The sequence below is a fragment of the Lepeophtheirus salmonis genome, chromosome 5 (genome assembly GCF_016086655.4).
Source record: "Lepeophtheirus salmonis chromosome 5, UVic_Lsal_1.4, whole genome shotgun sequence".
NCBI classification, from domain to species: Eukaryota; Metazoa; Arthropoda; class Copepoda; order Siphonostomatoida; family Caligidae; genus Lepeophtheirus; species Lepeophtheirus salmonis.
Genome location: NC_052135.2, coordinates 2,931,309 through 3,490,585, shown reverse-complemented (window position 1 = coordinate 3,490,585; position 559,277 = coordinate 2,931,309). Strand labels below are relative to the sequence as shown.

Here is a 559,277-nt window from a genome sequence, read left to right as displayed (position 1 = left end):
GAATTATGAGTTATTTTGCGTAAAGTAGTTTTAGCAAATATTTTTATAAAAATTTTTATGTGAGCAAAAAAATGAGGAAAAAGTTAGAAAAATCGGATGATTCGCCTATAGTGCGCATCATTTTTTTACATTTTCAGAAAGAAAAGATCAAAATTTTCTTATTTTATTCCCTCTTTTTTTATCTGTAGGGGGGTACCTTTAGAAAAAAAACTTTATTAACATTTTTATAGGTTAGTATAACATCATTACTTAATGCAAAATAATGATTCATGCTCCATTTCAATCTTTATTTATGTAATAAGTATCCTTTCAAACTTTGATCGAGATGTGCAACCTCAATATGACATCGTAGGCAATGAAATTTTCTCTAGGTTATATTCTTAATACAGCACAACTTTTCCAAACTAGCCGTAATCGAAATTCGAAAAAAGTTGGAAAATAAACCACCCTAATGAGTAAGTCAAGGATTCTGAATATATAATATATTATTTAATAAGAACTTTCATATCAAACAGCAGCGTTATGAAACAAGACTTTTAATTTTAGGCATTTAATCCCATGCAGTATAAATATGAGAAAAAACGGAGTTTAGGGATACTACCCGCCTCTCTTTCTCTTACACATTTGATATGAGGAGGCTCTTTTTTTACTACCAAATGTGATTCTTACTATATATAGGATAAATATAATGTATGCTATCTTGTTTGATGGTTATTAGGGCAGCTTATGCGCAGTAAATATGAATACTCGACAAATTTGTAAAGCACTTAGTATAACTCGTATGTATTTTAAATATTTCCTAATTCGAAATTCCCCTCCTCAATTTCCGAAAGTAGTCGATAAATACTAGTTTCATCGAACAGGAACCTTTATTTTCATATTTCGAACTCAATTCTGAAATGTATTTATTTATTATGTTCCTACACACGTCCATAATCTATGTTGGCAATATGTTTACAGACTCAAGTCTGAAATATATTTTTCCTACAATGTTCGTACACACGTCCATAATGTATGTGGACAATATGAGGCATTTTGCATTGTTAGTTGTTTTCTAAGAAATAAAAAGATTAGGCGTCTTTTGATGTGCTGCGAGATTTTCTAATATTGAAAAAAAAAATGGAAAGAACAATTAATTTAGAGGGAACTTTTTTGGAAAACTTTTGACAGATTATTTATTTTTTGCAAAATGTAAAAACTTTTTTAAATAAATTATTTCTTTCCATTTTGGGGGGGAGAAAAATCAATAGTAAAAAATTGTGGAGCACATCAAAAGACTTGTAATCTAACAATGCAAACATTGTGGACATGTTTATCGACTTAATTAATAAATAAATTTGGGAATTGAATTGGGATTAAGAAAAAAGGTCTCATATACGAGAGTGGTATGAAAAGTTTCCCAACAAACAAAAATGCTAGGCATTTTTCTTGATTTTATATTTTTCTAGATAGCCTCCTTCTAACTCTACACACTTCCCCCAGTGATGAAGCCATATCTGACGCCTGTCCAAATAATAATACTGTGTTTTTTTCTGAAAAATAATTCTTCACGAGACACGTTTTGTTTTTGACTCAGTTACTCCGAGTAAATAGACTAACGTAAACGTGTCAAATTTTAACACAATAAGCTTTTTTATGTTTCTATTGTTTGAATCTATTTAAAGGTTACACTTTCAAAAACAAATATTTAATGACACCTGGATACTCTCACAAAAATAATGGCATCAACTCACTTGAACGACTGTTACATAACTGCGCGTCCAAAATTGCTAAAACTTTGGTGAGTAACTGTCAACTGATGCTAGCTTTTATTTACGAGTGTTGTCATCTTTGTGTTGAGGTTGAAAACGTTAAGACCACCCTCAGATGTATTAACACAATTGTATTTTTTCAAAACATCCACAACTCTCATGTATTTTTGGTTTAAAACTGTTGATTTTTATCCACATCTATTGGTAGTGTTATAAATATTCATTTGTTAAAATGGAATTAAATCTTGATAAGCTTTATTAGTTTAAAGTGAAGAGTTAGTCCAACCATTGGAAGGGAGTGATGTACATAATTGGTTGACTACCATATAATTTGTGCGTCCTTTCTTCTTTCTTTTCATGGAAGAAAAGTTAATAGATATAAAAGTATAGAGTGTTAACTTTTTGATTTCAAATTAAAACTTGTTAAATGAAGAATGGGCGAACAATTATTCCCTACTCATTTTGGGCCTTTTTTCTTCTTTTCTTGAAGTGAAGATTTGGAGATGCAATAAGGATATAACACAAAATATCACCCTTTTATTTGGTTTTCAAGTGTCGATATTTCTGTTTTTTTCACTAATGAATGTTCTGAATGTTAATTGGTTGATTTTTTTTATCCATAAATAATTATTTATAAGCACACTCAACTGTTTGTCAACAAAATCATCGAGTCCTGAGGTTTTTATGGCTGCTTTTATGTGAAGCCGAGTCGTTGGTGGTATAGACACTGACCAATCTTCTTTTTTTACCTCTATTCCATTCTATTGGTGTAGCGAGACGATATCTTTAACTCTTGTTAAGCTGTGAAGGACTTACAATAATTATTGAATAATAATTATCTAGTTGGAAGAACTGTCTAACTACTCACGGGATCACCTCACTAACATAAAAATATACAGTGTATTTCGTTGACTGTTGTCGATTTGCCTCCTTCTTTACCCCTAATAATTGTTCTGAGCGTGGATTGATTGAAATATTTTTAACTTGTGAATAATTTCCTACAATAATTATTGATTAATATCTTCAAAGTCGGGAAGAATAGGGAAAAACTACTCAATGATTTTGGGTATTTTTTCTGTTTCTTCTCTCAGAAAATATTATGTTATACAATAAAGATAATGACGTGTACATATGTAGTGTTGTATTAGAAATTATTTATTCGGTTCCAGTCCAGTCTTACGACTGTTCCTATCATTCCTTGAGCCCCTCTGTCTTTAGAACTATCAGAACAAGAACTGAATAAAAATTGAAGACATACAGTTGATTAACGTCATCAAGGACTTAAATTTATAATTAGGTACATAATGTATAATAACTCCAAAGTTGGGATGAATTACCGAACTACACATTTTTTCTATTTCTTTTTAGATGAAAGTTTGCGTGATAAAATAAAGGGAATGACCTGAAAACAAGATTTTATATACATATAAGATAGCTACTGGTTGGCTTTCAGAATTATGACGTCACATAAAAACACTCTATATACGGATATAAATACATAGTTAATAAAATAATCATTCTAGAAACTACATGATTAAGTTCTTGAACAAGCTGCAAGCTAGGTTTGCGTCATTTTTTTCTTGATGTGGAGTTAACGATAACTATCAAGGCCTGGGATCATCATTCGGTATCAGAGACGTGCTATTAAGGATGTTATTATGCTCCACCGAATTTTAAAGAAAAAGACAAACTTATATCCCCAACAATGGATATTAAACAAAGTCCATGAAACGAGACCCTATGTTCGCAACACCATTTACCTCCCAAAACCAAATATATATATTTCTAAGCATATTTTTTATTATTGATCGGCTAGTCTGTTTGCCTTTGGGATGTGAACTAAACTGAATGTCCTTGTGTTGTAATCGCGTGTTAATATCAATATTTTCTAATTAACCAAACAAACATTTTTTTTTGTAAAATTTCAGATTACTCATTATGAATGGAGAGTCAATTATTAAGAAAAGAAAATATAGTGAGGAATTTTTAAAGTCAGTATTTACTTTCATAGTTGAAGCAGGAAATGAAGAGTCTCCATGTTTCATTTGCAAATAAATTATGTTAGCCGAATCGATGACCCCCAACGAAATGAAAAACACTTTGACACTAAGCATTCTATTCAAAACTGTTTGGGGTAAAATTATCATGAACAATTTTGGAAATCTTTTTTTCTTGTTCTGGAGGAAAGTTTGAGAGATACAATACAATTCGGTATACTTGTTTATTTTGTACATAACATATAAGGCATCTATTCATAAACACTCTAATGCGGATTGTACCATCAATTTAATCTACATACATATGTATTGTTGTAATAAAAACCTGGGAGGGACTGTACATATAATAAACAGTTTTATTGTATTGCTGTCAAAAGAGTTTTCTTGTTATATTCTTACTTTCTGGAAAGATTACTCTTTCGAAGAAGAGATTATGTTTTCAATAAATTTGAATATATATTAATAAAGGAAAGTTTAACTCTATGAGTCTATCAATGTATGCTTGAATGGGAAGCATTACTTTTTGATGAAAGAAATGTGATTGTAGTTCTATTAATCACATTACGCAGGAGTTTTGCATGTAATATTGAGTGTTAACCATGAGTCACTGTCAATAGTGTTCCTTGATATGTAAAGGTGTATAAGAAATATCCTAGAAAGCTGGAAAACTGGGAAGAAACCAATTGAACATAAACTAAACGTGTTGTAAGCACAAGCGGTGGGTGCAAATATTATTATTTTAGGGGAACAAGTTTTGTAAAGGGATCTAGAAAAGCTTGCGTTAGCAAAATTTGCCGCGGGATTACTTGCCTTGGAAAAAGCTCGCCACGAAGAGGAATCACCTTCCTTTGTTTAATTGAAGTATTATTTAGATTAAATAAAGGAAGACGATTTATTTTATCAATTGTATTTTCAGAAATTTATTGTTAAATGGTATTTTTTAACTATTATTTAAAATATTAATGAATCGGCATCGGTAATTTTTACTAGAATCGAATCAAACTGAAGGGCAGGTGCATTTTTGGATATGAAAAGGAGTCCTTAATGCTCTGGGAAGTGGCTGCGGTACATTTTTATTATAATTTTTTTTTTTTTTTTCGTCAAATGTAATAAAGTTGCACACCAGGATATTGTATTTCAATGCAATTACTTACAATAATAATGTTCACCACAGTTTTACCACGCAATTATTATCCCAACGATTTTGTCTCCAACCTTTTTACCTCAATCATTTTAGAGTGCACTATATCATTTTTTATTTATTTAAATAATAACAATCAAGTCATGTTAATGGAATCTCGCAGATATTTTGCATGTAGCTATGGCTCAGTCGGGTAGCTCTCTAGAGACTCCAAAGCTTATCATTCATAACGTCAATTGGTTATTTTTTTCTCAAGCTGTTTTTATTATTAGTTCATTCTTGAGGAGGGAACATCTAAGTATTGAGTAACTACGTGTGAGTGTGCTCATGAAAAACGATGAGTAACACTAAGGAGTTCGTGCAAGTTACCTTCTATATTTTGTAGTGAAAATTTGTATGTCCGTAGAGGGGGGAGATGGAACGAAATAAGGGCACAGGTAAAAATTACTCCGATATATATCATCAATTCTACCCTGAGTCAATAAATCACAGAGTTACTCTTCGTCTTATATGAGCTCACGCAAATGTTCAATCCGGTGTTGTAAACATGCATAGAGTTGTATAAACATGTCCTAAAAAGTGGGATCGACTTTTTTAGCAAGTAATCTGAACAAGATTTTATATTTATCAAAAGCCGTTGTCATTATCATTTAATTCTTGAAGACAAAACATCTATGTATAAAGTAATACCTAGTGTGTATGCTCATGAATTTTGGAAACAACACCCTTTTTAGAGGAAAGGCCATTGAAAATGGGTTTATTCAGCATCAAAATGGCTCAAAACATGGAAAATATTTAGACATACATATAAAATCGAAAAGGGATCAAATACTTATTTCTTCTACTGTACCCATATCTATTTAGATTCAACTATGCCGTTAGAGTAATGATAATTATATATGTAGATATGTAATCTAATTAGAAGTGTATCATATGAAAATTACTACATATGTATATAACTCCCCTTATTCGATACATAACATACATAATTGATGGTTAAGACATATTTCTACTTATCAAACAAGCCATGAACGTAGTTAGTGAACAGGAGATAAAAAGTATATCTGACTTGCTTGACACACATATAGCCCAAAAAGACATCGCTGACATTTGTGTGATCAATGTGGGGACCTCACACATTATACAGCATGCCATGAATTTAGTTCAGGGTTGTCTTGCAGATTTGTGGCCAAAGGACATATGGCCTCTGTCTTCCCAGAAAAATTGAGCCCTCACGATCATTTTTGGTCGGGCACAAATGCAATCCTACACCGAAATGTTGATGACCTTAAATCCACCTTCACCATTGTCTGGGCCAAATACAATGAAAAAAAACTATCAAAGTATGTTCCAGCTTCAGGCACCATGTTGGGGCTGTAATTGCTTCTAACTGAGGCTATATCGAAAAAGATACAGGGTCTGTGATTTGCCAAGAATTTGTTAAAATATATAAAAAAAATTAAATGGGTTAATAAAATTTTGAAAAAGTTTTTTTTCTTTTGCTCTCTGGAAAAATTGTCTTCCACACTACAATGTAGACAAAAAAATTAAATAATATAATATGTAATATTTTCATAGCTATTTCTCCCATTTTTCATTTGTAAATATCAATCAAAGTACGAAAAATTCAATAGGATTTTTTTACAAGGAACCAGTTTCACTAAGATTTGAATTATTGTATAATTGACTGTAGACCTGCTTAGAAACGAAATATTGGATTTGTAACCAATCCAACCATCAGTTCTAAGACCTTTAAGATTAATAAATTGGTATTTTGATGAATATTTAATTAGCGTCATGTTATCGTAAACCAAAGCAGTTATACTAGACAAGTATAATAACTCATGGGTAGAAAAGTCCCGGGCTTAACAAAGAAAGCAAGTTTTTTTCTTTCGTTCAAAATGTATTTTTTTGAATTATTATTATTATTTTTTTTATTTATTTGCTTTACAAAGCGGAGTGTTCATAAGACTTTTCAAGCGATTGCTTATTTCAGACGGTATTTTTTCTCATCAAGAAGCTATGTATAATTTAAAAACGAAATTAGTTTTAATCAACTGTTTTGAAAATAACAAGATTAAGTACATCACACTTACTAACAAAAATTCAAAAAACTGAAGAGCTGTCTTTTGAAGCTTTCCTAAGAAAATGAGGTAATAGGAAAAAATTGTACTGTTTATGTACATATTTATTACCAATCGTTTAAAAAAAAAAATACAGTATTGAATGTTACAGCAAAGTCGTGGTTCTATCGATCTGTTTATGTACCCAATAAGTATTAATGTTCATATAATATGGACGTCAAAAATGTCGTTAAATAATAGAAATCGGCAAGTTGAATCGGCATGTGAACACTTATTCTATTACCCAGGAACTAAAAATTAGCCAAAGAACCTTTTGGAACCATCTAAATCTAATAATTCTAACTATGCTAATATTATTACCAAAATAAAGCAAAAATAATGCTTAGAACTTTTTGCTTCACCTATTATTATAAACTTAGAGATAAAAAATCATGGAATTAGAAATAATGGTGTGATTTATAAAAATTATAACTTATTTTTTGTATTCAGTATTTTGGATTAAAAAAATTTTTAAACTATATAAAAGAAGTTATCTTCAAGGATGTTGGATAACCTTTAAATTTTTTTGACAATTTCTTAGTAATCATTATTTTAGGTTTATTAATACTCAACATTTCTAAACAATAGTTGGAAATTGATTAGTTTAATACACATGAATATTACTTTCATGTAAAATCGATTATTCTTTAGAAATTTGAAATGATTTCATTTGGGTTTTGCTTTATGTTTTTATGGGAAAAAATATAAACATATAAGTGAGTTTTTATTATGAAGTAACAAACATAAAAAATCTTTGGAAATGAATTAATCCTTTGTTTCGTGAAGTTTGTAAATCAAACGTTTGGGTGGTTTGTCTTTCAAATTTTTACGAATCTCGACTACGGCAGGTTCGGAAAAGTAAGGAAATAACCTATGCAAAATTCAATTTTCCTAAGACGTCATCTTTAGGTAACACATAAAGTTTAAAATTCTTTATTTTGTAAATAAATATTAAAATACAGCATGAATCATTATTTAGTTGACTTCTTGGTCTCTTATAATAACCCATTCTTTCTCTTTTCCTATGCCCACAACGCCACTCCTGGGCATAGCAACTTTTGGCAATGATATCAAGATTCGAACATAAAAACTGTAAATGTCTTTATACAGTTTAGATTACTTCAATAGAGAAAATTATTATAGATCTATGGGCGTCTTCAAACATAATTTTCTCTACTGCAGTAATCTAAACTATATAAAGACATTTACAGTTTTTATGTTCGAATCTGATACTCAATGTAATAGAGATAAGTAATAGGAAATTGAAGGATTCTTATCAATGGAATAGTTTTCTTAGTGTAGAAGACAAAACAAAGTGTACTTAAGGAGGAATTGACTCAAGAATTTCAATAAAAGACCTGTAGATGGAATATGGGAACACATTTTGAAATTTGACAAACAATAATTTGTAAAGGAGGGGAGGGTGATTTTATCAAATAAATAAAATAATATTGGGTCCTCTTTTTTGGAAAGAATCCTACAACTTCAAAACTAGGATTTTTTTATGATAATATGCAAATAATATAACTACTATTTTTAGATATTTTTAATTGTTTGACCCCCATTTTTTGCTGTATTATGGTGAAAACATGAGATTCCCTATATTGTTTAGCAGTAATTGATGCATTTTAGAGAGATTTTGCATATTTAAGCTCCCCAAAAAATCAATTTTCTGGTCAAAATAATAGCATTTCAGCGCTGCTAACCCATCTTTTATAAGTTTTTTTATAAAAAAATTATTTCATATGATGGGATGTCTGTCCAAGTTGTAACTTGTATAAGGGTATTGTACAAGTTACAATTTATTCGTCTTAAAATGTCTTATTTAATTACAACATGAGTCATTCTAATTATCATCTATTAATTGATGTAATCATTTCATTTGGATCCATTAAAAGAACATGGTTATCTGCAAGATTATATTGGGAGGGGGGGGGGGGGGGAAAAATAAATTTTTTTTTTTTTTTTTAATTGGAAAAATAAATTTTTCCGAAAAAATTTCAAAAATCCACAGCTATTCACAAAAAATTAAAAATATTAAATTTTGTTGAAAAAAACATCAAAAATCTATAGCCATTCTAAAAAATTACATTTTTCCGAAAAAAATTACAACTAATTAAATTTTTTGTAGAAAAATTTCAAAAATCCACAGCTATTGACAAAAATCCTTGGGAAAAAAATTAGAAAATGTAAATTAAATCTCAAATGTTAAATTTTCAAGTAAAAAGCAAAAATTCCTGAATTGGGGGTGGGCTACACCCCACCCTTTGTGGACAACCCTGTTATTATGTAATTATGAGTAACATAACTGCGAGCATATGAACTTAATAAAGTGCAATAGAATGCTTATATTCTATTATTTTTTATGAAAATAGTCAAAAATTAAACCATTAATGTATATCGATCATCCTTGGAATATTCAATTATTGCATTATCCTCATCTCCATTACAGCAAATCCTTCATTGATAATTATTCATCTCACTTTTTGATTGCCACTTTTACAATTGGCTTACGCAACCTAGAACTTGTAAACAATGTAAAAGTTGAAACTTGTATAAGCCGGGTACTAATCACCGGGCAATTTTTCCAATAGTAGTATTTATCAGCCTTTCAATAGGTACTTAGTCGAAATGAATATGTAATGCACTTCAGTCAGCCCACGGCATTACATATACAAGTTGTGAACAAAAAATGACATTTATTCTTGAAATAAAAAATTTAGAGAACTTGTCATGAGAATAATACAATAAAATTATCAATATATTACACTATCCAACAAAATGCCACCTTTTTTTTTAGAAACAAAGAGAGAGAGAAGAAGAAAATAGATAGAAATAAAGAGAGACAAAGAAAAAGGAGAAAAAGAAAAGATATATTATACACAATTTGTTATAACATTAAGCCTCTTGTCTCAAACTGTATAAATAAATTATTTCAAGCTCCATGAACACAAGATGACCCGTTGCATACCCGTAGTGAGTGAGGGATTTCAAAAAACGGACATTCAAATCTTTTTCTTTTTCTCTTTCGTTGTTTCTCTAACTTTTCTCTTTGTTTATATCTCTTCTAGATGGCGCATAAGAATATATATGGACTTTTATTATGAGATCAATTTAAAAATGAGTTTTATCCTTGAAATATTGTCGTTGTCTTATCTCAAATTGACGATAAACATCGAGCGTTTTGGGGAGCCTCTTTTTTTAATATTAAAGTTCATACTTTCAGCAATCAGATGGGATACTTTTAAACTTTTTGAATCTATTTCTCATGAAGCTATGAGTCTCTGAATAAAAAGGACATATTTTCCACTTTAAACAAAGATAACTTGAGTTATAAGTATGAAGCAGACATTCTAAACAATGGTTTTATAATTTTTTAACATTCGGCTTTAAAATATATTAACATAATTTATCACAAAAAACAGCTTTGAATTTAAAAAATAGCCAAAAATAATAAAAATATATGGCATTTTTCTGAATACCACGAGGCTCTGGGAGAAAAAATAAGGACATATTTGTAGTCAAGGGATTAAATTCTATAAAATTGAGTGCATACTATTTTTGTTCCATTTTTGCTGTTGGACAGTGTTATTAGAGTAATATTTGATTATTTTGATGAAAATAACAAATTGATAAGTACATTTTACGTGGTACATTATGAAGTTCAAAATGCCCCTAGTTATTTTACTCGTAAAATAAAATAAATAAATAATTTTAATAGATCAAAATATAATGATAACATCAATCAATGATAAATCATCTATGCATCAATGAACGCTTGGGATTTAAAATGACTGATGATGTTATTAAATAAAACATAGTAAGAGCTAAAAATTGTAACTTGTAAAAAAATTGCTACTTGTGCACGATATATATACAGAAAAAAGCTACGAAATAACTAAAGTATTTTTGATGTTTATAAACACCTGTATATTCGAAAAATAAATACAAAATAAAATTTCAGAATTGAATCTCCCAACCATATGAACAATAATAACATTAAAAATATAGCCACGAAAACGGTTAAATCATATTACAACAACAACGTGGTCTCCTATTTTAATAATAAAAACAAGACTTTATTAAGATAACATTATCAATTGTAAATCGAGTAAGCATTGTAAGAAACTCTTAGAGGTCTTGATTCAAAAATACTTACTATAATTGTATAATTAATAACATAAGTATTATAATATTATTTTTAAGTTCCATTGTTATCAAAACAAATATACGGAATGATCAGTAGATGGCAGTATAGTCAACAACTAGAGGGTACCAAGTACTTCTGCTATGTTTATAAATTTACCATTTGTTTATATCCATATAGATTAATTTTCTTGCTATAAAGATGTATTTCTTGACAACTCGATCCTATTATTGTAGTTCTTTTATAGCACAAAATATAGAAAAATCCCTATTCATTTATAAATTGTAGCCATTTTCCATTTATGTAGCGGGGTAGTCGGTAGGTGAGACGGAAAGGAAGAGCAAACATGTACAGGAAATGACGTCAACGAAGAGAAGAATGAGAGACTTCCTTTTTCTTCTAAAATCCTGAAAAGGTATGTTGTGTTCATTCACTCGTCTAGATCCAACCAGGTCATTCGTCCTCTCTCTGCTCAGGTAGTAGTAGTACTTTCACGTCAATGGCGAAGAACAAGAACATCAGTAAGCCGAGGAACTACAAGTTAGTCTCCGGAGTCGTCCAGTTCGGCAAACCCAAATGTACCACAAGAAGGCTACCTATAAATTCTTGAAGAAGATAATTCCCAAAAAGGGAATAACTCATCCTTGGTTACAAACACCATCACGTGGTAGGGATCATTGATGATAATTGGGAGATCCGTAACTGGCACTTGGTGTCTGATTGAGCAGTCTCCCCTTGTGATTTGACTACTCCTGCCTCACTTTGTAATATTGTTCTGTGGCATATATTACTACCAATGCTTAAATATTATCTTCTTTTGTGTCACTACATTGAGGCCAGTAAGCCCACCTTCGTAAAGAAGAAGGTCGAGCGTACCAAGAATGGAAGTATTCGTATGGTTTGTGTCAAGAAGTTGAGGAACGACTTCCCCACCGTGGACAGGTACGAATCATTGACTCACTTATTACTCTTTGCTTTCCGTAATCCCTTCCTTGGCGACATGATGAACCAATAATCATATTTTAGGAAAAGCCGTCTGACACACAAATGAAGCTTTTTAAAGTTCTGATCCCATTTTTTATTCCTGTCATTGCATTTTCCTTCATTAATCATCCTTCAATCAATTGTTTAACTTATCCCTTTTTTACAGACGTGTGCATAGAATTGCTAAGAAGCCCACAAAACTCTCTTGCAGGGTCCGTTCTACCCTCACACCTGAAAATACCACAGTTATTCATGCCGGTATCCACAAAGGAAAGAGAATCGTCATTCTCAAGGAGTTCAGAAGTGGAATCCTTCTTATTTCCGGTAAGTTTTTTTCTATTATATGGAACTTAACGCGATCTATATAGTGAGACAACTTTGTAATTTCCTTGCATTTGTGCTCAAAGACTTTTTCGCAAAAGCAAAGTAGTGGCTTTCTAATCGTTCTCGTAACAAATCATTGTTCAGAATCTTTCGCCGCCGACTTACAAAGCTTATTTCGTTTACTTTATAACATCCATCAAATAATTCTTGATTTGTTGTACTCTTTCAGGAGCCTTCAAGCTTAATAACTGCCCAATTAGAAGGATTAACCAACGCTACTTCTAGGCTACATCAACCAAGCTTGATATTTCATCCATTAAAAGGGGCCAGAATATTAATACTGACTAGAAGCCAGAAGAAACCAGCTGGATATTTAGTGGGCTGGAGTTATCATTAGGTAACGCGTTTATTCACAGCTGAGCTTTGAATTTCACAACTGTAACACCAAGAACCAGGTAGAATCTTCCCTCTTACAGACACCTCAGATGGGCGTTGCCCAATGTCTTGTAGTGGTACACCGGTTCGAAAGCACACGTTGTTCCTCGTAACGTTAAAAAAAGAGGTAATCTGAGTTTTTTTATGGGCTCGTCGTGGCCATCATTATAGTATCATTTTCAACTATAATAACTTATAAGGAGCATATTGTGCATTAGAGGACTTTTTTGAAATAAAAGACGGTTTTCAGTATCATTTTTTGTAGAATGGAGGGGTTGGGTTCTAGTTCATTAATTTAGGGGTTACGCCATCACTATCCAATACTTTTATGATGTATTGACGCTGGAAGTACTGGTTTCAATGCCATTTTATTAGTGTACCCTTTTAGATGAATCAGTACTCTGGCACCGGCTCTATTTTACCGATATACCGATCAATACTATAATAAACATATGAATTCACATCTTAAAAGAAAATTAAAGTATAAAAATTATTTGATTAATTTAATTTAGTCAGGTTTTAAAAAAACCAGAGGCTCGCTATTTCATTAATCATAGAAACATTTGAGATAAAGGGACTGCAATTGAACTAAATTTGTATCAAAATAAGATTCAGCAGATTTAATCTAATATAAGCATTTTAATTTTTTTTACAAATTAGTTTTTTTCGTAAATGATAAGTACAATTATCTCCTCCGAGCCTCCTTGTCTTAACATCCTTAAAATAAGTTTAAGCTTAATAAGGGGGGTTTGCAGGAGTATATATATATAATCTTTTTTTTTACTTTTGGGAGGGTGGAGGTCTTTGTTTTTTAATGCCCTTTTTCAATTAAAATTTTTCCACTACAGAATTTGTTAAAATTACCCTTTTTTTAGAAAAGAAATCCTTCTTATTATCGATTCAAGAATTATAACTTTATAATTTTCTTTACTCATTATAATTTTTGCTTCGTCCAAGGATTTGATTATATGAAAATCCTCCTTTTTTTTAACTTCAAAAATTTCAAATTTTTGTTTTGTCCATTTTTTTTAAAAAAGACATCCTCCCTGGTTTCAATTTCAAAAAATTTTAATTTTGGGTTGTTCATTAAAGTTTTTTCTTCTAAATCAATATTTTTTTCTTTATCAAGACCGAAAAATTTATTCATGCATTTGAGGAGGCTACAGTAAATCTCGAAATTTTTATCCGTTATCTATACTATCAACTCCACAATGGGAAGCAATAAATTGCAGCCGGTGGCATGATAGTATACCTATTCCTAGACTTATTTCAATATATAATTCAAGGTTTATTCATCTCTCCGGACTTTATATTCAGCCAAAGTTCGTATAGAGTCTCCTTGAGCTCGAAAAACAATTTTTGTGTTTCGGGTACAGAATAAGCCCCCTTATATGATCCACCCACCCTGAAAATCGGCACCCATGTCTTAGCATGACTAGGCTCATAAGAGGCACTCATGCAAAGTTTCAGGCTCCTAGAGCCTACGGTGTGAGCTTCCATAAAGGACACCTCACATAAACTCTATTATATATATATATATATAAAAGAACTTTGAGCGCATGAGCAGGTCGGATGGTATTTGTTGTTTTGGCTACTATCCAGAAGTGTTTGACGTCAGTTTAAAAAAAATAGCATAGATCATACAAGTATTTATTCTACAATCAGGAAAAAAGCAGTGTTCTTGTTGCGATTCGTGCCTTACTAAACAATGTTGAGAATGCAAACTTCTTCAACATGGACAAGTCCTATATTTGGAGTCAGGAAAGAACCGGAAGAATCTGGAGGTAATTGAATCAACAAGAAAGCGTGCTGATCACAAGATGAGGTCAGAATTTTTTTTTTTTTTTGAGGACCCAGTGTTTGGACCTCAATCCCATGGACTCCCAGGATGTCCAGGAGCCGGGAGGAATTCCGGAATCTTTCAAAAAAGCCTGTCATCTATACCTGCTCCCGTTTCTGAGGTCGAGTCAAGGCTATTATTGAGTACAAAAACGATTATATTGAGTAATAATATTTTTTTATTATGCTTTCATTTGGCATTGCTGTTTATTAAAATCGGATGATTAGTTCAGGAGAAAATCACATTTTTTTAAATCATGTTGGCTATTAAATAGAAGTCGCACCCTACATATATCTGATAAAAATTTAGCCCGAAAAGGAGCCAGCGACGTATCTGTCATGGTCAAAGACATAAAGGACTTTATTTTGAATTATAGAATTCAAACCAAATACGCCATCTCAAGACATGTATAAAGGTTTCTTAATCCCATTGCATTTCATCAGAGCCCCTTTAAATTGTATAGATTATAGCAAAATGGGATATTTTGCATTGGATATTTATATTACAACATAATGTTCAGTATAAACTTTGGAAGTAAACATATCTATAGCTTTGATGGAATTTGTTTGAATGAGTCTCATTGATTTAAATGGGTTTCAATTACATTGACACATTCGATATAGAAGTGATTAATAGGGGGAAACAAATGTTTATTCTAGGCTTAGGTACCCTCAAGTGGCGGCCCGCTTGCCAAGTCCGATCTGCAAACACTATTGAACAAAAATAATAAAACCAAAATAAAAATGCGCCGAGAATTGAAAAAAATATGCATTATTTGTTTGAATTTACGCAGTCGATGTTGATATAATTTGCCTAAATTATGTTTTAATGGCAAAACGAAGATGTACTAACGGTAATTGGGGAATCAATTGCTCCTAATTGTCTATGATGTTAATAGTTAATAAACTCCTTCACTCATCATATGCTTTTACCTGCATCAAAAACCATTACCTCCACACTAAATAATTCACTTTTAAAATTGATTCAACGACCAATTTTAGTGTTCCTTGGTTCGATCCTATATTCATATTCAATGATAAAAATCCAGTGTGAAATAGGTATATTAAAAAAAAACGAAAATCAACATAGTAACCTTACAATTTGAAGAATGTTTAGGAGGAGAGAAAGAATAATATTTATGACGTTTCATTAGCTCAGCTACAATCAGCTGTAACAAAAGATGAAGGAGAAAATGATATAAAGAAGGACATTACCCAGAATTAACCCTATTTCGATCCACAATTCACTCTGACTCCAACAATGACTTACAATCATAACGCCGCTACAAATCCTCAGAGTTATGAGCACACACAAATGTTCAATGGGGCTTTGAATATAATTGAATGTTGTAGAAAAGGAAGTTCACTCTTCAGGAATTAAATAATAATGACAATTGCTAAGGAAAAGAAAATTCCTTCTTTATATTCCAGGAACAAATTAACGGACCATCTAAAAAACACACTGGGAACACATCATTGTTCTTATTTATTGAGAATGCGGGAGCGCTAGGGTTCAATCCATTATCATTACTATGGACATAGTTGAAAATAATATGATCTGCCGGTATGCTAAATAAGAAACTGGAAATTAACATGGTCACCTCGACAATTTGAAGAATGTTTGGAAGAAGGGAAGCATAGATGTCATGACGTTTCATTAAATTAGCTACAAGCATCATTGAGCTGAAAGAAATAAACACCACCCACTATCTAGCAATGATATAGACAGGAATTATCCCAATGTATTCCTCAATTCTAATCACAGTTTTACAAGGACATTAACTTATAACTCTGCAACACACCCTCAGCGTTACTTTTCCTCTTTCACGCACTACTGATTACTTTATACTTATTGTCCTCTCTTTAAAAAATAAAAGAATAATTATAACACTTTTGTAAAATAAAAAGGATCGATTCAATTAGCAGATACAAAAATCATATTATTTTCATTGATGAGGTTGTAATTATATAAAACTCAATAAATGGGAGCCCAATGGCTACTTCTGGGCAGAGTTCTTCTTTCTTTGCCAAGCTTGTTTCTTTGAATGTCTCATACAGGCGCTCTTCTGTCCAAAATACGGATATTTTCAACGCTTTCATTTTTAATTTTGTTTTGTTATGGCGTATATCGAGATATTCAAAAATGGGTGGAAATTTTAATAATAATAATAAAGACAGTGTTTCAAAAGTGTGGCCCACGAAATGATATTTTCATCTCATTTTAGTCAATACCTAAAATCTCTTAAGAACCCTTATTCTAGGTGTTCAAGTACTTGTAAAATCAAAGTGAATTATTGAATATTTTTTATAGCATAAAGAAGAATGGATGTACTTTGAAATAACTTACTAAAAATAAAAAAAATTGAGGATGTCCATAAGTACAGAAACTATGCCTGAAAAAAGATGTTACAAGATAAAAAATAAAATATGCTGCCTTGAGAGAAAGATAATAATTGGATATTATTAATTATTAGAGATACTCGAATAATTATAAAAGTATTTATGAAAATCTGCTGTTTTTTTAGCTCATCCATTTTTTGGAGTTGACAAACTGAAGTGTGAATTTTCTTTTTCTAACCTGTTGTCAATTATTTAGCAAAATCAAATATGCATGCATTGTTTTAACATAAAAGAAGGATAAAGAACAGTAAATATACATATAAATAATCGATATTTTGAAATGAGTGCATGTTTTTTATACATGTAATGGATGTTATTGAACCTGACTATAAATCTTCTAAATATATTCATTGTCATCATTATCCTGTGAAACTTTTTTTAATATTTTGCTATACCTACATAAATATATAGGCCAACTTTTATTTTTATTGATACATAAAATACATAAACAATAAATGTAATAAGTTATCTAATTTTTCGCGTCGAAATTTAGACAAGGTGCTTTAAAATTACTTTTTCTAAAAGACAATAAAACAAGTTTTATTTATGTTTCATAGAAATAATACACAAATAAAACTTTTTCTGAAACCGTTTGAGAATCATGTCAGATAGGTGGGAATCCATTGTCTTTTAATGCACGGTCATTTTTTTATTTCTCTGTAAATAAATTTTATCACGTGGCTTTAGAGGTATAATCATTTAATATAAAAAGATGCAAAATTCATCTTTCCGAAAAATGGGATTTCAATTACTTGATATGGACAAATTGTATCAACTTGAAATTTTGCATAACACTGGATCTAATAACACCAATTTTAGCTCTTTGGCATCAATGCCAGTGTTGTTATTTGCGTTCAAATAATTTTGCAACTTTTAAATAGTGAAAATAAATAGTTAAATAGTTATTTTTTTTTTGTATATTAGAAATTGAAGGAATTAACCGATTTTTAATAATCGCACCAATAAAAATAATAGAAAATAAATTGCATTTAGTATCTTTACTTTTACTTTTTTGGCAATATTTATTTTCGAAAGTGAACGTACGTTCCTCAGTACTCCAAGGCATGATAGGGACTGACTGTATTTCAATAAAACTTTTGAATATCGCCTTTAGAATAAAAATACACCCACCCTTCTACTACTTCTAAAGGGTGATTGTAATTCATTAAAAAAAGGAAGTTACATTGCCACACCCTGTATAATGGAATACATTTTGGAACATGAGTTATCGGCGATACCTAAGTATATGTTAAATCTAACCTCACTTACTGAAAGGGGCAGCATTAAATACATCTCTAATACCCTTTTTTACAAAAAGATCCAAAATCCTATGTTAGATCTCTGGTAGTCAAATATTTTTTTGTTCAAACTTATCGTATTTTTTTATAGCATTCAACATATCCAATGTATCAATGACGTACTATTGCGAATAATCTGACTTTACTTCCAAGAAACCTTTAAGAGCTCATCCTTAGAAGAACCCCCGCCCACCCTGCGACTATTTCTATAGCCTGATTGACATGCATTAAAATAATGAAGTTATGTTGCATTATTTATATATTGTTAAGTAAAAATTTCTGAGAGTTTCTCCCTAGATGTATTTAGTGAGGTATATCTCATGATTAATACGTTGCATCAGAGAACCGTTTGGAACCATCTAAATCAAATAATCCTAACTATGTTAATTTTATTGTCATAATAAAGCAAAAATACGCTCGGAACTATTTACTTCACCTATAATTATTTTAATTTATTCATAATTTTCAAAGATAATTACTCATCATATTGGAAAGAATCTTCTTGATTTCATTGATCATTTATTACCATTACCATGTAATAATTCAGGATCGTATCTCTTGGCTCAAGGATGAGACTTCATTGAAACTAAGGGATTCATTGATGAGGATGAAAATCCATTGTACTTTTTAGCTCGCCCGTTTTTTTGGAATTGGTAACCTGAAGAAGGAATTTTCTTTTCCTCAGCTATTGTCAATATTATTTAACTACTGAAGCGTGAAGTTCTTTTTCTACTACATTGAAGTATATATTTAAAACTTGATTGAACATTAGTGTGTACTCAAAAAAGACGGAGAGAAGGATTTCTTGTGTAATTGTAAGTTCTCGTTGGAGTCTGAGTAGAATTAACGTTCGATATCGGAGTAATTCTTGCCAACGTACTTGTTTATTTCCTTCTTTCCCTCACCCTTAGCTGATCTAATGGAACGTTATGACAGCTAAGCATTTTCCCCCCAAAATATTCTTCAAATTGTCAAATTACCATGATTCTTTTCAGTTACTTTTTTTTAACATGCCCAAAATACACACTATTTTCATCAATATTCCTTAATACTAATTTATGGGATTTAATTATATTAAATAAATATATACAGGTTGGATTGTCTTAATATAATATGCAGGTGGCAGACAACATAAATAACAACCATTGCATTATTTATGGGATCATTTACAAAAAAAAAATTGTCAAGGTCTAAATAACAAACCATTTCCGATGATACTGTGTTATAGTGTGAATAAAATTAAATGCACAATAATTTTTAAAAAATTGTACGTCAAACTTGTTATGATTTTTCTCAAAATTGAATTGGGATTCCACTTGCATTCTTTGGTTACCAGAACTTTTGCTACAGGAATTTTCACACTAATATATATATTTTAGAATAAATGTATCTTCTACCTACCTTGTTTTTTCAAGGTTTTTTGGGTCTTCCTTCACTTGAAGTTCTTTGTAATTCAATTTGGATTTATTTATTTGAAATGTTTTTTAGCGGTTTAAATATTTAGCTGAGAGAAAAGAGGAAGAAAGAACAAAAAAAAAAAAAAATTTAATAAATACAGTCAGTACTGCTTCTACTTCAACTTTTTTCAATTTGTGACTCCGACTCCGAGTAAAAACTCTATTAGCCTGTCAAGGAGACAAAGGCTTGAATGAGTTGAAACAAGGGTCGGTTCACTTTTTTCTTCTTCTTTTTTCGATGAGATCTGCATGGTTGTGCCCGTTGTGCAACACAAGCTCTCCTCTTCTACCATCTCTGCTATAGGTATTCTTTAAACTATTACATTTTATAAATTATATGTGAGTGAGGAGATAAAATTCAAAAATTCGTGTACAAAAAGTAAGGGGACCCCTCAGATACCAACACTTTTTCCAATCCTCGAATCACTTCTACTAAGCATTTTTTGGTATAGCCTTGTGCTCTTCCAACGATGCAGTCTTTATATCCTCAACTGTTGCAAATATCCGTTCTTTCATGGTTATCTTCAGTTTTGGAAACAAGAAAAAGTCACAAGGGGCACAATCCGGTGAATATGGTGGCTGAGGCATAATTGTGATTTTGTTTTTGGTCAAAAAATGCTACGATTTTTAAGGTCAAAATTAAGTTGTTTTTGAACAAACTTCGCAGAAACTTGTCTCATAGCCAAAACGTTATGTCAATATTCTCTGCAACTTCTCTGATAGTAACCGTTTTCAAAAAGCAATTTTCTTCAGTGATTCAACGTTTTCATTTGTTGTTGACAAGATTAGGCGTTAGAGTGAGGCTCGTCATTAGCACATTTCCGGGCATCTTGGAAGAGTTTGTACCACTTGTAAACATTTATTTACTCAAACCAGTTAAACTGTATGCCACTGTCAACATTTCAAGTATTTCGATAGATTTAGTTTGAATGGTCATATGGGGTACAAATTAGTTCCTCATAGTCCCCTCTCTATTAAACTGTCAATATCTTTTTGCAAACGGACATTCAACCTTTTCTAACCCAATGACTCCTTGAAAGAAAAAGAAACAAAATAGAAAAAACAATATCCTATGATACACATCGGCCAATAGATTGTGGAGGTGGGCAGCTGGTCCCCGAAGGGAATCAAAGCCTATCGCCGCCGCTATACTAATTATCAAAGTATATCTACAGGGAGCGGGGATCAAAGTGTCGCCTACTTTAAACCTTGATAACTTGAAGACAACATTATCAAATAAAAAACCGGTTACCAAATAGGAAAGCTATTCTCGTCAGCTGACGATACGTAGTTCAGTTAACATCATGCCGTCATCATATGAGGAGATAAAGAGCTATAAGTGGAACGAGGAGCTTTCAAGGTACGCCGTAGTCATGGCATTGGTTAATAATGGAGTTGAAATCCCCAATTCAACGATTGCTTCAACCTTAGGAGTGAATTTACGGACTGTTCAGCGTATCCGAAAGAAGCTAGAGGACATCTAAGATGTTGATCCCACCATAAAGAGGGCACTCAACGAGGAGGGTGCCGACAGGAAGGTCAGGGACACCGACTTTGTCCACAAGGTGAAGAAGATGGTTGAGGATGCCCCTACCAGGTCCATGAAGGCCATGGCGAGGGATCTGGGCTGCCATGAGAAAACAATAAGGGACTGTGTATCTGAGGATTTAAGGTGCAGGATCTACAAGATGCAGGTGGGCCAGATCTTGACCCAGAAGGCAAAGGACAACAGGCTGATGAAGTCAACAAAATTGTTCAACATGTTGAAGCACCCAAAGCAGCCCGGGATGCTGTGGTTTTTCTCTGATGAAAATTTTCCATTATCCCACTACAGCAGTTGCACGTCTCAAGGACTACAATCTACGCCTTCAGCAAGTCTGAAACGCTGGAGAGAAAGAAAGCATCTTTCAAAAAAGTCCTATCGGATCCGGAGGAGTTAAAGAAAACAGCTCAGGCCAATCTCCTCAAGTCCATAAAGACCCATGCATGATGACTAGGGATTTTACAAGAGACTAAAACACTGAGTGAAAAGAGCCTTGTGACGATGGAGAGGCCACTTTTGACACCAGCTATGAAAGAAAACCCTCTCCTCTAATGCAATCCTCATTTGAATTGTCTTTTGAACTATTTTTTGACATTTTTGGCCCCCTTACGGCCCTGATGCCAACTCCCTCGACTACACCTTTTGGTTGCAGCTTGAGGAAAAGCCCTGCAGTGTCCGTCATCCAAACACCAAGGCCCTCAAAACAACGGTCAGCCAACACTAGGATGCCATGACAGAGTATAACATTCGCAGAATGTGCCAAGCCTTCTGCCACCTCCTGAAAGCCATCATTGCCGCTATGGGATGCTACATTAATGAGTAAGAGAGCTCAGACACACACCTATTTATAGTATTAATTTTGTTTAAATTCTATTGTTAATTAATAAATTATAATTTTTTTAAGTTTAAAATTTAAAATGTTCAGATTTCAATGAACCACTCGGTAAATTATACTATTATCATTATATTATTACTAACTTTTTCAAATTACCGAAAACTTTTCCTCCACATCGAATGTCTATGTTAATAAAATCAAATAAATAACTTTGATCGTTCTGTTAGCAGTCTATATTTTTCTACATCCTTTACCCCATTAGCAACATTCTGCAATGAATATTAGTAAATATTTAAACAGATTAAAACTAATAATTAATATAATTTCTCAAATAAGACCCCCCCCTCCACCTAAAAAACTTAATCAATTAAAACTTACATATCATATATTTCAATGCAGGGGTATTTAAACTGGAGGTTCATATATATCCCCCATGTAGAAAGAATTTTACTTCATAATAGCATTATTTAGGAAAAAATAGCATTCATAAAATCCATTCTAGGTGGTATAAAATCATCTTATTGTTGAGTTAAAATATATTAATTTACTTTCACTCAAAAAAAGTTGTAATATGTTTATATTTATCTATCATAAAACGGATGATCCAAAAAAAAAACATATATATAAGGATGTACTACAGAAAAGCGCACCTAAATAGCGAATATACAAACTCAGGCCTATATTTTATAAAAGGGAACGGGATAGTAAATAAAGAAGCCTAGTAATTTGCTAAATATACTCGTAAACCATATAAATATTTTATAACCTACTCCAAACAGTTAATGAACTAAAATTGGCTGGCTGGCCTGCTGGTCCACGTAATTTCATATGAAGAGATTTTCAATTGAATAAATATTTGCCAACAAAAAATTCAGACCCTGTTCGTACTTAATTTATATAGCCACATATTAATATTAAATTACGTGTCTCCCAGAAAAGTGAACTCATTTCAATTGGATTTCATTTCACTAACAGATATATTATTATTGGGAGTATTATGCCATTCCCCTACACGAAGAAATGTCTAACGACAGATTAAGCAAAGGGCAAGAAAGTAATCTTATTATGTTCTAAATTTTCTTTCAAAGGACGACTCGGAAAATTTCCAAAATTAAAACTTTTGCTCTCCTGCATAATTTGCCAAAATGACCATTTTTTAGAAAAGAAAAATGGGATAAAAACATATTTTTTTACCCTATTTTCGAGTAATTTTTTTCATCCAGACGAACAATTTCTTTCAGTGAAACAAAAATTCCTTGATTGGGAGGGGGACTACATCTTCCTCCTGCGGACGCCCCTGCATGAAAAAATACTTTCTGGTCTTTTTACGTATCATCTTGATATTGGTGTTTAGAATTCAGCAGAGACGGGCAGCGTACCATTTTTTTATCAAGCTTGGAATTTGTAAACCCAGTCTTGCCTACATCACTACTACTGATACTCATACTTCTGGCAAATTTTCTTTATATTTATTTCCTTAAGCTCCACTTTTTATGGATAAAAGTTGCAACCACACTGCGTATTTCAACAAAATAAAAATCTAATCTTATTTATTATTAAACGTGTTTGACAAATTCGTTTTTGCCACTTATAAGTTTTTTTAATGTTGATTTACTTAACTCAAATAAAAAGTTTTAAATCTGTAGAATATCTATACTATTAACATAGAATAGTACAACGGTTCTAAATAATTACGTGATGGGCTAAAAACCATATTATTCCGAGTCTTTTTTCTATCCTCCCTTTAAATGAAAGTTTGAGATATGTACAGGAAAAAGGATTGTTAGTTATGCGTAGAGTTACATAAAATATGACATTCCACTATGCTCAAGTAATAGACAAAAACCATTGATTGCAAGAGGAAGAGATGGTGCTTTGAGGAGAAATGGAAAAAGAAAGAGAATATTCAGTAGCGTAGGGTAAGCTACAGACGAAAATCTGAGCAATTAGAGACAGGAAGATGTTTCGGGGAAAGAACAAGAAAAAATACTCAACCAAGGAGGAGAGACCGCCAGAACTATCTGGAAACATAATTATATCCGCTAAAGTAAGAACAGGATCTGTATTAGCATTGAGCAAATATTTTAAATATAAAGGGAGCGGGGATCAAATTGTCGCCAAAATATTTTTCTACAAAAAACAACACAAAATATACATTTTTTAACTTTTTTATTGAAAATCAAAACTATGACGAGCCTATAGGTATAGAGTAGCCATTCATTCGATATAATCACCATTGGCATCAATAATGGCCTCAATACGGCCTCTGAACCGGCTGCAGGCTCTTCTGACCATCTCATTGTCCATGTTGCCAAATACCTCCTCGATGGAGTCCATCAGGCTGGCCTTGGTGCTATGGGGATGTCTGTTGGTATGTCTCTCGACATAGCCCCAGACAAAATAGTCCAAAGGATTAAGGTCAGGAGAGTTAGGAGGCCACAAATCCTTGGTTACGACGTCATAACAGTTCTCGGTTAACCACTGCATGGAAATTTTGGACACATGGCAGGGTGCTGAGTCCTGTTGTCACACCCAGGGCCTGTCTCCGGCCTTCATGGACCTGGTAGGGTCATCATCAACCATCTTCTTCACCTTGTCGACAAAGTCGGTGTCCCTGACCTTCCTGTCGGCGCCCTCCTCCTTAGGTGCCCTCTTTATGGTGGCATCAACATCCCAGGTGTCCTCTAGCTTCTTACGGATACGCTAAACAGTCCGTAAATTCACTCTTAAGGTTGAAGCAATCGTTGAATTGGAGATTTCACCTCCATTATTAACCAATGCCATGACTACGGCGGACCTCAAAAGCTCCTCGTTCCACTTATAGCTCTTTATCTCCTCATATGATGATGGCATGATGCTAACTGAACTACGTATTGTCAGCTGATAAGAATAGCTTTCCTATTTGGTAACTGGTTTTTTATTTGATAATGTCGTCTTAAAGATATCAAGGTTTAAAGTAGGCGACAATTTGATCCCCGCTCCCTGTACATAGATTCAATTAATAATTCCTACCGTTCAGTTTTACCAGATGTGTTGAGGCTAAATGGAATTTATGTATTTCTAAAACAAGCAGCTATGTAAATATATTTAATGGTTGAAAGCTGGAGGGGTTTTCATTTATTAGGGGTTCCTTAGTCCTTAAATGCTTTTTGCAACATACCAAAAAAATACCTTATACATATAATGTTTAACTAAAATGTGTCAAATTGTAATTCTGTTTACATCTGAAACAACCCTCTTGTTAAGTGTCAGTAGATTTATGTATAATTTTGTATAGTATAATTTTATATGAAAGTGATAAGAATTTGTCAATTAGGGTGGAAGGTGTACTACAACACACCCTTCCCTCCCACTTTCTCTGCAGCGCCCCTGATAAAACCTATAAAAACGTTCCAACACCCCTGCTGTTCCCTAACTATGTATGTCCAGAAATCAACGATACTTTAGTAATCAATAAATGTTTATTAACTGAAACTACTTCAACATCCTCATACCTACTAATAAAAATATCTAGAACCTATCCTGTCCTATACATTTTAATATAAGCATTTCTTACAAGCACAATAATCATTGATGATATTATTATTTACTAAAAAGATAAACAATTTATATATATTTTGTCATTATAGCAAACACATTTTTTATTGTCTAGAATAATAAATGAATGTTTGGTAAAATTCTCTAAAAACAATTTTTAAACTCTGAACAAAAGATATTGAACACAAACAAAATAATAAATAATTTTTTCATAAAATCTTCAAAATAAATATCTAAATGTATCCTCATTTTCTTCGAAAGGTCTATTTTCTTTCGATTGTCAAACCGACCAAAATAAATAAAATGTCACCCAATCCCTCTCAGATTTTGATGATTTTTTGCACACGAGCTCAAATTCATGAGTAGATTGAGTGTGAGAAATTTCAGCACTATAATTACCTAAAAAGCTACCCAGCTTGAGTTAAGACTTCTATCTTTTACACACAGGCCTTTCTAAAATAGACAAGCACTTCTGTGTAGTTCTACTGACATGTGTGGACAACAAACAATAACTATGTTTAAAAGATGGTATCATATCATGTCTTGTGATGTGGAGAAAATTTCATCTGCAACATTAGCTTAATGATATCTTAGATAACTTAGAATATGAGATAGATTTTTGTGATTTGTCATGTGTAAAAAAGAAATGAATTCTACACTTAAAAAATACATGTGACTGCAATTCAAAAATAACGTTTATTTTTTACAAATTGGGCAGGATATTTTCCATATCAAACAATTGTACATTGCCACTTAAAAGTAAAACAGATATTAGCTGAACAAGGAAAGAAAACTTTCAGACTTTGTCCAAAAAGTAATCAGTATAGTTCTTAAAGTTTACATAACAGTAAATAAAAACAATAAAAAGAAATATGGGTTCTTATGAACAAAATACATTTAATACATTAATAAAATAAGCTGTTGCTCAGATATATGAACAAATAAATTTACAATCTCCTTTAAATTGTAACAACTACCAGTATGTAGACATCAGACTGTCAGTAGACATTTTCTCAAACTGTCCTTGATTCCAAGACAGGAGCATATTTGATCCACTAGGGGTACAGGATCCTTGTTGGAGAGTCAAAGCTTAAACTATGTACATAACAAATTGTACATAAATATTTCAAATACAAACGAGGTATTCCCTCCTTAGTAGAATAAAATGACTAACATTACCCAACAACAACTACATATAGTAGTGCAGGATTCATAATACCTGATACAATAACATCTGAAATGTGATTACAAAAAATATTTCTTACCCTCAGAAGAGCTGCAGCCCCCTTGAAGATGTGCTGAATCTTCTTATCAACGTCTCTTTCCACTCTCCAGTTAACTTCTTGGTGAGGTCCTTCTCTACAGCAATCTGGATGAGACAGGATATTATTCTTTTGTGGAGCATGCTCCTTCGGTGTGTTCACTGAACACATTTTTGAGAGTTGAAAATAAATTTTCACATGGTGGAGTTGATTCTTACTGAACTAGGCATCGAGATTACAATATCGTATCAAAATGTGCTGTGTAGTCCAGTTTTCATTTTATTTGGCCAATTAGTCCTGCAGAAACTCTCTGCTACAGCAAACTCAGCTTCCTTCATCTCTGTGCCTGTTACGTCAAGGAGTGGTCTCACTTTTATGTGTTCAGGAAATCTTCCATCACTAGGTGTACGGTGCACAGTGCCTGCACCAGTAAGCTGTTTCTTACGCTGAATCTTGCTTTAATCTCTCCCAATACAGCATCCAGAGTACTGAAATACAGTCTTTTACTTCCAGTCCTCTCTTCCACTTCCTTTTGACTGTGAAATGCAACTGATAATTAAAGGAATGTACGTATAGTACCTTTCTCTCCCATTCTTCCTGTACGATTTTCTACATTTCTCCGTGTACTCCAGACATGCCACTTGCTCCGTCGTAACACTGACTGAGCACTTTCACTGTATTTAGCCCAATGTCTCTCAACTGTGCCAAAAACCAGTTGAGTCGGAGATATCATCACATTGTTTGGTAGGGGTCATTGAGGCAAGTCCCTCAGTTACAGTGTTACTCGTTTCCACATAGTGAAGCACTATGGTGGGATCAGTGGGATCTTTGGTGCCATCAACCTTTAATGTGTGCCAAGCCTCTCCTATATCTTTCACTATTTCGTCTGTGATGATTGTACTCATGATTCCAATGATTTCATTTTGTATGTACCATTCGCAGGGATGGTGCTAAAAATCCTAGCAAAGTCCTTCTCCTTTTTAAGGTTGTAGTCTATCAATGCAACAAAAATGCCGCTGCCCATATCACCTCTTGCATCCAAAAGATCATCTCAGCCACAAAAAGGTAGCTGGTTTAAAGGTATAAATTGAATGATGTCAACAATAGCTGCTACCTAGGTGTAGTTCCTCTCCAGTAGTGCCGTATTTACAAATATTGAGATCTCAGTACCAGTCACACTCCTTGTACACCTCTCCTTCCTCAATGACTTCATGTGCTCTTTGCTGGGCTCGTGCCTTAACAGCCCCTTTCCACGTACAAGAACATGGCGCCAGTTATTGTACCCAGTCATGGTAAAAGTATCGGTGCTGTTTTTATTCAACCCAAAGTTTCTTCATGAATAGCAGAAAATTGAATCTTTCTCAAACAAATAATCTATCAATTCTCTAGCAGCAAACCACGACCTGCAAAAAGACCGCTTTGTCCCACTATACAAGCGAGTAGGATGTGTTTTAATAAATACCTGGGTAGGCTGTGTTGCTCCAAGATCCCTTGGCACTTACAAGCCGTCAACAGGTGGCAGTGACGAAGTCGAAGGCTGCTTATATGGTGTTGAGGGTTACAATAGTATAAAACAAAATATACACTAGTAAAATGTACTGTTAATAATAATAATTAATTGACAAAAGATTGTGATTTGTTTGTTTATTTGGTCATATAAACGAATAAAATTGCTTACAGCAACAAAAATAAATCCCCAATGAGGGGACTGTTGCCAAGTAACATATAATCAAAAACACTATACAGAAATGTGAAGTGATTTTGTCAGTTTGGTGAATAGTCAGAGTGAAATTGTCACAAGTTTAATTACAATTTGTTTTGTGAGTAAGTATTTCATCAATTGTATGATATTTATTTTAAAAAAAATCTTTTTTATTCAATTTTTTTCAATCGAAGGTGTAAACAATTTTTGTTTTGGGGTGCAATGCATTCTTATGTGTCCCCGTAGAACATGGCCTGTCTCATACCCAAATTTTCAACGTTGCTTTAATATTTTATTACCGGACGCTACTTTTTCTTGTATAATTTTTTATCCAACAAGGGTTACCTATTGAAATTTGATATTTAACAATTTTGAAGTGTTAGGATTCCAATAATGACGTCAAAAGTAGAATAGTTAAATTTCTTATGACCTCAATTTTTTTTTTTTTTTTTTTTTAATCTGAAATAAAGTAGCAAGTACTTGATCAACAATAAAAAAATCTCAAAGTTAGGTTACTTTTCTTGAGAAAATTGGTACATTTTACGTATGTACGTGTTTATAAGTTATATATATTGACAAAAAAAAGGGTAGATTTGCCCGCCGTTGTTTGGGATATTTAGAAATTAAAATCAATTAAAAACTCTATTGCTAAATATAAAGCAAAAAATAAAGAACGTAAAATTTTAATAATTAATCAGATTTAGGTAGTTTGAGTATGAGTAGACAAATATATAGGCGCTCTTATTTCAGACGATGAGGAAGTAGTTTCTATTTCTGGGTCACACTCCGAACTTGCAGTCTCGGAGCCGCTTCCATGAGAATCAAGGAAACCTCATAATATCCCGTAATACACTCCAGCTCTCAGATTAAACAAGTGAAGTGCTGGGCCAAAATAGAGTTTAAACTCTTCCACTGCCGCGTATATAGGCACCAAGGAACCCTTCTAATATTCTATAATACATCCCAGCACATGAGTTGTGCTGGTGAACTGCTGTGTCCGAGTCAAATTAAATTTTCCCGCCGCCGCTTCCCTAACCATCTAGAAACCCTCCTAATATCCCAAAATACCACCAGCCATTAGGTTTTAAAGGTGAAGTACCGGGCCTTAGTAGTTTAAATTGCAACGCCACCCCTATTTCTAAGCGCCAAGAATACACCCCCCCCCCACACACACACGGGTTGTGCAGGCGAACTGCTGGGACCGAGTCAAGTTAAATTCTTCCACCACCGCTTCCCTAGGCATCAAGAAACGCTCCTAATATCCAAAATACACCCCGGCCCTCAGGTTTTACAGATGAAGTACTGGACCAAAACACAGTATAAACTCTAACCCCTCCGTGTTTTTGGAACCACAGAACCCTTTTAATATTATATAGTACACCCCATCCCACGGGTTGTACAGTGAACTGCTGGACCCCAGGTAAATTAAATTTATCCCCCCTCCCCCTTCCCTGAGTACCAAGTTACCTTCGTAATATACCAACATACACCACAACCTTCAGCTTGTACAGGCTTTAAATCAGTTTAAACTACAACGCCACCCCATTTCTAAGCACCAAAGACCACTTCCAATATGCTAGAATACACACCCACCCACGGGTTGAGCAGGTGATCTGCTGGGCCCGAGTGAAGTTAAATTTATCCACCGCCGTTTCCCTGAGTATCAACAAACCCTCCTAATATCCTAAATACACCCCGGTCCTCAGGTTGTACAGATAAAGTGCTGGACCAAAATACAGTTTAAATACTCCCATTGCCGTGTTTCTAAGCACGAAGAACCCCTTCAAATATGTTAGAATAAACCTTCGCCCCCGGGTTGTGGGCTGCTTGTCCCTGAGGGAGGTTAAATTCTTCCATAGCCGCTTCCCTAAGCATCAAAGAACATTTATATGCAATATCCGAAATACACCTGCTGTACAAGCAAAATACTATTTAAAGGCCGTCATGGCCCCGTGGACCCAAAAGAAATGTTACCAGAACCGTTAATGGAACCATAAAAACCTACTTGAAAAAATTCAGCAAAATCCATTGATTGGTTTAGCCGTGATTGAAGTACATACACACACATATAGACATTCACATTTAATATACAGAGTAGAAGCTGACAATATTTTTTTTTTTTTTTTTTTTTAAATATGAGTAGTTTAAAGTGTATCACTTGTTTATAAAGTTGGACATAACTTATGTACATATCTACATTTTTTAAGCAAAGTTCGTCGATACTTACAAACTACAAATAAAGCTTTAAACCAAGTGGGTAAACGAGGACAAAAATGACCAACAGTTGAAAAATTTCTTGTTCAAAATTTACTTTTTAGGTCACCTAGAGGCAGTATTTTGATATTATTATTTCTTCCTTCAAGAGAATAAACAATAAGTGTAGCCAGTACTATATATTTGTATATTAATAAATGTATAGCTAGAGTTTTAAGGGATAAATTATTTCCAGTGATAAGATTAATGTATTGGAGTCTGACGAGAATGGTCTAATTTGACAACTCTGGAATATATCCTTCAGGGGAGGAGATGTTTCCATGATTTAGATGAGTCTCATTTGAAAATTAATCAGGAGTTCCTTGAGGAGGATGAATGGAGTTTATACAATCAAGTTGAGGAAGGAGGATTATCCCCTTTCCTTCAGGAATCGTCCTTTGTAAGGCCAAAAAGAAGTATTGGGCGCTCTCCTCCTAAGAAACAAAGGCCTTCACTAGATTATTTCCATTTTACTTGGGCCAAAAACAGGTGGTTTCTTTCTCGGAAGAAACACATCCTTCTAGATCTAATTCCATAACTCCAAGATTGAAATTAAAGATTTAAATATATCTACATGACCTTTTGATAAAAAAATACTACATATTAATGCCAATGATTCTTGGCACCTACCGTAATTCTGAATTTCCTTCCGAATACTTTGAACCCTACCTATTAATATTTAAACAATTGTGTTAGACTAGCTTTCTAATTTTTCATAGCTCAAATACAACGGTGGAAATGTCACTAACAATCCAACATAAGAAGAAGTTACATTATTGCATTAGCCAAGGCGAAACAGTCTCAAGGTGAAAACGACAGGAGGAAATGCCACAATGAATACGTGCAAGGTGTACACGTTGAAGACGAATCCTCCTTGAACCAAAAAGCACACCAAAAAGAATCATCGCTATTTAATGCAGACCGAAACAAATTTTGATAAAAAAAGGTCATCGTAATGTATCAAAGCATCTTAAGCCTTTTTTAGGGCGTAAGTTGTTTTTGTTATTTTTGTAAATCGAATATTTAATTCTGAATTAGCTATCCATCATTGCACAATTAATAGACCCATCTTCTTATTGACGTACTCATACATCATCTCCAACATGGAAATAAATTGACAACCTTATTATAGATAAATCAGTTAGATACATTACCAAAATTGGAACTGCTCTTTGGAGTATCTATCATTATTTATCAATATCTATGGATCTAAAATTCAAACTAGTCCCATATGATGATTATTCCAAAGGTGAGAATAATCATATGAGCATTGGTGAAAATAAGGCTATCGAAACGGTCATAATTACGATCTTTTCTTGTACCCACACCCCAAAAGATCTACAAGAAATGACAAAATGCCTTCAGTAATTGCTGTCTACATGTTGGATCAAATAACTTGATGTCTAATTGATTTTATATAATCCACTATTCCTGGAGGTGGTGTCAAAAACCAGGGAAGTAATCATATCAATGAATATTTATGGCCCTAATAAATCTATTAGGTGCATTGGCATTGCCCTGTTGAGCTGCAAATCACTAGCTCTCCCAACAAGTTTCTTTGTAGGATATCTGGGTCGGATCCATGAAAATCTCTCAACATTTTGATATCCCTGATAGTACAACATATGAAAGAATCTTCAATGACATATTTGTTTAATTAATTTTATTTCTTGGGATCATCCTGTTTCCACGAGTAGTTGATCTAGATACAATGGAAATATATACGTCAGCCATGCCGGATCTTGCACGTGGCAAAATCAACGTCATAAATGATAAGCAGTATTGTAAATTATTTCATATTTATTCGGGGGTAAGTCATTTGCAGTGTAAATCGCTTTTGCCATGTCATTTCAATAATCTTAATTCATTAATAAAAGCAATCAAGTTGCGAAACTAGTTTATTAATAACTTAATTCAATAATTTCTTGTCATAATTTTACGTTTTATTTATAAATGTCTAAGAAAATATGTAAAATAATAAAAATGGTATATAATTATGATTTTCAAATTGGCGTTAGAAAAATCATTTTTAAATAAGGAATTGAGTAAGTGTAAAATCTTTCGAAAATAATTATATGTTTTCACCCAAAAATTACTAAATATAAGAGAAAATAACATTGACAGATGGGAGTTTGCAATTTTAGTACTCCGGTCCGCGTACCTAAATGTTTCTCTTTATCTTCATTGTAATGGGTAATCTTGTTCTTTATGTCGATAATAAAATAAATAAAGAGTATTGTTCAAAAATGGTTACATTTTTGTTAAATATCTTTTTTGGTATTCAATTGCTTGTTTTATCAATACTTTTTGTCCAAAAACTACACAAAATCATCAAAAAGGACTTTTGGAAAAAGTTTATGGCCGATGAGGCAGGGTATAGGACATACTTGATCCCTAAAAAAATGATTTTCGAGCTTCTCACATGTTAAAGCATGGGGAAAAAAAGCAAAAAAACATATTTTTGAATAGGTTTAATGCAAGGTTAATAGAAATACAAGGTTATACCATAACGTGTTTACGACGTATGTTTGACTTCTAGCACACTTTTAATAGTGACGTCATAGTGTATAAGTAATTGCGTGTTTTGTTTACATTTTCCATCGTATAAAAAAAGAAACAATCTACATTCTTGATTCTACAATTTGACAAGGTCTTAATTTTATTAAAATACATTCAAACCCATTGAGGATCTTCCACGTCGTAGTGAAGCATATTAAGCTAAGTCTCCGTTTCTACAGAGGATCACTTTGCCATAACGAACTACAGCGAGGAACGAAGAAGATTGTCGGATTTCACTCAAATACATTAGGAAAATTTAATTGAAGGCTTATTAGTCATTACTTATTAGTTATTCTGTGTTAACTCTTCACCCTTGTCATAATCAATCCTATCATTTAATCCAAGAACTATATATTCAATACATATATATTGTAATTACTTATAAGTTATTTGTATTTGTTAGGATGGTTATTATCATAAGCATTCTTCATGAAATAGAAGATACTAGATGAAGACTCCTTGGAGAATGTATGGAGTTCAATCTTACAAAAAATCGTGTTACTTTGTCACTCCCGGCATTAAAGAATAGGTCATTGTGATAAATTACAATATAATTACATGTACTAGTGGTCATTTTTAAAAATCATAATTTGCATTGTTATGTAATGATTTAATTGAACTTAAAACGAATACTTTATTGAAATAGAACTGATTAATCCACAGTCAAACAGTTCCCATATTGACTCTTTGTGGATTTGACACAAGAAGAACACTTCGCTCCCAATGGCATTACAGTTGTGTTCCAAAATAATGTTGGTCATCCAAATTTTCGAGGAATTGCTCGACAAGGTTTTTAGACTTAGCAAGAACACAGTCACTAACATTTCGAAAGTTTATTCTTTAAAATTAACTAATGAGCCTCAAAAATTATAAATATAATTTATGTCTCTATTTTTTAACTAATGAAATGAGCAGTTTTTTTGCACGTTACTTACTATTTTTCGTTTTATGCTACTTTTGTTTACAAGACATTAAATGTACGAGTGCAAATACATTTTTTTATAACTTCATATTCTTCCTTAGGATACTTTTCCACAATTATGCTGATGAGTCGATCCATCCCATATGTTTCGGTATCAAAAAAAATCCCATGAAACTTAATAAAATGCTTCTTTATTTTTTTGCAAAATTCCTAAAATATTCCAATGGTTGAAGCAGTCACTTGACACTTTTTTAAGCCATGGACTTGGAGGAACTTGGATGCTGGAAGTATTACACCCCAGAGTGCGAAATTTTTGATGTAACGATTTCCCCACATATCCAGCAACATAAACAATTCCTTCATCTTCACAGATTTTAGGAAGATGTAAATCATTAGATGGTTGTTCTATTGTATTTTCATCATTATTTATATCTTCCTCAATCTCATTTTTAATGATTTGAGGATAAATTATATCCTCAAAGTCTTGATAAAATTCTATGTTATCTTCTTAATCTACTTTGCTCAAAATAGGACTTAAAAGGAGATTGGATAATTTTTAGTTCATGGGCAATGGAATAAGTAATCATATGGCGGTCCAACTCGACGATTTCCATTATTTTATCGATATTTTAGATGATTGAGCGTGCCTCATGTTCGTTGTCTATTTTACTAGAACGTAATCGTTAGAACCGCTGCTTTGCAGTTGCATTCAATACTATATTAGGTCCATTAACAAAACATTTTTTTTTTTTTTTGGTGCCTTTTCACATCGTTCGTATTGATACAGAAGAATGTGTTGAATTTTCTCATTTTTACTTCCATTTTAGAATGCTGTAAAACACAAATGGCTTCACTAAACCCATAACTGTAAATTAACTTTTAAGCATTCTTTAAACTCCTTTTTATTATGCAATATATTAATGTATATAGCTTAACTACTAAAGACATCTAGCAACAAACGCTCAGAACTTTTACTTAAACAAATATATAAAAAGTTGTTCATAAGTTATACAAAATAGATTTTAATCAATACTCGTGAGCTAATTCAATTTGATGGTGAGGAGATCGACAAGAATGACAACAGGCATAATTATTCTAATTCTATACAAAAATAGTTTGTAGTCAGCCAATGATTTGTCTATTACGTTAATTTGATTAATTAATCCTAAGGCCTGATGAAAGAGGGGTGTGACTATTGTTGTGTCGGTTCTTATTTTTTGGTTCGGTCCAGTGATAGAAACGGTCCTTGGAATCTTTCCTTTCAAATGTCGATGGTTTATTAAGATAAATATGATTTTTATGAGATATGCATTAAGATTCATTTTCGCATTATAATTATAATAAAAATGGACATATATTATTTTTGCCTAGTTTTATAATGTATTCTATTAAAACCCTCAATGACGTCAAAAGGGATTCGTTTTACCTTATTTAAGGACCTGCAAGTAGATTGGACTGGACTGCGGTCCTAAATAAGGACAAATACAACATAAGGTGTCTCCCAGACAACTATTTTTTTTTATTCATTTTTGGATTGTACCTTGTACACTACATGTATTAAATAAATATACATTAGGTCCTCGCATAACGCGGTTTCAAACAACATGGAAGCAGCTCACGAATTTTGAAATATTTTTCCAAAAAATTTTTTGTCATTTTTTGTAAACAGCTCAAGATTTTTGAAAAAAAAATTCGAAAAATTGTATTTTTTCAATTTTTTTCTAAATAATTGTAATCGTTCAAAAATTATGTGGACCGACATGTATATATATTGACCATCTTATTATTTTATTGGGTATCGTATATGTAGAATACAAATGGTATCCCTCTAATGGATACCTTTCTGATCCCAACAACAAAGCTAATCTGAGAATTCCCTGAATTGGAAGGGAAGGATGAGACGAAATTAAAAGGGATCATGTCACAAAATATCCTAGATGATGGCCTTGATGATGCATTTAGGTAAAATGGTTCCTTTAGAGCTTGAATCCAATTAAACCAGCAGTTTCTTCAAGGTTTCGTTTATCTATTGCAAGAAACTTAGTACGAACATTATTTCATTCTCTTAAACTGAGGAGATAAAAAAAGTAAAATGTAAAATTATTAACAAAGTGATTTATTTCCTCGACACTTTTAATAAAATTAACTATAGAATGAAATACAATGTAGAATTTTATATTGAGAAATTTATATAGACAGGGTGGACAAGGTAACTTCGGAATAAATTTAAGCCTTCAACTGAGGCATAATTATTCTTTCAGGTGATCCTCTCTACCCTTCCCCACAAGTAAAAACCACAGGGATTTAGGTTTGAGTTTTTGGCTGCCAATAAAATGGAGGTCCAAGATCTGGCACGTTTTGTACTAAGAGCTCTTGGACAATCTTGGCCTTATGAGCAGGTGATGAGTCTTTCTAGAATATGTATGGCTTCCCATCCATGCCTTCATTCATCCATGGGATGACCATGTCCTTTAGAGCGTCCTTGAAGACTTCCTTGGTCCCCTTCTGGTCCTTTTGTAAGAAGTGGGGGCATAACTTATCCGTCAGTGCTGATGACCCCCAGGACCATAACCGAAGCCAGATTCTTTGTCTTTATGACTGGTTGGACCTCATCAGGGTCCAGGCAGATCCATCTATCGTTTTTACGATTCTGCTTGGCGTCAATGGTGAAGATTTTGTCGTCCCAAAAAAACCCGCACGTAACCACCTGTGCTCTTCATTTGCTCATTCTGTCTTCCTTATTTTGCTCTGTTAGCAGATGCTTTGAGGCTTTGACCCTAGACAAGAAATGCATATCAATCCTGAGCAGTACTGTATGTCAGGAAGATTTTTCGGTCCGCTTTACAAGGGTGAACGATTGATTTTCAGTGGTGAACGTGGGAAATTTAAACAGGGCAAATGCTACAGCATAGATTAAATCCTGCAAGAATATCGTCCAATGGACTGTCTGACCATTATTTTCTTCAGGCAAACATTGGGAAAAATAAAATGAAAAGGAAAAACTCTAGACGGAAAGTCAATGCCGACCTATTCATAAAGGAAGGAGTATAATGGAGTATAAAATGCACAGTGCAAGAATGAGAGAAAATTTTTGAACTATACAATTAAGTCAAACAAATAAAACCTCCTTAAATATTTTTAAAATAATAACGGATGAAGATAATGAACGAGATTATAATATACCATGAAACGGTTACATCGACAGAAAATAAATTATGTTCACAAGTCTTGATGTTCTTAACTCGCATGTATACGTGGTGATGTGTTTGAAAAAAATGAAGAAAAAATGCATATATTCTTTATCATGATTAGAAGAAGAAGTTTTTCCTCTCTTTCCTTGACGCAAAGGTGTCAATCAAACTGTTCATGTCTTCATGGAGCACCTTGTCCACCATCACCCTGTCCATGTTCAAGAGGGTGAGGGAGGAGAGCCTCTCCTGGTCCATGGTGGTCCTCATGTGGTTCTTGAGCCTTCTGAGACAGGAGAATGACCGCTCTGCCTCATACCTGCTGATGGGCATTGAGGCCAGGATAACGATCACCTTGTATAGCTCCGGCATCAGGCGGAACACTCCCGAGCTTATTAACTCCGCAGCAATTTGTGACGAAACCATGTCTTCTGTGTCAATGTCTGCCTAGAGAAACATAAATTTTAAACATATAATGCAAAATGAAACATTATAATATTAACCTTGAATTGCTGGAAGATTGCATGGTCTGACTGGAGCTGCTCGAGTTCAAGTCTGTAGTGCTTGGCGACACGCTCAATGACACAGGTATCCACTTCACTGTCATTGACGATTGCAATGAGATCCATTGTGATGTTTGTATCGTCGGTGGCAAATCTGCTCTCAAGCTCTAATATAATCTTATTGATTGCAACATCGAAATATGTTTCACGGAAGTAGGTTTCAGTTGTTCCTTCCACTTTATTCTCCTTGGAATCTTCGCCTCCTTGAATTCCAAATCAATTGAGTCCTCCTGGTCAAATACTGATTTCATCTCAGACGACTTCAACTCAGCAAGTTTCCAGATTGATTCAAAGATTTTCTCATTCTTAAGATCTTCAAGAGTCCTAATCACTAGGTTGACGTGTTTCCGGGCCTTTGTTAGGTCAACCTTTCTGCCTTGAAGTTCATCTGACAAGCTAGATGTGTGTCTGAGGAGTGTCTTCAACAGTTCAATGCCGAAAACAAATTCGTGACTAAAGATGCTGTTGAGCAGAGAAGTTGCTGTTGAACTCGACAATGTATCTTTATCTTTTCTCATTATTATGAGGGTCTTCATGATTCTGACCATCCCTAGAGATACAGCGTGTACAGCATCGTAGCGGAGACTCCAGCGGGTAGCAGGCTGGTTCTTCAGGGTCATCACCTTGGCATGCTCCTCCTCTTTACTTGTTATCTTCACCGACTTGTAGATTGCTGACCTCTTTGGTGACCCTGCAATGAAGTTGTATAAAATTTGTACTGTCCCCATTGTATTTCTCAACAGGGTTATATCTGAGAGAAAATCCTTGACTACAAGATTGAGGACATGGGCGTAGCAGTGGATGTAGACACACAGTGGGGTTGCTTCCTTCCACCTGGCGGCAAGACCCTTCTTGATGCCGAATATGTTGGAGGCACCGTCCGCGGCCAGGAAGACAGTGCGGGCGGGGTTCAAGCCGAGATCCTTGACAGCCTCGTGAAGCTTCTCAAACAAATATTTGCCGTCAGTCTGGGTAACTTTTACAAACTTGAAAAAGCTCTCTTTCTTGGTGCCTTCACTCGTCAGATATCCCAGTGACAGACTGAACTGCTCCGTGTTTGACATATCTGATGTCTCATCAACAATCACAGAGAACCAGTAGTCATCATCGCCGGCACAAGTCTTGACATCTTCAATTATATTTTCCGTCACTTTGGATGCTATAATCTCTATCAGCTCATTTTGGATGTCAGGTGAAGTCCATTTGGCAAAACCTGCCCCAGCTGAACCAAATTTTTTGACTTCGGTCTCCAGTTTATCTTTGAGAATATGATTGTCGTGTGAACGCAGGGACAAAAGCTCCAAGAAGTTTCCTCGATTGTTTTCATTAGATTCCGTCAACTTTTCTCTTGTTTCGGAATCGCCCCTAAAAGCCAATCCTTGCTTTGCGAGGAACCCAACAGTTTGGAAAAGATACCTCAAATAAGCTCGCCACTTCACGACTTTCTCAGCATGTTGAGACTGAACATGGCCGAGAACCGAGGTATTCTTTCTCTTTGATGTGAGGAAATTGATCCACTTTTCCATCGACAGTTTGTGTTTTTGGTTGTTAGAATGAACTTTCAACGAGGAACTGTTTTTCCATGTTTTGAACTCAAATTTCCCAAGGTTGGAAATGGAAAATTTGGAACAGGCGAAACACTTGGCTGACTTTTCAACCTCGTCATATTCTAGCCACGGGAACTTACGGAACCAATCATATTGAAAGTCTCTGGAGTATTTGTCATCTATCTGAGGACTGTTTGTTTCTAACTTGGGCTGTAGAGGATGATCTCTCTCGACTTTAGGCACAGTTTCCCGCTCAGTCTCCACTCTGGTTCTGGTCTGGATGTCCTTCCGCTTTGGCTCCCGCCCGGTAAGTATCGGGTCACCCAGCTGACTCGTTAAGACGACAGGGTACTCTGGGCCTCCGTCCACAAACTCCATCTCCTCAGTCTTGCTCTTCTCACCTCCCTGGACATTGTTGCTAGTCTCAGAGTCCTCTGCAGATGGAATATTGTTGTTGTTGACTACAGAGAGCTGCTCGGGAGAGAAGATTGGTCCGATATCGAGATTACGAAGTCTTATTCCATGAGAAATCCGTCCGCTGGGGTAATTTGATGAGTCGCCATTATTTTCTGTGTCTGCAGTAACTTTCTCTTCAGCAGAAACGGACTTTTCAGATCTTGGTTCAGGCAGTAAGGTCTCAACTGGAGCAGGGTCATCGGGACAGGAGGAGGCAGTGACTGAGGATAAGGATGTAGCAGAGGAAGTTTTCTTAACAGCAAAGTTCAATGTTTTCTGCTTCTTATGATCAATTTTCACTTGATACTTGCAGCTGGGGTCATTCTTATGGAGTTTAACTTTGTGATCATTAAAGTTGTCCTTCTGTATTTCCTTCTGACAGATAGAACAAATCACCAACTTCTCTGTTAAAATGCGTTTTCTGCTTCCCGTGATACATTTCTGATAATTAATAAATTACTGCAACAATCCACTCTATAAAGTACATAACTATTATTTATGTCCCTTTTAAGCAGTAATAATTTAATTTATCTTGTATTCAATGAAACAAATTCTCACGCTCTTAAATATTTCAAGAGTACTCCATACGAAAAATGTTGTGTGCGTCTTTTTTTTTTTTTTTTTTTTTTTTTTTGGCGGTAAAGTACTTCACATTTGCAACCAGTAACGTTAAACGTAATATCTAACTCAAATATCCAATCAATGTGAAGTACTTTAAATCCATACGAAAAATGTTGTGTGCGTCTTTGTTTTTTATTTTTGGCTGTAAAGTACTCTTGAAATAATTGCAGTAATTTATTAATTATCAGAAATGTATCACGGGAAGCGGAAAACGCATTTTATATTCAAAGGTTCAATCATTTATATTTATAAAATGACAGGCAATATTTGAAAAGATATTACGGTAAATTACAGGATTTGAATTCAAATTTTGCGATGAATTGAGATACCCGAGAGTGTTAACTGTAGTTTAAAACCTCCGTTTTATCTATCTGACTTAATTTGGCCCCAATATTGTCTTAGAGATATAATTTAATAAATTTACTAATTCTATAAATGTACCGGTGAATTTTGGCTACTTTAAGTACAATTTGTGGTGCCTCCAAAGGATTAATCAGAATCATTTTTTCATTTAAATGAACTATAATTTGTTGGAAAAGGTATTCCATGTTCAATTTTGAGAAAAATTATCTAGCTTCCTTTTGGGTGGACGTGCTACAAATATGTAATTTTATTATAATGACTCAGTACTATTATGAGTTGGGCATAAGTTACATATATATAATAGATTTTAATAATTAATTATGACTTAATTCATCTATATTTACATACCTATATGATTGGTGGACGGTTGAGTAAGGTTTTGTTTTTTTTGGTCCGCTGAAGCGGACAAAGCGCAAAACTGACGTACGGCCCTGATCCTGAGTGCATTTTTGATTATGCGATTGCTCACGTTGGCCAGCCTAGCAGTTTGTCTGTCTGTATGAGTATCAATTGATCGTTTCAAGCCAGTTATGAACCTTTTAGTTTAGATTTTATAAGATCTTGTTGAATGAACTGCTCTCTCCGTCTTTCCCTCCTCATCAAAGGCATTAATCACGTCATAAACTGTGATTTTGGATATTTGAAGAGGAAAATTATCTCCGGACTATTTCCATGCTTGAATGCCAAGATACTCAAAAATTATATTTTTTTGAATTCGACAGCTAACACATTTAGCTTGTAAAAAGTATTAAATAAAATATTTTATCACAAAACGTCTCCAATCCTCATAATTACCCGTTAAAGTTATTCCGAATTTACCTTGTCCACCCTGTATATATGGAATTCCTTTTACAAGTAGTGAACAAATAATATGATAATGGTAGTCTGGGATTTGTTAAGAGATAAATAGCAGTTGTATGATTGACTTATTTGGCTACTAGATGATTTGGGGCCTTTTTCTATTTCTTTTTGCGTGTTACAATAAAGATAACGAGATGAGAAAGGATAGAGATGGAGAAGAGAAAAGGGAGATACAGCACGGTGTTACCCCTCGTTAACACAAAAATATTGTAAGCATTTTTTTTTGTCAGCGGTCGATTCTCTCGTTTAGCTTGATACGTCATGGCTATTTCATAATTTATACTTTTGGATAAATAATCAAAGTTATAAGTTATTTTATGCTAATGATCTGACAAGAATTCATTTTCTTGTTGATACCTAGTTGTTTATATAATAAACTAGCAAAGGATTACCAAGCGTTGCTCATGCAAAGGAAGGAGAGGGAAATCACATTGAAAATGGTCAAATTAATTGAGAAAAATAAATAAAAATAATGAAATACTTTTATATGCTATATACTAATAATTATAAGATGAATGTTTCGTTGTTGTGGAGAAAGATCTGATAATTCTAATTCGCTTACTATGATAATAACGATGAAGTGGAAAATTGACTATACTTCGTACTTCATATACTTATCAGTAATCACACTATATCCATCAACACTCTATCTAATCTCTTTGAGCCCCAAAAGACAGTTTTAGTGTTTCGTGTACAGAATAAGCCCCCCCCCCTTAAATGACCCCACCAAAAATTGACACCTCCGCTTTATTCTAACCATATAATAAAATAACCTAAACAAGTGATTTTTTTTTTTTGGCGAAAAACTTTATTTACTTCCCAATATGAAGTTGTTGGCACATTTTCATTGAGTTCACTCTGCACCAAGGCTCGTAAATTTTCAATGGGAGACAAATCAAGACCGTTGGCAGGAATCCAAGTTGGTTGAACACCACTTTTGTGCCTTTTTGGAGTGGTGAGGAGGGGCACCATCCTGCTGGAAAATGGCTCTGGATGTGTCAGACAACATTTTCCTCTTCAAAGAAGGTCAAGTTTCTTCAGTACGAGACAAAGCTGACATCAGAGACTTGCTGAGGATCTCCGTTACGTAGTACTCGGCCGTCACAGTTTGGTTTCGTGGAATCAGGTGAAGATATGACACTGCCTGGCGGCTGATAACGGCCATAACCTGAATTTTCAGAGGAAATTTCACAGTTGGAGTGGGTTCCACATATCTCTTATCTCTTACTCAAACCCAATCTGTTTGGGGATTTTGAGCATGAAATAACTGAAATGGACTTTCATCACTGAAGAGGATACATTTCCAGTTATCAGCAGTCCAGTGTTTCCGCTCACGACAGAATTGAAGCAGGGCCTTCCCTTGGTTTTCTGAAAGCTTGGGGTGCAGAAGAGGTTTGTATGGCAAAGCATTCAAAGCGTGCCTCAGGTAGTTGTGGATAGATTACTTGGATATTGGATAGTCCCTTGAAGTCAATCTTGCTGCAAGTTTCCTAGTGGATTACATCTTTTTGGTAATCGATTTTGAAATCACCAGTTTGGGAACATTGCTAATTTTTTTTCTTCCTTCCTCGATCCTTCGGATTTGCAAGGGTTCGTATATACTTCCTTTTCTTACACCAATTCTCAATGGTCCTGAGAGGAATCTGTAACCTTTGAGCAAAGTTTCTCTGGCTTGATCCACCCTCTATCATGTCAACAGCCTTGGCCCTGGTCTCCATAGAGTGCTCTCTCACCATTTCAGATATTGAATTTCAACTAACATCCTGTGGTGCTTTCTGAGTCCTTCTATACTGATGTATGATGCAATCATCGAAAATTATTGCATCAGAAAAATTCAATATTGCCTAATGATTGTATCAGCCAAATTTCATTTTATTCCGACCAAAAATATTTTTGTTTTTTTCCCCATAAAACGGACATTTTTAATACCATCAATTTTTGGACATACTGTATTGTACCGAGCGCCTTGCATTCAAAGAGAAAATGATGGCTTCGCTTGACAAAAGCCACATATTCGCTTAGCTCTGTAAAAAAAACCTTTGCACTTACTTCTACAGTACCAGAAAGTATTCCATAGTTGAACCATTTTTCTGGAAAAAAAATATGTCAGTGATAGTACATAATAAATTTTTGACTTATTTGGCTACCTTTCAGATTATTTCTGGCCTTTTTTCTGTTTCTTTTTGGAAGAAAGATTGTGTGATACAATGAAAATAACGACGTGACAGAGAAAAGGAAAAAGAGATTTTATTTTGATCAAAAATAGGCTTTTAATTACCTTGGAGTCCCAAAAAAATATCCACAGAACATGAATTGTTATTTTGTACGTCTACTTGTTAAATTTCAGACTGATTTGTTCGACCATTTAGGATTCCATGTGTGATAATACCAAAAACAGACTTATGGATATATATAAGATCTGATAAATCAAATAATAAAATTAATGGAGGCTTACGACGCCACTGACTCTAAGTACACTGAAGGATCATTCATATTGCTTATACCAGAAAGCTGGTTATGGCCTTCAAAGACAATTCCTTGATTGGATGGAGTAATTATAATACTGTAATGTTTGATTATACTTACTCAATGCAATTGTATACGACTACCTAAAGGATCAATAATATATAAAGATATATTTATCTCACACGATCATGTTTCTTACAACTCAAATTATACATGTAATAACAAAAAGACACATATTCCTCACAATAATATAGAAAAATTCCTTTGTATTCATGTATATAACTAAGAGAGTTAAAAATTTAATAGCTTTTAAAAATATGTTGAAATACATTTAACTTATCCCATTGCATATTTTATAGATATTGCAAGGTTAAATAAATGAAAAATATTACATGGATTGGTTTGTTTATCTTATGTATATTTATTTATAAGTCTGTAATTTTTGTTTCCTTCATGGAATCCGAAATAGCCGTACTGATCGGTCAGAAATTATGCAAGTAGACATATAAAATAACCAAGCACATTGATATAATTTTTCCTTTTCCTTCTTTATTTCTATATATATATATATATCTCCCCCCCCTCTTATCGTTTTATATCATTACCTTTATTGTATTACACAACCTTTCATCAAAAAAGAAGCAAAAAAATGCCAAAATCATTTGGTAGCTAGCCAAATAAGTAAATCTTAGCAACTACTTCTTATATGATAAATAATCCCAGACTATCATTCTCATATTATTGCTCCACAATTTTTAAAATAAATTACATATATGTATGTATGTCATAGTATTAAAAACTTACCTAGTATTTGAATACTAGGCTGTTTAATAATATTGTCTAGTATTATTTTATTAAAAACGTAAAAATGTAGCTCTACATTTTCTTCATAAAATAATAAGATGGCTAATTCCAAGGGCATGTACACACTTTCACCAATTTTAAGAATTTTTGGTGAGTTTGTATATCGCAACAAAAGAACACTATATCTGAAATTTTAGACTTATGCAAGCGTAAGGCCCGTTTCGGAGTCTCTTAAAGTTTGGCCCTTTTCGAAAGATACTCGAACTTTAGTGGAATACAACTCCACTATGACTCACCGATTTCAAAAACTTTTGCTTTAAAATACTCATAAGAGCAAGTACGTTAATTTAATTTTTATTGAAAAATAATATTTATGCAAAAAAGATCATTTAAAATGGCACCCCAACCTTGCTGCTTCAAGTTTGATTTTGCCAATTTTTTATTACAAGTTTAACCTACTCATACACTATGAATTTGATGAACAATAGCGTGGGACGAGTATACCAAAAGTGATTCTTTTGTACATTTAAATTTTCTAAAAAATTATAGCCTTGCTATACAAGATTTTCTTAGTGATATCATCAGTATTTTTAACAAGTGACAATTCACTCCCGAGTGATCTAATACAAAAAAAAAAGAGATATTTTATTTTTAATTACTCATTTCCTATTATCTACAACTACAGCTGCCATGATGTCATCACAGTGCATTTATTCCATCCCCAACTAATCAACTATAGTTGAAGGCCACATTAGGAAAAAAATGCTCTCTAACTTTTTGGACGCTTATGCTCTTCAATACTAAAACTATCAAGTCTTATTAAATCTGGCAGGCCACAAAAGTAACTGTCATATCGCTGAAGTTAAACATTTTCCCCGTCACTAGTAATGTAAAGGACCAGCAAACGCAGTCTAGCGGAAAATGAAATATTATTTTTGTACAAGGGAAAACAATGAAACTGAACAGAAAATTTTAAAGAGGAGGTTGAGTACCAGGTAATTTCATGTTCGTATGCCAAAAACTGATGCATTACTCAGACTTCTTAAATAGAAAGATGCAGCCGAGTGGAGAATTGAACTGATGGTTCATAAAAACTCTGAATTAGTCACAAGTTACGTAACAATGAGAAATAAGGACTAATGGAGACTTTCTTGAATAACAAATTTGGACAAATGAAACAATGAGGTCAGTTTAAATTTTCTCCACCCTCCTGTTCCGGCATTATATTTTTCCTAAAAAACTGAAAATAGGTCGTATTTTGGATATTTATGAAAATTGACTATCTGTTAATCGTGTGACGAGTTTCGCAAGACGTTACAATGTCAGTAGTAGGAACTCAAATGAATATTCAAAGTGATGTTATTCCACAAATAATATATACAAAAGTTTAGATTATAAAATATTTATTTTGATATTAAATTAAAATTTATCTGTTACTAATAAAAAAATTGAAAATATAACAAATATCTATGAAAAAACTAGTAATGCAAATACAAGTGTATCAAGTGTAACATGATTGATTTAAATTAAAGTTAATGAAATACTTCATTTTAAGAGAAGGTCGTACGATAAATGATAAAAATACACATGTAAATTGATTATGTATATTTTTAAGTTGGAAGGATTATGAAGGAAGGATAGAACATTAGAACATGGAATTAAATATTTTTTCAAGAAAAAATAAGAATTGACTAGTATTTCAAATATGAACTTTTTCAATCATAGGCCTAAATAAAGATTATTCCATTGAGATCCCCCTTTAATTTTTGCATAGTTATAGTGTATGCGTAGGTCAAACTTCTAACTAAAAAATCGCAAAATCTATTTTGTATAGATATATTTCTTTTTCATATGATGAAATTACTAGAAATATTTTCCTGAGGCTTAAGTCGGATGATATATGTGTTTTTTCCCTCCTCACAAAAGCTCAAAGAGATTTGAAGAGCACCATCAAAGAAGACTTCCTTTTAATAACGGAGAATCTCTGGGCCTTCTTCAACTTTGGGAAGGTAAGGAATTTTCCATTGTCCAAAGAAAAAATTAAGCAGATTTTTATTTACATAAGAAGTATTTTCAATAAATTAAAATGTATTATTGACGACTTCAATCCAACAATTGTTTGTATAACAGAAACAAGGCTTGATGATCATGGCAATGGTGAAACTGTCTTGACTAATTACTACCTTATCTCACGCGAGGATTGCTTAATAGGGTCCAAAAAAAGAGGAAGTGGTGTGGCGATCTTTTACTCTGAAGATCTCACTTGTTTTCTGAAGTTGTTCATAGAGATCTCTGAAGTTAACTTCCAAATATGCGAAATCCAATTTGATAACATATGATAATTTATGAATATCGCTCTCTTAGTAACAAACATAATGAAGACAAATTAATTTAAGATCAACTCGTTCTGACATAACCAATTGTGGGGACTTCAATCTTTCTAATATTGATTGGGCATTTTGGATCCCCTCTTCGTCTACTAGTAGGCTATATAATGAATCTAGAAGTATTTCAAGATTTTTTCCTGGACGAAAAGTCAGTGAAGCTACTCACTCTTGGGGCAATATTCTTAATCTGGTGCTCTCCTCTCCCAATTCTATTGTTAACACTCGAGTGTTTAATGATATTAATATATCCGATCATTATCCAATCTTAATTTCCACCAATAAAACTATTGTTTATAAGAAAAATAACATCTTCAGAGCATACTTTGATTTGCCAAGTTCCTTTTTGTAAATAAAGTACTGTCTAGAATAAAATACTTTGCACAATTGACTGGGTTGGACATTTTACCTCTTCCCAGCACCCAAACAATGTTGAGACTGCCTAGACATTGATAAGAAATACGTGCACTGAGTTTGTTATTAGCTATATCCCATGACTGGTGTATAAGTTTAATCACGATGAAAATGATTAGGAAATTAAACGACTTGTCTCTTTAAAATGACGTTCCTGCAATCCATTTCCGACGCTTTCCATGTTGATATAATCTATTTTGCTATAAAAATATATTTAAAAATGTTGTCCAACTTATTCGACAAAATAGGATTAAAAATGAGATGGAGCTACTATCAAAACGTTCTCACTATAATATGACCTCTTTACTCATATACTAGACAGAAGAGAGTAAGTTGTAGTAACAGTAACGTTTACTTGAGCCAATAATATGTGCTCTTCCCCTTGAAGCTGTTTATCAATGTCAATATCTAGGAATGACCAAGCAAAAGTTACCCCTGTGTAAGCCCAGGCCTTACAAAAATAGCAACTTTAGGTTAAGTGTACCTGTTCATCTGGCCTTGTAGTAGTATGTAAAACTTTTACTTGAGCCAATAATATGTGCTCTTCCTCCTGAAGCTGTTTATCAATGTCAATATCTAGAAATGACCCATGTTGTGGTCACCCTCATTAACCTCAGGGTACCAGGTACAGCTACTGGACAGTTTAATTGTTTTTCTTGTAATAGTCCTCCTGGATTAAGTTTTGTATTGGCTGGAAGAAGAAGGTAGATATGAAGTCACCCTCACACGAGATGAAACCGAGAACTATAATGGAGGTGAGGTGCTTACTCTTCTACCTTGGGACGACCTCTGCCTTCCTCGGTGCGATCTACCTGTTGTTGTTCCTGTTACTGTGGGCGTTGACGGTGAAAAAAATTTCACCTTAGAAAAATCTCAGAAAAAGAATTAAGCCAGTCTTCAACTGCCTCAAGATCTTGGTGCAACGCTCAAGACATTTGCCTGGAAAAGTTGACGAGAGGAGGTGAGTCTGGCTGTTAACATAGAGGGTGATGCTTAAGTTATTTACTGCCTTAAACACCGTCATTGTGCTCATAGAGTGCTCCTTGGCCAGCTCCGAGATGGGCTTCTCTGCATTTGCCTTAATTGACCTATTTAGGTCGGCTAGCAATGTCAGGAATCTCTTCTTGCCACTTGTAATGTATTAGTGTTTTTTTCCCCTTCTTCTCTTCTCTTATTTCTTGTATATATATTTATATGTAAAGTACATTCTTTTACCTGATTTTAAGTATAAATAGTTGTGTATTTAAAGTATGTATTAGAGTAGGTTTTTGTATTATACAGAATACGGATGTTCTTATAAATAACCGTTGTATTATTCCTCCGCGCCTTTCCTCCTCCTCACTTCTCCCAGTCGTTCTGGCTCTCTCCACCTTTAAATAGTTTGTGTCTCCTCACGCTCGTCAAGACACAACACCACTCAAGTACTTTGGGGGACTCACGTAATGACGTCGTCAGACGCATTCAGACGCTTTAGAACATCGTAGACTGTCGTCTTGGGGTACCTGGTGGAATACATTATAGCCTTGTGCCTTTTCCTGCTCGAGCTAATTCAACAGCAGTCGCTCACATGCCAATGTTTTTCTACATTTATATGCTAGACCCTGTATAGTAAGATTCTCATTAGATACATCCATATTTTTGACAAGCCAAGATTATGCAGATTTCTTCCTCGCGGTGGGAAGAAAACTTTTAGAATCCGATTAAAAGAAATACAGCATCATTCCCTATTTGTCCAAACTCATACAGTAAATTCAAATTTATATTTTTTCAATACTCCTAATACAGGGTGTCCACGATAAATTGGAACTACTTTAAACTTCATCCAGATCCATAATGTGTATATTCGGGGTTAAATCATACTAATATAAAAGGTTGCGAGAACAATACATTATAACTTCCACCAAGAACCGTGGAGTGAGCAAGCAGCTGGTCTCCAAGGCTGTGAATGAGGACCTCAGGTACAGGTCATACGGAATGGCCAAACAACACATCCTCACGGCATCCATGTAGGCCACCAGGCTCACCAACAGTAAGTGTCTAATCAATGACCTGAAGAGCCATGGAGGAAGAATCCTCTTCTTCTCCGACGTGAAGAACTGGACTGTCGACAGAAGCTACAACGTCCAGAATGACAGGTGGCTTGCCAAGGAGAGAGAAGAGGTCCCTGCGGTCTTCACCACAAAGTTCCCGGCCTCTGCGATGACCTTGGGTGTCATCTGCAGCACCGGTGAGGTGATACCTCCTTTCTTCTTCAATCCCAAGGAAAGGGTTAACGCGATAAGGTACTGCGAAGTCATGGAGGAGTTGTCATCCCTGGATGAAGGATACGGCTGCTGGGAGGGAGTTCATATTCCAACAAGACTCAGTGTCCGCACACATCGCCATGAGGACCACTAACCTCTTCAACTCCCACGACATCCCTTTCTGGGATCGCAACACCTGGCCCTCCAACTCACCCGACCTCAATCCGTGTGATTACTACTGGTAGGGGAAGTTGGAGAGGGGGGTGCAAGGTCAGCCACAAGAGCATCGTGGCCCTGAAGGCTCCATTATGAGGGAGTGGAATGCTGTCGATTCCGCGGAAGTCATCAGGGCATGCAAATCCTTTCGGGGCAGGATGGAGAAGATGGTAGCTACTGAGGGAGCACATGTTGAATAAATTTATTGTTTAATATCAAGCCTAACCTTTTCATATTAAAAAATACACTCCAAATTCCATTTTTATCAAGCAAGTTGAATTTTAAGATAGTTCCAATTTATCGTGGACACCCTGTAGAATGATAATATCTGCTTAAGAGCATTAAGAACACTGTCCAACAGCAAAAATGGTACAAAAACAGTATATGCTTTACTTAATAGAGTTTGATCCCCTGATTCCAAATATGGCCTTATTTTTTCTCTCATAGCCTCATGGCCTTCAGAAAAAGGCCAGACATTTTTGGTTATTTTTGACTATTTTTAAGGTTCAAGCAGTTATAAGTCCTCGGTGTTTTGATTTGCTTCCCTTATTGATCAGGATGCAGTTAAAGGTAGTCCTAATTTACTTGAACAACCCTGTAAATACCGGATATCTGCCCCATGAACACTATTAACGAGTCATGAAGAGCGTATACTATAATATATGCTTATACTACAAGACGCCCATCTGTCTGCTTATTGAAACGCATAACCAGGGTAGTTATTTCACAAACGGAGACAAATACAGCCCTTAGACAAATAAAAGTTGTTCAGAATTCTGAGTTAGGTACCTAAGGCTATGTTTTATTCTGGTCAGACCAGATTCCTGGGCCCTGGAGGGCAAGTTTGTTTTTAGGCAATAAGTTGATTTGTTTCATAAACAAGATCGATTTCCAGTGTCTTTAAGTTTTGTTTTAAGATGTGGGTTGTTCATTCAAAAATATACCAAAAAAATAGAATAAAAAAACGAATTACTCTACTAACGGTAAAAAGGAAAAACGTATACACTTGATACGAATTAAAAAACGGAATGAGGAAGAGGATTAGCGAGTTTGTCTTGGTATGTATTAATAAAATAATTCGAAATAAAATCTATAAATACGTGCACATCCTAGTTACTTATAAAAATATCTAATAAACATACATAAGCCTTAGATTTCACAGATGGACGCGTCTAGTAGGTGTAGCAGCCGGGCATTCACTTATGATGCTATCCAAAAGTATGTACATCAATACATATAAGACTGGAGTTGACCATTGAAGTGATTCCGGTTTTAAAAAATTATACCCTCGTCAAGCCCGAACCTAAATCTTTTGGACTACTACATCTGGACACGTCTAGATGAGAATGCCAATAGTATCTACCAGTATTGATAAGCTACAGACATCGTTAACTGGCAGTGGAACTCAATGTTTTTGTCCTCCGCAAAAGGACGCCTGGAAGATGCCAAGAATCGAGGCTTACAGCAAAGGGTGGAGTTTTGAAAAGAATTAAGTATAAATATTTAAAACATATTTATCAAAAAAATCAACTTGCTCTACAAATCTGTTGAAATTCAGTTTTGTACGAAATGTTCCGTACACCAAGTATGGTGTGTTCCTTCGACACATAGTCGTTTCAAGATACATTTTGATACACAATTACTAGTTCATTATATCAACAATAAAATTATACTTCAAGCTTCTCATTTAGCTTAAAACTCAAAAGAAGAAGATCATTCTGTAAATACAAATGAACAAAGAAATAGTTCAGAAGTGTTAAAATGGAGTTCTTGTGAATGAATGGATTGGTGATTCTATGGACGAAGATCATCGAAGCAAAAAAAGAGCAACAACCCCTCCGAACATTTCAAATGTAATATCTAAATTTAAAAAACTGATGTTTATGAAGAAATTATAGTTCTGATCTAATCCATAGATAAACAGTAAACAAACTAAAAAAGGATTAAGTATTCACATTCTGCATCACTGTTAGAGTAGTACGACTATCACAGGGGATGCCATGAGTAAATTTTAGCACCCCTGCAATACAGGCTTACAAAAAGTCTCTTTTTTAATCACTTAATTATAGGAATTTTGGAGTTAAACAATAAATTTATTCAACATGTGCTCCCATCTTCTCCATCCTGCCCCTAAAGGATTTGCATGCCCTGATGACTTCTGCAGAATCGACTGTATTCCACTCCCTCGTAATGGAGCCCTTCAGGGCCGCGATGCTCTTGTGGCTGACCTTGCACACCTCCCTCTCCAACTTCCCCTACCAGTAGTAATCACACGGATTGAGGTCGGGTGAGTATGAAGGCTAGGTGTTGCGATCCCAGAAAGGGATGTCGTGGGAGTTGAAGAGGTTAGTGGTCCTCATGGCGATGTGTGCGGACGCTGAGTCTTGTTGGAATATGAACTCCCTCCCAGCGGTCGTATCCTTCATCCAGGGGATGACGAACTCCTCCATGACTTCGCAGTACCTTATCGCGTTAACCCTTTCCTTGGGATTGAAGAAGAAAGGAGGCATCACCTCACCGGTGCTGCAGATGACGCCCAGGGTCATCACGGAGGCCGGGAACTTTGTGGTGAAGACCGCAGGGACCTCTTCTCTCTCCTTGGCAAGCCACCTGTCATTCTGGACGTTGTAGCTTCTGTCGACAGTCCAGTTCTTCACGTCGGAGAAGAAGATGATTCTTCCTCCATGGCTCTTCAGGTCATTGAGGAGACACTTGCAGTTGGTGAGCCTGGTGGCCTACATGGATGCCGTGAGGATGTGTTGTTTGGCCATTCGGTATGACCTGTACCCGAGGTCCTCATCCACAGCCTTGGAGACCAGCTGCTTGCTCAATCCACGGTTCTTGGCCAACCTGGACAAGGAAGTCCCCGGCGAAGCCTTGATGGACTTCTTGAGGCCTTCAAGGAAGTGGGGAGTGCGGATTCGGTCACTTCTCATGTTGTGGGCCTTGCGGCAGACCTTCCTCTCAACCTCCCAGGCATTTGAAGCCCCGTTACAAGGTGGTCTTGAGGTAGTTAAGAAGCTTGTAGATAGCAGAGGGCTTGTGTCCCGCGCGAGCCAATTCGAGGATGGCGTCTCTCCTTGCTTGTTCCATGATGACTATTGTTTGTTGTCAAAACAATTGTGGTGGAGGTTATAGTGTATTGTTCTCGCAACCATTTATATTAGTAACCCCGAATATCCACATTATGGATCTGGATGAAGTTTAAAGTAGTTCCAATTTATCGTAGACACCCTGTAGACAAGTGCATCTAAAAAAAGAAACCGAAAACAATATGGTAATCCTGGCCATTTGATTAATGTTTTGGAGGAGATCAGCTACTATCAACTGTGACAAGGTTGGAAGGGGAGAAGGAAAAACAGGACATTGGTATTACTTTGATGTAAATTCCAATTCTACTCTGAGTCCAATAAAGACTTACAATTATAACTCTGCAACAAATCCTGAAGTTTACTCTCCATCTTTTATGAGCACACAGGAATGTTAAATCAGGTTTTGAATATAATTAAATCTATTTAGGAAAGGAAGTTCACTAATCAGGAATTAAATAATAATGACAACTGCTATGCAAATTAGTAATTTATTCGATACTGTATTATAATATTGATTTGTAATATTTTATTAAAAGTGAAGATATAGATTAGTAATTGCGTATTTCTTCATAGAAATACTAAAATGGGCAATATATATATTATAGAATCGACGATGGATCAACAGGAAATTGTATTCCTGTTCTTTTGGAAACGGAGCATAAATATAGAATAACTTATTACATTGTTTACTTATCAAAAAGAATACATTATGAAATAGCCATGACGTAACAAGGGATAAGAGGGAATCGACAGCTGACAACAAAATACATAAGAGCATTTTTTGTTAGTGAGGTAACGCCGAGACAATGAACATAGTACTTAAAACACACGTATTGTAGGATAATATCTATTTAAAAAGAAGAAGAAAGAAGGAAGGAGATCTGTCCCATCAAGGATCGTAAATACATAACATTGTTGGACTCAGAGTAGAATTGAGGATCCCCATATTCTGTAGTAATTCTTACCATGTTTGTAATGTATTTCATATTTCCATTCCCCTTCTTCTTATCTTCTTGTATTTTCTTTTATGTATTAAAGTACTGTATTTTACGTAGGATAAATAGTTGCGTATTTTGTAAATAAATTAAAGTATGGTTAGAATACACATGATCTTATAAATAAGTGTTATATTATTCCTCCACGTGATTTCTTCTCCTCATGTCTCTCGGTCATCCTGGATCTTTCCAACTATAAATAAGTTTGTGTCTCTCCCTCGTCAAGACACAACATTGGCGACGAGGATGGGATCAGGATCACGTGACCTCCCTGCTGTGGGATCATCGGTGAAGCTAGCCCTGTTGGAGTTGGGTAGCCCTTTTTCGTCGATAGGGAGAACGCTCGTTCGTCTGCGGAAGGCGGAGCAATATGGACTGTGCCTCAGTTTGGGCCTCGTGGAGGAAGGAAGAGAACCTTGATCACTTACAAGAAGTGAAGTGTGTGTCCGGGTCAGGGACCACATAATTAAAAGTGGATTTAGCCCTACGCAGTTTTGGTTCTCTGCTGTTCCTACTCTCCCGTTCACATCATTGGTTAATGGATGTGCAACGGTCTCTCCTCTGGATCATCCCGAGTTGGATGAGGGTACATTGAGCAAGATCGATATGTCTCCCAGGGACGAGCAGGGTGCTCGTGTCCCTAAAACCTCTATAAGAGTGAAGGCTATGTCTCCCAGGGACGAGCAGTGTGCTCGTGTCTCTAAAACCTCGTTAAGGGTGAAGGTTATTTCTCCCAGGGACGAGCAGGGTGCTCAGGTCCTTAAAACCTCCATGAGGAGTATTATTTTCCTTTCTCCGGTGCGCGTGCTGAGAACACGGCACTACTATGGAGATAAAAAGTTGATTTACAAGAACGAATGTTTTGTCCGCGCCTGGACATGGATGGAGTGGATCTATAAGCTGCTATTCATGGAGCGGAACCTGTGTAAGCACCGTCATGGATTTGGTGCTTGGAAGGGGTGATGTAATGTATTTCATATTTCCTATCCCCTTGTTCTTATCTTCTTGTATTTTCTTTTATGTATTAAAGTACTGTATTTTACGTAGGATAAGTAGTCGCGTATTTTGTAAATAAATTAGAGTATGGTTAGAATACACATGATCTCATAAATAAGTGTTATATTATTCCTCCAAGTGATTTCTTCTCCTCATGTATCTCGGTCATCCTGGATCTTTCCAACTATAAATAAGTTTGTGCCTCTCCCTCGTCAAGACGCAACAATGTTTATTTCCTTCTCCCCTTCGTCAAAACTGTTTGTTGCTCTCCTCCAAAATATTCTTAAAACTGTCATGAGGATTTTCGATGTTCGGAGAGAAAATGATAAAATAACCTCACCTATGATATCGTAAAAAGCGACATCTTGCGTGGGAAAAAGAATTCTAATATGACAAGGAATATACTCAAACTAAGAGACGCGATTTACCACTTTATTTAAGGAGCTGTAAACATAAAAATAACATAACTAGTAGCATAGCGCCCTGCAAAAAAAAAAAAGAGAAAAAAAAAGAATTACACGTATTGCCATCTGGACTTGATTTTTGCACGTTATTTCGTAGACGCCATTGACTATCTGATCAATTCAAACTATATATAGTTCATGTAGCTATAATTGGTTAAAACAAATAGCATAACCGATTCTCTTGCCAAAGTATCTTCTTCAAAATTAAATAAATAATTAAGAAATTTCAAAAAAATAAACCTAACGTTTTGGCTTCTTGGGTATATGTACAATAATCAACAGGTCGGCTTAAGTGGCCATCTTACAAGTACAATTTATAAAAATAACAACCTCCTCCGTAGAGATGTAAAAATTGTCAAAATTCTCGCGATCTTAAATAATAATAAAATAAAGTTTATGTTAGTAACTTTGAGAGACGACATATCTGCTAGATATCTATATAGCACTCCTTGCTCGTTTGAAAATTTGAATTTTCAAAATAAGAAGGAATTATAAATTATAATTAAATATACATACATATAAATCCGGTGTTTTTTTTAGCTGGCCCGCTAATTTGTAATTGGTAGTATAAAGAACGTATTTTATTTTCCTTAACAGTTTTTATTATGATTTAATTCCTGAGTAGTGAACATCCTTTTCTAAATATATTCAAAACCTGATGGAACGTTAGTGTGTGCTCTTAAAAGATTAATCCTGAGAATTTGTTGCGGATTTATAATTGTAAGTCCTTGTTGGACTTAGATTAGAATTGGGATTAAAATCGGAGTAATTCTGGCAAATGTCCTATTTATTTTCTTTTTTCCTTCCTCTCTTGTCACAGCTGATCTAATGAAACGTCATGTGCATTATTCTTTCTCTGCTCCACAACAATTTTCAAATTTTTAGGGTTACCATTTTGATTTTCGGTTTTTTTTTAAATCCCCATTCCGCACTGGGTTAACACCTTTGTTCATATAACTTGCCAGCTACCGACATATAATGTACGCTTACGAGAGTTTGGAAAATGTTCATATCGTTCTCTACTCATCAAAAAACGTAGAGAAAGATAACAGTTTATATATTAAAAAGTAAAAAACGGTTTGTTTCTTTCTTTAATAGATTGTTAACATCTCTTTCTCTCTCTCTGAAGGATGAAATCCTACCCAATTCTGGTCTATTTTCGTAAAATAAAATAATAATAGGATTTTTAAATAAAATGTTATAATATTTTCCCTGAAAAATTGTTATTCTAGATGTTGAGAGTTTTCCTCTCAATAGCAGTAATACATCTTATAAGTTAGAACCCTTCCCAAAATCATATAACAGGCAGCTGATATTAATATGGGTATTAATTCAGTAGTATTATATGGTTTACTCCCGCTTTCTCCTCGTACAGTCATAAGTGATTGGAAAACTGATATAAAATGTGAAGACTGAAATTCACAGAAAAGTATAAGCTATACAATATATGAAGTAGAGCCATCTGTCGACCAAACATGTTGTGAAAAGTAAACACACAAATATATTGATAAAATGAAATCATGCTGGAAAGAGGTTCATAATTATTGGGGTATCTTATCAATGATTCTTCTCAACAAATGTCAATGAAACAACACCCCCTTTGACCTCATATAGATATATACATTCCCTAGTCCTTCATCTACTCTCATCCATGTAAAAGAGCTGAAGAGAGATACAAGTTTAACTTGAGAAATAACTAACTTAGGGTGTTATCGGGTCACACAAGAAGGGAAAAGAAGAAACGAATACATTCATAAAAACACAATATATAAGCTAGAAAGTATTCTTCCTTTTTTATTTCTTCAACGGCTGTCAGTAATTCTTAAGCGCGCTCCTTGCGCCTAAATAAAATTAGGGCGCTATGTACTCTTCTAGTCTCTCTTTTCTTCATACTAGTAAATACAATTCGAAAACGTTAACGTTAGGTTACATTCAAGATTAAATAACTAAGTTCACCTAATCCATGAGTCTAAATTGCTTAGTACCACACATGTAATAAAATAAGGATTTCTACCACATAAGAAATCCATTAAGTTGAATATTGACATCAATGTATGCTTGCCTCCAAATTAATCATTTATATTTTCAAAATCAAAGGCTCTAGGATTCAAAACACATTCCCTGTACAACTGTTTTACAAACCTCCTATCTTTAAGAGGAAGAATGTTGTTGCATGGATATAGAAACACATCCCCAAACTTACATAATATAAGAACATCGGCAATAAAAACGCACCTCTAAAATTGATTCAAGGGATTTGTGACCCGGGAAGATACGACGCATTCCTTTTGATATTTTATATAAGGTCAAACAAGTCTAGATTTATATAGTTTCGTCAATCAACATTTCTTGGATGTTATTCATAAATTAATAGGATACAAAACTATCTGCCTTTTTGCTTTCATTCATGAACTATTGAAGCGTGAATTATGATATTTTTTTTAATAAATATTCAAGACCACATTATGATAGATAACTTTTAACCCGTCAAAATCAATTTGTAATATGAACGAAAAACGATGAAAGACAAATTTATGATCGTACTAGAAAAAGAAAACATGTTTTCTTTTATCTTTTTTCAACTCTATATAATATGAATTTAAATTCATATGGTGTCCACATGGTCATTTCGTGAGAAATGAGTATCCCCACCACAGTCGTCCCATCTATGAAATACATATTTAATTCTAAACGGTGTCCATGAACAAATAATCATGATGGTGATATCTTCTTAAGATCACAAATATAGGCAAGTGCTACGTTTAGTTATTCTACTTATAGCCTAATTAATAGTAATAATAGATTGATGGCTGTCTGAGTTTAAATTGTTTTAGAGAGTGGCCCGAGAAGCCCGCGATGAAAACGGCGCCATGTTTAAAATTATATGTACGAAAGATGTAGATAAATTGTCAATATGTTAATAATGTAAAATAGTTGGAGAAAAAGCCAGACTGTTAAACCCACTTAAAGAGAGAGAGTTTGACGAGTGTGCTCGAAATAGAAGAAGAGACTACCTGCTTGTTACTAGTGGTGGTGGTGCTGCTGTTTTTGTACGTACGTAGAGGCAGCTAGTTTGGGCAAGGAAGGGAGAGTAAAAATCAAAAAAAAGAAGGGGAAAAGAAAAGAAGCCTAGTGCTCTGAACAAGATTGAGCCGTGAGTGTGATCGAAAAAGGAAAGAATCTCCGGGCAAGTTATTAAGGCGCCAAATTAGATGTCTACATTTAGGACTATCCAGGGAAATGACAGGAACTAACGGAAATAAACGGAACGGGAATGGTTCCTCACGGCTTCGATCGCGCCCTCCTCCAGATCCTACTGTTCTTCGACCTTCCATCAGCGTCTCCGTGAGTGGGCTGAGACAAGTGGTCTCCTGTCTCGAAAATGGAACGCAAGAGGTCGTAACTCTGGAGATCCTCTTCTCTTTCTTTGCTTATGAAGAACTTGTCTCCTTTTTCAGGTCCGGGAGTTTCTCTTGGATGAGTGCAACGTGATCTACGAATGTAAAACCTGTTTGAATATGTTTCGGAGCGTGGCGAACTTCGTTGCCCACAAACGATCCTATTGTGAGTCTCGTGCCCAAAATGTGAAGCACGTTTATCGCTCGGAAGATGACGACAACGAAGATATCTCTTGCAGTACCATGGCTTACATTGAGCCCGAATCAGTGGATACATTAGTACCTGAGCCCCATTGGGACATCAAAGACTACTCTCCCTCCCTTTCTCTCCTTAAAGAAGCTGGATTCATCAATGAAATCCAGAATCGCCCCCTCATAGCAAAGCTCAAACCAGATCTAAATACCATTATTAATAAACTCAAACGAAAAGCTTCCAATCCTCCTGTACGCAAGATCATTAATGCAAACTCTGATATTATGCTCAAAGAGCCAGTACTTCGTTTAGAGAGAATTAGTCAGACCACCTGTGCTATGTTTCAAGTAAGTCCTTGAATATGAGTGGCAATTGGAAGAACAATTTTCTAAAATAGTCACGCATAATGTATTTTCAGACCATATCTACAAAAGAGGAGGCCCAGAATCAAACAATGGGTGAAAAATATGTTGAAGTTCAAAAACTCTCCAAGCGTCCAATTGTAATAGTTGGCCCTGATAGTAAAATTATTTATCCAGATAAATCATTAAAATCTAGTATAAGAAAGGAATCTGTCAAAGAAAATTATAATGTTAAGAGGATCTACTCTTGTGTATTTTGTGATACAACCAGATCTAAAGTAAACTCCATCATTGCACACATTCATAGAGGTGAACATTTATTATTTGTTTTTTATGTTTTGTAGCTAGTGTTGAGTCAGTCCTTATTTGTTCCATCCAGTCTTCGGACCCGTCCTATCGGTCCTTCAGACTGTCAGTACTAGAACTGATTTAAAAAAAGAAATACAGTTACGTGACGTCTTAATATGTTTTAGAACTCAACTGGACGGGACTGCAGTCTTCAGTTCTAAACAAGGACTGATATAACACTACTTGTAGCTGCCCCGATATCTTTAAGATGCTCATTAAGAATTATAATTATATTAATAACATTTTATTTACTGTTTCAGAGCATGGAAAATCGTTGAAACAAGCTGAAGAGTATCGGGACAAAATCAAGAATACCCTACATATTCGCACTCAGAGTGAGGTATGTTACTTGTTATTTGATGATTACTTATTTCAAAATTGAGGGTCGAACATCTTTTTTATGTAAAAATCACCGATAGGCTGTTGAATTGCCATTGAGGAAAAACCAACTCACTCAAAAATTGAAGAATAATCATTCGACTGTTGGTAAAAAGCCCGCTCTTGTCAAAACTCCATTATCATACACAAAGCGAATTAACTCTATTCATGATAAACGTGGTGGTAGTAAACTCAAGCATAAAGATGCATTAAAGGCCAAATCTTCTATTAAACAAACGCTTGTACATGACATAGACTCATCTGATGAAGATATAACTTTTCGTTACCGTGGTGATCAATCCAAGAATGGTCAAGAGGCACTACGCTTGAAGAGTGAATCCTTGTTTGTACAACCCAATATTGTTGATAAACGGCCATCCTCCAGTGATAATAAATTTAATCCTATTGATCTGTCCAAGAGTTATAATGTTGATTCTTCCAACGAACATAAAACGAAAATTATAGGGTTGTCATCATTAAGTGCTTCGACCGAGTTAGTTAATGGACAAAAGAATGTGACAAGCCCTGCATATCTACCTAATAGTAATAATGTTGAATTCCAATCAAAGTCCAATTGTTCTGATGGACTGGAATTAAAAGTAGATTACCTTCAAACCAAAAATGATTCTATTTTTCCTATCCAATGTCTAGTAGATGCTCAAACAATGCAAATTAATGACTGCAGCTCCAATATCCTCACTAAAAAGAAATATAAAAAATCCTTTTTAAAATTTAAGAAAACATCGCTCCGAAGTTTTGATTCATTAGTAGGAAAGAGGAAATGCTCACGAATATTGAAAAGGCAGATTGTGTCAACTAAAGTTCCTGTTAGATTTATATCGAAAAGAACCTATAAGAAGAAGAAAAAGATTTAATTTTTATGTAATAGAAATATAGTACATAATATAATAAGAAGCGGGAAAGTTTTTCTTTTACTTCGGATATACAAATATTAAAATGCAGATGGATTTATTGACGGATGTACTGAAAAAAAATAACTCATTTATTTCATTCTTATGACCCAATTAAAAAAGGATTATATTTTTGAAGTTGTTACTTGAGATGTTCAATATATATACTGTTACCAAATTGATTTTGTTGTGTCTTTTTTTACTCTTAATCTTGAATTGCGCCTCATAGTCCTCATTGAATTTTTTTAGGATATGGATTGTAAATACTGTACGAGGAAATTCTATTCTTATTTCTATTGGCGAAAACATCAGAAGTGTTGTGGAAGTAGGCTTAATGGTAAACACCAAAGCGTGGTTGATATCCTCAAAAACCAACCCGTTATTCTCTTGGACAAATTGGATTCCTCGAACTTGTCGTCGGCTCAGGCTCCTGGTAGACCTTCCCAAGAGAATATGCAATCATTCAGCATAACCAATATATCTTCTGTTATCAATCCTATTGACAAAATTGAATCAACTGAAGTGAATCACAACAGGTTTTCCATACCCGTTTGACATTCTATTGATGTTAATTTATATTGATGACAATATTTTGCCGCTCTGTTTAGGTATTTCATTCTGTTTTTGACTGTAACTATTTAATCGAAGGAATCCTCTATTGAATAGTTTTTAAAATTTATGTATGTACTATGGTTGATAATATTTTTATATATTTTAGCTAGACTTGTTTATAGATCGAATATTCCGTTTAATAATCATTTTGTATTGCCTAGTTCATTTAAAATTTCATTTTTTGTATAAATGGTTACTTATAATTATATGTATGAGGAATAAAGTGAACCGTTAATGGTTAAATCTCAGCCAATGCGAGGGAAGTAGGTGTATGACACTCCAAATTGTACTAAAATATTTCCAACTTCCATTATGACATATACGAGTGTTAGTGAGAACTTATTTTCAGTAAGTAAGTCCCGACATATTGATACAATAGTTGATTATAATATACAAATTCAATGCATCCTTAGGGATTAGGATGATAGGTTTTTAAATTTATGGCTAGTCTCTAGTTTAATAGGGAAATTGATACGACCAATCATAGTACCCTTAAATACTAATTAAACTAAGGTATATATATCTTATATATTGGGATTTTCACGGGAGCATGCGTGCGTTTCTGAGCATTTTTAGCTTCAAGAACATGAAGCTTAAGACTGATAAAATTTATGATATGAGATATGTTTTTTTGGGAAGCTGACTCAGAAAATTGAATAAAAATTTCAAATTCTTGACATGTTTTAGGAGATGCTATAGGAGGTATTTGAGCATGAGCCCCATGTCTCTTCAAAAATTTTTTTTCTCATATGAAAATTTGAACTCTTAACTTTCTCTGTGCAAAAATTTGAAAGTCTAGACGTGTCTAAAAGTATTATTTCGCCGAATAACAGAGGCAAGGTTTTTGGGGCGCGCATATTTAAACTATACAAACTTTGTAAAAATAAAAAATGGGCTATTGTTTTTTCCTAGAATTCAAATTCGAAATCTGAATGGAAAGTTCCCCACAGAAAACTTTTGTCATGTAAAGATACTTTTTTTTTTTAATCCGGGTTAAACACCATGCTCAGCGCAAAGTACGATAACTAATCTGATCGCGGGCCCTATTTACTAGGATGAGCGCCTTGAGACAATTTGCTGTGGTCTGAACATTACTAACCTTTTTATCAAAATCAAAAAAACTTTCCCATGTTTACTTAAGCTCAAAAGTTGAGCTTTCCTAGAAAGTGAATGGCGCAAAATGGCACCACCGAATTTCAATTTTTAAATACAGATTCTAAATCAGCACCAAATTTTAAAAAAAAACATAAAATCACAAGTTTTCATAAAAATGTACCATATTTGAAATTCCACTGATAATCCCTAATTATATATTATATAGACCTTGGATGATACTATCTTAAACCTTTCTCTTCGAAAAAAAATTAGATGTAGTTTTTCGTACTTTTAATGTAGAAATGATATTTTTAAGATTTTAAATAATTAAATTTATATAGTTTAGCTGATTCCGTATATGGGACCACTAAGAGAATATGATTAAAGAATAAAAAATTGTTTATCTATAATAGAGCATCTTCACGTGATGTCAGTATTGTTAATGTCAGGCATTCGGGGATCTAAACAACCAGTTTTTCTATGAATGAAAACTCTTTTTTTAATAGATATTAGTAAAAATAGTAAACTATTGAATGTAAAAATGGAACGAACAAATCAAAAGCCTCAAATCATAGTGATACCAAATATGTATTCCTAGTTTTAGTATATTTCAGTCACCAAAATGTGTTAAAAATATATGAATAGATCTTTATACAATATTATTTCCAGATTGTAGATAAAAAATAAATATACAATGGAAATAAATAATAAGATATTTTTCTCTAATTATCCTACTTTTCACGTCCCTAACCTTCGTCCTTTGATTTAATTCAAATATCTGTTTTTATCATTAACATCAAGTACTATTCAGATACAGATGCTAAGTAGTATTTCTCTTCTCCTTCCATTTCGCACAGATTCTATCTGTTGACAAATCTTCCACTTCTTGCTGTAGGCTTGTCTGGCTAACTGCTCCTGACGCATTGCTGGAAAATTCGTAAAAAATTAACTAAAAATAATAATTTAGCTTATAAATATACAATTTTAGAAAAAATTATTTTTTTGAATAACAGTGACACAAACCAATCAACAAAGTTGATAATCCTGAAGAGAAAAACGCGTGCAAGGAGAAGGGGTAGAACAGAAAGACTTATGGTATCATTGTTTAAAATACTGATGTGATTATCAGCTGCCTGTTTTATTATGATTTTTGAGGGTATAAAGAAAGTATTCATTAGCAAAATGTTTAATGAAGATATACTACGTATAATTGACTTAGACGTTTTTTATCCGTTACAGTAGATTTGAAAACATCACACTCCATGAAATTGTAATTCATTATGAACCATATTCTCAGAATAATAATTAATGAAACGATAAAGTAGAGTATTTCAAATTATATTTGAAGTTCCAAGTATAAAAAAAAGGCTTAAATTAAATATATTCTGCATACTAAAAAATAAACCATCATACATTTATGTTAAATATACAAAATTAAACAATTGTAATCATATAACTAATAATAACAATAAATTATAAATACAGAATATTGAAATAATATTTTCTTGTTCTGACATGAATTCAGTTAAGTATGTCATAATTTTAAGTTGTTAAACACAAGCCAGACGTGCAGTTTAATTAAAAAGATCATCACCCTTTCCCCAAAGTGGAAATTGCTATATACAATTGTGCACATGATAGATGACGGATGAGATTCAAATAATTATTAATAATAAAGTAAATGTCAAAATCATAAAATTAGACAATAAATATACTAATAAAAAAAAATGTTACAATTAAATCCATCGTAAAGATTTAGTGCAAAAGCTAATTATGTAGTAATGTCCGGCGATATTACTCCTTATTAAAGGAATTAAAAAAGATTTCCCTCGTTATTTATGCTTGTTTAACAACATACTATTATCATGAATGATACGCACAATTGTTAATTATAATGCTACAACCAATGTAACTACCCCCGTTGTTGTGACCATTTAAGCAGTTCTTTTTGCATTTTATGAGTTTTCTGAACACCATTTTTTGGGGTTTATCAACCATAGCTAATCCTTAAGTGATAAAAAAGTAATATTTATTAACTATGTAATATTGGAAAACCTAATGATCATACCCAAGTATTAAAGTGAAGAAACTAATGTCAGACAAACTAGTTGCAAACCACCCAAAGCTACTACTCCCGTTGTTGTGACCATTTAAGCACTTGTTTTTGCCATTTAATGAGTTGTGTATCATAATTCTTGATAGTTTTAGCTAAAAATAGAATTATATTTTACGATAAGAATTTAAAAAAAAATGAATACTTACTGATAGATGGTACAAAATTCAGAGTTCTATTTCGTAATTTGGTATGGATGCCTCTAAATATGCGGAAAATTATCTTAACTTCACAATTTACAATGGTGGTATTTCTATTAATGACATCATTACCAACATCCTCCATTAATTAATTATGGTTCTTTGGGAAGGGAAGAATTTATCCCTATATTTCTCCATAAATTTTTTGAACGTAGGATGATTAGCAATGGATAAGGTTATATTACATGCATTAATCATCTTTGTGAGATCAAAGTTAAAGTCTGACTTGATGTATTCATCGTTAACTTGATTTTATAGATGAATATATATACTTTTGTACTGAGATGAGGATAATGAGTCGTGTGTAATTCTAGACAGGGGACTAAAGGCACATTTATATCGATAAATCGAATAATAAAGGCGGGAATGATAACGTTCTTTATAGAAGAAGATGTATATTATTTAATCAATGATGCCATAAGTATTTCTTCTCTTCTCCTCGCACGCTTTTGTATTCTTACCAAAATTATCAACCTTACGGCAATCAAACGATAACGAGCCAAATACTGAAGGAAATAAAGGGTTTATAAAGAAATAGCTAGCCCAACAACCCTAGTTAATATCTTGCTGAAAAAAAAGCGTGCTCCATTTTACTTTCATTTCCCGATATCTCTAGTCTTTTATGAATTTTGAATTATGTAGGCAGAATGATGCAGCTACTGAATAGCTTCAAAGCGAAAAATAAATACTAAGGCCGTTAGGTGGTACGAGCACACGTAGAGTTTTTGTGTACCAAATACATTTGTTCGTCTATTTGTCTGTCTGTTTTAATGAAAGAAAATAATACATTTAGGCAATAACATGTTTGCCTGGAAAGAGGTTTAACCCATTTAAGCTATCCTGCACACAGACATACATATATATATTTATAAACTTGCAACCCGGGGTGGGGGTATGTACAGAAGTTTATTAAACCGATTACGATGACTGAAGTTTATTTTCATAATTATTAGAATGAAATATTATTAAAATCTGCTAAAGAATTAACTTTGATAACTATCAAAGACTAATGAATCCTACATCATAGCGTTTAATAAACATTTTCCTTTTCGACATTTTTCGTCCTCTTCTTGGATTATTCTTTATTTCAATCAACGGAATGATTAAAAACTGATATTTTTTCTCTCCTGAATTAGTGTAGAAAAAAGTTATTTTAATCATTTTTCCACTATCTTTCATCCAAGCAGATAATCATGTAATAATAAACAAATTTGTACAGTTACGATTTTCTCCAAATTGGCTGTTTAATGGATGCTAGATTTTGATTCAGCACAAAAAAATGAGTAAATTACAATTTTTACCAAATGCGTAATGGAGCAGTATATACTTGTACAATCGTTCGTTGTATCATATCATCGATTTTGGGTTTGATACTTTAATAATCATGATACAAAGTTATAATAACTTTGCTTTTTTGTTATTTTCATAACCGTGAAACAACCTTATAATAATTTAAGTATGATTGGGCAATGTTATTATTAAGTGGTCCCATGGTTATCAAAATAACGAATCTATTACTTATATTAATAACTATGAGTCAACGTAAATATAACGTTAATTTCTGGTAAAGTTCTAACTAACCTTTATTTAACTATATTATTTCGTTAATATTACGTTATGTGTTGGCTGGAATGAGCAGTACGCATTGGACGATGAGTCAAATAGATGTTTGGTTATTAACACTCCTTTAGGGCTCTTCAGATACAATGTCCTACCATATGGATTTGCGTCGGCTCCTACTATTGTGCAGGCCGCACAAGAGAAGCTTTTTGAGGGAATTTTAGGAGTGAAGATCTACATTGATGACGACCTCATCTTTTCAATAGATGAACACCTAAAGATGTTGGAGATTAGATTAGAGATAAAGATCATTAGACATTCACTTTGCGGGTTTAAGGGACTTTTAAAAAATAATCCACATCCACTTTAATTCCACATCATATTATATCATTTCATTTTACCATATTATTTCATTATAATTTGTCATATTGTTTTATTATACTTTATAATAATGTTTTATTATATTTTATCATGAGTCGACAATATTGTTGTTGTTTTTTTAGCCACTAGTCGAAACCAACCAAATTAATAAATAATGTCCGGCATGACTTGTCAGCGGATCCACGTTTCTAGTAACTCAATAGGATTTTAAACGATAACCATGAATAAAATAATTATGAAATGTGAAAAATCCAAGCTCAAACCAAAGATTATATCACAAGAAAATGATGTGATGTGGGTATTTAAATTTTTTGACGGCTAATTTTACTTCTTCTCAGTGTTTAAAATTCGAGATCTTCTGAATTTTTGATTGGATATCCAATCAATTTACAATTAGGATCTCAAACTATAAATACAACGAGGAACTCGGAATTTCGGTCCAAAAATTCAAATCACTCCGTCAATGTCTAATAAATATGGGAAATATTTGTATTACTGAATTCAAAGGAAAAAGTTACATTAATTAAACTGAATTATTGACCTCAGATCTATATATATATTTTTTTTCATTTGTTAACATATCTAGTAGTAAACAGTGGTTAATATATATGAATAATAATCCAATGCTTTTCAGTCGATTATATGCCATAACTTGGCCAGGATATGATATATTCGCTATAGGGACTTTTCAACTTTCGATACATCTTGTCTGTATATGCTAGTGTCGCAGTAAAACTCAATAGGATTTTAAACGATAATTATGAATGAATACATTATGATATATGAAAAATCCAACCTCAATGAAATGGTTTTATCCCAAGAAAATGATGCTTGCTTCATGTGGAAAGAGCTATTCAAAGAAAGATTTTTTTTTTTTTGAAATATTGAATTAATTAAAAAGCTACATTATAAGTTAGTTTGATATAATTTTTTGTAATTACTAATTGTTAGAATTGTTTTCATAATTAATTTAATATTTCTTAAGTCTGTATTGAAATATTGGCATTATTTTGTGAGCTTATATGAGGGATTATTTAATGTTATACGATGGAAAGTTTATATGACAAGAAAATGAAACCATGGAGTAATTTGAATTTTTCGATAGAAATTCAAATTCTTCCTTGTATTTAAAATTTAACATCTTGTCAGTTTTTGGCTCGATAGAGGGCGCTCTAGTGGCTATTTTTGTAAATCAGACATTTCTCTATGAATTATGTTACATACATGGTATGTCTCTAAATCAATTTCAAATGGCGCTTAATCTATGTTTTGTATTTATTTGATCCATTGCAAGTGGAGATGCTCCAAATGTTTCTTTGAACTCCTTCAAAAATACAGACAATATCCATAATGTTGTAGATGTTATCAACTGAGAGAGAAAATCAATTAGTAATTACAAATTGCCCATGAGCTATGTGTCTAATCCATTCATAATATGTAAGGCCATTATATTTGGGTTAGGTACAAAGTATGTGTACAAGTTTTTGCCATTTTTTGCTCCCAGCCCATGTTCACATTTGGTAAACATTTCTTTAAATCCCTCTTCTAATGAAGTAAGGAATTTTATAAACCCTCTCCCTCCCATCTGCATATGTACTTTGATTTCCCAAAAGAAGGCAATCAGTTTTAGGGAGGGAGTTTTAGTTTTAGGTGTTAATAATTCTAAAATTTAAAATTGAATATATATTAATAAATTTTGATTCTTTAAAAAAAAAAATGTTTTGAATTTTTTTATCCTTTTTCTATTTTTTTTTTTTTTTTTTTGTGTGGATTTTGATCTTTCTTTTTTATTATTTTTAAAAAGAGATTATTAAAATTTTTGTGACATAAAAATTGATAAAAAGGTCCTTGGCAAGATGTAAATTTATGATAAAAGACGGTTAAAGACCCTAATTAATGTAACTATGGAATTGTCATTAACATAATTTATATTCTAGTTGGGAATGAGGATATATAGAGTCGTCAGAATATAAAAATGTGAGGTATTTTGCCCCTACCATCTAGCTAATTTTGAATCTTTTTTAAGGTAAAAAATTAAACAATATCAGTTGAGCAACTTGCTCCTTCAAAGATGTAGAGCTTTCGACCCTATACATCTCAATGTATATTAATATTAGGGGTATATAGCTGGTATAGGTAAAATGATTCTGATCTGGATGATAAGAACTTGGTATGAGGATTGTTTGATGGTTATTATTTTGATAAAAAAATATACACTTTTGTTTAATTGTATTCGAGTTTTTGAAGAAATATTCTCTCATTGGGCATCTTAGACTATTATTTGAAGACCCAAGATATGTAAATTATGTCCAGCCAATAAATACTTAAACAACAAGATAAGACCGTTAAGATATTATTGGTCCAGCACAAACTTATATTTCGAATCTGTCTCTTTATATGTTGTAATGATATCCTTAGAGAAAAAGGCCTGAAATACTAAATATGTATGAATGTTCTTTGGTACAAATAATGGATTTAGTTCACCTGAGAGGTTTTGGTCTAGAGATTAACAGTTGACCAGAAACGTAACAAGGATTATATCTTTTGGATGTGCGTTTGTCATCGCCAATAAATATTGCACAAAATGATTTGACAGAATATTTTATTAAATTAAACTAATTGGTGCAATTTATGAAAATCAGTTAATTGCTTCAATTTCAAATATACAAAAACGATTTTTTCAATTCATTTTCATAATTTGAAAAATGTAAAATTCTTTGTACACTAATAACTCCACAAATAGTTATGCTAATGATCTAAGCTCTCCCATCTTTTGACACACTTCCTCCTCCCTTTCATTTCCCAACACGGCAAATGTACTGGGCCCACAATCTACTATAGTAAGTATTTTTTCGTTCATACGTGGGTAACGTCCACTGCAAGTCTTCTCCAATTCTTATCCACTGAAAGCTATCCCCTTCTCACTTCTTAGGTGCCGGGCCAATTGAATTATATTCATTAAATCTTTTCAACACTTCTTTGACTGTTTCCAACGGTACATTCCTACAGGTTTCCTTAGCAAAGTGTAATATTCACTCAGAACCTCGCTTAACAGTCCAAGTTTCTTCTTTTTACTAGCATCTCTGAAATTCCCGATACTACTAATTACTTATGACCTTTCTTTATGGTTGAGAGCCGAGAAGACAGTTGCTGAGTCCGTTTTGATCAAGACTTCCTTGGCTTTCCATTTAATAGCTATGTTCACACTCTTAACAACTGAGTTTAGTTCAGCTAAATTTATATGGGTCTTGTCGACCATTTCCATATCCATGCGCCATCTTCGACTATCTCTCCTTCCTTAAACAGCACTGTGACGTGGTTTATTGAGCTGGCATCACACCATACTTCAAGTATCCCGCCACTATTCACATTCCATTTCCCACCGACAGGGTCTACAATTCCTATTCTCTCAATTAAATCTCGTTATATCCCATCGGCGATCTCACCAACTTCTTCGTTCCATGGACCATTACCACACCCTCTCTTAACTACATTTACTGTTATCCTCATTAAGCCGGCAACAGGAAAAGGACATGCCAGTTTGCAACAGAAAAAGAGAATACTTGTCATCGGGTCACATTCTTCCCCTCACATTCACGTCCATTCCTACGGGTCTTATACGATTCAATTTACCATCCTTGCTTCTATAGCTCAAGCCCCAATACTTTCGCTTCGGATACATTCTCGCAGGGCTTGGCCTCCAGTCTTCTCCAATAACTCTATTGACGTCCATTGTGTCTAAATTAATGATGATGTCATCGAAGTAACGATCTGTAGAGTCTGACACAACCTTATCTGTTGAAAGGTAACACCGATTTTATTATCTGGAGGCACAATTGAGACCGAATCCTAAATTGGGTCCGTTCATATTGATTCGATTTATATCTTATTTGCATTTCTTTGCAGCAAATTTAATTACCCACAATTGACATATATGGGTCTCTTAAATCCAAAAAAGCATTATTAGGGGTAAATTGCCTTCATAAACGATTTTTTTCGCTGCAGACGTCTACATTTGCCTTACTGCATGGTACAAAGTCGTTTAATTATCTGAAGTCCAGTACGGGTCTCATTTTTCCTTTTATTACTTACTCTACGGGCATAATTGGTATGACTACACCACACGTACCTTGCTTGGTTCCAACCATCCATTTTCAATCTTTCAAATTCAAATCTTTTTATCTTTTTCTCGAACTTCTCGTTTGATTCTGGCTTAATTGATTACTGCCCCACCGTATTATATAACCTTGGCTTCTACTTCCAAATCAATTCTGCATTCCATTGCTTACCATTAAAAGCTACAGTATAATTGCTTCTGCACACTTCCTCCGACAATTGATTTATTTCTTGATTAGGACACGCCACTAGAGACACAACTCCTTTGTCCATGATCATAATATAGTTTGTTTAGAACACCGTTACCTAATACAACATTGACAACATCTACAAGTTTTCTGTACACTAAACACTTCCCAACTAAGTCTTTCCATCAACTTCCATCTTCACAGTCGACTCTCCCATATTATCTATGATGACACAATTAACTGCCAGTATCCTTTCTTCGTAGGACAAGGTTTATCTTTTAAAATATTTGTCTTGATAATTGTTGAATAGCACCTGCTATCTACTAGTCCCCAAAACCTCCTCACCTCTATTTTGTCTATTATCTTTAGGATTATAGCTCTGTTCGGTCGTTCTCGGACGTTGCTGGGGCTGCTTTGTTTCCCTCACTTGAAGAAAACCAGCAATTTATTCCACGTGCCCGATTCTTCCACAAATATATCCTCTCCGTATAATCCCTCCTCATTTGAGATCCTCCACAGTCAAAACACGATTCTTTTTTCGCTCTAGCCACAAATACCACCTCGGTCACTTCTTCCCGCTGCACATCCTACTTTGCTTAGCTCATAAGGGCTCTAGCCAGGTTGGCAAGCTTATTCTCTCCCATTTGTAAGGCCCCTGGTGTCGATCGTTAACTGGAAATGAATGTCTACTATACGAGGCTAGACGACTCCGACAGTCCTGCCAGTTTGATGAGATTTTTTATATCAGCTAGATATACTTCTATTTACTCTCCAGGACTCCAACGTTTGTTCATCAAAAGCTACGAATGGGCTGAGTGATGTAGCGGTCCTTAAGACTTTGTAAATACAATCTTTTTCTTATCCAGTTCGTCCAGTTGGTCATATACATTTAAGTTAGGATGTTCTTTCCTCTGAAGGATAGATAATCTAGATGAATGTGCCCCCATTCAGAGGCAGGGGAGGAAGGTGTGTATTCTGTTTTTGGCTTTGATCTATTCTCCTTGCATGTAGAGCAAGAATTTACGAAATTTTAAATGTCTACGTCAATTCTGGGCACCCAAGTAAAGCCCGAGCTACTGGATTCATCTTAAGTATGACTCAGTGGTTCAGGTAAAGCTCGTTCAAGAAGGTCTTTTGATGCAGGAGTGGAAGCACGAGCCTGACTCCACATAATAAAAGGGAATTTCTCAACGAAAAATCATTCCTCTTATGGGTAAACGCCTTTTCAGTAGAATTTTTCCAATATCCTTTGAGTAGTTCCCAGCCTGAGGGAAATTACCGAAAGTAGACGACTTGGCTGTTTCTGACTGAGAAAGGAATTGGACTATCAACGTGTCTGTAGAATCTTCTTCTAGCATTATGTCGTCAACGGGAAGTCTTAAAAGAGTATTGGCGTTAAGATTGTGCATTCCTTTGATGTGTTCTATTGCAAAGTCAATCGTGGAGAGCAGCATAGAGTATTGAGGCAACCTCGCCGGCACAACTCCTGGTAACTCTATTCCGGGGCTGAAAATGTGTACCACGGTCTTATGATCCATCTATATCTTAAAATGATGACCCATCAGATCCGCTTGAACTTTTTCAGGCCGGGCACAATCGAAAGTTTGAGTAGACATGAAGGATCATAATGTGTGAGAAGGGGAGTCTTAACTAAAGCTTTTTTAATTTTGCTAACACTTACCTCCCGCTTCTCTGACCAAGAGAAGTTACAATCCTTCCTTGTAAGTTCGTGTAGAGGGGCTGCCTTCATGGAGAGATTAGGGATGAAAGTTCCATAATATTGCACCATTCCTAGAAAGGACTTGCACGAGGTAGTAGATGGAAAATTGAAAATGGGGTGGATCAGTTCCGGATCCACGGAGAGACCTTCTTTGGAAATCCTGAATACAACGAAATACTTCCTCCAAAGTTCGAATGTGGCCCAAATTTTTGGATAATGTAGATACCCAAAAATTTATAACTATAGTTTATAACCTTTATTTGATTTCAGAAACTAATATTGGTGCCGATATCGGCCCTTTCATATTAAGTATATCAAATGTTTAACTCCAAAGAGTTAATAAGAATAATTTGATTATGAAAATTCACTATAATTCGTCAAAGAATACAAATGTAATCCACACTCAATTTTGAGAAAAATCATTCTAGATTGATTTTATGTGGACAACCACAAATGCTAAAATGTATGCTTATTTAATATAAAATATGAGGTTATAAATTCAAATTGCACTAAAAAGTCAAAAGTACCTTATTTATTTTAAGTATGTATCTAACAAAGAAACAATACATTTATAATCTATTTTTGCGTTTTCAAATTCATCTGGGAAGCAAATTTATTCTTGAAACTTTTTGAAACTATAATTAATCGATGTTTATAATGAATATATTTAATTATTATATCGAACCTATAACTTTTATCAAATTCTGGGCAATTTTATGAGAAGCATTATCTTCATGGTTCATTTTTATTTTCTTCTTGCCATGATAAGAGCGTAAAGTTGTCTTTTCTCCCTTATTTTATTTTTATGATATACAGACATAGTACTATACACTGATGCAAGTTTTGTCCATGTATCTTATGGAGTGGAAAAATTTAAATATTAAGGTTTGCAGGGGGTTTGACCTTAAGTTTCCGACGGATTTTTTTGATGTCCTGACAAAGTACTGACATAGCATTGGTGGAACTTTTTTCCATGTACCTTATAGTTCTTATAAACCGAATGGAGGCTATTTTCAGGATGGTCCAGAAGGCAGACCCTCAAAAGGGGGGCAGGCTGACTAAGTCATTTCAGGGGGGTCAAACCTTCTGTACCATATGCGGTAAAATCTTCCGTGGCAGGCTCTTAAACAATGATGATTTGCTGCGGAGATAAATGGATACGTATTTGCTAGACTCGAAGTGGAATTGAAGGTCCACATCGGAGTCATTCCTACTAATATCATTTGGTAGAGACAAAGTGTTTGTTTATTTCCTTAACCTCATAGCTGCATGCAGCAGCTAATCTAAAGACGGCTAAGCTATTTTTCTCTCAAACATTCTTCAAATTGTTAGGGAGACTACGTTAATTTTCGGGTTTGTTTTGTCATATTATTTGAATATATACTTATGAGTAGAATGCATATGCTACAAAACTTGTTTATGAGAGAATGCGAGAGAACCTATTCATGGATAGGATGTGCAGACGCAAAAAACTTGTTTGGGATTCCTAATAAAAAAGTAAATCATCAATTAATTAACCAAGATTGCCCAATATACATTTATTAGAGGGAATCCGCTAATCATTATCATACTATCATTTTTTCAATTAGTAACGTTCGAAATTTTGTCTGTTATTAGGTTTACCTACGGCCTTTATACATTTTCCCCCTCCATTCTTAACCCTGGACCATGAGCGACGACACAGCCTCCTAGGTTCACACAAACTCTGATATAATACAGCAACCCGTGCGTATAGGATATATCCCAGAAGTTGGGGTATATTTCATATCAAAATATAATCATCAAATTGCTACAAATAAAATAAAATCCTAAAGGTAACGCTTCTATAAAAACTTAAAACAAACATCACTTCTAAATCAAAATATTTTAACTTATTTGTTAACTTATTGAATACAATATTCTTCAATATGACAGTAAAATCCTAAGGCAATGGTGTTCTTGTGCCTCTAAATTTGTATAACAGAACTTCTATTTTTACAGCTATGTAATTAATTTCCGCTTGATATGGGCCGGTATAAAAATAAGAAAAATCTTTATGACATGGCTCGCAATACGTTCCAAATATATTATTTTTCTCTTCAACTATTTTTCATTGTAATTCAAATTAAAAATATTTTTACCAATATAAAGAAAAAATATATCTTATAGTAAATTTAGTCATCTTTAAAAAATTATAGCCTAAAAAGCTGTATCATAAACCGTTTTCATGATAATTGAAGAAAAAGTCACTTTTTTTGAAAAAATTTGTCATTTTCAAAGTTTTGAAGCAGTTGAGATATCTGTAAATATTTTTCAATTACGATGAAACTTTGCCAAATTGTATTTCTTTTCAATAGAAACAGTATTTGATCAGGTCCCGGACATTTCAACAAAATGAAAAATAGAGTGCAGTTCTTGTGGCTCCGTAAATCTTTCATTTTTATTGCATGGATATGATATACGTGGATAGGAGATATATGAGGGTATGGAGTTTATATATGTATACTTTATTCTACACGCAGGGAATACAGAATGAATCTCATATTAATTCTCATTATTATACAAAAAAATACACGGAACATTTATACAAAGGTCACCAAACCTATAGCTATGAAGGTTTATAACATCTCCTCTTTCCCCCAGGACAATGATTACAAAATATAAATCTAAGTTATATGAAATGAAATTCGCTTGTTCCCTTCTGTGGAATCCAAACGGATGAATCTCCTATTACGATGCCAAAGACGACCATTTTTCATACGTATGAGATATCGCCTTTTAGATTCCTGTGTTTCAATTGTGCCTAGATGGGTCCATCTTTTGCTTATATGATCTTGTATCCGAACCGATTCACCGATCTTCAATACGGATAACTTCTTCCCATCTCCTTTTTTTTTAAATTGGGTTTGGAACCTTACAAAGTTCTTGGCTTCTCTTTTGATGGAATTCAGGTAGCATAGGTATAATAGATCTAGTACTACGACCAAAGACGATTCTAGTTGAACTCAATCCATCTTTATTCTCGGAGTATTTCTCATTTCTAAAATTCCAAGATTGATTTTTGACTGATCTATCTTATTTCCATTCATAGTTTTCTTTACTAAATATTTTAACTTCTTCACACAAGCTTCAGGCAATCCATTGGATGGTGGGTTATGTGGAGAAGAACATCGCCATTCAACTCCCCAAAAGGATAAAAATTCTTGAAATTCCCTGGATGAGAAGTTTGTTCCAACATCTGATTCTAAAACTTCAGGTATACCATAATCAATGAAGAATCTCTCAATTACCTTCTTAATCACTCTTGATGTGCATCCACTATGCTCAAAATAATATAAAGCAGGATATCCAGAAAGTGTATCTACATAAACCAAGAAATTCTTTCCACTTACAGAAAATATATCCAAGCTACTACTTGAAATGGTTTCGTCATTTTCGGGTCTTTAATTTGAGTCTCCATTAATAAACTAGGTAATAACTTCTGGCATTCCTCACACTTTCTCACCATATCTTCGATATTTCATTTCCTTGATTCCACGAGCACTAGGTTCTCTGGCTCTTTTCCATCTACCTCGCTCAATTTGACTTGGATAATCTTCTGGTAAAATTCTTAATTTTTTACACAATACCCACGACATTAGAAATTTAACATTTTCCTTTACTATTATAATCTCTTCTTTAATTTCCTCATTTCCAAAACCTACATTTAAAATTATGGATCCTAGTTGATTAAAAGTAGCTCCAGTAGCTCCATTGAAACGAGAATCTGAAGGTCTATTTAAATGTCTAAGAGGTATTCCAATTTCTTGTAAAAAAAATCATCCGCAATAGATACCTCACTACCAGAATCCGGAATTGCATAACTATAATTGCATAATAGAGATTTTAATCGAACTTGTATTGCTGGTGAGGGACTAAATGGTGTCACGTTTCTTACCGTGACTCTTCTGTTTCTTGCAATTACATTTTTACAGGCCTTTGAATCTTTAAAATGACCAATTCTTTTACAATTTCTACATTCCTGTTTCCAAGCAGGACATTCATTTATAATATGGTCTCTTGAGCAGAATATAAAATCCATTATTTTTCTTTCAGGAGGATTTTTCCTAAACTATTTTTGTTTCGACTAAGGCTTTGATCCCTGAACTTTCCTCTTGTTATCTTGTTGACTTTTACAGAATTCAACTTTTCGTCATCCCTCTTCGACATTTCCATCAGCGTTTCTTTACATCTATCATTAACTTTTACCACATGAAGTGTACATTCTTTTTCTTCTATGGCCATAAGTTTTTTCCTCGTTTCTCCATTTTTTTCGTGAGTTCCTTTATAATTTCTTCATCCATGCGATTTACTCTTCCATAAACATCAAGATATCTTCTTGTTGCTCCTTTGTTTCAGACTTGAACTAAATTAATTCTAAAATATCCTCTAAGACGTTTAATCTTCCACGGGCCCATTCATGAGAAATTTCTACTAATTCCATTCTGTTTGAACGCTTCAGTTCATTAATGCTCCTTGTGACATGACCTTTGTATGACTTAACTTTTGATTTTATAAAGTCAAACTTCTTACTTTTAAGTTCTTCGATTAAGTTTTTTAAGATTCGTTCTAGTTTATCGACTGCGCCATATGATATACGTGGATATGAGGTATATGAGGATATGGAGTTTATATATATATACTTTATTCTACACGAGGAGAATACAGAATGAATCTCATATTAATATATTACTATACAAAAAAACACGGAACATTTACACATAGGTCACCAAACCTATAGCTATGAAGATATATATATATATATAACAATAGATAAGATCTAACCACATTCAGGGGTATCCACAATGGGTGGCCGGAGTGACTGTAGCCCCCTCCCCCTCCCAAATTAAGAAATGTTTGTTTCTTACTAAAGAAGTGAAAATTTGAGTTTTTAGAATTTTTTCCAAAAAAAATAATTTTCTGTGAATAGCTATGGATTTTCGAAATATTTACTCCAAAAATTTGAATTTTTTTCAAAAAATTTAATATTGGAAATTTAATTTACTTTTTCAAATTGTTTCACAAAAACAAATAATTTTCTGTGAATACTACGTGTTTTTGAAATGTTTCTCCAAAAAAAAGTAATAATATTTTTTTTTTTCAAAAAGGGTAATATTTTAAATTAAATTATTTTCAAAACCTTTAAATTAAATTCTTTCCAAAAAGTTTAATATTTTAAATTAAATTTTAAAATTTTTCCCCAAAAATTTAACTTTTTATAAACAGCAATGGAATTTAGAAATTTTTTCCAAAAATTTAATATCTGAATTTTTTTCCACAAAATTTGATATTATAATTTAAGATTTTTTTTTACAAAGAAAATTAACTTTACAGTCAACAGCTTTGGATTTGGATTTTTTTTTTCAAAAAATGTAATATTTGAAATTTAATGTTGGAATTTTTTTTCCAAAAAATCAAAAAAGATATATATATATATAATCCTGTGGAAGCACCTGAATTGTAAGTAGTCGCCTAGTCGTGACATTGAAAATACTTTGTTATAAATAAATTAGGCCTAGTAACAAAACTTAAGATCAAAAAATGCAAGATTTGTATTTTATCCTTTCGTCTTTACACCTAAGAATTGCAAAAGTATTTAGCATTATACTTCCTTGTTGACAAACTTTCTCTAACAGGAACGTTATTATTATATAATATAAGAGGAGCAACGGAACTTCAATGAATTCAAAATGTAAATTAGTCAGTTTTATAAAAATAACGTCACAGTCATAAGGATGACACTAGAGACCAATCAATATAAGAAGACGAGACTAAGTCATTAAGTAAGTGAAAGACGACAGTTGTACTGTTATCCGTAACTAAGTTAACATATATTAAAGCTTTAAAACAAAGTAGCGAAACGCGCCTTTTAGCATGAGGTGAGTGATGAAGATTCGGTGTATATTTTAGCTTGCCCGCTTTTTTGGAATTGGTAGTATAAAGAAGGATTTTTTTCCCCTTAGCAGTTGTCATTGTTATTTAATTCCTGAGTAGTGAACATCCTTTCCTAAATAGATTTTATTATATTCAAAATCTGATTGAACAATCGTGTGTGTTCATAAAAGACGGAGCGTAACCCTAAAGATTTGTTGTGGGGTTATAATATTAAGTCCTTGTTGGAAATAGAGTAGAATTGGGGATCGACATTGGAGTAATAATAACAAATGTCATTGTTTATATCCTTTTTCCCTTCCTCCTTCTCACAGCTGATTGTAGCTGATCTAATGAAACGTCATGAGCATTATTCTTTCTCTCCTCCTCAACATTCTTCAAATTGTCAGGGTTACCATGTTAATTTTCGGTTTCTTTTTTTTAACATGCCCATTCCACACTGGATTTTCACCTTTGCTCCATAGTCTATAGCTAGTATTGCTTCACTATATGAAAATATCGCTGAAATGAACAACGCTGAAAAGAAGCATCAAACGTTGTATATAAATGTCTCCTAATAAAAAGGTATAGGGCATTTATTTCAAAAACATATACAAAAACAGACCTAAGACATAAAATAAAAGTTAGTCAGAATTCTGATTTACGTACCTAGGGTTATGGTTCATTCTGATCAGACCAGATTCCTGGGCTCTGGAGGGCAAGTTTGTTTTTTTGCTAATAAGTTTAATCTTTTTTTCATAAAACGAGATCTATTCCCCGTGTCTCAAAGATTTTTTTAAGGTTGTCGATTCGTAAATGCACCAAAAATAATGAAAATTAAAAAACAAAAAACAAATTATTGTACCTACGGAAAAAGGAAGAACGTATATTGCATTCGAATGAAAAAAAGGAATTAAGTAAAGCAGTTGTGATTATTATTTAATTCCTGAATTGTGAACATCCTTTCGTAAATAAATTAAATTAACTTCAAAATCAGCAAAATCACATTCTTCAAATTGTCAAAAATGTTACTGTTACTTGAATGACACGAATAAAGAAATAATAATGTCTACAAAGAATGGTCCCTATCCCCTCCTCTATTTAGGTACCTATGTAATATGTACAATCAGGGTCATTTAAGCCTAATGTTAGGTCCTAAAGATTTTCTTTCTTCAGATTTGAAGTCTCCACTTTTGACAATTTTAGCTCTTCATACAGTTTCTTTAAGAACTAGTGTGTTTCTTCTTCCTCGGAGAAGATGTCACATTCAAGACCAACAATAACATTAGAAGCTTTAACTTGTGTAATTTCTACAACTTGAGGGATCATTTCACTTGAATCTAGATGCTCCACTACCAATAAAGGTTTGGTGGATCTCCCTTTTCCAAGACTTTTATGTTCGCTCAGAAAGTATTGTTAAGCTTGAAATTCTGGGGGTGTATAAATTTGCAGATGGAACAGATCCTTTCTTGAGCAACTTTCGTAACTCATTACGAAGATCTCTTTCATGATAGTCTTGGTTGAAATGGTTGCTGCAGATGCGAGATGTCTTTGGATTGAATTTGTCTTTAATTTTGCAGGCCTTCACACAATTTCAGAATAATGGAGAACCCTTTGAAAAATTGTGATAGGATGTATCATTTGGCGATGGACAATAGGCCACGGCACACGTATAACTACTATCACTATGTCGTTTCTTTGACTGTAGTGATTCTGGTGGCTGTTGAAATTCGATTTCCTGGAACAAATTAAGGAAATAATGTTTGTAAAAAGTAATATATAATTAGTCTTATGAATTAATCTAAACCCGAATCTTCCCATTTGTCCAATCAATAATATTTGAAAGACGATTTTTTTTTGGTATTAATTAACCTACGGAATTAGCCCATTGTTTGACCGCCTAAAATGGATTTTCATACGAGAAAGAAGTTGTCGGAGCAGATGGCTGCACGGATGAGAACCTCGATGCAGACAAGACTGTAGAAGGAGCAGAGAGTAAAGGAGGTAGCAAAAATGGATAGAAAAGACACTGAAGATTTGGGTACTGATGAATACTCTGACGACTCCTTCATGTTGGAGGAAAAATTTGGGTTTTGATTTCGCTGAATGAATGGAGTCAATAAATTCTCCACTCAATTTGTTATATTATTGTTTTCATTTCTGAATGACTAGTATATTTGTGACGTCACTCAGTTCACCAAATCAGAATGTAGAATCTAAGCAACGCACCTTGCCCTTCCACACCCTTGATTTGAAGTCAATCATTTCTCCTCTTCAGAACAGCGTCCACTGTGAAGTTCTTCTTGTCGGAGATCGATTTGTGCGGCGAGGAAATTTATCTTCCTCAGCCATTTTGCTTGTTGCTCAGTCATTTCTGATCGTACAAAAACAAAACAAACGTCAAATTGCAGCTTTTTGTCAGTTCTTTTGAATGTCAGGAAGTACAAAATTGTCAGACTTTTAGAACAGAGCCAAGATGGCCTCAAAAAAGATTCTAATTTTTGAGTCCTAGCCCTGTATAGATAGTAGAAATTCAATAGGCAGAATAATTGTAGTGTTGGCAATGTATTTAAGTACTTCGTATTCGCATATAAAAAACGAATTAGCTCGTCGTGAATTTATATAACTCTCACATTAAAATCTAATTTGTCGAATCCTTATATTTATAATGATTACATAGCATGACTAAATAGTAGAAGTGTTTAAAGATCACTAATAGGTCTTCACCTCGTCCACAATTGCGCAGGATTTACTGTGTGATTATATTAATTTTTTTTTAGCTTTTGAAATTCTTTTGAAAAAAATTCAAAAATGAAATTTTGTATACAAAATTTCACAAATTCATGACTATTCTCAAAAAAATTACATGTTTTGAAAAAATTTCAAAAATCCAGAGTTCTTTAAAAAAAATTTCAAATATTTGATATTTGGAAAAAAAATTCGAAAATCCATAGTTATTCTCAAAAAAATTTCCAAAATCCCTATTGTTCACTATTTTTTTTAAATTTAAAGTTGTTAGCGAAAAATTAATTTTTGGGAAAATAAAAAAATTATGAAATTTTTTGGAAAAAAAATTTAAAAATTACATTTCATATATGAAATTTTTTGAAAAAAATTTGAAAAATAAATATGAAATACAAAATTAAAAAAAAAAAAACATACATTAAGTTTTTTTGGAAAAAAATTTTAAAAATTACATTCCAAATATAAAATTTATAGATATGAAATTTTTTGAGAAAAATTTCAAAAATCTGTAGCTATTCATAAAAAATGAATTTAAAAAAAATTGAAAACCTAAATTAAATTTCAAATGTAAAATTTTTTTGGGAAAAATTTCAACAATCTTTAGCTGTTTAAAGAAATTAATTGAAAAATTTAATTAAATTTCAAATATTAAATTTTTTATAAACTTCTTTCTTCTTATTTTTTTTTTTTTTTTATTATTTTTTTTTTTGGAGGCTCCTGTAAAAATTTAATCCATGATAAAAATGACATGAATTAATTACTTATCATGGACCTATAAACATTATGTCAATCTTTTGAAATCAATTATATGAGTCAACAACATCCCACATAAGGAATTCATTCACATGAATTTATGTAAATACATGATAGGTCAAAATAGGATCTACATCCAGTAACATGTTTAAATCTAAAGGAATAATAGAGCCACCATAAGAAGGGAAAAAAGTTGGAAATAACATTACTATGTGATGGGCCAAATTACATCATTTGCTCTTCCTATTAAAACATGAAAAAATGTTTTAATAGTTCCATTAAGTGTTACAAGATATATGATATATAGTGAGTCAATATAAGAACAATATTGAAGAAAAATTAAGCAAAAAAGGGGCAATTTTGTACAAATGAATTGAAGACAGTAATCGAATTTACCTATGAGCGCAGAATCCAAAACTAATTTCAGTTTTTCTCCAAGTCATCTGAATTCTGAAATATCTGGAATTGTAGTAAAAATGACTGAACGATAATAGTCCCTATTATCAAATAGTCAACATTATGATCATATTATTCCCAATTTAAATGCCCATTTCATTACTTCATGCCCCGTAAAAGGAAGATCAAGGCATTCGAAGGAAGATACTTCTAACTTGATTATCCATCTCAAAAGATGTTGGAATTCAGATTCAGAATTCCACTAAGGACGACGAGAGTAGAATTCATACGTGGAAAACTACCAGACCTCATAATGAGATACCAGGATCGAAACAATCCAGTCACGATGAGTAGATAGTTTTAATATTTCAAAATGGGATCAATTAAAAAATACAAAATGGAATAAAATTCCTGGAAGATGCATATTTTTTAAATAGGTTTTTTATTAAATTATACATTGAGTATTTTTCTATAATATAAGCTATGATATTCCTCATCACTATGCATTATGAGTAAGATATACGGCTCTAAAGAAGAGTGTCGTTCCTCATCCTTTTTCTCCTAAAAGTGGAAATATATCGAGTTCAGAACAAGATACAGAATCAATAAAAACCCTATACAGGTGTGCCCACCTAAACCGGAGTACTCTTTTAAATTTTACGCCATGCACATATTCGTAATTTTATTGAGTTCAAACCGGTTTGTACTTCGAGGCAAGGGTCTTGACTAGTTATAAACAAAACTCCAGTAAAATCTAAATAGCAACAGTGAAACAACAGCCGATAATATGGTCAGACGTCGAGTCGCCATTTTGGAACTTTCCGCGCGGGGAAAAACTCCCACTGAAATTGCCAAGGTTCTGAACTGAAGCCGCACCACTGTTTACAGCGTGGTAGCCAAAGGGACTCCTGAGGCGACCACAAGATCTAAGTCAAGGCCTCGAAGGTCAGACGAAATGGTTGCTGCCGTAAAAAAGTCTGTCGAGGCAAGGTGACCGTCAGCGATCTCTCCAGGGAGTTCAACGTCAGCAGAAGGACCATGGACCGGCTAGTTAAAAAAGATCTTGGTCTTAAGGTCTACAAGAAAACCCCTCGTCAAATCCTCAAGCCTGTAGACAAGGAAAAACGCTTCGCAAGGTCGAAGATTCTTCTCAACATGCTTAAGAAAAAGCCAGTCGATGTCCTCGTTTTGTTCAGTGATGAGACGCCTTTCAGCCTAGGCTAGATGGTGGCCGACGACACCGGATTTTATCTGGCATGGTTTCTCGGTGGCAGGGATGATGATGTTGTGCATGTGGGTAAGGATCGGCACTTCGCCAACCTCCTAGTCCTGGCTATTATTGCGCCCGACGCCCAGAAATGTGATCTCATCTTCTTGGAGGACCACACTATATTTTAAAACCTTTATTTTAATTAAAATATTTCTATTGGTTCTGACATGGAACCACACATATAGGTGTAATTTTACCTACTACGCTTAAAAAAACGAGCAATTCTCAGCTAATTTATTTTAAGATTTTTACGAAATTTGGAAATATATTATGTAGGATTAATATCTAGTTGAGTCTAGGGAAAAAAAATTATTGGTATAGAAAGAGAGAGAGAAAGAAAAAAAAGGAAGAATAATTTGAAAGAGAAAATGGTGACGGTAGATTTTTGTAAACGAACCCGAACTCAATATCTCAGGTTTATACCTAACTGAACTGTTGTGAATTGTTACGGAAATGAGTGACAATAATATCCAATATTTTTTTACTGATAAAAATATTGTCATGAATTGTCTCTAGGTTACATCACTGCAGGGAACAAATGATTTGTTATTTCCCACTTGTTAGTTGTTTTTCTATTAAAAATGTATTTATCTACTTCATTTAACCTCATTAGTGTTCTCAACGTTAATTGGTTGAACACGGATTAACTTTTGTTCAGCTTTGAACAATTCAATTCTCATATTATGAATAGTCACACATTTGAGAAGAATTGGGCAACTAACCAAAATAATACTTTTTTATTTGTCTTCTTGGTGGAAAATTTGCAAGATACAATTCAAAAACTTAGATCAGGGGTCGGCAACCTATGGCGCACGTGCTACTGCTGGCACGCGGAGGCATATTCACTGACCCTTATTGATTAGAAATGTTGAAGTTGGCACTCCATGTCTCAAAGGTTGCCTTCCCCTGAATTAGAAAATAAATAAATACCTTAGTCGTCATAAGGTAGCTAATATAAATTTGTTTAAAGTTGTGATATTTTGAACACTTTTCAAGAAATAAAATCAATAATAAGTTGAATAAGGATCTGCATCAGACAAACCAATATAACTGACTGTACAAAAACGTGGAAAATAACATTAATAAAAGATATATTATCAATAATACTAGCACGAATACGCTATCTAAAAGATAGCCAATGAAAAATTAAAAAGATTTTATTTATATTTAGTTTGCTTATGTTCAAATTCTAAACTAAAACGATTTACTATAAACTATAATTATATAATACGTAAATTTCTAATGTAAAACCTCATTGTATACACAATTTTTAGTTGTTTCTGTCGATTTGATGTAAATATAATCAAATCTGCATCCCCTTTTGACAGTCTTGAAAATGCAACACATAATAGACATTGTGAAATTACTGATTTTGGTAAATATAAAGCAATTTATTCACATGTTTGACTTTATGATTTATTTATTGTCATTGCCATTCCTAACTTGCTATGTTCCTTTTTCCACCATAATGAAGATGCATACTAAAACTAACTCCCTAATTCTCTTTTTCCTTCATTTATCTAATTCCCTTTATTAATTCGTATTTAATATACGTTCTCCCTTTTACCATTAGTAAAATAATTAGTAAAAATCAACTTATTAGCAAAAATCAAACTTTCAATACATCATTCAATTGTGATATTTTTCTTTAATCAAAGTATTTATAGATTTTTTAAGTGATCCCATTTTGACATATTAAAACTCTCAATGGGTCACTTTATTGTTTCGATCCTGGTATCTCATTCCCAAGGAATTAGTCCACACTACTTACTCCCTTATGAGATCTGATAGTTTTCCTCGAATGAATTCTCCTTCCCTGGCCCATCGTGGAATTTGGAATCCAAATTCGAACATCTCTTGAGATGGATCATCGAGTTAGAAGAAGAATCTTCCTTCGATTGTGCAATATTCCTTTTACGAGCAATAATGTCATAAAATTGGCGTTAAAATTAGAAAAAATATGATGATAATGTTGACTATTTGCAGATACATCCCATTAAAAATGGGATCACTACAAAATGGAACAAGCATCCTTGGAAATACATATTTTTAAACAGATTTTTTGTAAAAATTATACATGGAATATTTTTCTATCATATCAACTATAATATTCCTCGTCACTATATATCGTGAATAAGTTATTAGGGTCTAAAGAAGAGTATCGCTTTTCATCATTTTTCAGCCTAAAAATGGACATATATCTAGTTCAGAACAAGATACAGAATCAATAAAAACACTTTTAAATGCATTTTTAATTATTATTCTTCTAATTTGGGATTATTTTAAGGGTAAAAAATGACTCTGAACGATAATAGTCCCAAATTACTATAATCCCGGATATTTCAGAATTCAGATGACTGAGAGAAAAAATGAGATCAGTTTTGGATTCTGCGCTCATAAATAAATTTGATTACTGTCTTCAATTCATTTGTACAACCCCCCCCCCCCATTGTAATCCATATCTTGGATCAAAAGAAAAATAAGACTCAGTTCCAAGCAATACAATTAGGGCTGAAGAAGGCCTAATTACTTTAGATGTCTTCAAATCAGTCACTCACATTATGTATTTTTTTAGAGACATTCAATTACATTTATTTATGCATCCTAGTATAATTTAAGTTCTATTGTACATGCTGAGTAATGAATCAATAACTTATAAGATTAAAAAATAATTATAATTAATTCTTAAATGTATAATTAGTGAAATAAAAACTGGTTTGTGTTACACTCTGTCATGACATCATATAACCAAGGGATACACTATTATGTTGGTGAAAGAGTTGAATCCAAAATTGAATTTTTATAATTAGAATGAAATAATCAACCTCTCTAAATCAGTGATAGCTCTTAATTGTAATTTTTTGTTTGTAGAGCAACAAATTTTAACTGAATATGTGGTTTATAGGATATTTTTTATATTATTTTTTTTTTTTACAATTTTGATCACGTTTTTTTTTAAATAATAAGAAATCTATTTTTGAGACCTTCGTGGAGTCACTGTTGGGAATAGCACCCCTAGATCCTCACTCTTTGCACTACATATGAGGGGCAAGGAAAATAATTTTAGATTAGGAGGAGGCCACATCCCTGCTAAGGACTTTATTTACGTTCAAATTTCCTACAATGGCAACAAAAATATTTTCAGGTGTTACTATTATAGAGAAGGCTGTCCGCCTGGTAATCCCTAATCCACTTTTCTTGTATATGTGCCCACCAGCATGAAAATCCGGTGTATTTTTTTAGCTGGCCCGTTTTTTCGGAATTGGTATCTGAACAATGAATTTTCCTTTCCTTAGCAATTGTCATGGTTATTTAATGCCTGAGTAGTGAACATCCTTTCATAAATAGATTCAATTATATTCAAAATTGATTAGTGTGCAAATGTCCTTGTTTATATAATTTTTTCCTTCCTCCTTATCACAGCTGATTGTAGCTGACCTAATGAAACGTCATGAGTATTATTCTTTCTCTCCTCAAAACAAAAACTCTTTAAATAGTCAGGGTTACCATCTTGATTTTCTGTTTCTTTTCTTTTAACATGCCCATTCTACACTGGATTTTCATAATTGGTTATTATTCAGTATACATTTGTGAGATGTATTAAGATAGCCAAAAAGTTAAACTATAGTATCGAACCTATACTTGATTTATGAAACTTATCCTCAATATGGCTTTCAAATATACATCAGTCTCTTCCTCTTTGATCAATGATGATCCATTTCAGCTACACTAAGTCCAATTTGTAGCTCCTCCAAAGGGTTAATAAGAATTATTTCCTGATAGAAGTTGAGGATAATTCATCGTCGAAGAATACAAATGTAATTTACGTTCAATTTTGAGAAAAAATATTCTAGCTTGCTTTTGTATTAAATGGGCACATATATGTACAATGGTGATACTTTTGGGGGATTAAATAATCATAATGTGTCACATAATATATGATATTTACGTGTAAATATATATAAAATAGATACACATATTTTCAATGACAGAAAAATATAATAGGAAATATTTGATTATTATCAAATAATCTGATCAAATATATAATTATGCCTTGATAAAGGGTCCACATGGAAGTGCAATTAAGTGCAAAACTTAGACATACCCGTATTGTATATTTTATTTCTAATTAGTTTACTATTGCTTTAAATAACTCCAGAATTTAGTAAAACTTGTCAATAGACAACATTTGAAGTTCTTCCATCTATTTGGCCATTATAATTGTATTAATTAGAAATATGTTCCCCCTTCAAACATAATGAAGATACATACTAAGACCAAGGTTACTAGAAGTACAAGGTTATACCATAACGCATGTACAATTGATCTTTGACTTCCACCAGGCTTTTAATATTGACGTCATAGTAAATGAATGGTTGCGTGTTGTTTTTTTCAAACCCTGCATTTCTTGCCCAGCATTCGGTGCAATACATAGGATTAAAAATTCTAGCAAGCCTGATTACATAATGGTCTAACCTTGTATCTCTATTACCCTTGGGTTATACAATAACGCTTTTCCGACTGATATTTGACTTCCACCACGCTTTTTAATAGTAACATCAAAGAGTACATAATGTTACTATTAATCATGTAAATTCTAGTATTATACTCTATGACATCAAAATATGTCTGTCTTGTCCAGATTTTGGTACTGTACATCAAATTGAAAATTCTTGCAAGTCCGATTACATGATTGTCTAACCCAAGATTAATAGAAATACAATGATATATCATAATACTTTTCCGACTGATGTTTGACTTCCAACAAGCTTTTTAATAATGAATTCATATAGTACAACTGGTACCAAGAGTGAGATGTATCGCCTTCCCTGACTCTTAAATTACCACTGTCATACTCTATGACGTCGAAATCTGTCTGTCTAATTAAGCAGTCGGTAAGGTAAAACAAATTGACAATTTTGGAAACCCGATTACATGATAGTCTAACCTTGTACTTATATTAAATTTGACTAAGACTAATTTACTAATCCTCTTCCTCTTTCGTTTACCTAATTCCTTTTTTTTAATTCGTATTCAATATACGTTCTCCCTTTTTCCACTAGTACAATAATTCGTTTTTTTTTGGATTTTTTATTTTTTTTGGGGCTTTTTTGAATCGACAACCCATATCTTAAACAAAACTTTACGACACGGGAAATTCAAAAAAATCATCTACTTATTAGCGAAAAACCAAACTTGCCCTCCAGAGCCCAGGAATCCGGTGTGATCAGAATGATCTTAGGTACTTAACTCAGAATTCTAAAAAAAAGTATTTTATGTTTAAAGTCAGTACCTGTCTCTGTCTTTGAAATAAATACCCTATCAGGGGTGTCCACAGGGGTTGGCCATCAAATTAAGGAATTTTTACTTTATTCTAGAAAATTTAATATTTGATTTTTTTTCCAAAAAATTTAATACTTAATTTTTTTTGTAAACAACTATGGATTTTTCAAATTTTTTCCAAATAATTTCAATAACCAACCCCCGCACCCCCCAAAAAAGTATATATATATATATCTATCGATATATGATCCTTCTGACACCCCTGCCTATGTGTTTTTATCAGGGTACATACAACTATAATTTTATATTATAGTAGATTTAAAATTAAAGCATGTACGTAGAATGTATCCATTATATTTAGGAACTCAGAAAGTATGTTAACAAATAACATATTGTGAAGCAGTAGTAGAGAGATATAGGGGCTGTGAGTATAAAAACCCTTCTTCAATCAGAGTCATAATGTCAGTAGAGAAAAAAGTCTTAAGATATGAAGGATCTAATCATTGTTCAAATAGTACTCTTCATTTCCAGCTCTAAAGCTTCCTCTCCATCAGCAACCAATGGGAAATTTTCTATTAGTGACCTCATTGGAGACTCAAAAGCTAATTTACCACCTCCTTCATTTTCATCCAACAATGATTTAGCCCAAGAGGATATTCCTGGCGAACCTTTGAATCCAGACGATTTCAGAAGTGCTCTTTTGGTCTCAGATGAACCCATAGAAATGGGCACAATGGATCCCCTTACTTCGGCTGGTAAGGATATCAGATATCATTCATTTTGTGCATTTTGCAATAATACACTTATTTATTCAGAGGCGTCCGCAGGAAGCTGACCAAAGGGGCTTTGCATTTTACTAGAAAATATAATATTGGAATTTTTTCCAAAAAAAAAGCCCTCCCCCAAAAAAAAAAAAAATACATCATCCAACAGATACCCCTGTTATTAGTGTTGGGTTTTTATCTGAAAATCCTAGATCAGTCTCAGACCGTTATGATATAAAGCGCCCCAAACTAATTCGGTCATCTAGAGAAGTTTGGTCTAGGCCGGTCTTACAAAAAATAGGTCTGGATTGCTCTCATAAAAGATTCCTTGTAGACCGATACCATAGATGAATTGTTGATGACGTCACTTGTGCTTCAAAATTGTGAAGACCGCTCTTTATATTGAAACTAATTTAAATTAAGACCAGATATGTACCAATAACAAAATTTCAGGTGATTCAAATTATGATGCCATCTCTATGGTCGATTCTGATACCGACTCCTTGTTATGTAGAATGTTATGTTGGGTGAGATTTGTCCCTCTAAAAGATTTTCAATTATATTTTAATAATATAAGTATCTCTGAAATGCTGTAATGTAGATCCATTGAATCGTAAAAATATCCTAAAAACGTAATTTTTTAAATGGCTCAACAGACCAAACTTGGGCCTGTTGAAGGTTTTAAAGGTCATGTTCGTGTTTTACGACTTACAATAAAAATAATAAACGTCTCATGACTTGAATTTCTTATTCAGGTCTATTATTACAGGCCCCTTCTTATACGCTAAAATTTAAATTGAAGAAAAAATCATTTTGAACGGGGTCCCAACAGGTTAAAGGCCCTAGGTTTAAACATAGTTTATTCTATGCATTGGTACATTAGATTGAACCGGGGGGGAATCGATCATGTACCTAGTCTCAACTCTAGTATATATATATGTACAGTTTATGAACATATTTTAATGTGTGTATTTAGAGTTAAAATAATGATCACATTACTTTCTAAAGGTTTATTCGAAGGAGACATTGATAATGTGTCCCATGATGACTATGTGCGCATATTGGACTCTGCTGTAGGAGAAGAAGGTGCTTTGGAGAGAAATGCTATTCGAGATACTCACAAAAAATGGCCTGGTGGCAAAGTTCCCTATGTCATATCAAGCGCATACGACTCTCGAGAAAGAGCCATAATTGCAAGCGCATTTGAAGATTACGCAGAAAAGACTTGCGTACGGTAAAGTCTTCGGGTTTTTTTTTTGTAAAACAAGACTGAATTTAAAATGTGCCTCTATTTAGATTCCTGCCTCGTACTAATCAACACGCTTATGTTCACATTATGAAAGGTGATGGATGTTCAAGCTCTGTTGGGCGCACTGGAGGAATACAAACAATATCCCTCGGCAATGGCTGTATTTATAAAGGAATAGTTATTCACGAACTTATGCATGCCATTGGTATTTATTGATTTTATTGACAAGTTTGTTTTTGTATTTTTCCATTCATTTATTAGGATTTTGGCATGAACAGTCTCGACATGATAGGGATAGTCATGTGAGAATACTGTGGAACAATATCATTGACAGCATGAAATTCAATTTTTTGAAATATGATTTGAATAAGATTGATCATTTGGGAGCACCTTATGATACTTGCTCTGTTATGCATTATAGCTCAACTGCCTTTTCCAAGGTAAATCCCGGGGTGACTGCAGGTTTAAATAAAGAAATACATATATATTATTTTTTTTTTTTGGGGGGGGGGAGTTTTTGGTATTTGAATTCTAATTTTTTCATAATAACTATGGATATTAAAATTTTTTTGCAAAATTTTCAAAAATCTACAACAGCTATTCACAAAAAAATTAAAATAGTAAATTTTTTGGATATTTTATTGTATATACCTGTGGATTTTTGAAAATTTTGCAAAAAAAATTCAATAATCCATAGTTATTCTGAAAAAATAAACTTTTTTGGAAAGCAATTTCAAAACCCATTCCTATTTTGGAAAATTAAATTTTCTTGAAAAAAATTAAATTTTCAATATAATTTTTTTTCAAAAATCCACAGCTATTAACAGAAAATTAATTTTTTTTCAAAAATCCAGAGATATTAACAGAAAATTAATTTTTTTGGTAAAAAATTAAATTAATTAACAAATATTATTTTTTTGAAAAAAAAAATTAAATATTAAATTCCTTTTTTTTTGGGGGCTACAGCTTACCTCCTGTGGACGCCCCAAAATCACGAGTGAATATGTTATGTTTTCAAATTATTCTTAATATTTCTACAGAATCATCGATCCCCAACAATTTCTCAAAAATATAATTCCGGATGTCAACTTGGTCAAAGAAAAGGGTTCAGTCAAGTAGATGTTCAAAAAATCAACAAATTATATCAATGTGATACTTCAACCATTGGAATTACAGCACTAAAACCTATCAAACCCACGTCTAAACCAGCAAAAACAAAGGCAGATTGTGTTGACAGTAACAAGTTTGTAAACTATAATATCAAATTAATTAATTTATCTAAATCAATTATTTTCTTCATGTGCATAGATACTGCCCAACATGGGCTAAACAAGGAGAATGTGAGAAGAACCCTGCATGGATGTTGAAAAATTGTCAAATTTCATGTCAAGAATGCAAAAATTCATGTGCTGATCACAATCCAAGTTGTCAAAAGTGGGCTAATAGTGGTATGTTAGAGATTAAGGAAATCTATACATAAATATTAATTTTAAATGATCCAGGGGAATGTACTAAGAACTCAGATTATATGAAGCTATATTGTTTAAAGTCATGTGGAATATGTCAGGGTAAGTGTAAAGATGAAAACCAACATTGCAACAAATGGATGGTCAAAGGATATTGCAAGACTGGATCTTTCGTAAATTACATGAAACTTCGTTGTAAAAGCTCTTGTGGATTTTGCTAATCATGTACCAAATTCTAGGCATACTTCGTAGTCACTTTTTTGACTACAAATGAAATGACTTGGGATTTTTTTTGCTTGAAATAATAACATTGAAATTGTGAAACGTAAAATAAACAAAATAAATCACTTATGTATAGCTTAGGTTTCATTGTCAAGTTTGTAAATTGATAAGGATTTTCGGTATATAAAAAAAAATCGAAAATTAATATGTTAGAACTGACAATTTTAAGAATGTTTGAGAGGAGATAATCTTAGCTGTCATAAAGTTTTATTATATTAGCTACGCTCATGAGAGACCGGAAATAAAGACAGGGTCCCCTACCTATCAAGAAAAGACATAAATTAATCTGTTTTTGACCATCAATTCTACTCTTAGTCCAATAGGGACTTACATTTATAACCAGAGATGCTAATTGGTTGTACTTTGGGTGTGTTAAAAAAACCCAAAAATCAACGGGGTAACTCTGTCAATTTGAAGAATGTTTTGAAGGAGAGCTCCTTAGCTGTCATAACGTTTGATTAGATCAGGTGTGCCAAGGTGGGAGAGGGATATACACAAGGACAAAGACAATAAGGTCGATCCTCAATTCTATTCTGAGTCCAACAAGGACTCGCCATTATAACTCTTCAACTAATCTTCTGGTTACTTTTCCTCTTTTATGAGCAGAAGTAAATATTCAATCCAGTTTCATATACATCAATGATAGCTTGTATGTAAGTAATAGAAAAGGCAGTTGACTCCCCAGGAATTAAATAATGATGATAACAGCTTAGGAAAATAAAATTCTAAGTCCCCAACTCTACAAACTTCCAATGATATTTCGACTTTGAGTCTGCACTCTATTCTTCATACTTAATTGACGTTTTTGATGAATATCGATTGCTTACATAGCATGCATGGAAATTGAAATAAAATGACACCTAAATATTGACGTCAATGATTTTAACAAGTGGCATTACTTTAATATGAATATCATATTCCAAGATTTACAAAATTGAGCCAATATGGATGTTGAATTTAAGATATTAAAGGGTCTTTTATATTAGAATTGGCTCAATTTTCTAAATCTTGGAATATGATATTTATATGGCACATATGACTATGAATCTAGCTTTTGCTGCAAGATCATATACTTAATTACAAAGTTGATGAATTAGAGATCCTCGGACTCGGAGCCACTCCATGGGATCCTCTGTTGGTGCTATAATATAGGGAAGAGAGAATAATCGTTAATCAGACATTGGAAGAGTCTATGGAATTAACAACATCTCACTACGCCGGTTAGATACTGTTCCTATCGTCCATTTGTACGAATACATGATTGATAATTTGGAATTTATAGAACATATAGGTAGGAGTTTAGTTCTGCCTTATTCATACTATGAATTCATCTTGACTCGAGTACCAAACTTTGAGCTGAACAGGCATTCATTCCGGGCGATAACCTGGAAGAAAACCCTCTCAAACATAATGCCCATCCAATTTTCCAAGGGAAAACTCAATTGCCAAATCAATTCTACTCCTGGGATATGAGAATGAGATGACAATCAATATTCAATTGAGTCATTAATTAAAGTATATTCACCAATGCAGGTAACATATGAAGAAATAGGCCAAGGAGGAACTCCTCCATAATTCTTGGGTTTCCAATGCCGTAGTAAAACCCTATCACCTATCATCACAGATCACAGGCTGCAACCCTCCCGATGCGGACGCCCCTGCAGTATTAGGGAAGTAGCAAGACCACTTTTGAGTGGGTCTCGCGATGAATGGACTGTTTTAAAATGTAAAAATAAATGATATACACTATACGAGGTCAGTTAAAAAAGAACCCATTATTTTCTAATTCAATTTTCAAATTAATTTTGATATTATGTTGGTAAACATGTCCAAAATTTTGCATTATTTGATTATTTTTGAGTGATAAAAAGGCTAGACGTATTTTGGTGAAAAATCAATTTTTTGATATCTTTTTTAAAAGATTGTAAATTCTTCATTTTTTTAAAAGTTTTTGCAGAATTTTCCAATAAATTAATTTTTTCCTTCCATTTTTTTTTCAACAGTAGACAATCGCAGAGCACACCAAAATATGTCAAACCCAAGGTTAATAGAACTGCAAGGTTAGACTATAATGTAATCGGGCTTGCTAGAATTTTCAATTTGATGAACCGTATCAACTGCTTGGCATGACAAACAATTTTTTTTTTTTTGCTTTAATTGGTTGAGTTGCACAGATTAAGTATAAGTAAACATTATAGAATTACAATTACTCCAACTATCCTAGGAATCTTGTGTGAAGTCCATATACATAATGTATATTTATTTCTCAAGGAATCACCTGGGTGCAAAACTAAGCATATTGAGTTCAAGAGAATAATTTCTCCCGAGCGCCTTGTCCATAATCTACGGCGATTCCATAAAACTGACAGATTTCACGTCATAGAGTATTACAGCTGTATTCCAACAGTAACAGTTAAGGAAAGCGATAAATAGCTACTCTTGGTCAAGATACTTATATACGTATACAAATTATCTTGCTCTTGGTTATAGTTATACTCTATGATGTCACTATTAAAAAGCGTGGTGGAAGTCAAACATCAATCGGAAAAATGTTATGGTATAACCTTGTATTAAAGGAATTTGGCATTAGAAAATAATGCCATATTTCTTATTACATTATATTCTAAGAATCTATAGAAAAATAGAAAAGTAATTGACCTTTTTCCAAAAAATACCATTCAAAAATTAGAAAAAATATCATATTTAATTAAATAAAGAAACAATGAATTACAAAAATTCCCATAAAATATATTCTATAAATAAAATAAAATATTCTTTTCTGAAAAACCTTCATTCCATAATTATTACTACAAATTTTATTAATAAAACGTCAATTTGTGACAAATATTCCGGTAAAAATTTGTATTCCCCTCCCACACACACAAATTGAAGCTATATTCTCCATGCCTATGACTACAGGGTTGTTTGTTACTAGACTCGAGGTGTTTGCGCCATTTGCAGCTATGAATGTTTTGTTTAACAAAAAATCAAAAAATTATTTTTTTTTACAAATAAATTTCAAATATTAATTTTTTGGGGAAAAAATTTCAAAAATTCCATACCTATTCTCCAATACTTAATTTTTTTCAAAAAACCAAGGCTCTACACAAAAAAGTATTTCAAAAAAGAAATTGAAAAAATCTACAAAAATTGACAAGAATGAAAATAATAAGCTTTTCGAAAATAATTTCAAAATCCACAACTGTCAACAATAAATTAAAATTTTCGGAAAATATTTCAAAAATCAACTGCTGTTACAAAAAAAAAAATACAATTATTAATTTTTTTGAAAATAAATTTTAAATATTAAATTTTTTTGAGAAAACTTCAAAACTTCATAGATATTCACCAAAAAAATTTAAAAATCAACACCTGTTCTAAAAAAATTAAAAGTTTAGGAAAATTTTTCCATTATAAAAGTTGTAAAAAAAAATTAAAAATATAAAAATGTTTGAAAAAATTTAAACATAAAATTTTTTGAAAAATTTCTAATATAAAATTTCAAATATTACCTTTTTTATGAGACAAATTTATAATATTCTTAATAAAAGTAATTCTTTTCGAAAAAAAATTCCCAGCTTTTCACAGAAAAATAATTTTTCTTTAAAAAAAAAAAAAAATTCGAATACAGCTCCTCCAGCCCACCCCCTGCGGGCACCCCTGTTATTTACTTAGTTATTTTCATCATTAGTTATCTTATAATAGTAATACGTAGATGATTAATTAAAATATGAAGAAATCCTTATGTACTAATAAATATCTCATGACAAAAATTTGAAGCGAAGGTGTCGTGTTGATTTTTTTAATTAGATGGGAATAAATATTATCCATTAGCAAGACATATTTGCGTGTATGAGCCAAGAATAGAAGGGTGTACATTTTAATTAGTGACATCTGTTTCAAATTTTATTTTTTAGAACAAAAGTAAAATTATATGATAAGGGATTTGATAGGATTTCCAATCCACGACAGCAACAACAGCCGTAAACTACGTCTTTTTACAATATTAAAAAAATGGCGTCATGAGTCTTAATCTTTCATCAAATCACTTTCCTTTCTTTTAACAAAACTAGTAAGAAGGAAATTCACTTAATACTACGAGAATTGCATTTTGGCTTTCTAATTCTGGATTTCACAAGAAATAAGAGAATAAAATAAACAATAACACGTTATCGAAGTAAGTTGCATTTATAATTGTCATACAGAGAGTCAAAGCTCCTTAAATAAATGGGTGGGTTAACATAAAAACATTCTTGAACAAAAAATGAGAAAATCCAAATTTGTAAATGTTACATCACATATATTTCATAGGCATATTTGAGTCAATTATCAGGGCCGTCCGCAGGATTATATTTTTGGGGGGCTTCGTTTTTGGATTTTTTAAGAAATTAATTTTTTTGAAAAAAAATTCAAAAATTTAAATTTCAGATACCTATTCAATTTTTTGAAAAAAATTTCAAAAATCCATAGTAAGTTAAAAATCCAAAGCTATTCTCAAAAAATTTAAAAATCCACAATTGTTCACAAAAAAATGATATAAAAAAAAATTGATAAATTTATAATATCAAATTTTAAAAATCTATAGCTATTTACAAAAAATTACATTTCAAACATTAAATTTTTACGAAAAAATTTCAAAAATTCATAACTATTCTCAAAAAAATTTCAAAAATCCGCAACTATTAAAAAATACACAAATATAAAATTTTTTAAAGCAAATATTTAAAAATTAAATTTTTTTCAAAAATCCATAGCTATTTACAATAAATATTTGAAAATTATTTCTGTATTTGAAAATAAATATTGGAAATATTCTTTTTTTTAATTAATTTTTTGTGAACAATTGGGGATTTTAAATTTTTTGAGAATAGCTTTGGATTTTTGAATAACTATGGATTTTTGAAAAAAAATTCAAAAATTGAATAGGTATTTGAATAATTGTGGATTTTAGAATTTTTTGAGACTAACTATGGATTTTGAAATTATTTTTTAATAGCTATGGATTTTTGATTTTTTTTTTTTTCAAAAAATTGAAAATGAATCTGAAATTAAATTTTTGTAATTTAATTTCAAAAAAATTAACTATTTGTGAGAAATTGTGGATTTTTGAATTTTTTAATGATAGCTATAGATTTTTGAATTTTTTTTTGCGAATAAAATTTAATATTTTTAACATTTTTTTCAAAATTTTCCAAAAAAAATCCAATAATTAAGACTAATACCTCCCACCCGCCAAAAAAAAAAAAAAAATAATACATTGTATATAATCCTCTTAAAAGTCACACACACAAACTCATTTTTATAAATTGTTCAATATACTTGAAAATTTAAGAGTTCATTATATCTACAGTAGATATGTATAAGCGTAGGTAATTATAGATACAAAAACTATATACAAAGTATAGCTAAACATGTGATGTAACATTCTTCATTTTACGTGTTAATTAAAGTCTTTCTTTGAATATATGTCCTATTTATTATCAGACTTTTATGTATTCAGTCATTATTAAATTAGAGACGCTGACAAAACTTTACGTCTCTAATCAAGTAATTTGATATTAAACGTAAAATTGATTTCAAAATAACATAAAAACAAGCTAAAATAATTTATCTCGAAATTATGGGCGTCTCCAGTATTATATATTTTTTGGAAGGGACTTTTGTTTGGAATATTTTTGATAAAAAAAATCCAAAAATCAAATTTTTTTAGAAAAAAATTTGGGAAAATAAATTTTTCTGAAAAATTTTTTTAACTATTTAACTTTTGGAACAAAATTTCAAAAATCCATAGCTATTTTCACACAATTAAATTTTTTGGAAAAAAATTAAAAAAATTAAATTTCAAATATTAAATTTTTCGGAGATTAATTTCATAAGCTAGTCACAGAAAATAAAAATTTTTGATTAATAAAATTAAATCAAATTTCTATTGTTTTTTTTGTGTTTTTTTGAAAAATAATTTAAAATATTAAATTTTCCAGAAAAAAGTAGAAATTCCTTAAATTTGTGGAATGAAGTGGGCTACTACACCTTCAGCCAAATCCCTGTATACCCCTGATGGGTGTGCACACCGTTGGATCTAGGAGGCTGAAACTTTATATCGGTGCCTTTTTGAACCAGGTCAGGCTAAAACGAGGGTACATATTTTTTTTTTTTTTTTTTTTTTTTGGGGGGGAGGCTTATTTTATACACATAACCTGTTTTTGGAGCTCAAGGAGACTAGATAAAGAGTTGAGATATAAATCAAAAAGTGACTACCGTCTCAAAAACAACTATAAAAATTAGATAAATAAAATCGGTAAAAATTGCACTTTCGTTTTTTGCTGGTACAAAAAAATGGATTGCCAAATGAATATTGGATTTGTAGATAAAATAAAGTGTGTATAAATTTGTCTGAAGATTTGTTTGTGTATAATAATTGATATTTCAGTGAAATATCTGTCATTTTCTGATTTTTTTTCAATTTTATTCATTTTTTTTTATCAAACGTCCATTTTAAATTTTTAAGACGAAATGCCACAAAACGATACATTTTATATATAAACATTCTTAGACAAAATAATATTTTGAAGTTCAGGAACCTATTATTGCATAATTTTTACATTTGCAAAAATGAACCAGGTATCAAGGATAATTTGTTCGACGACTTTTTTCTCTATAACTTTTTATGCTTTTGCAAGTAAGAATTTTTTTTGGTAGGTTTTAGTTCCTCTTTGCAGTGACAATACATTCTATTAAGTACTTTTTTGCAAAATTAGTAGAAAACAGTTTTACCAATTTTCTTTGAGTTTTTTGCTTTGGTAATATCTTGACAAAAAAAAAAAAAAGATGAACTTCCCATCTATGCAATTTTTTTCATGAATATCTGGAGTCATTCTTTTTATTTTTTAATATTATTTTATTAATTCTTTTAATACATAAATGTTGTAAAATCTGGGCTATGGTAGTCTTTTGGGGGTTAAATAAAATTTGATAAGGGTATCCCTCCCCCTACCAGCGCTCATGTATCTTGCTATATCTGTACAATTTGTTCTTCGGTTAAACAAAATGATTCTTGAAACCATCATTACTTTTAATTTGCGAAATCATTGTGACTGTAGGAGGGAAACCTGTATGTAGATTATAACTACAGAGAGGAATAATGCGCAGATAATATGCACATTGCAAAAATATTATGCGTAATAAATGCATATTTCTGCAAATACAAGCTAACAAGGTTAATGCCTGGAAAAGATAAAACGCGTGTGTTTGAATACAATACTGTGAATTCGTAGTTTTTATAATTATATAATTTCAAATATTACACGTATGATACGCGTGTTTGGATTGCCAAGTATTCCAGAAATTCTACATATATCCCTGTTTTTACGAACTCTTGGTAAATACTCAATACAAAAAAAAATCAACAAAAACAAGACAAAAGAAATGGTTTTTTATTTACGTCATCTATCATTTACATTATGATACTCTAAAACGTAAACAATATGTCAAAAAAACTTATCAGCAAAACAATGTAAAGAGGCGAATGTAACCTGTTTTTAAATGAAGAAAGGCACACATATAAGCGAAGTCATAAAATAACGAAATGTTAAATAGAGGCTTGTAAAAAGAAATATCTTAGTACCCGGTAGAAAATGCATCTCTCTTGACAGTTGTTGTAAGACCTTAAGTGGAGACACACGCCTCAAGGATGATATAATAAGAAACACCAACGAAATATTATTTACGTCATCATTAGCGATTAATTTCGAAGAGGATTCAGAAGAAACGTCTTTTTTTGTCATAAAATGACGCTAAAAAATACACATAATATTTTATCATTCTACAAGAATGTTCGTTCCATTGGTTTAGCTTTACATCGTAGAGTACATAGGGACTTGACCTTTTCATCTTCAGTTCCATCACATCTCATGGAAAGCCCTTTTGCTAAATGCAATGCCCAGGAATCTCAACTCTTTCTTCAAAGACCGGTGAGGAAAAATTCATTCATAAAAACCTTTGAAAACCATCGGGACAAGGTAGTACTTGTTGATCCGAATGGAGAATTTCTATATGAGGATATTCTGAGACGTAGTTTGGATTTGGCTGCCATCATTGGAGATCTTTTCAAATATGAAAATAAAATTACAGATCACAAAATTTGTTTCCTATGCCCAAGCGGAGTCAGTTTTCTTCTTGCAACATTGGCTTGTTGGTTGTCTGGAAACACTGCTGTGCCTTTGAATATTTATCAGAATAAAGAAGTCCTGGAATATATCCTTGCTCAGAATGAAAGTCCATTTGTCATTGTTACAAAGGAATGTTATGACAAGGTAGATTTATTATTTACAAATTAAAGAGCTTTAAACGAATTAATGATAATTATTCATTTATCCTTTTAGATTTATCCGATCGCAAAAGTCAATAAGCGACAAATTATTGTCTTAGATTCCTCATGGACTGGTAATGCTGTAAAGAGCTTTGATACAGATATTCCATTACCATGCTTGTTCAATGAACACTTTTATCATGGAGATCGAAATGGAATGATATTATACACAACTGGAACAACGACTGGGATTCCAAAACCAGTCACACTTAATCATTTTGTCATAGATGCAAGACTTAAAAAGATAGTAGATGCCTGGGATTTAAAACGAGAAGATTGTTCTTTACATGCTATTCCACTTCAGAGTCACTTTGGAATAATTGAAACGTTATTGGCTCCAATAAGTGTTGGAGGTAAAGTGGTTCTATTAAAATCTTCCAATCCTACAAAAGTAAGTTTAAACACCCTACATTTTATTACGTTTGGTCTGTACATATTTGTAATATTATATTTCTTAAAGGTTTGGTCGCATTTACTCGGGATTGGACTCGATTCAAACAAATCCATTCATCACAAAACAAACGTTTTCCCATCGCTTCCCCATATTTATAATCAACTAATTGAAAGTCACAAAGATTTATTTCATGTAAGTAATCTCTATTTTCATTACATATATATAATAAATTACTGTACGCACTTATCTATATATATTATTATAACCTAGAACCGTAAAATAAGGGATTATGTCAAGGCTTCATGTACGAAGAAAGTTCGTCTTATGACATGTGGAGGTGGGTCGATTCCAATTTCTCTCAGGATTAAATGGAAGCGAATTACAGGCCATACGATTGTTGATACTTACACTACAACAGAGGTTGGCACTGTTCTCTGCAGTAATATCAGTAAACCCGAACTTGCAACTAAATGCGTAAATTGTTGTACAGATGAGTTTTTCAAACCCTTGCCTAGAATAGAGGCTCGTGTTGTACGATTTCTAGACAATTCAAAGGATAAATATGATGTTCTGACTGAGGATTCTGAAGAAGATAAAGGTATTGTTGGAGAACTTCTCATTGAAAACAAAGATGAACATATTCCATATGTAGATGGTAATGGTTGGTTCTCGACAGGAGATATTGTGAGGCTAAAAGGAGGTCGGTTACAGGTCATTGGGAAAATTATAAAAAACCCTGTTCGAAATTTTAGAAAGATAGAGAGACAATTCTCAAAATACGATGGAATCATTGACTGTTATGTTTTTGGAATTGATGCAGATCCTTCCGAGTTAAAAATGAGCTTAGCTACCGTGCTTGCGATTGATCCTAATCTTACTAAGAGTTCCCTTGAACAAATTTTAACAGACTATAAAGAAAAATGAGCTGTGAGGACATTCCATCTGTTTTTAAAACAGTTAACGAAATCCCAGTCGACTCTACTGGAAGGGTCGATAAACTCCAAATTGCCAAGCTTGTTTTTGAAGGGAAAGACGTCCCCATGCTATACTTTGAAGATTATGTCCTTTAAACTCTGATATGCTTCTAGATATACATATTCTTCGCTCAGAAATATAGGTGTCTACATAATTAGAGGTGTATTAAATATGTCCAAGAATGCGGAAGCGACTTTTGTAGTTGCAATTTGAACATGATATTTTATTTTCTAAAGCTGTTATGGTTATTATTCAATTCTTGAGAAGGGAATATCTAAGTATAAAGTAATAACTAATGTGTGTAGACATGAAAGGCAGAGACTAACAATGATGGTTTGATAGGGAGTTAAAAGTAAAAGTCTTTGTTGAACTCGATTTAGAATTGAGAATCGATATCGAAGTAATTCCAGCCTACATACTTGTCCTTGCTCTAAATGGATTGGGCTGTGTGTTTATTTTCTCTCATGGATGCTTGCAGATGATTTATTTAAACGTTATGACAACTAAGCTTCTCTCTTTTCATACATTCTTCAAATGGTTCAATTTTGATTTATTTTATCTTTAATTACTAGGAGGACATTTTTTATACAGCAATAATAGATATCCTAACGTAATACTGAACGTATATTTAATTATTAAATCATTGATTTTTATGCTCATATAAATTAAAATTCAATCAGATAAATTAATATTAGATAACCTTTTGCAGAGGTGTCCACAAGGGGTGGGCCGGAGGGGCTGTAACCCCCCTCCCCCAAAAGGAATTTTTTGCTTTTCCCTTGAAAATGTAATATTTGATTTTTTTTTTAAATGTAATATTTGAAATTTAATTTAATTTTTCAAAAAAAAAATTCCAAAAAATTTAATTTTCTTATCGAAATATATTTGATTTTTAAAAAAAGAAGGCTTTAATTAAATATAATCTATATACTAAAAATAAACTATTAAACATTTGTATAAAACTAATGTGAATGGCTACGGATTTTTGAAATTTTTCTACAAAAAATTTAATTTATTGTGAACAGCTGTGGATTTTTAATTTTTTTTTTCTTAAAGTATTAATTTTTTTGAGAGTTGCTATGGATTTTTTTTTTTTTTTTAAATCAAAAAACCAAGCCCCCCCCCCCCCCCCCAAAAAAAAAATATACATATAATCCTACGGATCTATTACATCTATTTACATATAGATTATCATTTATACATATATATTTGTACCTTATATCCATCAAATATTTGCTATTTCATTTTCCCTCGGATTATTTCAAATTAAATTATATTTACCATCTTGTAAACTTTTGCACTCCATATAAATGTTATTAATATTAATAAATCACATACATACCTTAATAAATAATAGTCATAGAACTTCATAATTACTAATTGGATAGGAGCAAGGTTAATAGAAATACAAGGTTATACCGTCCATAACGCGTGAACGAGTAATGTTCAGTGTTGCCAGGTGGGTTTAAGCAAAATCAGCTAGATTCATCAAAAACAGCTAAAAAATCGGGAGAATATTTTTTTATAAATCTATTAATAGATTTTATAAATTATAATATAAAGATTTTATTCCTTAACTTGGTTTTTATTTAATTCATTTGGCTGAGTATCCTTTCAACTTCAGCATTTGAATTAGACAAACTCAATATTGTTAAGGCAACATAATAAGCCTTAACAAAAGAATTTAGATTACACGACAAAAATTTTACAGTGTCTTTTGTTTCGAGACATTTGACAAAGCACTATATTAGACTATTGAATTTCTATGTTTTTTATGTCCTCTGAAGGTATATCCAATGATTTTAATAAGGGTACTATGGACTTTTTAATCAGAGACAAAGTGTTACCAACACTAAACATTGACAATGTTTTTCATAATTTCACATTGTCGGAAAGCATATTTCTAAGTTCTTTCATAAGCTTGATCCAAAATTGAGAACATCGATTCCCAAAGTTCTTATCTATATCCTCCGACAAGTGATGGGTCATAATCGAGAGGAAATTTTTAGCTTCATATCTTAAGTACAGTTTAGAAACCAGCTATTCTTCCAGATTACAGGTGAAAGGATCAACCCAATGCTGATTAGTAGGAAGTATAACTCTATTTACCAAATTTTTAACTGAAAGAGTCAAGCCTTCAAGCAATTTGGTCGGATCATTGAATACAAAAATCTTGTTTACTCTTTGGACATCATTCGTACAGATTTCAAAAATAACAAATAACCATCATTATATTCATCATAGTATAAAGAGTGGAACATTTCTGATATATAATACCTCTCGGTTGATTTGATATAACTAAAATTCTTTTTTTGTTCCATACATTGGTCACAAACTCTTTGTATAGCAATAGGTATCTATAAGCATCTTGTCTGGCCTGTGCACAATTTTCAAAGATTCATGTCGATCATTTATTAGTTTAAATAAATTAACATTTAAACCTTCTTACTTGAGGAAGATCTAAGAAACCAGTTTAAGGTTTCGCTAACCAGAAATTCTAGATTCCTGGGCATTGTATCAGAACGTACGTGCTAAATAGTCAACTGTGCTAAATGACATACACAGAGAATATGCATTAGTGGAGAAACCTCTTCTTTTGGCTATTTGTAGACCGAAAATCATTCAAAAACCGGCTAAATTATTGCAAAAACCGGCTAAATTATTGCAAAAATCAGCTAGATGTAGCTCTAAATCAGTTAGACTGGAAAAATGTTTGAATTCCACCACACTTTTAATATTGACACCATAGTAGATGAGTGGGTGTGTGCTTTGTCAAAATCTGTTTTTCCTGCCCAGCAATCGGTACGATATACTAAATTGAAAGTTTTAGCAATAGTCACGTCAGAGACTATGATTGGTTGCGTGTTTTGTGAAAAACTGCCTGTCTTGCACAGCAGTCGGTATAATACATCAGATTGAAAATTCTAGCCCGATTACATGATGATCTAACCTTGTATTTCTATTAACCTTGAATGGGAGTAGCAATCAAAAATTATACAAGAGAAAAAATAGGAATACGGAAAAGTATGACAGTGTGAGAGTCTTTTTATAGTTTTTAGCTGAAAATACGTTTCTTATTTTCAAAATCTGATATCATTATTATTTTATTCTTCAAGTGAAAGCAAATAGTCAAAAATCACTAGTACGTGAGAGACGAAAAGTAACACTGAGGATTTGTCATGGAGTTTTAAGTGAAAGACCTTGTTGTACTTTGATTAGAATTGAGGATCGACATTGAAGTATTTTTCGCCCATATCATAGCTACATACAGAGTAGGAATTTTCGTTTATTTCCTTATTCTCATAGCTCCAAATGAAACTTCATGACAGCTAAGGTGATCTCCTTCAAAATATTCTTTAAATTGCCAAAGGTGGTTACGTTAATTTTCTGAATTTTTTTGCCATACCGGCTGATTAAGAATCAATAATGATTGATTCTTAAATTGAATTATAGTCGGAATAATTTTCCAAATCCATCATTAATATTTGTAAAGAAAAAATATAATTATTTTTTAATATAAAAATTGCAATAAAATATTAATATACTTACAAAATTGATCTGTTTTAAAATATGTTTTATTAACTTATTGACATCTCTAAATTGATCTAACTATGTTAATAAATTATTACATTATAATTTAAATATTTAAAAAAATACAAATATTTGAAGAGCCTTGTATGTTTTTAATATACCTCACTATTAAAATTTGAATGTTTTGGTCAACTATTTCTTCTTGCATGACGGTCTCAAGTACTTCTTCACATCATCAGTACTCATTACCAATGAGTTCTTATACTATTAACTATATTATAGTATAAAAACTCAATGTCAATACTCAATCTATTTATCTTTATGGCTGGAATAAATGTTATGTGGGTCCTTATGTAGGATCCAAGACCGCGGTCCAGTCCAGTTCCGCTTGTCGGTCCTTAAAGAAGATAAAATCGATCCCTCGTGACATCCATGAGGGTATTTTTCCTCATTTTAATTATTCTGTTTATAATATATTTTGCACGATATGTGCAATAATCTTAATACATATTTCATGTATCTTATTTGCCTTAATAAACCATCGATATTTTTATGAAAAATTCCAAGGATCGGTCTCAAGGACCGACAGTCCTAAGGATCGGTCTCAAATACTGACGGTCTAAGGACAGATATTACCAACCTAAGACTGGACTGGAAAGAATAAATAAGAACCGACGCAACAGTAGCTGGAACACATTAATTAATATAGAACACACTCTTTTTTGTACTTGACGGGACTGCAAAAGAAATTTATAGTATTAATATTTAGTAAATAGTGTAAATTGAAATTTGAACTGTTCATATCTTACACATTTTCGATAATATTTTTTTTAAATAATGAAAGCTTAACGATTAAAATATCCTCATTTCAATGACATAAAATATGTATTATATATTTTTATTTTAACCCAATTTATTGATGAAATACATATATTTATTTCATGGAAATATGATTCTCTAAGCTAATTTCTAGTAAAAATCAACAACGATATAAATAAAAGTGGAAGAATTTAGATTCTCATCTATGCATTCTGCAAGCAGTTTTATGATATACATGTAGAGTGGATGATTTTTAGGAATATACAATATGTACGAATATTATGTTATATTTTTTGAAACGGCAAAATTTTATTGATAATTAATTATTTTAAGGTTTTTATCATTTAAAATGATCATCGTCACTCTCATTCTTAGGCTCAAAAATGGTTCTATTTATTTCTAATCAAATATTTGAAAAAAACTGTTTAAAGAAATCATCATTACTTTTCTGATGCACCTCATCTTCTTTATCCATAGTGGGAAAATAATGTCGATATCATTATCCCTAATCTTTGATAATGATATAATATTCAAACAAGTGATTGAATAAATTAAAAGCCTTTTATCACACGTAATCGTCACACTTTTCATGAGTATTTGTTTGTTTAGTCTATTTGACCAGTAGATTGGCGCATCGAATGTCAAAACATCATCTTAATTAACATAACAACGCATATTTATTAATACTAAATCATTTATATTGCAGTTTAAATTATGACTTTTGCAATTCAATCTAGCATGATAAAATTTTACAACTTAATAGATAAAAGACTATACTTTACTTCAGATATATTCAAATATTCAACCATATCAACCAGAGAAACTCGGAAGTCGAAAAATTTCAAACATATCGGGGACAAAAATTTGAAAACACAATATTAATGACGAAATACTGTAGTTATAACTCACGAACTTTATTAATTTGCTGGAGAGCTATGTAGATGGGATCTTTAAGAATACATTAAATATATTATACTTTAACTCTATCGAAACTTTATGAAAACTGAATAAACTAATAGTATTCAAATCAATGATACGCAATGTGAATGTATTAAATAATACAAAAATCACTGAATAACTAATTTGAAAAAGAATCATATGACATACTTAATCGAATCTTGAAATTTTTTGTAGTGGTACCCAGGGTTAATAGAAATACATTTCTATTTCTATTAACCTTGGTAGCACCCTCTACACACGTTGTTAACATATCTACATTTGCATGTGAAATTCATACAGCTTCGTTATCTTTTCAGCTTAACTGGTATTATTATTATTAGTCAGTTGATATAAGAGAATAAAATTTATTCTGCAAATATACATATATAGATTAAGATAGCTATATCAATGTGTTGTGTATTTACGTCATGATTTTATAAAAGTTTTAATTCCTTTTCCGTCTCACTTACACGCTGTACCTTGACTTTTTCAATAAACACTGTTCTCCTACATCTACTTCATTTCCTTCGGCAACGAGTGTGATCCTAACCTCTTATATTATATCCTCTCAGGTATATACTATTATTGCCTTATAAACACCCCACAATGTTAACAAGATTTATCATACAGGATACATTATTTGGTTTTGGATGTGCTCTTCCAACATACAAACTCGTTGGGAAATTCAATCATGTCGCAAGGATAGGGAAGATGGCTGCCTAAGAATATTTAGAGATATGAAAAAGGCCTTTTGTGGCGGAAAAGTTAGTGCACTTCTTATTCAGTAAGTTGTTACAGAAGAAAGTGAGAAAATTGTGATATAATGGAATTATCATTAATAGAATAAAGAATGTGTGAAGAAAGCCGCATTTCAGGAATTTTTGAAAGAGTTTCAAAAATTCATATCTATTTACAGAAAATAAAATTTTTGAAGAAAGAATTTAAATAGTTAAATTAATTTTAAATTTCTTAATTTTGGAGGGAGGGGGAGGGAGGCTACAGCTATACTAATCATTTCATCATCATGAGCGAGCAACAAGCAAAAATGTAGCGCATAAGACTTCTCCAGGATGTTCAAGAAGTGGAGTACATAATTTTTAGAGGGATACAAAGTTCTTGTTAAGTTTGGAGAAGAATATAAAGGAGGATCCCACTAAGTCGATGAATCGCATCGCCAACGATTTCTTTGTGGCTCCTAGGAGATTCAGGAGGGCTATAAACCACAACTTGGGATTAGTTTCTTTCACAAGGACACCGCCACCTTATGACAGAGGTCATGAAAGCTAGGAGGCTCGAGAGGTACAAAAAATCCATGCGAAATGGTCAATTGTGAAAATTTTATGGAACAAGAAGATTTTCACAGTTGATCATTTCCGCAAACGCTACAACGACTACTGGCTTGCCGCAACAAAAGAAAAGGTCCAAGGGGCTTACAACACGAAATATCCAGCGCAAACAATGGTCCTCGGCTTTGTGACCTCTGATAGAAAGAATATGCCTCCGTTCTTTTTCAAGGCTGGACAGAAACTCTGCCAGGAGGCCTACTATAAGGTGCTTATGTACAATATCCGGCCATGGCTGAAGACCAACTCCCCGGAGGTTAACTATGTGTGGACCAAGGAGATATGGTCCCTTCCTCACCAGATTTGAACCGACTGAACTTTTTGATATGGTACACTTTGGAGAAGGAAACCAACCTTACCTTACACCCAAATGTGAACTCACTGAGTCCTCCATAGTGGCTGCATGGGACAACTTGTCAGAGGAGTTTGTCATCAACTCCTCATGGGCTTCAGGTCGACATGTAAAGGCTGTGATTGATGATGAAGGTGGCCATATTGAGTAAAAAAAGTTTTTCAAAAACCTTGTCTACATGTTTTGTTAACATGATTTTTTGTTTATTATTTAAAATATAAAATTATGGATGTATTTCTGAGTCCATCTCTCGAGTCCACGTTTATGAAGGTGCCAATATTGAGTGGTTTTATTTGTTTTGCCTGTTATCCTACATAGTATTAAACTCATTTATGTGTTTGTGTGTCATGTACATTGTGCATCCCACTTAGAGAAACAATGATAAAAATGCATTTATTTCAAAAACGAAGACAGATACAGACTTTAGACTAAAACAAAAATTATTCAGAATTTTGCGTTACGTATGTAAGGATGTTTAATTCTGATCAGACCAAATTCCTGGGCTATGGAGCCCAAGTATGATTTTTCGCTAATAAGTTGATTTTTTCCATAAAACTTGTTTTATGGAAAAAATCAACTTGTTCTTGACCAATTCTCCGTGTCTCAATTTTTTTTAAGCTATGGGTTTTCGATTTGAAGACACGCCAAAAAATACCAAAATATCAAAATGAATTATTGTACATACAGAAAAAGGGAGAATGTATATTAAATATAAATTAAAAAAATAAAATTAGAGAGAAGATGAGCGAGTTAATCTTAGTATGTTCCTCTTCATTTTGGTTGAAGAGGAACATGTCAAGTTAGCAATTGTAATGTCAATAAATAAATCACAGGATCAAACATTTGATAAAATTGCTATATATTTACCAAAATTAGTATTTTCAAATGGTCAATTAAATATATGATGTATTTACAAGAGTGCTAAAAGAGATTGCAGGTTTGATTATATTTACATAAAATGGACTGAAACAAGAGAAAATATTGTACACATGGAGGTTTTACAATAGTTATTTACCTACTATATAACTATAGTGTATAGTAAATTGTTCTAGCTTATAATTTTAAGATACATAAGCTAAATATTAATAACATCTTTTTCATTGGCTATCTTTAAGATAGCGTGTTCGTGCTATTATTTGTTGGTAACTATTATTCCCTTTTGCAAAGTACTTCATTGGTAGAAACGACCAATACAGATGATTTTGTTGGCAGCCTTTTGAAGGGCATATTCTTGGATGAAGTATTTTGCTTCCTTAGTTCATAATTAGGGATGAAAATCCAGTTTATTTTTTAACGGGCCCGTTTTTTTAGGGAATTGGTATTCTGAAAATTGAATCTCCTTTTTCTTAGGCCATAGCAATTGTCATTATTATTTAATTCCTGTGTAGTGAACATCTAATAGATGTTAATTCTAAATAGATTCAATTATATTCAAAATTTGATTAGATATTCGTGTATGTTCATAAAAGACGAAGCGTAACCCTGAGGATTTGTTGCAGAGTTATAATTTTAAGTCCTTTTGGACTCAGAGTAGAATTGGGGATCGACATTGGAGTAATTCTAGAAAATGTCATTGTTTATATCCTTTGCTCCTTCCTCCCTAATCACAGTTGATTGTAGCGGACCTAATGAAACGTCATGTACAATATTCTTTCTCTCCTCCAAAAATATTATTCAAATTGTCAGGGTTACCACCTTGATTTTTTTTTTAACATGGGAATTCTACACTGGATTTTCATCATTATTTGTTATCATCAAAATGAATCCTAAACGGTTTTATAGTAACTCTTCAAGGACTTGAATTATTTTGCAAATCAAAAAAATGTTGGAAGAAGATGAGTGTCATTAATTTTGTATAAAGTGATGCTCATGGAACAATCGTACAAGAACCATTAATTAATTTTTATGGTAACATCATTTTTGTAAAATATTTTCTAACTTTAAAACGATAATAAATATCTTTTTTTATTATATATTATTCAGACGAATATATCATTAAATGATTGACCACTTGAAGAAAATACTCTCTCAACGGTAGCTGAGGACCACATTGTATTAATAAGAAGAGAACATTCGTGCTTGATTTGATCTAACGGCAATTCTGCCAAATATTCAGATTACTTTTAATATGAACTATTAAATTGATAGAATTCACATTACCAAAACATATATCCGCCAATATAGAGTGTAAATGGACAGTGGTTCCCAAACGGTGTGTCTTGAGGCAAGATCATTTGTGCCGTACAATTTTTACTAACATAAATTATTTGCAGTAGCTTATTATAATCCAAAATATTTAGTTTAATTACAATAAGTGTGTAAATATATTTTTATTTGTGTTTTGGTGTGCGTTTGATAAAAAAAAGTTTGAGAACAACTGTCTGAGGGGACATGTATTTTCGAGATTTCGTGCACTATCCTCCAGTTAAGCCACATAATTTGCTTGAGCTTGAACACAGGGTTCTCGAATTTTTGAACTTATGCTTCTGTGATGTTTTGAGATCTTATGTTAATTTATAACATAAAAATATAAAAAAAACGTTTTCAGTTAGGAATTTTTTTTTATAAATAATAAAGATTATCTTCTAACGGTATCTCCACTCACGTAGGAGCTGGAAGTGTCTCTGAGGAAACCTATATCTGAGTCTTCTTAGAGTGGGAAGGTATATGAGATGTAAACTTGCCAACCGAAAATAGAAGAGAGTCCCAGATACAGCATTTAAAAAAAAGATTCTAGCTTATCTTTACACATAACTTAAAATCAAGGTTGTGTCCGTTTTAGGTTCGGTCATAAGAAAATACAAACGATATTTCTTTTTTAAAGGTTATGTCTTTTTTAAAAAATAGGTCATTCGATCAAAATTATGATGGGGAAAAAAAAAAAAAAAAAAAAAAAAATCCTGTGGACGCCCCTGAATCTACCCCAACCCCTTCCATTTTTTATTTACACTGTTTGCTGCCTAAAACCACTTTTCCAGATTTATAAGAAGCCTTCAGCTATTTTTAACTCAGATACAACTTTCTCACACCCACGATTTAAAAAAATCATTGGGAAATGCTGCAATTGTATAAAAAAACTCAAAAAATTGACTTATTGATTAATGCTAATTTTAATATTTATTGTATTTTCTTTATACATTTATATCGAAACAAAAGAAGAAGAACAGAGACCGATGAACAATATATTGCAGTCTTTGTTCGACTTTGTCGGTTCCAGTTCTAGCAGTTCTTGAACTGCTAGACCAATAAGATCACATCCTTGCTTAACACGGGTATTCTTGCAATCTAAAAATATTATTCTTTTATTCTCCATTTTTTCCCCGTTCAGCGTTCTGTCATTATTTCCGGTCTGTTCAGTGTTCCAATAAAAAGCTAGTACCATATTGTACACTCTGAACTAGCAAATTACGACTTCCACCTTGATGGTGTCAGGGAGACCTCATTTGAGAATTAGGTTTCAAGTTTTTTTAATGCATTAATTCAATTAATACTAGCGTTCAAATGAGCTTCAACTGACTAAAATCGGTTTGTTCATTGTTGCGATGGAGGGCAAAAAGCAAAGTATAGCCAATTTGATTTGCACCCAGTCAAGTCAAGAAAAAATGGACTGTCGACTAATCGAGGAACTCCAGGAACGACCGCTACCTCACCTATGCAATCTATGAGGTTCCACCGGTCAACCAGACTAAGTTCCCAGACTTTGCGATAACGCTGGGAATAATTGGGATCAGATTGGAAGAAGATGATGCCATATTGTTTCCCGAAAGACCTGTAAATCTGTGACATGGACGACCAGGACGTTTCAAGAACATGGTCTTCTAAAAAAATTAAATTTTTTGAAAAAAGTTTCAAAACTTTAAATTTCCAGTAATTCAAAAATACTCAACTGTTCCTAAAAAATTATATTTCTTAAAAAAATAATTTAAATATAAAATCTTTTGATAAAAAATTTCAAAAACAAAATCTTTTGATAAAAAATTTCAAATATAAATTATTTTCAAAAAAACTTTCTATATGAAATTTTTGGGAGAAAAAATTTCAAAAATCCATACTCATCTACAGAAATTAATTTTTTCGGAAAAAAAATTCAAGTTTAATTTTTTTGAAAAATTAAATTAAATTTCAAATATTAAATTTTTTGAAAACAAACATCAAATATTTGATTTTATAGTAAAAACAAAAACTCATTGATTGGGGGCATGGGGGAGGGGGCTACAGCACCTCCATCCCACCACATGCAGATGCCCTGCAAATTTCATACAAATCTATATACAGGAGTGCGCCTCTAAAACTGAACACTCTGAAATTTTAAAAATAGTTAAATAATTATGTAATTTTTAAAGTGGTCCACGAATTAATTTATTTAACATGAGAGATGAGAGTCGTAGACACAGGTCTATTCAATATGGCCGCCCATGTTCTCCACTACCAACTCCAGCCTGGATTGGAACTTGCCGCATGACTTGGCGATGAAGCTCTGGTCGAGGTTGGCTCAAGCATTCTTGAGGGCAGACTTCAGCTGATCCTTGGGCTTGTATTGGACTCCCGACAGCATCCCCTTTAAACGGCCAAACACTGCAAAGTCAAGCAGCGAACAATCAGGCGAGTGAGGCATCCTTTAATTCCGATCGAAGAAGGCTGTAGTCTCGATCTGACGGAACTATTGGGTAAAGTTGCTAGTGTGGCAGGTAGCACGGTCCTGCTGCCACCACCACCTGCCCCCAAGGGAACACTTTGTCATTCAAGTATTGGCAGTACGTCTCGGAGTTAAGCCTATCGTGGTCCTCCAAGAAGATGAGATCACATTTCTGGGCGTCGGACGCAATAATAGCCAGGACTAGGAGGTTGGCGAAGTGCCCATCCTTACCCACATGCACAACATCATCATCCCTGCCACCGAGAGACCATACCAGATAAAATCCGGTGTCGTTGGCCACCATCTAGCCTAGCTGAAGGGCGTCTCATCACTGAACAAAACGAGGACATCGACTGGCTTTTTCTTAAGCATGTTGAGAAGAATCTTCGACCTTGTGAGGCGTTTTTCCTTGTCTACAGGCTTGAGTGCTTGACAATGGGAGTTTTCTTCGATACCTTAAGGCCAAGATCTTTATTAACTAGCCGGTCCATGGTCCTTCTGCTGACGTTGAACTCCCTGGAGAGTCCGCTGACGGTGACCTTACCTCTCTTGTCCTCGACAAATGTTTTCATTTTTCAGACCATTTCGTCCGACCTTCGAGGCCTTGACTTAGATTTTGTGGTCGCCTCAGGAGTCCCTTTGGCTTCCACACTGTAAACTGTGGTGCGGCTGCAGTTCAGAACCTTGGCAATTTTAGTGGGAGTTTTTCCCCACGTGGAAAGTTCCAAAATTGCGACTCGACGTCCCTCCATATTATCGGCTGTTGTTTCACTGTTGCTATATAGATTTTACTGGAGTTTTGTTTATAACTAGTCAAGACCCTTGCCTCGAAGTATAAACCGGTTTCAACTCAATAAAATCCCAAATATGTGCATGGCGTAAAATTTAAAGGAGTGTTCAGTTTTGGACGCGCACACCTGTATATTATATTCCTCGTTATACAACCTTATTTCATATTTAGACCAGGGATCGGCAACCTTTTGTAGAGTAGGGTGACAAACAGTAATATAGTGTCATGGCAGAGACCCTAACAGCTATCCGAGCAGAGTCATGGTGGAAATTTTTTAATTTATAATTGATTTTCTGAGTGTTTAGAGAAAACAAAGATTCAATATAATTTTATTTAAACAATACTCTTATTTTTTACTATATGAATTACAATATAGAAATTAAATATAAACACAATTTAAAAGAAAAATCTATATTTTACAAAAAAAAAGTAAGAAAAATAATATTTATGTAATGAGAAAATTTCAAAAATCCATACTCATTAAAGATGATGGGTACCTCAAAATTCACTCGTAGGCCAATATGGCCCGTGGGCTGGGGGTTGCCGACCACTGTTTTAGACAATAAATTATGAATTACTATGGAAAGGATAATATATATTATCTTTAATTTTCCTACTTTTTTTGTTCCTACTCGATCTTCCCTACAAATCTACCCTTTTTTTAGTGATTTTCAGTAGCTTTAACTTTGATTATACTCAAATAGCAGTGTTTATTAATTTCCATCAAGTTTTATTTAATACAGGTCTTATTTTATTCTTAAAGTCATTTGATGAAGGTTTGTTTGAAATTTGTGTAATTTATATAGTAAAATATAAATTATGAGCCCAAAATGACGCTTTCTTCATGCAATTTCAGGGTTATCTTGAGGGGTGGGGGGTTGCTTTTTTTGATTTATTTTAATTTGAAAAATTAAATATTTTGGAGAAAAATTTCAAGAGATATATTTCATAAATTGAAATTTTTTTTAAATACGTATACCATTTTTTCGAAAAAAAGAATCAAAAATTTTAATTTTTGTAAATTAAATTTCGAAAATCCACATCTGTTTACACAAAAATTTTAAAAATAAATTCCAAATATTATATTTTTTGGAAAAAAAATTAAAAATCTACAATTATTTATCAAAAAAATAAATTTCTTGGAAAAAAAATTCAAAAATCTAGAGCTTTTAAAAAAAAAAATTCTTAAAAAAATTTGAACTATTTAACTTTTTTAAAAAATAATTGAAAAATCACAGTTATTCACTAAGATGTAATTTTAAGGAAAAATAATTTCAAATATTTAATTTTTTTTAAAAAAGGTATTCTGAAAATATTTCAAATATTTAATTTTTTTAAAAAAGGTATTCTGAAAATATTTCAAATATTTAATTTTTGAAATAATTTGAAATGTCCATAAATATTGTCAAAAAATTTTAAAAACCCATTGCTGTTCAAAAAAAAAATCCATAGCTATTCCCAGATTATTCAATTTTTTGCATACAAAATCGAAAAATTAAATTAATATAATTTGAAAAAATAGTATTAAATTGTAATTATTATTAATAAAAAAATATGTAACAAATTCCAAATATAATTCGTTTTTCATATTGCAACAGAATAAGTTTTTATAATCTTCAAGGAAAGACATGAATATAAATATATATGTATGTATACAATATACAAATATTATATCATAATAAAACTGAAGAATAATTAGTTTGCTTGCTTCTTGTTTAAAATCATTTCAGACCTTCTCTTCATAAGACGAATTAAACTTGATTTCGAGATACCAAATTTCTATAATTAAAAGATAAAATATTATTAGGATTCAGTGATAGGTTACTTACATCATCGTGTTTGATTGGAAATGTGTTTGAAAACATGTTCGGTCTTTCATCATTTAATGAAAGGATTTCAGTTGGATTTTGAATGATCTGCCCATGTTCTTCCAAAATATCTTCTCCATTACCCTTTAAATAAAAATTGTCTCTAAATTAGTCATTTAGGGGATTAAAGTTTGCATAAAAGTCCTATTAATTTAGAATTATCAAAAGCGTACGCAGGCTTATATTTTAGTTGGGGCTTCGTTTTTGGATATTTTTTTGTAAAAATACCAAAATTAAACATTTTTGTAAAAAAATTATACAAATCCATAGTTATTGACAAAAAATAAGAATTTTTGGGAAAAAAATTCAATTTATCATCATATCATCATGAGCGAGAAACAATCAGTACGGCAACGCATCTCTGATCTCCTAGATGCTGGAGTTAATGTGATGAAGATTACCGATATTGTTAAGTGTTCTAGGAGCCTGGTTTTTAAGTTGGCCAAGATCGAAAATACCTTTCCAGGATGTCAGGAAGTGAAGGGCATAATTTATAGAGGGATAAGTAGTTCTTGTTAAGTTTGGAGAAGAATATAAAGGAGGATCCCACTAAGTCGAGGAATCGCATCGCCAACGACTTCTTTGTGGCTCCTAGGACTATCATGATGGTTATACAGCACAACTTGGGATTCGTTTCTTTCAAGGACCCCTGCCACCTTGTGAAAAAAGGCATGAAAGTTAGAAGGCATGAGAGGTGCAAGAAAATCAAGGCAAATGGGACAATTTTAGAAAATTTTCTCGGGCAAGAATATTTTCCCAGTTGATCAATTCCACAACTGCCAGAACGACTGCTGGCTTGCGGAAACAAAGAAAAGGTCCAAGAGTGTTACCACACCAAATATCCGGCCCAAATAATGGTCCTACGCGTTGTGGCGTCTGATAAAAAGAAGATGCTTCCGTTCTTTTTCAAGACTTAGGTACACCATCTTGCCATGGCTGACGACCAACTACCTGAAAGGTAACTACGTCTGGACTCAGGACAATACCCCCTCTCACATGTCCTCCAAGTACCAAAATTTCTGCACAGATAACATGGCTCGATTCTTGTCCAAAGAGATATGGCCCTCTTCCTCAACAGATTTGAACCCATTGACTTTTACATATGGGATACTTTGTATAGGGAAACCAACAGGACCTCACACCCAAATTTGTACTTAATGAAGTACTCCATAGTGGCTGCATGGAACAACTTGTCAGATGAGTTTGTCATCAACTTCCGCATGGTCTTCAGGCTACGTGTAAAGGCTTGTATTGATAATGAGTTTGATCATACTGAGTGAAAAAAGTTTGGCTAAAACCTTGTCTACATGTTTTGTTATCTTAATTATTTTCCTATTATTGAAAAAATAATATTATGTATCTATTTCTAAATCCATCTCTCAAGTCCACGTTTTGCTGCCTTACCCTGTATTCATAAAGATCAACATACTCAAACATTTATTGTAAATTTGTTCATTTCATGTAGTAAAAATATTGGGTTAAGTAAAAAATTCTGAGCTCGATTGCATTAAAAAAAGCTTAAAGTATCCTTAAACGTTAAGCGTACACTTAAAAAAAAGTTCATTTACAGTTTTGTGAAGCCAGTTATATGTAACACCGTGCCGAATTAGAAATGAAAAAAGATTAATTCGATTCATTCTTCAGTATCACCAAGTTGAAAAGTTGGAGTAGGGGTTAAAAAAAAAATATTGTGCACAATAAAGTATCGAATCCAACAGCAAAGTGATGCTTCCAACGTTTTTAATCATTGAAAATGGTGATAAAATAATGGAAATTGTCGAGTTGGACTGGCATGTGAGTACTTATTTAATTGTTCAGGAACTGAATATTAGTCAACAATACCGTTTTGAATAATTTGCATAAGACTGGCCTTAAGAACAAGCTCCTTGTATGGGAAAAAAATGAATTGACGCAAAATAACCTTTCGGAATGAAGTTATGTTTGCGACTATTTGCTGAAACGTATAAAAAAGGATCCATTTTTGAAATGTATGGTGACTGGCGATGAAAAATGGCTAACATTCGAGAACAACGGCACAAAAATATCGTGGTCAAACGATTGCCAACCTTGGATTAACGGCCAAGAAGGTTATGTTTTGTGTTTGGTGGGATTAGATAGGAATCATCCACCATGAGCTGCTCCTATCGGGTAAAACAGTCAATTTGGACTTATATCGTTAACAACTGACCAGATTGAAACAATGTATATATTGACCAATATACAACACCAGGCCACACATATTTTAAATGACACGCCAGAAGCTCTTAGAGCATGGGCGGAAGGTTCTATGGCAGCCACCGTATAGTCCAGACCTTGCTCCAAGCGATTATTACCTTTTCAAAATTTTCTTGATGGTACAAAACTGGCCTCAAGAGAGGCTTGTGAAAATGAGCTGTTCAAGTTATGTTAACTTTATTGTCAAAATATAGAGAAAAAACGCTCAAAACTTTTTACTTGGCCTATTATAAACCTTGAGCCCCCAAAATGGTTTCTCCTTTAATTATGACTTTTGTAAAAATGCTCCATATGATACATATATCCACTATCGTCTATAAAATAAAGAATGAAATCACCTGCCAAATTGCTCACTTCTTTTTTAAGTAAAAATTTCAGAGATATAATAAAATTATTATTCCTTGATCGAAGATTCTGGATTTTAACTTACGTTATCGATATTTGACTGTAGCCAGTTTTTGTAAAGGTTTTCATCCCATGATCCAAGGATAACAAAGGAATCAATAGAATTAATTATAAGGATGAGAGTAAGTCCCATTAGAAGAATTTTCGTAGATGAACGGTTCATTTTTTTCTTTCTATCTATAAAAAAAAAAATCTTTATCAATTAGGGACAATGTAGTTTTTCAATGCACAAAATTTTGTTGTATCAAATTTATTGATAATTGCTTTCATTTTAATCGACGAAATTTTGCTGTTTTTAAAGCAAAACATTTTTTTTTTTTTAAGAAAAAATAAAAGGATCAAAAATTTATTTTGAAAATTTGATTTTCTGACATATTTGTACTAGTTTTTCATTAGGTATTTTAAATAGAGATTTTATACTTATGACTAATTTAATTATGAATGTTATTTTTCGGAGTATTGATTTAAATTTTTTAATAACACAATTTCAACATTAAAATATAGATAAATACATATTAGTGTTGAGACTCGGTACAAAACTAATTTTTTTTTTTTCATCCTAGTCTTAAATGATTTTTTCTATAACCAATGTGGTCTTGACCACAATTTCAGACCGTCGACCAAATTTAAATCGTTGTAAAATTAAAATTATGCTGTTCAAATGTTAGCATAATATATGCCAAAATGTGAAATAAATGTTGTCAAATACATATTTTTTACAATAAATATACAAACAACTTCATACCAACCAAAAATGTCAAATTTTAAACATTTTATCAAAAGGGGTAACATTTCCAAATTACTCCAAATTTAAGAAAATGGCATTACAAAAAATTAGCTCTAAGTTATATTTAATATAACCCTAGTCAAAATTGGCCCATATTTTGTCTTTTTCTGAGATCCTGCTTATGTCAAGGATATATGTAACCGAATTGTTGGAATTCCGTATTCATCGGGATTTTGAGAAAAGATGATCCTTCAAATTTGTCGGAGCTTAAACCAAAATTAGATATCAATTGTGTTTCACCTCCAAAAAATGAAATTTTCCGAGAAAATCTTTCACCAAACCATCCACAATTCTATGATTGATTACTTTGAATACAAATGAGGGTTGTCAATGGACGATCGGATAAGTCCCTATCTCAACATTCATGATTTATCAATTTTTAACAAGAATTAATTCTTCTTTTTTCCAATGGTTATTTAAAAGAATAATTATTTATTTTAAAAGTTCTAATAACAAGGTTGCGTGGGCCGTGTCTATCCAGATGTTAAGTAATCTATGGTATGAGTTATATTGAAGTATTGAAAAAAAAATATATATTATTTGAAAACCAATATATTTCAATTCCAAGACTTAGCATGAATGTCCTCTTAGAAGAGATGGATAGGTTTTCTTGGAAATGGAACTAAAGCAAGGGAAAATGCGAACGATCCCAGACGTCAATCGTTAAACAAATTGAAAATTGGCGCTTGGTATTCAAAATGAATGAATGAATTTAGAATCTAAAGAGAATATATGCTACATGTTGACTAGTATGGGGGATTGCATAAAAAACCCACTTGATTATAAAAAATGATCAAAATTTGATTTGTTTTTAGATGGTTATATAAGTATAATCAAAAGCAAAAATGATTTATGCTTAAAAAACATTTTACCTGAATCAAACTCCTTACCTTTTTATCAAATGAGAAGAAATGCAAAGTTCTGTTGTGATTTAAAATCCTATTGCTTAATAAATATACTAAATATGATAATGATTTTGTCGTGAACAAAAAGAAATGCGAGGGTATGGTTAAACTGAAATTATATTGGCCATGGGCTTTCTTTTTTTTTTTTTTTTTTTTTTTTTTTTTTTTTTTTTTAATATCCATATTATTATCCACTATCCACTTTATATTCAATGAATTTAATCTGTGTATGTACAAATATAAAATATATAGATTAGGCAATATAAGTCATTATTTATTCCTGGAATCATTTTACAATATTATAATAACCATTATTGGAAACTGGTATATGTAGATTATTGAAGATTGAAGATTGATAGGCATGAGGGAAGGACATTTCAATTGATGTTGTCATAGTGTTGTTGTAAAATGCGTAATCATTTTTTGAATTAAATTGGCTAGCTATAATATGTTGTGGCTCAACATGCAAACAATCTTGAACAAAAGTCGAAATAAGGAGAAAACAAGAAAACACGAGTTTTTTTTTTTTTTTTTTTCCTTCAAAATTTGCTTTATTAATCAATATAATCTTCATCAAGAGCAACACACTCATTCCAGTGGCGCTGTAGTATTTATATGCCACTTTTATAAAGCGTTTTATCTTTTGACTCAAAATGGTCCTCAGTTTCAGGGATAACATCTTCCATGGAGCAAAAATGTCTTACTGGTAAGCATTTTTTAGGTCCAGGAACAGCCAGTAGTCACTGAAAGCAATTCCAAGTTCAATTTATGTAGTTTGTCCATTGTTTGGAATGGCTTGTGACAAGGTGCGTTATCCCAGTGAAACAGCACATCTTCAAATGGGTATGTTTCCCGTGATTTCGTCCTTCAAACAATCTAATAACTCTATATAGAATTCACTTTTGGTAGTATTTCTCTTCTCAAGGTAGTTTAGGAATATTATGTCTTACGTATTCTAAAATACTGAGACTATATCCTTTTTAGCTGATTGTTGTGCTTTCGGCCGCATTGGACGAGGTTTACCAGTTTCTGTCACTCAGAGGATGCCCCTTTTGATTTCGGAATAAAGTGATGGATCCATGTTTTATCCATTATCACATAACGACACAAAATTATGTTTTTTACGTTTGAACATGGCCTAATACTGCTCAGAATCATCTGTGTGTTTTTGTTGTAGGTCAACATTGAGCAAAGAAGGCAGCCATTTTTAACAGAGTATGGACAAATACTTATACTATATAAAAGCATTCTTGTACTAAATTTAAATTTATGGGATCTCTTAATATACCCAATAATTTTAGCAATAGCTTAGAAATATTTTTTTATTAAATAAACTTATATAGCCATTCGAAATAAAATATATCAATTTCTCAATATTTTATTATGACGCTAAATTTTGTCAAATGTATGTCCAATTTGCAGCACACCTAAAGGATATATATGAATAAATTGTAGATTGATAATAATTTTTCGCTCGAAGAATACAAATGCAATCCAAACTCATTTTTGAGAAGAATAATTATAGCTTGTTTTTGTGTCCACAAGCCATATCTAAACATTATATATATTTGATTAAAATAAAAAGAATAGATTTGAATTTTAATGTCAGACTTAGAAATCTCCTACTAAAATCACAATCATAAAAAATGTTGGAACTAAATATAACTATTTTCAGCTTTGCACTAGATTATAAGCAGTTACGTTTTTTCTTTTTTTTCAAGCAGTATTAATTTTTTCTGGCTCTCAAATATATACGAGGGTCGTTTGAAAAGTTCGTGCAAAGTCCAAGAGATTGCACTACTGGCATGTATCGAGGTTATGTTTAGTTAGTAGCATCTCTTGGAAGAACACACATCAACATTCAGACAGATCTGTCTATTTCTTTCATTTTGGCATTCGTTTGAATCGAGGAAGTTGAGTGATTTTCAAAAAATGGAGGAAAAATAATTTCGTGTCTTTATTAAACATTACTTTATGAAAGGTAAACACCTTAAAAGACTAAAAAGAAGCTCAATAAACATTATGGGGACTCTGCACCTTCGATTAGAACAGTTTATAAGTGGTTTCAAAGTTTTTGGAGTGCCCATATGGGCACAAGGGACGCTGAACGTTCTGGACGCCCTGTTGACGTTACCAATCCAGAAATCATTGATAAAATCCATGATATGGTGATGGATGACCGAAGAGTGAAGGCACGTGAGATTGATAGTGCTGCGGGCATCTCAAGTTGGAACCCTATTTCCTTTCATTTTGCGGCCACAGCTGCTAAGGTGTGAGCTGATACGTTGTCGTTATGTAAAAAAAAACTTCTTTTGTGGACCAATCGAGACCGTTTTCTTGCAGCTCGGTTTTCAAACGGCCAATAACGATGAATAATATCCATCTGTAATAGTTTTACCCTTTTCCAGATAGTGGATGAGGATTATTCCTTGCGAATTCAAAAGACATGTGACATAATCTTTCTAGTCGATTCTTCGATTCAAACGAATCCCAAACAGAAAGAAATAGACCGATCAGCCTGAAAGTTGGTGTGTGTTCTTTCAAGATAATTGTGAGGGTTACCGCATTATTATTAAATGTCCTGCCTTTATTTTGAAAATAAGAATAACTAAAATGTGGTAATCCTGAAAATTTGAAGAAAGTTTGGCAGGAGAAAAAAAGCTATTAGATCTGCTTCAAGCAGCTGTAAGAAGGAAAAAATTAAAACAAATTCAACGCCGTATAAAGAAAGGAATCATAGGGTAAAAGTACTCTGATGCCAATCTTCAATTATACTCTGGGTCCAGTAAGGACTTAGTCTTATAACTCCCGCCCAAAAAATTATTCGCAAGAAATAAATAATAATTAACATATAGAAGCTTTCGAAAATATAAAGCCTGTTCAGATTACCAACTAGAAAAAGCCATAGCAAAGGGGAGAGCATCAACATGCTCTTACAAGACGAAATGTTCTTGAAAAAAGGATGTAGAATTTACACATATAATTGAAGGCGATGTAATTACACAAAGCTTGTCGGACCTTGAGATAAAAAGGGAGATACTCAACAATATTGGCCTATGAGGTATACCATTATTAGAATAAATGGCCCTCATAGAAAGAAGCTATATGGTTAGAGATGCCTTAGGAGTCATTTGAAACAAAGGTGCAATTTCCTCCTAAAAGAAACAAAGGCCTGGACGAAAGTCAAAATCGGAATAGTTGACATGTCCCAAAATGCGGCAACAAACTCTACCTGTTAACCCAAGGACCAAGAAATCAAATGTTTTACAGCATCTGCATAGAATATTGGAAACTTCACAGAAAATTCCAAAAGAGTGGTCAAAGGTGTATTGAGGTGTACTGAGAAGTTATATTAACAATCAATTCCGTATCAATCAATTAAATTTCTAAAACCCCACATATTCAATGACAACGCTTGCCAGCAGTACACAAAGATGCAATCAATGTGAAAGTCGTTGCGGAAACAGGAGAACAGAAATGTATTTGGTCAAGTCTGGACTCAAACTACGCCAATTCTACCAGTCAAGAATTGATTATCTACTGCGAATGGATCAAGATTTAAAATATATGGTACATAATAGTACGAATGAAGACATCATTTGGAGGCATCAATGAAATAAGTATTGCTGCGATTTTTTTTTTCCATTGTTATTTCTCAAGGAGTATAAACAGATGGCACCCTCCATAGGTAACGGGAACTGCAATTTCATCTCATTCTGTCAGGAAATGGATAGGAGACTCTGATCCTTCCTTACATAGTCTGCATAAGATCTCACGAAATAGTATGCGAAGTGCCCCGGAAATTCTGGCGTGTAGCACTATTTTTAGATGACTATCTTGAGGAACAGTGATGGAGGACTTTGGATACTTTATAATTGTGGAAGGGAATTAGAAAATAAATGAATACCTAAGTAAAGCCCTGACAATTACTTGACAGCCATTTCTTCCTACTCATCTCCGAAAACCATAATGGACATAAGATCCTGTTTTGGAATTGTCAATCAAGTATCACATTACGCTTAATTATAGCAAGAACTGAAACCATTTAGGAAGTTGTTCAGTCCCAAAAATAAGTTTTAAATGGAATGAGAAACTCCTAGCCACATTTAACGAATCTAAATCAAAAGTAACAGGATCAATACATAAAGGGATGGAAATATTTGATCTTGAGAGGAGAACATGTCTGAGAAACGATTGTCATAAAGGGAGTATCAGATACTTCCTATTCTAAAAACACTGTAAATGCGTCACCCCGAAAACAAAATACTGTGAAAATGGTTGGAATATTACCCTCACCGCCTCCTGCTATTTATATGATATTGAAAGACAATATCCCACCGTTGTGAGCAAAATGCTCACAGTAGCATGGAGTCTAGAACAGGCAAGCTACTCCACTCAAAGTTGTGATGATCTCATTGTCATAACAGATATCAAGCAACTCATAAAGTTATTAGGTGATAGTACGCTTGATGGGATAACGAACTCTTAATTGAAAATTCGTAATCAAATATGTGACTGATAAAGACTATCGGATGCGAAATCAAGACATCATTCAAATCCATCAGAAAAGGACATATCATTGATAAAATTTTAATTAAACCTTCTAGACTGGATTGAGTTAAAAAAACCACAAAAGCAAAGATGATATTCGACAAACACTGATTCTCCCTGAAAAATATCACAAATGACAATATTATATAGAAATTTTGGAATGTTCGAAATATTATGCATAAAATTAATGTAACCCTACTCCTAGGTGATAGGACAATGATACTAGGTATCTTACACAAGAAGATAATAAAAATCCAAAACTAAGCTCACCAAGGGACTACAGGAATCATGGATAGAGCACCGCCGAAGAATATATAAGGACATTAGGACGATCAGAACCACATGAAAAAGCTGTGATAGTAACGCATCATCAAAAATTCGAACCTTATCTATAAAATCTATTGTCCCAATCCCCCTCTTCGGATCAATATTTTCAAACTACTTTGAGAAAAAATGATTCCACTACTAAATCAATGGTGACAGACTTTCCGGTGGAACTGAGATCTTGGACTGTAAATTATGAGCAATGACTTTAACATGCTAATAGCATGTCTAATGCAAGTATTTTCAACATTTAGAGGGCCAAAATATACATCGGTTGCTACAAGAAATTTCCTTAAAAGATGGTGAATAAGGCACAGGATTTCATCAGCTCTTCTTCCTCAATCAAACGGAAGGGCAGAAGTTGCTCTAAAGAACTCTCGAAGGAAACTTGAACCCAGATGGATGTATAAACAACTATAAAATTGGCTAAGCCCTGTTAACGAACTACCCTGGACCCAAGCTGTAAGATCTCGCTGTTGGAGATGCTCTTCAGTAAGAACATCACTACAGCAATCCCAAGCATATTGAAATCGCCCCACATCTCAGAGGAGGAAAATATTGCCCCTTTGTGGAAGAACGCATTGAATGAAATAACCTTAAGAACATGATTTGTACTTTGAAATACTTAGCAATAAATCAAGACCCCTGTTACCTTTGAGAAATTTATTTATTTTTTTAAACAATTCTGATATACCCTGGCAAAATAATATCAAAAATAAAATAAATTTTCCAATTTTCATTAAAATGAAACTTTGGGAAAATGTCCTACATATGCCAAAAATCAGGTTGGTTTTATAATAGCTCTCAAGGTAGGATCTCACCGTTAGATTACTTTTCTCCAGAAATTTGGTCAATTTTACGTACATGTTCATATCTTAAACTTATTTTATGATTTAAATAGACTTACACAAGAAAACTAAACTGCAGTAACTCAAAATATTTATTAAAGGTTGACATATGTCAAAAAAATATGAGTAGATTATAATATATCAATATATGTTTATATAGCCAGAAATAATGTTAATTATAGTTTGTTCATTATTTTTTTAAGACTTGGACCTATCGTCCTGTTGCTCTTGTTGATGCGTTTGTCACAAATATAACATGGGAAACCAGCAAGCATTACCTCTACTTCTAGGAGGACAATGATAAGAGGAATATGGGAAATAATTAGTTATGTACCGCAAGCAAAACTCGTAAATCCGTACTCGAGTTTTATGAAGTAATTAAAAAAAGACTCCTAATACTCGACTCGTGGGCATACAAGCTCGTAACTCTTCAAATTCTCGTACCCCCTTCAAAGCTTGGGATTCTCTGTTTTTCTTTTTGGAGCATATTATAAAATGTAAATCTTCCTAGACTGGCTTCCTACTCTGTTATATTAGAGTTTATGTTTTTATAGAGGCAACAATTATCCGACAAAAAATAATAGTAATAAATTGTCCATTAAGAATTTTAATGATGAGAAAAGTTATGGTGAATCATTTTTAATCTCTAATTGGGATATTGTATACCCTGCATACCAGGTTTTACTTCAAATTATGAAAATCATTCCTCCATTTTAAAAAAGGGAAATTGTAAAAAAAGTATTGTTTAGAAAAATTTTACTATGTCTAGGAAGGATAAAAATATTGGGATTTATAGTCTATGCAGCAAATATACAGGGTGTCCACGATAAATTGGAACTACTTTAGACTTTATCCAGATCCATAATGTGGATATTCGGGGTTAAATCATACTAATATAAAAGGTTGCGTGAACAATACACTATAACTTTCTCCACAATTGTTTTGACAACAAACAATAGTCATCATGGAACAAGCAAGGAGAGACGCCATCCTCGAATTGGCTTGCGCGGGACACAAGGCGTCTGCTATCTACAAGCTTCTTAACTACCCCAATACCACGGTGTTCCGGGTCTTCAATGCCTGGGAGGTTGAGGGGAAGGTCTGCTGCAAGGCCCACAACATGAAAAGTGACCAAATCCGCACTCCCCGCTTCCTTGAAGGCCTCCGGAAGTTCATCAAGGCTTCGCCGCGGACTTCCTTGTCCAGGTTGGCCAAGAACCGTGGAGTGAGAAAGCAGCTGGTCTCCAAGACTGTGAATGAGGACCTCGGGTACAGATCATACCGAATGGCCAAAAACACATCCTCACGGCATCCATGAAGGCCACCAGGCTCACCAACGGTAAGCGTCTCTCAATGACCTGAAGAGCCATGGAGGAAGAATCATCTTCTTCTCCGACGAGAAGAACTGGACTGTCGACAGAAGCTACAACGTCCAGAATGACAGGTGGCTTGCCAAGGAGAGAGAAGAGGTCCTGCGGCCTTCACCACAAAGTTCCCGGGCTCCATTACGAGGGAGTGGAATGCTGTCGATTCTGCGGAAGTCATCAGGGGATGCAAATCCTTTAGGGGCAGGATGGAGAAGATGGTGGCTGCTAAGGGAGGACATGTTGAATAAATTTATTGTTTAATATCATTTCTAACTTTTTCATATTAACAAATACACTCCAAATTCTATTTTTACCAAGCAGGTCGAATTTTAAGATAGTTTTAATTTATCGTGGACACCCTGTATATCCTTTTCTAGTGTCAACAGTAGGACTTCAATCAAACACCGCGTAGAAAACATCCATAAAGTCGCGTTAAATTATTTTATCAATATTGAATAATAATACTTTACAACTATCAGTCTATGATTATGGACAGAAAAAAAAAGTTTACTGGGCCTCGAAAAGAAGTGCTTGATCGAAAGGCAGTTATGATTCCGATCAAGGATCTAAAAAAGTGAATCCATTGTTTTAATCAATCTTTAAAAAATTTGATTTTTTTGGAGTGACGAGTTTTTTAGGGAGCAAAAAGGGTTGTGTGAGTAATGAATATTGAGACGAATAAAGAGTACTCAAGCTCGTAATTCCTGAGTTTTTTTTTTTTTTTTTAATAGCAAAAATTATAGCTCAGGTATCCACATTAATCCATTCCCTACTGTCATAAGTGCAAGCAGCAAGTATAAAAAATTATATGTGTATATGTACGGAACATCCTACGAATTTCCCTGTTGAGTGATGTGGTACCAACTGTTTCAACACAAATACACACAGTCAATCATAAAATAATATAATTATTATCTATTGTTATTTAAATGTGATTTGCAAATGGTCATTATTCTGCAAATTTTTGCAAATTATATTATGAGGATATGTAAAAATATATACATGTCATTGAGTAATTTATTCTTAAAAGGATATAAATTGCATGTAATGCAGAATATTGGACTTTGTTTTCCTCACGAAAGTAAATTATACATTTTTTATGTTTTTTTACCGTTAAATAAGCAAATCAGTCACCATAATGTGAACAAACAACTAACTCTTCTCCCTGGTACATAATTAACAATTAATTATCTAATTAGCATATAACCAGGACTGATTTTATCCTGAGCGGGCTCTGGGCAAAGATAAATGTGTTGAGCCCTTTTTTTTAAATTTGAAGTATCCATATATATATATATTTTTTAAATAAATTATGATTCCTCGTTTTTTTATATAAAATAAAATGTGGGCTCTTTTTATGTTTTTTTCTCTCTATTTGTGCTTTTTATAGGTACACGCACACGGAATTACTCAATGCTTATATGTTCATTCCTCACGTATGCAAGAATAATTATAACAGCTTGGGATAATAGAAAACATTGTTCAAGATGTCAACAACAAAAAATATTGCAGGGTAGTATCAACAACCATAAAACATTTGTGCTTCCCTTGTCTTTTTTAATATGACGCGCTGAGCTGTAATTACACCAACCCTTTAAAAAACATCAACTAAAGTCAGACTCATTTTTTATTAATGTATAATAAATTATTAAAACACGTTGAGCATTAGCTACACACTTTTATAGTTAAAAATGGTCCTTCTCTGAGAATCAAACAGACTGTGAGACAAACTTTGTTTTATTAATATAAATTATAAATCTACTCTTTGCTGGTCCAAATTGTTTAAAATCAAGTGCAGGGTCGAGCAAATGACTCCATTGACCCATCCCCTCCTCCTAAAATCTACCTCCTGTACGTATTAAAATTTATTATTTGACAGTTTAAAATTACATTAATAAAAGAAAACTATTAATAAACATGTCCAATGCGATCTTTGAGTCTCAACTTTCCCTATTAAAACCTAAATGCTGTCCGCAATATTGAGATAGAAAGAGAAACAATGCTGCATGATGGGCTAAATTAATTATCTTACCCTTGGAGACGTGTTTGGCAGATTGAGAGGTTAGCTCAACGCGGTACATGGTGTGGCGGTAGAACCACAATTGTTTGACGATGTCCGAGGTGTCCAAAATGATAATTATATTTAGAATAAAAATATCTTCATTTTGTCAAACAAATTAAATAGAGGCGTCCACAGAGGGTGGCCTGGCCCCTTCCAAATTAAGAAATTTTTGCTTCTTGATAAAAAATATAATATTTGAAATTGAAGTTAATTTTTCCAAAAAAATTAACTTCAATTAAATTGTTCAATTTTCTTTTTAAAAAAATTAATTTTCTGTGAATAGCTATGGATTTTTAATATATTTGAAATTTAATTTTTGTCAAGAGCTGTGGTTTTCTAATTTTTTTTCCACAAAATTTAATCATTAGAGATATCTATGGATTTTGAGTTGTTTGTTTTTTTTGCAAAAAAAAAACTCAAAATCATGCCCTTCCCAAAATATAATCCTATTAAAGCATTAAATTGATGATAAATTATCAAGGTTTAAGTAAGGATCCTCAAGTAGCTGATGTTGATGTTAGTGTAATTAATTTCGTTTGAAAAATTAATAAGTATTAAGTATATATGCATATACCTACGTCTAAAACCCTGATATTTCTTCTTTAATGATGAATAAACATACAATTATGAAGATTGTATTTGTACATGTTTGAACCAACGTAAAAGTATGCATACATTTTAAGAGAGGATTTTGGATTCCTTGCTTAAAGGTAAGCTAGCAATTGAACATGAATAATAATAATAAATAAAACACAATAAGTCAATACAAATGTATGTATTTAAAAGCACTGTAAGAGCATCCTTCCCTCTTATTCGACTTTAAACCCCCTCTCTCTCAACAGTAAAAGTTAGAGAGACGCTACGGATTTTGTATTTCTTTATTCCTTCAAAGTCATGAGTCCATTCCATATATACATCAATGCTCTGTCTATCCTAATAATTGCTGTTTTTGCTCAAGATGGACATGGATGTCCCTTACAATATGAAATTAGACCCGTAAGTTCTTATAGTTATAATTATTCTCTCTTTTGAATCCATTATTTTGAACTTTAGAACTTTTTCAAGCATCCTTTAAATTACCGTCAAATCAAAAAAGCAACATTTCAACAGCGAAGTGATCCCAATGAACTTAATTTAAACCAAGGACTATGGAAGGACTATAGAGGTATGTGAAATATTATTTCTAATGTAAAAACTAATGGATTTATAGGATGTTACACTCAGGAGCCTTGATAGGATTTTTCTTCTTTGAGGGAGTTAAAAACTTTTACCATTTGTCTTTAAAAAGATTATTTATTACCTTTTTCTATATACATACATATGTACAGTGGAGAAAAGTCCTATTTAATCCCTTGCCGATTTTGTAAGGTTGTACACTGATTAAGATTATATATGGAATTGAGGTCTGGCTCGGCCACTTCCTCACCTCAATTTGCTTCTTCTTGAACCATTTTTTTGTTGTTTTGAGTCATTGTTGTGATAAAAGAACCATTATACATCCCATTTTCCGTTCCCTTTCGCCAAAGATTTCTCGGAGGTCCATCCTCTCTTCGATGCAGGAAAGTCGGCCTTTCCGCTTGGTTGAGAATCACCGCCGAATCAAAACGTTTCCAGTATGTCAGTACCAGACGGTGGGGTTAGTGATATTGTGGATATACTCCATTTTTCATACTCTAAACACTTTTTTTTTTTGTTGTTATAAAGTATTTTTCTCTTAAAATAAACCTACCATTAAAAATTATACACTGACCGTTATTTTCTTTAACAGTGGGCAAACTTAAAAAATCGGTAGGGATCAAATACTTATGTTTTCCACTCTTTATGGAGAAGATGTATTTTGACTAATCTTTCTTTGGAAAAGCCTGCATAGATCCAATAGGAAAGAATATACTGACACATTCCTATATCGACGGCCCTGACAACATTTATTTATAAGGGTATTTTTTTGTTATCAGGCCATTTTAAAGTAAGGTCAACGGTTTGCAAAAATATATACCCTTATATTATGTTTTTATGTTGCTTGACATTAAGAATCATTTAGATGTATTAGTTTTGGAGATGTGAGAGTTCCCTAAATTCCCTAGAATCTTTTATTTAAAATCCAGTAAATTTTACAATTCCTTCCATTGCTTTAAAATTACATTTCTCTGTTTGTAAAGTATATATTTCACTAATTAAGACTCGATATTTTTGAAACTCATAGCTGAATCAAAACTTTCATTTTAAACTATTATCTATATATTCCGAAAATAAAATTATCAATATAATGATACAATTTATCAAGTCTGTGTTGAATTTAGTGGAAGATATAGTTGTCTATCTTGCACCTAGGTAAATCCGTGAAATTAACAAAAAAAACATACTACAAGTATTTTATATTTTTACGAGCCTTTCACTGACTATTCAAATTTTATAATAATTTTTTAAATGATATATTGGGGTTCAGACTGTGCTCTCAGAGCGTAGATAGAATTTAATCGTTTTCAAATCGTAGAATGATTTTTCAGTCTCAATATAAATACTTGTGGCTCGACAGCACACTACCTCGCTATCCCGTACCTAGTAAAAAACTAGCCAGACTAGTTTAGGATAGCTTGTATCTAGCTTGCTTAGCTACTTAATGCTTAACCCATTATTAAAGAAGGGATTTGTGTAAAAAAAAAACCGAGTTTCCAAATAAGAAAAGAAAAAACATTTGTTGCGAGTGTTCTTTCTTCTTTTTTGCTTATTACTTAATAGGTCATCGTTGTGTTAACTCCTCCCTCTGAAGTAAGCATTATTGACTATCTTTGGGGTTGTTTTTTTGTTTTTTATATAGCCGGGGTAATTATTTCAAAAATACAGACATATACAGACTTTAAACATAAAATAAAAGTTGCTCAGAATTTTGAGTTACATACTGAAGGCTATGTTTCATTCTGATGAGATCAAATTCCTTGTCTCTGGAGGGGAAGATTTTTTTTCGCTAATAAGTTGATTTTTTTTTTCATAAAACAAGATCGATTCCCCGTTTTTCAAAGTTTTTTTGTGAGACATTGGTAGTCGATTTGAAAATGTAGCAAAAATAAATTAAAAATCCTAAAAACGAATTATTGTACTAACAGAAAAGGGGGAAACGTATATTGTAAGGTTAATAGAAATACAAGGTTTAACCATCATTTAATCGGGCTTGCTAGAATTTTCAATTTGATGTACTGTACCGACTGCTAGGCAAATAAAGGCAGATTTAAAAAAGGGGAAGAAGAGGATTAGTGAGTTAGTCTATCGACAAGTTTGACTAAATTCTGGAATTATTTAAAGCATTGTTAAAATAATTTGAGATCAAATATATAATGCAGATACGTCCTAGTATAAATATTTATGAATTTAAATATAATAAGTACTATATTTTCCTTGCACTAACGCTATTTTAAATGTGGAAGGTTCCCCTCTGCATAACGGAATTAATTTTCTTCCCCCAAAAATCATATAAGGCGTAATAATATAAGTCTCACTTCTGCCTTCTTTTCCCGCTCTTATACAAATCCCATCTCTACCCATTAGTGTCAATTTAGGGTTGAACATTTCATTTTTTAAACTAGTTTAAACATTAAATATCTCCATGATTTTTTATTTATTTTTGAATTACTTTTTTTTGCTAACGACGCTCATGATGATCTCAATAATACCTTATTTTATTCTTCTTTAGATATGAAGTACTTTTAATAATTATACTTAAAGTTTTTTTCATGGAATTTAATTAAAAAATGAGCAACATTTAAGTAGGTATGTTACAAAAAGATTCAAATTCAATATTGTCTTTTTAAACTTTTTTTATTTGACTGATCATGATAAAAAAGGCATTTTGGAAGCAAAATCATGTCTCCTGCATCAATGTTAAGGGAGTTATGACCAATTATCATAGAAATTTCCTACTTTTTTCCCCCTAATGTTTTTGTTATAATCTCCACTAAAATCTATGATTTAATATGATATTTCAATAAAGCAATACAACTTTCTTAAACCTCAATAGAACTGAATTGAATTTTCAAGAATTGCATAGCACATTATTGCGCAAAAGATGTTACTTTAAAAATACCAGGGAAAAAATTATGATAGACAAAGTACTTTCATATTGCACAGTAATAAATATTGAAGTTGCTTATGTCGGATTAAAAATTTTGTACTTTGCATTTACGAATTGTTTGGTAAAATTACAAAACATTAGAATAATAAACATTTTAACCTCCATTATAGTTTTTATTTGATCCACTACATTTTATTTGTAATTTTGAAGGTTATCTTGAAATGACTTATTTTCTAGCAAATAATACAATTAAACAATGCAACGTTTTGAAATTTTTTTGGAAACTGAGTGAAAAATAAATAATTTATCTACAATAAATATTAATAAAGTCAAATCGATTTTTTCTCATTTAAACAATGAAAATCCAGCATTTTTTAAAGGAATCTCAAAAAACACTTTAAGACTTTCTCAAGTTTTTTTTCGCACCGAAAATCGGTATTTGTAACATACTTACTACATAAAGCGTCAAGAATAATTTTTATTTTTCATTTTTTGTTAGACATACTTTTTTTTCTGAAATACGTAGTATAATTCATTTTGGTATTCTGGGTTGGTCAATTTGTTATAGAGCTAGTAAAACAAAAATTTAAATACCTATGTTGGCTAGTGGCTAATTTTAACGACTGTCCAGCATTATATATACTTATTTTTTTTGGACACAATCTATGGACCGATTTTCTACTATATTCTAACTTATATGTTGTAGAAATATCCTTCATATACAATACATTTCAGGTCCCTCCTCCCCCCCACAAAAATGAAGGAATTCAAAATCTTAAATGATAATATTAAGAAGAATTCCCTTTTTAAGAAAAAAAACCTTCGTCTTCAATTGGAGATTTTAAAATCACTAATTTGAAAGGCAATCAAAACTTTGATCACCACAATCCCTCCAAAGTCTTCATTTTGTATGGAATTTTTGAATTTTCTACCATGAAAATAACTAATATTTAGAAAATGGTTTATTCTAATATGAATAAAATTAATTATCTTTCACCCAAACCCTGTCGACGCTAAAACCAATCTGTTCATCAATGAATTATTTATAAACTAAAATTTGGTGACTGTTATATTATTATAAATATAAGTTTTATTCAAATAGATGATGGACAATTTGACATAAAATTACTTACATACATGTAAAGGGTAGTTCTTTTAAACATTCACAATTTTCTCTGGCCTCATCCCATATCTGCCCCAAAAAAAAAAAAAAACCCGGTATAAACACGCACTAATAGAGAGTACGCCCGATACGAATGTCACGTTACAATGCCTCCTTGAGACACCATATCCTTGTCTTCCTTGAATCAGGAATAAAAACCTCGTACAATTTAAATGATCAAATATAAAACGCATTTTTGGCTAAAGCAGTCAGACACACTACTTGATTTGTCCAAAAATTCAGAAAACATGTCAAGTAGGATGGTGAAAACCCACATACAATGATTTACGAAATACAAATGAGAAAAATTCTAGTCAATCGAAGAATGCGATCACTGAAAGCATCGACGTAGAGTACCGTTCAACTGTTGATCGTTTCATCGTTGAAGACCTACTGTACCACAGTTATGGTATCATGTATAGCTTATAATGTAAACTCGATGGCTTCTAGGAAAAGGGCGTCTTCGATCTTCATTTATTTGAAATCTACAAGATTTCTTGACATTGTAGCCGCATTGGATACTAGGCTCAAGGATTCAAACAAAAAATTATCATTAATTCCCTTAGTCTTATTCTTTTTTTGAATCAGCTGCTATATCAAAAACAACCCATCCATCTCTAGGAGTTTTATTTTTAGTAAAAAAATATTTTTCAACGGTACTTATAGAGTCAGATAGCAATGGTAATTACATAAAGATAGACATTGACCTTTCAGGTGAAGTCTTCAGAATTTTTGCAATATATGCCCAAAAAGGGACGGGGTTGACTTCTTTTCAAATATGGTCCCTGGAATAAAAGAGAAAAACATCTTAATTTTAGGAGATCTAAATTTTACTCGACAAATTGAAAGAGGCACGTTTAATTATAACGGTTTACGAAATTTTAAGAATAAACACGACCTAGAGTGGGTTATTTTCAAGTATTCCCTTGAAGATTCAGGTCTTTTTGATAGAAGAAATAATATGTATACGACATATTCCAAGAAAAATAAATCAAGGGGACTAATTGAAAGCAATATAGATTATATTCTTGTCTCATCAAACTTAGGAAAGCTCCTCTTGGAATTCAGAGCCCTTCACCTTACATCTCCTATCATTTACCAGTCACCAATTATGGCAAACTTTCATCTCTTTCAGTTAAAACTTAAAACATATTGGAAATTAAATGTATCATTCCTCAATAATAGTTCCACTCGTAACGAATATAAAAAGTTAATACGGAATGCAGGTACTTGCTTGACAATAAAATACTTTCCCAATGCTCTGCCCTCCAACGTGTAGAGGAAAGGTCAAAGAACTTTTTCGTGGGAAAGGGTATTATCGCTGCGTTGGAACAATGAAAGGAAACAACCCGTCTTTAAGAGCTAAAAAAAGATGAGGGATAGTGAATTCGATATTCAAGAGGATCTGGATAAGAAATCTTGTATTTTTGCTCGAATCTTTATAGATATAGCGACTGTAAAAAACAAGGTTCTTACTCCTTTTGCTTCCGATGGAGAAAGTCCAAAGAAGAGTTATCAGTGGAGGACGAAAACGATACGTTGGTGGATCGGCAGAAAAAAATTGATTGTAGCCGGCTCGACTCCCATATCGCATCCGAAAAAATTCAAAAATATATAAAGAATTATAAGAAAAAAATTGAATCCCCAGGGTTAACGGGCTTGCCATTTGAATTTTATAAGATATTTGTGAAAAAACTATGTCCCATATTAGAAGCTTCTTACCACAACATTTGGGACTTAGGTTCCATTCCAAAGTTTATGAGTGGAGGGGTTTTAACTCTGACAAAGACAAACTAAATATAGCAAAGTAAAGACTGATAACGATTCTTAATACCTAGTACGAAATTCTAATAGGAATGATCAACAATAGAATAATCCAGGCACTTACATCCATTATACCGGAAAGACAAAAAGGGCTTGATGAAAGGAAAATGAGCAGAATAATTTCCAAAATCGATCCAAAACGCGATTGAAAAGATAAGGTTAATGAGAAGGACTTTTTAGTGATGCTGATGTACTTTCAGAAGGCCTTCGACTCCATCTGCCATAAATATATACTGCCACAGCTAAAAAATTAGGATTCTCCCTGAAAATGATTCATATGGTAGCAGCTATTTTAAGATACTCTTCTTCCAAGCTCTTTGTCTGGAGAAGAGAAGATTATTTCGAGATAATTCAGGGGTGCAAGCAAGTAGATCCTTTGTCTCCAACCCTTTTCCTTATATCATTGGATTGTTTTACATGAAACCCTACGTTCTATCTCCAAAGAAGAAATGCCAATCTATCTTACACGGATGACATAACTGTTTACTGGACGGGATCTTTGAAGGAGATCACTTCGTATATGAGAGCGGTGTTTGGCCCCCTGGGATCATTTTCAGAGCCCTTGGATCTAGTGGTCAACACCATCAAGACAGAAGTTTTATCTTCACTAGAAGAACCTTTGAGGAGATGTTTTCCGTTATTGAAGTTCTCCAGTAGATCAAGTCTTCTGTAAGGCTCAATAACAAAAGAGGATGGAGGGATCGGCATCAACACTAACGCAGAGAGAATTCTATAATTTATCTCTAGTTCTATGTCGTGGTACGATAGGCACCATATAAATAAATTAGACAGGGTAAAAATATGGAATGTGGTCGCAATACCCCTCGTAGTCCACTTACTTAGGCTTACTCCTTATTCATGGAAAATTAAAGACAAAATACAAGACATCACACCACTTAATTAGAGTGTTGTTTTATTTATATTATTTTTACTATCCACATCAGGTGGTGGGCACGACCTCCATCCACAAAAACATTTTGATTGACACCTTGTTTGTTCAACGTTTACGTACTGCAGTCGCTACAATTGTCTCGATGTCGATAGCTAACTTGGAAGAGGTAGCTGCATTTGTGGACAAGGGGATGGAGGGATCAGCACCTAGTATTTCCACAGTTATTACATCTTCATCTACGGAGTTCTAACGACTTGAAAATAAGATCACAGGGCTGGAGCAAATTATTCATTCACTCAAAATGAAGGAACTCAATAGAAAAAGTAGAAGCAAATCAATTCAACGCGATTCCACATCTAGACAATATTTTTATAACGAACGCTTTGGTTCAAAAGCTGGCAAATATGGAGGCCCATTCTCTTGGACGGGAAACGGCAAACGGGTGATGTAATAACGACAGACATCTTGTCTTCAAGCGGCAATCATCTTTACTGTATCTGCAACATATTTTCCGTTCATAATTTCTAGTGGATATTGGAACTGAATTAAGGGTTATAAAGGCCACTCCCACAGATCAAAATCAATTTCACAGAAGAACATCTTTGGAGGGAGCAAACTCTTCACCTATAGCTAAATATGGTCAGTGTTCACTGACACTTGATTTAGGTCTTCCCCGTACGTTTCGACTGACATTCATCATCGCTGATGTCTCATATTCAATCATAAGAGCCGAGCTTCTGTGTAATTTTAACTTGTTGCCGGACGTACGAAGATCGACATTGTTTAATTTTTTAGCCACTAGCCGGACTCCGCCAGTTAGGCCCTGCGGGCCGTGGGATTTTACTAGGCTTTGCCAAGATTAAGATAATATACCGATGTTTCATATAACTTGTCGACAGACATTATTTGAAGTTCCTTCATCATAATTAGAATAATTATAAATATATTCATCCTTCATCCATAATGAAAACGCATACTAAGACTAACTTACAAATCTTCTACTTTTTTTAATTCGTATGTAATGTACATTCTCCTTTTTTCGGTTAGTACTATAACTCATTTTCTGGATTTTTTATTTTATTATCGGATCTACAACCCATACCATAAAAAAAAACTTTGTGACATCGAGGATGGATCTTGTTTTATGAAAAAAATCAACTTATTATCAAAAAAAAAAATCCGTCGAGAGCCCAGAAATCTGGTTTGATCATAATGAATCATAGCCATTATCATGTATCCAATTCCAAACAACTTATATTTTATGTCTAATATGTGTATCTCTTTTGGTTTTTTTTTAATTTGGACGCTATAAGAATTTTTATTATAGAAGAGAAAGAATAAACTTAAAAATATTTGATTTGAACATGAGATAATACAAAAAATATTTTAATCTAATTCTGAATTCTTCTAGTCTCCAATAATGCTCCAATCCTATAGAAACTCTCAAATTATCCAAAAAATTGAAAGTGAAAGTGCTCAAAAATTTGCCTTATAAAGAAAACTAAAACTGAACACTCCTTTAAACTTTAGGGGTTTTTCCTTGTCTACAGGCTTGAGGGATTGACAAGGGGTTCTCTTGTAGACCTTAAGGCCAAGATCTTTGTTAACTATCTGGTCAATGGTCCTTCCACTGACGTTGAACTCCCTGGAGAGGCCACTGACGGTGACCTTGCCTCTCCTGTCCTCGACAGACTTTTTCACGGCAGCAACCATTTCGTCCGACCTTCGAGGCCTTGACTTAGATCTTGTGGTCTCCTCAGGACTTCCTCTGGCTACCACGCTGTAAACGGTGGTACGACTGCAGTTCAGAAGCTTGGCAATTTCAGTGGGAGTTTTTCCCCGCACGGAAAGTTCCAAAATTGCGACTCCACGTCTCTCCATATTATCGGCTTTTGTTTCACTGTTGCTATTTAGATTTTGCTGGAGTTTTGTTTATATCTAGTCAAGACCCTTGCCTCGAAGTATAAACCGGTTTCAACTCAATAAAATCACGAATATGTGCATGGTGTAAAATTTAAAGGGGTGTTCAGTTTTAGACGAGCACACCTGTATCTAATTTAGATACTAAATATTTATATTAACTAGTTTTAATTTGATTTCTTTATCTTAGTTTATTAATGATATTATTTTGATGTTTCTAGAATATGAAAACAAGGATCCAACAAATGAAAAGCTGGTCGCTTTTCTCACAAGGAATGGATGATACTCGGATAGCCTCCTTTCTATATTTAATTTTATTTTTTACTCTTTATAAAAATAAATTTTAATTTCTGTCATCCTCTAAGTTCTTTGCTTGCTTAACCATGAAGTTGTAAATAATATAACATTCATATTTAACAGAGTTATACCACTAACAGGAAAATGTATTGTGATTTATTTTGTAAGGTGTCAACTACCTCCTCCAGTTGGGAATGTAGGACTTTATAAATGCAGTCCCAACCAATTCAAGGGGCGTCCGCAGAGAATAGGCTGGTGGGCCTGTATACCCCCCCCAACAATTAAGGGATTTTTGCTTAATAACAGATATTTTTTTCGTCATTTTTTCGTCAGTAGAACAAAAAATTTAATTTCTGATTTTTTTTTGTGAATAGCTAGGGTATGGATTTTATAATTATTTTTCAAAAGTTTAATTTTCTACGAATAGCTAAGTATTTTTTAAATTTCTTTCCAAAAAATATAATTTTATATGAATAGAGTACTTTTGATTTTTTTTTTTTTAAATTTAATATTTCGAAAAGATTTTACTAAAATTTCATATTTGAAATTTTTTTCAAACAAATTTAATTTTCTGTAAATAGTTCTAGATTTACGACTTTTTTTTTTTTAATTTAATATTTGATTTTTTATATTTTGTAAATTACAATTTTGAAATTTAATATTTGATTTTTTTCCCAAAAAATTTAATTTTCTGTAAAAAACTATCAATTTTGAATTTTTTTCCAAAAAATTTAATTTTCTGTGAATAGCTATCGATTTTGATCTGTTATTCCATTAAAAAAAAAGTGGCTGTGAATTTTTGAAATTTAAAAAATAAATAAAAAAAGATTTGTAAATAGCTGTGGATTTTTGAAAAATAATTTTAAAAAAATTAATAGAATAAATTTAATTTTTCGAAAAAATTTTGAAAATTTAATTTTTGATTTTTTTTTCGAAAAAATCCAGAAACCCTTTGGACGCCCCTGAATTCCTTTCTAGGTCCTTGCTTGATACAAAGTGGGATTTATCTTTATTTTTTGCTTCTCATGGATGTTCAGATCCAATCTAATATAATATCTTCTCTATTCCGAACCATTCTTCGAATTGTCATGGTTACCATGTTAATTTTTGGTTTCTTTTTGTACATGCCAAAAATGCTTAGGATTTACAATCCACATTTATAATGTATGAACAGAAACATGGAAGATTAGGGTGAAGAGCGTGATTTGAATTCTGGACCGCCTAATGAAGAAATAATTCGTGTAGTAAAAACTAATTAAATGGTTAAAATAAAGTCAACTAAATCAAACTCTTAACTGGACCGAAAATTGGAAATAGATTGTAACAAAATGGAAAATAATTAACAGCATTTAATTCTGGAGAACAACATTCTGGAGAAAAAAATATATAATATTATTTCTCTGATCAGGATAAAAACGTGTAAGGAACTTATTAGTTAGTAGGAAATACCATCTCTACTCAACATTTAATTTAGCTACTTAGAAAAGGAAAATAAAGTTATTAAATTTAAATTTGAAGCCAATAATTAATCAAAATAGATGGTTATTTTCTGGCTTGTTTATCTGAGTTTTTTCTGATCGGAGATCAATTGCGATATGGCGATATTATATCGTTGATTGCAGTATCGCAATCGGTCCTCATCTTTATATAGCTATATCGCTACAGAAATAAATAAAAAAATTGCAATCCGATCAATTTATACAAAATTACATATCAGCTTATCTTTCTCAATTCAATGTAGCCTTTCTTACTGAGAGGACTCAGAAAAAAGCAAAAAAATTCCTTCTTTAGAAGACCCCCTTATTTGAAGATCATCCATCCAGTCAGCTGTCTCAAGATGAGCAGAAAGAGAGTAATTTCTTCACCAAACGTCCCATAAAGATGGATATGGCCAAGCAAGATGAAGAAAGATACCTGGTCGATGACTCTGAAGGTCTAGAAAAGATCGTGGTCTACCGAGTATTTGTTCTCCAAGGACAAACAGATTCTGAGGAGGACTACATAGAGGCTGAGAGATGACAACCTTGAGAAACAGCTCCTGTTAATGTCAAATAAAGAGCAAGAAAAGACATGATTTATTTAGATATTTTATTATTCGCCAGCATAATATATTGTAGTTTTTTAGTAAAATATGTTCAATAAATACATTTGAAAAAGGTGTATAAATCGATTATTGTAGTTAAAAATGTATATACATATATAGGTTTAAAGAAATTATATATTTGAATCGCAATTAAATTAATCGGATTGCTGATCACAAATGGTCTGATCGCTATATCCTAGTGGATTTCTGATTGCAATTTCTTTCCTGATCTCTCACAAGCTTAGATTTTTTTAGTAATTATTAACAAATTGTATCATTAAGAATTTCATGCATATAGGACTTGCATGTAAATTGTTAAAATTATTAATAACGTAAGTCCATATCCCTTATTCTCCTCGTGCTATCCAAATAATCTATCCCTATTAATAATTGGGGATATGATTACTAAGAAGCACGCTGAAAAACAAATCCGTATTCCTTCATAAGACAGATAGGGTTTCCAATATCATAATAATCGCTGATGATTCGACATCAAATATAAATCCAAATGGTGAGCAATAACACAGGGTCTTTCCGGTAAATGTGTACCACCTTTAACTGCATAGAAAAGCGTGCGAGGAGGAAGGAATAAATACGCATGGCATCATTGTTTAAATAGTATACATCTTCTTCTATCAAAAACGTCATCATTCCCGCCTTTATTATTCAATATTAATATAATATTAGATGCTGATAGTCGATAGAGAACTGAATAAATGCCTACAATAACGTCGCCTTCTTTCTGCATTTCTGAAAATGGAGGCCCAGGAATTTGGAAATACTTACCGCCCGAGAAACAGATGGCTTGTCGGATTTGTCGATATAAACGTACTTTTAGTCCCCCGTCTAGAATTAAACGCCACTCATTATCCTCATCTCATATCAAGAGCATGGATATTCATCTAAAAAATCAAGTTAATTATGAATACATCAGGTCAGACTTTAACTTTGATCTTCCAAAGATGTTCATTGCATGTAATATACCCTTATCCATTGCTAATCATCCGAGGTTCAAAAAATTTATGGAGAAATACACGGGTAAATCCGTCCCTTCCAGAGGAACCATCATTAAATTGATGGAGGATGTTGGTAACGATGTCATCTCCAAAATCAAAGAAAAAGTCGAAGAGAAGGATATTTTTGTTGCTGTTGATGAGACAAAAGATAATCAAGAGTGATAAAATCACTGCTTTATGGATTGGTCCATTGGACGACTATTTGTTGGGTCGTCCATATCTCATCAACGTGATAGACATTAAACGTGCTAATGCCAAGAACATAATAAATTTTGTTGTCGAGAGTATTCAAGTTACTCTTGGAACCGACTTTAATGCTACTCGCCTGAAGGTGTTTATTACGGATGGAGCTTCTTATTGCAAAAAAGCTGGTGAAGACTTAAAAAGATACTATCCTCAGTTGAAACATATTATCTGCGTGGCTCATGGGCTCCATAACGTTGCTGAACATGCTCGTAAAGAGTTCCCTAGAATAAATGAATTAATATCCGAAATCAAAAAAAAAATTTGAACACTGGACTAAGAAAACGTAGATTCGCTGCTTCTTACCAAATTCCCTTACCCCTAGCTCCAGTCATTACACGTTAGGGAAATTTAAAAGCAGTAGCTTACTATTTCAAGCACTTCATAATAATCAGGGAATATTTAAGTAGCCTCCATGAAAAAATGCCTTCTATAATTAAAGCAAAGGAGATTATTACTGACGAATATATATTTGAAGAGTTGGCCACTAGTCATAATAACCTCAATCAAATTTCTGGGGCCATCACAGCTTTAGAAGGACGATTACCCTTACTTGTCAGCATTACCATCGTTGAACTGCTACGAAAGGATATTAAGCTAGAGCCATTCCGATCTAAATTGACCAATTTCCCATCAGAAAATCCAGCTTACAATGAATTGCGAGACCTAGCCTGTGTTGAAGATTCAATTTATAGAAATACCCCCATTGTATATTGTGAAGTTGACAGAATTTTCAGCATGTTTAGAGTCATCCACACCAAGTTACGATCAAAGTTATCAGTAAAAAGTATAAAATATTTACTGCTTTCGAAATGGAACTCTGAATTTTGTACCATCTAACAGTAAGTATTAAATTTTTGAATCTAATCATAAAATATGATTTTATTTTAGCTAAAAATATAAAGAACTGTTATACACAACTCATAAAAGGCAAAAACAGCTGCTTAAATGGCCACAACAACGGGGGTAGTAGCTTTTGGATGGTTCGCAACTAGTTTGTCTGACATTAGTTTTCTTTACTTAAAGGCTTAGGTATGATCATTAGGTTTTCCAATATTACATAGTCAATAAATATTACTTTTTTATCACTTAAGGCTTAGCTATGGTTCATAAGCTCCAAGAAATAGTGTTCAGAAAACTCATAAAAAGGCAAAACAACGGCTTAAATGGTCACAACAACGGGGGTAGTTGCATTGGGTGTAGTATTATAATTAGCAATTGTGTGTATTCTTCATGATAATAGTATGTTGTTATACAAGCATAAATAAGCAGGGGGAAATCTATTTTTGATGCTCTTAAATAGGAGTAATATTGCTGGACATTACTACATAACTAGCTTTTGCTCTAAATCTTTACAATGTCATGTTAGAAAACTACATTAAGTCAAGAATGGCTGCCTGAATTGAAATACATATAAAAATGTTTTGAGTCATCCACACCAAATGATGATCAAGTTATCAGTAAAAAGTATTTACGAATATCGAAATGGAACTCTGAATTTTGTTATCTCACAGTAAGTATTCAATTTTTTTTAAATCTACCTAAAGTATGATTCTATTTTAGCTAAACATATCAAGTCAATTATAATAGTAGGCAAAAACAACTCATGGTCTTATCTTGGGTATGATAATTAAGTTTTCAACAATATTACATAGCTTTTGCTCTAAATCTTTACGATGAATTTATTTATAAAATTTTTTTTTTATTATTGTCTAAATGATTTGCTTACTTTATTATTTACTTTTACTCATAAAAGGATTATCTTTTTGAAAACGTCAACTGTTTAAAGTTATAAAGGAGTCTTATTTTTATATCTAAGATAAGTAATTAAGGTTTAAAATTAGGATCTCATCGGTAGAGATGTACCTGTGCACAATTGTATATGCAACTTGCACATGAGGAAAAAAGGGTGATGATATTTTTGATTAAACTCCCCGTCTGGCTTGTGTTTTGCAACTTAAATTTATGGCATATTGAACTGAATTCCGATGTTAGAACAAGAAAATATTATTTGGATCAATCTATTATTTCAATATTCTGTATTTATAATTTATTGTTATTATTAGTTGTATGATTCTAATTGTTTAATTTTGTATGTTTAACTTAAATGTATGATGGTTTATTTTTTAGTATGTAGATTATATTTAATTCAAGACTTCTATTTTAAACTTGGAACTTCAAATATATTTCGAAATACTCTTACTTTGTCGTTTTATTAGTTATTATTCTGAGAATATGGTTCATAATGAATTACAATTTCATGGAATGTGACGTTTTCAAATCTACTGTAATGGATAAAGACCGTCTAAGTCAATTAAACGTAGTATATCTTCATTAAACAATTTGCTAATAAATACTTTCGTTATACCCTCAAAAATCATAATAAAGCACGCAACTGATAAATACTGATGTAATTATCAGTCAAAATCACATCAGTATTTTAAACAATGATACCATATGTCTTTCTACCCCCCTTCTCCTCGCACGCGTTTTTCTCTACAATATTATCAACTATATAATAATAAGGGAAGTAAGTAGAGGATCGAAATTTTATTTAAAAGTTATTATAATACAAAAGAAAAAAAACATTCAATGTGTCCGCCATCTTTGCCAATCATTCGCTCGATACGATGCCTAAGGATTTGCAAAGCTTGACCACGTCTGCGGGGGAGACTTTCCCCAGCACTTGATGATGGATGACTGCAAAGAGTAATAAACAAGGTTATACCCTAATCAGTCTAGCGGTTCCAGTTCTAGAACCACTAGAACCGGAACCAAGAAAGTCGAACCGAGACTGCAATACATTACTTATCGGCCTCGGTTCTTGTACTTATTTTCGTTTGTTGTATTTTTGGTATATTTATAACCTATTAATATTCAATCTACATAATTTTATATGAATGAAACACATCGTTACTTTAATTTTATCACACAACCTTTCCTCCAAAAAGAAACAGAAAAAATCCAGATCTGATACTAAGCTTTTCGGTGCCCTGCTATAATATATAAATACAATATTTCTTAACCCAGAGTTTCCCAAACTTTACTTTGCCAAGTCCCCCTACACTGATACAGTTTTAGCTCCTGCCCCTTTTGTACGAAACAATTATGTATGTGTAGAATGAAAGGAATCTTCCATTCATCATCTTCTTTCACATGATTTTTGGTTCAAATCCCTTTTTTTTCATCGTTGAATACAACTTTCGTACTCGGCGTAAATACTTGTAACAATTCTCAATAACGTTCGACTTTCTTCACTCTGGTACTGGCATTGATGTTTTGACTGTACTGTAACTTGTAGGGCATTATGTTCAAATACTCACGATGAACACGCGATGACAACGTTGAAATTCCTATTTCATCATCGATATTATTATAATCTTTAAGGCTAAGACTTATGCAATCTCCAACGTGGTCTATATTAAAACTGTACACTTTATTATTCCTTTACATGAACATCTTATATGACATATATATATATATACATAATATAGGTACACATAGCAACAATACAATATCTATCTACAAGTATGAACTACATCAATATATAACTCATATGGACATCGATCTTTTCGGATTCCGATAAATCTTTAGCCAAAATATCTCGATGTTCTTCATGCTTCGTGAAGTCCAGGGGCGACCGGATATTGGCCAATCATTGACCCTTCCGATCTCGCGTGGCTTCTTAATTGTATATTTAATCGAGCATCAGGTTATTTTTTCTGATAGAAGTCGATAAATTTGAATTGTCGTTTTTTCCGTGGTTAAAAAAAACTTCGACTTCATTCCGTAAGTGGAGCATGACGACTGAGGGAGTGAAAATTTGTTTGGCCCTAGTTATACATTTTGATGATGATTGAATCTTTTTTTAATGATTGCCAATCCGATTCAAGATTGATTGATTTGGCGCCAAAATCATTACGATGTAAAATGAGAGGTTTCAAATTTTTGAACAACCTTGGACATTTATCAGTGTTAATGATTTTTAATAACTTTGATCTCTATGAAGAGAAACTACCAGATGATTTTGGGCCTTTTTTCTGGTTCTTTTTGGATGAAAGGTTGCGTAATATTTTTAAGGTGACGACGTATCGGTAGTACCTTAAGTCTCACACCCACCTTCTTCTCCCGCTCAACGAAATCTTAATCTTAAATAAGATTCCTTTATATATGTTAATATTATTAAGATTCATGAATGAAATTGATTTAAATCATAGATATCAAAATGAGTACTTGAAGTATTTTTATTATCAATAATTTAAATAAACTACATGGATTATTTATTGATGATGTTAAAGTCTTAAAAAAATAACGAAGAAGCTGATTTTAATTTGCTCCATTATCTCAGTCTCAGAGTAGCAATTCAATCCTTGGGCTTTTTAAATACGTCACTCGTAAACAAATTATCCTATGGTATTTATTTATGAATCTTAAAGGATAGGTAAAATTTAGATGTGGGAGTTTTGAGACCTCAAAGTCATAAAAAAATATCGAAAGACTATATATTCACAGTCTCTTCGTACAGTTTTTGAAGTATATATAATGAGAGCAAATTAGATTTTTTCCCCTTCCTATGAATATTGTAAATTGTCAAAAGGTGGTAATGCCACAGCCTGTCTTGCTCCCTTGTTGCGCACCCCATTATTAAGGATTTAAATAGGTAAAATCCCTCGAGGTGTATAGAATATAGATCATGGAGGACTTATGTTCACATAAGTTCCAATCAAATCTCAAGACGAAATAATGGATATGGACCACTGAAAAGTTAGAGTCAATTAGACTGATCCTTCAAATATCTAGAAACCTCAAAAGCTGAATTCCTTAAAATATATAATAGAGTTAGGTGGCTTCTCTGCGTCATGAGAAATGTTACATATAGTAGTTTTATTTGAATGAAATTTCTATAAAGACATTGGAAAACCATATCCCCCGAAAATTAATTATAAATTCAGAAATCAATTAATCTTTATTAGCTGATGCCACCGCTCAGCCAATGAAGATGGAAGACTTAATCAATATATTATCAAAAAGAAGGTTTCTGTAACGAAGAAAAAACATTGCTGAGAACATGCTCTATTTATGTATTCCTTAGTAATTTTGCTGCAGAAAAGAGGGATCACGATCGACAAAGTTATAAGCGGAATAACTTCGATAAGAAAAGTTGGGTAAAAATCAAAAAAACATATGGAAATTGAATCGTACATTATAATTATTTTTTTAGTATATTAAAATAAGTATAATAAATATTCTTGGATAAAATCTTTTCTATTAATGTTTTTTCCCAATTTTTTTGAGGCATTTACATTTTTTAATTGTAAAAATCACTATCTTCCTTATTTTTTATCTCATTTCAAGAAAAGTTTTTAAAATATCAAAATTTCGAACAACATTATTTGATTTAATTCAAATCAGGAAATCAAATTATTTTTTTCTCCGTGTACAAGGTAAGTCAACAAAACGTGGACTGTTAATTAATCCTTATTTTTTCATTAATATGAAAAGGTTAAGTGATTTTTTTTCGTATTCTTTTCCACCGTCCTTTTTACATAAACAAACTATACTAATCTGTTAGTCATTTCATCATCATGAGACGTCGCCCCATCTTACACATCCACTAAGTGGCAAAAGTTATGTGCAGATAACATAGCTCGATTCATGTCCATAGATATTTGGCCCCCTTTCTCACCAGATTTGAACCCACTGCAATTTTCTATATGGGGAACTTTGGAGAGGGAAAGCAACAAGACATCACACCCAAATGTAGACTAACTGAAGTCCTCCGCAGTGGCTGCATGGGACAACTTGTCAGAGGAGTTTGTCATCAACTCTTGTATGACCTCCTGGCGACTTGTAAAGGCTGTGATTGAATGTGGGCAAATTGGGGATTTTTTTTTTTTACAAAAACCTTGTTTACATATTTTGATAATATTAATTTTTTGCCTCTTATTTAAAATATAAAATTATGGATGCATTTATAAATCCATCTCTCGAGTGCACGTTTTGCTGACCTACCCTGTATATAGTGTTCCCTGGTGTATCCCATGAATCATGATTTAATCACGTAAAAATATAATATTATTAAACCCTACCTTTTACGAATTTAATGAAATTTAGCATGCATCATGCTTAATAGAAAAACAAGGTTTTACCATAACACTTTTCCGATTTCTGTTTGACATCTACCACGCTTTTTAATAGTGACGTCAAAGAGTATATACTGTTCAGGAGTGTACACAGGCATATATATATATCAAGTATTAAAAAGTTTGAAAACGAAATTCCAATATTAAATTTTTAGGAAATAAATTCAAAAAATATATTTTAAATATAAATTTTTTTGAAAAAAAAAAACTAAATGTTAAATTTTTTGGGGAAAAAAAAATCAAAAATCTATAGTTAATTACAGAAATTTAAATCTATTGGAAATACATTTCAAAAATTTAATTTATTGAAAAAAATTCCAAATATTATATTTTTTGCTCTACTAGATCATTTACTCGAATGACGAAAAAAAAAATCTAGTAAGAAGCAAAAATCCCTTCATTTCATTTCTGCGGACACCCCTGCTGTTAATAATTAATTATGTAGTTCATAGCATGATATGCTGTTAATATACCTTTGTTAAACTCTATGACGTCAAAATCTGTTTGTCTTGCCCAGCAGTCCGTACGGTTTATCCAATTCAAAATTCTAGAAGGCTTAACTATAAGATGGACTAAATTGTATTTCTATTAACATTGGTATGCATGTAGATTTGCACCTGCAAACTCCAAATCTATTTTTTAAAGCATTTATGGGTTCCTGAGATATGGAGTTTTTTTATTTTTGAAAATTTATAAAAACCTGTGATGAAAACCAAAATTGAAATAATCAAATCTTCTTAATTTTTCTTCAATTTCAACCAATAAAGTAGATATCTTTGAAATGTAGAAATAATATGTTAAAAAATATTTTCTTTTACTTCCTTTTTCCCTATTTCGTTTTTGCGATAAATTTACATTTTGATCATTCAATATAAATTGTGAATGAAATTTCAACTTATTATTAGTCAAATTGGAATCATTTTTAGCTCTAATTCTCCCATAAAATGTATTTAAAATAGAGAGGTATGATCAATAATTAATAATGAAAATCAAGCGTAGAATTGGCATATTAAAAAAACCCGGAGATCAACATGGTAACCCTGATAATTTGAAGAATGTTTTGGAGGAGAGAACGAATAATGTTCATGATGTTTCATTAGATCAGCTACAATCCGTTGTGACAAGAGAGGAAGGAAAAAAGGATATAAAAAAGGACATTGGCTAGAATTACTCCGATTTTAATCCCCAATTTTACTCTAAGTCCAACAAGGACTTACAATTATAACCCCGCAACAAATCTTTAGGGTTACGCTCCGTCTTTTATGAACACACACGAATGTTCAATCAAGTTTTGAATATAATAAAATCTATTTAGGAAAGGATGTTCACTACTCAGGAATTAAATAACAATGACAACTGCTAAGGAAAGGAAAATTCATTCTTCAGATTACCAATTCCAAAAAAAATGGGCCAGCTAAAAAATACACCAGATTTACATCACTAATTATGTGTCCCTTTTGTGTTGTTTCTATTTAATTTTTAATAAATAGCGTAGAATGTTGTTTTAATCAACCTTTTTTACTTTAACTCATATGGGTACATAATTCCTTATCTTTTCAGCATTTTAAATATTATCAAAAAAAAAAAAATATATATATATATATATACTAACGTGATTGCTCCGAATTATTAGAAATAAACGAATGTATAGACTTTGTTTTAATAATATAGAAGATAACATGCCAAGAAATTATCAGGGTTACACTCTGTTTTTCATGAGCATACGCAACAATCACACATAGTTACTCAATATTTAGATGTTCACTCCTACGTCCTGACGTAGTTGGCTGAGCTTTAGCTACACACGTTCGTTGCTAAACCTCAAATAGTCATATTCATGATTTTTATTTTATATAATGTACTTCTTTTCTTTTTCAATATGAGTTTTAGCTACACACACACGTTGTAAAAAATGATTCCTCAACTGATATTTTATAGTTTAGAGTAGTTTTTACTTATCGTTCTTATCCATGTCCTAGTTGGATCTGTGAAAGTATCTTACTCTAGTTGGAGTCGGATTGGAACAGCACTGCTTTAAGGAAGAAACATCTGGCTCAAAAACAAAATTTGTGTCCATACAGGAGATTTATCATTTTGTAAACTAATGTCGATGGTCTACGCTCGACCAATTCCACAATATTCAGAAAAGCCTCGAACTTCTCACCATCTAAAGGCTTATATATGTCCGGAAGACGAACTTTAATGGTTGAATATGGGTCTTTGGAAGGATTTTCTATCAGTGGTGCCACTTGAGAAGCTATTACATCTCGTCGAGTGACAAGCAGACGTAGTCATACTTCGTTTCCTCTTGGGTTACACCTTTTACCTGAAACTTACGTTCAGGTTGGGCAAACCATAACGAAGGATATTAGGTATAAAACAGAGGAATTTTAAAAGACAGTGCACTGACGATTTAAAGAATAATTTTAAAGATTGCAAGAAAAGACGGTTGAAGTTATGTCTCAAGATAAGATAGAATCTATTTTTATATCCTGTATCTGTGGATCTCTGCTGTCTTCGGTGACGAGTTTGCCTCTCATGTAGCTGGCCACTCCAAGAAGACTCAGACATTAGTTCCCCAGAGACACTACCAGCTCCTTCGTGTGTGGAGATTACGTTGGAAGATAAATCTTTCTTTTACGAAAACGTATTTTCCAACTGAAATACGATTTTCTTACATTTTTATGTAGTAAATTGACATAAGATCTCAAAATACAACGCAAGCATAAGTTCCAAAACTTGAGAGCCGTGTGTTCATTGTTCAAGCTCAAAATAAGTGGATGATAGTGCACGAAACGTTGTAATTACATATCCCCTAAGAGAGTGGTTTCCAATCTTTTTGTAACCAAATGAACACCTAAAGACAAATAAAAATTTATTGACAAGCCTATTTTATTTAAATCAATTAATAAACTATTGCAAATAATGTATGCTTGTCACAAATCGTACGGCACTTAGAAAAATATAATATTTGTCTCAATGAATCAAATATTTAATAGTTAAAACTATTTTATGGATTTTTTTTATTTTTAATATAATTTTAGATCTTTCAGTTTTATTTATTTTTGTAGATTATTTCCCTTCATTTTTTTGAAATAAATAATATATACAAATTTCATGAATTTAATTGCCATCATAAAGAGATGTGAAATTTAAATACTTCTATACGACTGAAAAAATGACCGCCGCTCATTTTTTATTGAGTGGACGCGCGCTAATTGTTTTAAAAAAACGAGCGAGAGCTCGCTCCCAAAATTAATAACTGAGCGGAAGTCAGAATTTCTTGAGTGGATTAATACACTGGTTAAATCTTAGTTCAACTATAGGAAACCCCTTGGGAAATCCGAAAAATAAAGGATTAAACAAGCAATCTGTATTAAAATATATATTTGTACATTTATATTATACTTTATGTAAATGAATTTCTTTACAAAATATTTTTAGATATAAAAATCATAATTAATAAATAACCTTAGAAAGTGCATTTCGACATAGTTCAAAAATACATATGTCATGTTATAACACCCCTTTGTATATATAATTTTCTAAAAATGACAACAATAAGTACTGAAGTAGGATACAAAATTTACAAAATCAATAATTTTTTCTATTTCTATAGTATGTGCTATTGGAATCAAAACATGAATAAGTATGAAGTAGAACATATTAGTAAATACTTCATATATTGCGACTATCCATAAAAACTTATCCAAGTATAAAACTGAAACTTAGTTGGGTGTTAATGTAATTGTTCCTCCCACAAGCTCGATGTTTCTGATTCCGTTCTTAAACTTCTTCCACTTCCACCCCAGGAGTTAATACCACTGGTTGATGCTGAAGCAAACAATGGATGTGGATTCCCCAAATGTCACTTGACAGCCAGCTCTTCAAAACAACCATCACAAACACGCTGAGCTTTCTTATAATTTTTCATGTTCGAAGACGTTTTGGAAGAGCAGTCCTTACAAAATATCTGTCCACAATTTCTACAATGATGTTTCCTAATGGTAATTGAGAATTGACTTTTACATCCCACACATTCTGTAACTTCTGAGTCATCTGCCCATTTTCTTCCGGTTAATTTGTTGAGTTCCAACTATTAAAAATTAATGCAATGAATAATACGAGGATTAGGAAATATTTCCTACCTGAATCGATTGATTTTCTCTTCCAAGTTCATGTAATGCAGCTTGAGAATCATCCAACTTTCTCCTTAATTCAATACAATTAGATCTTGAACGATCTAATTCTGTTTCAGTGCCAAGGCACCGCTCCAATAAAGCTTTTCTTTCATCATTAGAAGCTCCAACTTGAGCTTCGAGTTCTAATTTTTGGCTCAACATATAGTCCCTGGACTTTATCGATTCATTCAACTTTTTCTCCAAGTTTGTCCTTAACTCTTGAAACTTTTGATTTTTTGCTCGTAATTCCTTAAGTTCAGTCGTTGTGTTTGTCAGACAATCATCCAATTTAGAAATCTTTTCTTCATAAAGGTGTATTCTTTCCTTCTATAGTTGAAAAAGAAAGAGTGAATAATGATCTGACTTAATATAATATTCATAAATTTACCTTATCTTTTTCTAAATTTGAGATAGACTCTTTTAATTTCCCTGTTTGGTTATCAAATGATTTAGTTAAATTATCACTTTTCTCCTTGAGTGTATCACGTTCATTTTTCAAATTTTTTAACTCTTCCATTAATTCTGTTTTAATACTAGCATATGAATCGATAGAGATATTTGCTTCTTTTAATTTAAGATTCAGTTCCTCAACTTTGACTTCATAAGATTTTTGGAGAGAGCAAATTTTTTTTTCTAGCTCATTCCTTTCGGTGAAGATATCCTCTTTATCCAACTTTAACTGAGAATTTTCATGATTCAGATCTTTAATTGAGATTTCATATGATTGCGTTAGAGATTGTTTGTCTCCGAGAAATCTTTCTGCTTCAGTATTTAATTCATGTATTTTATCTTCTTTTTTAGATATAGATTCTTCTAAACAACTTTTCTCATTCATTAGAGTATGTGTCTGGGCAGTTAGATCCTCAATTTGAGAGGTCTAAAAAATTTTTTTTCAATAAATGCTACATACTTTGCATAAGACTCACCTTTTCATTCAACTGCCCTTCGGTATCCTCCATGGATTTTACTAAATCATCTACCTTCTTTGTGAGTTTTTCAATTTTACCTATTAACTTGCTTTTTTTCAATACCAATCTTTAAATTTTTTTCGCTTGCATGATTGAGTTTACTTTGTAATTCCTTGTACTTTTTATTCTGATCAGCAATTACTTTTTCCTGAAATATAATAAATGGAAAACACAGTTTGAGATAAAATGTACCTCTCTCTTACCTTTGAATCTAATTGAAGCGATACATCTTCCTTTGTAGCTGATAGAGCATCATACTTGGATGTAATACTACATACCTTTTCTTTAGATTCTTCCAAGGAATCACTTAAACTCAAACATTTACTCTTAGTCTCGATGAGTTCTTGATTAAGCTTAGATATTTGTGATTGAAGATCTTCCCCTAACTTTTGAGAAGCACTTTTTTCCATTTTGATTTGTTTTGAAAGTTGTTCATTTTCCTGTTTGAGCTGATCTAAAGCCATGTTAGTTCCTTCACCTAACTCAATTTCCTTTAGTAACTTTCCTCTATCTTGCTCAGATTGAGTAACTTGTGATCTTAATTCCGATATAATTTTTTCCAAAGAAGATTCTTTTTTCTCCCTGAAGTTATTTTATACATATTGAACTAGATACTAATAGGATCAAATATACCCTTACTTTTCAAAATTGACACACGTTAACTGTTCTTTCTCCAATTTTGCATCTTCATATTTCTTCTTTAATACGTTGAGTTCCTTCGATTGAGATCCGTATAGACTTTGTGTCTCTTCTAAATAAATTGAATAAATAGATTGATTGTATGATATGCAATTGGCAGTGAAGATAATTACCTAATTTTTTGGATAATTCAGAAAGTTTTGCACTTTCACTTTGGACGAATTCATTTTTATTATCTTTCAAATCCTCAACAGATTCTTTCAATACAATTATTTCATCACTTTTGCTTTGAATGATTTCTTTCAACTAAAATTTATGTAGAATCAGGAAATATGACCTATCAGTGGGGGAAAGACGAAGAAAATCTACTTACATACGATACTTCTTGCGACAACTGATGTTTTTGATCGTCTATTTCCTTGTTTTTACGACTCAGATCTTGATTCATTGACTCCACCTTGGTTTCTAAAGCTGTTAGTTGTGATGCATGCTCCTGTGTTAAATCAATGCATCTACTGCATTCATCTTTTGATAAGTGTAATTTGGATTGTGAGAGAGAGAAATCTGAAACGCTTCCATTTAGTTTATCACTTTCTGATGGAGTTTTGGGAAATTGCAAGCTGCCTTCAGAATCTTTTTAAAAAAAAGATAAAACATTAACAAGGAGGCGTTTAGTAAATATTTATTATTTATAGATTACAAATGCTTTGTTTATCTCTCGAATCAAGAGATTCATCTTCTAGATCACCATAATCCATACTGATATTTGGAGTATCATCATTATTAATATGATCATTGTTAAAATGAAAATGGAGAGCCTCTGCACTCTCAAAGGGATTCATACACTGTGGACATAGAAATCCTTCCACATTCTGGACCTTTAAAGAAAAGAATCAGTACATAAATGCAAAATCATTTATTGACTATAAAGTATTCAAAAATTACTTCTGTAGTTGATGAGACTTTTCGATCTTCAGTCTAAAATGAGAGATTATTAGTTATTACATATAATAATTACTAACTAATAGTATTATGGATAATTAATTTGATGTCCAATCCTTACTCTTTCTGAAATGTTGCGAACAAATGATTTCAAGGTGTTCATAATTAGTAATTACTAGGATCCTTTCTATTGATGAGAGCAATGAGAAAGCATGAATGAATAAGAATCCCTAGGAGTTCTAACTGAGAAGGAGTCAGTGAACAAGTTACAATCAGTATTGAGTATATCAACTATGCCTATCAGGGGCCTTCCTTGCACTCCAAGTGAAATGTAATTATAGTCAGAATAAATAACATATATTACTAAATGTCACCTTATGACGTCATCACCGAATATTATTAACGTCATCTTCGGCTTTTTTCTAACAAAACATTAACATAATATGAAGTTAGTTATATTATTATTTTCATTTTGCCCTGATTATGCGACAAAGTTTTACTTGAGAGCGCTGTTGTTTCATAAATTCACGTTAGCTGTTGTTGGGTGGACCTATGCTATTATATTTATACATGTTTAGTTTTTTCCCTTGATTTTCAAGTTTATATTATTGGGACAACAGTTGACGTGAACTTCTGCGATATCAGAGTTCTTTAGCAACTTATAGTTATACTGTATACATCTATGACCCATTAGTTTCTTTATTTAGGCAACCATAAAATATAAATAATCATCCCACAGTAATTTGCAAGTTGCAAGCAATACCAAATATTTAATAAAAATTATTAATTATTTATATTAAATAATAATTAATATTTCACTCTGAATTCTCCTGTTCCCTAACTCCTATTAAGTATATATTTTGATTTTTCTAGGAGAAGGAAAAGTCAGAGACTGTAAAGACTAAAGATGACTGCCTTTGAGGGTAAGTGATGATCCCTTCGAAGTGTATCTCAAATTACGAATGGAATATTTATGTATTAATTTCAGAATTTGGTGTCATGCCTGAAATCGCGGCCTCCGTGGACGAAATGGGCTGGCATCTTCCCACAGATATTCAAAGTGAAGCCATTGGCCAAATCCTTGGTGGAGGCGATGTCCTCATGGCAGCAGAAACGGGCTCCGGTAAAACGGGTGCATTTTGTATACCATTACTCCAAGTGACTTGGGAGTTTCTTAGGGATTTAAGTAACCCCAAGAAAGGAAAGAAGGATGCTGGAGGGGATGACCAAGGTTGGAAACTTTCCATCAATGATCGTGGATCAGAGTTCACACTTCTTCCTGGAGCATTGCGATGCCAGTCTAGGCATTTAAAAGATTGGCATGGAGGGCGAACATGTCAAGGTGTAGCTGGAATAGGGAAGTACTATTTTGAGACCTATGTCAAGGATGAAGGGATCTGCCGGGTTGGAGTGAGTTGTGGCTCTGCAAATCTGAATCTGGGAACATGTAAAAAAGGTAAATCATAGTTGTGTTAAAGGATCTCAATTATGATTGAATGAATATATTAATTAGGTTATGGTTTTGGTGGCACGGGTAAAAAGTCAAATAACCGTCAATTTGATGATTATGGTGAGTCTTATGGGAAAGCAAGTGTGATAGGGTGTTTTTTGGATTTAAATAATGGAGATATTAGCTTTAGCAAGGACGGTAAACATTTAGGAACAGCCTTCAAAATATCTCAAGATCAAAAGAGAGAGGCATTTTTTCCAACGGTATCATTGAAAAATTCAGAACTTGAATTAAATTTCGGTGATTCTCCATTTAAATATCCGCCAAGTAATGGTTTTATTGCATTCAGCAAAGCAGAGTCTAAAGATGTTGTTAAAAATCCAAGGGCACCTAGTAGTAAGATCCTAACAAAGATCAATAACGCTCCACTTGCTATAATTATTGAGGTATTTCTCCAAGTCATTGTTAATTCCTTAATGAATTACCCTTTTTTTTTTTTAGCCGTCTAGAGAATTGGCTCAACAAACATGTAATCAAATAAAACTATTTAAAACTCATATGGAACAACCTTTTGTCAAGGAACTTCTTGTTGTTGGAGGAGCTGATATCAAATCTCAAATAGCAGAACTCAAATCTGGCATTGATATAGTTATTGGTACTCCTGGTCGCCTTGAGGATTTAGTTAATAGTGGTCACCTTTCCTTAGAGCAAGTTCGTTTTTTCGTATTAGATGAAGCTGATGGATTACTCAAATCAGGCTACGAAAATATGATCGTTAGATTTCATGGAAATATACCTAAAATGACAAGTGACGGATCTAGACTTCAAATGATTGTATGCTCTGCTACTCTTCATTCTTTTGAAGTGAAAAAGTTGGCAGAAAAACTAATGCATTTCCCCACATGGGTCGACTTGAAAGGACAAGATTCAGTGCCAGATACTGTTCATCACGTTATAGTAAAAGTCAATCCTGAGGTGGATCATTCAGCATTCAACAATCGGTATCTTATCCAAACAGATGGAGTTCATAAAAATGATAGGACGGGAACGGGCATTACAACACCAGGTTAATTTTCTCATATTTCACGACAGTTTAAATTCTAACTTACACTTAGAAATTCTTTTATATTTAATAATTTAAAAAAAAGATTTACACATGAAAAGCAAAAACAAAACTTGTCTTTTCAGAGGGACTTTCAGAAGCTGCTAAAATGCTTAAAGGGGAATATTGTGTACGTGCCATTGATGAGCATAAAATGGATCACGGTATTATATTTTGTCGCACTAAAGTTGACTGTGATAATTTGGAACGGCACTTTAATAAAATTGGCGGAGGATCCAAAAATTCAGCTAATCCATACTCATGCGTTTGTCTTCATTCCGATAGAACCCCAAATGAAAGAACATCAAATCTTGCCAAGTTTAAAGTAATATAAATAAAATATTACTTAACTATTTATGAGGTTATTTCTATGTAAATGTTTTAGAACAAAGAAGTCAAATTCTTAATTTGTACGGACGTTGCTGCAAGAGGATTAGACATCAAAGGATTGCCATTTATGATTAACATGACCTTGCCAGATGAAAAATCAAATTACGTGCATAGAATTGGAAGGGTGGGTCGTGCTGAAAGAATGGGTCTAGCAATATCTCTAATATCTACAGTGAAGGAAAAAGTTTGGTATCATGGTTGTCCAAAACGTGGTAAAGGATGTTACAATACGAATTTAACCAGCAATGGTGGTTGCTGCATCTGGTATAACGAAATTCAATGTTTAGCTGATATTGAAGAGCACCTAGGTATAACCATTCAACAAGTCTCAACAGAAATTAGAATAAAGGCTGACGAATTTGATGGGAAAGTTGTATACGGTGCAAAAAGAAAAGAACTAGGTAATTATAACACTTAAACACATAATATTTATGATTTCATAAAAATATTCATATTTATTTTGTAGGTACTGGTTACATAGGTCATGCGAGCGAATTAGCTCCAACTCTAGCGGAATTACAGCGTCTAGAAAAAGAAGCACAAACAAAGTTTTTGAGAAAACTGTATGGGAAAGCTTGACTAAGTCATTATATATTTTATCAATATTAAATATACTTGTTTCCGTATTTATGATGCGTCGTTAATTTTGTATCGGTAGATGCATGGATATTCATGATTATCAAATATTTAGGATAGAACTGGCGTCTGCCAAATCATGAGAAGAATTGAGCTGATCATTAAATTCAGCGAAAAGTTTTTGATAATTGGAAGAACCACCCAAAATCTTTAGAGCCTCTTTCAATAGGTCTCGTTTGTTTATACTCATTACTTTGGGGTTCCATGATGACGAATTTGAGAAGGCGTCAGAAGAGGAATGCGCAGGTCCGAGAAGATTACGAAGTATTTGCCTCAATTCTCGATCTTTATTTTGTCTGTTAGAACTTAAATGTCTTATTTCGGCTAATAACCAGTACTTATATTCCTCACAGGAAGAAAGATACTGAGCAGTACAACGTTGAGATTCACAATGGGTTATAGAAGCGAGGTATTTCATTTTTTCTTCTTCTTCTTCATTTCTCTGTTTTCCATTACTCAATAAAAAGTTACTTTTACCATTACAACGGACCTCTGTTTGGCGATCCAAGTCAGCCAGTGGCAGGGAACAATTACCATTTAGTGTGGAAGTTCCACGATATCCAGATATTTCTTTGATCCCATCGTTTCCATCGGTTAATTTTAACCATGCTCCCAAACTCGTATTATAGCAAAACGATTTCCCATCACTTGTAATAATAATAGGCTCTTCTCTAGGGGGTAAAAAACTCAGTTTTGAAACGGATGCGTCGGGAGAGACAATAGGTATGAGGGACTCGTTTTTCATAATAATTCTAGGCGATTCTTGGGAAAGATCCCAGAGGTAGAAACCGGCATCAACTGTAATTAATGCGAGTTTTTCGTTTTTCCCCCCGGCAATTTTAGATATTGGTGAAGGAAGAACGAGAGGAGGTAATAAGCGGTGAGCAGAACTTCCAACATCATAAGGACTAAATACGTGAATACAACCATCACAAGTTGCAGCTATCACAAAATTTTGGCTCCTCAGTACTGACATTATTGGAGAAGTGAATAAAGTTTCCCATTCACAGTGTTGACTCTTATACCTTAAATGATGAATTTTAGATAGACTATAATCATTAGTAACACAAGCCTGATTATCATCAGGAAAGGTATAGACGTGACAACGACTTTGAGCATTTAAGGGTGGTAAACGATAGGAATTCCGATGATGTTTCAGAGTTGGATAGGAACTAGTACACCGATCTATTCCAACCTCTTCTTCATCATCGTCGTCATCATCAAAAGGTCTTAGTCTTCGGCGCTTAGGTCGATGTAAAGGGGCATCCTCATCGTCATCATCGCCGTTCTCAGGGAGTTTTCTCTTGGATACAAGCTCCGGTTTGCGAAGTTTGGCGTCTTTTAATTTATCTTCTTTGGTAAGCGTTTTACTGGTTTGAGACGGTGGTACATCCTTGCTATCACTACTACTACTACTTGTGCCAGTACTAGAAGTGATGGAAGAGGAATCGAGAGGTTCAGATGTTTTAGAAGTTACTGATTGAGGAGGCGTTGGAGCGACTGAGGACGGTTTCTTCTTGACAGGAATGGATTTTACATCTGATGATGAGTTCTTAGGTTTTTTCTTAACAGCAATTATGTTAACAGGTGGTTCTTGAGGAGGAGTGAGGGAAGGTTTGATCACAGGTTGAATTTTGTTTTCTGTTGAAGATGAATCATTACTACTTTTTACTGGGCTTACATTAGGAGTAACTATATCATCACGTTTCTCAACAGGGATTTTAGAACGTTCGCGTGAGGAAGCACTTCCAAATTCTCCAGTCCCCAATGGTTCCCCAAACTCAGGTATGAAGACAGGTGTTATCCTTCGTTTTCCATCGAGCGTACGTGCTTCTATTTGTTTATCGGTGGGACCTTTTGGTTTAACAAATTGAGGTATCGAGGAAACACCATTCACTTTAATTGAATCTTTACAGGATGAATTTTCATCGTCATTGAATCCCAAAGCTTCAGGATTTTCAGCAATGAGAGATGTTCCGTTTTGTTGAGATTTAGGTTTCGTACCAAAGGACTTGCCATATCGATTCGTCATAAATTCATATGTCTTTGAATCCGAGATTGCGACTCCAAGCTCTTTCTCATCTAAAACACAGGCAGCAATTGAACCATCCATAGAACAGGCAACAAGTATATTTTTCCACCAGCTTATGTCGAGAACACTTTGATCAAATATGTCATTGACAACAAAATAGGGTCGCTTGAGATTCGTACACCATACTGAAAACCCACGGTCTCTTGATCCTAGGGCAACTGTTACATATGAATCAGACTGCCCTTCTCGTTGAAAAATCTGATTGTGAAAACGAACACAGGAAACTGCCTTTTTATGGCCAACAAAGTCTCTAGATTTTTTCCACCCTTGCCGATCAATCATTTGAGCGGTAGGGCCACCTCCATTCATGGCATGTGCTGATACTGAAAAACAAGGATTATAAAATCAAAAAGATACAAATTTTCCTCTTTTTACCCAATAAAGACCCATCAGGACTCCATCCAGGTCTAAGAAAATGCGTAGTGGCACCACATTCTAAAAAAGGTTCAGTAATGACAGAGTCAACTTCCCAATCAGAAGTTCTCCAAAGTCTTAATGTTTTATCATCAGATTGAGATGCTAAATATTTTCCAACTGGATCAAAAATGACCCCCTTTACTAGTCCCGTATGGCCTTTGAGTATCTTAATTACTTCTGGCAACTTATCAGCATTCCATATTATAATGGAATTATCCACACTAGCAGTTGCAATAAAATTATCTCTTACTGACCATGCAAGGTCAAGAATATCCCCATCATGTCTTCTCAGAGTAAATTTACATTTCCAATATTCCACATTGGCTCCTCCCAAGAGATTCGAGCTTTGCTGAAGATTGGACTGCTCCCAAATCATGACTATTTTATCATCCCCGCCTAAAAACAAGCAGTGGTTAGAAAGAATATTAATGGATCCTAGAATAAATCAATAAATGCTCTACCGGATGCCAAGAATCGTCCTGAATGACTCCATCGAACTGTATTCACACAACCCAAATGATGGTCCATTTGACTCAAAAGTTTAGGGGAAGTTGAAGACTCTACGCGGCCGTGCTCCTTTATATATTTCATATTCCAAATGGAGATGCGACCCGAAGAGTCATTTCCCTGACCCCCCGTCACAAAACGAGTTCCATCTGGATGAATATCAATGCTAAAAATCGGCTGACCCTCCTTTGCGATCCAACTCGGTTTCAGTAATTTCATGATAGTGTCTACGGAACTTTATTTATTTACTTTTTTTATTCATATTTTAGCCGCCATTTTGTTTCTCTTCTACATCTTTCAAGGAATCCTGAATCTTCCATTCATTTCCTTCACACCAACTCTTCTCTTCTTAATCTCACTTCTAAATCACGAATCTTTCTCTCTTAGGCGGACTCCAGATGAGACTCAAAACAAAGCAGAGAATCAATCCTCTCTCTCTTCTTCGGTAACTCCAAGCGCCAGTGTTTTTCTTAGTTATGATACGGTCTTTTCTTACACTTTCCTCTGACTCGAACTCCTTATTCAAAAACTGGGAAAGTCTTTTTTTATTTCACTGCATGCAGTTTAGCCTTTAGCTGCTAGAGCTAGAATTCACTTCGGCCATCCTCTTCTTGTAGCTTCATTTTTCTTCTACCATATTATTGTTAGGAATGATTACGACCATGTACTTAACTAACACTTGCGTCCTTAGTTACGTTCATTCATTGTCTTCCAGTTCTGGCCGCCATTCATATATATTAGATTAGTATACCTACTTCTTCCACTTCATCCTTCCATTTATCTTAAATCACTTTTTATATTATCAAAATTATTATGGTGGCGACAAAAGTTAGTCAGTCTGTTGCATCCCTCAACTTTGTCCTGGCTCTTACTAGTTCATATTTCTAACTAGTAGCAATTAATATCTGTTAATGTTAATAATATAAATCAACAATAGATGTAATTCAGCATTATATGGGAATAATATAAATAAACAATAGATGTAATTCAGCATTATATGGGATTTCTAAGTGATCTCTATATCTTATAGATATTTTAATGAAGCTCTTTGTTCAGTTTAATTAGTATTACCAGAATGCATGTAATCCAAGATCAGTTACTACAAAAATGCAAAGGTAATGATCACGTGAACCATCAGAATGTACAATTTTTTAGGGTGGTGGTGATATGGAATAAATATTGTCTGTAATGATTAACAAACATAGGACTATAATATGTTTTTTCTCTCCTCCTGCCTGATAGACAGTAGTGATGTCTTGCTTACGTTGCGTGCATTTCATCATCGTGAGGTTTGATGGCTTTCATCCTAGGGCTAGAGTTATTTTTTTCTTCTTCTTTAACTTATCTCTAATTTCTCCACATTTAATGGGCTAGGCACGCCAATCTATGGGCAATTATGTATGCTCAAAGTAATTTCTTAAATTATGATTACATCCTTTTTCCTACATTTCATAAAACTATATAACTATAAACTATATACAAGTAAGTACATAATATAGGTAAATCCATTGAAACTGGATCCTATTTAAAAATAATGAAAGTTAAGGATTTATTCCTTTTTACTAGAAAATTTAATTTTTAGAATTTTTTTTTCTAAAAATTTTAAATTTAATTTTTGAAATTTTTTTCCAAAAAATGTAATATTTGAAATTTGAAAAAAAGTTATATTTGAAATCTAATTTATCAAATTGTGTTTCCAAAAATTGCATATTTGAAGTTTCTTTCTGTGAACAAATGTGGATTTTTGAAAAAAAAATTCAAAAATTTAATTTTCTCTAAAGATTTTTGGAATTTTTTGTTCCAAAAAATTTAACATTTAAAATTTATTTTTTCAAAAAAATTTGATTTTTGGATTTAAAAAAATAATCCAAAAACCAAGGGGCCCTCAAAGTAGAATCCTTTGACGCCCCTGGTTCGAGAATAAGGTGTCATACTTTGAATAATATTTAGAAGGAAAAGTTGACAGATTCCATCGAACGTGGGAACATTGTCTACTTACTATATTCGTAAAACCACTTACCTTTGAATTATAGCTAATTTACCGTACACGCTTAAGTATTCAACAAATTTAGAAATAAGTTTGGCTTGATATTTTTTATCTTACTACTTACTATCAATATCATTCAACAAAGGTCTCAATTATATAAATAATTCCTGATTATTGTTGGATCAGTCCTTGGACTGATTGCCTTATCATTTTTTTTCACCGCCCTTTCAGTCTTCTTTTTTATCAGTCCGATCTTTTTTACGTTCCTAAGGACTCGGTCTTTCAGTCCTAGCTATTTTTTTATTTTCTTCACTCATAGCTAGGGGTGAAGACTATAAGAACTAAGAAAATAATGAATGATAGCCTAAACATATACGTTCTAGTCACACATCTCCTACTGTTATATGGTAGTTATGGGAATTCTTGCTCTTTTTAGAGAACCGATCTTTCGATTCGGGTCAATAAAAAGAGCCGGCTCTTTCGACTCCCAAATGTCTCTACAGATTTTTTAAGAAAATAAATCCCGCAAAAAATATTTTCCTCCTATTTTTGCTTCAAATTTCATCCTGACGAAAAAAAGAATTATAATCAAAAAGGCAAGAAATACATCATTTAGGGGAAGCCGGCTCCCGTCTTTCATTTCAAAGAGCCGGCTCATAGATCCGTTACATTTGCGAACGACATATCACTAGTATCTTGTCTATTTGAAAGAGCTTATGAATTATGATGTAACTTCAGCGACTCAAATTACGTTGTTAGTAGTAACTAGTGACTAAGGTCATTTCATCTGTTGTAGTTTCTACAAAAGACCGATAAGGACTGGTCATAGGACTGACAAATTTTATTAGAACCGGACTGATAGGACTGTAGTCTTTTTAGTTTTTTAGACTGATCCAACACTAATTTATTGACCTCCAATTATATATTTGATGGCACTGGTTGCTTTGAGTTCTTAATGATAAAGATGGGTGGATTGAAAAAATTGTGATATTTTAAAGTAGTGAAATTGATTGGAAATGCGTGAATCTCATTTCAACTGCATGATACTTGAGATTCCTTCATTTGTATTTGTACTAGTGTTTAAATGGACTAATATCAAAATAATTTCTGATCCGATATTTTATAAATGATTAGATCCACCCGTATCCCTGAGAGAAATAGTTCTGTTTTGTCACAATTGGTTTGTTGAGTTGACTGTTCATATTGGATTTGTAATCCAATATGTTACCAATTCATCTTTTTTTAGGCATTTTAGGTTAATACTCTATTTGATCGAAATGCTGACTCGTGAGAGACAAATTTAGTGAGGAATATACGTTTGCCGTCGAAATAAATTTTAAATTAACAATATATTTTATTAATTTTAATTAAGTGCAATTTAGCTTTTGAGTTTTTATTGGTACGATTTATGGAAATCAGTTTATGGCTTTAATTTATAATATACAAAAAAAATAATAATAATTAATTAATCAAATTCTTTCAAACCCAAATAACTCTACGGATAAGAATGATAAAGAGCTATAATTAGTACCATCAAATCCGATATCATGCAAAAATTATAAATTAGTCCAAATCGGGTAATTGCAACCGGAGCAATATTTTAAAGATCTTTGCAGAATCGCTAAAACTAATTATCTAATCATCCACAACTATAAACAATATATGTAAATACATAAATATCATGTTTGATAAAGGTGTCGATAAATAGTTATTCCTTATATTTAGCGATGTAAATCCGGTGTGTTTTTTAGCTAGCCCGTTTTTTTGTAATATGAAGAATGAATTTTATTTTCCTTAGCAGTTGTCATTATTATTTAATTCCTGAGTAGTGAATTTTCTTTATAAATAGATTCAATTATATTCAAAACCTGATTGAACATTCGTGTGTGTTCATAAAAGACGGAGCGTAACCCTGAGGATTTGTTGCGGAGTTATAATTGAAAGTCCTCTATTGGACTTAGAGTAGAATTGAGGATCGACATTGAAGTAATTCTGGCAAATGTCCTTGTTTAGATCCTTTTCGCCTTCCTCTCTACTCACAGCTGATTGTAGCTGATCTAATGAAACGTCATAAGCAATATTCTTTCTCTTCTTCTAAACATTCTTCAAATTGTAAGAGTTACCATGTGTTGATTTTTGGTTTCTCTTTTTTAACATACCCATCTACACTGGATTTTCTTCATCATTTGTTATATTACTTATCCCTAGGGGGAGACACACTGATTCCCTTCCCCCCCCCCCACCTGCTGAGTGCCTAGCTGGAGGAACATGTAGCAGCTTCTAATTTTAAGCCAATCAGAATTGATAACTACTAAACCCTACCTTCCTTGCCTTGAGTGTACACTCTTTACCTAGAGTCCTTTAACCAACATATATGGATGAAAAAAAATTCTAGATGAGAAGTTCATCTTATATTTTAAAAAAATTGCCAAATCAAAATTCGCTTAAAAAAATGCAAAAAACTGTTTTGCACTATTTTTTGCAAAAAAAAAGAGATAATATTGTTTATTAGCATTGTAAAAAGGAACACAAGCCTACGAAGATTTTTTTCGTTTTTGCATAACAAAAAGTTATGGAGAATAATATTGTCGACAAAATAACCCTCCATAACTGGTTCATTTTTGCAAATAATGGAAAAGTTATGTAATAAAATGTTCTGGAAATTAAAAATACTACATAGTTTAATATGGAGGTATAGATTTACATTTTGAAAAAGCATCTTTTTGTGGCATTTATGTACAAAAAAAAATTGAAAATTGACGTTTGATGAAAAATATTTCGGTAAAAGACAGATATTTCAGTTAGGAATCAATTTTTATGTGGAAAAGAATTTCCAGACAAATTTTTACAAACTTTATTTTATCTACAAATCTAATATTCTGTCGCCTTCTTGTATTTTTTTGCGCATAAAAAAAAGAATGTGCAATTTTCACCGATTTCTTATTTTTACCATAACTTTTGATTTTGAATCAAATTAAAAAACGATCTTATTCGTATTGTTCTTTTTTGAGACGCCAGTAATTTTTTGATTTATAACTCAAACCCCCTATCTAGTCTTCTTTTTTTTGGTATACAATAAGCTCTCCTTATAACTCCAAAAAAAAAAAAAAAAATAATAATAAATCAGGATCCACGTCTTTACCTGACCAAGTTCAAAAGAGACACCAATGGAAAGTTTCAGCTTGCTAGGTCCAACGGTTTGAACACTCATAAAAGTCCCACTCTCGCATATTGAATTTTATATATCATATAAAATACTACCAATTCATTACCAGGAGTTATTAAGCGTCGAGGAACATACAAATTTTGATTTAATAATATAGAAGAAATCCTTGGTGTTCATCTCCGTTTTTCGTTGCACACTCACACGTAACTACTCACTTAATTCTTAGGCGTTCCCTCCTCAAGAATAAAGAAATAATAATAACAGTTTGATAAAACAAAATAAAAAAATATCCTTGAAGTTGCGAAAAGAAACCAACTTATATGTACAATATATATGTAGCAGAAATAACAGCTTAGGAAAAAAAAATTAATTATATTTTTATGTCACTGGTAGTATTCTAACTCGTTGCTACACCTCAATTAAAAGTTACCCTTCATTTCTTTAAATTTTATGTCAAGTATTTCCATTTTTTAATATGAGTTGAATTAAATGCCTGCAAGATTTTATTCATTTTATAGAGAGATCCCTGTATGAAACACTCCTTTTTTTTTTATGTTGTATCCGTAACTGTATGATATATATCAGGGAGTACTCTATACAGTACACTTGTGACTGTTTTTCATACATTCAGACATACATATAAACTTTGCTTTAATAATATACATACATAGATATCAGCTTAAAAGAATTGTGTCATTTTTTCCACTTTTTCTATTATTATTCTTCCCAATTATGGAGTTATTATACAACCAGCGGTAGTACCCGGCATTGCCAAAATTGTGTGGTGTCGACAAGCAGAAAAACTTTGCTTTTAAACTTTTGCCTTTCACAGGCCTCCTGATAGTCCTAGTAGGCACGGAGAAGTCGTTGGAGAAGTGATTCATCGATTTGGTGGGGTCCTACTTGATATTCTTCTCGAGACTGTACATGAACTTCGGATCCCTCCTTAAATTGGGCCCTCTTCTTCCTACTTTCCTGAAGATGTCTTCTTCATCATTCTTCATCTTGGCCACCTTGAAAAAACAGGCTCCGGGAGCGATTGACAATGTCCATTATCCTCATCACCTCAACTTCAGCCTCGAGATACGCTGCCTTTTGACATCTTGCTCACTCATGATGACGAAATGTCTATTACAGTTTGTTTATGCACAAAGGATAGCTGAGCCAGAATTTCAAAAATAATCACTAAAACTTCCTATATTAATGAGAAAACTAACATTTATTAATTTTACAGATTAAATTAATTAATATTATAGATTACAGATTTGCTATATTAATATCGAAGATAATTCCCCAATAAATCCTCATTTTCACGCTAACTTTTTTATTGTGCACAATCACACATAATTATTCAAATAATGACAATTAATAGGTTGAGAAATGAAAAAATAAACAACATTATTTGATACAACTGGATACTGTATAGTGTTGTACAACATAATGTAACTAAATCTCATATTAAAAAATAAAATTGATGTCATAGTATGTAGATGAATGGTTGGGTGTTTTGTTGAAATCTGTTTTTCTTGTCCAGCAGTTGGTACGATAGATTAAATTGAAAGTTCTAGAAATAGTGACGTCATAGACTCTGAATGGTTGCCTGTCGTTCACAGCAATCGGTACAATATATCAGATTGAAAATTCTAGAAGCCTGATTACATGATGGTCTAAGCTTGTATTTCTATTAACCTTGTTTTAGACCAAGTATCTACACAGACCTAAAATCACTGTACATAATCTGAAAATCAATCCATACACACATTGCTAATAGTTGGGGATTGTTAAGAACTGAAAAAGAAGTAATTCGAATTCAACCAATCAACGTTCAGAACACTGATATGGGGAAAGAAAAATCGAAGGATCACAACAAAAATACAGTTTACATTTTTAAATTACTGAGGTGACGTCGTGAATTACACGTGAAAAACTTTAACTCAATGTCTAAAATTACTCCGCGAGAGTCTTATAAACAATAACCCCTTTTCGAATAGATTTTATCGTTACAGTAATCAATTTAATTTAAATATATGTATTTAATATTACAATACCATTTGATTCAGTACAACTTCACGGACATGGAATCCTTTTTATTTGTGCGATCGTCAAAACATAACTTTCACTACCTACTGAGACTGATTCGACTGTTTTGAAACTAAAAATCTTCGTTAAAAAATCTGCCTCCAGGGTCGTTTACAGGGGATGGGCTGGAGAGGAAGTAGCCCCCCCCTAAAAAAAAATAAGAATTTTTGGTTTTTTAAATATAATTTTTTTTTGTCATTCGGGGAAATTATGTAGCTGAAAAACAAAAATTTAATTTTCTATGAATAGCTAAGGATTTTAGAATTTTTTTTACAAAAAAAAGAATTTTATTTTATGTGAATACCTATGGATTTTTGAAATTTTTTCCAAAAAAATTAATATTTGAAATTCAAATTTTCTATATTTTTCCAAAAAAATTAATTTTCTATAAATAACTATGAATTTTTGAAAAAAAATTTAATTTTTGTGAATAGCTATGCATTTTATAACAAATTGGATTTTTTTTCTCAAAATTAATATTCCTTGATATCTATATTTATTGATTTTGTGTATTTAAAGAAAATGTATTATGCTGTTTTTGAAGAAATCAATATTTTATGTCCAATTTTCTATTTTTTTATTAACAAAAAAAAGTTTAAGCTGCAATAAGTCGACCACAACTGAAATTTTGCATAATGCTTATAAAATTAAAGGTGAAGTACTACTAAATGACCTTAAAGTTTCAACAAAAAATATTCAGAAATTATATTTATTAAGGCTTTTGTTTGTATTTTCTTAGTTGAAATAAGTTATTTTCTTGTTAAATAATATTTCAATAAATAAAATACCATGAAGTTAAATAAACTTTTTTTTAAATATAAGTTTTGTAGAAATATACATAATCTGTGATAAATATTATTTATTTTATCACTTAAAAAAGATAATAACTATGCAGACGCTTTACTCCGTATAGGGCACACCGATCTGAAGACTTTTTTTTATACTAGCACAATTTTCGAATTAACAAAAAATAGATATTGTTTTATTATAAATTCATTGGGATATAAATATTTATATTTTTAATAACATTTCTTTTCATTCTTCAAAATTTATTTTCATTTTTTCTCACCGATTGATATCGAATTTATTTGCTTCATAGGTCCGCTTGAAACTATTTTTTTAATTATATTTTATGTTAGTTGATGATATTTTGTATCCAATCAACTTTTTTTTTCGAATTTGAAATCATTTATTCTAGATGGAAAAGTAATATATTGACCATTTTACCATGTATAGTTCATTTTTAGACTATTAATTATGACAAGCTCAATTCATTTTTTTATAAAATTAAATCCGAAAAATGTCTTGATATCTTTTTGATTTCTTTGTTTTTTAATGAAGGGAACAAAATTTTATAAGTCTGAACAGTAAAATTTTGACTTATGCTATTTTTTCTTTCTATGTGAATTTACAAGGGAAAAAAAATATTTCCATGGAATTTTGAGTCTACCAGATTATCTCTGGTAGACTCAAAATTCCATGGAAATATTTTTTACCCACAAAATTATACTATTTGGAATTTTTTTGAAAAAGTAACTGTTTCTTAGAAGTTTTTTTCTAAAAAATGTATTATTTGAATTTTTTTTTAAGTTTTATATTACAAATTTAATTTGTGAAATTTTTGTGCATAATTTTTTTTTTTTTTTTGAAAAAATAATTCCTAAAATTTCAATTTTTATGTGCCAATTTTCAAAAAAATTAAATTTTTTGTGAATAATTGTGGAATTTGAAAAATCGAATTGTATATTTGAAATTTATTTTCAGAAAATTTAATTTTTTAAATTTTTATTAAAAAAGACTCCAAAAACCAAATCCTCCTAAAATATAACCCTTTGAATGCCCCTGATAGTGAAATAGTATTTTTTTAACTATTATGTAAAATATTAAAGGTTTGGCATTGGGAATTTTTACTAAGATCGCATCGGAGTTGGCATCAGGATTTTTTTTAATCATCCCATGACTACTATTTTTACTAAATATAAATTGACTCTTCTCATTTGACCAAGGCTTAAATTTCCCTCTAATCCAATCCTTGAGATATTTGTAATAAAAAGTATCAAAGACAGCCTTTAGAGGGCTCTAAAAACGTATTTCTCAAAAGTTACCGGTTTTTCACCGTAAAGATCCAGTAAATTTGACATGATTTTCATTCTGATATATAAGGAGTTAGCCTCAGTACTTAATTTTTATAATTGAAGGCTGTATAACAGTTTATATACAGTTTTATAACCTACCATAAAATGCAGGCATGCCCTCAAATCAATTTACATTTGTTTAATGGTCTGATTTGTTAAATTTTTACCTACATTCATTAGACTCAATGCTATGAAGAAATAAACATTGTTTCAAAACTACGTATAATGTTTTTACTCACCTCCTGTGAAGTTAAAAAAAAAGACATGTAAAATTTCAAGCACCCATACGTTGCTTCAGTTGTTATTGATACGCCAGGGAGCTTATTTCCTATAAAAATATGAAGTTCAGTGGATTATTTTGGATTAAAATTCTGATGGGATGGCTTACCTGTGAAGTCATTGGTATTCTTCTCTGCATTATTCTCGGAATCTACTTTCAATTGACATATCCCTACGATGAGGATCAAGAAAAAACCGGAGAGACTTTTGATTCTTTTGTTAGTAAAGCCGTCATATATTTCCTTGGAATCTATTTGATCATTCTAAAACTACTAACGTCTTATAAGTTTATTAGAGGAAAAACCAAGGAAGATTCGAAGGTAATTATTTTTTTGTTAATTCAAAATTCAGGGGCATCCGCAAAGAGTTGACTGGTGAGGCTGTAGCCTCCTCCCCTCTAAAAAAATATGATTTCTTTCTTTTTACTAGAAAATTTTATATTCAAAATGTGATTTATCAATTATTTTTTTCAAAAAATATAATTTATTGCGAATGGCTATAGATTTTTGAACGATTATCCAAAAAAATTAATATTTGCATTTTTTTTCCAAAAAAATTATAATTGAATTTTTTTTCAAAAAACTTTATATTTGAATTTTTTAGATAAAAAATTAATTTTCTCTGAATAGCTATGAAATTTTCTCAAAAAAAATTAATTTTCTATGAATAGCTATGAATTTTTGAAATTTGTTTCCGAAAAATTAAATTTTTTTGCTAATAGCTGTGGATTTTTTTAAATTTTTTTAGAAAAAATTTAATATTTGAAATATTTTTCCAACAAGTTTAATATTTGAATTTTTTTTTCAAAAAATTATTTTTTTGTGAATAGCTGTGGATTTTTGAATTTTTTCGTGAAGAGTTGTGGAATTTTGAATATTTTGCCAAAATATTTAATATTAGAAATTAAATTTTTGAAATTTTTGTTCAAAAATAATTTAACTTTTGGATTGTTCTTCAAAAAAATCCAAAAACTTAGCTCCAAAAATATAATCCTGCGGACATCCCTACAAATATATACCTAATTTGTGTAGGTTTTCAAATCATTTAAGATTTTTTAAAACTTTTTTAACATAGGTCTTTAAGAGCTATTTTTATATTTTTATCTGAAAAATTGAAATAAAAATTTAATAAAAAATAAGTTATTTGATGAAATATGTATATTATTTAGGCTATTTGAGATATAAAAAAATATTTTTTCTTAAAATAGGGTCATTTGTATGATTCAAACCCAAAAAAAAGGCTGCACATTTATCTTTGACCCAGACCCCGTTCTCACTAAAACCAGCCACGCTTCACTCAACTTTCAATTGTTTAGCATATCATTAATCTTGTTTCTTCTTTATCTGGTCCGAATTGATTTTTTTCTCCCTATAAAATGTATGTATTTGGTACTGAGAAAAAATTGAAATGATCGTGAGAAAATTTGTTAAAAAAAGGTCTCAAGTTCAATAATGTTCCAAATTTAAACTTTTGAGTCCAAGTTAAGTTATAAATCTTAGCTTTCAAGTCAATATTCCAAGTCCCCAATTCTGGCTGTTATCCCTATATAGCTTAGTTAATCCTCTGTTTGATATAGAAATGCAATTGGTAATACAAAGGCTTATAAATTTTTTAACTGTTCATCAACTTCACTAAAGTCTTGAGTACAATCAATTTTCATGTCTTCAAAATATGAACTGGAGTCCTCCAAGTCGTCATCCCAGGGGCGTTCGTAGGATGAGTACATGGTTTTTATAATATTTAAAAAAAATCCATAACTATTCACAACACATAATATGTCAGTCTTGGACTATTTTTTTTATATTATTATTAATCATGACATTGGTATCAATGTAGAAGGGTTTCTGGTCTTATATCTTTGTAGTTATACATACATATAAATATTGTGATTTTGATAATTATATAATTAAAATAACTATCAGTTATGGCACTATAAAATTAACAAAGGACCTCCTAGTGAATATAAGAATACCAAAACAGGGTTTGGCTCATATAAATTCCCATAATAAAGTAGAAGTCATTGTCCTATATTATAATTTATATGATATGAGTGTACACTGTACAGTTAGTTGCTATTTAGATTAAACCTGTGACGTCACCCCTTCGCCAACAATAATAATAAAAAATACTTACTAGAGTGCTGACATATTTTTATTTTAGATAATTTTAATTACTATTGTCGATGACAGTTAATATGATGGGAGGATTTTATAGATATCTAGAGATTTGGTTTTCAAACTTTTTTTAACTCGACCCTTAAAATATGTAGCTAGACAATGTGCGATTTCTAATCCCCTGATTGGGGGATGAATATAAAAATTGGAGTTCATTTTATGCAAATAGATTACTTATAGACGGTACCCATTAAAGCTCACCCAGAGGGAAAGAATAGAAGTTATTTAGCTATATTGATCAAAAAGGGAGATTTTCATTTTACAAATATTGAAAAGTATAAGAAATACAACGTCAAATAATCGAATATATTGTAAATATAAAATCAGCGATATTTGAGCTACTTGGAATCATTTCTATACTATCAATTATCTTTTTTGCGGCAAATAAAGTTAAAATTGTGATCAAAAACAAATAACATTACCGACTGTGGATGTGCAAATAGGTTTATAAACGAACCGAGGTCTTTATGTAATGGATGTCCGCTCTGCATTGAGCAATGAGGGTCTACTCTAGGTTTAATTTTAGACACAGTAACTCGAAGAGCATCCTCCATATTAACCTGCGATCTGTATTTTTGATATAAGTTAATACGGAAAAGGTCTTCTGAAATAAATAAGATGAGCTAAATGGTAAAATGATCCACAAAAGATCAATAAGAAATATGTAAGAAAACTTAAATTACTTTCTTTTTCTTTTGAACCCATCCATTGTGTCTCACAACCCCCACGTTGAGGACCACTGATCTATACAATTACTAGTTGTGTATTTTAATGTCAAAATAGATTAAAAATACTTAAAACTATACTGTCCATCAAAAACCTACTCCTCTAGGGTCTTGTTTTATTACATATCAGACCCTAATATGTATTAAGTAAATGTTATTACGTCGTTATATAATCTTATTTACATAGTTTGCCTAATCTATTTGCAAGAATCAAATATTTTTCTCCACTTTTATCGTTACTAATCGATGCACAACAAGATTATTTGTACAAATCTAGCCATTCAAAGGGATTATTAGTATCTATTCATTTAATTTAATTCAAATATCCGTTCTTATTTTACTTCAGAAAGTATTCAATCCATTCATAACTACTGCCGTGTATTTGGATGTAAAAATGGGACGAAAAAATAAAAGGACCTAAAACTTTATTGTCTATCATTCTAACGTTAATTTCAAATAAAAATATGACCCTAATATGATTAAAAAAATATATATTATACATTCTATAATTTACATACTAGTGTAGGGAATAAATTAACTGTTACATTTGCATGAATCAGATAATTGTCTTCGATTATCCGACTTTTCTTATTTCTAATCGATCTAAAATAAAACTAATGGGTCATGACTATAAAGTTACTTGTATTATTTTGTTTAAAAACGACGAAGAGTGGGGCCATTTGGACCCCTAAAACATATACAATAGATAAAAATATATTACTATAATAATTAAATTATTATTAAACTTTGTGTATATTGGAAATGATAAATATTGATAATAGAGGGGAACCCTCATTTTGTTCTAATGAATGAAAGCAAAAAAGGAGTTTATCTTTGAGCGCAGAATCTAAAACTAATCTTAGTTTTTCTCTCAGTCATCTGAATTCTGAAATACCTGGAATTATAGTTATTCGGGACTATTATTGTTTAGAGTCATTTTTTACCCTTAAAAATCCCCAAATTAAAAGTAGGATTAATAAAACTTATGTAAAAGTTTGTTTTTATGATTATATGGTGTTTTATTGCTTCTGTATCTTGTTCTGAATTCGATATATATCCCATTTTAGGCTGTAAAATGATCAAAAACGACACTCTTAGACTGCTTAGACTCTTTTAACTTATTCATAATGCAATAGTGATCAGGAATATGATAGCTTATATTATAGAAAAATATTCAATTCATAATTTAAAAAAAGATCTATTTAAAAAATATCCATCTCCAAGGATTTTTTTCCAAATATATATATATATAGTCCTGCGGACGCCCTTTCAAAAGCTCAGCCAGTAGTGATCTAGGGGCTAAAGTAATCCTTGGTTCATCATGATATATTAATTATTTTTAAGCTGTTATTATTAACGTGGGGTGCAAAAGTTTGTTGCCTATAACTTTGTTTAAAGAAAAGATAATTAAATTTCGTTTTCATAAAAAGTTTATTTGATCTTTATATATATTTTTTTTTTATGATTGGAAAATTATATTGGCTAAATGATGACTACGATTCGAAAATAGAGAAAAAATCTTAAATTTCACCAGACAGCCTTAGGATTGTTGTACCATACTCGTTGATCATTATCTCTCAGTAGCAATTTATGCACTAATTGAATTTTGTACGGGAACATTTTCAAATCAGTTTTCAAAATTCGCCTTAAACTGCGTAAAGAAATGAGTAACTGGGAAGCATGTATCCGAATTGATGTATCTGGCGACTTTGCAACACGATTGTACAACAGGGCCACATTTTCAGTGTTACGGGACGTACGTTGTCTTCCAGAACGAGGTCTGTCTGTTGTCGTACTGTACTGTCGAAAATTCGTATTTAAATTGTGGTTTTGTGAGGCACTGGACGATTAGGATATCAAAATGCTAACGGAACTTTTGTCCCACCCGTTATTTCATTCTTAAGTAGATAAGATTTAAGTACTATATGACTACATGTGAAGTGATACCAATCGATTACATTTTATAGCTCCTCTGTTGTTTTTTTTTTTGGAGTTGGTAGTCTGAAAACTTATTTATCTTATCCTAAACTGTTATCTTTATTATTAAATTCCTGAGTAGTAAACCTCTATTTCTACTCAATTTATTGATCAAGGGCATCCGCAGGTTTATATCTTTTAGTATGGGGCTTGGTTTTTTGGGATTCTTTTTTTTTCCAAAAGACATTCCAAAACTTAAATTTTTGGAAAAAAATCTAAAATCCACAGCAATTAAAAAAAATACTAAAATCAACAGTAATTCACAAAAAATTTAAAAATTATATTTCAAGTATAAAATTTCTTGAAAAAAAATTTCTAAAATCCACAACCATTCACAAAATATTCAATTTTTTCGAAAATAATTTCAAATATTATTTTTTTTTTTAATTTCAAAAATCCAAAGCTATTCTCAGAAAATTCGATAATTCACAGCTTTTCACAAAAAGTTAAGTTTATTGGAAAAAAAACTTCAAAAATTCACAGTTGTTCACAAAAATTTGAATTTTTGTAAAAAAAAATTTGAAAAAATATATTTCATATAAAATTTTTTTTTTTTAAATTCAAAAATAAAATTTTAAGAAAATTTTTTCAAAAATCCATAGTTGTATACAGATAATTAAATTTTTTCGAACAAATATTGAAAAATTAAATTTTCTAGTTAATAGAAAAATTCCTTAATTATCGGGAGGGAGCTACATCCCCTCCAACCCACTCCCTGCGGACGCCCCTGTTAATATAAATGAAACCAGATCGAACATTTGTGTGAGCTTATAAAAGTAATCCGGTTTTAGGAGGATAGGGTGTTTAATATTATTTTTTCGGGAATCTAGTAATTTTTTTTAAGCTATACTTCTATTTTTAGAAAACTTTCAACTTTTTATTCAACAAACAACTAAATAAATTTGTAAAACAGTTTTTAGATGTCTTGGGACAGAATATAGAATTGAGGAAATTCTCGAAATAGAGGTCAGATGTTCATAATAGTTGTATACTAAATTTTAGTATATAACAAGTTTTTTTGTTTTTTTTAAATAAGAAAAGAAGATCCACTTTAATCAATTGAGAACAGTAAGTAATTAGTAAATGATCATATGATCTCTCAAATTGGCGTTATACATTTTCAAATTTAACTAAAGTTGACATTTGATTAGATGATTTTCGAAATAAATAGAATATTTAGGGAAAATTTTCCTAGTATTTATCATTGGTTTGATATAATTGTAAACAAAATAAAATATATCTTATTTTCAATGAGTATCAATTTTCCGAAAATGCAATTTTTTCTGATTTTTTATGCCATCCAATAAAATATATACTTATATTTGTACGTTTCAGAATCTCATTCCAATGTTTCACTCTATCTTAGTGGTTAAAGGATTTCTAACCGCTGTTCCATTATCCTTGTTAGCTTACGTTTTCTATATTTCAATAATCATCAGGAAAATATGGCCCATGGTGTATTCATTAATTACAATATTACCTTTTAGTAAGTTTTATTAAATATTTTTAACTCTTAATCATCTTTTGTTTTTGTTTTTTCAGTTTATCTATTTTCACAATTTATTTTAATTAACAAATCCATTCAAGTCCTAAAGTCTCATTATGAAATCCCCGTGAGGACTTCAAGAAGAGCCTATACTTGGAGCTGAGTACTTTTTGGAAGAACATGCCTTTAATCAAAAGAATAAATTATATTAAGTGATGAAATATGTGTATTTAAGGAAGATATTCCTGATTTGTACTCAAATTATCTATTACTCATTTTATGATTAAATCCAGGAATATCGTATATTTCATAAAATGTATACATATTTATATATCTATGTATATTAATATAGCAAAGTTTGTGTGTCTGTGATGGACTCATTTTTAAGTGTGCACTTAATAGTTTCGAATGTATGACTACTTTATTGAAGAAATAACAATGTAGCAACGGGCTTGTGTAGCTAAAGCTGAGTGTGTCATATTAAAAAAGAAAAGAAAAAAAAAGGGGGGTAATATTCATAGTATAAAAGCCAAGTTTGTCTGTCTTTTTGCTATTTATAATAACAACTTTGAGCAATGGTAGAAACTCCGTCTTGTATATTATTAAGATATCACAAATAACTAGTAATAGCAAATATAAAATTTTGATTATGTTTATTGGTTTCTCGGATTACATTTATTGGGGGGGGGGCTGATTGGAGGGACTATGGATTAACTCACCATTAATACTGCCGATAAATACTTGGTTGTCCAGGCCCCTTACTCCCCCCTTGGTGATAACGACCCTGAGATATTGCGAATTGTGAAGTACATTCGCGAAAAATCAGTTAATCATCCTTGATGAGGAAAGTTCCTACTTGTAAAGCAAATTGTATCCTCACACGCTTAAAAATCCATATTTTCACATATTTAATTACAACCAATTCTAGTATAATCTCTAATAGGGGATAATTATAATATGGTCTTATAGATAATTATTTCAAATAGTTTTTTTTACAGTGAAGTAATTAAGCTTTAGCTTTGTATGTAAGATTGTAGTGTCCAAAGAGGTCACTTAGTTTTATGACTATGAAGGAGGGATTAGCTTCTAGAAAATTATTTATCTATGTAATTATTGCTGATCACGTCATATTAAAAAAAGAAAAAAAATAGAGAATTACATATTTAAAAAATAAAGAATGTGACATTAGATTAGGTTTAGCAACGAGCGTATGTCTATAACTAAAGCTCAGCCAGGGATCACTCTAAAGTACTCCCTGGCTCATCATGTCATATTAAAAAAGAAAATTACATAATTTACAGATGTAAATGCTAAGCATTCTTTATAAACGCGAGTTGTACGTATAAGTTTGTTTCTTGGCAACTTCAATAATGTTTTTTTTTATTTTCTCAACTGTTATTATTCTTCCACTTTTGAGGAGAGAACAATTAAGCAGGCATGTAAGTTGTTTTCTGCTATTTTGGCGTTGCGTTCATTTTTTTTTTGTACCGTGTTCAGCGTTCAGCCATTATTTCCGTTCTATTCTGTGTAGGCAACCTTTGAGATATGGAGTACTAACTTCAACATTTCTAATCAATGAGTGGGCCACTATCAACAATAATGCTAAAGAATACACTCAAACTACGGAAATATGTTCTAAATATGCCAGTCAATGCGTCTCTGCGTCACGCGTGTCATAGGTTGCCGACCCCTGATATACACAGTACGTAACAAATCGCAAATTCCACTTTGATATTGTCAGGGAGGCCTCGTTCGAGAACTAGGTTTCAAGACTTTTTAACACAAAAATTTGGTAAATATTAGCGTTCAAATGAACTACAACTGACTAAAATAGGTTTGTTTATCCATTGTTTAAATGAAGGCCAAAAAGCAAAGTAGAGTCGACTTGATTCGTGCCCAGCACAGCAAAAAGAAAAACTGGACCATGGACTAGTTCAGAAACTATAAGAAGGACCGCTACCTAGCCTACACAGTCGATAAGGTTCTGTGGGTCAACCAGACTAAGTTCACAACCCCCGCAATGATACTGGGAATTGTTGAATGACTCAATGATAATTTTTTTCGATTTCTGAAAATTTTTGCCTCCCTCCTCGCCCGTCATGAATCCTCTCGACTATGTTACCTGGGGCTATGTCGAAATTAGGGCATGTGCCATCCCCCATCCTAGCCGTGACGTGCCTCACCCTCCTTTGTGGCGAAAAATTGGTCTCCTGAGCGGTCGTCTTTGCTCTATGTTCCCTTTAACATATATTTAAATAAGTAAAAAAAAAAAAAAATATATAAACTTTGATTTCTTGAATTTTTGTAAGAGCTATTAGAACGGAACACCAAACTTATGTTATGCTGACATAAGGTTGATAATTTTGGTAAGGATACAAAAGCGTGCGAGGAGAAGGGAAGAAATACTTATGGTGTCATTGATTAAAATAATAAACATCTTCCTCTATTAAGAACGTTATCAATTCCCCCCTTTATTATTCAATATTAATATAATATTAGATACTGATAGTCGAAAGAGAACTGAATAAAATACCTAAAATAACGTCGCCTTCTGTCTGGATTTCTGGAAATTGAGGTCCAGGAATTTGGAAATACTTACCCGACGAGGAGCAAATGGCTTGTCAGATTTGTTGATATAACTATTACTATTTCAAGCACTTCATAGTAAGCAGGGAATATTTGAGTAGCCTCTATGAAAAAATGCCTTCTATAATTAAAGCAAAGGAGACTATCCTTACTTGTCAGCATTACCATCGTTAAATTGCAACGAAATGATATTAAGCTAGAGCCATTCCGATTTAAATTGACCAATTTCCTATCAGAAAATCCAGCTTTCAATGAATTGAGAGACCTAGCATATGTTGAAGATTCAATCTATATAAATGCATAAGTTATACTCGGTTTCCAAAAGGACATGAATACAATTTCTTATTGGTCCTTCGTCACATATACACACATATATTGGCCATTTTATTATTTCGATGAAGAAATTTTGGCTATTTTATAGAAATACAAATGTATATCGATGCTTTTTAATAAAATATTATAATACAGTATCGAATAAAATATTATATAAGAATTCAATATTATGATATATATAACTATGTAATTCATTTTAAAAATTGTAGAGCAATGATTGTTTTAAGAAATAAATATAAATTGGTGTGATTATTTGGTTAACTACTAGATTATTTCGTGCCTCTTATCTATTTCTTTTTAGAAGAAAGGTTGCGTGGTACAATAAATTAACGACGTGCTATTATAAGTAGTTACGTCAGCAGGCTATCTACTTTAACCGTAGCTGACTTCCTCATGTGTTTGAGTCACGGCCCAAAACATTCAAAATTTAAGACTATATTTTAGGTCAAGAGCTCAAAAAAGGCGATAGATTTTGTTAAAATACCCCAAGTATGCCCTCTTGTAGTGATGTGGATTGCAGGAGTCGCTCTGGAGCTGAGGGGATTATACTTTTTTCATTTCCAAGGGACGCATTCCTTAGAAGGCAATGGGTCATAAAAATGAAAAGAAAGCTGTGGAAACCATCAGATAATTCTCGATTGTGCTCAAAACATTTTGAAGAAAATCAATTCGTAAAGAATTCGAAGGGAAAGAAAAGGCTTCACTCTCAAGCCATTCCAACATTGTTTAAACATCTAAAGCCTAAAGTTCCAAGGCTCACCAAAAACTCCAACAAACCCATTTTCATTCCAGAGAACAATGGTAATGCTAAGCAAATTTAATAATTAAGGAAATCTCAAGCAACTTTTTTAGTTCAAATTTCAGGTAAGAAAATATCTCCCTTATCACAGGATCATACATACTTTACTCCTAATTTGGAACCTCCTACTTCCAAAAATGGAGAAATAGACGTAGTGGACAGGAATCTAATTTCATCAACAATAAAAGATGAAACTTCTTATAATGGTAATTTTGTTTTTGCATTAGCTACTTTATCTTTAAAAAATAATGATTGTTTTATATGTATTACAGATATTTCTCCTGAGGTAAGGTATCTAAATGTTATTAATGCCAACCTACAAGTCCAACTTGGAGTCTATGAAGCAGAAATAAAAGAATTAAAGAAGAAGTTGAAGCAGAAAGATGTCAAAATTCGGGCCGCAGAATCAAAGTTTAAGTCTTTAGAATTGCGCCTCTCTTCGTTGTTTAATTCAGACCAGATACAATTTTTAAGTTACAAGTCTTCACATTCCAAAATCCGCCTTTGGTCTAATAAAACCATCAAGAATTCACTTCAATTAAGATTTACCTGTGGTACAAGTGGCTATCAAATGCTTCTAAATCAAGGATATCCTCTGCCTAGTAACCGAACACTACAAAGAAATCTTAAGCCAGGGACGTCATGTGAGGGCCATGGCGTCCCTTCCGGTACATCTGTGGATCTAAGCGATGAACAGGAAGAAAGATTTAATTCAGATTTAATATTAATATAAAAACGTTGTGCATATCATGACAGATAGGTTGCTAGAGCAACCTATTAACTAAAAATATAGTTTCTAAAGAGAATTTACAAAGTGATAATGATCAAGGTTAATATTAACCTTGATAAGTGATAAAATATAAATGTTGAATTAGTCAAAGTCATGTCTACGTCCTCTTCAGAACAATACAATTCTAAATGACATTATTATGATACATAAGCTATAATCATGTAATTATTTATCATATTATATTAAAAATAACATACAAAAACATTTGAGTAAATGGAGAAATAGATTTTAAAGTGTTTTTTTTTTCAATTGCTTGTATCGATCTTTATTAATTAATGACGGAAAGACTTCTATGTCCTCGAAGAATTAAGCCAATAGAAGAGATCTGAGATACTTTATCCTCAACAAAAATTGCTTTAATTCCGATATCTACGGGGAGGATGACCGAATGAAAATTTATTCTAAGAAGAGAACCAAACCAAGCTAAGCCTCAAACGAAAATGGAGTCGATTCCCTCGTTTTGTAGAAATTTATCCATCTATATATAACAATGAATATATTCAAGTGTTGAAACTACGACGAGTAAGTTTACTTTCAAATTCATATAATATGCTCAGGTTGTTAAATATAAAATAAAGATATGTTAATTAAGTACTACAACAATATGTAATTATAATATATTTTTAAATTGATAATTTTTTGAGACCAAAGAAGTGGGCTTCTATGTTTTCCAAGAGTTAGGAACAAAGCCAGATTGAGGTAATCGAACGAAGATACTTCTAACTTGATCATCTATCTCAAGATTCTCTAATTCGGAAATCCTTATTTTATGGGCGACGACGGGATGAAAATTCATCCGAGGAAAACTACCAGGGTTCCTAAGAGAGCAAAGTCGACTCCTTCATAGGGGAGAAAATTCCTGGATTACAACATTGAAGAGATCCATTCACGAGGAGTAGATAATTTCAATATTACAAATATAATTTGTAGTTACTTTATTTGAATTTGTACGAAGTGCGGTGTTATATTGACATTGTGATTACCTGATTCTGATATTATTAATTAATTTAAAATATTTATTATGTGTATGACGTCATTATCGTCACATTGAAATGGTAAACATTAATCATTATTAAAAGAATGTTGCATCTTGGCTTGTACGCCCTCATAAAAAAATAGGATCACTTAAAAAATACAAAATCGAACCAAAATCCTTGGATACGCATATTTAAAAAAAAATAAAACATGGAATATGATATTTTTTATCACTATTAATGTAGAATACGTTATAGGTGTTTAAATATGAGTGTTGTTTTTCATCCTATTCCAGTTTAAAAATGGAAATATGTCGAGTTCAGAAGAAGATACTGAAACAATAAAAAGATTTTTATAATCATGAAAAATCCTTTAACATCAGTTTTATTCATCGTACTTCAATTTGGAGGATTGTTTTAATGATGAAAAATGTCCCTGAACGATGTACTTAATGTGATAAGCATAAACTTTCAATAACCATCTTATTTTGTTATTTTTCTTGAATATATAGTTCTTTTATATCTTGCTAATAGAACCGAAGATGACGCATTGAATAAGCCTCTATTGCCTTGGGATTTTAGTTATTCTCTCCAAAGAAAAGTCTAATCGTATAGTAAATATATGAATAGTACTCGGGAAGTCAAATTTTATAAAACATCTCCACCTTTATATTGCTTTGAATAGTCTGTAATACAGACCAATAATAGTTCTACAACTAATAATTGGAAGGGTTTTGAAATTTCTACACTCCTGACAACCATTACAATAACTAAATAGCATTTGTATATTCAAAATAAAACTGAATGAATCAATAAGGTAAAAAAATAAAATAACGGAGAACTCATAAATAGAGAATATAAATTTTGAAGTATATCTTTGATATTTTATTATTTTTTCAGTCAATACTAAAACACTCGTATTATTATTTTGTTAAATTTTAACTATTGTTTCCAGTAAGACAACTTATAATTAGATAGTATGGGAAAAATTTAATAATTTATTTATTTGTGTGGAGATCCTCGATCTTTGCGAAAATAATATTCCAATTTGGCGACAAGCAATTTTACTCTTTATAAGAAAATTCTCAACTCAATAAGTTTTGATAATTACAATAGCATTCAAATATTCCAACAGAAGTTTTGAGGTCTGCTATATATTTTGTAAAACACATAATCATTTATAAGTTCGAAACAACTGTATTATCTGCAATTTATTTATTTGTGGGGAGATCCTAGTTCTTCGCTAGAGTAATATAGGCGACACACAATTTAGTTATTCAGAAGAGGATTCTCGACTCAATAACTTTGGAATAGCAATGTTATTCAGATATTTCAACAGAAGTAGACAGTTTACTTAATAGTTCCAAATAACTATTTATATGTATTAACAAAATAGAATATGCCTTGCAGCCCAAAATATGGAGAAAAAAGAAGCTCATTATATTTAAGAGTCTAGAATCATCTTCTACTTGTTTTCAAATGACAAAAGAGACTCAGTAAGAATAAATAAATCAGGCGTGAGCTTGAAGGGTCCAGGATATATAATTTCACATATAGAACATATATCACAAAGACCAACTTATAAATGGAATAGATATTAAGATGATTGATAGATTGAAATATATTATATAGATAAATGCCACTGAAGGACACTTATTAATGAAATAGTTTTCTGAGGAGACGAAGCAGAATTGACTTTCAATAATTTCAACGAAGGAGGTGTGGATGGAAGATGATAAATCTCTCTGCTCCTCACCGGGTATTTCTGTCGTTTATTCGAACTCCTTAGTTCTTATATGTAGAAGTATACGATGATTCTGAAGAAGATATGGGGAAATTTATGTATAAGGATAGTGATTAACGAGATGAGAAGTCACTATCACAGACCTTAAAAAGAAGAGGAACATATACAATGAACGATCCTTCTATTAAAGGAGAGGAAATCCACAGAGTGAAGTATTTGCTCAAGGGATATCTCGATAAGAGTCGAGATTCTTTTAACAAACCATGACATTGAGGAGAGTATCAAAAGGTATGTTAATTAGTTATTCATATAAGGATAGACGGCTGCAAATCCATATATCCGAATGCTCCGTAGGAGAGATCCATCCAAATGATCATGAATGGAATGTCTTTCCAAGTAGTTACAACTCCTCACCTCCTCCTTCTGCTGACAGTTATCTACACGCGTCCAAAGGTTTTGTGAATCAAAAAGAAGTTGAAGTTTTAAATATCCCGGGCAGACAACCATTTTTGTTGTTGTTTCTAAAAATGACGTCATCGGAGGTAATAATGACGTTTTTTATTTATGTACTACAGTGTTTATGGTCGGGTACTTATTAGATTTTGCAACTTTGTGTCAGGGATTTTGTGTTCGAGTTTATAGGATAGTTTCTTTAGAAAATGAAGGACATCGAACAATCAGAGGGGCTTGAGGATCTGTCTAATCTCAGGAAAGAATTGGAAACAACTGAATTGGATGTAATTATTACTGCTAAGGCTTTATAAAAGAATATTTGAACTCCTCATTTTATATTTTTACAGGCTCCGAATGGTCGTCCCGGATCGGATGTGTACGCCAAATTACTCGCTGTCTATCTTCAACAAAATGATTTGTAAATATTATATTTAATTGAAAAATTAGTAAACTTAATTTTTTTGTGTAATCATGAAAATGTAGTTTCTGACATATAATTATCTAAGTTACACTAATTGAAAGGAGTTTTCCAATCCCACATCTATTTTTGTTATAGGTGCAGTGCTAAATTTCTTTGGAAGCGTATTCCGGAAGAAAACAAAGCCGAAAATCAAGAATTAGAGAAAATATGGAATGTGGGAAAAGCTCTTTGGAATCGAGATCAACCTGGGACTTTCAGAGGGCTTCTCAATACTGATTGGTCTGAAAACGTCAAAAGTCTTATGTTAAATGTTACGGGTATGTTATTTTGATATTTTATGAAGGAAAACTATTGATTTCATTACAGAGACTGCTCGTAAACGACATGTTGACTTAGTTTCCTCAGCCTACTCTTCAATCAGTATATCGGACTTCTCACATTACGTTGGACTTCCAGAAGAAGAAGCTATGAGACTTGCTCAATCCCAGGAAGATTGGAAAATAGATGATAATTGCCGTATAATCCTCCCAGCTAGGAAGAAACCTCCACCCCTCAAATCGATTCCTTCTGAGGTTCAAATTAGCCAACTAACGGATTATATTTCATTCTTAGAGAAATAAATTTATTTTATGTTCATTAAATGAGGCCAATAGTTTGAACGCCTTAAGTGTGCTATTTATTTTTATCATAATTTTTTGATTACGTATTGCCTTTAAAAGCGATAGCTTCGAACAAAAAAAAAATACTAACAAATGAAAATAAAACAATATAAAAAACAAAAAAAAAAGAATTGAAAATAACGAAATATCACATATTTAACTATTTATTTAAAAATAAAATATTCGATGCTTAAATAAACAGATTCAAGAGGAGGATGGTGGACTAAATCTGAGACCATTATACACATCATTAATAGAGTCTTGCTTGAGAATTTTTTCAATGTCTTTCTTTTCTTCTTCCGATAATTCAGTTTTAGGGAATTTGATATCAAAAGTAATGTAGAGAGTACCGAAGAGATTGTTATTTTCATAGTTTGGCATCCCTTCGCCCTTTTTCCTAATTCTAGCTCCAGGCCAGGTTACTTTTTCCCTAGTGATTTTCACTTTATGACCGTCCAAATGTTCAATTTCAGTTTCAAAGCCTTTAAGTGCGTCAACTAAGGAAATTGTTAGATTAGTATAGAGATCGTCTCCATTTCTTTCGAACAGAGGGTGAGGGTCTGTTTTAATTTGTATGACAAGATCTCCAGGTTCCCCGTCCAAATGAGGTTCTCCTTCGGCCACGAAACGTGTTTCCATACCGTCCAACATACCCACTTCTACCTCAACCTCGAGTAAATGTTCTTCATTAACGAATCTGGAATGAGAAACGGAAAAAGGGGCAAATACTTTATTGTTCTTTTGTAAGTAAAAGTAACTGACTTGACATTGGGACACTCATCACACACTTGTTGCTGAGTCATTTGGAAACGACCCGGGCCTAAAGAGCGTGTCACCATTTCTTGTCTACAATTACATTTTCTGGTGCCTTTGGCAGGTTTCATGACAGGTTTGTTATGTGTAATCTCTATAAAATTTCCTATATAAAGCTCTTCCAGAGTAACAGCGAGGTCCATGATAATGTTTGCCCCTTTGTTGGCTTGTCTCTCTCCATTTCCACCTTCAAAGAAATTGAATCCAAAGTCTCCAAAAAAGGAGGAGAAGGGATCTCCTCCCCCTCCACCGCGTCCTCCCATTTCCTTCTTCAAACATTCTTCTCCACAGCGATCATAGAGCTTTCGAGATTCTTCGTCTGAGAGGGCCTCGTACGCCGCACCCAAGTCTTGAAATCTTTGATTCGCATTCGGATCATCTGGGTTCTTGTCCGGGTGCATCTCCTTGGCCATTTTACGGTAGGCCTTCTTGATCTGATTCTTGTTGGCATTCCTCTTCACATTCAGGATCTTGTAAAAATCACGGCTACAATAATAAAAGAAAAGTCAATTATCCAAATGCCCAAGACTTTAGACAGATTTCCTACTTTGCCAAGGCAAGTCCTGTCCAGAGAAATAGAAAAATTCCTAAAGTTATCTGAACCTTCATCTCAAACCGAACCTGAGCTAGAAATAAAGGAGTATTGACCAAAAGATCACTCAAAAAAAGACAAATGGAGAGTTGAGCCGGGTCCCAAATCGTGTTCTCTTTTCATTGGCTCTGCAGCTTCTTTAACATTACTTCATCACTTCTTATAGTGACGTCATCATATTAAACATTCAATCTACTCTCTACACTCCGGCCTTCCCTCTAAATAAGGCAGATAACATTTATACAACTCTTAGTCCGGGACTCCTCCCCCCCACCTCCAAGGTTCATGCGACCGAGATAAGGTCCACCCTTGTAAAGTGCTTAGCAATCAAATATCTCATTGAAACTCATTGTCATTTATATATTTATATTATTCATGTAGCATTAAGAAATAATTATCTATGGATATTACTGTATTTCAGCAGAAACTATATAATAATAATTAATAAGTAATTTAACAAATCATAAAATCAATTAAAATATACATAAATAATAAATTAAATCCTTTAGGTATTTCAAAGTACGTACGATAGACGCATTTATCCAGATCTATAGTTTTGGTGAACACTTGGTTTGATGTCGCATATAGCGGATATAAGTCCATCCATGACCTTTTCCTTGTTTACATTCATAGAGGCTCTCATTCCTTCTATTTTACTTTTGGTGTCCACATCAATTCTTTGAACTATGTCATCTTTTGAGCCTATAAATCTGAAATGTAAAAAAATTAATAAATATTATATGTATGAAATATAGACTGATTTTTCACTAATAAATGAAAATACATAGAAACTTTATTTTTAAAGTAAATTAACAAATAGATCCAGGATATATATGAAAAGTTTTGAAGAGCGATCTGTCATTTACTTCATAGAATGATTTTACAACTAAATTTACTTATTAGTTATTCTTTTATAGGTGATTGTAGAAAATAATGTAATTACTCATTTCAGACAGAAATAATGATACAATCAAATCCAGATAAGAACAACCTTTAATTATAACTCAAAAAAAAAAAAAAAAACTACTTATTTTCTCTTTAGAAAAACAAAATTTAGATTAGATGTATTTCGAGAAAATATTCAGCAACATTTTCTCTTATCTAAATTTGACTATAACTGTTCAGATATAGATTTACCACTCATATATCAGAATTAGATAATTTTTATTGTGAATTTCAAGTCATATTTTGAAAAAAATACCTACTACGCTTCAAGTCACATTTTATTGACTCTGGAATGTTGCAGAAAGTCCTCTTGTTTCAAATCTTAGAGAAGCTATTTCTCTTTTTTGTCACGTTCAATATTCACAATTTTGCTATTGGTTTGTTTCTAATTTTTTTAAATTAAATTAAATTATTATTAGATTAAATTATTGATCTTAACCTTCGATTAACATGCAAACGGCGAGAGTAAATGAGCTAAAAATTTGCAGAACTATTGATATATATGTATATAAATTATACAGGGAAATTTTTATTTTTTCAGCTATATAATATGTTTCGTTTGTTTGTGAGAGACATAAGAGTTAGAAGCTTGCACAACCATTCTTTTTGTGCATTAAAATTTTTCCATCAAACTATCATCCTTTAAATGGTCAAAAAATATTGCTAATATTTGTAGATTTTTAATACTTAAAGACATATAGAATGTATAAATGAGCCCTTTAATAACATCTTCCATCCAATTTTTGCTAGGTTTTTCTAAATCATCAACTATTTTTGTACATTTCTGCTATGCAATAAATCTAAATTTGTCGTAACAGAAAATTCCTGTTTACTTCTTTTCACATTCATATACCGTTCAGACCTCTTGTCTATGGCCAGAGGATTTTGTTCAACTGTTGAAAGATTATCAAGGATATCAAATTTTCATTTTGAATTGGAATATTCAATTTTAAATTGGACGATTCTCATTTTGAATTGGAAATTGTATAGTTATGAGACGATAGGATTCGTATGATTATCGTTGCAACTCATATCTTATATAATTTAAACTTGGGGGGGGTCAATGTCCTCTTTCACAAACGTCTCAACATGAATTTCAGCTTCATTTTTTGGAAAAAAAATTTAATCTAACAATGTGGACGATGTTGAAGAAATTTTTTCTTCATAAAGCACTTATGTAAGTAATTTTTGAAATGTTCTTCCAACATTGACTGCATAGTTTTTACCCTGACTTTAAAATAAGGAAGTCTTTTATTTTGGACGAATTGTGCAAAGTGAATGGATTGCCACATTATTTTGAGCTTCAATTTACTTCTGCATAACATAAAAAATATGATTTAAAACAAATATAACTATTATTACATCATAACTTAGGCTAATTCAAATGTGGCCGTATTAAATTAGAAAAAAAAATGTCCAAAGCTTTTTTTAGAAAACGTTAAATATTGAATGAAAACAAATTTAGTTTATTAACTAAGCAATAACGTTGAACGGACAGGGGCGTCCGCAGGATAATATACATATATTGTTGCTTTGTTTTTGGAATTTTTCTCAAAAAAAACATTTGAAAAATTAAATTTTATGAAAAAAAAATTTTCAAGTATTCTTTTTCGGGGAAAAATTTCAATAATCCATCACTGTTCTAAAATAACTAAATTTTTAGGGAAAAAAATTCAAAAATCCAGGGCTATTCACAAAAAATTAAAAAAAAATTGAAAAGATTAGAGCTGTTCAGAAAAATTTTTTGGGAAAAAATTATAAAAAATAAATTTTTGGAAAAAAATTTCAAATGTTACATTTTTCGGATATAAAAATTAACAATCCATAACTATTCACAAAAAATTCAATTTTTGGAAAAAAAATTTTAAATATTAATTTTTTTAGAAAAAAAAATTCAATAATCCACAGCCGTTCACAAAGGACTAAATTTTTTGTAAAAAAAATTCAAAAATCTAGTTATTCACAAAAAAAGAAATTTTTTTGAAAAAATTTGTAAATTTATATTTCATATATATATAATATTTTGGAAATAAATTTCAAATATTACATTTTTGAGAGAAAAAATTCCGAAATCCATAGGATTTCACAAAAAATTAAATTCTTTGAAAAAAAATCGAAAAATTTAGAACTATTAAGAAAAAACTGCAATTTTTTGGAAAAAATGTGTGAAATTAATATCTTAAATATATCAAATATCTTGGAAAGAAATTTCAAACATTAAATATTTGGGATAAAAAATTCAAAAATTAATGGCTTTTAAAAAAAATGTAAACATTTAGAGCTGTAATGAAAAAACTTGAATTTTATGGAAAAAAATTATGAAATTAAATTTCAAATATTAAAATTTTTGAAAAAAAAAAATCTAATATTATTTTTATTTATATTAAATTTTCCAGTAAGAATCAAAAATTATATATATTAAGACATGAATTAGAAGCAAATCATTAAGTAGTTTAAACATTCAGTTTATATTTAAGAGTTCATTCTGATATTAAAATATACAGTTTTATGTCTGAAGAATCTTATCAGATACTTATAAAATGGGAATCTGTTTCCAACGTAATCCCACTTAATTTTTTTCTCATCCATAATTTGCATATAATTCAATAGTTTTGCAAAGGTTTAGTTCATTTACTCTTACCGTTTGTATGTTTCTCTAGGCCAAAGTATAAGATCACGAATAAAATCAACCAAAATTGTCTTAAATCAATGGAATGCAAATCTGAAGTAGTGGATATCATATCATGTCATTTAACTTATGTTTTTTTTTGTCAATGACACACACTCAAAAGGAAATATAATACTATAAATGAAACTCAATGAGTGGAATATTTTCTTTTAATGAATGTTGTGAACTGTGAAGAATAGTAGTTCATATTAATTTTTTGTGGATACAATCGTTTCAATGCAGTGAATGTGTTCCAAATAAAGGAAATTAACTTTTAGGTACGACTGCATAAGTAGTTTCAATTATTTTGTCTCCTAAATTTCAGAGTCTAATTAATCATTAGGACTCCAACATTTGAATATCCCAGGTTGGTCATTCAAGCTATTTTTTCAAACACACTCGAAATCAAATCTGAAACTGTCGTTATTTAACTATAAATTATAAGATACTTGATACTATTACACTATCATCATGAGATCTGATTAATTGGAGAAAAAGATGACAAACCTAGCTTCATGCTCTTTGAAATTCTTATCCCGTTGAACTTTAAAAGCTTCAATCTCAGCTTGAGCCTCTTCTTTAGCCTGCTTCAGACGTCTATTTTTGCGCTTCCTGGCTTCAGCCACCTTCTCAGCAGCCTTTTTCTCTGCGGATAATAGTTGTTGAATACCTTGAGTTTGAGATGCCATCCTGAAGATTGAGTTCAGACTTCAACTGAAGGAGGAGTTTTCACTGACTGAGGAAAACAAAAAATTATCTCTAAGTATTATTTGACAACTAATCGATGGGAGCAGAACTCGTGATGTTATTTAGGGCTATTTCGCTAAATTTAGCTATTTTTCTTTTTATATTGCGCTTATGGAGAAAGAAACATGTGACAAGGTATACAAAAGACTGTTCCATTGCTTTCAGCTGTTAACTTTTGTATGCTTAGGGCATAGTATTTTGCCAAAAGTGCCATCCATTTAATGGGATTATTTTTTTCCTTCGGATTTTTATATAGTACTTATTTACTATAAGGCTAAACTCAACAGCTGCATTTAATTTCTCATGATCAGAATATTTATTCTCTGCCTGCCTAACTAAGTCAAGCGACCCCTTAAAAAAATCCTTGTCACATCTATATTTTTATTTTTTCTATCAGCCGATGGCTACTTTACTTGAATACAAAGTAACGAAACGAAGTCCACGTGATCAATATTTGTATTGATAAATGGTGACACATTTTTTATCCGCTAGGAGCATTAAATAATACTCCATATATAGTCTATAGACTATAACTAACTCTGCAGCTTCTATGAATTCACCCTTTTAACTGAATTAACAAGGTCAACTCTGGGGAGGGAAAAAAGTTACTGTTACTTTACTTTATGATATAGTGACGTCATCTTTTGTATCATAAAAAGCGACATCTTACGTGGGCAAAGAAATATAGTCAGCCGTCGTCTCCTCAAACCAACAGGCGCGTTTCGCTACTTTGTGCTAAAACCTTAGCGATTGCCGATGTGGTATGCATATTGAATCATAAATTAATATTAGTTGTCCAGCTTACAAAATCCATAATACTCATTTACAATATCAATATCTTGTAAATCAATTAAAATATTAACAATTCTTTAATGATACTCATAATCATTTTTTCGTAATTGTTAATACTAATAAAAGGACGTTAATCGACCAATATCATTTAATGCATCTATTGAATTTGCGTTAAAAAAAAAAGTGATGTTCACATTACGTATTCCATTATACAACATAAGATTGTATCCTATTAATTGTAATCATACCAAAATATATGATTCTTGATTCCCTCAAGTCCTGGTCAATAGTTTATGATAAAAATATAATAGTCTAGAATTAGGAATATTAATAATATTATATAGATTCCATTTAACAATTTTGTATAAATTATGAAAATGATAGGGGGCTGTTTTGAAGGCGTGCTATGGCACTATAAGAAAGAGTAGCCAATCAGCCATAGACAAGAGAACGTCCCATCTTTTTTGTCTCCCTGTTTTGCTCCTCAGTCCCCAAGCCTCGTACTGGCAGTAGCGTACCTACTAGAAAAGCGTATTTTGAATACAGATCGGAGAAGAAAAGAAGCAGCAGCAGCTAGCAGCTTTTTCCTTTATTTTAGGTTCTTCCTTTTTTTCCTTTTTTTGTAATTACTTTTGTTATTATTATCATTCGGTTTTAGTACCCGGTTCAGCTTCGCGTCTTAACCTTGGGATTGGACTCGAATCGTATTCTTATACACGGAGGGAGTACATATTTGGTTTTTCTACAATGAGTACCATCGCACCTCATAGTCGCAAAAGGATATGCTACTACTATGATAGTGAGTTCATCTTTAATTTTGATACTTTTTCACTTTGGCGGCGTCCTTTTCTTCTTTTTAAATGGGAAAAGAACAGCATTATGACACCAAAACACCGTAGCTCTATTTTTTCCTCTTCGTGGATCTTGTTTAACCATGTTCCACAAGCACATGGATGACATTTCTTCCATGAAACTGGCTTTATTCTCTATATCTGGGGGTCCTTGATATACGTATACATGTATAATGCGTTATATTTGGTAGAGTAGATGATAAGACTAAGACACTTAAACACCGTAGACCCTTGTCCTACTTATTCCAACATTGAGTCCTCCACGAGTGGTGCTTGACTCCTTCTTTTCTTGACTCCTTCTCTCCTCCTCCTTTGATGATTGATAATAATGATGAGGATGACGATGACGATGGAGACGTACTAATTAATATTGACTATATTCTACGATTCCTTCCCTCATTTTTCAGGTGATATCGGGAACTACTATTATGGTCAAGGGCATCCCATGAAGCCTCACCGTATCCGAATGACCCACAATCTTCTTTTAAATTATGGATTATATAGAAAGATGGAAATCTATCGTCCCCATAAGGCCACTCAAGAAGAAATGACGAAATTTCATTCCGACGACTACATCCGGTTTCTCCGGTCCATTCGACCTGACAATATGTCAGAGTATAATAAACAGATGCAGCGATTCAACGTTGGAGAAGATTGTCCTGTCTTTGATGGGTTATACGAGTTTTGTCAGTTGTCAGGTGGGGGAAGTGTTGCGTCTGCGGTCAAACTCAACAAACAGGCTGCTGACATTGCTATCAACTGGGCTGGGGGATTGCATCATGCCAAGAAGTCTGAAGCTTCTGGTTTTTGCTATGTTAATGACATTGTTCTTGCTATTTTGGAACTATTGAAATACCATCAAAGAGTGCTCTATATTGATATTGATATCCATCATGGTGATGGTGTTGAAGAGGCTTTTTACACAACAGATCGAGTTATGACGGTTTCTTTTCACAAATATGGTGAATACTTTCCTGGAACTGGGGATCTTCGAGTACGTAGAATACATTTCCTCTCAATAATGAAGTAATTACTAATTATATTTATTTACTTTTTCAGGATATCGGAGCCGGTAAAGGAAAATATTATGCAGTGAACTTTCCTATGCGGGATGGTATCGATGATGATAGCTATCAGAATACTTTTGTACCTATTATATCTAAGGTTATGGAAAGTTATCAGCCTTCAGCAATAGTATTACAATGTGGCGCGGACTCACTCTCTGGTGACAGATTAGGCTGCTTCAATTTGACTTTAAAGGGTCACGCCAAATGTGTTGAATTTATGAAGAAGTACAATCTACCTCTAATGCTTCTTGGTGGAGGTGGTTACACTATTAGGAATGTAGCTCGATGCTGGACTTATGAAACTTCCATTGCACTAAATGTTGAAATCGCCAACGAACTTCCATATAACGATTATTTTGAATATTTTGGACCTGATTTTAAATTACATATATCTCCCTCAAACATGGGTAATCAGAATACTCCAGAGTATATGGACAAAATCAAGTGAGTTATGCCATAATATTTATTCTTAATTTACAATGTTTTTATATAAATTAATTTTCTGTTTCAGAACGCGGTTATTTGAGAACTTAAGAATGCTTCCTCATGCGCCAGGAGTACAAATGGCGAATATTCCCGAAGATGGAGTTACATTAAAAGATGACGTCGATGAAGCTAATCCAGACAAGCGCAATCCTCAGCCTATCAAAGACAAACAAATAGAGGCTGATAACGAATTTGATGAACCTAAATCTGGGAATAAGGATATTAGTAATGGCAAAGAAGACGAAGCTATGGATACATCAGAGTCTAAAGACGCACATCTACCTCCGACTACCAATAGTGGATCTGGGGGAACGACGGCCACTTAATCCAAAGACAAACTGAGCTTCACTTTTGTTCATTCCAAGAGCTGAAATTGTTTTAGATATGACTTGATCTATCCTTTCTAAAATAAAGTACTCCCGGGGGAATAAATGAAGACCCATATTTTTAGTTGAGAAAAATGAATTCGTCCGTCATTCTCTCTCTAAAGACATTGATTCAAGTATTTTCAACCGCGCGAATTTTATTTTAACCTCTATTTGTATAAATAATTCTATTTATATACATATTATTATACAATATTTTTTTAGAGAGACAGATTTGTACTGTCCTTCAATCATCTTTCTTTTTGTCATGTTGAATATCTTAAGTGAATTAAATTAAGTAAAACAATTAATTATTATTTATCCTGCGATATGAGGGGGGGAGTCCTTTATGTTCACTGCATGTCACACATTCGAGCAGAAAATAGAGCCTGCATGAAAAGGGGGATAGAAAGTGAAAAGTTGAGTAAGTAGGGTGGATGGGGGTTGAGGTTAAAGGAGAGGAAAAAAGTAATGGTGTGTGTGTGGAAATGCACTTGGTTACGATGTGCTGCAGAGAGACGTAAAGAGAGAGAGAGAAGAATGCTAGTGGTAATTGTTGTTGTCTGGCCATGGATGCGTCTAGCTGAGAAGGAGAAAGAAGAGCTACATAAATACGTACTACTACATAAACATCATATACGAATATTTATATAATTTATATGAAATAATACTGTTACTAGTGTCTTGTTATTATTAATTTATAGAGAGTACAGACTGCAAGGAGGGAGTTGGGGTGGTGGAAGAAGAAGAAGAAGAAGAAACAGGAGGAGGAGGAGGAGTTATAAGAAGGAACTAAGACTTGACTTTAGTTCTTTTTTTTCTTTTAATTCCCTTATTGTTATTGAACTGGATGTTTCCTCTTGTTCTTCTTGTTGAAGAAGAGTCTTGGACTGCACTTTCCTCCCTTTACTTGAACACTAACTGGGTTGACTGTGTAGTGAGTAGTGACTAGTGGACGGACAGTGGGTAGTAACGACTGCTCCTTACTACTCTAAATACAACTGCGACAGAAGAATACTCAACAATACATTTGATTATTATTAATTATACAGCACTACTACTCTGGGTTGACTCACTTAGCACTGGAACAACTTCTTTCCTGGATTGATCTATCGGATTGATGTGGAGATGAAGTGTAGAAAGGGCCAAGGTGTGACTGTCGAAAATGTCTGGAGGTGAGGATCCAAGTGTTGGCGATACAACTCTTTCTTGCTCCCTTTGTGGATCTCTCCTCAAAGACGCACGGGTCCTTCCTTGTCTCCATAGCTTTTGTAAAAAGTGTCTGTTGGAACAAGTGAAAGATCTGGGAAAGGACGAATATCCCTGTCCAACCTGTGGAAAGGTCTGTTGAGATCTTGCATCACGACCTTTTTTAGATTGCCTTTTCTTTGCAGAAAGTGGAGCTCAACTACGAGGATTCCATTGAAGCCCTACCTATGAACACCTACTACTCTCATTTCACGGGCCTTGATGCTCCAGAAAGTCCCATCGAATCAGATTTGGAGCGAACTGCCACGAGGAAAGGCCCCAATAGGATTTCTGCCCTTAAAGCATCTCCACAAAGCTCATATCCCTTTAATGTAACACCCTGGCACTCATGCGCAAATTCCCCACGACCCTCTGAGCCATGGCATCCTGCCCCAGAAGTAAGGATCTTCCTTCTCATGTGTCACTCCTCCTAATCCCTTATTTGCGTCATCTTCTTTCCTCTTGCGTAGGTCACATCCATGTCTGTGCAATCCAATGATAATTCCATATGGAAATCACGCTTCAACCTCACACCTCTGCTAAAAACTGGGCCAAAAACCTCTGATGGTACTACCCATGGATGGCAGCCTCTTGGAGAAGGTTTATCTGTTGAACCTTGGAATGATAATCCAACAATGAGTGATAGCAATTCACCACCCCCTTTGGGAGGTGCTAAACTCCTCTGTTCCTGTACTGATAACCATCCCGTTATATCACGCTGTCAAGATTGCTTGGAAGACTTATGTGAATCATGTGTTAATGCACATCAACGCGTAAAGTTGACTCGTGATCATATCATCATACGATATCCCACACCTAATGAAAATCCTGTTAGTAAACTTGATAATGTCACAACCTCTAACACTAACTGCTCAAATGCTGTCTTGACCCCACCTGTCCAAAATGCAGATGTAATGAGGGTTTATGTTGATGCTGTTGGAAAAGCTAAGGCTGACTCTGAAAAATATTTGAACAAGGCCAAACTTGGTATGGCACAAATTGATGAAACAAAGGTACTACAGTTTAACATATTTTTAATATGAGGCTATCTATATTCTTTAACACCCATACCAATTTATTAGGCTGGAGTTCACAAAATGATATCAAGAATTGATACTCGTTTTCAAGCTGTTAAGAATGAAGTCAAAAGCATTGCTCAACGACACGTATCAGCTATACAAGAACGTGAGCAATTTCTTCTGATGAGGCTTGAAAAAATACAACAAGTTAAATTTTCCAATTTAGAAGCTCAACAGAATGAGCTTAGCATGTCATCCCTTTATCTCAGAAAGGTATGCTGAGTAGGATGTTAAATAATTAGATAGAATATTATTTTAAAAACTATTTTGGATAGGTTATTGATCAATTAACATCGTGTAGTAAAAATGGTCGTGAAATGGATTTAATTGACACTTGCAACAAGGCTGTAGAAACCATTAGAAAGGTTCAAAGTCAGTGTGGGACTTTGTCGGTTCAAGAAGATGATATTATCATATTTAATCCACCGGATCCTTCGGTTCATCAGGAAATACTCACTTTTGGTTTTATTGGTGGATCAGGATTTGCTCCTGCTAGTCGAGCAGAGGGAGACGGTTTGTATAGAGGCATTTTGGGAAAAGAAGCTAGGTAAACATATTTTAAAGATGAAGCTTAATTAAGTTCTAAATGTCCTGTGTTCAGATTTATTGTGATAGTCAAAGATCATTTGAATGAAAAAAGAGCCACTGGAGGAGATCCTATTAAAGTCACTATATTAGCTCCTGATACTAGGCCAGTGAGGCAAACTATCTTTGATGGTAAGAATGGAACTTACCGAATTGCATGGAAGCCTAATATTGAAGGTGAACATATTGTCGCTGTAACTTTAAAAGGTGGGTCTCCTAGTTCACATTTATAGAAACAAAGCTTAATGATTGTTTTAGATAAACATATTCAGGATAGTCCATTCAAAGTTATGATCCGCTCAGGCCGGAATTACAACACAATTGGGAAGCCTCTCTTCATGTTTGGTGGAGAAGGTGAAACAGATGGTCAATTGTGTCGTCCATGGGGAGTTACGTGTTCAAAAGATGGAAGCATTATGGTTGCAAACAGATCAAATAATAGAATTGAGGTATTTCCATTATTAAGTAATGTGTTAGCTCTTTATTTAATTATTCTTTTATTTGTGCCTAGGTTTACGGAAAAGATGGCAAATTCAAATATAAATTTGGCACTTCAGGCAAATTAAAAGGTCAATTTGATAGACCTGCCTCAGTTGTTTGTGATAAAATGAATAGAGCTATAGTTGCTGATAAGGACAATCATCGTATACAGGTAAGTTTTTTTAATCGAATATTGTAAATTAGTTTATATTAACTAAATTTTCTTTAGATTTTTACAGTTGAAGGAGAATTTTTAATGATGTTTGGAGAAAAGGGGTCCAAAAGTGGGCAATTTAACTATCCATGGGATGTAGCCACAAATTCAAAGGACCAGATACTGATATCTGATACTCGTAACCATAGAATACAGTTATTTACTCCTAATGGAGAATTTTTAGCCAAATATGGATTTGAAGGAACGATGTGGAAGCATTTTGATTCACCTCGTGGTGTATGTTTTACTTCAGATGACCAGGCTGTGGTTACGGATTTTAACAATCATAGACTTTTGGTTGTTAAATCGGATTTCAATATAGCACAATTTCTTGGAAAAGAAGTAGGGTTTTTGGTTGTATTTTTTTGCTTATATATATATCATTCCTGTATTCCATGATAAAGGGTTCTGAGAATGGTATGTTCACGAGGCCAAACGGTGTGTGTGTTGATGAAGAAGGACACATCATTGTAGCGGACTCTCGAAATGACAGAATTCAAATCTTTTCTTCATCCGGAGTTTTTATAAAAAAGTTTGGATCTAAAGGTACTGGTCCTGGGGAATTTGACCGGCCTTCTGGGATTTGTATCTCTCCTGAAGGACAATTGATTGTTGTTGACTTTGGGAATAGTAGAGTGCAAGTTTTTTAATGAAAATGCCTTCCTTAACATGATGTCATGATGTACGGGTATACATAAATTATATTGGATAAGATAGATTTTATATAAATATTGATGTTCAACGCCTGCCACCTTTTTCATATACTTTCATGTCATTTGGTTCATTTGTTCCTTACATATATTACTATAACTGTTATGCCGACACTATTTTACTTTGTTCTTGTATGTATGAGCCATAAGTTGTTTACTTTGCTATTTTGAATGCTTAAATCGAAAGACTGAAACATCATATTCTTTGGTTATAGGGTTTTTTGTAAGGAAAAACTGTAGATTTAAGTTCAACTCAAAACATTTACTTTCAATATTATTAAATTTAACACAAATCTACCTCATTTATGATATTTTTTTGCTCGGTTGGTCAAGTAATAGGTACACAATACTATAACCGTGTTTTTATTCATTGTTATTTTGATATATAATTCAAAGTGAATGTCCCTATCAACAACACACAAAAAATTTAATCAAGGGCGTCAAGTTAATTTAGTTTTTATCATTTAGTTGAATTTTCTTTAACTTTGAGGCTTTGATGTTTCATAGCTTTTCGCTTTATACGTAGATTCTACTCTATAATTGTAATATCACCTAAAGAAATTATATACTGTGACTACCTGGATAACTCAGGTTATATGTATGAGATGTCATCATAAGGAATACAAGATCAAACTATGATATAAATTACGACTGAAACGATGAAAAATAAATGAAAAATTTCATTTTGTGCCATACTTCATTTAAAATTTTCTTCATGTTGGCATCTCATAACTAAGTAGCCGCCCCCTCATCACCTTATTTAAGGCTTCTTTAATGTTACAACTACAATCACCACCCACCAGGATGTGTATTTCATAAGAAAAACAGAATTCGAAGAATTCAATTCATTCATCGTTGTCTCAGACATTTAAAAAAAATTATCATTATTTCAATCTTATAAAGAGAAAAAAAAATCAAGTTAATAATTACATTTTATCAAAGGCCACTACCCCTTCCTTGAGAATTTATCTGCCCCTTTCCCATGTTTCAAAAAACAATAATTTCTTCTACTTCCTAGAATATTTCATTTTATTATTATTATTTTTTAATTGAGATAGTCCACCAGTACAGCTTATAGCTGCTTAAATAAATGTGTAATAAAGAGAAGAAGACGACCTAAAATTGATGAAAATATTATCAATAGAAAATAAATATTATTATCATTTGAATTAAAGCGGATTTTAACACTGTTTTTTTGTTATGTTAAAGTTAATATATTCGTCTAACGATTAAAAAAAAAAATTAAATTAAAAGAGGGAAAGTACTTTCTAAATGGTTGGGGTAAACCGATATTTCTATATTTTTATTTGTTTTCTGTAAATCTTACTTTTCATTGAGCCTAAATACTTCAAAATATCTGATGAATAAATAAAATGACAATTTTCAGAGATTTTTTTAGAACTACTTTTTGATTCCCCTTCAAATGAAAGGCGTCGTCTCCCTAACCCCACCCCAAATCTCATGAGCCATTATTTTAAATTTAATAAGGATTTGCTATGTAAAATATTATAGTTAAAAAATTAGAGATGGTTCAAAGTTTGTAGGGGATGATAATACGTGTTGTACTTTGTTGTATTTCTAAATTTCACTTGACCATGTTGTAAGACTGATATTCGTTTTGATATAATTTCATAACTATTTAAAACCTCTATTGTGAATTTTAAAATATAAAATACAACATTTTTGATTATATTCTTGTTTCTTATTGCCTTAAATCTGCTTTACTAGAAGGGAAAGAGTATTTAGGTCTACGAAATAATCGGATTTTTATTGAAGTGAGAATCAAGTCTAAAATATTTATCAATACATATTGTAAGTGTATGTATGTAGTAAAAAGTCTACCTATGGAATTAAAAAAAACTTTTTCAAGGAAATAATGAAGCATAAAAAGAATTGTCCAGATGGTTTTCAATGAGTGAAAATAAATAACATTGACTATTCATATTGGATTTGTGAGTTTTAATCAAAAAATTTATTTCTAGAAATATCTCCGAATATAACTTATTTTTTTATCTTACAGGCTCTTATCTTTTTTACTGGATTTGTAGGCAGTCAAATAGAAATTAAGAAATAAGGCAAAAAACAAGGCCATCATGGATGCAGTAACTAAGGAAAATTGCCAAGGATATCCACACTCAACGATCCCAAATATATTGATACAACATTTTACGAAAACAAGAGTAAATTGTAGCATTTGTATCTGAGTTAAATATCTTTTCCACCAGATTAGTTTCTGGATCTCAGGTCCAAAACTTGATAGAAAGTAGTAGCTGTACATGAGAATATGAACAAATGCATTTATAGCTCCTCCAAAGGTTTCTTGACCTCCGGGAAGGAATCGAACTAGAGACCAACCATAAAGAGGCATAATGGCATGATGAATGACCTGTAGATAAGAAATATGGGATAACTTCTTCCTCAAAATGAAAAAAAATGTGTCCATAAAATCCAAAATTTTACTTAGATAGCACCACCAGCATAAGACTGCCATCTTCATTGCTAGTGAATCTGGATTTGTTGATAGTTCCACGTTTTGACAAGCTGTGAATAATGAAAATACAAATAAATATATGTAGGGATTTAATTGAGAATCGTCGTTTCTACGTCTAAACTAGGGGGGGGGGGGAAATTGTTCATGAAAGGTACTTAAAAAATATGCTAGTTCTAAAATTAAATAAAAAAAACATTGAAATGAATAATTGTTATGACTTGTTCCCTGAATATTGAAAATTAAAGGATAATTTATTAATATTACCCCAGTTGTAATGATTCCACCATCCGTATCTCATCAAATTCACAAACATATAAATACTAGCAATGACTTGAATAACATTGTATAAACGTATAGCCCCATAGAGTTTATATGGTGCTCGATTTCTCATGTACAGAGGTCCCAGGAACTTAGAAGTGATCATATAGGCCATGCAGATAATTAATGTGGGCCAAACACTCTCCATTAGAGGCCATCCATCCACTCGTTTGTCTCTTATTTCCCATAACTTATTGTAAAATTTCATCATTATTAAATCCGACTAAGCATACAAATGAATGACTCAATTCATTTTTTCGAGGCATGATCAAGAAATATTTTTTTTTTTTTTTTTTTTTCAAGAAAATATGTGATAGGTTTAATAAACAATCTATATTACTTCACTTATTTAATTAATTATACCAACCCAATCATCATAATTATTTATTTCCATCTCTTTGTATTTTATTTATTGGTCAAATACATTTTGGGGGGGGGGACTCTAAAGTTTGTCCAAAATCTTTTTAGTAACACTAATTTATATATATATAAAATAATTGAAGATATGCCCTCCCTGTAGCTAGACACAAACAAGGAAAAACATGTTTATTTGCAAATATATGTATGATAGTGCACGGTGTAAGACCCTCAATTAAAGTTATACTTTTTTAAAGGGTGGACTATGAATCACTTTATTGCTGAATTTTCAAGGAGGAAGTCATTCTAAGCTTTTATAATTAATTAATTGATCCTATATACTTGCGTCTTTTGTAGTTTTAAGGTTTTTGTACATACACAGTAGATTATTCATAACGATAAGAAATCAAAAATGAATTCGTTCAATGGCGAATGAATCTTCACTATTGGGAACCCTGAGAAAAAATAATTGCCAACATCATTTACTTAATTAAATTATTGGATAATACATCAACTTATAAGCATCAAAATTAGTTTCTAAAGGTTTCAACATTTAATTAGCTTTTGTAATGAAGTGGTAAAACTAAAAATTTTGTATCTCTGTTAGATACCTACTTACTTTTGAGTGCAATTTGAAATTAACCTTATATATTTTTAGACTAACAATAGATATTACCTAGGATTGTTTTTAAAAAATATAAAATATATATACATTTTGCTGATATTAGTTTGACTTTTTTATATTTTATAGACTTTGAATACTCGAGTATAAAATATTTAGGATTTTCTTTTAAAAATTTCTTTTGTGCAACTATATAGTCATCTTTTCTTTATAAGCCAAATTGCTAATATTCTTTACAATTTTTATAGAAATATGATATATTAAGAATTAGAAGAATATAAAGTTATATTCAAGTTGCACTCGAAAATACATTTTAGGATATTTCCTTGGAGAATGTAAATTTTAAAGTATAGGTCTTTTTTGTTTTCAAATTCATCACAAAAGCAAATGCAACGTAGCTTTCTTTTGAAACTAATTTCAATGATTATTTATTGAAGTATTACCCAAATTGAACTTTTAGTAAATTATTGTCAATATTTTGCCATTATAATTATCCATCCTGGCAATTTTCCTACTACAAATGTGGAAAATATTACAAAATGAATATATCACAATTTTAGGAATGTATCTGCATTGTACAATTTGTATATATTATATTTAATAGGGCGGCTAACTTTAATCTTTTATTCGGGCATGTCTTTATTTTGATAAATTCCTGAAGTATCTTTTTTAATGTCAATATAATATCAGATGTTGAAAATCGATGGATGAAACAACTTGGTGAAGTCGTTGACCATTACCCAAAGAAGACCCCTTCAGATGCTAAGGTTGAAGAAAAATATAGAAGTTATAAGGAAATATATTGAAGAGTTAATTGCTGATCCCTCAACCATGCCACAGATTGTACCCATTCAAGGATACCTAATAAAAACCAAGTTTTCTGGAGTCAAACTTAAGTGTCAAAAATACTTCAATTTTGGGCATATGAAACAATATTATACTGAAAAAATATTAAAAACTTACGAGTATGAACAGGCTCTTAAACGGACAATCGCTGATCGTCTTACCCCTAAATAACAGTTTTGGGTTTAAAAAGAAAGCACTGTTCGTGCGCGTACTCTCCCACCCTCTCTTTTTGTTCTTAGAAATGCCCATCCCAACATATGAAAATAATGAATGTGACTTTCGATTAGGTTTAGTAACAAGCGCGTGTAGCTGAGCTCAGTGCATCAAATGAAAAAGAAGTACTTAAATTTAAGGTTGTAAGTTATAATCATTTGTTATCGTGCTCGTTTTGTTGTTGTTGGCAATTTGAACAATGTTTTTTTTATTTCCTCTCTAGCTGTTAGTTTAATTATTCTTGAGAAGTGTATATTAAAGTATTGAGTAACTATATGAGATTTGTTGGAGTGTTATCTTCCAGATTAATGAAGTAAATTTATATTATTTAAACAAAGGTTGTCTGTTCATTGAGACTTAATAACGCCAAGTAATGCCATGTACTACCGCTATTATTTCATATAAGAAGAAAGTATACATAAATAATTAACTAGCACGAACACACTATCTTAAAGATAGCCTTTGAAAAATTAAAAAGATTTTATTGGTTTTACCTTATTTATGTTAAAATTATAAACTAAAACGATCTACTATAATTATATAATGGGTAAATTTTTATTGTCAAACCTCCTAGTATCCCAACATTTTTTGTTGTTTTCCGTCCATTTGCTGAAATATAGAGCAATTTATTCAAATATTTGACCTTGTAACTTATTTATTGTCATTGCCATTGCTAACTTCCCATGTTTCTTCTTCAACCATATTGAAAACACCTACTAAGATTAATTCGATAATCCTCTTCCTAATTCCTTTTTTAAATCGTATTTAGTATACGTTCTTCTTTTCCGTTAGTACAATAATTCGTTTTTTGAGTTTTGAATTTTTTTGGTGCATTTTCGCATGTACAACCCATCCCTTAAAAAAAAGATCAAACTTGCCCTTCAGAGCCCAGGGATCTGGTTATATCAGAATTAAACATAGCCTTACTTATGTAACTCAAAATTTTGAACAACTTTTATCTTAAGTCTGTATCGGTCTCCGGTCTTGAAATAAATGCGTTTATATCATCGTTTTTCAAAGCGGGATGTACATCACATACATAAATTATTTTAATACTATGTAGGATTATAAAATTTGATTATGATGATTGATGAGTATATTAAAAAAAACATCTTCGTATTTCAGATTTTCAATGCAATTATTTAGAGTGCAGATATAATTTTGAAACAAGGGGAGTAATTCAAAGGTGTCGCTACATAATGTAGCTAAAGTCGAAGGATGTTCATTCATTATCACTGACAATTTCGACCATGCAATCATAAATTTAGATTTAGTCCTGTAAATTTAAGAGGTAATATCAATTTTTTAAAGAATAATTATAACCACTAGTTTAGGGAACAAATTATGAGCCTGCTTCTAATCTTATACGATGATTTAAGATATTAAGAAACATTGAGCTTATTATACAGACTGCAATATTAAAATATTCAATACATAACATAATTCTACTTGATTAATAAAAGAGTACAGATGGACAAAAGTGTATAATGTAAATATATGTATGTACGTGTGTTAACTGAAAAGAATGACTGGGAGGTTGCGCGTTCTCTCAAACCATAAAAATAAAAAAAAACTGACGGACAGAATTTGTTTTTTTTTATTAGTTCGTTTTTTGCGGATTTTGGGGAGGATGGTGCCTTAATTAGTTCTATTTTTTATCGTTTAATTGGAAATGGAGGACGAAGATTATACATCCAGATATCCTGAAAAGGATCGAGCTCCTGATAAAGCTTTCTCCCACACGGATGCAGCTATAGACTCAGGGATTCGAGAAGGAATGATCGTTGAAATTCCCCTTGAAGAAACATCTAATTTCTGGCTGGCTAAAATACTAAAAGTTTTTGGGCCTCTTCTCCAGTGTACATATGTTAGTTCAGAAACAGAGTCGGGAGGAAAAGGGATTCGGCCACCGTTCTGGATGGATCTTTCCAAGAAAGACTATCAAATCTACCCTTTAGGATATTGTCAAATGAACAAGATACAATTGAAACCTCCTGAGGATATGCGAAGAGATAGATCCTTTGATTGGGAAGAAGTAGCTCTTCGATATTTGGAGGATGTATCTTACGATACAGTACCTATGCACCTCATGGAACCATGTGGAGGAACTACACCTGCAGAAAGACTCAAACCAGGAATGGTTCTTGACATTCGAGACAACAGCCGACCTCGTGTGTATTGGAGTGCAGTCATACTATCGAATACTGGAGGACTACTTAGATTCGCATACGATGTTCCAGAAAACATATCTTCATCTTTTTTTGAGATATCTTTGTTCTATCTTTCAGATCGTCTCATGCGCTGCAATTTCAAAGATCGAAAGAGAATTTTCGAACCTCCTCCTTTTATCAAAAATGCATTCAAAACCACAAAGTGGAAAGATTTTAGAACACAATTAGGCAGTCTAGATCGGCCAAATCCACCTAAAGACCTTATTCGCTCAAAAAAACAACGCATTGATGATGATCCTCTTGATCATTTCGATGAAGAATCTCTTGTAGAAGTCGTTCATCCACGTAGTTTAAAAACATTGGAACTAGGTGTCATAGACAAGGTTGAAAAGAACGTTGGAGTCGTCGTAAAGCTTTTTTTAGAGCCTAATGTTAAGATCATTCGATCTCCAATGGAGGTATTTCCTGTAGGTTGGTCACAAGGAAGTGAATTAAGTGTTACTCGATCTATTTCTTTGGAGAATAAGTTACCAGGAAATTATAGCTTGGCTTTAAAAAAGTGCTTTTTGAAGCCTAGTGCATCAGAATTTAAAAATGGACAGTTTTTTGAAGTTTTTCACGATGAAAATATAAATATAGGAAAAATTATTGCTATAAAAGAGCCCTTACTATGGGTTGAACTTGTGGAACATCCATCGAAAATAAAAATTTTAATTCCGTCAAATGCTCATGATATTTATCCTCTTGGTTGGGCTTTTGCCAATAATATAAGAGTAGCAAATAGACCAATTTTATCTTTAAGTCAATCCATTCCCTCTTCTCCAGTGTCAATTGTTAAAGTTAACGACGAACCCGTAAAAACAGTTTCAAATAGTTTTTGGTGTAATGCAATCTACATTAATTGTAATTGCTCTAGTTTGGGATTTTTGAGCAAAAAACGTTTATTAAGTCTTCCGAAATCAATTGGACCTGGTTCTGTACGATTAGTATTGAGAGAAATACTTTCAAAACTTATTGGATTGTCTTTCAAATCCGGCTCCATCTTAAAACGCTTGGAATATGATGAATCAAAGCCTCCTAGGAAGAATTTTACGATAGAAACTTTAAAAGGAAAATCTAAAGTTCTTAATCTTAAAGGCCAAGTTGAAATTCCAACTTTAGCCAGTGATGTAGATGAATATTGTCAAGAAGTGTGTAGTAAAGTTGGTGCCTGTCCTTATTTAATTTCTACCAAACTTTATGAGGATACTTGTCCTGCTTCTTGTAAGACAATGGAGGTGCAAGTCGGTCGGCCAAGGAAAAAAAGAGGATATCCTATTCATCAATGTTCAAACAACGCAATCAACAACAATGTACCAAACCAAGAAGACTCGTCTCCTTCTTCTTTGGAAGAAACTGATGACAATACAAGCCAGAATAATTCTCGATGTGTTACCCCCGAACCACGTAAAAAGCATAATCGAAAAGAATGGAGTGAGTTGCTTCCAAAAAGTGATATTCAAACTCGTGGAGCAAAATTACCAAATTGGAAGCTTCACTTAAAAATAAGACCATCAAAAAAGGATCAAAAAACAATCAACAATAATGCTCTTCGAGAATCCTTAGGATACTTCTCATCTAACCTTAGTAAACGATGCAAACAGCTTGAGCCAGCCTTTAAGGTTGATGATATACCAATACAGGAAGAGATCTCTTCTGATGATACAAACAAAGAAAGTAACAATAATCCACATGAACACAATAACTCGATCTCTTCCAACTCTGAGCCTCCCATTAGAATTGTTAGACTTAGAAGAAATCCCAGTTTATGGACTCCGGATGAAACTGCTCATTTTTTAGCACAGACAGCAGATTGTGCACATTTAGCTCGATTCATGTATGAAGATCAAATTGATGGACCTGCATTTTTACTTCTCAATTTTCCTATAGTCAAAGAATATTGGAGCTTAAAAACTGATAGTGCTGTTCAACTGTGTCAACATGTTGAAAGTGTGAAATTGGCTTATATGAAAAAGTTTTATGATTAAATTGTTTCATTCATTTATGTTTCACAGCTTGATTAATTGCTTTTTCGAAGCATGATTTAATTAACCTGAGTTTTATTTGTTAATTTAACACGCATATATACATACTTAAATACATTAAAGCGATGGTGCAAACTACTATAAATTTAATTTGAGGATTTTATAAAGCCATGGATTTGACAAAAAAAAAAAAATTTAGGGCAGGATGTTTTTGTCCGCCTCATCAAATTCAAAGTATAAAAAATTAACAACTAACATCATATGTGCTAATAAATTAAAAATGGTATCATCCTCAATTCTTCCGGTTTTTTTACTTTCTTTCTATCTTATTAATATTGGAGGACAGATGTGAGTGTGACAAAACAAAGGTAGCTGAGCCGGAACAGCCTAGATTAATTTCAGCCTAACTGCTACATAACAACTTGACCATTTTTTTTAGCTAGAAATATCAGCCTGGATGACTATTTCAAAGCTAATTAACTCCATGATATACACTTTTAATTGTAACTTTTTGATTTAATCTGTTAATATCAGAGTAAGTATGTGGATACGTTACCATCAGTAACTACTTATTCAACTTCTAGGTTTTTTTAAATACTATTAAAAATGATTATTTAAATTCCAAATGGAATTTGTAATCATTGCAAGAATAATTCACACCCAAACAATTTGAATCAAACATTATATTACATTTATACCGATTGTCTTATAACTTTCTTTAAATGTAGAGGAAAGAAGACCCTTGACTTTATCATTTTTATAGAAATGTATATTATTATTTATTTAAAACAGAATTAGAATTATTTATATTATTTTTTCATGTAATTAATAACACAACTTTGAGGAAAGGTTGCATGAATGTATTATACAAAGTTACGCTTTTTTCTTTTTCAAGTTGTTCATTATTACTGTAACCTTGCATTGTTAAATTACTTCGTTTAATTTAGGTATCTTACAAAAAAAATTCCTTTAAACCTGTTTTATCTAATGAATAATGGTAAAAAGGACATTTTGATATACCAAAATTATGCCTCTAGCTTCAATATTAAGGAAGTTATGACCAATTTATCAACGAAATTTCATCCCTTGTTTTTCTACTGATAAGGTATGTTATGACCAAAACCTGTGATCTACTGATATTTCAATCAAACAACACAACTTTCTTAAATATCATGAGAATTTTCAGGAATTAAAGAATGCAGTATTGTGCAAAAGATGTTACTTCCATCGAAAAAAAAATAATAATATTAAGACAAAGTATTTTCATATTGCTCAGTAATAAAGATTGAAGGTGCTAATATCGGATTAAAGTTTATGTATTTCTCATTGACAGATTAATTAAACACTTTAAATAATGCTTGAGAATTTTTTTTATTTAAGTCCATTATAACTTTAATTTGATCCATTACACTTTATTCATAACTTTGAAGGCTACCTTGAGATGACTTATTTTCTAGTAAATAGTGCGATTAAAGGAATCAGCATATTGAAAAAACAATTAGACGGAGTGAAAGATTAAAAATTTATCTACATTAAATATAATTGATGTCAAATTGTTTTCTCACATTTAAGTAAAAAAATCCAGCATTTATATGGAAATCCCTAAAACACTTCTAGACTTCCATGCTCGCCTCCTGCAAGTTTTTTCGCACCTTAAATCGGCATTTTGTAACATACTTATTTAATTGTGAGTTGGTTTATTAATTATAATAATTAAAATGGATTACTACTATTACTCCTAACCAATCGGCATAGGTTGCTCAAATATGAGAATACTATACCTATATAACCTAATAATGACAATTTTAAATCCAATCATCTGATAACTTGATATAATTTAGTATGTATGCTACTTGTTAGTTTTCAACATCAAATAACACTTCTTTAGACAATGTGAAACATTGATCTAATTTCAAATATTCGCATGTCCTCTATCTGAAAAGTTGATGTATATTTGCTATCTAACAATGACTAAAAAAATAATTAATTCTGTCATTCCTTTATATCAAACTGTTGTGACCTTATAATTTTACATTTGACCTCGTTAAATATAATTTATCATGGCCAAATTGGGTTCAGTTTCTAGTTCTAAATTGAGTCTACATCATTTGTCAAGATGATTTTTTTTAGTTATAATTAAAGAAACAAAAAAAAAAAAAAACACTTTCAACAACTATAACTTCTATTTTGGCGTTTCTTACAAACATATAGAGAACTTCTAGTGATGTGCGGGTCTCATATCCTTGGAATTCTTTAATCCAGCCTGCAACATTTCCTCTAATTTGACTATTATTGACAGAAACACTTTGGTCCCATAACGTTTTTTGATATCCTTTTATCCCCATACAAAGACTATAACATCTTCTTAGAGAAAGATCTATAAATAAAAATAATATGATATTAGAAGAGGGCCTGACTTTTTGTAGCTGCTATGTGAATATATATTTTTTCATTTCCAAAGCTGTTATCGTTATGTTTTTATTCTTATAGAGAGAGCATAAAGGTATAAAGTAATCAATAGCGAAATACAAAAAGTATAACTGAGGATTTGTTGTGGGGTTATAAGTGTAAGTCGTTGTTGGACTCGGAGTAGAATAAGGATCGACGTCTGACTTATTATTGACTATATCATTGCTAGATACGAAGTAGGAGATGTGTTTATTCCCTTCTTTTCACAGCTATTCGTTACTAATTTAAGGAAACGTTATGACATCTATGTTGCTCTTTTCCTAAACATTCTTCAAATCGTCTGGGTGAACACATTAATTTTGGGTTTCTTTTTTTTTAGCATACTGACAGATCATATTATTTTAAACTATGAAAATGACTACTAGCCATTTGCAAATAAAATTATTATATTAATTCTTGAATAATTTTTAAAGCTTTGGTTCAGAAAATACGACAAATCGGTGGAAAGTTTCGACGGAAAATTTGCTCCGAGAATTTTTAAATGAGTAGGTTATGTGATGTTGAAATGTTACGTATAATTTTATTATCAGTTTTATTGGACAATATTTTATAATTTTTACGGTTCATCCTCCAATCCTTAAATACTGAGCTTTTGAGTACACTAACGACCCCTTCCCGATCGACCTACCTTTAATAGATCACAAATATATTTTAATATATCAAAATTCTAGAAAAAGATGTATTTTCTTACATCAGTTTTGTTATTTATAACTTCTGCCCAATAAATCTTTGTTTTTTGACGCTGCCCCTGATCAAACACATTTGGGGCCGCGGAAGAGGAAAGTAAGTGTCTTAGTTTTCTTCACTTAAATATAGCGACAGTATTTGGTTATCAGCGTATAGCGGGAATAATAATCCAGACTCACAATTTAAGGGTACAATATTTTTATAATCATATTTGAGACTGAGAGTAACAGGTTGCCTAGGATACAATATATGGGAGCCGACGATTTACATTCAATATCAATCAAACAATATTTATACATATTATTCAATGTTGGAACTTTTTAGCCACATTTTGTTAATTAATTTGTTAGTTGTATGTACTAATATTTAAAAAAATATTTTTTTTACCAACAGTATTTATTTCTATAGCCTTCCATATTGAAAATTCTCAGTTGAAAACTTTTTTTAGCGGAAAATTCCTATGGAAATTTTATATATTTGAAAATTCCCGGAATTTTGCAACTCTAGATATAATTTTGTCACGAAACCTTTCTTCCATAACGAAAGAAACAGAAAAAAAATCCAAACTTTGTTGAATGTAACTTTTTGGCCATTTCATCCCAGCTAATAAATTATTATTTGAATTCAATAATTGTTCACAACTTAACAATAGCTAAATCTAACTCAACCAAGGAAAGCTAAATAATATTATCCTTGCGTCATGATGAAACCTTACTAACATAAAAATGTACATTGTCAGCTATCGATTTTTCTGCTTTTGTTCCCCTTATCTGGTTCTGAACGTTGATTGGGTTAATTTGAATGCATTCTTGATAAGCTGTAAGCCAAACGTCGCCAGTCTTTTGTAGAGTAGGAGCCAATCCGCTATGTATTGTCATAGAAGAGGGCCAAATAGCTATCTCTTCAGAGTCATGGTGGAGAAGTATCCCTATATTTATATGATTGTTCATGATAAGATGGAGGGTCGGTCAAAATTCGCTGGCGGGATACTGTAAACAATATTAAACAATAATTCCATACATAGTTTGAAAAAATTAACTAAATATCAATCTATTTTGGACTTCTTTCTATTTCTTTTCGGAGGAACAGGGGCGTCTGCAGGGGTGGCCCGGAGGGACTGTAGCCTCTCCCCCACCCCAAATTAAGGAATTTTGTTTTAACTACAATTATTTTTCGAAAAATGTTATTTTTATGAATAGCTTTGGATTTTTGAAATTTTTTCGACAAAATTTAACATTTAAAATTTTTTTCTTAAAAATTTAATTTTTTTATGAATAACTGTTGATTTTTGAATTTTTTTCCAAAAAATTTTATTGTCTGTTTATAGCTAAAAAAATTGAAATATATTTCTAAAAAAATTAATTTTCTTTGTAAAGCTATGGACTTTTTAAAAAATATTCCAAAAAATTTAATATTTGAATTTTTTTGTGGATAGCGGAGGATATTTTGAAAAAAAAATTCTACAAAATTTAATATTTAGAATTTTTTTACAAAAATTTAATTTTCTGTTTATAGCTAAAACAAATCGAAATGTTTTTCCAAAAAATAATGATTTTGTTTGTATAGCTATGGACTTTTGAAAAAAATTTCCAAAAATTTAATATTTGAATTTTTTATGTGAATAACTTTGTATTTTTGAAATTTTATTCCGAAATTAAATTTATTATTTGAAATTTAATTTTCCAAAAATATTAACTATTTTTTTAATAGCTATGATTTTATAAAAAAAATTTACAATTTTTTTTAATTTAACCAAAGCAAATATATCTGTATACATATATAATCCTGGGGACGCACCTGGGAAAGGTTCCATGATTTAATAAAGGTAACAACGTGACGGACATTTGAAATTTGTTTTGTTCATCCTCAAGAATCAATATTGTGATTCAAAAAATTTCAAGATATAAAGATGAATTAAATAAGTAATTTGTTGAATGATACATTTGGCAAAATTTAAGTGACCCTATAATAATTAAAAGCTACTTGAATAAAGCATGAATTTCTTAATAAATACATTTTAATTATGTATATATTATATTTGCAACATGTCTCATATAATTTTATTGATAGCAAATCAGTATACACAACGTTATTATCACATATGTAAGGGTTATTTAAATGAGTCTATGCGCTTTTTTATTTAATTTAAAAAAAGATTCAATTTAACTTACATTCATTTCAATTTATTTATAAAAATATCAATGAATTTTATTAAAGTGGATTCCATTAAGATATGGATCAAAAATAAGAAAAAAAGATCATTGTAATTCATGTAAAATTGTACTTGTAATCATAAATCTATATTAATAAAGCAAAGTTTGTCTGGATGTTTGCCGTAAAGTCATTTTTAATTTCAAAAATAACAATGTAGCAATGAGTGTGTATAAAGGACTCGAGGGAAAGAGTGGACAATAGATCATGATCATACATGTAAATCCGGTGCGTTTTTTTAGGTAGCCCGTTAATTTGTAATTGGTAGTATAAATAACGAACTTTATTTTCCTTAGCAGTTATTATTATTATTTAATTACTGAGTAGTGAACATCATTTCCTAAATAGATTCAAGTAACTTCAAAATCTGCTCGTATGTGATCATAAAAGACGGAGCGTAGCCCTGAGGATTTGTAGTGGAGATATAATTCTAAGTACTTGTAGGACTCTGAATAGAGATCGACATTGGAGTAATATTAGCAAATGTCATTATTTATATCCTTTTTTCCTTCCTCTCTTCTCACAACTGATTGTAGCTGATCTAATGAAACGTTATGAGCATTATTATTTCTCTCCTTCAAAACATTCTTCAAATTGTCAGGGTTACCATGTTAATTTTCGGTTTCTTTTTTTTTAACATGCCCATTCCAGTCTCGATTTTCACCCTAGAGCATGAGCAAATCTCTTCTATGTGATAAATGATAAGTATCGTTCAGGGAGTTTTTATTTTGTCCCAATACGGCGTCGTCGTCTTATTTACAAACTAATATCAGTTTTAACAACGCTCAATCCCTATTAGTAGAAGAAAAACATGTTTTTTCCTTCTCTTTCCTGATTGGCTTAAAATTGTCAGCTCTCATCAGGTCTATTTTAAAGGTCTTGAAGGCAATTTATGTACTTCTTTTTGAGCTTAGTTCAATTATTTATGATAATTAGGCAATACTTTTTAATTGCAATATATTTTTCATAATTGTAAATTATAGTGCAATATATTGTAATAACAGATCAACTTCGACTAAAAAGTATCCTGGCTTATCGCCAAACAATAAGATCAATTTCCTAAATGATATCAATCGAAGGAAGTTATGGTTAAATCCCATCAAACATACGAATTGGACTCCCACCAAAGACTTAATTTAGTCTTCCAAGTAATATAATCAACTATTTTTTACTATGCATCAAAGAACCTTTATAATATCCAAAATACACCCCCGGCTATCAAGTTGTCCAGGTGAAGAGCTAAAAATGCTATTTTAAGGCCACCATGGTCCTGAAGAGCAAATAAATTGTTACCAGAAAAAAATGGAAAAAAATTCAAAAATTAACTTTAAAAAAAAAACATGGTTATTCATCCAAAAATTTCAAAAATCCATAGCTATTCACGAAGAAATTTCAAATTTTTTAATAGTAAGAAGCAAAAATTCCTTATTGGGCGGGGGGAGGTTGATACAGCATCTACAGCCACCTCATTCGGACGCCCCTGTTAACATTCTTCCATTGTCAAATCCTCAGAGTCATCATGTTAATTTTCGCTTCCATTTTTTTTACATAACTGCAGGTAATATTATTTCAAACTATATCTATATCATTAAAGAAAGGTTTATGGAAGCCTAATATCTCCTGGCAATGCCGGTTACTAACGTTAATACTAAATATTAGTGTTGAGACTCGGTCCAGCACCGATTTTTTCTTTTTCTTTTTTTGAGTCGGTCTTAAGTTATTTTTTCTGGACCGATTTTTCGGTCTAACTTTGAACATCGATTCAAATTTGGTTTCACTTTATCGATCGATTTTTATTCGCTCTCAATTTATGGACCAATTTTGTATTTTTGGTCTCTTATTATGTGAGAACAATTTTTTTTCTAAATACAAGACTAAGACTTACATTTTTGTTAATCTCAAAAGGACACAATAAGTTCTAGAACAAATACTGTACATATATAAGAGACGGCGGAATCAAAATTAATCCGAGCTATCTCTGTTTAAACTTCGTATAACCTCATTGCACTTGAAAAAACAAATGATGTCACGTTATAAACAATTTATCTGTAAACTCGGTGTAGACCGCATTTTTCCTTTGGACCGATCTATACCGAATTTTTATATGAGACCTGTCCAAACCGAGCTTTTTTGTCGGACCAAAGTAATTCAGTCCAACAAAAATATAACAGTCTCAGTCCGGTCTAGAATTTCCAGACCCAAAGCCGACACTCCTAAATATGTTTAAAATACACATATGTATATATACAACCTCTTAAAAGATCATGGTAATCCCATTTTATAGAGGTTTTACTACAGTTTACCTGTGTACAAAGGTTTTTTGTCTTATTTTTGAGTATTTAAAACAACTACGCTACACAACGGCTTTTAATTAATGAGGCATCTTAATATTCATATAATACGATTAAGATTTCATTAATAAATAGAGTAAGTTAGCCCGGTGTTCCCCGGGATATAAAGAAATTAAAATGAATTAAGAACTCTTCTGTTTCATATAAAACAAAAAATAAAGAATTTTAAAAATTATTCTCATGTTGCTTTTATGAGTATATATATGAACTCTTCTTTCATGCAATGAGGAGATGGTTGCCCTTGGCAACTCATATTTTTCTGCCACTCCTTCCCTGAGTATCAAGGAACCTTATAATATCTCTGGTTGTACAGGTGAAATACTGAGCCTTAAGGCAGTTTAAACTACACCGCTGCCACATTTCTCAGCATCAATAATCCCTTCAATATGCTAGAATACACCCTTGCCCACGGATTGTAGGGTATTGGTCACCGCCTCTTGCCTGACCATCAAAGAACCTTTGTAATATCCAAAATACACCCCGGCCATCAAGTTGTCCAGGGGAAGAGCTAAAAATGATGTTTTAAGGTCACCATGGCCTTGAAGAGCAAATAAATTGTTATCAGAACCGTTTCTGGAGCCTTAAGAACCTACAGGATTTTTTTTAGGAAAATCCATCCATTGATTCGGGCGTTATTGAATGACAAACATACACACAACAAATAAAACACACACATACATGCCCATTGATTCCTTGATTTTTAGTCCTAGTAATTTCCTTCCCAGTACAATTCATCCCCGGACATTTCATTCCCAGTAAAATTCATCCCCAGACATTTCATGCCCACTTTAAAGATGGGTATTTTAATGACGTCATAGGGTATTAATCCAGAGGTGAACTTAAAGTAGGTGAGTGTAAGTGATTCTGGAGAAGTGTGTGAGGGTCCCCAGCAAATTTACTTATTATTTACGTAGATCTGAACTGTGAGAAGAGAAATAGGGGCGATGAAATTGATGAGAAGGAGTTCCACGGTAATGAATGACGTCATTTACTTCTACTTCCCTAGGTTTGAAGGATATCCACGGATCGGGATTCCATTCTTACTCATTATTAACTAACTGGTTTTGACAGTATGACGTCATTAAATATTAAAGTGGGAGTTAAATGTCCGGGGGATGAATTTTACAGGGAATGAAATGACTGGTCACAAATATAGATGTCGGTTTGTATACAATTTGGAGTGCTAAGCTGTAACTTGATAAAAAATGATCATTTGAATAAATTAGAGTACTTTACTTCTGATAAGTATAATTATTTAAAATATTTGATTTAAAAAAATTAATTGAGATGTGCTATGTGGCACAAAAGCCGTCGTTACGATAGAGTAAATCCCCCCTCCAATTGTGGATTATTTATGCAATGACGTCAAAAAAAAAAGGGAAGATTATTCCAGTCGGAATAAATGGGATGTGAATCGGGAAATATACAAAGATGAATGTGAGGGCTTTTTTTCAGTCAATGCCCACTTTTATATATCTTGTGATGAGTATAATTGCACTGGATAAAAAAGAAATTATAGCATGAATTAATATACATATATTATAATGAAAGGTATCATAATAATTATTAAAAAAAATAGGTACAGTACAAAAAAAATTATCACAACTCTTATGGATGGTTATTTTTGTTGAGAAAAAATACAGTTCCATCAATGGGAAAGGAAAAATAGTTGATACTTTTTTTCTCCTTTGAAAATATGTCCATAATTTATTAGATCGTCGTGGTGTGAACATTTATCTGAATTAAAAAGATTGATAAAATTTGATGTAAATAAATTTTTTTTAAACATTTTAATTTTCATACGTGTCTGTTCATTTGACCAACGTTACTTTCAGCGAGTATAATCTAAGCAACATTCATTTGAGCAATTGTTTATTTGGGTGAGCTTTTTTTCAGCGTCGTTCATTTCAGAGACATTTTCATATAGTAAACAGTACAAAATGACTGACTTCAATATTAAATGTCATCACTCACCAGAGTGGTGATTAAAATCAAATGGAAGAAACCTAGCAGGGACAATCAATGTTCTTATCAAAATGCATCTCAACTCCTGCAAGCTTCTAGATCTGTGGTGGGATGAATTTACAAAACTTATTGAGTAAAATGGCATCTAAAAAGAGGACTATGCATTATCCAATCATTTTCTTTGTCAAATGTTAAGGTAGTAAACCTTTCATTCATGAGTAATTTTTGACTTTATTCAAAAATATAAGTAGTTTGCTCTTTTTAAGGAGTTGGAATATATATTTTTGGCTCATCTTTGATCACTCCGTTAACTTCATTGAATGAAGAAATCTTCAACATTCTTAAAGGACAAAATAAATTAAAGATAGTCCCTTCCTATAGGATTCATGTAAATCCGGTGTATTTTTCAGCTGGCCAATTAATTTGTAATTGGTAGTATAAAGAATGAATTTTCTTTTCCTAAACAGTTGTGATTATTATTTAATTCCTGAGTTGTGAACATCCTTTCCTAAATAGATTCAATTAACTTCAAAGTCAGTTTGAACGTTCGTGTGTGCTCATAAAAGACGTAGCGTAACCCTGAGGATTTGTAGCGGAGATATAATTGTAAGTACCTGTAGGACTCTGAATAGAATCAGAGATGGACATCGAAGTAATATTAGCAAATGTCATTGTTTATATCCTTTTTCCCTTCCTCCTTCTCACAGCTGATTGTAGCTGATCTAATGAAACGTCATGAGCATTATTCTTTCTCTCCTCCTCAACATTCTTCAAATTGTCAGGGTTACCATGTTAATTTTCGGTTTCTTTTTTTTAACATGCCCATTCCACACTGGATTTTCACCTTTGCCCTATAGTCTATAACAAGTATTGCTTCACTATATGAAAATGTCGCTGAAATGAACGACGCTGAAAAGAAGCATCAAACGTTGTACATATATATGTATGTCTCCTAATAAAAAGGTATAGGGCATTTATTTCAAAACATGTACAGAAACAGACCTAAGACATAAAATAAAAGTTATTCTGAATTCTGATTTACGTACCTAGGGTTATGGTTCACGCTGATCAGACCAGATTCCTGGGCTCTGGAGGGCAAGTTTTTTTTTTTTGCTAATAAGTTTAATCTTTTTTTCATAAAACGAGATCTATTCCCCGTGTCTCAAAGATTTTTCCAAGGTTGTCGATTCGTAAATGCACCAAAAATAATGAAAAAAAAAAAAAAACAACGAATTATTGTACCTACGGAAAAAGGAAGAACGTATATTAAATTCGAATTAAAAAAAGGAATTAGGTAAATGACTACAACAAAGGGAAAAGAGGATTATCGAGTTAGTATGGATCTTCATTATGGTTCAAGGAAGAACATCTTTCTAATTATTCTAATTATAATGGCTAAAGGGATGGAATAACTTCGAATGTTGTTTATCGACAAGTGTTACTGAATTTGCTGTTATTTAATGCCGGAATAAAATAATCTAAAGTAAATATATCCCTTTGTGATTTACGTCTTATTATTTAAACTTTTAATGAAAAATTTCTTTTTATATATAAACGGGTTCATAATACATATTTTTTTGCATATCTACCTATCTACTACATTATAATCTGTGATGAAAATCCGGTGTATTTTTTAGCTGGCCTTTAATTTCTAAATGGTAAAATAAAAAAGGATTTTTCTTTTCCTTATTAGCTTTCATTATTATTCCATTTTTGAGTAGTGAACAATATCTTTTCCCAAATAGATTCAATTATACTCAAACCCTGATTGAAAATTTGTGTAACCCTGAGGATTTGTTGCGGAGTTGTAATTGTAATTCCTTGTTAAACTTAGAATATAATTGAGGATCGACATTGGAGTATTTCTAGCCAATGGTCTTGCAAATGTCCTTTTCTCCTTCCTCCCTTGTCATAGCCGATTGTAGCTGATCTAATGAAACGTCATGAGTAGTATTCTTTCTCTCTTCCTAAACATTATGTAAATTGTCAGGGTTACCATGTTGATTTTTGGTTTATCTTTTTAACATGCCCATTCTACACTGGATTTTCATCATTAAGTATAATATTATTCTTCAACAATTTATGTAGTTATAAGGATGGGCGTGTTTGGTCAAATAAATTACTGTTTTGAGGTTGGAGAAGGAAAACAGGGGTTACATTTCCTTTTCTTTTCTTATTTCTTCATTCTTTCTCGAATTATTCTTGTGCTCACATCTCCTTTGTCTCCAGCTCTAAAAAAAGTTATATTTATTCTCATAATAATTAATAACCAGCATGAAAATGCCATCTTAATAATAGCCAATGAAAAATTAAAAAGATTTTATTTATATTCAATTTGTTTATGTTAAAATTCTAAGCAAAAAAGATCTACTATAAATATATAATAAGTAAATTTCTAATGTAAAGTATACAAAAAATTTTATTTTATACTTTTCTGTCCATTTGATGTAAAAATAATCAAATTTGCAGACCTTTTTGACACTCTTGAAAATGCAACGTATAATTGAATAAGTGAAAATAGTGATTTTGATAAATATAAAGCATTTTTTTTCAAATTATTTATTTATTATAATGTTCATTGCTAACTTAATTGGAAATTGTTTTTTTTATAAGTGAAAATGGAAGCTCATCGCCCCCAGAAGTAAGGGTGATTCTTGTAATAAATACAATGATTATATAAGATATTCCTTTCATCACCCGTCATGAAGATACATGCTAAGACTAACTCGCTAATCATCTTCTTCCCTTTTTTAATTCATATTTAATATATGTTTTCCACTTTTACGTTTGTACAATAATTCAGTTTTTTTTACTTTTTATTTTTTTTGGTACATTTTCGAATCGACAAAACCCATACTTTAAAAAAACTTTGAGAAAAGGAGAATCGCTCTTGTTTTATGAAAAACAATACTTGCCCTCCAGAGCCCATGAATCTGGTCTGATCATATTGAAACATAATCATTAGTATTATTAGTATAACTTAGAATTCTGAACAACTTTTATTTTTTGTCTAAAGTCTCTAACTGTCTCCATTTGTGAAATAAATGCGTTTTTATCATTGTTTTTCAAAGTGGGACGTACACCAGTCACCCGCATAAATTATTTTAATACTATGTAGGAAACCATAAAAACATTATTCATAATGAATGAAATTATTCTTTGCATCTTCATGTTATGATTTTTAACCTATAAAGGGTACTTTTTATAAAGGATTATTTCAACTTTTCAGCCTTTTTATGTAAGGTTATATAGCCTATAGATTCAAGATTAAAAAATAAGTCATAAAAAATTTCAAAACAAATTGTACCACACTCCAAATAGTCCCTAACGACGGTTTTAATATCCCTTCTCTCCAATGACAACCATCATTTACAAGGTAGCAGCATATACGGATATCTATATATGAGGTTTGTTCAAAAAGTAAGATTACCTTTCAAATTTCGTGGGCAAGGTATACCCAATTTTTTTTTATATTAGTATACTTGCCATGAAAATATATTTAATGTTTCAGCTATATAATACTTTTAGTTTGTTTGTGATAGGCATAATGTCCGGTTAGGTGTATTTTACGTGTATGGCGATTTTTTGCTATAGAAAAACATGGATCAAAGAAATTGTATCAAATTTTGTGTAAAAAACGAAATTAATTGCTCCAAAACACATGGAATGTTGACAAAGGCAAACGGTGAAACTGTTCTTAGTAAAAAAAAAATGTTTACAACTGGTAGAAACTCTTCCAAGATGGCCAGAAAGATGCCAATGATGAGCCTTTTTTCTCGACTACCGTGGCGTTGTGCATCAAGAGTTTTTTAGCATATGGTTGTACAGTCAATAAAGAGTATTATCTTGAAGTGGCGCGTCGCTTGCGAGAAGGAATATGAAGGAAACGCATGGAATTGAGGAAAAGCAGTTCATTGATTTTGTATCACGATAATGCCCCTCTCACTCATCTTTGCTTGTGAGAGATTTTTGGCCAAAAACAACACCACAATCATGCCTCAGCCACCACATTCACCGGATTTGACCCCATGTGACTTTTTCTTGTTCCCAAAACTGAAGAGACCTTTGACAAGAAAGAGATTTGCAACGATTGAGGAGATAAAGACTGCATTGCTGGAAGAGCTCAAGGTTATGTCGAAAAGTGTGTATGAGAAGTGTTTCGATGATTGGAAAAAGGTGTTGGGACAAGTGTAATGTACCAGAGGGAGATTACTTTGAATATTAATGAAAAAATAAAAAAAAATCGTAAAAATACAGTTATTTCAATTTTTGAATACACTTTGTATATTCAAATAATATGTATGACCTTCCGGTATTAAAAAAAAACATAACTAACGTGTTCTTCCTGACAATTTGAAGAATGTTTAAGAGGAGAACAGATAAGCTGGCTTTTACGTTCATAAGATTAGCTGCGGCCAACTATGATATAAAGGAAATAATCACTAGTCCCACGCCGTATCTAGCAATGATTTGGCAGAAATGACTCCAATATCGATCCTGAATTATACTCCAGAGTAAATTCCCAACAAAATCATTAGATTACTTTATACTTGGATATTATCTCTTCAAGAATAAAATAATAATGATAACCGCTTTGAAAAATAAAGATGACTGTTTAGTTGGCAATTACGCTAAGAGGCTTGATAAACATTATGGGGACTCTGAACCTTCGATTAGAACAGTTTCGAAGTGGTTTCAAAGTTTTCGGAGTGGTCATATGGGCACAAGTGACGTTGAACGTTCTGGACGCCCTGTTGAGGTTACTACTCCAGAAATCATTGATAAAATCCATGATAAGGTGATGGGGGATAGAAGAGCGAAGGTGCATGAGATTGTTAGTACTGTGAGCATCTCGACTTGGAACCCTATTTCCATTAATTTTGCAACCACAACTGCTGAGTTGTGAGCTGGTACATTTTTGGAAGATTCCTCTTTTGTGGGTCATTCGTGGTCTTTTTTCTTGCAGCTTGGTTTTCAAACGGTCCAATAAAGATATATAATATGCACCTGTAAATAGTTTTACCATTTTACAGATAGTCTATGAGAATATTTCCTTGCAAGTCCAAAAACAGTCGCTATAGTCTTTCCAGGCGATTGTCTTTGTTGTGAACAATGGTCACTAGGTACGTATCTCCTGTGTTGCGGGAGTTTACAGGTTCCACAATGTCAGTACTCAAATGATTGAAGTTATAGAAGGTAGTGCCCTACCTTATGGAATTTTGAAATATACTCATTATATCATTCGCATGTATAGTCAATATGTTTTAAAAAGACATGGCAAACAAATTAAAATTCTCCCGTTTATAAAATGCTTTTTGAAGTTACTTAAATTTTTGAAATGACGCACCGGTGGGTGATCCACACTGTATTTAAAGCGACTGTGACCTACCTGTAGGTAACCTCGCATACATTGTGTTAAAAAAATAGATAAAGGAGGGACCTAATTTTTTCAAAAAGGGCAAAAGAAGGCCCTAAAAAAAGTTCAGTTTAAAAATATATAAAAGTGTTTAATTTTTGGGAGTGGGGTAAAAAAACGAGGTTCTATGGCGTGGGGCTTAAAAAAATAACACTGGTAGTCCACATGGGAGGGGGTGGAAGTGAGGTAAAAAAAAAAGAACAAATTCGCTTATGAAATACCCTAATCCTTTGGAGGCGGTGCAAATTGCAGTTTAAGTAGCAAAAATTCATCGACCCGAATGAATTAATAAGAGATTAATACCTCATATTTCTAATACTATTTCGAGGCCATTTTCAGCCCAGGAGCGTCCACAGGGGGTAGTGTGAAGGGGATGTAGCCCCCCCCACCCAAATTAAGGATTTTTTTGCTTTTTACTAGAACATTTCATATTTGAAATTTAACTTAAAAGGGTAAAAAAAAAACATATCTACTAAGTTTTTTGTTGGAACTACGGGTTGAAGATATATCACAAGTATTTAAACATATTATGTAAAAAGTTTTGAGTATCAGGAGGTAGATTGAAGCCTTTTTGGAAAATAGCCGTGGATTAAAAATTTCAAAAAAATTAATTTTTGAATTTTTTTCGAAAAATATTTTTTTGTTTTTTTTTTCAAAAAATTCTAAAAACCAAGCCCAAAACATAATCTTGCAGACACCCTTGCATTCTCATAACTCAAATGAAGGGTATAGATTTTATTCTTAGGTATCTCAAAGAATCCCAGAAATTTAAATACAATCCCTATAAAGTTTCCCTAAATTATCCTTCTTGTCCTCTCGCCTCCTATAAATATGTCACTAAACTTTAGAGTATTATTAAACATTACTACGATTTTATTAAATTTAAATTACATAACGTATTAAGTCCAACGTTTTTCTTCCTTATGAAACATTTTTATTATCAAACCTGGATTGAGTTTAGTTCAAGGCCAAGGGTAGTTTTTGTCAAATTTTAAAATGTTTTATCAATATTACAAAGTTTGTCTGCAAATTATTCCTAGTTTTTCTATCAATTCGAAAAATTATCATTATAATTATTAAAAACATCATTCAAAAATTGAAATTTCACAACTCGTTTGTCAATTCCTACTGAGTCGTGTCCCCAGTTTTTTGACATTATAGCAAGGTTTAATGGACGCACGTGAAAAAACATAGACACCTATGTTAGAAGTTAAATAACTATAGCCAGATTATCAAAGTATCAAGTGACTCAAAAAAAAAAAAAAAAATGGTTGAGAACCTATACTACAGCTTAATATTCTTCATCGCTATTTATTATGAATAAATTAAAATGTTCAAAAGAATAGTGTAGTTTTTTATCATTTTTCAGCCCAAAAAACGAAATATATTGAGTTCAGAACAAGATGCAGAATTAATAAAAACACTTTTAAATCATAAAAACACTTTTACATAACTTTTATTAATCTTACTTTTAATTTGGGGATGGTTTTAAGGGTAAAAAATGACTCTGAACAATAATAGTACCAAATTACTATAATCTCAGATATGTCAGGATTAAGATGACATATAGAAAATCTGAGATCAGTTTTGGATTTCTATAAAAAGGAGACCTCCTTACAACTAGCATTATTGCCGAGAAAATATCATAATTATATTTAAAATCATGTATTTTGCATTTTAGAACAATTTTCACCAAATATAGGAGATAATGCTTACTTCAGAGGAATAAGTTAGCACCACCACAGCCTATTAAACAGCACAGGAAACAACTGTTTTTCCTTTTCTAACCTCTAAATTTTGTTTTTTGTTTACACAGATTCCTTTTTAATGACAATCAACTTGTTCCTTTTTATTTTATTTCATAATGATATATACTTAATGATTTTTTACCGCCGCATTGAAAATTTTTATTTCAGAAATCAGGTCAGGCTATAAAGAAAATACTCAATTCAGGGGCATCTGCTGTAGGGGATTTGCAAACACTGTAGTGCCCTTCCCCCACCCCAAAAAAATAAAATAAAAATAAGGAATTTTTCTTTTTTAATAGAAAATTTCTTGGTCAGTATGAAATTTTTTTATACGAGATTAGGAATACAAATTAATTTTTTTGGAAAAAATGTAATATTTAAAAAAAAAAATTAATTATTTAATTTTTCTCATTTTTTTTTCCAAAATATTCAAAAATTTCATTTTTATTCCAAAATTTTTAATTTTTCTCATTTTTTCTACAAAATATTTTACTTTTTAAATTTTTTTCTTAAATATTTAATTTTCTACAAATAACTATACATTTTTGAAATTGTTTTGCGAAAAATTAAATATTTAAAATATTGATATCAAAAAATGAAGTATATGAAATTTAATTTTTGAATTTTTTTGTGAAAAACAATGGATTTTTGAAAGTTTTTGTGAAAAACAATGGATTTTTGAAATTTTTTGTGAAAAACAATGGATTTTTGAAATTTAATACACAATTTTTTTTTTTTTTTGATTTTGTTATCAAAATAATTATAAAAACCAAGCCCCCCTCAAACGCGGACGCCCCTGCGGACGCCCTTGTCATTACCATTTTACTATCATTATACCGTCAACTAAAAGTAAACGCTTCTAGATTGCTCCTATATTTAGTCTAAATAGATTTGTCATCATAATAAGAATACCCGATTATTTCTAAAGACTTGAGTATATCTCACTTCCTTAAAAGTTTATTTTATCTATACACATTAAGAATTATACTTTTAGATACGGTATTAAGTTAGTTAAGGGTAATTAAGTATTTACGTTAACGAAGCTTAATCCGTTTCTGTCGATGTTTACCACAATTTACAAAGCACGTTTCATAAACATGTTTTATTCAGTTGGGAAATATGGCTCTAAAAAATATGATGATAAAAGGAGTGAGGATAATCTCATACCTTGCTACTCCAAACAAAAAACTAACTACAACGTTGACAGGCTGCCACTTGAGGAACTCAAAACTAGGAATTATGTACAGAGCCTTCCACAGAAAATTTAATTTTTGTCAATAACTATGTATTTCTGAAATTTGAAACAAAAAAAATAATATTTATAAATTTAATTTTTGAAATTTTTGTCCAAAAAAATGTAGTATTTAATTATTTTTCAAAAATTGTATCATTTGTGAAAAGCTGTGGATTTTTCAAATTAATTTCGATAATATTTATTTTTTTCTGAACAACTGTGGATGTTTTGAGGAAATTGTATTCCAAAAATTAATTTTTTTGTGAGCAGCTGTGGATATTTAAAAAAAAATAATAATTAATAGTTGAAATTTTTTGCTAATAGCTGTGGATTGTTGAATTTTTTTTTCAAAAAAATTAATTTTTGTTAACAGCCGTAGATTTTTGATATTTTTTCCAAAAAATTTAATTTTTATTTAAATAGCTATGGATTTTTAGTATTTTTAAAAATAAAAATCAATACTTAATAAATATAATTTTTGAAAAAAATTTAATATTGAAATTTTTTTCCCAAAATATTTTATTTTTTGTGAATTGGACTGGATTTTTGAATTTTTTTTCCATAAAATTTATTTGTTTGTGAACAACTGTTGATATTTTTTATTTGAAATAGCTAGATTTTTGATATTTTTTCCAAAAAAAATAATTTTTATCTGAATAGCTATGGATTTTTAGTATTTTAAAAAATAAAAATTAATACTTAATAAATATAATTTTTGAAAAAAAAATTTAATATTGAAATTTTTTTCCCAAAATATTTTATTTTTTGTGAATTGGATTGGATTTTTGAATTTTTTTTCCATAAATTTTATTTGTTTGTGAACAACTGTTGATATTTGAGAAAAAAAATTATAAAATTTGAATTTTTTTATTAACAGCTGTGGATTTTTGAATTTTTTTTAGTAATGGCTATGAATATTGAAATTTTTTTTCAAAAGAATCCCTATACCTATATCCTATATATATATAATTTTTGGGCGCCCCTGATGTATCTCTGTATTGGATATAACATCATATTCTATTAATAACACGACATATAATGTGTATATACATAGTTAAGTCACCAAAAGACTACGGATACTAACAAATGGAATATCGTATTAAGTATTTTTTTAAATACGATGATCTATATTTGATCATCATTAATAGTAGAGAATCAATCAAACGCATAAAAAAAATATTTGTCAAAAATCATTCCTGTCTCTTTGATAAATATAATTTTTTTAACTCCCCGCTATTATGTAACTCGTTAATATTCAAATCTTTATTATTATTATTTAAGGCAAAGAGTTTTATCATAATTTTTGTATTTAATGCGAAAATTAGGATAACAAAAAACATTTCTCCATTCTGAAATAATTAACCAAAAACATTCCAAGGGCGTCCGCTGAAGGGGTTGTAGCCTCTTCTACACAAAAATTATGCAATTTTTGCCTTTTATTAGAAATAATTTTGTTTGTCGGGCAAATTATGCTCAGGAGCACAAAAAAATTCCCAAAAAATGTAATATTGGAATTTTTTATCATTAAAAAATTAATTTTTTGTGCATCACTGTTGATTTTTCAAAAAAAAAATTACAAAAATTTTAATTTGTTGCGAATAGCTATAGAAAGATTAATATCTGAAATTCAATTTTCAAATTTTTCTTTCCCAAAAATTTAATTTTTCAAATTTTTTTTCCCAAAAATTGATTTTTCAAATTTTAATTTCCCAAAAAAATTAAGCTATGGATTTTTTTAATTTTATTTATTATCAATATCTGTTGAATTTTTGATTTTTTTTGGAAAAAATTTAATATTTCATAAAAAAATTCGAAAAAATTAAATTCTTTTTATTAGTAGCTTCCGATTTTTGAAATTTTTTTATAAGAAATTTAATATTTGGACTTTTATTTTCAAATTTTTGTCCTAAAAATGTAATTTTTTGAGAATAGCTATAGATTTTTTTTAAATTAACCCCCAAAAAAAAAAATATATATATATAATTCTGCGGACGCCCCTGCATTCATTGTTATTCTACAAGATAACAATTTGTATATTTATAGACCATATTTTCATCTTGCAATTATTTTATTATTGTTCAGCACGACAAAGACATCTATCGACCTACACGTTCTATTCAATCCAGTACGAGTATAAAATAATAACCAAACTCTCAACCCAGAGACTTTTTTTAATAATGAAATCTAACCCCCTTTTATTATATTAATATTTTGTCCAAAAATAAGATGCTATGATTTAGCTAAGCTATACTGCGTAGTTTATAACATAACTTACATAATATATTATATTAATATTAAAATATTGAAGGCATTTTTTTGTCTGGATAAAAGAGAGAGAAAAACGTTGAAAACGAGACGCTGGCCGGTTTAAATCATCGCCTAAAAATTCATACCTCCTCCTATTCCCTCTTTTCTTTTCCTGATTCCTTTAATATTATAATTTATATATTGTCTTCCATTGCTTATTTTCAGTATTTGTATTTAGTAGGAACTAAATTAACTGTGAAGTTTTACGACAGGTTTCATTGAGGAATCGATAAAGTCTTATTATTTATGTATTATAATCTCTTGAATATCTTACATACGTATGTATTAATAAAAAAGATGATGTCATTAATAACTAAGTCGTCTAACGTTCGTCGCCATGTGTGGATTATTATAATAAATTATAATCGTTCATATACATATAATACGACGTCAAGGATGTGATTTAAATAGTATTATAATGATATAAATGATGCCGTTCTTTGATCCTTTTAAGTGAAAAATGAGGAAAACCCATTTTTTGGGATTGAGAACGTTATTTCTGGTTTTGAGGAGTAAGATGTTAGATAATATATAATCCGTTTAGCAAATATAGGGTAACTGGTCCATGATTTTTACTACAAAAACGACATTTATTACCTCTTTTTCTTTGCCCTTAGTGACAGAATATTAGGGAATTATTTAAATACTATTTCAGTCCCAATTACACTGCCCACCCCCATGTCAATAGGGATCACTTTGTTGTCTAAATGAATCATAAATATGAACTCTTACAAATCACTAAGAAAAAATATACTCAAGATGATACAAGTCAACAATAAAAAAGGTTCTTTATTTTTTCTTAAACGCCACATGAATTATACTTAACAAGTAATGATATATAATGAATTTCATTATGATTGTTTTTCTTTTTTCAGAAATAACAAAAAAATGGTGAGAGCTGACGTTTATTTATTTTTGTATAAATAGATTTACGAATACATTCCAGAGTAATTAAAATATAAAATAACAACTTTGGAAAAATTGAAAAAATAAATGGCACCAGATCCTATTTATTGGTATTGAGTTTTCTTCATCTGAATGAATCCATGGTTAATCAGAGTGCAACTTCATTTAGTTCGTAATACCTAAAATGAGTTAAAATCAGGAATATATATATTATTTTTTGATTGAATGAACTTACATCAACATTATGATCTTCAAAATTAGGAGATTTGGAAGAAATAGACGCATTAGCCAAGTAGTTAATAACATCAGTATCTGTATCAGACTCGAGTACTGCAAGTGTTTTAACAACGGATAGGTGGCACGGATTTGCTTTGTTATTGAAGTAATCTAAATTGTAAGAGTAAGTAATTAAAATATGAATATCTCCAAAATAAGATTTTTTTAATAAATGCCGCTTACCTATGTTGCATATATGGTCAACTAGAACACGTGCAACAGCGATACGAACATTAGGAACCCGGTCATTACTTAAATTAAGAAGATGAGGAAGAACATAAAGCGCGAAATGAGATACGTGCAAAGAACGGGTTGATAGAATTTGATATGATAATGCAGCGTATGTCTGTCTGGTGACCCAAGGAGATTGATTAGAAGCCAAATTTTCAGATAAGTCCCCCAACAAAGATCTACATAACGCATCATCGGATGGGGAGTCCGTAAAACATTTTATTATTCTACAGAGAACGTTCAATGATGCTTTTCTGACGGCAGCAACTTTATCTCGAACTAAGATTAGCGCAATGGGTGCCAAAGTATTTTTAACATCTTCAGCTTCGTAGATATCAACCATTGAATCAATTTGAATAGCCAATTCCTCCCGAAAGCGCCAGTTCAGAACGTTATAGGAAGAGAGAAATATCGAAAAAAGTGGTAAAAAATCCCTTCTCACACAGGGCTTTAAAAGCCGAATAAAATCAGCTAGATGCTTTAAAATGCCTATTCTCACTTCATCGAGATCCTGTTGGAGAAAAATGTGTTATACACATATTTGAATTATACTTCAAGTAATAATGACTGACCTTGATGAAACCGCAAAAAAATGGTACGAGGTCACTTCCAGTCATTTCTTCTCCAAGAATAATACCCAATTCATAAATTGAAGCAGCCATTGTATAGCGCACTTTCCATTGTACATCATTTGCCAAAAAACCGTATGCTTTTTTTAGCAAATACCAATTTGAACGACCAAGAGTGAGCGCTACAGCAGGAAATGAGAATGCACAACAATGATGTACCGTTTCCGTATCAATATCCCCAGCCTGTTTTGGACCAATCATTCCCACGAAGTGATCAACAAGAGATTGTGGCACTATATTTTGACATGATTTCTTTGATTCGTCTATAATAATAATGAATTAAGTTAATAAGAATATGTATTTATGTATGTAGAAGCATACGTACCCTCATCATGTTTTTTGTGTTGTTCGAGATGTTGAATTAACTTTTTATTTTCAATGGATGAACAATTTTTATTTTGATCTAGGCAAAGTAACATTTCATTAGTATATAGGTGAGATGAGTTAGAAAATGTAGAGTAAGTACCATTTTTATTGAGTCCCTCTTCTTCATCTTCCATTAATGAACGTAGTTCATTTCCGATATCCCTGTTATCGTCATTGAAAAAGTCTCTAACATTCGTCGGTAGTTCAGACTCGTCCAAGGAAGGCAGAGGCGTTTTCCAATATAAAAAACTGTTGAAGTTATTATGGTCACCCGTATCATTTTTGTTAACATCATTTAACTGACTACCACCTATCACAGCGCCGTCATCAATTAGCAATAAATCTAATAAGCCATCAAGGTCACATTCTTCATCTGAGTCTAAGGATGGGCCTTGCATAGAGCGCTTCTGTTCAAGGACTTCTAACCTAACAGTTAAACGTAATCATATTAAATCATTATTAAAGGAGTGACTGCTATTAAGTAGATAAGCTACCTGATTGCAAGCACTTCTACGTCAGCTATAACCATTTCTCCATTGAAATTCTGGAGCATGGCCTTGATGGACGGATCTGCGAACGTAGAAATGAAAGGTCCAAGTGACTGAAATGCAGCCAATTTTACCCATTGGGACCCATCTTGTAGTAGATGAATGAACAATGGTGACAACTTATTTTTTCGAACACTCGGAGAACAAAGGCAAGAGACCGGCATAAACTCATCTGCACATGATTTCCGTATCTTCCACATACTATCCTTACATAATTTGAAGAATTTTGGTAACTACGAAATAAAATATTCATATATATATATATATAAATATTCTTTACTCATCAAAAACTATTAACAAAACCAAAGAGCTACTGGTCAATATCAAAATTGACCTCCCATTAGTTTTTGTATTTTCTGAGAGGGGATCTTACCAGTATTTTTTCAGTCGCTTCTGGTCCCACAACAGAGGAAAAATCACCAAAATTATCAGCACAAACTTGTCGAACAAATGGTATCTTATCGGAGCAAAGTTCGGCAAAGCGTTCTAGAAAAATTCTCTCTGACACCTCTTTACCAACTAATGGAGCCAATTTACTCAAAAGCTGTAACAAATATACAGAAAACCTTAATTAAATAACAACATCCTAAGAGGATATTCTTTTTTAAGTTTTATTATAACATAACCAAAAAATTAAATAAATAAATAGCAAAGACGAAAGACATGAACCGATATAAAATATTGAAGTCATAAGCGGAATTCAAATGTGTTTTTCCCCTTTTCCTTATTTGCCGTCGCCAAATCAATAGATTTGACGTCGACCGACATTTTTTATATATTTTCTTCCTCTCTCCTTTTCATAAAAATATATACACACACACTCTCTCTAATATTAAATAAATGTATGCAAGAAAAAACACCGTCCAGCCGAAGAAGCCAAGAATGTAAGAGCAATGACCTCGAGGAACATAAAAAATGTGTTCATACATATTGTATATATTTATGCTGTACAATATACACATTTAAACGGCAGCAGTATTTATCGGCGTTGAATTTATGTAGTAGGAAATAAGACTAGCATAAAATTGTTTTTTGTTTTTTTTTGTCTTTTGATACTTTCAAGACTTCAATAAAAAAAAAAAGTTAAGTAAATGCATAATACTTACACTGAAAGGAAGGTCTTACTTATTCGTGCAACTCGTCAAATTGGCTGTGATATGTATTTAATAGTATACATAAGAAATGTATACATATATTTTACTTGAAAGTACATCATCTCACATAATTAGATCACACCCCAACCACTTTGACGAGGGCACAAATACTAATATCTTTAACTCAAAGATAATATTTTTTGGATTCCTAGAAGACGTGGCAAGTTCTTGCTCATCAAAGCTGGCTGTGATAGATGTATTTGATTGTCAATATAATGTTGTTGTTTTTTTTTTTTTGGTTTTTATTGAAAATTGATTTTTTCTCTTTTAATATATATATATATATTTAGATATATAGACATAAGTATATATAAAGAAAGAAAAAAATATTGTTATCCCGCTATGACAAACCAGCCTTAATGCAAAGACCTCGCGCCGAAGGGGGAAAAATAAAAAATAATTAGAAAGCTGAAAATTGATAACATGAGGATGATAGTAGGAGGATGATGTTGATGATTCGCATTCTGAGCATGGTGAAAGACAAAATAGTGAGATATAGCGCAAAATCGAACATCTCACTACCCATGTCTTTCAGTATGCTACAGCTTTCCTTCCTCTTCAAAAGAAAGGGGGTACAACTACTATTACATATGTTATTATATGTATTGTGGTGGTGGATAGGAGTGGGTAGGTGGTCGACTGGTAGTGTGCTTCATAAACAAAATAATAATAATGAAAAGAAATTCATATGTAGAAGTTAACAAATATTTCATATTAGTAAAGACAGAATGCAGATAATATCAAAAATAGTAGGCGGGTTATGGACGAAGAAAAATGTATTAATAATAATCATCATCAACAAACTTACCGCTGCAGCTTCAGTACGATAGTCATGAGGAGAGTCTTGTCCCTTGGTTAATTCAAGAATCACAGGACAAACTTGCTCTTCCACATCTCGGCGATCCACTAAACCCTGTTCCAAGAGGACCAAGAGCGTAGCGTGTGATGTTTTACGGACATCCGCGGTTGACTCTTTGAGGAATTTAACAACAAGAGGAAGAAGCTTTTGAGGGATAATATAGGAGCGCGACTCATGTTCATAGCAGTACTGAGCAATGAACATAATTTGTTCAATAAACTCGACTTTAGCTGATGTTGCTATAAATTAAAAATAAAATATCATCAGTCTCTTCATCTTCTTCTTAAGGAAGTTACTTCTAATGGTGGTGGTGGTAAAGGGGATGTTGCTTATAGTTACTTACTTATTTACTTTTAAAGGGAAAAAAAAAAAAAAAAAAAAAAAAAAGTCAAGAGATTCTATGTAAGATTCGATTAATTTCAAAAAATAAAAAAAGGTTTTTGCATTACTAATGTTAAATAATACTAAGAATGACTCCGCCTCCACCTTTATTTGTCATCAAAAGTATGAGTAATCGGCGTTCAACTCACCAGAAGCATCGTCCAATGTATTTGCTATCTCAAAGACATCCTCGATTTCTTTATCCGAGGTTGTATGGGACTTGAATATAAACAGGATTGTTTGAGCCAAAAGACGTCTGCCAATAAAATAAATAGCCTCATCAATAAAAAAATATTATAAGTATGAATATAAAAAAATAATATTGAATCATAAATACATCATCAAGTGTTGAGTGTTTTGTTCTATCCAACAACACTCTTATTATAAGCACACATTTAATTTAAGAAGTAGAAGAGGAGGAGGAGGAAGAGGGGGGGGCAAACAACAGAGGGGAGGAGGGAGTTCGTTGTGTAAGAGGGGGGGTTCAATGAACTGAATAAATAAAAAATATTTCATCATTAAATAACGACCGACCGCATTTTTTTGCAACATGGTCATAAATGCAAAATTGCTGAGGAATTTGAATGGGGATGATATACGAAAAATGGGATGTTGCGGGATCTTAACAAAAAACGGAGGCTGACGACCTTGGTTAGGCCCATAAAATAGCTTCTAAGTTTAAATTAGGTCACAAAATGAAGGAATAGAGAAGTGGAATTTGTAGAGGGGAAACAAAACGGAGCTATAGAAAAGAGGAAAAAAAAAGGGAGAAGAGAAGGAAGGAGAGAAAAGAGAGAGGAAAAAGAAGAAAGAAAAAGATAGGGGGAGCCGAACTGAGCTGCTCCTGCTGCTGCTACAATCTACATAGCAGTGTTGTACATACATTGTAAAGAAGAAAGGAATTCCAAAAGAAACAGACATACACCTTCTTCTTTTCTTTTTTCCCCCTTCTATGGTAGTCATACCTGGGAATCAGTCCATTAGGGGAGATTCAATCCGCATCCAGGGCGTGGCACAGCCCCGACTGTGAGTCTCCCAGACTCCTCGCATCATCATCATCATGGACACTTTTTCCAGGGATTCATCATCATCAACCTTAGCTAACAAACAAAGTGATGATAGAGGACCTAACTCATTCTCCTCTCTCTCTCTCTTCGCGTCTTAGTTGTTGATGGGTCATCCAATGATTATTTATACCCAGAAGGAAGAGTGATCCCTTTGAGATTGAATAAGAAGTCGTCGTCGTAGTACTTAATTGTCTTCTGAGAACTTGGATGATCATGATGATGTTGATTATTTGTTATTTATTTTCTTCCTTTTCGTTTTCTTATTATTTACTTTAATAATATATGATAAAACAAAACCGCGACATGCGCACCCGGCGGAGATGACTTCGAAACTATTTCCATTATGGCGGACTCTGCGTCGTTCCATAAAAAAAAGAAGGGAAAACAAAACGAGAGAGAGAGAGAGTGAGCGTTTCATTCCTGCCTGGAGTGCCTACCAGCCAAAAAAAGGCTCGCCCAAATCTAAGGAAAGAGGGGAGGCGCTTCATTTCCCCGCCGAAACCGCCCAGTTTCTCTCCTCCCTCCTTTCTTCTAAATCATTACCGTGCGTCTTCTTGGTCTTAATGGATCAAAGAATTTGTTAGAATTTGTTGAAATGAGAGAGGAAGTCCTCTTCATTTTTATAATATGTATGTAATACATCCATCCATGTAGACTGTAGAGCATTGAATATAAATACATACATAATACTATTATCAAAGTTATGGTTGTGTAATTGTACATATGTGTACGTAAATATATTATAATATCTTCTAATGAGGGGGGGTACTAACACTAGCTTTATAACTTTTTCGTCAAGAGAATATCATATCATACTATGTAGGTACAATTAATACTATGTCAAATGAGAGTAATAACAGAGGGTAGTTCCTATTTATTAGTATTAGTATTACTGAGGGAGATGAAGATAAAGAAAGATTAGTAGTAGTAGTAGGTAGAAGTGGTCCACCTTGCAAAAAAAAAGAAAAAAAAGCGAGAATAAAATTACAATGAGTATACAATTTACAATATGTAATCTATTAACATTATATTCATTAGTAGTAGTATCATGAATCATGAAAATATGCGACCTCGCAAACGAACAAAGATGGGACATCATGAACGACTCATGGGATCCATATGCTGCTGCCTATGTAGCAGTTGCAATTACCAACTACAAGCTAACTCACGGCATTTTAACTTTATACATTCCCCAATAATACTTATCATCTATCTGTAGTTTTTTTATAAATAAATAAAAAAGTTAGGAAATGACGACATGATTAATTGATGGATCCTCTAAGGAATATGAGATCATTACAATGACTAAATCCTTCATCTGATTAGTTGGTTGCAACTTGTAACCAGCGTATAGATGTATGTGAAGGGACAAAGAGGGGAAACAGTGGGCGCATGGCTATGAATCATAGCCCATAGGACCATACTCATACACCTGCAGAATCTTCTTCATAATAAGTAATAAATAATAATTTCTCTTCTTCTATAAGAAGAATAACTATAGCATTTATTAGTTATTACTATCAAGAGAGGAAATAACAAGAATAGTGGTGGTGTAGAGAGAAGAAGAATAGGTAGTCGTACTGGGGAGGGGGTGTTAGGTTGATAGTGGAGAGGGTCGAGGGAGAGAGAGAGGGTGGAAGGAAGGAAGGAAGCAAGCATATAATAAGTATATAACTTAAGATCATCCTCACCACCACCACCACCACCACCAACACTCCTACCAACAACGACAACGACATCATCATCAGATTCAATAACTTCCTCCCTTCTTTTTTTCTTTCCTATTAGCAGCTAGACCGTTTTTTATCTGCAGCTGTTGCAATGGACATCCGGTCTAGCTACAGCATCATCTTCTTCCCTTTACCCAAACAAAAACAAGAACTTTTCTTCGTTCTCCAGTTATACTACACTACATACATATAATAATTAATAACTAACTAAGTAAATACACGTAGAAACAGGGGTAGCTCCTGCAATCTACATAATAGTATACACTATTCTTCGTCCCATTATTAATAGCGGTAGTAATATTGGCAAGTAGGTACTATGTATGAGGTTCGAATTACATCTGTGATGCGTCAACATAAAAAATAATTTTGAACAGAAATCTCAATATATTTGCTTACTTCATACAGTCAATATTACTTGAGGATATGCGAGTCAGAAATAGGCGTATTATTCAAATTTGTAGGATGAGTGTTGATAACCAAGAAGCCTTAGTTGATTATATGAGACTTTATTTACCCCCGATTTTGCTTGTTTCAAATAAAATCCATCTATTTTTTGTTCTTTTATTATGGCAATCAATTTAGGCTACTTTAAGTGCAATTTGCAACATGCCCAAAGGGTTAATAGACGAATAATTTAATGATAATTATTCGTCAAAGAGTACAAATGTAATTCACACTCAATTTTAAGAATAATCATTCTAGCTGGATTTTGTGTTGACGACCCACATTTGTCCACTTATTCCACAACCTCTTTTATTCTTTTCTGAATGCAATGATACATTTTAAATCCAGAAGTACATATAAGTAACTGGCATAAATGGAACAAAAGAACATGGTCCTGTGTATTAGTAATTGAGATTGTTATATCCTCTTTTTTCCTGCTTCTTCAACATGCTTAAGACGAACTCACTGGCCGGAGTAGTTATTTAAATATTTAAAGTTTTCAGAAATGTTGTTGTTTTATTTTCTTCTCTAGAGTTAATGTAAACAAACACATTTTTTCTACATCCATCCATTACGTACAGCAACTCAAGAACAACAATTGTCGTCCTCGACGTTGCCGTACTCACCACCACCATCATCCCCAAGAGAAAATAGAAGAAGTTAACTGTTGAACTCAGACAATTGAACAAAGACAGGAATGAGCGTAGAAGAGCATCACTCTGAAGAAGAAGTCGTTTATTTGTTCTATCTCTCTCTCTCTTGTATGCATCTATCCATATTATGTTATTAATAAGACACAAATCAAAGAGAAATAACAATGATGTTAATTCAGAAGTCATTATATTATTATGTGATGTGTAGTATAACACACACACACTAAGAAATGGAGAAAAAACATTGAGGTGGATAGATAGGGATACGAAAATTAATAATGATTCCCAGCATAGTCAATATATAGAGATTTCGTTAATTTTTATCGTAAATTAGAGATGGAATACAAGAACGATGATCCCAAAGAAAGGAGTATTATATGTTTATTTTAAATCTGGACGTGGGTTACTACCACTACTTACTATTACTAATAAATACTACTCTTCATGTCATGTCATGTCACATGTGACAGGCGGCGGCGATTCATCTTTATTCATTATGATAGAAACAACGTCATCATCACCATATCATTTATGAGTTAAGGAGAGTACAGTTAAATTTTGATATTATAATATGAATGTCTGACTATGTAAAAGCCTGTACTGCTGTTACAGGGTTCGTTCAACCAGCAGCAGCAGCAGCAACAACTATTATTATTACTATAACTATGTAGTATATAAAATTGTTGTGTTGTACGTACATTACATATTTGATATATACTATTCTTCTACAACATACAACTTTTATTTTTTAGTTTCTCCTCCTCCTGTATTTGGATTTTGGATGGATGTACATACATTGTATGTAGAATTTAACATACTCTACTACAACATATAAATAATACATGTGTGTGTGTGTGTGCAAAGCTACAGACATAAGGTGAAAATACGTCTCACATGTTGTTGTAGTATAAAATGTAATATTATTAGTATGGTCATGACTACTATCAGTATTCAGACTTCGCCAATCTAGCGCGCCGGGCTATGTGCTCAGGCATACTACATATGCTCTATTCACTATGGCTAGAAGAATGCATGAAATGAATAACAAGAAATAATAGAAGATGGCGGAGGAGGAGCCTAGCTTAGTACACTACACACGTTACTACTAATAATAATACTTCTTCCACTATCGCCACCGTCATCATCACCACTCATCAGGGAATAATACTCCACACACACACATCTTTGCATATCATCGATTAAAAGAGAGAGAGAGAGAGAGAGAGATTATTATTAAATTATTATTTATGATTAAAAAAATATCAATTTTATTATGGACCCATTTGGTCGTCGTCATCTCTTTCTTCTTCTTTTCCTTATGCCAAAGACGATGACGACAACAACCCTACACATGTGTGAGACACAATTTCGAGGTCATGTATTGTTCATACAATCTAGCCAGCATAAACTTAATAATACATACAAATATTCATCATTGGATGTCCTCCTCTCTTCTCATGAATAATGTACATAATACATATGATTAATTAATTAGTTAGACTTTTGAAATCCGCGGAGATGAATAATATTTCATGCATACAAGGAGGAATTGTTTCTCAAAAAGTCTTATCTCCTATGCTATACAATGGAGGAACAGGAGAGATCAATGACTTGTATACATACTTATATGTTTGTATCTAATTAATCAACAAATCTTTCTAATTTTGCAGTAAGCTAGCAGCAACTAGCTTCTACAGACTTTTGCAATGCCTTATTGGGGTTATGTGTGTATTTATATATACATATGTACATATAATATTAGTATTATGTGCTGTTATAGGAGGGAGAGAATGACGAAAGAAAGAAAGAGAGAGAGAGAACCTTGAGATTTTCTTAGGATATTGAACTTAGATTCTCCAACTGTTGCGCCTAGAACTACTAACTTTATATATATTATGGCATAATAGTAATAATATTTTTTTTGCGCGTGTAATGATGACATTAAAAATAATAAAGTAAAATGCTATGGACGAAAAATTGCCCCGCCCAATGCATTTTATGAACGAAAATTTGTTCGAAGAACAGAGGAACATTGCCAAAAACGCGCAAAAAATAGTCTTAGCAATGGGTAATAATTATAAATATAAAACATTTAATTGTTTGGAAGAAATCGTATCAGGGAAAAATATTATAACATATATACAATATGTACAATACATAGAGAAAAATAGAGTATAACTCAGATGATGACGAGGATAGAAATAATGAATTGATTTTTTCACATGACAATTTGTTCCTTTTATCAAAAAATACAATCCAAAGATAGAAAAGAAGCACATTAACAACATTCGTTAAATTCTTGCCAATTATATATATATAATCTTCATCAGATGATCAAAAATACAAAAAAATAATATATATAAATAGCGATTATCCTCATTTTATAATTTTTGTTTTATCGATGATGATATTTAATACAAGAATGAAATATACAAGACAAGTCAGCAAGAACGCCCAAATATATATCTATGTATGTACTGCTATTGTCAGAGAATCTAAAAGACAATGACTTGAAACAAAGGAAGAGGTGGAGGATAAATAAACGTCTTCTTGAAATGGGTCGTATGTATCACAAAAATAATAATACAAACCAGTTATTTGATATTAATGTCATTTATGTTAAAATATCTCTCTTCTTTTAAAACAAACAGCAGAGGGGTGTTACAATAAAGTAATTTATATTATTCCACTTCTGCTACTAATTCTCAGTCTAAAACACACAGACAGAGCATAAAGCCTTGGTTTTGTGAATATTTCTCTCTCATAATTCATTTGCCTCATCTATTACTCAGTTATGTATGGATATTGTATAAATATTTCAGCTTCTTCAAAACAAAACAAATGTGTGTTTAAAAAGCAACACAAAAAGAGAAGACGTGTTATTATTATTATGACTAATACAACATTAATCATAGTAGATAGAATCATCCCTTTCCTTCTTACTTAGAACTAAGAAAATATACATACATTAGTGTAAGGGGGTTTCAGTCTGAAAATCATAAGACCAGTCAGAGACATCTTAGTGGACCTAACTCATTTGATCTGAACTGAAATTCATTTAAGATCCTTTGCCTTTAAAATTTGGTCTAGACAGACTCTATCGATGAATTGTTGATGAAGCTATGAATATTGGCATAATAGAGACTGTTATACATATACAAGAATGTCCAATGGGGCGCCTTTTATCCACTCAAAACCTCACAGGATCTCGAATTGTAAACACTAAGAGGAAGTGGAATTTCTGTCGACAAATTCAAGTTCATCATATTCTTGTCATATAAACTTTGGATTTATCACATCTCATTATGTTTTCAGTAATAAATATAATTTATAATCCTATACGGTTTTGCCGCGATACGTGCACCTCACATCAGCTGACAAGACGTGCCAGGCGGTTAACAGTCCCTATAACGTTATACCACAGAGCATATACGTATAGAGGTCTAGCTACAGGGAAGTGTTATTGGCAAATGCACGACAGTAGCGTCCCCAAACGTTCGGCGTGTATCAACTAGACAGATAAATAAATAAATCTTCAAAAAATTAAATATTAGTTACAATAAACTTTAAGTCCCTAAAAATACACTTTAATATCGCTTCGACATTTTAATGTTCATGAATGCTGCTTCAAAAAAAGACGGACACTTAATTAATGCAATTCCCACTATGTTGTATGTACCAAATCCTCTCCTCAACGTCGTCTTTTTCAACGACCTATTCAACCCTTTTCCATGCAAGACCTGAGATGACAAGCAAATTAATTTACTTGTGAGGAACTTCTGCTTCTCCCGTCACTTATCATGCAATGGGATTCTTTAGCTCCTAAAAAGAACTATTCTTAAGTATATATGGCCTCCAACATTTTTTTTCAGACTACGTTTGGGAAAAGTTAACTCTACATATTGTCCGTACTTTGCTGCACTATAAAGTAAAATGGATAAATCCGACCTAAAGAACACCATCAAAAAGACCCAAAAGAAACTAAAAATTATAAAGCATTCCTAACTGTTGTCACATATTAATATCATGTCATAGAAATTTCCAATAAATATTAAATATCATTTTAGGTCATAGTTTATATCATCATTGTCCATAAGATTAGTTATACACACTGGGGACACCAGGGAGCCACTATCAAAATTAGTCACAAAATCTTCTTACTGGACCTCTAGTTGTTTCTCCTCTGTTGCAATACGAAATAAAATGTGTTGTATAAATCTTCATGAATCAGGATAGAGGAGAACATTTGGTCATTTATTCAGAACGAAAAAATAACTACACAAATTGTATTTCCCCCCTCCCTCACCCCTCGAGTAATTAAGAACTAAGAAAAAAACCACCATATTGGTATTAGCATTACTTAATTATTATCGCTTTTTAAAAGCAGAGTCCAAAAATTAAGGGCTTTAAACCGCAATACAAGGCGCTCTCAACCCCCTTCGTGCTTTTCTCACAATGGATATATACCAACATACATACCAGGGGCGTCCGCAGGATTATATTTTTGGGGGAGCGTGGTTTTTGGACTTTTTTTGAAAAGAAATTAATACATCATTTTTTTTTAATTTCTAAAACCAGAAGCTGTTAGCATAAAATTAAATCTATCGGGAATTTTTTTTCCCCAAAATCCACAGCTATTAAAAAAAAAATTTCAAAAATCCACCGCTATTCAAAAATTAAATTGTATGAAGAAAAAAAAATTCAAAAATCTACTCATAAACAAAAAATATATTTAAAAAAAAATATATATATATATTAATTTCAAAATCCACAGCTGTTCACGTAAAATATAATTTTTTGCAAAAGAAAATCAAGTATTAAATTTTTTGTAAAAAAATTTCAAATATTAAACTTTTTAGAAAAAAATTTGGAAAATTAAATTTCAAATATTAAACTTTTTATCTAAACTCTTTACATAATATAGTTTGAATACTTGTGATGTACCTTCAAATCCCAGTCAGTTCCAACGCAAACTTTGCAGATAAGTTTTTTATACTTTTAAGTACGTTTTCAACTCAACACGATTTAAATGAAGCTAAAAATTTATGACGTCAAGCAGTTTTAAATTTAAACTCGATTCAACTTTAAATTGAGTTGTTGGAACAGGGTCTACATGCCATATTTCTAACTAAACGGGGATTACAGGGTATAACGCAATGTATATTTTACAATGAAAAAAGGACACCCCCACAAAGATATGATTCAATTGTGAATACTTTCTCTGATCAAGCAATGTCATTCTGATATAAATTGTAGAGGGGTAGAAATACGTTTGATTAAACTAAAAACGTTACGTCGCGCTATTTTTTTAAAGGTAACTTTATATGTTGGGTTTCATTCTATAAAACAAAGACTGGTCCAAGACAATTATAATTTTAACAAATAAGGTCCAACTTGAATCTGCACTGATATGGAAGTAAAATACGACCTACAAAAATAAATCAGTATTGATCCGCTCCCATTTCATTTAAAAAAAAAAATGAGTGGAAAACATAATTTTGATCCATGAATTGAATTACGGGTCTGTGGAGAAGCATTGGCCGAGAAAAAATAGACAGAACTGAGAATAATATCAATCTTCAACTGAGTTTCAACACCATAAATAACATCATTTTTAGATATGAGTGTAAATGTTTTTAGATAATTTTGTAAAATAAAATACGGATATTTCCATTATATTACCACAAATGCAATATACCCAGGATTAAATTATGTGAAACAATATTTAAAAATGGCATACATGCAGTTAAACCTACACTTAAAAAAAAAAAAATCGGCCCACCGGTTATCGAGATATGGCCCTTTTTGAAATCTTAAACATTAGGTGGCGCGCTCACATTGAAAAACTTTAATCCATGATTTTAGAGGTCATACTTATGATAGAAGTATGATTTTACAATATGTGAGCACCACATAGTGTTAAAGTTTTGAAATCGGTAGGCTGATTTTAAAGTTATTTTTTATCATACTTAATGATACTCTATGCAACAACGTAGTTAAAATAAATTTTCATCGTAGTGTGTATAAAATTGTTTGAAATATAATGGAACTACCCATACTTCAAAATTTCAATGAAATATATTTGTTATAACAAGTTGTTTCCTTTATTGTATTTCGCAACCTTTCCTCCATAAAGAAACGGAATAAAGGCTCAAAATCAATTCGGGTCTAATTCTTAGCAACTATAGGGACTGTTAAACCCTTAGGACTTCCTCTATCCAGTCAAACCCCTACAGGGTCTCAAAATTTAAACACTAAGAGGAAGTGGGATTTCTATCAAAAAATTCAAAATACTCCGTGCCGGTCGTTATAAGAGGGAATATTATTTAATAATTGTTGATAAGTGTTCGCAGCTTAAAAAGAGATTATTTTAATTCAACCAAACAACGATCAGAACTCTGATTAGAGGTAAAGAAGCAGAAACATCGATGGGTGACAACAAAATACAGCCTTGTTTTTTTGCGTTAGGTAAGTGACGCCGTGTGAAATGTAGGCCTTGGTGATAAGTTTGAATGTATGTAGAACAAGAAGTAATTTAATAAAATGTGTTTTGTCAAATTTTCTACATTTACAGGACTCAAAAATTAGAATCCTCTTTGAGGCCGTCTAGCCTCAGTTCTAAAAGTCAAACAATTTTATACTTGGCACCATTCGAAAGTGCTGACAAAAAGCTACAATTTGATGTTTGTTTTGTTTTTGTACGATCAAAAATATCCGAGCAACAAACAAAACGGCAGAGGGTATGCGATTTACTGCGCGCATAAGTCGCTCTCCGACAAGAAGATCTTCACAGTGAACGCTGTTCTCAACAGGAGAAATGATCGCTTCTTAGGTTAATCTAGAGCTCTAATTCAAAATCCAGCTCAGGTCATGGTCATCGGTGTCGTTGCGTCCGACGGCATCAAGATACCTCCCTACTTCTTCAAGACCAACGAGAAAGTCAACACAGACGTCTACTAAGAGGTCCTCAGTTACCATGTCTTGCCATGGATGAAAAGCACATTCCCAGGGACAACTATGCGTTTACCAAGACGGTACAGCATTTCCGAAGAGAGAACATTGTTTCCTTCCGACCTTTGTTCTCATCTGACGTGAACTCTCTGGACTTTTCTGTTTGGCGCATCTTGTAGAAAAAGATGAATAATACTTCTCACGCAAATATCGAATCTCTGAAGGCCGTGATCACGGAAGAGTGGAACAACTTGTCATCTTACTTCATCAAGTACAGCTGTGCTTTTGTTCGTCCCCATATTGAAGCCATTATTCAGAATAGTGGGGGACATATTAAATAAAAAGTGTAGAAAATTGTTTGGCATAAAAATTACACAACATAAAAATATGTGGAAGTGAAAACGGTTTTTCAAATTTTTGATTCCTCACGCTGCATTATATAGTAGTCAAATTAGATCAAATGTTGCGGGTTCGAGCCGGGTTGGGATACAAAATGAATTCATAAGAAGTTGCGGGACCCGCGCATGACTAATAATAATGCATAGGTAAGAAAAAAAATAACGTTTCTTAATTTATTCACAATTTAAAAATAGAAAACGTAAGATGAAGGGGGAAGGAGTGGGGAAATGCAGGTTGTTCGCCGTCTACTACTACATAGACCACAGACAAAAGTATATAAATAATTTGCAAACTATGTACAAACATAATATGTGGAGTGCCAACATAAAAACAATCTTGAACAAGAATGGGAAATAATTTAAGGTATAGCTACGCTTTTAACAAATATGAAGTTAATACAATATACTTAGTTAATGTCTACTATTTAACTTCATATATACATACAGCCACATATTTCATAGACATATCTGAGTCAATTCTAGAATTTGACTTCAAATTTGTAGGATGAGTGGTGTAGATACCCGAGAGTTTTAACTATAGTTTAGAACTTGTATTTGTTTTAAGAGACTTATATTGACCTCCATATGGCCCCTTTTAAATACTCAAATATATCCATTTCTTATTCTTCTATTATGATGCTCAATTTTAGCAACACTTTAAGGGCAATTTGCGGTAACCCCTCCAAAGGGTTAATAAGAATAATTTGATGATATTATTTTAGGATCATTCATCGTCGAAGAATACAAATGCAATCTAGTCTCAATTTTGATATGAATCATGCTAGCTTGTTTTTGTGTTAACGAGTCACATATATATATAACTATGTAATACTAATAAGTAATAATATGCTGCGACGGACGACGACAACGGCTATGACATCAAGATAAATTCATTTAAAATATGGCAGAACATGGATTCATTCATCATTTGAGGGGGGAAATATAGCTTTAATAATAAATCAAATGCTCTTAACGATTGTTTTAAAATAATAATACTATTTTTAATAATAAATTGTCATGACAATTTCACAAATTTGATTTATAAATCAAATATTTATTATTATATGGCCAATAGTAAAAAATAACTTTATATCTTTATAAGGAGACGTCGTCGTTGTCAAACCTTGCTAAAAAAATAAAAATATGAATGCAATCACTACTGATTTAAATCAAATGAATGGGCTACTACTATTCCAAATCCATGAGGAATATTATATATATCATACAATATACATACAACTATTCCTTAATTAGCTATACATTTTTATATCAAGAATATATATTTATATATTTTAAACAAATGTAAAGCAAATCCGCTATATATTTGATCCTCCCCCCTTCCCAACTAATAATATCATCGTCCATTTAAAATGAAAACGCTTTTTATTCTCCTCAAAATAAAACTGTTGCTCGCTACTTCAGTGCAGGCCGATAGATGATGATGTCTTTATAGTTTATACATACATCCATGCATATAAATATTACTAATACATATCTCTACCCCTCTCTCATCTTAAAAAATAACATGAATAATATATGGATCAAATAATTTAAAATCTTTCTTAAAAAATAGCCGACGGATATTTTGATACATATTATTATCTAAAATAGTAATAATATTAAAAGCAAGGAATAGTTTAATTTAAAAGTACTACCATTGATTAGAATATAAGAAATTCATATAAATAAATAATAGATTAGCAGATATCTGCATATTTATATTATAAAAATAACCCCTATATTTCAGGCATTCTATATTTTGGAAAGTACTATATATTTGGCGCTTTAAGCCACTTTCTTTATCACTTTAAAAATAGTTATTAACTATTGTAGTTATATAAAAAATATACCGTCAAATTCGGATTGGATAAATATTTGCTTAAACGCAAGATGATGCTTAAAAATCTGACATTTTTTAAACACTTACAGATAGAAAGATACCAATTTTTTTTATTTTTTTTGAATTCCCATAGGCCTTTGATTTTCTTATCAATTTTGTCGATTCTATCATAATGTTGGGAAAAAATTCGTTCCATTGACAATGTCAGTGTTGATAAAATTGAAAATAATAGAATATTTTATCCATTTTAAGTAGTTAAGTAATACTTTACTAATGAGCAACGTAGGTATTCAATTTAACTTCGTTAGCAAAAAAAATATAGAAAAATAATTAACTATAGGAAATGAATATGCTTTGAAATCAATAACAAATAGTCTTGTTACATTATATAGATTAAGTAATCAAAAAATGGGGTTTATTCTTCAATTTGGATTAAAACAACATTTTTGCTGGAACCGAGGAGTAGTTAATAGCCAAATTTAAATGTATTTTCAGTATGTATGTAGTAAAATTAATTTAAAGATACATAAACTAAAAAAACTTATATTTTTTATTGAGTTTTATTAATGAAAATAATTAAGCTTCAAAAGCTAAAGTAATTATAATAATTAAAGTGTAGTTCAAAATTATTCAATATAATATTTTTGAAAGAACACACTAAATTATAAACACATTTTATTTTTCAAGACTATAACTGTTTTTTGTAAATATATATTAAATATAAGCTCTTTTGGTTATTCAACAGTACTTAACTACCCTTACCGCCGCTTGAATTAATATAAATTGAATAATGACTACCTGGATTAATAAAAACTCTTTTTAAAATAACATTAATAATTATTAGATAGTATTAACTAATATTTTATGACATAATTCATGCTCTAAAAATTTGATCAAACTCCATTCCGTTCCATATTTTTAGAGCACTTAACTACTTAAAACAGCATGCATTAGCAATACAAAAAAAAAAAAAAAATAAGAAGAAGGATCGAACATCAACATAATTATAATCTTTGTCAAAATTGAGTACTTACTATTATCCTACATAAATAAAGAGTGAAATAGTGGAGAATAAAATAATTCCTTACCTGAAATAGAATGAAAATAAATATAAAAACATTTATCCTATGGATTTTACATTAAATGTTTAAGCTATATTCATATATATATCACTTGATATAACACTATTATTAACTGATTTACTGCCATATGTTTCAATCATTTAATCACATCGTTTTGTCTTAAATGAACGTTTAACATTTATTAGGCCAAAATATTTCATTATTTGTTTATCAATTCGGTAATATATCGAATATTAGGATTCATTTGATTATCAATCACATATTAAACTTAAGAAAATCTTTAAAAGCTGTTTGAAAAAGTGACAGATATTTGTGAGTCATTTTTAGGATGTTATCTGTAAATTTATATGTATATTAAGTCAACAAGCCTGTCATACACAATAATAATAATAACAAAACGAATGAAACATAGATATTCTAGCTTTATCATTTGAAAAATGTAACAATAACAACGCTATGTATCTCTTTCATTCAAAAGTTTTCATAGTTATAAAAAATGTCATTACTTATAGACAAGTTTTGAGTTACAATCTACTTTACAGTCATTTAAAATAGGCTACAAGGTATGTACATCTTCTAATGTGTAAATAGACGAAGTGATTACACTAAATGGGCATTCCTCTATATAAAATTCGAATTCCTTGTAAGCCGGGAAAGCTAATACAGAAACAAATTTTGCGAGAGATAAACAATTCATTAAATAGATAATAATGTGTTTATGAGTAAATCAAAAACCTATTTTTTGACGGTTCATATTACTTTTGTCAAAAAGAAAAAAACTACTAAATCTAAATGATGCAATTCCCATCACAAAAATAAACTAACACAGCTTTATAAATCGTTCATTGAAAGTTTTTATAAAAGGGACAGAATAAATCAAAATTAAAAGTTAAAAATTCATTCTGTTCTTATTTAATAATAAGCTATTTAAAAATGTGAGATTGTTCTTAAAGTTAGGATTGTCTTGAAACCTCTAAGAGAAAAATTTAACAAATGAACTTGAAATTTAAAACTCATTATGTACATCGTAATTACAATAAAGTAGTACTCAAAGCCATAAACTTGAGTAAACTCATTTTGAAGCTTTAACAACTGAAAACAGTCAAGAAAGTTTCTGGATTTGCAGAGTAACAAAATATAGATAATTATATTGGAATGATGTACAATAAATACTCGTTAGGTAATTGTCAACCTCAATAACAAAAGTAATGGGCACTTCAAATCCATGCTTCAATATTAAGAGTATTCAATACCCTATGAGTGCCCTAGTTTTAAAGAACAGTTGAGTGCTACAAAATTGGCGCGATTCAATAACATACACATAAACAAAACATATTAATAATGAGTGAATGCGATCCTCCATCATTCTTAAGATCTATAGCTGATTATAATAGCACAAACAAGGTAATGAGATCCAGTGATTTGCCAAGATTATCTATCGTACATAGTATTAAAATAGTACTACAACAGAGCTGGCTATTGGAATGTTGACTCCTTGAGGCTTCTTTTTGCAATGAGGAGATGTGCGGCACTGAATCCATGATCTTAGGATGATGAAGGATCGAAATAGTAAGTGATATGAGAGTTGTCTTTTACCCGTTGAAAAGGCCAGACTTAAAAGATTCTCGTAGATCGATAACCATTGCAGCTGGCGAGTGAAAGATTTGTTTTCCTTCATAGTCTTGATCTGGATCCTCGTTTTCGTTCGAGTAGTGACAGATGTCTTTGTTATCCTCGTTCGGAGGTGACTCCTGGGTGTCTGGCTCGTTGAAGAAGGACTCTAAAATAAGATGAGAGAATCGTTACAAGGATAAGGTCATTCGACATTCGGAATGTCCTACTCACCCGCCATCTTGATCTCATTCAGACTATTATTATTTATATACTGACACTCTTCTTCTATTCCTAAGTTATTAGAGTTTACACTAATACAGCAGTGAGCACTCAGCACTGAGCAGCAGCACTTGGAGGAGGAATACACAAAAGGACCAAAGAAAGAATCCAAAGAAAGAAAGAAAAGAAAAAAAAGGAAAAAAGGAAAAAAAAAGAAGAAAAGGTGGAAGAAGAGGAAATTATATCTATATAAAAATAAGAGGAGGAGCTCAGCTCCCACTCAGAGCAGCTACTCGGCCTCTTTTAACGCCAAATACACTCCACTAGCGACATCTACGTCTACACATCACTTTACTATCAATGCTACTTGTCAGATTCACTATTCCATTTATAACTATGTTTTGTTCCTATAGTCAATTCCCTTACGCGACAAGCTGGAAAAAACGATAGATATGACGTCATGAGTAATATCTTTTTCGTCATGATTTGCCCACTATTTAGGATACCCGGGAAATTAATAATAATAATAAATACAGCTTACAAGTTGAAATCTCGAGACTGCGATCTAATACTTATACTAGATGGAGGAGTTCGACTGGGAAGGAGGTCTTCCTCAAGACACAGCAGCTGAAAAGGAGAACAAAGGTATTCAGTTCATCTATATCTATGCAAGTTTTGTCCTGAGCTAAATTCCTCTTTTTCAGATTTGGCACAAGCTCCTACTTTGGATATAGCACCGATCAAGAAGCGAATTCAGCGTAATCCACAGCCTAAACTAAACCCAGAGCGGATTCTAGGTTTGAATGGTTTGGAGAAGCTGGAACGTACTTTCTCCGACTTTCGATTTAAGGGAGAGGGCCATGAATTGGAGGATCTGGAAGGGATCATGAGTCGTTTTGAGCACTGGGCTCATGTCCTCTATCCCAAACTTCCCTCCATGGATGTAATGCAAAGAATCTCACAACTCGCCAAGAAACGAGAAGTTCAAGTCAATCTCAAAAGAATTCGCAATGGCATGGAAACTACTTTTCACCCAAGAAGAACGGATCCAGGGGACCAAGAATTGGATGATCAACCTCCAGATCAAACTTCTAATCTGGAACAAGATGATTACTTCCAGAAATTAATACTCGAGGCTGAAGCAGAAGATGCAGCTAGGGAGGCTACGACATCCCAACAACCTATTACCACACAAAATTTGGATCTTAGTGAGCAAACATCAAGCTTCAATCAAGTCCAAGATACTTTTTCTTTCGACAAACAACAAAGCTTAAATAGGCAATCATCTCCCGAACTCAATGCTGATACAATATCTACAGATTTATTACGCAAATATGATTCGTCTGATAGTGATGAGAATGACAACGATGAAAAAGCCGCCTCTTTAACTAATAAAAGCGCTACAAATCTTCAACTGCGAGAAGAGTTTGATTCTGATGATGAAAACTTGGGATCAGCATTAAATCCTACCAATGTTAGTGAGAGAAAGCGTCAGTTCTCCCAGAGTGACAGTGATGAAGATGACATAGTTAAAAGAAAGCGTACAAGCAAGGTGATAGATTCAAGTGATGATGATGATGAAAATTAAGAATTCAAAATACCTCTTTCAAATTATAAACTACTTAAATTCTTTGTCAAATCAATTTCAATATTGTCCTTTAATATACGTACATAATATAATATATTTAAAGTAAATAGTTCAAATCTGATTTTTCTATTTGATCACTTCATCATTGGATACACACGTCCTTTGTAATATTTTAAACTTGTATTTTTTTGTTAAATTGAATTGATCTATTTTTGAAGTATTTATAATTATGTAGTGACTACATACTTTCCATTCAATGTATGAATCTATCTTTTTTCTTACAAATGTTTTATTCCACTTATTAATGTTGATAGAAATCATTGTTTTAAAATAATATCCTTTTATTGGAATTAATATTTTATACAATAAATATATTTTTTCTTGGGGTTTCAAATATTGATTGATACCTATATTAAGAGATACTCTTAAAGTAATTTCTCATTTTTACTTTGGATTGAAAATAAAGTTAGTTCTCTAATTAGGAACATTCGGTAGTGTGGAATCATTTTTTTTAATCAATTAATCTTGGTTTAAGTTTTTTAAAAATCAGAATGGTGCTTGGTACTTTCGCTTAAACTGTTTTGCCTCAAGGGTATGTCTCTTTTATATTAATTCTCTAATTATAATTTTTATTATTATAAACTAATTTTATTAAACGTTTTTTCTCTGGTTCGAATTCCTTACATAGTGAAATGTTGATACTATGAATGTATTGAATTTTTGGGGCATGACTCGATCATCATTATTCTAACAGGAAAAAACCATTTACTGCGTCTTACAGTAATAAACAATGTATATCTGGAATCAAAGGGAACATCAATTTTAAGCAAAAATAAAAAATCGGCACGTATAAACCTCATCTATTGATATTTTAAGGCAAAAGTAGATAGTGTTCATAGAATGCCTACTAGTAGTATCTAAAGGACTCTTGGGAATGAGTGGACACTCAAGGCAAGGAAGGTAGGGTTTAGTAGTTCTCAATTTTGATTGGCTTAAAATTAGAAGCTGCTATATGTTCCTCGAGCTAGGCACACAGCCAGTGAGGGAAGTTAAGGAGTTTGTTTGGATTCAATTGTTTATTTTCCCATTACCGCTCTTTCCCTAGGGTCCTTTAGTAGTACTACTAAAGGACCCGAGGGAAAGAGATAGATACAGAATCAATATTATTGAAGTTGATAAATGTATAGTACTCTCATATATCAATATTTAGGCTCATCGTACCAATTATAACTGTTGGAAGAACAAAAGTGGTTCTATCGATGAATTCAAATCGAAATTATATACTTATAATTATTTTATTATTGTGCACAGAATGTAGAACATTTGTCCATTAAAAATTAATAGTTTAATTTTAAATTTTCTAAAACCATCAACTTACTTTTTCCCCTAATTTAGCTTCGAATTTTTTAACTTGTTAATTTTTATACTAAATTAATAGTAATAGTAGAATTGATCGTTTTATACTAGGTATTTTAGTATTATTAACTTATTATTGATTTATATCTTAAATTACACTGGGGAACAATTAGGGGGGGGGAGGATTTTGTACAAATGAATTAAAGACAATAATCGAATTTATCTCTCTAAGTGCAGAATCCAAAACTGATCTCAGTTTTTCTCTCAATCATCTAAATTCTGAAATATCTGGGATTATAGTTTTTAGGGCCTATTATTTTCAGTCATTTTTTACACTAAAAACAATCCCCAAATTAAAATTAGGATTAATAAAACTTATGTGAAAGTGTTTTTAAAGTGATCCCATTTTTTATGGGGGGGTGTACTCTGTCCAAACATGTTAGCTAGATATGTAAATATATCAAATAATAAAGATGAATAAAACAAATATACAGGGATGTTACAAAATCCCAATTTACGGAGAGGGGAAAATCTTGCAGGAGGCGTGTGCGGAAGTCTAGAAGTGTTTTGAGGGTCTCTGTAGAAATGCTGGATGTTTATTACTTAAATTGGGAAAATAAATTTGACTTCATTAATTTTTAATGTAGATAAATTCTTAATCTTTCACTCAGTATAGATTTTTTTTTCATTCCGAAATTTTGTATAATCGAATAATTTACTGGAAAATAAGTTATCTCAAGATAGTCTTTAAAATGACAAATAAGGTGTAATGGATTAAATAAAAATTATAATGGACATTAAAAAAGTTATTTTTCTAGTATCTTGTAAAGTTTCCAAAAAATATGTTTATCAATTTTAACCTGACATTAGCACCTTCAATCTTTATTATTGCGCAATATGAAAGTACTTTGTCTTAATTTTTAACCTCTCCTTTTTTTCAATAACTATCATTAATTGTCTGGAGAGCATGGGAAGATATTCATATTATACAATTCAATTACAGGTATTTAAAAATATCATCTTTTGTACAATGCTGTACTCTGTAATTCATGAAAATTTCATTCAATTCTCTTGATGTTTAAGAAAGTTGTGTTGTTTTAATTGAAATATCAAATTAACGCCGTCTTTGTTAGATACACAAAGTAATAAGTTTTCTATACTTATGCTTTGTTTCGAAAAGAACAGGAATATAATTTCTTGTTGATCTCTCGTCGTTTAAATAATATATATATTGGCCATTTTATTATTTCTATGAAGAAATTTTGGCTATTTCTTCATATAAATAATATGAGAATTAATCACAACTACTCTTTTAAACAAATGTTACTAAGCAATATTATGATACAGTATCGAATAAAATACTATGTAGATTATAATAATATGTAATTTATTTTAAAAATGGTGAAGAAATAATATAACAATGATAGTCGGCGAGTATATAAGTAGCTAGCGGTTGGTGTGATATACTTTTTTGGCTAACTACCAGATGATTTCGGGTCTTTTTTCTGTTTCTTTTTGGATGAAACGTTGCATGACACAATAAAGATAACGACGTGCTCAGTCTCCCCCTAAACCAAATACAAATACTAATTTGTAAATTTTTCTTCAAGATATTCTTTAAAATCTAATTTTTAGGAGTAAAAATAATTTTTGGGAGGATCAATAATTTTGTAATAATGTGATCAGTTTTTCATTGTATTTCCTATAACTTAAATCATTTGCAATATTTATTATTTTACTATTAGTTAGTATAATTCTATTTAAAAAAAAAATATGAGGTTAAATTTGAGACAATATTGTGACGCTTAGTAGAAAGAGGTCAATTGCAACAAGTGTTGTAATTTTCCCCGTATAAGTTTACCTGACGTCATAAATTGCATCATAATTAGTGATGGGAAAACTCCAGAGAAAATTTTTCGATGCGATACTAGTATAAATTACTGATTTCGATTCTAAAATATTTTAAATAATAGTTAAAAATACAATTTTGCCGTAAGGGGCGTTCACAGGATAATATTTTAGGGTAAGGGAAGGGGCTGGTTTTTGGAATTTTTTTGGAAAAAATTAGAAAAATTAAGTCAATTTAAAAATTAATTTTTTTATAGAAATATTTCTAAAACTCCCAACTGTTAAGAAAAAATAAAAATTTTTGGAAAAAAAATTCGAATATTATTTTTTTTGGAAATTTTTTTCAAAAATCCCCAGTTTTAACATTAAAAATAAAAAATTGTAACAAAATTTCCAAAATTAAATTTCTAATATAAAATTTTTTGTAGAAAAAAATTCAAATATATTTAGTTATTCACAAAAATTACAATTTTTTGTAAAAAAAAATGAAAAATTTAATTAAATTTCAAATATCAAATTTCTTATAAAAAAATCAAAATATTTAATTTTGGAGGGGCCTATTTTTTTTCCTAACCTACCAAAGTAATAAATAAGAATCGGAAACGCAAACTAAATATTATTTTCCCGATGCCGATTCCAGAAAAACGTCCCCTCACTAATCATAATTGAAGAAAACCCCATTTTGGAGGCTCAAATTGGATGTTTTTTCTAATAAAATGGACAAATTTCCCATATATCTTGATTAAACTCCATCAAATGACTTTAAGAAAATAAAAAAAACCTTTACACTTGTATTGAATACTACTTAAGGTCAATGATAAAAACAAATATTTGAATCGAAGTAATATGTCCTACAAATCGCCAGATTTATATTTGTATTTTTTTTTATCAATTATGAATGAGATAAGAAGAATAATTAGAGAAAAAAATCTAAATATTTGCATTGTAATAGTTAAAATTTATCAACAATATGGATATAAGAATTATAACGATGTAATAATTGATTTATAATCTATTTATTATGGGTCACGTAAGGTTAAGGCCCTTTTGTTGTTGGTCTCATTTTGACATCTAATAGCTCCCTATTTCCCTTTATATTAATGTACAAAGGGGTTTTATTGTGATAAAACTTGCTTGTTTTATGTTTAGGTACCCAAAAATATCTGTTGATAAATAAATTTTTAAATTTTAGTTTATTTTGTTCTTAATTTTGTCAGCTGTGACTAATAGAAATATAAGTTTATACCATAACGCTTTTCCCGCTGATGTTTGACGTCCACTACGCTTTATAATAGTGACGTCAAAGAGTATATACTCTTACTATTAATCGTATAATTTCTTGCATTATATAGGCTTGTGAGCAATCAGGAAAATATTTGGGATCCGATCAAAATTGCAATCAGAAATTCAATGCGATATAGTGATATAATAAACAGGGCCATTTGCGATCAGAGATCCGATCAATTTAATTGCAATCACATTCAAATATACAATTTCTTTAAACCTATATATATATATATACCTTTTTAATTTAAATAAACGATTTATACACCTTTTCAAATGTATGCATTTACAATATTTAACTATAAAAATAAAAATATATAGTCTGCAGGCGAATAATATAATATCTGTACTAATCATTGACATTATAGCTCTTAATTTGACATTACAGGAGCTGCTTCTCAAAGTTGTCTCTCAGCCTCTTTCTAGTCATCCTTAGGACCTATTTAGCCTTGGAGAACAAACACTCGCTGCTGGCACTACTGGGAAGCAGGACATTGTATCTTTGAAATACCTTTTTAACCCTCAAGTAGGCCAAGACCATTTCCGGACCTTAAGAGTCATCAGTCAGGTATCGTTCTACTTCCTGCTTGGCCGTATCCATCTTTTTGAGACGTTTGGTCAATAAATTACTCTCTTTTTGCACATCCTGATACAGCTGGCTGGATGATTGATCTCCATATAAGGTGGTCTCCTCAAGAAGGAACTGTTTTGCTTTTTCTTGAGTCTCCTTAGTAACAAAGGCTACTTTGAATTGAGGGAGACCTAAGAATTGGATGTGTCGAGAACGAGACGAGAACAAAATCATAAAAAAGTAGTCTCGAGAACCACAGCACTATTACATAATTTTGTACAAATCGCAATTTTTTTGCTATTTCTTTTGCGATATAGCAATATGAAGATCAGGACTGATTGCAATACTGCGATCAGCAATATATTATCGCCATACTGCAATTGATCGCTGATCAGAAAAAACTCCAATCAACAAGCCTGGTATTATATGGTGTTAATATAGAGTTTTATTTTCTATGACGTCAAAATCTCTCTGTCTTGCCCAGCAGTCGGTACAGTACATCAAATTGAAAATTCTTGGGCTCGAATTTTTTAGCAACGGCTCTTGTTTTAATGGCTTTTTACCAAACTGAGCCTGTGTAAAAGTGAACCGAGACCGAAAACCAAAATCGCAAAAACTGAACCGCTGAACGTGAACCAGGCATAACCTTAGTTTTAAGTTTTTCTACATATAAACAATGCAATTTTTCAAATCATAATAATAATAAGTGTAAAAGCTTCAGGTCACAAAAAATGAGGGTCCTTTTTGGAACTCTCTAGGCATTTTCTCAAATAAAGAGGATCCAAAAAATTTGGAAACATTTTTATTGCTGTATTATATTTGCTTCCTTAAAGGTGGAAAAAAATTGTGAATGATAACGGTTGGCGATTTATAAAACCCATTTTTTTTTTACTGGTAAACCAGAGTTTCAATGGTATAATGACCATTTTTAAGTACAAATGTTTACAGAAAACGACATTTTGAACTCGTTGGACACATAAATTATTTGTTAATTGACATTGTTAATGATCACTGAGAAGTAGAAGCTTTTGAGCAATATCAATGAAGACAATTCCTATTAATTACGCTCAAAATTGGTACAGAATGTTCCGTAGAAAAAAAAATCTACTTAGTTGTTAAGTGTAATTAATTTTTGGTGGGATCATGTAAATAATTAATAATTTTAGTTATATTTTATATATAATTTCCACCGTACCGCTATAAACAACATAACCAATTATTTCTATAATTATAGGTTATAGTTGTCATGACGTTTTATCAAATTAGCTGTGAGATGAAGGAAATAAAGACAAATCCTACTCTGCATCAACCAAGGGCATAAAAGTCCGTTTTTGATTTTCAATTCTACTTTAAATCCTATAAATTATAAATCCTTAGCAATGATGTAAATCCAGTGTGTTTTTTAGATGGCCCGATAAATTGTAATTGGTAATATAAAGAAAGAAGTCCTTGTTGGACTAAGTGTGGAATTGGGGATCAAATTCGGAGTAATATGTCCTCTTTTATATCTTTTTCTCCTTTCTCTCTTGTCAGAGCTGATCTAATGAAACGTCAGGATCATTATCAATGATGTAAAGCCGGTGTATTCCTTAGCTGGCCCATTTTTTTTTTTTTTTTTTTGGTAACCTGAAGAATTAATATTCTTTTCATAAGCAGTTGTCATAATTATTTAATTTCTGAGCAGTGAACACTCTTTCCTAAATAGGTTAAATTATATTCAAAACCTAATTTAACATTCGTATGTGCTCATAAAATACCTTGTCATATATAACCCTGAACATTGGTTGCAGAGTTATAATTGCAAGTCCTTGTTGGACTCAGACTAGAATTGATGATCATCATCCAACATTCTAGAAAATGTCCTTGTTTAAATCATTTTCTCTTTCCTCCCTTGTCAGAGCTGATTATAGCAGTAGTAATTCTAGCAAATGTCCTTGTTTATATCATTTTCTCCTTTCTTCCTTGTCACAGCTGATTGTAGCTGATCTAATGAAACGTCATGAGCATTATTTTTTTTCTCCTCCTAAACATTCTCCAAATTGTAAGGGTTACTATGTTAATTTTCGGTTTCTTTTTTTTTAACATGCCCATTCTACACAGGATTTTCACCACTGCATATAACTTTGTTAGGGGCTACTCTTTCGACGTTCACACACAGGACATTATCAAGTCATAACCTTTATAATACTACACAACCTCACTTCCCTAAAAAAAAAAAAAAAAAAAAAAAAAAAGATCCAAAATAAGTAGGTAGTTAACTAATTCTTCCGAACTATGGAACTATTTTTCACAACTTAACAAAAGCTATTTATAATTCACCAAATCAATATTCAAAACTCTGATTAGTGGAAAAGGAGAGGAAACATCTATAGCTGACAAAAAATATATTGTGTATTTTTGTGTTAGTGAGGTATAAAGCTTTAGTGGAATAAGGACGTGCTGGAATGATAGTTCGGCTTAGACCGAAATATAAATGAGTCCAATTTTTTTATAAGACCGATTAAGACAGATTTTTTCTTAGAAACCCGTCTAGATCAAACTTCTTTAAACGACCGAATGTCGGGAAGCTGATATTAGGAAAGTTTTTTTTAATTTAGTGATATCTTAAGTCTCACTTTCTCTTTCTCCTGGCATTTTTAAAAAAATACCTTCACTACATTGATATGTTAAGACTCGGTTCAGCATCGAATTTTTTTTTCTGTTTAGGCCTAATTCATTTTTTCTAGAGCGATTTTTTCTGTCTCACTTTGTGGACCAATTTTTTCCTATGGAGCGATTTTTTTCCGGTCTCTTTTATTATGAGAGCCCAATTTTTTTTTGGTTTTAGATCAACCAAAAATCAAAATCAAAAGTACACGATATGTTCTAGAAAAAATACTCTATACTTATACTATAAATTTATTCATTCGATTATACAAGGAAATCAGTTGATTAATACGTAATAAGTCGTAAAAGTAATAATAATCCGTTTCCTCGCACATTAGTTTGTTTTATTATTAAGTGGACTTCTATGTTCTTCAAGAGTAAAAAACCAAAGAAAGGTAGAGGGAATCGAAGGAAAATACTTCTAACTTAATCATCCATCTCAAGAGATGCTCAATTCAGAATTCCATATTCCACAGGAGACGGCAGGATTACAATTCATCAGAACTATCTCTGTTTAAACTGCGTATGACGTCATTGTACTTGAGAAATACACATGATGTCATGTTATAAACAATTTATCTATAAAATCGGTCTACACTTTAATTTTTTTGTTGGACCAACAAAAAATATAATGGTCTCAGACCGGTCTAGGATTTCCAGACCGAAACCCAACACTAATATACACATACATAAATTCAAACATCCAGATAAACTTTGCTTTATTAATATGGAAGAAGAAATCAAACAGACCACTTTATAATTTTGTATACATATGTGGATCTTAAGCATTTTTCAATATATTTCCTTATCACAATTAATTATTATAGTGGTATTTGGCGATAGCGATACGTACTTGCTTAGCCCGACTAGCTTTTGAGAATGAGAGGCTCTGATTCTTTATCAGAGGAACAATAAGTGAAAAAATTTCCTGGCAAGAAATAATAAAAATTATTCATAAATATGTGTGCATATTACATTTAACATACTTTCAGGTGTAGTCACAATCCCCCATTCTTTAACATTTCTTCCATCATCCACAATAAATTCCCGATCAGTTAATGTATTTGCTACATTACAAGCTAACATACAAGTCAGGCCAATCAAGCTAAAGAGTATGTGAGGTAATACAGACGTTTCAGGGACTAAACTATCAAGAATGGCCCATCCACCTCTCCATACAAAAATAGAGGCAAAAAAGGCTATACATGTCATGCATACATATTTTATACGAGAACATATATTATCGGCATCAACATCCGGAAGCAAGTATTTGAAGTACACATGCTCGATGACAAAGGTAAAGATTACAAGTAAATACCCAACAATAATAAAGGCCCAATCATTTTCCATATTAAAGGAAGATTCAGATAATTCCCATACAGCCCACCAGAGCACCACAGGTATCAAATTTAGAATGTTTGTGATCAAATGGTCTAAAAGTCTTACGAGAGTGAATCTAAAAAGACAAGAAACATAATTTTTTTTTTTCATGCATATTACTTTGTTATAGTTACTTAAATGAATCATCGACTTTTTCATTTGTTCGAAGAATTGTTACACTTCTGTAAACACTCACGATTGAATCACTTTGTAATATTACAGGATTTCCCACAAGATTTCGAGTAGATTTGAAGATGATAAGACAAGGAAGCAAAAATAGTGCAGTTGCGTATCCAGATTTTGGTGAGTAGCATTCCATATATTGGAGTATGTCGAAAACACACTTCCATATAATGACAGCAATATAAGATTGAATTATTAAAAATATTCTTAGAAAAAATGATCGATAATAACTTTGAATTTCAATATCAGTTAATGAGGCTACTAAACCAAACACGCTGCGAATAATGACAAAGGCTGATAAAAAAAGCCATGGCTGAAGAAAGGAACTAGGAACTCCTGTAATTTTACAGTCAGGAGATGAAATGACTGATATACTCCATGTAACAGAATGATCCCATATCCACCATGAGCCATGCCAAAATAGCAGCGATGGAACAGATGACAATAATAGTATAATCAAGTCTGACAATTTTAAAATGATTGGCGACATCTTGTCCCAGGAAAGTTCAAATTGTCACTTCAGGAGATGAAAGTACATCATCAAATTCAATTATGTCATTATACAAACAATTACACAATTACTTCGATTACATTATGATCAGAAATATACACTATAATACATAAAAAAATCAATTTGTAAACGACATTGGATGACGAGAGCGCTCGTACTCTTTCTCATTACCGACAGCTCATAATTATTAGTGATGGGACGATTAATCGGAATCGGAGAATCAGGTACTTTTGCTGGAATCGGGAACGGCATCGGGAAAATAATATTTAATTTGCGATTAAAAATTTATTACTTTTATTTAACTATTGATTACTTTTCCAAGTTATGAAAAAAAATAGTCCACCCCCCAAAAATTTTTGCTTTTTACTAGAAAATTTGATATAATTACTTCACAAAAAAAAATTAAATTTCAAATTTTTTCCCAAAAAAATACATTTTCTCTGAATAACTCTGTATTTTGGAAATTTTTCTACAAAAAAATTTATATTGGAATTTTTGTTTCCAATTTTTTTTTATATTGGAAATGTAATTTTGGAAATTTAAAAAAAAAAATTTTTTACGATTAATGGAATCTTTCAAATGTTTTTAAAAATATGTATTATTTTGATAACAACTGGGAATTTCGGAAATTTTTCTCCAAAAAAATTATTTTTTTTGTAAATAACCGTGTTCTTTTGAACTTTTTTTTCCAAAAAATTTAATTTTGTGTGAATTGATGCGGACTTAAAACAAAAATTGAAATATCAAATTGAATATTTAACATTTAATTTTTTAAATTTTTCCCAATATTTATTTTGATTTTAATTAATTAGAATTTTAAAAACTAAAAAACCCCTCCCCACAAAAAAAACCGATATATATATATATAATTCTGCAGACACCCCTGATAGCAAAAGGGTATATTTTAACTAGTATCTAAAATATTAAAGAATCGACATGGGAATTGGGATTTTTTTTTGGAATCGTCTCATCACTAATAACTATCAACTAATAACTTACTTATACTCATACTCAAGTAAATACCGCGTGTATCAATTTACAGATACTAAAAATATAGTTACAATATTATATTATTGTAAACTAGCAGGAAAACGCTATCTTAAAGATAGACAATTAATAATTAAAAAGATTTTATTTATGTTCCGTTTGTTTATGTAAAAATTCTAAACTAAAACGATCTATTATAAATATAATTATATAATAGGTAAATTATTATTGTAAAACAACATTGTATACACCATTTTTTATAGTTTCTATCCATTTGATTTAAATATAATCAACCCTGCACTCCCTTTTGACACTTATGCAACAACATAGTGAATATGTGAAAATACTGATTTTGGTACATAAATATGAAGCAATATTTTCAAATGTTGTAGCCTGTGATTGAAGATAAATATTAAGATTAACTCGCTAATCCTCTTCCTCCTTCATTTAACTAATTCCCTTTTTTAATTTGTATTTAATATACGTTCTCACTTTTTCCGTTATGACAATAATTTATTTTTGGACTTTTGATTTTTTGATGCATTCTAGAATTTACAAATCGTACCTTTAAAAAAACACTTTGAGGCACGGGGAATCCATCTTGTTTTATAAAAAAATAACTTATAAGCGAAAAAACAAACTTGTCCTCCAGAGCCCAGGAATCCGATTTAATCAGAACAAAACATAGTATTACTTACGTATCTTAAAATTCTAAACAACTTTTATTTTATGTTTAAAGTCTATATATGTCTTCCTTTTTGAAATAAATGCGTTTTTATCATTGTTTTTCTAAGCGGGACTTACATACGCACACACACATAAATTATTTAAATTATATAGGATTAATAGAGCTACAATAGTAGAATTAGTCATAAGTGTTAGGTTTCGGCCAGGAAATACTAGACCGGTCTGAGACAGTTATATTTTTTGTTGAACCGAACTAACTTATTTCAACAAAAAGCTCGGTCTTGACAAGTATCATAAAAACTTTGGTTTAGATCGGTCCGAATGAAAAAATTGCTCTAGATGGGTCCAAAGGAAAAATTTGGTCTAATTCGGTCCAAAAAAATCAGTCAAGAACCATTTCACAGATAAATTATTTATCACATAACATGATATGTAAGTATAATGACGTCCTATGAACTTTAAATAGACATAGCTCGGATGAATTTTAATCATATCGTCTAATATGTCATTAGGGGATGACGCTTATAATGAATTGATTGAAAACAGATTTGCCAAAAAAAATTCCAACGCAATTAAAAAATAATAATAACCACCCAACCTACATTTTGACGAGTCGCAAATACAGAGAAGATCACTCGTAGAGATATTATATCACTTGCAAGTCAAGTATTTGACATACCGTTTGTAATGAAATTCAAACAAATCCTACCTACGCTATTTTACAATAAGACTTCTTGGGATGAGAACCTATCAACCAAAACAATAAAAGGGGATAGTGGTAAACTACTATCGATCAAGAACCTCTACAAATCTTTAAAATCTCTCGTTTCCAAGATGGATTGGGATCCGACTGAATTTCTTGCTATCTTTGGCGTCACGGAGTTAAAAAAAAGTTTGGGAGTTGCAGCTTATATAGTGTCAAAAACAGGACAGAATAAGCTCACATCACAACTTGCATTCTCAAAAACCTCAATAATGCCAAAAATCTATTTAAAAGAGCACGTATTGAGGATGCATTATCGATTGCAAGAGCAGAACTAGTTGCCCTACTTATGACAATTAGAGTTGGACTTTTAAGGTAATTATCACAAGTAAAGATATAGTATACTTTACAGACTCCCTTCTCAATCTTCAGAGAGTTAAAGAACACTGTAAAATCTGGAAAGAACAACGAATAGTAAAAATACTTGAAAATATTCAAGATTAATCTATCCGATTTTGTCCAGGTATTCTTAATCCTACAGATTTACCAAGTAGAGTTCTCACGTTAAAGGAATTAAAAATAAAAGCGGATATGTGTTTGTCCGGTCCCATGGGATGACAAACGCGCTCTCGCTCGAGGATTTTGAGCGGTGCTCAATTGATCGCCGCTCACTAATTCTTTGCTTATATTTGATGGTCCCATTTAGACCAACAAATATTTCACTATTTTCCTTAATATTATAGAAAAAAATATTTTCATTACAATAAAACTTGGTTGGTTATGCCCCCAAAATGGCCGACATTAACAGTGTTGACGTCACGTGAAAAACTCTATTAATTATTTCTAACCAACACTATAGTTTTAAAGTGATCCCTATCAGCAGATATCTTGTGTATCAAACTTGCCATCATATACTTTTCTTTTTGATATACATTCACGAAGATTTAGACAATTTTCATATCCTTAATTATAATAGATAGATAATTCCACGTCAAGCTATAATAAACTTCTTTCTAAGCATATTGATTTTTCATGGATTCTGATATTTATGTATATGTTAAATTTACGTACATATTATTTGAAATATTCCATAAATAATCTTCCGATCGTATTTTACCTTCTTTTTTTTTCTTTTTTGTATGTATACCTGTCACACAAAGCCCTCACTTTTACATATTATTACATTACATTTGTATTATTGTTATAAGTTCTTTCTATATATTTATGTATCATTATATTTTAAATCTATAACTGTTAACAAATATATTTATTCTGATATATCATGAAGTTATATATTATTATATGTATATCAACAGAAAAACAAGAATGATTTTTTTCCACAAAATTGAGTGTGGATTACATTTGTATTCTCAGTTTGGTTTTTGGATTTTTTTTTCTTCAAAATTCACAGCTGTTCATAAAAAATGAAATTTTTTTCCAAAAAATTCCAAATATTACAATTTTAGGAAAAAAATTTAAAAAATCTTTAGCTATTTATGAAAAAAATTACAAAAATCCAAAACTATTCACAAAATTTTTTTAAAAATCCACAGTTGTTCACAAAAATTAAATTATAGATATTAAATTTTTTGAAAAAAAAAATAAAAAAATCTATAGCTATATACAAAAAATTTAAAAAATTAATTTTTTTTTTTTTTTTTTTTTTTTTTAAGAAATAAAAATTTTTTTTTGAAGAGAAAAATTAAATTATAAATATTTAAAATGAAAAATGTGAAAAAAAATCTATAGCTATTAATTTAATAATTTTTTTTTAGAAATATATTTTTGAAGAAATAATTATTTTAGAAATTTGGATAGTTTGGTGGTCCAGCACACCCCTTGCGGACACCCCTGATTTTTCAACGAACTATCGGCAATTTCTATAATCAAATTATTCATAAGAATCTGTGTGTGATGCAAATTGTACTTATAGGAGCCAAAATTGATCGTGACAATAAAAAAAATGATAATTTAATAGATTTTATTTGTAACAGGCCATATCTGGGCCAAATTAAGTATTATATATATCAAATAAAGATTTAAACTATTGCTAAAACTCTTGGGTATCTGTACTCATCCCACAAATTTGATTACAATGCCTATTATTGAATCTAATATGCCCCTTAAACATTTGCTTGAATATATGATTATATGAAGAAGAAAAAATTGTAATTTTTTACATTTTTTGATTTATGTTTAAACTTGTTTTTATGTCGAGGCATTATATATTTTGTAAATGTGTCATTCACTCCAAAAATCATATTTATCATTGGACTTCGAAGATAACTCAACTAAATATTTTTATTATTAATCAAATATACATATACATTGCTAGTATTCATGTTATAGATAAGAAAAATTCTTGTGATTCTAATAATTAAAAGGTTAAAAATATAAATACATAACAGGTTTCAGCATAGTTATACCTACTTGATAATTTTTTTTTTAAGTATAGCTATTTGGTACATACATTAATAATAGCCTTATAATATGTTTATTAAATTATAAAGGTTTATGAATGGCTATTTTTGGAAATACTATAAATTAAATACATGCGAACTGATTAAATCAGTGTGTGTTCCACCTCCTATCAGAGGTCATCTGAAGCGTTCACAGGATTTTTGGAGCGCAAAATAGGAAAACTATGGTCAAAAATTTATGCACAGATTAGTGCCAGAAAGAGATTTATAGATATTGCTAAGAACTTTTGAGTCCACGTTAACATTATCATCAACATTAGAAAGATGGATGTACCAAGGTCAAGATCAAGTAGGATGCGACTATATATATATATATATATATACGAGGTGTGTTCAAAAAGTAAGGTAACTTTTCAAATTTCGCCAGGAATGTACATCCAGTATGTTCGTTTTTAATATTTTTTTATCTTAGTATACTCTCCACGAACATATATTTACTGTTTGAGCTATATAATATGTTTATTTGGTTTTTGAGAGGCATAAAGGAAAGAAGTATTTTGCGAGTTCTGCAATTTTTTGCTATTTAAAAACATGGATCAAAGAATTTGCATCAGATTTTGTTTAAAAAGGAAATGATGTGCTCCAAAACACTTGAAATATTGACAATGGCATATGGTGAAACTGTTCTGAGTAAAAAAATGTTTACAAGTGGTGCACATTCTTCCATGATGGCCGGGAGAATGCCAATTATGAGCCTCACTTTTGGGCAATTTGGTCACTGTTTTTTTCGACTACCGTGACATAGTGCATCAGGAGTTCTTACCATACGATTGTACGGTCAATAAAGAGTATTATATTGAAGTTTTACACCGCTTGAGAGGAGAAATACGAAGAAAACGTCCAGAATGTTGGAAAAACAATTCATGGATTTTGTATCTTCAATCGTCTTTACTTCTGATATATTTTTGGTCAAAAACAACAACACAGTCATCTCATGCCCCAGCCACCATATTCACCTAATTTGACCCCATGTGACTTTTTCTTGCTCCCAAAACTAAAGAGACCAATGAAAGGTCGTAGATTTGAAACTATTGAGGAGAAAAGGCAGCATCACTAGAACAGCTCAATGCTATTACGAAAAGTGCTTCGAAGATTCGAAAAAGCCTTGGAACAAGTGTATTGTATCTGTGGGGAATAACTTTGAAGAGAACAACATAAATACTAATAAATAAATTAATACTTTTTTTCTAAAAATAGAAAATCACCTTACTTTTTTAACAAACCTTGTATATATTTTTTTATTTTGCTTATTTGACTGAATGTTTTTTTATTTCAATAAATACCAAATATTATCTTTTCATTTTTAAATTGTATAGTTTTTTTTGTAAGCTATAAAATTTGAACGAATAACCTTTTCTTTAGGGAAAAACAAATTGAATTATGAAATAATATATTAATATAAGATCCTTAAGGCATATATTTTACTCCAATTAGAGGTTGCGTTGAACATTTTCTTTTGTTAACAAATTTCAGCTGTTATTTGAACGCGTTTTTGTTTGTTATTGTTGTTAGTTGAAAACCAAAATCAAATCAAATAATAAATATTATTATCAGTAGCCGTAGTAGTTGGATGATGAGATGGACTGGTTCACTGCTCTCTCTGATATTACTAAGGCACAGGATGAAATATCAAGATTAACGGATGAAGTGAATTCATTGGATCAATTGCCCATACTTGAAGACGTCTCTACCTTGAAAACTCTTGAAGACAATCTCAAAAACTACTTGGATCCTTGGATTTTGAGGGATTTGCAATCATTTACTACAACATTAAATCAGGATAAGAAGAGTTCAAGTTCCCTCCCTTTACCTCAAAAGTATCAAGAGACATTTGTTCAAGACTTTAAAAAATTGGTAATTATTTCAATATTTTACTACAAAAAATTTGTATGAGTTAAAAAATTTCCCCCCTCCTCATATTTTCTCTTTCTATCTCAAAATTGGAGAGAGAGTAAGCGGAAAGTTGAGGTTTAATCCTCGCAACCTTTCAATAAAAAAGGAAATAACTTCACTGATGTGATCTCCTCCAAGGACTCGAAATTGATCCGTGGACTGAAAGATGAAACTGGAGGAGATAACATCTTACTAATAACTGTTATAACTCCTCCTACTCATGTATATAATTAACTTAACGAAGTCATCTCCTTAGTATTAAAATTTTGCGAGAATTGAATTTCAACTTCCCGCTTTCGCTGTCTCCAATTTTTAGATAGAAAGAGTGTGTATGAAGTATGTGCATAATTGTAAACCATATCCCATTTTTTGCCTATGGGTATGAACTTTATTATTGTATGTTTTATTTATTCTAGATCGAATTGCACGAAAATATTCGTAGAAATCGTAATAATAAGTTTTGGTTAATTAACCAAGATTGGGCAAAAATTGCTGAGGAATTCAAGACTCTAGAAGTACGTTTCCTACGCATGGAGGCTCAAATTGACAAAAAGTCTTATTTACTCGAAAAAAAATAGTGTTAGGTTAACATTGTCACAATATTTTCTCCCAAAAAAATGGATATAATCAATATGACTGTGAAGGGCATTCTTGGAAAGGTGATTCTTGAAGAGGAGCGTCCTTATATATTAAATGATTTTAAGGATCATTTAATACACTCACGAAACGTTTTAAAGGAGCTGCAATATGATACAACTATCGATCTATCCAATCATCTTGTACTCTCAGATATAATTTGCCTTTGTGCTGAAAACTTGAATCCTACTGATCCATGGGTTACGGAAGAGCATGTACGTCATTCGCTATATTTACTTGAGCAAATTACCTCAGGTGAATCTATTCAGGCCTTTTTCATGATGAATGAAGATACTATTTTAAAAAGGAGCATTAAGAGATTACAAACCTTATTATTAGAAGATTGGAAGCTTTATCCTGGAGCTTGTTCTGCATTTCAATGGATTTTTAGCCACATTCGGTTTCCTCATATGGGCCAATATATTAAGGAATTTCTGCCTTTCATTTTACGGTTCACTGATGATTGGCAATCAAGCAATAAAGTGAGAGGTGTTGAAATGATTCAACACTTAGTTGAGGAATGTGCATGGAATACAGAACTAAATTTGGCTATTGGCGAGGAACTTATACCAAAAACTTTGTTCCATTTGTTACATTCCAGGGAAGTTGATGTCATAGATGCTTCCTTAACAACTCTGATACTGTTTTATCAAAAATCGCGAAAAATAAACCTCATCGGACAGGAACTCTTGCCCGAATTACTCAATTCAATAGCAATCACTTCAGATATATATCTCAGACGTGTTTATTCAAATTATTTATCAAAAGTCATATACAACTCAGGAGTGCATGTTACGCCATGGCTTTCCAAAATTGTCCAAGTATTTCAGCACTGTTCTACATTCCCAGATCCTTTTAATGAGAAAATACGAATAAATATACAAGACGGATTGGCCAAACTGCTCAATATTGTAGAAAAAAATGAAATGACTCTACTTTTTGGAAAATATGTACATAATGTTCTCGAGTTCCTTATACGAATAATTTATGAACTATCAAAAAAAGATATGAATGAGGATGAACTATTTATTTCGACTCAAGACAATTTATCCATGATATCAAGGCTTTATAAAGAGGAAACAAGTATTCTCTGTCATGGAATGGACAAATTAAGTGTTAATAATATATTTGATGAAGTAATTCATAATTCTCTAATTCCTTCTTGAATTAACCTTCAAAAGGATTTCAAGCTTTTTTATAAATGGCTTGTTAATATTTATGAAATAAAAAAAGTATTTTAAAAAAGTGAGTTTTTTTAAGGCCGAATTACTTGAAATAATTCAATAAAATTAATTATCTAATAAGAGTAGAATTAGTCCGAATAATGTGGATTAAAAAATGAATAGTTCTCTCAGTGTTAATCATACAAAGAATATTCGAATACTGGTTTTTTTCCTTTAAAAAAATAATTTTCTCTTTCCCTTATTAGTCAAACGGAGTTGCACCAATTAAGTATAATTAGACATTATAGTACTTCAATTAATGTATCTGACATAGAAAATATCCTGAAGTCGATTTAAATATCATATGTAAATTTCCTTCTCTAGTAGCGACCAGAATTCGAACTAAACCCCTCATTATTTTCAGGAGAATAATTTTTCCTTGAATATATATTTTGATATTTTTAATTATCAAATAACAAATGCGCTTAAATTTTCTAAGCAAACGAGAATTAAAGATTATTGAACTATCGTTCGACAAAACTTGAATTTTTTTTCCGCATAATTTTATGACTCAACTTAAAAGTGGTGTTGAAAATCATCATTTTTTGGAAAAATATAATCATTGTATAAATTAATATGGCTCGCCCAATTGTATTTCGAAGAAATTTTGTATTTTGAGTATATGTATTCATTTCTCATGAGGTATATCGTTAATTTGAGAAAATTTGTTTTTATAACTATTTCAATGTTCAAATATGCCATCTTCTTACAGAGATGAATATTTCACAATTCCTATTTAGCGTATAATTTATGGGGTTTGATGTAGTCAATTGTATAATATTTTATTTCATAAATGAACTTAAATTAATAACTAGATAGAATATTTTCTTCACTAACAAAACAACAAAATTGATATATGTAGAAGCAAAATATTGATTTTTATCAATTTAAGGATAAGGGTAAACGTATAGTGTATAACGAATCGTAAATTTTTTACTTCAATTAGTCTATTTCTTTAAAGATACTCTCTATGACTAAAATGAAGTTACAAATGAAGATAATTATCTACTTAATTTTTAATTGATAATAACATTAAGATGATACTAATTCCATGGGCACAAATAGGGTCTTTAACTTGGAGGGAATATGTATGTTAATCTGAGGGGACATGTCCTGCCTCAACCTTTTTTAGGTATGTACCAATTATAAAATATTTATTTTACCTCTTACCAGCACAAAACATTTTTAACTTCAGTGACCGGGGTGTCCGCAGGATCATATAGGTGTCTTGTTTTTTGGATTTTTTTAAGAAATCAAAAAGTTTACATTTTTTTGAAAAGAAAATTCAAAAATCCATAGCTATTCTCAAAAAATTAAATTTTTTGGAAAAAAAAAATCAAAAAGTTATATCTATTCTAAAAAAATTAAGTTTTTTTTTGGAAGGAAATTCAAAATCCAAAGCTGTTTATATAATTTCAATTATAAAATTTTTAGAAAAAAATAAATATATATTACATTTTTTGGAGAACAATTTAAAAAAAAAATCAAACATTAAATTTTCTCTTAAAAAGCTGAAATTCCTTAACATGGGGGCTACAGTCCCTCCAACCCACCTCCTAAGAATGCCCTTGAGTTATGCAACACTTGTAAAATATTCTTTCAAAATTTCAAGTACCTACTGGAGTGCCTCTAAGAATCCCATGTGGTACGCCTACCCACATTTGAGAGCCACTGTTCTACTGTTTCCATGACGCATTTATTAATGATTAAGAAAGTTATTGAACAACTTCAATTTATTATTTTTCCATCATTTATATATTTTATTTTATTCATATTATATAAGTCTTATTATGAGGGAACATAGAATATTAACAAGTTATTACATTTTATTTCATTGCAATTATTAATTTTATCATCGTATAGGTAAATCATCTTCATGTAATATAAACTTAATTAATAAAATTTGGTACAAACAGATAAATTTATAATATTAATAAATGGCAAAACTTATTTATTTGCTTTTCATGTTTAGAGTATTTTGTATATACAACAAAGAGTCAAATAAAAAAATAGTGTAAACGACTCCTATATCATGAAATAATACGTAGATATTGACAAAATAATTGTATCAAAATTTATTTGTAAATAGTAAACAGTTTTTACTATTTTAAGAGTACGGAGTTGAGTTAATCCTCAGTTATATCAACTGTTAAATTAAAATATGTATGGGAATAATAAAAAAATCGCATTTGGTAAATTATAAAGGGTAGTTATAAAAATATGATAGTTACAGATTTTTTTTTTTGTTAAGTTGAAATCAAAACATTGCACCATCTTCCTTTTCTTTTTATTTCCTCTCATTTTCTTGGAAAAAGAAGAAAAAAAAGAATGGAAAAGTGATGAAATATTCAACTAAAATTGCAAAATAAATGTACAAAATGAAATAATGTAAATACAGAAAAGCAGGTGACGACATACATTCAAAAGAAGATGGTGCAACATTTTTTTCTATTTTTTAAACAGTGGTAATACAAAGATTATTATCGAATAGGTATGTATGAATTTACAAAGAGAGAAGATATTGATGGAGAGTCTTTATTATTTATGCCTTGTTGGATATGGTGCGATTTGCATTCGAATACATCTTGATCTTTCCTTAAAACCTGCTAAAAATATTAATAAATCATTAGATTAGAGTGTTTGTATTGTACATATGTATTTATAACTAATTAAGTTGTGCAGAGTTACAAAATCAAAGAAGTAAATACTTTATTGACATCATCATAATATTGTGTGTTTGTATGTATTACGTCAATCACTTTTATTTAACCTATTATAGCAGGAGGGATCTCCAACGACCTTAAAAGGTAATAATACATATTTACGTTAAGACTGATAAACGCAGAGCACATACATACACATTGTACATACGGGCTTCGTCATATAGTTTGTGTATCACTTTTTAATATATTATAACTATTAGTCACTTTTTTTGTACATACGCGACCAGGCTCATGGATGTCTGTGAATATATAGTCTCGAATGAAGAAAATTTAATGAGTAATGAGTTAAGGTTAAATTTGATATCAATTAAATCTCTTTATATATTTGTGATTGCATTATAAAAATTACTAAATAAAAACACATCACAGTGAAAAATCGATTGAATTAACACTATTAATTAAGTAATGATTTGATTTACCAACACATATTAATGTACTTATACATATTTGTTTTGTATATTATATATACCTTTTGTGACAGATGATAAATCACTCGAAACACCAACATTTTCTAAATCTTCGTAAGTAAATCTGAAAAAAATAGTCCTTCAAATATTGGAAGCATTAATTTATTATAGAATAACTAACCCATTTTTATCTAATAAATTGATAGTTTCTACGTAAGCAGGTGCTTGCGTATCGTTAGGAATAAGGGAGTTGGCTCTGATTTTATCGAGAATACTGTATACTCTAACTTTACTCGTAGTTACGTCCGATCCGTTTCCATTCAAAGCCACAATTGCTCCATGTGGAAGTATCGTTGTTCCTTTTCGTCCTGACGTTGAACAGTTGTTATTGTTGTTATTAAATAGTCCTCTCATGGCAATGAGTGAAGATGATGGTGATGTAGATCCATGTTCATCCGAAGAAATTTCTTCAGAATCCTTACTTCTATTCATTATTTCAATTTCTCTCATCTGTTTTTGCCTGATTTCGTCGTTTGAATCTGGAATTAAATATTTTCGAACTTCAGTTAAAGCGTATGCAATTCGTGCATGAGCTTCAGATGGAGATGCAAACGCTGTTATCTCAACGTGCAGGTCTTCATTCAAATGATGATACTTGGGGTCTTTGGTTTTTCGTAATTCTTCTTCCTAAAAACATAAGAAACATCATTCATATTGTATATATGACCTTTATTTTTATATTGATATATTTTTGAAAGTAGGAAATAATGTGTAAGTACTTGTTGTTTATTTCTCATTGATCCTCTACCAAGGACAGCCATTTTTGTTAGCGTTTCTTCTTGGAGACGTTTCATTGAATTTCCTTTGGGGCCCAATAATTTCCCAACAAAATTGAACTGTACAGAAAGGATATTATATTAAGATTTTTTTTTAAATTACACTATTAAATATACCTTAGGATGTTCTCTTACTGGAACAATTACACGTACAGTGAGTCTTATTGGCTTTTCGTGGTAAATATCAACAAACTTGGATTCTCGTCCAGGTGGTTTACCGCCCCCTTGAATTCGTGTAATTTCTGTATTAAAAATATCAACATTAGGTACATAGTATCGATAGAGTTCATATATTTAAATTCTATTTTTAACGATTTGAGTAAACAAATGTGTGTTTGTACATTTTTTGGGCAAAATCTACTACCTAAATTTGAGAATACTTTGCAATTACTGATTTAAAAAAGAGAAATTTATTACAATTGTGTAACAATAGAGAAATATGTAACCGATTAAAAAGAAGTATACAACACCATGCCCAAATTGCTGATCAGACATAAGTACGTAACTCATTCCTACCCTTGAATTAAAATCGGTCGCGTAAAGTTTAAAGAAAAAACATACATAAATGATTTATATTAGAAATTCATTGACTTTTTTATTCTATTTGCAATATTGTTCTATACCTCCCATGTTTAAAAAAATAATTCTGTACCTAAATTAAAGCATTCATGTATACACACATCCACTATACATCCGTTATTAAGTGCCTCACCTTAGTGGTTGTTGTTAAATACATGTTGAATTGGCGCTCTTTTTTTTAAGAAGGGAGAGGAGGGCTGATGCGGAATGGTAAATTAAATGTATTGTTACCAGATAAAGAAATTTCTAAAAACCTAAAATGAGGCATCTTGTTTATACTTTGAAATTGTTGTGCACAAAGTAATGTTATATCACAAATTCGAAATTGCGTTCCATATGAAATACAAGGTTATGCATAGATTTTTTTTAAATAGGAAGGCTCATCGTGCCCTAAATAGAGAGGAGAGCAGCTAAAAATACAGAGTACATAAACTGATACTGAGAACTAGGAGGGGGAGTGAAGCAAGGGCTAGACGCACAAAAAAATAATCAATAGGAGTTCAAAAATATTGAAAGGGCTTTTTCGGCTGTTAAGGCATACTATAATTGAGAACAAAAGCAAAAAAGAAAAGATGGAGATATTTGGGGTGGCACCTCTGAACTAAGGTAGTGCAGCCTGACTGCCTTCCTCCCCGCCTTTTTTCCTTCTCTTTTTTCTTTTTCCTTCTTTTCTATTCTTTTTTATTCTTTTTTTTCCTTCTCTTCTTCCTTTTTTTTTCTTTTTCTTTTCTTTTTTTTCTTTTTTTTCTCTTCTTTATTCCCTTTTTTCCCCTCTCTTCTTTTCATTTGTGTTGTGTCTCTGACTGTAAGCAAGTTGTCCCTGGGTCGAGCGACTACGAATCCCAAGCACTAAGCCGTCTCTCCAAGTGCTTCATAGAATGAATTAGAATAGATAGGTTTTGAGAAGATTGCGATGCCGTCGAAAAAGAAAGGAGATGAGCGCAGTTCTGGAAGTGGGCGAATCGCCTGTGAGGAATGTGGAAAGACTTTAGCGAGTCCCTGGGGCTTGGACGCCCACATCAAAACCGTGCACGGCCAAAAAGTATTTTCTTGCGAGTATTGCGAGAAGGCCTTCGCCCGTAAAGACCATTTGGTGAATCACGTCCGAAGCATCCACACGGGCCTCAAGCGCTGCACCCAATGCAATCTCTCCTTCAACGGTCGTGAGGGGCTGGCCGAACATGTTGCGCAGCATCATCCCTATCTGGCCAGCCTTCCCAGGCAACCCGGAACCTTTTTCTGTCCCCACTGCTCCAAAAGTTTCGCCTCCAAGTACAAACTGAAGCAACATTCCTTCCTTGTGCATCAAAAAGTCCTTGTAGACATCAAGAGCATGGAGCCGCGGTCCTTGACTCCCACTTCCAGCGGCACCCCTCAGGCCTCTCCCTCCCCTGCAGTGCCACACATTGCTACCACAATCCAGATCCAACAAGCAGCAGTTCCTCTGCCCAAGGTTAAACTCATTAACCAAGTGGGAGGAGAAGAATCCAAGAAGAAAGAATCCTGCGCCTGTCCTGTTTGTAAAACTCTATTGGAAACGCCGGAAAAGCTCATGAAACATGTCGCTGCCAAACATCCCGGAGACGCACAAAATCTAGAGATCCTCTACAAATGCGCTTTTTGCTCTGGGACCTTCTTACAAAGTGGGTCTCTTGAAACACACATAATGAGTTTCCATACGGAAACCTGCTGTCTCATCTGTGGATCTAGTTTCTTCGGCTCTCAAAGCATTGCGAGGCATGTACGTGAAGCACATGGTCCTAAAAAGATGGTGCTACAGCAATCGTCTTTGGGATACCATTGTGATGTTTGCAAGGATAACTTCTCTCAAATTTCTGCATATGAAGACCATGTTCTGCAGAGACATACATGGAGTCGTGGGGGGGATCAATCACAGACCAAAAAACGATCAGTCGAAGAAGAGCTTAATGCCCATCTCGGTAAAAAGCATCGGCCCAACTTTACATCTACTTCAGCCGATGGAAGCAACAATAATGTTGTGCTTTTAATTTGCGAATTTTGTGATCAGCTCTTTACAAATGAGGAACATAAAGAAGAACATCTACGGGAGTTTCATCCCTTTAAAGAACAGGGGAGATTACACTATCAATGTGAGATTTGCGAATCTTTATTTGATACGGAAGGACATTTGGACGAACATATTGGTGAATGTCACCAAGCACCTCCAGACATTTGGAATGAACATTTCTCTAAACCTGTTGTTGTTGTAGAGGAGGATCAGAGCGAAAAATTTAGGAGACTCTTCCTACAGAGTGATCAGTTGTTTGCTCACGCTGTAAATGATGATGACAAATTCAAGTGTCGAGAATGTAATGACGTCTTTTTTGATGATGCTGTTGCCCTCGAAAGACATGTTGCTGCGGTTCATCCAGTTCCTGATGATCCTGAAAATGGAAGAGTTAAAGTATTCTACCAGTGTACTGTCTGCGAAGACCTATTTCAAGATAGTGATGCTCTTGAATTGCATTGTCGAACATTTCATCAAAATCCTACGAACGGTGTTGTTCATACTAGTGCAGAAGAAGAAGTCAAAGTTAGCATTGAAGCTCATACTGACGATAAAGAAAATGAACAAGAATCTCACAACAAGATTTTAACATGATTTTAAGAACTATTTTGTGTCTCCCAAATACGTCATGTTTTGTGTGGGAAAGTTGGACTCGATAAAAGCTGTTGTTTTCATTCATCATCAATAGATAAAAATATCAATAGAAAATCTTTTTACAGGTTCGAAAGAATGAAATTTCGGCTAATATACTCTATTCTATAAATATATATATATATATATATACCTATATAAATCATATATTTCTTTCATTATCTATTTTCGTTTAATTTTAAATGAATGTAACTAAAAATATTGATAAATACTCACTACAAATGCCTAATTATTAGATTATCATTCTTTTAAATCCTCGCTCTGATTGGGGAGTAATTTCTAGATACATACTTTCCTAACACCATTTTATTATTTATTTTCATTGTAAATAGTTGTTCTATTATATTCTTGATATAAAAAAGTATAGAGTTTAAAGTTTTAATTAGAGTGACTAACACATTAATCAGTAGATATTTCTTTCCTAGCAAACGAAACACTAAATAAAAAGTGTTAAAATATGTGATTGTACATTAATTTATCTCTTTATCTAATTGTAAATGAATGTAGGCTGTGTTGGTAATAAGGAAGAAGAGAACGCTAATGGCGTTAGCATATTACATTTGCATTCTCATCAAAGAGCTCTTTTACTACTACTCTTAATTTGTCGTTTATAAGTGAACCTTATTTAATTAAAAATGCATAAAATTTAAATTAAAACATAAATAGACATACTATTTACGCAATGTATACATATGTATTAACAATATTGATCTTAAAAGTACAAAGTTATCCAGGTAATTCGCTTTGTGAGTGTGTTGCGTTGGAATTGTATTCATCGACAAGGTTGTCGACCTTTTTACTTTCTACATAACAATTGTAAATTTTTGATGTACTTGCGTGTAAATTATATTATTATAATTATTATAGGATTATGTTAACTCTACTACTATTTGAGCAACCATTCAAAAAAAGAAAAGCAAGAGTGATTTTTGTATTATTGCTTTATCGCTTTTGATATATTGGGTATTTGTCTTATTCTTAAGATTGGACGTAATGAATTGAGAGAAATACAGGTTTTATGTTTTTATCATAGTACGGAATTACTGAAACCTTATAAATGTATGTATTTACACTCGCCTAAAGTACATGAAGTATACATATATTTTATAATTAAGAATGATGTGTGTACTGGTACTACTAATACTACTACTCTTTATATAGGTCCCGCGAACAGGTAGAAGTTTACAGCAAAATACTCACTCAGTAGTGTAAATATGGGCAGGTAACTTTTTTTTCTTCATAAATATAGTAATATTAATATATCGTCAGGGCTGCTTGTGCAACAGCTTATCACGAAAAGTGGAATATTTTATCATTTTCCAAGAAATCATTCATATTATGTAATTTCTTTAACGTTTAAAAATACAATACAAAATTTGGTAGACAACAATAATATATTATCAAAATGTCAAATACGATGCAATATCTAATGAGCAATTTTTTTGTATTTCGACGTTAATTTTTCTTTTACTTATCTATGTGCAAAAAGATGCTTAAAATATAATATTAACTGTAGGTAGATATTATTGTATGTAGCCTTTCTTATACCACTAAAAAATAACGGAACATTTCATACTTAAATTCACATCAACCTTACTAAAATTATTTTAATGTATTACTAGCAAGGGATTCCCCGGCGTTGCTCGAGCCTAGGAGGGAGTGTGAAGTCGTATCGATAATGGTCAATGGACAATATTATTCATTCTTGATGTTTAAAACCCTTCGGCAACGGCGAGCATTATAATATATGTATTATAATGAATTAAAAAAATATATTGAATTATAGACTTCTAATAATATACTAACATATATGCATAAAAAAATTGTCTAGATGAGAATTCCATTTTTTATTTTTGTCTAAAAATTGCCAAATCAAAATTTGCACAAAAATTTTTAATACTAATTTGGGAAAAAATGAACTATTTATTGGCAAAGCTACTCAGAATTTTTTCGTACTTATAAAAATAAAAAAGTTACTTTGAATAATGTCGTCAAAAAAATACCCTTCGATAACTGGTTAATTTTTGCAAATATTGTAAAATTATTTAAGAAAATGTTCCGAAAATCGAAAATATTATTAAATTGTTATCTTAGAGTCTAAATTTTTTTGTACAAAATGTTTCGTTTTCTGGCATTTCTTCTTAAAAAATTGAAAATTGACGTGTGATGAAAAAATTGAAAGTAGTTGAGAAATTATTCGGAAAATGACATATTTCATTTAAACATCAATTTTTATGTATCAAATTCATATGCAAAAGAGTTTCTTGACACATTTCTACACACTTTATTTTATTTACGACTCCAATATTCCATTGGAAATCTATTTTTTTACCTAAAAACAAAACAAAAACGAAAGTGCAATTTTCACTGATTCCTTATTTTTATCATAATTTTTTTGATTTTGAATACATTTGGAAAACGTCGTTATTCGTATTGTTGTTAATTGAGAATTTTTGATTTATATCTCAATCCCCTATGTAGTCTCCTTGAGCTCCAAGAAACATATCTTGTGTTTTGGGTATAGAATAAGCCCCCTTATATTACCCCTCCCCCCTCAAAATCGCCAACCCTATCTTAGCCTTACCAAGTTCAACAGAGGCTCCCATGCAAAATTTCAACCTCCTCGATTTAACGGTGTGTGCATCCATAAAGGACACACAGACACAAATTCTATTATATATATAAAGATAAAACATATTTTTTTAGATTTTTCTATTTCCTAAATGACCGTACACATTATGGAGTATGTCACATCCATTATCATATATTTTGTAAAAACAATTATTGTTGCTAAGTGAAGTGTTCAATGATAACATAGGGGAACGATTAGGGAGGAAATTTTGTACAAATGAATTGAAGACAATAATCAAATTTATCTATGAGCGCAGAATCCAATTCTGATCTTCGTTTTTCTTTCAGTCATCTGAATTCTAAAATATCTGGGATTATAGTAATTCGGGACAATTATCGTCCAGAGTTATTTTTACTCGTAAAACAATCACCAAATTGCACTTAAACAAGTTAATATTGATTTTAATATAACAAGAATGTGAAATTAATAAATTTTATTTGAAAGACCATATTATTGTCTTTATTTAAGGGACATGCATCAACTAAAGGCTCTTAACTATGTAAAGTTAAAGTTCTTGAGTATCTTAACTCATCCCACGAAGTTAATATCACAGTGGAACATTCTCTTTTATAAATAAATTCAAGACAAAAAAAGGAATTTATCCATGAGCGCAAGAATCCAAAACTAATCTCAGTTTTTCTCTCAGTTATTTGAATTCTGAAATATCTGGGATTATAGTAATTTGGGACTAAAATCGTTCCGAGTCATTTTTACCCTTAAAACAATCCCAAATTAAAAGTAAGATTAATAAAACTGATGTAAAAATGTTTTTATGATTAAAAAGTTTTTTATTGACTCTGTATCTTGTTCTGAACTCAATATATTTCCATTTTTAGGCTGAAAAAGGATGAAAAATGACACTCTTCTTTAGACCTTTATAAGTTATGTATAATATGTACATAGTGACGAGGAATATCATAGCTTATATTATGGAAAAATATTCAATGTATAATTAAAAAAAGATATATTCAAAAAATATGCATCTCCAAGGATTTTTGTGCCAGTTTATATTTTTTAAGTGATGCCATTTTTTATGGATGTGTACATAGTGCACAAGCAAATAGTCAACATTATCATCATATTTTTTCCAATTTCAAAAGTATAAGGAAGATCGAGGCAATCCAAGGAAAATAATTCTAACTTGATCATCCATCTCAAGAGATGTTCGAATTCGGATTCCGAATTCCTCAAAGGACGACAGGAAGATAATTCATCCGAGAAAAACTATAAGACCTCATAAGGGAATAGAGTGCACTACTTCCTTGTGGATGAGATACTAGGATCGAAACAATAAAGCGATCCATTCACGATGAGTAGAGAATTTTGATATTTCACAATGGGATCACTTAAAAATAGAAGGATTCTTCTCATAACTCAGTGTGCATTCAATTTGTATTCTTTTACAAATAATCATCCCTTTGGGGGCACTGCAAATTGCATTTAAACAAGTTAAAATTGTTTGTCACAATAAAAGAATGTAAAATTAATAAATTTTATTAGAAAGACCATATTATTTTCGTTATATAAGGCCCTTAAATCAAATAAAGGTTCTAACTATGTATAGTTAAAATTCTTGAGTATCTTAACTCATCCCACAAATTTGAATACAAAGACAATAATTCATTCAAATATGTCTACGAAATATTGACCTATATAAAGTAGATAAATAAATTAGGATTATTTATTTTTCTTAATTTTTGTTCAAGCTTATTTTTATGTTGAACTATGTATATTGGACGGATTTTACTCAGCATACTTTAATTGTTAAGAGATTTAGGAATTTTGAGGTGGTTTAACTAACTTTAACATTTATGTTTTATATTATGTAAATATCAATAAATTTTTCCTATCAATTTTTGAATGGGGAAACAAAAGTTGAAATTAAAAACAGGGATAATCTCTTTCCTTAGGTACTTCTTTCAATCAATCTTGTAGCAGTGTAAAAATATTAATTTTTTAAAATTGAAAACATAAGAAATTTAAGTTTTTATAAAGCCTAAAAATAAATATATCTATATTCCTGTGTATGTCTCTGTTTCCTTTTCCCATAAGAGTAAAATAAGGGCTAACATTTCTAGAAATGGACGGATGACTTCCTTGGATAAATAATTCAAATGAACGAATACAAAAATTTATATACAGTCAAATCAGGATAAAATGAACTGCTTTTTTCAAATGAAAGATCCACTTTTATTTTAATAAATAAAAGTAATATTATAATAGAATATCGAATAAAAAACTATGTATGATGTAAATATTTTTTTAAAAATGTTAAGAAATAATATGACAATAATAGTCTCGTAGTGCTTAAGAGAAAAGTAGCAGTTGGTATGATTGACTTATTTGGCTAATTACTAGATGATTTCGGCCTTTTCTTCTGTTTTTTTTTGTAAAAAGGTTGCGTGATACAATTAAAGGTATCGATTTGTCTTACTGTATGGTCTTGCCTCGCCTCCTGCTATTGTGCAGGTAGCTCAAGAGAGGCTGCTGAAAGGTATTCGAGGTGTAAAAATTTACATAGGTGATATTCGACTGAACACTTTTGAAGTGTTCAGTCGAATATCGAATACTGGAGGGTGTCTGAAGCCCAGCAACTGTATCCTGATTTGTGAGGAATTAACTTATTTAGGATTTCGCATATCTCAAAGTGGCCAATCCTTCGATCCAGAATTAATTAGACCGGTTCCAGACTTCCCTGTTCCAGCATCGTGTGTTGAGGTTAAATCGTTCTTGGGCCCCGTATAATACTATGGTCATTTTGTACTACATCCATCAGTAGACGCTTTTCCCCTTCACGAGCTGACGAAAAAGGACCTGATCTTCTTTTGGTCTGAAAAAATGGCGAGTTTCCAAAATATAAAGGCTGCAATAGCTAACACAGCTGTTATCACTCATTATGACCCGTCTCTACCGTTGTTATTGTCTATCGATGCCTCAACTCTTGGTCTTGGGGCCATTTTAGCATAGTTAGAAAATAGTATCGAGCACCCTGTGGCGTTGGCTTCAAGAAAACTATCAAAGAGCGAAGCTTATTATTCGGAAATTGACAAGGAAACAACTGGAATTATTCATGAGTTGAATAAGTTTGAACAGTATTTGGTTGGTCTTCAAGTCAAGATCAAGACGGACCACAAACTATTGCAGTATATCCTAAACCCATGAAAAGATTTGGCAAGTGTCTTGTCCCTGCTGTCTTGATCGGTCTTCAATGTTGTTGTCGTCGTTTAATTATACAATCGAGCATGTGAAAGGCATCAATCATTCCCACACTGATGCTTTTTCCCGTCAACCAGTCGATGCTCCTCCGTGTCTGGATAACCCTACAGAGTTACTGCAATGGAGATCTATCTCAAGCTCATGCTTCTCTGAATAGTCCTTCCTGTCCGCTTTACAGAAGGATCAAGAGCTGTACAACGCTGTTGAAGCTGCTAAATCGGGTATATGGGAAAGTGCTATCCTCAAGGCCTTCTCCCAAGGAAAAGACAGTTTATCCCTCAGAAATGGGTTGTTATTTTGGGGTGTCCCCTTTATCGTCCCTCTTCCCTTGCGATGAAAGATTGTGGAAGAGTTGCATTTGATGCATCGAGGCGGGGTAATAATGAAGTCTGTGTCTCGAAGTGTGATTTGATGGGCAATTTGGACGATAAAATTGAAGAATTGTTATAGGCATGTCGCACATGCCAAGAGAATGCTCTTGGCCAGGCATCACAGTTGACTCCCTTCTCGCCTGCAAAGGAATAAGAGAGAATCCACGTTGATTATGAGGAAATAAAGGGGAAATATTGTGTAGTGGCATGGATGGTGGGCCCAAGTGAATAGAAGCGGCGTACATGACAAATGCATCGTCAGAGGTTCCTAATAAGCAGCTATTTGCGTGGTTTTTTCGCCTTGGATTTCCGAAGAGGGTGCCTTGGGGCAATACTCCACAATTTGCAAGCGACTATTTCAAAAACCAAGATGTCCGAATGGGGGTAGCCATCTGTTTCTCCCCCATATCATCCGCAGTCCAATGGGCAGGCAGAGAGAGGAGTACGTATTATTATAGATTCTGTGAAGAAGAATCCAGAAGCATCACTAGATGAATCACTTTTCGCCTATAGAGCACATGCCTGTGGCAAAACACCTGCTTGAGTTACTGTTTGCACGCCTAATTGGCACACAGCTGGATGCCCATCTTATCTGCCTTCTTCCTCCTCTTCCTTCTTCACCATGCATAGAAAAACGTACACTCAACATGGCCGTTAGGTGTAGGTGGTACGGCCTTTGCGAGTCGAAGTGGATTGCAGGGAGAATATGAAAGAAAATTGATGATGTGCTATGGACAATTGAAATCCTGCAAGGCATAGTTAGAAGGCACGTGAATCAACTTCGTTCATGTTTGAGAAGTTGAGTGGATGGTGGTCTTGTGTATCCCCATTGTTTCATTTACTCTTATTAATATGACGTAGGGATAGATTTAGCCGGAGTCAATCAATGTAACTTTTTAGCAGTACTTCTAAATATATTTTATTATCGTAGTTTTATGTATATCCTTTATATAGTAATCCCTGACAAAGATAAGTTAGTATATGATTGTACCCCCAATCCAATTATTAGCTCTCCTCCGGTACGTTACTTTCATACGTAGGTAGCGGTCTTCGAACACTATACAAAGTCGAACCAAGACTGCAATATATTGCTTATCGGTCTCGGCTCCTGTGCATTTTTTCCTTTATAGAATACGTAAAGAAAATACAATATATATTTTAAAAAATAAATTAGCTTTAATCAATAATTCAATTTTCTGAGTTTTTTATAAAAATGCAATTGCAGTGTTTTCCAATAATTTTATGACGTTGCTAGGGTGATACAGTTATATCTGAGTTTCAAATAGCTTAGTGCTTCTTATGGAAACAAAAAGTGGTTTTAGGCACCAGACAGTGTAAAAGAGGGAAGGGTTGGGGCAAATTATATGGATCTAGGTTCGCTACTAAGCTTGTCGGGGCCATATAATATGATATTATAATATTTACTAAGCCAGGGTTTCCCAAACTTTACTATGCCAAGGCCCCCTACACTAATACAATTGTAGCTGAGGCCCCCTTTATACGAAACATGTGTGCTATATATGTGTAGACTGAAAGCAATGCTCAATTCTCGATCTTCCAGCGCCCCTTAGCCTCCCCTCACGCCCCCGGCATTGAAAACCATTGTATTAAGCAATCTTAGCTTTAGGGGCCCCGCCTACTGGAACTTGGTGCACTAGGTACTCTGCATATAAGGTAGCTGATGCCCTGTTTGTATTTACTATTACATCTTGGGCTCCAAATTTTTCTAGCAATCCCCCTTGTTTTAACTGCCTGTTACCAAACTGAGCCTTTATAAAAAAGCCCCGAGACAGAAGACTGGAACTGAGACTGATCAAGCTGAACCGAGACCTAACTCGTTGAAATTAAAGAACCGGGACCGATAGAACCGCTGATTCTGAACCGACTATAACCTTGAAACTAATTATATCGATCTGTAATGTGTAACTTCATGGCCAACAAGTACACACACTAGTTATTTCTCCATAATTGAATGTTTATTCTTAAAAATTTATTAATATTCATAGCAGGTTTTGAAAAAAACAAAACAAACCTGTTTACCACTAAGGGTTTGCTCATGACTTATAAATGTGATTTTTGTTGGGCATGGAGCATGTTGGATAAAGGAGGATAAAAACAGAGTCATTCCAGCTGATCTAATACAACATCATGACAGCTAAGCTGCTATCCTCAACAACATTTTTCAAATTGTCATGATTAACACGTTCATTTTCGGGCTGTATTATTTTTACATATTAGTGCATTAAATGGATCGAGAAAAACCCTCTACTCACCTACAATATATTAATATACACTTTAAGTATTTTTCAGAGATGTGAGAGGTTGGATATTTACATAACATATTTCATCAAATGACCTTGTTTCTATTCCTTATCTGCAAAAGACACAAACATTTTCTGTTCCATGAAAAGCAAATCAATTCATCAATTCCTTAGAACAATGACATGAAATTTCATCTATGCATAAAGGCAAAGTATTTCTTTATCGTATCTCAAAAGAGCCATAAAAACATGACATGGTCATAAATAAACGTATATTTTCTTAACTTGTATATATATATATGTATTAGTGTTGAAATTCGGTCCAAGATAATTTTTTTTCTTCCCTGATTCCGTCTTGAGTGTCTTTTGAGACCTTTTTGGACAGATATTTAGACCAGGATCTTAGACCGTAGACCAAAATTTAATCGTTTTCAAATCGCCAACCAATATTTTTTTGGTCTCAATCTATGAACAGATTTTCTCCAATTTCCTGAATTTTGAGTTATAGAAATATGTTGTAGAAATTAAGAACGGATCTGTGCAAATAACAAACTCAGGATAAGAAAAGAAAAAACAGTTGATGTGTGTGTTCTTTCTTCTCTTTTGCTCATTATTTACAATGATGAAAATCCAGTGTAGAATGGGCATGTTAAAAAAAAAGTGCAAATCAACATGGTAACCATGACAATTTGAAGAATGTCTTGGAGGAGAGAAAGAATTATGCTCATGACGTTTCAATTGATCAGCTACAATCAGTTATGACATGGCTGGAAGGAAAAAAGGATGTAAACAAGGACATTTGCTAGAATTACTCCCATGTTGATCATCAATTCTACTGAGTCCAACAAGGTTTTGAATATAAATAAATCTATTTAGATGTTCACTACTCAGGAATTAAATAATAATGACAACTGCTAAGGAAAAGAAAATTCCTTCCTTATATTACCAATTACAAATTCAGGGGCCTGCTAAAAACATATTTGATTTACATCCTTAATTGTTCGTGGGGGTGGGTGTTGTATCTCCCTTTAAAAGAAGAATTCTCGCCTATGTGTGGTTTAAAATGATTTAAAAATAAATGTATATGAATTTAAATATAATTATAATATTTTCTTAGACTTAATCCAATTTTAAATGTAGAAGATTCTCCTCCTTATAGAAGTAATTCATTTTCTCCACCCAAAATCATATAACAGGCAGCTGATATTAATTATTGTCTTAATTCAGTAATATTTTATGTTGCGCTCCTGCCTACTCCTCGCGCTCTTTCACAAATCCCATCTCTGCATACATTTATAATCCCTTTTCTTTTTTAATATGACGTACAGGCTCAATTGCATTGTTATTTCTTTGATCATGTATCTACGCAGTGCTTAGTTTTTTCAGTCAATCAACCAGGAAGAAATACATCAAAATTTTGCTTTTTTCTCATATGGATATTTAATTCCATATGAGCAGATAGAATTGAATAAATTTATAAGTTCCAGTATTCCAATATTTTTATTAAGGTTTTTATTTTTAAGTTGTCTTCTTTACTGCAGTAAGTCATTTTCTCCCACATAACAGGCATTGTATATTAACTCATATATTAATTCAGTAATATGCACCTGACGCTCTTACACAAATTCCATTTTATCTATAGATATGTTACAAGCAATGTGAAAAATTGGCATTTTGCAAAATTAATGTAAATAGAGTTCCAATTCGAGATGCCCACAGGTACTAGCAATCTCACGCACCTTCACTCTACCGTCATCCAAAAGAATATCATGGATTTCATCAATTATTTCTTGAGTAGTAACCTCAATAAGGCGTCCAGAACGTTCAGCGTCACTTGTGTCCATATGGCCAGGTGTAAAATTTTAAAAACAAGTTATAAACTGTTTTAATAGAAGGTGCAGAGTCCCCATAATGTTTATCAAGCTTCTTTTTAGTCGCTTGAGGTGTTTTGCCCTCATAAAGTAATGTTTTATCAACACACGAAATTATTTTTTGTCCATTTTTTGAAAATCCCTCCACTTTCTCGATTCAAAAGAATGCCAAGCAGAAAGAAATTGACTGATCTGGCTGAAAGTTGGGGGTGTGTTCTTCCAAGAGATGCTACTAACTAAGCATAACCTCGATACGCGCCAGTAGTGCCATCTCTTGGACTTTTCAAACGCCCCTCGCATGTATTGCAAATATACCTTTCCTATAAAATACATTTAACATATGAAAACTAAGATATACATTCATGAATAGATATGTCATCAAAGGGAAAAAAATGACTTTTGAGGGATATTAGGAGAAGATCTTCTCTTAGCAAACCTTTTAATGTTATTAGATGTAACATACGTATAGAACGTAGGTTATTTACTGTAATAAAGTAATATGGAAGTACGACCTAGTACATTATTAGTATTTATTTCCAAGTTGGTGTTATTCCATATATCTAATAGTGTTAGAGCACCTTCGACTGCTTTCCTACTTCACTTCTTTCTCGTTTGGTCAGAACGTTGATTAATTAATAATATGTGGACTCTAATATTTTCTTTAGATACATTATATTCTATTGTTATCACACGGGAGTCAAATTGCACATTGATAAATATACTCGCTAACGGAAAAAGAGTGAAGAAAATACCATTTAAGGTTCCTCCAATCACAACCCAGTTCCGCTATACCCTACCCTACGAAACACTCACTCGTTTACGAGTGAACAAATAGATATATAATGAGTACTTGCAAGAATGTAATGTATGTTAGAACTAATTCATTAGTAGAGTTGCCAGTTTTACAAAATCACTTGACCAATTAATATCAGGAAAACCACAGAACTTTTCTTTGTTATTTAAAAAAAAATAGTAGTCCCTACCCAGGGTCAGTTTGATCGTGAATGAGACTTTGGGCAAAGGTTATCTTTCTTTCCTTGTTTTAAGTTTTATTTAAAAAAATATAAATTTTTTTACTTTTTTTAGAAAAGAAAATGTGGGCCATTTCTTTTCGAAAGATTATTTTTTCTTGAGTGGCCTTCTTATAACATGTTGTACATATCTACTATAATATAACATTATAGTTGTATGTCACATAATAAAAAGGCATAGGATATTTATTTAAAAAACGGAGAGAGATACAAACTGTAGACATAAGATAAAAGCTTTTCAGAATTTCTAAGTTACGTACTTAGGGTTATGTTTCATTCTGATCAGACCAGATTCCCGTGTTCTAGAAGGTAAGTTTTTTTTTTGCTAATAAGTTGGGTTTTTTTATTATAAAACAAGATCGATTTCCCGTGTCTCAAAGTTTTGGGGTGTAGATTCGAAAATGCACGACAAAAATCAAAATCAAAAATAAATAAATATTGTACTAACGGGAAAAGGGAGATTGTATATTAAATACGAATTAAAAAAGGGAATTAAGTAAATGAAGAAAGAAGAGGATTTGTGAGTTAGTCTTAAAATCTATCTTCATTATGGTTGAAAGATGAACATATTTTTAATCATTCTAATTATAATGGCCCAAGGGATGGAAGACCTTTAAATATTGTCTATTAACAAGTTTGACTGAATTCTGGATTAATTTAAAGCGGTAACAAAATAATTGAAATAAAATATATAATAAAGGCACGTCCTAGTATCTTTAAATATTTATATAATACCTTATGTATTATTTTTGATACATTTGTTTTGGAATCATTGATTTAAGCAGTTTCACAATTTTTTTGACAAAAAAACTTGATGAATGCAATTGCAAATATATGAACAATGGATCATTGAACAGAAAAAAATATGGAAATTTCTTATTCGTGACTTTTTTATTACTGCAAGCCTATAGTTTCATCGGGAAAATGCTAAAACCATCTGTTTTTTGAAAAATTAAATTTCTAATTTTGAAGGTGTTATAGGGATAAAAATTTTCCTTTTTTTATGAACATCAGTAAAAACAGTCGTTTGACCGATTTAGATCAATAAAATATTTTTATTATTTGTCTGTAAAAATCCAACTGTTTTACCCAGTCTGAATTTCCCATGTAATGTTTCTTTCTGATAAGAAAAGCATTCTGAATACACAACCATTCCTTCTGAAACAGAAATTGATTGGAAGGAAGTTTGTTTTTCATCAAGAAAAGGACTCTAAACATACATCCAAGCTCTGCGAAAACTTCTTGAAAAAGAAATAAGTATCTCACATCTTATCTATTATGCAATGTCTATCTCAATCTCCTGATTTCAAGCCAATCGAGCTATTGTGGGAACACATAGACAGAAAAGTTTGGGAAAAGTGCCCATAATTAAGTGGAACATTTTGAAGAATGCCTGGAAAGATATCACTCCTACCTATCTTGAAAACTATGTCGAAAGTCTGTGTAGCAGTTATATCGGCAAATGAAGGATTTTTTGGTAAAGTTAAAATTTAAACAAAAATACTTTTATTTCTTTTAAGAATAAATGTTTTGAATAAATATTGAACATTAATTTTTCTTCATTTTAATAGCCTAATTACCGTGTTATTTGATGATAAAGTCATAGGTAATTAGAAAAAAAATTGAAATTCAATTTTTTTTCCAAACTTTTCTTTGACAGTATATATATATTTTTATTTTTCGAAATGGACAAGGATTCTAATTTTTAAAAAATCAGAAAATTCAGACAACGCATTCACTTAGTGGCCGTTATAGGGTTAATGAAGGTTAAAAAAATCATTTTATAGTTATTGTATTTAAAAAAAAATATTCTTAGTGTTTTTACAAAATTATATTTAACGCGTAGTTTGAAGTCAAAAGCGAGGCTTGGAGCAAGATCCTTCTAAAACCAAATATGTTCCCCGTTTCAGTACCACTGATAATACATAATCCAATACTAAAAGTCATGATTAATAAACTTTACTTACTCTTTCAATCATTCTAATGATCTTGTAAAACAAATTAAGGTAACTCATCGAACAATTCAATAGGAAAATTAGAGTCACCTGTTCAAAAATCTCATAAAATATTGAATACTTAAAATCATTATTGTATGCTTCATTTCAAATTCAAAATAATAAATATTAACGGTGATAAAAATTGCAATAAAGTCATACAAGCATACAATTTAACACATCTTTATAAAACTATAGACTAAAAATGATCATTACAGATCATTTAAGTTAATGGATATGTGACCCGTCAGCACAAATGTAATCAAAAATGATTTTTTTCTCAAAATTGAGTGTGGATTATATTCATACTTTTAAACGAATTATCGTCAATTTCTATAAACAAATTATTCTATTTAACCTTCTTATATGGGATGCCTCCAAGCTACATAAAGAAGGTCATTTCTGCCTTCTTCTATCAATATTGGTGTGACCGATACAAAAAAGATCAAACTTTGAAAAATACACAAACTATGCTTATTAGTTGAGACTGATGGTATAAGCTTACACCACTGGACATGACCCTTTTCTAGCCCACCTTAGCCAAAAAAAAAAAAAAAAATATATATAAAAAAAAAAAAAAATTAATATTTTTTTAGCAAAAAAATTTGGAAAATTAAATTTCGAATATTGCTGTTTTTTGAAAAATCATTTCAACCGATTTTTGTAAGTCCACAGCTATTCACAAAAAATTTTTGGAGAAAAATTTCAGAAATTCACATCTGCTCATAAAAACAAATTGTGTAGAAAAAAATTTCAAAAATTAAATTTCTAATATAAAATTTTTGAAAAAAAAATTCAAAGATTAAATTTTTCATTAAATTAGATTAAATTTTGTGAACACGCTCCTTACTTGTTTTTTAAAACAATGAGCTCGCTCCCACAAAATAAAAAATAAGTTTAACACATTTTTCCGCCCGTATATGTGTTCTTTAATTTGACAACTCTTTATGATTTCAATTAAATTCAATATATTGCAAGTTCAAGTGTGCCTGACGATTTGTGCCAACCATTCATTATTTGCAATAGCTTATTATAACCAGAATGCTTGGTTTCATTAAAATAGTTGCGTTAATCAATATATGTTTGTCCTTTGGTGTGCCTTGGGCACAAGGAGTTTGGGAACCACTGTCTTAGGGCACATGCATTTACAAGGTTTCATGCAATATTGTAATGTATTCGTGTTTCCTTCCCCTTGTTCTCTTACTTCTCTTATTTTCTTGTATGTATATATATGTGTAAAGTACAGTCTTTTACCTCGTTTTAAGTATAAATAGTCGTGTGTTTTATGTATGTATCAGAGTAGGTTATTGTATTAATAAGAATATAATTGTTCCTATTAGACAACCTTTGTCTTTCCTCTCCTCATTTCTCTCAGTCATCCTGGATTCCTTGGTTTAAATAGTTTGTGTCTCCTCACCTTCGTCAAGACACAACAAATATCATCCAGTAAACCCTGATAATTAACTTGAGCTTGTATCAAGGTTTCTCAAGTTTTTGAACTTATGCTTGTCTGAGATTTTGAGATCTTATGTCTATTTACTACATAAAAATATAAGAAAATCGTATTATAGTTGGAAAAATTCCTTTACAAATAATAAAAAGGTATCTTCCAACGTTATCTCCACACAGGAAGGAGATGTGTATATCTCCATGGGAACCGATATCTGAGTTTTCTTAAAGTGGTCAGCTACATGAGAGGCCAACTCGTCAACCCAAAACAGCTGGGAATACGCATTGAAAAAAAGATTCTAGCTTATTGGGAGATATAATTTTAACCTTCTATTTTTACAATCTTTAAAATTATTCTTATCCCTCAAATCTTTTGATGTTGTCTCATATGAGGTAGAAAAAGAAAATGAATACAAACATATATATAAATCAGCGAAAATTCATGCGATTTTATCTCTCATCTAAAATGATCTCTGTCTAGTTATTTAAAATAACGCGAGCGCTCCCGCTCTCGCTTAAGTATTTCGGGGATCGCTCAGAGCGTCACTCACTAATGCTATGCATCTAAGTTGTTATTTTTTTTGGAAAATATTGTCCAAAATATTTTTCTCACAAAAAAACAAAAGAAAAAAAAACCAATGTATTGAAAATTAGAAAATGGTTTCCCATGAAAATCATTTTTTTAAACGATTATATTTATGTACTTTAACAAAACTATTTTCCCATTTTTTTGGGTTATATTATATTTTTTCATCACAAAATATGTTTTAGTTTTTTTAAGCCATCATTAAATCGGGAAAAATCTACATTTCAGGTAATATATATATTGATCAAGCTTAAATCAATGTATTTTAAGCCTCAAACCATTTAAAATACTAGGTACAATCATCGTTACTAAATTCAGGGGCGTCTGGAGGAGGTGGTCTGGCGGGGAGGGGCTATAGCCCCCTCCGCCCAAATTAAGGAATTTGTGCTTTTTACTAAAAAAAAATTAATATTTGAAATTATTTGGGAATAGCTGTAGATTTTTGAAATTTTTTACAAAAGAATATCAATTTTTGGATATTTTTTTATAAAAAATTCCTAAAACCAAGACCCCTTAAAAAAAAAATAAAGGAAAAAAGCCCCTAAATTTGCAAATTATTTATGGAGAAAATTAACTACTAATAAGCAACGTGATAACTTACTCCTACCCTCTTAGGTTTTATTTGGAATCGATATATTGTCAATGGTTTTTTATTATTGATAAATGCTTTTAAAGTCAGAGGGATGCCACAAAAGTTACTTATAGGGATGTGATTTTTGTAGAGACTAAATACACTTTATAGTTTCGAACATTCTTAAATTGATCGAACTTGCACTTATACATAACTTCACAACAAATTACACTATCCAACAAAATCACTCTTTTTTTTAATGCATTAGACCAGCATATGCTTAACTTAGTAGGATTTGATCAGCGCTGATTCAAAAAATGCCCTTGTTTTTTCTCTCTTAGCCTCGTGGCCTTCAGAAAAAGGATATGCATGTTTGTTATTTCTGGCTAGTTATAACTTCTGAGAAAAACATTCTTGTTACTCTACGTCTTTCATGAGAACACCCACTAGTTATAGATAATTCTTAAATGTTCAATTGTCAAGAAATTAAATAATAACAGCTTTAGAAAATTAAAAAAAAAACGCTGTTTAGGTTCGAACTACAAAAAGTGGTTGGATTAAAAATGAACAAAATTGTTTGGGTCCTAGAAAAACACTTTTTTTATCCGTTGACCCCAGCTTGGAAAAGGAAGCTGGTCAAGATGACAGCCTTCTTTAGCAGATTCCGGAATTCCTCCCAAATCCTGGACATCAGCTCGGATTTTGTATTACAGGAGGATCTGTTTGTGTGTCGATCCACTGTGCCTGGGACAAAGAAGTCCATTGGGAGGAGGTCCTGTGAGTTTGGATGCTAAACAATGGGTCAAATAAAGTAAAAAAAAATTAATTATAACAAACAAATCAATGTTTTGTGTGCAATGTGGCATAGAGCAGAGTCTTGTTGCCAGACGAATGAACTCCCAGTTCCTTTCTGACTCTACAGACAAAGGGCCTGTCCAGATGTAAGAAATTTGAAAAATCAACATTGTCTCGTCCGGTACAGATCGCAACAAGGACATTCTGCCTTTTCCATAATTGTGAAATAAATACTTTGTTGATCGATGCCATTTTTTTAACCTACGCCAAAAACTTCTGCCTAGTCACCGAAGGAACAAACAACTTCCTACCTGTTTTCCTATAGCTGCACAGGGACCCAAAGTTCGTTGTAAAACAACGGCCACACCACGGTATGTATGTATGTTTTCCGTAAAGTCATTTTTGAGAGTATCTTAGTACTGCAAAGACACTTATAGAGTTGCATAAAATATGAGTTGATGACTCATTGTTTACAACAAACGTGTGTAGATAAAGTTTATATTAAAAAAAAAAAAGTACATTATATAACATTCAAAATAATGAATGTGACTTTAGATGAGGTTTACCAACGAACGTGTGGACGATCAAGACCTCATATTAAACCAGAAAAGACAGTGGAGTTAATATATGTTTGGTTGTAAATCCTAAGGAATTTTCATTGTACAAATTTTGTTGCTGTTGGGACTTGAATAATGTTTTATTTTATTTTGTCAAACTGTTGTCATTATTGAGGAGAATTGAGTAACTTGGTGCGAGTCTGCTCAAGAAAAACGGAGAGTAACGCTTAGGGTTGATTGCGGAGTTATCCTCGATATTAATAAATCAAATCCAAATGATTAAATAAAAGTTTGTTGGATCGGGCTCTGGGCTATGTAAATGAACAACACATTGTACAACGTGTTTTAACATTTTCATTCTAACAATCCCCTAAAATAGTTCTTAGGGCTTTCTCTTATTGGAGTAATATGTAAATTTATTCAAAAATATTTAATAAATTGTGTGGAAATATTACAAATGAGAATATAAAAATATTTCACTCATTTGTTTATACTATTTCCATTTAAACATGAACATATTTTTACACTCATATATATATATATAGTATACAAAATCAGTTAGCTGAAGCAAAAAAATGTCTCTTATGACCTTTTTGTTTCAGATGGAGAAAGTTAAACCGTGAAAAGGATGGATTTTGAGTATGAGTTATTAAAAAGCTGAACTTTTCTTTAAGACTATTAAATAATGAACAAAAAATAAAACATTAAAACGCATCATATTAATAAAGAAGCGATCTTTGTAAAGAAAAAAAACTAAGTTTACCGATTAAAAAGGACAAACCATTTGATGCGTGTGCTCGTTCTTCTTTTTTGATCATTATTTAATAAGTCGTGAGTGGGTTAACATCTTCCTCTAAAAGAAGAATTCTCACCTATTTTTGGTGTTAATTGATTTAAAAATGCATAATAAAAAATATATATATATTAATATAAATATCATTATAATTTAGTAATGCTATTTTAAATGTAGAAGGTTCTCCTACTTATAAAAGTAATTCATTTTCTACACCCAAGATCATATAACAGGCATTGATATATGCCTCGCGCTCTTACACAAATCCCATCACTACATACATTTATACTCCCTTTTCTTTTTTAATATGACGTGCACGCTCAATTGACTTGTTATATTATAGATCAAGTATCTACACAGTGCTTAGTTCTTTTCAGTCAATCAAACACGGAAAAATACATAAAATCTTTGTTTTATTAAAATAGATATTAAATTCCAGTATTCCAATATTTTTTTAATGTCTTTATTTTACAATATATAATATAAAAAAATATATCATAAGAAATTGAGTTAGTAATTACATTTAGCAAAAATATAAATAAACATTCTACTTTATAATTAGTTTCCAAAACAAAGACCTCTTTACTTACAAAAGTACACTAAAAATCTATACAATAAAGAAAGATTACAAAAATTAGATAAATAAATAACCCCAAAACACAAAGAAAAACTTAAAATACCCAAAAACTCATAAATCTAAAACTAAGTATCTAAGATTTTCCTTTTTTTTTTGTGTGTATATTGAAGATCTTGATAATGCAATTTACAATTTTAATGTATTTTATAGAGTTTTCTGGAAATACCGTACAATATCCAACCCTAAATAGAACATTAATGTATCGTACATAGGTGTTTTCAATTCAAAACCCATGGAATTGGGGTCCCTGCTCATCGCAGTTTTTGGGAACAAGAAAAATCCGCGTTATAAAGGGATTTTTTTTTCGTACTACAAAAATTCTTGCTTACATCTATATATAGTTTTTTATAATTTATTATCATAGAATAAAAAACGGCAAATGAGGGATATATAGCAGAATAATTTCAAGTACCGCATTCTCAGATAATTTTTAGCAAAATGTTTGTCATTTAAAAATAAAAAAAAAGAGTAATTTTTGTAGGGTATAATTGGTCCTATTTACAAAAATTACAAGACAAAACTTTTGAGCATAGTGTCAAAAATACTAGAGTTTTCATTTTCCAGGAAATTACCTTTCAGCAATAAAATTTCAGTATGATATAACAAATAAAAAATAATGTTAAATTTAAGTAGTATCTATATTAATAAGGCAAAGTATATCTGGAGGTTTGTATGTTTGCCGGAAAGTCATTTTTAGCGTACCTTAGAGTTCTGCATAACTACTTGATCTAAGAAATAACAATCTATTTAGCAACGAGCGTGTGTATCTAAAGTACAGTGCCTCATATTAAAAAATAAAAATACAAATGAGTACATATATGTAGGATGGTACCAAGGTTAATAGATATACAAGGTTAGACTATCATATAATTGGGCTTGCTAAATCTTTTAATTTGATGTATCGTATCGAATGCTTGGCTAGACAGGCAGATTTTCACAAAACACGTAGCCAATCATAGTCTATGACGTTAATAATACTAAAATTTTCAATTTGATGTATCGATCCAACTGCTGGGCAAGAAAGACAGATTTTCACAAAACACACTACCAATCATACACTATGACGTCAATATGAAAAAGCGTGGTGGAAGTAGGAAGAGCCATTTAATGCTAGTCTCACTTCCCAAACTAAACCAGACTGAGCTTCGAGATGATGACTGCATGAAGCCAATGCAGCTATTAAAGTTTTCACTGATTGACCTATATCCTTGTCTGCTCTTGAAGAAGAAGCTCATCAAGTAAGAAAGCAAGATTACTTGTATCTTCCTTGATATTTTCTACGATTCCAGATCCATACACATGATCTGTTATTAACTTGGTACAACCACCATAATATTTAACCAATTCTACAGAAGTCTACATACTGCTGATTTAGCTAAGAAGGCTTTTTTCATGTCTCTTGATGCAGAGGTATCACATGGTTGCATTGTGGTAATCGTCACTGGCTGCTATTGTAGTACTCCAGGTAATTCTCCAGTGGACATATAACGTGTAAAATTTGTAGTGCCTCTTCCTTTATTATTCTTCAGCTCCGTGACACACTCTACCATTCTTGCATTATTAGATTAATCACAAATGTCTGGTATCTTAACTAAGAAATTCAATAAATGAGTAATGACATACTGTATCCTACCAACTTCTGGGCATAAGCCTCGCCTAAGAGAGGTGCAACCGAGTTTGGAGCTTTCGTGGGAAGTGATTTAACCAAAAGTACCTATAGTGTCTTCATCTGCGTTATGGTATAATCTTGTAATTCTATTAACCTTGGACGATACCAGAAAAATGGTTCGAGAAGGAACATCGTCAACAAAAAGCCTAATTTTTAGTTAAAAAGTTACTTACATCTAAACCTATGAAATTCTCAAAATTGTCTAAAATCAACAAAGTTTTGTCTTAAAGACTATTTAGTTGTTTTTTTTTGAAAATATATTTGCCCCATTTCCTTTTATCATTAAAAGGCTTAGTTTATAATTTTAAGCTTCTAATTGCATTATTTTTTTGCCCTTTTGAATGGCGTTTAATTGAAAATAAAATCCATGTCTAACAATTGAGAAATACATTTTAATCTTTATATTCATTCATCAATTCATAAAGGAGCAAGTTTCATGCTTAGTTTTTGCATTTTTTTTTGAAAAAAAATCCAAAATCTAAAATTTGTGTGGAAAAAATATAAATATAAAATTTATTTGAAAACAATTTCAAAAATTCATACCCATTCACAAAATATTAAATTTTTCGTAAAACAATTTCAAAAAGCCACAATTTTGTTTTATTTTTTCGAGCTTTCGTCATTATCTTTTCATTCTTGAGGAGATAGCATCTAAGTACTGAGTCTAAACGTGAGCCTAAGTGTGAGTTTGCTAATGAAAAACGTAGATTAACACTGAGGATTTCTTGAGGAATTATCCTTTATATTATTTAATCAAAGTGTTTCTGTTCGTTGAAGCATTAAATGTCCAAGCAATACCGGTTATTACCACTTGTATTTATATCTTAAGGAGAAAACATACATTTCAATCCGTTTTTACAAATAGATTCATGAAAGACCCAAGATTAATCCACGTTTCCTGTAGCATAAGATGAAGTTATAATTAAATATTTATTTGAAAGTTGTAAGGGTCCGCTATTTAGGTGTTCCATTCAATTGATTTTTTTTCGTTCCGCGTTCAGCAATTATTTGGGGTCCGCTACACGTTCCAATCATTTTTTAGCACAATAATCTGGTGAGTATTATAGTTCAAATGAGTCGCAACTGAGGTTCATTCATTGTTGAAATGGAGGCCAAATGTAAAAGTATAGCCGATTGGATTCGTTTCCAGAACTGGAACAAGAAAAACTGGAACGTGGACTATTCGAGAAGCTATAGGAACAATCGCTATAACACCTACGCTGCCAATGAGATTCCACCGATCAACCAAGGAATCGTTGCAATGTCTCAAGGAGAGTTTTTCCAATTTCCTGGAAAGACAATTTGTGCCCTCCTTCCTTTTCCTGACATGAATCCTCTCGACTATGGTATGGCTATTTTGAAAGTAGGGCCGGTACCTTCCCCCATCCTAGCACCGATGCATGCACCTCAACAAAATATGTCTCCCAAGCGTTTATTTTTGCTTTATTATCCCTTTAAATCATATTTAAAAAAGTAAAAAAACAACCAAAAAACTTTGATTTTTTCAACTTTTTTAAGTGTTATTGGAACGGAAGGCTCATTTTTAGCGTTCATTGTTAAGAAAACTGTTCCATTCAGCGTTCTGTTCATACAACGTACTTTCTATGGAACACCGTTCAATTTTGCGTTTTTTTCCACATACTTGTATGTTATTGATGCATCATTTTTTGTCAATACACAGCGTAAATCGTTAAAAACTATACCTCAAATCAATCTTCAATATTATGTATTCAACGTTTCATGCAATGAAGCTTATGCATGCTATGTATGGTACGAGTATTATTAAATGCAATATTTCCTGAGAATTTCTCATAGGTATACCACATGGAAAATTCTTGGAAAACGGGATCCCAAGATCTAGAGTTGTATAGAATATGACCTTAACGCATACTATATTTCTTTCTAGTTTGTAATATGAAGAGTCCTTTTTATATTCCAAAGCTCTTACCCTTACTTTCTAATTCTAGAGAACATTTATATTATATAATAGTGTGTGTGTTCATGAAGATAGAAAGTAACACGGAGGGTTTGTGGGGGTTGTATAAGTGAAAGTCCTTGTTGGACTCAGGGTAGAAAGGTATACACTTCTCAGGGGCGTCTGACGGGGGTGAATTGGAGGGGTTGTGGTCCTTCCCCCCCAAATTAAAGAATTTTTCCTTTTGAGTAGAAAATTTATTATCAAAAAATGTAATATTTGAAATTTATTTCAATTTTTTTTTCCCAAAAATTTAATTTTTCAAATTAAAAGAAAATAAATTTTATGTGAGCAGCTGTCGATTATTGACATTTATGTACAAAAATTGAATTTTCTGTCAACAGCTGTTAATTTTTGAATTTTTTTTCCAAAATATTCAATATTTGAAATTATTTTCCAAAAAATGTAATGTTTGAATTAGAAGGGTCGATTCAAAAGACCGTGCAAAGTTAGAGAAATTACACTACTGGTACATATTGGGGTCTATGTTTAGGACGTAGCATCTCTTGGAAGAACACACACCAACTTTCAGCCAGATCAGTCAATTTCTTTCTGTTTGGAATTCGCTGGAATTAAGGAATTGGCCAGAAAGGCGACTTTCTTTGTTATTTGCAAGTAATAATCATCATTGACTATCTGGAAAGGGATAAACCTATTACAGGCGGCTATTATTCATCGTTATTTGACCGTTTGAAAACCGAGCTTCAAGAAAAATGCCCACGATTGTCACAAAAAAAAAAAAGTCCTTTTCCATGGTGGCAATGCATCAGCTCAAACTACAGCAGTTGTGGTCTCAAAATTAATGGAAATAGAATAGTAATCTCACGCACCTTCACTCTTTTGTCATCCATCACCTTTTTTATGACACCTCCATAAAAATTTGAAACCTTTTAATCGAAGGAGCAGAGTTCGTATCGGAATAGGTTTGATTTAAAAAAAAACAACTTTTTTTTGGGTTTATAAAAATTTCCAAAACCAAGCCCAGAATCCCCCCACCCCACCCCAACAAAAAAATAAATATATATACATATAATCCTGCAGTTGACCATGCACTAGTTTGGGGGTGTTTGGGGTAAATTAATTTTAATACAAGTTCTTTTGGGGCAACGTTAAAAAAAATTACCCAACTTCTTCTCTAAAATGTCAAACACATTCTAAATGAAAATTACCTTTAATATATAGGAATGCGTAGCATTTACATTTATAATTAACTTAAATATTTGGGATTACGGGCAACACTCATATCAAAGAAGTCTTTGTCATCCAAAATATTTGTGAGCCCTAAATGACAAATATCGAAGTCTCACATCATTGTCCTAGTCTAAGGAGAGATTGTTTAACATTTTGTGAGTGATTAAAAGACGTGAACTGGCTAACAATCATCAACATAACTCGTTATCTAAATTAAAAAAATGAGTAATTCTAAATCCAAATACTCGTAATCGATTAAATTTGTCTACATGGTAGTCCAGAATGAGAGTCCAATTATTAAATTTAACTTCATTAAATTAAAAGTATTTTGGGCAAAGATTTTCTTACCTAAGTCTAAAATATTCCGACAGCAAAATAGAAAACAGAAATATGGAACTTTTAACCGGAAGTAACCTTACAGATTCTTGTTGCACAACAAAAATATTCTAAGGTATTCTTACTGATATCAAACCACAACTAATGGAGGATAAGTATGTTGTATTTGCTTAAATTGGTTTCATAGCACACACTTTACAGTGCACGTACTTTTACATTCATAAAGAGTGTAGAACTTAAGTACTTGAGGCCTTGCTGAATTTGTAATTTTGCTTACTGACAAAGAAAATAACTTTTTATAATTTGAATAGTAGGTCTATTTTAAGAGAGAGATACATTTTATGAAATAAAAAAAAGGATTCGAGGAATAAAAATGCTAAGTATAACATGATCTCCTCGGACAAGCATGGGAGTGGACACAATATGTTTTGGGGGTGCTTCTCTGCTAAGGGTAAACGACCAATTCAAGGCATGGAAGGGAGGATAAAAAAAGTCATGCACCTTGCAAATCTTGGGCCACAACCTCTTTCCTATGGGCCTCGTAATGGGTCTTCCAGCACTAAAATGACCCATAACGTTTGACTTAAGCAATAAAAGTGTGGTTCAAGAAGAAACACATCTCTGCACTTCAATCCCATAGCAAATCTTTATCAGGGGATATAACTCATAAAATTGGAAACTAATTAAATACTTCCTTCCTTCTCTGTATAAGCTTTTAGTCAGAATATATCTATTAAATTAATTCAGCGTCAGTTTGAGATGAGTTTCAACAACACTAAACAAAATTTGATTTTTTTTTTAAAGCATGATATTTACCAAGAATTTTTTTTTTGACTAAATAATTTTGTCAATGACTACATTTGTATTCAAATGAAATAAAATATATGTATATGTATACTTATGTCGACAGAGCTTTACAAATTTCTTTTTCAATCAACACCTAGAATCTTACTATGTATATATTTATGTAGAGACTAACGTATTTTTGACAACAGAAAAGTCAGTGTGAAACTGTTGTTTCCATGATTTGTATCTTTTTTCCATTTGCAATTTAAAAATATAAACTATTTAAGAAAAAAGAAAATGTTTTCCTTTGTAATTTTCTTTGAAATACAAAACTATGTTACAAACTATAAGAGTCATTTAAAGAAAGAGAGAGAGAGAGAAAGAAGAATAAAAAACTTTTAGATGTTTTTTTAAGTCATTGAATTTCTTTTAATCTGTTTATTTGGGTCCTCATCCTTTATCCTCCTCAAGGGTTTAACACTTACCTAAAAATAAACACAAAAAAAAACTTTTATTATAAGTAATTGAACGTTGTTGAACGCAAAGAATTGTTTTTTATTCAGCATTATAAAGTTTACTTAGTGTGAGTATGGGTATCCTGTACAAAGTTTGCCTGGACGGTATACTTTCTCTTTCAATCTCAAAATTGGAGACAACGAGAGAGAGAATTTTTAAAATTCAATCTTCGCAACCTTTTACTAATAAGGAAATGCCATCAAGCGTAGGGACGCGAAGTGAAGCTAAGAATATATTGATTGAAGAAGAGGAAAAGGATCTTTTAGAGGACTTTTTCACAACTTCTTCCAAACAATGAGACCTTCCATCTACTTTTTTGACCCTTCAATGCTCTAACTAACCGAATAACTCGAAAAAGTAGGGATCCTTATCCTCTTCCTCAGTCAATATATTCTTCCCTTCACTTCACGTAGAATTTCAACAAAATTAATAATATAAATAGATGCATGTCTGAGCTCTCATAATTATTTATGTAGCCGCCCTTAACGTCAATTATGGCTTTCAGGGGGCGGCCTGGCACCCACTGGAGGATGTAGTTCTCTTATGGTTTCCAGGGGGAGGTAGAATGCCTGTCACCCACAGCGGATATAGATCTCAGTCAGAGTGTCCCAGTTCCAATAGCTTTGAGGGCCTCGTTGTTTGATGAAAGACACTGCAGACCTTTCCCTTGACATGCACCCACAAGGTGTAGTCGAAGGGGTTAGCATGAGAGCTGTAGGGGGCTGTAAGTGTCAAAAAGAGTTGAAAATAACTCAAAAGAGTCCTGCAATAGAGGAGATGGGGCTCTTTAATTGTTGATGTCAAAAGTGGTCTCTCCAGCTTCACTTTTTTAATAGGTCTGTGGAGAGTCTGCTGTGAAATCCAGAGATCTCTTGCATGGACCTTCATGTACTTGAGGGGATTGGCCTGGGCTGTTTGTTTTTTTAAACTCGTCTGAGTCTAGTTCGGCCTTTTTGGTAGTCTTTCTTCCTCTCCAACGTTTCAGACTTACTAACAGCGTAGACAATGGTCCTGGAGACTCTCAACTGGGAATGGAAATTTGCCGATGACGTTGGAGTGTATTTTTCTTCACTTGTACGTAAAATATAAAGCTCTGGTTTGTTTTGTTTTGTAACTAATTGTTTATGCTTTAATATCTCGAAATAAGAATTAATTTCAAACACTCAACATTCATTAATTATTGAGTGTTTAGATTTTAATGGATCAGACAGTATATGTGTGGAGCGAGACATGCAAAATATGGGATCATTTAACTCAAATATGCGGACATCAATTATTTTTTTTGGATTCAAAAGTTTCTATTTTATCTATAACGGACCAATAAAGGACTAAATTTAATTATGCCATTTACAAATAGCAGAGTATAATCCTCATGAAAATGATAAGTGTATAGTTGAATTGAAAATAATTTGAAGGGATATATATGTGATTGTACATAGGCACCATATTAAAATTATTCCTTAAGGTCACGACGGTATAATATAGCTGTACGCGTCTAAAACTGAACACTCCTTTAAATTTTAGGCATTTTTGCTTGTCTACAGGCTTGAAGGCTTGACGAGGGGTTATCTTGTAGACCTTAAGGTCAAGAAGATCTTTCTTAACTAGCCGGTCCATGGTCCTTCTGCTGACGTTGAACTCCCTGGAGAGGCCGCTGACGGTAACCTTGCCCTCTTCTTCTCGACAGACTTTTCACGGCAGCAACCATTTCGTTCGACCTTTGAGGCCTTGATTTAGATCGCCTCAGGAGTCCCTTTGGCTACCAGCATAAGTATAAACCGGTTTCAACTCAATAAAATCACGAATATGTGCATGGCGTAAAATTTAAAGGAGTGTTCAGCTTTAGGCGTGCACACCTGTACATTTCCCCCTTTCATTCCATAACTGGTGATGTAAATCGTGTGTATTTTTTAGCTGGATCCTTTTTTGAAATTGATAACCTCAAGAATGAATTTTCTTTTCCTTGACAGTTGTCATTATAATTTAATTCCTGAGTAGTGAACATCCTTTCCTAAATATATTCAATTATATTCAAAACCTGATTGAATATTGGTGTGTGCTCATAAAAGATGGAGCCTAACCCTGAGGAGTTATAATTATAAGCCCTTGTTAGACTCAGAATATGATTCAAGATCAACATCGAAGTAATTCTTGCCAATGTCTTTGTTTCTTCCCGCCCCCCTCGTCATAGCTGTTTGTAGCTGATTCAAGGAAACATCATGACAGTTAAGCTGCTCTCCTTCAAAACATTCTTCAAATTGTCAGGCTCCCCCTCTTGATTTTTGCTTTTTAACATGCCCAAAAAACACACACGATTTTAATCTCTATCCATAACTGTTTTACTAAAAGAAAAATCGCCTTTTCTTCCATGACTAATAGTAATGAATACGAGTAATGTATTCATTAATGATTCATAAATTTAAATAAGTTTTTCATACATAAGTTTTTTGTTTGTTGTTGAGATTTATGTGATTCAACATTAAAACATTTCCTACAAACTAATAAACTTTATATAATATGTACAAAACTATTTCTTTTATGACTCTAATTTGTAAGTAGAGATAAGAAATGTCATGGGAGGACATAAATAAGCCTCTTAGGAGTTTGTGATGATAATTTTGATAGAATACTCCCTTTTAATACTAATAAAATTTATAAAAATATTTAATATACGCAGGAAATATTTTTTTTGTTGGAACTTTTTTTTTTTTTTATATCAAAAAATTTAAATAATTTGGGGATAAAATAGAAAAATTCATTTTTCATTTAAATTTGAAAATTAAATTGTTTGGAAAAAAGTTTCAAAATATTAAATTTTTTAGAAAAAAAATTATTTAAAAAATACCTCTTTTTGCGAAAAAATATTTCAAAAATATTCATAAGAAAGTAAATGTTTTGAATTTTTTTTTCCAAAAATCCATAATATTCTCAAAATATTAAATTGATAAAAAAATTTTTTCATAAATTCAATTTTAGAAATAGCTATGAATTTTTGAAATTTTTTTAAAAACAATTTGATACTTTAAATTAATTTTCCAATTTTTTTTCAAAAAAGTAATTTTTTATGAATAGCTATGGATTTTTGAAAAAGTTTTCACAACAATTTGATACTTGAAAATTAATTTTTGAATTTTTCTATTTCTTTTCAAAAAATTAATTTCTGAAATTTTTTAATTTTTCAATTTTTTTTTTCCAAAAATTAATTTTCTGTGAATAGTTATGGATTTGTGAAATATTTTCCAAGAAGTTTAATACTTGAAATTTTTTGTAAAAAAATTAATTTTTTATTCGAAAATTAATATTTTTCTGAATATCTATGAATTTTTTCAATTTGATTTTCAAGAAATTTAACTTACTCTGAATAGCTATCGATTTTTAAAAATTTTTTTCAGAAAAATATAATACTGAAAATTTTTTGGCAAAAAATTTAATATTTGAATTTTTGAAATTTTTTGAAAATTAAATTTTATATTATTTTTCAAAAAATTAAATATTTCTATTCTTTTTCATAAAATTAAATTTTTTAAAAAAACTATGAATTTTTGAAATTTTTATAAAAAAAAATATATATTTATATAATCTTGCGGAATTACACCTCACATAAGAAGTAGTAGGGTCTATTCCCTATGTGAGGTGAATGTTTTCTCATTGTTGATGCTCAGATTTTTAAATATTTTATTTTATCCTTCATTGTATTCTTTTATCCTCTATTTTTAAATTTTGCTACAAAATACAAAACCTGGCTTAATAGGTCACCTGTACTAACGGTCACTTTTCAAAATTATACTAGCCTTAACCTTATATATCAATTTTATTGCCTTTCAAATTTCATAATGTATTAAAAATACTTTATTATTTTTCAACATTGCTTTAACCAGATCCTCTAGAGACGCATAATTGAATATATGTACATAACTATGCCCAACATACATAATATGCATGTACTCGTATACAGCCAGGTATTTCTAATTACTTACATAATACAAAAAGAAGCAACAATTTGATTAATAAAGCTATTTAAAAGTTTACAGTTTTTTTTTATTTCAAAAGTATATTAAAGTCTCAGTTGGTTACTCATAAAATTCACTAGGGAACAAATAAGCTTATAATTATTAATGTATTATTTTGAAGTTATCTGATCTCACGGGGACTTGCATTTAATGATAACTGGAGTAGGTTTGCCCGGGGTTGCCCGGGACATTAAAATTAATTAAGAATTCTTCCGCTTAACATAAAGCAAAAAATTGAGACTGTAAAATTCCTTGAGCATTAAAGAAACCTCATAATATCCCAAAATACACCTCTCAGGTTGTACAAGTGAAGTAATGGACCAAAATACAGTTTAAATTCTACCACTGCCGCGTTTCTAGGCATCAAGGAACCCTTCTAATATGCTAAAATAAACCCCATTCCACGTGTTGTGCAGGTTACATGTTGGTCCCAATGCAAGTTAAATATCTACACCGCCCATTCCTGAGTCTCAAGGAATCCTTTTAATATCCCAAAAAATACCCCAGCTCTCAGGTTATACAGGTGAAGTACTGAGCATCTAGGCAGTTTATACTGGAACACTGCCGTATTGCTAAGAACTAAGTACCCCTTCTAATATGCTAAAATACGCTCTCACCCACGAGTTGTGGGCGAGGGTCCCTGAGGGAGGTCAAATTCATTCACCACCGCGTCCCCGAGCATCAAATAATCCTTATAATATACGAAACACACTCCAATACTCAGGTTGTACAGGTAAAGTGTAAAAAATGTTATTAAAAGGCCGCCATGGCCTTGAAGATAAAAACAATATGTTACCAGAACCGTTGTTGGAGGCTTAAGAACCAACATAAAAATTTGACGAAAATCCATCCTTTAGGTTGGCCGTGATTGAATGATAAACATACACACACACAAAAACTTTAAAACCAAGCCTAACCAAGCTTAACCTTAAAACAAAAGTATATATGATCCTGTGGACGTCCTTGTATGTCTATGAAATATTGGACTGGGTGTACATATATATGATGTGAAAAGAAAAACAATGAGACCTTCTTCCTTTTCTTGATATTTGTAAAATATTCATTTTATGTTGACATACCACATATGTAACTATACAGATTGTATAGATCAAAGTTTTGTTGGACACTAACCTAAAAAAAAAAAAACCCTAAACTCTTTGTTAATTACCTTTTTTTTCTTCATGAAAGTTAATGTCAAAATTCATGATACCATAGGTATACTCGGAGACTATTCAAAATATCTGACATTGTTGTCCATAAGGACCATAAAATGACCTCTTAAACTTGCTCAGGCCTACACAACCAAGTTCTTTTGGAAATGGTGGTAATACGGTGGTAACGAACAATGATGGGCATGTAACTTTGTTAATAGAGTTAAAAATCACACTAAAAATTATGTATTGAAATATGCATTTAAGCTTTAGAATTACTTCACACCATTAAACAAAGAATTTTTTTGTTTTCTAGTACAAATGGCTATAAGATTTTGTTAATACTTGAGCACCAAACAGTCTACTTTAATAAGAATAGGAAAAAAGAACTTACAAAGTGCAGTGACACTAATCCACATGGGAGTTTGCTCAAAAGTACCTATCATAAGAACATTGAATAATGTATAAAATTAGTCATGGGACGATTCCTAAAAAATTACCGATGCCGATGCGATTGTAGTAAAAATTACTCATACCAATTCTGATTCTTTAATATAAACAAAAAATTCAAAAACCCATGGCTATTCTGAAAAAAATAATTTTTTTGGGATTTAGCCATCTTGGGAAAAGAAAATTTACTCTTTAGGTTGTCAGCTTGTAAAAAATGCAACCAAATAGCATCATTATCTAATATCTATATCTTCTAGATCGGTATATATAGCGACAATATATAAATCTAAAAATGTTATTCATAGGTAAAAGTTGATTGATCCAACAGCTTGCAAAAAAAATATATATATATATTTATAGAGTGTAAAAGGTGAGGACTCCTAAATTAAAACATTTTTCTAGACACGTCCAAGAAAGTGCAGCACTTCTGGAGCGAAAACATGGCTGCCTTCTAGCCTTTATTCCCCCCCCCCTTCTCATTCGAATATCGATGCCCTGAAGGCCATGATGACAGAGGAGTGGAACAACTTGTCTTCGGACATCATCAAGGCTATCTGTGATTCTGTTTGTCCCCGTATTGAAGCCATTATTTAAATAGATATTGAATAAAAAGTGTAGAAAATGGTTGAATTACCAACTTTTGATTCAAAAGTTTGCCATAAAAATGGTACAAAATACAAATTTATAGAAGTGAAAACGTCTTTTAAAATTTTCTAATTTTGAGTTCTCACCCTGTATAGATACTGTCAAAACTGAATATTACATTTTCTGCACACGTCCAAGAAAGTACAGTACTTCTGGAGAGATAACATGGCTGCCTTCTGGCCGGCATACTTTTGGCCTTTGTTCTCATCTGACGTGAACCCCCTGGACTTTTCTGTTTGGTGCATCTTGTAGAAAAAGATTAATAAGACTTTGCACGCAAATATCGAAGCCCTGAAGGGCGTGATCACGGAGGAGTGGAACAACATGTCCTCGGTCATCATCAAGGCAATCTATGCTTCTGTTTGTTCCCGTATTGAAGTCGGAAGTCGGAAGAAGATACGGTCAAAACTGAATATTAAATGAAACCAATCCAGACCAATTTTGTTTGTGGAGCGATTTAGATCGAATTTTTCCTACCAAACTTATTTAAAGAACCAATTTAGTTCGGTCCATTAAAATCAAAGATTTGAGACTAGTCAATAAGTTTCAGACCCAAACCCAATTCTAATAAATATTATGTCAAACCAAGTCCATTAAATATAAATCAACCAATGAATGCTAATTTATTCAAGTAGAAATAATATACATCCGTCCACATACATTTTTACTCTTTTTCAATATGGCCCATAAATACAACCTATATTTTAAGTTGACATTGCTTTCAAAGAGTACACAATTTAAAGATATATTCTTTTTAAGGGGAAAGGAAGTACAAGACGTATAATTTATGGAGGTGCTCATGTTTTACAGTGCAAATTTCTAAAAAACTAACTTTATTTACTATCCTTATTAAATAGGAGTAATGATGAAAGTCTAGCAAGGACTTACAATTATAACTCCGTAACAAATCGTCAGAGGACACACGAATGTTCAATCAGGTTTTTGAATGTAATTGAATCTATTTAGGAAAGGATGTTCACTACTCAGGAATTAAGCAAGACAGCAAAACAGCTAAGGAAAATAAAATTCATTCTTCAGACTACTAATTCCAAAATAACGAGGGAGATATTTTCATCACTGCATCGTAGGTATTCACAAAAGGCGAGTAATATTGTTTCAAATGTTCCGACTAATATTTCATTTTCGATTCTAAAATGAAATGAACATTTTTTTGAAACTTTAAATTACAGACTCTTTTATTTTTCTGACATCGCTTAGTAATATTTTTTTTAAAAGAAAAATAATATTTTATTCTAATTTTTTGAATACGACTTTTTATAATAGAGTAATATTTCTATCTAATTATAAAATTACATTTTTTTTTAATCAAGGTCAATTTTATTTTGTTTTTATTTTTTGGATCTAAAACTTAAAATAGGAAAATATTCCAAAACCAAGGCCTCCCAAAAATTGTAATCCTGCGGACGCCCCTGCTAGGACATATTTTATAAAAAGTATATATATAACTATACATTAATTGTTCAGTTTTTCCCCCACTTTCAGCCAGACTTTTCAAATTTATAACATGGATCCCTGCAATCCTGAATGTATGATTATAATATGGTATTTGTATCCAGATATCCAAATATAATTTTTGGCTTAATAGCAAATGAATATATGTATATATTTACAATGTATAGTTACATAATTTGTACTTTAAAATACATACATATATGCTTATATTTGCCTTCACACACACAAAAATAAATTAAATTAAAAACTAGATTTTCAAGAAGCTTTGGCCTCCCTTTTTTTCAGCTCCCTATTTGTAAATAAAAACTTTTTTATAGGGTACATTCTACATGACTATATAGTATGTAAAATTAAATATCTTTAATATAAAAAAAACCGCTTCTCGAAGACAATATCCTCACAGTTTAATAACATTTAAACTACAAATGTATACCTATCAAATTATATTAGAGAATGTACTAGTTTAGGTACTTCAATCTTTATACGGATGAAACGATTACATTGTATATAGGTTAGGCTACTCATTGAATGAACACCATCTGTCTTTGGTAATTATTATACTAATTAAGTTTGTCTAAATATATACATTATTATTATTTTTAAAAGAAATGAAGAAAATGAAATATAATTGATATTAATTAAAGAAATATTTTTATTAGTGACATGACGAATAAAAAAAAAAAAATAATAATAATAACGATTCCAATGCGACTCTAGTATAAATTCCCAATGCCGATTATTTTATATTTTAAATAATAGTTAAGAATACCATTTGCTATCAGGGGCGTCCACAGGATTATATTTTTTGAAAAGATTTTTTTGGAAAAAATTAATTTTCAAATATTATTTTTTTTAATATTGTAAATATAAAAATATTCAACTGTTCACAAAAAAAATATTTTTTTGGAAAACAAATTCCAGAAAATTAAATTTTTAGAGATTTTTTTTGAAAATCCATTACAGTTCACAAAAAATAAATTTTTTTAAATTTTTTTTTTTGGGAAAAAATTTCTAAAATCTCCAACTATTCTCAAAAAAATTAATTTTCTTGTCAAAAGCAAAATTCCTTATTTTTTTTTTTTTTGGGGGAGGCTATTTTTTTAATAACATTGAAAATAATAAATAACAATTGTAAGCCCAAATTAAACATCTGGATTCATATTCCAGAAAAAACATCAGATTCTCTGATTCCGATTAATTGTCCCATCACTAATTTTTATTTATTATTTTCTGTAAACTTATAAGTGGACAAATATGTTTAGTATCAAATTATTTCAATGTTATGAGAAAAGTAACCTATGGATATCGAAGAATGTGACCTTTAATTTTTCCCCATACATATTTACCTATGGAACATTTTGCCGTATATCATATTTGTCACCTTTTATATTATAGATTTTAACTTAAGCTTTTATCTTAAGTGTTGTTTGTTACCTATGTTCTAACTGAGAAGGAAATAAACAAGGCCCTAGGTAAGAATGACTCCGATATCGATCCTCCATTTTACTTTGAGCTCAACACAGACTTATAAATATAACTAAAGGAAATGCAGTTGACAGGAAATTCACTGCCCAATTTCAAGGGACTACGAGTTGTGTAACATTTAATGATTATTGTGTCTAACTCTGTTTTTCATCCTTTTGCTGAGTGTCCTATATTGTTGTTACTAAGGAGGTTTGTTGAATGGAACTTAGAAGGTCATATAAACACTCCGCCAAACCATATCTTGGCCATAATTCTTTTTGGGCTTCTGGAAAAGAAGTTAATTTCTTACAAGAAGGCTAATGCTAATGCAATCGGATTTGGCTTCCTTAACTCTAAGTCTGATTTTTTTAACAAGTTGATTTTTAAAGAACCAACAGATGGCCGGAAGATTTAGTGCTGGATACTATATGGTATTTTCCGGAAAACTAAATTAAATACATAAAACTGTTAAATCACATTTTAAAATATTTAATAAACATAAAATAGGTAAATCCTAAATATTTATTTTTAGATTTCTGACTTTTTCGTTTATTTTTTGTTTTTTTCTTTGTTGCTGGGATTTTTTGTTAATCTTACTTTATTAATGTTTATTTATTGTATATATTTTAGTGTACTTTTGTAACTAAAGAGGTCTTTGTCTTTGAGAAGGAAGACTTACAAGTATAACTCTTCAACAAATCCTCAAATACTCTCAGTCTTTTATGTGCGCACACAAATGTTCATTTTGGTTGCACGTCAATCAAAGATAGCTTGTATTTAGTAGAAAGGAAGGTTCACTCCTCAGAAATTAAATTATAATTATGGCAGCTTACAAAAAGAACATTCACTCTTCATCTTTGGATGTAACAAAAAATTTAAGGGCAAAACGACCCCTTTAAAAAAGATTTTAGAAATGAACTATCTTTTAATAACGGATGTATCGTATAACATTTTCGACGCTCCGTTCGGCCTCGTTGAAAATTTTAAGGATGTGCCCTAATTGGGAGAAGAAGCGGCATTATAGATGATCCTGGTGGTGAAAATATACTTTAAAAAAATACCAATGCCGGTACAATTTTAGTAAAACTTCCCCACTTCGATTCTTTCATATGTTAAATAATAGTTAAAAATACCTTTTTCCTATGAAGAGTATCCACAGGGGAGGCTTTGTTTTTAGATTTAAAAAAAAAATCAAATAATTATTTTGGTTTCGAAAAAAAATTGAAAAATTATTTTTTTTTGGAAAAAATTTCAAAATTAAACTAAAAAATATTAAAATTTTAAAGAAATATTTCAAAAATAAAATTTGATATTTAAAATTTTTGAAAGAAATATTTCAAAAATTCATACTTATTGACACAAAATTATTTTTTTTTTTTTAAAAATTAAATTTTTTGCAATTTTTTTTTCAAAAATCCAAAGGTGTTCAAAAAATATTAAATTGTTTGGAAAAAAATTTCAAAAATCCACAGTTGTTCACAAAATATTAAATAATAAAAAAATATTAAAATATAAAAAAGCTAAAATTCCTTAATTTGGGAGAAGATCTATAACCCCTCCAGCCCACCCCCTGTAGACCCCTCTCTATTCAAAATTGACACGTATATAATTAAAGAAAATTACTAAATAATAAATTAATTAAATAGGATATCCGGTGACTGACAATAAAAAAATGGGTCAAATTATTCGAAGTACATAAATAATGACAATTATAGTTACTGCCTTACAAGGTAATTTATGGTATGTCGACAAATTTTTACTTTTTACTTTTTTCATTTTGTATTTGACAGCAAAAGGTATTGAGCATTATTGATTTTTTATTAGTTTGGTAGAGTTTTTGATGGTGAAGGAACTTAATAATATGTAGACGTACAAATAGATTTATTTCGCAGAAAAATTATGTAAAGTTTAAATATAATTTTATATAAATACTATATATATAATCCCCCACCTTAAAATTAAAAACATGTTCAAATTGGACACAAAACATTACAATAAAACAATCATTGGAAAATGACGTTGTCATAGATACTAGTCAACATCAATCAACCTTTATTTTCTTATACAATTAATTATTCTTTTGATTTGTTAATTTAGGCCTAATCAATAATAATTATGGCAAACTATTCTCAAACATGAAAGATACTAAAAGTTCTACATAACGAAATAATCAATTTTGGATGCTGTTTAAGAAGCGATAAGATCACGGGAATGCACAAAATGGGACAGGGGACCAGACTTATTTCTAGTCGCATATTAAAGACCAATTTATAATTTCAAAGTATTCATTTGATTTTTTTATTCTAAAAATATTGATTTGACTACATATTTTTACAAGCTTTATTAAAAATAACTAAGTATTTAATAAGATTTTAGTGCCCCTCCCCCCTTCTAATATAACTTCTAATTGAAGTTATGTTTAACATTAATAATTGCCGATCAAATTACCAGAACCTTCTTTTTAAATAGTTCTAATAAATTCCTAATATGATTTTTAATAGAACATCTTTATGTGTAAAAAGTATAGGAATTTATGAAAGAAATGTCTGACCAGTTTATTATAGCTAACCATAATTAAATTCTAATGTGGTTCCTAAAAAAAACGCTCATCCATCCAGAGGTAGGAGAAAGTCCCTAACAGCGACGCAAGAATGTATTTTCTTTTTTAATATGAGGCTTAGTTACCCAATATTGTTGTTATAAATCACACCCCACCCCCAAACTCATATTTTATGCAACAGTACTAGAATAGAGTTGTATAAAATATGAATTTACCTTCAATATTTCATTCATTTTTACATACCGTTCTTTTCAACTCTATACATACATATATACTCTCTTTTCTTTTCGTTTTTAATATTACGTGCACGCTTGATTGCATTGTTAGTTCTAAGATATACCCTAAAATGACATACACAAAAGTAAAAAAGTAAAAAGAAAAGTCAAATTTAATATGACGTGGTCTAAAAAAGTTGGAGGAGGGACAATGACCCCTTTGCTCATATAGTTCCGGAGCCACTGGCCCTTATTTATGTTGTAAAATCAAAAAGAGTGTAAAGTCTTTTGGGTTCCGTTTTGCCGGAAACATGCCTGGCATTAACCTTCTATTTTATACTACATATCATATTTCTATAATAAAATTGTTAGGTTGCGTAACTATGGCATCACCATTATATAATTTACTTCCAATAACCAATAATTCTATAGGTCCCTCATTAGAGATTAAAGGGGGTAGTGGGATGAGGTGGCGACAAAGAGGCGCTGAAACTATAAGAACCATTGGTTGGAATTTTTAAAATTATTGCAATAAATAAATTTATGCGAAAAAAAAATAATGTCAAAAATATTCCCAAGACTTTTTTTCTCAAAGTTTTGGTTTCTAAAAAAAAGTTATTTGTTGTGAAAGCGACGTAGTTCATGGACAAAGCGCTTGAGAGGAATTATTCTCTTCAACTCAATGTGCGTAGGTTCGCGCCCTGGTCATTTCTAGAGAAAGAAATATACTTGATGAATATGAACTTGACGGAAAGATTCCTAGGTTAGTTGAAGTAAATGTAATACTATAACTTTTACTTAAACTTAATCAGTGCAACTCCATCTAACCAATTAAAGGAACATAAAAAAAAAATTAGTTGTTGAAATTTAGTATCTTCCAAAATAGCTCTAAAGGATTTTGAACAAGTTCTTTTTTGTCTCATCTAAAGAGGAATTGTAAAAAAGTCCATCAATTTCTTCCACTTCCCCCACCAAAAAAGAAGAAAAAAAATGTACCATGGCTCTTGGGCTTTTGATGAGGGATTTGGGAGTATGGAATATCTCTATAACAAAATCCTTAGGAGAGATGAAAAAATAAATATTTTTAGCGAATAAATTAGATAATTGTAATCTTTAATGTCATAAATAAATTGTGAGCATTTCTACGTAATCAAATAATCCTTGCATGTATATTATTTATACATTGAAAAAACAACTTAAAATTCAATATAATATAATAATTTCCCATGAGGAGAATTCAAAATGCTTCAATTTATTTTATATATTGTACATATTATATCTAATATAACATTATAGTTGTATGTCCGCTGATAAAAAGCATAGGGGGTATTTATTTCAAAAACAAAGACAGATACAGACTTTATACATAAAATACAAGCTGTTCAGAATTTTGAGTTACGCACCTAAGGCTATTTCTAAATTCCTAGGCTCTGGAGGAGAAGTTTTTTTTTTCCGTTAATAACTTGATGGTTTTCATAAAAGAAGATTGATTTCCCGTATCTCAAATTTTATTTGAAGAAATGGGCTCTCGATTCGAAAAATCACCCAAAAAATTACAAAACAAAAAGGAATTATTGTACCAATGGAAAAAGGGTAAAAAAGGGGAATAAGTAAGATAATTAGTGAGCTAGTCTTAGTATGTATCTTCATAATGGTTGAAAGAGGAACATATTGTTAATTATTATGTTATCTATTGATAAGTTTTACTAAATTTTGGAGTTATTTAAAATCATTTATAAGATAATTCGAAATAAATAATATTCTATATTAATATTAAGCAAGATATTTTCGTTTGTTTTTTAATGTAGGTACGTTGGTGGCTGTCAATACAAAGGTAAGGAAGAATGATATTTCTAACAATTAAATCTGGATTACATTTGTATTCTTCCAAAAATTATCGTCAATTTCTATCAATAATATCACACCGATTAACCCTTTGGGTGCTTCCAAAATTACATTTAAAGACACAAAAATTGATTGTCGCAATAAAATAATTTTATGCATTAAAAAGGGCCGTGTTGGTCCCATATTAGAGTCTTAGGTCCCATAAAGGTTTTGAACATTAGCTTAAGTTGTAGGGTATGTGAACTTATTCTATAAATTTGAAATAATAACTCATTTTGTACAAATGAATTCATGCCAAAAAAAGAATTTATCTTTCAGGGCAGAATCGACAACTGATCTGAGTTTTACTCTCACTCATCTGAATTCTGAAATATCATGTATTATAATAATTCAGGGCTATTATCGTTCAAGCTTATTTTTTATCCTTAAAACAATCTCCAAATTAAAAATGGGATTAATAAAACTTATGTAGATGTGGTTTTTGTTCCGTTTTGAGGCTGAAAAAGGATGAAAAACGACTCTTTCTTTAGACCTTTATAAGTTATTCATAATTCATAGTGATGAGGAATATCATCATAGCTTATATTATAGAAAAATATTTAATGTTTAATTTAAAAAAGATATATTTAAAAAATATGCATCTTGGAAGATTCCAGAAAAACGAACCGATTCCGATTAATCGTTCCATTACTACTAACAATGCAAAATGACTGATATTGTATTTTACGTTGTGAACATGTGTACCACTATAATAAAAAATAAATTTGCGAATTGAATATGGAATGAGAAAATAGCAGGTTTTTAGTATCAGAGTAGTTTATGAAGTAAAAATCATCATTCATTTTCTTAATTTTATTTCTAGATAGCTTTTATGTTGATACACATCATATGGCTATGACATAATTAACACTCCTTCCTTTGATGTTGGTTTCTTTAATAATTATTATTAGATAAGATATGTAATTTTTGCTAAATATAACAAGCTTTAAAATAATAATAATTTATGTAAGAAATGAAAATAAAAAGGAAAAAGACAATCAAAATGACACTGATCTTCAAACAAAGAGATTTATGTTATGTTAAGGTAAAATGTACGTATATCTTGTCTTTTCTTTTCTTTAAAAAATAGTCAAGTAATAATAACAGCCATTATAATATATTTCTGATTCTCCTATTTTGTATTTTTTTATTGATAATGCAGTTTCTGTGGGAATGAGAAAGAAACAAATGGGGGAATACGTAAATTTATGACTTCTATTGTTAAGGAATAAACAAATTAATAATATATTAATTTCTAATGTTGATATGTGTGTAGACTTTATATTAGTGATGGGACGATTCTCAAAAAAAAATTCAGATGCTATTTTGGTAAAAATTATCGATGTCATTTACCAATTCTTAAATATTTATAATTCTAGTTAAAAATACCATTTTACTATCAGGGGCGTCCACAGGATTATATTTGGGGGAAGGGGGCTTGCTTTTTGGGATTGTTTGGAAAAAAAAAATGTAAAAATTAAAATATTTTTGAAAAAAAATCCAAAAATTAAAATATTTTTGAGAATAATTTCAAATAGACAATTTGATATTTATCAATTTTTTTCAAAAATCGATATTTATTCACAAGAAATTAAATTTTTGTAAAAAAAATGTCAAAAACCATGGCTATTATCCAAAATGGAATTTTCATAAAAATTTCAAAAATCAACAGCTGTACATAAAAAATTCAAAAATCCAGAGCTGTTCACAAAAAATATTATTTTTTGGAAAATTATTTCAAAAAAAATTTTTTTTGCAGAATAATTTAAAAAATTAATTTTTTTGCAGAAAAATTTCAAAAATATATAGTTATTCAGAGAAAATAAAGTTTTTGGAAGTAATATTTTAAAAATTAATGGTAATTTCAGTTATTAAATGTTCTAGTAAATAGCACAAAAAATTGGGGGGAAGGGCTATTTATTTTTCATAACTTAGAAAAAGTAATGAATAGTTAAATAAGACAGAATAAATAAGAATTGGAATCGCAAATTAAACATTATTTTCCCAATGCTGACCCTCATTCCGATTCCAGAAAATATACCCGATTCTCGGATTCTGATTAATCGTCCCATCACTACTTTTATATATCCTATATCCTATAGGAATGTATGTACAATATCAAATGTGATCACATAAATAAATTGTCTTTGTTGTGAGTTATGAATAGATGGAAATTTGTTCTACAGTATGGTTCATACATTTATATAAAATAGGTATAAATAAATCAACAAAATATTGGATATATACTTGGTTATAGATTGTGTAAAGTAAGACTACAAATCAATACAACTTCACTCAGTAAGTCACTCAGTTTGACACATATACGGCAAGATTGATGACAAACCCACCACGTAATTTATAGTACGTGCTTACCATTAAACAAACTTTTTGCAAAATTTGATTACATTTTGACCGTGTGTTAAGCGGTTACAGTTATTACAAGATGAAAAATTTTTACACAAAAATAGGGGTACATTTTTTTTGTAAGATATAATTTCTTTAAAAAAAAGAACATTCAGCCAAATTATTCACCATTGCAAAAAATTTAATATTTGTAATTTTTTTGAAAAAAAAATTAACTTTTGTGAATAACTATGAATTTTTGAACTTTTTTTCCACAAAGTTTAATATTTGAAATTTAATTTTTCAATTTTTTTTCCAAAATTTAAATTTTTCAATTTTTTTTTTCAAAAAAATTTTTTTTTTGTGAAAAGTCGTGACTTTTTCAATTAAAAAATCAATTTCTTGTGAAAAGCTATGGATTTTAGAATTCTTTTTCCAAAATAAAATATTTTTGTATGTTTTTCCAAAAAAATCCAAAAAACGAAGGGGCCCCTTTAAAAAAAAACAAGCTTCTCAAACATAAAATAAATTTTGAGGATTAATCTTAGTTATGAATAGATGGAAATTTGTTCTACAGTAGTTCATATATTATAATGTATGAATAATAACTATTTATGAAGAAAATAACTTTAACTTAAAGATTGATTCTCATTTTATTACGATCAAGCAAGGTATTTTCTATTCTTTTCATTGATCAAAAAGTCCCTTTATGACCTTGGTGTTATTGATGATGGTATTTTCTATTCTTTTCATTGATCAAAAAGTCCCTTTATGACCTTGGTGTTATTGATGATGGGTATTCTTGCATATTTCATAAAAAAAAAAAATACAAAACTACTTTTATGGTTCAAATGCTTTCATATAGAAAATGTCTTTTTACGATCAAAAATGTGTATACAAACTCGTTAGGATAATTTATTGCTATATCCATCTCCAGTATTCATAATCTCCACTCTCTATGCTTTCATTTTTATTAGATATGATGGGTAGAGTTGTAAATACTAAGCATGTTTGGGAGAAAAACAGTTTATGAGAGGAAGGAAATTAACTAATGATTGGATGATAAAAAAAAAATTCTGATGTGATTCTATAAGAATTTCAGATGCCGATTCTTTAATATTTTAAATAATAGTTAAAAAGTACGATTTTGCTATAAACTTCCAAGAATTACAATGGATAAAATAAATTCACATCCTTTATTTAATGTAAATAATATTAACATTCATTAAAGGAAGGCGATTCCTCTGCCCGGCGAACTTTTTCCAAGGCTAATTTTCCCAGGGCGAGTAATCCCATAACAAAATTTCAAAAACCAAGTGTTACAACATCGTATTTCCTAGATCCCTTTACAAAACTTATTCCCATAAAATAATTTGCACCGACTGCAAGGGCCTAGAAAACTTTTCTTCACGTTTAGTATGTGTTCAATTTGTTTCTTCTCAGTTTTTGAACATTTTTTAGCATAAATTATTTTATTAACATATTTATAAAATTTCAAAACTCAAGTAACAAATTCACATGGTCGTTCTATATGCCTTGATGGATATATTTAATAATTTTTTTTTTCCATATGTAATAATTAGTTAAATACATACAAGTAATATTTAATAGTACATATGAATCCGAATCGCAATGTAAACATTATTTTCCTGATCCTGATTCCAGAAAAAAACACTCGATGATCCGATTCCGATTTATCTTCCCATCACCAAAATATACACAAATCCTACTCATATCAAGAAAAAAAATTACTCTACAGGGTGAGCAATTAAAAATGAGAATCCCTTTCGATGCCGTCTTGTCTCAGTTCTACAAATCTGACAATTTTATATTTTATTCCATTTGAAAGACTGAAAAAAAGCTACAATTTGATGTTGGTTGTGTTTTCTGTGATCAAAAATGTTTGAGCAACAATCAAAACGGCAATAGGAGTGCGATCTCCTTTAGGCACGATGTTATAAATCGGATAAATGATCGGTTTTTGCTGAATCAAGAGGTCAAGTCTAGGGAATATTCAGGACCAAACATCTAGTTTAGGCAAATGTCTTTGGTGTCCGACGGTAGAAAGATGCCTCTCAAATTCTTCATGGCCAACGAGAAAGTCTACACGGACGTCTACTTCAAGGTATTCAGGTATCATGTCTTGCCATGGTTGAAGAGCACGTTCCTCAGGGACAACTATGGGTTTACCCAAGACGACGCCTTCGCACATACGTCCAAGAAGGTGCGTCATTTCTACATGGAGAACATGGCTGCCTTCTGGTCGAAAAAATTGTGTCCTTTGTCCTTAACTGACGTGAACTCCTTGGACTTTGCTGTTTGGTGTGTCTTGGTGTGTAAGACAAACAAGACTTCTCAACCCAATTTGTTTTCCAATTTTTTTTTGATAATAGGCATTTGTTTTTAACTTTTATTTCCAAAAAAATCCCCCCAAATATTAACATCTTTTAACTATTATTTAAAATATTAAACATCGGGAATTTTTACTAGAATCTCATTGGAATCGGCGTTGGGATTTTTTTTGGAAATGTTCCATCACTAGTAAAAAGGCGAAGGATTTGAAACTTTAATCATGGGTTGTGACCTTCAAATATAAATATAAAACTCTAAGTAAATGTATATCATATATCAAGTTTTTTTTCCAGATGTTTTATAACAAATTTAATTAGTTATAATAATTCATTAGACCTCAAAAATTCATCTATTTTTTCATTGTATACTAATAAGATATCCCTCAATCCAATTACGAAGAATTCGCCTTGATTTAAGAAGGTTAAAATAATTTGAATCTTTTATTGTTTATTTTTTACTTTGAAGTGCCGAAAATTTGAAATGGAACATCCCTTTGATGGAAAATTCCAAGGAACTTAATATTACTTTTGAATTCCTTTGATTTTTTCAAATCGAACAAACATTGTACATACTAACATACATATTTAGGTTCATGTATTATTTATACGAAAAATATGTAATAACTTAAATCTGTTTTGTGATTTCTAAAATGTATTGGCAATGAAACATGAGGGGGGGGGTAACTTAGTTTTTGGATTTTTATTAAAAAAATAATTTGTTTTGAAAAAAAATTTCGAATATTAAATCTTTTATTTAAAAAAAAAAATTTCAAAAATCAAATTTCAATTATAAATTTTTTTTGAAATTTTCATTCAGATATAACATTTTTTGTAGAAAAAATTCAAAAATCTAGAGTAATTAACAAAAAAATCAAATATTTAAGAAAAAAAAATTCAAGAATATAATTTCAATTATAAAGTTTTTTAGATTTCTTTTTTCAAATATTAAATTTTTCGGAGAAAAACTTCAAAAATCCATAGTTATTATTTAAAAAACTAAAATTTTTGGAATTGTTTTTCAAAAATCCAAAGCTATTCACAAAAAATTAATTTTTTGTAAAAAATTTCAAAAATTTATAGCTTTTCTCAAGAAATCAAATATTTAACAAAAAACTTTAAAAATTATTTTTCAATTATTCATTTTTTTTTTAAATATTACCTTTTTTTAGAGAAAAATTTCAAAAATCCATAGCTTTTCTCAAAAAATCAAATATTTAAGAAAAAATTTAATTTCAATTATAATTTTTTTTCTCCAAATATTAAATTATTACAGCCCCTCCAGCCCACACCCTGAAGACATAATTTGTGTCTTCTTAAAAAAAACATTTCCTATTCCACATTTTATGGAATCTCTCAGTAAAGTATTATCCAGTAAGCTTCATAATTTGCTATTCCTAAATTTATTGGCTATGAGATTACGGTTAAATGGGATTTCACCACCTCTATGCCTTTCATTTCTCCATTTTTCTTATTTGCGAATATAAGTTTTTTTTATATACAGACCAGGTTTTTTCCCGATCGTCACTTTTCCTCCCATCTCATTGTGGCCTAAAAGAAAAGTTCATATTCTTTGCTCAAAATTCAAATTTATCCAAAACCCTCGATGGCATATTTGATGTACTATAAAAACCATTCAATTGAATATCTGTTTTTCCCAACCAAAGGAGGACGATTTGTCTTTCAACGCCTTCCCAGAAAATAGTTTATTGGTTATGGAATACATGTGAAGTTTTTTATTAATAAACGATCTGAACAAAAATAAATCCTTATATATATCTACTTATCCAATAATTCCTTGATCCTCAATCATTAGTCATCTTAGCTTATTCTTTTTATTTTCTCCGACAAAAGAAGACCAACATCATAAATTAAGAATAACTTTTATTAACATGCTTGAATTAATTAAATACTATTTTCATCATGAATTACCAGTAAGTTCATGGATCAATGTGAACTAACAAATTTAATTAGGATATTATAGTATAATTTTGTTTTTGTCGTTTTTTCCCCTGTAAAAACATAAGGCTTACAATTCTTATGAGGAACTTTATTTCTCTAAAATAAAAGAATTCTTGCATTTATTCCAATTATTTTAATCTTAAGCTTTAGATAAAAGGTAAGCTGTTATTAGCCTGTATATGTACAATATTAATAAATGGTATTAATTTAAAATGTAGTTCTTTTTCTTGGAAGAAATATATTAAGACTACTATTTGTCATTACAATTCATCAAATATGTAATTTTAATCACAGATTATGGTTTGTACTATAATATGTATTAATATTTTTTACAGACTATTTAATATTATGCTATAATTGACAAATATCTCATTCAATGTGATTATCCTTGTTTTGAATAAACTGACAGAGACGCCTCGTAACTGACTTGCAGTTAGTTTGTACAACGTCTAACGGAATATTGTACCCGAATGGCGTCAGCGGTTGCCATCATGAAGTTCTTCCAGAGTCTGGAAACTGCATTGGCCTCCCTTGAGCCGTAACCCACATTTCAAAGTCGAGAGGCTTAAGATCAGTTGAAAAGGAAGGCCGAACACTTGTACTTTAGTTACGGTGAAGACTGGGCCTTTATACTTCTGTCGCAATATTTATGACTTTGGTAACGAAATCTCTTCAAAAAATACCCTTAATTTAATGATATTCTCATTCTGGACCAGCTTGTAGCCCTAGTAAAAAACAAACATGCTAATTATGTACCATTTGTCAATAAATCTGAACTCAAGAAACTACAGTACTTTTTTAGCATTAATATTAATTAAAATCCGTATAAATATATTTTGTTATCATACACAAGGATTTATACTGTTTTTTGTTGTCAGTTGTAGATGTTTCTGTGATCGTGCTATAAAATAATGATAATGCTAAGGGCAGGGTACTGAAAATGGGTTGTAGATGGGTCTTTCAGCTTTCAATACAGCAATGCCCCAGATCATAAAGTCAAAGCAATAAATTAGTGGCTCAACAAGAAGCATATTAGGGCCATGGAATGACCTAGACCGTCTCCGGACCTCAATCCTATAGAAAATATGTATCAGTTGAAAAACCTACAAACCTAAAAATCAACGGATCATTAAATACTTATTTACTAAGAAAATCAATCTTAAGACCTTTAATATATTGACATTGTATTAACCTCTTGTAATTTCAAGTCGGCGGCTCGCTGGTTTCTCCTTTTTCAGAAAACCTATTTTTAAATTTTGGAATCCCTATAAATTTTGAGATAAGATAGAAAGTAATAAATTATGTGGAATGATTTAAAGTTGAAGTTATAATTAAATATTATTTTGTTGATTTGTTATATGTGCTTCGTTGGGAATACATTTTTGTCGGTGCAAATCATTTGCACTGTTGTATAAATAGTTATAACTCCATCTTAAATGAATTTTTATTATTATGTGTTAAACTTTTCATTGATTGAATTACATATTTTTTTTCGGAAATTTCTGGTAGGTTTAACTTCTCGAAAAATACCATAAAAACCAGATTTTGAGACTGAAACCCGAGTGACTACACACACAAAAATATTTATAATCAAATAAAAATAAGATACTCCAAAATAATATGTACAAACAGTTTTTTCGTAAAACCATTCTACGTATATTCTATACATAGTGATGGGATTTTTGTAGAGTACGAGGAGAAGTCAGGAGTAAAAAGTATGTTATTTATGAGCTAAGACCCTTCTTAATATCAGCTGCCTTTTATATGATGAATACCCTTACATCAAGATAGGTGAGAATGCTTACTTCAGAGAAAAAAGTTAAAACAACGACGATCTATTAAATACTTAGTTTTAGTTGATCCATAGATTTTAAGCTTCACAAGGAGCTCTTAAACGGCGGGAGAGCATCAAAAATGATCAAGATAAGTCTGTTTATTCAACCAAAAGGAATCAGAAGAGTATAGACCTTATCCACAACTATTTCATCCCTGAGCGTCTAATGAAAATCATGGAGATTCTTTCGACTTTGACCCTTCCCATGGTCTTGTTTTCAATATAATTCATGACCTTCACCTCAGTAAAAGGTCAGTACGTTGTGTTCTTTGCTTCCTTAAAGAAGAGCTCAAAGCCAATTAAACTTCAAAACAGTATTTTGACTATGGAAAAGCCTTTTTTGAGAGTTTGGTCACCATGGACAAGTAATGGTATCTGTATTCAATCCCTGAAAACAAGCAATCCTCTAAACAATGGCTTTCAGTTGGTATTTCTCTCCCCCCCCTAAAGCCAAGGTCGTTGGAAGTAAGAAGAAATAAATTATCGTTGTCTTCTTGGGTATCATTTAACAACAATACATGTCTAACGGCCACATTATCAACTCAAAGTATAATGTAGATGTCCTACAAACATTTCTGAAAGATTTGAGGAAGAGAGAAGATTGTGAATAGATGGCTTTTGTATCAAAACAACGGTCTTCCTCACGTCTCTAAGTACACCATGTACTTCATGACTCAGAAAAACATCAAAATTGTCCCTCATGCTCCTTTTTATCCAGACTTGATCCATGCAACATTTATTTGCTTCTCCAAGCTAAAAAAAAATACTATTCAAGAACACGTTATGGGACCAATTAGGAACTACAGACTCCTATGTAGGAGTTCATGACGTCATGGATGCCTGGTTGAAAAGAGGGAACGAGTGCATTGAAGTCGTGGTGTATTATGTTCAAAAGTTTTTTTTATGTGTTTGACTGTAAGACCTCAAATAGAAAGGCTATAGACCTCAGTTCAGCCTAAACTTGATCACCCCTCGTAGTACGTGGATATATAAATTATCCATTCAAAAACAACACACAAAGTCTAATTTGAGAAGTGTTATAATAGAATATATTTTTTAGAGAGAGCTTGGACGAAAATATCTTCATTTATGTTGTCTCAAGTATAATTAACCTACTACGGCAATTTAATAAAAATTGTAACTCCCATGAGGACTTTTAATCAAATGACTTAAGAAAATATTCGTTTAAAAAAGTTATATATTGCCTATTTTCTATTAAATATAAAGAAATAATAACAAGTGAGAGAGAAATGTAAAGAAAGAGGAGGCTTTTGAATTAATAAGTAAGACTTTGAAAAATTTATATTCTGCTATTGGTTTGTACAAAAAAATGAAAAAGTCAAAATATATATTCTTTTTCATAAAAATAAAGTTCCTTCTAAACTATCTATGCTCGAAAAAAATGATAAATACATGAATGTATAATTTATCATTGGAATAATTAATAAAGGCTTCAAAAAAGCGTATCAATGCTATAATTTTTATTATATATGTTAGCCTAAAAATAGTCTTGAACAGAATTCAAAAAAAGGTGAAAATCAAATATATATTTTTTACTTCATATATTAGCCTGCTCCGAAATGATTGAGACAGTTTCGTTTGAAGGTACAGGAGACGAGTTAGCCACAAAATTCCACCAGCATCGACTTTTTTCATGAATTTTATGTTTAAAAAAATTCCATAGTTGTTCAGAGACTAAATAGTTCATGCCTACATACCTCATTTGTACATGTTTCTCCATTCGTCGCTGGAGACTCAGAATTTTTGCTCAGTCTTTTTGATACTGGGAAAAACAGTGTCTGAGATCCACACCGACATTACTATCGTTTACTCTGATGACTGCCCTAGTCCTGCAACCATATTTTCAGTGGGCTGGTGAGATCCGGAATGACACTTTTAAATTCGAGACAGGTGTCTCATCAGGACGTCCCCGGGAGACAAGGACACCCAATAACATCGCCCAAGTCAAGGAGCTGGTAAAGAACAAATCCCAATTGAGCATTCGAAAGGTCTCAGCGGATCTTTCCCTACCAACCACAGTGGTTTTTAGAATCCTGACTGATGATCTTCACTTCCAAAACCTCCTCAGCATGTGGGTACCCACTCTCTCTCTCTGGTCAACAAGTATGAGCAAGTGATGAGGGAAGTTCTTATCGCGGAGAAAGGTGAAAATGACGAGAAGAAGTCCCTACCCAGTCCAAATATTTTATAGTCATATTTGAGTCCATTATAAAGGTTTATTTTTAAAATTTGTGGGAGGATTGACGATACCCAAGAATTCAAACTATAATTTATATCCTTTATTTGATTTAAAAGACTTATAACAGCCCTAATTTGACCCTTTTTTAAATAAAATACATCAATTTCTCATTTTTTTCTCTTGTGACTATTAATTTTAGCTACTTCAAGTGCGCAATTAGAGGCACCTTCAAAGTTAAATAGAATAATTTGTTCATAGAAATGAGGGATAATTCGTAGAAGAACACAAATGTATTCAACAAACAATGTAGAAATAAATTATTTTAGCTTGCTTTTGTATTGACAAGCCGTATATTTAATATCAAATGAAATTATTTAGCATTGGTCTTATAGGATTATCATAAAGTTAAAATAATTTTTTTTTTGGTTTTTGAAATTTTTTTGACAGCAAAAAAGTTAAAAAAAAATTTGAAAAGGTAAATTTTTTGGGAAAAAATTTCAAAATTCAAAGTTATTTACAAAAAATTAAAATTTTCTGGAAAAATTATTTTATAAATTAAATTCTTTGTAAAAAAAATTCAAAAATTAATAGTTATTTAGAAAAAAAAATTTTTTAACAACTAAAAAACGGAGAAAAAATTTAAAAATCCATAGTTATTAACAAAAAAATTAGAAAAATTAAATCAAATTTCAATAATGAATCTTTTAAAAAAAAAAAAAAATATTCAATTTTATAGTAAAAAGCAAAAAATACTTATTTTGGGGTGGGGGCTTCAGCCCTCCAGCCTACCCCCTGCGGACGCCAATATTTATTTACATATTATATAAATAAAGATGTGATAAAAACTCAATAATGATTTCTAACCACGTTTTTACTTGTTATGTTCAGTACATTTATGAAATTATATATATATTATATATTTCTATATGTTATGGACCGCAAATATACCACTAACCAAATATATTTTTTTGTAGGAGTAAAAACATATTTTACTCAAAAATCGAAGAACAACTCCTTACATGCGAATTTTTAATCCATTTTTGCTTTTTCAGCGATCAAATATCTTAACCATAGCATGTATTTGTGGTAATATAATTATCGATATCACATAATTTCACATGAAGAATATTTCAAGAAACCAAATAACATTATATTTATAAGTAAAATTGTATAAAATATGACGAAAACACTAAGCCCAAGTGGGCTTTTTATTTTCTAAAGCTGTTATCATTATTAATACGAATAAATCTTAAACCAGTGTAACTAACAACAATATTTTATTATTTCTAAAAAAGAGGACACGTAAACCGATCAGTGTTATTTTTACAGTTTGAAGGGGTGAATATATTGAAATGAATAGAATTTAAGATTAAAATATTGTGGGTTTTTTTTCGAACGGATGTTTTGTGTCTTATTCGTAGTATAATTCAATATTTTGGCTTTTATTCTAAGTCAAACTAAGTAAGATATTTGGTTGGACTCCCTTGTTCATTCTGGGTTTTTATTTATGAAGGCAATTTTGTAATATTGAGGGTTGAGTTTACATTATTCTACCCCATACCATATCTTAGTTGCAGGCACATATATAAGGTATGCATTCATTAAATGAGGCTTTCTGCTATTGGTCCCTAGGTGTCGCCAGTTAGACAATATAAACTGGTCCAACAATTTAAATACTTATTTCGACATGTGTCAACAATATTTAATTCATTGTTTGCATAGTTTCCTTCAACAACGCACCTTTTTCGCTCGTAAAAATGTCTAATTTTGTGCTTAGAAACTACGGTGTGCGGACATCATTGATTTTCTGTTATCAATTGAAGAAAAACGCTTCTCAAACACATTGAATGCTTGTAGAAGTCTACGGTGGACATGTTCTAAGCAAAATATCGTGTTTCAGTTGGTTTGAAAAATTCCAAAGTGTTGAGTTTGACTTGAGAACTGAAGAACGCGGCCAGTGTGGTGTCATATGGTATGGCCTTCAACAATCCGGTCAAACCGTTAATGGTAATCGCTACCAACAATAATTGGCCGATTTGAACCATGCTATATGCCAAAAACGCCCAAATATATAGCCAGGTAACGCAAGGTAATTTTTCTTGATGACAACGCACCACTGCATCACTCTATAGCCACCCACCAGCTTGTTGAATTGTACAACTGGGAACCTCTTGCTCATGTGTCTTACTTAAAAGACCTGGCGCCTTCTGATAATCACTTGTTTGCATCGATGGACCACGCACTCAATGATTTACGCTTCGATTCTCACGCTGAAGCCAAAAAATTGATCGATGCCTTGTTTGCAGCCAAAGACGACCAATTTATAAATCTATAAATTGTGGGAAAGTGGGAAAAACAAGAGAACAGCAACATAAGATGCCAACTTACTTCTTGGGTTCGTATAATTATATTAGAAAACAAAAAAAAAACTCATACACATAATTCACCTTGACTTGACAGGAAGTCAAGTCACTTTTTTTCTTGGACAAAGTGATAAATTCTCTTTAGAAATGTATGTACATATATATAACATAAATACGACACTATTTTTAAATTAAGAATATATATTGTAAAATGGAAAAACTAATGATAAATCAATCTTCCATATAATAAATGGATAACTTTGGTGTTTCGAGCAACAGAAAGGAATTAATATTTGAATGAATATTTATCTTAGTAGATAGTATACATAGAATTAAGTTACTTTACAATATATTATATACATAAAAAAATAAGAAAAAGTATAGGATATAGGAAGGTTTAATATGCATGTGATGCTTATCGGTAATTTTTGTAAGCTCGTACTTTCTTTTGAAGCTGGCAACCTGAAGAGTGAATTTTCTTTTCCTAAGTTGCTATCATTATGATTTGATTCCCCAGCTTTCTGTGTGTTATTCGTTTGAATCGAGGAAGTGGAGAGATTTTTCAAAAGGGAAGTGGATATCCCGTCTACGTACCCTTAAGGTGAGTATTATGAAATATATTTATATTCCCTATGTTATAAGTTTTAATGTCCCCTCAATTGTGACAAGTTTTATTTTTAGAAAAAATTATTATTAATACTAGGACTTCTAGTCATTCGGTCATTTTGTATTACTATTTTTTAGTTCCAGAAAATAAAAGCTGGTTATTAAAAAAGGGAGGATTGTTTGATAGTATTTTCTTGATTACAATCCACATCATTAAATTATTTTATTTATATTACATTTTTGTAGTAGTAGTTGATTACATTATTTAATTATGACGTCAATTAGAACAGGATTTTAATTACTTGATTCCATCGAGTAATTAAACAGGGGAACCCTCATTTTGTTTTAATGAATTCAAGCCATAAATGAAATTTAGCATTGAAAGCAGAATCCAAAACTGATCTCTGTTTTTCTTTCAGTCTTTTGAATTCTGACATATATGAACTTATTGTAATTCGGGCTATTATCATTTAGAGTCATCTGAACTTGATTTATTTCCATTTGTAGGCTGAAAAATGAGGAAAAGGGCAGCTTTCTTTAGACCCTTATAAAACGAAAATATATCGAGTTCAGAACGAGATACAGAATCAATAAAAACACTATATAATCATGAAAAACAGTTTTGTATCAGTTGTATGAATCATACTTTTATTTTTGTGATTTTTTTAAGGGTAAAAATGACTAAGTGATAATAGTCTCGAATTACTATAATTCCAGACATTTTGTCATTCAAATGACTGAGTAAAAAACTGAGATCAGTTTTGGATTTTGCTCTATGTATAGATAAATTTGATTATTGTCTTTTCTACAAAATCCCCCCTCCCTAATTGTTCCCTTGTGTTATTATTGATAGTGATAAGGCTACAATTTTACTTAAAATATCATTATTTGATTGATCCGTCAATCAAATCTACAAATATAAACCTTATCTATATCAAATGAACACTGTTAAGTAAGTAGAAAAAAAACTTACTCCATTCTTATATTCGATTCACTCATAAAAATGAATTAAAGAAATTCAAAAATATAAATATGCTCCATTTTTATGGACGAAAAATGAAAGAGAACTTATATCATTTTCTTTAAAAAAAAGCAAGTAATCTATGATTCGAATTATTATGCTTGAATTGGTAAAAAATTGATCTTGCACGACATTAGATTGAGCTATAAATTGTTCAAAGAGAATTGCGTTTTTGATTGTATGTACATTAACAAAGTTTGTAATATATTGTCAGTCATTTATAACCTATAAATCTACCTCATATATAACATATATGTAGTGCGTTAACATTAAAACAATCTTGAAAAAAATCTAGAAAAGGAGAAAATCACAATTATTTTTTTCACTTTAGCCTGATCTTTAATTTACATATTTGAGTCATTTATAGTCTTATTATTCAAATTTGTGGGATAATTTAAGATGTACAAGAATTTTAGTTATAGTGAGTAACTTTTATTTGATTTAATTGACTTATATTGACCCCGATATCGTCTTTCAAATGAAATATGTAAAATAATTATTTAATGAAACAATCATTTTTGGATACTTACCGGGTAGAGCAAAATTATTTACCGATGATGTAAATATACTTTTTAAGAGGTTTTGTGGCAACCAATCTGATTGTTTCGTATTTTTACTGTTAAAATAAACAAAAATCCTTCCTGTGAGAGCGTAACAACTTCCACTCGTGAGACCATGTCCAATCAGGAAACAAAGAGGATCGAAATTGCAGCCCTCCTCCGAGCGGGAGTGCCTCATAACAACATTAAGGAACAGGTTGGGCCTCGTTGAAGACAATTTACAACGTTTCCAAGCGCTTGGAGGCTGGGAGTGATCTCAAGCATTCCCCTGGGGCTGGCAGGAAACCCAGTGTCTCAACAAGGCAAGTAAAGGCAGTGTTCAAGAGGACTCCCATCAGGTCCATTGCCGACATGGCCAGAACGTCGACATCAACTGTTTCAAGGGCATTGAAAAGGGCTGGAGGAAAGTTTCTGAGGTGTACTGAACACCTTCTGCTAACTGAACGTCAGCTAGAAGTCAGACTTGAGCGTGCCAAGAAAATCTTGAATGATATCAAGAGGTCATCTGGACGCATCATCATTTTTTCAGATGAGAAAACTTTTACGGTCGATCCTGTTTTCAACAGGCAAAATGACCGTGTTGTGAGCTTTGGAGATGTTTGGAGATCCAACAGGAAGGCCATGAAGCCTGTATGGTTCCCCACTGGCTACAGATTAACAGCCGAGGATTATGTGAAGATTTTGGCGTCCAAGGTCCTTCCGTGGATCCAATCCATAGTCGGCAACTCTCCTTGGGGGTTTCAACAAGATGGAGCACCCGCCCACGCTTCCAAGAAAGCTCAGGATGGCTCAAGGACAACATGAACTTTTGGCCAAGGACTACTGGCTCCCTCAGAGCCCAGATCTGAACCCACTAGACTTCTCTATCTAGGCGCACGTGGAGATCAAGGCCTGCAAAAAACGACACAAGAAAATAAATGCCTTAAAGGCTGCTGTCAACAAGGCCTGGGCCTCCATGGACGCCGATTACATCCAGCAAGTCTGTGGCAGCTTCAGACGTCGCCTGACCAGTGTCATTGAGTCAAATGGTGGCTACATTGATTAAATTTGATCACAAACTATTTTATTATTCTAAAAATGTATGAATAAATTGTTTCTCAAGTCATTCGAAATGTCATTATGTCTGTAATATGTTCTTAACAAAAATTTGGTAAATAATTGTGCACGGCCCGGTAAGTGTAATTTGTCGTGCATTTAAAGGGTTAGTTTGTTGATAGAAATTGATCATAATTCGTTGAAGAATACAAGAGTAATCTATACTCAATTTTGAGGAAAATGTTTTTAGTGTACTTTTGTAGTGTTTAACATGTAGTTTATAGGCCTTTTGTATAAAAAATGATGATGTCGTTTATATTAAAAAAATATAATAAAAATATATATCTCCTTACATAAAGAACAAAGTAAAAAGAAAAAAAATGCTACGCCTCTTGACATCTTTCATTTATTTTTTTATTTTTATAGGGGAGAATTTTAAAATTGGTTTGTAAAAAAAAGCTATTTTATAAGGTGAATTTTGGGCTTTTTTGAAAAGAAAACCTTCATTTTGTTATAACATTTTCTTTTTTTAGTTCGGAAATTTCGCAGCTTACCATCATGAAGTATTTATCGTATAGTGTTGATGAGGGAGAGGGTGTGGGTGGGCTGATCTTAAAATCTAGATCATTCTAGATTTTAAGAAAGTTGTGTTGTTTTATTCTGTGATCATATTGGATCATATATTTTGGTGTAGTTTATAACATACACATTTGGAGAAAAAAAAGAGATGAAATTCCGATGATAAATTGCTCATAACTTCCTTATTATTAAAGCTAAAGTCTTGATTTTGATATCAAAATATATTTTTTAGCATTATCTAATAGATAATCAGGTTTAAAAAGTAAATATTGAATTTGATGTTTTTTGTAACATATATATATATAGTAATATATGCACTATATCATAACCTAAATTTGTTTATTTCTTGAGTAGGTGGATAATTTTAAGGTATATTATGAACATAAAATATAGTAATATACAGAGATGTATAAAATATGTCCTATAAAGTGGGAGTGTTTTTTTTTTATTTGGCTATCTAAATAGGTTTTTTATTTTTCTGAACCTTCTATCATTTGTATTTAATTCTTAAGAAGCAACCTCTAAGTATAAATTAATGACAAGTGCCCCCACAGGGACGTACGCTAATGTGTCCACAGAGGGTGGTCTGGAGGGACGGTAGCTCCTCCCATATTTATGAATTTTTGATTTTTACTAGAATTTTTTTAGGTCAGGATGAAATTTTTTTACACAAAAATATGGGATTTTATTTTCTTTTTGAAAAATTTCTTCTCTTAAAAAAATCATTTGGGCAAATTATGCAGCAGAGAAAAAAATTTATTCTTTAAAATTTTTTTCCAAAAAATTTAATTTTTTGAAAAAAGCTGTAGATTTTTGATCTTTTTTCTCTGGAAAGTTTAATATTTGTTTTTTTTTCAAAAAAATGTAATTTTTTGTGAACAGCTGTTGGATTTTTAAATTTTTTTTCAAAAATTTTTTTTTTTGAATAACTGTGGATGTAGAATTTTTTTCAAAAAAATTTAATTTTAAAACCAAGCCCCCCCCCTCCAATGGAATCCTGCAGATTCCATTGGTCTGCTCATGAAAGACATCGTAGAGTAACAATGAAGATTTTCTTGGGAGTATCAAGTAAAATCCTTTTTGAGCTTCGTGTAGAATTGAGGATCGACATCAGATTCATTCCAGTGGGTTTTGTGTTTATTTCCTTCCTCTCACGCTTAAATTAACTTAACATCATGACAGCTATGCTGCCCTTGTCTCAAACATTATTTTCAAATTGTTTGGATTAACAAGCTCAATTTTTGGTTTTATAAATCATGGATAATATATATATATATATATCGAAAGCATAGATACCTAAATAAAGATATATTTCGAAATATAATAAATGATTTTTTTGTAGTCATTAAAATCAAATCATACTGAGCAAGCTGAAAAGATTTAATGAAACCTATTAATGGATAATTAATGACATATTTATCTATTACACATGGCGTATACATTACAATAACTATCTCATAAGCAATGCTTAATAATAATCGACGTAGATATATGTTCAATCCATACATTGAATTTGCTAAGGTTCGTCATATATATAAAGTTGTTACGAAATGATTGAGACTGCTCCAGTAAGACTAGAAATTACATTCAAAATTTAAAAAAAAAGTGCTTAATCATGTCAAATGTCACTTTGGCTCGAAAAACGTCGTGGGATTGGTTCTCCAGATAACAGATCCTGGCTGTAGGGACTCTTTTTCATCATTTCCACCTTTCTCCGCGTTAAGAACTGCCTCATCACTCGCTAATCCTCGTTGGCCAGAAAGAGAGAATGGGGTACCCACACGCTGATGAGCTTTTTGAATCGGAAATCACAGTCATGATTCTAAAGACTGCTGTGGGTGGTAGAGAAAGCTCCACTGAGACCTCTCGACCACTCAATCAGGGTTTGTTCTTTACCATGCCCTTGTCTTGGGCGATTACATTAGGTATCCTTGTCTCCCAGGGACATCTTGATGAGAGACCTTTCCCGAGCTTAAAAGTGCCATCCCGGATCTCACCAGCCCACAAAAATATGGTTGCACGACTCGGGTAGGCATCAGGGTAAATGATAGTAAGGTTGGTGTGGATCTCAGACACTGTTTTGCCCAGTTTGTTGCGGATCAAAAAGTACGAGCAAAAATTATGAGTCTCCTTGTTCAGCGACGAATACAAAAACATGTGCAAATGTCGTACGTAGTTATTAGCTATTTAGTCTTTGAATAACTATGCAATGTTATTACAGCATAAAATTCATGAGAAAATCGATGCTGGTAGAATTTTGAGGCCAACTCTACTCTTTTCCCTTCAAAAGGAAGCTTTATCAATCATTTCGGAACATGCTAATAATTGCAAAACATGATATGTTAATGGTGCACCAAATGAGCTGCAGAAATTTCATTTGAATTTTCCCCTATGGTTGAAAAATATTTGAATTTACAATAATAATTCAAAATGAAGAGTGCGTCTATTACATCCACAAGGACAACAAAATGTAAAAAAATAAATCCTAAAGCATTTATAGAGACAAATAAAGGGGTTCAAAAAATAAAAAAATGGACGATAATTGAACATTTATTAATAGCTAATTTTCATAGTTTTAGAATAGTTTTAAATAATTTTTTTGAAACTCTGAAAATAATTGAGGCTACCAGAGGATTATTAGTTTTGTTGTGATTTTTGTATGTTTAGTTTTTAGCATAGCTTAATGGTGGCTCGCTCTTCCAGCAGGATCAATAAGAAGCAGCAAGATCACTACAGCTCTCAAGGGCAGTATCCTGACCGTCTTTAGAGATGTTTAGTGATTGGATATTGATAAGAAAGTTTCTCTCTTTTCAAGTATTTTTGGAATAGCTTCAAGTTAATTGGTCACTAAATATAAATTATATATTATATTACCCACATCAAGACAAAAGTAAGCGAAGATAATTTTTCTCAAAAATGATCCTGGTTTACATACTATATATATTCCTAAACTAATTAATTATCTTCCGTTTCTAATATATAAAACATTTTGATTAATCCTTTGAAGACACTGCAAATTACACTTGAAATTGCCAAAATTAGCCTTCACAATTAAAGGAAAAACTAATATCCTTATTGACTATACATACTTATAAGGCCATATTGTAATCAAATAAACTATTATATAGTAGATGAAGGCTTTAGACTATAATTAACGTTCTTTGGTATCTCAAGTAATCCCGGAAATTTGAATATATAGTATATCAATATCAATATAAGTCAATCAAATATGGTGTTGTTTATAATAACAGGGTGAGGACTCAAAAATTAGAATCCTCTACGAGGCCGTCTAGCATCTGTTTTAAAAGTTTGATCATTTTTTACTTGTTACCATTCGAATGAAATTACAAATATCTACAATTTAATGTTGGTTATATTTTTGTGCGATCAAAAATGTCCGGGCAATAAGTAAAACGATAGAGGGTGTGCGTTCTCCTCCGCTCACACATCGATCTCTGACAAGAAGATCTTCATAGTGGACGGTGTTCTGAACGGGATAAATTATTGCTTCTTGGCTGAATCAAGAGTTGAGGTCGAGGGAGCCTTCAGAACCAAACAACCAGCTCAGGTCTCAGTCCTCCGTCTGACGGCAGCAAGATGCCTCCCTACTTCTTCAAGACCAACAAGAACGTCAACGCGGACGTCTACTACAAGATCCTCAGGTACCATGTTTTGCCATGGTTGACGAATACTTTGCAGAGGGATAACTATTTTCTTATCCAAGACGGCGTCCCGGCACACACATCCATGAAGGTGCAGCATTTCTTCCGGGGAACATGACTTCCTTCTGGTCTTCGTCCTCACCCAATGTGAATCCCCTCGCTGTTTAATGCGTCCTGTAGGATATGACAAACGAGACACCTCACCCGAATGTCGATGTCCTGAATATTGAATTACTAAGTTTTGCTTTAAACTCTGTATGTCAGTATGAAGTGAAATAAAAAAATAATTTTTCCTGATTTTTGTTTCGGATTGCTTTTGAGTTGATATCTATATTTTATACCTATCTTCGATAATTGGAAAGCTATGGGTATGTGTACCCATAGCTGATGAATAAAATAGCGTAAACCTGAACGTAAATCCTCTGAATTCAAATGATATATAAATATGATTAAACATTTTTATCTAAAAGTCGTTTTGTATTTAAATGAAAATTTACTGAATCTCCGCATGAAGTAATTTAATTCTCATTTCTTTTCTAAGTAATTCAATGTAATCACACATTTTATTCGGAGGTGAAGGTATGGGACTTGAAGGAGACAAAAACAACAACAACAAAGGTGAGATGAAAAACGTTTTTATACCTCTTACATATTTACACTTTCTACCCCACTTAATAGTCTTCATTAACAGGAAGGAAATTTAAATATCATTAGCGTACAATGTATCCACTTCTTGTATATACTATTAAAATAAAATGATGGCGATAATAAATTAAAAAAAACAACTAAACTAAGTTTCTTGAGTGGATTCAATATCTCATTATTTTTAAACGTGCTCAAAAGAGGCTTTCATATATGTGACCGTTAACACAAAAGAAAGCTGGGATGATGTTTCTCAAAAATTAATTGTGGATTAAAATTGTATTCTTCTACAAAATATCGTCAATTTCTATACATAAATTAATTTTATGAGCCCTTTGAAGGCACCACAAATCGCACTTAGAGTAGCTCAAATTGATCATCACAATAGAATATTGAGAAATGGATATATTTTATTTAAAAGTACCATATCGGAGGAAATATAAGTATTATAAATTTCAACATCTGATACGAGGACTATGAGTCCTTCTGGATATTAAATTGATTTCTGAGCGGGAGGGAGATTCGCATACTTACATGGCCTCCATCACGAGTTCTCCTGGTATTGTAATATCTCCAGGAATAATAATAACATAAAATACTTGATGGCCAGATTTGCCATTTGCTCTGATTAAAACTCTTTGAGTGATGTCTATACCAAATTTATTAACTGGACTGTTACTTGAAGAATTCTTGTAAATGTGTCTCACTTCATTTCTCCAAAAAGAGTTCCTCCACCCAAGTCTTACAGTGGTAGATGATTACATAGCCTTAGGAATTTACACCTCTCGGGATTTGACATAAAAGAATCAGTCACTACATTATAAGGAAGGTCAATCGAAACTTGGGAAATATTAAAAGAAGTTTCAAAACTCGTTACCCTTCGTTTATGGTAACACTTTATCTCCTCCCGATTTTAATGTAGGGATCTGAGATCTGGAATCCTTCCAGAAATTACTTGATGAAGTCCTTAGAAAAATGTGCAAGCCAGGTTTGTGTATTATATGCAAAATTAGAGGCAAAATCAAAAGACTAGGCCTCATCACTTTGTGTCATAGACGTGCTATTAAAGATATAATTACGCTCTACCGAATTTAAAAAAAAGAAGATAAACCTATATCCCAACCTTGAATACTAAATAAAGGCTACTTCTTCCAGGAAACGAGACTCTCCGCTCACAACTCTATCTACCTCGCAAATCCAAATATTGACATTTTTACGCATAGTTTTTATTACAGATCGACTAATCTTTGGAATACCATACCTTTATGCTATCGCCAGGGAAGTAAGGATGACCTCAAGGGATTTTTACTTGATTCTTTTTTGTGTATGACACGTATATATATTATTTACATTTGTAGTTTATTTTATTATGTTAATTTTTTTTTCTTTGTACTGTAAGGTTATTTAAAAAAAATTTAATATTCGTATCTTAAATGCATCTTTTAATTTTTATTATTTATACTCAATAAATAGAAGTTATTACAAGTCTACAAAGCAGCGACGATTTATACAGTGTATACTTCTCTTATTGATCCACAGAGTTATTGAATAATTGTTGAGAAGCGTTCACATCAGATGTTGAAATTTATAATACTTATATTTGCCCCGATATGGCACTTTTAAATAAATTATATCCATTTCTCAATATTCTATTGTGACGATCAATTTGAGCTACTCTAACTGGGATTTGTGGTGCCTTCAAAGGGCTCATAAAATTAATTTCAGGATAGAAATCGACGATATTTTGTGGAAGAATACAATTGTAGTCCGCAATAAAAAGAGGTCATTCTAATATAACCAATCAACGTTTAGAACACTTATGAGAGGAATAGAAGAAGGGGCTCTTCTTCTATTTATCAAAAGTGTGAGTTATAAATGATTAACTACTGGATCTAGGAAATAAAAACGTAGGGTGGGTGCTAAAGAGTTTATAGTAAAAAGTGTTTATATATCTGTATACCTACAAGACAGAAGTATTAAAATAATTTTTTTAAATAATTCCTTCTGTATCAGTCCTTATTTATACATTCCTATCCAGTCTTAGGACCAGTCCTTGGGTCTGGTAGTCCTTAAAATGCTTCTTAAAATTGTCAATGGTTTATTATGCCAAATATGATATGCGTATTAAGAGTATTGCATAAATTTTGCAAAAAAAAAGATTCATGTTTTCGTTATTATGTAATATTTTACAAACATATTATATTTTTACAAAGATATAAGAAATTATTCTATTATATAACAGGATAATTAAAAGAAGGAAAACACTCTCAATAACGTATTAGGGATGGATTTTACCTTCTTTAAGGTCCGACAAGTGGGAATCGACTAGACTGTACAAAAGTCTTTGGTCTAGATTTAGGACCAACACAACACTAAGGATCTGCTTTTGTAATTTTTAATAACTTTAAATTATATGTTTTATTAATCCTACATAGTATTCAAATAATTTATACGTGTGTCTGATGTTTGTTCTGCTAAGAAAACATTGATAAATAGGCATTTATTTCAAAAATGCCACAAATACAGGTTTTAGATATGTATAAAAGTTGTTTGGAATTCTAAGTTACATACTTACAATTATGTTTAGTTCTGATCAGACCAGATTCATGGGATCTGGAGGATAAATTTGTTTTTGTTTTTTTGCAAATAAGTTGATTTTGTCACTAAACAAGATGGATTCCCCATGTCTCAAAGTTTTTTTAAGGTGTGGTTTGTCGATTCCAAAATGCACGAAAAAAAATTAAAAATCCAAAAAACGAATTATTGTACAAACGGAAAAAGGGAGAACATATATTAAATATGAATAAAGAAAGAGAATTAGGTAAATGAAGGTAGAAGAAGATCAGCGAGTTAGTTTTATTATGTATCTTCATAATGGTTGAAAAATGAACATGGCAAGTAAGCAATGACAATGACAATAATAAAACCACAGGGTCAAACATTTCAAAAATTGTTTTATATTTACCAAAATCAGTATTTTCACATGTTGTATTCTCAAGAGTGTCAAAAGGGGGTGCAGGTTTGATTATATTTACATCCAATGGACAGAGAACAAAAAAAAAAATATATAAATTTACCTATTATATATTTTTAGTTTTTAGCTGATCGAATTAATATACAATTTTAACATAAACAAACTGAATATAAATAATTATTAATTTCTTTTTTTATTGGCTATCTTTAGGATAGCATTTTGGTGCTAGTATTCTTTAAAATAATAATTATAATTTTTAAATATATGCTTTAATTAAAGTGAAATTAATCCAATTGACTATATAATGAATATTAATTATATGGTGTTAAAAAACTTTTATGTGTTATAGTTTAACAAATAGTGATGGAACGATTCTAAAAAAATCTCGATGGCGATTCCAAAGCAATTCTAGTAAAAATTAGCAAAGAAATTTCTATGATATTTGAAATAAGAGTAAAAAAATACCAGAGGATTATATTTTAGGGGAGGGGGGTTGAGCATGGTATTACGATTTTATTTGAAAAAAAAAAAAAATCTATAAATGAAGTTATTTTTTATTAAATATTTTGAGAAAAAAAAAAAATTCTAATATACAATCCACAACTATTCACAAAAAATTAAATTTTAGGGGAAAAACATTCAAAAATCCGCAACTGTTCTAAAAAAATGAATTATTTCAGGAAAAGTTTCAAAATCCACAGTTGTTTACACGAAATAAATTTTTTTGACATTTTGTTAATGTAAATCCTCAGTTGTTTTCAGAAAAATAATTTATTAAAAAAAATTAAATTTTTAATGTAACTTTTTTGAAAAAAAAAATTCAAATATAAAATTTTTCTAGAAAAATTTCAAAAATACATAGTTATTTAGAAAAAAATAATTATTTTGGAAAAAAAAAATTGAAAAACTAAGTTTTTCGGAATTTTTTTTGAAAAATTACATTTTGGTGGAAAAAATTTGAAAAGGTAAACTAAGCTTTTAATTTTCTAGAAGAAAACAAAAATTTATTTATTTAGAGGTGTCTATTTTTTTCATAGCTTAGAAAAGTAATAAATAATTAAATATCAGTAATAAAAAGAATCGGAATCACAAATGAAAGATTATTTTCCCAATGCCGATCCGGATTCTAATTCCAGAAAAGGCACCCAATTCTCCGATTCTGATTCTGAGTAATCGTCTCATAACTACCCATAACTACTTGTACTTTCGCTAGTTGTAATAATAAATTGGTGAAACCAATCCAATATTTTATGAGTCTCGGAATAATCAAGTATAATTTTACCACTAGGAAATGGAGAATGAATATCCAATACCTAATTTTTATATTTTTATACAATATAGAGAATCTAATACTACCTTTTCTATCCACATCGATCATACTCACTTGAGATTTATATTTTCTCCTCTTCTATCTAACTCTGGTAATTGATAATAGGTAATATTAACCATTAAAAGAAAGCCTTTATTATCATATCATGCAGATACGTAATGATTGCAATGCACCTTTTCTAAATGGATTCTAATATATTGGAAAATTCACAAATATGATATAATTTTGTGAAATTCAATTTTGATTATTATTTATTTATTATATAGAATATAAGCATTGTTATATTGTTAAATTAAATTAAATGTCAGCAATAAAAAATAACTATTTTAATCCATGTAAGGGTAATTGGCAAGGTTTGTTTTTATGGCTAATATATAAACATAGTTTGTCATTCTTGGTGCATAAATAACTCGTTTGTCTAGACATATATGCAGGTAATTTTTCTATAATATAAATTACATTTTAACTGTAAAATCCCCTTAAACAATTAAATAATTGATTGTTATAGTAATGGACATTGTAAAAATATAAGACACAGAAAATGAACGTTTTAATGCGGTCAATTTGAAAAATGCTTAGGAGGACATGAGCTATAAGTTGAAGAAAGTTAATTAAATAATTTATTGCTGTTTAATCAATTACAAAAAGACAGTACACACATAAGGCAATGAACATGACCACATTAAGGATGTTATACTACATCAGTTCTTTAAACCTATTTGATGTTAAAGTTATTTACAATATTTTTAAAATATAAAGTTTTTTTTGCATTGCTTGATGTCTCTCATATGAGAGGGCGGTTCATTTATTGATGAGGTGGTCTGCACTTTGTGGCTCCTCGAAAACATAGTGCACGCCGTGCCCTTCCATTTACTGAGATGGGCCAAAAAAGTACCGTGTAAGCTTGAACCATTATTCTCATGCTTTCACGTCCAAGTTTGATATCCTTCGATATCGGTTCTTTAAGCATGACATGTTTCTTTTTCATGCCTTGATCTTTTTTATTAATTTATTGCACCAAACTTTATAGAAGAAGTCCTGTATTTTCTTCTTTGCATAGCTTGGTTGCACTCCTACACATTTACGATTTTTTTTTACTATCAGTCCCACTCTTTGCAAGGTAGTCTTCAAATTCCTTCCAAGTATTATCAGAATGACCTTTGCACCAATCAAGATATAGATATATATTTATCACTCCTCCCTTTCTTCAAAATTTTTTTACATTTTCGGACTTTCTCGCTGGTAATAAAGGGGTTAAGGATAGCAGCAATTGCTGATTGAGAATTTGATAGAATGATCACATTATTTGATGGGGTTTCTTGCTTGATGAGAGCCTCTACTGATTTTACAATTTCATAAAACTCTGCTTGGATCACCTATGCCTCATTAAGTTGTTGGAAATAAACACAAATCCCACTCCGTAGGAAATTAGTGGAATTACTCGAATGGTGATCTTCAATTCTACTCTGAGTCCAACAAGGACTTAGAATTATAACCCCAAAACAAACCCAGGAGTTACTCTCAATCTTTAATGAATAAACACACTATTGCTTTACATTCTGTCAAAAAGTACCGAGAATTGTTAATTTAAATTGCCCACGCGGAAGGGATTTAGAAACATTATTTTTCTAGGTCGGCAGTACTGTCTTTCATTATGATGCCAAGTTTAAGCGCAATCTGTATACCAGTTTTCTTGCAACAGCTATATAAGTCAGTCTACCTCACATGTCCTCCACGATTTTTACAATGAACATAATTATTGAATAAAAGAATTTGCCTTAAATTTTGTGTTGCGAATGAAATTTCATGTGGTGAAGTGTTGAAAAAGTTAGAAAAAGCTTTTGGTGAATCACTTATACCAAAAACCCGTGCATATGAGTGTTACAAAGCGTTCATGGAGGGCCACGAGATCGTCGGAGACACACCGCGTTCAGGACAACCCTCGTCCTCTACCACCGAACTGAACATCGACGCAGTGAAGGAAATTGTGTTGAAAAATTGTCATACCATCTTAAGGGAATTATTAAATTGCCTTAATATCTCTCACAATTCAGTTATGGAAGAACAACTCGTGAATGTTACACTACGGTAACGCGCCATCACACATTGTGAGCGAATTCAAAGCCAAACACGAAAGAACTACCATAGATCAACCATCATATTCATCTAATTTAGCTCCGTTTGACTTTTCTTTTGTTTTCCAAACTTAAATTGCCACTCTGTGGAATCCATTTTGAGTCTATTGAATCCATCAAACAAAATTTCTGAAAGGAGCTACAGACCCTGCCAAAAAGTGTCTATAAAAAATGTTTCGAGGACTGAACAAAACGTTGGCATATGTGTATTTTGTACAGTGGAGATTACTTTGAAGGTGACAAAAATACATTTTAATGATTAAATTTTGAAATTTTTATTTTATTTCACAATTACTTTACACACCTCTAGTAATAGTCTCTACTAAATTAAGAACTGTTGTTTGAAGTTTGTCAAGTTCAGTTGTGGAAACTGTGTGTGTAAATGGTCCACTTTTTGTTACGTGATTAAACTACACGTGATCAATATGTGATGTCATATTGATAACGATGTTATTTGGTTAATAAATAGATATTTATTATGATTGTAAGCTTTAATAAATAAATACAAATACAAGTCAATTTAAGGCTGCATATGAATCTTGGGTTCATATACCAACATCGTGAGATAAGAGCTACCCTATTTTCCAACATCACTCCCACTCCGATAGAACTCAGTATCTTATTTGTTTTATATAGTGTATCAATATACCATTTGTGTTTATTAGGGTTGGGACGGTACGCTAAATCCATGGTTCGGTACATACTGCGATAGATCCTTCACGGTACTCAGTTTGGTACGGTATTTATAAGTCGTTATATCCTTTTTCTATACAAAAATACATAAATTATTACAAAATAATAGGATGCTTATGGATTATTAGTACTAATAATTAAAAAATAAAAATGCCAGAAATTTTATACTATTAACATATTTAATAATCTCAAAAAAAAAAAAACTCTATGATAAAATTTTTTGGAAAAAAATTTCAAATTTGTTGGAGAAGAAATTCAAAAATTTATAGCTCTTCACAAAATATTAAAAAGTGTAAAACTTAATTTATTTTCCAATATTAAAATTTTTGTAAAAAAAATTCAAATTTTTAAATATATGAAGAAAAAAAAATTCAAATTTTTAAATATATGAAGAAAAAAAAATTCAAATTTTAAATTTTCTATTAAAAAGCAAAAATGCCTTAATTTTGGGGAGAGGGCTACAACTCCTCCAGCTCACCCTAGCAGACGCCTCAGTAAACAAAATATGCTCATCTCCTGTTTTACTTTTATTTATTATTCTACACAGAAAATAAGAATCGACACAAATGTGAATAAGAAAAATAAATTCTACAAAGTTTTTACCTATTTGAAACTATATTTACATACAAATTTCGTCATTCAGGAGACGTATATATTTAATATACTACATACGCATATACGGACTCGCATACCATATGGATGAAAATAAATACGTACACATATGAATGGAGTAGAAAACTAAGATTTTTTTCTTTCTTTTCTTTTCCCCCCTCTCAAACAACTATATCCTTGCCACATTTATTTAATTATAATGAACCCATTCCTTGCTTCTTTATTTTTTTATGGCTTGCCTCATAAATCCATGCATAAGTTTTTATGAAGTATGTACATTGTACTTATTACATGTTCATTATTATTTTGTGCGTGGAATGTGTCTTTGCACATTATGTGCAAGTAAGTACTTCGATATTATGTGTAAGTTATAACAAAGAAAGAATAAAAATAATATATGTAGAGTGTCAGCATAAAATCAATTTTGACCAAATTGAAGAAAAGGACAAAATCCCTATATAATTTTTACTTCATAAATACTAGGTTGATAAAAAAGAAAACATTATTTTCTCATTCTGAATTCAATTCTCAAATTTATTTATATATACGAGGGTCGTTTAAAAAGTCCGTGAAAAGTCTGAGAGATGGCAGCACTGGCGTGTATCAAGGTTATGTCTAGTTAGTAGCATTCCTTGGAAGAACACACACCCACTTTCTGTCAGATCGGTCAATTTCTTTCTTTTTGTCATTCGTTTGAAAAGAGGAATTGACCGGAAAGATTATGGAGACTGTCTATTGGATTTGCAAAGAATAATACCTCATAGACTATCTGGAAAAAAGGATAAAACTATTACAGGTGGATATTATTCATCGTTATTTGAACGTTTAAAAACCGAGCTGCAAGAAAATAGCACAAGATTGACCAACAAAAATGTCCTTTTCCATCATCACAATACACCAGATCACGCTTCAGTAGTTCTGGTCGCAAAATTAATGGAAATAGGGCTCCAACTTGTTTCACATACCCATTCATGAATGTTCAATCAGGTTCAGAATATAATTGAATCTATTAAGGAAAGGATGCTCACTACTCAGGAATTAAATATTAATGACAACTACTCACGAAAAAAAAAATTATTCTTAAGATTAACAATACAAAAAAAAAAAACCCGGGTCACCCAAGAAATACATCGGATTTTCATCGCTGAATATTATTATGCATGAGTTATATTATTTTGCCGCAAAACGGGGCCTCTCTTCTCCACTTTGTTTACAGCATTGTATAAGTAAACAAGGCTCATTGCCCGTTGATATACAAATGAAAAATATTTTTACCTGTGTAAAAAATAACATAAAACAAAATAAATAGTTTTTTTTTTGACAGTTCCATTCATTCTGCTTGATTAATTGTTATCAAAACAATAAGAGTAAATAATAGACACCTTTCAAAATATCCTCTAAATATGTGATCTTTATCAGTATATATTTTCCTATTGAAAAGGCTTTCTTATTTATAAATACCCGTATTGTATATTTTATTCCGAATTATTTTATTAATGCTTTAAATAACTCCAGAGTTTAGGAAAGCTCTTCAATCCACCAAAATCTAAAGTTCTTCCTTTCCTTTGGTCATCATAATTAGAACCATTCGAAATATGTTCCTCTTTCAACCATAATGAAGATACATACTAAGACAAACTTGCTAATCCCCTACCTAATTCATATTCAATATACATTCTCCCTTTTTCCGTTATTACAATAACTCGTTTTTTTGGATTTTTAATTTTTTTGTTGCATTTACGAAATGACAATCCATACCTTAAAAAAATTTGAGACACGGGGAATCGATCTGATTTCATGAAAAGTATCAACTTATTTGCAAAAAAACAAACTGTACTCCAGAGCCCAGGAATCTGATGTTATCAGAATAAAACCCATAACCCTAGGTACGTAATTCAGAATTCTGAACAATATTTATTTATGTCTAAAGTCTGTATCCGTCTCTATTTTTAAAATAAATACCCTGTGTGTTTAAATTATGGGACATACAACTTTAATATTATGTTATAGTAGATATCGAAATACTTTGCTCTTTGAGAAGAAATATGGTTGAGATAAAAGGTTTAACCATTTCTTTTTCAGTTCATTACATAACCACATTTATTTGACCATTAGATATACTTTTAAATCCTTTAAGGTTTGATTCCCCCTAAACCAATCTTTTATTTAAAAAAAAAATATATCCACATTTAACTATTTACATTTAGTATGTTATATTAATAGAGATTTGGCGATCAATCTTATGAATGCAACATCTCTCCTATCTACTTCATTTGCAGAGATGTAGTAACTCTTGCTTTTTCGTAAAAAAATTAAAATTAAATTTAAAAAAAAACTGAAAAGTTAAATTTTTTAGAAAAAAAACTGAAACATTAAATTAAATTTCAAATATTAAATTTGTTGAAAAAATATTTCAAAAAATAAATGATCTAGTATAAGTTAAAATTTGTTAATTTGGAGGGGGCGGGCTACAACCCCTTCCATGCCACCTCCTAAGGACGCCCCTGTATCAAATCATTACCTTTATTGTATTACGGATCCTTTTTTCTAAAAATTAAAAGGAAACAAATCCCTAAAATCAGTTGGTAATTAGAGTGTTGGGTTTCGGTCTGGAAATCCTACACCCGTCTGAGACTGTTATATTTTTTGTTGTACCGAATTAGTTCAGTCCACCAAAAAGCTCGGGTTGGACCGGTCTGATAAAAATTCGATTTAGACTAATTTTACAGATAAATTATTTATAACATGATATGATATGTTTTTTCAAGTACAATGACGTTATACAAAGTTTAAACAGAGATAGCTCAGATTAATTTTGATCTCACCGTATCTTAGATGTATACAGTATTTGTTCTATAACTTATTGTGTACTTTTGAGATTTTTTTTTTTTGGAAAGAAATATGTGACAGTTGATCTGGAAATAAAAAATGGCCTCTCATAATATTTGTCTGGACTGAGAAATTGGTCCAAATCGTTCTAGAAAAAATTACTTAAGACTGAACCGAAAAAAAATTCGATGCTGGACCGAGTCTCAACACTAGTAATTAGCCAGTTCTTTACAACTATAAAGTTTTTTTTTTGTCATTTATTACTAGTAATCCATAAAATGTTTGAATGTCGATCATTTTAACATGATTGATGGATGACGAGGGAAAAAGAATAAAAAAGTTTTAAAAATGAAAAGAAAGACATTTGAAATATTAGTATATATTTTTTTAATTATAAAATTGGCCAAATGCATTGCATTGTTCAGATATTTTTAATTACAAAAAATAAGTTAATACAGAATGGAGTTTTCTCGAGTTATTTAAAAACTCATAAAAGATTTTAGAGTTGTTAAAAGATGGGGAAAACTCCCCTTTATATAATAAAAGTATGAAATGATTGTTTTGTTCAGACTTACACCTATATGTTAATTTAAATTTGATATTAGAACAATATCTTTTTTATATTACAGTACATATACTGCCATCTTATGTAGTATCCTTCATTGGAATAGGAGGAATCAATTTTTTGGGTATAATATAAAAAATATTTATGAAAGATTATGTGTAGTTGTACAAAAATTATTTCTTCAAAATGTCCCTTAATCTTTATTGTGTTTAAAAAAAATACTTTTTAACAAAACTAACTAATTTCTCCTAGAAAATGCAAACAAAAACCTTTATCAAATTTATATTTCTAAATATTTTTTGTTGAAACTTAAAATTCACTTTGTAATAATATATTACTACACTTTTGATTTTTTAAACATTTTGGAAACTTGGAGGTGTCGTCGACTTATTACAACTCAAATTTATTTTTCTTTTTTTAACCAATAAAAAAAATATGGAATAATTGACAAAAAAATATTGATTTTCACAAAAAAGGCTTGTAATTTTTTTTAAACTCTTCAAATTCAAGGAATATTTAATAGCACTCAATAGTTTTGGGAATGATTTTGACAAAAAAATCAGGATTTTTAAAACTGTACATATTATGCAATAAAAATGCTAATTTCGAGTAGGATGAAATTATTTTGAATATATATTTATACAATATTATTTAAACATAAATAATATATGCATCAAATCTTATTATTTAATATTAACTTTAAATATTTAAAGTAAGTAGAAATATATTGTCAATTTATTGTATTTAATCAAATTTGAAGACGACGTAAAAATGTAATTTGCACGTTTTAATATGGAATAATGAATATTCTTGGCATATATAATATTATATACATATATTCTATAAACCTCTAAATATAATTATGTTATTAACACTTCCCTCCCGGAATTAAATTTATATTATATATACATGAATATAAGTGTGTAGATAGTTTATATTTGGATTTTTCCTCAATTTCGGAAAATTAACATCTTTAAAACTGAAAATATCAATTGTGTCTAAAAAGTCACGTCATAAAAACTTTTGTATTGTATTAATTTCAAGTGATAATGTAATTTTGCTGACAAACATATATTTTAAATACTTTTTTAAACGTAGATAAATATTTACAACAACTTAGCTTACCTGTTTTCATCCTGTAAAATGAAACAGATGTCAAGGAGAACCAAAGTGTACGTAAATGCACACTCAAAGTTTTTGTTTTGACTGAAAAGTGGCGTGATTTTCTAATGCAACACTAACTTGAAACGTAAAAAGAATATGTCCTTTACCTGTCATGTTCTGTTTCTAAGTTCTATTTATTTATAAATTCATAATATATGTATTTATATATAGTGTGACGAATTAGTCACATACGGGCGTAAATGACTACTATAAAGGGGATTTTTGTAGAGAAAAATACAGTTTAGCGATTAGTAAAGAAAAAACGATTGGCTCATGTGATCTTTTTTGTTAATTATTTTATAGATCGTCCTTTTGCTATCATCTGTTGAAATTTTATTTTATGAACTAATTAAACCACTCATATCTCCCGAGCCCATAGACCTACAACTCTAACCTTAACAAGTTAAAATGAATATATCACTAAAGAAAGAAAAATTTAAAGTTTATCCAAATCAAAGGATATTCTGTTTGTATTTAAGGTTCAAAAATATTTCATGAAGTTCAAACATATTATTTTTTATAAAATAATAAAAAAAAAAGTTTATTGATGGTTTTTTAGTTACTTAACTCAATAGCTATCAAATGATGAATTACATGAATGTATCAGATTTTATTTTATTTGATAAAACATATTTTTACATGTGTAGCTCTAGGGGTTTCTGTCTCGAAATTATGTTTTCCCAGGATTTACATCTACTAATTTTTTTGAGAAAAAATAGTTCCCTGAAAATTTGGTCTCAAATGATTACATAATAAAGAGATACTTTTTTTTTTTTTTTTGCAAGTCATTCAATGAAAAGTTGAATTCATAATATTTAAATTTCCTTTGTGATAATGTTTTGAACTATTTATACAATAGTGCAAATTATTAACATCAACAAAAAATGATTTCCCACAAAACACATATAACAAATGAATATTTAATTATAACTTTACTTTCAACGTAGTAACCATGAATTAATTTGGGATATTTCTCTATAAGTTTAAAATGTATGTTTCAGTCTTAAAATATATTATTTAAATTTCACGGTATTTATTATATTATATACCATCCTATAATTCCCCAGGATACTGAAACTTAAAAACTGGTTTCCAGGATAAGGAAGAAGTCTAATAGCCAACGAGGCCAGAACAATGTAAATTGATTGAAGGCTCTTAAAATTGATTTTATAGTTGAGATTGCTGTAGTTGTACAATGTTTTGATTTAACAGTTGAGAAAATAAATATTTGATCCCTTGCTGATTTTTTAAGATGGTCAATATATATATATATGTCTATGGAATTGAGGTCCGGAGACTGGCTAGGCTATTCAATGACCTTAGTGTGCTTCTCTTTGAGCCACTTTTTTTATTTTATTTCGCCACATCCTGAAATTTAAAAATTGGTTTCCCGAAAAAGGAGACACTATAGTAGACAATCAGTGAGGTCAGTGTAATGTCAAGGAATTGAAGCTTCTTAAAATTGTACTTATGCTATTTTAATTGTCTTTAAACCATAAATTCATTTTCTTCCCCAAAAATTATAAATAACAAAAGCACAATAATCTCATTAACAGTTTTACTAATCGGGGATAATTTCGGGCATGTTAAAAAAACTGGACATCAAAATAGTAACCCTGACAATTTCAATTATGTTTTGAAGGAGAGCAGCTTAGCTGTCATGCCTTTTCATTAAATTAGCTACACGCAGCTGTGACAAGGGGGAGGGGGAGGAATTAAAAAAAAAAGATCCACAAAGAACTTACAATTATTAGTACGCAACAAATGCACAGGGTTACACTTTTTCTTTTATGAGTACACGCCAAGTTCAATGTCGTTTTGTTTATATCAGCTTGTTTGTGTTTGTAAAGGAAATTCACAAGGTTAATAGAAATACAATGTTATACCATAAAGCATGCACGACGGATGTTTGACTTCCACCACGCTTATTAATATTGATATCATTGATTGGTTACATGTTTTGTCAAAATCTGGGTTTTTTTTTGCCCAGGAGTAGTCGGTAAGATACATCCAATTGAAAAACCTCTATCAATAGTGACGTGATTGACTATGATTGGTGCGGTGTGCTTGTCAAAATCTGCCTGTCTGTCTTTTCACTCCTTAGATTGCAAGTCCAAAAAAACGGGTGAATTAAAAAATCTCCAAAAATTCAATTGCTATTTATTAAGTACTTGTACCTCAAATCTATTAATATCCATATTACATATAAAGAAATTAGTGAATAACTCTCCCAAAAACAATAAGTTACATACATTATTAAATTGCTCTATTTATTAAATTTGTTAAAATGAATGGAAATAGACCTGATTTCAATCTTTAATTTGAAAACTAAAGGACGTTTTGATTTGCATATTTTTATTGTAGAGGGTACTTGTATATGTGCTTATATAAGTAAATTCAATCATTTCTTTCAAGATAAAATTATTGATAGTGATAGGACGAGATAACAGAATCGGATAATCGGGTGTTTTTTGGAAATCGGCATCAGGAAAATAATCTTTAATTTCTTATTTATTACTCGTATTTACTGTTATTACTTTTCTAGGATATGAAAAAAATATATCCCTTTACAAAATAAAGGAAATTTTGCTGTCGACAAGAAAATTTAATATTTGAAATTTCTCACCAAAAAATTCAATAAAAAAAAAAATTATATAAGAAATTTAATTTTGATATTTTTTTCAAAAATTTAAATTTTTGTGAACTGTTGTGGATAATTTAAAAAAATTTCTAAAAAATTTAGATATTCGATAATATCTTTGAATTTTGAAAAAAATTTCCTGTAAATTTTTTTTCCAAGAAAAGTTAATTTTTTATATATTGCTATTTTCGAAGAAAAAAATTTATTTTTTCGACAATGTCTTTGAATCTTCAAATTTTTTTTCCAAAAAATTAATTTCTTCGTATAAGCTGTGAATAATTGAATTTTTTTTTGAATTCGTTTTTTTTGCATTGCTATTTTTGAAAATTTTAAGCAAAAAAAATTTAATTTTTCGAGAATATCTTTGAACTTTGAAACTTTTTGCAAACAACTGTAGATAATTGAAATTTAAAAAAAAAAAATCAAAAATTTAATATTTGAAATTTTTGATAAAAATTTCATTTTTTTCCAAAAATGCCCCCTACCAAAAAATAAATTATAATCCTGCAGACACTCCGGGCAATCCGTCAAGAACGATTTTCATATCTTATTTGTGGCTTTTCCCGAACTCAAATTTTGCTTAGTATTTAGCTAGCTAGTAACTAAAACTTTGCTATTTTCCTCTTCCCACTTTTAAACATCTCTCAAGCATTGATTAATTGCATTAACTAAAATAAAATAATAACATGATTAAAATTAATGAACAACTCTTTCTCATTTCCACAACTTTTAAAAGCTTACTTTTTTCTGTAATTAATCAACAATGTAGATAAGTTTTCAATGATACTTGTATGTATATGGCTATATACCAATTTATTCATATAAAACATATATACAGTGTAGACTTGACTTTCCCGGTTTTGGGTTAAAACAACTCCTCCCTTTCTTGTGGTAACAAAAAAAAAAAAAATAATATAAGGGTTTAGATCTGCTCAATAATTTGGAGTTTCCCTGTTTATCAACATAACAATCACTTCAACTAAATAGAATTATATTTTGCTAAATGTGGTCGGTTAACTATAGAATGATCACTAAATATGTACCACTGAATAGTTGGATTAAAATAATGTAGTCGATTGCTCCAGACTGTTTTGGACAGAGAGGCCAAAAATGCTACAGAATTTTATCAGAAATGTATTTACTCGAAAAACGCAAGAGAGAAGCTAAAAGAGATTTCATGATGTCCCCTTCATAATTGGACAAGAAGTTCAATTGTAAACAGTGCTCTAATCCTGAAATAAACAGCGACGGGTTGTAAAATTATTTCACTAGAAAATAACCCAAGATCGAATTCGATTATACCATTTTAAACCAAAAAAAATAAAATTTGTACTACCGGGTGCAGCAAAAAAATCTTTACTCACCGTTTTTGCTACATAAATCAAGTATTTGTGAATGTGATACAATTGTTCAGGTCAATACTAAAAAAACAAAACAAAAAAACTAGATCTTCTTAAGTATCTAAGAAGCTAAGAAAATGCTATTTGAATGTTTCCAACGAATTTCGGTACTTGCACTTTTGGACACTGGCAAGAAACCAACGGAGCAGTTGGGGATCTCTAACATGAGCTCAGACATGAACGTGGTGTTCCAGAAGGATGTGCACTCGCACACACGCCCAAAAGTGGTTGGAGGGCAACTTGCCTTTCTGCCAAAGAAATTGTGGCTCCCTACTCACCAGATGCCAATCCAATGGACTTCACTTTTTGGGTGCATGTCAATTCCAGGGCCTGCACTGTCCGTCACCCAACTATCAACAACCTAAAGGGCACCGTCAACCAGCACTGGGATGCCATGTCGGAGGACTACATCTACAATGGATGTAATACCTTCCCTTGCCGCTCGGAAGCCATAATTGCTGCCAAGCGGTAAGGGAATCGATGATTAGGTTAGCCCATACATCATATAAGTTATTTTTATTTTATTGACATACAGTAGTAAAACTGGTTGCTGAAATATACCTTCATAAATTTCTAGATTGAAAGTGTAAAGTATTGAAAACATCTTAGACCCCTTAAATTATTATTAAAAACAAAGTACACAATATTATTTGATATTAACCCGAAAATGGGACAGTCGAGAGTGCACTGTACAGTGTACATATGTTGTATATGAATAAAGTAACTTATATAGGTATACTATATAGGGTGCAGACTTCAAATGTTTGCCTTAGGGAAACGCTCATAACTCAAAAACAACCTTAGATATCAGTGTTGCCAGTATAACAATAGAAAGATATGAAAATCAGCTATTCGTTAGTATCAAGTAAATCACTATGGGAGCAATATACGAGAATCAGTGTGTCATTGAATTTAATGTACAGGAAAAGAGACTTGCACCGTCATCATGGCATTGGAGCACACCAGTAGCAAAGCAAGGAATCTCAGTAACACCCATGATCTTTGATGTCATGTCCAGTGAGGGCGACGTTATGCCACCCACATATTTGACATTGACGTGAGGGTGAACACAGATTTTTATTTACATTGATGTTTTGAGAATTGTGGTGTATCCCTGGATCCAACAGGTGGCTGGGAACTGTCTGTGGGTATTAATTACTTAATGGTTTGGGGTAAACCTTTTCTATTTTTCAACCCTAGTCTCCTTGAAGGCTTTTGTACTTAGTACAACACTGCTCTAGTTTGCTGAACCCTTCCAAGTAAAAGGATTTGTCCAAGTCTGAAAAAAGGCTATTCCTTCACTTTCATTTCTTCAAATTGGGGAACAAATTAATGGTCTGAGGGAGCCAAGTTTGGAGAATAGGAAGGATGTGAAACGAGTTAGAACCCTATTTCCATTAATTTTGCGACCAAAAGTACTGAGTTGTGAGCTGATGCATTGTCTATATGGAAAAATACATTTTTGTAGGCCAATCGTGGCATTTCTTCTTGTAGCTAGTTGTTCAAACGGTCCAATAACGATGAATAATAGCCACTTGTAATAGTCTTACTTTACTGATAGTCAATGATGATTATTACTTGCGGCGAATCCAAAAGACAGTCGCCATAATCTTTACGGGCAAAGGAACAATATTCGCCTTTTTTTTTTTGGCGCAGAACCACCCCTTGATAACCCATTGTTTAGATTATTGTTTGGTTTCAGGAGTGTAGTCCCCATAATGTTTAAAAGCTTCTTTTTAGTCTCCTGAGGCGTTTTTCCTTTCATTAAGGAATGTTTAATCAACATACGAAATTCTTTTTCGTCCATTTTTTGAAAATCACTCCTCTTCCTCGATTCAAACGAATGACAAAAAGAAAGAAATAGATCTAAATGGAAGTTGTTGTGTGCTCTTCCAAAAGGTACTACTAACTAAACATAACCTCAATACACGTCAGTAGTGACATATCTCGGAGTTTGCACAGGCTTTTCAAACTACCCTCGGATACACATACAACTATAATTGGAAGTATCTACATTGTCGATTAAATACGAAATCCACCCACACCCCCAAAAAAAGAACAAAATCTGTTGATAGGAAGCAAATTCTTCCCTACTATTCAATAATCGTTTGCCATTGTTCATAGTTAAAAAAAGGCTTATGCTACAAATCAACGTTCAGAACACTGATTTGGAGAAAAAAAACAGAAACATCGACAGCTAATAACAAAATACACTGAATATTTTTTTTACCTCGTGTTTTCTAGCTTACACAATGGGTGTAGAGAATCAGCTGGTAAGGCTGTAGTGCCCCCCGTCTAAATTTAGGAATGTTTCAACGAAACTTAAAAAAAAAATTAATATTTGAAATTTTTCAGCTGTGGATTTTTGAAATATTTTTACCACAAATTAAATTTTATCTGAACAAATGTTAATTATTGAATTTTTTCTAAAAAATTAAATTTTTTTATGAACAGCTTCGGATTTTAAAATTTTTTCCCCAAAAATTTAATATTTTTGAACAGCTGTGAATTATTGAATTTTTTTCCAAGAAATTGAACTTTTTGTAGATTTTTGAATTTTTTTTGAGAATAAATGTGGATTTTCGTGAAAGTATAATATTTAAAACGTAATTTTTGGATTTTTTTTGTGAATTACAAATCCCCCCCCCCCACCAAAAAAAAAAAAAAATATATATATATCATCTGCGGACGCCACAATACACAACGAATGAAAATTCTATTCTCAAAATATCACAATATTTTATAGCTAAAAATTGACTAATCTTGTTCTATTATCTTGGAGCATAGTGAATATTGTTCCATTGAGACTTTTTTCTTTGTATATGTATTTCTGCGTCTATATTTTGTATACTACATATTGAAGCCATATGTAGTATACAATATAGAAAAATTCTTTTATTTTATTCTTTACAAACATTTCCACTAAATACAACACTATATTATTTTGTGAGCATCTTCATCTTATGGGCTAAAAACAAGAGCTTCTACAAAATGGGTTTTTTTTCTTTCTAAGAGATTGTATACATATGATAAAATACAATGCCCTCAAATACATCCGGGCACTAATAGCTCCATATCCTTCCAAGAGATTATTTTTTAATTTAAAATTAATGTAAGAGAGCCTAACCAAAAATACAATTAAGGTTAAAAATACGGTAATCTACATATTATGAATAAATTATACTTAATTATAAAGCAAGTTTGTACATATATAAATATCCACCTTACTTTTAATAAATGTATTTTTGCTTTAAAAAAATAAATAAAAAAAATAGACAAAATATATGTTAAAAATATATGACAATTTGAAATTGCTTTCTTTTTGTACTTGCAACCTAAGCAATGCCCACTCTAATTTTCTATATAGATCATGAAAAAGAATTGGCTCATACATATCAAATTTCACTAGACCACCTCAAAATTTGATTAAGGTAAATATAAATGTAGATACAGGGCAGGGCAGATAAACGTGAACTATTAAATAATGCTTATTTTCTCATTACTAGGGAAAGGTTTAGAGATTATTGTTTGATATTCTGTTTCGACTGTCCTTTTTACATAAACAAACTATACTAATCATTTAGTCTTTTCATCATCATGAGCTTGCAAAAGGCAGGTCATCTCAGATCTCCTACATGCTGGAGTTGATGTGAAGTAAATGCTTATAACTGTGTATATGATTGATTGAATAAACTGTATTTAATTTCTATTTAAATTAAAAATGTATCCAAAACAAAACTATACATCCTCTCCATATTTACTAATATTGGAGATAACATTGAGAGCTAGAAAATGAATCAACTTGACTATGATATCCTTTGTTCCACAAGGTCCAATTAATGATCAAAGCTCATAATTTAAGGGCAAGGTCACAAAACTACCTATTATGAAAGTAAGTTCGGAATTTAATTAATTTTTATTAATTAGATATTTCTGCTTTTATTGAAATTGAAGATAATATTAATATCAGCAATGGAAAATGAAATTTCTTAAAATGATGATCCTTTGATTTCATGAAATTGCTGTTGATAATTATACTTACTAGAAAAATAATAATCATTACATATAAAATATACGAAAAAATCATACTTTTTATTTATAAATCATAATATAGATATATTAAAAAACCATAAATATATAATCACCACCATAAAACAATAATTAAAGTAATTTGATCAAAGTTTTTTCAATGAAAAAATACCCTAAGATTTTTTTTCAGATTAGATCCTTTGAAGCATTTCAGTTGGGAGACTTGATGATGTCAACCCAACTTTAGAGTCCTTCCTAAACATGACTTTGTAAGACGTTCAAATAATTACAGCATGATGCACACTGTTAATATATTGCAGAACAAATTTGAGATCAATTGTTCATTTCTGGGTATTATAATCTCTCATCCACTACAACTAGTATTTATGTTCTTAATATCCCTTGGCTATATTAACATATCTTTGACTTTGTGCCTCGCCCTAAACCATTATGAGCTGAGGGCTTAACTACATGAGGTCTGTGAGGAATTTAGCTGTGAACATTTCAACGGTCTTGATATGGTATTTCGAGGGTATAATACTCCAAAAGCTCTATGAGGTCTAGTTTATGTCCTTCGGCTGTTATCAAGTTGTGTATTTTATAACATTATATTATAGGTCAAATAGGTTCATAGTCTGAGCCGTAGCGAATGAACAGACAAACAGAAAGCACTTTAATTAAAGGACTATTTAGATATTTAAATTAAGTGGGCTAATGTTTGGATGTAAATCCACGTTTCCTATAGAAATATATAAAATCTTCATTCTCTTACTGCGTCAATCAATATTGGTTACTTCAAGTGTAATTTGTGGAGTCTCCAAAGGGTAAATAAGAAAATCTTCCTGATAGAAACGAACGATAATTCGTCGTTGAAGAATGGAAATGTAATTTATACTCTTTTTCTTTTAATAAGGATCTAGCTTGCTTATGTGTTGACCAGTGGGCCATATTTGTGAAATTTAAAAGTGTTTTTCCAGTAATTTCACGAATTCCCTTAATTTTGTCAGTAATTTCATGAAACTATGAGTTTTAGGTAGTCATGAGACGATTCCAAATATAGATCCCAATGCCGATGCGGTTCAATCAAAAATTCCCCATTCTAATTCATCAATATTTTAAATATTAGTTAAAAAATACCATTTTGCTATCAGGAGGGTCCACAGGATTATAGATTTTTTTTTTGGGGGGGGAGGCTTGGTTATTATAATTTTTTGAAAAAAAAATTGAAAATTATTTTTTTTTTTGGATAAAAATTTCAAAAATTAAATTTAAATATAACATTTTTTTAAATATACAATTTGATGGTTAAATTTTTTCAAAAATCCACAATCTATTCACAAAAAAAACTTTCAAAAACAATTAATAATCTCAAATCATTAAATTTTTGGTAAAAAATTTTTCCAAAATCTACATTTGTTCATAAAAAATAAAAATTTTTGGGAAACAAATTTGTATCAAATAATATTTAAATATTAAATTATCTAATGAGTAAAAATTCTTTAGTTTTTGGGGAAGGAGGTTTTTTTTTCACAACTAAGAAAAGTAATGAATAATAATAAATAAGAATTGCTAATTAAACATTATTTTTCCAATCCTGATTCCAAAAATACAACCGATTCTCTGGTTCCAATTAATTGTCCCATCACTAGTTTTAGGATAACATTAACATTGAATTTAAGGTTATCATACTTAAAATGAATGATTATTGATTTTTAATTTCTATAAAATTGAGCAAAAATAAAATTATGTTCATTTATAATTATTTGTATAGTTAAATAGAACAATTTTAATTAGTGTTGAACATAACCTGTTCAAATACAGACTTTCTTTTAATTGTTAAAAATTACTCCTGGTTTTTACATATCTCTGCATATGTATGTAGAACTATTTATAATTCTAAACTTTTTATCATTAAAACTCCTTTTTTTTTTATATATATAAATAGCTCTTATGAAAAATGTTTCAATAAAACTTGTATGAAAATTATTATTTTTTTCTTTTCTTATTTCACAAAGTTACTCTCTGAGTTATACCTCTTTTTTTGACAATAAGGATTTAAATAATTAAAATTTCTCAAAGAAAAAATATGAACTTTGAATGGAAAAAAGGATGGAGTCTTTTTTATTCAATTTATGAATATCGGTATTAGGGATGGGGTTCGGTCTGAAAATTCTAGAACAGTTTTAGACAGCTATGATTATAGTGGATTGAAGTAATTCGACCCTTTATAGAAATATGGGTTGAATCCGTCTTATTTAAAATTCGGTGTAGACTGATTGTATAACGGAATTCTTAATGACGTCAGTTGTGTTTCAAAATTGTGTATCAGGTTGGACAGGAAAACGTGGGCTGTTATTTAATGTTAATTTTCTTATTACTATGAAAAGGTTTAGGGATTATTTTTGATATTCTTGTTCAATCATCCTTTGTGCATAAACAAATTATACTAAACATTTCATCATTATGAGTGAGCAAGAAGCCACAAGAGAGCAGATCTCCGATCTCCTAGGTGCTGAAGTTGCAGTGGCAAGGATTATAGACATTGCGAAGTGCCCCTGGAGTCTGATTTTCAAGGTGGCCAAGATGAAAAATGATTGAGATGTCTCCATTCTTTTTCGAGGCAGGTAGAAAATCGACAAGGAGGCCTACTATAGAGCTCTTCGGTACACCCTCTTGCCATGGCTGATGGCCAAATACTCAGAGGGTAACTATGTGTGGACTCAGAACGGCAACCCCTCTCACACGTCTTGCAAATCCCAAAAGTTATGCACCGAGAACATGGCTGGATTCTGTTCCAAAGAGATGTGTCCCATACCTCGTCATATTTCAATCTGCTGGACTTTACTGTTTAGGGGACTTTGGAAAAGGAGACCAAAAAACTCCAAACCCAAAGGTGGACTCACTGAAGGTTGTCATAGTAGTTGTATGGGACAACTTGTCTAATAAGTTTGTCATCAGCTAGGTCTTCCAGTGACATGTAAAGGTTGGGATTGATGCTGAAGGAGGCTATATTGAGTGACCATGTTTGTAAGGCCCTTATTCACAAGTTTTGTTAGTTTATTATTATTTTAAATAAAAAAAATATTGAATTATTTATAATGCAACTTCTTGAGTCCACATTTTACTGACTAACCCTGTACGTTGGTATATAAAAAATAACGTCATATGAAGTTTAATGATTTGTTTAATTTATATTTGACAATTCATAAATCAAGAATTGTGAGAAAAATGGAAAATCACATAATGTCTGTATATATTGAGAAGGAAAAATCGGTCCCCGATTTGAAAATGATTAATTTTCCGTTTTGAGGTCCTGGTATGAACCGAAATTTTAGCCAAAATTGCTATAGAAAAAATAACTTCAGACCAAACTGAAAATAAAAATCGATCTTGGACTGAGTGTCAACACTAATAGGTTCATATATACATATATGTACTAACTTATTGAACTTTAAATAAAAGGCTTTTCTACATACATAGTATACAATATGGAGGTACTGGGGCTTTTTCTCGGGATCCTTTGATTACTCAGAGTTTTACGTATACGTGAAATTATCAGGAAATCACGCATTCAATTATTTCAAAATATAAGCTCCATAGATTATATACATGCGAGGTGTGTTCAAAAAGTAAGTTGAATTTTGAGGCAAGGTACATTTTATATTCTCGATTTTATTATTTTTTTGTATTAGTATACTCCCTATCAACATATATTTACTATTTCACCCAGATAAATATTTTTAGTTTGTTTATGAGAGGCATACCAGCTCGAAGTATTTTACGTGTTGGATTATTTTTTGATATTGAAAAACATGGATCAAAGAATTTGCATCAAACTTTGTGTAAAGAATAAAATAAAATGTTCCAAAACACTTGAAACATGGACAATGGTATGAAATGTACGGAGGTTATATCCATCACTTTCCATATTATTCCATTATGATTAAAAATCTAAGTTAAAAATAAGTAAAAATATAAAAAAAACAAAATAATGTTCCTCATTTTAAGCAAAAACAAACCATTTGTCAAACAAAGAAATAGACATTGAAACAAAGGAATACATAAACAAACAAAGGTTTATGGGATCATTCTATTAATGTTTGCTACGAGTGTTGACAGGTTTATTCATACTTTGTTGTTGTCATTTATTCCCCTCAAATTGTCATAAAAAGTTAGATAATTGGGAAGATTGTCTAACTTTCTTCAAGGGAGGGCTTTAACATCTCCCAGGTTTGCATCCTTAATGGAAAGCAAGTCAAAGTGACTGTATTTCAGTATCCTTTGGGAAATTGCATTCTTGATGTTGCTCCAAGAATGGCATTGGAGCATTAGTGCGCTACACAATCACTGATTGACTGTCAATGACACATAGGAACTTTTAGTTCTACATCTCTGCACATCTTTCACTACAAAAGTGCTAGATGTGAATATGGAAGTGTTTCAAGCTAACTCTTCTTTATTTAAATTTTGAAATATAACAACTTGGAAATTAGAAAGCAACAACTTAAAAAACAGCAATAAACTCATTTTCCCCCAAACGTGACTTTGGAACATCTTTTACTATGCTCTTCAATGTATTCTATCTTCTTACAAATATATAACAAACAACGTACATTTCACATTATCTATTAATTATTAAAGAGATCCCGTAATGTAAACATTTGTTTTCAGGGATCCCGCCTCAAGACTTCAATTCCCTGGGAAATGAGAAACACTTGTAATAAGATTAATTTATGATGTACGGTTATATCCCGAAGAGATGTCAGATTATTGTTTTAATTTGAATGCACCCTAAGGTTACACTATGTATTGTACATATATGAAGGTATTTTTGTTGTAAAGATGTTTTTTCATGTAATCGATGTAATAAATTAGAAAATAATTAGGTACTCGAATAAATCTCTCTCTTGGACAAATCCGGATTTTATTCATATCATTTTCTCATAAATCTTTTTTTTTTTTTCATTCTTTATTTTCCCTTTTTGAAACAAATTCTTGGAAAATGGTATAATTTAAATAAAAAACTTATTTCTTTATTTTTTTTTTAAATTTCCTGTGAAGCCTTTTCCTCTCTGTTTTGTGTGCTATTTTGGTGTATATTTCTTTATCTCTTTTTTCATTGGAGAAGAAATGAGTTGTAGTATAATATCTGCTTCCAATTCTATATTTTAAGTTTCTTTTTAAGTGCCTAAGGAGAATTCCCTTGAGATACATTATAGCAGGAGCTATTCTTTTTCTTAAGAAAATATAAAGGAAATAAAAGATTAAAAATACCGACAATCATATTTAGTGGGGAGCATCCCATGTTAATTTATTTTGCAAACTTGAAAATGTATTGTTCATGTGAGGGCGGTATTATTTTTATTCCTGAAATAACCTTTGTAGTCTTATTTTAAAATCCATTGATTATTTAAAACTAACGTATTGAATATATTTATAATAGTAAGACTACAAAATCACTACTCATGTTACTAGGAAAAAGTAGTCCGATTACTGATTACTGACTACTCCTTCAAAAATTAACTTAGTTACTTTACTGACTACTTGATTCTCAAAGTAACTTAAGTAGAATACAAGATACTTTATTAGTTACATTCAGCAGCTGAGCTGCCCTGCTCGAACATTATCAGCAGACAAGAAAATCTATGCAGCGCATCAAATAAAAATTTGTTTTTTTTATGTGTGTAGCAGAAATGTGCTCCAATCAATTTGAACATTGTAGCGTGTCGCAGTTACGACGTCATTGTCACCACCATGACAGATGTCCTAGTCACGAACCTGAAACCGTGTGAAAACAGTATACCATACAAGTCTTTCCGATGAAACACAGAATGATCAGATCCGAATCTCCAAAAAAAAAAAAAAAAGGCGGATCAGTAAAATCCTTTTGTCACAAAACAGGAAAAAATAGTCAGTAAAGAAAAGAAGACTGTGGACATAAAAGGAAATGACGGAAGATGATGAGACTCTTCATTCAACAAGAACTGGTTTTTATAATTTGTCAGAAAAGTCCATTTATTGCCCTGTTTTATAAGAGTTCCATATTTTTTAGATTTCATTCAATGTGTCATCACTTACATTAAAAAAATGGAGCTCTTTATTTCATTATTTCTAAATAGCAAGACCTGAAGAGTGCCTTTACAAAAGGCTACTAGGGATTTTGAAATTGAGCAAGTCCTGAACATATAAATGTATGTAATTAAGTCAATTGGTTATCCTGTAAGTTATAATAGTTTCTACGGAAGTTGCAAAAAAAAGTATTTTGTATACCATTTATCAAAAAATAATGGTATATGTACATTTTACAATGTATATACAGTTATACTTAGATAAGGATCATACCTGTTATTAGAAGCACTTGCTAACCTACCCTGATATGCATCTTGATAATAAATTTACAAAAATCTAATGGCCAAAATCAATCTATTTAGTTAAAAAAAAACTGAATGGTTTTGCAACCATCTATCCTTGATATTTTTATAATTCTATATGGTGCATGTTGCAATTTCACGCCTGAAGTTGTTAGGTAATTTAACAATGCAAAATTAATCACTGTACTTCATTTAGTGGTAAATGGTAATCAATAAACATTTTTAATGGTTATCTAGCATTTTAATGCCTCTCTCTTTCTTTTTTTTTTTTACTGAAAAGTAGGCATCGTTATTTTTTGCCTCTGTGCACCCCCGAACCCGGGCCTCAATAAAATAGAATACAACATTTGGAGGCAAGATTATTCCAGAGTCCGCCATATCAATATACCCAACTTCAAGTACTGCTTGAATAAGGAGTGAGTCGAAGAAGATGAGCCGAAGTTACATCTCAGATGAGTGATTTGCCATAAAAGCTGTCGTTATGAAATAATTTTTTCTCTTTCTATATAATAATCTTTATTTGATTTAATAATTACCTAAATGTGACTATTACTCGTACTTATAAACATAGAAACAAATATTAGAGTTGTGTACATACCAATATATAATAAATATATTGGGTTACAATTATATTACGCAGGTATAAATATATTTTTTTTGGGGGGGAGGGGGACTTGGTTTTTGGATTTTTCAAAAATCCATAGAGAAACACGAGGATTTAATTTTTTTGAAAGAAATTTCAAATATTAAATTTATTCTAAAAAAATTCTAAAATCTATAGTTACTCACAAAAAATTTCATAAACTAAATTTCAAATATTAAATTAAGGAGGAAAAAAAAATCAAAAATTTATAGCTATTCATAAAAAATTAATTTTTTTGGAAAAATATTACCAATATTAAATTATTTGGAAAAATATTTCTAAACTTAGATTTTTTGGATAAGTATTCTAATATTGAATATTTTGTATAAATATTTCTAATATGAAATTTTGTAGCAAATTTTTTTTTCTAATATTAAATTATTTGTCAAAATATTTCAAATATTAAATTATTTGGATTTTTGGATTTTTTTAAATTAAAAAGCAAAAATTCCTTAATTGGGGGGAAGGGGTGCGGGCCTGGTATATTGAATAGATAATATCTCTTTGATGTGTGCAATGTCTGAGTTTATTCGACTTCATGGATGGTACTGCAAGACTCATTCAATACCCAGTGACTATCAGCAAAAACATTGATTCAGAAAGCGATAATAAAATTCAAAACCCTATCTTAAAGAAAGCATTCGTTTCATCTCAAAATAACATTTTTCATCATTTTCATTTCCTAGTGTAAACCACACTTTATTCGACTAATTTACTAAATGTAAATTTGGCGTGACTCAAACTGATGGGATCATATGTCAGAGTATTTCATCCATAGAATATAATTCATTTAAAGATAATTTCTTTTTTTAGTATTTTAGTCAAATTGTATTGAATTAATTTCTATGAAGGATTTTATAAATTACATTTTTCTTTTAACACGGAACAAAAAAACGTGATTAATCTTAGGAAAGGAAGTTAATTGTTCATAAACTAACACAAAATAACATGGAAGAATAAAACACCACAACAACAATGGTTATCTATTTATAGGATAAATTAGTGACATTGCCAAGGATTATGCGTCGACAAACATACACACTTGACTATAATTAATATAGAAAATATCTCCCCAACAAATACTAAGTACTATTCACGTTTTTCATGAACACAATCACATGCACTTTCTTACTCAATACTAAGCTGTTTTTTCCCTCAAGAATGAAGCAATAAACTATAACAGCTTGGGGAAATATTAAATACTGTCCAGATTACCAACAACAAAAAGTTCATACGGTAAAAAATGCTTAGGATTTACAACTCTAAATATACACAATCCCTTTTTCTCTTTAAATATCACATGCTGAGGAGCAGAAAACAATGAAATAGTAGCTTTAACTACATATGATCATTGCTCCATGTCTTTTTAAAAATCCATACATATCAACTTTTTTTATTGACATTTACTTATCAAAGTTTCAGCCATTTTGGACAGCAAATATTTAATGACAGCTCGATACTCGATTTTCTCAATTTTCATATAAACCCTCACATCAACTCAACCAAACCACTGTTACATAACAGCTTCACGTACAAAATGGCTGAAACGTTGGTGAGTAACTGTTTAGAGATGCTAGATAAATGTGATTATATTTACGTGTCCTGCCATTTTCACGTTGAGGTTGGAAACTCTTCAGACCACCTTCGTAGATGTAACTTTTTCTCAAAAAAGAAAACATGCCCAAAATCAGTTTATAGTCAGCCAATTCTTCCCAAATATGTTATGTTATAAAACAAATTAATTGTTGTGAACTGTTAAAGGCTTTACAACAAGAGGTAATTCGATATCAAACCAGTCACTTTCATAACAGTGTCAACAAATTACAATGCAATTATGGGAAATTACTCATAAATATTAATTAAAAAATGTCAAAGCATAGTTTTGAAGTTATTAGTTACCTATAAAATTATAAGTAATTAAATAAAATAAAAAAACTATTTCAATAAAGACACAACACCACCATTTTGACATATTTATTTTACTATGTATTTATTCTTTTTAATTTTCTAGTTTGTTTTTATGTTATACTCCAAAAAAATCCTGAAATTTTCAAAAAATACCAATAACATATTTTTTTTGTATATACTGATACATTACTACCTTTTTGGAATGTGTTGAACTGTTATAGGCTAAAACGATACATTGTGGTAAAACATTGACAGATTTTGAAATATTTTCAGAGGTTTTGCAACAGCCTTGAACTTTGAAATGGAGTTACGTTGCTCAGTGGACAATCTATTCCTAAGATTTTATTCTCTCAAATTCAATATGACTAAGTTCAAATAACGGTTACTCCTTGAGAAGAAAATAAACTTAATGTATATGTGGGACTTTATAGTGAATTCATTGATCCGATGGAGTAATTTTAATACTATATTGCTATACTTTATCTACACAACTCCTTCTAATCAATTAAGGGACATTATTAAAAAAGTTAAAAAATAAATAAATAAATAATTGTCCTCTTTTTCAAGAATTATCTTCCAAATACAGCCAAGTTTTATTTATTTTATGCTAGGATGTCTATAAAATAGGAAATGTCTCAGTTAAAAGGTATAACCTTAGCGGATAGTTAGCTCAAAGAACCTTTTCAAGTTATATAAAGAATAACTTTTAGCAAGATAGGCGTAGGCACGTATATAAAATGAAAAAAGTTTTACTTTATTATGGGTAAGTTTTTTTTTACAAATTAGATAAGAGATTAGTTGAGGATTAGGGTTTATTTAATGGAAATACTTAAAATATTTTATCATTTAATAAATAAAAAATTAAGTGGCAAAGTGAAGGTTATAAGGTTTTTACAACTTGAGGGATTTTTGGTAAATCAACATTATTGGGGGACGTATGGTCTCGGGGGTCTGAATGAGTTACGCATCAGAGAGGCAGGAATACCCTGGGGGCTACGACTAAGTGGATGGGACAAGATATAAACTATATACAAGAGTAAATTATCTTTAAAAAATATAAATGTTATTTTTTCTTAAATGATTATCTTCGATAAGGAATGATTTTAAATTGCTACATGCAGAAACAAAAGTAAGAAATAGGCCAGTCTACTGTGTATGGACCTAATCAACACATTTTTGCAGTGATATGCAAATATGTTATGAAGGACAAAGGTGAATAACATTTTAGAAAAAGTGACAAATACCAAACTCTATAAAGTAACGTTTTTTGATTTTAGAATGTGTCTAATAATTGTTTTTGTAAAATATATGTTGTAGACTAAGACTGAATGGCCCGAAAAATTTATAGGCTTTTTAGGGAGTTTATTTCAATATTTACATGTTTGGGTGTGAGAATGTATACATACATTTTTTTCTTTATTTTTACTTTATATAAGCACTATTTTATTTGTAGATTTTTATTTCGTTTCTATTAAATATGTTTATAATCGATATTTATTTGAAAATGACAAGCATTATTTGGACTGAGGCTGGGTAGCAGCCCGAGCCATATGTATATATATAACACCAATATTTCATTCCAAAATAAATATTAGGACAGAAGGGTCGTCAGTATGTTTTTATACAATTCCTTGTATCTTTTGTACAAAAAATATTGAAATACTGAAACGAATTGAAGTAGTAAAATGAATATGAAAACATTAATTTTTTTTGTTTTCTAAGGATTATTATTTAATTCTTAAAGAAAGAACATCTAAGTATACAGTAATAACTAGTATCTGTGCTCATGAAAGCCAAAGAGTAATTTTGACGTTGGTGTACTCGGAGTGATTCCAGCCTAGATGTCCTTAATAGAGGATTGGGAAGCAAAATGTGCACAGTTAATTAATGTTAATTTCTCATTAATATAGAAAGGCTTTGTGAATATTTTTGGACATTCTGGTTCAGTCATCTTTGTGGATTAACAAACAATAATACAGAGCTCTTCATTTTGTCATTATAAGTCAGCAAAAAACCAAGAGACATCTCATATCTTTTAGAAGTTGATGTGACGAGGATTATAAAAATTGTGAAGTGCTTCAGAAGCCTGGTTTTCAAGTTGAACAAGATGAAAAATGAATGAAAAGATTTCAGAGTTCCTGTCCACCTTGGAGAAGAAGATTAAGGAGAACCCCACCCAATTGATGAATCCCTTCGTTAACAACTTCTACGTGGCTGCTAGGACCATCATCAGGTGGTACACCACCTTCTGACAGAAGTAATGAAGGTCAGGAACCTTTCAAGTCCATGTGTTGCTATCAAACCCTGTATATAATGAATAGTATGTATATTTTTCTCCTGCCTTTTATGGCTACTTGCAGCTGATCTAATAAAAAATCAGCATAGCTAAACTACTTTCCTCCGAAACATTCTTCAATTTATATATATATACCAGGTTCATTTTCGGACTTTATAAACCACTGAAGACAAAACTTATTTGTAGCTATCTCCTGATGGCAAAAACGTGCTTCATGTTTCATTTTAAATAACTTTCACCTCATAGGTATGTCTAAATTTCTTTATGCCATTCGGATTCTAAAGTTTCTTTGTCTCATCCCCCCCCCCCTCCCCCTTCTCTTTTTAATAAACATGTCAATACTTTACTTGTTTATTTTAAATACACATATATAAGTGCATAGACGCGCAATGCACTTTCCAAAGAATAAAAAAAACTTGTAAATATTGTAGAAATGAAATTATGTTTTTAAAAATATGCATAACAGAGGGCCAAGAAATGTTTTTAAAGAATAATCATTCATGAAATATTCACTAAAAACTATAAATAAGCTAATTAGTGATTAATAATTAATGAATACCACTAAGAATTCGCTTAATATTTTAAGTAATGTAAATATTAAATAGATATAAAATTAATATTATATGTAATATAGAACAGATAGACCTACATAATACGTACCACATACATACGTATGTAGGAAATGTATACTTTATAAATTTATGAAATAACTTTTACTATGAAAAAGAGAAGAAATGCACATAATGAAAAAGCTTACATTTTTTCAACCGTATCTATGACTTTACAGATATTTGCAAACTTTACTACATAAATAATATACTTACAATATATAACATTTATGCACCTGATAATTATAATTATTTTATTATCTAGGTATTTGACCATTTTAAATAATATTTATATATATAATAATAAGTATTAGACAATTTAAAAATGTATTTACTAGTGTTGAGTTACGGTTTGCAAATCCTAGACAGCTTTGAGACCGCTATGAGTTTTTGTAGTGATGGGGTGATATTTAAAAAAAAAAAAAAAATCTGATGCAGATTCTGATGTGATTCTAGTAAAAATTTCTGATGACGATTCTTTTATATTTTAAATGATAAATAAAAATACAATTTTAATATCAAGTGTGTCCACAAGATAATATTTTAGGAGGAAGGGGGTTGGTTTTTGGAATTTTTTTGCAAAAAAAAAAAAAAAAAAATCCAAAAGTTAAATTTATGATAGAATTTTATTTTGAAAATAAACTCAAATGAGAATGTTTTTCGAAAAAAAATTCAAAAGCCATTCGCAAAAAGTTAATTTTTTTTCTTCAAAAAAAAATAAACCAGTTATTCACAAAGAAATTCAAAAATCCACAAATTTTCCCAAAAATAATATTCTATGAATTACTTTCAACTTCACATGACGTTGTATTGAGGTTCACAATGTTGATGCATACATGACGTCATCAATAATTCATTCATAAGACGTAATTATAATGTTATCTTTTTTTTTTTATTGCAACGGATCTATACCAATATATCCAACTAGTAAGAAAATACTTTGCTTTTGCTAATTAAAATGAAGGCTGCTTTTTTTTTGTCTTAATACATTATTAAATTTATGCAGTAGATGGATAGATTGTAATTAATGATAATTAATTGATTTTTTTCTGGATTTCTTAACAACTTGTTAGAGCTAAATATATCTCTTTATTTCCAACATTAAGAAAGGTTCATTCCGTGTTTAGATTAATTACTTAATTGACGGACCAAAAATACATTTACTTTTATACTAAAGTAATTTAATTCACTAAGCAGTGCCTTAAAATAAAAATTAAATAAGAAATGACTTTCTAATTAATTAAATCAGTTAAATTTCATTTTCAATAGGTCTAGTAAACAGAAATTCATTATTTTTACGATTAATATCTTCCGTAATCTGGATCTCGAGTTGTATAAGTCTGATAGGGTTAAGCTAGATAATATTAGAAAGATAAAATTTCGTATTACAAGTACTTCTTAAAAAATTTAATTACTACTCGAATGAATAATGTATAATCAAGCATCAAAGACGGAGGCAAGTAAAGAGAAAATCCGCCTTATTTTACAGGTTTTTCTTTGATAAAGGTAAAAATGTAAGTTGGGTGGCTAAAAATATAAATGATGTTTATGGTCCGTATACTGCAACGCCCAATCATGTGCAATTTTGGTTTATTCGATTCCGTTTCGATAATTTTGATGTCAGAGAAAATATCAATAAAACTATGGAAATAGTCGAAGATGAACGTCATGTAAGGACTGTTTAAATTGCCCAAGAGTTAAACTTTGTACAAAAACCGTTTGGCTGAATGAAAAAATAAGTTCAATTACCTACAAAGTGGGAACAAATCGTTGCATATTTTACCTAAATCGGGTAATTCTTACTATTTTAAATAAAACATTGAATTTAAAGAAAAAATAGTGGATTTTTTTTTTTAGACCATCTAATATTAAAGCTGTTGTATCTAATAATATTATATTGCAGAGGGAACCGACTGTGAGCAAACATATTATATTTATTTTTGTGTATTATAGTCATTGCAAAAGCATATTGAATGAATTGCCAATTGATTTATGCTGTAATTAATCTTTTTCGATTTCTACCAAGAATTAATTCAAGATGAGATTCATTCTGCAATATTATAAACACCAGTAATAAAAAAAGGTTAGATCCATATTTAATTAATGAGTTACAAAGTATATTCGTACTTTTTGTATGAGTAATATATTATTTAATGAAAAAATAAATAACATGTATTCATTAAAGAAATCTATATACATACAAGGGATGTGGACTTGAACTCAAACTCGTGGACTCAATAATTTGTTTTGTTTTCTTAGGACTCGGACTCGTCTAAATTTACTGCATCAAATATTCCGTTTTTATTTAAGAATTATTTATGTCAGGAAACCAAAAATTTCTTGTAGGGTTTTAATTTTTAATTTTTATTATCACATTAATTTGCCGTGTAGAACACTGAAAGTATATTATCCAATCGGAGTTTCGAAAGCAAAAACAATAGCAAAAAATTACCAACTTACCGTATTAGGGACTCTGACTTGAAATTCCTGCTAGACTCTGGACTCAGTCTTGAAGTTCAAGGAAGAATCGGGGGCTTTTTGTTTTGAAATCATATAATTTCAAAACTTTGGAGCTATTGAGCTACAATTAAATATTTTTAAAAACCCTTCAAAATTTATATACGATGTCTTTCACACTGGTAGGGTGGAGATTATATTTAAAATTTGAGAAATATTGAGCTCCGAGGTCCACAAATTTTCCCTTTAAGGCGAAAGACATCCTATAAAAGTTTTGAAAAATATTACGACTGCAATGTTTGTAAATTTTACGATTTAAAAAACAACAACAAGTATTTTGAGCTGAATATCATCTAAACACTCCGTGTTACAACAAATCTTATAACGCAAGAAATGTAACTAAATAAATTTACAATCAAAAATTTTCTACTAACGTTTGGTTTTAATTGGTCTAAAATAGCAAAGATTTCCATAACTTGCATTTTTTTGGTATATACCATCTCTCTGCTTGTAAAAGATATGATATCCATATTTACAAGTGCCAAATTATTAGCAATTGTTAATTTATTACTCAAAATAGAATGTTAAAATAAATTTGACCTTTCTCCGACTTTTTTTTTGTATAAAAAATACTTTTTAATCAAAATCCATTTAATAAATCGAAATTGTGTATTATGAAATGTTCATTATAAAGAATATTACCTTTTTTTGACATTTACTTTATCCAAAATTGATATACTTCATCTTTAGCCTGAAAGGAAAACATTTCTCAAATCTAAAAAAATTTCCATTACTCCTAAAATTGAACAGCAAAACACAATAATTTGAGCTATATATCTCAATTTTTTCAAAAGTTATGTGTTGGTTCTTATATTATTTGGTCTGATCCAGTCGTAGGATAGGTCCTTTCAACTGTTGATCCTTGGAACCGGTCCTTAACTGTCAGTCCTTGAAATGTTTCATTTAAAATATTGATGATTTATTAAGCCAAATATGAAATATGTATTGCACATATCTTGCAAAATATATAAATTTTTTTCTTCATAATAATACAATATAATACGAACATTTATATTATCACATAGTTACCTAATTTATTCTATTATATAACGGAATAATTAAAAGGAGGAAAAAGACCCTCATTGACGTCACGAGGGATCAATTTTACCTTCTTTAAGGGCTAACAAATGGGGCTGGACTGCAGTCTTCGGCCCTAAAATAGGACCGACACAACACTAGTTATGACCAAATTTGGTTTTTTAACTTTGTCTCTCAACAATTACCTTTAATTTTGACGTTGACTTCCCAAATTTTATGGGGCTGTACGGTCAAAATTTAATAAAGTTGTACTAGATACATATACACAATTTATCTAAAGTGTTAAAGTTTGATCCAAATATTACTGTAACTTTATTATTAATACTAATTGCAAACAAACGAACACATAGATTGAGTTGGTGGGGATTAAAAATGATTAATTGTTGCTTTTAGCTAACTATTCAGTAATAAAATTAGTGATGGGACGAATAATTGGAATCGGATAATCAGGTGTTTTTTCTGGATTTGCACTGGCATCGGCTAAATAATGTTTAGTTTGCGATTTCGATTCACAAAAAAAAGTTCCCCCCCTCCCCAAAATGAAGAAATTTTTGCTTTTTACTAAAAAAATTAATATTTTTTTTTTTCCAAAAATGGAATTTTCTGTGAAAACCTATATTTTTTTGAAATTTTTCAGCAAGAAATTTTATACAAAAAAATTTAATTTTGAATTTTTTTTTTCCAAAAAATTATAAATTTGAAATTTTTCTCAAATTTTTTTTATTTTTTGTGAGCAGCAGTAGATGGTGGAAAATTAAAAAAAAAAAAAATTGAGTTTTTAATAACTGGGGATTTTAGAATATTTTTTTGAAAAAATTTAATTTTTTGTGTTTAGTTGTGGATTTTTGAAAAAAATTAAATTTAAAATTTTTTTTTGAAATATGTAATATTTGAAATTTTTTCCCAAAAAGTTGAATAAAAAAATAAAATCCAAAAACCAAGCACCAACTCCTCCAAATATAATCATACGGTGACCCTTGATGGCTAAACTGTATTTTTAAACTATTATTCAATAAATTAAAGAATCGGAATCCTCATATTTTTTAAATCGTCCCATCACAAAATAAATTGCTTGGTTTCTTGAGAATATTAATTTCTGCCTTAATAAAATGCAATAGTTATTTTATTTTTACCTAGATGGATCATTTTAAATTGAAATACAATTACTCTTAGCACGAATAGATCTAAAGAAAATAAAATAACTATTGCAATTTTATTAAGACAAAAATATAGGATAATTGATAGATAACCTCATTCTAGAGGAATTCAATGAGCTCAGTAATATTTTTTCAATAGCACTAATGGATTAGCGATAATACAATAAAAGTTAAATAATGTAGAAATATAATAATATTATCATAAAACCTAATGGTTTTAATCTAAATACCATTGCATTACATTGATATAATCTCTTTTTGATATTTTATTTGAGACATTATTATTGAATATACATTCATAGTGATTATTATTTTATTCATCTAATGCATATATTTTATATTAAAAATCTTAATTATATAATTTAGAACAAAAATTGAGGTTCATAATGATGAAATCATCTATGCAATTTGATTGAAATATATTGATATTCACTTTGAGCAAAAACTATACAAATCGCATTAAGGCTCGACTGGACACTTGGGAGAGAGAAAACATTCCTAATTTCGACACCACACTCCCAAATATTCCATGAATGAAATTCAGCATAAGTTAAGAAGAGTTCATGTGAAGTCATAGTCAACTGATTTTATATTCCATAATATTTAGGATAATTACTAATTGAATGTTCAAAATGGCGGGCATGGTTCAAGTAACTTTTGGAAGGTACATTTTTGAAAACAAATTACAAAGTCCTGAGAAAATAAAACTTATCACAATTACGTAAGCTCAGGTCAAATTTAGGTCAAACTAAAGGTGCTAAACTACCAATTTTCAGTGGTTCATAACAAATGGCATCAAAGGAGGATTTTTTTGATAAGTATTACAAAAATGGGCAATTAAGCCTAGCATCTGGCACCATTAGAAGATCCTAGTCTAGTATAAATATTTAGTCTTCAATATCAATTTATGGAGGTGTAGTACCCAGAAAAATGTTTGCAATATAAACAGTCCAAAAATTGAGTGAATCGGACAAATGGGTGATGAGAAATAGGGACTAAACATGACAGGTCAACTGTCAAAATACAGTTTTGAGAAAACCGAGTTTATATGAATTTGCAACCCTCACAAAGGGTTGCAAATTTGTTAATTGACTTTGAAAAAATGTTCACTCTTATCTGAGCTGATGAAAGGATTGCTGTAGCCGCACCATTTTGCACACAATCCTGAATGTGTGGGCTAATCTGAACAATTGGGATTATGAGCTTTCGAATATTTGAAGAAGAGAAATGAAGTATATATTGTCCTTTTTTGAAATTCTCTTCATTTTTTGGGAATAACTGGTGTGAACATTTTCTAACCAGTATATCTTAATACAAAGTATTTATTTTCTACAAAAATGTTTAGGTATAATTAATAACCCAAAAAATGTGATTTGTATGGTTTTATGTTATTTTTTTTCAAAATTTCATCAACTTTGTGTTTAAGTAAATTTTGATATAATTCATTGACATTGCACACAATGCACACATATGTTCCTTAGGTCCATACATAGTATTTAAAAAGGTTAAACGTTATCCGTCAAAATTTAGGAATTTTTAGGACAGAAAGCCTCATCCTAATGTACAATGTTAAGTATTATCAACAGAAAGGTTCGCCAGTAACACCTGTACAATAAAAATGTTAATTTTCTCATAAATGTATGAAGATTTAGTGATTATTTTTTTACCTTCTTGTTTAGCCATTCTTTGTGCATAAGGGAACTTTAATACAGGTATGTTACAAAAAGCTAATATACGGTGCAAAAAAACACTTGCAAATGGCTTGCGCGGAAGTCTAGAAATGTTCTGGGGACTCCCATAAAAATACTGGATTTTCATTACTCAAATTGGGAAAATCAATTTGACGTCATTGATATTTAATGTAGATAAATTTTAAATCTTTCACCCAGTTTAAAATAAAGTTCAACACGCTCCTTTGTTTAATTGCATCATTAGCTGAAAAATAACTCCTCTCAAAATAACCTTTAAAATTAAACATGTGGTGTAATGGATTTAACTAAAGATACAATGGACGTTAACAAATGTATAGGTGTAGTCATTTGTAAAGTTTAATACTAATTTGTTGATGCGAAGTACATAAGTTTTAACCCTAGATTAGCACCTTCAATCTTTATTACTGCGCAATATGAAAGTACTTTGTCTTAGTATTATTCTTATTTTTTCAATTGCAGATATTTAAAAGGTACATCTTTTGCACAATACTGTACTCTGTAATTCCCAAAAAAATTTATTCAATTGTATTAATATTTAAGAAAGTTGTGCTGTTTTATTGAAATATCATGTTAGATCAGAGGCTTTGGGTTAGGTTTTAACATAAACAGTAGGAAAATAAGGGGATGATATCAAGTTATTAATTGGTCATAACTTCCTTAATATCGCTGCTCCTGACGTGATTTTGGTATCAAAATGCCACATTTTTACCATTATCTATTAGATGAAGCAGGTTTAAAGGGAAACTATTGAATTTAAGTGGCGATGAATATAGATATTTTGAAGTGCTCCAGGAACCTGAGCTTGGAGAAGAAGATCAAGGAGACCGCAGCCAAATTGATGAATCATCTCGCCAACGTCTTCTCTGTGGATTCTAAGACCATCAGGAGGCCTGTGAAGGGTGACTTGGGATTGCTTTCTCAAATGATGTAGAATGTATGTGAAACTCAGTTATTTTAAATATGTAAAGTAGATATTTTATATACATTCATTATTGATACACTTTTTAAGTCAAAGTAACTTTTCCGAGGCACGTTCATCATATCCCCTTTTTGAAAAAGATTGCAAAAATAGTATTTGAGATAACTAAATTATGTAAATGATCACTAAAAGTTCACAAAAAAAAATAATAAAAAAAATAGATTAAACGAACAAAAATACTTAACTTCATTAATAAAAAAAATAACTTTTAATAAAAAAATATATAAATTTAAATATGTAGATCTACGGAACAACATTTAAATTTATAGGTATATCAAAGAGCATAAAGGGTATAACTTTGTATTTAAAAAGTATGCCAATTAGGGAATAATTCATTAAAACTTTTACATAAAGTATAAAAGCCATTTTTTCATTAATGGTAAATATGACTAATTAATGTGTTTGCTTAGTGCTTGAAGGTTTCAAATCAGATATTAAAATCAACTTTTTATTTTTGAAGAGGGAAACAAAAAAAAAAAAATTCCATGCACTATTCATTTATTTAAAACCCTTTTGTTTACTTAAAATGTTTAAAAACATTATAATTTCGGTAAGAAATGATGAAGGAATCCCAGTAGAACAAGTTTCATAAGAATATACTTATACTCTCAATATATTTAGAGCATGTAGGATTTCTGAAATTATTTGAGCTTGAGGGTCATATCATTTTTAATTAGAAAAAAATGAGTGTAACAAAAATACGGTAAATAAAAAAAGAAAATTAAATTAAAAAGAGGGAAACTTTCCCATATAACTCGAGTCAACAAAATTTTACTTTATCAAAGATCTTTTTAATTTCATATTCAAAATTACTTTTTGTCTTTTTTTGAAGTGGAAATTAATTCATGTTAAGTTCTAAAATGTGTAAAAATTCTCTGAGAGGAAATTATATTGTATAAAAAAGAGAAGAAATATTAAGGGGTAAACAATGAAATTGTATGTATATACTATTTAGTCAACCTCTTATTGATTATTTTCTAAATATAATTGAAAACAAATCAATATTGGAGCTGAACTATACATTTTTAGAACTGAATACTTGCTTGTAAATGAAACCCTAAATAAGGGCGCTTTTAATGATGTTTTTTTTAGCGAAAAAACAGTTGACATCCTTTAACGTTATTCCTTTTTAAATAAAATTCTTAAAATACTGTGATTTTTTACTCTTTTAATTGCGATTAGATGATTGTATATCAAATATAAGCATATATCAGTGATCAGCTTCTCAAATACTACTGGAATTAAATATGGAATTTAAAAGATATATATTGTTGACTTGGCTAATTAATAAAAAGGAACATGGATCCTGATTTTCAAATCTGAGCTTCCAAATATGTTTCTGAAAGGAATATAATGGATTCAGCCCTGCGACATGATTTTATGGATTCCTCTGATTCACAATTAATTTCTCTCTCCGGATTTAATCCATAGTAAAGTATTGTATTGAGTCTTTCCGCGTCTAAGCCGCTTCAAATTATCAACTAGGAAAATTATCAATTTACTATAGTTCTTTGGTATTGTTTGGTAGCATCTGTAACTCTAGACTCGTAATTTTCAAAAATTCAATCTATATTTCAAGTGAAGCCTTTACACAATGCTTATCTAGAAATTACAGGTTCAGGACTCTAAAATTAAAGTCCTCTTCGATGCTGTCTAGCTTCAGTTTTAAAAGTCGGACAATTTTTCACTTGACGCCACTCGAAAGAACTGACAAAAAGCTACATTTTGATGTCTGTTTTATTTTTGTGCGATCAAAAATGTCCGAACCAAAAGTAAAACGGCAGAGGGTGTGCAAACTTCCCTGCGCATAAGTCAATCTACGACAAGAAGATCTTCACAGTGGACGCTATTCTGAAGAGGAGAAATGATCGATTCTTGGCTGAATCAAGAGCTCAGGTTGAGGGAGCCTTCAGGACCAAACATCCAGTTCATGTCATGGTCCTCGGCGTCGTTGCCTCCGACGGCAGAAAGATGCATCCCACTTCTTCAAGGCCAAAGATAAAGTCAACATGGACGTCCACTACAAGGTCCTCAGGTACCATGTCTTGCCATAGTTGAAGAACACGTTCTTACCCAACACGGTGTCCCGGCACACACGTCCAAGAAGGTGCAGCATTTCTCTGAATAAGTGGAATCAATTGAATGGTTTGTAGAACTGAATCTACTATATTCTTTTTCAATACTAAGCTGGAAGTACGGATATAAAATTTGAGATTTGTATCTCTTCTTTGTCATAAAAAAGTTATAGAACCTTTCAACATAAATAATACCGTTTTTTTATGATTAAAAAAAAAATATATATATGAGATTTTTCAAGTATCCCTTGTAATTTTATGGCTTTCTAATCCCCCACTTCTCCAAATATCTCCAAATCCTTATCAATTTAAAAGTAAAAGAATAACCTACTACATATTAAGTGCATATTCTCACATGTATATAAGTTTTATTACATACTTATATTAAAAAAAATTGCAAAATATATGTATTTACGATTTTTTATATTAAATCATAGCTTCCCTTCAATAAAATAAACTTTCTCAATAAAAAAAAAGGTAACAAATTTAAATTGCATTTAATTAATAATACATATTTCAATGTAAGTATGGTTAGTTGAAATATCTGCTTTGGTTAAAAAAAACGTTGAGCAATCATAGTAACAAGAGGCACAAAAACATAGCTAATAGTAATAATTAATTAAATACTTTGCTGCGGATATCCTGAGTTGTTGTTTGTGTAAAAAAGTTTTAATTAATACTTAAATTATTTTTTAGATTTTCGTTTCTTATATTAATTAAAAGATAGAACATTCTGAGGATTGTTTGTTTTTCTAATATCTTGTGATATTATACTCATTCATAAAGTAAAATATATTTTCCCAGTGCTCTCTTTTTGAATTGTCCTTTAAATATGACTATAGTTGTAAATTCTAAGCAGTATCGTTGTTATGTAAAAAACAGAAAATTGAAATGGTTATAAAATTAGCTACAAGAGGAAGAACTCAGCACAAATCCTATACTTAGTAAAGAAACAGACTTGAATTACTTCCATATCGATCCTTGATTATGAAATTGAAATTATATTTCAAATATTACATTTTTCGGAGAAAAATTTCAACAATCTATATTTATTCACAGAAAATCAACTTTTTTTTCTTGAAAAAACGCCCCTGTAGGGACTTCTTCAGAAGAGTACGGCACTACTGATTACGTCAGTGACAAATACAAAATTATTTTTATTCATTATCAATTTTTTTTATACGCTCATCTTCCTTTTACAAACACAGAGATCAAAATGAATGAATCCTCACTTTATAACTCAAATATATTTTATTTAAATAAATTTGTTTTTTACGAGTCAGCTAAATATCTATATTTTTTCACTAAATAGTTACAAACAAATATTTAATTGCTTTTTAAATGTTGTATCCTAAAGCTATGACTATGTTGGTAAATCAAACATATACTCATTTTGACGAAAGAAAGTAAATGCCTACACAGGTACATCTAATCATTTGTGTAAATATTGGATCGGAAAACATTTTGATATCAGTCTATATCCAAATGTCAGCTTTGGAAAATGCAAAACACGTTTTAGCTTGCAACTAAAAAAAAGTATCACACTCGTTTTAAGTCATATTTTTAAAATTCTATTAATGATACTCGTCTCTAAAAAACTTTTTTACCACGACGTTGTTATAAGGACATATTTTTCTTATGAGAGTCCTTCAATCAGTATTAAATACCTTCAAAATTACTTTTATTATAAACAACACTATTTATTGGGTTGTAATCAAGTATTTTTTAATGAGTTTTTAAACCCAAAAAAATAGTTAATTAATCATAAATATATATACAAAATCTGATACTCTTTATAGTAACACCCAAAATATAAACAAATATCATTCATAAATCAAAATTCATATACATTTATAAAAGATTTTAAAAATATGTATCCCTTTTCCTACCTATATCAAATTGTAAGGAATATTAAAACTTAGCAAAAAAAAAATTCATATATACTATATACACTTTATGCATAAAATAAAGTATTAGAAAGGTATTTAAATAAATATATTTTAGCGAATGATAAAATATTTTGATAGATTTCACACATAAATATTTTGCATTTCGTTTTTAAATAAGTATATTTTTCCTTCTCTGTAAGTCACTTTAACAATATCATTTGTTAATAAAAAAAAGAAGCGGAAAATTAGCATGTTAACTTTGGAGGAGGAAATGATCGCTTCTTGCTTTGGCACCCAGGCACACACGTCCAAGAAGGTGCAAGATTTCTGCCTTTGTCCTTACCCTACATGAGCCCCCTGGCCTTCACTGTTTGTTGTGTCTTAGAGAGCGAGACGAACAAGACTTCTCCCTCCAATGTCAATGCCGTGTAGCCCGTGATCACGGAGGAGTGGAACAATTTGTCCTCGGACTTCATCAAGTCTAGCTCTCCTTTTGTTTGTCCCTGTATTGAAGCTATCATTCAGAATGGAGGGCTACACATTTTGTAAAAAGTGTAGACAATTGCTAAATGACCAACTCTTGCTTCAAAAGTTTGCCATAAAAATGGTACAAAATAAAAATATATAGAAGTTTAACTCTTAAATTTCTCTCATTTTTGAGTCTTCACCCTGTATTTATCTGGGTCAATTCAACGTCTTATGAGAGGAGAGGACCTTGACAATGCCTTTACTTCTAAAATAACCCACAATGACAAGTATATTTATTAGCCAAAGTAATTATTCCCTCCATCCTGGTCTTACCTTAACCACCTTGAATAAGGTTAATGGGTGGATATTGAGTGCAAAGCCTGTGCTAAATCTGTAGTAAATTTGAGTCTCGGCTATGGACGAATGACTGAGAAATGGACAAATCTCGAACCAAGCTGTAATATTAATATCTGCTTGTCACTTCAAATGTGGCGAGGCCTGTTATTTTAGTCAAAAGGCCTCAAATTGAATTCAGTATGAGTTTGTGAACCTTTGTTTTAAAATCAAGTGTTTAGTTATAAATGTGTAAGACATAAGTGCAAAAGTGTTTTCATTAATCTGAAGTGTGTTAAAATCTTACCGTGTATTTAATTCGTTACTGTATTATAATATAATTGCTTAGTAATATTTCATTAAAAGCATGGCTATAACTTGGTATATGTGTATGATAGCCCAACTTTCCTCATATCAATAATAAAATGGCTAATAAGTTTAAAAAGTATATTATCCACATATTACGTACTATGATGCGATTCAAAAACGTTTATAAACTGTGATTCAAATATACTTTTTACAATTGCAAACACACATTTTTTTTTTTTTAATCATATATTTTCAAAACTATTTATCTTCACATAATTATGTATGATCAACATCGTCCTATAGTCTAATAAAAAGTTGACTTCTTTCATATTGTGCTGTTATTCAGATACTAAGAGGTAAAAAATAAAAAATAACTAGGCTATTTTTCATTTTCTCATTAGAGAATGTTTTATTTCTAACCTGAGCTATTCCCCAGAAAGTCACGGAATTCCGGCTAAAATCCCCACCTTTTACAAAATCAAAAAATAACATAAATTATATGATATAAATAATAATCCCTTGGGTCTACATTTTGTATCATTATATTTGTTATTTTTTACTACTTTTCATTTCTCATATAAGAAGAAGTCTGTACAGGGTCAGGCATTCAAACGTGGACTATTAATTTATGTTAATTTTCTCATTAATACTGCAAGGTTTAAGAATTATTTTTTGAAATTATTGTTCAACCATCCTGTGTGCATAAACAAACTATAATAAGCATTTCGTCATCTTGTCATCATGAGGGAGCAAATGGCAAAAGAGCAGCGAATCTCAGATCTCCTAGATACTGAAGTTGAGGTGGCGAGGATTATGAACATTGTGAAGTGCTCCCGGAGCCTGGTTTTCAAGGTAGCCTAGATGAAGAATGATAGAGAAGACGTTTACAGGAAAGCAGAAATTGGAGAGCACAATGAAAAGAGAAATCCGGAGTTCCAGTCCAGCTTGAATAAGAAGATCAAGGAGAACACCACCGAAATCGATGAATGGCCATGCCAACTACTTCTCCGTGGCTGTTAGGACTATCAAGAAGGCTGTGATGGGCGACTTGTGATTGTCTTCATACACAAGGATCCCATATCCCATTCTGATAGAGCTGATAGAGGTCATGAAATGCCGGGCTTTAAGAGTCCTCTGTGTTACTGCTCAACAATGTATATTTTTTTATCTTGGACTCAGAGTAGAGAACTGCTTATGTAAAACAGTTCAAGTTACTTAAATATAGATATAGATACTAGTGTTCGGTGTTGTCTGTAAATTATAGGTCAATTTGAAACCGTAATGTCTTTTAGTAGACCGAACTTATTTGTTCCTTTAAGGAAGTTTAGTCTCAAAGAAACATTCAGTCTATAATGGCCCTAAAAAAAAAATCCCTGTGGATCGGTTTCATTTAAAATTTGGTAGGGAGAAAATCGATCCCCAAATTGAGACCAAAACAAATTGGTTTTTGATTGAAACCAAAAAATTAGTCCACGATTTTAAAAGGACTACATTTCGAATCGGTAAAAAACAATCACTTAATACCAAACCGAAAACAAAATTCGGTCTTGGACTGTCTCAACACTAATAGATTTAAAAAAAATGTGTACTTTTTTATAATTTTTCTCAAGAAATTAAGACAATATGTTCTTTTAAAAAATCAAGTTTTGTAGGATTTAAAATTATTATAATTTATTGCTTGTTAAAGTGAATTACTTCAACATTAGTTCAAAGTATATTTATTTTTATTTTATGAGAAAGAAAAGTTAAAATATCAAAACATACAAATATTATTAAAAATATGAACTCTCATAATTATGGTGGGGTTTGATTTATATATATACCGGCGAGTTGATTAAATCATACCTTTTAGAATAATGAGTCATTGATCTATATTTTAATATTATCCATGGGGTATTTACATATGTAGATGAGGAAATGATTTTAAAACTATGAATTTCCACTCATAACGTTCTAAACCTTATAACAAACAAATGTAATCATTTTGAAAATATATATTTTTTAAATCTATCAAGATATTTGAAGTTGGTAAATTATATTTTTTTTCAAATAAAACCTTCAAAAAATCAATATGTATAAGATTTTTTTTGTTGTCCAAATCGTTTTTATTTTCCTTGATGTCTATATTTAACGGTTTTTAGAGTTAAAGAATATTTATTTAGCCGTTTTTGAGGGTTTGATATTCTATTTCCAACTAGAGTTGGTTTGATCAGCGTTGCCCGGGACATTAAGAAATTAAAAGTTAATTAAATACTATTCTGCTTAACATAAAACAAAAAATAACGACTGAAAAAATTTAAGAGTTACTTTTTTATTTTTAATGTTCCTTTAATTGGTTAGATGGAGTTGCACTGATTAAGTATCAGTAAACATTATAGTAATACAATTACTCCATCTAATCTAGGAATCATTTGGTGAAATCCATATACTTATAGTATATTTCCTTCTCTAAGAATCACCCGGGCGCAACGTACACACATCATATTCAATAGAATACCTCTCGAGTGTGCTGTCCATGAGCTATGTCGATTCCATTTCTCATTTTGATTTTATGAGTATGAGCACACCAATATTTAGGCATTATTAATTTGTAGTCACGCTCATTCAACGTGACAAGGACGTTGTTTCTTTATTCAGGGTTAGACGCCGAACTTTCAGTATCACAGCTGCTTCCCTGAGGATCAAATAAACCTCTTGATATTCCAAAATACAGCACTGTCCTGAGGTTATACGAGTGAAGTACTGTGCCAAAATACAGTTTAGATTCTACTGCTGCCGTGTTTCTAGGCACCAAGGAACACTTTTAATATTATAAAGTACACCCCATCCCACGGGTTGTCCAGGTGAACAGCTGGTCAGGAAAGCTAAATTTCTACTTTGCCCCTTTCCTGAGCACCAACGAACTTCCTAATATCCCAAAATTTAAGGTTGTACAGGTGAAAAATTTTTTTTTGACAAAAAAAGATATTTAAGAAAAAAAATTAAATCATATAATTTTTTTTCCTAGAAATATTTTTTTGAGAATTTTTTTTCAAAAAATAAAATACTTGAAATTTTTTTCTGAGAAAATAATTTTTTTGTGAATACCTGTTGATTTTTGTAATTATTTTTTTGCGAAAATTTAATATTTTATTTCCTGCGGGCGCCCCTGAGAAAAATAATAAATTGGGATTTTCTCATGTTCTTGTTTTTTGTTTTTACTCACGACATATCAACATTTTAGTCATAAAAGAGTTATATGCCTCTGATTGGTTTTTGCACAAATGATAATAATAATTGTTAACATCCCAAAAAATCATAATTTATGGTCCTACATTGATTTTATTTAGAAAAACAAATCAAAGTTCTATTATGTACATAACTTTTGTATACGTCTATGTAAATCAGCCAAATGTATATTTATAAATTAGATGCATGTACTTGACATAATCTTCAAGATTATTACTTTAACACTTACATAATATAATATACCTATATACAAGTATGTACTTGATATGAGAGCCGCCGATCATAAATGTATGAAAGATAAGTGAGTGCAATGTATAATGTTTGATATACACAATAAAGGATGCAATTATTAGAAAATATTTACATAAAAAATGCATCATGACCCCCTTTTTATATTTATTAAGAGTGCTTCTCAAGGACTTTGTATAATAACCATTATTCAATTAAGTCATCCATGTGCATTTATTTGTATGTAAAACCACTCATTAGAAGTTGACCCCTTACCTGAAAAATTAAAAAGAATGGAATGATTAAATTAAAATCAAGAATATCTAGATTAAAAAAAAAAAAATGAGTATGATTTTTTTTTTTTTGACTTGTTGCCGTTGACATTGATTAATAGGACTTGAAAAAAAGTGAAAGAAAAAAATGGAGAAAGAAGAAAGCTTTCGTATAAAAAGTTTTTTTATCCTCATTTTTAAGCAAATAATATAATTTTTTTAATATATATTAAATGAAACAAATTTAGCGTGAAATTAAATTTGTTGCTCCCTGGGATCTGTTTAATCTAAAAATCATTTTTATATCATTCACATTATGTTTGAGTGGAAAGGATTATTACTGTCATGATATCAAAAAAGATTAGCAACCAATTGTTATCATAGGTTTTTAAGGATATATATAAATATATATTAACACTTTACGCCCTGAATAAAATTTGAAATAACTTTTTTTTTATAATTATTTTAATATGAACGTTAGGGTCTGTATAAAGTTAATATTTGTATTATTTTTCTTCTTTTCAACTGTCTGAACAAATTTACCTCAATAAAAGTAAAAATTGTCAGGTGCTACGGCAGGTATGACCAAATTACATCACCTATAAAAACTGTGCTATTTGTTTTAATCTCAACTTGTAATGTATTTTAGTGACATAAATGGATATTTTCATAAACTTACATGATTATTTAACTACTTAGCGTGCCAGGAATTATGTCCACCAGTAAAATAAAACGTATGTCAAGGAGAACTAAAATGCACGTAAATGCACCACTAAGTTTTTTGTTTTGATTAAAAAGTGGTGCCCTTCTCTGATGCAATTACTAACTTAAAATGGAAACATAATCTTTTTTCTACAAGCCTTGTTTTGTTTCTAAGCTTTTACTTCTTCATGTATTTTTGCTATATGTAAGTATTTTTTTTTAAATAGTATGACAAATAAGTTACATTCGGGCGTTAAGGGTTAAAGTGTAAAATATGTGGGAGGAGGACTCATTTTTAACAAAGAGCGAATGTATCTAATGCCCAGCGTATCCTTTAAAAAGAAAAAAGAAAAAAAGAGAATAGATATATGCAAAATTGAAAATTCTAAGCTTTTTTTAAATTTTATGAAGGTGCTATAAATATTCTTTCATACTATACCTCATACAATACTATATAGAAACTAATAATTGGTAATTATGAATAAGCTCAATAAATTAAAATCAATATATATGGATAATTTTTAATAATTCAACAGTATTTAATTATTAGTACGAGTATTTACATTCAGCAATAATACATAAATGGGTATATATATATTTGTTATATCATAATCCCTTCACCATTCCACTGACCCCCCACCACTCCTAGCTGTTGTGGGGTTGAAGAAGAAGAGAGAACAATGTTCCGCCATATTGAAGGATACGAGGGGGGTAATAGAAATATAAGGCTAGACCATCATGTAATCGGGCCTGCCTGAATTTTATTTTCAATCTGATGTATTTTACCGACTGCTGTGCAAGACAGACAGATTTTGACAAAACACGCAACTACTCATAGTTTATGACGTCATTATTGCTATAATTTTTAATTTAATGCATTGTACCTACTGCTGGGTAAGAAAAACAGATTTTCACAAAACACAGAATCCCTCATCTACTATGAGGTCAAAATTGATTGCGTGGGGCAAGTCAAACGTTTCTATTAATCTTGATACTGCCTACTTTTTTCTTACACTTTCTCTCCCCCGAGCCACACTAGGAAGAATCGCCGCCATTTTGACTGAGAAGAAAAGGAGAGAGGGACAGACATGTTTAATAATTTACGCATACAACTATGATACTAGGATAAAGGCTTCAGAAAATGGAAATCAAATTGCTATTAGAAAAAGAATCACACTCGTTTAAGGTCATAATTAGGTAATAATGACAAATTGCCAAACTGAGATTTCGTCTAAAAAAGGATATCTACCCTGCATATTTTAATTCATTGTAAAATGATATTATGATAAATGAGTTTTGTTCATATGTTACATAGCTATGTCATATAAATAAATTAATGAGTATTCTTTTGTAGAATAATATTTTTATTTATGATATTAATTAATTATCATTATATATTCACAATACAGTCGCATGTAGTTTGAATCATATTGCTAATTCATCTATTTTTTGGGTAGGTAAGATATGAGAAAAAGTCCTGAATTATTTATTACTTTACCTCTATTATACTTAATGGAAAAATATAACCATCAAAAAGTCGAATAAAATGAAAGAAAGACCTTACTTATGTAAAAGCTAATATCTTTTTTATTTTTTCTTTAAAGGCTTGATATCCTTTCTGAAGTTATAGAATAGACCTTACATTTCAATTAAAAAAATTACCTTAAAAGAGTGAATTTTGATGGATTTTTGGTCAATTTAGTTTTTAATATTTATTAAGGAATTTTCATAAAATAAGCTGGCTATGTTGAATTGAATATGGATTACAATAATAGTCACGGAGGAAAAAATGGAATTGCTAATGAGTTTCATAAAAATCAATTACTTAGAATATGAAGCATTTACCTATACAATTGTTTCAATCACCTTACATCTAAATTATTAATTAAAAACATATTACTTAGTAATGATGGTGGATTCCAAGGACATCCAAAGGATTATATATATATTTCTTTTTCAGAAGGGCTTGGTTTTTGTAATTTTTTTGGGAAAAAATATTTCAAAATGTTATACATATATTTTGAAAATACAATTTAATATTTAAGAAATTTTCAAAAATCCACAGCAGTTCACAAAAAATTGATTTTTTTTGGGCAAAAATATGGCATATAATTTTTTTTGGAAAAAAATTTGAAAAATTAAATTTAATTGCAAATATAAAATTTTCTAGTTAAAAGCAAAAATTCCTTTTTTGGGGGGGAGGGGGGATTTTTGATCCATATCTTCAGTAATAAATAAGAATTGGAATCACAAATTAAACATTATTTTCTCGATCCCGATTCCGAAAAAAACACCCGATCCTCGGTTTCCCGATTAATTGTCCTATGTCTATCATTTAGAAAAAGAACCCTCATTAATGACCTACATACCGTTTATTACATATAACCAATAATTATTTATTGTACAAACATTTAAAATTTAATTTAATATCATGTCGAATATATAAATATAATTTTTTGTTAAAATGTTCCAAATGTTCATTTGACGAATATTCATAGAACTATTTTTCACAATTATATATGTATATACATACATATGGATGCTAAATTAACTTTGTAGAATGGATCCCTGCTCTGAATTTCCCCTACCATTGTTTTTTTTATTTTCTATATATCCTTGATACCCCATGGAATAAACACATTTTTTATTCAATAATACCAGTCCCTTATACGCATAATTGAATAATGCAACCATTCCCTATGGTGTTACTCTTCATTTAGTGTTCAAATGTATGTACACATTTGTGTACTTGTTTTGGAAGTGATTTGTGACTTTTTGTACATATTGAATGGAGGTTTAGATACCTTACGATATTTGTGTTCATATTGTAGCTACATAATAAACATTTATAAATAATTGATTGAAGGTGTGTTGGAGGGGCTATATATAAATATTATGTTGTGGGTATATATTTTCTTATTATGATATTAGAAGTTTGTGGTTTTTCGTGAATACTTTCAATGTCCTCATTTCTATATACATTTGTCAATACAAAAACAACTTTTTTCGAAGTGGAGTAGGTGTAAAATTTTAATCCTTCAACGACGAATTATCATCTCTTTCTATCGCTAAGGATGATTCTTATTAACTCATGGGGCGTTCCACAAGTTTATTGAAAGTAGTCAAAATTGACCATCAGAATCAAAGAATAATAAATTGAGATATTTTATAAATTTGAAATGGGCTATATCCATGCCAATAAAAGTCCCTTCTATAAAATAAAGTTTTAAATTGTAGCTAAGAATTTAGAATATCTGAAATCATAGACATAAATTTGAATAAAATACCATATTAAATTTTTTTTTGAGCGTTTATTGTGAAAAATGTTTACAAATTTAATTTTCAAAGTATACACCTATTCTAGCCACACATTTTCCCCATTTTTAAGGCAATTTGTGGATACCTTTCTTAAAAAATTGTTCGTCTAAGGCTGCAAACCAGCCGTCGATCTATTTTTTTTTTTGCTTCAGCGTGAGAATCAAAGCCTAAATCATTGAGTGCGTGGCCCATCGATACAAACAAGTGATACTCGGAAAGTGCCAAGTCTGGTGAGTAAGCTGCATGAGCAAGAGGTTCCCAGTTGTATGATTCAACGACCTGGCAGGTGGCTATAGAGCAATGCGGTGGTGCTTTGTCATCAAGGAAAATTACCTTGTGATGCCTGGCTTCATATTTTGGGCGTTTTTGGCGTATAGCATGGTTGAAATATGACAATGGTTGTTGGTAGCGATCACCATTAACGGGTTGACAGTTAATGTTAATTCTGCGTCTTCAAACTTTTTTGATAGCCGGCTGTGCACTTCATTTCTCACGTCAAAATCACCAATTTGGAATTTTCAAACCCCCTGAAGCACTGTGCTCTGCTTAGAGCATATCCACCGTAAGCTTCCACTAGTATTTAATGGGCTTGAGAAGCGTTTTTCTTCAATTGTTAACATAAAATCAATGATGTCCGCAAATCGTAGTTTGTTGGCACAAAATTATACATTTTTACGAGCGAAAACAGTGCCTTGAGTATGAAACTATATAAACAATGAATTTTTGACACATGTCGAAATAAGCATTTAGATTTTTGGACGGGTTTATAATGTCTAACTGGCAACTGCAAGGGACCAATAGCCGAAAGTCTCATTTCATAGGCGCATACCTAGTATATGTATGTGATATATATATATCAAGGAAAATAAATTTGGACACTTGTACCAACCTTTCTATGTACTCCGTAGCACCCTCAATACAGATGATATATATAATAACAATATAAGATTAACAGGTGAATGAAAGGATAATTAAAATATACATTTCGAGTAGAAACAGTATCCCTAAATTGGTGACTCCGAACGTTAGAATATCCAGGATGGAAATCGACTATAAAGCAACGCGAATCATCAGTAAACCTTCTCACATTTTAAACAAAATGACATTCGTTATTGTTTGCCCAAGCTGAACCCTAGTTTCGGGTCAAAGGTATAATCCTAAAGGAAACAAAGTATTACTAGGTCAGCTTGTCACTGGACGATATTAGAGCTTCTTGACCGGGATTTCTGATAGAAAATCTTCCGAAAGACCAATATTCAACTATGAAAGATTGTCTTCTAGACATATATAAGCCTTCAGGCAGCGAAAGTTCGAGGTTTTTTTTGAATATTGGGGAATTGGGAAAGAGTATAACATCGGATTTATTAGACTTTATGATCACAAATTAGCCATTAATTTAGCAGAATCTAAATTTGACCGAACAAACATTGACTTCTTAGGTCATAAGGTTAATCCATCACGTATCAAACCTCTCACCAACACGGTCAAAATAATTTAGTCTTATCCATTCCCATCCAATCTTGCAAAAGTCCAAAAATTCATATGATTTTTAACATTTTACCATCGATCTTCTATTCTAGACTTTTGTTCAAGATTGTTTGTTTGTTGACACGCCAGGTATGTGAACATAAAAGAATAACAGGGTATACATATTATTGTTGTTTGTTATTGTCGGTCCTTATTTATTCGGTCTATTACAGTTCCTTTTTAGAACAGGTCGTTAGGATTATATATATTTTTTTTTGGGGGGGGAGGGATTTTTTTTTTATTTCAAAAAATCATAGTTATTCCGCAAGAATTAATTTTTTTGGAAAAAAATTGAAAGATCCAGAGCTGTTTACAAAAAAATAATGTTTTGGGAGAAACTTTCAAAAATCTATAACTATTCACATAATTTTTTTTTTTTTGAAAAATTAACATAAATATTACAATTTTTGAAATTAAAATCAAATGTTAAATTTTCTAGTAAAAATATACTTTTTTGGAAGAAAAATTAAAAAAAAAAACCATAGTTATTCAAAGAAAATTAAATTTATTTTGAAAAAAAAGTTAGGAAAATTAAATTTTTTTGTTAAAAAATTTGAAAAATGAAATTAAATTTCAAATATTAAATTCTCTCTGCGAACGCCACAGTAAGGACTGTCAGTACTAATTGATTTAAAAAAAAAATCAGTTATGTGACATCATTAAGGACCAAACTTTATACATTTTTAGGACGGATATGCAGGACTGAACAGAACAGAACCGATATTAAACTGCAGTCTCCACTTTTTAGACTTATTTAAGGATACAAAAAACACTACATAAACCTCCATTTAACTAGGTTGTTGGTTTTATGTACAATGTACATGTATTGATTTTATGTTGATGTGCCACCTATATATATATAAAATAGAAATAAGGTTCCATTCAACTACTTCATAATTTGTGGAAAAAGAAGTAGTATTTGGAGAAATAGAAAAAGCTTTAAACTTTTAATTCAAAATCCCTATTGTGTGAGCGAGATAAACGTATTGATAAACCAAAGTCAAAATTGTGTGAAATCTTAATGAAAAAACTTTTTTTTATTGTATACACATATATAACAACTTAAAATGGAAGTAGAAAAATATTTATATATATATATATAAACTATCATAAATAGTCTTAGGTTTTCCCTTAACTGATAATTAAAAAAAATAATTTAAAAGTTTTTGAGGTTTATAATATAATAGTTTTTAGAGTTAATAGTGTTGAGAGTCGGTCCAAGACCGAATTTGTTTCTGAATTGATTTTTTCTATACTGATTTAAACCGATATTTTAGTCCAGACTTCAATCACGGACGGTAGATCGAAATTTAATCTGAACATATTTTTTTAAAGCACATTTATTGCTACACATCATATAAAAACATACAATCTGTACGGTCTCATGTAAAAATTACTTTAACTTCTGGTGCCCTTGCAATAGTTTGCCAGATTAGGTATCCCACTGCAGTCCATCCTGAACGTGTTCTAGGGATGGTGCATTTTCAGACAGCACACGATGTCAGAGTTCATTAAGAGACTGGAGATGCTGGAGCGGGAATAACCTTGAAAAGGTCAAAAATTGTCTCGAAGCTGTGTTCGCTCAATCATAAATTTAGGACATTCATAAACCAGATGAAGTGGTTCTTCATCTCTTAAACCACACCCATGGCATAGTGGGCTAACTTCATGGTATGAGGTGATGGTGTACGCGTAGGAGACAATGCCCAGTGGTAAACTGAACAAAGGAGTTGGATTTTCCAATAGGAAAATCCAAGAGATGCTTCCAACTCCCAAGTACTACCTCGCATTGATCTTCTCCCTGAGAGATGACTACGGTATACCAAATATTCGGGTAGGAGGTCGATCTAGAGCTCTATCTCTGGCTAGCATATCACCCACCTCATTTCCAGTGACATTTTTGTGACCTCTTACCCAGCAGAGGAAGCGAATATTTAATAGCTAAAACATTGGATTAATAATTTTATGGATTTTTTATTATTTTAGATCTTTAAGTTTTATTTATTCTTGAAGATTAAATGTCTTCTTTTTTGGAATAAATGATCAAATTTAAATTTCGCAACATTAATTGTAATCACAAAGAGTTGTCAAATTCAAATACCCCTAAACAAGCGAAAAAATGAGCGCCTGCTCATTTTTAATTGAGCGGTAGAGGGTACATTGCTTTAAAAAAACTAGCGGGAGCAATATTGCGCTCACAAAATTAGTAACTGAGCTGCAGCACGCTCAGGATTTCTTGAACGGACTAATGCTCTGCATTTATGGATTTTTTTTTGAAAATTCACAGCTGTTTAAAAAAAAATTTCAAAAAAAAAAATTTCTGGAAAAAAAATTCAAACATTCAGAGCTATATTTTTTTTTAATTTCAAAAATCTAACAATGTTTTAATGTAAAATTTATGATATGATGCTGAATTTTGTAAAAATTTTAAAAAACTCGGTTATGAAATAAAGTCACGGTGGCGTTCACCCCCCGGCTTGTGAACACTTAGATGGGGGCCACTCCTTATATATGAAGTAAACAATAAATTGGGATTTTGTACTTTCTTGATTTTGTTAAAGATTCTTTAATGTTGATGCAACCCAAACGCTTTCTTTTGATAGTAGCTGTAAACAGAGAAATAGTAAGAGGCATATAATTTAGCAATTTGTTTCAATGTATTTTTATTCAAGAACAAGTAAGACTTCACTTATCTTTAGATTAATTTAAATCTAATTTACTACTATGCTTTATATAATCTATTCTTTTTTTTTAAAGAAACTAATTAACTTTAAATTAAATTGTATGTAGGTAGTTAATGGCTTCTAAGTCATTGATGTATTGTTATTTTTTTCTCAATGCTTAATATACCCAGTTTTGTATTTGCATGTCCATTTACCAATTGCATTTACTTATGTAGAGTATTTGTAATTAGAAAGCTTTCTCAAGGAAAAACATGATGCAAACATTTACCATCTTTTTTTTAAGGAAGGATGGACAACTAAAGGAAACTTTACTTCTTCAAAAATCATTTTGGTTCCGTTTGAAAAGTCCGTACAAAGTCTGAGAGATGGCACTACTGGCGCGTATTGAGGTTATGTTTATTTAGAAGTATATGTTGGAAGAACACGCACCAACTTTCACCCAGATCGGTCAATTTCTTTCTGTTTGGCATTTGTTTGAATCCAGGAAGTGATTTTCAAAAAAATGGACGAAATAGAATTTCGTGTGTTGATTGAAAATTAATTTATGAAAGACAAGAGGCCTCAAGAGATTCAAATGAAGCTTGATAAACATTATGGAGACTCTGGACCTTCCATTAGAACTGTTGTAAAGTTGTTTTAAATTTTTGGAGTGGCCACATGGGCACAAGTGAAACTGAACGTTCTGGACGCCCTGTTGAGGTTACTACTTCAGAGCTCATTGATAATGGATGCCACAAGAGTGAAGGCGCATGAGATTGCTAGTGCTGGAGGCATCTTGAGTTAGAACACTATTTCTATTAATTTTGCGACCACAACTGCAGAAATATGAACTGGTGCATTGTTGTGATGGAAAATGAATTTTTTGTGGGCCTATCGTGGGCTTTTTTTTTTGCAGCTCTGTTTTCAAACGGTCCAATAAACATGAATAATAGCCACCTGTAATAGGTTTCCCCTTTCCCAGATAGTCGATGAGGATTATTACTTACTAATCCAAAAGAGAGTCGCCTTTCCCGCCGATTCTTCGATTCAAACAAATGCCAAACAGAATGAAATAGACCGATCTGCCTGAAAGTAGATGTGTGTTCTTCCAAGAGATGCTACTAACTAAACTTAATCTCGATATGCCCCAGTAGTGTAATCTATTGGACTTTGTACATGAAGGGGTAATAAGTTATTTTGTATCAAATTTTATTTTATAACATTTTGGATTTTTATGTTTTTATGAGTATATTTGATTTTGCTTTAAAGTAAGAATCAAAAAAGTAAAATCCACATGAAAATAAACATTTTTTGCTTGTATAATACCAACTTTGCTTTGTTAATATAGATGAATAAACTTAGGAGCTTTATGAGCGATCACTCAAAAATTGTTCACTTTGACCTTTTTCCCCCCTCATTTTGTTCTTTTTTTTTTTTGAGAAAATGGCTCATTTTTCTAAATTGCTAGGAAGTAAAGATATAAATTTTTGATTCTAGTTAGATTATACAACAGCTTTTGATGTTTATCTGATGGATCTACTTGCCCAAACTTTCCTTTATTAGGCTATTTTTTTGGAGGTAGAATATCTATGTAATAAAATCAAAGTTATCATTGCATGATCGTATATGTGAGGGAGGCAGACTCCGAGAATAGCTGCAAAATTGACTATTGGATATCCCCATTGAGTTTTGTAACATTTGCAAAACACTTTTTGTGCCAAAATACCAAATCCTGATATTCCATTTATGCAAAAGGTGAGACGTAATATCAATGGTGATGATGAAGAGATGCTTCCGTCTCCAGAAGATCTTGCCAACTTAAAATTTCTTTCAAAAGCTAATGTGGACGTCTTTTGGTATGTTTAAAACTTCCAATAATGATCAAAGACATATATTAACGGTAGAAAATCTTTCTAAAGTATTGATTTGTCGATATAATATAGTAAAATTCACTTTCTAATTTAAATTATCCTTATAACACTTTATTTCTCTTTAAATAAAAAAGGATAAATAATTATTTTTTGGTTGTTCATCTCTCAAAACTTAGTGCTCTTTTTTTGCTCATTTTTGCGAAAAAATTGGTCAAAAATCTTAAGTCTATAAATAACTTTTTGATTAAATTTCTGATTTTTATCTTCCCGAAAATGTAACTCATACCAATCAAAACAAGAATGGGCACCCGGTAGTAGATTTTACTGTTTAAATAGTTAATCTTCCTATAAAGTTTAACCAAAATCTGTCAGTAATTTTTTCTATAATCCAGCTTAATAACAAACCGAGGTGAAAGTATAACTTCGCTGGAGGAGGTAACTATGTGTATGTAAAAATACTTTCTCTCAAAAACTTTGATCTGCTAAACAAAAATTAATTCAGATTCGTCGTCCCAAATAATATTTTTCAATTGACTTGTGTCATCCATTTTATTATGTTAATGGTATTTATATATATACTTTACCATAAGAGATAAGTTAATTAAGGACAAAGGGCTTAATGTTACAGACGATTAAGCAGTTTTATACACATATGTGGATATATTGTACATTTTTCACAAACAATTCTGATGCTTAATCGTATGTAGATCCTGAAGAAAGGCAGGCTTTTGTAAAAATAATTTTTTTTTTATGGTGTTAGAAAATATGTGAATATACTTAAACAAATATTTGAATCAATTTAAAACCAAAATATGGTGGTGAACCAACCAAGAAACCACTAATGGTTCCTTCACTGCGTGTACATACATTAGTATATATATTAAGTTTGTGTATAGTAAAACATATCATGTTATTTTTTGTTCCTTTTATTTGCAAATAAAGTGTGCATTATATTGTAGACGTCCGTCATCAAAATAATTCAAAATGATATCCTTTGTTTTATCTATTTGGCAAGGAAAATAAGTTTGATTGGGTTAATGATTATTTTAGAGCGATTGCTTGGAGGTGAAGTAGAAACATAATAAAAAAAAAATATTAATAAAACAAAAGTTTAATGGTCCTTTTGCCTGATTGCCTCAAAAAAGTTTTTATTTTTAAGAACAAAAGTGTTGACTTGGTGACAAGTTAAATAGAAAAGAAATGTGAAATTTATGAATAAAAAAATTAATGTGACTTAAAATGAAGTTTGACAACGAGTAGGTGTAGCTAAAGCTGAGATGGGGAGTGCTCTATACACTAAAGTACTTCTTATTAAAAAAGAAAAATGAACTCATATAAAATAATGAATGTGACTTGAGAGGCAATTTATCAACGAGCGTGTGTAGCTAAATTCCCCCAGGGAGCGCTCAATAAACTGAAGTTATCCCTGGCTCACAGCATCATACTCATATTAAAAAAGAAAATAGAAGTGTAAACATATATTTGGGGTTGCAAATGCTAAGCGAGTTTTGTTGTTGTTGGCCGCATGATTTTTTTAAATTTTTCTCATGATTTCGACATTATTATTTCATTCTTGAAGAGATAACATCTAGTAATTTAGCTAATTACGTTCACTGCTCATGGAAGACGTTAAGTAATACTGATAATTTCTCTTACCTTGTATATTTATAAAGCAGCGTTGCTCTGTTCGTCGATGGCTAATTACTCGGGGTAATGCCTCGTACTGGAACTAGTGCAATATATATTAGCCTGTTCCGAAATGATTGAGACAGGTTCGTCTGAATAGAAAGGAGAAGAGTTAGCTTCAAAATTCCAGTAGCATCGATTTTCTCATGAATTTTACAGTGGAAATACATGCCATAGTTATTCAGAGAGTAAATAGCTAATAACATATTTCTCCGTTCGTCGCTGAACATGGAGACTCACAATTTTCACTCGTACTTTTTGATCCACTACAAACTGTTCAAAACAATGTCTGAGATCCACACCAACCTCACTATCGTTTACCCTAATGCCTGCCCTTGTTGTGCAAACATAGTTTGTTGGGCTGGTGAGATCCGGGATGGCACTTTTAAGCTGGAGGAAGGAGTCTCATCAGAAATTCTAAGGGAGACAAGGACACCCGACAATATCACCAAGTTAAGGACTTGGTAAAGAACAAACCCCGATTGAGCGTTCAAGAGGTATCAGTTGAGCTTTCCCTTCCGCCCACAGTGGTTTTTAGAATCATGACCAATGATTTCCAATTCAAGAACCTCTTATTAGCGTGAGGGTACCCCATTCTATTTCTCAAGCCAACAAGTATGAGCGAGCTTTGATGTGGAGAAAGGTGGAAACGATGATTCAGAGTCCTTACAGCCCGGATCTCGATCTCTATCACCGATCCCCCCCACATAAGCTGAAATACCTGCTCTTAGCCACAAAGACCTCACACGCGACGTTCAGGGGTTGATAAATTTAGTGATTGAGAAGAGCTCTCCAGGGATTTGTGGGAGTTGGAGAAACATTTTCACGACTGTGGGGGAGGAGACTCTTTGACATGAGTGAGTACTCTTTTTAAACTTTTGAATGTAATTTCTTGTCTTACTAAGACCGTTTCAATCATTTCGGAACAACCTAATATTTAAAATAAATTAATGAACAATAAAGAAAGGTACTGGTCAATGAAAAAAGCGTTTCTAATTTGAACCAGAAAAACAAAACAATTATTGTGTCTAATTATAAAATAATAAATTTTGTGTGTTTTAATTAAAAAAGATTGTAGGAAATATGTACCTACCTAATGCGTTAGTAACTACTTGGTAGGTTTTTCTTGACTACAAATAAACAATTAAAAAGTACCTAAGGTACATGATTGATTACTTAATAAGAAACTTCCATGATACATAACATTTTTGGGAACTGTTAATAATAAAAAAAACTCGTTAACTTTTAACCAAATCGTCTTATTTATTTCTGTTTGGCATTCGTTTAAATTGAGGAATCAATTGGAAAGATTATGGTGACTGTCTATTGGATTAGCAAGGAATAATCCTCATCGACTATCTGAAAAAGTGTAAAACTATTACATGTGCATATAATGCATCGTTATTGGACCGTTTGAAAACCGAGATGCAAAAAAAAAAAAAAAACCCCGTCCACGATTGTCCCACACAAAGTCATTTTCCATCACGACACACCTTAGCAGTTTCTCAATTCAAACCAATACCAAACAGAAAGAAAGAAGGTTGAAAGTTGATGTGTGTTCTTCCAATAGATGCTAATAACTAAATTTAACCTCGATACACGCCATCTCTCAGACTTTGCAAGGACTTTTCAAACGACCCTCGTATGTATCTATGAATTATCCGCTATGATCAAACATTTATCACTTTGTAATTGAGCTAACAATGGAATCAGGGTTGTACATAAGACCCAAGGTCACAACTTTAATTGATACGGAAAAATTGGAAAAAAATTTCAAATATTATATTATTTAAAAAAAAAAATTGAAAAATTGAATTTCAAATATTATATTTTTTGGATAAAAAAATTTACTATTAATTCACTATAGCTATTCATAAAAAATCCATAGCTGTTCACAAAAAAAATTCAAAAATCCATAGTCATTTACAAAAAAGAACATCATTCAGATGAACCAAGCAAGTCTTGGAGCAATTATATTAAAGATTTTGAACGCTTTAACTCTGAAATTAGCAAAATAGTCTGATGACAATATAATCTTCCAGCAGAATGGACGTCCTTTGTACACGGTTAAAATCACCCCATCATTCTTGACTAAAAATATCAGTTACCTGGAGAAGTCAAAGCGGTCACCCTATAGCCCTTATACTAATCTTTTTGATGATGCCTTCTGGGCGTAATTTGAGATGAAGACATGTAGATAATAGCTCATAGAAGTGTGTAGTCATTGAAAGCGTTAACGAGGACTGGATTGAAATGGATCCGTACTACATTCGTAAGTTATGAAGAAAATTGTGACATAATTGAATAGAAAAATGGCTGACGGTTTGTAGATAGTTTTGTATACAGTTATATTCTTGTAAGATATTTTGTAAGAAATATACAAAAATTGAATACTAATATGAAAATTGTATACATTTTCAGTTTCTAGCCAGTATTGAATACACACATACATATGATATATATATGACTATTAGGGGTGGCAAATATGGAATATTTATTGCTTATAAATGTATTGTATTTACAGGGCATTGCTCTCAAGCAACATCCCATATTAATGATGGGAAAAGAATAAGATAAAAATAGCATCATCCTTTTTCTTTGACATCATTATTGTATCAAACTTGGATTTGTGTCCGAAGGAATGCTTAAATCAAATTGAAATTTAGTACCCAAAAAGAAAATTAATACGGAAATCCAAATAACCAAATTTCAGTTTGATATCATGATCAGAGTCAGAGGTATTAAGCCTCAGTTACTTCTCTGGGTTGTTCATCTACAGAAATATCCCTCTAATAGATTACCCATATCATATTTTTTCTCCTCGCAATATGTAAAATCTTTATTCGTTCGTTTCTGAATTATTAACATTTTCTGAAATTAATTATTATTGAAGTTGCAAAGAATGATTATAATGCATTCTTAGGATCTATGAAATATGTCTTGGTTTGTATAGAAGATGTTTTGTTAGTTAATAATTCTACATTTTACAAAATATCCATGTATGACATATAATGATAAAAAAGTACTCAATTTGTTCCCTGATGCGTATATTTAACCACTATTAAGGACAAATAAACATTTATATTGCTAAAATATCAGGTTACTCGCGTTAGGATTGGAAGTAGATGGAAAGGATTTTCCTAATAATAAGTTACAATTTATTATTATATGAGGAAGCTTTTTTTCCTAAATACTTTTTATAGAGAATAAATCATCAAATTGAGTAAGATGTTTTTTACCAAAATATCGGAGCACGTTTGAAAATGGTCGGAAATTCAAAAAGAAGGAAAATTGATTAGTTTAGGAATTATTTTCTACGTCAAATAACTTATAAGGAAGTCAATTTTTATTTTATGTAATCTTCTTTTCTAGGAGCATTTTTATGGTGCATCACCATAAAAACAATCTTGAAGAAAAGTAAAAAATGGATAAATGTCTGTAATAATTTACAAATACGTTTTCTTTTTAATTAAACTAAAAAAAAACAAAAAAACAATTATGATGACCTAGTCCTTCATGACCTTTTTTTTTATAGGCAAGTCTTATAAAATAAATCAATTTTTTTTTGTCAAATCCAAAAAAAATTGAATTGAAAATTTAGTAAGAGCTAATTTTAAAATAAAAATGACTTTCAAGGCCATTTGAACCCGAGAACAAGGAAGGGATTAACAATATAAATATATATTTTTAAGTTATATTGCATTGTAGCACATTCTCTTATGATTGAATAACAAGCTTTTCATTTGTAATTCTTAAAGGGTTTTTTTTCGAGTAGTATAATTTTTATATTTACCTATTGATTTCACATTAAAAAAATTTTTATAAGCATAATATTTCCAAAAAGGTAAAGTATATTTAATAAAGTTTTCTTCTTTGAGTCAGGATACAATCTTTTATGGTCTTCAAGTACTTGTAGAAGATATATCAGCTGTGATTATTCGTCATTCTTGTATGAGTTCAACTCCCCTTCGACAAGATCATTAATAACATTGAGAGACCCATTTATTTATGATGTCTGCTTGAAATCATCCCTATCATTCCATGATGCAGGATATGATTCTAAAAATCCATAAGGAAGCTCTATAATTTTCATAAAATGTATTGTCTTATCTGTGACAAAGTCTTCTAAATTTTGAAGTACACCTTTCTCATAGAACTGTTTTTGTTCCATTTTATTTACTTGTAAAAAGCTCAGCAACCGCTTTTTAGATGACAAACTTACTCGACCATAAAAATATAGGAGTCCTACAAGTTTTTTTATAAGATTACAGATAAATCTTTTTAACACTTAATAAAAACGTAGTGTGTTGAAAATTGCTCTTAAACTACCCAAAATTGATTGTCTTCATAAAAGAATGAGAAATTATATACTTTTATAATATAATCAAATAATAAGAAATATTAAAACAATGATCAAAGATATTAAATAAAAATATATTATGTCTTCAAAGAATAAAAATTATGTAATTTATGTATACTTTTTCACGTATGAATAAATACATTTAATCATCCTTCTCCTCTTCAGAAAGAAAATTATAACAAATCACATAAGGAAAAGACGCTTATAAAGAAATACCGAATTATAAATAACTTCCATTATTGCTTCCATACCTATCGGCGTCTGCAGGAGGTGGATTGGAGGGGATGTAGCCGCCTAAATTAAGGAACTTTTACTTTTCACTAGAAAAATGTAATATTGGCTTTTTGCTATCAAAAAATTTAATATTTTAAATTTAATTTAGTTTTTAAAAAAAAATTCATTTTTTTTTGAATAACTATAGATACTTTGACAAATTTTCGTAAATTTCTATCCACATTTTTTTATTATTAACTCTTTGTGTGTGTTGTAAATTCCATCTGAATTAGATAAAATGGATTGGTTTAATTTGAAAGGGCCCATATTGTAGTCAGTACAAGTATTTTAAATCAAATACAAGTTTTAAACTATAAGTTGCAACAGGAGTGCGTGAAAGTCTAGAAGTGTTTTGGAGATCCCTATAAAAATACTGGGTTTTCATTACTTAAATATCATTTATGTTGTAGATTAGTGCTTAATCTTTTATCCAGTCTAAAAAAATCAATAACTTGCTTTGTTTAGTCGCATTATTACCTGGAAAATAAGTCGCCTCTAGATTGTCTTCAAAATTACAAATGAAATATAATGGATTTAATTAAAGGTACGATGGACGTTACGATGTTTATTTTTCTAGTATTTTGATAAGTTTTTAGTAAATTTGTAAATGCGAAATATATAAATTTTACACCGACATTAGAACCTTCAATACTCTACAATATGAAAGTTCTTTGTTTTGTTATTTTTCTTTAATTACAGGTATATAAAAATAATAACTTTTTTACTATACTGTACTATATAATTCCTGAAAATTTCATTGAATTCTCTTTATGTTTAAGAGAGTTGTGTTGTATTATTGAAATATCATATTAGATCACAGATTTTGGTGTGGATTATAATATAAACATTAAAAAAAGGGGGGGAATTCCAATAGTAAATTTGTCATTTTCCTTAATATTGAAGTTACAGACATTTTTTTTACCCTTATCTATTAGATAAAACAGGTTTAAAAGGAAAATATCAAATTGGAATTTTTTCGTAACATACTTACTATCTCCTAACTTATCCCGCAAATTTGAATACAAGGTCTAAACAAACATTTGGCTGTATTTCTAAATTTGGATTGTTTCTTTTCCTGATTTATGTTCAAAATTTATTTTATGTAGACGTACTAGATCACTAAAAATTCCAAACATAGGGACAAATACATGGTTTACAGCATCAGAAAAAATGAAGTATCATCTAACAAGGGGAGAGTTTTTTTATAGAATTATAAAGAATTTTAGAAAAAAATTGGTAAAGTATCTTTTTTAAAATCATTTTACTTTTGAATGTTGTTTTAATTTAGACTTATTTATGCATTTTAGTCATTTTGTTTATTCATATTATCTTTTGTTAAATATTTATATTAATATCAATAAATTGAATTTTAAAAATAGTTAATACCTCATACATAGTAGCGTCAAAATTGCTTACTCAAGCTAGATAATTCTAATTGCCTTAAAATACTCTTGTCCAATCTTTGTACAAACTAAATCTACTCTTTGCTCCTTTAAAATAAATCTTAATTGGAACATTAAATGTCTATGTTGGAGTACAAGTTTTTTTGTCGTAAGGCACATTAAATATCATGTTATTCTATTTAAATAGACTAATGCAAATCTGTCTTTTATTGCTTGATTGCAAAGTAGCTTTTCTACCTAAGCACAATTTCTACGAAAATAAAGTACAAAATCATTTATCACAAAATTCATATTGTGTGACATTTCTTTGCATTGCAAAGGATATAATTTAAGCAATTTATTTTTAACTCATCTGAAATGTCACAACAAATACATACATATATTTTACCAAATGCATCCTTCACAATAATTTAGTAACAAAGATGATATAACCTTCAAATATATAATACAACTTGTGGGTAGACATAACTATGAATGATCGTTACCCTTTCATAAATGTGTTATTTACATCTTTAGATACCTAGAAACAAGGTTACGACATGACACAATAAATAATTGATTAAATAATATCAAGTCGAGTATATGACTAATTGTAAATATGTAATTAATACTCGTAGTTTCGAAGTAAAAGGATTAATAACTATATAAATATTTACTTGCTTTTCAATGTAATCGATTTGTAATGTTTATTTTTCCATAAAATCGACTTGATTTGATTTAATTTCGGAATAATTAATCTTTTTTAATCCGGGAATTGTTTGTTTATTCATTATTTAATAAAACATTAACAACTAAATCGAAAAAAAACCCCAAAAAAACATTCAAAATCTACCTGTTTTTTATTTTGAAGACAAAAGCTTTTAAATTGCAACATAAAATTTATTTTTAATTTCAATTATGATATAAAGCAATAAAAAAAAAATTAGATTTCAACAAAGATCTACCATTTTACTTGATAAATTGTTATTACAAGTGCTAAGATTTTTTTTGGGCTCTCTTGAATATTTTTTTCAAGCCTTCCAAATGATATCTCATTTTTACCGACTGACTGATCAAGTGAGTTAAAAAAAAAAAAAAAAATTCTGATTGGATCAATTCAATTTTTCCCAAAAAATAATAAAAGATCTTTTTAATAAATAATTTTGTTCATTTTTTAAACGAACTTTTTATAGAGTAATGTTTATTTTCTGTTGCGATTTTTGGATCCTTTTTAATTATTTTTCATAAAAAGTAACTATTCTTATCTATCGATAAAAAGTTCTTTTTCTGTAATAAATAAATATATTTTTAACAAAAGCCTTCATGTCTATTTTTAATTTCACTCTCTAAATAATCAAAAAAAAAAATAAAAAAAATAATAGTAATAATAATTGAGTGACATCCTATTTTACCCAACTCTAATACTTCAAGGGAGAAAGGACATAGTGGATAAGGGGATTATATTTAACAAAATAATAGATTCTGTTTAAATTTATTATTTTATAAATATATTTCCTGTGCATTAGATACAAAAACTTGGATTTTAAAATAATTAGTTGAACTAACTTTATGAAAGATTTTCTGATGAGCATGGGTGAATTATCTTTTTTTTCCACATTAATTCGGGACTTTATTTTTATTTTGCAATAGCTTTGTTGCAAAAGTTGCAATATTTCTTTCATTATTTAAAGACTCTAGACAATTTCCTTCACAGCACAAAAAAATCAATATTTAAATTGCATTTATGTTTTTTTTTTTAAACTGAAGTACGCCACAAAGAAATTGACATTTTCTAGGTTTAAAATGGTACAAACAGATGGTTGGAGGCAAAAGTGTATACATTTAGGTTTGATATTATGTAACTATGGATTCTTACGGACTTTTTTTATATTTGGGTTTGTCATTCGACAGTGTCACGTTCAATCCAATGCACGGATTTCAGAGGTAGAAATAAGCTTATAGGTAACCTGTATTTAGAAGGTAAGAGCTTATAGGTACCTGTATTTAGAAGGTAAGAGCTTATAGGGTCTCTTTTCCTTCCCACCATGATCTCTTACTCTGCCAATAAGTCGAAAAGCTAGCTAGACCTCTTTCCGATCTAACAACAAACCCGACTGTTTCCTGACTCGCTCCCTACGTTCACCATCAGTCAAGGTTGGACAGCCTCGCGAGTTTCATGAATTTAGAAGAAACTCCTGCAGCTCAGTGAGTCTGACGTGGTCACAGTTTTGTAATTCTGATTCTATTGTAATAATAAAATAGTAAAGTTGTACAACTGATTGTAATTCAAACTATAACGCATTTGAGGCTATCAAAACTAACTTTCTATGATTTCTTGTGCTATTTCTAGCCTTTTGGTGTAGTTTCCTAGCAGACAATTTGAAAAAAGACACACATATCTTAAATAGAGGGTTGTGTAAATAAATTACACACTGTGAGGGGATCACACCTCTCCGTCGCAAGGCCCTAATAAACCCAAAATTTTAAGTATTGTTATCAAGATAAATTAAAAGAAAAAAATCATATTTCAATTGTAGTAATGGTTTTTTATGAATTGTTATTAACTTTGATGTTTATCTAGCTATGGCTCTTTAACGTTAAACTATTACTCTGGATCATAGTTACATCTTGTGAACTTGATTTTTTGTAAGCTTCAAAGACCATTGTTTATTGAAAGGTACAACGTCTTAAACAATGTATACTAATATGTGAAGTAAAATTCATTATATAAAGAAAAACATTTATTGGTATACATTCGTCTTCATTAATAATTAATGTCTTTTGTTAAAGAGAATGGTGTGATTACATAGATTCAATCTCCATATATATTTAATCACTCTGTCATGTCACGATACATAATTAAATGTCTCCTTCGTTCTTGAATGTCTTATATGTTGGTTATGGAAAAATATGTGATCCCATATTTGAAATTGGCATTTTCCACCTTTTTGGGGAGAAAATGTTTACTATAACTATAAATATTTTCATAATAGGCAAATTTCTATTGTAGAACCTCCTTGTATACAACTTTTTTTGTTCTTTTCTGTCCATTTGATGTAAATATAATATAAATCTTCTCTCCCTTTTGACACTTTTGAAAATGCAACATATAATTGACCATGTGAAAGTACTGATTTTTGTAAATATAAAACAATTTTTTCAAATATTTGACCTTATGATTTATTGATTGCCATTGCTAAATTAATTGGGAACTGTTTTCTTATTAGTGAAAATGGAAAGTCATCGTCATTTAATTTGTATTTAATATAGATTCTCCATTTTTACGCTTGTACAATAATTCGTTTATGGATTTTTAATTTTTTTTGTAGATGTTCGAAAACAAATTGCTTTCCAGTGCCCAGGAATTGGGTCTGATCAGAATGAAAATTAGCCCTAGGTACGTAACTCAGAATTATGAACATATTCTATTCTATGTCTAATGTCTGATTCTGTCTCTGTTTTTGAAATAAGTACCCTATCCTATCCGTTTTTATGAGGGGACATTCATAAAATCATACAACTATACTATTATATTATAGTACAGTGGTTCTCAAATGGGGTTACGCTCACTCCTTGGGGATACTTCGAGGCCCTCCAGGGAGTAGCTTAATAACAAAAGTGCTATTTATTCTCTAGGCCGCAAGAAGTAAGAACTCTTGCAAAGCTACTAGTCATGACAGGCTCCTCTTAAGATCCCACAAAGTGTGCCTTATAGTTTTGTTTTTTAGTTTAACTATTTAGCAGATTTTCGTTTAGATGTTTTTATCTTTTTTCATTTAGCAATGCTCATTTTTTGTTTTGTTTGGTTGAACAATGAATAACAAATGATTGTCAATATTGTTATATTAATTAATAGATATTATTTTGTGATGAAGTTGCTGTGTGTTTTTATAGAATGTATAGATTTATGAAATTATTGTACAGAGAATAAAGTAATTAAAAAAACCCCAAAAAAAACGGAGTAGATCTCTTAAAATTAAACATTTTCATCCAGGTTGTGATATTATTTCAATCTGGCTAGGTTTAAACTAAATTAGCATACCAGTTACTTTGATTTCAAACTTTTTAGTATTTTTCAAAAACGTTGTAAATTTAGTAAATTTTTTACTAGTATTACTATCATATTCAAGAAAATTTTATTGCCATTTATTTGATGGTACTTTCAATACCATAGCATCAACCTCTGAGAAACTACCTTGAAAACAAGAACATACTAGCTTGAATTTTGTAATGATTTTGGAAAAACATCAAATATAAAGCTACAAAGGCAGACAACACCAAGATCCCAGATCAAAATAACTAGTATTTTAAGTTACTTTTGACTTTGGGTAATGGAATTTATGTACGTTTGCATAAGTTTGACGTAAAAAACCCATGTCTCCTATGCTTATATGAATGAATAATAGATAAGCTGTGTATAAATTTTAATAGGATGAAATTATAATTTGGACTTTAAAAAATATCAAAGAGTTTGTAAAAAAATCTTTAGAGAAAATAATAATCTAAACTTGAAAAGCTTTTACATCACTTATCATATAAATAAATAAAAAAACATTTACAAACATTGTATGTATACATATATATGAAAAAGCCATGCTTTTAACTTGAATGTCTATGTAAACAAATTTGGGATTGGTTGCACAAAAAAGAAGCTATTTTCTGTCTACTTGAATATGACAAAAGTGAGATAAAGTGTAGCCTCAGAATACACATATACTTAAGAGTTGACCATGACAACAATAGACCACTTTTTATACCCCAATATCAAGTTTTTATTTACTCGTTCAATCAGCACTTTTCTCCATTAATGGATGTACAAATTTTATATCCTTTGTTCATTTCACACTGTTTTTCTATTCATATATAATTTATTTTAACAAAACGTTAGTTGTAATATACATAAATATGTTGGATTCGTCTTTTTTAAAACATTAATTCACTCACTCACTCACTTTTTCTATTCACAAGGATTCGATATATATTACATACAATACACGCTATATATGTCTAATGTAGACAAATAGATAATTGCTTTTTTAACTATATGTCATACACAATAGATTTATTAAGGTAAAGAAAGAAAAAATATTGTGCATCAATATAAAAACAATCTTGAACAAAAATCAAGGAAATGAGCAAATCCCAATTTATTCTTTACTTCATTTACATGATGTCAAAAAAATACCAGGAATTGTTATATAAATTGCCTGAGCTGAAGGGATTTAAAATATTTATTTTTCTAGGTCGGCATCACTGTTTTTCATTATGATTCCAAGTTTGAGCGCGATCTGTAGACTAGTTTGCTTGCAATAGCTGGATAAGTCAGTCTACCTCACTAGTGCTCCACGATTTTTACAATGAACGATACATCTTTGATCTGGTGCATCATGAATACATTCCAAAGGGTCAATAAGAAGTATCATTTTGACGTACTAAGGTGTTTGCGTGAGAAAATCCGTCAAAAACGGCACGAATGATTGAAAAATGACTCGTGCATTTAATACGACGATAACGCGCCATCGCACATTAGTTTCTTTTGTAAGCATCAACGGAATCGACTGGGCATTTTTTATTTGAATGTGAGCTTATATTAAATGTCTGGGATTCCTTAAGGTGTGTTTTTCATTTGAATTTTAAAATATTTTTGAATGCTAAAGATTTTACATATAATTTTATATTTGCCCTCATCAAAAAGATATTATTTCTATTACCGCAAAAGTTCAGAGCATCTTATACAATTTCAGATCCACTACATCGTCATTGCCTGATAATTCAGTCTAAATGATTGGCAGATGTAAAAAAGCATTTGATGTGATTTTCTTTTGTTACAGGTTTTAGGTGCGAGGAGTTTACCTTCATATTGTTATTATTCATGATATGATTAATAAATTGACTTAAAGTTTTTCTTCGATAGAAAAAGAAAGGTTAGGAATAACATTTCAGCCACCACCACGGCTTCGATCCTGCAGCTGAAACTGGTACAGGCGTTTCTGAGGTGAGCAGAAGGCCAACTTGATACTTGCATTCAAGGACTTTACGGATTGTGGGACTTGGCAAAGGTATTTCCTTCGAACTGCCCCTAGATGTAGAAGTACAAGGGATTTATGTCGGGGGACGGGGCTAAGTTTTGACGTCAAAGAAAAGTAGGACATTGGATTGTAGCTAATTTTGGACAATCGATCGGTAAAGAGTTATTTTGCAACAAATACGGGCGCCAGATCACGACCCTACTCATCAATCGGACGACAGTGTTCTAGAGGAGGTCGAGGTAGCCTCCTTGGCGATACTTTGCGTTGGTGGGAAGAAGAAGGCTGGTATAAAAATTTGTCGTATGACAACAAAAAAAATCCAAAGATACCCAATAATGTTATCTAAAGTTAACCTTTATTTAATTGAAGAGACTTAAATTAACACCTTTGTTGCCTCATTGAAATAAAATATAATTTCTATTTCTTTTATCGTGACGATCAATTTTGGGAATTTTAAGTGTAATTTGCAACACGCCCAAATGGTCAATAAGAATACGGGTATGTTGAAATGAAGGATAATTTGTCCAAAAATACAAGTGTAATCTGCACTCAATTTTGGGAATAATCATTTTAGCTTGTTTTTTTGTTGTTGATGGGCCACAAGAATGGGTAACATGAGATAAAACAACACTCTATTTGAAGTTAAACACATCTTATGTATATACCCATTTAACAATAGATCCCATCATGTCAGTTTTGACAGAAAAGTAATTTAAGTCTCATAAATGAAGTACAGTTTTTATACTATAGCTAATGTTCTTGGGTCATAAATTTGACTACAAAGCCGATAATTTACTCAGATATGTATGTGAAATATTTGCCTCTATGGATAAACGAATATGTTGTAAAATTAGGATTTTCTCCTTTTCTTGATTTTAGTTCAATATTGTTTTTATGGTGACGCATCCAAAAAAAATTAATCAAAAATGATTTTCTTAGAAAGTATACTTTGTCTGTTAGTTATTTATCTAGGTAATTATAGATTGCTACAATTATTTTTATTCTAAATCCTAAAATCTAGCATCAACATATCAATTCAATCAACCTTAAAACCATCCCGTTGAAAATAGAAAAAAAGAACTTTATAGGTTCTAAACATCAAGAAAAAAATAATATTTCGTAGTCTTTTTTGATGTTTTTTAAAGGAATTAAAAGAACTGTATTTCTCGTTTGATATTTTCTATTTTTGGGGTAAATATTTAAATACATACAAAGGAAAATGCTAATTCTATATACGAGTACATTACATAATAGATATCCATGCCATTAAATTTATTTAAAACCATAATTTCTGTAAGCCCACAGGCCGTATCTATTCAATTATTTAGTCCAACCTATATGACAAAAATCCACTATATTTACTTAAAATTTTGAAGTTTATTTAAGAAATTGCCCCTACATTTTTTTACCTTTTATCTTTTTTTGTGAGATGTGACAGTTTTAAACAGAGCCTTTTATCTCCTTTGTGTGACAACTTCTCATAAAAATACTTCACCTTTAATCGTTACGTTGAATGTTAGTTTCCAAAATAAGGTCCTTACATTAAATTCAAGTTACTTTTTCATTGATTATAATAACTGATGCGAAATTTTATGACATTTATTAGGTTAAAATAAATTAAATATCAAATCATGAACAAGCTAATTTTTGTTAAAAACGTAGGTTCAAAATATATAGCTAGATCCAACCAAAGTGTTCTTCATACTAAAAGTCATTCAGGGTATGTTTTATAAATTAGGCATGTTACTTGGAGTCAAAATATTCAATTAGATGTTATTAATTATACTCTGAAACTGTATTTTCTATACAGTTTGCAAATGATACAAAAAAAAATGACCTGTGAGATATTAAAAAGGAAATCCTCCCTCTTCACTAAGCAATCGTCGACATTTTTCTCCTCTCTATTAATGTTTAAAGTAGTTTTTGGTATATGAACATAATTAATTTTTCCTTCCTTTGATATAAAAATAAATGTATTAATTGGATATCTCGGTGTGGTCCATTAAAATCTGAAAACTTTGACGCTTAAACTTCAACAAGATATCATTTATTAATTAAGAATATAATTTAAACAAAATTGAAACTATAAACAGATGTGTGTCTGAACTCTCTTCATCATAAATGTAAGCGACCTTAGATGCATTAATGGCTTTCAAGCGGCGGTGGAAGGCCTGATACCCGATGTGGATGTAGTCCTCTCTTGGCGTCCCAGTGCTGGCTGATAGTAACTTTGAGGGACTCTATGTTTGGATGAAATGAACTGCAGGCCTTCCCTTCAACATGCAACGAAAATGTATAGTTTAGATGGTTTGCATCAGGGCTGTATGAGAGACAAAAGAGTCAGATGTGTCTCAAAGGACTAGTCGAAAAGAGTCTTGCAACGGCGGAGATGGGTTTCTTTCATTTTTGGTGTCAAATGATGCCTTACCACCCTCACAAGGCTCTTTACAACCACTTTTTTGATAGCTCTCTGGACAGTTTGGTGTGAAACCCCGAAATCTCCTACACGGGGCCACATGGACATGAGGGGATTGTCATGGGCTGTTTTCTTTATCTCCAGCGGGTCCAGTTTGGCCTATTTGCCAGAGCCCTACTTCCTCTCAAACGGTTTGGACTAGCTGACAGTGATGATGGTACTCCTGGAGACGCCCAACGGCTTGGATTAAAAAAATACTCAGAATTTATTACCTTAAATATATGTACACTTCTTGTAAAAATCACGCACTCCGCTTTGGTTAAACACTCTCGTTGCTAAACCTCATCTAAAGTAACGTTCACTATATTTTTGTAATATATGTACACTTATTTTCTTTTTTTTGTATCAGTCACTGAGCTTTAGGTTCACTCGCTCGTTGTTAAAAATGTGTCCTCCTGAGACAATCACATAAATAAAAAATAAAACTTTGCTTCATTAATATAGATTACTTTACAGGGATTCTTTTTAGTATCATACAACCTTCACGATTGGTGGAGCCTCCGTAGACACTGTAAAGAGACGCAGACATTTGAGCACGATCTCAGGGAGTGCAAAAGAATAGAGAAAGCAGTGGGTGTTCTGGTAGAGGGTATTCTCCAAAGTGTTTGGAGAGAACCAACGCAGCACGAAGTACTATACGGCTTCTTGCCGGACAGCCAAAATCTGTCTTTGAGGATAGTGTCCAAATCAGTGGTGAATAGGGTATCCCTGTTTCAACGGACTTGAATTAATGGTGTATTTTTCTCTATTATCATTTACCAGTGATATTGGTGTGGAATAAAATAAAATAAAAACTTCGTTTTTTTCAACAGAATTTAAATGCAATTTTTAATTTTGATGGCAAATAACTTATTTAATTAAAAACTATACTTATTCTATCTTTGTGTCGTTAAAAATGTAGTTGCAAGTGACTATTTATTCACAATAATTTTCAAAAGTAAAGTTGGTGGTTTAAATCAAATTAGAATCAAAATTCGAAAGATGGCAAAATCTTTAAAGACTTATTTAAAAAAAAAAAAAGATTGATACTTTGTAAATAAATATTAATGACAAAACACCTTCTATGTGAATAATATACTTATATAAATCGAAACCGTAGATGTACATACATATATATGTACGTATATTAATTAAACTTCTGAATTCAAAGGAGAATCTTGACTGACGTATTAATGCATTGATGTGGATTACCTATCTACAATCCACATGCATAAAAAAAGAATATTATGCACAACTATTATTATTAACTTTTCTTTTGTGCATCCACAATATATGTGTCAGGGGCTGTACAACAGTTCGGTCCGGTACAGCCCTTACGGTTCGATGTTTACTCTCGGTGTGGTACGTATATACAAGGGTCGTTATAAAATTCAGTCAAAATATGAGAGATGTCTTTACTGCCACGTATCGAGGTTATGTTTAGTATCTCTTAAAAGAATACGCACCAACTTTCAGCCGGATCGTTTGACTTATTTCTGTTTAGCAATCGTTTGAATTGAGGAAGTGGACTGATTTTCAAAAAAAAAAAAAAAATGGACGGAAAAGAATTTCATGTCTTTATTAAACATTACTTTATGAAAGGCGAAATGCCTTATGAGACTAAAAAGAAGCTTGATAAACATGATGGGGACTCTGCACCTTTGATTAGAACAGTTTATATGTGGTTTCAAATTTTTGGAGGGTCCATATGTGCACAAGTGACGCTGAACGTTCTACTCCCCCTGTTGAGGCTACTACTCCAAAAATCATTGATAAAATCCATGATATGGTGATGGATGACAAAAGAGTGAAGATGCGTGAGATTAGCATCTGGAGTTGGACCCCTATTTCCATTAACTTTGCGACCACAAGTGCTGAGCTGGTGCATTGTCGTGATGGAAAGTGACTTCCTTGTTGGCCAATCAAAGGCGTTTTTTCTTGCAGGTCGGGTTTAAACGGTTTTCATAAATTTTTCGGTTTTTATCCATAAGATGCATATATAAATAACTCAGAGCAGTTGCGTTTCTTATTATTATTTTTTACCAAATTTTGGGACATAAATATATATTACACCTGAAATATTGATATGATACCTAAAAACCTGACTCTAAAGATATTGGATATAATCCAAAATAAATAAAAAAGAGATAATGACTTAAGAAATAATAAAATGCATCCAAGTTGAGGAGAACCCAGTTTTATGGTGGAGGGATAATTTAGATACATTTCTCAATGTTTCCAATTTAGCTTCACAATACTACGTAACTACAGTTACCTTTGTATGAAATAAACTAATTTTTTCGCAAGCTGGTGATATTGAGACTGTTTATTTCCAGAAAATATAAACATGTTCATCTTTTTGAAATTTTTAAAAAATCAATAATTATAAAATGAATTGAATTGAGATGGTCTGCTCCTGACTGATTTTACTTTGATTCTCGAAGATATTATTTTTGTGGCCAGTAGAGTGTCTTTTTTAGTTAGAAAAATACAGAAATATACGTAAAAATAAACTTATTTCCTGTAACAGCCTAATGCTAATTTTTCCTGTGAAATTATAAAAATATAAAATTATAAAAAAGATATAGAAAAAAATAATCTTTTTTACAACTTTTTTTTATTATCTTTAAAAACCAATGCAACTCAAATGAAGTCTTGAACATAATAATTGTTGTATTTTTTCTTTAGTTTTTCATTTTTGTTACATGTTTATTTATAAAAAGAGTTGTGACATCGAAAAAATTGTAATTGTGAGTTCTCTTCGATAATTCTGATAAAATAAAATCATTTTAGTACTAAAAAAATCCAGTATTTTAGGAATTAGATTTTGCACTTTTTGATTATTTTTTCTAGGGGCATCTATATGGCTTTTTAAAAAGTAAATACAATTCAAGGTTTTTATTTTTGTTCCAAAAATCGAAACTTAATTCTACAAAATGGGACTGCATAATAATATTTATTAATGAGGGGACGATTAATCGGAATCAGGAATAGGACAATCAGGAGTTTTTTTAGGGAGTTAGAATCGGGAAGATAATGTTTAATTTGTCAATTCGATTCATATTTATCCCTGGTATTTAACTATTTATTACTTTCTAAGTTATGAAATAAAAATCGCCCCTCATCCCAATTTAGGAATTTTTTATTTTTTCAAGAAAATTTGTAATTAATTTAATTTTTTCCCAAAAAATTAAATTTTTAATTTTTCTTTTTTTCCAAAAAATTAAATTTTTCTAATTTTTTCCCAAAAATTTAATTTTCTTTGAATAACTTTGTATTTTTGACATTTTTCTCCAAAACATTAAATATTTCATTTTTTATTTATTAAAAATTTAATTTTTGAATTTTTTTTCATTATAAAGATTGATATCTACATTTTGGTCATTTGATGTACAGTAAAACTTTTTCACGAACACCTTGATTTGTGAATTAAAGAATTTAATATGTATATATATTGCATTGACTCACGATCAATTCTTTAATTACAGAGGGTACAGTATCCATTTGTGCGGGAAACTAAAGTCTTACTTAATGGTTAACAATAGTTGGTTTGCAATAAATGACTCAAGGGAACGAGTGGACAGATAAAAAATCGACAACAACATAATTAAAAAGAAAATAAATATGTTTCTAATCTACAAACAATTACCGAATTGATGGTTGTTCATTTTCTATGATTCATGACTTCAAATTATATTTTGTAGTAAAATATTCGCTGATATTTCGTTTTATTATGTTTATTTAAGAATCCACATAAAATATAAATATTTAAGAATATATTCAAAGCAAAAAAAAGAAAATAGTTTATTCTTCAAATATTACATAATTAAGTGAACTCTTAAAAAATTATTTTTTTAATGTATAAACTTAAATAATTTTATTCAAAATTAATGAATTTAAATAATTAAATGAGATCCAATATCAAATTAGTTGGAGTTCCAGTCTGATGGCATGTATTTACAACTGACGACTACTTTGGTTTTTTGGAAATATAAACATTTGTATGGAGGAGAAGCTTGAAGACTTTTTATCAGTAGTTGATAGATTTTTAGAATATACTACACTACACACTGTCATAATAAAACCATATTGCAACTATTTATTGAGTAATAATACTAAATAGTCGAATTATGTGTTCTGTCCAATAAATAGAACGTCTCCAGGAGTTTCCTTCCAAATAGGCATATAAACCAATTGACAATTTTAAACCAATTTTAAACGAGAAGGAAAAAAACATTTTCGCCTTATACTGACACTTTGTTACTTTTAAGGAAAAGTTCCGAAAATAAACAGGAAAAAGGGTTAAAATGGGTCGATAGTTAGCGAATTTCTCCCCTCTATGACAATATTATTCATTAACTGTGTGAATTGTTCACAATTTAAAAGAATATAATTTGAATTCAACACTTAAAAGACTGTTTAATAGAAAAGAAGCGTAAACATCGACAGTTGGCAACGAAATACATTCTTTATTTTTGTGTTCGCGAGATAAACCCCGTGCTGAGTGTCCTCCACTATTGCCCTAGTATCCTTAAGTTTGCACAAACATTGTTTTGACTTATGCATCATGGTTGCAAACGAATTTTGTTCATTTACTAATGTTTAACTGTATACAAATATGTTTATGTATCTACGAGGGTCGTCTGAAAAGTTTCCCGACAAAGATATACAAAATGTCTTTTTTAATTTTTACTTTTCATCATGGTCTCCTTGTAACTTTACATACTTATCAAAGTATTACTCCCATCTCAAATACCCGTCCAAATATTACTCTCCGTTTTTCTATGCAAAATAATATTTCACGATACTTTTTTGTTTTTGGCTAAATTACTTCAAGTCGGATCACCTTGGACGCCTCAAACTTTAACGTAACAAGCATTTATTTGTCTGCTATTATTTGAATCTATTTAAAGGTTACACTTTCAAAAGTATTCTAAGAATGACAGCTCGATAGTCAATTTTCTTCATTTTCAGACTCACATCAACTCACTCAAACTAATGTTACATAACACCTGCGGCCCCACAAATGCTGTACCTTTGGTGAGTAACGGTCAAGAGATGTTCTGCCATCTTCACCTTCAGATCAGAACCTTTTCAAACCACCCTTGTAAAAGCTAAAGTAAAATTAAAGGTATTAATATAATTGACAACATAATTCTTACATGATCATCATAATCCCTATTTCTTTTTTAAAAATAAAAATAAATCAGCTTTTTATGTCGAATTCTGAGTTGTCTTTAACTCATCTCACATGTCATTTAAGGCAATATTTAATATTACCATGAAGTTTTCAGATCAAAAATATATTTGAAATGTTTTTTGTAAATACTTTAAAGTGAATAAATGATCAAAGTGTATATGAAGAATTGAAACTACTCAACTTGATATACAAACTATTTAACGATTAGTACTTAATTAGCGTATAATTTGAGTACTAATGATAACTCTATATCAGATACTTAAAGTGCAAATAACTTTAGTCATGCACATGCCTTATACTTTGTTTTATTTTCCTTTTTTAATCACGTAATTTTCCCAGAAATGTTTTGCCAGAATTTGCAAACAAATATAAAATTAAATATAAAGAAAAAATGGCTTTCTCCCTTGTATTTTTCCCCAGTTTTCTCAAAAACAGGACTGCAAGTCTACAAAAAATGTTTTTCCCTTGAAAAAATAAAAACAACTCATTTTCAAATGCTATAACAATAAGTTACCTTTAAAACTGTTAATGTAAATTAACTAAAACACTTTTAAATACATAATAAAAGTATTGTTAAACTCAATTGGAAATGTATGAAAAATAGTGATGTAACGATTAATTGGAATCGGGAATCGGATGCTTTTTCTGGAATCAGGATTGGTATCGGGAAAATAATGTTTAATTTGCAAGTCCAATTCTTATTTATTATTTTTTATTAGGTATTTAATTATTTATCATTTCTTTAAGTTACGAAAAAAATAGGCCCTCCCCCAGAATAAAGGAATTTTTACAGGAAAATTCAATAATACTTTTTTTTTTTAAATTTAACCTTATAAATATTATTTAATTTTTAAATTTTCTTTAATATGTTTAAATTTTCTTTCAAAAATTTAATATTTAAAATTTAATTTAATTTTTCTTGTTATTTTTCCAAAAAATAGATTTTCTGTAAATTAGTTCAATTAGTTGTAGATTTTATTTTTTTTAACTTTTATTCAGACAGAAAATAATTCATAAAAAATTTAAATTATCTAAAATTTTCTGGTAGAAGATGTATTTACAAAAATATCATTAAACAATATAGTTTAAAATTTTTTTCACCAGATTAAGGCCTTCAAACATAAAATATTCATATATCTAAATTAAAAACAGTAGCATCTAAAATCAATAAAATACTAATAGCAAATTTGCTTTCAATCCAACGACTAGCTGGTTTTTTTTTTCTCCTTCTAAAAAGTTTAAGTACCTTCAGCAAAGTCCGAAAATGTCTTGATGCGTTTGATGATTGATATCATAGGCCCAGTCCCAAGTACCCTCGATCGCCCTAGGTATCTTCAACTCGAACGCTCCATATCTTGTAACCGCCGAAATTAAAATAGCACGAATATCCTCCGCAACCACGGGTTAACCTACAGTTATATTCTTAGCTAGGTAACTCTTTACATTTAATAAAACATTCCCTGTCGACCTAGCTTTAGGTGTACTTTTTTTTTTTTGATGACATGCCGAATAGAATTATCGCCGTTATTATATTAACTTTATTGTTCTCCAAACCCTTCAGGTTTAAACTAATAAATGATCTAAGAATAGGTAATTTAGATTTTTGAATTTTTTTTTTAGAAATCAAATTGTATATTTGATTTATTTTTTCACAAAAAATTGCATTTTTAAAATTTTTTTCCAAAAAATTCCAAGACCAAGCCTCCCCCCCCAAAAAAAAAAAAAAAACTCTTGTGGACTCCCCTGATAGCAACATGGTATTTTTTAACTATTATTTAACATATTAAAAAAATTGGCGTAATGAATTTTTGCCTAAACTTGCAATGGAATCGGTGTCGGGATTTTTTTTTTGGAATCATCCCATCACTAATAAAAGCAAGGTTATATGTTTTTTAACTTTGCTAATAATGTGGTACTTTAGGATATTTAACTTTAATACTATTTAAAATTAATTTTGAATTGATACGTTTATTAAAGACATCATATTTTTGTAAATGAACTGAAATTATATTATTTAGAAACTGTTGTTTTTTTTTCCTTTAAATCATCGATTTTTATAATATTTTACAAAATTATTTCCTCAAATATTCTTTCTATTGTCTATAACCCTTTTATTTTTTTATAAAGTACAAGCAATATCGGAATATGTAAATGAATTATATCAGCAGCTGTATAATTCTACTTTTTCTTTTTTTGCATTCAACAACATAGATCAACATATGTTAGGTTTTTATATATATGAAAATGCATAGACCTTTTAAAAAAAGGCCCTTTGATCCTCTGTATACTTTTAGTAATACATTTCTGTAAACATACATACTTTTAATCACGAGTTTAAATATTCGAAGTTAAACAAATAAAACATTGTGCAATAAGGTGTACAAATTATTTCCGTCAGAGATGTTTATATCTAATAGTTCTTCACTATATTTAATCCTCCGTAAGTGAACTGGGATATTCTGCATCCCAAAATGTATTCCTTACAATTTACATTTTATTGTGATGGGACGATTTAAAAAAAAAATGTAATGTCAATTCCGATGTAATTCATTCTACTAGTAAAAATTCCCGATGCTGACTTCGATTCTTAAATGTTTTAAATAATAGTTAAAACTACCATTTGTCTATCTCGAGCGTCCAGAAGATTATTTATATATTTTTTTTTTTCAAAAAAATCAAAAAATTAAATTTCAATTAATAAAAAAGTTTTGGCAAAAAATTTTCAATATACTAATTGATATATATTTTTTAAATCTGTATCTGTGGTGCATACTTCAAGAAGAGGTCAACAAATGCTAACCACAGAAGTTTTAACCTAAATGCGAGCTATGTGTGAGTGTATGTAGTGCTTAAATTAGCGTCTCTCTTTAGCTGGAGGAGGTCACATCAAATGAATCAAAACACAGGATCATTAGCAACAACATCACAAATTTTCATTAGATAATAAATAAATGACCATTGATCATGCTATACGTACTATAATTTGCTCGCAATATATTCCTAATTTATCTACAAGGTCCTGTATATTAAGTATGTCTGTTTGTCTGTTGTGGACGCCTCAATGCCAGGTACTCCGGGTAGTAATTAAATTTATCTTTAAATTATAATGTACAATGGACGGATATGTATAAATTAAATGTATATGACTATTTTTTTCTTAAATTTCCCTCTTAGAGTCTTCAGAGAGGGCTTATCCCTTGAATGTTTATATCGTTATAGATAAATTGAATTTGAATTCAATTATGTTTCCCCGAGTAGACTTTCACTCACTCTATCTACAGGTTCAGGAATTTCTCTCATCATTTTGAGTTATACATAATTTATGTACATATATTTCCATTTATGTACAAGGTACTTATCTTAATAGAAATCTTGCATTAGATAAAAGCAAATACAATATACATACATAGATATGATATGGGTAAAAAATATTTTTGATTCTATTTTGGGTTAATAACTGATATACAATTATATTATGATCGTCGTAATCAATCATAAATCAGAATTACTTTATTTGCTCAACAAATATTGAATTATTTTATTATGAGTTAATATATTTATATATTAATTCAAACAGATTACAGGAATTTTTAAATTAAAAAAAGCTTCAAAGTGGGCACCAAAATACAATTTCTATCTCTCTTAATTAGTTCTACATTTCTAAAAGCTAGTATCAGGAATTTAACTATCACTAATTAGGTTCAAATATGTTTAACAACTACGTATTTATTTTATTTCTTTTTAAAAATAAATGTAGTAGAATGCAATCTTTTTAAGCAGGGAAATCAATTATAAATCAAATAATGAGCAAAGCTCCTTCTAATAACAATTTACTAATTTTTTTTTCCAATATTTAATTTTAATTAGATTTTCTACAGCATTGTTAATTTTACGTGTTTATGCACATCTTAAATCATAATGCACGGATAGACAATAAAGTTGTTAACAGAGTAGACTTTTAATTTCTACTAGTGATGTGAAGATCCCCCCCCAAAAAAATCCTGTTGCCGATTCTTTAATATTTTACTATCAAGGGCGTACATATATATATTTGATTTTTTGTGTTTGGGAGGAGGGGGCAGGCTTGGTTTTTGGATTTTTTTTTGAAACAATATTTCAAATATACAATTTGATATTTAAAATTTTCTCAAAAAGGAAATATGGACATGGGGAATGGAAACAAAAAGAGTAAATAAAAAAATTGTATAGGAAATTTTAGACTGTAAAAACATTGAAATGAGGGCTTTTTGAAAAATAAATAAATATACCTTTTTCTTTATAAATGACATTTTATTATATAAATAAAAATAATATTTTCTATTCGCCCAAAAAGGGGTTTCCATTTTTTAGAAAGGTCACTTAAAAAAATATTATTTTCTTTAAAAAAAAACCCAAATATTTTATAACAATACCTTGTATTATTTTTGGAAAAATGAAAAGGCTCATAACTTATTTTCATAAACAAAAGTTACCTCATATTGGAATCTGAAAAATGATATGTCAGGTGGAAAATTTAAAAAATTATTAAAAACCCCACAATGAGAAACGTTATCACCAGCCCAGAGCCCACCTATTGAGAAGACTGACAACATTCGATAACTCTGTAGTATATACCAGGGATGGGTCCAAGTACCTTCGTACTTTTATTTAAGTGTCTTTAAATTCTGCTGTAAAGAAATTCCTAAGCGTTTCCAGTCATTTAAAAATAGATTTACTCATAAAATGGGATTGATACCAAAATAAGTTAGATATTTTTTATTGTACTTAAATACATTGCAAGTACTTGAAAATTACTTCCATACCTAAAAAAATTTAGCCCAACGCTTGTACTTGCAATTTCTATAAAGTAATCGTATTTGGACTTAAGTCCATTAAAATGTACTACTTACTAGGCCCTACTTTATTATTATAGAAGAGGAAATGTGCGCATTCGCCTTGTTAAAATCAATTCCTCTTATTAATTTGTTCAGATAGTAACTTGTTTAAACAATTGTGTAGATTTCTCAAGTGAATAGAGCAGGTAAATAAAGCGTATCTCTGACAAATAATGAAGGTTCCATCTTTGTCAATTAATCTTACATTTGAGTAAAGGAACAGAAAAATTCATCCCAGTTCTGTCATATTATACAAATATTCTGCACATCTACTCTATTACGCAAAAAACAAAGAAGCTGAGTATGAAACCATTGGATTTTAGTTGTATATTAAGAGTTTCTAAAACGCAATTGATGGAAAATGATTTGAAGGACGCTGCAATTGATCTATTGTATGTCGGCATGGTGGAGCTTTTTAGTAATTATTGGCATAAGATAAGCTTTTCAGAACTGACTATTCCTGCAATATAAATATATGTACTCTTTGAAAATGTTCAAAAATAACCGTAAGGCTGTTAATTACTACCAAAAGATAAACCAATTGTTAGAGAAAATAACATATGATTCAAATTTATATTCAGAATCGCCAAAAGCGGGTTACTTTTGGAATAGAAAGTCCTGAAGAGCGGGTTCCTTTTGGAATAGAAAGTCCTGAGGAAATACAGACAATGGAAATGAAAACAAAGATTGATGGCCCACTCTTACTGATATTTTCAATAATTAGAGAAAAGCCCAATATCAGGAAACACTCAAAGCTGAAGTCAAAAGTATTGAAACAAAGGAAGACGCATATGATTATATTTGAAAGGTTAATAATAAAAAAGTGGAACATCCCAAGAAGATGATTTCAGAGGGGATATTTTTGCAGGATATGATGATGATGTGGATGATGTTGATAGATTCAAGCTGAAAAAGAATCTGAAAGGAGTGAAGGAAGTGTTGCTGGGGATCCTGCTAAGAATCAGTCGGCAAGTGATATCGTTTTAAAAAAACCAACTCTTCCGAATGGGACTTCCAAGGTGGAGAAAGATTGCTCTAAAGAGAATGGAGATGAGATTAGATACCTTAATTTAGAAAATTTGCACTCTGATGGGACAGAAGAGGATGGATTTGAAGAAGAAGATTGGCATGATGATTCTGAGAGTGAATAAATGTTGAAATACAACTTATAATCTCATACATTAAAGTGAAATAATCAAAACTATTTTGAACACTTTTAAGCGATATTGATTTACAAATATGTTTTTTGTACCATCATGTTACACGAAATAAATGAATAACAGTGGGGAAGAAAATTGTTCTATTGACGCATCCTTGAACGATTAAAAATGCACTCCCCTACCTTTTCTAAGAATCTGTGTAATTACCAGTTTTAATGCGTATTGATGTTTTCCATTAGTACCCATACTAACATGCAGAGATTTAAATGAAATGAAAGGCCGCTATATTTAAAAAAAGTAACTGAAAATGAACGTGATAACTTTCACAATTTGAAGGATTTTTTTTTTTTTTTGGATAAGAGCAGAATAGCTGTCATGACGTTTCATTAAATATGTTGCGAGTGGCCCTGAGGGCAAAGGTAACACATCCCCTACTCCATATCATACAATGAGGTAGGGAAGAATTTCTCCGATGTCGATCCTCAACTCTACTCCGAGTCCAACAAGGACTTGCACTTATGACTCTGTAACAAATCCTCAGTATTACTTTTTCTCTTTCACTATTGATTACATTATATCTGTATGTTCTCTCTTCAAAAATAATGATAACAGTTTGGGTATATAAATCTCTTGAGGTTGCCATTATAAAAAGATTGCAATATTAAATGTTATATTATTTTAACCTCTCCCAAAATGTCTCAATATCATATTGCTATACTCTGACAGGGATACCCTGTAATTTCGGGCAATGTTTTTTCTCTTTTTGTAATAAAAATAAAATAAAAATGAGAAATGTATGGTAGGGGCTTAGATATGACAAATAATATATTATACTTCTTACATATATATAAGAAATAAGGAAGTATATGTCAATAAAAAACTAATTTTATGATGGAGTTTCCATTCTGAATAAAAAATGAATTTAGAATAATACAAGTATTTTTTCTTAAGAATATATGTATGTAAGCTTACCTCAATTGTCAAATAAATGATGCTTTTTTATATATATATTTTATTTGGTATATAAATCATTTAGAAAAAAAAAAATTTCATTAATATTTTATCAAATGTTTTTTGTTTTTTTTTACAAATTGAAAAAAAAAAAAAAATCATAGAAAAATCTAATATAGTATTTGTATATACATATAATTTATGTATAATCTTTTATTTTTAGTTTTTTTTAACCAAAATGCTCCACATTTCGTTATCTTTGTTTTACTTCTAAATCCTTTTTATTGATTTTCGATAATGATATCATTATTTGACGGGTATTCGTGGGTATGTGGTAGTAGCAGTCGAATGGTATTAGCAGTGATGAAAATCCGGTGTACTTTTTAGCTGTCCTCCTTTTTTTGGAATTGGAAGTCTGGAGAAGGAATTTTCTTTTCATTAGCGGTTTTCATTATTATTTAATTCCTATGATTTTGTTAAATATAGTTTCCTTACTGACTGTGTGCCTTGAATATATAAGTACGGATGGCTTGAGAGTGCGTATTTACTTTATTATAAATTTTTTGGAAATTTTTACTATAATAAAAAAAAAATTATAGATTATTACAACAAAAATACCTCAACAATCGCTGCCGTCATCTCTAGCCGTTAACAACCATCTCAATAAGTACTTTGTTGCTCTCTCTCTATATATATTCTATAACCCCTCCCCTTTGACATGCAACAAGTACGTACAACGGCTTGCGTAATACTTTGCTCACGTGCGACCCAATAGTCATTGCTGACCTTAAAAACTGCCTTGTTATCACTTAAAACTATATCCTACATTGCAATTTCAAGGGAATTAAGATACGGCGAAATGCAGTTTTATCGCAAATGTGCTCACAATTTTAATAGCAATTTCTGATTTATGCACTTAAATGAAAGTGTGGGCTGGCCCAACATCCCGCAGCTGCAGTATTTCTAACTTGTGTAACGAAATCTCTTGACACAGTGCTTTAATTGTAATTGCATTAATGTCTATGGGACTCTAATTTTGGACTATCCTGTATATAAAGTTACATATAATATACAGTAATGTTAAAAACGTAGAGGGCGCCACTACAAACATTCTCCAAAACGGATTAAGTAGTTCTACCATATGTTTATTTTTCAAATAAGTTATTCCAAGTATTTTTTTTATTATTAATACATTCATATTACTTATAATTGATTTGTAAACTATTAGTTAATAATTTTTATAAAAATTTTATAGATTAAAAGTTAAGTTTAAATATATTAAACATATTCTTAAAGATCCAAGCTGCATTGCTGTGCAGCAAATTAATAAACTTTGTGAGTTATAAATACATTATTTTGTCATTAATATTCTGTTTTCAAATTTTTGTCCCCGATATGTTTGATATTTTTCTACTTTCTCTATGGTTGAATATATCTGAGGGAAACTATAGTGTTTTATATATTAAGAGGCAAAATTTTATAAGGCCTTACAGAGTGGCAATAGTTCTAATGTCAACTGCAAGATAAATTATTTAGTGGGAAAAAGTATGCGTTTTATATTTGTTATGACTATATTTTCAAATTCAATGCGCCATCTAGTGTTCAAATATACTAAACAAATAAATAATCATGAAAAGTGTGACGATTGTTTGTTGATAAAAGACTTAAAAACTTTGCTAAGACAAATGGCAATTACTCTGTCTATATCCAACCAGGTAAGGTAATTTTTGCATCATTGCATTTTTTATCTAAAATTTCATAATAGTTATTATATAAAAGATACAAAATTAGGATTGTTTGATTCTTTTTTAACATACTTATATTACATTTAGAAGAACGAGGTCGGTCATAGTTTTGTGCAAAAAATTGCCATCCAATTATGGAGTGTTTAACTATATACATATTTATGTAAGTAGGTGATATATCTATAATATAAATAATGGTTTTATCTCATAAAAGAAAAGTTATATACGAGTGTGTATACATTTGAGTTTATGATTTGTACATGGAATACGCACTCAAATAATGAACTATTAAATTATCTTTTTTAATGTTTTCCTAACAAAAAACAAAACATCATATATCACTTAATGAGCCCGCAGTCTGATCCATATATGACACATTTTTGACAAGCCCATATAATTAACAGTTAGTACTTACCTTTAAACAGTACGTGTCCAAATTTCATTGCATTCTGACCGTTAGTTTAGAAATTACAGTCGTTTTATTGACACCAGTTTTGTACCTTTCAAGACAATGTGTGTTGATTAAACACTGTTTTTTGTGTAGCAAAAAATGTTGTTGAAGCCAAACAGTGGATTGATAAGCTCTATGAGGACTCTGCACCAGGAAAATGAACCATTAATGAATAGTAGGCTAAATACGGATGTACAAGTAGGGATTATACTAAACGCTCTGATGTCCCACAATCAATAGTTGTTTCGGGAAACTTACTAAATGTCAACAAAATAGTAATAAAAGATCGTAAACTGAAGTTGCAGGAGATAACTGACGTACAGAAGATATTAAAATACATATTTTTACAATTTTACTAGAAAATTTGGCCATGCTCAAGTTGATTTCTGAGTGTGTGGCATATTTGCTTCCACCAGACAATAGACAATAAGCCATTGACGATTTAGAGTTCTGTTTTGTGGCATTCAAGAGAAATAATTAAACATGGATCCACCAATACAACCCTGAGTGTACTGCAGGCTTTTAAAGGCGTCTAAAAAACTAAGGCATCTAAAGTGACTGTAAACTCTCAACTAAAGGAAAAAATGTAATAAAATTTGGACTCATATGGTTTGAATATAAGTTCTCAGGGACTTCCGCAGGTGGGAGGACGGGGGGGCTGGAGTATTTCTGTAGACCCCAACAAATTAAAGAACTTTTACTCTTTCCTAGAAAAATTTAATTTTAGAATTAATTTTTAAATTTTTTTTTCTAAAAATTGTATTATTTCTAAATAACTATGGATTTTTGAAATTTTTCTTAATAAAATGTAATATTAGAAATTAAAATTTCTCAATTTTTTTGTGCAAAAGTGTACATTTATCAATTTTTACCCCTACAAATTTGATATTTGAAATGAAATTTTGAAAATTTTGTACATAAAATTTAATTTTTGTAAACACCTGTCTATTTGAGATTTTTTTTTCCAAAAATTAATTTTTTCTGAACAGTTGTAAATTATTGAAATTTTTTTCAAAAAAATATTATTTTAAATTTTTTTCTACAAAATTTAATTTTTGTCAATGGTTGTGGATTTTTTAAACTTTTTTCCAATAAATTTGATATTTGATACTATCTTTTTCCAAAAATTTAAATTTTGGATTATTTAAAAAAAAAAAAAAACAAGTCCTCCCAAGAAAAAAAAATATATATATATAGGTATATAATCCTGCGAATGCCCCTGGTAATAATCGAAAATTAGGTGGTTTGTCAACAATGTTGCCATCCATGTGTCAGATCATGGACTTATTAAGTGACCGGGTATGGTATAATTTCCATTCTCTGTAGTAAATGTCATGATTTATTTACTGTTATGTCATATCTCATTAAAACTAACCAAGAGGGGGAATGTAATATATTATGTATGTATTTAGTACATCGAAACAAAATCAAGTTATATAATGGAAAACATACACTCATAACGCATATACCATTCAAAGACACAGACAAGGAAAATAATATACTAATATATTCCAAGATTTGTGTCAATAGTATTATTAATAATAATAGTAGTTCGTCTCTAAGGATACTATTTCTTCAGATGAAACGGGATGATGTATAAATTTTTGACACTCAATATCATTCGAATTGCATTAATGTATTTATTAGATAGTTACAAAAGGATTGAGACTACCCCAGTAAGACAAGAAACTACATACATTTTTTTAAAGTACTCAATTAGTTCACATAGTCTTTTCCAACTCAGATAACGTCTTTCACTAATTTCATCACCCACTGAATGCCACGTGAGGTCTTCAGGTGTATCAAAATCATTATCCCAGAGCAGGATCTCCCGTAAATTGGTCACAGAGATTAAAATCCGGGCTTTAACGACTTTGTTTGATTATTTCCACCTTTCTCCGAGTTAAGAACTGCTTGCTGTTATTTTTGAAGCGGAGATCATCAGTCAAGATTCTGAAAACTGCTCTGGATGTTAGGAAAAGCTCCGTTGAAACCTCTCGAATGCTCAATCGGAGATTGTTCTTTACTAGGTGCTTGACTAGGGCGATGTTTTTAGGTGTCCTTTTCTCCCAGAGACGTACTGATTAGACACCTTTCTCAAGCTTCAAAGTGACATCCTGGATCTCACCAGCCACTGAAAGACGGTTGTACGACTAGGACAGGTATAACAGTAAACAATGGTGAGGTTGGTTGGATCTCAGACACTGTTTTGCCGTTTTTGTAGTGTATTAAAAAGTACGAGCGAGAATTGTCAGTCTCCATGCTCAGCGACGAATACAAAAACATGTGCAAATGTGGTATTTAGGCATTAGCTATTTAGTCTCTGAATAACTATGGACTGTTTTTACAGCATAAAATTAATGAGAAAATCGATACTAGTAGAATTTTGAGGCTCTTTCCTCGTCAAAATAAAGCTTTATCAATCATTTAGGAACAGGCTAATATTTATATGCAAAATTAAATATTTTTAAATTAATGATATTAAATATTAAAATGGTAACGTTGGCTTACTTTGAATGAGATTAAAAAAAAATATTTCTTAGACTCTCCTACTTATCTCCAAGATAACAAAATAATAATATATTTACATCGTAGAGAGACGGAAAAGTGTATTGATCCACTTTTCAATCGCGTTTTTGATAAGTATAGTGATTTTAAGTATTGCCAGTTACTTAACTTAAAGCTTAGGTAATCAGCTATCATTTGATACATTGAACATAATGAAAAAAGCAGATAATTACGATACAAGAAAAAACCCACACTTATATGGGCGTTTTAGTTCAACCCGGCAAGGAGACGTAAGACATCATGAAGACCCTAAAGACTAGTACAGCCACTATTTGTCGAGTAAGAAATCCTAAGGACATTTGAAACAACACTTTGGACAATTTTAAGAGTGTTTTGCTGCAATAATTCTAGCAGCAACATTGGGAGAGTCACGAAAATCATTATATTAAAGATTAAAGTCTGAATGGGATAAAATGTCTTTGTTGAAACAGGTCTGGATATACAAAATAATCTATATTTTGTACAAATTAATTATATGCCTCATAATGTTTTTGAGATACCTATAATTATTATTTTTAATTAAATGGACGTCTAATGGTCTGTCATTTAGATTATGAAATAATCTATTAAGTATTCTTTAATTATTGTATATGTAAGGGGTTCTCTCTCAGGATCCCGGTATTTTTCGTGGTTTTACACTTATATGAAATCACATATTTGATTATATCCTAAAATTGTTATAATCAATCGACCAGAAATTAGTTGGTTCATCATGTAATATTTTTTATTTTTTTGAGTAAACAATATTTAAATCATATAGCTAGCACACATGATAATTGAATATATATAGGCAGTGATGAAAATCTGTTTTTTTTTAGGTAGCCCGTTTTTTTTTGCATTGGAATGTAAAGAATGAATGTTCTTTTCCTTAGTAATTGTCATTATTATTTAAATCCTGAGCCATGAACATCCCCTCCTAAATAGATTCAATTATATTCAAAACATGATTGAACATTCGTGTGTGTACATAAAAGACGGAAATTAACCGGGATGATTTTTGTGGAGTTATAAGAGTAAGTCTTTGGCGGACTCAGAGTAGAATTGTGGATCGGTGTCGGAATAGTTCAAGCTAATATCTTTGCGTGTATCATTTTATCCTTCCTCTCTAGTCACTGCTGATTGTAGCTGATCGAATGATACGTAATGCGCAGTAGTCTTTCTCTCCTTCAAACCATTTTTCAATTTTCAGGGTTACCTTGTTGATTTTCTTTTTTTTAACTCGCCATTCTACACTGGACTTTCATCACTGTAGGTAAGTCTAAAGAGACTGTAAGGGATGAGGAGACCAAATTTGTAGAAAAAATAATGAAATAAAAATTATAATACACATTCACACGCACTTGATCAAAAAATGACTGGGGATGTGGTTATTTTATAGCACGAGGAGAAAAAAACTTATATGTTTTTTTAGAAAAATTCAATCTCTAACAATGACGCAAGTCAAATGATCATCACAGCGCACTTAGGCAATTTTAACCATATAAGAATTAAAGGTAATAATTAATTATTTCTATTGATGCTTTTGTCACCTCTCTGCTTAAAGTCTCTTTAGGTAGGCGGCCTAGCTTACAATTTTATGTTTTTCGGAAATTTTTTAGAGACATACTGTAGCTTCAATTTATTTATTATTAACTAATAAGGTCCTAATATTTCCCGGCATCCCGTAATTTAAACACATTTTTCTGATTTCATCTATACAGTCAGAACAATATTTCATAGTCATATTTGAGTCAATTATAAAATTTTTTGTTGGACAGGATCGAAGAAGATTCAGTCTTTTAATTATAGTTTAGAGTAGTGGTTGGCAAACAGGGGTCAACTACCCCAAATGGGGTAATTTAGAAGAAAAATGGGGTTATAGGAGTGCTACTTTCCAGTTTTAAACAAGATAAACAAAATGCCACTACAGGGGTATCCGCAGGGTGTGTGCTCGAGGGGCTGTAACTCCCCCAAAAAAAAAAAAAACCCAATTATTTTCCTCCGGATGAAAAAAATTTACGCCAAAGTAAGGGTCAAACTTTATTTTTTTTTTTATAAATGACCATGAATTTTTGAATTTTTTTTTGTGAACAGCTGTGGATTTTTGAATTTTTTTGCAAAAAAAATATTTGAATTTTTTTACCAAAAAGATTTAATTTAAAGCTAGTTTGGGGTAAATTAATTTCACTGTAAGCTCTCTTGGGCTAACGCTAAAAAAATTTAATCCACCCCTGATTTTAGAGCCTTTATTTGATTTATGTGACCTATTTTGGCCCAATATGCCCCTTTAAAATATAATTTATGTTTTGTTTATTGTGACGATCCATGTGTCTACTTTAAGTTAAAAATTCAAGAGCATGTAAAGGTTTATAAGAATAATTTGTTGATAGGAATTGAGGATAACTCGTGTTAGAATACAAATGTAGTGGACACTCAATTGGTAGAAAAATCATTTTAGTTTCCTTTTATGTTGACAAAGTACAAATGTGTTTCCCGATAATTGAGACACACAAATATATGTCTATTGTACAGGAAAAGGGGAAAAGTTAGCTTCAAAATTCCACCAGTATCCATTTTCTCATGAATTTTATTTTGTAATAACATTGCATAGTTATTCAGAGACTAAATAGTTCATATCTACGTACGACATTTGCACATGTTTTTGTATTCGTCGCTGAAGAAGGAGACGGACAATTCTCGCTCGTACATTTTAATACACTACAGCCTCGGCAAAACAGTGTCTTAGATCCACACCAACCTCACTATCATTTACCCTTATACCTACCCTAGTCGTGCAACCGTCTTTTAGTGGGCTGGTGAGATCCGGGATGACACTTTTAAGCTCGAGAAAGGTGTCTAATCAGTCCTCGGGGTACAAGACCACCCAACAACATCACACAAGTTAAGGACTTGGTAAGGAACAATCCCTCATTGAGCATTCGAGAGGTCTCAACGGAGCTTTTTCTACCACCCTCAGCGATTTTTAGAATCCTGACTGATGATCTCCGCTTCAAAAATAACAGCAAGCAGTTCTTAACTCGGAGAAAGGTGGAAACTATCAAACAGATCCCTTACAGCCCGGATCTGATCTCTGTGACCGATTTCTCTTCCGTAAACAAGAAGATAGATAATTTGGGATATCAAAAATAAGAGAAAAAATGATGGAAATGAGTCGAGAGATATCAGTATAAGGACCATACTCATCAACAAAACCTCAATTGGGATGCTACTTCAATAATTAATATCCAGAATTGGAACACCGCCACTGAGCCTATTATCAAAGTAGACATTCCTAAAACTCAACTGGTTATTTTTATCGAAAAAAAAAAGGAATTAAATATTAATTATACTTGAAAAATATCAATCTTATGGAATATTATAAAAATATGCTTAAACAAAAACATATCAACCCCAGAAATTAAGGAACAACAATTAAAAGGGCATATTTTTAAGAGTTTAATAGACATTTTTTGTAGTCTAAAATTATAAATTGGTAAAATAGGGTATCTTATTTTGGCATAATTGAACAGCAATAGTATATTAATGACATTATTTTTTCTACTTGAGATTTTAATAATAAAAATGAGGAAAAACATGAAAAAAAGTGCGTGTAATACGCAGTACCAAAAGAGAATATTTATTTATTGGCTACATGTTTGGAACTAAAATACTCATACCATTAGGCAAGTGAGAGATAGATTGGTAATATATTGTTGCAAAAAATATGTTTAATCTATAATACTTAAAAGGATAAAAATCCTGTAACTTGATTCATATCGATAATTTTAAGGATACAACATCAAAATTTAATTTTTTTTGACATTTTTAAATGTCATTAAATGAATTAAAACGTGTCCGTGAAGTACCATTTTATTTTTGGACGTATATTGGTTATTTTCTTGTTTAGAGGAATAAAATGCAAAATAAAAAATATCCCGGGATACTAAATTCCCGACTTTTTTCATTTCGGTACAGTCTAATGTACATATACGTGGGTCGTTTGAAAGTCCATGCAAAGTCAGGGAGAGATGGCACTACTGGCGCGATATGTTTAGTTAGTAGCATATCTTGGAAGAACACACACCAATTTTTAGCTAGATTGGTATATTTCTTTATACTTGGTATTCAAATTATATTCTTCCTATATGAAGTAAAAAAATTAATCGGGATTTTCTCCCGTTCTCCATTTTGTTAAATATTGTTTTATGTTGACACACCACATATAGAGTAATGATATTATATCTGTCTTGTAGGACTACGGCAATTAATTGTAACCCTTCAGTATTCAATGAATGTTTTCTCATCTCCCATTTCTTATACCCAAATGCGTACGCCTATTGTGTACAAATGTGTGAATAAATAAATATCCTTAGCATCAAAATCTGTTACTCGAATATATTGTACATATATTATATTATGAAATATTAACAAATTTTGTACGTTTTGCAATTTTTCATAAATGTACGTATTTGTTGACAAGAAAATCAACAAAGGAGTTGAATAATTTACTTTTGGCAAGTTGAAGACTTCTTGATTGAAGAAATAAAAATAAAATTCACACATTATTTCATTTCGCACTTTATCTTTTCTTTTTTTTTGCACATTGAAACTTTAAATTCCTAATGGTGACTATAACTTTGAACTAATAGCTTTTTCCACCCTTCTTTCAAGACGTCATTTTTGATTAGTCATTGAAGAAAACACATGAAAACAGTATAATATTTCCAAGGGTATTTGCAGATTTATATTTTATTAAATTTTTGAAAAAAAATGAATTCAATTATTTATTTTTTTCCACAAAAAAAAAAATCAAAAATCCATAGCTATTCACAAAAATTAAATTTCAAATTTTGAGGGTGGATGATGAGTTCCCTGGTTTGTCAAAGTCTTTATAAGCTCTAGCAATAGAAGCCATGTTACCACATGATCTGTCATCACTTTGATTCTTCCTTCTTCCATGACCTCTATCATTGTCTGCTCTCAAAGTTCGATTTACACCCTTCAAAACTAGATTGTTTAAGCTATCTTGATAGCTCTTGGCCGTTTCAACTGTCCTACACAAGGTAATGGTGTTTTTCAAATTAAGCTGTGGAGTTTCTTATAAAAGCTTTTGGTGAACATCTTCATCCTTGACTCTGCAAGTGATCAGATTGGCCAACAAATTATCTGATTTCATCTGGTAGATTTAGGCCTCCTCTGCTAACATTTTTTTCGATTGTTTCCAAAATCTGCTTGCTTACGTCGCATCATTTTGTATCTAGGTGCTGCAATCTGTTTTTTAGCTTTCAGACATTTACTCACGTCTTTAATAACTTTCTCAAAGGTTTTAGAAGTGCCCGACGGAATTTATACGATGTACCATATCTTGATGAGGTATCCAGGTGAGCAACATGCCCATAGAAAAGCGATTTGCTCTTCTTGCATTTTTTCTTTCAGATGAGTAAACTTAGCATAATTATCTCACATCTAAATCCATTTTAAAAAGTCTGAGTATTTGATGCTGAGTTCAATTTGGTTTGGTGATTTGGCTTGGATATTTAGGGTGACTTTTGCTCCCAACTTTGATTGAAGGTTCCATCAAATCTTCCTAAGGTATCCCTAAATAAATATCTACTTGAGCTTCAATTTTGACGAGCTCCTCCTCCATCTGAATCAACTTATCCACCTCCTTTGTATACTCATCTGACTTTTTCATCCAAAAAAATTAAATACTTCCTCCGTTTTTTCATAATAACTTTTAACTGCTTTCTTTACGGCTTTAAGTGTCAGACTGACTTTAAACGGATATAAGTTATCTTCTCGAAGTTATTTTCATACATTTTCAGATTATTTGTTGAAGGATCACATCGTGGCACCTTGGGATTTCCTCACAGTGGCTAACTTGGCGGGTTTCTCTTCGTTTATCATAGGAGACCCGGTACCTATGGTGTCACGCTGTATTTCTTCACATAGGAGATTCGGTATCATTAATGGTGTCACGCTTCTTATCATGGTCTATTTTTCTTCATTAGATTTTATAATCGATTGCACCATAAGATTAGTAGTATTAAATATATCAATATTAATGAATATGTCAATAACGACACAAATATTCTTATCATGGTCTATTTTCAGCTGTAAATACACACATAAAATTAAATAATCAAAAAAAAATTACAAATAGTATATTTATTTGTAAAAAAACAAAAATTCCTTAATTTGAGGAGAGCTCGAGCCCACCCCCTGCGGACTCTCCTAATTGCAAATCACTGACAATGTTAAGAAAGTTAATTATAGAACCTCTAATAGTTAATGTAATAACATCTTCATAAATTCGAGTATAATCATAAAATTTAATCGGGAGCTTTTCTTTTTTTATTTCTTTATTGTGTTGAGGTGTACTACATTTTTTTCTCTTCAATAAAACCTTATTTGGACAATCGTGATGATCAAAAAATAATAACAGTTTTATACCCCCTTCATTTTTCATTAAAATTCGTCTTTTATTGAATTAAACTGGTATATATTTACAAATAGGTCATTAATTTGTCAATTGCAATCCTCTTGTCTGTTCAATTAATTATATATACATATATAAACACTTGAAAATGTCCAAAAGAAAGGACAAATATATTTAATGATGCATTAAAAACTTTTTTTATTTTTGATGATACAAATATATGTTTTATTAATTTGTTTTTCAAAGTAAATATTCTTATAAAAGCATACTTAATAAGCATATAATCCAAGGTAAGAATATTCATTGAATATTATACATTAAATCAGTTGATTGACAGTTGGTTAATTACAAGAAAGACACCATCCAAGTATGCAAGGTAGGAGAGGAGGTAGTTGTAAATTAGTTCAATGTCTATGAGTTGATACATCAGCTCCGGCATTTTGAGGGATACACTCAATTTGACCTCTGACTATTTTAATTATTTGTTATTGATTCAAGAGTTATATGTTACTAATTGGCTAAGAAATTTAGTAGTATATTAATGATAGAAGTAAAAAAGTAGCTGGGGACAAGTTTTCTCACGCTAGTCGGGACTACAAAGTCCAACGAAAAATTGCAGAGGCAAAATTCTCCATAGAAAAATTTCCATAATTTTTAATACTCATTTGTGATTTCACTTAAATGTTATGTTAAATTTGCTCAATTTAATTATTTATTTTTGATAGAAATGCGTTTATGTACTGTTTTGAAATATATTTATATATTTTTATTTAAGTTAAATTAACAAGTTATCAACAAGTTATTCTAATTAACTATTTGGGTGACCCTCAAATTGCACTTAAAGTAACCAAAAACTAATCGTCACCCTGAAAGAATGAGAAATTGATATATATTATTGGAAAGGGGTCTTATAATGGGCAATATAGGTCCCTTAAATCAAATGCAGTTTCTCTACTGAATCTAAAATTATTGGGTATCTTCACTTATCACAATTTTGAATACAAGACCTATTATTTATTCAAATATGACTATGAAATATTGGCAGTATGCATAATATGTATGTAGTAAAAAAATTAATTGGAATTTTCACCAATATTTGATTCTTGTTTAAGATTTTTTTTTATGGACAAATTTTCTAAATTAAATTTGGCTCAAAATGATCAATTAAATTTGCGTATATATATATTTTTTTTCCAAATTATAGCGTTATTCTTGCAAAAAAAAAGGGTTTCTTTTTACCTTCTAATTACATTTTTCCAGAATCGGGGAAAAAAATGAAGTTAAAATTATAATATATTTTTGCTCATTATATATCTATTTTTGTAGCCAACACAAAAAATGGTTTCCAACTATTACAAATACTAAAGAAGTAGAATATTGAAATTAAAAGATATTTTTTTGCTTAAAGGTTTTTTTCCCCTCAAAAAAAAAAAAAAAAAAGGTAATTGTCCACGAATGCTCCATATCGGTTAAGTCATAATATAAACAATAGTGACCTAATATATTAATAATAGCTTATGTTCTTTTTAATAATGTTTTAGTATGAAGGTGGGTTACTACATTTATCATTTGTTTACCCACAATTTATTAATAAAAATTTGCCTACTATAATTTTCAAAACTGGACAATTATCCCATTCAAAATTAAGAGGTTCTGTATTTCAAATTATTCTCGTTAAGGGTGGAGAAAATGGAATGTGCTTCCATAATTTTATTTATTACGACACATTTAAATAAAAGAACCTCTTTATTTTGAAAAAGATAATTGTTGAAGTTAGTAGATTATACAATTTCAAGTTCTTAGAAATAAATTGTCCATTAATTTGTTCTCAAATTATATTCTTATCTTCGTGTAGAGTGAGTTAAAAAAAATGCAAAAGATTTACACAACATTTATTTATAGAAATTGGCAATTTATTGAAAGCTCTATGACCTACAAGGTCAATTCATACTTAAAAAAGAAAATAATGTTATACTAATTTTTTCATACTAAAAGAACTTAAATATATAAATATATCTTTCAAATGAATCCATATTAATTGGGATCAGACTTCTGGTTGACTCGTGAGATCAGTATCAAATTAATTTTGTATTATTAGCAGGTTCAAAATTCAATTGCATACTGTGACCATATACTAGGAACTATCCTGTTGAAGCTTTCGTAGAGATGGAAAGGTGTCAGATAGTATTAGTTGATAAAGATGACACTAGGACCCAAAAGTTATTTATCCTTAATACATTTAAAATGTTCACGTATTTTCTATAATGACTTTAAAATAAATGAATGTCGGCTTCAAAGTCTTTAGAAACTCATTAAAAGAGTCAGTAAAATGGTTTCATCTGAATGAAGGTTCGAATATGTCAAGGGATATGATTGTAGTCACTATGACAACTTACCAATAATCTTCTCATTCTTGAGAGAGTCGTAATGGAATTCCTGGAGAAGGTCATAATTTTGTCGTTTTTATGAGTGAGTTAGGATTACATGTAATCCCAAATAATTTAGGTTAGAGTAAAATATTTAGTATATATATAACATAGCTTTATAGGTATTGTGTTTTAAAGTCTATTCCTGTACGCTTTTATTACATTTCAACTTTCCCAAAGTTTAATATTCAATATAAAGTACATTTAGTCAAGCCCATAACGATCACAAAGGGATCAAACAGTACATAAATCAAAATCAAGATACCCATCAATTTATCTATCTTCTATTTTATTCTGGAGAACCCCCTTTATTTACTATGAGGTTCTCTCAATGCAAAAAGCAAATATATCTTTGTATGTATAAATATTAGATTGTATATTCTAAGGGAGATCATATGATGACGTCATTTAGCAAAGCTTGGTATTATGGACGGAAAAAATAGATATCTTTACCACAAATACATTAGTGTACATGTGGTAAAGATAATGAATGCTATATTTGAGAACTCCGTGGATGATTGAAATATTAATGATGTAGTTTTTGACTTATTTTATTGAAAATTACGAGGAAAATTAGCAATATGGAAAGTTGCCCTTTCTGAAATTAAAAAAATAAATAAAAATGAAGGTACTGCATTGTGAAGAGTGGTGTATAAAATATAAGAAGCTGAAAATGAACTTTGTAATCCGGAGATTTTAAAGACTGTTTGGGAGTAGAGTAGCTTAGCTGTTATGACGTTTTATTAGATCATTTGCATGTAGCCATTCGAGAACGGAAATAAACACAAATCTCATTCCATAACTAAAAATTTCCTTAATTCCACCCTGCGTCAACAAGGACTCTTATGACTTCCGAGTCACCCATCATTGTCACTATATATAATAAGCCAGGGCCTTTGCAGGGGGAGGGCTACAAAGCCTCTAGCCCCTCCCCTAAAAAGGAATTTTTGTTTTATTAATAGAAATGTAATATTTGATTTATTTTACAAAAAATTTAATATTTAATTTATTTAAAAATAAAATTAATTTTTGTTTTTTTCAAAATATATAATTTATATGAATTTTTTAAGATTTTTTTAGTTTCTTTACAAAAAAATTGATTTTCATTGAATATCTGTGGATTTTAGTAATTTTTTCCACAAAATTTTATATTTAAAATTTTTTTCCAAAAAATTAAATTTTCTGTTAATATCTATGAATTTTATATTTTTTTATCCAAAAATTTAATATTTTTTAAAATTTTTTATCAAAAAATTTAATTTTTTATGAATATATTTTTTTTTCAAAAAATTTAATATTTGAAATTTTGTTCTCAAAAATTTAGTTTTCTTTCCAAGGAATTGATTTTTTAACTTTTAGTAAAAAAATTTAATATTTGAAATTTTATACAAAAAATTTAATTTCATGTGAATACCTATGAATTTTATAATTATTTGTCCAAAAATGTAATGTTTTAAATTTTTTCCCTGAAAATTTAATTTTCTATGAATAGAATTTTTGAATTTTTCTTGATAATTTTTTTTTTAAAACAAGCCCTCCCAAGAAAAAAAAAAAAAACCTGTGAAGACAAACACATTTATTACTTTATACTTCTCTAGAATGAAAAAACAATGATAACAGTTTTAAAATATATTAAATGATGTTTAGGTTGTAACTGCTAAAAGTAAATCCCGCTCTCTAGGCTATATTTTATATATCTCTAAATATGAATGAAACATTTTTTCATGGGATATAATTGATTAAGGCAATAATTAATTTACATAATAAAACTACTACTTGGTAAATTACATAATCTACAATTTAGTTAAAGATAAATGGGATAAATGCATGATTGAATTCATGGTTTAATGTCGAAAATATAACCTATATCAATAAGGGGACGAACAGAACTCTATCTGGCCTTGATGAAGTCTGAGCTCAAGTTGTTCCACTCCTCCGTGATCACCTTGGGATGAGAAGTCTTGTTCCTCTTGTCCTCCAAGATACACCAAACAGCAAAGTCCAGGCAGTTCACGTCAGTTGAGGACATAGGCCAGAAGTCTGTCAAACATAAGGCAGCCATGTTCTCCCTACATATATGCTACACCTTCTTGGACGTGCTGGGGCACCGTCTTGGGTAAATACAGAGTTGTCCCTGTGGAACGTGCTCATCAAACGTGTCAAGATACCTTAGGACCTTGTATTAGATGTCCATGTTGACTTTCTCGTTGGTGTTGAAGAAGTAGGGAGAAATCTTGCTCGTATTCGGGCGCCAAAACGCCTAGGACAATGATCTGAGCTGAACGATTGATCCTGAAGTTTCCCTGTGGCTAATCTCTTGATTAAGCCAAGAATCGATCATTTCTCCTGTTCAGAACAGCGTCCACTGTGAAAATATTCATGTCGGAGATCGATTTTTGGACGGAGGAGAACCATCTGCCATTTTGCTTGTTGCTCAGACATTTTGGATCGCACAAGAACAAAACAAATATCAAATTTTAGATATGTGTTAGTTCTTTCGAATGGTTCTAAGTAAAAAATTGTTGGACTTTTAAAACTGAGGCTAGGCGGCCGCGAAGATGATTCTAATTTTTTACTCCTCACCTCTAGGGTTGATATTTTTTGCCTTCATCACAAAATATGTCTTTCCTTAGTAAAACATAATCCATATTAAAGTCGATTAAGTACATATATCTGAATGAAAAAAGTTTTTCCTTGATGTGGATTGTCCTGCATAATACTTATTTTGCTATTTAGTAAATGACTTTTCTGTCTTGATTAATTTTTTTTATTGAAAAAAAAGAAAAAATCATTTGTAATATATATTGGTTTCTTGCAATATTCAATTATGTTCTTAAGCTTCTCGTGACTATCTATGAAAAAAAAAAAAGTATTTCAGGAGTTAATTAATTAGTAAACCCGTTATTATTTTACATTATTAAATTGTAGGCGTTAAATATAAAACATTTTAATGTATTAATTAGGTTTTTAGAGCTAGTGAGCCCCTCTCTTCAACCCGTATTAAGTTATACTTCTTTGTTTTCAAACTTTTTATAATGGACGATTTCATACAGTTTTGCCTTTTTAAATTCTCCTTTCCAGAAAATTAGTGCATATTTAAAAAAAAAATGAGTGTTAAATATAACAAGGAACAAAGAAAACTAAACTTTTGGTATTTATATCTTATCCATCTGAATCAAATTACATTTTTATAAGATGTTCACACTCTAGTTTTGTTTTTTAACAAATTATAATATCTTTTCCTTCGTTTAATTTATGAATTTCTTTGATCGACAAGTTGCTCAAGGGCAAAGGATGTTTTTATCAAAAACCTTAAAGATAATGATAGAATTTGTATGATAAAAGAAATACTAACTCACTTTGATTAAGTTCAAGATCTAGAGTCTTTTCATCTGTGATTCGACATAACATAAGATATTGAGAAAAGATAACCAATCTCAATGTAATAAATCCCCAATATAATAAAGATATTATACCCTTTGCCAAATGAGTGAGGTTACAAAAAAAAAAGCTATAAGCAGAGATGATGACTTGGGGGTTTAAATGCCAGAAATATTTGCGCAATGAAAATGATATTTGAAGATGTAGCTTTATATAATATAATAAAGATGATATATTTCCTAATTTCTTTATAATAGACTTTAAAGCAATGAGCGTAGATGGATGAGCTTATTTCCATGATGTTATAAATGAAAGATACTTTTAATGTTTTTCTCTTTGGGATAAGTGTTTACCCTCTTTGATATTTATATTTCCTCTATATGGAGGTATACTTAAGAAATCAAGAGATCCGATTAAATTATTAGGCCTCATAATATTTAGAAGATATCTTCATCTATAAAAAGGAAAGTGAGATTATTTTTATCATTCAGAAATATAAATCCTTTAGAGATTTTGTTTCCTTTCAAATTTCTAAAGCTCTATCCAGAGCATTGAAATTATTGATTCAGTTCATTTTGAAGTTATCGATTCATTTAATATCTTGATGCAGAAGTACTGGAGGATGATTGAAGATTGATTTTCAAATATGATCTACAAATGTTTTGTATATTTTATTATATAGCTAACCAAATTACAGCTGCAAAATAATACGTAAAGTAGAGGCAGAACGGCTTGTCACCGAATGTTTTAATTAAGTTGATGTGAATATTCTAATAAAATTAACAGAGACTGCAACAATATGCCCACTGACTCCTTTTTTCATTGAATGGAAAGACATCAATGACACACAAATTCGCCGTAGTATCTTAGTAAAAGGGACAAAATCACCGACTCACGTTGTAACTACTCGATTTACTAAACTAGATTTAGTGAGTGCCAAGATTATTTTTGGAAATAGGATTTACTGCAACACAGCAGAAATGCCTTCAATATCGAATTGAAACATCGAATATATTTAAAAACAAGTCTTACATTCAAGGAAGAAGCCAAAACTCCTCCTTCTGCCCAAAATAGTAATGAAACTTGGCCACACTTACTACATGACTTTCTTAAATTAACGCAAGGAATAAAATTATGCAATCAAAAAAAAAAAAAAAAAAGCTTGAAAGTCAAGATAACAGAAGTTGACTGGCTCATAGAAACCATTACCAATTCTTTTTCCAAATTGGTATAATACATTTACTCAGCCAGATGCCACCAAGTTCAGCTTCGAAAACATATGGAAAAAAAAAACAATAGAAAGGAGCTCAATGTTTTTGGGAAGTTCACAAAAATTTAACGCTGAGATTGTCTTCTCACATGTCCTGTTAGATTTCGTAGAATGGTTTTATCTTTATACTTTTAATCTAGTTCTTCATGGCTTTTTTTTAATGTTATTTTTAATTGTTAATAAATTTTTTGAGCGTATTTTTATTCATTTTCAACACTTCAATAATGTAAACTTGTTTACTTGAAAGCTAATTAAACTAAATAGCTTAATTATTTTTGTTAAGTTTCGTTCGAGTAAGAGTATCTTGTCATACGTAACTGAGTCATAACCAAAAATAAAATTTATAAGCATTAATAATAAAAAAGACCAGACAGAAGTTTCTCCTATCATTCCTTAAGGTTCCAGTATCTATCTATAATGACCTTGAGTTTATGATTGTATCTAACGGACCAAAATGTCAAATATCATATTAAATCGAAGGCAGAGTCCGAATCAAAGGAATATCCCCTCGAAATGAAGCATATCTTTGCTGCAGATGCTATGATTACTTTCCTAATGTCTTCAAATCGCTCTTCATTGACAAAAGTAAGTTGACTTGTTATAACTTATTGATTCAAAGTTTAATGCACGGATTTCAGGTGTTCAATTCCTTTTAATGATGGGACGATTTATTGGAACCAGGAGGCGGAATCGGTATCAAAACAATAATGCTTAATTTGCAATTCCAATTCTTATTTATTTCTTGCTAGGTTATGAAAAAAAAAAATCAAAAAATTTTATATTTCAAATTTAATTTTTCTAATTTTTTTCCATAATAAAAATAGCCCCTTCCCCTTAATACATAATCCTCTGATAACAAAATTATATTTTTTAACTGTTATTTAATTCCTTTGCAGAAAATAGACCTTTTTTATTTTATTTATTTTTGCATTTCCTTGTAATTGCAAAGTGTTTCATGATGTTTTGAATGTTTAGTATATATTTTTGTAAATAACAAAACCCATAGAAAAAAGTGAATTTTTTTTTTTAATGGTTCCTCCATTAATTTGTCATCTAGAAATAAGTTATATGCCTATATCAATGTAGTTAAGCCAAGAAAACTTGCCCAAGAGAGTATTTGTGGTCAAATACTCATTATACCTGAAATCGTTTATTCCATTGTTTCACCTCACTTCACTTCTATTTTCAATTTTTTTCTTTGAGAAAACTTATTAAAAAAAGAGACACATGACACAAAACATTAATGTAAATATTAACCAACTGATGTATGCATGTACTATTTGTTTAAAATATATTTGCAAATAAAATATAAATTTATGCAACAAAGTAAAAAAAAAAGGATAAATATTTATCATTAAGCTTACATTATTCAAGTTGAATTTTTTTAAAGCATTACTTTGCAACTTTTGACACAAAAGAGCCTAATTTTTTGTCTGTGTCATATCAACAACCATAACACACACTTATCTTTAAAGATTATTCAGATATGCATTTCTATCAGTACATATGCTCTTTTGGGATCATTATATGCGTACAAATTACCTTTATAAGTAATGTTTGCTGTGTCAAATGTCCTGGTCAAAGGGATTTATCTACGTGAAAATTCCTGATAAACAAAATCTAGTAATTTATTAGCTAAATTATGAAAGCACTTAAATATGTATTCCCATGAGAAAGTGCTAACGAACGAACGAAGAAGAAGTATGTAATGAGATAAACATGACAGGTTATAAAAAAAATGTATAAATGCATTATGTTGTCCTGGGTGTGCATTGTTTTAACAAAAAGCCATTAATGTGATTAAGTATTTGGACAAATATACATTTTAATGTTGTCAAAACCATTAACAACATGACAAGGTATTTGTAAATCCCTTGTAATAATGGAGTGGGTCTTGCCTAATAGGGAAAAATAGGCAAAAATAACATACCCAACATATGTGGTCTGTCAATCTAAAAACAGGCAAGAAGGATTTTTCTCAAAATTGAGTAAGTATTACATTTTTTTCTATTCTTCAACAAATTATAGTCAATTTATATCATCAAATTATTATTCTCAACACATTTGGATGTGTTGTAAATTACACTGAATAAAGTAAACAATATTGATTGTCACAATAAACGAATGAGAAATTGATAGATGTGGTTATAGAGGGGCCATATTAGGACCAATATTAGTCTCCTAAATCAAATAAAGGCTCCAAATTATGTTGTGTCTTAACTCATCCTATATATTTGAATACAAAGTCTATAATTGACTCAAAAATGTACAGGAAATATCGTGGTAGTGATAATGATGCTATATATTAGTGATGGGACGATTAACTTGAATCCGAGAATCGTTTGCTTTTTCTAGAATCGAAATAGGGATCGGGAACATTTTGATTAATTTGTGATACTCATTCTTATTTATTACTAGTATTTCACTATTTATTACATTTCTAAGTTATGAAAAAAGGCCCCCCTCTTCCACAAAAAGGGAATTTTGCTTTGTTCTATAAAATACAATATTTGAAATAAATTTAATTTATTAAATTTCCTTTTCCAAGGAACTTAATTTCCTGTGAAACTATCTTGTTTGTATCCAGTTGATTGTTTGATGTTACTGAAATAATATCATTGGCTGTATCTTCCCCGATTTTACCGTTTACATGTTTAAGAGCCAGAGCTGGGGGGGGTATGGGGGGGTCCGCCGTTAATAACTATGTTTTTTGAAATTTTTTTTCAAAAAAATTTATTTATTGTGCACAACTGTAGATTTTTTAATCTTTTCTCCAAAAAATTTAGTCTTAATTACTCAAATTGTTTCCCAGAAAGATTTAATCATTCAAATTTTTCACAAAAATATTTAATTTTTCCAAAAATATTTAATTTTTTTTTTTACAAAAACGTTCTAAAAACCAATGACTCCAAAGATATAATCCTGTAGTGGCCCCTGTTAGCAAAATGGTATTTTTTAACTATTATTTGAAATATTAAAGAATCGTGCCATCACTAGTATTCTAATGTAATATATAAAAAATAAAATATGGGATATCTCTTTTTATTTGACTTTCCTTCACAATTGTTTGTATGTTGATAAACCTAATGATCTATTTAAATCCACTTACGCCACAGAGCTGAGACATTTTCCTTATTACAAATTTGGTGCAACAAGTAGTAAGTACTTCCCAGTATATACAAATAGATTTTACTATGTGCAAGGAATATACATATTACATACTTGTACACCACACGTCCTGTGTGTTCATCTTGATATATATGAGCATTTAAGAGCTCCATGGAGGATGAGTTGAATACATAAATGGAAAATTGCCGTACTAAATAAATATATAGGAAATGAAATCACCCTCTTTCTAATTGGATGTATGTATGATGTTGTAAGCGTGACTTACATATGAAAAAGAGGATGAAAAAGTATGTTGTACGTCTATTTTAATTAAATAGATCAATTATATTTAATCAAAAACTGAAATCTTTTAGTTATGAAGGAGTATGTCTCAAATAAAGGAATACCTACTTTAAAAGATGTATGTTCAATGTACACTCGCATGTCAAAAGTGAAGAATTGATTATTCTTATTAATGTATTATTTACGTATGTAAATACTGGTATGAGCCTGCCCGGTCCACGGACGCATGGGGGATGATAATAACAGTGTGATGTGATGTTTGTTTCGAAATGTATCGATTCTCCTATCCCCATCTAATAAAGAAAGATGATGTTGTCTTAGATAATCAAGAAGAGATATTACCAAAATTTAGTTATACAATGTCTGTATTTGGCTTTGTTGAACAGATTAAATTCCCATAAGAGTTCATTTGAATTGGAGTAATCCAAACGAATTAGCTGGTTAATCAATCTCCCCTTCATGTTGCTACATTAAATATTATTGAACGGACTTAATTCCCATAAGTGTTTATCCTAGATGAACTAACTGGCTAATGGAATCTCCCCTTCCCTTTTAATTTTTAATTGTACAGGTAAGAACAAAAACTGTTGCTTTGCAGAAAAAACGGAGGAGGCGGAAGGTTCAAAAGTTTATTTTTGTATATTTAAGACATATGTGCATATGTCATTTAAAAAAAGAACTTTGTAAGTGGGAGATATGCATTTCAAAAAGATGACTTAATTATATCCATAAGTCCAATAAAACAATACTCTCTCTTTTTACTATTCACACTGAATAATGGGTTTTGTTTGAATGTAGCAGTTAGCATTATTGATTTAGTATTAGTGTTTCTACGTGGAGACCTAGAGTGGCCCGTACATATATTACTGACCAATTTTGTGGGCACCATCTATTGACTAAATATTGCAAGAATATATTTATTACTATTCATACACGAAATTCTGTTGTAGGGATGGGAAAGATGGTTAAATAAGAGTTTTGAAATTATAAAAAGTAAATAGTTGTTACTGTTGTTCTTCTTTATTTATGCTTTAATAGATCGTCTTGGTGTTAGCATCTCTCTCTGTATGATAAACTCCAACCCAATTTTGATGTAAATAATTCTATATACGCTAATTCTATAAATAAAAATAACCAACTCTATATCTAGCAAGGAACTAGGCAGAAATTAAAAAAAAGATGGCACTACGTGCACGTGTCGAGGTTATGTTTAGTTAGTAGCATCTCTTGGAAGAACACACCCCAACTTTCAGCCAAATCAGCTTATTTCTTTCTATTTGGCATGGAATCGAGGAATCGGCCGGTCTTTTGGATTCGCATCGAATAACCTTAATGACTATTTGGGAAAGAGTAAAATAGGTGCATATTATTTATTTTTATTGGACCGTTTGAAAACCGAGCTGCAAGAAAAACGCTCACGATTGGACCACAAAAAGTCATTTTCCATCAAAACAATGCACCAGCTCACACATCAGGAGTTTTGTTCTGAAATTTAATGGAAATAGTGTTCCAACTCCAGATGTTTAGAGTATTAGTAATCTCCCACACCTTCACTCTTCTGTCATCCATCACCATATCATAGATTTTATGCATGATTTGCCTATAATAAAGTAATGTTTAATAAACACGGGAAATTCTTTTTCGTACATTTTTTGAAAATTATTTCACTTCCTTGATTTAAACGAAGGGCAAACCTAAAGAAATTGACCTATTTGGCCTACAGTTGATGTGTGTTCTTCTAAGATATGCTACTAATTAAACAAAACCACTATACTCGCCTGTGTTGCCAATTCTCGCACTTTGGATGGACTTTTCAAACGACCCTCGTAATTACAAAAAGTATTGCTCTCGTCCTATCTTATATTTTCTACAACTATAGTAATAGTTAAAATAGGCTATTTAATTAGTTTTTTTATTTATTAAACAACAAATGGAATAATGATTGAAAAATACAAATAGCTATCAGCTAATGTTTTATCAAAACACAACATGTTTTGTTAATAATAGAAAAAAAAGAGATGAATTTTCCTTTAGGGCATTATACACCATAGTTATATTTAGCTCAAAGACAAAAAAAAGAAGTAGAAACGTATCGAAAATACATTCAAACACTTTGACAACGTAAGAAACAGAACTACATACATATTTGTAACATATACAAAACATCACTAGATCATTATAATTTATGTATACATATATATATGTTTGTATAGAAGAATAAATGTTAAAAATCTGTTTCTATCTTACATAGCAACATCCATAATAACCCAATATAAATCTTTAAATTATATAAATAAATCTCATTCATCTATCATTTCAGCAAAAACTTTCTTTTTCTTCACTCCCGTCTGGACATGGATTTATAAAAGGACCATAAATTCAAAATTGGAAAACTTTATTGATGACAAGGGATATACAATATATAAAATTATATAGCAAAATATAATAAAGAATTAATAAGTGATTTTCAAGAAACACATTAAAGATTTCTTTACGTATCATAAATAAATTTAATTATTACTCATAATAGCAAAGGTTTAGTTTTTGAGCCAAAAAAATCAAAGCATACAAATTTCCATTAAGGATATTTGGATTTTTCTAAAATAAAAGCTTTTAATATGATGGATTTACCATTTGAAGTACATATTTATAACCCCTTGGATTTGATTTCCTATTTCTTTTTAGAGCCTTTCTAATCCTTTTAAAAAGTTTTATAGTAAAGATTAGAAGCATGATCCTTTATTTGTTGTTTCAAAGGATATTTATTTGAGGTAGTAAATGTTCTTTGTTCTTAATTTAAGAATATAGGTATATGAATAATTTATAAAACTATACTTCTTTTTAAAAAAGAAATAGCTATCAAAAAGGGTCGTAAAAGCCTTTTGTATTTAAAAACATTGCGTTTTTTTATTATTTTAAATCCTTTTTAATTCTATAAGTACCTTCAGTAAAATCATTTAGATTTTAAAATGGAACTTTGAATTGTCCATGACGTAGAATAAGAAGAAATTGATATCATTTTTTGTACATTTGCATATGTAGGCTATCAAAAATTTGGCAATGACTTTATTTAATAGCTAAGCTTATTCTTTGTCCAAATGAAACAGCCCATAAATAACTCATATATACATATAGTTTATAGCAATATAAAAAACGAATAAAATGTCCAAATACATATTACACCCGTCAACACAAAAGCAACCTAGAATGACTTTTCTTAGAATGAGTGTGTATTACATAATATCTATCTACAAATAATTATTATTAACCCATTGTGTGTGTTTCAAATTGTAGTAAACTTAGCCAAAATTGATCCTCGCCAGTGGCGTCCAAGGACCTTCTGAGTCCCCTTTAAAAAAATTATGATATGCGAGGATGGCCTGAAAAGTTTCTGACCTCAACGTGAAGATGACATCACTTGTGAATTAAAGCTATTTACTTCTATCTAGCATCTATCGACAGTTTCATACTAAGGCTTCAGGTATTTTGGACGTTTAGTTACTATGTAACAGTCGTTTGAATGCGTTGATCTCAATGTTTTTGTGAAGAAGAAAAAATTCTGAGTTTTTTCAACATATGTACTCTACTTTAAATAGACACACTTCTCCCAGCTGAGTTATTGGGGACTCAGAAGGGGCTTACGACGCCATTAGTGAAAATATAATGTTATAGTTGTATGTAAAAAACATAGGGTATTTATTTCAAAAACTGAGACCGATAAATAACTTAGTTATGAAATAAAAGTTGTTCAGAATTCTGAGTTAAGTACTTAGAGCCATGTTTCATTCGGATCATACCAGATTCCTGGGCTCTACAAGACATGTTTGTTTGTTTTTTGCTAAAAAGGGGATTTTTTTAATAAAACAAGATTGATTTCTCTTGCCTTAAAGTTTTTTTTAAAGGTACGTGTTGTCCATTCGAAAATGCACCCAAACAAAATTAAAAATCCAAAAAAATATTGTTCTAACGAAAAAAGGGAGAACATATATTGAATACGAATTAAAAAAAGGGAATTAGAAAGAGGGTTAGTGAGTTAGTCTTAGTATTTATCTTCATTATGGTCGAAGGAGGAACATATTTCTAATTATTATGTTGTTTATTGACAAGTTTTACTAAATTCTAGAATTATTTAAACCATAAATCAAATAATTTGAAATAAAGTATAATCAATGGTACATTTTAGTATATGTATATATAAAATAAACCAATTTATAGAAATAATTTTATTACGGTGCTCATACTTCTTAGGGCTAAGCCCCCCCCAATTCTACTGGAAAGGGGCCATATCAGGTCAAATATAAGTCACTTAAATCGAATAAAGGTTCTAAACTAAGCATAAATTCTTGAGTATCTCTACTCATTTCACAAATTTGAATACAAAGCTTATAATTGACAAAAATATAATTTATAGTGTCTGAGGATCCATCTTCAAGTTGGAGGGGAAGACGGGACGAGACGTATTGAAATTATACTACTATTCAATAATAGTTGGAAATTCTGTGGAATTATCTAACTAACTACTGATTTTGGGTCTTTTTATTTTCAGAACTAAACATTTATTGCAATAAAGTGAAATGACTCAATATATTAAGAAATTTTTAATAGGAAAATCCCATTACTAAACATTGATCTACTGAAAGAAAATTAAATCCCGTTAAGGCATAAATATTTAATGTGTTTTCAAAGTTAAAATCAGACAAGAAACGATAAGCTCTAACATTCTTCTGTTTCGAACATTATAAGGTAATTAACAAACTGATACAAAGTGTATGTCTTTATAATAGACTCATTATAATATTTTTTTCTTCTGTAGTCGAAACTAATTTTAAAATCTTGTTGGAATACCATCACAATGAATTGAGTCATTAAATAAACTCAACATCCCTTTTTATAATACTGTAGAGGAGATAATGAACAGCTGAAAATATTCATTTTTGTTCAATTACTCAGAGATGATTCAGATTACATATATCTATTAAATTTTTATATAAGAAATTTACATCTTTTTACGTAAAGGTAAATTAATTAAATTTTACTTTGATTTGTATTTCCCCCTTAATTTGTATTTATGTATTAAAAACTTTTATGTAGTTCCAAATTGAACAAACTTATATATCTTCCAAAGCTGTTATCTGTAATTCGGTTCCTTCATATTAATATTTATTTACACACAAAAAATTATATAATCTAATAAAACGCTAAAACTTCTTTCAAAAGATGCAGAAATTGTCATCATTGCCTTACTTTTAATAGAAGGTTCATCCGTATCAAAAAATCCATTTATAAGAGTTATGAATATACTTCAAAAATATGCACACAAAATTAAATATCCGGAATAGATGGCCTTCAGGTTTGATATGTGCACTTTTTTTAATTGATTGCATGCTTATATTATCATATACACACATAGTCCCTTTCAATTTTCATCTTTTTAATCTTTTTTTTTTTTTTTGTTATCCAATATTAAAATTCACCATAAATTACAAAGGTTTTATAATTTATCATTCTGATGACGTCATTATTTCTATCAGTTTTAGCATTTTCTAATATCTACATTCCACAAACATTATATGCAGTAGACAAGATTTTAAGAAATAAAACATACTTTTCATAACATGTATGTGTATCAGTGAGTGGACGATTCATTGGAATCGGAGAATCGGTGTTTTTTTCAGTGATCGGCATCGGGGAAATAATGTTTAATCTATTATTCCAATTCTTATTTGTTATTACTGGTATTTAACTATTTATTACTTTCTTAAGTTATGAAAAAAAAATAAAGGAATTTTTACTTTTTACTAGAAAATCAAACATTTGAAATTTTTTTCTAAAAACCCTTTTACCTCCTGCTCGACCGTTTGGTAGAGCACGATTTGAGTCACTATATCTTCGATTTATGCATAGAAATATATATATATACTTTTAGTTCAATGCAGAACAAATCTTACTCGTTTTTTGGAATACACCTTTACCATGAATCAATATCTGAACCGTTTGGTAGAGGCCTATAAAAAACCCTGTGGGGTCTGTTAAACAAACATTGCTTGATTATATTTTTGAAGAAGTTACAGGGGTTAATTTTAAGTGATTTACTATGTATTTAAGAAATTTTTCTTGGAAAAATTTAATTTTTGATTTTTTTTTTTCACAAAGTTTTATATTAATATTTATTTTTGAATTTAATTCTATGCATGCGGATTTTTGAAAAAAAAAAAATTTAAATTTTTTTTTTTAAATTTCCAATTTTTGGCTTTGTTTTTCACAAAAAAATTTCAAGAACCATGCATTCCTAAAATATAACCCTGTGGACGTCTATGATAGCAAAATAGGTATTTTTTAACTATTATTTAAAATATTAAAGAATCGGTATCGGGATTTTTTTTTTTAATGGTCCTATCACTAATATGTATATTTTAAGATGGAGACTCAACACGAGATGGGAAAGGAGAAATGAATTGAATTAAGAGGGGAACAAAAGTGACATGAAACATCGTGTATGAAAACCTCATTTTTATTTAATATCTGCCCCTTTTAGTCGTGGAATATGCACGTCATCAACACTCATTATTTTTACGAGTTACAACGCCATCTAAGAACTATGCCAATGTAGTGCTTTCCATGTGACATCAAAATTGTTGATATTATTATTTCCATAGTATAAATAATAAATTATTATTAATGGGATTTTTCCTTATTTATCCTACTTTTCTCGTCTCGAATCGATCCAAATTTTTATATATTTATATTTTTTACAAATCTAGCCATTTCATAGGGATTTTTAGTACATATTACTTTGATTACACTAATATATCACTGTTTATTATTGACATCAAGTAGTATTCAATTCAAGTATTAAGTTTTTTCTTTCCTAACGGCATTTCAAATATATCAAGTATGGTCCACCTTTCAATTATGATGCAATTTATCCCATCAGCTCTATACGTAGAGACTACAAATAAATATACTACAAAACTATTTCTTCTTTATGATGGTTTTGTCTATTTCTCTCTTTAGATTTTATGTGCTTCATGGTGGAAAAAAGGATCTCACAAATGTAAGTGCTTCCAAAGATGTTGGCCAAGGAGAGGGTAAAAAATCTGAGACGTGGAAAATGTGCCTCAGGAAGAAGTCTCCAACATTAAATTCCCATCTCGTTTCGCTTTGCTTGAAAAAACGGGTCTGTCTGCAGCTTGCAGAGTTCAAGCTGCTGCTCCGATGATTGTGTGCTGACTACAGTATAGAGGGGGTCTGTGAACAGCGTCCTTTGTGATTCTATCAATATATTGGAAACGATCGTTGAATTGTTACTGCAATTTTTCGAGATCTGCTTTGTATTTCTGATTTTTTTCCCCGCACTGAGTGAGGACGAGGGCTGTGTGCGCCCCTCGGCCCCAGTTACTAATTTCATGTTCTAGGTAGTTATCACAAAAAAAAGTTATTTTCTTTCATACCTTAATAAAACCTTGAGGAATGATTCAATGCACTTTTTTTGCATTTTTGAATTGGGTTTATTAATAATAAGAAATCGACAACTTTTATTAACCTATACTGACGCTTCTTTGACGAAAAATATGTTCTTAAAGGGAAAATAAACCGATTAGTATCACTCAGTGTCTCTCATTACATATTTTTCTTGTATAAACTAATTATTTAAAAATTACTCATATAATAACAATTACAGTCCCTACAGAAAAACACACAATGCCTCATTAAACACATACAGTTTATACTAAAAAAAAAGTACATCAATTTATTTAAAATAATTTTCCATTCTAAACATTCGGTACTCACTTTTTCATGTTTTGAAACGATGGATGTAGATTTATATTTTTGTTTGTGGTAGAGTTTAATCTTAATAGTCAGCTGTTTTTCCTTAACAAGACTTTTTACTATTTCCTTTTTATTCCCTTATAAGATTCATATTATTACAAACCGGTGTGGAACTTGACCAATAAACTTAGGAATCACTATTCAGCCATCAAATTTTAATTTTAGCACAAACTTACTATAACAAAAGCTTAATGAATTGATGTATTAATTTTAAAACGTTGTTAAACTTTAAAATCAGTTTTTGTGAAAATATATGCTTGACGAAAATTTGATAAAAACAAAAGTTAGGCTTTATTATTTGATTTCAAAGTAGTACAGGGCGTTTGTACGGATATTCTTTTGATTTGCTTCAAAAGAGAAGAGTACTTATTCTTCAATTATTTGCATATTCATATTTCTTCTATTGTAAGGCTAAGGATATCGTATCATTTGTGGTAGTATAGTTCTAACTGCAATTAAATTGGTGGATCAAATGATTTGAAGAATGTAACCAATCTAATTGCATGTAGTTAACTTGTTTGATGAGCGTTTTTATAAATATATATACAATGTTCAACATTATATTTTCTCACAGTGTGGTAAAAAAAAAGAAGTCGAAAGTTAATTAATTTGGTGACTCTGGCAATTTAAAGAATATTTGGGTGAAGAGGATCATAGTTAGCATGACGTTTAATTAAATTAGCAGTGAGGGGCTATGACATGAAGGAAATACTTTGGATCTAGTGATTTTAAAGACAGGAATTACTATGGGATCAATCTTCAAGTCCACTCTGAGTCCAACAAGTCCTAACACTTAAAACTTTGCAAGAAATCCTCAATGTTACTCTTCGTATTTCACACACTAGTGATTACTTAAAACTTTGAAGTTCTCTCTTCAAGAATAAAAGAACATTAATAAGAGCTTACGAAAGTAAAAAAACAACTTATAAATTAAATTAGGAACTACAGAAACCCGCTTTCTTTTCTATGGTCGTGTTATTTTAATCTATACCTATATGGCATTGTTATTTGGCCATTAGGGACCTTCTGCGTCCAATGTACACATACTTATGGGACTAAATGACAGAACTCCATTAATTTTGTTTTCTAATTTAATTTTTAGCCAAAAGATTTATAAAATTCCATCAATTTTAAAATCATGGATGGACCCATTTATTTTTCTTTTGAACTTTAAGTGTAGATACTACAACACCCTTCAAATTGAAACAGATAAATCTTTACTCCATTTTGATTAATTTACATGATTTTGTTTTAGTTATGTGTTTAAAAAAAACAGAACAATTCATTAAATAAACAATCTAAATGTTAAATCTATTTATAATAGTTTAATCATTTATCTCGACCTTTGTCCTTCACCTACCGATAATGACTTTCCTCTAATTGAGCTTTTCATTTTATTTTATTTTGAATGACTATTAGATACTTATTTATTAAAAAAAGGATATGGAATCTCAATGAGAACAAAAGTAATGCTCAAAAATGTATCCTCATTTTGTAACTTTTTAATCTAAATTGTTTGAATAATAATATGCCTAAATTTGAGTCTCTTATATATTGATAGAGAGTGTAAGTGTGATAATTTACCACAGTATGTTGCTTCTCTGTTTTAAAGATTTAGACTATGTCAAGAGGGAAATCGTAAATAAACGGATAACTAAAATACTGACTAGAGCATTAGCTTCTCTCAAAGACAAACCAGGACTGATTCTGTGACCTTCAAAAAGTTAAGATCTATGAAGGGATTCTGCTTAAAGGATATTCCTTCCTTTTTTGCCCACGCTCACGCCTGGTCTTTCTTCTTCTTTTTTGAATGTGTACTCTTAGACTTCAAACGCCTTTTTATTTGAAAATAATTCTTAATTTTCATCTGTCATTGTAAAGGTCCATTTTAGAGCTTTGAATAACGAACAAAACAGGCAAAATTACTTCCTGTGTTCGAGTCCAACATGTGGTTTTTTTTCTTTCTACTTTGAAGAAAGAAAATTATCTCAAGGAGTCTCTGGTACTGGAAAAGTGTTCGTATAAAATTCATGACATCAGGAGAAGCTCACATCACCATAGGAGAACACTACAACGACCTAAATTAGGACACAGATCCAAACAACATGAAAGTTATGACATTGAAATGGTAGAATAACATCTGCAATAGTTAGGGTAAGGATCAATTCCAAGGTCCAGAAGCAAGGGCCAAAAGAGCCCCAGGGCATAAAATATGCCCATGGAGGTTAAAAGTCTCTCTTTGGGCGGGAAGACTGGAAAGCAAATAACAAAACCTATTGCAGAGGCAAAACAAACAATATGAGCTAAACTCCAACAAGAGCCCCAATGTATGAAACGAGATAGGGAGGCTCATACCTAAGGAAACCTTTCTGCCAAAAAGACCTCAGAATTCAAATCCTTCTCAGGAGCCCAAGAAAACAAACAAAAGGCCATGCAGATGAAGCCAAAGAGAAAGTTTCTGTCTGCGGATATTGCCTAAAAGGCCATCAAAATTATCATTTTAAGGGGAAAAGGAAACGACATATCTATGCGTCGTATCTATGCTCCAGGTTAGGAACGAATCCCTAACTACGAAGGACGTCGTTACATAGACAAGGGGTCAGTAATCTACCTGAATCATAAGGTTTTGTGTAAAAAATGTGCGAACAATCATCACAGAACATAGCCCTCTCTTACAAGCCTCATGGGAAGAGGCAGAAATAATGAAGGACGAAAGAAAAGAAGCTCGCCGAATTCATCTGAGGAGTGACAGGAAACATAAGGGATTAAATATTATCATGGATAGTTGCAAACTAATGTGATACTCTTAGCATCAAGGGTAATGTGGAATTCATTAGATCAGAAATTACAAAGGTAGGCAAAGTTCTGCAGATCTGCGTAAACAAACTACAATCTGTAGACTTCACTCTCAGGATTGCCTCCGCTGGAAAAGTACGTTTTCAAGATCCTCGGAATGCGCCAATTATCCATCAAAAAGAACCCAACTATGAACCAGATTATGATAATGGTGATCAACAACAAGAAAAGAATTACCTACTCCAATACTGATAAAAATGACATTTACAACAGTGAAGATGTTGATAATGTGAAAGGAGACAATTGATTCCTTGAAGAGTAATAAATAATACAATATGATTTGGAAAGATTTAAAAGGCTCAAACAAGCTATAAAAATACCCTCAACTAGGGTGACTGAACTGGAAAAAACTTTAGAAGAAAAAACAGACAAAAATGGATTAGTTATTTGCACAATAAGTTGACAATGTTGTCTTAGGTCAACCAACACAATCAAAGAAATCATAATGATCATCTTATAAACAGATTGTATGAAAGATATCGGGTAATGATTTAAAAAAGGAAGAAGTTTGTGTTCTAAAATTTATAAATTGTTCAAAAATGAAAGGAACTGTTGGCCATAATGACTAACTAGCAATCAGGATTTGCTGTAGTAGCAAAAATATACCAATGTATGGTCATGTTCCTTAGTTTAGTATTTTTTTAATATTCTTTTCACATGTATGTCTACGGTAAACAGCAATATATTTTTAACAAACAAACTAGATCTCAATTCTACATTTTCTTAATTTTTAATAATAGTCCCAGAAATCTTTTGTATTTTTAAAAATAGTATCATGTGTTTATTACCATATTAGACTCCACAGTTTTTGGATAGAAAAAAACTTATTAATGCTCGACAAAATAAAGAGCATTGTTAAATAAATGAAAATAGTGGCAGTAGATTATTGATCCCATTTAATTATAATTAATTATTTACATGCATTCAAATCCTCACTTCCTAATCATATTATATTTGTTTATATTATAAAATGAAGATTTTATAGAATACAATAAAGTATATTATATTAAAAAAAAAAAAAAAATAGAACGTTGTTCAAGTTTCAAAGAACTACAAAAATCGCACGCTAAAAAATGCTTAGGATTTTCAACCTTAGTTATATATATTATTTTCTTTTTTAATAGGACACACTGTGCTTAGCAACACACGCCCGTTGCTAAACCTCATATTTATTCAGCAATATAATCTCCTTTTAGAACGATACAATCATTCCAACGTTTCTCTAGCTTTTCGATATCATGGATGTACAACAATTTATCCAGACCTTCAATATATGCTTCAATTTCGAGAATCAATCATAAATCAACAAACGAAATTGCTTTAAATCCATCGTTTTAACAGAATCACAAAAGTAACGTCACTGAAACCCCTCTAACTCGATAAATAATGAACCAAACGTCATGAAATTTGATAGTAATCTTTTGAGTAAGATTTAGTACTTCCGAAAAATATTTTTTTGTTAGTCGCACCATCTGGTAGTTAGGCCTGGGGGATCTGTTAACTTTAATTATTATGCTCTATATTTTGTTCCTTATCCATTAATTTATGCAAAATTAAATTTGTCAAACAAAAAGGATGAACAAAATACATATATAAATTAAACGTAGCCTCTGCGTCTTTTCCCTGTTTTTTTGACATAAGCCCTCACTGACTTTCAACTACTGTAAAAAGTCAAACTAATAATAATTATTGTTATCAGCAATTTATGAAAAAAGTCATGCATACTACATTATTTCATGTGTATTAGAGTGCTATTATTTTATGTCATTATCACCATCGAAGGGGAAGTTCTTACAGCAACAGGGAAGAGCAAAAAAAAAAATAAAATGTTAACTTGCTCAATATAGGACAAATATATTTGCTCCATTAACTTATGTTTGTTCTTCATTTGAAATTGCATTTATATATGTACATCAATTTGTTTTTATGTGTTAATATTTATTGAAATCAAGAAACACACACACATGTTTATTAGGTTATAAAGAAGACATTTATTCAATGAAACCGCCTGATACGGGTGCGAAACGGGAGCACGCCTTTTGAACTTTCCCTGGCCGGAGAAAGATGAATGTGTGACCCATAGTGGCAATCCTGCTATCCTTGGTGTTGTGGATGACCATGTTGGTGTTATTCTCGACGTAGGACCCCACCCAGTGGTCAAGGGGATTCAAATATGTTGAGGAGGAAGGCCAATGTTAGAACGGTACGAAGTTAAAACCATTCACTTCAAGTCCTTCCTGATACAATGGAGGATGGTGGTGTGTGATCTTTCAAATCCGTGGGATCCACATTAATGATCTCCTGGACCTTCCTGATAAACTCCTTGTTCCTGACCTTCCAGTGGTACACTGGAAGGTGCACCTTCATCTCCACAGCCTCCAGGTGGTTGTCACACCCCTTAAAGTTCGCTTTGATGCTTCTAACCGTTCGTTCTGACATTTTCAGGAATGAGAAGCTTTCTTTATTGTTAAAGGAATAAGAATATAATGAATAGCGGGCCATCTTCGATCTCTCTCATTGAAAACAGTGTCTTTTTTTTCCATGTTAGAGAGTTGTTGTTGCTGTCACAGCTCTTTGTTTGTAACCAAGCAAATACTTACGAGAACCCTTTGCAACAGAAAAATTAATGCCAGTACAAAATATATGACTGTGTTGATGCTACAAGTTTGCGGAAGATTGAATCCTTCCACCCAGTATAATTATAATTTGAAAGTCAGTTAATTATTTTTTTATTGATCTAATAACATCATTTAAAATAAAAGTTGAAAAACAGGTAGTATTCTCCTGCCCCTCCCCCATCTATTTTTATTAATTAGATTATGGGTCACTTTTCTCTTTTTTCAAGAATAATTTATATGTTTTTCTCAAAATTATTTCCCCTCATCATTTAGCACGAAAGAGAAATAATAAAATGACCTGTTTTTTAATACTATATAGAAATTACAGACATAAAAAAATAGAACAGTTTTTTTTGTCTATTAGCTTAATAATAATGATAATGTGTCTGTAATCACCTACTGATGTGTTTGTGTTTGAAATAAAGATTCATGCATTTAGATAACACTTAGCAAAATATACATTTTACTACATACACAAATTGATATGAATGTGTGGAACAAAATAATACTTATCTTAATGGGACTTATTTGAAAGGAAGACATCGAGGAAAAATGGTGGGTCTTCATTAATAATTGATAGTAATGGAACGATTCATAATTGGATCGACCTTGGGACAATAACGTTTAATTTGCAATTTTGATTCTTATTTATTAATTTTTTAAGTCATGAAGAAAAAAAAAGCCTTCCTCCACTAAATTAAGGATTTTTTTTTTTTCAAAAAAATAAAAATAAATAACTATGTATTTTTGGAATTTTTCTCCCAAAAATTTAATATTTGATTTTTTTTTTTTTTCATTTTAAATTAAAAATTTAATTTTTTCATTTTTTTGGGAACAACTAGGATTGTGGAATTTTTTTTCCAAAAAATGTAATATTTGAAATTTTTTTTCAAAATTTTATTTTTGTGTACAGTTGTGATTTTTATAATTTTTTCCCCAAAAATTTAAATTTTTATGAACAAGTGTTAATTTTGGAAAAGATTTTAAATGTCAAATTGTATATTTGAATTTTTTTTATATTTAATTTTTGAAACTGAAAAGAAAAAAAAATTTTTTTTTTCATAATTAAAAATCCAAAACCACGCCCCTCCCCCTATATAATACTGTGGACGCCCCTAATTGCTAAATAGTATTTTTTAACTATTATTTAAAAACATTAAAGAATCGGCATCGGGATTTTTTTTTTGGAATCGATCCATCACTGGTCACTCTATATTCTTCCTCATACAATATTCGTTGAATCTTGAAAGAAACCATTCCGTCTTCTTTTTTCCACTGGTAGGTTGAAGAACTCACCATCAACTAAATGATTGAATGAGCTTTAGTCCATAACGTCATCCTCACCCACTACCCTCTACAATGGGATGGATTTTTTAAACAGTTTCTCTGGTAATAGGCATAATTAAATTGGTTTGTATATAATCAAGAATTTACAAGTCTATACTTAATAAAAGTTCGTCTCCGTTCTTAATATGAAAAAAAATGTTTCTCGGGTCCAATTGTTTGGGAGATTATTAAATACTTGTGCTATATTTATGTATTTTTCTTTGAGCTTCTGTTTCCCAAACATTATTTTAGTTTTCGATTGGTTAATAATTACCCAAACTTCAGTCTACCACTGAAGTTTGGTGGATTCTTGGGAAAATATATTTTTAACAATTACGGACCACACTTTTTTTTAATAGGATCTCTATAGAAGCCTTGGGAGTTGTTGGGTGTTGTGAGCAAGTATGGAAAATTTTAGAGTGTCATCGTGAGCAAAGTTCAAATATATTTATGCATTATAAATATTGCAGCATAAATTAGCAGAAGCATGCACCGTGAAGAAAAAGTTATGATTAAGATGCTCTTTTTCCTAATTTTGTTAGTGAATAATGCATCATTGGCTTGATTCGTTTAGTCTAAATAGTAAAATAAATATGACTAACAAACGAACAAAATCAATTACATTTGAATAAATTTGAGTAGTTTCATAATATTTTTTGTTTATTGTTATGTTATATAAAATATAATCAAATCATAAGGAATATCTATACATACAATGATCAATCAGACAAAGAGATACATAATACAAATATATTGATTTGTCTATACTGCTTCACGTATGGATAAATATAATTATCCTTAGAGTTGTAAGAAAATATGATTTGCATGTATGTTAAAAAAAATTTGAAAATTAACGTTCTCACCCCTCACAATTGAAGAATACATTGGAGGAGAAAAGTTGAGCAATCATCACACGTTTCATAAATTAAGTGGGAGGATAAGATGAAAGAAGTCGACAGAAATCCCACTGCTTATCCAGCAAGAGGCAGTCCACTGAAAAACCAAAAATCCGCTTCAAATTGCAACCACAATAATTATTGCGCTCATCGATTGTCAATATAATTAGAGTTGTAAATCCTAAGCACTTTTTAGCGTGCATTTTTTTTTTTTTTTTTCAACCTGAACAGTGTTTTTGTGGCTGATAAATCTGTTATCATTATTCTTTCGTTTAAAAAAAGTTATAATATCAAAATATATATTAGACATACAATTATTTCCCCCGCTCCTTCCTCCGACGTAAGAAAAACAAAGGATAAAGGATTAAATGGATGGAGAGGGGATGAGCGATTTATAATTCTGGTTGATCGTAGAGAGACTATGTTAACACAAGAATAAAAAACCATCATTTTAAAACCAACAATTAGTGTAAAGTATGAAACATATGTACGTAATAACACACATAACGGGTGTTATTAAACTCTAAATTTGTCTGTAGTTCGCATGTCTGCTCGACGTCGTTATGAGCCAATCTAGGACGTCCAGTTTCACTCTGTACTCTGCAAGAATATTATTTTCTACGGCTGCCCAAATACCTTGAATCCTTGAGTACTTGTTGTATACACATGTATCTGCTTGTCTCAGTTTATAATCCACGTTGCATCTGGGAGTTACTTATTGACATTATTATTTCATTCTTAAGGAGATAACAACTAAGTATAAAAGGAGATACCAACTAAGTATAAAAGGAGATAACAACTAAGTATAAAGTGTGTGTACTCCTGAATGATGGAGAATAATGCTGATGATTTGTGGGGGAGTTATTTTATAATCATATATAATAAGTCGGCCGTCATAGGCTTTGATTATCACCGCTGGTCAAAAATAAGATACTAAGTGTAAGTAGAACTGAGGATCGATATGGAAGTAATTAGAGCTTATAATATTGCTAGATATGGAGTGTTGTTAATTTTTTTAGCCACTCCTCCCTGCTAATCTATTGAAACGTCATTACAGATAAGCTACTCTCCTTAAAAAAAATGAAAAAAAAAAAAAATCTAATTTATAAGTTGTATTATAATAACGTAAAATATGGAAATAATCAGGCTTGAGAACAGAACACAAAATTGAACGGTGTTTCATGAACATAACATTTTTTTTTTTTTGAACGATGAACGCTGAAGACTAAAACTGAGATTTCAGCATTCTGTTCCAATAATACTTATTAAAAGTTACAAGTTTATATATTTTTTTACTTTTTTAAATATGATTTAAAGGTTCCTCTCCTTTACCCTTTGCTGATGGGGCCTGTCCTTTTGCCCTGGGTGGAGTCCTGCTGAAACACCTGGGTAGTTTGACTTCGCCCAGGGCCAGACTAACTCCTTGAGGACATCCTGGCATTCCTTGGCCCCGATTTTCAGGCCTTTTGGCAACCAATACGGAGCATCCTCTTACCCGTCTCCCACGATTCACATCATCACAGCAGAGGCTGGGAATTTAGTCTGGTTGACCGTCAAAACCTCATTGACCACATAGTTTCTCGAGTAGTCCACAGTCCAGTTTTTCTCGCCTTGTTTCCGTGCTGGACGCGAATAAAGTCAGCTATACTTTGCCTTTTGGCCTCCATCAATGAATCAGCTGATTTTTGTCAGTTGTAGCTCATTTGAACGCTAATAATCACCGGATTATTGTATAAAGAAATCGTGAAACCTAGTTCTCAAATCAGGCCTCCCTGACTCTATTAAAGTAGAAGTTGGGATTTACTGTCGTACAGTGTATAGGGGATGATTACCTTATGATTGGAACACGGAACGGACATAATGGGTGCTTATGTGAACGAAATGGCAAAAATAGTGGAACGTTTACAAGCCTAGAAATAATTGTTTTCTCTTCATAGGTTACTAAGTTTAGCTTCATCATTTTAAAAAACAAAATGGTAGATATTTGCACTGAGGATGCAATATATATGTATTTAGTCACAGTGGTAAATAAAGCCTATGCGTTCTTTATTGTTTTTAAATGTTATGTAGTAATATGTTTTTAGAAAGGAAAAAATGAGCAATTTAATGTTAATTATACTACTGAATTTTTTTTTTCTGCAGAAGTATATTTTCCTTTCCTTTCTTGCTTCTATGCTAAAAATAAACAACAATTAAATTGAGAGAATAGAATAAATCCATTTAGTTATAAAAATGAAAAACTGGTATATTATATAAATATTTATCCATACACTGGTATTTTCATTTTATAAATATTTTTTTTATACTTTAATATGCACGGGGATTTAGATTAATATTTTTATCATTATACACATCAATGCATTAATATATTTATGTACACATAGCGAAAAATCTTTCAATCCTTCATACATAAATTCGTATTTACATATATTTGAATAGAACTTTTCTGTACATATATCCATGTACATTTTTGATTATCTTGAGGCTTTATGCTTTTACAATTTAAGGAGGGAACACATTTGGGAAGGGCTTTCACTTATAAGTAAATATGCAAAAATGCGTAGATTTATAAGCGTGTATGTAGATAACTAATGATGAAAATCCAGTATAGAATGGGAATGTTGACAAAAAAAGAAAACCGAAAATTAAAATGGTAACCAGGACAATTTGAAGAATCCTTAGGATGATAGAAAGTATAATACTCATGACGTTTCATTAGATCAGCTGTGAACAGAGAGGAAGGAGAAAAGGATATAAACAAGGACATTGTCTGGACTTACTCGGATGTCGATCTCCAATTATACTTAGAATACAAAGTTCTAAGATTTTAAGTGTACACTCAAAATAGATACTTCACAGACAGACACACTTTGTTGTATCACTAGAAATTCAAGCAATGCAATTGAGTTAGACAGAAAAAAAAATGTGTACCAAGCGCGTTGTCCATTCAGCTATATCACTCCAAAGATCCCCTTATTTTTATGACATTCTCTCACTCAAGATTTTTATGTTCACCTCAATTTAAATAAAATACCCACTTTTAGACTCATTTGGATCAATATAGTTGTAAATTGTAAGCATTTTCCTCCGTACAGGATTTTTTGTAATTGGTAGTACCCTGAGTAGTATTTTTTTTTATTTCCAATGCTAATGTCATTATTCTTGAGGAGTGAACATCTATGTATAAAGTGTGTATGATCATGAAAAATAGGGAGCAACAACCCTTAGTAGTGTTGTGTCAGTTCTTATTTTAGACTGAAAACTGCAGTACCGTCCAGCTCAGTCTCGGTCCGGGTCAAGTTCAGTTCTACATATATGTCCTAAAACTTATCAATTCCCATCCTTGATGACGTTAATCAACTACATTTCATTTTTAAATGTGCTCTAGTACTAAAAGTCTTAAGGATAACCAGTCTTAAGTACGGGTACCAAGTATCGATGGGATGATTCGTGAAATAATTCCGATATCTATGCAATTCTACTAAAAGTTCGTATGCCGAGTCCGATTCTTTAATATTTTAAATCATAGTTAAAAAATACCTTTAGCAATCAGAGGAAATCACTGTTTTTATATTTTTTTAAGGCTAGATTTTGAAAAATTTTTGGAAAAAAATTTCAAGTTTTAATTTTTTGGAAAAAAAATTTAAGTTTTAATTTATTTGGAAAAAAATTTCAAGTTTTAATTTTTTTGGAATAAAATTTAAAATTTTAATTTTTTTAAGTTTTAATTTTTTGAAAAAATTTAAACAGTATTAAATTTTGTTTTTAATTTCAAAAATTAAATTTTTAATTTATATTTAAAAAACTAAAAAATATTAAATTTTTTGAAATTTTTTTCAAAAAATGAATTATGTGGAAATTTTTTAGTAATACGCAAAAATGTCTTAATTTGGGGTCGTTGTTTTTTTTCATAACTAAATTAAAAACGCAAATTTAACATTATTTTCTCGATAAGGATTCCAGAAAAAACACTCGAATCTCCGATTCTCGATTCCAATTAATCGTCCCATCACTAGTCCATTGGACTGATAGGACCTTTCTTAAGAATGGACTGGATACAATAAATGAGGTCTAGACTTGGATTGGGCGTTTATTCCCTTCGTCTCACAACAGCTTGCAGCTAATATTGTGAATAAAAACGTCATGACAGCTATGTTAATGCTTCTCCCAAACATTTTGTATATATGTATATACTTGGAACTTTAAAATTTACAACTCTAAGTAACAAGCATGAAGTCGTCAATAGACAATAATAAATATGGAGTCGTAAAAAACAAAAACTCATCTCACTCAAGAAATAAAGTGAATAATAATAACACTAATTAATATTGTATCCAATAAATATAAACATATAAAAACAAAGCTTTCCTTGTATTTTTTTATTACACTAATCCCACCATTAGAATAGTCAAAATACATACAATAATTTCTTATATGTTGTATGTATCTCAAAAAACAACTAAAAAGGATTATCGGAAAAGTGTTTATAGAAACGAATTTCCCTGTTGTAAAAAAAATACATTCATACACATAAAATATATAACATATAAAGGACTGAGAAATCTCTTAAGTTCACAAATTGTTTTTTAATTTTCTCTGGGGCGGGGGTGTTACTTCATGAAAGTGAGCAAGATTTTAGCCCAACTTTTTGGACACAAAATGATCTTTTAAGCCGTGACTGGAAGTGTTGCCCTGCAGAAATTTCCCACTGGAAAGTTTCGTCCTCATACATATATCGAAGGATTAATGTATCTTTCATATATAATTTAAGGTCTTCCTTGACTTCAACTTGAAGTCCTTTGTAATTAATTATGAAATTATGGCATTGGAGTAATCCATTGGAAATAATTGTTGTTTTTGTTATAATGAATTCAAAGCGTTTGATTTTTTCTATTTTAAAATATGTTAAAATTGAATTAAATGCACTCATTTTGTAATTACTACTGAATGTAAAATGCATTACAAATGACTTCAATTGGGGAGACGGATTTTAAATCATAAATTATATTTAGAAAATAAATTTATGCTATAATATATGTATGAGAGCGAAACGTCCTATGGCAAAATTGCCCGGTGCGTAACATCCTAGAACCCTTTTAAGCACTCTAAAAAAAATAACAGAATAACTTTAAAATTGAAACTTCTGAGTCATTTACAAATAGAGAATCTTGTTTAAAAATAGACCTTTTCTAATGGCTATAGAAGTCGTAAAACGCCCTTTGAAGACTGAAACTTTACAAACATAATTTTTTATTAAAATACTATCGAAGATTGAGTTAACAGGTGACCCTAGTACACAGCCAAAAAATAAAAGTTTATAAAAAGTTGACCTTTTTTGTGACCTTTGACCTCTTAAATGACCTTAAAACTGTATTTTATAAACTTCAAATGTTATATGTCTATTGCTTTAAACCTAAAAAGGCTTTAACGATAACGACGTTAACGGGTGTCATCTGAGCTCTTAAATGACCTTAAAACTGTATTTTATAAACTTCAAATGTTATATGTCTATTGCTTTAAACCTAAAAAGGCTTTAATGATCACGACGTTAACGGGTGTCATCTTATCACTTTGACAATAGATTAAAAGAATATGCATTCTTTGAAAAAGTCATTATTAGGGGAGTGGGGTTGCCAGATTATTTTTTCATCCCAAAAGTTGGGCTTAAACGAATTTTGATTTCATTTGATTATGTATGTGCTTGTGGGAGTAACTGGCTTTGCTCTTTTTCGGTTCTGTCTTAAGTAATTTTTTCTAGAGCGATCTGGACCGATATTTCCGAGGTCTCAGACCGTAGACCGATTTTTTTTGGTCTCACTTTATGGACCGATTTTTTTTCCGGTCTCCTATATATATTATGAGAGACCAAATTTCTTTTTCTTCTAGATCGACCGTCATTGATTTATTCATTATATTTAACAAAGAATAAATATCCGAATAACCTTAAAACTCTCAAAAGTATATAATATATTCTAGAACAAATACTGTATACATATAACATAAATTTATTCATGGGAGCTGTCTCTGTTTCAACTTCGTATGACGTCATTGTACTTGAAAATACATATGATGTCATGTTATAAATAATTTATCTGTAAAATCGGTTTAGACAGATTTTTTTTGGAACCGAAAAAGACCCAATTTTTCCTTTGGGTGAATCTAACGCGAACTTTTCCTTTGGACTGATCTAGACTAAACTTTTCTATGAGACCGGTCCAGACCGAGATGTTTCGAGACTAATTCAGTCACACAAAAAGTATAACGGTCTGAGACCGGTCTAGGATTTCCAGACCGAACCCCAACACTAATAAATATGTATATAAAGAGGTTGACAATATGACCAGACGGTATGTTGAAAAACAGAAATCGAAAATCAAAACGGTAACCCTGACGATTTGAAGAAGGTAGCTGTCGTTTAATTGGATTAGCTGCGAGCAGTTATAAGGTGGAGGAAAAAAGCACAAAATCCACTCCTTACCTGGCAAGAATTAGGTTCGAATGGCTTCGATGTCGATCCTCAATTCTACTCTGAGTTCAAAAAGGATTAGCATTTACAACTCCACTCAAAAATGAGGCCTCCCCAGACGAACTATACTTTATTAATATAGAAGATTACTTCATAAAGGTTTACTTATTTAAATCCTTCCCACTTTTGTAAATAATCAGTAATCGGCAAATTCTACAAATTTTGTTTTTAAAAGGCCCATACTAAAGGCCAATACTGTCCAGATTGGCCACTATGTACTATGGAAAAAATACCTAGCAAACAAAAAAAAAACATATACATTCATTCATTTAATTTATAGGAAAATAGATATGATTGTTGATCCTTCACATTTTTTAATCTGCAAATTTTGTTGCTGTTAGCAACCTGAAGAATGTAGTTTTTATATTCTGAATACATTTGGTTCAAAATTCAATAGCAAAGGCTAAACATGGTTTCAATTGTCGTGTAGGGAATGTCGTAATGGATAATACAGCGAATGTTAATAAGATGAGAAGGTAGTACATTGCTTTAAATATTTTCGAAATTATCACTATGCCGGAGCAAGATATCGATTGGAAGGTGGTCTATTTCTATTCATACAGCAAGAAAAACGATGGAATAAAATGTCAGATGTTCTCGAGTCAAGTTTAAATAACTGTACAATTCTAATGAAGATATTTGAAATCGACAGAGAAGTTATGGTCAAAATTTATCGAATAATAAAATGTATATCTTATATAATTCATGATCAATTTCCATTCAAGTTAAAATATATATAAATTTAAATTAAATCAATGTTTTTCTTTTAATTATTAATTAAATCTACTTAATTTAAATCATTCAACCCTGCTAGAAAATAAATAAATTTTCGAGTGATGAATCAGTAATCAGCCAAATTGGGTATCGATGCATCATTAGTACGTACTCTCACATTTGATGAGTACTTACATTTTATATTCATTCTATTATTAGAGGGTTGATTGCTTTCCAATGGATGAAGTAATGTATTTCGATAAAGCGAATAAAGGTTTCGATTCAATAATGTACGTACATACATACAATTATTAAAAATATCCATATATCAAACTTATCACTATGAAAATTCATAAATATATATAGAAAATGGATCATAATTATAGAAATATAGTTGTAATTAGAATGATCACTCGCAAGAGCGTAAACCTTCGCTTAAAAACTTTTTCACAAAAAGTGTACATTAATTTGATTCATATATCTTAATTTGTTCAAAAGTTAACGTCAATTTTCTGTCACTTTGTCTTTGATATATCTGAATTTAATTGGATTCTTACTGTTAATCTATATAACATCCCTACAAAGTTTCATAAAAATGATTAGTAACTTTTTCCGTGTGTAGTCCTGATCAAAAATAAAAATTGAGACCTTGAAAAATCACTCCAAAGTTCGAGGAGAATATCCCTGCTATGATTGTCTTTGCAGGGAGTTGTAGCAAACATAGACTCAAACTGAAATAGCAATCAAGGCAGAGTAGTTCATACAAATGCCGTGAATGCATTGAGGAGAAGAAGGATTTGTTCTGTTTAAGATTGAGGGCAAAAAGATTAAAGCTTAACTCTTTGCTTGATGAAAGAGGAAGGGAAAAAAAAAAAAATTAGGGGCTCATAAATGGTATAATTAGACAAGAAAATATAAAAGAAGATAATTGAAAATCGCAGTGACATATCCAAATTACATCAATAATACAAGGAAACAGAATTATGGGATCATACACAAAAAAAACTAGTTGACTTTTTTTTTTACAAAATACCATCTGAAGTGAATTTAAGATTTTTTTACATGACCCCTATATTACCTTCTGAATTAAAGTTTAAACTAATTTTTGTTATTTTTAAATAATAACCAGCAATTTCATGTAGACAAATTGTTGAATAGAATTAGGATTTTAGTTCTAGAGGGCATGTACCTATCTTATTTCATTCGTTATATTCATTTATTCAACCTCTTTATTTCTAAAATGTCAAACTAAAATGTAGTAAATATACTCTAATTAAAAAATAAATAATAATAACACATTCTGTGAGACTTTGACCGCGCAAAAACATGATGGTCCATTATTATAAACATATATAATAGTGATAGAACGATTAATCGGAATGAAAGAATCGGGTATTTTTTCTGGAATTAGAATAAACAATTACTGAGGCGTACAAAAGTATTTTCTATAACATTTAAAAAAATATGATTGTAGGGAAGAAAATATAAATTAAATTATTAATATAAAATTTCCTTTAACGTAGTCTAAATCACACATACCCATGTCATATAATCTTTTGTTAAATAACTGGACCATTTTAATGAAGATATGTGAAATCGACAGGGAAGTTATGGTCAAAATTTATTAAATTATAAATTGAATATCTTATATTCTTCATTATCAATTTACATTTAAATTAAAATAAAGGGAGATTAAAAATACTAAAGAATGGGCATCGTGAATTATTACTAGAATCACATTGGCATCAGGATTGATTTGGAATCGTCCTATCACTAATATAGCTTCCCTACAAAGTTTCACCAAAACCTAACATTAACTTTTTCTGTAATCCTGCTTATAAACAGGCAAACAAACAAAATACGACAGAGAGAGTTCAACCTCATCCGTGGAGGTAATATTTGCATCTTTACTAAAAAAGTAATGGGTATATTTTATATACAAAAATTTCCAAGAAAAATAAACGAATGTTCATAGATTGCATTATCTTGCAAAAATAAGCGAAACAAAGTATACAGATATACTGTAAATATAAAAAAAAATATATATAAAAATATTCAAATATCTTTATCATGATTTGATATCAAATATCTATTGTGACATTCTCCTTTGGAGCATTTATTCTCAAATTTATTCATTTATATTCAAAATATGTCTTATTCAACAGTTCATGTTACAGATAATGTTGTTACAATAAACTAGACAGTGCACTTATAATATATATATATTGTGATTCCCTTGTGGCTTAAAAAATATCAAATACATACTAAATATTTTTGCGATCTAATTTATCACCAAATATTTTAAACTTTTATTTATTTATAGAAATGAATAGCTGAAAACTTTTGTATAACAAAAGATTAGTATGACATGGGTATGTGTGATTTATACTTAGTTAAAGGAAATTTTATAGTAATAATTCAATTTATATTTTCCTCCATTACATCATACTTTTTTTAACGTCGTTGAAAATACGTTTGTATGCCCGAGTAGTTGTTTATTGAGATTAACAATGTCTATATACATAGCATATGCTAAAAAAAAAAGACTTTGATTAAAAATTAATTAAAGAAGGGAATTACATTTGAGATTCATGACTCCATCATAAACATCAAAGGATCAAAACAAAATTTAAAGGTTGGATTTAAATTTTTTCTTTGTATCATTACGCTGATTGTATTTATGATGTATTTTTTTACAAATGAGAGTCAAATGAAATAAAGGATAAAGTGGGGAAGGGAGTTTACAATAAAAATATCAAAGGGACTTGACAGTCTGCATAGAAGCTTTCGAATCACGGATATAATGATAACTATTACAGGGTGAGCCATAGAAATCTGTACATTTACTAATTCAATAATTAATTAACGTTGAGTCATTGAAATTCATTCATATTTCAATATATTAAAGCATAAACAATTAATTGCAAAACAAAACAAATCGGAGCTCTCTAGATTATGTACAAGTAAAGAAAATGATACTTGAACGTGATCAACGAATTTCCATTTGCGTACTCTAAGCAGTTGGGCGTCTCCAAGAACACCGTCGAAGCTGTCAGTAAGTCTAAAACGTTGGAGAGGAAGAAGGGCTCTCTCAAAAAGGCCAAATTGGAACTGGTGGAGTTAAAGAAAACAACCCAGCCTAATTCTCTCAAGTGGATGAGGGCCCATGTAAAAGATCTTGGGGTTTCAAACAAGACTGTCTGGAGAGGTATTAAAAAAAGTGGGTGGAATAAGCTTGTTGAGGGTGGATAAGTCATTTTTGACACCAAGATGAACGAAACCCATCTCCTTTGTTGCAAAACTCCTTTGAATGATTCTTTTGAACTCTTTTTTTTTAGACTTTGGGACCTCTAGAGCCATGATGCCAACCCCCTTGACTACACCTTTTGGGTACACATTGAGAGAAAAGCCTGCAGTGTTTTTCAGCTAAACACCAAGGCCCTAAAAACCACTGTCATCCATCACTGGGATGCCATGACAGAAGATCCTCAGCAGGTACCAGGCACTCCACTACCGCCTGGAACCCATCATTGCCGCTAGGGGCGGCTTCATTAATGATTAAGAGAGCTCAAACGGACACACATCAATTTGTTATACTATTAATTTTGTTGAAATTATATTTTTAATTCATAAATTTAATGTACCACTCGGTATTGTAAATACACATACGAGTATAAACGAGCATTAAAGGTACAAGATCAAAGAAAATTAGTGGACGCTCCTTTTATTTGATAAAATTCCTTTTATGTCCTATTTTTTTTAGGAAGTACATACTGATGAAGTATTTTGACACAGTTGATAAAATGGAATATTATATTCTTCGTTCACCCACGCAGTTTTAGTTTAATGGACTTTATGTGATCATTTGATACTAGTGTATAACTAATCAAGTGTAAGAAAAGCTATTATCTAATTAACCAATAGGAAAGAAGATTGATCATTTTGTAGAGAAAAGTTTTCAGACGTGCTCAAACTTTTATTTTAATAATAACGTCATATTTTTATTGAACTAGAAGTTTAAAACAAACTTTTCAAATCCAACATTTTAAAATAATTGAATATATCTTTCATAACTTTTTAAAATTTAGTCTTTTTAACGATTCTGAAAGATTAATGAATTCATTTTTTTTCGAAAATTAAATAAAGACTGTTGTCGAACAAATTGATTTGTAAGTACTGCAATGGAATGTATCGTTAAGGTGCTCTCATGATAACAGTATCGGAAGGGTCTGAATTAAACGAAAGAATAAAAAAATAATAAAAGTAAGACAGGAGATTTAATGCAAATGCATTTATGACAAAAAATGAATTTATCTTTCAGTGGAGAATCCAAAACGGATCTTAGTTTTTCTCTCAGTCAGCTGAATTCTGAAATATCTATTATTATAGTATTTAGGGACTATTATCGTTCCGAGTAATTTTTTTACCCTTGAAGTAATCCCCAAATTAAAAGTATTTTTATGTTTAAAAAGTGTTTTTATTGATTTGGTATCTAGTTCTGAACTTGATATATTTCCATTTTTAGGTTGAAAAATGACACTCGTTTTTAAACCCTAATAACTTATTCATAATACATAGTGATGATGAATATCAGAGCTTATATCATTGAAAAATATTCCATGTATAATTTAAAAAAAAAAATTATTTACAAAATATGCAACTCCAAGGATTTTTGTTTTATTTGGTATTTAGTAAGTGATCCCATTTTGAAATATTAAAATTTTCTACTCATCGTGAATGGATTGTTTTAATATTTCGATCCTGGTATCTCCTTCGCAATGAGTCCACTCATGAGGTCTCGCAGTTCTCCTCGGATGATTTCTCCTTCCCGTCATCCCTCATGGAATTCGGAATCCAAATTCGAGCATCTCCTGAGATGGTTGATTAAGTTAAAAGTATATTTCTTCGATTGTCTCGATCTTCCTTTTGCAGGGCATGTCGTCATGAAATTGGGTAAAAGTTGATGATAATGTTGACCATTTGTTAGTACACAGCCGTAGAAAATGGGATCCCTCAATAAATACAAAATGGAACAAAAATCCTTGGAGATGGATATTTTTTAATTAGATCTTTTTTATACGTTGAATTTTATTTATCTGTATTAGAGGGTCAATTTTTTTTGTTTTCCTTTTTGGGTAAAAAAGTAAAAATATAGCGATAAAAAGTATTCCTTTTTATAGAAGACATACCATTGTCAAAGTTTGAAGCATTTTATGAGCATTTAGAGGTAGCTCAATGACCCAAAATTAAAAATAAATAAATATGAGATTTAGTTTTAATATCAGGGGTTTATCTTTTAAGTAAAACTAACAAATTAACCTTTTTATAAAATTGCTATCAAAACCTTTTTATTGATTTTTATGAGACATTAATATGTAGCTGTCTAAAAGAACGATAATAGTATTTATATGAAATGTAGCTCTCTGACTATCTATCCGTTCGTTTGCGTATCAAAACCAAACGATTTAACTGATATATTATATATATATTTTGATGACATTTTTTGAGAAAAAAAATCTATATACATATTCAATTTTCTTCAAATATATTAGATTTATTTGAATTTAAAATCAGTTACCTAATTTTATTTGCTTTTATTGACCTCCGAGGTCGTTTGAGGCTGAGAGCAACAGCAGTGTAAAAAGAAAAAAAAATATTTTTTTGCTTTAATAAGTTTCATTATTTTATAATAAATCAAAAGATTCGAAGAAGTCTTGAATACAAATGTATAATTTTTTATAAGATTTCAAAACTTAAGAGTCATTGACCGATCTTTAAATATTCATTAAATGGTTTGAACTTTGTCAATTGCATTTTTAAAATGAGAAACAACACTTTTAAATATCCATATAGTTACTTTTTTTTTTTTAAATGATGTGATAAACACTCTAATCTGTTTATATGTAAAGATTTAATAAGTAGTATTTGTATTAAATATTCGATCTATGTATTTTGTATTCAATTCTTTTTTTTTCCTTTTCAGGATGTTGTAGTTGTTATTTTTCTTGAACAAAATTTGCAAAATATATATTATGTATACATATGTTTGAATAAAAAAATATAAGAAAAGTAAAAAAAAAAGAAGATAATTCCTCTTAAGAGTTAGTAATCTTCATTTCTCTCTCTGTTTCATCGTTTTGTAGTCGTAATGTGTGTCTAAATATATATAAATTCTACTTTTCTTTTGTGAAAAAGGAATAAATATATAAAAAAATTCGATTATCATTTGCAATTTTGATTAGAAAATAATTCAGGATAAATAGCATTAACTTTTATTTAATGACATCGCACAATAAGGTAATTTACCTATGAACGTTTGTCGTAGGATTTTCATAATTATCTGTTAAGATTCCAAGGACACATAAGTTATCGTAGAATTATGCTGGGGACATAGTCAGAGATGTATAAAATATATCCTAGAAAGCAGGATCATATTTTTCTAGTAAACAGTCTAAACATGGTTTTTTAATTTCCATTGCTCTTGTCATTAGTATTTAATTCTCGAGAAGGGAAAATCTAAGCACATATAAATAACTAATGTTTTTGCTTATAAAAGACGGAGATAAAAATGAAGTTTTTCTATGGAATTATAAGTGTGCCTCGGTGTAAAATTGAGGATCAACATCCTCGAAACTAAAGCATGAGCTTAATCTAATAAAACATCATGGTAGCTATGCTGTTTTCCTCTCCAAACATTCTTCAAATTGTCATGATTAAAACGTTAATTTTAAGCTTCTTATAATTTTACATACGACGAGGAGATATTTTATATGTATATCATTGCAGATATATGATGTCGTGCTATGGAAACTGCCCTTGGGAAAATTGCCCGTGGAAGATTACACTGGAGTACATTGCCATGGAGGAAAATTGCCAGTTAGGAAAATTGCACGTATTTTGTTCAAATTTCTTGAAGAATAATAACACATTATACATTCGCTTAATATTACTTATAACAAATATCTAGAGATATTTGTTTGTGTTCCACCCCCTCCCACCCCCATCGAAGTAAATTCAAGTGTGAGTAATACTATTGCAATACACTTTCTTTGCATTTTTTAAAATTCAATGCAATCTTTTAAGAAATGGATGGAGAGGATGGTTAAGGAAGAGGGGGTTTAAATAGCCTAGAACCTCTTAAAATATTGTTGAATACCCTCCACCCTCAGATTGGCCCAGGCGATAGTGAGGGATTGATAAATACCCCTCTCAATATGTCCAAGGAATCTCTCTAATACCAAAAAATAGTTAAAGCCCGCGGGCGGAGATCATTCAACCATATATTTAGAGGACCTAAGCTAATTATCCCCACCCATCCTCCTCTTATACTGCAATAATATTAGTCACACTTAAAGGTACTCCCTTGGGGAATGGAACAAAGAAATATGATTAGATATTTGTCATAAATAATATTCAGGGAATTTTTAATGTGTTATTATTCATCATGAAATTTCAACAAAATACAGGCAATTTAATCCCGGGCAATTTTCATCCATGGCAATTTTCTCTAGAACAGTTTTCCACGCACGATACGATATTCTACATCATTCTACTATATTTGTAAGATTTATACATATTACGTCACAAATTGGGCGTGTTTTTTAATTTATTTCATATGAAAACAGTTTCTCTGATATACATTATCTGAAGGTAGGAAATTTTGATGATCCTCGTTAGCCTTCTTTTTTTTTACATTTTGATACAGAAAAGATCAAAGTATATGTTTAAAATTTTAATTAATATGAATTAAATATCCTACATGGTATGAAAATAATTTATGTCTGTATGTGTATTGTACGTTCCACTTAGAAAAACATAGGAGCATGGCAAGTTAGTAATTGTAATGACAAAAAATAAATCATAGGGGCAAAAATTTGAAAAAATTGCTTGATACATATTTATCAAAATCAGTATTTTCAACTGGTCATATTATGTTGCATTTTAATCGTGTCAAAAGGGGGTGCAGGTTTGATTATATTTACTTTAAATGGGCAAAAATGACAAAAAAAAATTGTATGCAAGTTGGTTTTACAATTGAAATTTACCTACTATATAATTATAGTTGATAGCAAATCGTTTTACTGTATGTACGACCTTAAGAACAATGAAATCTGTCATAGATTATTTTCTAATACTTTAATGTAAAAATATACTATTTTTTAATTTTTTAAGTACAATTTAAGAGCGAATCAAATGTTCTAATCAAACTCGTTACTTCACATTCAAACTAAAAATGGCTTGACGTTTCAATAGAAATTTTACAAAAGTAAACATTCATTTGGTCTTGTGATCTCCCAAATATACTCTCGAGAGGAAGGGAAATTCAAATTAAGTAGAAAGCACACCGTTCTAATCTACTTTCATTAGGTAGGTAATTAAAATTACAAATAATGTAGACAGATTATTCTAACACGTCACTAATTTATGAAGAAAAAAAAAATGTATGTAAAAAAAAATATTTCATAGCTGATAACTTTCATCGACTGCCTTATATATATTTTCTTCTTTTTTGTTAAATTTAAAATGTTATACATCTTTATAAATAAAAAATTATTCAGTTTGTACTTAATTCAGAAGGTGCGTTTTTTATATTTTCCACTGGTTAAATAATACGTAGTATTACAAATAATACTTTTACTAATGTGGAGACTCGGTCCAATAGCCTCATTTTTTTTTCTTCGGTATGAAGTAATTTTTTATAGAGCATATTGGACCAAACATTCGGTCCAGACTGCGATCTCAGACTGTAGAAAAAAATTGAACAGTTTTCAAATCGTGGACCAATTTTTCAGTGTCAATCTATGGGGCAATTTTATCCCCTTTGCTGATTTATTAATTTGACAAATATGATTTATGCAAGTGATTTAACTTTATGTGAGGGTATTGTAGGTAGATGTCCACAATTTCGAATCAGAAAAATGCTCAAAATCAGTTGACAGCAGCCTGTCCAAATTCTTCCCAACTAATGAAATAGCTGCTTAATCATTGTTGGGAATTCTTCACAGCTTAAAAGGAGTTAATTTAACCAATCAAAGTTCAGGACACTAATTTGGAGAAATGAAGCGGAAACATCGACAAACCATGTCAAACTGTACTGTATATTTTTATATACGATAAGTAACGGCATGCTATAGACAGGGGTGTCTGTAGGGATAGGGTTGTAGCCCCCCTTAATTAAGGAATTTTTGCTCTTAACTAGAAAATTTAATATTTGGATATTAAATTTCAAACAACGTAATATTTGAATATTAAATTTCAAAAAATGTAAAACTTGAAATTTATTTATTTTGCAAAAATTAAATTTTTGTCAATAGCTATATATTAAAAAAAAATTCTAAACAGCGGTAATTTTATGGTTTTTTTTTTTTTAATTTAGTTTTTGAGAATAGTTATGAATTAATAGTTTAAATTTTATTTTTGTGAATAGCTGTAGATAAAAAAAAACTAATTTTTGAGATATTTTCTCAAAAAATTTAATTTTTACTGCGCAGCTGTGGATTTTTTTTTTTTGTATAAAATTTATTTTTTTGTGAATTTTTAAAAAAAATTCAAAAATATTTATTATATAATTTTTTCCCCAAAACACTTAATTTTTAAAATTATTAAAAAAAAAAAGTCCAAAAACCAAGCCCCTATCCAAATATAATCCTGTAATAATAATCCCTGATTGAATATGTCCAAACCGACTTTTAATAGTGATACATTTTATTGAAAGACCAATCCATAGCAAACTTCTAGAAATAACCAAATTTGTTTTGTCAAATAAAACTCATAGCGGTGTATAAATATCAGACCGAAGCCTAACTCTATTTTTATATGACTTTATCGAATTTTTTTTTATGTATGTCTTTTGCATTCAATTCCAATATTCATACATTATTGTTATAATTTATTTCCAATATAAAGGCATTTTATGTATATTTTTTTCGTATTCAAAATGGTTGTTGTGACTGTTTAAGGCCATGATGCAGCAAGGCTTGAGGATTTATGTAAAATAAATTGATGACATCCGATTGCATAAAATAGGGAACGAGGAAACTAAAAATTATATATTATTAGCAAGGTTGATTGATTGGTTGAGGGTGTCACTTTCGAGTAAGATTACGTAGACTTTTGTATGCTTGAGTTCTTACTTATTATAACTTATAAGATTTATATTTAACAATAATACTTTTATTAAAATTATTTCATATTTGCAAATTTCAACATTGTCATATTTGTAACTTGTGGGTTAGTAATTATTATAATGTATTAATGTGTCATTGTATTCTTTTGTCCATGGGTGCTTGAGGGGAGGCTCATTGCAATTCCCTTCTAATGAACGTATATGTGTTAAATGGTGGATTGCTCTGAGATCTGAAGACGTTAATGGTACACTCTGGAAGCCATCACCATATTCTGTATTATGTAAACAACACTTCAAGCCAGAAGATTTCCGATTGCCAAGACAAACTATAGCTTCCGAAAAGCATATCAGCATTTGGAACGAGATGTAATCTTTTCCCTTTGTCCTTCGTTACAAGAAAATAATCATCCATGTGAGGAAAATCGCCGTATGATCAAAATTGAAGATGGGGGAAGTTTAAGGTCTATAAATCTTCCAAATAAATATTAATTTACAAACCCTTAGATTTGTATAGAACGGTAACATAATTACTGACGAAAATTGTATGATTATGACTCCTAATTAACACTGGTATGTGTTAGTCAGGGAGATACAGACTGAAATTATCAAGGAGGATATTTTAAGTCCAGCACAAGATGAAGATTACCAATCAGATATATTGACCGCAAATGATCAATATGTTCAAACTACCTGTACCAAAGAAGATCTCCTTCGACCTATGCCTTCGATCCAAAACTTTGTTAATAATCTAAAATCGTCCTATCCATATCTAATCATATATTGGAAGAATTGTGGGAATCCTCATAATACTTTCCTTATGCACTCCATCTTCCTAATTGTGTGGAAATCACTATTTTTACTAATATTATAATGTTCATACAAGAGATCAAATAAGGTTACCAATTACTAATTTGAAATTAGCCATACCCAATGGATCCTAAAATAAATAATTGTATTTCTACCCCTTACTTACTGAAAAACAATAATTGGGAAACACTAAATAAATAAATTGAAATGGATTTCGAATACAATAGTATATATAAAAAGATCATCTGGATATCATCATGTTTATATTAAATATTAAAAAATTAAAGGTCAAATTGAAAAGTATAAGTTCTGAGTATCTAATTCAAAAATCCTAGAAAATTTACAATAAAATATTAAAACATGGTTATTTCTTTCCATTGCACAAGAGATCAGAGGGCTCCCATAAACAAAGTATTTAGATTTCTGTAAATTGTATGAAGATAGATTCTTTATAGATGTTGACTGTTGTCGTTGTCTTTATTCAGGAGCTAGAAATGAATCATTCCTCAATAAAAATTATTTCATCTTTTGTGAGAAGAAATGTTGGTTCCTTTCCTCCACTGCGTGTCAATGAGTAATTCATGAATGGACTACATATATTCGTACAATCTTGATAGATCCTGATCCAAAAAGATCCTTATCTTGGTGGGTTAGTCCTTGGTCACTTATGAAACAGATTCCGAGGATTAAATTTATTTGACATTAGCATCTAAAAGAGGATGAGGAGTCCATACTCATCTATAAACTCTTTCCGTAGGAACTTGGATAACTGAGGCAAGGGGACCAATAGATGAATTCGTTTTAATTAGTATTGAAAATCGGTCCAGAACAAAAAAAAAAAAATCAATTGGGTCTAAAGTGATTTTTCTAGACGGATTTGGACCGATTTTTCGGTCCAAATCGCGGTCTCAGACTATGGACCGATTTTGATTCAGTCTCACTTTATGGACTGTTTTTTTTTCAGTATCATATATTATGAGAAACCATTTTTTTCCTAGGTCAACTGTCATTCCTTTTTTTTTTCTTTTTTCTAATCTCAAAAGTACATAATAAGTTCTAAAACAAATACTGCAGACATATAAGAGACGGCGGGACAAAAATTAATCGTAACTATCTCTGTTTAAACTTCGTATAACGTCATTGTACTTTAAAAAACAATTTATCTGTAAAATCGGTCTAAGCCGATTTCTTTGGGAACAAACTTGACCAAATTTTTATATAAGACCGGCCCAGACCCAGCTTTTTTGTCGGACCGAATTAGTTCGATCCCACAAAAATAAAACAGTCTTAGACTGGTCTAGGATTTCCAGACCGAAACCCAACACTAGTTTTAATCGATTTAATGCCAAATCGTAATTCAAGGACTACTCGCGAGAAGAAGGACTTGAGACAGTTCTTATTTCTTTAAAAGAGTAGATTCTTGACTTTACGTAAAACAATACTTTTAACTTATTTATCACTTAAATCACTTTCACAATGTCTCAAATAATAATGAGCAATAAAATGAAAGTATTTTTGTCAACAGGTGACTCAAATTTCGTCTTAAGTCCTTCACTAGCTCGTAGTCCTTGGCCGGATATTCATAATTATTATTTAGGAAGTTGTATTATTTTTCTGCAATACCACACTACTCACTGTCGCCTTGTGTGCAAATTTATATAAGTAAACAGATCATGATCACTTGTGTTAATTTTTTATACATAGGTTTTACTTTAGATCCAAAAAAGTGAGCATGAAAGACTCTGATTTCGTTAATATAAAGAAATTTAGGGGCCAATTGAATCACTTCATGACCTTTTGTTTTGCAAAAAATAAAATAAAAAGTCATAAAATATTTCACTCTTTAAAAATTATTTTACTTGTTTGATGATAAAAACATGAATTAAAAATAATTATATATAATGTAATTTTCTGATTAATGATGAAAAAAAAAAAAAAAAAAAAAAAAAAAAATACGCTTGTGAATCTTATGATACGTACACACTTAATTAATTAATTGGATTATGATTCATTAATCATACACACCATATTTTATAATATGTAGTCTTCAACAAATGTTAAAAATTGATTAACTGTTCTATTTTCAGAGGCCTATTTAAAAATAATTATTATATATACAATATAACTTTTTTTAAGCATTTATTTTAGGTGGGAGTGTCCGCAGGGGGAGGGCCGTAGCGTCTCCCCAAATTAAGGATTTTTTCATTCTTATTATAAAATGTAATATTTAAAGTTTAATTAAATTTTTCGCCAAAAAATTAATTTTTTGGTAAATAGCTATGGATTTTTGAAATTTTTCCATGAAAAATTAATTTTTTTGTAAATAACTATGGATTTTTGAAAATTTTCCATGAAAAATTTAATGTTTTAAGCGTTTTTTTATTTTTATTTTATATTTGAAATTTCATTTATTTTGAATTTTCATTTTATTTATTTTAAAATTTAATTTTAGAATTTAAAAAATAAAAAAAATCAGTATTTTTTTTTAACAGCTCTGTATTTTTGAATTTTTTTTCAAAAATTTAATTTTTTTGTGAATAGCTGTAGATTTTTAAATTGTTTTTTAAAAATGTGATATTTTTAATTAATTTTCTCAAAAAATTTTACAAAAATTTATAATTTTTGAATTTTTTTTTTTCTCGAAAAAAGTCCAAAAACCAAGCCCCCACCCCTAAAAAAATATATAATCCTGCTGACATCCCTGTATATAATTATTATTCATTTACTTTGTGTTCAAAAGCAAGGTAGGTACTTAGGCTTTAAATGCATCAATATATGTGTGTGTATTCTAATGCAATATTAATAAATGTGATGTTTAAATGTAACTCTATTTTATACTTGCAAACATTGCTTTTCATTCAAATTGATATTATTTATAATAATAAATTAAATTTAATTATCCCTCCATCCCGCTCCAAAAAGAAGGAAAAAAAGTGTATAGAATGTTTTATATATTATATATTCTGTACAAGTTACAACTTGTATAACCAAACTGTACAAGGAGCCATTTTGTTTTTTCAGAAAATGAATTATTTCATCCCAATCTTGATCATTCTTAGGTCTAATTATTAATTAATATATCATCTTAGATGTGTCTATTAAACTACATGGTTTTTATGTAAATATTTATGAGTAATATAATTGAATCCCATGTACTGTAAATCATTTTTTTTTAATATTAGTCATTCAATTTTTGTGTTACAACTTGTACAATTTTGATTATTCGAGTTGCAAATTTTACATATAATATATCAATGTTTTTTTCAAGTTTCCATTTGTATAGGATACAATTTTATTAATATTATTTTGCTTTATTAAATTACAGCTAGTGCTAATTATTAGTGTGGGACGATTAAAAAAAAAAAAAAAATCATCCTGATTCCGATGCTCTTCTAGTAAAAATTCCCCAAGGCGATTCCAATTCAGTAACATTTTAAGTAATAGTTAAAAAGTACAATTTCTATATGCATTTTTTAGAATTATAATTGATAAAATAAATTACCCTTCTTTGTTTAGGGTAAATAATATTTATATTAAATAAAAAAAGGTAATTCCTCTCCTTAGCAAGCTTTTTCCAAGGCAAATTTTCCCAGGGCGAGTAATCCCAAGTAAACTTTCAAAACTTTCCAACTTTACAAAACTAATCCCCCTAGAATAACAATATTTGCACCGACCTAATGTGTTTAAAAATCTTTTCTTCACGTTTAATTTGTGCTCAGTTCAGTTTCTTCTCAGTTTTCGAGCATAAATTATTTTATTACAATAATTTATAAAATGATACGACTTAAGAAACAAATTCATATGGTCATCGTGACGGATATATGTATATATATTTTTTTCCATAACTTAGAAAGGTAATCAATAGTTAAATACCAGTCATAAATAATAATACATAAGAATAGGAATCGCAAATAAATGTTATATTCCTTATGCCAATCCTAAAAAAAACATCCCATTCTCTGATTCCTGATTCCGATTAATCGTCCCATCAGTACTGTAAATCCTTCATTTCAAATGATTTATCTCACTTTTGAGTTGTAACTAATACAATTTGCTTATACATGTTACAAATTGTACGAAATCTAAACTTCACGTCACAGTCACATCATATATATGTATATTTATATGCAACAGGACTTTCCAAAGTAGGTAGAAGATAAAAAGTCATGATAAAGATGTCCAATCATGTATGGTCATGCTTATAAGTACTATAATATTAATATATTATATTATTCTAAAAGAAAAGAAGTTAAAAATAACCTGTTGACAGATTTTTTTTTGTTTTTATTACGGCTTAGATATAACTTATTAGCATATATAGTTAAATACTCTCCTTAGTATTTAACCTGTATAATTATGTACGAATGCAAAATTACTCATGTGCCTAAATTCCTGCATTTTAATTAATGTTATTCATTTCATTTATTGATATATAATTACTTTATTTTAGATTTATGCAATGATCTTCTGACTACCTATCAATGGATTGCGTAGTGAAAGCTACAATACTGTTATGATGATAGGAACTTGGACCCATACTTCTTCTATCCCTAAATGTCACTATAATATGAGCTAAAATCATATAATTTTTTCGATATTGTCTATTTATATAGTATATATTAATAAATTATATGGATACGACATATTAGTCAGTCATTATTTAATAAAATGTATACATTTTTTAAAAACTCTATTACTCAATCTTTTTGACAAGGTTAAAAGCAAGCTCGACTTTTAGGGGGATGAATGTACAAAATCTTTGTCTTTACTATTTTTTTTGTTTTTTGAAAAAAATTATCATCTTATTTTTTTTAATAAAAAATATTTTGCACGTAACCCCTATTTCTAACCTTAAAGTGAGAACAGGTTCGGTTTTGTAGTGAGCGTACATGCAAAGACGAAATACAATACCTTTTTGTATGTTCATTTTGACGATTGGAAATTTTAGAGGGATTTTATTGGGTTTTAATATTTTGAACACAAAATACTTTACTATCTTATTTTTAGACACTTTTATAATTTTTTGGACTGCTAATTAATTTTGTCCGGATAAAGTTTTATTAAAATAATATATGTTTATATATAGTGCGGACCTTTATTTTTACAATCAAATATGGGACCTTTAGCAAATCGATACTGAGTGAGGAAATTGAAAAATGTGTCTTCAATTCCAGAACCACTTTTTTTTTTTTTACAAAGTAACTCCCATTTCCATCATTTAGCAGAAATTTTAAAACATAGTTGTATAAATAGCACATTGGCTAAAAAGTACACATAGATGAAGCTATTTTTAGTACCAACTTTCAAAAGAGTGCTGTAAAAATTTCAAGACAATCTACGTTGTTTAGTTTGTGAATTATTGTGCTCAGTTTGACACTAATTTTGTTATTTCCAAAAAAAATTATCAAAAACAATTTGTTATCTTTTAATTTTACACTGCTTCTTGATGAAAAAAATACTGTTCAAGCAAAGTAATGGCTTAAAAATATGATAGAGTTCCGCTTCATAAAGCTAATAAAATAATAAAATAAAAATTGAACGAAAAAAAAAGGGTTTTCTTTGTTAAAGCGGTACTTTTTAGACCATTTATATATATATTAGTTTTTTTCCGAAATGGAACATATTTTCATTGTACCTTTTATTCTATATAACTCGTCCATTTATGTGCAAAAAGATGAGACATTCACGTCTTTATTAGTCTTGGGTTTCGGTCTAAAAATTCTAGATTAATCGATTAAGTTTTGATCTACGGTCTTGACCGAAACATCTTTCTAAAAAAATATGAATTAAGATCAAATATACAAACAAAAAAAAACGATCTTGGACCGAGTCTTAACACATGTATTTACCTATCGATCTTGTATATACATTTTAAAATCTAATCAACAAGATTAATTATAACAAACTACATTGTAATCATTACAATTATTTCTTAGAAAGGTAAATATAAATTGACTTGGGGTTTGTTATTTATATTATGAGTGATTAATGATGAGAATTCCTTAATAAATCAGTCTTAAATGTAAGTAACATGTACTTTAAATAAATTGATTGATCTAAAATTGCTTAAAATTTACATATGTACATACACTGGCAAGACAATTTTTTTTCGAAAAAAAGGGTTTTAACTAATTTTTTTAAGCACCATTGAGAACTCTTCACTGAGTAACACAGTCATTAAGCTATTAAAATGAAGACAAATTAAGGTTTAGTATGGGTATACACTTTTATTTGTAAAAAATCAAAGTTTTTTCTGTTTAAATTTTAGTTTTTACCTCCCTTTGGCCCTAAAACTGCTTTATAGACTTTTGTCATCCTTGCAGTTAGTTTTTCAAAGTACACAGGTATAATATCGTTCCAACTTGTGGGGCACTTCCCGAACTTTTCTGTCTAGGTGTTCCCACAATAGCTCTATTGGGTTCAAATCAGGTGATGGCTCTAGCCTTTGCATAATACATAAGATATGAGAGGTTTCTTTATTTTCCAAGAAGTTTTGCAGAGATTGGATGTATCTTTTAGGTCGTTGTATTGTTTTAAAAACAAACTTCCTTCAAAGTAATATCTGTCCAGAAATGAATGGCTCGTGTCTTCAGGATAGAAATGGTAACCATTCTGAAGGAATTAACTACCAATCACTCATACTTGCCAGAGAGAAACATTAGATATGAAATTAAGACTGACCAAACCAGCAGGATTTTTTCCGACAAATAATTTAAAGAATATGACATGGATCTTTCTTTTTTGATAGTTATTTACATTGGGGGAAAGTATAAAATATTAATTGAGTCATAAAACATTGATGATATTTTTTTCCAAACTTTTTCTGACCAGTGTAGGTATTTCTTTCATTCATTCATTGAAAAATGATGTAAAGAGGAGATGACAGTCCCATTAAATACTCCAATTTCAATTAAATATCTCATTGCCACATGTATTTTGTACGATCACCTGTTGTAGTTAATTGATTATTAATTCATCTTAGATTACAAATTTAATTGAAAATGGAGGGATAATGATGGAGACCTCCTCATTTCTATATTTAAGACCTACTTATTGTTTTTACTACTCTAATTAGTCCTTTGGTAATTGGATACACTATTCTGATCGAATGGCTACTACTTAAATAATATTTAAATGTACATATATTCAAAAAGGATTAAAACATTAAATTGAAAGTAATTCATTACTAACTTATTTCTATAAAACAACTTATTTCCTAATACTATTGTAGTATATACAAAGTTATTTATTTAGTTATTCTAAATAAGAGTTTATTAGCAAAAAAAAAACAAAGCTAGCAAGTAGTGAAGTGAGTAAGAGGGATATTGAAAGTAAAATACTGCAGTAGATATAATACAAAAAAAAAAGAGAGTATGAAATATTGAGACGGAAGGAGTATTTTTGGATGTTTACTCATTTCTGAGCCTCTCAGCTATCCACACATGAATCCAATCATAATTCATGCTTCTTGTGTCAAACGGACGTAAAATACCTTAGAAAGAATAAATGCTTCGTCTTACCTTGATCAAGTAACGAGAGAATAATCCCTTTTCCTCCATAGTTCTCAATAGACTGTTTCTCTGAAATAAGATCCCGTAGATATTCCACTGTTTTTTCATCACACATGCCATTATTTTTAGAAGGGGAGATCCGTGAAGTGGTGGAGGAGGAGGAGGAGGAAGAAGTCTCAAGGATCGATGATGCCTCCAAATGAAGTGGATTAACGACAGTGGATATATTTGGAGTGGGTGAACAGCTGTTATTACTTGTTGTTGTGAGTAAATCCCCTCCTGTTAGAATGTTACAATTCGAAGAAGTCATTTTTTCAACAATGACTTTGAGCAGTTGTATTTTTTTTTTTTTTTTTTATCAAACTGTGGTGATAATCAAAGTAGAAATGAAAGAAAATGACTGAAAATAAATACTATTTAAATCGTCAACGATTCGTTTATTTTTGCTATGATTTTGTGACGTATTTGTTGATGCAGGAGAGCACTGAGAGTACTTCTGTTGTTGGAGAGACTTGAGTCTTTACTGATGAAGAAACACTTGGTTTAAAAAACCAAGAAATAATAAAAGGAAGGAATGGAATAGAAATGCAGGGAAAAAGAGAATTTTTTTTTTTTTTTTTCAAAAAATATATAACGGAAAATTGTTCTTTTTTTTGCACCTGAATGTACAGTGAAAGAGGAAAGAGAAGAATAATTCAAGAGGAGAAGAAGAAGAAGGAAAAAAAAAATAAAAAAAAATACACACACACAAAAAGAAAGGAGAAAAAGGATGAATAAGGCACACCCGAAAATCCCCCCATCCTGATATTATCGATGATGACGCCTTACGAAATAGATAATAATAATTACATTATATTATTCCATCGCACTAGACAAAATTATAAAAAAATGTAAGAACGAAATTCCTTAGAATATCTTTATTACTATTAATAAACCTACATGGATACATAATATATATGTGACCCATCAACATAGAAGCAAGATGGAATGATCTTGCATAAAATTGACTCTGATTAAATTTGTATTTCTTTTTACAAAGAATTATCATTCATTTCTTTTTACAAAGAATTATAATTCATTTCTGTTTATGAATTCATCTCATTAATCCTTTGATTGTGCTGAAAATTGCATTTAAAGTAGACAAAATTGATGATCTGTATAAAGGAAAGAGAAATGGTTGTATCTTGTATCACATAAAAGTTATCTTAAATTTATTTACAATTGTTAAGTATCTTCACACATAACACAAATTTTAAAAAAAATAGTATATCTATAATTGACTAAAATATGTATATGCAGGGGGGGACGCAGGATTTTATTTTAAAGGGGGGGGGGGGCTTTTTTTGAAAAAAATTTTACAAAAAAAATCCAAAGCAGAAAAAATTAAATTTTTGTAAAAAAATTTCAAAAATCCATAGTTATTTACTGAAAAAAAAATCTTTTGGAAAAAAATTTAAGTATTAAAGGTTTTGGAAAATTTTTAAATATTAAATTTTTAAAAAAAAGTTAAAAAAATTAATTTTTTGAAAAAAAAATCAAAGATTATATTTCAAATATTTTACTTTTGGTAAAAAAAATTCAAAAAGTTAGAAAAAATTACTTTTTTTGGAGAAAAGTTTCAAATATTATTTGCTCTGCTGCATAATATGCACCTATGACTAAAAAAAAGTTCTAGAAAAATTTTTTTTTTTTGGGGGGAGGGGCTAACGCCTTCCAGGCCACAACCTGCAGATCCTCCTGATATGTAATATTGGACTGTTTGTATTAATAAAGTATAAAGATAAATTACAATTTTCTCCATTTCTTGATTTTTGTTAAAGATTTTTTTTTGTGTGTGTGTGTCGACGTACCACAAATTATGTACTACTGAACCCTTTTTCTTGACAAATGAAAATTAATGGTCATCCTTAATATATTAATCCTTTACATATACAACAACACAATATAGAAAATGTTGCTTTTCTTCTGACTAAATACTATTCGATTTTGTTTGTATTTTGTATCATTCTTTTTTTTTAAATTGTGAAAGCAACTCATTTTTACAATTTTTTATTAATAAGAACAAAACAAAAAATCTTATTAGGTGTAGTGTGTTCATTTTGACATGCGAAAAGTAGGCCCTGATAAAGGATATCCTTATAGTAAACGGTCTATTCCTGTGTAATGAATTTTAAAAAGGGTGAAGAAAGTGTTTAGTCGATATAAATATCCATTCCCTTTCCCCGTGCATGTAGAATATCTCCAATCCTGTCGAATCATGTGTGTTATTCTTTGAAGAAGAAAAAAGTTGCGGTTCTCTTTTGAAAATTTTATATTATAAGAGCATTGTTAAAATTTTTAGATCTCCCAAAATCTTGGGATAAAAAATAGAATGATACTTACGACTTATGACGACAAAAAGTGTACTACGGAGTTTCAAATCTTGGCTGGCCTTATTTTTTATAATGCTCCAACTTTTAACTCCTCCATAGTTGTTTTTGAAGACTGTCCCAGTCTTCGAATTATTAAATAATATGTTGCCTTAAACGTAAAGGGACTGTATGACCCAGAGTCAAAGTTCACAAAAGCATTGGTTCTATTTCGGCCTTCAAAACGAAAGGGATCCCCGGGAAAGAAGAAGGTGTTGGAATGAGCGTTATTCAACTTCAAAGCTCTGATTACCAGCAAAATTACTTGAACCTCAGCTGCTGAAAGGATAAGAGCTGTTATCATCTCATGATGGTTCTGGAGAGCTCTGAATGAGAATAAGAAGTGGGGCTATTCGGTCTTATCCACTCGATGTCTGCAAAATATTTAGACTCTTTAAAGTGTATTGTAAGATTTTGTAAAGCTTGACAGAAGAAATAGTCTTACTATGGAGACTCTCGGTACTTTGAATGGTGGATTGCACCTTATATTTTATTCTTGTTTGCTCCTATTTTGGTTTTTGTTATATGCTTGTATATGTGTTCTGAATTCTGTATGTTGAAGGATTTTATTTAATTGTTTTTGATGAATAATATTTGTAAAATGATTAAGTATGTTTTTTTGTTAATAGAGGGATAATAATAAAAAAAAAGTTTATTTATATGATGTGATCATTCTTCCTTCATTTATTTCTTTTATAATGTGTGCATATAAAATGAAAACCTCAATAAAAAAAATTAAAAAATGAGGTTCTATATTATAATTCAATAAATATTTCGTATTCAATCTATAAAAAAGAAAAGTTGTGATTTCTAGATATTTCATAAGTAAATTTATTCCTGTTATTACTGAAATGGGATGTAATTAACAATTATTTGTTTGCACGATTAAAAATATCACTTATGAAACTGATTTCGAATCCGTTTTTTTCCGAATTATACGTAAAAATATAACTAAGGAAGCATTTAGTTTTTTGAGCACAACATCTAATTTTATTACTCATTACCAGTAATTACCAAGGCATTAGCAGGGACATCCTTAGAGGGTGGGCTGGACGGGTTGTAGCCCCCTCCCCCCCAAAAAAAGGAATTATTGTTTTTTAATAGAAAATTTAATATTTGTAGTTGTTTTTTTTTTCAAAAAGTTTAATTTTTTGTGAAAAGCCATACTTTTTAATAAAACGTTTCAAACATTTATGTTAGATTTTTTTCTAAAAATTTGATATTAAAATTTTTTTTTCAAAAATTTTATATTTGAAATGTTTTTCCAAAAAGTAGATATTTGAAGTTTTTTTTACAAAAATTTATTGAAATGTGAAGTGTTAATTTTGTGATTTTTTGGGATACTATGGATTTTTGATATTTTTTTCACAAAATCCAATTTTTTGTGAAAAACTATGGATTTCTGTAATTTTTTGTGAAAAGCTTTGTATTTTTGAAATTTTTTGATAATAGCTACGGATTTTTTTTTTTTTTTTTTTTTTGAATAATGTGAATTTTTATCTTTTTACCCAAAAAATTTTAATTTCTTAATTTTTTCCCCAAAAGATTACAAAACCAAGATACCCCAAAGTATAATCCTGCGGACGCCCTTGATCAGCAGTGTGTGGGATTGTATTTAATCAAACAAAGCTTAAGGCTATTTAAGTGCTTTCACAAATAGCCTCTTCCTGTAATCATAGTTTTAGTTGAAATCATTATCCTTATAGAGGTAAATAAATTATGAGCTGTTAGTAAAAATAAAAGATAATAAGATATTTCCTCCCACAATTTTAAAATTCCCCTTGTTTTTTATAGCACTTCATTTATTTCGTTCAGAAATTAACTAGTGTTTAAGAACGTATGATTGGAAATGTTTTTTTTTTTTAGATATTTACAAAACAATGTATTTAAAGCTAGAAAATACTTAATCCCATGTTGTTGTTTTTTTGTTATTAAATTTACCTAAACTGATGTTCAATTATCTATTTCAATGCGTGCGCAAAAAACTGCTCTGAAAAAAAATGCCCGAGGAAAATTGCCATGGAGAAAAACTGATCATGATGGATAATAACAGATTTTAAATTCGCTTAATACTATTTATGACAGATGTTTATTCCATGTCCCAAGGGAGTACCTTCAAGTGTAATATTATTGCAATATATGAGGAGGAGAGGCGGATAAGTAAATAGTTTTGGGCCTTAAATATATTGCTGAAAATATAGAATACCCTCCTTGCTCAACGAAAGGGCCTCACGCTTTTAATCTTTAAATAAATTGCATAGTAATTATATTGCATATGCTATGAAGGAGGGTTAAAAAAATGTTAACAAAATGTGCATGCCAAAGTAAATTTATAGAAACATACATTAAACTAACATAGGCTATCAGTTCTAAAAAAAAAAATAGCAAATGTGAGATATCCACATATTTGATTTCACCCATGACACTTGGTTTTTAACAGTACCAAGACTTCCACGCCCAACTTGAGGTCTTGAAACTATTTTTTGGTATTAGAGGGATTTCTTGGATGTATGTAATGCTTCGGCGGAGGTTTTTAAGTATCCAGGGATTCCCTCAAGTAATCTGTACACCCCAATTTGGAACTATTTTTTGATATTAGAGGCGTTCCTTGGATGTATTGTTGGTGTTTTTTAGTAATCTGATACTACCCCGGACCAATCCGAGGGCGGAGGGTATTCAACTATATTTTAAGGGCCTTAAGCTATGTATCCCCTTCCCTCCTTACCAATCCTCTCGATCCATTTCTTAGATGATTAGATTGAATTGTAAAAAATGCTTTGTCATAAATAATCTTAAGCGAATTTATAGTGTGTTATTATTCATGATAAAGTTTCAACAAAATACGGGGAATTTTCTCCAGGGTAATCTTCCACGGGCAATTTTTCCTAGGGCAGTTTTTTAGTACCATTTCATTGTAAATTTATTGATTTTTTCCCATAACCCTCCTCAAACGTTTTTCGCAAAATTTACTCCAGGCTTTTTTTAATATCCATATGAAATGAATTACGTGCTCTATATTTCATTGTTTATTCTAATTTTGCGTTAAATTTTGTGACCTACATTGAATATTACAATATATGATTCTCAATCTTAGTTAACTTTTTTTCATTAAGAAACTTTTACGATCAATTTCTTCATAAATCCTTATTTATATCATTGTCTATAATAGATTATTTGCTTTCTAAGAAAATATACGTATGAGAGATTTGTTTCATTCCATTAATCATAAACTATATAGAATGTGAATATATATGTTATGTCTTGTTTTGTACATATACAAATTGAATCTAGGCTTTCTATGATACTCATACGTACTCATTTTCTGTTAAACATAGATACTTGTGCTAGAACGCTACGCTAAGCCCATAGCTTGGTACGAACCGTCGTACACCCTTCACGGTACGCGGCTTAGTACAAAATAATATTAAAATGTTGTTTTTTCAATCGATTTAAGGTAGTTTTAAACTATGTATTTTTGATTTTTTTTTCCAAAAAATTTAATATTTTAAAAATTGGTATTATTTTTGGAAACTTTTTATACAAAGTTTAATTTTTTCTGAAAAACTGTGGATTTTGAAATGTTTTTCAGAAAATTTAATTTTTGGAGGTTCTCAAAATTAATTGTCCAAAAAGCTAATTTTTTTTGGAAAATTAAAAAGCAACAACACATCCCCCTATTTTTTGAAATATTAATGAATTGGAATCTGTATGAGAAATTTTTACTAGAATTGCATCTGCATCGGGATTCTTTTGGAATAGTCCCATCTTTAGAAATAACACAATATATATCGGGGGCCAACCATTTTAGTGTCAAGAAGAAATTAAATAAAAACTTATATGGAAATTCATTAAATTCTAAAAATGTGGAGAACAGAGAAAAAATATTACATGGAGTCGACAATATGCAGGAATGATTGTGTAAAGTTATCAGCAGACAAAAGAGGTATAATATGACGTCACATTCGTTTTTCAACTTCTTTCATTTGGATGACGATGAAATTATAACTAAAGTTGATAATTCTGTAGAGAAAAACACGTGCATGGAGAAGGGGGGGGGGAGAAAGATTTATGGTATCATTGTTTAAAATACTGATGTGATTATCACCTGCCTGTTTATTATGATTTTTGAGGGTATAACGAAAGTATTTATCTGGAAAATGTTTAATGAAGATCCTACGAATAATTGACTTGGACGTTTTTTATCCGTTACAGTAGATTTGAAAACGTCACACTCCATGAAATTGTAATTCATTATGAACCATATTCTCAGAATAATAACTAATGAAACGACAAAGTAGAGTATTTCGAAATATATTTGAAGTTCCAAGTTTAAAAAAAAGGCTTAAACTAAATATAATCTACATACTAAAAAATAAACCATCATACATTTATGTTAAATATACAAAATTAAACAAATATAATCATATAACTAATAATAACAATAAATTATAAATATAGACTATTGAAATAATAGATTGATCCAAATAATATTTTCTTGTTCTGACATGAATTCAGTTAAATATGTCATAACTTTAAGTTGCTAAACACAAGCCAGACGTAGAGTTTAATCAAAAAGATCATCACCCTTTTTTCCTATTGTGGAAGTTGCTATATACAATTCTGCACATGATAGATATATCTCAACGGATGATATCTAAATAATTATTAATAATAAAGTAAATGTCAAAATAATAAAATTAGACAATAAATATAATAATAAAAAAAATGTTAGAATTAAATCCATCGTAAAGTTTTGTGCAAAAGCTAATTATGTAGTAATGTCTGGCAATATTACTCCTTATTAAGGGCATCAAAAAAGATTTCCCCCCGTTATTTATGCTTGTATAACAACATACTATTATCATGAAGGATAAGCACAATTGCTAATGATAATGCAAAACCAATTGTAACTACCCCCGTTGTTGTGACCATTTAAGCAGTTGTTTTTGTCTTTTATGAGTTTTCTGAACACCATTTCTTGGTGCTTATCAACCATAGCTTAAGTCATAAAAAAGTAATATTTATTGACTATGTAATATTGGAAAACCCAATGATTATACTCAAGTCTTTAAGTGAAGAAACTAATGTCAGACAAACTAGTTGCGAACCAACCAAAGCTACTACTCCCGTTGTTGTGACTATTTAAGCACTTGTTTTTGCCATTTAATGAGTTGTATATCATAATTCTTGATAATTTTAGCTAAAATAGAATCATATTTAATGATAAGATTAAAAAAAAAAAATTAATACCTACTGTTAGATGGTACAAAATTCAAAGTTCCATTTCGTAATTTGGTGTGAATGACTCTAAACATGCTGAAAATTATCTTAACTTCACAATTGACTATGGGGATATTTCTATAAATGACATCATTACCAACATCTTCCATTAATTAATGAGGGTTCTTCGGGAAGGGAAGAATTTACTCGTGTATTTCTTCATAAATTTTTTGAACGTAAAATGATTAGCAATGGATAAGGTTATATTACATGCAATTATCATCTTTGAGAGATCAAAGTTAAAGTCTGACTTGATGTATTCATCGTTAACTTGATTTTATAAATGAATATGAGATGAGTATAATTCTAGACAGGGGAATAAACGCACATTTATATCGACAAATCCAACAAGCCATCTGTTTCTCATCCGGTAAGTATTTTCCAAATTCCTGGGCCTCCATTTCTAGAAATCCAGACAGAAGGTGACGTTATTTTAGGCATTTTATTCAGTTCTCTATCGACTATCAGCATCTAATATTATATTAATATTGAATAATAAAGGCAGGAATGATAACATTCTTGATAGAAGAAGATGTATATTATTTAATTAATGATGCCATTAGTATTTCTTCTCTTCTCCTCGCACGCTTTTGTATTCTTACCAAAATTGTCACCTTTAATTATAACACACCGTTACACCCAGAGTTAAAATAATTTCCAGTAATACCTTGTTCTACAAGTGTGTTTCATTCCTGAACCGGAGTTCGTACGTAAACGAAGTTTATCCTAAAATAAATTAGTAGTAAATGTTTAAACTAGAAATGATTCTCGTATTTCGTCGTAAACTCTCATCCAGATGGTATCTTAATAAATGTTCGTATGTTGTGGCACTCGTATTTCAAAGTACTACTCTGCCATGGCTGACGTTCATTGCGGCTGAATGAAGATTTTAATATACTACAATCTTACTATAATGAACTGACAATCGAAATCCCATTTTTGTCTTTATGGACTATGGTGTGAAGCATAAATTTATCTTTCTTGACGAATGATAGTATATGAAATGTCCTTGATATTATATGCATTTTCTATTATTATTTTTTTTTTTCTTAAAACGTATTACCTTACAGAAAATACATATGATATAAACGAGAAAAGCGGATTTATTCATATTTACGCTCTTACAATAGAATAAATCTTTTATTGCCAATTTCATTAAAAACTTGTGAAATAAAAGACTTTTTAAATTGAGTTGCAAATATATTTTATTCAAATTATTTTCATTGTTGTCAGTTAATTATAAGAGAGAGAAAATGGCTAAATAACTACATTTATTCATTCTTTATTTAGTCGTTTGTAAACGTATCGAATAATAAAACGATTAAACTCTACTGATAGTATATTAATTTAATTCACTACACAAGTTAAAAAACCCGTTCAAAATTCATATTTAATCCTAGTATTAGGAGGGTTATTTGAAAAGTCTGCGCAAAAGTCCGAGAGATGGCGCTAATGGCACGTTTCGAGGATGTGTTTTGTTAGTAGTATCTCTTGGAAGAACACAAACCAACTTTCAGCCAGATAGCCTGCTTCTTTCTGTTTGGCAGTCGTTTCAATCGAGTAAGGAGAGTGATTTTCAAAAAATGGACGAAAAATAATTTCGTATCTTGATTAAACATTACTTTATGAAAGGCGAAACACCTTAAGAGACTAAAAAGAAGCTTTATAAACATTAAGGGGACTCTGCACCTTCAATTAGAACAGTTTATAAGTGGTTTCAAAATTTTCACTATGGTCATAAGGGCACAAGTGACGCTGAAATGTTATAGACACCCTGTTGAGACTACTCTGAAAATCATTAATAATATCCATGATATGGTGATGGATGACAGAAGAATGAAGGTGTGTAAGATTTCTAGTGCTGTCGGTATCTTGGGTTGGAACCCTTTTTTCCATTAATTTTTCAACCTCAACTGCTGAGGTTTCAGCTGGTGTATTGTCGTGATGAAAAAGCAAGCCTTTTTTGGATACAATCGTGTACGTTTTTCTTGCAGTTCGGTTTTCAAACGGTTCAATAACGATGAATAATATGAACCTATAATAGTGTTACCCTTTTCGAAATAGTCGATAAGGATTATTCCTACCGAATACAAAAGAAAGTCGTCATAATCTTTCCGTCCGATTCCTCGATTCAAACGATTGCCAAACAGAAAGAAATGGACTGATCTGATATATTAATAGTCTACAGTAATACAATCTTACGGACTTTGCACGCACTTTTCAAACAACTCTCGTACTTGATGAGCTGAACACGAATCAGTAATTAGTTTTTGGTTTTATAGGAAAATTTTCGATTATGAATTTTTGTATATTTTTAGTCTATTTATTAATTAGAGCCAACATTTGTTATTGCAAAAAATCGATTTTGTAAATAAAAGGTAATTTTTTTTTGCAAAATTTTAGGATAATTTTGAATATACGCTTATACTTTATAAGTCATTCAGTTATGAGGAAATGCAATTTAAAGGTTTGGAAACCTCTATACTTTAAGAAGAATAAATTATCAGGTGTTCAATTATTTTTAGGTCGAAGAAGTAAATAATTAGGATTCAATTTACATAAAAGTATTCGGTTCTAAAAAGTTTAGTTCAGCCACAATATTGATTTCTTCTCAATTAAGTGGTTACTCAAATAATGTTAATAATTCTATTATTTACCTATTAATATATTTGTATATTAGGGCTGGTACGGCACGGGATTCTACTGCAGTTAGGTTAAGTACAACCCTCACAGTTCGGAACGTTTTTACTCTCAGAAAAACGTATATACATATATAATCACATTTTAAATACTCTGATATAAATGGATTTATATATTTTTTTTATTAATAATTAGGTAAAATTTGAATCCATAAGCATATTTTAAATAAGAAATATTACTTATAAATTGATAATGTACATCCCAGAGGGCAAAAAAAAACCTAGTGGCAACGTGGAGGAATAATTTAGATAAATTTTCCCATGTTTCCAAATTATCATCACAATACCTCGCAACTATAGTAGATCTTTATCAATAAAAATATCTTTTTTTGCTAGGAGGGGATATTGTGACCTTGTTTATTCCGGGAAAATGTGGACATGCTCATATTTTTTTGAATGAGTATTTATAAATTCATGAATAATAGCATTACATTAACCGTCTATATTTTATATCAATCTTTCTTTCTTAGAGAAATAAATATCGAAAAAACTATATTAATTACATTAAAAAAAACATTTAACTATTATAGCGTACCAAACTGCGTACTTTGAAGGGTGTACCGCGGTTAGTAACGAACTATGGGCTTAATATACCGTCCCATCCCTATTGAATATATATTTATTTCCTTTATTTTAAATTTCAGTAATTTATCTTTATAAATTTCTGCATAAAAAAAAAAAAAATATTCAAAATCTATGATGCAGCTTAATTGGACTCCATATAATCAAATTTTTCTTTGTAAAATAAACTTTGATTCTTTAAAATTCAAATTAGTTCCTTTGGTGTAAAAAAAAAAAAAATGGAAAAAACACAACTTTATTTATTTTCAAATTAAACTCTTAAAGTATGGTGGTTTTTTAACCATTCCATTGCATTTTTACATGTAGATTTTTTTTTACATTAAATGCAAAGGAAATTAGTTTGTTCTTTAAAAGAGTGTATTATTTATATTTATAAAGAAAAGTTTTTCTTGATATTTGTCGATATAAACGATACCTTATTTTTTATTGTTACTATATGATCTAAGAAATATGAATGTAGCAACAAGAAAATCAAATATTTAAACAAATCCTGGTAAATTATACGACTGAGTGGAAAGAGTTGACAGTAAAAAAGGTTTATGGATCTTACTGCAAGCAGCGAAAGGGCTTCAAATATTCGCAATACCTATTTCTTACAACAAATAAGATAGCTTTTAACTGATTTGGTAGAGATAAAAAAAATTATTATATTGTCATATTAGGAATAAATTTATTCCATTATAGGAACCCTCTGTCTCCATGACTTGCTACGCCCTACTCCTGAACTTGCTCCAGGCCCTCTTCACCAGGTCTTTCTCCATGCTTACTGCCTTCTCCTTGATGGATACAATCAGAGAGTCCATTGTATTGTGAAGAAGTCGGTTGGTCCTTTCTACCTAAATACTCCAGAAGGAGATTAAAGACTAATGAATTAGGAGGACATGCGTCCTTGTCAAACAAGTCTAGGGGATGATGCTCCTTCAGCCATTACATGGACCTGTTAGATACATGACAGGGCGCACTGTCTTATTGCTACAACCATACACGTTTTCCAGTCACCTGTTGGATCTAGGGGAACACCACAGTGATTAGAACATCCAGGTAAAATTCCGTGGTAATCCTCAGTCCAGTGTCAAACATGTGGAGCGGTATGACGTCGTCCTTGCCTGTAGATGACCTCAAAGACCATGACTATTGCGAGGAACTTGGGTTTCATTATCTTTGGAACATACATGTATCCCATAGCCAGCCGGCCAGCCACCTGTTGTTCTGCCTTTTAAAAACCTTTTCCTGACATAAATTCTTCTCATCTGAGAAGAACCAGAGCATGTTGGAGTACTTGGGATGCTTGAACTTGTTGAGCAACTTAACAAAATTTCTAAGGCCTTGGACGCCTCAGTCAACAGCTCTCCAGTCTGAAGTCTGTAGGATTTGCAGCGCAAATCCTAAGAATATTATTTGAAAAAGAAGTGTTTCAGTGTCTGTGTGAGCAATTTTTCAAATTATTTTTTAAAATTTTCTTTTTATTGATGCTGAAATTATAACTGGGAAATATCTATATTAATAAAGCAAAGTGTGTTTGTCTGTGGAGGCCTCATTTTTGATTGTTCATTTAATATCTTATAACTATGTGACTATAGATAGTGCTTTATATGTCAAGTACTTTTACACCTAAAATGCCCATAAACTAATAATCAAGTACAGTTTTATGTTTGGTTATATTTAGATCTAGGACATATACTAGTCATATTCATTTTATTTGAAAAAGCAACTGCCTGATTTTTTATAAAATAACTGACCATTCAGTTTGAATTTTAAAAATACAGAGGAACATTCAATTTGTACAAATGAATTCAAGTCGAAAAAGAAATTTATCTTTGAGCACAAAATCCTAAACAAATCTCAGTTTTTCTCTAAGTATCTTAATTCTGAAATATCTGGGATTATAGTAATGCGAGACTATTATCTTTCAGAGTCATTTTTTACACTTAAAAGGATCCCCAAATGAAAAGTAGGATTAATAAAACTTATGTAAAAGTGTTTTTATGACTATATAGTGTTTTTATTGATAAAGTATCTTGTCCTCAACTAGATATATTTTCATTTTTAGGCTGCAAAATAATGAAAAACAACACTCTTCTATAGACACTCATAACTTATTCAACACATCTTGATGAGGAATATCATAGCTTATATTATAGAAAAATATTCAAATTATAATTTAAAAAAGATTTATTTAAAAAATGTGCATCACCATGGATTTTTTTTTCCATTTTGTATTTTTTAAGTGATCCCATTTTGAAATATTAAAATTATATACTCATCATGAATGGATCACTTTATTTTTTCGATCCTGGTATATAATTCCCAAGGAAGGAGTACACTCTACTCCTTTATGAGGTCTGGTAGTTTTCCTTGTATGAATTACTCTCCTGTCGTCCCAATTACATCATGAAATGGCATTGAAATTGAAAATATTTTGATGATAATGTTAACTATTTCCTAGTACACCCCCATAAAAAATGGGATCACATACTAAAATGGAATAAATATCCTTGTAGATAATTATTTTTGAAACAAATTTTGACATTCTAAAAATGGAAATATATTGAGTTCAGAACAAAATACAGAATCAATAAAAAAGCTATTAATGGTAAAAACAATTTTCCATAAGTTTTATTAGTCCTGTTTTTAATTTGGGAATTGTTTTAAGAGTAAAAAAAGACTCTGAACGATAATAGTCACGAATTATTATTAGCCTAGATATTTCCGAATTCAGATTACTGAGAGAGAAACTTAGATCAGTTTTGGATTTTGTACTCATAGATTAATTCGATTATTGTCTTCAATTGATTTCTACAAAATTCCCCCCCTCCTAATTGTTCCTCTGTCTAATTAGTTAAAAATAAAGGAAATATTATTCAATTTAATAAAATTGAGCCAAATACTGAGAAGATGCTATCCTTGATTTAAAATTTAATTATCATTAGAACTTTGAAGCAGTATAACTTAGATATGTTGTTTTTTAGATAAATACTACTTAAATCAGATATAGAGCCTTTTAGATTTTCGAAAGAGTAATATTATATTGACTTGTGGGAAATTTATGCAAAATACTACAGCATCAAATATGAAAACTATAAATATATTGTAGATGAACGAAAGAAAACTGAAAAATGCATATTTTTCATTTATAAGTAGGAATGGGATTTTTGGAGAGTGCTATGAGAAAGTGGGAGAAAAGTACTTTGTAATCATGATAAATAAATGCTTTTTATCTCAAAGACAGAAATTTCCAGGAAAAAATACTGGTTTTGACAATAAAAAATACCATTAAAAAGTAATTCGATCCACCAATCAGAATACTGAGTTTCTAATTTTAACCAATAACACATCTACATATGTAGATTTAAGAGTGAAAGTAATTATAATTATAATTACTTATAGCAATTATACAAAGGAGAAAGAAACGTATTCAATTAAGTTTATTTTCCCATTCTTCGAAGATGGGACGAAGCACCAAAAAAGGATCCTCAGAATCTGTAGTAATAGACAAAAAAAAGTAACAATGTATTGCTCCTTTTCTTATTAAAATAAGATGAAAGATCCAGCAATCCTTAGAGTAAAAAGGCCAGGGATGTCACCTCCAGAGTCGCCCAACGTGAGAAGGAAAATTGAAGAAATAGAAGATAGTACGAAAAACTATGAACAACCTTTAAGGAATCCAAGGTGAAGATATCGGAGAAGAAAGTAAGAATGTTTGCTCAAACTCTGCAGTCAGCATCATTAAGTATTCGAAGTCCTTGACGGGAGGACAGGAAAAGGGAAGAAGGAGCGAAGAAACATGACAACAGTAGATATGATGACACAAAATTTGAAAAGAAGATAACCAGCATATACTGGAGAAGATTTAACCATTACGTTGTTAGAGAAGACAATGTTGAAAGAGTCAAGATAATCAAAATGCACCCCATTATTATATTTTATATAGGAAGAGACGGATTTGGAATCGATACTTACGAAGTAAATGAGTTTTTAAGAACATGTATCTTTAAGACCCAAAGTCATGGCAAAGACCTCACATAATTTAGCGAAAATGCATGGGAGAATTATTTTGCCACAGGTAATAAAATTGAAAGAGTGTAATGGAAAAGTATGAAACGATATCATAGATTGCAGAGAAATTACTAGACGAAAGAACGAAAAGTAAGATTAAAATAGGAAATGCTGTTAATGTCCTCGATCCTCAATTATTTAAAAAAATATATGGAAAAGTTTGTTCAAAAGGTAAGCAAAATCGGTCTACAAAGTGAGACCGGAAAAAATCGGTCCACGGTCTCAGACCGCTGTCTAGACCGAAAAATCGGTCTAAATCGGTATAGAAAAAATCACTTAAGACTGAACCGAAAAACAAATTCGGTGTTGGATCGAGTCTCAACACTAGACACTATATGAAAGTTGTGCCGAGAAAAGATTTCTTTACTTTTGTTTACAATTGTACTGGCAATTTTGATGACGTCACAGAAGAGCCAATTTGATTAAACAAATTGTATTAATAGGATAATATAATATTTTATTTTCTCATCAGAAAATAATATTAGTGCACATTTTAACCCTCTAACGATTACGGTACTAAAATTATTAAAATAAATAAATTAATTAAAAGTTCATAAAATGAAAAATAGATGGAAAGATACATTTTCAAATAAATATACTTCACCAATCATATTTAAACACAATCCTTCACTCCTACGCCTAGTATCTATAAAAGAAGACATTATTCTTTGAATAATATGTGTTAACACCAGTGAGTAACTTGTGGCGTCATCAAAAAAGTTGTCAGTTCCTGTAAATCATGTCAACCAACATGTTGCATGTGTCTTATCGATACACCTCCTGTACAGTCACTTTGGACAAAAAATCTGGCTCTATTGTTGTTTTTGTTTTTTTTGACACAACTCAAACAGAAAAAAGTAGTAATTTACCTTGTATTTATAGCATCAAACTCCAAATCAATGCAATAAAGTTGAAAATATGGAAATACCTGACTTTGGAAATAAATTCTTCAGATGATTATTTACGTACATATTTGGTAAGCAATTTACACAAAAAATAGGCAAGTATTATGATTTACAATATAGATGTTAATACCATAACGAACAATTTAGTTATCGATATAAAAGAAAAAAGAACATAGGCAACAACATTATTTTATTTTTCTAATCTGTAATCGGTGTTTTTCTCGACAAAAATCCCATGCCTACTTAGGCTTAAATAAGTATTTTGCAAATGTATCTAATAATAAAACGATTAAACTGAGAGCTTAATTAATCAATTTGTTCCATGGACCGTAGGGGAAAGCAGTTTGTCGTTTAAAAGTGAATAATGTACAGGGTGCGGAGAAGAAAATCTTTTTACTTCGTTTTTGCTACATAAAACAAGGTTTTTGTGAATGGGGTAAAACTGTTCCGATCAAATACTAAAAATAAACAAAAATTTAAATAAACAAAAAAACTAGATCTTCGTTAGTGACTTAGAAGCCGTGAAAATGACATAGCACGTGAGCAACAGATTTTGGTCCGATCACTTTTGAACGCAAGCAAGAAACCAACGAAGATTGCATTGATCATGGGTCCAGACCAACTACACCATGAACGTGGTTTTCCAGCAGGATGGTGGTTCAGCACATACCTCCAAAAAGGCCCAGAAATGGTTGGAAGACAACTTCCCTTTCTGGCCAAAGAAAATGTGGCCCCCTACTCACCAGATGCAAACCTATTGGACTAATCTTTTATGGTGCATGTTGATTTCAATGCCTGCACCGCCCGTCACCCAAATATCAGCAACCCCAAGGACGCCGTCAACCAGCACTGAAATGCCATGTCAGAGGACTACATTAACAATGGGTTCCAGGAAGCCATCATTGCACCCAAGGGATGCTACATCGATGATTAGGGTGGCCAAGACATCATATTAGTTATTTTTATTTTATTGACATACCCTATTAAAACTGGCTGCTGAAGTACATCTTGATAAAGTTCTATATTGAAAGTCTAAAGATTTTTTGGCCGCACCTGATATTATCATATAGAACAAAACTACATTATTGTTGGTATGCACATGGAAAGACACCTGCAATTAGAAGTTGAAGTAATTGTCATAATTGCACTAATGGCTTGAATGTGTTCTACATTATGTGGATGCATATACATTTGTAATAAAAAAAGAAATATGGAAAAATATGCTTGGTTTCATTAGTTCATTACTATTCCCTTATCAGAAAAATAATAATTTAAAATGACTTTAAAGTAGTGATAGAACGATTCCAAAATAATATCCCGATGCAGATTCAAAATCTTTACTATTTTAAATAATATTTAAAAAATATCATGTTTACAGGATTATATATAATTTTTTTTTTTTTTGGGGGGTAGGGTGTTTGGGGTGCTTGGCTTTAGATTTTTATGAAAAAAAAAAAAAAAAATTACCAATATTTTTGGGATAGATTAAAAAATTTAACTTCACATATTATTTTAAAAAAAATAAATCACATGTACAATTTGATATTTAAATTATTTCAAAAAACCACAACTTTTCTCAAAAATTTTAAAGACCCATGTTAAAAAATGTTAAAAATCCATAGCTATTAACAAAAAAATTAAATTTTTTAGAGAAAAATTTCAAATAAAAAGATGTTTAGTAATTTTTTCCAAAAATCCCCAGTAGTTCTATAAAAAATAAATATCTGGGTAAAAAAAATCAAAAATTGAATTTCAAATATAACATTTTTGGAAAAAAAATCAAAAATTAAATTTCAATATAACATTTTTGGAAAAAAAATTCAAATATTAAATTTTTTTGAATTTGAAAATTGAATTTTTCTAAAAAGAGAATTTAAAGCATTTAATTAAATTTCAAATATTAAATGTGTGGAAAAAATATTTCAAATATTATTTTTTTTTCATAACTTAGAAGAATAATATATAGTTTAATACCAGTAATAAATAAGAATAAGAAATGCAAATGGAGTATTATTTTCCCGGTCCGATAATCGTCCCATCCCTACTATTAATCATTAAGAAAAGCAAATTTATTGTTTCTTTATCGCAGTAATTTAACATACATAAGTATATTATTTATCATTAAGAATTGCAGACTTTTTTGGAAATTGCTTGCAAATATAATATATTATATCACTTTTTGATAAGGTTAACACCCGTCCAGACATAATTTTCTTTCAGTTTTTCTCCCCATGCAGGTAAATAAATTTGTTTTAAAATTTCAATGCCTAATTAACTCTATATATTATGTACTATGTGGGTAAATGTTGAATTCTTATTGATAGTGTATAAACTGGCCTCATATTAAATGTAAATTGATAGAGAGTATGAGGCTATTTGACATTGTTCAAGATCTCGGAATCTTCTTTGAAGTCCATATACATACAGGGTGAGGACTCAATAATTAGAATCCTCTTTGAGAGTGTCTAGCCTGAGTTCTACAAGTATATTTTTTTGTTTGGCGCCATTCGAAAGAGCACACAAAGAGCTATGATTTGATGTTTGTTTTGTTTTTGTGCGATCAAAAATGTCTGAGCAACAAGCAACACGGCAGAGGGTGTGCGATCTTGTTCGAGCGCAAGTCAATCTCCGACAAGAAAATCTTCACAGTCGACGCTGTTCTGAACGGATAAATGATCGCTTCTTGGGTGAATCAAGACCTCAGGTCGAGGGAAAATTTAGAACCAAATATTCAGCTCAGGTGATTGTCCTCGGATTCGAGGCGTCCGACGGCAGTAAGATGTCTCCTAACTTCTTCAAGGCCAACAAGAAAGTCAACACGGACGTCTACTACAAGGTTCTCTGGTACCTTGCTTGCCATGGTTGAAGAGCACATTCCCAAGGCACAACAATGTGGTTACCCAAGATGGCACCCCGGCACACATGCCCAAACAGGTGCAGCATTTCTGCAGGGAGAAAATGGCTCTCTTCTGGCTTGCTGACTTCTGGCCTTTGTTCTCACCCGTATTGAGGCCATTATTCAGAATTGGGGGATATTGAATATGTAGAAGTGAAAACGACTTCTAAATTTTTCAATTTTTTGAGTTCTTACTCTCCACTGTTTAGAGCTTAAAAGCTAGAGTTTATTTGGGTTACTGAACAAATGAGTGTTGGTACAGTTTTCTTTGAAGTTTTTTTAAATATAATTTTGACATAATGTTTTTGTTTTTTATAACTGCCAAATTTGACAAAAACTTGTTTTATAACTTTAGAGTTAAAATTTTGTGTACAAAATAATTTTTGATTAAAATGTAAAAAACAACCTTATTTGAATGGTTAAACCAATTTAATTTTTAAATAGAGTATTGTTAAATTCAAGATTGTATCAATACTTTTATAAATATTTTCTTTGTCCATATATTACAGGGTGGGCCAGATAAATTGGGAGAATCTTTAAAGACTTATAATGAACAAACTAGAATTAGGTAGAAACATAATTTGTTTGATTATTTGAAGGCTACATTTAATAACATTCAATCATACGGAACCTTTGGTTTGATAAGTAATTGAATATAATAAAATGTAGCTTTCAAATAATCAAATAAATTATGTTTCTACCTACTATAGTTTGTTCATTATAAGCCTTTAAATATTTTCCAAATTTATCTGAACCCCCTGTATATAAATAGGTTAACTTTTGTATTAGACTATTTGAATTATATTGTTTTGATTTTGTTCCATTTTGCTTAAATTATACACCGATAAATACTACTTTTTTTTTTTTAATATTAATAACCACTTCAATAAGTTATTTTTTTAAATGTAAATATACATTAATTAAGACCAATTCTATCATGATCTCTTAACTCTGTGTTCCAAAATATCTTTATAAAAATTGTTTGTTCTACATTTTCTAAGTTCTACAATATGCCCATTCTAGGTTTTGGCTTTAGACGTTTTGTCCTATTTTCAAATTTATACATACAGATTTAAATATTCTTTTATTCCGTCATTTCAAAAAGAGCTGATTCTATCAAATGGTAATTAATCAAGGACGTTAGAAGGTTGTTTTTTTTTGTGTGGGGTAGGGGAAGGGGGGTAATTGTTTTGGGATAATGTGTCTTTTTTTAAATACCAAATAATTATTTTTTTGATTTTAAATTTAAATTAAAGTTTTTATAGAAGAGACAAAATTTGATCGAATATATATTTTTTTTTTTAGAAAAAATGAGTTATTATGATTTTTTTAAATGACTCCTTCATTGTACACCTAAAAAAATATGAATTAAGGTTTATGTGTGAATATCTGAATAGAATCATTTTAATTCCATGAAATTGAATCTGATGCGTTCGAGGTAGTGGGTTGGATGTACTGTAATCCCCCCCCATTTAGGATTTTTTGAAAATTATCCCTGTAGAAGAAAAAGATTTCATTGGAAAATAGGGGTACATTCTTTTAAGGGATATTTTTTCTAAAAAAAATATTGCTACTGAGCAATATATCGCCCCCCCCCCTAAAAAAAAGTATGTATTAATATAATTGTAGAATATAAGATAATATTTCATTTTATTCTGAACCTAGGGTACAAAAATTAACAGGGGCGTCACAGAAGGTGGGCTGGAGTGGCTGTAGCCTTCCCCCTAAATAATGGAATTTTTGATTTTTTCTAGACAATTTAATATTATAAAAAAATTTAATATGTGAACTTTAATTACATTTTTCAATATTTTTATTACAAAATTTATTTTTTTGTCAATTTTCATATATTTTTCAATTTTTTCTCAAAAAAAATTTATATTTAAGATATAATTTTTGAATTTTTTCTCCCAAAAATTTTAATTTTTTGTGACCATTGTGAATTTTGAATTTTTTTTTCAAAAAAATTTTAAAATATGAAGTTGAATTTTGAATTTTTGTATATAAAATTGAATTTTTTGAAGAAAAATTCCGAAAACCAACCCTTTTCTCCCCCAAAAAAATATATATTTATAATCTCTGCAGCCGCCCCTGGTTACCAATATTACAACTTTTCATATGTAAAGAAACAAAAAAAAAGGCCTAAATTAGTTGTATTTTGGTAGGTGACTAACTCTCCCAACGATGGAACTATTATTCAAAAAATCTTGAACACTGTTCATAGCTTAACAAGAGCTAATTTTAATTCCCCTAAGCAACGTTCCCTGATGAGGGAAAATAAGTAGAAACATCCACAGCTGACAACAATAAAATACGCTCTAAATTTTTATATTAATGAGGGTTTAACGCTGTTTTAATAAATATTTTTCGTTATTTTAACCCTTTGTGAATATTAAAGTTCAATTATATTATAGCTACATACTGATAAATATTAACTCACTCAGTGTACAGTAAATAATGAATAATCGTAAACCCAGTGATCTTTAAGAATTGCTTGAAGCAAAAGAAAAATAAATGTAGATATGTATTAAATAATAAAATATGAATAAGATTTAAGTTATTAAATTTTGATTTGAAAGTAGGGAATTAAATTCATTTTTTTTTTTCTCTCTCCCTTTTCCTCCGAGCTATCAAATCATGTTTATAATATACACAGTGATGAAAATTTTGGGTACAAAGGTTGTTTGAAATGTCTGAGCAAAGTCCGAGATATGGCATTACTGGCATCTATGGGTGTACTTGACACTTTTGTGCATAAGTTAAAATTGATAACTTTGGAAAAAAAAAACATTATACCTTATATTTACACATATCACATCAGTCAAAAATCCTAAAAGTTTGTAATCCAATACAAAAAACATCCAATGCCCAAATAATAATTATAAAAAGAAAAAATTCAAACAAGGCAATGTAAAAATTTGAAATATTATTTGTTGAATTAAAATAATGAAGGATGAAAATAAAAAATAAAAACCGGTAAATAAGTTATCAAATCAAGAAGTGCGGTTCTCAAGCGAGCTTTTTATAGACACCCCGCTCGCTGTTTTCCTTTTCTCCAATATATCACTCAGCATATTAGTAGTATCAATCATTCTATGTGTTGTGTCTTGACGAGGTTGAGGAGACAACAACTATTTAAAGGTGGAGAGATCCAAGACGACCGAGAGAAGTGAGGAGAAGGAAAGGCCTGGAGGAATAATACAACGGTTATTTATAAGAACATCTGTATAATACAAAAACCTACTCTAATACATACATAAAATACACAACTATTCATACTTAAAACGAGGTAAAAGACTGTACTTTACACATATACAAGAAAATAAGAGAAGAGAACCAGGGGGAAGGAAACACGAATACATTACACTATGTTGACATGAAGACGCGGGAAACATGTTCATTTATTTTATTCTATAGGAAATAATAAAACAGAAGAGCCATACCGAATCCCTCTGGTCTAAAGAACTCCCTGGTCCGTCGGTAAGCTTTATACACGGTAACAATTCATCATTATTTCCCTGTAATCTCTGACTGGGCAGAGACGATTTCAAGGATCTCCATTGAGTGGAGTATATACTCTTCCAGCCTTTGTGGGAATAGGCAAGGTTTTATTTTTAACCCCTTATATTTTCTCTTGGACTTTAGAGATAATATATTTAATATTCTGATTCTGTTTGTATTTCGAAAACGTTACTACAATCCAATCTGAAGAGCAGAGTTCTTGCCCGTACTTTTCATGGATAGCACAATCCACCATTTTAAGAACAGGTGCCACTTTTGAGGGGGAAAAAACAGCAACAAATGGACTGAAGTCTCCATGTTTACTTATGGCGTATCTAACTCTAAAAGACTCCAACCTACATTTAATTACAAAAGTTAATTATGATTAAGCTTACTATTTTGTATACATAGAAGTCCATTTATTAAAAAAAAAGGATTATTGTCAATTTTATAATAAGAAAAACTTGTCTTGTTCTATTGTTTTATTTTATATATTGCAAATAAGTAATATCTTAATCCAAAGAAGGAATTCCAGCTAGGTAGAAAGAATGGGTGTGTACGTAGTAGGTGGAGTTAAGAGATTAGAAAGATTGAAATACTATGAGACTGATGTGCTTGAAATAATTGTTGGACACCACATGTATTGTTGCCATACTCATTTAATTTCATTTTACTTATATTAAGGGCTAATATAAGTTTGACCCCACGCTCAAAAAACTGATTTTGTGGGGTTGGTTCATTTCGGTAGAAAAATGTTAGTGATGTGACGATTAATTGGCATTAGGATCAGTATTAAGAAAATAATGATAAATTTTGCGAAACAGATTCTTATTTATTACTGGTATATAGCAATTTGGTACTTTCATAGCTTATGAAAAAAAAAATAGCAAACTCTAAAATTTGGGCATTTTTGCTTCTATAAGAAAATTTCATATTTAAAAATTTTTTTCAAAAAATTTTTTTTTTTTTGTGAATAACTAATTATTTAAAAAAATATATATATTAGAAATTCATTTTTAGAGAATATCTGTGAAATTTTTAACTTTTTTTTCCAAAATTTTTATTTTTTATTCAAAATTTGTGGTTTTCAAAATTTTTCAACAAAAATAAAATATTTTGGGAATAACCATAGGTAAATTTTTTCCCAAAAATTTAGTTTTCTTTGAAAATTTTTCATATTTTGAAAAAAATTTAATATCATATGTATATATATATATATAATTTTTTTTAATCTAATATTTGAAATTTAATTTTTCAATTTTTTGCCCAATAATTTCATTTTTTTTTTTCTAAATTCCAAAAACCAAGGTCCCCTCCCCTAAAATATAATTCTGAGGACTCCTTTAATAGCAAAATTTTATTTTTTACAATTATTTAAATAGTAAAGAAACGGATTCAGCATCGGTAATTCTCAGTAAAATCGAATCAGAATCGGTATCGGGATTTTTTTTTTTTTTTAATCGTACATTACTAAAAAATATCTTTATAGTTCTTGAAAATTTATGTTTTAGTTGTAAAAAGTTGTTTTAATTTTTTCTTTGAGTGTTAGTAACTTCAATTTAGTAGATTTTTTCAGTTGATATTTTTTAATTAATTTATTTAAACTACATAATAAAATATTTTGTTCAAATTTGTAAATATTTTATCTCCACTAATGCTACTATTAATGTTGAATGTATCTTTAGTAATTATACATTTCTCCCCCCCCCCAAACCATATAATAGGCAGTTGATGTTAAAATGGGTCTTAATTCAGTTGTCACGGCGTTACATCGCTATCACAAAAATACCCCATGTATTTTGTTGTCGGCTGTTGATTCCTTCGTCTGACTTGATACGTCATGGCTATTTCAAAAAGTATTCTTTTTTACTAATAAACAATATAAAAAGTTATTTTATATTTCTGCTACGTTTCCAAAAGAACAGGAATACAATTTTTTATTGATCCCTCGTCGTTTATATAATGTATATATTGACAATATTATTATTTTCTATGGATAAATTTTGGCTACCATAGCCAAATACAAATGTATAACTAACCTTTCAATAAAATATTACTTAGTAATATTATTATACAGTATCGAATAAAATACAGGTTGTATGTAGATTTTAATAATATTTAATTAATTTTAAAATGCTGAAGAAATAATATGACAAAGATAGTCTGGGAGTATATGATATATAAATGACAGTTGGTATGATTGACTGATATGGCTAATTAACAGATGAATTTGGGTCTTTTTTTTGTTTCTTTTTGGATGAAAGGTCATCTGGTACAAGAAAGTTGCAATGTTTAGTATCACATGTCTCGCTCCTGCCTTCTCCTAGCGCACACCGAAATGTCCACCCCTATTTATGACTTATTATTTTAATTTTGGTTAAATTAAATTTTCATTATACCGATAAATACTAATATTTTTCAATAATTGCTACTATGCTAACTTGTATTATTGTTAAAGGAAAAGTTGGTTAAAAAAATTACCTAGAATTGATACTACAACACCAGTACCATTAATTACATCATCAAAATGTTGCGAGAAATTGGATATTCTCTTGAACTTTGCGTGAAAATAACTCAGAACTGAACAACATTTAGACAAGTTTTGTTATATCGCATAGATAAAAATGAAAAAAACTAACCTCACTCTTTCGAATATCAGAATAAAGACCATCATTATACGTGTGGATCTATGATAGTTCAAAATCCTTATGAAGCAACACTTAACAAGATTCAAACGATCAGCGTTGGTTTGTTAATTGAACTATAACACCCTCAAATATTTTGAGTAGAACATTAAAAGTTAATCAATTAATTAAATACTGAACCTTATAAATGTCAAATCCCTTACAAATATTTAATCATATCTGTAAACAAATGTAGGAAGTAACAAGCAGAACTGGATATAACTGGTATCGGAAATAATATCAGGTGATCAGAAATCGTAGGACTGTATACAAAAGGTTGGGCCTATTGACCTGGAACGGGTGTTGATTTATTGAAACTGTAAATCTTTGCAGTTCCAATTGTTCAAACAATTGCCGCTTTATTCATAGTCAGTTGAGATGCGGACTCTGTTTCAAAATCAGAATATATGCTTTCTTATTAGTTGAAGTCATAGAGGACTCCTAGAGTGCTCGAATAGACAGGTAGGTGTGAAAACGGATTTTACTCTAGGTGTCGCTGGTAGTATTTCATATTCTTAGTACAAAAATTGATAATAGTTTGATGTAAAATAATTAAATTTTGTACAAAGTTAATTATAAAACTTATCTAACCAAATGGAAATTCTAACTTTTTTAATTAAATATATTTAAACCCTATACCCAAACACTGTTTTTGTTTAATATGTGAAATACATTTGACAAAAGTGCATCAATCAGTCTAAGTAAAAGTTGTCTATGTTTGAAACAATAGATTTGACTGTTTTTATAATATTTTATTTCAATTCTAAAGGAGAATCCAACATATGCATACTCTATAAGAGTCTCCCTATAGCCCGTAAAGTTGTGGTGGATTGGTGTAATCGATATGTTAAATCCATATCCCCCAAATATACGTATTTGCACAATTTTTGCGGTAATATTTTATTGCTATGATAGTCGAAATAAGGAGATAATTAAACATAAGTATTTGTATCTTTATTACTAATAACACGAAAGAAGATTGTTTACAACGAAACTTGAACATAAACAATTTTGAACTTATTCAGTTGAATACATTTGTTTAAATAGTACTACTAATTTATCTAATAGCAGTGGAAAAAAAAAAATTTATAAATTTTTTATGAATAGCTTGTAATTTTTTCTGTCAATACTGAATAGCAATTGATTTCTGAATTTTTTTCCCTATAAATTTTTTAATTGAAATTTAATTTTTCCATTTTTTTCAAAAGAATAATATTATCCTGTAACCAGGTGTAGATTTTTGAAATTATTATGAATTTTTTTTTTTTTAAATTCAATTTTTTGGAAAAAGTGATGGATTCTTAAAACAAAAATTACAAAAAATTTCCACAACTTTAAATTTTTGGATAAAAATCGAAAAATATAATATTGGACATTTCATTGTTTTAATTTTTCAAGTTTTTTTTTTTCCCAAAAATATTTTTTTTGGTAATTGGCTATTGGTTTTTGACTTTTTTTTTTTAAATTTTATAATAAAATTTAATTTTTCATATTTTCTTTTAAAAAAAAATAATTATTTGCGAAGAAGCTTGCATTTTTAAAATTATTTTTGAAAAAATTCCATTTATTGTCAAAAAATATGGAGTTTGAGTATTTCCCCACAAAATTCTAAAGATTTAATATTTGAAAAAAAAAAATTCTAAACATTTGATATTTTAAACTAAATTTTAAAAAATGTAATATTTGAAACATATTTTTTTCTTTCAATTATTATAGCACATGGGGTGAAAAGTTCCGGATTTCACACATAGAAATACTATTTTTTTTTAAACCTTATTTTCAGTTAGTAACAATCTTTAAAGGACGTCTGTCCGAAATTCATGACAATTTGTTATTTTGTGAGTTATTTTGCTGAGTGTGACAGTTCCGGTAATATTATTTCCAAAAGAATTTGTCAAAAACAATTTAGTACATTAATTTTACACTACTTCTGTTCAAAGAGTGCGTTTGTTCACTGTTGACCAAAAATAATCACGTGCTCAGTATTTGGTCATGTTTACAAGTTATAAGCCGGAATTATCATGGCGGTATGTGACAGTGGATGTACCATGGATCAATCACTTCACTTTCGAATCAAAGCAATCATCATTTGAGCAGACAACAAACGGTGAACCTCATCCAAAGTATTCCAAAAGCCCAATAATGAGATTGAGAGTTTATGGCCTCAGTATTTGGGGATGCGTATACATGGCATAGTATTCATGGACTACCTTGAAAAGGGAAATACTATTTATAGTAAGATTATATAGCGTTATTATAGCGATGGAAGGACGAAATCACGGCAAAAAGGCCCCATTTGAAGACAAATTGTAGTTTCACTTGGCATGCTTGATAAAAGTGCCATTAAAATGCTACAGCGCCACTGGAATGATTGTGTTGCTCTTAATAGAGATTATATTGATGAGCAAAGGCCCCACCCAAAAACTAAGGAATTTTTCATTCTTTCTAGAAAACTTAATATTCCAAATTTAATTTAATTTTTCAAATTTTTCTCCTAAATATTAAATTGTCCGTGAATAGCTATGATTTTTTGAAATTTTTCTCCGAAAAAATTAATATTTGAAATCTTTTTTCCCAAAAATTTTATATTTGAAATTTAAATTTATTTTGAAGAAGACTCGGTATCTTAGAAACAGCCATAAAATTTCTTTTTGGAGCCACAAAACCTGGTCACTCAACTCCCCTGATATGAACCCCTTAGACTTTTACTTCTAAGGGAAGTTAGAGGAACAGGTTTTTGTTACCAGCTACAACAGAATCAATTCCTCGAAGGTCTCTATTACCAAATACTGGGCGGCTATTGATCCTGCAGAAGTTGTCAAGGCGTGCAAGGCCTTAAGGCCAAGAATTCGAGAGAATGGTTCCCAAAAATGGAGATCACATTGAATATCATTATTGTCAATAAAATAAAGCATAAATTGAAATCATCATGCAACCTTTATTGATCTATAAGTAGTTAAATTCAGTACCAATTTATCCGTAAGACCCTGTAAATACGGTATGTCAAGAAATGGACGTCCTGTAAATACGGTATGTCAAAAAATGGATGTCCTTTTTTAATTTGTCGCTTCTCTAAAAAGAAGAAAAGGGAAAAAATAAAAACAAAAGCACGTAGGGTATTTTATTTTTAATGGAAATTTACATATGACTATCAAAAAATATGATTTCACAGAATGGTGAAGGAGTAATCCATAATCACCCGAAGCAATGGCGTAGGCCAACTTAAAACCGGCAAAAGCAAGGTTGAGGTTGTTCAGGACCTTGGCATTTTGGTTCAAACCATTCGAAGGTGGTGGAACTTTCATCTTTCAGGGGAGAGCCACAATAACAAGGGTGGACGTGGACGTAAGAAAACACTTTCGAGAGTTGCAAAAATAAACATCCCCTAAAGTCTAAAGAAAAAAGGCAAATCCTTTAGGAAATTAGCGATCAAATTGATGTGAAATCCTCATCCAGGTTCACACGAGACTGTCCGCCAGCACATGAAGGAATCGCTGAAGGTATTGCTGTACAGAAATCAGATGCAGCAGAACCTCTCGGAGATTCGTAAGACAACCCGACTTAATTTTTGTTTTTTTTTGTCGTGAGAGGAAAAATTGGTCAATAAATGACTGGAGAAGAGTTCCTTTCCCTGACAAGTCCACCTTTGAATTGTTTTACCATCCCAATTGTCAAACTGATCGCATTTGGACTTGCAATTAGGAAGATATTGTACTGACTCAAAAAGTGAAGTTTCCCTTGAAAATTCACGTCTGGTCTGGGATCTTATGAGCTACCGTGCTCCTATAGGACATAGTTTAACATCTCCATACTATGGGGAGACCATACTCAAGAAGTATATCACCACTAAGATCAAAGGAGCCGAGAAAACGTATCGTTTCTCACACGGAAATTGTTACCAGACATGTCAAGAGCCATTTTCCAGCAAGACAAAGTTTCTGCTCATAGATCTAACCTGGCTTATGCTTGGCTTCAAGCTGACTTGAACTCATTTTGGACCTTGGTCCAAAATGAGTATATGGCCTAGCCACAGTCCGGAATTTTCTCTGTTTGAAAAAATATGAGCAATTGTCCGAAATAAGATCAATAAGTTACTGCCGGCAACCAATGAAGAAACTCTCGTCCAATATGTAAAATTACCTGGTCGCAAATTTCAGATGAGACTTTGGATAATTTAATTGGTTGGATGCCCAAACGCATTAAAAAATTAATAAAACTTAAGGGGGGATATCTTGGGAAACAAAATTATGCCACAATGCTCAATTTACTTTCATTTATGTGTGTTTGAAAAAGATAACATCCAATTCTTGACATACTGTATATATAAATATAACTTTAATATTTTCTTTGCACAAATGCTAATTTAACCCTTCATTAGTGAATTTTTTTTATACTGCAGTTTCGTGATCTGGGGCATTACATGATAAACAGTTGAGCAATTATACTAATTATATCATTTAAATTTTGTATCATTTATTTAAATATTCTATCTATTTGCACTCGTAAATGTCAATTAAAATGATAAAATACTTGTTTAAATATTTGACATTGAGAAAAATAATTCCTTATTTGAGTTTTAATAAGATATAATAAATAGTAAATTATATTAAAAACATTAAATTTTTATTTATGATGAAAATGTTTATAAAATATGCATTACTTCATGAAAATTGTACGAATCATATTATCAGTTTTGATGAAGTTGCATGTATTATAAATTATATCTACAATATTACATTTTATTATATATCGCAGTATGCCTCAGTCATATTCAATATATACAAAGACATTTTTATTGAGGGTGTTACTTACGACTCAAGATGACGTCAGTTGTTGTCGAAGTATTTATACTATAAAAATCTAAATGTATGTATTTTTTTAATTCCCAAAAGTATAAGTACATCATACGTCAAGAACATAAACCATAAAAAAATATCACGTTACAATAGTTTCCTCAGGCAATCTATACTTATCTATGGCCTCGGTCCTTGCATTGAAAAAAAAAATCAAGGAAAGTAAATTTAAAAACAAGTAAACAACTTTTTAGCAAAATAACATATTTTTTTTGGTGTTGTCAAATCGAGCTATGTTTAATGATAATTCAACTGCTTTAAAAATTAATAACTTATAGTAAGATAATTTTGAATTTATATAATCTTTGACGTCGTTCAGCTACATCTAAACATTGTTCAATTTTCCTATAAACTTTGCCAGTTGTATTTTTTTATCAAAAGAAACGGATTTTGACCCGGAAAGCCGGACATTTCAACAAAATAAAACAATATAAACACCCTCATGTATATAGGTTAAAAAAATATGAAATTGGAAGATCACAGTCTTTTTGTAATTGCAAGTGGAAAGGATTTTTTTAAGTTTTTCAAAAGTTCAAAATAATTAACAAAAAAACTCAATTTTTGGGGAAAAATTTCAAATTATTATTCTCAAAAATTATATTTTTTGGAAAAAAAATGCAAGCATGAAATTATCAGAAAAAAGATACAAAAATCTTCAGCAGTTCTCCCAAAAAATATATTTTTTGGGAACAGAATTTCAAAAATACATACATAATTACTCACATAAAATTAATTTTTTGAAAATATTTGAAAAATTAAACTATATTTGATTTATTAATTTGTTAATAAGTGAAGAGGTCTGTTTTTTTCATAACTTAGAAAAGTAATAAATAGTTAAATAATACCATTAATAAATATAAATCGCAAATTAAACATGATTTTCCTGATGGTTATCCTGATTCAGTTTCCAGAAAAAAACACCTGATTCTCCAATTCCGATTTATCGTCCCATCACTATTTTATTGTTGATGGAGAAAACATATGAAAGGGATCTACTTTCAAAATACTACTTCCTGTTCTGTCAAACAAAAATGGTAAACAATGATGGGAAGTAGATGGTAACTTTCTACTTCTTTTTCCTGTTTTGGGTTTTTTTTAGACTCTCAAATGCATAATATTAGCCTGCTCCGAAATAATTGAGACAGGTTTGTTCGAAGTAAAAAGAGAAGATTTAGCAACCAAATTCCACCAGCATCAAGGTTTTCATCAATTTTATCGTGGAAAAACATCCAATAGTTATTCAGAGACGAAATAGCAAGTAGGTACATTCCACATTTGCACAAGTTTCTCTATTCTTCGCAGAGCACGGAGAATCACAATTTTCGCTCATACTTTTGGATACGCAACACACTCTCTTAGATCCACAACGACCTCTGCTGCCTGCCCTTGTACTGCAACTATCTTTCGGTGAATTGGTGAGATCCAGGGTGGCACTTTTTAGCTTGAGAAAGGTGTCTCATCAGGACGTCTCCCGGAGAAAAGGACACCTAACAACATCGCCCTAGTCAAGCACCTCGTAAAAAACAATCCCGTATTCAGCTTTCAAGAGATTCTAGCAGGACTTTCCCTACCACCTAAAGTGGTTTTTAGAGTCCTGACTGATAATTTCCCTTTCTAAAACCACCTCAGTGGTTCGATACCCTATTATATCTCTCAGGCCAACAACGATGAGCCAGTGAAGTGTTGTAGGGTCCTGCTGAAGCTCTTCCAGGACCATGGGAAACAATTTTGGAGTCCCACCAGTATGTACATGACGAGTCTTGCTTCTTCTGGGACAAAAGCGAGCGGAGGGATGTCTGGGTGGGCCTCACACGCGGTGTTTAGTAGGGTATGAAGTTACTGAATGAAGAGTAGCTCTCCAAGCAGTTGTGAGAGCTGGAAAACCATTACAACGACGACGTCCGAGTCGGAAGATACTATGTGACATAATTGAGAACTTTTTTTAAGCTTTTGAATGTAAACGCCAGTCTTACTGAGGCGTCTCAGTTATTTTGGAACAGCCTAATGTGTATCTACATACGAGTATATACATACTTACATAATAATGTGTACAGAGGGGGCAGGGGGGGGGTAGGAAGAAGAAAAGTTCTTTTTGATAAAAATCAAAGGAATAACTCAAGCGTGAGGCTATTAATTTCATTATTTAATCACCAACACAATGCCTTTTTATTTAAATTATTATACAAAATAATATTTATGCATGCGTAATTTTATATATGTTTGAAATAAGTGCTTCTTAGATTGTGCAATGTGCACGCAGGTCTATGAACATATTGATATCAATAGTAGAAGAGAAAAGAATGATCTGAGATTGTGTTACATTACTTTCTACGTGCCAGTCTCAGGGGCGTCGACAGGGGGTGGGCTGGAGGGGCTGTTACTCACCCTAAACTACCCCAAATGACGATAAATTTTTTTTTTTGAGTAAAAAGAAAAAATTCCGTCATTCGGGTAAATTAAGCAGGAGAGCAAAAAAAATAAAAGTGGAAATTTAATTTTTGAAGTTGTTTCCCAAAAAAATTAAATTTCTTTTTATAGCTATGGATTTTTTTTTGTAACAAAATATATTATCTGTGAATAGCTATGTATTTTGAAAAAAAAATTCCAAAAATTTAATTTGTTATAAATAGTTGTAGATTTTTTTTTTTTTTTTTTTTTTTAAATTGATTTTCTGCGAATAGCTATGAATTTATGAAACTATATATTTTTGAAACTGGTTCCCGAAAAAATAAAATTCCATGTTAATAGCTCTGGATTTTTGAAATTTCTTTACAAAAAATTGTAAATATTTAAAATATTAACAAAATAATCTATTTTTTGCGACTGGCTATGAATTTTTAAATTTTTGTCAAAAAACTTTAATTATTGAATTTATTTTCCAAAAAATTTACTATCTGACATTTAATTACACCCCATTTTAATAAAATAATATATTAAATTTAATTATGCTTTTTTTTAGTGTAATTTCAAGTTATATTTAATTATCAATTATTGTAAATAGTAGATTTTTTTTTTTGATTATTAACTATTCTCTATATCTGAAAATGTTTTATTTGTTAATCCTATATATATGTAATTATAAGTAAGTCCTTTATGCTGACAAACTGTAATAAAAAGTAAAATAAATGTTTGAATATAAAATTGGGTGTTTTTACATGTTTCCTTCCCCTGTATCATGTCTCCTCCTAGTGTATCAAGTATCTTACTTTTGGTTGGTTTCGAAAATACCAATAAACGGATATTAATTATTGCAGTACATCAAAAATACTCTGGAATTATTTGTATTATGTAACTACCTATGTCATGTTGCCCGGGCGTTGAATTATCTTTAAAATTGTGAAACTTATGACAGTTTAAAAAAAAATTATTTCTTGTATCATGTATCCTCTCTTTCCCCTAAACATCTCGAAGCAAGTTCATCTTGAGGAAAGTTCGTCGCAAGGCAAATTTATCCGAAAGAAAATTCATTTCCAACAATACATACATATATTGGAATATATCGTACTGAAAAAAATCAACCATGATCTAGTATTTTATTCTACCTTTTAATACAAAGATTTAATAAATCATAAATATTATCACTATCTTAGTGATTAAGTTCCTAATTGAAATAAGAACTTAATTTTTTTTTTAATTTTTTTCCCCCTTATCCACCGATTGTAACAACTTCGCCACATTGCTTTATGTTATTACACTCATTTTATTTTTTCTAATCATTCTAATTTAGATTATAGACAAATATGTTAGTTCCTCAAGATGAACTTGTCTTGAGATGAATTTTCCTAAGACAAAAATGAACTTTTCTCGCAGTAAACTTGCTTCGCGATGAACTTGTCTGGGGATGAACTTTCTTCGGAGCGAAGAGAGGAAAGTGAACTTTCCAGGGTTAAAAAGAGCAAGGTGAACTTTTCTGTAACCCACAATTTTATAGAGTTATTTCGACTTAAACAGAAATTAAATAAAAACAATTATAAATGAAATTACAACAAAGTAATGTAAATTTACTTTTAAAAAGAAAATCCATTATTTGTCTAGCTATATGTTTGTTTTGCTGAATAAAAAAAATAGTGACCTTATTTTAGGTGATATTTCTTAAAACTCCACTGATCATTTACTTACCTCTTCCCCTTTTGGACACCTTATTCTTCATTTTTTTCGGTGTAATCATGTAAATAACAAATGTAGCTTAAAGCATATTCAGGAGTAAATTATTCAATATTCAAACTTTTAAATCTTATTATGGATCCCAACCTCGATATCCTGTTCTTAAATTGGCTTCTTGGAGAAGAGTAGGTATTGTTTGTTCCTTTCTTCCGGATATTAAAAAGGAAATCAAAGAGGGGAAGGAATTCTTTTTAATAATATATCTATTTATGAAATAAATAACCGTGCTACTAGGAAACAAAAATAGAATGGTTTTCAACAATCAAGATAAAAATATTTTCAGTTGATTAGAAAGTGCTTTTTCTTTTCCAAAAATATATTCGAATTTTCAACTTTTCTTGACTCTTATTCAGGATCGTTTTTACTTTAATACATCACCTATGAAGGAATGAGGGTAGTTTGAAAAGTCGGTGCAAAGTCCGATAAATGGCACTACTGGCGGGTATGGATGTTATCTTTAATTAGTAGCATCTCTTGGAAGAACACACACCAACTTTTAGAGATATTGGTCAATTTCTTTCTGTTTGGCATTTGTTTGAATCGAGAAAATGGAGTGATTTTCAAAAAATGGACGACAAACAATTTCGTATGTAGATTAAACATTACTTTATGAAAGTTAAAACGCGCCAAGAGACTAAAAAGAAGCTTGATAAACATTATGGGGACTCAGCACCTTCGATTAGAAGTTTATAAGTGGCTTCAAAAATTTTGGAGTGGCGATATGGGCAAACGTTGAACGTACTGGACCCCCTGTTGAAGTTACTACTCCAGAAATCATTGATAAAATCCATGATAAGGTGATGGATGACAGAAGAGTGGAAGTGCGTGAGATTGCTAGTGTGGTGGGCATCTCCAGTTGGAACCATATTTCCATTAATTTTGTTAGCACAACTGCTGTGGCGTGAGCTGGTGGTGATGGAAAATGACTTTTTTTTGGGCACAATCGCGGCGTTTTTCTTGCAGCTTGGTTTTCAAACAGTCCAATAACGATGAATAATATGTACGGCTAATAGTTTTTACTCTTTTCCAGACAGTCGATGAGGATCATTTCTTGTGAATCCAAAAGACAGACGTCATAATCTCTCCGGCCGATTCCTCGATTCAAACGATTGCCAAACAGAACGAAATAGACCGATCTGGGCTGAAAGTTGGTGTGTATTCTTTCAAGAGATGTTAATAACTAAACGTCGCCTCAATACGTACCAGTAGTGTACATTTCTCGGACTTTGAACGGACTTTTCGAACGACCCCTGTATCTTTACTTATCTGAGAGACCGAAGTTGTACCTAAGTAGATATTTCAATCCCTAAAACAAAACGGAAAAAAACATAGTATGATATTGCAAGCAAACATACCAATTTGCAATATTAATATTTACCTTATGCAAAGGTTCAACAGCTAAGTGCATAAGCTCCCCCTCTCCCCCCTCTTCTGTCTCCTTGAATGCATAAGATACTTGATTACAAAAGATAATCTCTTCTTTTATTACTATCGAGGATCTAAAAACAGAAAACACCATTTTATTAAAATATTAATTGCAAATGACTTTTCTTTTTTTTTTTTTAAAGATGAGGATGGCACAAAGTTTTTTTTTATTTACCTAAGAAAAATCAATAATTAAAGAAAATAATTCCTTTATCGTACTAATTATTGAAAATCAATTGAACAATGGTTTGTAATATTAAAAATATAGTAGTTTGATTACACCATGCATTTAAATGAAGGTCTTGGGACGCCCACAGACTGAACCCACATTTTTTAATGTTATTTAAGCCGTAGAACACGGATATGAGCACTTAAACTTTCAATCCATGAAGGTTTGGCTTTTTAAGCCTTTTTTTAAAATCCAGTTTTTAGGGTATAAAAAAGATTCAGTGCCATATTTTGACATGAAAAAACGATAATTATGAAAATCAAAGTAAATAATAATTTGATAAAAACATTCCAGTATTTAAAAAATGAAGGATTTATTAGGTTGTCTTGATTACATTCAATAAGAAATGTATAGAACGACCAAAAAGTTGAGTAAAATGAAGTATCTTACTTAGATGCTTTAAAGGCCAAACCTTCATAAATTTAAAGTTTTAAGGGTCATATTCGTGTTCTAAGGCTGAAATAACAATAATAAATGTGGGTTTCAGCATGCAGGGAAAAATGTTGTTGCCTTGTGTTATATTACGTATGTGCTATTACAATTAATACGACATGCATAATAGGACACACAGGTGGTTTAGACTAAACAGACTCTAATAAAACATTTATTGCTACACTTCAAATAAAAAATACAATCTGTACGGGCACATTTAAAAATTATTTTAACTTCTGGTGCCCTTGCAATAGTTTTCCAGATTAGGTATCCCACTGCAGTCCCTCCTGAACGAGTTCTAGGGATGGTGCATTGTTCAGGCAGCCACCGATATCAGAATTCATTAAAGCAGGAGAGGCTGGAGACGGAATGTCCTTAAAAAGGTTTAATATTGTCTAAAAGCTCTGTCCTCTCGATCATAAATTTAGTACATTCATAAACCAGCTGAAGTGGTTCTTCCTCTCTTAAACCACGTAAGAGACTGTATCTGCCATTTGTCTTTGTAATGAGCAGAGACCTACTTCCTAAGAGGCAACCGCAAGATACCAACAATTCGAGTAGGGGGTTGATCCAGAGCTCCAGCTTTGGCTAGCATATCAGCAACCTCATTTTGCAGTAACATTACCATGACCTCTTACCCAGCAGACCTCACTAGCTAACAAACTCAAAAGATTTTTCGTACTTAGGACAAGGAACTCTTTGTCTCTATCGACCGCAATGCTCCAATTACTGCATGAGAGTCTGACAAGATACAAATTCCTCTAGGCCCCCATTTATCAGGATTGTCTTTAATCCAAGAAAGAGCCTCTTCATGGAAAACAGTGTTTTGTGGAGTGAGGGTTATGGAAGCTTCCCCCACTACTTTATCACCTTTAGTGATTACAAATCTCGAACCAACACCTCGGTCGCTTTTCGATTCATCTGAGAATATATGAGTTTGGTCTTGAATCTCCTTATCAAGAAAGTTGCATTTTCATATTTTCGTTCGATTTATTTCGTCCTTTTGGAGTTTAGGAAAGAGTTTGGAGATAATTGTGTCCTGAGCAAAACTAGATGGAATATCTTTCGTTTTGAGATGACGCCATTTATTAATGCTCTCATCGTAGGTATTAACGAATCGCAGACGAGCCATCATTGCAAGACGCTGTGCCTCTAAGAAAAGGGGGAGAATTCCCAAAATACCTCCAACACCCATGTGGGCGTCGAACGCATAGGATGACAGATACCAAACAATCCTAGTCTATTGATTTTATCAAGAAGAGTTTGTTGCCCCGACGTAATATTGTATACCCATATAGGAGCTCCATATGTTAAGGCAGGTTGGACCACTCTAAAGTAAGCCCAGAGTGCTTGTCGTGGGCCAAGGCCCCAGGTTTGTCCAATTAGTCACTTGTATTGCATGGAGAAGCTTCTTAGCTTTGGACGATTATGCTTTCAGATGAGCGTGGAATCTAAGTTTTGAGTCCAATATAACTAATGTAATATAATCTAAATCTGTTCACAAAAATTTGAATTTTAAAAAAGAAATACTTCAAAAATCTACGTCTGGTGACAAAAAGTTGATTATTATAGAAAAAAATTATAAAATTAAATTACATATATTTTTGAAATTTTTGAAATATATCTTTTGGGAAATTTTTTTAATATTAAACTTTTTTTGCTATTGGAGAAAAATTAAATTTTTTGAAAAAATTTCAAAAAGTCATAGTCATTCACAAAAAAATTAAAGTTTGACCCCTAAATTTTTTTCATCCTCACCAAAATAATTTGTAGTTAAAAGCAAAAATTCCTCTATTTTTTTAGGATGGGGGGAAGGAGGGTTGCTCCTGCCCCTCCATCACACACCTTCAGGACACCCCTCCAGTGGCATGTTGTTTATTTCCTTTACACTCAGAAGTATTACCCCAAAAAATTTCTAAATTACTCCAATTAGGTTAATTTACACCTGTTCCCCGACCACTACTTTAAGCGAAGAGGTGAGAAGCATATTAACGGAGGGAGGGAATACATTATTGAATTGAGTTATGGTTTTCAAAAAATCGTGCGCTATATTAATCTTTAGTCTCGAGTCAATTTTAGGAAGGAGATTTTTGTAGAGAAAAAATACATTTTTGTAATCCTTACGCTCTTAAAGAGTCCCATTTCCTTATGATTTTTTAATCAAGGCTGCGTAAATGATTGAACAAAATTTATGTACTTGTTTCTTTAATTGATATAATTACTTCACTTTCGAGCTGCCTTTTTTCATAGAGTCTCTTAAAATAAAGGTGTGATATTTTTTGTTCGGAAAAGTAATATTATAAGGCATATTATTTTTTCCCAATATTGGTTTAGTTGATAAAAATTATCTAACGAAATCTAAGGAACAAAAAAGGTTCTAGTTGACTATTGAAATATCGAATGTCTTTCAAGATCTTAAAAATATAGACACTCTTTCCCTCACTAAGCATTCATATCCTATCCCCTACACAAAATTAGGTCCCTGAATTGGGGTTTTCTTTAGGGAGGAGAAAGGATTACTTTTTGACAGCTTTTGATAGAATATTCAATAAAAATAATTATAAAAGATATATCTTTAATAAAATTTTCTTTTATAAAAACCACGATATGACAACCTCAATTTATAAACATAGCAAAATAAAATTTTATATATACAAACTATTTTTCATAAAAAAATCAAATTGCTTTTTTATACCAAATATTAATCAGTTATCACGACCGTACTCAAAGCAAAAAAAGAATGATTAGAATGATCACTTATTAGAACTAATAGGCTCCACCTAAAATCATTTCCCCTAATTGTACCTATCTTAAGTTGTTCAAAAGTTATGATCGATCTTGCACTTTAAACATTCTTGTGACTTTCATCTCTGAAAATTTAATTGTATTTAACTGTTAGCTTATCTAATCTGCCTACAAAGTTTTACAAAAATGGATCCGTAACTGTTTCCATATCCGGCTTACAAACAAAGCAACTGAGGTGAAAACGTAATTTCGATGTTGGAAATAAAAAAGTTGTTTTGGTTTTTTTAGAAGAAGTAACTCCATCTCCTTAGATTAAATATGTATATCTCTAAATATACCCTTCATAATATCAGAATGTATGTATTCGTTAATCAAATACGATAGATAACTTTTTCTTATTTGAATTTATATGTAAATCTAATAAGTTAGACATCCTTCAATGTATCAATACATATATATACATTTTTATACATGTGCTGATTATAACACAGGGGAACAATTAGGGGGGAGGGGGATTTTTTACAAGTGACTTGAAGGCAATAAGCGAATTTATCTATGAGCGCAGACTCTAAACCTGATCTCAGTTTTTCTCTAAATCATCTGAATTCTGAAATATCTGGGATTATAGTAATTAGGGATTAATATCCTCCCGGTAGTAATTTTTTACCCTTTAAACAATCCTCAAATTAAAAGTAGGATTAATAAAACTTATGTAAAATTGTTTTTATGAATAAAAAGAGATTTTACTGACTAGCGTCACTTATCCTCATATGACCATTCCAAAATTTTTGAAACTACTATTAAACTGTTCTAATCTAAGAGTCTTCATAATGTTTATCAAGCTTCAAGGTGTTTTGCCTGTCATAAAATAATGTTTAATCAACAGACGAAATTATTTTTCCTCCATTTCTTGAAAATCACTCCACTTTCTCAATTCAAACGAATGCCGAACATAAAGTAGCTGACTCATCTGGCTAAAAGTTGGTGTGTGTTCTTCCAAGAGATGTTACTACCTAAACGTAACGTCGATACGCGTTAGTAGTGCCATCTCTTGGACTTTGCACGAACTTTTCAAACTATTTGTTAGCGGTGAAATTTTGTTGTTGTTACCAACCTGAACCATCCTTTATTTTAATTTCTGTAGCATTTTTCTTTCATTCTTGAGCAGAGCACATCTACGCTTTGAGTAAATAATTCAATTTGAGTGTCCTTAGTTTCTTGAAATAAACAAAGAAGTGATTCTTTTATGAATTTATGCATTAGACTCTACATATTCCCAATAAACTCCTAAAAGATATACAAGATCAGCTTTTGAATTAAATAAAGATGATGTGTTGTATTCTCATTTCAGCTGTTTTGTGTTTATTGTATTCTCATTTCAGCATTTTTGTTTTGATAAGAAGCAAAATCCATGACTAAAAGGTCAAATTGTAAGATCATCCTTTTAAGTAGGTATATATTTTATTGAGACCAAGACAGGGGGAGATGGTAATTGGATTTTGTTATTTCCGAAAGTAATAAGAATATACTTTGTATGTACCATGATGTCTCTGGAGACAGCAAAACAAAGTTCAGTCCTTTTAAATTTACACAATAAATTCTCAAAATTTATTTGTTTTTTCTTTATTTATAAAAATTCTACGCCTTTACTTAAAAAAAATACATAAATAAGGAAATTCAAAAGAAGTAGAAATAAAAGCTAGTCAGTAACTTTTTTAGTATTAATTTCATTTTCTTTGAATGTTTGAGAGAAAATTTATGTTATTCCCATAAATCAGTGTATTTATTTTTCACAATACAAAACATACAAAATGTTGTCAAATCATTGGCTGATAATGAAATATGTACAAGACAAATCACTCAATAAGTCTCACGTCTGACACATATATGACAACATTGTTGACAGACAATGTTGACATCAAGTTAGTAATAATTTCTAAACTTAATGTGACGAAATTTCATAGCTTTTTGACCGTTACTTTAGAGGTTACAGTCGTTTTTGTGACCTCAGTTTTGTAATTTACAAGACAATGGATAAAAAGGAATTTATTATTGTATTTTTGATGGGTAAAAATACTCTTGTAGCCCAACCTTGGCTTAATAAGCGTTATAGGGACTCTGTATCAGAGAAATCAATTATTTATTAAAACGCGGTCGTACACGCACCAATTACGTTAAATGCTTGAGTAGCCCAAAATCGCGAGCTATTTTGAAAAACATCCAACATATTCACAAACTAACTTTAAATGACCGTAAAAGGAAGTTAAATAAGATAGCTGAAACTTTGAAAATATTCGAACTTAGTGCCTTTACAACTTTACTAGGGGCATGCATGTTAGGTTGGTGCAGTTGCCGAAAAATTATCATAATCAGTAGAACACAATTTTGATACTGCAACTAAGTAAGTAGAACACAAAATTTTACCAAATTTGATTAACGTTTATCTCTATTTGTGTTCTACTTACCTAGTTGCAGTACCATAATTAGGTTCTACGGATTTTGACAAGGATCTCTAATTAAAACCCAGGGGCAACTGAATTTACCTAATGAACATTGCACAAATCATTAACCGCAATAAGAAGTATTTATTACATGGTTATCTGACAGCTGATAAAGTATGAATCCAGCGCTACACATCCAAATAAATAAAAATGTCGGTTGAGTGACCTTTAGATAAAGAAAGTTGTTTACAAAATTGGCTACTTAAAATGACCGTAATCTCTAAACTAACGATCAGAATGCAATAAAATTTTGACACATTGTATTAGAAGGTCAGAAATTACGTGGGTATCTCCAGAATATTGCCATATACAGGGAGCGGAGATCAGATTGTCGCCTACTTTAACCCTTCATAATTTGAAGACGACATTATCAAATAAAAAATCGGTTACCAAATAGGAAAGCTATTCTCGTCAGCTGACGATACGTAGTTCAGTTAGCATCATGCTCTAATCATATGAGGAGATAAAGAGCTATAAGTGGAACGAGGAGCTTTCGAGGTCCGCCGTAGTCATGGCATTGGTTAATAATGGAGGTGAAATCTCCAATTCAACAATTGCTTCAACCTTAGGAGTGAATTTACAGACTATTCAGCGTATCCGTAAGAAGCTGGAGGACACCTGGGATGTTGATGCCACCATAAAGAGGGCACCCAAGGAGGAGGGCGCCGACAGGAAGGTCAGGGACACCGACTTTGTCGACAAGGTGAAGAAGATGGTTGAGGATGACCCTACCAGGTCCATGAAGGCCGAAGACAGGCCCTGGGTGTGGCAACAGGACTCAGCACCCTGCCATGTGTCCAAAATCTCCATGCAGTGGTTAACCGAGAACTGTTATGACGTCGTAACCAAGGATTTGTGGCCTCCTAACTCTCCCGACCTTAATCCTTTGGACTATTTTGTCTGGGGCTATGTCGAGAGACATACCAACAGACATCCCCATAGCACCAAGGCCAGCCTGATGGACTCCATCAAGGAGGTATTCGGCAACATGGACAATGAGATGGTCAGAAGAGCCTGCGGCCGGTTCAGAGGCCATATTGAGGCCGTTATTGATGCCAACGGTGATTATATCGAATGAATGGCTACTCTATACCTATATGCTCGTCATAGTTTTGATTTTCAATAAAAAAGTTAAAAAATGTATATTTTGTGTTGTTTTTTGTAGAAAAATATTTTGGCGACAATTTGATCCCCGCTCCCTGTATGTGTCAGATTGGGTACTTACTAAGAAACCTGGCATGTGTTGGTTTTTCTAATCCTTTCACATTTTGTAGAACTTATGTTAGTTTTAATAACGTAACTTCCATTATTTGTCCAGAGATTCATGTCATAAAATGATTTGTTTTTCTCAAATCTATAAAAGTTGTTTATAAACTTAAAAAGTTTCTGTTGTTTCTTGAAAAGGAAAGAATAAACACGTAATATATATTCCTATGAAGAAATAAATGGATTCCCATTTTACTATTTAAAATATTCCCTTTCTTTGGTAGTAAATTGTTCAAATAAAGAAGATGGGGATCATTGCATTACTGGACAATTGGGAAAACCCTATTTTCTCCGGCATAATAAAACAAAACAAATGTTCTTCCAGATATTGGCTACAATTATATTTTGAGGGTCAAACGTATTTTTTGGAAGAACAATATTTCTGTACATTTAAAGTTTTTTTTTTTTTTTAATGTAATTTATATAATTTGAATATATTTTTATTTGACAATCAGTTTATACGTGTATAAAAATTTCTCAATATTCAGATGTCACATATTGAGGGAAAAATTCTGATATTTTAGTTTTTAAACTTCACTGCATAAGAGTCTGTTAAGAGAAGGGCTCAGGAATTATCCTCGAATATTAATTTTTCATTATTATTGTATGTTTATGCTAGTGATGTACATCGTGTGTAATTTGAGCATGTTAAAAAGGAAGAACCCGAAAGTCAACATGGTAACCCTGAGAATTTGAATAATGTTTTAGAGGCGAACAGCTGCCTTGACGTTTCATTATATCAGCTATAAGCAGCCTTGACAAAGGAGGAGGGGGAGAAGGAAATAAACAAAAAATTTGGCAAAAATGACTCAGAAGGCGATTCTTAATTTCATTTACAAAAAAATTATTTTTTTTTATAAAAAATATAATATTTAAATTTTTTTGTAAACAGCTATGGATTTTTGAAATTTATTCGGAATTGTTTTAAATTTTTAAAGTTTTTTGCAAAAACTTTATTATTTGAAATTTTATTTAAAAAATTTTTAATTAGAAATATAATTTTTTAGAAATTTTTTTCCTGAAAATTATATTTTTTGTGAATAGCCTTGGATTTTTGAAACTTTGTTCCAAAAAATATAATATTTGAAATTATTTTAAAGCAGCTGTAAATTTTTCCTACAAAATTTAACTTTTTGAGAATTGCTATAGATTTTCGGATATCTTTTCCAAAAAACATTATGTTGGTTATATAACTTTTGAAATTATTTAAGAAAAAAATTTACCTTTCTCGGAATTTATGAAATATTTTCCCAAAAAATTTCACATTTGAATTTTTTTTCCCAAAAATTTAATTTTTTGGTAATTGCTATTGTTTTTTGAAATTTTTTCTATAAAATTTAATAATTTAATTTATATTTTTGATTTTTTTCTATAAAATATTTAATTTTTAGATTTAAAAACTAAAAAATTTTATTACCCCTGCTCCCTTGCAAAGTTTAATCCTGGAGACGCCCCTGTTAATTAATGGACCAAATAACCAGGACCAGTAATTGAAGAAAAAACAAAAAATGTTAATGGTTCCCATTCTCTGCATAATATTACTTTTTATACAAACCAACATGGAAGCTAATAGAATACCCTTATCATTTTTGAAATAGTATATTTGTTTTTCTTGTAAAAATACTATACCTTTCCAAATATAGGTATGTATATATTTTTCTATACATTGTACATGGCGTAACAAAAAATTTACTTCCTGTTGCTTGATATGATTTATTTAGCAAATAATCCTTTTAATGGCGGGGGCTTTTAGTATAATTTATGTAAATATTTATATTTTGTATAATCTAATTTACTAATTATTTATTATGGAAAAAAGGTTATCTTTTTTAATTGCACTCACTTAGTTATTGTATCATAAATTTAAATGAAAACCCGAAATTATCTTATAGATACAGGGTAGGATAGAAATACAGTTGATTAATGTTTATTTTCTCATTATTATTTTTTGGAAAATATATTAAAAAACAAAAATAATGGAAGTCTTTTTTTTAAGTTTATTTTTCTCATTCCTATGAAAAGGTATTTTGATTATTTTTTGATATTCGGTGTCTGCGTCCTTTTTAGATAAACAAATGATACTGATCATTAAGACATGATATCAAATGGACGAGCAACAAGCAAAAAGGCATCGCATCTCAGATATCCTATATGATTAAGTTGATGTGATGAAGATTACGGACATTGTTAGGTGTGCTAGGAGGCTGGTTTTTAATTTTTAAAGACCTCTCCAGACGAATTGCATCGCCAACTACTACCCTATGGCTCCTAGGACCGTCAGGAGACTTATAAAAAACAACTTGGGATTAGTTTTTTTCACAAGGTCCTCATGCCACCTTCTGACAGAGTGCATTAGAGCCAAGAGCCAAATATCCGGCCCAAAAATAGTCCTCAGTGTTGTGCCTTCTGATGGAAAGAATATGCCTTCGTTCATTTTCAAGCGTGGGCAGAAAATTGGTCTGGAGGCCCACAAAGGGTGCTATGGTACTCCATCTTGCATTGGCTGAAGACTAACTATCCGGGAGGTAACTGCGTGTGGACTCGGAACAGCTCCCCTCTGAAATGTCCGCCAAAAGTTCTGCACAGATAACATGGCTCGATTTTGGTTCAAAGAGATATGGCCCCCAATCTTACCAGATTTGAAGCCACTTGACTTTTCTATATGGGGTACTTTGTAGAGGGAAACCAAGAGGACCTTACAGCCAAACGTGGGCTCACTGAAGTTCTACATAGTGGCTCATGAGAAAACTTGCTAAGGCTGTGATTGATAATGAAGGGGGGCATACTATCATTCTAATCGCCAATGGTAATCATGTACAAAATGCAAATTTACCCTTCAATCATCAAAAACCGTTGTTAACTGCATGCCAATAATATATTAATCAACAAATAATCCCATTCAAAGTCCTCAAATGCAATCTTAATATAGGTCAAATGCCATCAAAGTTATCGTCTCTTGTAGAGCGCAATTTGTATATATTATAACTTTTTAGTTATTGCGTAGATTTTTCTGTTAATGATAAAAATCATTTTTCGAAAGTTGGAGGGCAAATCCCTCTTCAATGATGATTTGTACGCCACTGTAGATTTCCGATAATCTGCTGCCTTCCCACAGTATGTGGTCGGTTGTTTCTCTTGTTCAACCGCAGAAAAAAACAATATGCTCACCCTTCTTTGTAGTATTTCCTGGTCGTTGCAAGAGTACCCAAAAGTACTCTCTCCTGAAACAATTTCTCAGGAGCGGTTAGATACTTATTTTTAATGTATTTGATGCTTTGCTGTGGATTTCTTGGGATTTGGCGACGGCTTAAATAAGCAATGAAAGGAGTATGAATAGGTTGTGTTAGACATCTTCTCAGGTACTAGCCATACTGAGTGAAAAAGGTTTTGAATAAACCTTGTCTACATGTTTTGTTAACATTTTTTTTTTTTTCCTATTATTGAATATATAAAATTACTGATGTATTTCTCAATCGAGTCCACGCTATACTGTCCTACCTTGTAAAATAAAATACAAAATCTTAATAAAGAGATCCATAAATAACTCTTCTTCAAAATAGCTGCTGCCTACATTCAAATTTAACTAAATTTGTACAATAATAATCTCCTATATCTTACATATTGTATACATTAAGTTTGAATTCTTACAATACATTTATTTTTCAATAAGACACAAACAACTGATAGGAGAGAGGCCTTCTATAAAAAAAAAACCCTTTCAAAATGATAATTTATGTAGAATTGTCACATCAAATAATATGTATGACCCATGATGTATTTAAACATATGCGGATATTAGTGTTTGGTGTCAGTTTGAAAATCCTAGATCGGTCTAATACCGCTATGATTTTTTAGTGAGCCGAACTAATTCGGCTCTTTAAAATATTTCGTTCTGCCCTGATATCGAAGAAAATTTCTTGAGTATTGGTCTCATATAAAATTTGGTGTAAACGGACTCAATAAATGAATTGTTGATAACTTCATTTGTGCTAGACCTCCCTCTATCAAACACCGCCAATACCGGCCGCAACAGGGGGGGGGGGGGTACTTAATTTCTAAAATTAACGCACTTTTTCTGCCAGAAAGCTTCATTTATGAATTCTTATAAAACTCTTTCTATCTATGCGAGCAAATATTTATTAAATAGAGGCACCAAATTGTATTTTTAATTTAAAAATATGAACAGGTGATAACAAATTACACAGTATATTTATGTTAGCATTGTTATAAATTTCAAAAATTCATAGCTATTCTTTAAAAATTTAATTTTTTGGAGAAAAAAATACAAAAATCCACAGCTGTTGACAAAAAATAACTTTGTAGGATAACAGTTTCAAAAATCAAATTTATTGAAAAAAAAATTCAATACACACTTACTCACAAAAAATTAAAATTTTCAGAAAAAAATTTCAAAAATTAAATTTCAAATTTTGACATAATTTCAAAACATGTTCAAAAAAAAAAAACATTTAAAAGCCCATAATTATTCACAAAAAAGTTTTTTTTTTGAAAAAACTTTCAAAAATCTATTTTTGTTCAAAAGAAATTAAATATTTTAGAAAAAAAATGCATAAATTAAATTTCAAGTATTAAATTTTTTAGAAAAATATTCCAAAAATCTAAAGCTATCAAGAGAAGATTACATTTTTGCAAATATAATTTTGACTTCCATGTATATAGAATTTCATCATACATTGTCAAATATTGTCATTTGAGTACATAATGAAAGAAAATAGAAATAATATTTTTGGGTTTCGGTCTTATAATGTTAGAACCGTCTAAGATCGTAATAGTTTATATATGTATACCAAGTATATTCGGTCCTTTTAAGAACTTTTCTCTGCGCCGATTTCAAAGATAAATTCAGTCTCATTTAAATTTTGGTCTATAGCGATTTTATATATAAGTTGTTGAGTACGTCAGATGTGTTTCCAAATTGTGAATATCTAACAACAATAACGTCATATACAGTTGACTTCAAAATCATTCCAAAGATTGATACCAAAAAAAATTGCTTCAGGATTTGAAAACGATTTATTTATCTGACATAGCGGTCTGAACTGAAATATTCGTGTAAATTGTTCTAGAGCAAATTCCCTTAAGACCAAACCGAAAAAATAATTCGGTCTTGCACTCAGTCACATCACTAGCTGATATATGAAGGTAACATAACTTTTGAATATTTTGATTATATTTATATATAATACATAATATATTCATAGTCAATAAATATATGTCTGACCATAGAGCATGTATGCAAATAAATTTGTATTTTACATAAAAAAAATCACACCATATAAAATAATTTATCATTCATATGTGGTTTTTGAACTTTGTACGGACACCCCATTTTGTGTCAATTCTAACAAATACATATTATAGGGTCGTTTGCTTCTAACTAACTGTTGGATAGAGTTTCTTACATGTAGTCAGTCATCAACTAAGATCATGACTATGAATAAAGTGAGTGCCATTATTCAATGAGTTCTTCCGATCACAAAACATGATTCAGATTTGTGACTCCTTTCTCCATCGTCTTTATAAACCCTATTTCTTCCTTATTTTCTCAATTTTCCACTTAATTCTTCTTCTTCTAATCTATAGCTGAGGTACAACAGTATTGACTGAAGGTAAAGTTCGAACCCTTAATATAAAAAGAAGGGGGAGTATGTCAAGATGGGAAATATTCAAGAGCCGAAATTACAACAGGCAAAAATGTATGCGGGAAAATTACCGACCGCGAAAATTATACATGATACATGAAGCAATCACATCAGAATTGGATTAAATTGATCATTCCTTACAGGGTAAGGACTCAAAAGATAGAATCTTCTTCCATACTGTCTAGCCACAGTTCTAAATGTATGACAATTATATATATGGTGCCATTCGAAAGAGCTGCCAAATAGCTACAATTTCACATTTGTTTGGTTTTGTGCAATCATAAATGTCCGAGAACAAGTAAAACAGCAGAGGGTGTGTGATCTCCTCCATGCACAAGTCGATCTCCGACAAGAAGATCTTCAAAGTGGACAATGGAGAAAAGGATGGTTTCTTGACCCAATCTACTGCACATGTATTTTCAGGACCAAACATCCAGCTCAGATCATGGTCCTCGGGATCGAGTCGTCTGACGGCAGCAAAATACCTCCCTACTTCTTCCTGTCCAACGAAAGAGTCAACACGGACGACTACTACAGGTTCCTCAGGTACCATATCTTGCAACGGTTGAAGAGCACGTTTTCCAGATACAACTATGTTTTTACCATAGAAGGTGCCCTGGCACACACGTCCAAGAAGGCGTAGCATTTCTGCAGGTTGAACATGGCTGACTTCCGGGCAGCAAATTTCTGGACTTTGTCCTCACCCGACGTGAACCCCCTGGAGTTCACTGTTTGTTGTGTCTTGGAGGCAAGACGAAAAAGACTTCTCACCTGTATGTTGATGCTCTAAAGGGTGTTATCAGGGAGAAGTGGAGCAACTTGTGCTCGTACTTAAAAAAAGTCAGCTGTGCTACCATTCTTCCCCGTATTGAAACCATCTTTCAGAATGGAGGGGGACATATTGAATAAAAAGTGTAGAAAATGGTTGAATTACCGACTTTTGTTTTAAAATTTTGCCATAAAAATGGTACTAAATAAAAATCTACAGAACTAAAAATGGCATTTAAAATTGTCTAATTTTTGAGTTCTTACCGTGTAGATTTATAGTAACAAAACTCTTTTTCTTTTTTCCGGAAATTATGAAGTCATTTATTTTTGCAATTTTATAAGAAAAAAACAAAATGATATTGGCATCATTATTCAAATAGTCATACTTTTTTAACCTGCGGTTCAATTTCAACAACAAAGTATTTATGAAAAGTAAAATATATGAATAAAAGTTTTTGCAAACTTATTTTTATATTAGAATCATTTTGGGGTTATTGACTTTTATTACGAGTAAGAGATTTTACTATAAACTTACTTGAGCTTGCTGGTCAAATGTTGTTTATACCAATTTAGATTTATTTTTTACCTCTGTAAGTATCTTTTAAGATATGAAAATATTGAGAGGATATTTTGTTCAGTTATTTGATTTGAATTATAAATTAAATGCAATCAATTGTATAAATACATCATGATATTAGTTATAAGCATAAAATAATGTGGCAAAAAGCTAAAGAAAAGGAAAAATGCCAAGTTATTTTTTTTACATTATAACATATTCGCAAGCTTAAAAACTTATATACGTTGTATTCAAAGGGGATGAGTTGAGATACTCCAGATTATTAACTATAGTTTAGACCAAAGGTCGGGAACCCATGGCTCTCGAGGTAGATGTGGCTCTTTTGATGACTGCATTTGGCTTGCAGACAAATTTTAATCAATATTGTTAAACCACCCATCATAGATGAGGCTATAATGTCTTCTAGGACTAGATTTGTATCAATCTCTAAAATAACAGATTGGGACTCAGAGTTATATTTTCTAACACGAGGACTCCTCAAAAATTTAAGAAAAATCAGGATTAATTTTTGATCAGTTATTATTTCATAAAAATTTTAATATCTTTATTTATCTCTCTCTCTGCAATATAGTGGTCTTTTTCCAAGTTTTTATGAAAGAATATTCACGGACATCAGAGCAAGATGATATCAAGAGAAAGGTGGGCATGAATAAAATCGTTTCACTGAATACCAGAGGTGGAAGAGAACGTTAATCCAGGAATGCTATTATGAAGGAAATTTTAACAATGAAACCTGATATTATTTGTCTACAAGACGTACGTTCAATAGTCCCATCCTCTTACAGTATTTCTTGTTCCTTTTGTATTCCAACTAATTACTCTCATCAATACACTGGAACTAACCTTCGCCGGGAATAATCACATTCGTTCCCAATATATTTGGGAAATCACAATGTATCAAGAAATATTCTTCTAAAAGTGATTGACACTGGTTAAAAGGTAACTTCCAAATCGTCATGTTTTAATGTCATTAAAGTCTACGGTCCAAATGTAAAGTCTTCTGCGTTTTATCAATGGATCATTAAGAATCTCAAAAGTGATTTGAATCCAATAATGTAAATTGGAGATCTTAATGTTAGCCTAAATACCAAAATCGAATCTTATCCGAATGCTTCTATTTTATTTAAACTGATACGTCAACTTAACATAATCGATGCATTTAAAAAGTTTGACTTTAAGGATTATTCTTGGCGTGTTGGTTATAAATTGTCAAGAATTGATTAGGCTTTAGTTTCTCTATGTTTAAACTCTTGTGCAAAAAAAAAAAAAAAAAAACATTTTATGAATTCACACCTTTTTCTGATTATTAGTTAGCTATTTTAGATTTTTTTTACCTGCTTTACAAAGAATAGTTTTAGAAATACCTTATTGGGTTATCCTACAAGAAATTTGTATAGCCTCTTTGAAAGATGGATTAAAAATATCTTTTAATTCTTCCTTTTCGGGTACAAAAATTGTATCAAAATTTAGTCTCAACCATTCCGGACACTACTATCCTTTTTATCAAAAAAAAAAAAAGTGACGATGGCCAAATCGGTGTAAGTTTGAAATTGAGCAAAATCCTTTCAAAGGATTAAAAAAATTGTTGCCTAGGAACGAACTATCAGCTAAAAGGATAAAGAAACGTATTATTGACGGCAAAAGTATAACAGAATATTAATCGATTCTGAGACTATTTTATGATAATTTCTGAAGCAATCACCTCTTACTCCATGATATATGAAATTTCAATCATGGAATAAGGAATATCCCGAGTTTAAAATAATCACTTGAGGTTGTATAAAATGTTTTATGCATTCCTCCATATTGTGGTAAGGTGATTGCGTATTCTCTAGTTGGGATCAATGATAGCCGAAAATTCACAGTACAATTTCAAATATGTAATAATCTTATCGGATTGTATCATCCCTGCAAGGATTGTGGGATAATTCTTAAAAGTATAATTAATGCTTTTAGCAATTGTCCTGTTTTAAACATCTTCAGACCTTTTATCATTGTAAATCAAGAATTCATTTGGAATTTTAGGCCAATTTTTGTAAAGGCATACATATTATTTGGCTTAGCATCTAGAACATTCTACAATACAGAAGAAAAAGTTATCAGTGCTAGTATTTTAAATGTCAAAGCATATATTGGCCAACGGAATATGGAAGAGGAACCAATTGACAACGGTCACATTAGAGCAATAACTGCTGCATAAATCTTAGACTACAATGTTTATTTATGTAAGCATAAATTACGCAAATTTCCTGTTTGTATTTATCTATTTAAATAAAGACCTGATTTTTGATTTTTTGGGTTTTTATTAACAGGCAAAAATTTTATATTTTTGAAATTTCTAAAAAAAAGTTATTAATAAGAATTAAGAGACTTATTGTACTTTAAGTACTTTAAAGTCCACGCATTTACTTAAATTTTGTGTTAAGCATATTATAAGACTTAATTTGTGCAGATACGGAATTTCAAAAAAAAAAAATATATATATATCAATGTATCATTATTTCACTCCGACAATGAATTTTGATCATTTAAGAGCAATTTGTGGTGCCTTTAAGGACTGAGTTGAATTATTTATTGATAGAAAATTACGATAGTTATTCGTCAAAGAATATAAATATAATGTTGACTCAAATTGATTAATGAAATCAAAAAGGATTCAGGGAAAACTAGGTAAATTTGTGCAACTTCCCATTCTTTGGATCATGTAACATCAATTTATAAGCTAAATTTTTTTTTTAAATACATCCCTTTAAAGAAAAGATATTTTGATACATGATACATAAAATATATTTGATATACCATAATTGGGTTTTTTTCTACATCATCTAATTAAAAATTCGTCAAAATATCCATACAGCAGCAAGTGAGCTGAAAATATTCAAGGCTAACATTGTTGATTGAATTCATCATGCAAGAGTCCCTTTCTTGACTCGTTTTGGTAATCCCCTTTTTTATGTGAATGGGTTCAATAGAAGGGGGGGGGAAATCCATGAAAAAATAAATCAAAACTTGATAGTGGCAAGCCTTAAAAAGAATCTTCATATAGAAGACGAAAAAATCAACACGAAAATAATTCATTCAACTAGTCGAATAAAACAAAGTGCGAATGTTTTGTCTTCCAAGAATCTGTCTAATCTCCATTTCACTTATTTTATTATTCTGATCGAGGAGACCTCTAATATCTATGGTGGAGAGAATCATAAACGATAGGTTTTGTATACATAAGTCTCAAGGCATGGGATTGGCTCATTTCTTGTTACAATGATTGGAAAAAATTATTTCAAAGTGGCAGCGACAATATCAAAGTATCTTATTATAATATTTGCCTGCAGATATAAAAAAAAATCATCTTCCTGTAGGTTTGAACAAAACAAACGTGTGATACAACGATTCAATTGATTTTTAAAATATGTCACATGCTATATTTTTAAAATATAAAATCCCCAGTTTTCTACAGCTCATAAATTCTCCATTAATCTTTTTTGCAATTTTTCATAACTTTAGAAAACTTATTTCATTTAACTTATTTTGTGTATTTTTTTACATAGTGCATTCCTTTCAACGAAAACGATTTAACTATGTGAATAATAAATAATGATAATTGAAATAACATAAGTCAGGGTCAGTTTTATTGTGAGTGGAACTTCAAGCAAATGTGCAGCGTGTTTATTTATTCTTTTCTTTTAAAAAGTTTAATTTTTGTACACTAAAATAAAAATTTTTTTTTTTTAATGACCTATTTTTAATACAAAAATGTATTTCTCACTGTTTGTTTTTTTGATAATTTTTTGTAATATTTAATCACTGACTTTTATAGAAATATAGGATTTATTTAATTTTTGTAATACCCTTTTTAAAGAAAGGCCAAGTTTTAGTACGGCTTTTTTTAATCCAATTTTTTCCATATTTCATTACATGAGTTTTTTGTTTTTTTTAATTATATGTTTTTGTCTTTTCATTTGTAAAATGACCTATTTTATTTTAGATAAACATTTTCTCATTCTTCTCAAATGACTTTTTATTTGCAGCTTTTTTGGGCAATATTTATCGAATGACTTTTTTTAAAGAATGATTCACTTAATTATATAAATAGAAGGTAAAAAATACATAAAAGTTGTGAAAGTGTTCAAAATTATAGAAACCAGCGGGTGATATTGTTTGCTATACTTGTTCTCTGTCTTTAAACCATCAAAATCATTTTCTCTTTCAATATTTAATTCATTTGTTGAAGGATTTTCATGAATTTACAAATTATCGTTAGAGTATTATAAGTAAATAATATTAGTATAATTTTTTGGTCGACACATTTTAGAGTATAAAATAGCTGGATAAAAGCTTAAGGTAATAGCAGATGATCAAAGAAAAAAATTTAGCTTCCATGGTATACACTTCATTTTTGTATGATTACATCCATTTATTCAAAATAACAAAATAAATATGTTATCTTTTGAATGTTCAAATGTTTTGTATCAATTTTGGCAATTTTTGTATCTTTATAGTTATTTTATTTCAAAATATGTCCCTGAATCGAAATTATATTCTAAAAAACGTAATTTAAGAAAAAGACTTTAGACACCATACCTACTGCAATTAAAAATTTCAACAATCATTTTCGTGGTATAGGGGTAATATAACCATAACAAATGTGGATCTTAGCCTGTAGGCGTTCCAAGAACTGAATTTTGTTGTATAGTGCTATAATTCAACCAAACAAAGCTTGTAACATAGATTAGGGTAAACAAACAAGAAAATTCGACAGCTGTATATCTTTGTATTAGCAAGGTATCGCCGTGTTGGATAAAGGGTGTGTTGGTATGTGCATATAACTTTTTATTCTCTTTCGTTGTTTGAATATATTTTATGGCAATATAATATAATGAAGTAGAAAGTCGAATTATAAGATAGTTTTATCAATGAATATATTGAACAGATGTGATTGAGTAGCTGTTAATAGTAGGGGGAGTAGATGAGGTGTCATTAGAGGTAGCGTGCACTAGACAATGGTACAATAGACTGTTTAAGAATTATAGTTACAATAGAACATAGTAAAAAGATAGCATTTTCTAATTATTTTCGGTCAATTTAAGCTAATGCATATAAATAATACAGGGAGCGGGGATCAAATTGTCACCAAAATATTTTTCTACAAAAAACAACACAAAATATACATTTTTTAACTTTTTTATTGAAAATCAAAACTATGACGAGCATATAGGTATAGAGTAGCCATTCATTCGATATAATCACCGTTGGCATCAATAACGGCCTCAATACGGCCTCTGAACCGACCGCAGGCTCTTCTGACCATCTTATTGTCCATGTTGCCAAATACCTCCTTGATGGAGTCCATCAGGCTGGCCTTGGTGCTATGGGGATGTCTGTTGGTATGTCTCTCGACATAGCCCCAGACAAAATAGTCCAAAGGATTAAGGTCGGGAGAGTTAGGAGGCCACAAATCTTTGGTTACGACGTCATAACAGTTCTCGGTTAACCACTGCATGGAGATTTTGGACACATGGCAGGGTGTTGAGTCCTGTTGCCACACCCAGGGTCTGTCTCCGGCCACCCCTTGGATCCAGGGCAGAACCACCTTCTCCATAACATCCAGGTATACCTCTGTATTGACCTTTAGACCCGTTTCAAACATGTGGGGAGGCATAACATGACCTTCACTGCTGACCACCCCAAACACCATGACCATTGCAGGGAACTTGGTCTTCATTACCTTCCTCACATGGCTGGTGCAGGTGGCTATCCACCTGTTGTTCTGCTTGTTGACCTTCTGATCTTGACAGAAATTATTTTCATCAGAGAAAAACCATAGCATCCCGGGCTGCTTTGGATGCTTGAGCTTGTTGAGCAATTTTGTTGACTTCATCAGCCTGTTGTCCTTTGCCTTCTGGGTCAAGATCTGGCCCACCTCCATCTTGTAGCTCCTGCACCTTAAATCCTCAGATACACAGTCCCTTATTGTTTTCTCATGGCAGCCCAGATCCCTCGCCATCGCCTTCATGGATCTGGTAGGGTCATCCTCAACCATCTTCTTCACCTTGTCGACAAAGTCAGTGTCCCTGACCTTCCTGTCGGCGCCCTCCTCCTTGGGTGCCCTCTTTATGGTGACATCAACATCCCAGGTGTCATCTAGCTTCTTACAGATACGCTGAACAGTCCGTAAATTCACTCCTAAGGTTGAAGCAATCGTTGAATTGGAGATTTCACCTCTATTATTAACCAATGCCATGACTACGGCGGACCTCGAAAGCTCCTCGTTCCACTTATAGCTCTTTATCTCCTCATATGATGACGGCATGATGCTAACTGAACTACGTTTCGTCAGCTGACAAAAATAGCTTGCCTATTTGGTAACCGGTTTTTTATTTGATAATGTCGTCTTCAAGTTATCAAGGTTTAAAGTAGGCGACAATTTGATCCCCGCTCCCTGTATTGTAGAGAGGTTGATATTGGGAGAGGATATTGAGGGTAAAGATTTGGGTATATGTCCTTTATTTGTTACATGATTATTAAAATTTCAAACCCAAGCAATGTTTAACCTCAAATTTTAATAAACTAGTTATAAACAGTGATGGGACGATTAATCAGAATCAGGAGTCATTTCTGGAATTGGAATTCGCCATCAGAAAAATAATGTTTAATTTGCGATTCCGATTCTTATTTATTACTAGTATTTAACTATCTATTACTTTTCTAAGTTATGAAAAAAAAAAAATATAGCCTCCACCCCCAAAAAAGAAATAAATGAATTTTTATTTTTTATTAGCAAATTTAAATTTAAAAGAAGTTAATATTTTTAATTTAATTTTTCAAATTTTTTCGTATAAATTTAATTTACTTCTTAATAACAATGTATTTTTAAAAAATGTTTCTCAGAAAAGTTTAATGTTTAAATTTTTTTTTTCAAAAAAATTCTATATTTTTCCAATTTTTTTTTTTTTTTTTTTTTTTTTTTTTGGGAATGGCTATAGATTTTTGAATGCTTATATTTTTTTAAAAGAAAAGAAGAAAAAAGACAACTTGCTTGCGAAACAAAAATAAGTGGTCAAAGGAGTTTACCACAACCAATATACTGCCCATACAATGGTTTTCGGCATTGTGGCCTCTGATGGAATGATGACACCTCTATTCATTATCAAGGGTAGAAAGAAAATCGGCCAGGTGACCTAGTATAATGTCCTTAGGTACTCCATCTTGCAATAACAGCAGACCAACTATCCGGAGGGTAAATACACGTGTACTCAGGACGGTAACGCCTCTCATACGATCTTTGCAGATAACATGGCTCAATTATGGTCCAAAGAGATATGGCCACCTTTGTCATAAGATTTGAACCCACTGGACTTTTCTATATGTGGCACTTTGGAGAGGGAAACCAAAAGGACCCCACACCCAAATGTGCACTCACGGAAGTCCTCTATAGCGGCTGCATGGACAACTTGTCGGAGGAGTTAGTCATCAACTCCTGCATGTCCTTCAGGCGTCGTGAGAAATTGTGATTCATGATGAAGGTAATCCATACTGAGTAAAAAACCTTTTATGTATGTATAGTTAAAAATATTTTTTTGCCTATTATTGGAAATATAAAAATATTGATGTATTTCATTTCCATCCCTCGTGTATATAAGTCAATGTTTATTTAATGTATACACTGTACATTAATAAATAAGAATAAAATAACGACTGAATATATATTCTGCTTCACATTTATATTCCATATTCAAATTTTAAGTACAAATTGGTGTTCCAGCCTTTTTTTATTAGAAATTTTAATATGATTTTTTTTTTTTTTTACAAAAATGTTAAAGAAAAAACTTATTACTTACCACCATTGAACGTGTTTATTTCCAAAGAAATACCAACAAAAAATGTATCTACTTAAAAAAGGAAAGAAAATGATTAGCGAGTTAGTCTTAGTATGTATCTTCATCATGGGGATGAAAGGAATATATTATATAATAGTTGTATTTATTACATAATATACGGGGCATACCAAAATACACTTTATTTCAATATATATACCCACAAAAATTTTCACATCTCAACCAATGAAAAGATGAAGTTTTTATGAGTGTACATCAATAAATACTTTTTGTACCTAAGTCTATCATAAATGTTTTTTGTTTTTTTCTCTTTGATAAAAAATTAATGAATTTCATTTCTCTTCTTATATCAAAATATGTAGATTTGAATAATTTAATTCATCAAATATATAGTCAACAAAAATATATTGACTTATATAAAGTCGTAGTTGTTTGTAGTTCCATTAAATAGGCATTCATCATATTAGGAAATATTTATAACTCTATAGATACATGTATATATATATATATATTATGAAGAAAGAGTCAGACTTGTTTGTAAAGGTTTGACACACTTTAGAGTTGGTTGTTTACTCAAATAAAAATAATCAATTAACCGTGTTGTTTTATGTTTGATCAATTGATTATATTTTAGGTAAATTGAAAAATAGAGAGCTGTGATGATGATATATGTATATTTCATAGAAGTGATTGGAAGAAATCTACATAACCAATGATGTAAATCCGGTGTGTTACATAGTCAATGTGTCCTAATAAAGGCCGAGAAAAAAAATTAAGGCAAAACTGATGTAACTTACATTTGGACAAGATGTTAATTTATTTACTAATCATTTGCTATAAATGTACCACCCTACACTACAGAGAGTTAATTTGAAGATCATTGGTCCATTAATTTTTTGTGTGCAAACGATCAATAATGACACAAAATAATTCATATTGGTGGGGTTCCAATATACTTCTATATTTGGCCCGTCAACACAAGTTGGAATTACTTTTCTCAAACTTGACTCTGGTTTATATTTGTATTTTACAGCGAATAATTATCGTCATTTTTATCAACAAAATAGTGTTACACCTTAGAGGCACTGCCTGTTGAACTTAGAGTACCACCAATGAAATAATTAAATATGGATAGATTTTATGTATTTGAGTCAAGTTAAGTATCAGAATTTTTTAATGAATATAAATCTTTTAGGGGATGAAATGACGGATAACAAAATGATAGATATCATACTTGACATTTTAGATGGATTGAGAAATAGAGAAATAAAGGCATTTTCATATGCCTTGAAATTATTTTTGGATTGTTCAAGACGAGAATGTATAAAACTTGAAATAAGGCTTAGTGAGGAAAATAAATTGATAGAAAATTGTATGGATGGAGATGGTGGTACTATTGAGGAAGGAAAATAAAAGGTGAAGATGTTTAAACAGCAAGGATGTCTAATGAAGAGTATATTTCAAAAGAAAATGTAATTTTTGAGCTACTTAAGAAAATGGAAAGTAATCAAATAACCAAATTGTATGTTTGGCGCAAATGGAAAGCTTATATTAAAATCCCAAGGAAATTTTTCCTTCTGTGGTAGAGCATTTTCAAAATATATATGTACAAGTCTGGTGACTGTAGAGGAGAGGAAATGTGTGAGAAACATTATACTCAATCGAAATATAAATCAGGCTATCATTTCTTAAAAAACTTGCCACAGATTCCAAAAATTATTGAAGATTCTCTCGACAAATTTATATCCCAGCAAGATATAGAAAATTAAATAATGTCATATTATAAGGAGAATAAATCCCCGGGACCAAATGGTTTTCAAAAGAAATATTAATACTTTGTTGGCTCCTCGTTCAGAAATAGTTTATAGAAAGGCATTATGAATAGGGAAATTTGAAAATGATATGACTGACGGACGATTAATCTTGATACCTAAGGAAGGAAAGGATCCTAGGTGGGTAGAGAATCGAGGGTCCCTGGCTATGACGAAACCTACCTATAACTTATTTTGCTAAAAGAATGCAAAAGGTACCACTTAAAATACCACCAATGAAATAATTAAAACTCGAAAGATTTGATGTATCTGAACAATCATATCGAAGAAAAATTAAGTATCATAAATTTTTAAAACACTGGGAAGAAAGGGAAAAATGGTTTAAATATATATTTCAAAGCCTATTTTTAAAAGATTTCAAACCCATTTGTAAAATGGGTTTGACATGGTTAGAACTTGAGTTATTTTGTTTAAAGTTGAGAATGGGTTGTTTTTATTTCTAGACTCATAGTTGTAAGAAAAATACATTAACAAAAAAGTAAAAATATCTTATTTGATAGCTAAAATTTAGAACTTTAATTTTTTTAAATACTCAATCAAAAACACCCAACATCATTGTTAATTTGAGATAAAGCTAACAATTAACAAAAAGAATATGGCCAAATGATCCCTCCAGTATAAAACCCACATCAAACAGTAATTTTTACGGGATGCAATGATGTTTAGTGGAGCACATGTGGATTCCAGCTCGACCAATAACGCGTGTTTTGCTCCTGAACAAAACAATTGAGCCAAACATTAGCATCATCACTGAAGATGGTTTTGCTATGAAGATGCTCTTCAATTTGTGACAATTGAACGGTTATTTTGATAATAAATTTGAATGATTTGCAATGGCTGATCAAGTGTATATTGCTCTATGATATAGTGTATACAAATGAAGTTTTTAAATGTCAAAGGAAGCAACAAAATATGGCGTTGTTTTTTCCTTAACGAAAATAAAAAATAAAGCGTCCATAATGAAAAAACCCTTTAATTTTCAAATCCAATCCTGTTATTAAAAAAAATCGTTCTAAAAATTGTGAAAATATATATTTTTGTAATAGTATACAAATTCATGCAGTTACGCACGTAACTTGATCTATGATGAATGCACTCACTCTTGATGAGTACATACATTATTGTACATTATGATCCGCTTCCAATATGCAGTCCACTTTAATTAAAGGTTAATATTAGTTCAGTTCTTTCTACCCTCATCAAAATATGTATAAACAAAGAAACACCTAGATGATGGATAGAAAGAAATAATTGTATAGATGAGGACTTTTTCTTTTGATAAGTATCATCTGCTAAGAAACAAATAATAATTAGTAAATGGGCACCCTTCATTTTTTCTATTATTAATTAATAAGTTATATATAAAAAATGCTACAACTCTACTATAAAGAAACAAAGAGAAAGATCCGTACATATAGAACTTGAACCCCATTGATATACCTTTCTTCTACGTTTTTCTTTAAGAAAAAATCATCAATGCCCATGCTATTGAGTATGATACTAATAACACTTTTTTTTATATACATAGTGAATAAGAAAGGTAAAGGAAAGAGTGTAGAGTATTGTGAAATATTCAATCGATTTAACATTATTTAGAAAGATTAAAAAATATTTATGTTGGTTGTTCATACATGGGGCGTTTGAAAAATCCGTGCAAAGTCCGAGATAGGGCACAGCTGACGTGTATCAAAGATATGTTTCGTTAGTAGCATCTCTTGGATGAGAACTCACCAACTTTCAGTCAGATTGGTCTATTTCTGTCTCTTTGGCATTCCAATGAATCGAGGAATCTGCCGGAAAGATTATGGCGATTGTCCTTTGGATTCGCAAGGAATACTCCTCATCGATTATCTGGAAAAAGGTATAACCATTACAGCTACATATTATACCATTTGAATGCCAAGCTTCAAGAAAAACGACCACAATTTGCCCATGGAAAAGTCATTGTCCATCTGGACCATGCACCAGCTCACACCTCAGCAGTTGTGGTCCTAAAATTCATTAAAATAGTTCCAACTCAAGATGTCCAAAGCACTCACAATCTCATACACCTTCACTCCTCTGCCATCCATCACCTTATTATGTATTTTCTCAATGATTTCTGAAATTATATTCTCATCAGGGCGTCCAGAACGCTCTGCGTTTCTTGTGTTGCAACTGGTCACTCTGTAAAATTTTGAAAACACTTATAAACTGTTCTAATCGAAGGTGAAGAGTCCCCATAATCTGGCTTAATCAGGCTTCTTTTTTATTTTTGTGAGGCATTTAGCCTGTTTTAAAATATTGTTTAATCAACACACGAAATCCTTTTGCGTCCATTTATTGAAAATCACTCCACATTCTCGATTCAAACGAATGCCAAACAGAACGAAATAGACAGATCTGGCTGAAAGTTGGTGTGTGTTCTTCCAAGAGATGCTACTAACTAAACATAAACTCGATACGCTCCAGTAATGCCATTTCTCGAATTTTGTTGGGATTTTTCAAACAACCCTCGTATATTTAAATTCTTATTGGATATGTCAAATACAAGGTCTGATCAAAATGAAACCGTTATTTTCTAATTTCGAATTCAATTCTCTCATATATTTTTTGAATTATGCTAGAACAACATTTGCATTGTGAGTTTGTTTTTGACAGATAAAAAGGTTAGACGTCTTTTGGGTTGCTTTGCGAATTTCGACTATGAAAAAAATGGAAGGGAAAATTCTGTAAAGACTTGTGAAAGATTGTTTTTTTATGTTCCTTTAATTGGATAGATAGGGTTGAACTGATTAAGTGTAAGGATAAATTATATTATTTCATTTACTCCGTCTGACTTAGAATCTTTTGGTGAAATCCATATACAGAAAGTATATTTCTTTCTCAAGGAATCGGCTGGGCGCGAACACACATTGAATTCAAGAGAATAACTTCTCCCGAGCGCGTTGTCCATAAACTACGGTGATTCTATAAAGATTGTTTATCTTTCAAACTTTTGCATTTTGTAAATTTTAAATAATTTAGAGAAAAAATAAATTATCTAAAGTTGTTCAAAAAATTTCCACTCAGTTGATTTTTTACTCCCATTTTTTTCAATGGTAGAATATCGTGGAACACACCAAAAGACATTTAATCTTTTTCATCTGTCTTAAAAACCAACGATGCAAAATGACTACTATTGTCCACATACGTTCTTTGCTTGTGTACCAACATTTGAAAATAAATAAATTTATAATCAAATTCGAATTAAATTCACAATTAGAAAATAATTTTTTTTAGCAAGGCAGCCCATCCATAAAGAATCAGTTTTATTACTCGGAAATAATGACCCGAATGAAATATTATAAACATTATGTATAGAGCTATATTTGTTAACATTTTTCACATCACAGTTTAATCGTATTATAAGTATACAGTATATAAAAAAGAAGCCTTTTGTAGCCGTTCAATATGGTGTTTTTCCTAATATATTTTTGTTTCTTCCTTATTAAACATAGGTCATAATAAGAACCTAACAACATTATTAAGAATTCCTAATATATATTATGAAATATAACTCACATAAATTTGATAAAAAAAAATGTAGCATCTAAGGGTCAATAACCGGAAAAGAAAATTTTTGGGTCGAAAAATAGGGACTGCTTTCTTACCATTTTTTTTTTTTTTTTTTTTTAACTGAAAGCCCTATCAAATTGTGAAAAAAGAACTCAAGTAATTACTTTGTAATATAGTAGGTAGTAGGCCGGGTTTTTTTACAAACTTTTTTTCCATGTTCGAAAAATTTGGGACTTGATAAGGAAATAAGCTATTGAATTTTCCTACGATGTCATCTTGAGGCAGTACATCTAGTTCAAAGCTTAAAAAGACACAAACGTTACTTGCTTCGTCAATAAATATTAGAATACAGCATGAATCCTTATTTTACATTATTTAAAGATGATAAACATTATTCTATTCTATAAAAAACATTAATAAAGTGTTGTTTTTTTCTAAAGCTACCACCATGGAGCAAAAATAGAGAATAACATGAAGAGAATGTGCTCTTACCTTTCGGAAAATGTAAAAAAATGATGCACCCTGAACATCAAATTTTCCTATTTTTTTTCTCTTTTTTTTTTTACTGCGTAAGATAATTTAAAAAAAAAATTAAAAAGCTTTATACAGCTTAGAAAAATGTCTATTAAAGTAGTCTCCTTTCTATCTATATTCACAAAGTAATCAGTTTATCCCTTTTTTCATCATTTGATCGAGTTGTACGACCTAAAGATGACCTCTTAGGACAAGGTAAATTTTGAATTGGTCATTTTTATATCACATGAAAACTTTTATGGACTACCCATGGAAATAAGTTGACAATCTAACCGCTCTAATGTCTAGATATGCATATCAAACTTTTACAGGAGGTACCCTCTGAAAAAAATATCAAGATCTTCAAGGAGACCCATTATAACCAAACTGAATATACAATAGCGGGGACTTAGTCAATATATGACATTCCTCCACATAATATCTAAAATAGCTCACATAGTACGGTGTACGAAACACTGCTCCTGAGGTGGCCCACGAATAAAAAAGAAAGCAGGATGGTTTTTGTAAAAATGGACTGTGGATTATAGTTTTACTCCTTGGTGAATCATCGTCCATGTATATCAACAAAATATTCAGATTAACTTTTTGAATGTATCACAAATGGCATTCTTAAAGTAGTCAAAGGTGATCGTTACAATAAAAGAACAAGATATGGATGGATTTTATATGAAAAGGGGCCAATATAAGACTCTTAAATCAAGTAAAGGTTCTAAACTATAGCAAAAGTCTTGGGGTATTTTAATTCATCCCTCAAATTTAAATAAAAAGCCTATAATTAACTCAAATACATCTATGAAATATGTGTCTATATTTTATATACATCCAGTCAAAAAAATTCCAGAAATTGTTAAATAAAACTCAAATTTAACATTTCATCATTAAAATTTATTTTGTCACCTTCAAAATAATCTCCATTTGATGCAATACACATATGCCAACGTTTTTTCCAGTCCTCGAAATATGTTTTATTTTTTGGCATTTCAATAGACTCAAAACAGGTTCCACGGAGTGAATATTTAAGCTTGGGGAACAAAAAAAAAAGTCACACGGAGATAACTCAGGTGAATATGGTGGTTGGTCAATGTTATTTATTGTGTGTTTGCTTTGAATTCGCTCACAATCGTGGCTCTGTGCGATGGTGTGTTATTGTCGTCTAAAATTCACGAGATGTTCTTACATAATTCTGACTGTTTATGACGGATTTTCTCACGCAAACGCCTTAGTACGCACAAATGGTACTCCTTATTGACGTTTGTTCCTTCGGAACGAATTCATGATTCACCAGACCGCAGGTATCGAAGAAAACAAAGAGCATCACTTTCGATATGTCTTTGACGATCTCACGGCCCTCTTTGAAGGCACGGGTTTGCGATAAAACAGATTCACCAAAAGCATTTTCTAACATTTTCAACGCACACGAAATTTCGTTTGCAACACAAAATTTAAGACAAACTCTTTGTTCAATAATTTCGTTTATTATAAAAATCGTGGAACACTAGAGAGGTAAAGCGACTTATTCAGCTGTTGCAAGAAACTGGTCTACAGATCGCGCTTTTAAAAAAGCTTTTAAATCCCTTCAGCACGAGCAATTTATATTAACAATTCCTAGTACTTTTTTGAAAGAATGTATGAATCAAAAAAACTTATGATTTTTTCATTTTCCCAATTTTTCTTCAAGATTGTTTATATATTAATATTTTTATTGTTATTTAAGCCATAGAAAACTAAAATGACCATTAAAATTTTCAATCGCAGTAAGCTTAGCCTTTAAAGCCTTTGTTTTAAAAAATCAATTTTTGAGAGTGTCATTTCGATGCAAAATCATATTTTAAAATGAAAAAACTATATGGAGAAAATTTAAGCTAATAACAATTAAAAAAAAAAACATTCCAGTATTCAAATGATGATTACTTTTTAAGTTTTGTATCTTGAATACAGTTCCTACAAAATGTGTCTAATCATACAAAAATTAAGTAAAATAAGGATTATTTATGAAATCTAATAATTTTTTCACCACTTAAATACTGAAACAGTTACGTAAAATATATATACATAAATAAACATTTTAGTTTAAAATTAAAGCTTTGGGGTAGGAGGACATCACAATGTCACTAAAATTTAAAAAAAATACGGACATAAAATTGGTAAAATTAATACTATCGGAGGTTAAAAAAATGCGGAATTCACATTAAAACAAAGATAATTTATGAAAATACTAAAAACAAGTATTTAATTAAAATTTTAAATTGTCGTAAAATATTTTTTAAAGCCATTAAGTAGTGTCTTAAAGTTGACGGAAGGTACTTAATTTCTTATCCAGCCAAAGTACACGAATTATTTCCAAGAGACGGAACTTTAATGGAAAAAGCAGCAATAACAATTGCTATCAGCTCCTGAGGATGCAATACATTATTATTATTTGTTACTCTGTTAAGTATTAAGGCTTTAGAGTTTAGTAAAGCAAAATCTACAGCCTTGATTTCAGATTACACTCCTCTGTTCCTTTTAGGTATCCCCAACAAAACTATTAGCATGTTCGAATCCTTTTATATTAAACTTTACAGATTTAATTCATCAGATGTAGGGGGAAAAAATTGTGATGATCATATCTAGCTATTAAGGCTTCTTGAAAACTGGAGAAAAAGGGTATTAAATTCCCTGAGAGGGATTAAGGATGGCAGAAAGTTTACTGCTTAATTCCAAATCTCCGCTGGAATCATGAAGTTTTTTAATGTCATGCAAGGATTGTGGTAAAAATTTTAATGATACTTTACATGCTTTTGTGGATTGTCCTGCTGTGGTTATTTTGAAGTCCCTGGTAAAGTTATGTCATTTTCCTGATTTTTAATACCTAAAACTAAAAAATAAGTCTTATATTACAACTTAATAAGATTTCCTGTCAGAAAAAACAAAACGATTGTGATATTTTTTCTTAGCTTTACTTCTAATTTTCATAAAGGATATTAAATTTTTGGAAGTTGAGAACTCCTTTCTTGAACTAAAAAAAGAAGGAAAACTTATCTGTGGTAAGACTTCATATGTAATTCCAGAAAATATGGGTGTTTTTCATTCGTTATCATTTCGTGTGTTTGGAGGGACCTTAATCTTTATTAGATGAGAACTTTTGATCAGAGATCGTTTATTGAGTGATCTCCATAGACAGTTTGTAGTTTTTTTTTTGTGAAGACTCGAAATTGAAGTACTAAGTAAAGTATGGGGGGGGGAGGCGTACTCCAATTGGTTGACCGTCAATCAAAAATTAGAGCTTGGAGATCCTTCAATCTGCAAAAGAGAATCGACATTTACAATAACCAAGTGATTTCATTCTAAATCTCAAATAGGAAGAGAACTGACACTTCCATCAAGAACTTTATCTAAAATTTATCAAAGATTTTTATAAGCCTGACGACAAATTCGAATACTGAGTGGCGCTTGGCTATATCTTCCAGTCCAGTTTTCGCATTGTTGATGGTAGGATCTAACACCACTAATTTATATGTTTCAGCCTTGCCTTCCTCCTGGGTGCTAGCTCAGGAATTTTATTTGATATTATTCGTAGTAATTGTGAAAAGAAGTATTTTTTTTTAAAAAGAACACTGATCCAAGACAACTATAACTTTAAGCAGTAAGACGGAACATAATTATTATTCACGATATCAATGGGAATAGTCCATTTTCGGTGTGGAAAATTCAAATTCTCCTAAATGAGGTCTACAAACAAGCACGGCCCTCCAATGCCGTCGTACTTGAAAATGAATTTTCTTGGAACTACTCCAGAGGAGGTCGATAAAGGCTGATTACCCATTTATTAGGATTTTAAAAACTTTTATTATTTGAAATATGAAAGGCATGAATGAAAAGTTCGCAGGATACATTTTATTATGTGGACCTGCAATCCATCGTTCAGACAAAAATAAGGCCTTAAATTATGCTCTTTTAAATCCAAAAATAACAAATAAACCAATGAAGAAGAAATTTATATGCAGTACGCAAGACTAATTTTAATTCCATCTGCCGTCCAGTATGGAGTGCTCAATATGAAGATTTCCAATCTTGGGAACACTGATTGATCATGGGCAGGTCATACCTTTCGCTTCCTTGATAGGGATTCTGCAATCCATTTAAAAATCATATGCAAGATTGTAAGAAGATATAGGATGTTAAAATCTGACAAAAATAGTTCTTAGTTTTTGATTTTGTTAGTAAGTTGGTTATTTGTTAATTATTCAGTGTTATTATTTCCTAGTTTTATAACTTTATCGTCGTTTTTATTGGGATTTTAAAGGGTTGTTTTTAGATTTTTATATTTCCATGTGATTATAAATATGTACATTTTTATTATGTAAATTTGAACTAAAAGGTTCATTTATAGTGTATAACAATTCATTTTCTTCGAATTTTAATAATAAAAAAAAATGAATCTAATTTACAAATTATGCACTTAACATTTTATGTTTATAAAGTATTTATTTTCTGTACAAAAGTTACAATTTCTATACAAATTGCAATTTCTATAACTAAATCGAACAAGTAGCAATTTTCAATATTGATCATTTTAAATAAAACTATTAATTGATAACATTACTTTATTGTGATGTATGACAACTTTATGAAAAAGGGAAATGTGGGCAATTGAGCATTAATACTTATATTTTATTACTTTGTATTAAAATAATCAGCAATTAATCCATTAATATGTGTATTCTCCATTCTATAGAATATTTCATTATTGGGTCCAAGGGCTCGAGCTACCGGAACTCTGACATTAAGGACGTCAAAGACTATTTTAAGCCGGACAATACATATACAAATTTTCTATTTCTCTTCTTTTTTTTAGTAATGGGACAGTTAATCAGAATTGGAATCGAGAATAAGATAATCGGGTGTTTTTTTTGGACTCGGATTCAGTATCGGCAAGGGAAAAATTATCTTTAATTTACAATCCCAACTATTATTTATTACTTTTCTAAGTTATAAAAAAAATAGATCCCTCAAAAATGTAGGATATTTTGCTTTTTACAAGAAAATTTAAAATTGGAAAATTAATTAAATTTTTTGGAAAAAAGTTTACCTTTGTGTGAATAACTCAGTACTTTTTTTATTTGGTTTTTTTTCTTCAAAATATCTTAAATTAGAAATTTAATTTTTGACATTTAAAAAGAAAAAATGATCTTTTTGTGAATAATTGTAGATTTTTGAAAAAATTATAAATATCA

General features: G+C 31.1%; 23 protein-coding genes and 1 long non-coding RNA gene across 94 annotated transcripts; 14 read left to right on the top strand and 10 right to left on the bottom strand.

The window, feature by feature from the left end:
- The first annotated feature begins 11,539 nt into the window (after positions 1 to 11,539).
- On the top strand, positions 11,540 to 13,154 carry LOC121118657 (large ribosomal subunit protein eL6). The gene is made up of 3 exons (XM_040713247.2): positions 11,540 to 12,101; positions 12,310 to 12,467; positions 12,697 to 13,154. The coding sequence occupies exons 1-3, from the start codon at positions 11,956 to 11,958 to the stop codon at positions 12,750 to 12,752; spliced, it is 360 nt and encodes a 119-aa protein (XP_040569181.1). The 5' UTR covers positions 11,540 to 11,955; the 3' UTR covers positions 12,753 to 13,154.
- A 45,618-nt stretch (positions 13,155 to 58,772) lies between these two features.
- On the top strand, positions 58,773 to 62,637 carry LOC121117665 (uncharacterized). 2 transcript variants are annotated; one of them, XM_040712118.2, is made up of 5 exons: positions 58,773 to 59,578; positions 59,641 to 60,120; positions 60,192 to 60,444; positions 60,744 to 60,823; positions 62,022 to 62,637. In XM_040712118.2, the coding sequence occupies exons 1-5, from the start codon at positions 59,423 to 59,425 to the stop codon at positions 62,325 to 62,327; spliced, it is 1,275 nt and encodes a 424-aa protein (XP_040568052.1). In that variant the 5' UTR covers positions 58,773 to 59,422; the 3' UTR covers positions 62,328 to 62,637. The 2 variants fall into 2 exon arrangements, with proteins under 2 accessions (XP_040568052.1, XP_040568051.1); XM_040712117.2 differs by lacking the exon at positions 62,022 to 62,637 and adding an exon at positions 60,903 to 61,950 and having other exon boundaries at positions 59,115 to 59,578.
- Positions 62,638 to 90,551: 27,914 nt separating this feature from the next.
- LOC121118448 (zinc metalloproteinase nas-6) lies at positions 90,552 to 93,919 on the top strand. Its single transcript, XM_040713032.2, has 7 exons — positions 90,552 to 90,848; positions 91,866 to 92,091; positions 92,154 to 92,311; positions 92,368 to 92,546; positions 93,147 to 93,349; positions 93,415 to 93,554; positions 93,609 to 93,919. Exons 1-7 carry the CDS (start codon positions 90,581 to 90,583, stop codon positions 93,791 to 93,793), a joined length of 1,359 nt encoding a protein of 452 aa, XP_040568966.1. The 5' UTR covers positions 90,552 to 90,580; the 3' UTR covers positions 93,794 to 93,919.
- Positions 93,920 to 101,381: 7,462 nt separating this feature from the next.
- On the top strand, positions 101,382 to 103,745 carry LOC121117950 (malonate--CoA ligase ACSF3, mitochondrial). The gene is made up of 4 exons (XM_040712490.2): positions 101,382 to 102,166; positions 102,236 to 102,613; positions 102,683 to 102,808; positions 102,887 to 103,745. The coding sequence occupies exons 1-4, from the start codon at positions 101,642 to 101,644 to the stop codon at positions 103,538 to 103,540; spliced, it is 1,683 nt and encodes a 560-aa protein (XP_040568424.1). The 5' UTR covers positions 101,382 to 101,641; the 3' UTR covers positions 103,541 to 103,745.
- Positions 103,746 to 116,680: 12,935 nt separating this feature from the next.
- Positions 116,681 to 122,295, bottom strand: LOC121118571 (uncharacterized). Its single transcript, XM_040713150.2, has 4 exons — positions 122,187 to 122,295; positions 120,535 to 120,686; positions 117,831 to 117,953; positions 116,681 to 117,780 (listed from the first exon to the last, which is right to left on the bottom strand). Exons 2-4 carry the CDS (start codon positions 120,670 to 120,672, stop codon positions 117,697 to 117,699), a joined length of 345 nt encoding a protein of 114 aa, XP_040569084.1. The 5' UTR covers positions 120,673 to 120,686; positions 122,187 to 122,295; the 3' UTR covers positions 116,681 to 117,696.
- Positions 122,296 to 154,369: 32,074 nt separating this feature from the next.
- On the bottom strand, positions 154,370 to 156,248 carry LOC139904690 (uncharacterized). Its single transcript, XM_071888088.1, has 4 exons — positions 156,107 to 156,248; positions 155,569 to 156,057; positions 155,148 to 155,507; positions 154,370 to 155,095 (listed from the first exon to the last, which is right to left on the bottom strand). Exons 1-4 carry the CDS (start codon positions 156,137 to 156,139, stop codon positions 154,868 to 154,870), a joined length of 1,110 nt encoding a protein of 369 aa, XP_071744189.1. The 5' UTR covers positions 156,140 to 156,248; the 3' UTR covers positions 154,370 to 154,867.
- LOC121117762 (uncharacterized) lies at positions 156,181 to 158,091 on the bottom strand. The gene is made up of 8 exons (XM_040712253.2): positions 157,851 to 158,091; positions 157,733 to 157,765; positions 157,488 to 157,665; positions 157,161 to 157,420; positions 156,961 to 157,093; positions 156,788 to 156,899; positions 156,352 to 156,730; positions 156,181 to 156,296 (listed from the first exon to the last, which is right to left on the bottom strand). The coding sequence occupies exons 1-8, from the start codon at positions 157,890 to 157,892 to the stop codon at positions 156,183 to 156,185; spliced, it is 1,251 nt and encodes a 416-aa protein (XP_040568187.1). The 5' UTR covers positions 157,893 to 158,091; the 3' UTR covers positions 156,181 to 156,182.
- A 368-nt stretch (positions 158,092 to 158,459) lies between these two features.
- Positions 158,460 to 161,297, top strand: Ddx1 (ATP-dependent RNA helicase Ddx1). Its single transcript, XM_040713761.2, has 7 exons — positions 158,460 to 158,652; positions 158,718 to 159,185; positions 159,243 to 159,625; positions 159,681 to 160,245; positions 160,368 to 160,606; positions 160,667 to 161,072; positions 161,138 to 161,297. The coding sequence occupies exons 1-7, from the start codon at positions 158,637 to 158,639 to the stop codon at positions 161,248 to 161,250; spliced, it is 2,190 nt and encodes a 729-aa protein (XP_040569695.1). The 5' UTR covers positions 158,460 to 158,636; the 3' UTR covers positions 161,251 to 161,297.
- Hira (histone cell cycle regulator-like protein) lies at positions 161,100 to 166,714 on the bottom strand. Of its 3 annotated transcripts, XM_071888087.1 has the most exons (5): positions 166,344 to 166,472; positions 164,278 to 165,228; positions 163,775 to 164,212; positions 163,012 to 163,722; positions 161,100 to 162,948 (listed from the first exon to the last, which is right to left on the bottom strand). In XM_071888087.1, exons 2-5 carry the CDS (start codon positions 164,540 to 164,542, stop codon positions 161,351 to 161,353), a joined length of 3,012 nt encoding a protein of 1,003 aa, XP_071744188.1. In that variant the 5' UTR covers positions 164,543 to 165,228; positions 166,344 to 166,472; the 3' UTR covers positions 161,100 to 161,350. The 3 variants fall into 3 exon arrangements, with proteins under 3 accessions (XP_071744188.1, XP_071744187.1, XP_040569692.1); XM_071888086.1 differs by having other exon boundaries at positions 161,100 to 163,722; positions 166,435 to 166,714; XM_040713758.1 differs by having other exon boundaries at positions 161,100 to 163,722.
- Positions 166,715 to 173,986: 7,272 nt separating this feature from the next.
- On the top strand, positions 173,987 to 180,730 carry LOC121118530 (uncharacterized). Its single transcript, XR_011779913.1, has 3 exons — positions 173,987 to 174,289; positions 180,181 to 180,331; positions 180,388 to 180,730. It is a non-coding gene; the product is annotated as an uncharacterized lncRNA (long non-coding RNA).
- A 2,867-nt stretch (positions 180,731 to 183,597) lies between these two features.
- Positions 183,598 to 185,442, top strand: LOC139905267 (52 kDa repressor of the inhibitor of the protein kinase-like). 2 transcript variants are annotated; one of them, XM_071888084.1, is made up of 3 exons: positions 183,598 to 184,051; positions 184,103 to 184,255; positions 184,322 to 184,973. In XM_071888084.1, exons 1-3 carry the CDS (start codon positions 183,742 to 183,744, stop codon positions 184,780 to 184,782), a joined length of 924 nt encoding a protein of 307 aa, XP_071744185.1. In that variant the 5' UTR covers positions 183,598 to 183,741; the 3' UTR covers positions 184,783 to 184,973. The 2 variants fall into 2 exon arrangements, with proteins under 2 accessions (XP_071744185.1, XP_071744186.1); XM_071888085.1 differs by having other exon boundaries at positions 183,611 to 184,051; positions 184,115 to 184,255; positions 184,322 to 185,442.
- Positions 185,443 to 188,126: 2,684 nt separating this feature from the next.
- On the top strand, positions 188,127 to 189,072 carry CSN8 (COP9 signalosome subunit 8). Its single transcript, XM_040711484.2, has 4 exons — positions 188,127 to 188,294; positions 188,358 to 188,428; positions 188,567 to 188,748; positions 188,798 to 189,072. The coding sequence occupies exons 1-4, from the start codon at positions 188,217 to 188,219 to the stop codon at positions 189,049 to 189,051; spliced, it is 585 nt and encodes a 194-aa protein (XP_040567418.1). The 5' UTR covers positions 188,127 to 188,216; the 3' UTR covers positions 189,052 to 189,072.
- Positions 189,073 to 189,238: 166 nt separating this feature from the next.
- Positions 189,239 to 190,715, bottom strand: shv (DnaJ homolog shv). The gene is made up of 3 exons (XM_040711481.2): positions 190,451 to 190,715; positions 189,853 to 190,389; positions 189,239 to 189,787 (listed from the first exon to the last, which is right to left on the bottom strand). The coding sequence occupies exons 1-3, from the start codon at positions 190,510 to 190,512 to the stop codon at positions 189,295 to 189,297; spliced, it is 1,092 nt and encodes a 363-aa protein (XP_040567415.1). The 5' UTR covers positions 190,513 to 190,715; the 3' UTR covers positions 189,239 to 189,294.
- A 125-nt stretch (positions 190,716 to 190,840) lies between these two features.
- Vha13 (V-type proton ATPase subunit Vha13) lies at positions 190,841 to 194,925 on the bottom strand. Its single transcript, XM_040711485.2, has 2 exons — positions 194,616 to 194,925; positions 190,841 to 191,205 (listed from the first exon to the last, which is right to left on the bottom strand). The coding sequence occupies exons 1-2, from the start codon at positions 194,795 to 194,797 to the stop codon at positions 191,034 to 191,036; spliced, it is 354 nt and encodes a 117-aa protein (XP_040567419.1). The 5' UTR covers positions 194,798 to 194,925; the 3' UTR covers positions 190,841 to 191,033.
- A 1,207-nt stretch (positions 194,926 to 196,132) lies between these two features.
- Positions 196,133 to 198,723, top strand: HDAC1 (histone deacetylase 1). Its single transcript, XM_040711480.2, has 5 exons — positions 196,133 to 196,245; positions 196,306 to 196,446; positions 196,906 to 197,492; positions 197,558 to 198,009; positions 198,077 to 198,723. Exons 2-5 carry the CDS (start codon positions 196,395 to 196,397, stop codon positions 198,375 to 198,377), a joined length of 1,392 nt encoding a protein of 463 aa, XP_040567414.1. The 5' UTR covers positions 196,133 to 196,245; positions 196,306 to 196,394; the 3' UTR covers positions 198,378 to 198,723.
- Positions 198,724 to 198,987: 264 nt separating this feature from the next.
- Positions 198,988 to 204,422, top strand: LOC121117143 (E3 ubiquitin-protein ligase TRIM71). 50 transcript variants are annotated; one of them, XR_005864078.2, is made up of 12 exons: positions 198,992 to 199,758; positions 199,811 to 200,062; positions 200,135 to 200,677; positions 200,747 to 200,956; positions 201,019 to 201,290; positions 201,345 to 201,535; positions 201,587 to 201,777; positions 201,840 to 201,980; positions 202,038 to 202,364; positions 202,427 to 202,864; positions 203,259 to 203,330; positions 203,473 to 204,422. XR_005864078.2 is itself a non-coding variant. In XM_040711477.2 (11 exons), the coding sequence occupies exons 1-10, from the start codon at positions 199,582 to 199,584 to the stop codon at positions 202,670 to 202,672; spliced, it is 2,550 nt and encodes an 849-aa protein (XP_040567411.1). In that variant the 5' UTR covers positions 199,097 to 199,581; the 3' UTR covers positions 202,673 to 202,704; positions 203,259 to 204,422. The 50 variants fall into 50 exon arrangements, 3 of the variants coding, with proteins under 3 accessions (XP_040567410.1, XP_040567411.1, XP_040567412.1); XR_005864099.2 differs by having other exon boundaries at positions 199,097 to 199,758; positions 202,427 to 202,704; positions 203,291 to 203,323; XR_005864097.2 differs by having other exon boundaries at positions 199,097 to 199,758; positions 202,427 to 202,704; positions 203,291 to 203,330.
- Positions 204,423 to 204,676: 254 nt separating this feature from the next.
- On the bottom strand, positions 204,677 to 205,796 carry LOC121117151 (very long chain fatty acid elongase AAEL008004). The gene is made up of 2 exons (XM_040711483.2): positions 205,488 to 205,796; positions 204,677 to 205,273 (listed from the first exon to the last, which is right to left on the bottom strand). The coding sequence occupies exons 1-2, from the start codon at positions 205,750 to 205,752 to the stop codon at positions 204,747 to 204,749; spliced, it is 792 nt and encodes a 263-aa protein (XP_040567417.1). The 5' UTR covers positions 205,753 to 205,796; the 3' UTR covers positions 204,677 to 204,746.
- Positions 205,797 to 209,115: 3,319 nt separating this feature from the next.
- On the top strand, positions 209,116 to 212,070 carry LOC121119037 (scm-like with four MBT domains protein 2). Its single transcript, XM_071888083.1, has one exon. The coding sequence runs from the start codon at positions 209,252 to 209,254 to the stop codon at positions 211,775 to 211,777; it is 2,526 nt and encodes an 841-aa protein (XP_071744184.1). The 5' UTR covers positions 209,116 to 209,251; the 3' UTR covers positions 211,778 to 212,070.
- Positions 212,071 to 232,931: 20,861 nt separating this feature from the next.
- LOC121118804 (serine/threonine-protein phosphatase 4 regulatory subunit 1) lies at positions 232,932 to 253,906 on the bottom strand. 15 transcript variants are annotated; one of them, XM_040713388.2, is made up of 12 exons: positions 253,523 to 253,723; positions 253,274 to 253,457; positions 237,662 to 237,768; positions 237,081 to 237,370; positions 235,492 to 235,662; positions 235,065 to 235,351; positions 234,671 to 234,996; positions 234,530 to 234,607; positions 234,148 to 234,467; positions 233,528 to 234,086; positions 233,304 to 233,455; positions 232,932 to 233,247 (listed from the first exon to the last, which is right to left on the bottom strand). In XM_040713388.2, the coding sequence occupies exons 1-12, from the start codon at positions 253,527 to 253,529 to the stop codon at positions 233,230 to 233,232; spliced, it is 2,499 nt and encodes an 832-aa protein (XP_040569322.1). In that variant the 5' UTR covers positions 253,530 to 253,723; the 3' UTR covers positions 232,932 to 233,229. The 15 variants fall into 15 exon arrangements, with proteins under 15 accessions (XP_040569322.1, XP_040569321.1, XP_071744182.1 ...); XM_040713387.2 differs by having other exon boundaries at positions 234,530 to 234,996; positions 253,523 to 253,906; XM_071888081.1 differs by having other exon boundaries at positions 234,530 to 234,996; positions 235,492 to 235,684; positions 253,523 to 253,680.
- A 93-nt stretch (positions 253,907 to 253,999) lies between these two features.
- LOC121118805 (uncharacterized) lies at positions 254,000 to 255,583 on the top strand. The gene is made up of 2 exons (XM_040713393.2): positions 254,000 to 254,155; positions 254,215 to 255,583. The coding sequence occupies exons 1-2, from the start codon at positions 254,092 to 254,094 to the stop codon at positions 255,096 to 255,098; spliced, it is 948 nt and encodes a 315-aa protein (XP_040569327.1). The 5' UTR covers positions 254,000 to 254,091; the 3' UTR covers positions 255,099 to 255,583.
- A 7,456-nt stretch (positions 255,584 to 263,039) lies between these two features.
- On the bottom strand, positions 263,040 to 266,669 carry LOC121118583 (uncharacterized). Of its 2 annotated transcripts, XM_071888070.1 has the most exons (4): positions 266,563 to 266,669; positions 264,318 to 264,526; positions 263,790 to 264,259; positions 263,040 to 263,731 (listed from the first exon to the last, which is right to left on the bottom strand). In XM_071888070.1, exons 2-4 carry the CDS (start codon positions 264,500 to 264,502, stop codon positions 263,670 to 263,672), a joined length of 717 nt encoding a protein of 238 aa, XP_071744171.1. In that variant the 5' UTR covers positions 264,503 to 264,526; positions 266,563 to 266,669; the 3' UTR covers positions 263,040 to 263,669. The 2 variants fall into 2 exon arrangements, with proteins under 2 accessions (XP_071744171.1, XP_040569098.1); XM_040713164.2 differs by lacking the exon at positions 266,563 to 266,669 and having other exon boundaries at positions 264,318 to 265,180.
- Positions 266,670 to 271,205: 4,536 nt separating this feature from the next.
- On the top strand, positions 271,206 to 273,523 carry LOC121118063 (TELO2-interacting protein 2). Of its 2 annotated transcripts, none has more exons than XM_040712608.2 (2): positions 271,206 to 271,588; positions 272,044 to 273,523. In XM_040712608.2, exon 2 carries the CDS (start codon positions 272,245 to 272,247, stop codon positions 273,427 to 273,429), a length of 1,185 nt encoding a protein of 394 aa, XP_040568542.1. In that variant the 5' UTR covers positions 271,206 to 271,588; positions 272,044 to 272,244; the 3' UTR covers positions 273,430 to 273,523. The 2 variants fall into 2 exon arrangements, with proteins under 2 accessions (XP_040568542.1, XP_071744172.1); XM_071888071.1 differs by having other exon boundaries at positions 271,211 to 271,588; positions 272,044 to 272,919.
- Positions 273,524 to 275,218: 1,695 nt separating this feature from the next.
- Positions 275,219 to 491,381, bottom strand: LOC121119028 (uncharacterized). 2 transcript variants are annotated; one of them, XM_071888072.1, is made up of 6 exons: positions 490,699 to 491,381; positions 277,570 to 277,694; positions 277,396 to 277,512; positions 276,798 to 277,303; positions 276,679 to 276,740; positions 275,219 to 276,092 (listed from the first exon to the last, which is right to left on the bottom strand). In XM_071888072.1, the coding sequence occupies exons 1-6, from the start codon at positions 490,997 to 490,999 to the stop codon at positions 276,025 to 276,027; spliced, it is 1,179 nt and encodes a 392-aa protein (XP_071744173.1). In that variant the 5' UTR covers positions 491,000 to 491,381; the 3' UTR covers positions 275,219 to 276,024. The 2 variants fall into 2 exon arrangements, with proteins under 2 accessions (XP_071744173.1, XP_071744174.1); XM_071888073.1 differs by having other exon boundaries at positions 275,219 to 276,089; positions 490,699 to 491,214.
- Positions 278,715 to 283,788, top strand: LOC121119019 (uncharacterized). The gene is made up of 3 exons (XM_040713635.2): positions 278,715 to 280,779; positions 281,873 to 281,933; positions 282,334 to 283,788. Exon 1 carries the CDS (start codon positions 278,945 to 278,947, stop codon positions 280,652 to 280,654), a length of 1,710 nt encoding a protein of 569 aa, XP_040569569.1. The 5' UTR covers positions 278,715 to 278,944; the 3' UTR covers positions 280,655 to 280,779; positions 281,873 to 281,933; positions 282,334 to 283,788.
- Positions 491,382 to 559,277: the final 67,896 nt, after the last annotated feature.

Coding starts and splice junctions, on each gene's coding strand:
- CSN8 (XM_040711484.2), top strand. CDS start 188,217: ATGAAGGACATCGAACAATCAGAGGGGCTTGAGGATCTGTCTAATCTC. Junction 188,295..188,357: donor TGGAAACAACTGAATTGGAT/GTAATTATTACT, acceptor ATATTTTTACAG/GCTCCGAATGGTCGTCCCGG. Junction 188,749..188,797: donor TCTTATGTTAAATGTTACGG/GTATGTTATTTT, acceptor ATTTCATTACAG/AGACTGCTCGTAAACGACAT.
- LOC121118804 (XM_040713387.2), bottom strand. Junction 237,769..253,273: donor AAGTCTGGCCTTTTCAACGG/GTAAAAGACAAC, acceptor TTTTATTGGCAG/ACGTCTTTTGGCTCAAACAA. Junction 233,456..233,527: donor TGACCATATATGCAACATAG/GTAAGCGGCATT, acceptor CTTACAATTTAG/ATTACTTCAATAACAAAGCA.
- LOC139905267 (XM_071888084.1), top strand. CDS start 183,742: ATGCCCTCTTGTAGTGATGTGGATTGCAGGAGTCGCTCTGGAGCTGAG. Junction 184,052..184,102: donor TTTCATTCCAGAGAACAATG/GTAATGCTAAGC, acceptor CAACTTTTTTAG/TTCAAATTTCAGGTAAGAAA. Junction 184,256..184,321: donor AGATGAAACTTCTTATAATG/GTAATTTTGTTT, acceptor TATGTATTACAG/ATATTTCTCCTGAGGTAAGG.
- LOC121118657 (XM_040713247.2), top strand. CDS start 11,956: ATGCTTAAATATTATCTTCTTTTGTGTCACTACATTGAGGCCAGTAAG. Junction 12,102..12,309: donor GACTTCCCCACCGTGGACAG/GTACGAATCATT, acceptor CCTTTTTTACAG/ACGTGTGCATAGAATTGCTA. Junction 12,468..12,696: donor TGGAATCCTTCTTATTTCCG/GTAAGTTTTTTT, acceptor GTACTCTTTCAG/GAGCCTTCAAGCTTAATAAC.
- Hira (XM_071888086.1), bottom strand. CDS start 164,542: ATGAAATTACTGAAACCGAGTTGGATCGCAAAGGAGGGTCAGCCGATT. Junction 164,213..164,277: donor AGGACGATTCTTGGCATCCG/GTAGAGCATTTA, acceptor GCTTGTTTTTAG/GCGGGGATGATAAAATAGTC. Junction 163,723..163,774: donor TCCTGATGGGTCTTTATTGG/GTAAAAAGAGGA, acceptor CTTGTTTTTCAG/TATCAGCACATGCCATGAAT.
- LOC121119028 (XM_071888072.1), bottom strand. CDS start 490,999: ATGACTTCTTCGAATTGTAACATTCTAACAGGAGGGGATTTACTCACA. Junction 277,513..277,569: donor CAGTAAGAGAACATCCTAAG/GTATATTTAATA, acceptor CTTTCTGTACAG/TTCAATTTTGTTGGGAAATT. Junction 276,741..276,797: donor AATTTATTAGATAAAAATGG/GTTAGTTATTCT, acceptor TATTTTTTTCAG/ATTTACTTACGAAGATTTAG.
- LOC121119037 (XM_071888083.1), top strand. CDS start 209,252: ATGGAGGACGAAGATTATACATCCAGATATCCTGAAAAGGATCGAGCT.
- LOC121117950 (XM_040712490.2), top strand. CDS start 101,642: ATGACGCTAAAAAATACACATAATATTTTATCATTCTACAAGAATGTT. Junction 102,167..102,235: donor CAAAGGAATGTTATGACAAG/GTAGATTTATTA, acceptor TTATCCTTTTAG/ATTTATCCGATCGCAAAAGT. Junction 102,614..102,682: donor AATCTTCCAATCCTACAAAA/GTAAGTTTAAAC, acceptor TATTTCTTAAAG/GTTTGGTCGCATTTACTCGG.
- LOC121118063 (XM_040712608.2), top strand. CDS start 272,245: ATGGATATAATCAATATGACTGTGAAGGGCATTCTTGGAAAGGTGATT.
- LOC121118448 (XM_040713032.2), top strand. CDS start 90,581: ATGAAGGATCTAATCATTGTTCAAATAGTACTCTTCATTTCCAGCTCT. Junction 90,849..91,865: donor GGATCCCCTTACTTCGGCTG/GTAAGGATATCA, acceptor TACTTTCTAAAG/GTTTATTCGAAGGAGACATT. Junction 93,555..93,608: donor TCAAAAGTGGGCTAATAGTG/GTATGTTAGAGA, acceptor TAAATGATCCAG/GGGAATGTACTAAGAACTCA.
- LOC121118805 (XM_040713393.2), top strand. CDS start 254,092: ATGGAGGAGTTCGACTGGGAAGGAGGTCTTCCTCAAGACACAGCAGCT. Junction 254,156..254,214: donor AGCTGAAAAGGAGAACAAAG/GTATTCAGTTCA, acceptor CCTCTTTTTCAG/ATTTGGCACAAGCTCCTACT.
- Ddx1 (XM_040713761.2), top strand. Junction 159,626..159,680: donor CACTTGCTATAATTATTGAG/GTATTTCTCCAA, acceptor TTTTTTTTTTAG/CCGTCTAGAGAATTGGCTCA. Junction 161,073..161,137: donor TGCAAAAAGAAAAGAACTAG/GTAATTATAACA, acceptor TTTATTTTGTAG/GTACTGGTTACATAGGTCAT.
- LOC121117762 (XM_040712253.2), bottom strand. CDS start 157,892: ATGAACACCTTGAAATCATTTGTTCGCAACATTTCAGAAAGA. Junction 157,421..157,487: donor GAGAGATAAACAAAGCATTT/GTAATCTATAAA, acceptor TTTTTTAAAAAG/ATTCTGAAGGCAGCTTGCAA. Junction 156,297..156,351: donor CGCTTCAATTAGATTCAAAG/GTAAGAGAGAGG, acceptor ATTATATTTCAG/GAAAAAGTAATTGCTGATCA.
- LOC121119019 (XM_040713635.2), top strand. CDS start 278,945: ATGCCGTCGAAAAAGAAAGGAGATGAGCGCAGTTCTGGAAGTGGGCGA.
- LOC139904690 (XM_071888088.1), bottom strand. CDS start 156,139: ATGGAGGATACCGAAGGGCAGTTGAATGAAAAG. Junction 156,058..156,106: donor AAGGGCAGTTGAATGAAAAG/GTGAGTCTTATG, acceptor AAAATTTTTTAG/ACCTCTCAAATTGAGGATCT. Junction 155,096..155,147: donor GAGAAAATCAATCGATTCAG/GTAGGAAATATT, acceptor AATTTTTAATAG/TTGGAACTCAACAAATTAAC.
- Vha13 (XM_040711485.2), bottom strand. CDS start 194,797: ATGGCATCTCAAACTCAAGGTATTCAACAACTATTATCCGCAGAGAAA. Junction 191,206..194,615: donor TTCAAAGAGCATGAAGCTAG/GTTTGTCATCTT, acceptor TTTACATTTCAG/ATTTATAGGCTCAAAAGATG.
- LOC121118571 (XM_040713150.2), bottom strand. CDS start 120,672: ATGAACCGTTCATCTACGAAAATTCTTCTAATGGGACTTACTCTCATC. Junction 117,954..120,534: donor TACAGTCAAATATCGATAAC/GTAAGTTAAAAT, acceptor TTTTATTTAAAG/GGTAATGGAGAAGATATTTT. Junction 117,781..117,830: donor TTCCAATCAAACACGATGAT/GTAAGTAACCTA, acceptor TTTTAATTATAG/AAATTTGGTATCTCGAAATC.
- shv (XM_040711481.2), bottom strand. CDS start 190,512: ATGAAGGTTCAGATAACTTTAGGAATTTTTCTATTTCTCTGGACAGGA. Junction 190,390..190,450: donor ACAGGACTTGCCTTGGCAAA/GTAGGAAATCTG, acceptor TTATTATTGTAG/CCGTGATTTTTACAAGATCC. Junction 189,788..189,852: donor GATGAGTGTCCCAATGTCAA/GTCAGTTACTTT, acceptor TTCTCATTCCAG/ATTCGTTAATGAAGAACATT.
- LOC121117665 (XM_040712117.2), top strand. CDS start 59,423: ATGACAGGAACTAACGGAAATAAACGGAACGGGAATGGTTCCTCACGG. Junction 60,121..60,191: donor CCACCTGTGCTATGTTTCAA/GTAAGTCCTTGA, acceptor ATGTATTTTCAG/ACCATATCTACAAAAGAGGA. Junction 60,824..60,902: donor ATATTCGCACTCAGAGTGAG/GTATGTTACTTG, acceptor AATCACCGATAG/GCTGTTGAATTGCCATTGAG.
- LOC121117151 (XM_040711483.2), bottom strand. CDS start 205,752: ATGATGAAATTTTACAATAAGTTATGGGAAATAAGAGACAAACGAGTG. Junction 205,274..205,487: donor GTGGAATCATTACAACTGGG/GTAATATTAATA, acceptor CATTATTCACAG/CTTGTCAAAACGTGGAACTA.
- LOC121118583 (XM_040713164.2), bottom strand. CDS start 264,856: ATGTCGCCAATCATTTTAAAATTGTCAGACTTGATTATACTATTATTG. Junction 264,260..264,317: donor AAAGTCGATGATTCATTTAA/GTAACTATAACA, acceptor TTGTCTTTTTAG/ATTCACTCTCGTAAGACTTT. Junction 263,732..263,789: donor GATTGTGACTACACCTGAAA/GTATGTTAAATG, acceptor ATTTCTTGCCAG/GAAATTTTTTCACTTATTGT.
- HDAC1 (XM_040711480.2), top strand. CDS start 196,395: ATGAGTACCATCGCACCTCATAGTCGCAAAAGGATATGCTACTACTAT. Junction 197,493..197,557: donor CTGGAACTGGGGATCTTCGA/GTACGTAGAATA, acceptor TTACTTTTTCAG/GATATCGGAGCCGGTAAAGG. Junction 198,010..198,076: donor GAGTATATGGACAAAATCAA/GTGAGTTATGCC, acceptor TTTCTGTTTCAG/AACGCGGTTATTTGAGAACT.
- LOC121117143 (XM_040711476.2), top strand. CDS start 199,582: ATGTCTGGAGGTGAGGATCCAAGTGTTGGCGATACAACTCTTTCTTGC. Junction 201,291..201,344: donor ATTTTGGGAAAAGAAGCTAG/GTAAACATATTT, acceptor TCCTGTGTTCAG/ATTTATTGTGATAGTCAAAG. Junction 202,365..202,426: donor CACAATTTCTTGGAAAAGAA/GTAGGGTTTTTG, acceptor TCCATGATAAAG/GGTTCTGAGAATGGTATGTT.